This window comes from Colias croceus, chromosome 9 (assembly GCF_905220415.1).
Source record: "Colias croceus chromosome 9, ilColCroc2.1".
NCBI lineage: Eukaryota > Metazoa > Arthropoda > Insecta > Lepidoptera > Pieridae > Colias > Colias croceus.
In genome coordinates, this window is record NC_059545.1 from 1,905,403 (window position 1) to 2,455,092 (window position 549,690).

The 549,690-nt window shown below is 32.9% G+C and overlaps 20 protein-coding genes, 2 long non-coding RNA genes and 1 pseudogene across 29 annotated transcripts; 11 read left to right on the plus strand and 12 right to left on the minus strand.

Annotated features, from left to right (window-relative positions):
* The first annotated feature begins 7,369 nt into the window (after positions 1–7,369).
* Positions 7,370–23,219, plus strand: LOC123694242 (myc proto-oncogene protein). Of its 2 annotated transcripts, none has more exons than XM_045639626.1 (3): positions 7,370–7,653; positions 9,311–9,959; positions 19,757–23,219. In XM_045639626.1, exons 2-3 carry the CDS (start codon positions 9,422–9,424, stop codon positions 20,302–20,304), a joined length of 1,086 nt encoding a protein of 361 aa, XP_045495582.1. In that variant the 5' UTR covers positions 7,370–7,653; positions 9,311–9,421; the 3' UTR covers positions 20,305–23,219. The 2 variants fall into 2 exon arrangements, with proteins under 2 accessions (XP_045495582.1, XP_045495583.1); XM_045639627.1 differs by lacking the exon at positions 7,370–7,653 and adding an exon at positions 8,953–9,151.
* Positions 23,220–24,689: 1,470 nt separating this feature from the next.
* On the plus strand, positions 24,690–225,125 carry LOC123694660 (tRNA dimethylallyltransferase). Its single transcript, XM_045640154.1, has 7 exons — positions 24,690–24,853; positions 120,783–120,920; positions 122,427–122,827; positions 189,359–189,482; positions 219,336–219,451; positions 224,319–224,529; positions 224,726–225,125. The coding sequence occupies exons 1-7, from the start codon at positions 24,716–24,718 to the stop codon at positions 225,038–225,040; spliced, it is 1,443 nt and encodes a 480-aa protein (XP_045496110.1). The 5' UTR covers positions 24,690–24,715; the 3' UTR covers positions 225,041–225,125.
* LOC123694710 lies at positions 72,404–72,581 on the plus strand (annotated as a pseudogene).
* LOC123694662 lies at positions 82,413–84,646 on the minus strand. The gene is made up of 2 exons (XM_045640157.1): positions 83,763–84,646; positions 82,413–83,338 (listed from the first exon to the last, which is right to left on the minus strand). Exons 1-2 carry the CDS (start codon positions 84,214–84,216, stop codon positions 83,283–83,285), a joined length of 510 nt encoding a protein of 169 aa, XP_045496113.1. The 5' UTR covers positions 84,217–84,646; the 3' UTR covers positions 82,413–83,282.
* On the plus strand, positions 118,587–119,789 carry LOC123694664. The gene is made up of 2 exons (XR_006751827.1): positions 118,587–118,782; positions 118,875–119,789. It is a non-coding gene; the product is annotated as an uncharacterized LOC123694664 (long non-coding RNA).
* LOC123694661 (dimethyladenosine transferase 1, mitochondrial) lies at positions 225,120–226,214 on the minus strand. The gene has a single exon (XM_045640156.1). It carries the CDS (start codon positions 226,212–226,214, stop codon positions 225,195–225,197), a length of 1,020 nt encoding a protein of 339 aa, XP_045496112.1. The 3' UTR covers positions 225,120–225,194.
* On the minus strand, positions 226,214–226,547 carry LOC123694663 (cytochrome c oxidase assembly factor 3, mitochondrial). The gene has a single exon (XM_045640158.1). It carries the CDS (start codon positions 226,475–226,477, stop codon positions 226,214–226,216), a length of 264 nt encoding a protein of 87 aa, XP_045496114.1. The 5' UTR covers positions 226,478–226,547.
* A 665-nt stretch (positions 226,548–227,212) lies between these two features.
* LOC123694236 (F-box only protein 32) lies at positions 227,213–249,072 on the plus strand. Of its 2 annotated transcripts, XM_045639612.1 has the most exons (9): positions 227,213–227,411; positions 227,632–227,682; positions 243,581–243,671; positions 243,902–244,091; positions 244,351–244,532; positions 245,110–245,202; positions 245,595–245,749; positions 246,548–246,656; positions 247,047–249,072. In XM_045639612.1, exons 1-9 carry the CDS (start codon positions 227,311–227,313, stop codon positions 247,140–247,142), a joined length of 1,068 nt encoding a protein of 355 aa, XP_045495568.1. In that variant the 5' UTR covers positions 227,213–227,310; the 3' UTR covers positions 247,143–249,072. The 2 variants fall into 2 exon arrangements, with proteins under 2 accessions (XP_045495568.1, XP_045495569.1); XM_045639613.1 differs by lacking the exon at positions 227,632–227,682.
* Positions 249,073–256,888: 7,816 nt separating this feature from the next.
* LOC123694508 (integrin-linked protein kinase) lies at positions 256,889–263,761 on the minus strand. Its single transcript, XM_045639963.1, has 8 exons — positions 263,488–263,761; positions 262,629–262,794; positions 262,095–262,279; positions 261,575–261,744; positions 260,699–260,844; positions 258,723–258,947; positions 258,173–258,361; positions 256,889–257,273 (listed from the first exon to the last, which is right to left on the minus strand). Exons 1-8 carry the CDS (start codon positions 263,574–263,576, stop codon positions 257,085–257,087), a joined length of 1,359 nt encoding a protein of 452 aa, XP_045495919.1. The 5' UTR covers positions 263,577–263,761; the 3' UTR covers positions 256,889–257,084.
* A 798-nt stretch (positions 263,762–264,559) lies between these two features.
* On the minus strand, positions 264,560–266,122 carry LOC123694335 (U1 small nuclear ribonucleoprotein A). The gene is made up of 4 exons (XM_045639745.1): positions 265,935–266,122; positions 265,524–265,762; positions 265,174–265,439; positions 264,560–264,755 (listed from the first exon to the last, which is right to left on the minus strand). Exons 1-4 carry the CDS (start codon positions 265,936–265,938, stop codon positions 264,596–264,598), a joined length of 669 nt encoding a protein of 222 aa, XP_045495701.1. The 5' UTR covers positions 265,939–266,122; the 3' UTR covers positions 264,560–264,595.
* A 211-nt stretch (positions 266,123–266,333) lies between these two features.
* On the plus strand, positions 266,334–272,107 carry LOC123694507 (mini-chromosome maintenance complex-binding protein). Its single transcript, XM_045639962.1, has 10 exons — positions 266,334–266,595; positions 266,714–266,896; positions 267,164–267,321; positions 267,463–267,655; positions 268,225–268,471; positions 269,314–269,431; positions 269,832–270,011; positions 270,582–270,825; positions 271,092–271,256; positions 271,848–272,107. The coding sequence occupies exons 1-10, from the start codon at positions 266,491–266,493 to the stop codon at positions 272,058–272,060; spliced, it is 1,806 nt and encodes a 601-aa protein (XP_045495918.1). The 5' UTR covers positions 266,334–266,490; the 3' UTR covers positions 272,061–272,107.
* A 3,993-nt stretch (positions 272,108–276,100) lies between these two features.
* Positions 276,101–277,691, plus strand: LOC123694516 (respirasome Complex Assembly Factor 1). Its single transcript, XM_045639972.1, has 4 exons — positions 276,101–276,297; positions 276,372–276,475; positions 276,639–276,768; positions 277,031–277,691. The coding sequence occupies exons 1-4, from the start codon at positions 276,196–276,198 to the stop codon at positions 277,079–277,081; spliced, it is 387 nt and encodes a 128-aa protein (XP_045495928.1). The 5' UTR covers positions 276,101–276,195; the 3' UTR covers positions 277,082–277,691.
* A 339-nt stretch (positions 277,692–278,030) lies between these two features.
* LOC123694517 (probable tRNA N6-adenosine threonylcarbamoyltransferase) lies at positions 278,031–280,496 on the minus strand. Its single transcript, XM_045639973.1, has 6 exons — positions 280,271–280,496; positions 279,824–280,045; positions 279,418–279,568; positions 278,956–279,062; positions 278,719–278,885; positions 278,031–278,287 (listed from the first exon to the last, which is right to left on the minus strand). Exons 1-6 carry the CDS (start codon positions 280,383–280,385, stop codon positions 278,045–278,047), a joined length of 1,005 nt encoding a protein of 334 aa, XP_045495929.1. The 5' UTR covers positions 280,386–280,496; the 3' UTR covers positions 278,031–278,044.
* Positions 280,497–280,713: 217 nt separating this feature from the next.
* Positions 280,714–287,759, minus strand: LOC123694518 (proline-, glutamic acid- and leucine-rich protein 1-like). Its single transcript, XM_045639974.1, has 13 exons — positions 287,619–287,759; positions 287,397–287,544; positions 286,907–287,027; positions 286,397–286,519; positions 285,996–286,132; positions 285,268–285,423; positions 284,806–284,901; positions 284,342–284,495; positions 283,941–284,056; positions 282,975–283,074; positions 282,635–282,814; positions 281,842–282,011; positions 280,714–281,583 (listed from the first exon to the last, which is right to left on the minus strand). Exons 1-13 carry the CDS (start codon positions 287,620–287,622, stop codon positions 280,779–280,781), a joined length of 2,310 nt encoding a protein of 769 aa, XP_045495930.1. The 5' UTR covers positions 287,623–287,759; the 3' UTR covers positions 280,714–280,778.
* A 2,805-nt stretch (positions 287,760–290,564) lies between these two features.
* LOC123694331 (RAB6-interacting golgin) lies at positions 290,565–294,237 on the plus strand. Its single transcript, XM_045639742.1, has 4 exons — positions 290,565–290,706; positions 291,461–291,881; positions 292,816–292,956; positions 293,423–294,237. Exons 1-4 carry the CDS (start codon positions 290,631–290,633, stop codon positions 293,706–293,708), a joined length of 924 nt encoding a protein of 307 aa, XP_045495698.1. The 5' UTR covers positions 290,565–290,630; the 3' UTR covers positions 293,709–294,237.
* Positions 294,238–294,285: 48 nt separating this feature from the next.
* Positions 294,286–307,954, minus strand: LOC123694332 (protein FAM166B-like). Its single transcript, XM_045639743.1, has 5 exons — positions 307,788–307,954; positions 296,960–297,061; positions 296,190–296,342; positions 295,672–295,868; positions 294,286–295,358 (listed from the first exon to the last, which is right to left on the minus strand). The coding sequence occupies exons 1-5, from the start codon at positions 307,856–307,858 to the stop codon at positions 295,126–295,128; spliced, it is 756 nt and encodes a 251-aa protein (XP_045495699.1). The 5' UTR covers positions 307,859–307,954; the 3' UTR covers positions 294,286–295,125.
* Positions 297,614–299,633, minus strand: LOC123694333. 2 transcript variants are annotated; one of them, XR_006751796.1, is made up of 2 exons: positions 299,463–299,633; positions 297,614–297,904 (listed from the first exon to the last, which is right to left on the minus strand). XR_006751796.1 is itself a non-coding variant. In XM_045639744.1 (2 exons), the coding sequence occupies exons 1-2, from the start codon at positions 298,244–298,246 to the stop codon at positions 297,711–297,713; spliced, it is 384 nt and encodes a 127-aa protein (XP_045495700.1). In that variant the 5' UTR covers positions 298,247–298,493; the 3' UTR covers positions 297,614–297,710. The 2 variants fall into 2 exon arrangements, 1 of the variants encoding a protein (XP_045495700.1); XM_045639744.1 differs by lacking the exon at positions 299,463–299,633 and adding an exon at positions 298,057–298,493.
* Positions 298,706–299,369, minus strand: LOC123694334. The gene is made up of 3 exons (XR_006751797.1): positions 299,007–299,369; positions 298,825–298,926; positions 298,706–298,720 (listed from the first exon to the last, which is right to left on the minus strand). It is a non-coding gene; the product is annotated as an uncharacterized LOC123694334 (long non-coding RNA).
* A 789-nt stretch (positions 307,955–308,743) lies between the features above and the next one.
* Positions 308,744–316,581, plus strand: LOC123694567 (drebrin-like protein B). 2 transcript variants are annotated; one of them, XM_045640032.1, is made up of 9 exons: positions 308,744–308,911; positions 310,603–310,774; positions 312,061–312,298; positions 313,237–313,334; positions 313,501–313,577; positions 314,038–314,181; positions 314,741–315,399; positions 315,914–316,009; positions 316,339–316,581. In XM_045640032.1, the coding sequence occupies exons 1-9, from the start codon at positions 308,829–308,831 to the stop codon at positions 316,488–316,490; spliced, it is 1,719 nt and encodes a 572-aa protein (XP_045495988.1). In that variant the 5' UTR covers positions 308,744–308,828; the 3' UTR covers positions 316,491–316,581. The 2 variants fall into 2 exon arrangements, with proteins under 2 accessions (XP_045495988.1, XP_045495989.1); XM_045640033.1 differs by having other exon boundaries at positions 314,050–314,181.
* Positions 316,582–321,519: 4,938 nt separating this feature from the next.
* On the minus strand, positions 321,520–329,447 carry LOC123694462 (interaptin-like). Of its 3 annotated transcripts, XM_045639910.1 has the most exons (8): positions 329,296–329,447; positions 328,863–329,089; positions 327,836–327,953; positions 325,167–327,673; positions 324,757–325,091; positions 323,991–324,256; positions 323,125–323,329; positions 321,520–321,701 (listed from the first exon to the last, which is right to left on the minus strand). In XM_045639910.1, the coding sequence occupies exons 2-8, from the start codon at positions 329,077–329,079 to the stop codon at positions 321,633–321,635; spliced, it is 3,717 nt and encodes a 1,238-aa protein (XP_045495866.1). In that variant the 5' UTR covers positions 329,080–329,089; positions 329,296–329,447; the 3' UTR covers positions 321,520–321,632. The 3 variants fall into 3 exon arrangements, with proteins under 3 accessions (XP_045495866.1, XP_045495865.1, XP_045495864.1); XM_045639909.1 differs by having other exon boundaries at positions 324,757–327,673; positions 328,863–329,082; XM_045639908.1 differs by having other exon boundaries at positions 324,757–327,673.
* A 4,257-nt stretch (positions 329,448–333,704) lies between these two features.
* Positions 333,705–349,477, plus strand: LOC123694604 (peptide transporter family 1-like). Of its 2 annotated transcripts, XM_045640079.1 has the most exons (14): positions 333,705–333,755; positions 335,339–335,420; positions 335,727–335,868; positions 336,327–336,413; positions 336,732–337,006; positions 338,344–338,426; positions 338,768–338,938; positions 339,455–339,580; positions 341,161–341,283; positions 341,511–341,830; positions 343,654–343,858; positions 344,246–344,332; positions 346,646–346,795; positions 349,192–349,477. In XM_045640079.1, the coding sequence occupies exons 1-14, from the start codon at positions 333,726–333,728 to the stop codon at positions 349,351–349,353; spliced, it is 2,043 nt and encodes a 680-aa protein (XP_045496035.1). In that variant the 5' UTR covers positions 333,705–333,725; the 3' UTR covers positions 349,354–349,477. The 2 variants fall into 2 exon arrangements, with proteins under 2 accessions (XP_045496035.1, XP_045496036.1); XM_045640080.1 differs by lacking the exons at positions 333,705–333,755; positions 335,339–335,420 and having other exon boundaries at positions 335,758–335,868; positions 336,302–336,413.
* Positions 349,478–375,864: 26,387 nt separating this feature from the next.
* LOC123694572 (prolactin-releasing peptide receptor-like) lies at positions 375,865–377,662 on the plus strand. Its single transcript, XM_045640037.1, has 2 exons — positions 375,865–377,233; positions 377,498–377,662. The coding sequence occupies exon 1, from the start codon at positions 375,896–375,898 to the stop codon at positions 377,216–377,218; it is 1,323 nt and encodes a 440-aa protein (XP_045495993.1). The 5' UTR covers positions 375,865–375,895; the 3' UTR covers positions 377,219–377,233; positions 377,498–377,662.
* A 57,731-nt stretch (positions 377,663–435,393) lies between these two features.
* On the minus strand, positions 435,394–496,626 carry LOC123694350 (prolactin-releasing peptide receptor-like). The gene is made up of 3 exons (XM_045639760.1): positions 496,321–496,626; positions 442,173–443,576; positions 435,394–436,096 (listed from the first exon to the last, which is right to left on the minus strand). Exons 2-3 carry the CDS (start codon positions 443,486–443,488, stop codon positions 436,069–436,071), a joined length of 1,344 nt encoding a protein of 447 aa, XP_045495716.1. The 5' UTR covers positions 443,489–443,576; positions 496,321–496,626; the 3' UTR covers positions 435,394–436,068.
* Positions 496,627–549,690: the final 53,064 nt, after the last annotated feature.

Here is a 549,690-nt window from a genome sequence, read left to right on the forward strand (position 1 = left end):
TAGCATATAATGGGACTAATCTGTACCGTGTAGTGACAAATTGGTGGTGTTACTAGTATTTACCACCCCGTTTGTCACGGGTTTGATTTATGTCACATATAAACGCATAAGCTGTGTTTGCTTCGCGATTCTGACCATAGACAATGTAGAAGTGTAGCAAGGGCATAAAGGAGTTTGAATATATTAAAAGAAATACGGAAGGAAATAAGAACATGTATTATTATTAAGGACTAAAAAATATTACAAAAAAAATTGTTTATTTTTTAAATATATGCACTCTCTTTATAATATTGTATTTTATTTAAAACTAGCTGCTCCGCGCGGTTTCACCCCCGTGGCTCCACTCCTGTTGGTCGTAGCGTGATGATATAGTTATAGCCTATAACCTTCCTCGATAAATGGGCTATCTAACACCTAACACCGATGAAGAATTTTTCAAATCGGACCAGAAGTTCCCGAGATTAGCGCGTTCAAACAATTACAAACAAACAAACTCTTCAGCTTTATAATATTAGTATCAGATTCGTGATTTTAGTTAGAATACACAATATAAAAATACTAATTTATTGTTACTTAGAATTTAGATATCTTAGAGGATTCCCAAATACGCAAATTTTTAATTTTATAAACATGTCCGTTAATCCGTTTATTGCAATCCATACTTCTAGAGAAATTTTAAACAACTTTTCAGCAGAGTCATAAAGGGCTTAAAAAGCGATAATCACGAACAATAGTTTTAAAACAAAAGTTTGTAAAATATTATGTAGGTATTTCTGATTCGTGGAATATCTTATCTGTGGACAATGGTTATTGCTAGATGTAACGAAGTTTTTCGTCTATTTAATAGATATTATTATTATTTGGGATTAATAAAGTTTATTAAGAATTGCGAATCCGTTCGTATTTCATACTTTTAGCTCTTAGGTACGTTTAGTCTGTTCAGAATAATTATTTTTTTACTCTAAATATTTTTAACAATAAAATTGCCTACCATTGCTTTAAATAAATCTCATGAGACTTACCTATGATATATAAAAAAGCTAGATACGTTACCCGCTCTCTATTTTGGCAAGAAAAAACTCAGCTAAGTGCCCGAGTTTCACTTAGTCACGCACCATTCAGCGTCGTGGCTGGACGTTCTTTTTATATTTTAATCGGCAGTTGTTATTACGAAGTACATGAGTGAGACATGTATTATGTCTCGTGCGTGAGAGTGAAAGAGATAACAACTGTATTGGTGATAATGCGTTAGTAAGTAGGTATGTATTAATTACGCTGTTTTTTAGTGCAATGATGTTGGCGTATGCCGCGTCTACTAGTATAATAGGTCATTGAGACTTACCACATGATTTACACATTGTAGAGGTGTTAAGGCCAAAACATAATTTAAAAGAGATGTAATATACCTACTGCTATATATGATTGAAAAATAAAAAATGGGCTTCTGTAAATAAGACATAGGACACTAGTCCATATAAAGATAATTACTTGATACATTGAGATAATATTAATATGGAGCAGACACCACGAACAAAATCTGTGCGCCAAGCGAGGCGGCGCGGGGCGCGCGAATGACGGCTAGACAGTCATAGATTATGCGATGTCTTTGTACTTACTTAATATTTATTTTAGGTATAAACTGACTTTACTACGCGGGGCTAACAATATCTGGAATATAATATAGGATGATGTAAATAGTGACGTCATATGGAATAATTTAATTTTTTTCGTGTTTTAGGTTCAGTCAGGGCTATGGGAAGTGTTATTCCTTACAAATTGAGCCTTTTTTAGAAAAAAAATAATTTTTCCCTTTCTTCACGGCCCAGACATGGAAACCTTGAATAGAAAAAATATTAATTACTTATCTCTGAACTAGCGGTCCGCCCCGGCTTCGCCCGTGGCACATATTTCGCAATAAAAAGTAGCCTATGTTCTTTCTCAGGGTCTTAAGATTGTCTGTGCCAAAGGAGAATGCCCATGAAAGTATGGACCACAGTACAGTGTTGCGTCAATGCCAGAGTGGTTTTGGAGGGTTCTTCGATATTCAAAAGATTTTTACCAATTGATTTTTTTGTGATAAAAACAGGGGTTTTCAAGATATTGAGAAAAATGTGAAATAACCTCAAAACTTAAATAACCCCGATTTAGTTAGGTTTATGTGTGATTTAGGTAACATTTTATCGTCCAAAGGTTATTTTTCGATTAACATATTTAATCTATGCGTAGAGCTTATGCTTTCAGACAAAGTCTATCTGTTCATCGGCTAGTGTAGGTAGGCACCAGAAATCTTCCGGGACGGATTTCAAGAATATAATATACTTAAAAAATGCCAATTGAGTTTTTATTCGGTTTACATGTTGTTGTTGCTGTTGTTGTTTGAATCATTTTTTCACTACATATTCGAAGAAAGAATCAAATAAGAAATAACTGGTTACCTACCAAGATATGTCATAATAATATTTTTTTTATATATACATATTTATATTATTTTACTTCACTATCTTTGTTAAAACAACCTACAGTGTATAAACAATACCTTAAAGAGTGATTTTATGTTAATTGATTTTTTTTGTAATTCAATGAAAACAATAATCGATATTAATACATTTAGCTATTTACCATAGTAAATGTAATAAGTTACCGCTTGGTTACCGTGGTAACCGGTAATGGACACTAAATCTATAATAACGGATCTAAACAATTACATGTCTTATTAGATTTTACAAAACATTCCCTGTTCAAAATATATTTTCCGATGGTAAGAAGGCCTCTAAATTGCCGAGATTTTTTTTAATAGTATTGTTGTCTTGATGCATGAGAAAAACCAGTACCAAAAATGGGCATTCTCTTTTCATCAAAATCGGTCCAGTAGTTTATGAGCCTATTAATTACAATCAAACAAACAAACAAAGTTTTCCTCTTTATAATATTAGTGCAGATAAATAAATAATAATTCAATTACACGTTCAAGTCAGTAGCTTATACAATATCAATTAAAAACTTGATTAAAATCAATTAACAAAAAAAAATTGGTGATTGAGTAATTGATTTTCATATTTCATGATTTCACCTTTTTTCAATTAACAACCAGTCTATGCTTTTCTAAATATGTAAAATTATTATTTTATACTATAAAAATATACGCCAGCAAATATTACTAACAACACTTATTTCATGCCCAATGTCATATCTTAAATTTTTAATCTATGACAAAATGTCGCCCGCCAAAAATTTTGCTCTAACTAAGTTTTAAAAATTATTATCTAGTTACTTACTGATGAAAAGTTATTCCTTTGCACTTTTCCGTATTCTTTGTATTATTTGTGCAATATCGTAACACACACGTAGGCATATTTGATGCGTTTCACTTTAAAACAAATAAAAAATGAGCGTGACGTTCGCGCCAATGAGCGAGCAAGCGACTGAGTGCAGTTACGCCACATGACGTATGTTGAGTGGAACATAAGTGATGTAGGCGGTATCGTCTCCATATTAATATTATCTCAATGACTTGATACTATTTGTTTGTACCCGAATATGCGAAAAAAAACGTTACCGTCTTCGCTTGTTTTTATTTTAATTATTATTGTATATAATATAGGTAACTGTTAAATCTTTACCCTCCATTACAATTAATTTCATAACTTGAAGCGTGATAAACTGATAACCGAATAATTTGCATCTTATTATTCAAATAAATAAAAAAATTGTCACTCGTTTTCTGCAATGATTTAACTGGGGCCATTGACATTACAATTGCACGTAAACAAAACGACCTAGAAACAGCCTTGCAATGTAATAATGTCTTGTTTATAATCCAACTCCTTACGTCATGATAAATCACATTTTTAAACTCGCAATAAGTATGTACTAACAAGGTACTAACGAAATATTGTAGGCATCTTCAAAGAAAAAAAATCAAATAGGTACTTAATTCATCTTATCTATGAACACACGGACAATTTTATTGTTATGACTTGGTTATGACCTAAGGTTATGACGTTTTAATTCAGTCATTGCAACGTCAATATTATCTTTCGTTTTGTAATCCACATTACCATGTGAATTTATAGAACGACCATAAAAATACTTGAACATGTTTTATGATGAAGAACCCTAATGAAACCCGATTTACGACTGCACGCAGTTTTTGAGGTTAATAAAAATATAATACAGTCTGTGAATACAGTTCTATTATAATCTATGGGCTTGTCAAATTCATCAAAATGTCAGATGTCAAAATGTTAAGTAACAAAATTATTATCGTTAACCTAGTTAAGCGGGAAACGCGCGGATTATAACGGGTTTTTATAACCCCAACCCTTCTAGAACAAAGAGAAAAGAAATATTCGTACAATAATATTTGATCGGATTTGAGGTACACAATAGGCGGAATAATTTTGTCTTCGTAGCGAGATGTTTGAGATATGAGTAGATAGATATATAATATATTGTTTGACATCTTTAAATAGTTAAAGCTCGGAAGTGTAACTTCCCGCGTATCTATTTTTTGTTGAAGCAAAGGGTTGTATGAATGGGAAATTAATTGAAGGGTGCTTTGCTAAAAGGGCCACGGTTTGGGGCGAGCTTGATCTAATTTTTCTACGGTTTTGAAACGGCTGCTAAGGAGGACAGGAAACGAATTTCACAATACATACTTTAAATTTTAGATCAGGTTACTAGTTGATGCGTGCATGTATTATGATGAATTTGCTGAGTTTTTAAAGTTATGTAAATGCAATTAAATTTCTTTCAAATATGCAAGTTTCTACATTAATATCGTAATACAATCGTGTAATAAGCGTTCGATAAAACTTTATATTTTGACGTTTCAATAGTTGCCATTTGAGCTTATCATCTTCTATAATACAAAAATGAATCGCAAAATGTGTTGGTAAGCGCATAACTCGAGAACGGCTGAACCGATTTCGATAATTCTTTTTTTATTATATTCCTTGAAGTACGAGGTTGGTTCTTATGGAGAGAAAACGTAAACATGTACCACGGGCGAAGTCGGGGCGGACCGCTAGTATAAATATAAAAATAGTTTATTTTCCGATTTTATCCGTATCTCTAATAAGATAATATTAATGATAATATTTTTAAACTCATATGAATAACCACTTAATTTAAACGTGCTATATGAAAAATAGATGTTGGCCGATTCTCAGACTTATCCGACATGCACACATGAGAATCGGTCCAGCCGTTTCGGAGGAGTATGGCAACGAAAACTGTGACACGAGAATTTTATATTAAAAGAATTTTATATTATAATAAGTAGGTATAAATAAAAATAGTTTAAAAATACTATAAAAAATCCTTCTGTTCAATTTTACAAAAAAATGCAATCCAAAATTCTTACTTAGGTATTTAAATTCTACGTTACCTATGTATTAGAAAGATTCACTTTTAAAATAATATTTATTAACAAGCAAACTAATTGCATAAGTCAATATTTTAAAGTTGTTATAAATAAAATACAAAATAAAAAGAATGTATAATTTTACGAAACTTGTAAAGTTGGTAGACTTGCATTTTTATTTTTGCGGGAATACGACGCAAGGAATGCAGGGTCGTTGAACCTTATGGCGGGAAAGTAGGATCGGGTGCACGCATAGATTATTAAAAAAAATAAACCTTTCAACTGCTATTATTATCGTTTTTAAGGCCGCTGCATACGTGACGGGAAAATACCTCGGACGGGACGTGAGCGGGACGGGCACGTGATTGCCACGTTCAAAACGGGAACGTGGTGCTAACGCATACGTACCGTGGCATTGATTCGGATCTAACGTGCTAGTGTTGTGAACAACGAAAGATGGATTTTTCAATTCAAGAATTGGCTTTAATTATTATTTATTTTTTTATTAATTATTTATTTATTAATTTAAACTAAACAATACTGTTTTTGATTTATAAGCTTAAGATGTTTCATTTTTATATTTTTGGTAATAATGCCGCCATAAAACAAAAATATTATGCACTAAAATTATTTTGGCATTTTAAACATAAAATACGTAATTCAGAACACGACGAAGTGTCACAGGAATCATCATAGGTGAAAAGGACTAAGTATAGTTAGGAATACCACAATATATTCATTAAATAACACTAACCGTTTTCACTGTATGAAAATTTCACAGCAATTTTACGCCATAAATAATTTTTATACTTTGTGTCTAAATATTGTGGGTTCGCTATACTATACAACGCTGGATATGAGCGAACACATTCGATCAGTTTTTCGTCGTCCATTTTCGATACTTGGAAGGCGTCACTATTAATCTCTCCGGCACGAACGGAGCGACTGTGCATACGTAGCGAAATCACGGACGGGACGGGGCACGTGCGGGACGGGACGTGCTAAACATCGTCGGCGACGATATTTTTCCCGTCCACGTTCCCGTCCCGTCGATGTTCCCGTGACATATGCGTATTTGGATACATTTTGTATGCAACGATGTTTCCAAAACTTCCCGTCACGTCCCGTCCGGGTAAAATCCCGTCACGTATGCAGCGGCCTTTAATATTCTTTTATTTACTATTGTTTTCTTAATGAAACTGTTCAATTTATTCAAATATAATAAAATTTAAATTATCTTGATGAAATCATAAAATATTGATTGAACTTATTAACAAAAATAGTATTTGCAGTAGGTACCTAGGTTACTAAAGTAATAGTGTACTAGGTATATCCGTTATTATTTATTGTAAAGGTTCATATTACTTATCAGGTAAGAGCATTTGTGTCGGCGTTCGTTTATATGGAAGTAGGTAGGTAGTGGGTACTTAAAAGTTATGGCCTAATTGTTTTCGCAGACGTAAAGCAATAACGGCTTGCAATTCGTCAGAATCGTTCAGGTATTTCTCGTTCGCAGCATTGCCCATAAGCCGCTGCCTTAGGAATGTCGACAGACTAGGTTCGATATAGCCGACGGTAAAAAAGAAAAGCGACATACGATCTCCTTCATCGAGAGCCGCCGGCCAAGTGACGCTACCTAGCTCGATTTTCCACCCACAGAAACCGCCTCTGTACGACCAACTTCGCACACATCTATGTCCGTCGAATGCCGTTGCGCTGATTTCCTTCCTCAAGTATCCCCCCGCACCGCGAGACGCCGGATGATTCGATAAATTCTTTCGTTCTACTGCATTTTTTGTGCAATGTTACTATTCAAACGGGCACAAAAATGACTTGTACTACTGTTGGTAACGTGTGAAGCTGAAGTTACGGCGTATTTTCAGCGTATTTCGTGAATGGCATCAAATTAGCCGGCGAGCGGGGCCACACGCGGGGGGAGGCGCGGGACGGGCGCGCCGCGTCAGGCCCGAGCGCCGTCGGCCGGCGACCGCTACGCTACTCGCTCGCAACCTCGCGCTTAGCTAGTCGTGTTCACGGCGTCACACGAAAAGCACGCGCGGCTGTCCTTAGAACCGGCACCCGAATAATGTTTCAGTGTTTGACAAACTCAATCGGAGGTCTCGGAAGAAGTACCGTATTTAATTTACACTGTATAACCAATCGCATATTCTCAGTGAGTGTTACGCAGTGTGTACGGAAAAAACTTTGTCGAAGATTCTGAAGAATCTTGTGTAAAATTGTGTAATTCGCCGGCTGCAGCCGGATTGCGTTTTGCACAAAACTTTTTGGTGAGTGTTTCTTTCTTTTGATGTGTTTAGTGATCCTGTGAAATAAATGTTATAATTTAATAAGATTTATTAAGTGCGGGTAGATAGGTACGTATTTAGTGTATAAGACGACGGGGCGTTGTCGATTGCGAACCGAGGCTTGGTTAGGCATTTCTGCGAATTACCGGCACCCAAAATGCTTTCGTAATTTTTGGAATTAACGTAATTGCTGATAGGATACATTAAATTTACAATATCTATAGGTACCTACATGGAAAAATTTCTGTGATATTTCAATCGATATATTAAATATTTTCCAAATTGTTCACACGAATTAAATAATGAAAAATATGAGAAATATATGTATTATTGTTTACTATTGTAGTAGGTAGTAGTAAAGATATTTCACAATTGAAGTTTACAATTGTGACACTTTCCGAGGCAAATAATCACTGATTGTTCTGAGTGCCGATGCCATTTTATTGCTTTATTATTTGCAAATAATATTATTCAAGTCACATAAATATATACAGTATATGTACACTATGAAAAAAATACTATAACTTAGAAATTTATATATATCCAGACATAGAATTGTGAAAATTATAAAATCAAAAATATTCGATTGTTGTAGGTAGTTATTGTTATTTCTAATTATATTTCTCATAATACCTACCTATTTAATTATTTAAAAATTGGTAAATTATAGTTGTATAGAAATAATGAATAAATTATTATTGTACGTAGTAGTAAATTTACAAGTGTAGGTCAACAATGTAAGTGCTAAGTAGTCCGTAAATTAGTTATTTCATAGATACATAGGTAGGTACGTAATCCGTCAAAAAATCGAATAATTGCTTAGTGTTGTTCAAAAAAAAATATGAAAAAAGAATTGGCTTAGATGATAGATAATGTAGAACATAAATTATATAAAATGTATTATAATAATATAAAATACGTACTAATTAGGAAACCGCAATTATAGGTATAAAATTTGTTTTTCCGGAATTGTCACACAATAATTATTAATTTAAGTCTGTCTCGTCCAAGTATGTTTATTATTAATGACCATTAAACAAGTACATAATATTACATAATGTCTGTAAAGGAAAACATCGAAGCGGGAAAATGATGCCAAGCATTTGCCTCTATTGGTAAACAATAACTTCGCGCCATTTTACGTTGGTAAACAGCAATCTTACATTTCTAAAGCTTTTACCTGACTAGGGAACGATTCGCGGAATACGATCCAGGTAGAAAATAAAAAAATGGTATTGCTAAATGAACAATAACTAATTATTGTTAGATAAACTGGGATAGTGCTCAAGGACGGTATACCCCTTAAAAACGTTTGTTTTCGCATCCAGACTTCAGTCTCAATTCTGGCTTTGTCGTGGACACTTGTTATATTATAGCGTACTAGTGTATGAACGCAAGGGTCATCAGCCTTTGCATTTATTTCATTTCTATTAAACAAGTTTACTATAACAACAACAACAATAGTGACTTAGTGCGATAGGTGAATTAAATATTATTTCATTTTTTTATTTTTTACTTGGTACTTAGTGAGTTATAGTTAACATCATCAATGGACATAGTGTTGTGCGATCGTATTTGAAAATTTTTTTAAACCGAAGTGTAGTTTTTTTTTCTAAAGGATTTTTTTCTTTTGTTGCAGGCGGTGTGCGTGCAACAATCGCGCGCATCGTCCCTGTGATAAGAGGGCCCTGTGATATCGACGAGTTCGTCTTAGCTTTAAAACTAGTTAGCATTTAGGTATACTTTAAAAATGTCGCCACCAATCGACGCTCATATACTCCAGTTCGACGTTTGGGAGTCGCTGGACGAAGAATCAATGAACTTGACACAAACTTCAGAATTCTGGACACAAGTGCAATACGAAGCCGAGAGATTAGACTTAGTCCCACCGGCTAATTTCACTAACTTACTACAAGAAAGCGAAGGGGATTGGAGGATAACGGAGACTCCGGAAGAGCACAAGGACAATATCGTGCACCACGATTGCATGTGGGCTGGATCATGTATAGATTCGGGGCATCCGAATACGTTCGTTCCAACCGACTTGACAACGGCTGCGCCTGGGCAGAGTGTCCTTCGGAGAGACATGTCGCCGGCCCGGCCTGACACGCCGCCCTCGCTGGACGGCGATGAGCCTCCGCAGTTCCGACACGCCGTGGACGTCGCCGGCACCGCTCTGAGACTCCTCCGAGATTCTGCAGCTGTGGCAGCCGACCATTCGTACACGCTCGCCCGCCAACATTTCGACTACCTAGGCGTTCAAACTCCATCAGACTCTGGCGAATCAGGTCAGTACCTTCTCCTTTTTACACTAAATGTATTTTAAATGTTATGTTATTATAGCTGGGAGGTATCACGAATGTCACCTTCATTAAATACCATTAATTGCCACTTAAACGATTAGAATTTGAAATCGTCATTTTGAAAGTCAAATTGATTTTCCATTCATTGATCGTCGGAAAAAAATAATCGCGTGCGTAAAGGTCTTAGCTTAATAAGTTACTTCATTTTCATGATTATTAATTTGATTAATTTAAAATTGATACTATCATTATTACTTGCAATAACTGTGAGAAATAGTCGATCGGGATTAAGATTAGGAATTAATTAGAAGTGGTATTGTAGTTAGGAAGTCGTTTGACGGTTGTATAGTAAATGGAGTGCGTCTTGGACGCGTTTTAATTAGAGTTTCAAGAAATGTACAAGATGGGTCCCAGTCGTAGGACGCAGGCGTGATGTCGGAGCGCGGGAAACTGCGTATCGACCGGCGCCCCCCTTGTCTAGACGCACCCGCTTCCGGAACCTTCGCCTTCGACCTTGAACGTCCCAACCTTCCTTAATGCCATCTTCGGGATGTCACACCTAATTACTCTATAGGCTCCTGGAGATCTGTCACTTTGATAGCCACTGACAACACGGTGTTATCAGCTCGTAATTCTATTAGGTAGCCATGTTATAGTAGTCAGTTTTTTTCCAATTGTATACTTCTAAGTTCTTATAGAGATACACTTCGATCTTAGTAGTTTGAACGAAAGTGCAAAAATTTACTTATTATAATTAACATTATTTTCTCAGTTTTAATAGACGTAGCAAAGTAGCAAATATATATTTTTTTTTGTTAAAAAAATCGGGATCATCCTGGATGTCCTCTTACAGGGTCCGTAAGGTCGCTCGTGCGTCGACCGGGTCCCGACATTGACGCATCCTCCCAAAGTTCAGGGTTAACAGCCGAACCGTCTGGACGCCCATTAAAATGATGAACGTTCCCCGAAGTTCACCCGTTTTATATTTCGTATTTGATTAGGAATTAGAAATCAAATTGATGTTCAATTAAGCATTGTTCGCTCCGCTTCATTCTTCGATGAAAGTTTCGATGCTAAACTGAAAACTAGCGCAGATTATGCTCAAGACATAGTTTCACTCCAATTAATTAGTTTTCAAATTAGATTGGCACGGCATCTTATTTGAATGGTAATAGGTTGCTCGGAGAATAGTTGCGTTCGTGACGTCATGTTTTAAAACTATCGAAGGACTGAATATCATGGAAGCAATTGACGAATGTCGAATCAATGTCGTATAAATATTTCATATTACAACTATACTTACATTGTCTGTTATCACGGCTTTTTAACGATCGTCGATAAGAGCTAGTAAGAAGGTCGCGATGAGCATGCGTTTAAAACGCACTCGGTTTAATTATGTTCGTAGTACTTGTTATTCAACATGACTATATAGGTTATAAAGCTAAGGTTAAAAATAAACATAGGTTCATGTTCGCTCCGAGACTGGAGTCTAGTCCGTTACTCCTATAAGAATGCAACGGCACAAAGTGGAATCTCATTGAAGTGGGGCTTGCTTCTCGCCGGACCGGTTTCACCTCGGTACTTATTCTCCGTCTGCACGACAATCTGATAGACATATCTCAAAAGTCAATTACAAGTATGTTATATCCATTAATCAATCGAGTAAATATTTATTGGGTAGTGAGATGAAACTTTGTTGTTCCAATAGGAATATTTTACGGCGCATGCGCGGCTTTATCGCGCCATGCACTGCGAGCCAAGTACGGTCAAAGTTGTCACATTTTTCGCGCCAATTTACTGTAACGCAACTATGCCATTATAATTTATTTTATCGCGTTCATTTTTAGTTTTTACTGGCGTTCTATTTGCCATCGGTGTGGCAACGTTGTGAATAATAAATCACGTTTATTATCAAACACCGTGCGGCTCGAACGCATCGGACATGTAAGAAAATTTTATGTACCTAGGTAGTTTTTATTGGAATCCGTAAAACGGAACGTTGTCGAGCCTAATCTCGGTTCGCGCTCTATTATTACGAGCTAACCCAATAAACTACACTGATAAGCGTAAACGGCGCTAGGTGCTTTTGACCTGCATATTATCTTGACAGATTGCTCTCGCAAACAATATTTATGACATTTAAATTCTCGGTCCCGTTAAGTAGGCGACTCAAGTAGGGCGGTTCGTATTGTGAGTTCCTTTAAGGGCTATTTAGAGCAATGGATCCGGTTTTGTGTCCGAAACGCTGTATCAATCACCGAGGTCACACATTCCACTCTCAATATTAGTTTTAGGTGCGAATTTTTTTTGGCACTTTTAATTTTAAATTGAACTAGCACTTGAACGCGTTGTACAAATATTTGTAGTACGCGAGACGTGGCAGACATCGCCAATCGCCATAGCAACAGTGTAAATTCAAACAGTTTCCGCGTCGAAACCGGTATGCCATTAAGACGATCATTTAAAATCTTTTAAAGCGTGTTAAAAGTATAATGATTACGTAAGTAAAGGCGTAGGTACTTTCACAATATGCGCGGCTAACATTCGGTTCTATGTATGACCTAAATATCGTTCGCTATTACTCGCCTACTAGCCTAGCCTACGCCGCTCACATACATGGTCTAGATTAATTATTTATTCTTATTAGACACACATACCTTACATTAATACACGGTTTCGTAAGTGCCTATAAAATCAGTTGGTCTTAAAGGTTATGTGGACGTATACCCCTTATTACTATACTATTACTTGTGAAAATTGTGTTAGAGAATATCCCACTTACGTTTTTCATTTTCAACATGATTTATAATACAGCGTTAAAATCAATTTAATGAAATATTAAAACGCTTTTATTGCGTTCGCTGATAAATATATTCACCACGCTACATAATATGTGTTACTAAGATTGTAGATGTACACTGGCCTTGGTATTATCGCGCGAATATTAAAAGAATTGCAAAGGAAAGATATATTTTCGATTCGTGAAATTCTGGGTCAGTAGGTGATATGATATGGTATATCTATCACTCGTTTATATCGTGACTTTATGTTCTTATTGGATTAAGGGTATTGTAATTGTCAGGCGATTTAGCTTTTACAATGGTGATAACGCTATCTGTTACATAACGCACTTTGCTATTGATTATATTACTTACAAGTAAAAGAGCTATGTGCAAATTATACAAACCATTTGGCCTGCCTACAGGTCAGCTACTCGCTTACCTAATTTATAGTCTAGATCTAGGCCAAGATTCGGCCAAGTTTATGGTGCAGATTAAAAAAATCTTTATCACAGTAGTATTAAATACAGAAGTTGTATCAATTTATACGCCTCAGCGGCCCCCGCTTGGCCTTCACAAAACTATCAATACCGATAAAAATAATACTTGTCATAGTAACATACATTTGTATTGTCTTATCACGCAAAAGTTTAAGCAAGTAGGCGCGATAACACCACGGCAACGAGATAATTTCAGTCACCTTGATCTCACCGAAATAAGTTTTTTTTTTAATATTACGAATTATACCAATATTTGACTTTACATTTTCTTTTGTGGGTATAAATAAATACATGATACAGTTATTAGTACCTACACATATTACAAAGCACATTCGTTATTCACACTATGAAAATGTCGTAATTCAAACGCGTAATTGAATGCTAATCTTTAATTGATTAATTACCTTCATTAATGCTATTCGGTATTTTTCCTAAAACCATACATATTTAACATAAAATCGGAGGACATCACGTGACCGTTCATTCCTAGCCAAGTTGCCCAATTGCCCAATATTTAAGAAATCTAAACTCTACGCTACCACGACAACATATGAAATCGCTTATTGCGTGTTTTCATAAAATATTTATGTCTTGTGCCTCGTATGTTCACACGGTGATAAGGCCACGTTGAATATATTGATATTACCAGTTTTATATATCGCGATGGGTGTGGTGATCGGTTGGTTACAGAAAATTAGTGACGCAACACAACCGGTTTCCAAAAAAAGACTCCGGAAACTCCTCGTTGGAACGGTTGGGGTCTCGATGGTCTACTCTTGACCTCGTTGACATTTAGATAGGTCATTATTGTGCTTTGTATTTTAATTAATGGCACAGTTGCCGACGATTCACATCCTCATTATAAAAGCCATTCAATTTAAGATCGTCTTTCTGTATTAATTAAGGCAAATAAAATGCGCGTAAAATTATTAATTTCCATTAATAGCCGTATAATAGAGACAATACGCAAAAAGATAATTTTTTCCACGCGCACGTTCGCCCATGAACTTCCGTACAAACTTCGTCAAGGCCGAGTCGAACGCCCAATCGATCCGCCATAACGCCTGCCATAAATTACCACGGCCTGTTTTAGAAGGCAGCGAGTTTGGAGTGCTAACCGCAGCCCAGATGACCGACTTTTCTCGCTTGCGTAATATTCCAAAAATACCGCCTAGTTGTTTTAAGTCGCACGCTTGTTCATAGCGAGACTAAATACTTTGAGGTACTTAAAAGTTGTGACTGACAAGTGACATGTGATGGGAAACGCCCTAAACATTTGTGGGTAATAAGTATGAAGTAATTTTGGGCAAAGCTGTGTTTTTAACATTTAATTATCCTAAGTTTCCGGTCGACGGTTGAGCAATGAGAAAGTGTACTATTAAAAATTATAAGCGACGTCTTGTAAAACTGGTGCGCTTCGTATCGAAACTAATTAGCATTTCATTAGACATTAAGTATACAGGTTGATACAATAATTTGGGCGTTTTATCGATGCGTTTATAGCGGAGCATTGAAAGAATTTCTTTTGCAAATTACGTCTTGCGTTATCTAAATCTATCCTATATTAAACGTGATATCGGCTTAATTCGTCCGTAGCCGATAATCAATATAATGAGCGTACCTTTGGAACGTATTTCGGGTTCGATAATAAAACTGCTCAGTCACTTCCAAAGTCTTTCGCAGTGGAAGTCCATTAAGCAGAGCGATGCTGCAGCAGCATTAGAATTACTTTTTTTATGAAATACGGCGGGCGTATCAAACAGGTTGTATAGGATGGCGTGAGCCGCGAGCGCGTCACGATAATTTTTAATTATCGCGCTCAAATGCCAGTGAACTTGGCCTCGGATCGAAGTCAGCGGAGCGTGTGGCCCCAGCCGTAGCAGGTCACACTTGACGACATCATTGTTACTACTGCATTCCACTCTCGAAATCACGATAAGTGGACATGTGCCTTGATATGATAAGAACCGAGATTAGTCATTTTTGGCGCTAGGTCATACGCCTGTTTCAAATGAATTCAATCACATATTTATAAACATATATTTCAATAGTGCAAACAATTAATTGCATTTATGTAAATGTAAATCGGGAATAGAATCAGGATTTTCTGTTAAATGCATAATACAATTACTCCGGCGCTCGGAATCTCACAAGTGTTCATTTAAACGTTAATTGGAAACAGACAGGCCAAGTCGTAGACAATTACGGCGGCTGAACAATCTCATTGAAATCCCCTTTCACTTAGATCAGGAAAGAGTTTGTTCATAACTCACTAATTTATTTAAATTGTACGACGGTTATAATTTTGTGATATGCAAATAATTTTCAAACTATTTCAAGCATCGAATTAAATGGGATATTATACCAGTAAAACCTCATGGGAACCCATTAGACAATCAAGGAAGTTGTATTCACGGCGGGAGTATTAGATAAACCTGTTTCGATTACACGTATGTAGTTTCGAACCGCGAATTCAATACGTCTAGAGTCTAGACTATAAGATTAACTGTGCTATGAGTCATTGTGTTCTCACGGTGAGACAGATGGTACCTAGAAATTGTGACTAATCTATCGAGTGGGAGATTGCACGACACTGCCACAGCTGTTTTCAAAACGGCAATTGCATCTCATAAACTTGCGATCAGCTCTTCCACAGTATATAATAAATTAGTATCGCCAACCGATCGTTAAAAAGTGGATTATGATCTAGTTTAATGGAATTGCAACGTCGCGGTATCCGAGAATCGTCTCGAGTGATGTCGATATAATAGATATGCAGTAGACCGGAGATCGCCGGCGGGCCGCGACAATACCAGGCGTATCGTTTACATACCGGGCTCGTAACAAATACTCTAGGCGACCGTTAATCGCTATGGCGCCAGGGGAAAAGAGAAAATCGTCACGTGAAAACCGAGCCTCATACAATGGATCCTTCACGCCTACATTTAGACGTCACGCACTCTGTTTGACGATCGGCGCCTGAAGGATAAAATTAGACCGACGAGCTGCTGCGATAAGCGGCTACGCAGCTATGCGGAAATCGAATAAAAAGATTGCGTTGGTGTGTAAATTTATAGTCGCTTAGTCTGATTATGCGATTTTATTTCGAATTTTGCAAATTACACTGACGTCCCTGAAATTGCGCCGTTCCGTAATGGAACAGCTGCCCACGTTACGCTTCTATTTTTGGTTAACGGGATGAAAACGAAAGTAAATTTATTTATATTAGGAGGTGGTTGCGTCAAGCCTTTGAACCGCATAATATTATTAACATACATTGAGATAATATTAATATGGAGCAGACACCACGAACAAAATCTGTGCGCCAAGCGCGGCGGCGCGGCGCGCGCGAATGACGGCTAGACAGTCATAGATTATGCGATGTCACTGACTCACCGCTATAGAGGCGACACTTTGTTTCATTCTGTCTATTTTATTGGGTGCCACTCCTTACATGCACGTTGACTTGAAATTTTCTTTGTACTTACTTAATATTTATTTTAGGTATAAACTGACTTTACTACGCGGGGCTAACAATATCTGGCATATAATATAGGATGATGTAAATAGTGACGTCATATGGAATAATTTAATTTTTTCGTGTTTTAGGTTCAGTCAGGGCTATGGGAAGTTTTATTCCTTACAAATTGAGCCTTTTTTAGAAAAAAAAAAATAATTTTTCCCTTTCTTCACGGCCCAGACATGGAAACCTTGAATAGAAAAAATATTAATTACTTATCTCTGAACTAGCGGTCCGCCCCGGCTTCGCCCGTGGCACAATATTTCGCAATAAAAAGTAGCCTATGTTCTTTCTCAGGGTCTTAAGATTGTCTGTGCCAAAGGAGAATGCCCATGAAAGTATGGACCACAGTACAGTGTTGCGTCAATGCCAGAGTGGTTTTGGAGGGTTCTTCGATATTCCAAAGATTTTTACCAATTGATTTTTGTGTGATAAAAACAGGGGTTTTCAAGATATTGAGAAAAATGGGAAATAACCTCAAAACTTAAATAACCCCTATTTAGTTAGGTTTATGTGTGATTTAGGTAACATTTTATCGTCCAAAGGTTATTTTTCGATTTACATATTTAATCTATGCGTAGAGCTTATGCTTTCAGACAAAGTCTATCTGTTCATCGGCTAGTGTAGGTAGGCACCAGAAATCTTCCGGGACGGATTTCAAGAAAACCTAAATATATACTTAAAAAATGCCAATTGAGTTTTTATTCGGTTTACATGTTGTTGTTGTTGTTGTTTGAATCATTTTTTCACTACATATTCGAAGAAAGAAACAAATAAGAAATAACTGGTTACCTACCAAGCTATGTCATAATAATATTTTTTTTTTATATATATACATATTTATATTATTTTACTTCACTATCTTTGTTAAAACAACCTATAGTGTATAAACAATACCCTATAGAGTGATTTTATGTTAATTGATTTTTTTTGTAATTCAATGAAAACAATAATCGATATTAATACATTTAGCTATTTACCATAGTAAATGTAATAAGTTACCGCTTGGTTACCGTGGTAACCGGTAATGGACACTAAATGTTATAATAACGGATCTAAACAATTACATGTCTTATTAGATTTTACAAAACATTCCCTGTTCAAAATATATTTTCCGATGGTAAGAAGGCCTCTAAATTGCCGAGATTTTTTTTAATAGTATTGTTGTCTTGATGCATGAGAAAAACCAGTACCAAAAATGGGCATTCTCCTTTCATCAAAATCGGTCCAGTAGTTTATGAGCCAATTACAAGCAAACAAACAAACAAAGTTTTCCTATTTATAATATTAGTGCAGATAAATAAATAATAATTCAATTATACGTTCAAGTCAGTAGCTTATACAATATCAATTAAAAACTTGATTAAAATCAATTAACAAAAAAAAATTGGTGATTGAGTAATTGATTTTCATATTTCATGATTTCACCTTTTTTCAATTAACAACCAGTCTATGCTTTTCTAAATATGTAAAATTATTATTTTATACTATAAAAATATACGCCAGCAAATATTACTAACAACACTTATTTCATGCCCAATGTCATATCTTAAATTTTTAATCTATGACAAAATGTCGCCCGCCAAAAATTTTGCTCTAACTAAGTTTTAAAAATTATTATCTAGTTACTTACTGATGAAAAGTTATTCCTTTGCACTTTTCCGTATTCTTTGTATTATTTGTGCAATATCGTAACACACACGTAGGCATATTTGATGCGTTTCACTTTAAAACAAATAAAAAATGAGCGTGACGTTCGCGCCAAAGAGCGAGCAAGCGACTGAGTGCAGTTACGCCACATGACGTATGTTGAGTGGAACATAAGTGATGTAGGCGGTATCGACTCCATATTAATATTATCTCAATGTTAACATAATTATTTGTTGCTGTAACTGGATAGCGTCGGCGCATGCAGTGATTTCCGCGAAATATGCGGCACGTAGTACATAGTAAATATGACACGGCCGAGCGGGCAGATACTTTACTACATCCGCAGTCGAATACGAGATTACCTACGTTCATTCATAGAAATAGCATTGTCGGTATTGCTATCCTCAACAATCTTTCCGTTAAATTGCAATGGTTGCAGAAACGATCGGAATTTAGGCCGAGTTTCCGCTCCACTCAAATTACATACTTAAGACATTCTAGGCGTGCACCTAGTTCACTCGCTCTTATCGTGCTTTACTCAATCCTGTTCATTTGGGAGACTTAGTCCTATGGCTTTGTTTCTAGAAAAAACAGGTATATTATATATATTGGAGACGCCCGTGTTGAGGCTGTCACTTTTGAGGCCACCAACTCCGTACGTGTCCAACAAATGTTTTATTCAGTGTATATAGGTATATAATTGCGTCAATAGGTTTAAAATAGTGTAAACGTTCGTTAATATAAGTACAAGGTAATATAATTGTATATTGCATAAATTAATATTCGGGAACGTATGAGCGGGAAAATGAAATCAGAAAGCTGAAAGGTAGTTCCGTAGAGGCAGAGAGACGCCGGAAAGCGTGTCCACCGGTTGATAACCCAGCGTCCATTGAGTGCGGACGCTGCGGTAGAAACCGCGCACGCGCTCTCGTTTTGGCGCGAATATCCATGACGTCAGGCGTCTGGATCGATGTCGACAGACGCTGCGGTAGTACGGCGGGGTCGACGGCCTCCCCCCTTCTCACACCTATACACCCTCCCACCTGACTACTGCAATCGCATCCCGACCACATCTAGACTCACTCATAACTATCTATAATGACTACGACAATCGCCCGCCTTTTATGGTGATGCGAACGCAACGAACGATCTATGAATGAAAGTATGCAGGGAATGGAGCCGCATACGGGTTTTATTTGTCGCTGCAATTGTGTGCGATGCACAACAAAAATGCCATTCTTTAATTAATGACACAACTTTTTTACACATTATCATTTAGTCGATCGCCTTGAATGGAACTCGATTTTAACGAAACTTTTTCTATTGTTACAGAGGAAGAAATCGATGTGGTATCGCTCGGAACGTCACACCAGCCTTTGGCTTCAACGTCCCATGTACGCGTGGATTGCTATCCGCGCGTATCTTCGGCTCCCGAAAGACACCACATACAGTCTTCGGTGGAAGTGAACATGACTCCCAGACCGGTAGCTAGAAAACGTTTAATACCACCTACAGGCGTCACCGCTGCTTCGGTGCCCCGGCGGCGGAGAGGCCCCGGCAGACGCGGACGATCAAACACTGACACTGACTCGGAAGCCGAGTCTCCCGAGATCGAACGCCGCTCCATACACAACGATATGGAACGCCTACGGCGGATCGGCCTCAAAAATCTCTTTGACGAACTTAAAAAGCAAATACCGGCGACGAGAGACAAGGATCGCGCGCCGAAAGTGGTGATCTTGCGCGAGGCGGCCGCTCTGTGTCGCAAACTTCGGGAAGAAGAACTGGAGCGCGAATATCTTAAAAAGCAGCAGAACAAATTGATCACCAAGCTGAAGAAACTGCGCACGATGCTGTCGGCGCGCTACCGCCCGTACTGAGCGCGCGCTCGACCCGCGTAGGTAATAGTTTCTTGAGAGCCGCGGTCTTCCGTGTGACGCGTATGGACTGACTTACCTTCTTTGGCGAACGATCCCATCCCGTTCAATTTTGTACAATATATTTGTAACATAACGACGACGATCATTCTTCGAGTGTGTATCGATATAGGTCGAGCGGGAGTTTGAATCGTTTGTTAAATATTGTATTTAATCAGCTTTTACGGCTTACTCTGCTTCTGTGGATCGCGTGTAAAGTAAAGTTAGCTGAGCAGCAATAACTGTGGGTTTGATTTGCTCAAACGATGTATTGCGGTGCCAAAGTGAGCCATAAAGCTGTTGTTGATAAATCCTAAGTCTTCAGTGAAATATTCTTAAATAGTAACAGACTGCTTCGTAAACTAGTAGACTGGTTTTACCTCTGAAATGTTTTTTTGAATCATTAATAATATAATAGTTGACAGAACGGATACAGATTATTTGATGTTGACTACTTAACCGACATACAATGACGTAAGTTTTTCTATTGGGAATAGCTGGTTCAGGCAGCGGTGGGGCGTGTGGCAGTCTGTATAATTAACAACGCTGTACATAAGATCGGTAGTGACATAGTCTGGAGTTAGGCTGGCTGGAGTTTGTTGGCTTTACGGATAGCTGTTGTGGAGGCGCTGGCCATTATATATGTTTTCGGCCCGGTTCGTAGGAATTTTCTCTTTAATCCCATACCTCGCTTGTTGGGCGAGACGGGTAGTGATGTCAATATTGTTTTAACTTGATATTATTATAAGTCTAAACTACTTAGATTAGTTCGCTTATGGTTTTGTAGTGTTTTTGTTATCTGTAAATTTTAACAATTTTACATGTTTTTTAAATGTTAGTCGCGCAATTAACTCTGATTCACTTAACACCATATAAATTTTGGACCATAGTAAGCAATAATTATAGATTTTATAAATTGCACCGCCCTTATATGCATTTTATACATAATTAAGTTAATATTTTATAATAATGATCGACTCGAGCACGCGTATGTCAATAAAATTTCGAGTTTTATAATGCCATAGACAATTTGATTTTACTGTCGTGGCACAGATTAATAATTTATGTCAATGAGACAAAATAAAGGGTCCGAGGTGGAATTTAATATGCGTGTTAAAATGTATTATCATTGCATTCTCATTATTATCCATTGTAACATCGTGTAAGTGTATTCGAACTTTATTTTACAAAACTAAAGTTTATATTATGTAACATGATAATATATTGATATTCATTTATTTTTACGCTAATATTCCAGTGATTAAACCAGTGAATTATAATCTCAGTGACAAATGTCCGTTTAAATAGACTGTGTATTTTGATAACAACATCAAAACCTACGTTTGCAGGTGACCCGAATAGGGTTCTAACATAAAATAACCACGAAATAGTTCCTCATAGTACCTACTAATAGAAAATTTTGCATTTTCTTTTTTTATTATATAATATTTTTATTGCAGTAAGTTAGTGTATCGCGATAGTTAAGATAAAGTCGATAAAGCCTGGCCGGAAAGGGTCGCTGGCTTGGCATAGTGTAAAGGAGCGAAGATTTGTTATTGTTTCTGGTCAGGCTTTGAACAGGTTGATGTTTTATCAAGCACATGGTCAACAGATATGTAAATTTGAAGGCTTTAATTGTGTGCGGAATGTGCCTTGCTATGTACATATATTATATAAAAATAATAATATTAGGTTTATACTCGAATTAGTTGCAAGAAATATTTTTTGTGAGAAATATTATCTTAGTGATAGCGTTGTTCTTATAAGTAGCACACGAAGAGGTTTAATAGGTATCGTGTTAAAGATTCGCAGTTTATCTTCCAGTAGATGTAAAGTGTACATAATAGGGTTATAGGACGTAGGTGTATTTCATCTTTTTTTATATTAACAAGTATTTTTTTTTTCTAGTAATTGTTTTAATTTTTTTTTTCATAACTGGAGAGTTACGAATTCTCGAATGTTGTACCTGCATTTAATTTTTTTTGTTAATCTTGACATAAATAATAAAGATAGATGATTTAGTTATTTGAAAATAACATTGGTTTCTTTGTGGTGATAACGTTTTGAAAAATAGTTTTTACGTAAGAAAAAGTCAGTAGTTAACGGTTAATGATAAGGGAAGCCAGCTTTATAATCGCTAGTAACAGATCAAGATAATTTTAAACGAACGAATCAATGCACGTTATTGTCAAGGCACATTTCCAACACTGCCAAACGAAATAGAGAAATAAATCTTACATAGCAACTTCGTTTGTATATTTTATAATTAAGATTGGGATGATTAAGTCATGTTATAGTTTAATTTTTATTACATTTTTTCTTGTAAAGTATCCGTATGTAAGATCTAACCGTCGTTTGCTCGAAGGGACCAGTCGAAGGGGTGTATAATTATTTTATTTGAGAGTCGATTGGTGTGTTTAAAGATGGAGGCCTCTGGCCAATGGTGCGTTAGATGCGCAGGCGACGGTTGTACGCACGTCGCTACAGAGAATGCAAGGCGCAAAATAGATTCCGCCTAATATTAATGTTGCACTTTGCAATCTTTGAAGCGACGTTTTAATTATCCATGATAATGTGTACTTACCACGTCCTGAGTTTTTTGGATACTATTATTATGAGGAGAAAAGTTTTTTTTTTTGGTTTTTGTTCCTTAATTATTTGTATCAAAAACATTAAGATAATCATTAAATATGATAATAAATGAAGGTCGGACGAAAGCAGAGCTCGGAAGCAGTTGGCTATTGATTGTGATTTTTATGTTTTTGGTGTAGTTTGGGGTAAGGCTAAATTAGCGTGTAGATTCTGTGATTTTATGTACCTGTGTGGTACGATGGGAAGTGTTTCCTAAACTCTGCTTTTTTCGGCTGCAAAAAAAAATATGGCTGCATTTTTATTTGTACTTCCTTTCCTTTACCCTAAGAAAACACATGCACATACATATTATTTACGACTAGATAAAAAAAAAACAATTTAAATAAAAATATAATTACATTTTACATGATTCATTTCTTTTTTCTAATTTTTATAAAAGGTTACGTCATAGCTCAACCGATTTTTGTTTAAAGTAATTCTATTCTAGAACTATATTCTTGTCATGTAATTACTAAAACAATTGCCTATCATAAATGAATTTAAAATTCACAAAACACTTTTTCATTCACTCTAGTCATCTAGACTAGTATGTCACACGTCAGACACAACAAAGGCTTTTCTAATTTGAATAGTATATATTTATTTACATGATCTAAGTATTTAAATATACAAGTTTAGTATAAACAGCATATTATATCATTGAAAGAGGTGTGAGTTTGTGTTTGAAAAGAAACTTAAATTAATCTATAATTAAAAAAATATCTAATGATAGCTAAAATGCTGCGTATATGAATAATTTGAAAAGAATTTGAATAATAAATCTATACTAATATTATAAAGCTGAAGAGTTTGTTTGTTTGTTTGATTGTTTGTTTGTTTGTTTGAACGCGCTAACCTCGGGAACTACTGGTCCGATTTGAAAAATTCTTTCGGTGTTAGATAGCTCATTTATCGAGGAAGGCTATAGGCTATATACCATCACGCTACGACCAACAGGAGAGGAGCCACGGGGGTGAAACCGCGCGGAGCGGCTAGTTAAATATATAAATATGTATAATAGAGATTATTATCTCTATTCCATATCAATTATCAAATTGAAATTGAAGAAATTCATTCCTACTTAGTTCAATAGTGACACGCCTTCGTCTCTGTTATCAAATCAACACATTAGTTCATGGAGAGAAAAGATTTGCGTAAGTTTTTATAATTTGTTTATTGTTTATTATGGGTTCATTTTTGTACATTTCTATGAAAATCTATAAAATCTATCTACAACATTAGAACGCAAGTAGGTACCTAGCTACCTACGTACCTACATATTTTATTGTTAGTAATCGAAATAATCTAGTTACCTAATAAATGGTATTGTAATTTATAATGTTAGCTATAAACAAATGAACCACGTTAGGTATAATAATTAAGAATGCAATGCAATATACACAATAAGCAAATTACAATATTATATAGAACTCCTTGATAAAACTTACTTCCTCGCGCGATAAGCAAGGGACAATATTGTGGAAAACTATGACCCGATAAGTAAACGCAAGTAAACAATTATGCAACTAAGAAAATTTATCAAAATAAACTAAATCGTGACGATATTTACTATGAAAAACACGACTATTTGAAAACAAACAAAATATATTTCTATAAATGTTCGATGACATACTCAACGAATTTACTTGAAACGAAACGCATCACTCAATCCTTCAAGCTCCAACATCAAAACAAAAGTGAAGTCAGTTACGTGTCACGTGTGTGAAGTTTGTGTTTGTGCGCGATGGCTCTTCGAACAGTAATATCTTCGAAATTACCCATGGTGATTATATTAGGTGCTACAGGAACAGGGAAAACTAAACTTAGTTTGGAATTAGCTCAAAGATATGGAACAGAAATAATCAGTGCCGACTCAATGCAAGTAAGTATTTTCTAACCTCAAAACTTGTTTTTGTATGAGTTTACTGGGATGTTAACAGGAGTATACTATTTCGTGAGTATAAATTTGTAAAATATATAAACGATATTAAACGATAGTTGTATAAAAATGTATTATTAATATCAAGATTCGGTTGAAAATAACTTCAAACAAAGTGAAGTAAATATAACCTCTCATAATTTCTTCTTAATTGGTTTAAAATAGTAAAATTGTTATAAAAATATGATAAAAGATAGAAATAAATAATTTTATCTAGTTAACTTTTCTAAATGTCCATATTTTATAAATAACATTTGTTTAGAAGATGCAATATTCTATCTATTCTCATTATATAAAAGGTCAACAATGCAACAATCCAAACGTGATAAATTTATATTTAGAGTAAAATACAATAATCTTTAGTCAACAGTATTTATTGCTATATTAAAAATATATACTAAATTGTCTATTTAGACGTCATTCACTACATCTTGCTTGAAATCTAAATGATTTTGTTCTTTCAACGATTAACTACTATATAAACATTTAAATACTTTTCAATTTTTAAATACCTACGTATCGATTATTTATTTGTTAAATTTCATTAAAATTGACCTATATTTCTATTTGTAAGATGAAATAAAGAATATTAATAAATTTTTACAGTACTTCACATGCCTCATTCAACGGTAAAATAAATATGGAAACAGGAATGTATGGATACATTATATGTAACTCGTATGACTGAAATAATGTAGAAAAATATATCAAAAGTTCATAAATAACAAGAGACAAACAATAACGGAGTGAGATAACAGTGTTAACAAAAACACTGATCAGCAAAGTTTATAGCCCTAATTGCATCCATTGCAGCATCCAACTATAGTGCAGCAATGGATAAAACTATAATAAACATGATCATGAATTCATCTCAATATTCAAATGATTGATACTTTAGCCAGTCCGCTAAATGATTGACAAAAGTGTATAAAGTAAGCATCAATAATTATAATGACAATAATTTATTTATAGCGGAGAGTTAGCTAAAGTATTGTAGACGGAAATCCTCAATCGCTAGAAAAAAAAAATGAGTTAACGGCTACAGCGGTACCAAAGCGAAGACGAAGATTGACATTTTATCAAATCATGATAAGCGAGCATTAGCACAGTTGACAGATATATATACGTACATTAGGGTGAAGTTCAATCGTTGTTGTGCTCAGAATTATATACAGTTAAGAATGAATTAAAGAAAACTATACTGCAAAAATATTCAACGATTAATCAAATAATTAATAATAAGCCTTCATTTTTCATCTCTCAAAATATTTCATATGTTGTATTAGTTGATAATATGTAGTCTGTTTTTAATTTTTATCATTATGTTAGTATGGTAATCTATTTATTTTAGATATATTATATACATCACATTAGAATAAAGGATTCCTCACTTTTCTTTCACAGGTTTCTATACTTTTCCCTTCCTTTTCCTTATCCTTCCGCGCAGTCCTTAATGTCATGGTCATTACCAGATTTTGATAGATCAAAATTACTATTTATTTTTTAAAGTCAGCCTTTTTTGCTTATAATTAATAAGGTATTTGTTTTTTTTGTGTTTTGACTTTTGATCACAAATATAGATTACTAGTGGTCCGCCCCGGCTTCGCCCGTGGTACATATTTCGCAATAAAAGGTAGGCTATGTCCTTTCTCGAGTATCAAAATATCTCCATATCAAATTTCATGCAAATTGGTTCAGTAGTTTAGGTGTGATTGAGTAACAGACAGACAGACAGAGTTACTATCGCATTTATAATATTAGTATGGATTATGTTTTGTTGTGCAACATTCTAATAATAATACTAAATATTGTGCAATATGCTTCACTAAATATATTATGTGTGTGTTTAATGCACTTATGTATGTTATAAGTTGAATGTAGGTATTAGTGATTGTAGGTACACTTAATACATGAAAATCATATGGTTTAACATGTCATCAAGTAGTAATTATCAATTTAGTCCATTATGTTTAGATTTTAACGGACATCTAGAATCTAGATTCTGCTGGATTTAAATCCGTTATGAAACAGAAGGAATGTCACTGTTAAAGGGTAGGTATAGGCATCAATTACCTAACAGATTATAAATTTAGCTATTTGAATATTAAACAAATTACTTTTATATTTTTTGCCCAAACAAGTTTTAACATCATAAACTTAATTTTCTAAAAACATGTTTGATGTCAATCATCACTACATAGTACAAAGTCGCTTTTTCTGTCCCTATGTCCCTTTGTATGCTTACTTAAATCTTTAAAACTACGTAACGGATTTTGATGCGGTTTTTTTTAATACATAGACTATTGAGTGATTCAATATGAAGGTTTTAGTGTATAATTTATTAGGTTTGAGACAAAGCGGGCGAAGCCGCGGGCGGTAAGCTAGTACATATTATAAACTAATTCGAAAAATACTGAGCTACATTTTTTACTTTGTATGTTTTACTTACATGATAGTTGTAGTTTTGTAATTTGTTACTTTGAAATAGGAAAGATCAAAGAAAATTATAAGGTATAAAATATAAATATAATATCTACTAGTTTTGTAATGAATACAAAAGAGAAAAATGAAAATGAAATAAAGTGAAGGAACTAGACATCAGTGACACATAATTTAGTTTCAAAATTGGCGGTAAAAATGACACTTCCGCCATGTTTTCTCCCGCCGAGGGTTCCATAGACAATAAGAAGGCTAGTTCACGACCCTTCCGCCTGTGTCGTGCAGATTTTATAACGTTTACTTACCCATTTTATTTGCATCTTTGTAATTACATTATTTTTGTGCACCACTGACGATAATCCCGTAAAATTTATGTATATCAATTATTTTTAATTGAATGGGAGCTCTCTGAAGAAATAGGTACCTAAATATAATATATTATATTGTTTGGGAGAAATGTCTAATTTTCTAACGATTGTTTAAATAATGGATGATACAAATTTCACTGGAATTAAAGTATTTATTATATTGTTTATTTCTCCAAAAATAACTATGAGATTTTTAGAGTTGATACGTTGTCAGACGATACCTTGAAAGATAGCGTGAATCACCATTCACGCTATCTTTCAAGGTATCGTCTGCTGCACCAGCATGATATTACAAATACAGGAATGGATATCACAACATGAGATACCACGCTAAAAATATAATTTTTAAATTATATTTTATGTATTACTCATTATGATCCGTCATAAAACACACTTCATACCACCCACCGGCATGTGCGCTTATTATAAAATTACATAATAATATGGTAACATTGCATTGTTGTAAATAATCGCCCGAGATTGCTTTTAGATACAACTACTTAATTACTTTTTTCTACTATAAATCGTAATAATTTGGAAACGGAGAAAAATATTTAATTCTGACTACGATCCGACGTGACTTTTCCCGTCTTCCATTCCAACTTATAAAAAATGCACCATTTAACATTCCACGCCACATAAGAGTCAAAAAATAAACAGTTAAAAGATCATTGATGATGATCATAAATGATTATCTATTATCTAAAAGCGATCGCCCATCACCAGTAATTAAAAAACGTAAACAATTTATAATTGCATGGGAATTTCGCAGTGTCCAAGTTTGTCTACTCGAATTATATAAGACGTCGAGTAGCCTTCGCTCAGGTCGCTGTCACTGCAGTATGTCTTGGACAATCAGATAAATCACTATTAATTAAACACTTTGCAATTGGTGGTACAAATGAGAAGTAATTTTTTTCAAGAATTGATGACGTAGGGAAGTTAATAACAAATTTAGTAGCATGACATGAAAATCTTGTTAAATTGTAGCATTTGGTGGCTTTCCACTTAAAAAAACAAAACAGACGAATCAAGTTTAGTCTTAGAGCATAGTTTAGTAGTTTCATTCTGTCAAGTATATAAAAATCTTTTGTTTTTTCAGTATTTCCTAAAAAATGTATTCCAATTATCCATTTTATGATACTTTTATTGACGATTCAATTACACATTTATGTAAAAAAAAATCATCGTCATAGCTTTAATTACCAAATCGTACTTTTTCGTTGTAAAAATTCCAACATTATCTGTATCAAAAAAAAAAAAAAATCATCCAAGATTATACCATTAATCCGAATAGCAGAACAAAAAGACGTTTTGTTTATCAAATTCCCTGTAACCCTGTTATAAAAGTGAATAATAGGTATATCGGATCATGTAATAACTGTTCCAGGAACTGGGCCAATGAAACATTTTACTGTGCATTTAAACGAGTCCCAAATTAGTACCCACGTGAACCCCACATTAACACCTTTCTGCTACTTTTATAGATGTGAAGAATGCGTACATTGAACTAGATTTTAATGGTGTCTTTTAGAACACTCTGATCGGGAATTTTAATATGCTCTCATATCGCTTTTAACTTGTGTTTTATTGAAATGTTACATGTAGCTACCTATTAGATTTGTTAAGAGCTACTTTGATAGAGTATTTATTTTGTTTTAATGACTCTGTAATAAATCCCTGCATATTTTATAGTTCTATGGACGTTTTATACAAATATGCCCTAAAAACTATACCATTCGTTATAAATTGTTAACTTTTAATTTCCATAAATAAATAAGTGCTTAACTATCGAGTTCATAATGCATATTATTTAGGTAGGGCAGGTGACCCGGTTTTGGCCATTTTAAGAATTTTGTAGACTTTGAGGCTATATCATTTTACAGATTTTGTTATGACGGACATATTTCTTGTAAAAAGTGATTAAATATATATTAATCTAGCCTACAGATATAATTTTTTTCATAAAGATTCAAAGGAAAAATAATCCTGTAGGAAAGAAAAATAAATGGGCGTTTGTGCCATTTTTGGCCAGATTTACCCTATTTCTGGCCATGTCATGTGCCAGTTCTGGCCATCATCAAATTCATCAAAAATAAAAAGCAGATAATTCAAAGTAATGAAAAATTTATTCGAAAATCGCATATTTTACGACCAACAATATTTAATTAGAGAAAATAGCTAACATAATATTGACGACATAATATATGAAATATAATATTTCAGCTTGAATTAAAATTACAATTAAGGAGATCAACATTAATCTATACGAGGTAGATACCTATCTATAATATTATAATCACCAGTCTTAATAAGTTGTTTTCTTATAATTATCACTAGGTATGATGCAGTCTTTGTTTAAAACTAAATAACAATTTTGGCAAGCTATCTTCGCAATAAAGTAAATAAAAATTAAATTATATTTCTTCTATGTTAAAATAATAATAATAAATAAAGTCTTTATTTGCCAAAAATATATAAATAATATGTAAATAATATGTATTAGCTTCTTAAATTTAAGTTTATGCTTAGATTAATATCAATATAGTTCTAAATCACAAAATATATATATTATATATATATATATAATACTTAATCATATTTTTGGTAGGTATGCAGACTGTAATTATTAGTACTTATATTAAGATTCTATAAATAAATGTTGGGCAAAAATTTTTCCATCTCAGTAACTTTAAAGAAGCCTCTGTTATTAACTTTAATAGGTGACTTTATAATTTCCACAATTTCATTAATTCCATACCAAATTTTATCAGTTTTTTCTGGCCATCGGAATGTATTATTTGTAGATAATACCATTGTGCTTATTTCATAACATCCTTTATCTTTGTTCTCGACTCTTCCAGGGAAATATTCACCTTCATATTTAACAATGACGTTTGAGCCTACTTTTAAGTTTTCATCGCACATTTTAATGTTTCCTGACTTTGGTAACTGAATTAGAGGTAACGCTGATTCGGAACTTGTGTCATCATTATCTGTCATCAGTCTTTCAGAACGTTTTCTTTTTCGTTTTAGATCTTTTTTTGGCATTTTGTTTTCTTCTATCACTTTTTTAGAATTTGAATCACTATCATCACTACTTTCTTCAGAAGATGCGATTATTCTGCACACTTTCTTCTTCATCTGTTTATTTCCTGGTTTATTTTTTTTCTTAGATAGTTTTTCTGATTTCTCTTTTTCAGCTGCCTTCATAATATCCCGCCATTTATTCGACGTGATAACGGAAGGGACATACATTGCTTTTCTAGTATTTTTTGGTATTACTTTTCCTGGATACAAAACACAATCTTTCACTAAATCTCTAGCTGTTTGAAGGGCAATCATTGCAGGGGATTTAGCTGTAAGGCAGGTTTTGCAGGGGTTGGGTTTGTTTTGTGAGTCTAGAACATCCGTATCAGAATAGCTAGAAGATGGACCTGGTTCTTCTGATGTGATATCCTTTTGATTACAGATTATTAAATCCTTTGAGGATGTGGTTTTAATTAGTATTTTATTCACTTGATGAGATTGTAAAGAGACAACTGCAACAGACTGGCCCGAAGATAGATCTGGCTCTTCTGATGGTTCTTTTTCCGCAGCCGAAATTTGGTGGGAGTTATTTATATTGTCCGAGTCTTGAATGTTGATAGCAGTATAGACGAAAGATGGACCTGGCCCTTCTGATGGCTCTTTTGCTGCAAGAGAAGTACTGGTGGAGCTATCTTCGTTTTCCATGTCAGTTAAGTCTTCAATGTACTCTTGGTTCCTTAATATATTATCATCCCTGATAATTGATGGTGAAGAAATTTCTCTGACGGCATTTCCAATATCATGTGATGCCAAGGTTGGATGTGACATTGTAGCAGTGGTATCATTTTTGAAAGCTAGCCATATATCATATAACATTGATGCTTCTTTGTTGCCTTCCCAGTCTTTACCAGAATTAAATGTAGTATAAAAGTCTTTCAGTATGTTTGGGACGATTTTACTTTCCAGGTATGATATGTAGCTGGATTCAGAAATAGTAACTTCGTGTCGGTTTTCAATAGTTTTTGGATCTCTATCTTTTATAATTCTCTTGTAATTAACAAAGTCAGCACCAAATGGAAATAAACCACATGTCTGAAATCCTGCTTGCACATTTTTTGCAAACTTATCTTTGTTATCAAGGAGTAAACTTTGCAGAGCAGATGGCAAAGTAAATTTTGTGATTTCTTGTCCATCGTTTTCAATGCGCCACTTTTTGACCATCTGACGCCAATTCTGTTTCAATGGGTAAAATACAGCAACGTCCAAAGGTTGCAACATATGAGTTGTATTTGGGACAAGGGCAATAACTATTATTCCATTCTCCCTACACAATTCGCTAAGATGCATAGTCAGATGGGACTTGTGGCCGTCAAGAAACAATATTATTGGTAATTCAATTTCTTTTTCTTTCAGATAAGGAATGAAGACGTTTGCCACATATTCATAGAAAGATTCGCCTGTCATCCATCCTTTATCGGTTTTACCAACCCCCCATCCACTTGGTGCATTGTCAAGAACTTCAGAACTCATTCTTTTGTATTTGTAAATAGTTAAAGGAGGTGCATATTCACCAGCGGCATTGACAGTAAATAGGGTAGTTATATTTTCTTTATCGCTGTTTTTTGACGTATCGTAAACATGTTGTCCCTTTTCAGCTAACACAAGAGATCCTTTTGGAGCTAGAAAAAAAGCTGTTTCATCACAGTTCCAAACTCTCCTAGGGTTTTCTAAAATCTTTAAATTTTCATCACCGAGCAATGAAGAAATTTCTTGGAACCAGTTCCGAATTTTCTCTTCAGTTATTAAGGCACGAGCTTTATTAATATACTCGGCATGTTTTTGGCTCAAATCAGGATGTCTCGCCATAAATCCATCGAACCAGGATCTTGAAGGTCTATCATTTATAAAAGGTGTAGCAATTTTGCCCTTCACAACAATTTTCTTAACAGAATCCAGTAAACCTTCCTTGTTAATAGGAAATCCAGCGCGAGCGCAATCTTTGATCCATATGACAAGTTCGTTTTCTATTTGTCTTCCAAGAACTGACTGGGGCCCTACATGTCCAGAAGTTTCAGGTGCTTTTCCAGAAATTTTGTGACGCAATGTCGTTCGAGGTACATTAAAATCTCTACTAGCAGTGGCAACGGGCATCCCATTCTTTATTGCGTTCAATGCTAATGATATTTTATGCGGTGAGTACTGGAACAATTTTCTTTTCACGAGACCGATTTTTTTAGTATTTGGTTTCGATGGAGGCATTATAATTATTGTAACTCTGAAAATGAATAGATTACTTATATCAAAATAGCTTAGTAATTAAGTTGAAAAATCACGATAAAAACTAAATGGCCAAAAGTGGGGTTCTACGTGCACCACTTTTGGCCATTCATGTGGCCAAAGATGGGAAAATTCATTCATTTTGGCTCCATTAGTGGCCACCTCTCTTAACCTCACTTAATAAACAAATAGCGATAAAATAACATTAGTGTGTTATTAGACAGTGTATTCTTTATGAAGAATTAACATAAACATTAAAAAAATAAGAAGGATTTAAAAAATAATTATTGATTACTCACCCGCTCGCCTTACCCGTTTTGCTAAGACTTAGAACAATTGACGCTCTTCAAAAACTAACGACTTGTTGGATTGAAGTGAAGTTTGACACATCAGAGCTGTCAACGCTATCAGTGCTGCCAATATTAGATATTTTTATTCCCGTAAACCATAGAGTAATATATTTGTCTTTGCCTTAGTTATAACGATTTGAAGTTCTAAATGGCCACAAAGGGGTCGGTGGCCACAACCGGGTCACTTGCCCTATTGTGTAAAATACTACATTTTACACAATTCTTTATCGCCACTTTGCATTATCCATATTTCAGGAGCCTTTTATATCGAATGCTTAAAAGCTGTCTGATTTTACATCAGCGGTGACCTCAAAACATTAATTTATAACTATAGTTGTAAAATAACATATTGTATAATTTTAAAGCATTTAATATTAGAACTTAATAAATGACGTCGTTATATTTTGCAACATTTCGACATCAGAATTACCATATAAAATTGATTTTTATTTATTTATGCAAAATTTGGATTTGAAACAAAGGAAACGATGGTGTTTAATTTAATTCAGCAGACGACCTTACGCACGGTTTGAATTGAACCTTGAAAAACTGAATCCTAGACGAAATAAAGTCTATTCAAGGTAGGCTGGTTGGAATAAAACTATTTTTAAACAAAGTGAGCGGAGTCTGAATTACAGATTCGCCTAACATAGCATTGACCGCCACCTTGGTACAGTGGATGACGCGTGAGCGTAACACTGAGGGGTCCTGGGTTCGATTCCCGGTGGAGACGAAGTAAAAAAAATCTAGGTCTGGCAGGACACAGAAGGCTGATCACCTACTTGTCCCTAAAGAAAATCGATCAGTGAAACAGATGTGTAATGCATTTGCCCCTTACCCCAGTAGGGGACATGGGACTTCACTAACATAGCGTTATGTTAAACGGTAAATGATTGTAAACACAAATATTCCACTTTTACTCACTCTCGCTTTCGAGAATCTTCGTCGATTCCATAACTTAGGTAATCTTGATGAAACCTTACTCCTTGCTAAAGTGACATTTTTATTTTCATGCGATAATGTGTCCTACTTATGTGATATCGATGTTTTCATCTACTTCTAGTACATTTATAAATTGAGACTAACTCAACTCAACTATCACAGACTTGTAGATTTTTGTTAAACAAACACAAAAATGATGAAGTTGTGAGCTTAATTTCTTTCATTTTTACAAGCACATACACTAGTCTATGTAGGATTGGCGTAGTATATTAGTAGAAAGGAAATAGTAGGAAACTTCTGTAACACATGAAATATAAAAAGGATTAATATTTCGTTACGAAAACCCACAAAATCTCTTGTATGAAGCAACATTTGAATAGGATGTAAATAAAACATAGTATATGATATTAAAACAGCTTTAATTTCATTATGACAATCCAACAACACCCCATAAATACGAACGACGCACAAAAGCCTGTCTGAAAACCATAGCCATCACGCACGTACACAATAAAACTAGTCGGCCAAGGTCCGTTTCATCTGCGGATTTGGCACATACCGTCGGCAAGTGTGCGATTTCGGCTTCGTCTTTTAGCATTCCGCGGTGGGTTCGTCGTATCCTCCAAGGTTGCGCCACCTCGCGGTGCCTCCGATGCCGGGTTGACTGTACTACTGCCTGCGTAGAACGTTCTAGAACGAGTCCTGGCGGGAAAAAAATTCGTCAAAAATCGAAAAATTTTAGAATGTCCTGGCCTTTTGCATGAAAAAAAAGTAAAAAAATAATAAATGTGATGACGTAGTATCCTTGTGACGCAGAAGATTCTCTCCTGGAGATGGTAGGGAAATAATGCTTCCTGTGACGTAGAACGTTCTATTCTGAAGTTTGGCGGGAAAACAATCCAATAAGACAAATCCTTCTAACTTGCATCTGATTGCTTCTTGTATGCATTATGGAGCTTTCTGTGGAATGAACGAATAATTATTAATGTTAAAATATATTTTTATTTGTTTTTAATGTGTTTAGAATCACTCTACCCTCTTTATTCCACTACTAGGAACTATCGCACACCGGACATGTAATTGTAACTAGTCAAAAATTAATATGTAATTCATTTATTTTGTTATATGAACATTAAAAAGATAGTATCTTTCAACTAGATCTATGAAATTACCTATCTATGTTGATTATATTTTTGCTTACAATAATTATTTTTTTGTTTACGTTAATTTTTCACTTACAATCAAGATTGTAATAATTATAACAAGATTTATGTTTATCACAAACCGTATAAATATTACATTAAACTTTGCTTAACTTTATTAAGTCATACGTATACATACTAACATTTTAAATTAATTTAAATTAAGTAACTAACTTAGAGAAGACAGTTTCATCATCATTGGTTCAGTAGTTCTTGTGGATCCGAAGAAACACATAAATAGACGCAAACAACAGTTTGTACAGATGAGATAAAAACCGAATCACCAAATAATGGAATAGTAACAAACTAGGTTTACAGAAAGCACGAATGTTCAAGGTCACAATACCTTAAAAGGGATTATGAATATTTCTTCAAACGAGTTGAAAGATAAATAATAAAAACAACTTTCGTTTTCATTCGGTAGACGATTGTGTTAGTGTAAAATATAAGGTTAAAGGTACAAGTCCGAGACGGACCGCAGACCGCAAACTGCAACAGCAAATGAACATCCAGAAGAGTCTGCATCCCAGTTAGTAAACATCCTATCCTCCACAATAAGCTCTCATAGACGTACTGTGCATGTCCCCTCTAGAAAACGTATTATAAAGCCTTGGATTACACCTGGTCTTCTGAAATGTATTCGCCATAGAGATAAACTGTACCGTAAACATAAGAAAAACCCAGAAGATAATCAGGACAAATTAATCTTCCAACGCTACAGAACCTTCTGTAATAAGCTCTTAAAGAGAACTAAACGGGAATACGAACATACCAAATTTCAGAAGATCAGGAATAATCCAAGGGCCGCGTGGAATGTTATCAAGGAGCTGTCAGGAATTAAAACAAGGGAGTCTTATGCAAGTAATTTACTGAATCGGTTCACCTGTAAAAAGTCATCTGTCAATGCCGTCAATAATTATTTTGCTAATGTGGGTAAAGATATGGCTTATAAAATTATTCACAGTACTCGGAGTGCTTCCTCAAATTATTGTAATACCCCTGAGGCTTTTCCACACAACTCTTCTCAATCTTCTATAAATTCGTTGGTACTACTGAGTATCGACAATGATGAAATCCATAAAATTATTTGCAATCTTAAAGACAAATGTGCTGTTGGCTGGGATGGGATACCCACGTCTGTCCTTAAATCGGCGAGGCATATACTCGTTCCTATTCTCTGTTACGTTTTTAACCTTTCCATCTCAAAAGGCATTTTTCCTACTGTATTTAAGAGAGCTGTTGTCCACCCGATCTTCAAGAGTGGAGATAGAGATGGTGTCTCTAATTACCGCCCAATATCTGTGCTTTCAGCTATTTCTAAAATCTTCGAAAAAGTCTTAAATAATAGGCTCCTTACTTTTCTTAACACCAATAATTTACTATCAAAAAATCAATTCGGTTTTAGACGTGGCCTATCCACGGAAGATGCTCTGTTGTCTTTGACCAATAGCATAATAAATAATTTTGAAGAACAAACGAAATCTGTTACTCTTTTTTTAGACCTCTCTAAAGCATTCGACACTGTCTCTATCTCTATTCTTATATCTAAATTGGAACGCTGTGGTATTCGTGGCTCTGTTCTGGATATTTTTGGTAGTTATCTTTCTGAACGTACGCAGTGTGTAGTTATTGATGATATTGTTAGTGAGCTTGAACCAGTTACTTTTGGCGTACCACAGGGCAGCGTCTTAGGACCTACCCTGTTTCTAATTTACATAAATGATCTGTGTAATTTGTCTCTTAACAACTGTAAAATAATTTCTTATGCCGATGATACTGCTTTGATTATCCATGCCCGAACTTGGGAGGAGGTTCGTAATGTTGCTGAAAATGCTCTAAAGATTGTTCAAGACTGGCTTCGACAAAACCTCCTCACGCTTAATATTGTTAAAAGTAAATACATAACTTTTGCCCCCAAACTTTCTTCCCTGCCTCCCTCAAGTTTTAACATATCCGTACATGATTGTCTCAAGAGCGACCCTAGTGATCAATGCAATTGTATAAGTCTTGAAAGAGCCACTAGCTTGAGATATCTGGGCGTCACAATCGATCAAATGTTCTCGTGGAAGCAGCAGATCGATACTGTATGCTCTAAAATCAGAAAATTAACATTTGTGTTTAAACGCCTCAGAGGAGTCCTTGATATCTGTTACCTAAAAACTGTTTACTATGCATTGATTCAGTCTGTTACCTCTTACTGTATAACATCCTGGGGAGGCTGTGTCAAATCTTTGATGATAAGACTGGAACGAGCCCAACGGGCTGTCCTCAAAGTTCTCGTTAACAAACCTCTCCGCTATCCGACCAGCGAATTATATGCTCTTTGCCAAGTTCCCACCGTAAGACAATTGTTTATTCTCAAAGTTGTTCTGAGGAAGCACTCAGACACTGTGTATGACTTGGACTTTATAAATACTAGGCGCAGAAACGACAGAGTATGCGTTATTAAATATCGCAGAACAGCAATAGCTAGTCGCCACTATCTTTTCATAAGTTCGTTAATCTACAATAAAATTAATCAAGTCCTCAATATTTACCCACTCTGTCATTATAAGCTAAAAACCATACTCCTAAATTGGCTTCTATCCCTCTCGTATGATGAAACTGAACTAATTATTAAAACCACCATCTAAACTTCTACATTTCTCACTCAACCTCACAAACTCACATAATCTCACTCTCGCATACTCACACACATTTCACACACAACTTTCACACACTCTCTCACAAACACATACCTGCACATTTTTGTCTTTTTAATTTTGTATAAGTAAATCGTCTTACTTACTTTTATAATTACTTTGTGTTTCTGTTTTGGAGATATGAATGTTAAAATTTGATTAGTGGAACTACTAATGTTTGGAGGCGGGCGTTGGCACCTGTGCCGCAGCTTATTTAAGCTTTTATGGGTGCCATCGCGCATAAAGTTTTTGTAATGCGTTGTTGTGTTCCAAATAAACAATTTTGATTTTTGAAAAAAAAAAAAAAAAAAAAAAAAAAAAAAACATCTATGAATCGCTGCGCGTTGCGTCTGCAGGCAGCAGTGTCGCCGCGCTTAGAATCAATTTCATAGATGTTCATAGAAACAAGTGTTGTCGCTTGCAGTTTGCTGTTGCAGTTTGCGGTCTGCGGCCCGTCTCGGACTTGTACCTTTAGGTGATAGGTTACGGTCAAATAACATTCATAAATCAGGAAAAACTGACGATTTCTGTATTTTTTCTGAAGCTTTTTGTAAGGAGCGGCTATATTATTAAGGGCCGATTTTTCAATGCTTGGATAAAACTTATTCGTCGAATAATGTATGAAACTACCATTTTAAAAACGTATTCTAATTGCCCGTATTTGACAGTTTACGTGACATTTTAATATTATCGTGTAATACTTTATTGGACGGATAAGTTTTATCCAAGCATTGAAAAATCGGCCCTTAATAATATATAATAAATGAATAAATTGTATCAATTCAAAAAAATACATTGTAATATAATATAAATACTAAAATTAATACCACAGATATTAATTTTTAATATTTCGTTTAGTTTCGGTTTTAAGAAATCGAAAAAAAATAAATAAAAAAGTAAGTAAATTGACATAATTTTGTTATCGTATTTTTAAAAGCAATTCAAATGCAATTAAAATGTTTTAATGAAAAAGGGAAAAAAATTCACAATCAAATAGTTTTTTTTTTGTCAAAAAACAGCGTATCGGCCTTCGGAACTTTTGCTTCACTATGATAACCGAGGATATCCACAGTTTTATGTAAATGTTATAATCTGTTATATAAATCTATACTAATATTATAAAGTTGAAGAGTTTGTTTGTTTGCTAGAACGCGCTAATCTCAGGAACAACGGGTCCGATTTGAAAAATTATTTCACTGTTGGATAATTTATTATCGAGGAAGTCTATAGGTATACATCATCACGCTTAGACCGATAGGAGCGGAGCAATGCGGGCAAAACCGCGGGGCAGAGCTGGTTTCAAAACAAATATTTACACAGTAAGGTTTATAAACAAAAAAGTTCGGAATTCTGCGACGCTCACGCATACTTATGCAAATATAAGTCACTTTGACTTTGCCCATAAAAGCGTATGAACTGTACTATGGGTGTTTAGGGTCTGACGCATCATGAGATCATTCATTGCCCAGAGTACGTAAAATGGGCGTAGTATTGATATAAATGATACACCAGACTTGTGGAAATACCTAATATCTACTGTGGGTGCATGTAATCGATAAGTCAAAATTGGCAGGATTCTGTAAAGAAAAACAATTGTGTGAACAAGTTACAGGCAATGTATCTAATCTAGCCTATAATAGTTTTGATGCGAAAAAGCATCATCGTATTCATACAGATAAAAAATGAAATGTGTAATTTAAATGAAAAAAACCGGCCAAGTGCGAGTCGGGCTCGCGCACAAAGGGTTCCGTAGCAGCAAATATAATAAATTACAGTTAAATCAACCTATCTCAAAAACTATAAGAGATACTTTGATCAAACCAAAAATCGTTGAAAGAGTTAATTAGCATGCATCACCTCTATTTTTTTTAGAATTTTATACCCCGTAGTTATAAAAATAGAGGGGGGGGGACATACTTTTTACGACTTTGAGAGCTGATATCTCAAAAACCGTTCACTTTAAGAAAAATGTTTTTTAGAAAACTTTATATCATTTTAAAAGACCTTTCCATTGATACCCCACACGGGTATGTACATCGAAAAAAAAAATTTCATCCCTCAGTTACATGTATGGGGGGCCCCACCCCCAATTCTTTTTTTTACTATTTAGTGTCATATTTTTGTAGCGGTTCATACAACACATATTCCCATCAAATTTCATCACTGTAGTACTTATAGTTTCCGAGTAAATCGGCTGTGACAGACGGACAGACGGACAGACGGACAGACGGACATGACGAAACTATAAGGGTTCCGTTTTTGCCATTTTGGCTACGGAACCCTAAAAAAAAGTACGCACTTAAAACAAACAAGAAACACTCAGATGTGTTTTAACTTTTAATGAATGGCGCCGCCGAAAAATGAAGTCGATAACAGATTTTTATTTAGACACATTAGTTTGGTAATACAATTAATTATTTGTGTATATTTTTCAATATCTGGTATAAATTTTACGTGGTCGATATTAGTTGGCGTTGAGAACTATTTTTTTGTTTTTTTAACATCAAAAAAAATGTGAACCATAATATGATATTTCTTATTATTTTTCAAGTATATAAACAGATGATCAGATGAGTACTGTATTTCCAATAGTTGGAATCGACCTGAAACCTGACAAAATAACGAATAATCCAGAGTCATCAAACAACACCAAGTATAAAATAGTTTTTAAATTGCATGATAAATATTAACTTAGTTTGCAATGATTCACCATGCATCCATGTGAGGAATGTGACGTAATTCGCTTTAGATTTATCAAAGAAAAACTTGCATAGTTCCCGTTCCCGTGGATTTCCGATCAAACCTATCCTATGTGTTAATCCTAGTTATCCTCTATGTGTGCTAAATTTCATTGCACTGAAATTTTAGATATCAAATTAGAGTTAGATGAATTTAATAGTTGTTAATAATAAATAATTAATTGAATTGAGTTTTCAAAGAAATATTCCAATTAGAATTATGTTTGAGTAAGATACCTACTAATTCGAACCGCATCGTCTGGAATATTATTCAGAGATAAAGTATGTTGGACTTGGAAGTAATAAAATACTACTGAACCAATTTTGCAACTTCTTTACCCCTGCCATTTTTATTTTTTATTAATCTACTCCTTATCAACACGACCAGAAAGCAGAGCCGCGGCGAACTGTTAGTGATATAAAAATCATAATTTACGACGGAGTTATATCAAGTAGTTGAACAAATTAAAATTTCAATGGCGTATAATTTAAAGGGCGGAAGAGCAATAAAAATTACCATATATAATACGTATGATCCATGTTGTTAAGCATCTTTTTATTCTACTAGTAATACAATGTCAACGTGACATAGGCAAATTTATGCGAATTTCGTAAACAAATATTCGACGTTTGAGACAAGGCTGCGCAAAGGTGATAATGAAATGATGTCCTTAATTGGAATGTACAATTTTAATAGGCATTTGGATATAATAGGCATTACTAATTTTGACCTTTATTTTTAATTGTTGTATTTGAGACGCGTCTATTTTACAACAATAGTACTTACCTATTCAAGTTTTTTTATACATGATGATTTTTAAACAAATATAACATTAGGGGACGAAATGTTTCCTTAAATAATATAAGTACCTACATTTGTCTGTATTTTGTACTTATTGAAAAAGGGCTTATTTATACCTTGGTCATATCCGTAAATACTCAACAGTTCGAACACAATGAGTGCATACATTCGTGAGTAAATCTGAAAACAAGCATAAATATTCCCAAATGGACTGGAATCGGTCAATTCATTCTACGTTGATACAACATGGTGTCATCGCTATAATTTTAGCCTCCGAATCACTTGGCGTAATATATATTCCTTTTGGTTCTATCAATTGGCAATGTTCCTGGCACTGTAAAGGCCCCAGTACACAATGGCGGATGCTGGCCCACTTCAGGCAATCGCCAGCCACACGGGGTAATGGTATCGTGGCGTACAATTGTCAGCCGTGGCGCGCAATCGGTATGTCGGTTTTTCGAGCACACTTCAAAGGAATCGTGGCGCAACGTTGCCTGTGGTGTTCACACAGTGGCCCATTACAGGATATTGAATGTTTATATTGCATTATACATGCTTGTGATATTTAATACTTCTTAATTCCACGTCCATCGCAAGTGGTTTGAGCACGCAGCAATGAGCCATGGGCCATTGTGTGATTACTAAGTGATCGTGGCCTACAGTTGTGCATTGTACGCCCATCACACACCATTGTGTACTGGGGCCTTAACACTTTCGAACGCTTGGCTTGTATCAACACTTTCCTTTTCTACATTAACATTTACGGTTTTGCTTGTGTTTGGTTTGTGGTGCATTTAACTAGGCTGGTCACTCTCGGCTTATTTGTCTAGAACTAAATATAGGTTGTCTATTTTCTTTATTAACGTGAATCGTCGGTTCAGGTTGAATGAATTGCAAGACGAATTGTAGAAACAATATTACTGTAAAAATAATAAAATCAAAACATTTAGAAATCATATGATGAAGAACTATAAAACAACATAGCATAGGGTACAATCAGATATTCTTTTTCAAGCAGTTGTATTGCTCTAGTACTGATTTTCAGTGATATCCGCAACATTAGGACTATCTGTTACAGTATCAGCAATATAATTTCATGTTTAACAATGATTTATGATATCAAAATCGGCTCGAGTGTTTGAACATACGCGCAAACTGTTCTAAGTTTAGTCTCGGCGGTTTCTCCAACATTTACACTAATATTTTAAAGCGGAAGATTTTGTTTCTTTGTTTGCTTGAACACGTTGATCTCAGGAACCACGGGTCCGAAAATTATTTCACTGATAGATAGTCCGTTTATAGAGGCATTTATAGGCTACTATAGCTTTTCACCCGCGGCATCGCCCGCGCAGTCAAAGAAAAACCCGCATAGTTCCCGTTCCCGTGGGATTTCCGGGATATAACCTATCTTTATCCAAATTGGTTCAGTGGTTAAGGCGTGATTGAGTAACAGACATACAGACAGAGTTGCTTTCGCATTTATAATATTAGTATGGATATATCATCATACTAAGACCAATAGGAGCGGAGCAGTGCGTGTTAAACCGTGGGGTACATTTGTTATATGAATTAGTCAACAGCATCTCATCCGGTAGTACATCAAATGTTTATAATAATGTCTCCTAGACGACCTCGATCAATGTCGTATCCTCATACAGCCGTCAACGTAAACGACTAAAGGTTTATCGGAATTTCTAATGCTCCCATGACAGTCCATTGAAATTCAATCCCAAGATTTATGCCTTATTAAAGCAGTTGTATCAACATTTATTTTTGAGTATATGTCATATTCTATTATGGTACAGCTAGTTTAATATTTGCTGTTACATAAATGGTGTTTAATGGTTCTAAAACAGTTCATTTACCTCGTGTTTTTAAAGACAAGGCGATGGAATGTTAGAAAAATGTCACACAATTTTAAACAATTGAATATTTTTTTACGTAGGGTTGATAAAGATAAGAACTTTACTTTCGCTTTTAGACCTAGTTAATATCTCTATAGATGTATTCTGGCTATCTTTTATGCAAATTATTGTTACTCAATTTCCCTTTCAATATTCTTTTATTACTTACTGTTTTTCCATTGACGATTTATTATCTTTTCTTCTAAAAAAGTTAGTTAATCTGTCGTAAATTATAATTTTAATGTGAAAATTGAACTAATTAATTAATGATAAAAAATAATTTTTATTATAATAAAAGTGCGGGTAGTCGTGCGTTATTTTAACATGGTACTAGATCCGATGACTATGACAATCTTCAGTTAAGAGAAGAAGAAGAAGACAATCTTCAGGATTATGTCAAACAAATTATTGACAGCTGTAGCAAAAATGTCAGTTATTTTACACAATTGTTATGTGGTACTACAGCTTATATAAAACATAATTGTTATGTGTTAGTTTCTAAATAGGTGTTTCATCATTAATTACAGAAGCAACATTAAACCAATCGTTTAAAATATCGAGGAGGTTGGAAATTGTACCGATAGTTAGTTGAAGCGTAAAGGAATTTTGCTTTGCAAATAGAATAGTTTAAGCCTTCTCAATTCTCATACAAATGACTCGAAAAGGCCAATTTGGTTTGTATTTTCCTTATAGTTTACACATGTCTACATGTACTTAACATCTATTCAGGAGCAAAAGAGACTAATCTGATGTGCCTTGTTAATACTTGTAATAACACAATTACGATTTTGTTTATCTAATACTGATTGGTTTTTATTTGTGACCGGTTTTAGGCAAGTCATCGTGGGGAATGAGTAACCTTTCATAACAATAATTGGATAAAACTAATACGTGGTTTAATCACGGATAGATTTGTACGTTTACGTGATATATTTTGATTGGATAGTAATTTACTAGTTTTTTTATGTTTATGCTCGAGTAACTGTTCATTTGCGTCCCAAAACGTTATGAAATGGTCTTTTTATAATGATAAGTTTTTAGCCTGAAATCCTAATAGGTAGTAGACAGTTCCATAGTTAAAAATGCGAACTTGACTTCTTTTCCTAATAATTCAGCATCTATAGAAGGATTACTATGTATACTTATTTTCATTTAAACAACAAAACACCCTGTCTGACCCCACAGTGCCTTCACAAAAGAAGCCCGGGTCCCGACAACGAAAAAATGAAAGCGTGAATACACTTCAACGATTTCTAATCTAGAAGCAATTTAATGCAAATGAAAAATATCTAAGGGAACTAACATTATAATTACGACATAGTATTCCCATTGCTCCCGAACAAAGACCGCAATCGCAGTGTAATAGATTGAACAGATAGTCCCGACTGCAAGACTTTTTAGGGTTCCGTAAATCCGTAATCAAAGAAAAAACGGGATCCTATAACTGAGACTTCGTCGTCTGTTTGTCACTAGGCTGTATCTCATGTACCTTGATAGACCGTTGAAGTTTGAGTTGAAATTTCCAGATGTGTGTATTTCTGTAGCAGCTATAACACGCTTAGCGACGTTTGGCGCGGTTATAAATTGGACGTGTGTCCAATTCTTTTGTATAAATAGATTTATTTGTACGGAACCCTAAATGTTGCGAGTATGATTCACGCTTGACCGATTTTTTTTCTTATTGCTTACCACAAAGTCTGTAGACCTTTGTCTGGTGCACAAAAGATAGTACTATACAGAAACATTAGTAAGATTACTGCAAATATATGAATGAAATAGCTCAGTTTGTAGACTTCCTTATTTTGTATAGTCTGGTTTTTTTTATCTATTGCTTGTTTGATATTTGATTAATACATTTTTTTTCTTGCATGTTTATTCTTTAAATATAATTATATTGTTACTACATTGTATCGAAACAACACCTCTTAGGTTACAATAATATTCGACAAGTCAATGGCTTCATGTCCAGCATGCAACCAAAATAATAACTGCCTGATTAGGAACCGCTTGGACCACTAAAAAACTCTAGAACGTATCGGGGATCAATGACAGAAAAATGAGAGGCAAATTTAACATTCTAATCTAATAGACTATGGCCTCGGTAGGTCGCTGGCATATGACATCACGGACGCGAAAAATTCCGCCCAACAACTAAATGTACTGAGCAGTAAGTTGTGACGTGTTAAGTGGTAATATATACGCATAGTAATATAGCTGGAACCAAGAGACTTACATCGTATGGACTATTAAGTAAGAAAGATTATAAATATATTAAAATGAAGGAGGATTTTTGATAGATGTGTTGAACACAAATTTGACATTCTTCAAAAAATTGGCGTATAATATCTTGAGAATGTTTAACAAGAGGTTCTCCGATCTGGGAAAAATGAAGTCGGGATCAAAGCGGAATTTATTACACTCCCCGTGATATGAATATAGAATTACGTATTATATTCGAGTAACAAGCAAAATGTCATTGCATTGATCCCTTTGACAAAGATACGGCCAATTAATTTGGTTTGTAATGATACTTTACAGCATTTTCTATTGAAAAGACATGGCAGGATTAGTTGCCAAGCCAACATATGGTGGTTAGTGGATTTCTCTGTAATTTGAGAAGCTAAACACTAATGAATTCGTGACACAAATTATATCGATATCTCGTTAATGATATGCGACTTTTTATAGGCTCTCATTGGCCACTTAATAATCAAGATTGAAGATTTATATACCGCTGGCGAATTTGAAATAGTTTATTAGTTGTTTCCATTAGCACTTAGCAGGCTTAAGGGTATCAGTATCGATCAAATTAAACGTCTACCATGATGATTCATGTTATATATTTTGTATCTATTTTATTAGTGGGAAGCTTAAGAGACCTAGTCGAAGGTTATAGTAAAGCATTAGTTTGCAACAAAATTGTTTAAAGACGTCTAACAGTGTAGATTTTAGTTTAATTAATTATACAATCGATTTTATCAGCTTCTTGTAAGCGAAATAGCTTCACATTCGGCCGTAAGACATCGTTTTACGATCCATCAACAAGCCTATCAAAGCCTCCGCTAATGTAATTGTTTCTGATAAGTTATCTGTTTCCTTTGCAATTGTGAAATTCCCGCGTTATTCTCAGTAATGTTAATTAATTAGAGACATGCAAACCGCTCGCATAGTACAGCAACAGGTGCGGTTGGATTATCATAATTGCGGTCCAAATTCGTGGTAATCAATACGTGAGCTGATTTAGTGATTCTTTAATTGATTGGACAAGTGTTGCGTTGATTTAACACGGCGTTGGCTTGTTAATTATCCGTTAAATACGTTTAATGTATTTCATAACTGGTGCAGTTAAGTTTGTACGTTTCTTGTCTTCCAAGGACATTGGCCAATTACTAAAAATAGGTGAACTTCAATGATGCAGATGCAGATGTAGAAATCTCACAAATATTGTAGTCTTGGTCTTATTGGCTGATCGCACGTTTTATATTTAACTAGCTTTCTGCCCGCGGCATCGCCCGCGTTTTTTAAGAAAACCCGCATAGTCCCCGAACGTGGGATTTCCGGGATAAAACCTATCCTATGTCCTTTCTCGGGTATCAAAATATCTCTATACCAAATTTCATGCAAATTGGTTCAGTAGTTAAAACGTGATTGAGTAACAGACAGATATACAGAGTTACTTTCGCATTTACAATATTACTATGGATGTTTGAGTGATTTAATAGCCATTGTTTAAAGATCAAGGATTATATTTATCTAAATATGTTCCAAATATTTTAGTGATGGATAGTCAATCTATTCTCGCCGGATTACGAGTTCAAGTTGTAAATTTAGTGGTTTCGTAGACGGTTTTGCCTAGTAACGGGAAAATGTGTGAGGACGTGGGTAGATCCGTGGGCGGTACCATTCGGGTTATTAAATCCGAATAGTTTCGGGGTTCATTGGTCATTTGAGGAAGTCACGAGGTGCCGGGATGTTGGCTGTCGATCCTGTGACGTTGTAGATTTGTATTATGGTAAAGAAAGTTTAGCAGCAATTTTACTACCGTGCCTTCAAGCATTCGTCACTATTGTCAGTTTTCTTTTAGTAAAATTATTATATGAATCGAGATAAAAGTGAAGACACGACTTGAAATTGACGATTAATGAATTAAATGATAATGTATTTGTAACAATTCTTTTATCAAATTGATTTTATCTTTGGAAATACCCCTATTTTCAATAAACTTTGGATATTAGCGTACTCGTAATACCTAATGAGAAAATTATCTCAGTTTCTGATATTAAATACACTTTCATTAATCCAAGTTAGCTTGTAATTATTTTTATCTTTTTCTTTGTTTTTATCTCAGATTGAAAGCTACCTGCGCTACTCATCCCAACGTTCCTTAAAGTTCCTAAAAGTTAAGTGCATTCTATTAGTCAGAAAAGCCAAACCTTTGACAAATCACTGAAGCGACGCATGTAAGAATCACCGTAGTGTGCCATGAAACGGATCGGATTACGACATCGGCTATTTCTGTATGAAAGTGAAATTGTTTGACTCCCCTGACCCGGCATTGTGATGCTTGGCCCGTGACACCGCGGCCTTGGCGGGTCATCGTATGGGATTGTAAACAAATTATGGTGCTGTAGTTTTTTGAAACTATTGCTTTGTTTACGGGTACAGAGAATGTGAGTGACCGAAGGTTGATGATCTGTGTACATTGTAATTTGTATCGTAATAGTATAAATATGAAAGGAAATCAGTTTTGTCAAAAGAACGATGTTTCATGTGTTTGTAATAGAAATGTTTCTTTGAAGATTGTCACAGTAAGTAAACGGAAATCTAAAAATTGATTTGTTACAGTAGGAAAAGTATAAAATACTCTTATATTTTTGTAAAATTGAAAGTGCGGATTTGTCAGTATATTCGGTCTATTATATAAAACTACCCTCACTTATTGCATTACTCACTTTACCTAAAGTTCTTAGGTTAACAAACAATTATGAACTACTTAATTCACTTAGCTTCTATTACAGATTTGGCTAGATAATAATTCTACAGTATCCAGCCAAATCTAGTACAAGCATGAAACAGGGAAGTCTCCATAAATCTAATAAGGACACACCTCCTGTGACGAATCCCTTACCAAAATTAGCAACCGTGACCTTTAGCGGGTTCATTCTAGTTCGTTTCGGATCGAATTATCAGATGTGACGTCACACATACCTTAGTATTACATCATGCTCTGGATGTGACATATTTGTTAAACTTTGATGTATGGTATGAGATGGTTTTCAATTGAATGGGAAGTTGGCAAAGGCTCCTATAACTATGTAGGTAATAGGTATGAGGATTTGGCTGTTGTTGTATATGTACCTATTTTTTGTTAACTTTGATATACATAATATAATATTATGGAACTTGATGAGGTTGGAATTTAAATGGAAAATTGACAATGCTCTACCATTATGTGCGTATGTTAATTTTTGTTTAGTCATTTTCCGTTTAGAAATGAAAACTGCTGAACTGATCGTGTTGAATTTTATGAAAAATCGAAGTTGAATGAAATTCCTGAGCACAGAAGATTTGTTAAGATAGTTGAGAGTTATTATAAATTAATGAAACTCGATAATGTGATGAAAACTTTACACAAATTTTAATCATCTCTTTCATAATACATTTAACAAAACTAATATTATGCTTTATACATATTGATAACAAAAGATCTAAAACAAAACTTGATTTTAATTGAAATTGCATCATTATACCTACCTATATCAATATTAATTTATTTCTCACATCTAAATTTCAAGCATTTATATAAAAACATTGACACTTTTCTGTCTACATAAAGACAAATAAATAAATAAATAAAATAAATAAATACATATTTTACGTTATGAATATCTACTATTGTATCTATATTTTGTAGAATAATGTAAATTATATTTTTGATTTTAAAGAGCCATAAGTCGTGTTAAAATTAATTCCGCATTGTTTCACATTCCTTGAAATATTTTAATAAGTAAGTATTATTATTCATGGTGATGCATTTCTATGCTATCCTTTATTATTGTAAATGCAAAAGTTTGTGAGGATGGATGTATGTGTACATGTGTATGTATGTTTGTTACTCTTTCACGCAAATACTACTGAACTGATTTCAATGAAGTGACTTGGATTAACCCGGAAATTCCACGGGAACGGGAACTATGGGGGTTTTTCTTTGAAAACGCAGGCGAAGCCGCGGGTGTATAGTTAGTAGATAATAATAATAGGTACCAATCTGCATTACTTCGCGCTACGTATCTACTCGACCAAAATTAATAAAATCTTTTGTGTTTATGCATTATTTCTTTCTACCTCTATATAGCGAGGTAGAACAACGTTTTGTAGAATTCGTTTAGTTTTTATTAGTCAGAAACATAAATATTTTCTACATCATTCTAACTTCATAATAACTTTATACACTAAAAATACATTCATAACACAAAGCAATGCTCAGATAATGACATACGTGGTGATTTTAATTAAATATATTATGTAGAAAAAATTATAAAAAAGCTTAATTATTAATTATAACGCACCTATTATAGTTTGGCAAAAAAGTAGTGTACGATAAGTTACAAAAAATTTAGTAACTCATAATTTTATTAATACGCTTTCATGCACTCCGAAAATAGTAGTTGAATACCTGTGTTAAATACTAATGTAATAAATGCGAAAATTTGTGAGGATGTGTGTGTGTGTTTGTCAGTCTTTCACGCAATGACTACTGAACCGATTACAATGAAATTTAGCATATATAGAGGGTAACTTGGATTAACACATAGGATAGGTTTTATTCCGGAAATCCCACGGGAACGGGAACTATGCGGGTTTTCCTTTAAAAACGCGGGCGAAGCCGCGGGCGGAAAGCTAGTTTATATATTTATAAGGTCTATTTCTTGATGATTATTTATATAAAATAGAACAATTTTAATATATAAATTAAATTCTTAAAACAATTAAATAATTACAACTTTGAAAAATGGATATAATTTTCTTGATAAATTATTATTTTTTCTTTATTAAAAACATAATCTAATTTATGATGAAACTCGGTTATGTAACAAGTAATAAATATTGAACGAAAAATGTATCATATGTATGTTAAGATAAATATTACCTATGTGTATCGCTAACTTCTTATTTATATGCGTAAATGGTTATATGCAATGGTGCGATCATCTATACTAATATTATAAAGCTGAAGAGTTTGTTTGTTTGAACGCGCTAATCTTGGGAACTACTGGTCCGATTTTTAAAAATTATTTCGGTGTTAGATAGCTCATTTATCGGGGAATACTGTAGGCTATCGGAGCAGCTAGTTTCAAATACATATATTATAGCAATAATTTGCAAAACAAATACATGATTGACACGACGTATAAACCAAGTTATAGTGTATACTAGCTGTGTCTCGCGGTTTTACCGGAAAAGCCGTATTTATATTGCTCATGTGATATTTTGATTTTTGATGTATAATCTATATTACTGTAAATCTTCATCCTAAACTGTCTAGTAGTTTGTTCGTGAGAGTAACAAACATAAATCCATCCCAAACTTTCGCGTTTATAATATTACTAGCTTTCTACCCGCGGCTTCGTCCGCTTTGTCTAAAACCTAATAAAGTATATACCTTCCTCTTGAATCACTCTATCTATAAAAAAAGACGTGTGGCACTCGGGGACTGCCGCGGTAAAGCTATTTGCATAGCATGTCTTCAAGTCACACCTCCGTGCCCGTCGGAGTGGGGAGCGTGAGGTTTTTCGTTACGCAATTTCTGGATTCGGTCCCCGCGCTCAAGGCCCGCGATAGAAGCTATGCAATAGCTTAAAAAACCGCATCAAAATCCGGTGCGTAGTTTTAAAGATTTAAGCATACATAGGGACATATAGGGACAGAGACAGCGATTTTGTTTTATACTATGCAGTGTTTAGGATATATTATACATTTACGCGTGTAAAATATTATAATGTAAAGAATACGTACGTCCAAATTGTTGAATGCGAAATACGCTAATATTATTCGAGTCGTCTCGCCTAACCGCGTGACGCTGCGGTACGACAACGACCCGACAAGGCCAAAATGTCGGTTTACGAATTTTACGATCCTATTACACGTTTATTGTGACTTACCTTAGGGTTGGCGATTCGATGTACTTACATGTACAGTGTACACCCTTGTAGGTAGTGTGAATGATTTATTTGACTTATTTGATTTATATGGCCTTAAGTTGCTTATCTTCAATTTTGATAAATATTTTAAGAAATAAATGTTTTGTTGAACGAAGTTGAAACAAGCGTCGTCTTTCTTTAAAAGTTTTTGACAGAGTTTTGCTTTAATATGGTATATTCTATCCACGCAAATCAAATTAGCAAAACGCTGAAATTTTCATATAAAAATCGTATAAAATATTTACGGTCTAACTAATAAAATGTTACCCATTCGCTTTGCAATGGATTAGTTATTGAAATAACCTGTCTTGTTTTTATGATTGACGTATCATGTGAGCAAGAGCAGGACAAAGCTATGGTAGAAATTTATCCATTGTTTAACTTTTTGTTAGTAAGGCCGTTAATTTCATTACCTTAATTAGTATTAATTTGCAGGTGACAACCCTACCATTACCGGTAGTCTTGAAACTTTCCAGATAGTAGTAGTTTTTAATACCCATTTCCAGTCTAGGTGTCAAGGTAGCCATGGAAATGGAATTGCCGAACGAGTTATAATTTTATGGTAAATTATTTGCTGCTAATTATACATTTTTTTTTTTTTTTTATCTTTATTTAAGGAGCTTAGTCGAGAGTCGATTATGTCGCTCCGTATGTCCTCAAAAACATTAAATTAGCTCTGATTTAAATACACATTACCTAGCTTATATAGTTGTCTGGCATTGTCCGACATCGGAAATGCCAGACTGCTATTACAAAATCCAACCTTAGTTACATAGTCATCTGGTAGGGCTCTTTTTCGTTCAGTTTGGTTCCGGACACACTCCATCAAGACATGGTAAACATCCTCAACCACTCCACACTGTGTACAATTCATTGTATTCGATTTACGCATAAGATATTTAAAATGATTCAATGGAATGTGACCGGAGCGAAGACGTAAAGCAATCACAATTTCAGGTCTTTTAAAATCACATTTACAGATCCAAGGACATCTTAAAGGTTCCGACTGCATGGTTCTATACCAGATACCCTTCTCTCTAGATCTACGATCAAAGTAGTCTTTCCACAAATTCTGAATCGTTCCTTGTAGGTATGGTAGATACTCTGTAAAGAAAGGTATAATATTCAAAACCATGCCGTCAGAAGCACCTAATCTCGCTAATTCATCCGCCTTATCGTTGCCTATAATGTTCGTATGAGATGGAATCCACTGCAAAATGACTTCTCTTTTACTTAATTGAAATTTATAGATTATTTTCAAACCCTCATAGGCTGCAGGGAGACCTCTTGCTGAAGAGGTGCATTGAGCCAAGTGGTATAAGGCACTCTTGGAATCAGTATATATAACTGTTTTTTTAGTATTAAGAGAGTAGACATAGGACAGGGCTTCAACAATGGCGAGTAACTCTAGATGCATGGTTGAAATATTAACATTATCTATCACAGCTATTCTAAATTTCACAAACTCTGAAGTCTGTTCATCATAAAAGGCGGCACCAAGACCATAATATAATGGTGTTCTGTGTTACTGAGCTTTATTTCGTAATCTTTAACCTTATAATATCATACATAAATGTTGTATAAAATGTACATCTGTACGAACTATATTTATTTTTTAAATTTATGAATGAACAGCCTTGTTTGCGAATGCGAATGCGAATTCTTTAAATATGTTATTTTAGTAGTCGTTTCAGATTGCGAACGTGAACTCTTTTCAATATTTCTTTAAACTTATGATAAATATAGTTAATACTTATGAAATTATTGTATTGTAACCGATCAATAATAAGTGTACAGAGTTGGAATTAAATCTGTCCGTTTAAAGTTGACCAACACCGACTCCAAGGATAAAAACAAATATACAGATGCAGTTAATAAAAGCGTGTTAAAAATTACAAAACGTTCCCCAACTCAATACCAAACCATAGATAATATTATATACTAGCTGTGCCACGCGGTTTTACCCGCATTGCTCCTTTCCTGTTGGTCTTAGCGTGATGATATATAGCCTATAGCCTTCCTCGATAAATGGGCTATCTAACACCGAAACAATTTTTCAAATCGGACCAGTAGTTCTTCAGATTAGCGCGTTCAAACAAACAAACTCTTCAGCTTTATAATATGAGTATAGACTAAATCAAACGTCAAAATTGTTTCTCTATTGTTTTCAATTAAGTTATTAGACATAGGGCATGTAAGGGTAGTAGTAATCAAGACTACCTATTGATGCGCTCGTAGGGCTTCCAGTAATAAGAGGATTGGAGCGTAAATCGTAGGGCGCTAGCGGATTGGCCCATTCCTACTTAGAGCATTTTCTAGGCACGCTGATTTTCCCTTTACAACCTAGTTTAGTTTGATGTTATGTTTTAATGGTTATTTGAAATTATTTGGTGATAAGCTTATGGGTGTAAACCCAGTGTAGCTGCGATGTTAAAATTGAAATACAGGTAAAGTGAGAGATTTCAATTTTCAATTCAATACAATGCTGCGTTATCACATTACTGGAAAATCAAATCTTGCAATTTAATACATACTTAATATTATGTAAAAATAAATAAATAAATTATATTAAGTATTTGTAGGATTGTATTATCTCCACCGATCGATTGATATAATGTGTTCTTCAAATCCATTGTTACAAATAATTACTCACTTAAGGTTGGTTAACAAAAAGTTTTCTTGTAATGTGTTCATTTATTTGTACCAAATGTTGCAAATAATTTGCGCCCTTTCAAAAATGCTTATTATCAGTCCTCGAAAAGACAGCAACATCAAAATAACCCAGCAACCCTTTACCAAATCTAAAATCAAACAGACGATCTAAATTAAATTTCTCATAAACGATAAGCAATTTCACAAAGGTTGAGTTTTTGAAGAACCCACCTACCTCTATTATGTTTTCTTTTTATTGTCTACCCTCTGAAGCAAAGCAGAAAAATGGCTGGTGTAGATAACCAGGACCGCAACCTGCCCTTTTAGCGTCACATGGAGTGCCTGAGGACGTAGTGACAGGCGAGAGCGGCGCGACGAGCGGAGCGATTCGTGTAGATGTTTGTATGTATTTTTGCACGCTCAACTACGAGCAGTGTGTAAGGTTAATAACTAAAATCTTTGTTCCGCAAATAAAGAATTAGAATTGTTTGTTGGTTTGTCTCAAGCTGTAAATGTTGTATGTAAGTGAACCTTGTTGAATTATGAAGGATTGAACCGATTTTAATTTTTATCAAGTTTAAAAATAAGTCTTGATTTACGGAAAATAAAGTGTAACTAGTAATGTTTTATGATCTAATATTGTACAAACGCAGTTTTAAGGAAGGAAAGATGGAAAGTAAAATCAGGATATGTAGCAAATGATTGTAAGTTTTAACATGTTTATGTATTGCATAGCCCAGTTGCCAGTTTGTGGCAATATTGTAATAACTTAATAGACAAGTCTGTGTTTTTATGGCACACTGCTATTTGGTTCATTGCGCCATAGAATCTGGCTAGAAGTCTAAAATAATAAATGGAAACTGTAGACTGTAATCGCCATCGCTTACGCTATTATATCTCTTGTAACAGCAGCCCAATAGAAACGAGCCCCATACGAATGATAATACTCAAACAACCCCATTAAAATTCCCTTCGTAAAAATAAATGGGTTTGACATCCTGAACAGTAAATAATTTGATACCTTATCCCTTTGTAATAAGGTCGTAAATGATCGCATTTGACACAACGAATACCTACATATTTCGATTTAAACTTTCTCCATATAATTTTAATGCTGAGTCTAAATTATATTTATATGTATTTATTACAAATATGCAAACATATGTAGAGTTAACACAATATATTAAGGTATTTAATATTCATCATACATATTAGACCTTGTTAAAAAATGTTTCATACATAAAACAATTGTTTTGATTTCTCGGTTTATTTGCAAGTGCATTTGTGACTATGCAATTACTAATGCGACCGTTAGTTCCCGAGATTAGCGCGTTCAAACAAACAAACAAACTCTTCAGCTTTATAATATTAGTGTGGATGTGAAAATATGAAAGAATACTCTTACTCTAGCTTTATGTTCGTTTGATGTAAATGCAGCGTTACATCATCACTACATAGTATAAATCAAAGTCGCTTTCTCTGTCCCTATGTTCCTTTGTATGCTTAAATCTTTAAAACTACGCAACGGATTTTGATGCGGTGTTTTTTAATAGATAGAGTGATACAAGAGGAAGGTTTTAGTTTATAATTTAATAGGTTTTAGACAAAGCAGGTGAAGCCGCGGGCGGTAAGCTAGTGTCATTTATAATTTGCTTTCTTAGAAACAGAAATAAAGGAACTACTCCCAAACGCTTGTAGGCTAATTAATTTCGTTTTGACCTAAAATTAATGAAGTATACTATAATATACTTGGATATAGGTCGCGGTATTGACCTATCGTTAAATGTGGATCATTTGCATACAATTCCTTTGTTAGAGGCCGTTCTTGAAGCGTTTTGATATTTTTGGTGACTGATTTATTTGAGACGATATTGAGTACGTGTGTTTTGTGTGGATTGGCAATGAGAAAGGAAGATATATGAGAATAGAAATGGTTGTTAATAAATGTTTACTACGTGATTTTGCAACAATGTTTCAGGAGTTTGTTTACAATTCTAGTGTGTCTATGCTATGCGACCTTAACATGAAATTGACTATTTTATATCTACACTAATATTATAAAGAGGAAAACTTTGTTTGTTTGATTGTAATGAATAGGCTCATTAACTACTGGACCGATTTTAAAAATTCCTTCACCGTTCGAAAGCTACATTATCCACGAGTAATATGTATAGGCTATATATTATCACGCAAAGACCAACAGGAGCGGAGCCACGCGGGTGAAACCGCGCGGCACAGCTAGTTTAGATATAATTGTGAAACTTGTAAAATATTACAATAAAAATCCTAGTTATTGTATAGCAAAATGAGTTTATTTATCGTTATTTAGAACACAGATAGCTATGTTAAAAAATATGCATGGAATTTGGCATTTACAGTATCAGTAGAAAAAAAAGCGATTTTAAATGAAAAAAATAGCCCTTTAAAAATCTCCAACTTCACAAAAACCCAGAATGAATGTTGCTTAACATAATTTAATTACGATAAGGAAATATTTTAAAGTCAGTGTAGCGTCGGAATAACAATTAAGAATGCCATAACCGAGATCAGAGGAAATCAATTACATAGCGTAAAGAAAATGTTTTAGCACGTTAATGAAATGTGCGGTACCTAAATATTTAATCAAAAAGGTGTTCTATACTGTGGCACATAAGGTTAAGATTACATTGTATACAAAGTTGTATAATCTGTGATTATAGGCCAAGTATGCATTTGAACTTGATGCAATATGTGTACGTGGTTTTATTGTAGGAGTGAATTAGTGGCGCTATGGCAGTTATGAACTTATGTTTGATTGCATGAGTATGATTGTGGAAATTCAGGTACCTATTGTTACTGTTTTAAATAAGTTTTAAGTACTTATAGATTTTTATTGACGATATTGTTGCGCAATTTATTAATTGGTACCTTATGATTATAATATTACTAGCTTACCGCCCGCGGCTTCGCCCGCTTTGTCTCAAACCTAATAAATTATATACTAAAACCTTCCTCTTGAATCACTCTACCTTTAAAAAAAACCGCATCAAAATCCGTTGCGTAGTTTTAAAGATTTAAGCATACAAAGGGACATAGGGAGTAGGGACAGAGAAAGCGACTTTGTTTTATACCTACTAGGTATGTAGTGATAACTTGAGAATTGCAATTTTCTTGTATCTAGGTTTCTTTTGGTTCTAGAAGATTCTAAAATCTAAAGGAATGATAAATTATATTTTTACGAAAGGACATCGTCACTCGGGTTAGCGAGAAAGTAAATTTTAATTCAAATAACCAAGGTATACAAGGTAAATAGCATACATCAAATAAATATATCACTGACCTTAACAAAATATCTCAGAAATACTATACATACTAAATATGAACGATCCAGAAATAAACACACAATTTTCCGGCCATGTTACCGCATTATGATAGGAAAGTTCAACTACAGTCAGCGCGGAAGGGCATCGGGACGGACAGATAAACATAGTATAAGAGATGATGATGATATTTGTAACTTCGTATGCTATAGAAATATATATTTTGTAATATGGACAGTAATATTATACGAACACACAACTATTTTGAAATTATGAAGCAAAACGAAACGATTTTATTAGCAACAGTAGTGATTTTCATTTAAAATAAAATCTTCAAGATATAATACGCATATTTAACATCACGATAGGGCCTATAGGAGTCTAACATCAATGAAAAATGTTGAAATGCAATCAACATTCTTCTCTGTCTCATTAAAATCAAAAACAACGAAAAGAAGTGCAGAAGCATTTCCAATTTTATTAAAAAATTAATAAACAGAGGCTACAAAAGGTAACGAAAAATTTAGGAGACTGTTCTTTTTTACTATTTATTTACCATCTCTTGCACTATAAGGATGTAGGTATGACCATAAACGAATATTTGCGAACCCGGCCCTTTTGATGGCTCCCTCTTCAAAACTCGATTCAAAGTCATTAGTATAATGTTATGTTCAAATTGTTACTTTTAAATTAGATTTTCAATCGAGTACCGGGGATTCTTTCATCTCGAAGCCCTAAACTTAAGTTTTCGTTTGATACAGTTACAGATTGTCTGCTTTCAAAGTTTCTTTCCTTGAAATGCGGAGGTTTCGCTTCCGATTTATGTATTCCTAGTGTATCCTATGTAGGCTTTTTTAGACCTTATTAATATAAGCCTTATATTACCTTGATAAGAAAACAGTTTTTTTCGATTCAATTTCATTTGGAGGCACTTTTTTTTACATAACTTGTTTTAATAATTTGTAAACCTGTTTTTTTATGACAGACCTATTTAATGGCTGGCAGTGATTATATATTTAAATTTAAAGGGTGATTGACTCAGTAATAAAAGAACAAAAATTATCGATTCAGTTGAATATGTTTAATTTATTAATTACATAGAAACATAAGAGCTACAGACGATGAAAAATGTTTAACAAATTTTATTGGCTTTTGGTTACGATGTTGTTCGCTGATGAGTTTCTTATGAGTTTTTGTTATTGCCTTCTCCATCTATAAGAATAGATTTCATAATCCCTATAACAAAATAGATTTATAGCATGTACCAAGCTTGGAAATTATTAGTAAGGATATTCCAGTATGATCAATCTTCATAACGACCATCTGAGAAAGTATATTTACTTTTTGAAACAAGCATGTTATGACATTTACAAAACAATCCATACTAATATTATAAATGCGAAAGTAACTCTGTCTGTCTGTCTGTTACTCAATCACGCCTAAACTACTGAACCAATTTGCATGAAATTTGGTATAGAGATATTTTGATACCCGAGAAAGGACATAGGATAGGTTTTATCCCGGAAATTCTACGGGAACGGGTTTTCTTTGAAAACGCGGGCGAAGCCGCGGGCGGAAAGCTAGTATCTAATAAACTATCGAATACGTTGTCCTTATCTAGAATTTCATTCACAGACATCGTCTTCCTCATATTATTAGTCAATGAATTTAACAGAGAATTTAAATGTACTTAGTATGCGTATCAGGCGTTGCGTCGACGGTTCCATTAAAAGCTGTGGCTGTGGTCGAATTTTAATCGGACCAGCCTTATAAGAAAGGGTCAAGTTTAATACTTTATGGGTTTAAATCGAGAAGTTTTTGTATTTACTATTTCATTGACGTGGTTTGAGAGATTCTTTCAGGAGTCGCTTGTTTTTGTCTTAATTCTTTTTCTTCTTCTGCTCTTCTTTTCTTGTTCCCTTCTTTTAGTGGTGTCATCAGACACACGCACAAAAACTGCTAGAAAAAATTGTACTGCAATTAAAGTTTAAGGAATTTGCGGTAGGTATGTTATGACGATTCAGAAGTCTAATTGAATAAATAAATGTTTGAGTTATATTTGAGTTTGGAAAATGAAGCTTAAATTTGCATTTATCATAAGAGAGTTTATCGAAGTATTTACCAGTGAGAAATTTTAGTATGATTGGTAATCCATACATTATAAATGCGAAAGTACCTAACTGTCTGTCAGTCTGTTACTCAATCACGCCGTAACTACTGAACCAATTTTCACGAAATTTGGTATGGAGATATTTTGATACCCGAGAAAGGGCATAGGCTACTTTTTATCCCGGGCAAGAAATCCCACGAGAACGGGAACTATGCGGGATTTTCTTTGACTGCGCGGGCGAAGCCGCGGGCGGAAACCTAGTTGTGTATAAAATTGCGTCACTTGATATAAGAAGCGTCACTTTGTACGCAAAATAGTATAGCTATAATTTCATCGTTTTACTAAATACTATCTGTCTCTATATAATAGCTGTTACAGAATCATGAAGTAAGAGACGTAAACATTTAGATTTGTAATCTGTAATTAATCTTCATTTAAAAGTAATTAATTCGCTTAGTGTGCTTTAATAATTATTTAACAGCATTTACAAGAAAAGCGGCTTCAACTTGTAACTATGTTTCACAAGGAGAAGTAATCGTATTGCATTTATTTAAACGAAGATTTTTCTAAAAAAAGTCAAAGATGGTTCCTTTTTATATTGCATCATCAACGGAATGTCGTTTACGGAATCAAGTGTGTCTCTGTGTACAAAATATTTGACAAATTATGATTTATTAGGTAACAATATCTGCTTATTTGATTTTTTCATACGGAGAGTATTTACATTAGTCGTTATTAACATAGACTCGTCTATCGTCGATATACTATTTTTAATGTAATATTGAGTATTATTTTTGTTTATAATATAATTGAAAAAAAAAATGCTTTTAAAATAAATTATATATTCGGGGATATTATTAAAAAGGGACAAACAATGCGAACAGCTTCTCATTTTCTTATATAATACCGATATTTTTTTTCTTTTATCACTTTGATCATATATGTATAGTATATACCTATACATATCTGTACATTTATATATATATACGACATAAATAAAGCATTTTTTGTTTTATCAATATCTCTAGCATTGCGCATCAATTTTTTGCACGCGGTAACTACTCAATAAGCAGATCTCAGATTTTTTCGAGCAGGTCGACAGCCGCCATATAACAAGTCGGTACTAATAAATAAAAACTGACCAAATATGTAGCCTTCAACTCAACTAGAGCATTCACCTGACAACATATATAATATAATACCTATCGTAATACTCAGTTTGTCTGTGTGTACCTCGGCAGTACCAATCCGGTTTATTGCTATGCATGTTTTTGGACGTTTTTTAACTAAAATCGATGCAGCGATGCGAAATGTTGATTCGGTTGAGATCGTTTTGTTGTGGATTAGGTAATTTAGTTGGATTAGCTGGCTGTGAGATATGCGCTTTTTTAGACGGCTCCTGATTTATTTTTAGTGGTCTTCTCTAGATATATGACGTCCGAGTGCTATAACTTATAAGTTAAATAAAAATGTAGATTGTAATAACTATAAGAAAAACTAGAAATACGTTTTTGTTTTAACATCAAGTGTGTTCTTAAATCTTCTAGCTATAGAAAATGTCAAGTGATTCTCGGGTTTTTAAATTGAAATTACAAGAAATTGTTATGTTTTACATCGATAGACGTAATAGTTTTTTCGCTCAGGTCAATGTATACCTATCTGAAGACTAGATAAATAATCGTACGCATCACGATTGCCAAATAGTCGAGAATTTCTTGGAATCACGATCAGTCTCACATAAAGACTTCATGGATATTTTGAATGAAATTCTTGTTAATAATTGAATATTCGTTTGTCTAGCCATTTTATTAGCTCTTATTAGTTTCGCATGTTATGAAACCGATTCCTTTAGACTCGATTTTGGTTTTTAACGGACAGTTTTATTTCAACATTTGACTGGCCGGTTGGCTTGGTTGGTAGTGGCCCTGCCTTCCAAGCCAGTGGTCGTGGGTTCGATCCCCACCCGGGGCAAATATTTGTGTGATGAACATAGATGTTTGCTCTGTGTCTGGGTGTTAATTATCTATATAAGTATTTATTAGAAATTATGTATTATGTTTATCAGCCATCTGGTTTCCATAACATAAGCGAAAGCTTAGTACCTATGGGACCAGATTGGGGAGATGTGTGAAAATTGTCCCGAAATAAAAAAAAAAAAACTTGGTACACTTTTCAAGCATCGGATACTATTTCATAATTTTGACTTATTTTACCTTTTTTAACTATATTTGTTATTATTATTGCATTGTTTTGTATAAGCCAATGATGGAGCAATAATTGTATTCGAGGCACGCGTGTTATATTTTAATTAGTGGACGTGATTGCAAATTTAATGTGAATGAAGATCTGGTCATAATTAAGCATAATAAAATAGATTTAAAGAATATTACTACCTTCTAAAAATAGCCTTTGTGTTCACATTTCTAATTCTAGATTCTATTTTTAGACTGCTTTTTACTGAAAAGATATTTCTTTAAAAATGTTGGGGTTTCATCCGTAAAAAACAACCAAAAATCCAATAAACTTTTTCTAACACAACCACTAAAGCGTCTTAATTTCAAATTAGCAATTGCGAATACCTGTCACTATTCGTTTGGTGTCGTTAGCCCCTTCGTACACAGAGCTACTCGAATCTCCCATACTCGACTACCGCCACACAAATTCATTGAGGTACGTACACGAAACTTAATCTGTGGCACAAGTCATGTTTCGTAGCCGATGGATTTGTATGGCGATAGTCGTTTGGAGACTCAAATCATCTCGGAGATTTGAGTAGCCTTGTGTGCGAAGGAGCTAAAAATATTAAAGGAATAGGAAGAGGTATTCGTAAACTTAGACTTTTAACGTTGAGTACCGGAGATTTGAATAGCCCTATGTGCGAAGGAGTTTAGCGTCAGGTATTCGCAGACTTAGAGACTTAAATCGTCGATTATATGAGATTTGAGTATCCTTGTGTATGAAGGGCCTAAATTTCCAAACAAGAATATGGATACACGATATAGAAACTTCAGCCAGGTGTTGTGTGATAGGTCTTGTTTGTAAGTTTCGGGGTCAAAACACTCGGTGCATACCTACGTATAGTTTTTGTCATCTATAGCTATAGATTGATTTCTTTGTAGTAAAGTTTTGATTTGGGTGTGGGAAATAGTAGGTAATATGGACTTAATAGAAAACATAATATATAGGATGTGTATGTTTTTGTTTGTGAAAAATATTTTTATAGAACTTGATTTGTTCTAAATTCTGACTACTTATTTCATATATTCACTGGATATGCTTTATATATGCAAACATACACACATGCATAAAATTTTGCATATTATTGAATACTTTACAGTTCCAATAATATTACAATACATATACTTATGAGTCAAATTGATAACCGCATTTTTAAAGTTATATAGAAATGCTAATCAATTTTTTCTTAATCAGATTCTGTTTTACAAGTCGTAAAAGTTAGAAACTAGGAGTCCATTAGTAATTTATTAGTTGTGTTAGAATTTTGGAAATTTATGAATTAAATTTAGGTATAGTGTTTCTTGTCTTTAATTGTATTTCTCATAATTGATAAAATGTATTTAATTAAGTAATTTATGAAAGATTTATTCATCAATTATTTATGAAAGTCTGGAACTAAACTTAAGTAAATGTTTATCTCAAATGCGAGCGTAAATTTCAAATTAGTTATATAAATATATCTAAACAAGTTGGTACACAGATATGTGTAGACTAAAATTAAAAACATTAGGACATAAGGCAGTTAGTCTGTAGTCATTATAATTCACTAGCTGTGCTCATCTCCTGTTGGCCTTAGCGATATGATAGATCTAACACCGAAAGAATTTTTCAAATCGGGCCAGTAAGTAGTTCCCGAGATTAGCGCGTTCAAACAAACAAACTCTTCAGCTTCATAATATTAATAGTGTAGATGTGATTTAAAGAGAAACTTAGACTTAATTTAAATATAAAAAAGCAAATTCAACAAAAATACTAATACTTTCACAGGAGCGAACCAAAACCACATTCCAAAAGATAACAAGTCTTCACAAATTTAATGGCTGGTTAGACATTTTTGGAGGTGCAAAATCCGACACCAATATACCTGATTGTATAATATCGTATCACGATTATGTGTTGTGTGCCAAGTTGTGAATTACTCTTAATTGCTATTTAACAGGCGAAGTGATTATGGCAACGATTTGAGCATCGCCTTTTATAGAGTTCACTTTGGGAACATTGACACGTAGTTTGGTACTTGATTTGTGTTTGTTGAGGTTGTTTTTGTGGATGTGGTTTGATAAAGAGTAATAGCAAGGCTTTAAAACAAATTCAGGCAGTATTGGAATGATAAGATGCATGATGCGTAATAATTATTTCAATTTTTAACCGACTTCAAAAAAAAGGAGGAGGTTATCAATTCGGCCGGTATATTTTTTTTTTTTTTTTTTTTTTATGTATGTACACCGATTACTCCGAGGTTTCTGAACCGATTTACGTGATTCTTTTTTTGTTCGATGCGGGATGGTGTCGAATTGGTCCCATAAAAATTTTATTCGAATAGGCCCAGTTGTTTTTATTTTATGAGCATTTTTGTCTGTAGGTATTTGTAAATTTTGCAAGTGCAAGTTTGAAGTCGGTTGTTTTTAACGCAGTTATTACTTGTGTTTACATAGTTTTTACGTCATAAGTTTCAGACAATCTTTATTTAAAAATGCTTATCTTTTTAAATGATTTTTTTATACATTTAAAGTATTTTTTTAATACATTTAAAGTTATAGATAAAATAAATGGATAAGCACAGGTGGAAACAAATGAAATAAACATTTTAATATGATAATTCTAGTAAGAAATATGATGTAAAGTACGTATTATGCTAAAAGAATGTAAACTATGTAACCTATGTAAATTTATGCATAAATAAACTATATTACCTGTCTGAGTTTAGGAGTCTCTCAAGGCATTTCACTTGGCCCCCTCATATTCATAAATTATAAGTCGTTAGATCTTAAATTAGTCTATATAATAAATATCAATTTGAATATAAAAAGAACAGTATAATAACTTTGATTATTATTCCGACCCAAATATCGACCAATAGAATTGCACCATTCGACGTCACGTGGTACAACCTACATGGTATTATACTGATAATTTTTTGAAAATTTTCTCTGGTCGTTGACGTCAAACTGACAGGTTGAATTCAATTGTGAAATTATTGGCCGACATTTGGGACGGAAAAATAATCCCCCGAATACCACACGAGCTTCAAAATTATCGGGTATTTTCCGATAGGTTAGTTGCAAACAAATAAAGTCGTTAAGTTTTTCAGGAAAATTTTTTAACCTTGACTAAAAACTTGACTCCTTCATTTGTTTGCAACGAACCTATCGGAAAATACCCGATAATTTTGAAGCTCTTGTGGTATTATAAGTGAAAATCTTGATGAAACTGCGTTGTATAAGATATATAATGTTATTGTAGAACGCATACGGAAGTCTACGTCTAAATGTCACCTAAACCAAACTATCATATAAATATTAATTTTATATCTGTTATGTCTAGATAAACATAGAATATATTAATTCTAAAATTATATTGATATTTTAAATTGAAATAAAAATATAATAAGATAAATTGTTTCAGAATAATTTACGAATACAGTTAAATTTCTTTATTCTTGTATCAATACCTAACCATTCCTCGACGCACAATAATATAACATTATCTTGATAGATATGATTAACTTAACAATATTTGTTACTCGTCCAACGGACATAGTTCATATTTTATTCCACATCAGAATATTGTGTATTAAATTAAAAATAATGGCTGTTTCCCCCACGGCGTGGTTAGCATCTTGAATAAGAGATTCCATTTATAACCGGAACTGTAGGTAATTTTATTAGCATAACACGTCAGTAGGCTATCAGTAGGCTGGCTGAAATCAAAAGTGGTTTTCAGTTGCTACGCCGGTTCCTAGCTCATTCGAAATGGCCGTTTCGGGCATTTTATTTTTATACTTTTATTACAAAACGGATGTATTACTAACCCACACTTTGTTTGGTATTTGTGTTTGTTTTGCACAGAGCCGTCTGTCTGGCTTCGATGGATTATTGGATTGTACGTTTGTGTTGATTTTGGATATTAGCTTATTCACAGTTTTGCTATAAATTGCGATGACAAGGATAGGATAGAACGATTGAACTGGAGTATCGAATTTGAATTTTGTATAGTTTGTCACAAAGTTAACAGGATGTCGATCTTCGAAGAGTAAATGCAATCATAAAACTTGACATAATACGCAGCAGACAAATCGTTAACCTTGGACTTATAAAATAAGAGGATTAATCTATTTAACGTTCAAATCTCACAGACCATTCAATTTTATGTTAATGGTATAACCTAAAATTGTTATTACATCCTTAAAATATCGAATTCGCTAAGGTCGCTGTCAGGCACACATAATGTGAATTCCGAAGCGTTTAAGCAATAATTGTCTTAATAAACATCGTTAAGCACCTTATTTCTGTTTAACCCTAGAACACTAACCTTATTTTTCGACGTTTAATACTAACCTTCGTCGTTTCGACTACGCTGTTTATTGGAGGGGATTTAAGGGTTTAATTAAAAAAATATATTTGTAGTTATGTTTTATTTTAAGCATAATGTATTAATCTACATATAAAAATATTAAAATATTTATTTTAACATAGTTTTAATTCAAATAGTCTTCAAAATGAGATCACAGTTTACACGCTTTATGAACATTCTTATTTTTTTTGAAAAATTCCGTACATATAATATATACCTCTAAATTGCTCGAAATAAACTATTAATTACAAAAATAATGTCTGGAAAATTAATTAAAAATATAATTTTGATAATAGCTTAGGATCTAAAACATTTGTGACACACATCAAGTTTGTGTTCCCCACACAACGATTTTTTGCACCTAGTGCACCTATTTTTGGTCTACCTTTGCTATACGGAGGGACATATAGCATATATGTTTATTTTATTTTGTTATGGAGGTACATTAGCAGCATTACTTTGCTCAGTCTCATTTATAACTTTCACATTGTTTCTTCCTGGCATGTTTAAAATTTATGTGATTGAGTTCCGCAGAGTATCAGTAATGTCACCAGTAATTATACTTGAAAAACATTGAGGATCTAAAATATCTTGAAAAAAGCGTACAGGCCCACGTACTATATATCTATGTTCTTTGAAGGTCTTCTGCTTTGTGACCTTGACTGTTGTGATGACCATAATATGTGTTTGTCTTTCCCACGAAGAATGGTACGCAATGGTCTTATAATCAAATCGCTAGGGTCAGCTGTAGTGCTAGGTGTCTCATCTTCAATAGAACGTGGGGAGATGTATTACTACTTGCCTCATAATCTGGATCTGGAAATTGCTCTTTATTGACAGTAGAAACTTCATCATCACCCTCCGTTTCATGCCTCTTCAGCCTCAATGTGGTCTTCAGGCTCTCTCGCAGATGAATTTTCCTCATCGCTTTCAACTTCTAAAAATAACGTATGAATCGTATCTAAAAAATAAAATAATAGGCACCATTATAAAAGTTAAAATAACGTAATTTTAACTTAACTAAATAGTACGAAAAGTTACGTTAATACTAACCTTCGTCGATGTGACGAGCCATGGTTTCTGGAACAGCGCGTGTAGACCTTCCACGTATAAAGCACTACCGTCCATCGCAAGCGCAACGGGTTGGCTGAGATTAGCTGAAGTCAGAAAACCATACGGTCGCGCGCGTAAAAGTTATAGCGATTTTTTTGGTGACGCGTCGTCGAATCGACGAAGGGTAGTGATCTAGGGTTAATGTTTCATGTGTATATGTTTCTATCGTTTTGAATATTTTAAATAATTCTTGCGCAATACTGAAGTATCCAAACGGCGAAATGATATCATTTACGATCATTATTTCAGTGTGTACAGAAATTTCTTCAACTTTGAGTAGTACATCAAAAAACCTCGCATTTTTATTTAAGTATATCTTATATTTGCATTTGACTAAATTACTTAAACTAGTTTAACATGATCGTTTTAATAAGAAATTCTGTTGCTCTTCGTCCAACTTACAATGTTAATACAAGGAATATCGTCTATATCTCAAGATGACGCTGCCCTTAATCCGGACGTCCAACATTGTATCGGTTCGCATACCGCGATGCTATCAACACATAACCGTTTTATGCGATATTTATAGTAAAGGTCCGACCGCATTATTTTCGTTACTATACTATTTTCTTTTACTTATGCTTATATATATCTTAATATATATAAATCACGTGTCACAATGTTTGTCTTCAATGGACTCCTAAACCACATATCCGATTATAATAAAATTCGCACACCATGTGCAGTTCGATCCAACTTGAGAGATAGGATAGTTTAAATTTCAAATCGTTTAAGAGAAAGCGGGCGAAGCCGCGGTCGGTAAGCTAGTACTTATATATGTATGATATTTATAATGTGTAATATTTGTTTATTTTATTAATATTATTTCCATTCTTCTATTTCGGTCTGTAGCTGTTCTTCAAACAAGGGGGCCACTGAAAATCAGTGCTGTGCTGTTGATGGCACAGCTAAATACCGAGTTGGCCCCCTTTTTGCTAAAGGGCTGCCACACTTTTGTCTCTTTCTCTGTTTTTGTATTTCTTTTCTTTTATTATATGTTGTTGGCCTTTGGTAAATAAATTCTTTCTTTCTTTCTTTCATTAGGCGTAACTACGCGACACGACACGACGTATTTGTCAATTGGTCACATTTGGCTGTAGTTTGAAGAGTTTGTTTGTTTGTTTGTTTGAACGCGCTAATCTCGGGAACTACTGTTCCGATTTGAAAAATTCTTTCGGTGTTAAATAGCTCATTTATCGAGGAAGGTTATAGGCTATATATCATCACGCTACGACCAACAGGAATGGAGCCACGTCGGTGAAACCGCGTGGAGCAGCTAGTAGCTCATACAATTACATAGAAAGAATATTAAGCTGTGTCGCGTCGAGTCGCTACGCTGAATAAATACGCCAAGTGCAGTCAGACCTTAAACTCGCGTTTGTGACAAATTCCAAAGGGCTCGTAATTGTATTGTGAAATCGGAAATTGAATGGTCTTTGAATATTCATGGAGTTATGGACGCTAATATTTACTATTTGTACTTTTAATAGTTAAGTAAATCAATAATTAACACCTATTGGAATAGGGTGTGGAATGGAATAATTTATTACGAAAATTAGATGACGGTCGTGGAAAAATTTATAAGTGTGGTAAGAGAAATGTTGGATATGACTCTCATTAAATACGAACAGGAGTGTAAGATAATAATTTGTCGAGTATTATATTACCATTTTTAAATTTAAGATCCAATTACATGGGAATGTTTTGCCTCTTAATATATTCTATATTTGGAACTATGGAGTTTCTTGCCTGTTCTTCTCCATAGATACCTACTGCTTTCCGAACCGGTGGTAAATGTTAAAAATATGTAAAATATGACGTTTCAAAAGAGCTTCTCGAAGAAGTCTAATTGAATAAATAAATGTTTGAGTTTGATAACAACATACTTAAATGGTTTTAGACGTTTGATTTGGTTGTATATGTATGTTTTGAAAGGGTCTCGCCCACCTATGGTAACTGTTTTGAGAATGGCCAATATCCAAATGGCCATATTGCATTTATTAAACGATCCTTTTACAAAAACACACCGATTTAGGTTCCCATTGAAATATTTGGTAAAATGGAAACCTTTTGGATTACATTATATTTAATGATAATTTGTCGGATCATTTCAACTCGTTATGTCCGTTTCGTTTTAAAATTTATATTCAAATTGGAAGTGTATTTCTTTTGGATTTGGATAAATGAGATAACAATGTATATTAAATCGATCATCAGAAAAGGATTAGAGTGTCCCTGTTTATGTTTATGAATCTATTAGTATCAAAGTTATTTACAAAATTTTACACCTGTAAGCAGAATCAGACTGAGCTTTTCTTCACTGCCATCTATGGAACAAGTATGAATAATGAAATGTAAGAATGCCTTTTATTTCTTTAAATATCTGGTATTCTGGTAAATGTCGCATGTGCTAGCTGCTCTTTTAAATTCTCTTCTCCTCTTACCACTGTTCCAAAAAGCATTTTCTATCACAAAACACCAATAAAAACTTTGGAATACATACATATGGCGCCAGTTTTTTAATACACAGATTTAGGTTCTAAGTTCTAACATTATCAAGAACAAATCGTGTATTTCAAGTTTAAGGTAACATTTGACAGTTTATCACGAAGCACGGAAACCCGTTTCTATTCCCATGTATTTTTTACTTCATCTTATTCGATTTTCGTGTAGAGAACGTTATTATTGCATAATTATTTAAACTCGTTTGTATCTGACTGATGATATTGATTCGTGAATGGATGTAAATTGAATGAAAATTAAATTTTATTGGTGTAATTGTAAACGTTATTTGTGTGGACTTTAAGTTTTAGTGGTCATGTAAATTTAGTTGATTTAAGAAATGGACATTCTATGTATGTTAACATTCTTAAGGATTTGTTTTATTAATTTTCTTAGTCGTAACTTATGCTACGGCCACACTACCTTACCGTCTACCGGGCTGTTACCGCAATAATTATGGCATTAAATTACCGTCTAAATTACTGCATGAACTGGTGTGGTTACACTACAGTTTACCTAGATATGTCGGTAATTATTGGCATTTACCGCAGCAAAAAAAATATTAGTTAATAATTAATATATAATATGGTTTCTGTAATAATTCATCAAGGATTCTTTCTTTTTAAAAAGGATTTTTTCTTTTTCAAATCATCTATTGTACTTGGAAATGATAAATTTTGTTTGATCCGACGCCACGCATCATTGTGTACACTGCGATGTTTATAGTTCTTCTGTTGGGTATCCCCAAGATCCCAAAGAGAAGAATTCCAAGAATTCCCAAAATTTGCGCCATTGAGCGCTTTTTCATTTGACCACTCCATTTCGGTCGATACGTGCGTCGCCGGTGAGCTCATATTGCACACTGGACAAACGGTAGTGTGGCCGCATACGCAATAATTACGGCGGTAATCTTCTTTGATGTGCGAAAGAATACCGCCGCCAGAGCTATTGCCTACCGCCATTTGTCATATTGATTGGCATTGTAGAATTATGGCCATAAGTCGTGGTTACACCTAGGTGTTGTTAAAGTTGTGGCAATAATTATTGGCATATCACGGTAGTGTGGCCGTAGTATAACGGCGTCAGAAGCAATGACCTATTATACTAGTAGACGCGGCATACGCCAACATCATTGCACTAAAAAACAGCGTAATTAATACATACCTACTTACTAACGCATTATCACCAATACAGTTGTTCTCTCTTTCACTCTCACGCACGAGACATAATACATGTCTCACTCATGTACTTCGTAATAACAACTGCCGATTAAAATACAAAAAGAACGTCCAGCCACGACGCTGAATGGTGCGTGACTAAGTGAAACTCGGGCACTTACCTGAGTTTTTTCTTGCCAAAATAGAGAGCGGGTAACGTATCTAGCTCTTTTATATATCATAGGTCAGAAGTGTCTTAGTTATCAGAGGTATCTCAATATGCTTCAACGTGCTTTATTTGTCTTTCATTTGTTATTATTTTCTCAAATTAATTCAATAATTAAAATCGTTATTCATATTCCTTGCAAGTCAGACTTCACTTCAATCAGCACGTAGTTCGAAAAAGCCGTAATTTAATAAATTATATTCAGTTAATTAGACTTTTTAATAGAAACCTAGCTGCTATGACACACGAGTATCTCACATAATAATTATTTTTTTTAATTCTAGATAGGAAAGCACTTGACCACAATCTCGCCTGATGGAAAGCTAAGATGTGGTCTAAGTTGGTACGCTTCCCTAGTAGGTACCCGTTCACTCTACGCTTGAAGACCTGATATTATATATTCATTCCGTCTCCAACTTTCTAGATGAAAATAATGGATGACATCAACGGATGTTGCCCAACTAAGAACAGGAAGCTGGCTTGGCATTCAGTGAGCGTCTCCCGTGCCCTTCACCTGACGATGGCCGAGACTACCATTTACATATTGCTTTGGTCGACTCCTGTGCGAATTGGCTTTAGCGTATCCGGGATGTTTGCTGCGTCATTGCCGACGTGACGTGGAAAGTTGTTTTTAACGGGAGATGGAAGATTGGAGTTCATAATACATTGTATATTGTAGTCACATCCTGTCAAAAGTATATATTGCTGATAGCAGCAATAGGTGTGTGACAGGCAATAATCAAGTAAATAGTGAGAGGGTGAGAGGATAGAGTAGGATGACATAAGCTTTCATAACAATAAGCTTGCTTTAGCCAGCTTTAAAGTATCTGTCATTTGTGTTTTAGTTTTGCATTTAACAAAACTTTAATTTAGGATTGATTCGCAGATTTGGCATATAGGTTTTCGTCTATCGCTTCTCGGCCTTTTGGCTAAGATCAAAGTGTATGATCTGTTCTTTACAGGTTTTCGTCAACTGATTTAACTGAATAAAAATAAAACTTCTCTAAAAACATAAGCCTCGGAATATATTTTATATTCCGTTACTAAGTGCGAGGTATCGGCTTTTCGGAAAAGCACTTTTTCAATTTTGATTTCCTTTAATTTTCTTTTTTGAAGTTAGTAAGTAGGTAGTAAGTTTCTTACCGGTTCTTTTCTAAAGAATCCTCTTTCCGAATTAGAGCTACCTACATTATTCTAGCTGAATGGACAAATATTAGAGTTTGAGCTTTATAACATGCCTCTCCCATGTGTCAAAAAGTCTAGATATAGTTCCTACCAGACGTGCGGGATTACATAAAAAATATCGATGTTCCTGATCCAGTTCATCTCTTCTTAATCAACTGAATTCTTGCACGTGAAACTTGAGAATAATTTAATAAATCAAGCAGATTTATCGGAACCCGCTAAAAAGTAAAGCCTTAAATTGTCCACTCGTTTTACATTCGATTTACGCACACATATACATGTTAATTGACAAAAAGCTCACATGCCCACGAAATTCGGAATACAAATTAAACACGTACAAAAAACATAGATAATTATCTATGTAAAACAGATCCGATCATGCGTGGCATACCTTAGTTTCGGGTGTGTACATACACATACATACAGGTAGATACGCATAATTGCATAATAAATGAACGTCCACGGTAAACGCCCGCTGGCTTGGCAGTGACTGATTAAGACGGATTAACGATAGGGTGACTGCGCGTGTGAACGTCTGGGACGGTGTGCGCGTGCGCATGTTTTATTTTGGACGAGCTGCGCTACGCGAATTAACCGGCGTGGCTTCGCTCCTGTGGGTCGTAATGATATATAGCCTATTAAATGGCCTATCTAACACTGAAAGAAATTTTCAAATCAGACAGATTAGCGCGTTCAAACAAACAAACTCATAAGCTTTATAATCTATAATATAAAAATGAATCGCAAAATGTGTTGGTAAGCGCATAACTCGAGAACGGCTGAACCGATTTCGATAATTCTTTTTTTATTATATTCCTTGAAGTACGAGGATGGTTCTTACTTCTTATGGAGAGAAAACGTAAACATGTACCACGGGCGAAGCCGGGGCGGACCGCTAGTATTAGTACAGATTTTCATATATTTTTAAAGTTTTTAATAAATGATTATGAATTTACGCGTAACACTTTTTTGAGTTTATTATTTCATGATCCTAAAGCAGTGGTATAGCGCAGTAGTATAAGTTTCTGATTTTGTGTTTGAGTCTTACTAGAAACACCTTTTCATTGTACTCGTACTACGTACTATTTATCTATAAATTATACATATTTCCAAAAATTATTGCTATACTTTAAAATACATTATTACGAAACGTTTGGCAGCCACAGTCCCACATTGTCCTCAACAAATCCAACGTGTGGCTCCACTAATTAGCCGAGATGCGGCGGTCGTCGACTCCAGCCTTGGCATTGCTTCGGATAGTTACGTCACACGTCACAACCTGTCAATAGAATGGTTTTATGTAAGAGTGTTAATCTTTGGTTATAGTTTGTTCGAACGCAAAAATCTCAGGAAGTATTTGGTTCGAATTGGAAAATTATTTTTGTGTTGAATAGGCTGTTTATTGAAGTAGGCGATAGGCTATATAATGCCTATATCATTCTTCAATAAATGAACTATTGCTAATGCAATGTACGACGTGGGTAAAACCGGTGGGCATAGATAGTTATACTATGAAATATTAGATAAGTTGTTTAGTTGTGTAGTTGCCTCTTGATGGAACTGCATTGTTGAAAATCTTAGAATTTATACGATAGATCGAATTTAGATTTTTATAGATAAGTAAGTAAGAAATAAATTACGAATGTTTGATTACTAACCGAGCCACGCAAGCCACGCAAGGTTTAGATATCCAGCCAATAGATGGTTTTATGCGAAAGTTAAAAAAAGATAATCATTTTTAAAGATACCTTTTTGTAAAACAACTATAAAATACAAAGTAGTTTTTCTTTTCATGTTTTATTTAAATTCCACTCACGTACAATAAAATTAACTTGCTGCAATTAACTTAGTTGTGATTAATTGTTCCCTATTACATAAAGCGGTCCAAATTGAACAATAATTGTATGAGATGTTATTAAATTCGACTTTTTATAGCCGTGGGAGTATTTCGGTTGTTTGTTTTCGCCGGCAGGTGTTAAAAAGCGTATATTTTCACGCCTTTACTTCTTAATGTTATTTGATATGATTAGAAATTTCCTGTCTGGAGAAATAGAAGCTTATGACTGCAGTGTTTCTTTTCTATCTAATATTATAAAGAGGAAAGGTTTGTAATTATGTATGTATGTATGGTTTTCACGCATAAACTAATGGACCGATTTCAAAAATTATTTCACCATTAGAAAACTGCATCTTCACTGAGCAACATAGGCTCTCTCTTTTTTATCCCGGAAATCCCACGGGACCGGGAACTATGCGGGTTTTTATTTGAAAACGCGGGCGAAGCCGCAGGCGGAAAGCTAGTGAACAATAAATTGAGTGATAATACAATGTAGTTTTTAATAAAGGAATCATATAAATTTTCATGTCTTGTGCGATTTTTTGATGACTATTTTTAGTTCCAATTGGATTCTAATAATAAAATAGATTTTTTTTTATTAAAATTTCTAAAATAAAATAAATAGGCTACTTTTTAAGATGTGAAATAGGTATATGTTGTTAAAGTTTTTGCTACTAGACTTTTGCATGGGTGAAACCGCAGGGCACGGCTAGTATCAAATACGTTTGAAAGCTAAAGGTTGATAAATAGATTTTATTATGTTAGTTTGCGCAGCTTTTACAGCTCCGTTTATTATAAACAATAAAATAATATTGATCGAAAGTAAATTAACTAATAAAATATTTTATTGTTCTAAGGTAAGTTATAGTATGAACTTATTCTATAACTAGCTTACCGCCCGCGGCTTCGCCCGCTTTGACTAAAACCTAATAAATTATATAATAAAAACCTTCCTCTTGAATCTCTCTATCTATTAAAAAAACCCGCATCAAAATCCGTTGCGTAGTTTTAAAGATTTAAGCATACAAAGGGACATAGGGACAGAGAAAGCGACTTTGTTTTATACTGTATAGTGTGTAGTGATGATAATAAAAATAATAAAGAGTCTTAGTTGTTATTTCTTCGTTTTAAATATATGATTGAATAAGGTTTTTGAGTATTTGATGTTCAGTTTTATGGCTTACAAATGCTTTTTAAATGTGATTTTTTTTCATATAATAAAAGACCAAAGGGCTGATTTTTCAATCCTTGCTTTTAACTTATTCATCGAATAACGTATTAAAGTACCATTTCAAAAATGTTTTTTAATTGTTCGTATATAATATGACAGTTTACAGGTGACATTTTAAAATGTTCGTGTAATACTTTATTTTACGGGTAAATTTTAACTAAGGATTGAAAAATCGGCCTTTAATGGAAAACGTGGGTTCGAATCCCATCTTGTGATCGATATTATTCTATTCCTAAAAAAATTCTCAAGTTTCAACGAAATGTTACGGGCGAATACATGGGGCACAGCTATATAGTGTGTTAATGTACCTACCGCATTAATTTTTTTTATTAATAAAAGAATACTATCTCAATATTCAATGATCTTTCAACTTTCAATGCATGACCAAAATTTAAGAGCAATTTAACTTTATCATAATTTTTAGGGTTCCGTACCCAAAGGGTAAAACGGGACCCTATTACTAAGCCTCCGCTGTCTGTCTGGCTATCTCTCTCCAGGCTAACAACAAATACTAAAAAATAAATATATTAACGTTTGTCCCCATACAATAAATCATTTTCTTAGGTACGGAACCCTTCGTGAGCGAGTACGACTTGCACTTTTTTAATTTTTAATTCAATAATAATTATCGATCTCAATACATTGTCAGGCTGTTTTTGCGATCAAAACAACTACTTACAGCATCCGTATACCGTTCGTAAGGTTATCAGTTTTTGATAAGACAAATGTATTGGATCAATTATTATTTTTCATATTGATTGCTATTTGCTAAACTTCGTTAACGTTGACCTGGATTCAGTTAAGTTTGAATGTCTGTTGCGATTCGGGGTTCTGTATATTATTATATTTTAAATTTTTTATTAAGTGGCAATTTTTATTTCTTATGAGATGGTAACTGTAATAATGTCAGGGTCGATGTAGTAAGTAATTCCCAGTTTTATTTAAATTACACATTAATTAAAAATTAAGTATAGATGCAATCGTTTTGACTTTCTAGTTGTTTTATCAAAGATTAGATTAGAATTAAAAACATCTAAAGTATATAGGGCATTATAAATAATACCTAAAATTAAGTTGATATAAAAAGCTGCATGTCTGAATACATGGTATTAGCAAGATTAATTAATTAAAAACTGGTATTACTGTTTCATCTGAAGTAATGACGAAGTTTTAGTAATAAAAATAAGGATTAGCAAATTTATACGAGTATATTTCTAACTTAATCTCGTATAACGGAACCCAAAAAGTGAATGTTTCTAACCGGATCTGTTTGGTCTGATAAAATACAGTTCAATTGCATGCAGGTTATATACTATTATATGTTATATATGTAACCTAGGTCGAGAGAAAGTACGTTGTATGTAATTCATGCCCTTGGTAACAGTGTTGTGAATGTGCCCTTTGTTGGTTATGGGGTAGATTTTTTAAGTATAAGTTTCACTGATTGATTTTCTTGTTGAAAAATAGAGGATCAGTCTTCTGAGCCTTGATCAGATCACGATTTTTTAAGATAATCAAAATGTGATCGTTGTAAAACGATGTACCTACTTAACTAGGATTGATAGGTAAGAATTTAGGAATATAAGAGGCAATTTCGTTATTAATTTATAATGTAAAAAAAGCAAAATTTCTGTTTGATTAGAAAGTTCGCTTGTGTATAATGCATTGGCATGCGACGGCTTTCAATGCAAGCCTGCGCATAACAGTGGTAGTATTGTCATTTTCTAACAGGAGTCTTGGTTAACTAAACACAACTTGGACCTTTATTTATTCAACCAATTGTTTCATTACATAGCAGTCAATAAAAAACAAAGCGGTCGCTAATTTTCTAATCCCAAAGCGATACCAAGAAAAGTAATTAAATGATCCAAACGTATCAGTCCACAGCATGACATCTCGTTTTGTTGAAGCACAGTTACAGCTCGATACAATGCTATCGATACATATCTGTTCGCCGAATTAACCAGTCAGTATTCGTTAATAATTGCTTTGTTAGACATACAGAGGCCCAGCTGATGAATAGGGCCTCACAAGGATCTGAAACAAGATGTATTAAAATAAAAACAAAATTAAACAAAATTTTTATGTACCCAGTGTGACACTGCCGACGAAAACGAATCTATAGACATCACTTACATTAAAATACAACAAGCAGTTTAGATTCAAGCGCATACCAAAGAAATATACATACGTACACTAATTGAAAATCATATTCAGGTAATAAAAAAGGCACTGCTTACATAAATATATTATTCTTATTTATTAACATTTTCAAAGTTCAAACGAGATTTTCTAGTGGAAATCGACCACCAAGATCTAGCGCCCTGGGGCACTCAATTAGGGCCCCAGATAGTCCTTGTTAGCTTCGTCTCTGTATACCGTCGGATCTGGAGCAATTAGTTTAGTATGTAGTGCGATGTAATGATGCTTATCTTGCTCTTCGCGGTTCGCGTGTGGCTACCCGATTGATGGTCTAATAATCTTTGTGTACATGTGACGTTTTAAACCCCAATTCAAAGTCGAAATTAAATATGTAGTTTGTTCATGTCAAGTTTTAAAAGGCTTTTAATTATTTTACTGCTAAATAAACTAATCTATTTTCCATGATTTGTCGCACAAGAAGAAAACACTATTTTTTTAAATCGGACGGAGTAGTTCCTGAGATTTGCGCGTTCAAACAAACAAACTGTTCAGCTTTATAATATTAGTATAGATCATAATTAATATACCTACCATACTTCAGTGCCGGATTAGCCACGTAGCAAGAGTAGCAAATGCTACGGGCCCCGCGACTCGGGGGGCCCCGCGGTCTAATACCTGTCTGACCGTAAAAAAATATCAATTTATAATACACGTACCGTAAAAAAAATACACGTACCTACCACGAGAAACGTTGGTATCAAAAACTACAACAATAATTTAAAATTTTACCACGTTTCTACAATTGAGCGCTGGCTACACCAAAAGTTGTGTTGTACTGCTTGCACTGCGCTACACGCAAGATGGTAGCACGGCAAAACTAACAGGGGAATTGTCATCGAATGAGCAAGTCGTAACAACCCGATCGAATAAAATAGGATTCTATCGACTATCAAACCTTAGATTACAAAATAAAAGGCAGATGGAGCATGACAATCATCCATCGCCCTAGTCAAAGAATATACGAAATCAAAAACGAATACGAACCTCTGTCAGTGCTATAGCGATTATAGTGTCATGCAATACGTCGAAAGGGGTTTGCTATTTTAGTAAAAAAATGCTGTCTTGTGATATTAAAACGCTGTAAAATTTGTTCCCGAAAACAAAAAAAAGATAAAACATCGTTTTACAAGTTCTCTGTAGATTATTTGGCTTATTTAATTTTGTATCCTACAAATAATAATCTATATCTATACATATAATAAATCTGTAGAAGGGTCAATTCTGTACATTGAAAATATTGAAAAAATAAATAACAGGGGGTGTTACTGGATCGATACCAAACCCAAATATGTGATTAAAAAATTTTTTGTCTGTCTGTCTGTCTGTCTGTCTGTCTGTCTGTCTGTCTGTCTGTCTGTCTGTCTGTCTGTCTGTATGTTCAGGCATCACGTGAAAACTAACGGTTCGATTTCGATGAAACTTGGTTTAATTATACTTTATTATCCTTGGCATAAAATAGGATACTTTTTATCCCGGAAAAATACGTAGAAAAAAAAAATCTTAACTTTTCTTAATTTTTCCGCGCGGACGGAGTCGCGGGTGGAAGCTAGTCTATACATATAATAAATCTGTAGAAGGGTCAATTCTGTACATTGAAAATATTGAAAAAATAAATAGCAGAGGGTGTTACTGGATCGATACCAAGCCCAAATATGTGATTAAAAAATTTTTGTCTGTCTGTCTGTCTGTATGTTCAGGCATCACGTGAAAACTAACGGTTCGATTTCGATGAAACTTGGTATAATTATACTTTATTATCCTGGGCATAAAATAGGATACTTTTTATCCCGGAAAAATACGTAGAAAAAAAATAAATCGTAATTTTTCTTAATTTTTCCGCGCGGACGGAGTCGCGGGCGGAAGCTAGTTTTACATATATACGAAGGAATAAAAAATTTTTTTGTTACTTTTATATAGCTTAAAAACGTCAGAGTCGTTTTTTTATTTCATTTGAACTCCGTGATGGATATGACAAAATTATTATTATTCAGGAATTACATTTATTTATTATCCAGTAAAGCAGCTAACAATGTGGATGTCGTAAGGTGTCACTGAAAATCAGTGTTAAGGTATTATGCCTCAGGTATCCTGAGTGGCTTCCTTTTTTGGCGCAAGCAACCATACATAAATTTATGTTTTCTGTTACCTATTATTCATAATTTACAATGCTATTGTTGTGTGTTTGTGTGTATTGGAATAAATGGTTTCTTCCTTCTTTCTTTTTAAAAATAAAAAGTCCGGTGTTCTAGACTAAAAACTACCGCTATCCGCATTCATATATTTTGAAAATAAAAAATAATATAGGTAATCATTGTAATTTTGAAACATTTTTTTTATGTAATTTATTTAATTAAAATTTATCGTTTATGTAACAAAAGAATTTTTACAATATTATAAAAAATTATCATATACAAATATTTATATTAAAATTAAAATTAAACCCTGCCAGCTAATTTATGAAGAACGTCACTAACACCACTACCATAATAATTCAGATGATTGCAATGTCACCTCATAAATCAAAATCGGTTCAGCGGTTTATACTGCAGGGCGTGCCAAATAAATATTATACATAGATATACTCGAAAAACATAACCCTCTTTCTTCCGTAGTTGGGGAAAAATTTGGGAAAATTTTCAATATCTGGTAACATAACACCCACACAGAAGTACCGTGTACGTACAGTTTTATTTAATACCCTTTAACTTGAGAAACTATAGCAAACGAAGGGCCTCTTGACAGAATTTGCTACAGGCCCCGCGCTGGCTTAATCCGGCACTGCCATACTTACACCTATTTTTAGCAAGCAGTAAGACGGAGAAAATGTTCTAAAAAAAAATTCAAAAATTATTCTTAGATAATATAATTAAAAACAAAATTTATAATGTTCAAATTTTTTCATTCATACTTGTAATCATACTCCATTAAAATAAACTGAATACCTCTTGTAAAGAAACTTAAATTTATAGCATGACTTCGTTCAAAATCAGTTCGTTATCAGTAATTTTATAGCATTGTTTAAGACTCAGCCTTTACATTGAGGTGAGTGACCCTAGGTTCTAAGATTTAGCACTACTTATTATCACTATGGCGCGGGCACGGCGGCGAGTCATTTCGCTTGTCTGTCAATGCTATGCGAAAGCTCGGGAATTGCTAAACCGTTTGAAATGTGTTTTTTTTAAGATGATTAATAACTAGATGTAGGTATTGTATTCCATTTTTATATGAGTTATAATATAGGTAAGCTTTAAGCTTTCATAACTATGTTTGACTTTATGGAATCATAGAAAAATTCACGCAATCAAGACAGGCAGAGAAACCGAGTTGCTTTTGCATATACATTTTTAAAATATATAATATAATATGTATAATTTTTTTGGGGGGGGGGGGGGGGGGGGAAATCTTGCATAGACATCCACGGCCTCCGGGGAAGGGGCGGTGGGTTATGTCGGATTCCTACCGACCAAAACCCCACTGTGTTCCGTCAAGCCGCATCAACGACGGGGCCACGGGTATATTAATTACCCTGTACACCTGAAAACATATATGTACCTAGTTTTACTTTAGATTTATCATATAAAGTAACTCTACTTATAAAGGTAGAGTCAAAACTTTTCTCTTAAAATTATTTTACAAACACGTACCTATACAGGAAGAGAACACGGGAACGTATGTATGTATATTGTATAATGTTTATATACGTTTGGCTATTCAAAAGTATGCGTCTGGTTTCCGGATTCTCCGACCGGTGACGAAATTTGCGCTGCCGAAACTTTTTTTTTATTCTTAAAATACTACGCCATTTTTAAATAATGCACAATATGTGGCATCCACTGGGGGGTATTATTTATTTATAGGCTTTTCGCATACTAGTTGAAACCTGTGGATTCGTCCGCGATTTTAGTTTGATCACTTTAGTCTTATCCATAGATTACTAATTTATGTTTTATATTTCCATATACATATTTTCATGATTTTAACTTTCGTACCAGGAAAATTCATCACAAATCAGCTAAACGATAAACTATTGTGTCGATTCCAAACATACATATTATGAAACTCTTTATTTTCGAATTTATACTAATATTATAAAGCTGAAGAGTTTGTTTGTTTGTATGTTTGTTTGTTTGTTTGAATGCGCTAATTTTAAAAGATTAGCGCGTCCGATTTGAAAAATTCTTTCGAAGTTAGATAGCCCATTTATCGAGGAAGACTATAGGGATGATATATATATATATATATATATATGTGGGGATGGTGTAAATGAAAAGCCAAATTCGCCCAATCGATTTATTTCCCAGACACCGGTTACATATCAAAAATACATTTCAACAATCCTCCATTACCTCGTACCAAAAAACACAAAGTCAAGTCATAGACAACATAGATCGTTCTACAGTCTACAGATAACATGTCCACAGATTAAATAATAGAAAAACACAGACTAAAAATAAAACTAGTAATCATGAAATACATCTTAATATTTTATCCTATTCCCACACGGTCATCCTGCAGAATCATCTGTCCCAGATGAGTCAACAGTCGTAGATGATCAATATGGTAAGTAGACAATGGTAAATCACCTTTATCTATTACATGTAGAAATCCTTCCTTCTTTCCTCTTTTATTTGAATTAAGTATACGTTCCACGCAATTATCAATGTTTGTTTTAATCTTTTCTTTTAAATTCTCCATATAATAATTTCTATTTATTAATTCCTCAGTTTTAACACAACCAAAATGTCCGTTTTCATGATGTTTTCTTATAATTTCATTTTTCATTTTCTTAGGTACAACCATTAATTTATTTCCATCCTTAATCTTCCATAACATTCCATTCTTCTTTTTTGCAAGCACAATTGGACTAGCATAATCAGACTTACTTGTTTTTATTATTCCTTCATCAAGCCATTCTTTAATCTGTTTGTCAACAATGTTAAGCTCCAAAGGTGACAATCGTCGTGGATTCTGATAAACTGGTACATCATCGGTTAATAATATTTTAAGTTTTACATTTGATTCTTTAGTACATCTTTTGGGGTTATATTCTTTTATAATATTCTGTATTTTATTCTTATATTCTTTGTTTTCAATATTTGTGATATCTTCATTTTCATTCTCTAGCATTGTAAGGTGTAATATTCTTGTTGCAGTGATAGTTCCAGATTTAAAATTGATTTCTACTTCTTTCAGTACAGGATTTCCTAATATAATGTTGACAGGGATAGCGCCATCATTAACAACATAAAATAAAGTTTCAAAATAACAATCATCAATTTCAATTTTTGCTGTGAAAGATCCTTTTGTATAAATTTCCTTTTCAGCTATTCCAGTTAAAGTTTCTGTGGTTCCTGAACTATAAGATAACAATTTTTCACCTTGAATCTTCCTAAAATAAGACATAATTATTAAATTAGCATCGCTTCCGGTATCAATCAGGGCTTCTACATCAATATTGTTTATTTTCAGCTTCTTAAAAGGTCTCACATCAATATTATTTTTAGTTGACATAATTTCCAAACTCTTCTTAATACTTTTAGAACATTCAGTTGATTTATGGCCAAACAAGTTGCATTTAAAACATTTAATGCCTTTAGTACAATTAGGCGACTCATGATCTAAATCTCCACAATTGAAACATCTCTTTACTCGTAGTGTTTTTTGAATTTTCATGCCAATGGACTTTGATACTGAATTACTTTGAATCTTATTAGGTGAATATGATTTTTTCTTAATTTCTGAATAAATGTCTAATTTCTTTCTGAATTCTTTAATGTTACAAGCGCCATATAAAATATTTTTGTTGGACTCACTGTCTTTAATACCGTCGATGACATATTCCATCAGGGCTTCATCTTCAACATTCCCAAGTACTGCAAGTTCCTTCATATGTAAAAAATATTGCTGATGAGTCTCATTCATCTTCATCCGGCGAGATGAAAGTCTCTTGTGAACAGTTGCACTGTTCAACTTCTTACCAAATTCCTCACGGAGCTCAGACTTAAGTGTATCCCACGTGGTGGTCCCACTTAGTGAACGTAAAAATAGCTTGGCGGTTCCCGCGAGAAGCCGCTTCGAAAATATGAGTTTTTCTATTTCGCCCCATTGCATTAAAGAGGAAATATCTTCAAAATCTTTTACGAATGTTTCGATGCCATAGGCATCATCACCCGAAAATGGCGTCATTGATTTCTCTAAGTCATTGAAGGAAATACGCGGCGATGGTTCACCACAATCATCATCATCTTTTACTCGTTTCGGCGGCATGTTGAATAATGTAAATAAAAAGTTTTATAGTCTTCAAGTCGTAATCGTATAATCATAAGCTTCTTTAAATCTTAGTCTTCGTTCGTAATTCGTAAATTCTTAATCAGGTTAAATCACCGGCATCATAGTCTTCGTCTGTTTTTTCTTTATTCCACCATCCCGTATCCCGGACGAGCCCCCAAATTATGTGGGGATGGTGTAAATGAAAAGCCAAATTCGCCCAATCGATTTATTTCCCAGACACCGGTTACATATCAAAAATACATTTCAACAATCCTCCATTACCTCGTACCAAAAAACACAAAGTCAAGTCATAGACAACATAGATCGTTCTACAGTCTACAGATAACATGTCCACAGATTAAATAATAGAAAAACACAGACTAAAAATAAAACTAGTAATCATGAAATACATCTTAATATTTTATCCTATTCCCACATATATATATATATATATATATAGATATCTCCACGGGCACTATGTTGATCAAACGTGCCATATAGTTAGTAATTATTTGATCCGTTTTCACTTGTTGATCCGGTTGGTATTTGTGGATCCATTGCCACACCACCGTCCGTATGTGGATCCGAACGGAGCCACAAGTGTCACGATCAGTAATAATAATAATTACGTGCTTTTTATACAAATCCACCTTTTTTGCGTTTAAGCTCTTGTTGATCCGATTCAAATGAGCCAATCAGAGCCCACCGAGCTCAGCCATTGGTCGCTTGCGGCCTTAGCCATTTGAAGGTTTAAAGACATTTATTCCCGTTATAGAAACGTATGTTGCCGTTCGCCTTCCATAATTTGTTCGGATCTTCGGGAGGGCAAGATAGCTAGCTCGTCTATTAGGATAGTGGCGATTTGATGTTGAGATTATAATATTTGTATTTATGTTTTTATGTAGCGCTTTGCGGATGAACATACACGTATTATAAAAGTATAATTGTTTTAAATTCATTATTTTAGTGTCGTCGTAGATTTTATTTGTAGGTGTTAAAAAAGGATAGTTAAAGATAGTTTTAATGATTTTATTTTGTAAAATTTGGAGTGGCGCTAATTTATTTTTGTAAGCACTCCCCCATACTTCTATTAGGTGCGGCTTTACTAACGTGTTGTAGATGGTGTGGCGTAATTTATGAGGAATGCAAGTAGTAATATTACGCAGAGATCTAAGAAGTGCTGATAATTTATTTTTTATGTGGTCGATGTGAAAATTTAATTTTAGAGAGCTGTCGATTCGCAAACCTAGGTATTTCTCGTGGGTCTTATGTTCTAATACAACACCGTTAATTTTAAGTGGAGCGTGTGATGTAATAATTTTGTTATGAGCTTTGAATTTAATATAACATGTTTTAAATATATTTATTTTTAGTAGATTGCATTGAAACCATTTATTTAATTTATTTAAATCATTTTGTGCTTGCGCTATTATGTCATGTAAAGAGGGACCAAAATAAAACAGACATGTGTCATCCGCATAAATCTTGTAAATTATTAATATAAATTAAAAAAAGCAATGGGCCTAGAATCGTACCTTGTGGTATGCCACATGTAATTGGTAAGGGAATGCTATCGTGGTTATCTATTTTAACTATTTTTGATCGATTTTTTAAATATGATTTCAGCATATCTAGTGCTTTACAATTAATGTTAATGGATGCTAATTTCTTCATTAAAAGTTCGTGAGAAACGGTATCGAAGGCCTTTTGTAGGTCAATAAACACTCCCAAAACTATATTTTTGCGTCAATGTTCTGTTTTATTTTAATAATTAGGTCCATAGTCGCTGACAGAGTGTTACTTTTTGGCTTAAATCCGTATTGATGCACTGAAATAAAATTAAATGAGTCTAAATATTTTTCTAATCTCGTGTGTAAAATCTTTTCCAATTTTTTTGACAATACTGGCAAAACCGAAATTGGCCTATAGTTACCAGGTTCAAATTTTGAGCCACTCTTATAGATAGGAGTTACCTTCGCTTTTTTAAAACATCCGGTCGTTAACGAGTCCGGAAAACGTAACTTATGGCTTGGTTAAAACAGTCGCTTAAGGTATGATTTAATTTTTTTTGATGCATTTTATTGCTGTTGTAGTAATACCATCAAGACCTGTACTACAGTTTGAATTAAGATTATTTATAATTATATATTTTTACTGGCTTCGGTAGGTCTGAACTTATTAGTGAGATAATTTTTAAAATTTCGTATTTGTATTTAGATATCCTCTCCTCTGAGTTATAAGATGTTGATTCTGGGAAACCAGCAAAAATTACATTTTTTTCGCGGCTCTTTCTGTCCTGTAGTTCCTTGATTAAGTGTTCATTTATATGAAGTTGATTTTTAGACGTAAAACCCGATGGATTAGCTGTCTGATTTATTGATTGAAGATTTAATTCCAATGATTTTATTTTACTCTCACCCTGGTTGATCTGGGATTCTAATTGAGAAATAGTACTGGTCAAAGATCCGAATATAAGTCGAAATGCAACGGCGTGATAATAGAATGAGACCAATTTTATAATAAATTTAGTGTATTAAAAAATGTGTTAAAAATGGGTTGACTGGGAAAATCCTGGACAGGATATTTTTTATTAATAATTATAAAATCTTTTATTTTCATTTTTTATTAATTGCAGTTTCGAGATAATAAAACAATTTTGTAATAAAAAAGCGCTGACATATTTTTTTTTCATCATCCTATCAAGTGAAAGTAACTGGTACCGACATACCTGTTTATACCTGCCAACCTAGCCGTTTGTCCCGGTAAATATTAGAAAACGACTATGACTGCACATTCTGTAGGTTTCATACTTTAAGTCTAGTATAATTTTTTTATTATGTTGATACTGCAATTAATTAAAAAAAATGTTTTTTTTAAGCATACATATTTTCCAAGTAATGTACTAATACGGCTCAACTCCGACCGAATATCCTTCATATCATCTGCAATCTTGTTCTAGCGGTTGTTTCCGTTTTTAACCGACTTCAAAAAAAAGGAGGAGGTTATCAATTCGGCCGGTATATTTTTTTTTTTTTTTTTATGTATGTACACCGATTACTCCGAGGTTTCTGAACCGATTTACGTGATTCTTTTTTTGTTCGATGCGGAATGGTGTCGAATTGGTCCCATAAAAATTTTATTCGGCTAGGCCTAGTAGTTTTTATTTTATGAGCATTTTTGTCTGTACTCGATGACTTAATTTCAATGTAGCAAGTAACTTTGATTCTCTTCCCGGTAACCGATTGAGCTGAAATTTTGTATACGAATGTAAATTGGATAGCGATGAAACATTATCATGACATGGAGCTGATCTGATGATGGAATCGGAAGGTGGCCATAGGAACTCAGTAATATATTGACTCAACTTTATCGAGTTTGGGCTCGTTTGATTCGTGTTGAAAAATACACTAAAAAGTATTAAATAAAAATAACTGCGTTAAAAACAACCGACTTCAAAAACGGAAAAGTAAGAAATAAAAAAGATTTGATATTATTAATTACTACATATTATTTTTATGTGCTATTTACTAAAAAGGTTTGATGTCGGTGCATGGGCTTAATACTAAGTGCTTAGTGTTTGGCACCGACTTCAAACCTATTTAGTCGGTTGTTTTTAACGCAGTTATTTTTATCTGTAAGTAATTTGAGTATCAGTTGGCGTAGAACTTGTAGAAAACGAACTTAGCTTCGATAGATAGGGATGCGATCCACCGGCAGTACCCACTGCACCACTGCTAGTGCACGTGTTGGCGATCTGCGTACACTCATATTTACTCCGTAATGGATAATTTGTGCAGGAATATGAGTCGACATTTGTTTAACCTAAATCTAACATTTTAATTATTTTATCAGATTGATATCAGAATAGGGCAAAGGCGAACGCTACACGTGAATAAATATTATGATAATTATCTTGATATTTACTGATGATTCAAGAGGTAGGTTGTTATTTGTAGGATGCGTACTACTTGAGAATTATCACCGTCACTGTATGACGAAAGGTTCGTCCAAATATCTATCTTTTTAGGGTTCCGTATTTTTAGTTCCACAACGTTTTCTATAAGTTTCAATTGAATTACGGTCGACTTCTTCAACTTCCATAAAACTCTTTTTTGCTAGCCCTAATTTCATATCCCCATGTCAATGTCATGCAAGTGCATATAAATGGAACAGATCAACATACGACTTATGATTTGGTATATAAAACGGAGTCAAGAAGTGTTTGAGCATTTCAAAATTTGAACCGTTACGGAAGTCGAGTTCGTCTAGTCTAGGCGGATTTAGCAATGTATGGAACATTATACCTAACTATAATATGTTTGTGTACGGAGCCAACAAATACTGTAGTGATTACGAAAAATTAATCTACGTTACTTAATATACAGTTTCGTTTTGTCGGATCAAATAAAGCTGTAATTTTGATAATATAAATGGATCTGATCAACATACGACTTTGGATTTGGTATATAAAACGGAGCCAACAAGTGTTTATGGGTTTCTGAATTTCGGCCGTTACGGAGTCGATTCAGTTCGAGATCTTAGCAATAAAAATGTTGAGTATATCAATTTCTCCATGAATACGTTTGGCAACGTCGCCCAAAAATTTGCGCCGTTGCCACTCCGGGCAAGATCTATGCAACCGGAGTCGAGTAATATTGGGGTAAAGGTGGAGTCAGCAATGCACGGCAGTCGGGCTGGATCAACTTAGTGCCCAAGTTGGTATTTATATATATATATATATATAGTTAGTAATTATTTGATCCGTTTTCACTTGTTGATCCGGTTGGTATTTGTGGATCTATTGCCACACCACCGTCCGTATGTGGATCCGAACGGAGCCACAAGTGTCACCATCAGTAATAATAATAATTACGTGCTTTTTATACAAATCCACCTTTTTTGCGTTTTAGCTCTTGTTGATCCGATTCAAATGAGCCAATCAGAGCCCACCGAGCTCAGCCATTGGTCGCTTGCGGCCTTAGCCATTTGAAGGTTTAAAGACATTTATTCCCGTTATAGAAACGTATGTTGCCGTTCGCCTTCCATAATTTGTTCGGATCTTCGGGAGGGCAAGATAGCTAGCTCGTCTATTAGGATAGTGGCGATTTGATGTTGAGAATATAATATTTGTATTTATGTTTTTATGTAGCGCTTTGCGGATGAACATACACGTATTATAAAAGTATAATTGTTTTAAATTCATTATTTTAGTGTCGTCGTAGATTTTATTTGTAGAAGTTAAAAAGGATAGTTAAAGATAGTTTTAATGATTTTATTTTGTAAAATTTGGAGTGGCGCTAATTTATTTTTGTAAGCACTCCCCCAGACTTCTATTAAATACATTAGGTGTGGCTTTACTAACGTGTTGTAGATGGTGTGGCGTAATTTATGAGGTATGCAAGAAGTAATATGTATTACGCAGAGATCTAAGAAGTGCTGATAATTTATTTTTTAGATGGTCGATGTGATAATTCCATTTCCGCCGATTCGCAAATCTAGGTTATTTTTCGTGGGTTTTATGTTCTAATACAACACCGTTAATTTTAAATGGAGCGTATGGTGGAATAATTTTTTTATGAGCTTTGAATTTAGATATATTTATTTTTAGGAGATTGCATTGAAACCATTTATTTAATCCGTCATCCGTCATCCACATAAAGTGTTAGGAGACCATTTAGCTTTAAATCTTGTAAATTATTAATATAAATTAAAAAAAGCAATGGGCCTAGAATCGAACCATGTATGCCACATGTAATTGGTAAGGGAATGCTATCGTGGTTATCTATTTTAACTATTTGTGAAATATTTCGATTTTTTAAATATGATTTCAGCATATCTAGTGCTTTACCATTAATGTTAATTTCTTTATTAAAAGTTCGTGAGAAACGGTATCGACGGCCTTTTGTAGGTCAATAAACACTCCCAAAACTATATTGTTTGCGTCAATGTTCTGTTTTATTTTAATAGTTAGGTCCATAGTCGCTGACAGAGTGTTACTTTTTGGCTTAAATCCGTATTGACGCACTGAAATAAAATTAAATGAGTCTAAATATTTTTCTAATCTCGTGTGTAAAATCTTCTCCAATATTTTTGACAATACTGGCAAAACCGAAATTGGCCTATAGTTACCAGGTTCAAATTTTGAGCCACTCTTATAGATAGGAGTTACCTTCGCTATTTTTAACGAGTCCGGAAAACGTCTTTGAATTATGGCTTGGTTAAAACAGTCGCTTAAGGTATGATTTAATTTTTCTTTGATGCATTTAATTGCTATTGTAGTAATACCATCAAGACCTGTACTACAGATTGAAGTAAGTTTTTAAGCTTATTTATAATTATATATTTTTACTGGCTTCGGTAGGTCTGAACTTATTAGTGAGGTAATTTTTAAAATTTCGTAGTTGTCTTTAGATTTCCTCTCTTCTGAGTTATAAGATGTCAATTCTGGAAAACCAGCAAAAATTACATTTTTTTTGCGGCTCTTTCTGTCCCGTAGTTCCTTGATTTTTTTTTTTTATTTTTTTATTATACAAGAGGAGGCAACAGAGCAGACGCGTCACCTGATGTTAAGTGCACTGCGTCGCCCATAGGCACCAGCAATGCCGGGGACATTATTAGTGCGTTGCCGGCGTTGTGCGTTGATTAAGTTTTAATTTATATGAAGTTGATTTTTAGACGTAAAACCCGATGTGTTGGCTCATGGCTGACTGATTTATTGATTGAAGATTTAATTTCAGTAATTTTATTTTACTCTCACCCTGGTTTATCTGGGATTCTAATTGAGAAATAGTACTCTTCAATATGTTTTGTTCAGTAATTATCATACATGGTGATGACTTAATTTCATTGATTTGATTCGTATTTTGGCGAATTAAATTCAAAGATTGTTCGTTGGACGATTTAATTTCGGTAATTTGTGTTTTTACCTCAGAAATGAATTTTCATGAATTTTGTTTACTATTTTGTTCATTTGAGCATACATATTTTTCAAGTAATGAACTAATACGGCTCAACTCCGACCGAATATCCTTCATATCATCACTAAATCTGCAATCTTGTTCTAGCGGTTGTTTCCGTTTTCCGTACCTAAGTAATTTGAGTATCAGTTGGCGTAGAACTCTTAGAAAACGAACTTAGCTTCGATAGATACGGATGCGATCCACCGGTAGTACCCACTCCACCACTGCTGGTTAAACGTGTTGGCGATCTGTGTACACTCATATTTACTCCGTAATGGATAATTTGTGCAGGAATATGAGTCGTCATTTGTTTGACCTAAATCTAACATTTTAATTATTTTATCAGATTGATATCAGAATCAGGGCAAAGGCGAACGCTACACGTCAATAAATATTATGATAATTATCTTGATATTTACTGATGATTCAAGAGGTAGGTTGTTATTTGTAGGATGCATACTACTTGAGAATTATCACCGTCACTTTATGACGAAAGGTTCGTCCAAATATCTATCTTTTTAGGATTCCGTATTTTTAGTTTCACAACGTTTTCTATAAGTTTCAATTGAATTACGGTGGACTTCTTCAACTTCCATAAAACTCAGGAGATTTTTTTGCTAACCCTAATTTCATATCCCCATGTCAATGTTATGCAAGTGCATATAAATGGAACAGATCAACATACGACTTATGATTTGGTATATAAAACGGAGTCAAGAAGTATTTGAGCATTTCAAAATTTGAATCGTTACGAAGTCGAGTTCGTCTAGTCTAGGCGGATTTAGCAATGTATGGAACATTACCTATGTTTGTGTACGGAGCCAACAAATACTGTAGTGTTTACGAAAAATTAATCTACGTTACTTAATATACAGTTTCGTTTTGTCGGATCAAATAAAGCTGTAATTTTGATAATATAAATGATAATGATCAACATACGACTTTGGATTTGGTATATAAAACGGAGCCAACAAGTGTTTATGGGTTTCTGAATTTCGGCCGTTACGGAGTCGATTCAGTTCGAGATCTTAGCAATAAAAATGTTGAGTATATCAATTTCTCCATGAATACGTTTGGCAACATCGCCCAAAACTTTGCGCCGTTGCCACTCCGGGCAAGATCTATGCAACCGGAGGCGAGTAATATTGGGGTAAAGGTGGAGTCAGGAATGCACGGCAGTCGGGCTGGATCAACTTAGTGCCCAAGTTGGTATTTATATATATATATATATATATATATATATATATATATATATATATAGGTATTGGTATTTATATATATATATATATATATATATATATATATATAGGTATTTATATATATATATATATATATAAATACCAACTTGGGCACTAAGTTGATCCAGCCCGACTGCCGTGCATTCCTGACTCCACCTTTTCCCCCTTATTACTCGACTCCGGTTGCATAGATCTTGCCCGGAGTGGCAACGGCGCGAATGTTTGAGCGACGTTGCCAAACGTATTCATGGAGAAATTGATATACTCAACATTTTTATTGCTAAGATCTCGAACTGAATCGACTCCGTAACGGCCGAAATTCAGAAACCCATAAACACTTGTTGGCTCCGTTTTATATACCAAATCCAAAGTCGTATGTTGATCAGATCCATTTATATTATCAAAATTACAGCTTTATTTGATCCGACAAAACGAAACTGTATATTAAGTAACGTAGATTAGTTTTTCGTAAACACTACAGTATTTGTTGGCTCCGTACACAAACATATTATAGTTAGTTAATGTTCCATACATTGCTAAATCCGCCTAGACTAGACGAACTCGACTCCGTAACGGTTCAAATTTTGAAATGCTCAAACACCTCTTGACTCCGTTTTATATACCAAATCATAAGTCGTATGTTGATCTGTTCCATTTATATGCACTTGCATGACATTGACATGGGGATATGAAATTAGGGCTAGCAAAAAATCATACAGTGACGGTGATAATTCTCAAGTAGTATGCATCCTACAAATAACAACCTACCTCTTGAATCATCAGTAAATATCAAGATAATTATCATAATATTTATTAACGTGTAGCGTTCGCCTATGCCCTGATTCTGATATCAATCTGATAAAATAATTAAAATGTTAGATTTAGGTCAAACAAATGACGACTCATATTCCTGCACAAATTATCCATTACGGAGTAAATATGAGTGTACGCAGATCGCCAACACGTTTAACCAGCAGTGGTGCAGTGGGTACTGCCGGTGGATCGCATCCCGATCTATCGAAGCTAAGTTCGTTTTCTACGAGTTCTACGCCAACTGATACTCAAATTACTTACAGAAAACGGAAACAACCGCTAGAACAAGATTGCAGATTTAGTGATGATATGCAGGATATTCGGTCCGAGTTGAGCCGTATTAGTACATTACTTGAAAAATATGTATGCTCAAATGAACAAATAGTAAACAAAATTCATTAAAACATTTCTGAGGTAAAAACACAAATTACCGAAATTAAATCGTCCAACGAACAATCCTTGAATTTAATTCGCCAAAATACGAATCAAATCAATGAAATTAAGTCATCAGCATGTATGATAATTAGGTACTGAACAAGCATATTGAAGAGTACTATTTCTCAATTAGAATCCCAGATAAACCAGGGTGAGAGTAAAATAAAATCACTGGAATTAAATCTTCAATCAATAAATCAGTCAGCCAACCCATCGGGTTTTACGTCTAAAAATCAACTTCATATAAATTAAAACTTAATCAAGGAACTACGGGACAGAAAGAGCCGCGAAAAAAATGTAATTTTTACTGGTTTCCCAGAATCGACATCTTATAATTCAGAGGAGAGGAAATCTAAAGAAAACTACGAAATTTTAAAAATTACCTCACTAATAAGTTCAGACCTACCGAAGCCAGTAAAAATATATAATTATAAATAACCTTAATTCAAACTGTAGTACAGGTCTTGATAGTATTAATACTACAAAAGCAATTAAATGCATCAAAGAAAAATTAAATCATACCTTAAGCGACTGTTTTAACCAAGCCATAAGTCAAAGACGTTTTCCGGACTCGTTAAAAATAGTGAAGGTAACTCCTATCTGTAAGAGTGGCTCAAAATTTGAACCTGGTAACTATAGGCCAATTTCGGTTTTGCCAGTATTGTCAAAAATATTGAAGAAGATTTTACACACGAGATTAGAAAAATATTTAGACTCATTAATTTTTATAACAGTGCGTCAATACGGATTTAAGCCAAAAAGTAACACTCTGTCAGCGACTATGGACCTAACTATTTAAAATAAAACAGAACATTGCCGCAAACAATATAGTTTTGGGGGTGTTTATTGACCTACAAAAGGCCTTCTCACGAACTTTTAATAAAGAAATTAACATCCATTAACATTAATGGTAAAGCACTAGATATGCTGAAATCATATTTAAAAAAATCAATCACAAATAGTTAAAATAGACAACCACGATAGCATTCCCTTACCAATTACATGTGGCATACCACAAGGTTCGATTCTAGCCCATTGCTTTTTTTAATTTATATTAATAATTTACAAGATTTAAAGCTAAATGGTCACCTAACACTTTATGCGGATGACACCTGTCTGTTTTATTTTGGTCTCTCTATACATGATATGATAGCGCAAGCACAAAATGATTTAAATAAATTAAATAAATGATTTCAATGCAATCTACTAAAAATAAATATATCTAAATTCAAAGCTCATAACAAAATTATTCCACCACACGCTCCACTTAAAATTAACGGTGTTGTATTAGAACATAAAACCCACGAGAAATACCTAGGTTTGTGAATCGACAGCTCTCTGAAATGGAATTATCACATCGACCACCTAAAAAATAAATTATCAGCACTTCTTAGATCTCTGCGTAATATTACTTCTTGCATTCCTCATAAATTACGCCACACCATCTACAACACATTAGTAAAGCCGCACGTAATGTACAATTAATAGAAGTATGGGGGAGTGCTTACAAAAATAAATTAGCGCCACTCCAAATTTTACCAAATAAAATCATTAAAACTATCTTTAACTATTCTTTTTAACTTCTACAAATAAAATCTACGACGATACTAAAATAATGAATTTAAAACAATTATACTTTTATAAAATACGTGTATGTTCATCCGCAAAGCGCTACATAAAAACATAAATACAAATATCATAATCTCAACATCAAATCGCCACTATCCTAATAGACGAGCTAGCTATCTTGCCCTCCCGAAGATCCGAACAAATTATGTAAGGCGAACGGCAACATACGTTTCTATAACGGGAATAAATGTCTTTAAACCTTCAAATGGCTAAGGCCGCAAGCGACCAATGGCTGAGCTCGGTGGGCTCTGATTGGCTCATTTGAATCGGATCAACAAGAGCTAAAACGCAAAAAAGGTGGATTTGTATAAAAAGCACGTAATTATTATTATTACTGATGGTGACACTTGTGGCTCCGTTCGGATCCACATACGGACGGTGGTGTGGCAATGGATCCACAAATACCAACCGGATCAACAAGTGAAAACGGATCAAATAATTACTAACTATATGGCACGTTTGATCAACATAGTGCCCATGGAGATATCTATATATATATATATATATATATATATATATATATATATATATATATCATCACGCTAAGACCAACAGTGAAACCGCGCGGCACAGCTAGTCTTTAATATAGCAGAACTTAGTAGCAGAAGGAAGTATGAGCTTTTTGGCCGTGAAATTTTATCACTTTTCACAATATTATTATGTTATCTGTCGAGCAGCAAATATTATATAAGAATTGATATTCCATATGTTATAATATCAAGTCGAACAAATCTATTATAAGCACAAATTACAATGTTAATAGTAAAATCACTAGTCTATCGCGACATACGCTTTGCATAGCAAATGTTACATCATTTGCATATGTGGTATTGCAGTGGTTTTCCCCAGATACCACGAAATGATAACACTTGGGTGGGAATGTGGTTTGAACTATTCGCTTTTTTCGATTGCACCATAATCGGTTCAATGTATGTATTAGTAGATTCAAAAGTTTTTTTTTAACTTGTGGAATGTGAATACTAGTCGTGCATCTAGTTAATAGATGTTGTTTAAATTAATTGTTCAATCAATATTTCAGCAAAGTCTTATCAAAATCGGTGCAACCATAACGAGGATTAGCCGGCACAAACAATGAAAATTACATACCTATACACTTGTAACCTACCATACACACTTCCATATAGGTACATTTAATAAAATCTGTTTTGACATTACAAACAAACCCTTCAATTTTATTTGTATTGACCGACAAAGATCGAATCGAGAGATAATTAACAACAAGAAAAAAACATATAAGAGAAAAATGCGAATAAAAATATGCGGTCAAAGCGAGGGTCAGTATAAAACACATTACATTTGCGTATAGACTACCTGATTTCGATTGTCATATTGCGGCCAAAATGCTTGGAGATTTCGGCCGGTGGTACACTGGGCGGGAATTAAATTATAATTATTTTTTTGTTTTGTGAAATTAGTGATATTAATACGACAATAGTAAAGTTTTATTTAAAGATATTATTTTTCTTTATGGATAATGTAGGTTACCAGTCTTCTGAAAAATTCTTGGTATTGGATAAAATTGAAAAACTTTGGTGTATAATAATTAATAGAGTTGTAGAGAAGGTAATGCTTAAATGCAAATTGCTTGTGATTTAGTTTTGCTTTAAGCTGTGTGGTGTAAATTTCAAATCGTTTATTAGAACACAAAGTGAAACAAAACATGACAATTTTCATTACCTTGATGATAATGATGATGATGTTGATGATGATGATAGCAGTATAAAAGGTGGATGGATGGATGTTTGTTATTCTTTCACGCAAATGCTACTGAAACGATTACAGTGAAATTTGGTATGTAGCGGAAGACCCAGAATATGACATATTATGTAGGCTACTTTTTATCCTGGAAATCCCACAGGAACGGGAACTATGCGGGGTTTTCTTTCAAAACGCGGGCGGAAATTAGTACATAATGTACAATATCTATCTAAACACCCAGTGTGAACACAACCTTCCAGAAACCGCATTCTCATCGCCCTAATGTTAACCGAAATTGCCATGCTTACATCGGGGATTATTCGTTGCCAGCCATGGAGTCTTTGCAAATTATTGACATACTTTATGTCAGATTCTGAATTCGTCTCGGATTACAAGTTCAGTGTTAACATTAAGTGTGAAAGTAACGTAATTTGGTAAGGTTTGAGGAGATTTTTTTGAAGATATTGGTTGGCTTAATAGTTTTTTTTTTTATTTATTTTTCATGTTGATATAAATGTCTGTTTATATTTGTTTTGTTGATACGTAGTACTGACGAGTGTTGCTCTGACCAAAAAATTATGAGGAAATCTGTTGAAAGGATACTTTAAAATTGATAATATATTCGGTATCATATAGAGTTCACAACTTCACAGGTTTATAAAATTGACTCAATATCATTTTTTAACATTTCTATATACATTTTTATTCTTCGTGGAATTACAATTTTAATGTAAAACACGTATCACGATAACACCTGAGTATGATGTAAGTGTACTTTACCTGTACCTACCATTTGATTAATTTACATAAATAAGTATGTTTTAAAATAAATCCCCTTATATTTGCATGAGGGGATTTATCTTATTTATTTACTCAGGTTCAAATTTATCAAAGTCGGTTTATGTAGTAGTATTTTTTAGGATAGATAAAAACAAAAATTCTTTATTGTGCACAACAGAGAGTACAAATAAGGATACACAATAAGTAATACAAGGGCACGACGAACACACTATAATATTCCATGAAATACTTGTCTAATGTAATTTACTAACGTAAATGTTGTACATATCATATAACATTATGTACGCCTTATACCTCGGTACAATTCGTATTGAAATCATGTACCACAAACATCCAATGAAGCGACGCATAAAAACCTTTAATTCAGTATAGTAGCCATACAATCTTATTGATATATCGTTACTGGTTTTTTGACCACGGTGGCATTCCAAGCATCTGGGCCCAAAACGGATTTCGCCCGATTTAAAAACACTATCACGAAGCCGCGAATGTATCGATACTAATGGTTGACTCACCGCCGTCAAATGCAATACGTTTTCCCGCGTAAAGTCCGCGTTGTGCCCCCAACTTAATTCTTACCTTATCTCAAAAGCTTTAGGGTTGCTTTTCAAACATTACACACTCCCCAGTTGAGTTTAAGTTGCCAGCTATATAAATAGTGCAACAGTGCGTTCCGCGAACCGGCTGCATACGTTTTCCTCTTCAAAGGTATGCGGCTTGACGTCATTGTAACCCTACCGATTTGAAAAGGCAACCTCTAGTACTGGTAACGTTAAGATCACGGACTTTTTGCCCTAATAGTATAGCAATTCCATGAATAACCCATCAAATTGAAATGTAACGACAGTTCTTAAATTTTATGAGAGTCGTGTACGCGTTTCAAAATTGCCGGTTTCTTTCTGTGTCTGCTGGTTAACGGTAAGTTAGAGCGTTGATAGGGAATATTATTTGCATTCTATTTGTGGACAATGATGTATTTTATTGTATGCGAGGAATTTACTCAAGGTACTATTGAGGCCGAGTATGAGTGCGACACTTACGTAATAGTTGAAGTAGTGGTTTGATATGCAAATATGTGGGCTCGTCTTTACAGAATTGCTATTTTATGGTGGGAAAAATGTTTATAGCTAGCGGGAATTGGAGTAACTTGCAACATTTTAAAGGAACTGCACTAGGTGTTGAATTAACTAAAGGCATAATGAGCTTTTGGCACGATATTTAGTTTGATTAGGTTCGGACCGGTATGTTTTCGAGACGTTTATCGCATTTATAATCATATTTTTCTTCAATAGTTTCCTCAGAGGTGATATACATCTTTATGTTTGAGGAATGCGGATTGGCAAAATGATGACAAACCTGTATTTCCTACTGGACTGGAAGAAAGCTTCGGAATTCAAGCTTATTTCCTTAATGTACCAAATTAGTTCACACTTTAGTACATATAGAAATATGGGTAAGTCTTCTTCATGCTATCAGAACTTCAGAAGTACCAATGATTCTTCTTACAGTTCAAAACTATATATTTGTAGATCTAAATACCAAACCACGACCACCATAGTTCTCTATTAGCCATATACCACGTCTTCGCTTGTTTCCACATGACAAATGATCAGAAGCTATCATAACTCAAATATACATGTCAATTATAAGATTCGGTTGCGTTGATATACTGTACTGTTTGTTCGACATTCTATTGTTATTCATACCGGAGATATATCTTCAATGAACGGTGCATGTCATGTGTTTAACTATGTGTAGTGTTCTGACGTCTGCAAGTACATTGTTGGTGAAAGAAATGCTTGTATCTGTTGTTATATTTGATACAAAAACTTTATATACTTAAAGAATATACTTGAATGATAAAGGTTAGTAGAGCGAATAATATGCATGTAAGAAGATGTATCTATTGTGAGATTATGGATTATCAGGAAAGTCTGAAATATTTGTATAAAGGCATGTTCTATCATCAATTCTTTAGTGGCGTCGCGTCGGTATCTGCAATTTACAAAATAGTTGTTAAAATTTCACGAATTCTATCTAAATAGCTAATTTTATTCATAAACAGATATACGGCTGATAAGTTTCAATTATCCTTGATGTTATTTCGTTAGGAACTGTAGTCAACAATATCTTGCAATTATAATAACTATAATACATGTTCACACACATTCAGAGACATTATTGTAATTTGTAACGTTAAAATGTGCTCAATCAGTCAACTATACGAACTAACACGAATGAAAGTTCATTCAAAGCCTTTCCAGTAATCTATACTAATATTATAAAGCTGAAGAGTGTGCTTGTTTGTTTGAGCGCGCTAATCTCGGGAACTACTGGTCCGATTTGAAAAATTCTTTCTTTGTTAGATAGCCCATTTATCGAGGAAGGTTATAGGCTATACATATATCATCACGCTACGACCAACAGGAGTGGAGCCACGTGGGTGAAACCGCGCGGAGCAGCTAGTATAGTATAAGACTTTTCATGACAGTCTACTGTCTAACAATCTTTAACAAACAAAATATTAGACGCGATTGTAAGACCTCAGGAGTACATAGAGTATAGATACGATTTAAAGACCTCACGATTCGCGCATAGACAAAATTGCGCAGGAGTCTATATTAGTAAGTGTCAAAACAAACGTCGACTGAGTGCATCATCGCATAATACAAACAACACGTAACGCGAGGTCAGTGAACCCGCATTGAGTAATGTTTACATATTCTACGTGTGCAATAAATGGGTGAATTTTTTTTTGCGGAGCGAAAAAATCTTCAATGTATTTTACGATGTAGGATGCATTCCTTTGCTTCGTGGATATTGCATGTGTGCGTAAATGTGTATACGAACGTGTGAATGAGTGTGTGTGTGTGTACGCGTCTGAATGTGTGTGCGTGTGTGTGTATATTTTCGTGTATGTGCGATGTGTGCATGTATATGTGTGTCGTTAAGTACTGAGTAATTTGATGCCGAAATATTTGTTTAAGTCGTTTTGTACATTATTTCATTTTTGAAACATTTAACACGTGTAATAAAAGATATGGACAGGAGGTATCGGTCAATCAATGTCGTAATAAATATCGATAAAGATATGTTTTGGGAGAGAATAAGTTGCTTGTGTATTTTGTATGTGCATTTTCTTAAGTATTTGTATCAATAAGTTTGTAAATTTATTAAAGTCTGTTACCAAAACCATATAGTGTAGGTACATATTTTCCGATCCTCGAATTAAACTGATAATAGTTTAACGTATATATTCAAAACAACTTGACTGATTTTTATTCGATGAGGTGTATACAGTAAGGTATACACCTCATTTAAAAATGCCTAAGTAATCATTTACCATATGAGACCATCGTTTTGCGAATAAAACTATGCCCATATATTTTCCTCCTAATTATTATTTATATAATAGGCAAAAGCTTTATCGAAACTGGTATTTTTCATAATACGTAAAGGAAAAATATTTTAACTAATGTCTAATTACGTGTACATTTAATGAGCGGGTAATTGGCGGTTTTAATAAGGTTTAATTAATTAACGATCGCCAAATTATATAACATTAGTTGTGTCCCGCGGTTTCGCTGACGTCGTATATGTTCTATAAAAAGCTTAGCCTTCTTCAATTAATGGATTATGACACAGAATTAAAAATAATTTCATTCCTCTAAGTAGTTTCTTAGATTAGTGCGTTCAAACAAACAATTTCTTCAGATTTATAATATACAGCTGAAGAGAGAAAGATTTATTCACCATGGTAGGGGATAACATGCGGCTTTTCCTGCATAAGTCCGTCCCGTCACCCGTGGGAATTTCTGTAAAAAAATGCTGTTGGATTGCTCTATATTCCTTAAGTATTTAACAATATGAATGCAAGTGTGTTTGTATGTTTGTTCTTTCTTTCACGTCGCAATAGAGTGATTTTTTTATGATTGTTTTAGTCTGGAGATGGTTAGGATGCAAGGGTACTTTTACCATCATCAAAAATCTCATTACGTAAAAAGTATTTTAAGAAGTGGACAAGAATTGACAAAATATTAAGAGTGCTTTAACGAAATTTTGTTGAAAATATTGGCTACTTTTAAATTGAAATTAATAAAAAAGTTAGGGACTAAGTTATGGATATGAGGAGTCAATATCGGCAGGTAACTTTGTTAAGATTCAAATTCCTACTCGTATAATAATATGCAAAATTTAGAAACTGGTTTTTTACTGAATTCTTTATTTTTTATTGGGTATACTGAACAGTCATATTTTCGTAAAAGTTTCGAATCAGGCAAAAATGTTATAAATTCCTTGTAAAAATAACAATCAAAGTTCACCAAGGGTCACAAATTCAATCCTTCAGCTATTAAATATCGTCTCTGTTTATTTTGAATACCATAATTCCATTTTTATTGTGAAATGCCAATATAAAAACGGCCAGTTGCCGCGCTCTATTGTGTTGCTAAAGTAACATTCCATTCTTTGTAACTTTACACTGAGAACATTGTTCATTTCTGCTCCTATTACTGAAATTCCTCTATTCCTTCAAATGAAAATTTATGCTCATACCACTTTAGTTGCTAGCACTCGATTGGGGCAATCGATTTTCTACTTTATACCCTGAGAAAATGGTCGACTTTAATTTACAAGCATGTAAGTTGTAGCTGATATGGCAATGTGGAAGAATTTTTAAAATTTCGCTAACGTCACATTTTAGGCTCCCCACAGACAGAGAGCGTTCTGCGTTCCGCATACTGCGTTCTGTGTTTCGCGTTCTTTGTAATGCGAAGGATCTCGCGCCGGCGCGGCGCGGCCGGCCGCGGCGCACACAGAACGCAGTCAGACCGCGGCGCTGCGCTATAGATCCTTCGCATCACAAATGTGAACGCGGAACGCAGAACGCTCTCTGTCTGCACGGAGCCTTAGCTTCCATACGTTATCTGGTTTTACGTAAAATATATGCAATTATTCAATTTTTTATAGTTTGTGTATTTAAAAGAATGGCATAAATATTATTATGCTAGGTCTAGATTTACAAACAGGTTATTAGTTGAAATCTAGACATTTGCACATTGCTTCATATCAATGCCAAAATCAAGTATGTTCTTGCAACAACCTTCGTGTGCTAACGGTAAAGGTTCAGTCTTAAAGTTTGATCGAATTACAAAAACATTTTAATTATAAGTCTAAGCTAGGCATTAGCATGAGCCTTGAAAGTATTGGCCAGGTAACCTTTTGAAATTCGCAGAATATTATCTAATTATTTGAAAATCCTTTGTTCGCGGAACGGTAAAGGCTCTTTTTGTTTTATTGCAAGCTTATAGTAATATTGCGGCGGATAGATTCTCAATTTTTTTGCCATGATCAACTTTTTTTGTAGGGTTGTCAGAATTGAAAAAATTGTGAGATTTTTACATTTTAGTTTGTCTTTGCTTATAGTTCTGTTGATTATATTTATGTAATTAATTGAAATTCACGTGTTTTTATGGAAAATTATCATACAATAATGATTAATTGAAATAAAAGTATAATGGGGAAAATATTGGAAGTAGATAATAAATAAAAAACAAATATTAAAAAGGCTGAATAGGCTTTCGTTTTAATATTTTAAATATGCTGTTAAATATTTGTAATTGCTAAAAGCAATGGCGTTGCTAGGCAAAGTCGTGTTTCATGGTCCCTTCAAGAACACACAGACACAGATAATTAACAAAAACCATAATACGCAGAATGATCAATAATAATAAGCACATACGAATAAAATGCGATATGTCGGTCCGTAAACGTCTGGAGGTCATCATAACCCGTTCCTGATCCTTTGTTCAAGAACCCTGACCTACCTTTTTGATTTATGGGGTCCTAAGATTCACTTGTGTTGTAAGATGAATAAATAATTTAATGTGCTGAAGCATGTTAAGTATAAAGGGTCATTTTTAAAGATCTTATTTTATACGATGTTTAAAAAATCGAAGTATCAACACGTTTTTTATGAAATACTAGCTTTCCACCCGCGGCATCGCCCGCGCAAACAAAGAAAAACCCGCATAGTTCCCGTTGGATTTCCGGGATAAAACCTATCCTATGTCCTTTCTCGGGTATCAAAATATCTCTATACCATATATCATGCAAATTGGTTCAGTAGTTAGGGCGTGATTGAGTAACAGACAGACAGACAGAGTTACTTTCGCATTTGTAATATTAGTATGGATTTGTCCGCCAAGACGCAGTCGTGTTGAGAAAAAACTTAAAAAATATAGCTGTATGTACTGGAGAATTTCCATAATAAGTGTAGTACTTGTGGTAGTATCTAAAATTTTATGTTCATAAATAAGTTTTAATTTTGATAGTACCTAGTTAGTAACACGATTCGATAAAAAATGAGTTCTAATTATTTTTGGTCACATTATTTCTTCACAGTATTTTCGATCCTTTACATGTTACAATGTTACCTAGTTTGTCCTACTTTTGTTGTTCGAATATGAGTTTGTTTTGTACATATTTCGTACACATCAAAGTAACAAGAAAATATTACATAGTATAAACGTTATAATATAATACTAAATAAATTAAGTATTTATGAAATTGTAGTTATTAATTAAGAACCTATGACCGTCTAGTCACTTAGTCTTTCTAAGGTCAGTCTAACCTTCCTTAACATTAATAACATTCGGTTTCACCTTATGGTAATTAAGCGAAATTTATTACTGTTGTTTTTGCTTGATTACACTATTAACGTATTGAGTATGTCTTGTAATATGTCTGGTTGGATTTAGTTTTTAGGACACTTTTTTCTATGTCTGTGTACACTTTTTTAAGTATAATATGTCTATGTCTGTATTTTTTAAGTATATGTGCAATACGATAAAATATATTATGAAGACAATATCTTTATTTTCTTTTAAATTTAATTAATATAGTATAGATAATTAATTAATCATTTAATGCTGCAATTGAATTTAAATTAAATCGTCTGATAAAGTTCTGTTTTATAAGCAGAAATAAAAATAATAAGCAAAATTATAGAAGTAAAATATACTTTTTATACATTGTTTTTAATACCAATTTCAAAAACTAACGTTTCCAAAATATAGATAATAGAAGACAGAATACAGATAAAATAAACGCCGTTATACGCTGTGCTCAAGAATTCCCGCCAAAAATTAAAAATGGAACACGAAATATCCACGGATGCGTTCCCAGAACTATCAACCTCATTATATTTAACGGTTCAGCCATAGTTCGCTATCGTTTTCCTCATTATATCGACACCGAAAATTCTCATGTCCACTGATAAACGGCAGGAAGGTTGTGGTTGTGTTTCCGTCCAAGTAATTTATGGCTGATTAGCATTATCGCCTAATGTGATGGTGTAATTAGTTTTTGTTTTGCTCAGGGCAGCTAGGGGCCTAAATGTATGGTGGTTATCACTTGGTAGGTACCTTCTTAATCGTATTGCTTGAATGATTGGCACTTGGCAGTTGTCATTATTTCCTTGGTCGAGAATAATTAATAGCGATCTTTAGTTGGGAATTTATTTAAAACAAATTTAAATAAATTAAAAATGGATATCCAAATTAATTATCTCAGAACTTATATTCAATAAATTATTGAGTTCATTTAAGCAACATACACTGCAGTCTTTTTGCTTCTACGGTAAGCCCTATGCCCACGTTTGATTCTACGATGCTGTTCCATCACGATATTTGCTTTCACCACTTGAAACATTTACGATGTAGTTAGAACCCAGATCAATATCTTCTATTTATCATTATCATTAGCCCATTCTTATTCCCAAAGCACGGTCACAGGTGATCATCCCTAACGAGACAATTTTTTTTTTATGTATAAGTCGGCAAACGAGCTTGCGCTTTTTACTCCCAAATCATCGACTTTTTATTCAACTGCTGCTCAATCCCTACGATAGCTTCTTTGTTCATCTAGACCCAAATATCCAATTCTTAAGCCAATAAAATAATTGTTCCTGCACTGATCAGTTCATTGTGCGTGGTCTCAAGTGATAGGCTCGCATCTGGGCTATAATGACGGTGTGGGTGAAATGTGGGCGGAGTACTAGCATGTACTAGTATACTTTCACTGGGCAGGGTTATCACTCACTCGATGACAGTTATCATACTGGTATTGTGATTCTTCAGTACAGTGGGCGCTGCAACTGGTGAATTTTGTATGGACTAGTGTATGACTCATTTTATGGTGGACTAGCTGTGCTCCATGGTTTCACTCGCATTGCTCCGCTCTTGTTGGTCTTAGGCTCTTAGCGTGATGATATATTATAGTTTATAGCCTTTCTTGATAAATGGGCTATCTAACACCGGACTATGGTGGATTTGATTGTTAGTACCTAGTAGAAAGCTATTGTTGTGACGTACGACCTGACCTGAAGGGGCTAGTAAGTAGATGTATAAATAGGAAAGGAACTTTTTTTTGTTTTTATGTTTCGTTTTGATAGAAGCATTGTTTAACAAATATCAATTAAAAATTTCTTACATCGATTGATGGAACTTTGAACTATATCTCTACATCAAGAAAATTTCAAGAGGATGAAGTAGGCTTTATAACTCGTATTAAATCTGGCAGATTGACATGAAATTCAAGCGGTAAAAGCCACAGGTGGAAGCTAGTTTAATATGTGAATGTCTACAAAATATCTTTATTTTTACTGTTTTAATAATGCTTGAACAGAGAATTTAGGTACATCAGAAACTTATGGAAGATTATGGAACAAGTATTTGTATTTTAACATTCATCATCATCATCATCAGCCCATATACGTTCCCACTGCTGGGACACGGGCCTCCTATGAGGGTACAGGCCATAATCCACCACGCTGGCCAAGTGCGGGTGCCAACATTGTTTTTATTATAATATTATTTTTTTAAATAAAAATAATTTGAATTGGTTATGTAGTACCAAGTATTTATTACAATGTACATATTATGTATAAAAAATAGGAAAATTTTTGACATTGCTTAAGGTGAAATAAATAGAGAATCCATATGTTTTGTCGGTATTAATATTTAATTGCATGCGAAAATATCTGATAAATGTTGACAATAATATTCGTTTATTTAATTATTCATGTAACATTTCATAGAATTACAAAAAGTCTGCATAAATACGAAATACATATTATATTTTACATTAATTGGTATTATCAGTTTGGAAATATATTACTAGGGTGTTAATCCTTATTTTTCCTTTGGGCATTGACCAATTTGAATCGTGTCATATTTAAATTTTTAAGGTATAAACGACTATCATAAAATAATCCATACTAATATTATAAATGCGAAAGTAACTCTGTCTGTCTGACTGTTACTCAATCACGCCTAAACTACTGAACCAATTTGCATGAAATTTGGTATGGAGATATTTTGATACCCGAGAAAGGACATAGGCTACCTTTTATTGCGAAATATGTACCACGGGCGAAGCCGGGGCGGACCACTAGTAACATATAACTACATAATATAAAACAAAGTTGCTTCCCTCTGTCTGTTTGCCCCTAAGATTTTGATGCGGCTTTTTATATAGAAAGGTTAAAGTATATAATTTCTTAAGTTTAAAACAACGCCGTTCTTAAGCTAGTAGACAATAAACAAACATCAATTTGTGTGCCATCGGCCTAAGTGTAGTAAGTATCGTATTTTAAGTGATGCGTGGGCGCAGGCCGCTCATTCATATCTGGAGTATGACGTCATCGCCCACACGCTGTCGTATCTAATATCTACTGATCTCACTAGAGTTCATTGATCGATGGGTTTATGGTAGATTGAGTAGGGAGATTTTGGAAAATTTCGATTTGTGACCTAAAAACTTAGCTCTCAACTTTTTTCAAACTCAAACTCTAAATATTTATTGCATATTTTAAACACAGTTTTGTTATTATACTAGCCGATCCGCCCGGTTTTACTGGCACATGAATCCGCTGGCAAGATAACTTGATTAGCAGGGGTTACAAATTTATCTGCTAGTCTAACCACTCATGATGTGCAAAAAATTCGTAATAAGTAATTTATTTTAATATATGTTTAGTAAATAAAAATATATTAAAATGAAATATAGGTAAGTACTCTGTAATATAGGATCATAACGAAATAAGCGCCTTAATTTCGAAAAACATGTTTTTTTTAAACAATGTGTAAACTGTGTACTGTGTAGTTAGTATAGTAATAGTAGGAAATAATATTGTAATACTGTGGTAATAGGTAGTATTAGCACAGAATATAGTATAATAGTAGGTACTACGTAGTATTACTTCTCTAGCGCGCAAGAGCAACTTTTGTCTCCGCAGCTATTTTGTCAACTCTATGGGGAGTTGCGTCGCTACGTGCGCGCACTTTCTTACTACCCCGTAGAGTTGATGGGAGAGACTAAATAGTTGCCGAGACAAAAGTTGCTCTTGCGCGCTAGCTCTAACAGAAAGGCTTTGTCATTTTGCCAAACTATCAACGACAAAATACAAAAAATATCATTCAGTAGTTATGTTAACTTATGCAAACGATGACAATACAAACTACGTCTAACATAAATAATAAATTAAATTCACAAGCAGTTTGTATAACATTAAGTATCAGGATACGTTACAATGTAATAACATTTAATAATATTCGAGTGAATTTAATAATTTTGTCAATGACGATACCGTCTTATCGGGCAGTCAATTAAATGAAACCTGTTTGACTTTATTTTAACATTTGATGTCTACAGTAAATTCGTGTTTAAAAATGGACTTAATGTCAAGGGGTTAAGGTGTATGAATCGTGTAGGAATTCAATAGTGTGCGTAGTTTGTGTGGCAGTAGTACAGTTGCGTCGATAAGCGGATGGCCTTGGCTGATTTGCCTTATCTTGCGAATTTTACGCGGTTTGCGGCTCGAGTGACGGCGTTTACTTTCGGTTTATTTTTATGTTTGAATGAAATTAGAATTTGTATGTGAGATGCAAGCATTTAATGTGGATTGACATGGTAAATTAATTTAGACATGGTAAATTAATAATGTAATTAAAATGCATAAAATATACATGTACCGGTTATTTATGATCGTGAGTTATAAACACAGTGTTAGGATAATTTTGAAAAATATCTTTCTAAAGAAAGAACATTCTCAGTATGAAATACCGATATCATAAGATCGTTTTGAAAATATCATGTTAAAAATAATTATACTTACGCAGCAATTTTTTTTTCGTTCTACCCTTATGTTAGCAATAAACAAAATAGTTACGAATTTAACACCGATTTTTATAAAAAATATATAAATAAGTAACAATTTAAATAAGTTTACATTTTCCCGCCAACAGTGAGGCGCGCGAATCAGCATAGCAACAGACCTGACGAGTTACATAAATATTAAATATATAGCCTATTAGGTATTCGGCGTTTGTGCAATTTAAAAATTAATAAATAGCTCCACGTGACAGTGTTAAGGTTCAAGTTATCATTATCTACGCAGTACCGATTTTTAATTTGCAACTGCGTATTTGAGTTTTTAACACGCTTTTGTTAGCTACATCTATCTGTACGTTTGTTAGTAGCTACTTTAGAATAGATTTTGACCCACTTGAAGGACTAGCTTTCCGCCCGCGGCTTCGCCCGCGTTTTGAAAGAAAAACCCGCATAGTTCCCGTTGCCGTTGGATTTCCGGGAGGAAACCTATTCTATGTGTTAATCCAACTACCCTCTACATGTGTGCTAAATTTCATTGTAATCGGCTCAGTAGTGTTTGCGTGAAAGAGTACAAACACACACTCACACACACACACACATCCTCACAAACTTTAGCATTTATGATAAGTAGGTTTAGTAGGATATGATTGAATACAATTATTTCAAGAGTTTAAAAGTTCAATTGGTAACTGGATGTGTCATCGTGATGTATTATTATTAATTATTTCTTTTGTAGCTATAGGCTTAGATCATTAAGTAATGATCTAAGGCTATAGGTAATATATAGGTAGGTGATTGTTTTCTATATTCATGTCGTAATAATTTTGTATCGATATTTTCATGATTTAATATAGATTTAGAGTTTTCATCGCAATAAAAAGGTCTTAATTCGTCTAGTGGAAATAAACGCTACTTTCGTTTATTTCTGCGTGTAACGGCAAAGCCAATCTTATAAACTCAACAATTATATGAATATTGTTCTTTTAAAAATATTTTTTACGCTAAAGGCCTTCTAAAAGCCTCTATGGAAGCCCTTAAAGGCTTTTAGAAGGCCTTTAGCGTATCTATCTCTCTCTAATAATAGAATTAAAATCGTGGATATTTTTTTGGATGAACCCTCGCATCTTTTATATAATTACGTTTATTACCTTAGCGCTGTGCTTAGAGTTATTTTTAGAAAAAAATATATTCAAAATTATAATAATAATCATTAAATAAAAATAAATAAATATTTCGGGACAATTTTCACACAAGGCACGATCTGATCCCATACTAAGCCTTCGCTTGTGTTATGGAAATCAGATGGCTGATAAACATACATATATAATTTTTAAATAAATACTTATTTAGATAATTAACACCCAGACACAGAGCAAACATTATGTTCATCACACAAATATTTGCCCCGGGTGGGGATCGAATCCACGACCTCTGGCTTGAAGGCACGGCCACTACCAACCAAGCCAACAAATAATTTACAATTATGTATCTAATTAACATACTTACCTAATTTTATGTTAGAATCGAATGCGTATGACAAATGACAATGGAGGCCGAATATGCGCATAAACGAATCATACGCAATTCATAATCCTTCAAACTGAATCGCAATAACCTTTAGTATTAAGCAATCAACAATCGAGATAAAAATAAATAATCCTTAGAAAAATAAATTGGTTTTTGTACAGTCAATAAGCGAAATAAATAATCTATTAGACTTCTAGAAACTTCTGTTATTGGTAACAAGAAAAGTTCAAAATACATTTTATCCTACTAATATTATAAATGCCAAAGTTTGTGAGGATGTGTATTGTGTGCATGTGTGTGTTTGCTACTCATTCACGCAAATTCTTCTGAACCGATTACAGTGAAATTTAGCACACATATAGAGCGTAACTTGGATTAACACATAGTTAACATTAACACACTTGGTTTTATCTCGGAAATGCAACGGGAACGGGAACTATGCAGGTATTCCTTTTAAAACGCGGGCGAAGCCGCGGGCGGAAATCTAGTCAATTATAATTTATAACGTAAGTACTAATATTAGCTGTTATGAATGAATTATGTAAGTTTGTATGTGTGGCCTTCATTCCAGAAAAACAGAGCGACGTATTAACTTTATATACTTATATTTTTAAAAGACAGTATAATCAGTGATTTGTAAATTGACAAAATACACTTTTATAAGATTACATACATATATTTTGCTAGACTTAAATCTAATTTGTTAGTTTTATAGAAAGCCGTATTCTTGTTTTCCAAAAATATTTTTCTATATTATCTTTTTAATATTTTATCACACAATTCGAATCCCACTTCATGCGCAATTTATTACATAAATACGAGCAATAATAATTATTAATACTACATAGTTACTACGTATCATTCTGTAGATATATATATGTAACGCAAATTATTGACCTCGCACACCTATCCTTGCTGATAAATATAAAATAAAAGCTGTATGTTTGATAAGCCGAAATTTTTAATACATTTTATACTATCGCTTGAACGACATTTCGATTAAACGAATATATTTCTGCCTGGGGGGTATTAATGCCAGTGTGGAAAAATGACAGAGTTATAATAATCATCTTGCATTACTTTCCTACCCTGGCAATAATACTGCTGACAATGTTTTTCCCCCTGGCTGGTTATATTATAGCCATAGGTAAGTTATTACTTTTGTAAGAAGAATTAAAAAAATGACGTGTGGCACTCGGGGACTGCCGCGGTAAAGCTATTGCATGCTATGTCTTCAAGCCACACCTCCGCCCGTCGGAGTGGGGAGCGTGAGGTTTTTTCGTTACGGAATTTCTCGATTCGATCCCCGCGCTCAAGGCCCGCGATAGAAGCTATGCAATAGCTTAAAAATCTATATCATTGACAACTCCATTCATAATATTGTTACTTTTAACACGATTTTATCCGTACCTACCTGTATGTTTGTATGTCATTGATTCCTTAAACACAATTTTGACTCACTTAAAATTGCCAGATTTAAATCCTACATTGTACATCAAGGATCTGTAACAATACAACAATTTCATGAGAGTTTTTAGTTTCTGTAATCTTCCACTTTAATATTATATGGCCAATAAAATATTCCATGGTCTAGTGGCTTGTCCATAACTGCCAGGAAGACCTAGATTTGATCCCCGGTTGAGGCAAAAAACGGTTTCGGTCTGGTAGCGCACAGATTATACAAGCGAGGAATATTACACGTTTCTCAATTGGAGAAAATCTATAGAAACTAAATAAGACCATCTTAACTATATTATTGATCATGGCCTGAATAAAAATGCATGTTAGCCTTCAAACTAAAACTCAAACACAAACATTTATTTATTCAATTAGACTTCTTTTAGAAAATTAGAAGCACTTTCGAATCGTCATTACATATTTTTAACGATTACCACCGATTCGGAAAGCAGTATCTATGGAGAAGAACCGGCAAGAAACTCTATAGTTGCTCTTTTAAAATCATGTCAATATTACAATTAAATTTTACATAATGTGTATATATAACTACATAATATATCATAATATGCCAAAGAACTTCTTTTACTTAAGGTGCCTTTTCTTCTAGTAAATAACAGAAAGCAGATCCATTCTTAATATTTCTACAAACATATACACACATCGAAGTATTCCGAAGGTACTTTCATGCTCGTGCTTATACAAAACAACGTCATCGTAACTATAAATTACAAACAGTTCAACAGTTGAACATTTCAAGGTAACATAGGCTTAAACAACCATAGGTACCTACTCTAATCATAATTATTCATAGTTAATTGTGGATTTAATGTTAATATATTATATAAAAATTCATTTTCCATTACATAACATGCATACGATACGCGCATGTTTCATTCAATGTACTTATCAATGATAAATTTAAGTATTAAAATGCTGAATGGAAACCAGATTATCATGACCTCTTTATGTGTAGTATATGTATCTCGGGAGGGGTCATGATATTTTGGGCAGTATCCGTCCTACCGCAATAAGTTGAGAGATACGCGATGAAGGTGAACGAAGGTGAATGTTTGCACAACATTTCATTCTGATCATATGTGTGGTCCAAATCGAAATATTGTGCTGGATTATTTTAGTTCGGGAGCTGGGTTGGCGCCTTTTTTCGATATCTTATTTTTAGGCTAGACATAACATATAGTTAGTTTACTTATTGTTGTTTGTTGTTAAACAGTTACATAGTTTGTGTTTTTCTTTGAAATGTGTGTCACGATTATACTGGCATTCATGGGTTCTTACTTCTTTTAATATTAGGATATTTGTAATCTTCTAGGATATTTAAGAGAATTTTTATAAATGCTAACGACTAATGTATGATTCTATGATATTCTATATTAAAATCTACCAGGAAACAATGAACACATTTTTTTAAAGTAAAGTAGCAACTAGCTCCTAGTCTATCATTGTACACTAGCCCATTTACAAATTTACTTTTTTCTTCAGATAAGATTATTTACAAATTATTCACCTCTTGTGTAAAATACTGCTATTAAATAATTCCAATTTTGCGTTTTAATTGAAATTTACTTCAAAACGTTTTATACCTTAAAACCAGTTAAAACTAGAAACAGGCAACCGGATCTCGGCCTATAACTCCAATATATTCAACACAGATATGTTCACATACAATCAAAGAGATGTCGGATATATTTATTTTGAGAATATATCATCACGTGCCATCTTAAATCGATACGTAACGTAAAATTATCTCGAGGAATACTGCGACTAGTTCTTGCGACGTATTTTTTTATTTAATATATGCATTTAGGAAAAATTTTGATGATTTTTTGTAGAAATGAAGTGTTTACGAACTGTGCTGTTCTAATATTTTTTCAATATGATGGAAATATAAAGTATTGAAAGTGATGGTATTCGTAGCAAGGTTCTGTAAAGTTGAAAAATGTTGATTTAAAACTTTTTTTTGTTTTCAGTCTTTGAAAAACACTATAAATATCTGCTGTTATTGTTATTCGTTATATCAAAGGTCAACAGTCACCAATTTTCGGTGTTTTAGAGATGAGTTATAGGTAGTTGAAAAGTAATCTTTGAAATAACAGTCATCTCTTACAACTCACTAAAAAATTAATCTTTTTCTTATTTCAGACATATTTTACACAAATTATGTCACATACATATTTAGATGTATGGACAAACAGTTTTAAATTCATCACATATTTGTAGTACGAGTGCAAAAAGATAGTACTTATCAGGGAGATAAAAACCTGACCACGTTCAAATACAGATAACTTGAAATGCACTATTGCGTATTTCTAAATTGAGTTGTAAAACGGTTACAATGTAAAAAGAAAAAATATTTGTCTTCTAGGCAATTATTTTACTGTAACGTATTGAAAAAACCTTCGCCAATTAGAATGAAAATGTATTGTAAGCTATGATTGCACTTTACACTGAATTTAATATGACTTAACATCAGGATTTGAAGATACATCGATACTTCAAATTATTATAAGTTATATAGGTAAGATACTGCTATAAAAACATACAACACGGTTTTTTTGTGTGGTGTCTCTCAATGTTAGCCAGAAGGGCTTCTACATTTTAACGCGGACGCGTGTGTGAACTGACGGTTCACCCTGGTAGCGACATGCGCAAGGGCGTCCCCCCTTGACGGGGATGTCGAACCTCGGCTTGGGCTGTCGCTTGAGTGGAGGAGGCCGGAAGGGCCCTAGTTGGACGGGCATAACACTAGTGTTGCTGGTGTTTATGAGCAGAGGTGGCGCTTTACACCAGGTGTTCCAAATGCTTCTTTTCTTGGTCTTAAAATATCACTTATATAACCATCTTTGTTAAGACTCCTTCGAGATCAGAAAACTTAAAATTTGAACTCAATACAAAAATAGCTTATTTATATCACCTATCATTATTTACATCATCCTTATTTATATACATATCTATGTATCAAGAATTCAAGAATGTCATCATTACCGTATTAGTATTACAAATTACATTGTACAATGTAACATGTCATATTCTAAAAGAAACATAACTGTGTATTTCACAATCGACATGGTTTACGGTACGCAATACTTAACAAACATTAATTAATCTAATAAGGTAGAAATGCTCTTCAAGAATTTAAACCCAGAATATTGACACCATGGTAATAAGTGAAATAGGGCAACATAGGTTCAGCTCCCCAAAAACATACACACATAGATAAATCCTAAACTGGTCCATGCAAGGGCCTACGAAAGATAAACAGTGTTATGGCGTCGAATTAATCGTAGGTCACGTGTTGAGCACACGCGAGTCTGACATATGTATTATGTAGCGTCTACAGGTGACGTTGCGTAAACCGGGTATAAATAGGCTAACAGAATCAATAGAGCTAATTAGATGCCTTTGGATTTGATGGGCCTTTTGTAGATAGATCCAGAACATAGCAGTGACATAGTTAATTAATAGTGTGTAATATTGACATGATTTTAAAAGAGCAACTATGGAGTTTATAGATACTGCTTTCCGAAACGGTGGTAAATGTAAAAAATGTTATGACTATTCAAGTGCTTTTATAAGAAGTCTAATTGAATAAATAAATATTTGAGTTTGAGTTTAGTCTGGTACATATCTTACTTTTTGTTTTCAAGGATAGGCCAGTTCTTCGTGATTTCAATGAAGATAGTTCGGCACTGTCGTCTGTGTATGCCCGGTGGTCTTCCAAGTACAGTGTGCTTATGTCACAACCACCTTAGGTTTTACCCTTACAGCTGCAGTTCCTGCTGCATTATGTTCACCTGGACATGAAAAGAATGAGGTTAAAGTCGAGAACTATTTACAAGATGGAAAAATAACATTACTACCTCTCATTTATAAATCATTTGTGTGTCGTAAAACGACTATTGCTTTTCTCGCGTATACATCCACAATATTATTTTTGTAAAGATCATACAAAATTGTATCAATCTATTAATTTTCAAGTTTTTACTAGGGCAAAGCTGGAAAATATATCTTACGTACGTACATACATATATACAAAGTAAATAATATAAAGAGCAAGTAGGTCAAAATTTGAAGATGTTATCAAAACTGGAACATCCCAAGGTGACATATTTGCTCTTGTTTCATGACGGAAGGGTCCAAGTTTTGTAATCACTGACCCCTGAACCTAGATAACGTCATTCAAGAAGATTTTTATTATAATTTAGTTTATTTGCGTAAGAACGATAATGCGTGACATTCATGTGTTCGTTCTGATTGTAATTGTGATTAATAGTAATAGTAATAATGGAGCTATCAGTTGTATGGATTGTTTTATTAACTAAGTGTTGCTCGCGGTTTTGTCTCCGATTTGCTCAGTTTATTTTAAGAATAGAATATGCGGAATAGAAAATTGGGACAATACTTCATTATCAATAATATTTGGATGCTTATGTATTCCATTTATTATTAATGAATCTTGATCATACAGAAGCGTTTAAATATTTAGGTGGGTATACTTTGGCATCATCCGTACCTACATACATTCATTAGCGGATAGTATATCACAAGAAGTAAGGTGAAATTGATTGTGCCATTAATATCAGCAACAGAAGTTAGAACAGAACACGAAGAGGTTAAAATTAGTATTCTTAATTTGACTATTATTACAACTAAAGCACAGATAACAAAAGTAATAGATAAAGTTGGCGCCATCTAAATTGACATCCATAAATACAATTTATACGCTATTATACACTTTCGTTTCAAATGTCGGTCCAAAAATAAATACTCCCACTTAATCTCACCTTTATTTGTGTAACGATTTATGAATATTCAAATGTGCCACTAGCATTATTCACTGGCTTTTCATGCGCCCCTGTTACATATATTTCATACACTTTACCTGCATTAACATAATCGAGGTATTGACTTATTTAGGAAGGCTTTGTATAGCCGGGTTATTTCGTTTGTCTTTTGTGTTAAATATCTTTTTTTGGAAGTTTATTGCCTCGCTTTCACGGCTTTTGTTTTGGTTATGTGTCTCACATTTGTATGTTTCTGTATTATAATGTATGTTGGAAGTCAGATGAGTGGTGTAAAACTTTTGTGTGTGACGTTCTGTAATTGAGTATATTATAGAACTTAATAACGCGTGTATATTTCTTTACATTTTAATAAATACTAAAAATAGAATAACACTTGAAGCAAAAACAGCTCTTTAGCATTTACGTCATTCAAACAACGTATCCAAAACTAAGGAAATTGTAGTATTCAGAAAAGTATCAAATAATATGTATAGTTTTCTTAAAACCATATTTTATCTAGTGATAACATTAAATCAAAATAAATACAAGTCCGTATAATATTCATGATGATGATATTTAGCTAAAACGCATCGGTGATGCATAAGTATTTCGAAATAATCACACAGCCTAATCAGAGATTTGTAAAAAGCGAGCATTAATTGTCAAAAATTCCCTACATTATCTGATTAAATGAAAAGTCGTTCCAATGGTATATAAGTAATCACTTTTAAAATAAATTCAATGATATTAAAGATACCACACATATTATTATAAAGCTGAAGAGTTTGTTTGTTTGAACGCGCTAATCTCAGGAACTACTGGCCCGATTTGAAAAATTATTTCAGTGTTAGATAGGCCATTCATCGAGGAAGGAATCGTATATATCAACACGCGGGTGAAACCGCGGAGCGCAGCTAGTAACAATAGGTATATTATAACGCAATATGTCAAGAGATAAGAAAGCAATTACAAGGAAAACTTTTAGTAAAATAAATGTGACTCAGATTTTTATATGTAATAAATAGTCATCTGATGCTGAGTAATAAACATTATAAACAAATGCATTTATCTAAATATTTTTAGGAAAGGAGAGGTTATTTGGTCATTGATAAAATTAATTATTTTGTTTATTAACTATCCCTAATCATCAACATAATGTTATTTATTGCAAATATTCTAATTTAGACTCAATACCAGAGACGTTATCGTTTCCAACAGTAAATACAGCAGAATCTATTTTACTGCTACGAATGCTGTGTTCGATAGCTTATTAGATAGAAAATGATTAAGGATAAGGAACTTCACCAATTTTTATAGTAATTTTGTATTTTTGATTCGATCTGGAATTCATAACCTATAAGCATTTTAGTTTCTTTAAAAGGAACATTCTTACAAACACCCAAGCGTAGGTGAACTGGTACCTTCTAAATTCAAATTCAAATTCAAATTCAAATTATATTTATTTGCAAGAATGTAGTTACAAATTATAGATGTTTTCATTACAATATTATGTGGCTAATACATTCTACCCATTTATTGGGTGTGCAAATATTAAAAAAGAAAGTTGATTAGTTTAATTATTTAAATGTACACACAATTCAATTTTCACAATTACGCGAACGCACTACGATTTACACGATTATATCACTACACACTTCACTTATCACACACAATTCAGTTTACACTACTTCAAAGTCATAAATTCTTCAATGTCATAAAATTGTTTTACCATTAACCAGTTCGTCAGTTTATTTTTGAAAAGATTTACTGGTAGTTCCTTGAAATTGTCCGGTATTTTATTATATATTTTAACCCTAGATCACTACCCTTCGTCGATTCGACGACTCGTCACCAAAAAAATCGCTATAACTTTTACGCGCGCGACCGTATGGTTTTCTGACTTCAGCTAATCTCAGCCAACCCGTTGCGCTTGCGATGGACGGTAGTGCTTTGTACGTGGAAGGTCCACACGCGCTGTTCCAGCAACCATGGCTCGTCACATCGACGAAGGTTAGTATTAACGTAACTTTTCGTACTATTTAGTTAAGTTAAAATTACGTTATTTTATCTTTTATAATGGTGCCTATAATTTTATTTTTTAGATACGATTCATACGTTATTTTTAGAAGTTGAAAGCGATGAGGAAAATTCATCTGCGAGAGAGCCTGAAGACCACATTGAGGCTAAAGAGGCATGAAACGGAGGGTGATGATGAAGTTTCTACTGTCAATAAAGAGCAATTTCCAGATCAATATTATGAGGCAAGTAGTAATACATCTCCCCACGTTCTATTGAAGATGAGACACCTAGCACTTCAGCTGACCCTAGCGATTTGATTATAAGACCATCGCGTACCATTCTTCGTGGGAAAGACAAACACATATTATGGTCATCACAACAGTCAAGGTCACAAAGCAGAAGACCTTCAAAGAACATAGATATATAGTACGTGGGCCTGTACGCTTTTTTCAAGATATTTTAGATCCTCAATGTTTTTCAAGTATAATTACTGGTGACATTACTGATACTCTGCGGAACTCAATCACATAAATTTTAAACATGCCAGGAAGAAACAATGTGAAAGTTATAAATGAGACTGAGCAAAGTAATGCTGCTAATGTACCTCCATAACAAAATAAAATAAACATATATGCTATATGTCCCTCCGTATAGCAAAGGTAGACCAAAAATAGGTGCACTAGGTGCAAAAAATCGTTGTGTGGGGAACACAAACTTGATGTGTGTCACAAATGTTTTAGATCCTAAGCTATTATCAAAATTATATTTTTAATTAATTTTCCAGACATTATTTTTGTAACTAATAGTTTATTTCGAGCAATTTAGAGGTATATATTATATGTACGGAATTTTTCAAAAAAATTAAGAATGTTCATAAAGCGTGTAAACTGTGATCTCATTTTGATGACTATTTGAATTAAAACTATTTTAAAATAAATATTTTAATATTTTTATATGTAGATTAATACATTATGCTTAAAATAAAACATAACTACAAACATATTTTTTTAAATTAAACCCTTAAATCCCCTCCAATAAACAGCGTAGTCGAAACGACGAAGGTTAGTATTAAACGTCGAAAAATAAGGTTAGTGTTCTAGGGTTAATAGCCATAAATGTTACACTGTTTTTAGCTTTGTTGATTCTACACGTTGGGAAATGTAATTTGTTTTGGTATCTTGTCAACATATGCGAATTTACTTCTCCTTTCTTCTTAAAGTATTCCGGGTGATATTTTACAAATAAACATACTTCTCTTATGTACATGCAAGTTAAAGTAAGGATCCGTAATTTACTAAACAGAGGTCTACAACTGTCTCTTTGGTTCAAACCGCACAGAGCTCTGATACATTTTTTTTGTGAGACAAATACCTTCCGCACATCACAAGATTGTCCCCAAAGAATGATTCCATATGAAAGTACAGAGGAAACGTAGGCATGATAAGCATTTATTGCTGCATTCATAGAAACAGTATCTCTTAGACGCCGTAATACGTAAACGAAACGATTAATTCTGTCACAAACGTAATCAATGTGTTTGTTCCATTTTAGACCTTCATCCAACAAAACACCCAAGAATTTATGATGATCTACTTGTTCTATTACTTGGTTATCACACTTTATATTTAGGTTTATTTTGGAGCAATTCTTAGTATAAAATTGAATTATTTTTGTTTTTAATAAGTTAATTTTAAGATTGTTGTCTTCTAACCATTTTACAATATTTTTAACTGCTTCATTTATATCTCTCTCGTACGTTTCCTTTTCAGTACATTTAACAATTAGGGTAGTGTCGTCTGCGAATAAAACTGATTTGTGTTTCACTGATTTCGGTAGGTCATTAATATACAAGAGGGATATATTCTAGGGAAGTATGTTCAATCTTGGTCCAAATCTTCGCTTACCATCAGGCGAGATCGTGGTCAAGCGCTTCCCTATCCACCAATAAATATTTGTATGTCCGAATTGTAATTATACATTAATTGTTTCAGATCTACAAAGGACTTGATATAGTGACAGCAAAGGCGTCGAAGACAGAACGAGAGCTGGTACCTCATCATCTATTGGATATACTGGAACCGAATCAGAACTTCACTGTTGTCGACTTTAGGAACAGAGCTCTTAAAATTGTATCCTTTTCTTATGATTAGAGAAGTGGAATTATTCAATAATTATGATTAGAGAAGTGGAATTATTGGGAACTCGTTAGAAAAAAACAAGAATTTTGATTAATTACAGGTGGGCCAGGATTTTCTAAAAGAACGTAGATAGACTTATCGAAGTAAAGATAGTATGAATTGAAAGGAGCTAAATTAATTTTACCGAAAAATAATAATAATGCATCAAGCTCAAGTGCATTTGCAAATGTAGGCTATTGTGTAAATTATCATTAAAATTAATAAAGTAAATATGGTATAACTGTTACAAGACTGAGAGTATCGAAGTTTAAATGTAATGACTTTAAGCAAAATTTACCCGTGGATTAGTGTCAGTCTAATTGAAAAGACGTAGCATCATACGTTTCTTTTGTATACAAATTATAATACATAATATGAATTTCCCAAATATGAGACTCGTAAACATTGGTACATAGTGATATAAAAACTTCTAACGCAAGTCTCATTATTTGAAGATAGTTATTGACTCAGCCGCGGCCAGCACTGGAATGCAAGCCTCTGATAGAATTAACGGCGTATTGTTCACAATTAATGACAATATTTAAACCAGTAAGTTTACACAAATGCTAGAACAGATGACAATTATCGGCGCTCTGTTGAAACTGTGTTGCATAAACTTAATGAGATATTTGAAAGATTCTGAAACCTTTTTCATGAGTCCTAAAGTACGCTCATAGCAACATAGAAAGTAGTATTAATTCATAGTAACTCTATTAAGTACTGTCGATTTAATAGAATAGTAGAAAGAAGTGAAAATACAAAGTCGATCGATATTATTACGTAGTACTTGATAAAGTAACCTAAATTAAGGTCCTTCTGCCCCCCTAGCAAAGTGGCTTTCTGTTAGCGTAGCGTTCAATAGAATAGACTACGAATGTATGAGATTGACGTAAGCTGTAGATAAACGTATCTACTAGGGGGGCTGTTCTGTATTTCTGGATAGCCCAATGAGAATGAGAATAACCTAGATAAATTTATGATTGATTACAAAACAATAGCCAATAATGATTAGCCTGACGTATTTGAGACCAAGATGTAGGTAGCTATGTCATGAGGTATGCCCAGTAATATCAATAAAGTTATGGATATACAACCGTATTAGATGTCAGTCAGAACAAACTACGCTGGCTATCAGTATCTTATTCATCAAATCTATCTGAGCCAAACTAATAAAATTTAATGCGATTGACACCTACAAGCCACTAATTTCTGCCGCTCATCGATAAATCGGATTACCTCTGAGTAGGCTTTTGCTGAGTTTACTGCTCAGTTTTATTGGTTACACAAAAACTTAAACTATATGTTTATAGACTATAAAATGTAGGAGTGAGGTTACTTCACTATCGGTTTAGTGGTGTATTATTGCACCCTTTCTATAATAAGATAGATCAGATGCGCCAAAGGTTGCAATATTGGTTTCCTATAAATTACCAATAATAATCCTTAATTTTGTATCAGATAGAAAATTTAACACAGAATGGTAAAATACCCATAATAGTGGGCGGTACAAACTATTACATCGAGTCGATTGTATACAAAATATTAGTTGAAGACATGGATGACACGAATGCTTTACTGTGGGATTGTAGTAGACGCAAAAGAGACTTTGCCGACCAAGATCCTGAAGGAAGTAAAAAAATGAAAACTGAAACTGATGATGAAGAAATAAAAAATAAACATGATGCAACTAATGATGAAGACAAAAAAGATGTTCAAATCGAAGTAAGCAAAACAAAGATTCAAGAAGCTGTTGACAATGAAGCGAAATTGACAAGTGAAGAAGTTCATGATATATTAAAAAGTATTGATCCTGTAATGGCTTCGCGATTGCATCCTAATAATCGACGTAAAGTTTTGAGGTAAGTGGCTCTAAGTTATAACGTCAACTATTTGAAAAACGATCATTGTTAAACTAGTTCATTCAATTGTTTTATTAGTATTTCAAATAGATAAAAGGTTAAAAGGTTTATACTAAAATTTGATAATAGACGAATCAAAGATGACGCTTGTAAAAAATTATCCTATTAATTGATTACAAAGTTTCATAATTTGTTAACGATATGTTATCCAGATTTCACAAAACTACATTTTCATTGATTCGTATAAAGTAAGGCTTTCAATACCGCAATAGGTAGTTAGTTTTTGCACAATAAACCTTAATCTGTGTATTTTTATGTCTCTGACATATTTCACTAGCTATGTTGTTGGCGACGTAAACATGTTCGTACTTCTTTTGCAAAGTTTTTGTACCACTCAATCGCATAAAAATAAACATCATAAAACGCAAACAAATTCACAAAAATAAACACATACTAATGAGGCGGCAGGCAATATGTCATGTCATTATTAACATTTAAATTCAAGATCAAATCGCTTATAACAAATTGTGTAATTAAAAGAATTCATTCAACAAGTCTTATGAATGGATCGTCGACGACATCTCTCACAAATTATTGTGTATTATGAGCTCTAACGCATTGTAATTAGATCCATGTGTGTTATCTGCTATCTATGTGAACGCCTATTACACCACAATTTATCTCGTCGTTGGGTAACCCTTAACATTTCCTGTACGTGAGTCAATAATTCTGGGAAACGGTGTGTAGGTATGAATTTTTTCTTGTATCGATAGGGTCGTTCGCAAGAGGAAATGGTAAATCAACTAGCGAGTTAATTCAACTACTTTTTATTCAAATCTTACTAATATTATAAATGCGAAAGTTTGTGAGGATGTGTGTGTGTTTGTTACTCTTTCACGTAAATACTACTGAACCGATTACAATTAAATTTAGCACACATGTAGAAGGTAACTTGTATTAACATATAGGCTAGGTTTTATCCCGGAAGTCCCACGGGTACGGGAACTATGCAGGTTTTTCTTTGAAAACGCGGGCGAAGCCGCTGGCGGAAAGCTAGTATATTATGTATTATGGATTCTTATGAAATTTATTGAATTATGTAATATTTAATCTGGTAACCTCGTTATTGACCTTCCCTATTCGAAGCTACATATTGTTTCAATTAAGTTTAAAAGGGTGGGAAATAATTAGTGGGATGGCAACTATTTTAATTATCTGTACTGTCGATAGTAGAAAGTCGTGAAAATACAAAGTCGATCGATATTATTACGTAGTAGGTACTACTTGATAATGTTACCTAAAATTAAGTTTTTCTGTTCTGTATTTCTGTGGCAATAATTAATAATAAATCAATAGATTAAATCTAATGGATTTAAAACAAAATGTTAACAAATACTATATTTCACAGGATTATTGTTGGAATTTTAGTAATTTATAATCGTTTCCTATTATATCTTATAAGTTTTATGATTTGATTGATTGATTTATAATGTCTCAATTAACGATAATGTCATAAATAATCATTGAACCAACGCTAAAATAACACCAAATAAAGAAAATCGAGAAACGTAGTCAATATACACTAAACTGAAGATTGGTTGTATCAACTATTTTTAATACAAAATAATGTTATTAGTTTTTAATGTAGTAAAACAGTTAAAATTTACCTTTTTATCGTCTCGGTGATTTTCAAATACCACTTCTACGTAAATAATTTTCAAAAAGTTTATCTAACTCTCGAAACAACAGAAAGATTTCAAAATGGCGGCTTCCGAATACATAAAAATGACATTGACATAGACTATTAATTATTGGTAGTCTATGGTTGAAACCTACAATTTTTTTTATATTTTTTTATTGTGAAAACTAATTACGTAACTAAAACTTAAAAATACGGCATTTGTTGCGTGATATTTTTTTTTTTTATTGTAACTTAATTTATTCCTTACGTAATTCTTAAATATCTGCAAAAATTATAGTCTTACATAATTGATAATAAGTATATACAAATATATTTTTATTATCTTATCTGTATTAACAAGGTAATAATTAAATATTTAACATTTTTTTCTGCTTCAATTGTAGCGTAGTTTTTTAATCTATTGCAAATTTATTTAAATATGTATTCTCTATGTTTGGTGAGCGAGACAGCTATACATATATGTGTAAAGGTATAATTTTGGCCGTTTATTAGTTTTCCGTACCGAAATTATAGGATAAAAAAAAACCCTATTACTAAGACTTCGCTGTCTGTCTGTCCGTCCGTTGAACAGTGACAGATAGTCATTTGATATTTTCAGAGATGATGTATTTCTGTTGTTGTCATAACAACAAATACCCATAAAAAAATTGAGGTAAAACAACGTTTAGCAAAATCATAAATTGGATGGGTGAGAAATTGCTCTACAGCTTATTTGTACGGAACCCTTAGTGTCACGAGGCCAACTCCCACTTAACCGATTGAGTGATTAAATTTGGACAGATTTTTCAAATGTATAAATATTGCATCATTTCGATTCATTAATTTGTGTAGGTCATATGAACTATTCTATGAAAAGTTTATTTATACTACTAATGATAAGGGGTCATGTTTGTGTATGTATTCGAAATAAACTTTGGAACTGCTGCGCCGAATATGAAAGGATATAACTTTTCATACATGGAATAACCGAACAAAAATTAAATATAGCTACGTCACTCTGTTGTAATGTGGTATCTAACTGCTAAAAGATTTAATGTAAGTATAACGTTTTTCATTTGTTCACATGTTAGATTTACCAGTTAGAACAGCTGAAACATTCTTGATGAAATAATTGTGTAAGCCTCCTCATCATTATAAGTCTTTTTACATTATTAGATAAATTTTATCTGTTAAAATAAATTATGATATAGAGCAATACGACACATTTCGAGCTTCGTACAAAAAAATAATTACTTAGAACGGTAGTCGAACCGGCGACCTATATCTTTAATTAATTAATCTAATATGTGAACTAATGTCCTATAATTGATCATGAGATAGTACCTATCCATTTCATTTATCAAGTAGGTCAGTATCTTCTTAGAAATTAACTTTTTTTTAAATCCATAGACTCTACGGAATAAAGTGAATCTATAGTCTATGCTGGAATAGCTCTTTTGTCACATATATATAAAGCATGGGAAAATTCTAAGAATGCTTTAGGGATATTCTGTGACCTTTCTAAGGCTTTTGACTGTGTAGAACATACCACTCTATTACGGAAACTAAATTTTTATGGTATTAAAGGTTTATCTCAGGACCTCATAGCTTCATATCTTCAGAACAGGGTACAAACCGTTGTTGTTAATGGAGAGAAATCTCGCGGTGCGCCGATTAACATAGGTGTTCCGCAGGGATCTATCTTAGGACCGTTTTTGTTCTTAGTATATATTAATGACCTACCTTATTATTTGCAGGATATGTGTGAAATAGTACTGTTTGCAGATGATACCTCATTAATATTTAATGTGGACAGACATGACTCAAACGTTGACGAAGTAAACTCTGCTCTTTTACGCATATCCAATTGGTTCACTGCTAATAATTTATTATTAAATGCAAAAAAAACAAATTGTGTAGAATTTATCCTTCCAAATGTAAAAAAGGTAAAAAGGGATATTATTTTAAACGGGGAGGTATTATACCCTGTGGATTCTACTGTTTTTCTTGGATTGACACTAGATGAGAAGTTACAATGGGGGGCCCATGTTGCCGCCACCGCTGCTAAGCTTAGTTCAGCTGCATATGCAGTTCGAAGAATAAGGCATCTCACCGATGTAGACACGGCTAGATTGGTTTATTTTAGCTACTTTCATAGCATTATGTCCTATGGAATTCTTCTATGGGGCAGGGCTGCAGATATTGAAACTATATTTATATTACAGAAAAGAGCCATACGCTCTATATATAATTTACGTGCTAGGGACTCACTAAGAGATCTCTTTAAGAATACTGGTATCCTCACTGTACCATCACAGTATATATTTAATAATATTTTATATGTACACAAAAACGCAGACTTACACACAAGAGTAGGAGATAGACACTGTTATGGCACAAGGAACAGAAATAAAATTGAAATGCCATTTTACCGGTTAGCTAAAGTTAAAAATTCATTTATGGGTCAAGGTATACTTTTTTACAACAAAATTCCTCATAGTATTAAAGAGTTTAGTAGTGCTAAATTTAAGAATTATGTAAAAAACGTCTTAGTTCAGAGAGCCTATTACAGCATTAAGGAATATATGGAAGATAAAAACCCATGGAGGGTTGTCGCGTGAGAACCGCAGGACAGTTCTTTGGCATATTATGATAATATATACGTACGGTTACTTACATATTTTGTAAAATTAAATTGTAATACTGAAATGATTTAAAAGAGCAACTATGGAGTTTCTTGCCGATTCTTCTCCATAGATACTGCTTTCCGAATCGGTGGTAAATGATAAAAATATGTATTGACGTTTCAAAAGTGCTTCTCGAAGAAGTCTAATTGAATAAATAAATGTTTGAGTTTGAGTTTGAGTTTATGGCATAGACTATAGAGTATCAAAAACTAATTCTTGTACACTGGGTTGTCATTTAAAATAATAATTATTGTTATACAAAAATTCATAATGGTGTTAAACTACTAACATATATACGTCGGCAAACCGGGACGACTCACTTAACTACTAGGTATTTAATGAGCTATTTAACACTTTATTTAAGCATTTGACGTCACCAAGGCGAATATTAAACGTCTTATAGCAACAGAACTATTGGTCCACGTGATTAACATAAACATCGTTTTGAAGGCCAACTGACATGATGACATAAAACATCGACCAGCGAGCAAGACCCCTCTGTTGTAGCGGCAGTACGTCGATAATGGACTTGTAAGGGAAATCGTTCGGAGGCGGGGGGTCAACGTGGACTGGGCGCCGCGACTTCCGCGGGTCTTTGACCGTGGTGAAGGATTTCGTAGTTTGCTAGTGTGCGCAATTCGACCTTGGCTTTACTATTCGATAGGGTGGACACGTATTTCGCTAGCTTTGGACGAATATTTTATTTAATAGAACCGAATTTGACGAATTGTAGAGGCTAAATTGACTTGTGAAGTTATATAAGTTATCGGATATTGCGTTTGTAAACAACAGCTTATCAGCTTGCGTTAAATGAGTACTAATGTTTTATTGTTTTGTTAATGAGGTCAAATTGAGGAAAATATTTGATTAATGACGGAATTAATGAGGCTGTATTGTTCGCAATGTGTTCAAATACTTCAAATACATTTTCATCTCTTTTATAAGCATGCTTATGATTTTTGACAATATGTATTTCTTCTTTCCTTATTCCTTGACGCAACTCACGTCCATAAATTCGTTATCTAATGGGAATCAATTGTGCTTTTTATAAACCACCATTAGTGACTCATTTCTATTATACTCGATCACACAAAAATGCCTATCATAATTATTTCATTGAACTTTTGCCATTGTATAGATATTTTATTTTGTAACGCAAATATTGTGTCTTGTTAAATTTGCTATTTACGAATAACAGAGCCAACATGCTATTCATTGCATAACCATCCTTATTCTAGATATTGGCATAAATCTTTTGTTTTTTTTTTTTATTATGAGTTGCGATTCCACTCATTACTGCAATTTGCAACTCAGCGCTTGTATTTATTCTACTTCACTAATTTCGTTTTAATCGCTTTTAATGCTATAAATTACAGAAAATCCCCGATTCGTCTATCTCATGGTCACCACCATGATATCACAAACGTGGCCCCTTTGATAAACTCCGAATTATTTATCGTAACACACGCACACTCGCGAAACGTCTATGTGTGCGTGTTACGTGTAAATGGTCATATTACAATTTGTGAATATTTTTGACGTGTTTTCCCTTATGTTGGGGCCTCTTTGACAAATTAAAGAGGATGTAGGATGCTTATAATTGATATGGGTTAATGGAACATGTGGTTATATTGGCTTAAATATTTGGTAATAATTTATTTCAATGAACACGTTTGTCAAATATTTGGTCAGACTTAAGTGTGGGTTAAGTATGTGCAGACGGTCAAGGTGACATTGAAGAACAAAAGAGACATTTTTGCAAAATTAATTTATCCTTCTCGGTTCAGGTGTTACAGACACGGTCCTTCAGTACTAACTGCTAGTTTGATTGCTATTTTTTTCATTTTGAATTTAATTTTTAATTTTGTTTAACTACTTTAGTACAATAAAGTATTCTAAGCTTTAATTCAGAACGTTTCAGTTATAAGATTTAACACTATGCTTTTGCTATTTTTGTATAGACTTTAATTTATATCTTACCGCCCGCAGCTTCGCCCGCTTTGTCTAAAACCTAATAATTTATATATTAAAACCTTCCTCTTGAATCACTCTATCTATTAAAAAAAATCGCATAAAAATCCGTTACGTAGTTTGAAAGATTTAAGCATACAAAGGGACATAGGGACAGAGAAAGCGACTTTGTTTTATACTATGTAGTGATGATACGTGTATTCCCCCTCAAATATCCACATGATATTCCCACCCATAAGAAACCCCTAAAAACTTATTGTAATTCGATTAATTCCTATCCGATATGGCCGCCATGTTCCCCGATTCGTGCCAAAAGAAATTTCGAGACTGATTTTTATAGTGTTCCAGGAAGCGGCGCCGATGTGATACATCATTTTCTCAAGTTTTTCAACTAGACACTTGCCCTGGTTTTGTGTGGCATTATAATATAGATAATGTAGACTGTGATATAATATCATATAGCTTTGCACTGGTGAAAGAATTTTGCAAATTGGTTAATTTTTGGATAAAACAGTGCTAACTTTACTTCGACGTACAGAAATAAAGATAATCGAGGTTTATAAGTATTTGATGCGTTTGAACGCTAATAAGTCGAAATAGATTTGTATGATATTGGTTTTTTTCTTCATAAATACTGGAATACAAAATGTGTATCTTCTTTATATTGTAATTACTTACCAAGCAACCCGCGGCTTTAAGTTAATTTTATTAATTTCTGTGAACAATAATTTTTTTAACATGAACATGTGACCCAAAAGCAATTACCCAATAGCGGAAAGGAACTTAAATAATTCGATTATGAGTCATGGAGCACAGATAGTTACCGAACTGGGTCAGTCTATGGGGTTCCTTATTTCCGCCAGTTGCTAGGCCCTAAGTGGATCAAGGCTTGTCTTTGCTTTAGGGCTGTCAATAGTGAGTTTTTATATTATATTTTTTGGTAAAAAAAATTGAGGATAAAAATGTAGATAATGATTGAGTAAAGTTTTGATTTGGTAAAATGTATTTCCAATTAAATTGCCTATACTTGTAATAAAGTATATTTATTGAACAGTAAATTTATACGTTCAAACATATGATTAGGTAAAATAAAAGTTATACTTACTTACTACATTTAAATGTCAAAGAATATTAAATGTATGTTTTATACCGATAAAATGAGTATTTACTTGTAAGTACCTACTACCTACCGAGTAAATTGTTCGCAGTGGCAACCCTGTAGAAGTGTTCCGGCCATCTCCATGTAAATATCCACTATAGTTTATGTATTCATAGTAATAAGGCAACAAATTTATTGCGCTGGCTCATATTTTTCATTATGTATTATTTAGCAGTTAAATAGGAGTGACCTTGTGATTCAGTGGTGAATGGTAGTAGGTTCGAATCCTTGAAATTGTCTTGATACACCTACTTATATTAAAAAACTGAATAGTTTGTTTGTTTGTACGCGCAAATCTCAGGAACAACTGGTTTGAATTGAATAATTATTTTTGTGTTTAAGAGCGCTTATTCAATTTAACGCAAGTCAAAATCTCCGCGATCTATTACGATAGATCGCGGCTTGCGCTATCCTTTTACTATGAACAGCATAGGTCCACAGGAGAGCGCCGAGCAACATGTCCTCTCTCTGGGAAGGCTCGCTGCCGACTGATTTTAATCGGGTCGCGCGCAGTGTTTTATAGTACTTTAAAAAAAATTGTAGAAAAATAATAGAGGTACCTTAGTTGATTTTTTAAATTTTATCTTATAAGTAATACGTTCTTTTATTGCAATATGTATAAATTATATTCAACTAAGTCAAATATCTTGGTGAAAATAATCATTTTGTCGAGTATAATTTCTAAAAAAATTCACATTGTTCGGATTTTAATTTCGTAAGTTAGGAGTCCAAATTAAAAAAATCTTTTAACTAACTATTTTAATAAGGATTTTTGCAGTTAGTTAAAAAAATGTGTGTTAAATCTGTCAGCAATTTCAGATATTTTTAGCTTCGAAATTGACACTAAAAGTGAAATCAAGTAATCATCGGCTCAGTTATCTTGATGGTATTCACAAATACTGTATTAATTGAAAAAAACTCTTAACTAACTATATAGACAATAAAATTCCCTAAAATTATTAGTAATTCATATGTTTGTAAGATAAGTGGTTGATGGACAATCTGGTTTGAAAAATCACATATTTGAGCCAAACAGCGCACGGACCGCGTACACGGCCTTAATAGTTTGAGTGAAGTAGAACAGCTATGATATTAAAAATCTATATTATATAAGTATCTATACGTAGGTATATAATACATAATACATATATCAGCAAGAAAGGAAGCTTTTTGAGTCACCATTAAACCGGAAACAATAAAACTTTTATAGTAGACAAGTTCAAGTGTAAACCGAATAATTAAATTATTATCGTACTATCTAGCCATTTGTATTCAAATATAAGGAATCTAACCTCGCTCCACGATGTCTTCAATTTTATTAGTTACCAACTCACGCCCGCGGCTTCGCCCGCGTTTTCAAGTTACCCTCTATGTATGCGCCCAAATTAATGAAAATCGGTTCAGCGGTTTTTAGCGTGAAAGAGTAACAAACATACATACATACATACTCGCAAACTTTCACATTTATAATATAAGTAGGATTTTTTATATGTATTTCGAAAAGTTATAGGATTCATTCCTTTAATTCTTATGAGAATTTTATTAAATAGTACTTCTCACAAGACAAATTAAACTTGTTCTATCGATAACAAACACATCCTTAACACCTAAATCACTGAAGATATAGACAGGATAAGAAAAAAACATAAGTGTAATTATAAAGATCTCACAAAAAACAGTACTGAATCTTGTTACAATTTTCCCATAATTAGCATCGTTATTAACGACATAATGTTATAAACAAACGTTTAATAAGAATTTTAGAGCTCCAGCCAACATCCGACTGTGTGAACATCCGCTAATATAAAGCTGTATACATAATAATAAACAACGACTGTTGCGTTCAGCGAAACAGCCGCACATTTGAGACACAATACAATGGAACTAATAAATTGTAAGTCTTAGTATCGAATGCGACGGGATAACGCTAGGTAACGTTCGGTGGATGTCGTGAGATGATGTGTATACAGCATCGCTCGAATGATCATATGGCACGAGATGACGTCACTTCGGCAATAAGGAAGCCGGGTAATTGTGCGAACAGAAAGGGCGGTCTTTGTACCATAACGAGGTATAAGTTGGTCCAGTTAAAGCTTAGGTCTAAGATGCTGTGACTAGATTTTATTTAAACAATTGTCATTTTATTATTTGAAGGGGTGAACAAAAATAAAACCACAAGATTTCTAAATTATAACGGAGTATATTTTACACACAGAACAAATTGCCAGTCAAAACGACTTTTGACAGCAAAAAAACAGTCAAAATGTTTTCAATTTTGAACTCAGTGCATGCCTATAGGGAATTGGTAATTAGTAAAAAATTCCACTGACTTTTCCCTTGTGTCATATGTCTTACAAATCCTTGTGTTTTTACTGATGCTTAATAATTAATATATTTCCCGGGTTTTCTAAAAGTATGCTTACTGTAGCATAATAATCTAAGGATGGTTAATATCATTAAAACAAGTTGTTCTCGTAATGAAAACCAAACTTGTTGGATAATTAAATAAATATCCAATTAAATATGCTTATTCGTGTGACCATAGGACGCTATTTGTTAATGACCCCAAGGTTGGTACAAATTTTAAAGTACGGTCTGCAGACAAAGTAAATATTAAAACTTATATGATATAATTGTTTTTATCTGTCTGGTTTACAATAACTGGATTTGCTAATTTACTTTTTTATTATTTCTACTTAATTAATAATACTGCTAAATTGAACTAAAATTGTTTGAATGCACTCATGTCATATCTGGAACCTTAGATTACAATCGGGAAGAATTTTTCGCATCTCTTAAATGGTTTTGTTCTTTTTACCCTTTCCTGATCTTCAGCTTTTACCAATTTTTAAGGAAGATAGGAGATGGATGGTAGAGTATTTTAAATCATAATAGCTTTTAAAACAAACCTTACTTAGAAATAAATATTTTTACATAATATATAATATACATATTTTAAACATATTTATTTTTTAATTTTGCCTTTACCTTTCGTATCGATGTATTAAAATATTTTTTTCGTACTTTATTTGCTGACGCTACCTCCCTTGCCCTTCACCACTATTTGATTAGTATCACTAATGGTGTTAATATAGCCCGGTGAGGCAACGGTCGCGGGGTGTCAAGTGCCTCGCATGCTAATCGCTTACAAATTGTATTGTTAAAATCATTGTAAGTATGTACATTTGTTAGGCCTAGTCCGCACTACAGCTAAATCGTCGCCTTTTTTAACCGAGTACTGTTTTGATTCAAGCAAATGATATAAGACAAGCGGACTATTCGCGACTGATTTCAAACCCGCGAATAGTTAAACAATATCCTATCTAAAACCAAGAGAAATTGAATTATGTTTTACTTCACATTTTCTAAAACTCAAAACTTTAATGAGGTAAATTCTAAAGCCAATAATGTGGACAGCTGGACAATTATTCGCAGTATGTAGGAAAGTCGATAGTTGGTGGCTGGATGGCACGTGTAATGGCTGTCTCAACTTAGTTTTAAAAATTAAACATAATATTATTAAACTTACTGACCTGGTTGTTCTATTAAACTCTTCTTTATAGAGCTCTAGAAATAAAATAAAACAAGGATATATGTTTATTATTTATTACAAATTTCAATTTATGATTTGTTTATGTAATGTTTAAAAGTCGCTTCTTGCCTTGGCTCCATAATGAAATATAAAATCCTACATTCATTTAGCTGAAAGCGGTTAGGCTGATCTTCTAATTGTGTCTTCAACACAGGATTATAATTCATCTTCTTCATATCCAAACCTGAAATATAGTAAAATATATTATTTACTTGAATGTGACAGCCCTATAAGGGGCAGTAATGAAGGTGGCTGGTATGTAGGCCACATCGCGTGATTTATACTGTAATCCGAATCAAAGTGGCATTATAGTGAATAGATGGAGCCTTAACTTCTACAACACAAGGGTAAGTTTTGAATACTTAACATTATTTTTGTTAACTGACTTTAAAACGAGGAGGTTCTCAATTGTCTGTGTAACCCATTGAGCACCGAGCGGCCCAATCGGACCACGACACAATAGATTTTCTATTGTGTCTGTGATTCCGGGGGCTGAGTTAGACTTAGCCTTAACTCGCTTTTACTACTACATCAAACAATAAAGCCATACGTAGATTATTTTGAATTAAAAGCAACCCTATAAAGAAACAAATTTCTGAATTAAAAGGAGAAATAACACATTGTGAAAATCGGTTACGAAAATGGACTTAAAAGTGAAGCGTACTAAAATACTTAATTTTCTACAGAATAAACATTATTTGTTTTTAACTAAGCGTTCATTGGGCTTGTTTATTTTAAAGAAAAGGGTCATTAAGATTTTTCATTATTATCACAATAAAGGGCTATTCTTATGAAAACACGTTTTTCATCAACACGTGCCGATTTTTGAATGCTTATATAACTTTAAAATCTGGTTTGTTTGTTAATAACTGACTTTGAACAAAGGGAAATATTGTTTTTGTATTACGGATGTTTGTCATATGTACAATGTTTCTATTAGGATGTTCAGTGTAGTTTATATAGTGCTAGCTGTGCCCTGCGGTTTTACCCGAAGTGCTCCACTCCTGTTGGTCTTAGCGTGATTATATATATAGCCTATAGCCTTCGATAAATGAGCTATCTAACACCGAAAGAATTTTTCAAATCGAACTAGTAGTTCCCGAGATTAGCGCGTTCAAACAAACAAACAAACAAACTCTTCAGCTTTATAATATTAAGTATAGATATTATATATATTTGGTATTTAATTATAATTAAAACAATAGTAAATTAATTATAAAATAAGGACTCAAAATTCAATATGGCGTGAAAATTTTACAAATTTAAGATATTATTAATGGTAAATTAATACTTTAGTGTGTATTTATTAAATCTTAAAGACAGAAAACAATTAATCCCTAATAATAGACGTAATTTCTACAAATTCTAAGAAGATATAAGTGAAAAGTTCTGTAGGGATTTGCTGATTTCTAAACAAAATGTATGTTGACGCTGCCTTCCGAATTTCTGATCAGAAAAATTCTGACGTCCGATCAGTTGCGTCCGGTACCCATCAGAAGCGGACGTCAGACACGTCAGAATTCTGATAGTATGCGGGGTCCATAACAAAATATATGAAACTAGCTTACCACCCGCGGCTTCGCCCGCTTTGTTAAGACAAAGTACTGTATACATGTGATAATAATAAATTATATACTAAAACCTTCCTCTTGAATCTCTCTATCTATTTAAAAAAACCGCATCAAAATCCGTTGCGTAGTTTTAAAGATTTAAGCATACAAAGGGACATAGGTACAGAGAAAGTGACTTTGTTTTATATTATGTAGTGATGAAGAGTGCGTCCGGTGGGCATCAGAAATTTTATGATGGAACAATTATTCTTACAATGTACGGCCTTAGTAAGCTTTTTTGTAAATCATATTTTAGTAAAAATAAGGTTCAAAATTGATTGAATTTATTTCGTAATAACTCATGAATGACCGTTTATGAATGAGCTGTGACGAAACAAGATGGCGGCTTTATGAAATGGCGCGAAACGCTAGCTTGAACAATACACTTGAATATGTTTTCACATCTGGCAATACATATATTATATCCATAAAAACATAATAAAAACAGGGTTATTTTTATATAGAAAATTTATGTGCGAAATAATAAAAAATAGAAAAATCATTTGGAAGCAGAAAAAAGGTTTTAATATTCTGAATAGAATTTAAAAGAACTCGTTCTGGTGAAGTAATTTTACGATGTATTTTTTTTAATTTTACTACTTTTTTGTCGTAAAAATAAAATAAAATTTGAATTAAATTATTATTTAAGACTTAATATTATGTACACTTGTGAGAAAGAATTTATTTTTGAATAAACATTGCTTATTAACGTTTAGGAAATAGACTGAAGAATGTTTTAGAAATCTTCTTTATAATAAAATAGCTTTCCACCCGCAGCTTCGCCCGCGCAATCAAAGAAAAACCCGCATGGTTCCCGTTCCCGTGGGATTTCCGTGTTACAACCTATCCTATTTCCCGGGGTAAAAAGTAGCCTATGTCCTTTCTCGGGTATCAAAATATCTATATACCAAAATTTCATGCAAATTGGTTCAGTAGTTAAGGCCTGATTGAGCAACAGACAGACAGACTGAGTTACTTTCGCATTTACAATATTAGTATAGATAATAATATTATAGTGTCTTTTTTGTATCAGGCCTTAATAATAATTGTGTAAATTTAAATAATTTACTTCTTCATTCTTTTAAGCTTTGTTTTATTACATACTTGTGTAAATAAGTACAAATTATACAATCGAATAAATAATACGACGGAATTTATCTACCTTCTTAAAAATATTATAGCATTTGATACAACCAATACTAATCAGTAATCACCTCTATTTTCCTCCTAGAAACAGCAAAAATGTAGCGACCTTACTAATGTAGCGACGAATATCATAAAATTAAGTTAGTATCAAATGCAGACGCATTTATGAATTGGAATGTCTAATTTATTAATTTCATATTTTAGGAAACCTTGAAAAAGTAAAAACGTCTGACAGATGACATTAGGCTAAACTGCAGGCAACATTGACCTTGCGTTTTTCGCCATTCGCGATAACCTGAATTTTGTGGGTCACCATTTTGTTTGATCGTAATTTAGTATGTATTATATTTTTTTACTAGCTGTGCCTTGCGATTTTACCCGCATTGGTCCGCTCCTGTTGCTCTCTAACACTATCTAACACCGAAAGCATTTTTCAAATCGGACCAGTAGTTCCTGTGATTAGCGCGTTCAAACAAACAAACTCTTCAGCTTTATAATATTAGTATAGATTAACTTGTAACGTATTCGCATGTATATTTTGAAATGCATTATTAAGGCTGTTTGATATGTTTTTGTTTGCTTGAAAAATATTAATTGAGTACCTACCTAATATATATGAGGTTTATGGATTACTAGTGGTCCGCCCCGGCTTCGTCCGTGGTACATATTTTGCAATAAAAGGTAGCCTATGTCCTTTCTCGGGTATCAAAATATCTCCATACCAAATTTCATGCAAATTGGTTCAGTAGTTTAGGCGTGATTGAGTAACAGACAGACAGACAGAGTTACTTTCGCATTTATAATATTAGTATGGATTCTTTACTTCAATTAAGAAATAAATAAAACTCAATTTATTGTCTAATTTTGTGTATTCATGTAAAATTATTTAATAAAAATGAAATAATGGAAAGAATAAATGATGAAATATCTTATATGTTTACCTACGTCGCCTTAAAATATATAGATTGGAAGATTTCCACTCAATCTTGATGTATCTAATATTAAAATGAAACCTGTTTCGTAAAACCACAGCAATATTATTATAAGGAAAGTTTTGATTTTTGCGAATTTTAGATCATTCTTTACCATAAGAAAGAAACATAGGGCATAGGCTATGCCCGGGTAAAGTACAGTATAAAAATGTAGATAGGTGACCAACCTAACATTCGATCTTCACACACACACACACACGATGAGACGTCACATTAAGATGGCATGATTTAATTATCGTGAGCGATAAAGAGACAAATTTTGGCTAATGCTCCCAGAGCGTTAACAAATCTATACTGTTCTCTTGTTACCTATATTATAATTGTTAAGCTATTGCATAGCTTCTATCGCGGGCTTTGAGCGCGGGGACCGAATCGAGAAATTCCGTAACGAAAAAACCTCACGCTCCCCACTCCGACGGGCTCGGCGGAGGTGTGGCTTGAAGGCATTCTATGCAATAGCTTTACCGCGGCAGTCCCCGAGTGCCACACGTTTTTTTTTGTATTTTAAAATCAATACATAAGTTCAAAAGAAAATAAATCCATCAGCACCAACTGACCGTACGAATAATAAAAAGAAATTGAAACTCGATGCACTTGAAGCAGACGAATGCTTGTTCGACTGAATCTTCGCTAAGAGGGATTCAATGTTTAACATTTTACATGTATGTGTGGGTTTATAGCTGTGTGTGTGTGTGTGTGTGTATTTTGTTGGATTACTACGTTTGTGTGCAGACTTTTAAGGATTAATAATGTATGTTTTAATAGCTTTTATAAAGGCGATTTATTAATTATATTATTGCGTACGTGTCGAAGAGTTTATAAATTATAGCCTAGTATCTACTAAATAATAGTGTGGAGAACTAATAATACTGTGGAGGAAGAAAACATTAAGGAAAACGCTCCCATATTGACTATTGTTTATTTATTTATTTATTATGTAATAAATAAATAAATAAATAAAAATTGACTATTGTGTAGCTGGAGGTTGTAGTTTGACTATACATTATATTTACATACATGTTTTAAATTTATTTACGCGTTCACCTATTCTTATATTTATGCGTAATTAGCTTACCACCCGCCGCGCTTTGTCTTAAACCTAATAAATCATATACCAAAACCTTCCTCTTGAATCACTCTATCAACTAAAAAAAACATATCACAATCCGTTGCGTAGTTTTAAAGATTTAAGCATACAAAGGGACATAGGGACAAAGAAAGAGACTTTGTTTTATACTACCTATGTAGTGATTTGCAATTCGCAAACTTAACATTTCCAACCATATTTATCTTAATTCCGTTTATATACCTTTCCTGGTTCAACCATTTATTTCACCATGGCCATACGATAAATCCATTAAATATCTTATCTGCACATGAGTTATCATTTTTTCCTTAAATTATCGATCTTCGGCTTAAAAATTAATTCATTGTGAAGTGCAGCCATTTGTAATCGGCGTTAAGCCGATTTGTTATCGGTTTTATGTTTTACTAGATTTCCGCCCGCGGCTTCGCCCGCGTTTGCAAAGGAAAACCCGCATAGTTCCCGTTCCCGTGGGATTTCCGGGATAAATACTATCCTATGTGTTAATCCAAGTTACCCTCTATATGTGTGCTAAATTTCATTGTAATCGGTTCAGTAGTTTTTACGTGAAAGAGTAACAAACATCCATACATCCATACAAACTTTCGCCTTTATAATAATATATATTAGATTAGATTTCTATAGCGTTTGTCTGGTATGTTTTTAGTTAATTAATTTCTCTGTCTTCTTAATTATTTTTAATTAAACCTAATTATGTTGATAAGAAACAATCGATGCAAGAATGCATTAGATGTCGACTTCTTGTTATGTTTTTGTATATTTTTAAACTACTTTTTAAAGTCGGTTAAATAAATTTAATTATTACCTAAAACACACGAACAGTTTATCTACTCATATCATTCTACATCACTAGTACGAAAAAAGCCAAAAAATACGTACCTAACGTAACGTAACAAAAAATTAAAATATTTTTTTGCACATCGTCTCACACAGACCTAGACACGTGTATCTAGTAATTCCTCTTTCATAAAAAAAAAACTTAAAAAGACATGCTATGCATGCATTGCATGCTTAAATTAACAGCAATTATCCCTGTCTGACAAACGTAGTATTAATTAACTTCAACAACCAAAAATGGTCACAAAATACAAAATTACGCCTAGTGTATAATTTTTAAGTCGTAAAAATTAACAGGCCATGCTATAATGTTGCTTTGGCCAAAAATTTTACAAAGAAAATACCCCCTTGTCAAATTAACCCGTGCTTTATGAATATGTAATCTGAAGATACGGAAGGTTGAATTTATAGTTTGAACTTATTATATCAGTAGAGAATACAATAAACATTAACATGAATGCAGGAAAATAACTTTGAAATACAAATAAATAAAATAATAAAGAGGAAAGTTTTTTATTTTTTCCATGTTTGCTGTGAATACATTTCAAAATTATTAACTAAGTAGGTGCTGATAATAAAAAAGGGGGAAAATATTAAATACTGAAGCAATAAAATAGGGCAAAATATTAAAGTAAGGGTAAACTAAATAGAAATAGAGCCAATCGAGCCAAGCCCTGTTTGATTGTAGTTCTTAACAGACTATGATGTATTAGCCATTATTAAGCCATAAAAGACCGACATTTAAAAAAATAACGTATGCCGTAGTCGTATTAAAAAAAATAACGTCGACATACCTTATTATTATCGTTAGTTCGTAGAGAACTTCAAAAAATTTTACTTTTTATTATTTCATTATTTATTTTTTACTCTACATTACTTTCAAAACAAGTTCTTATGAAAATATTAAAAAATCCCATTCTATTCTACAATATAATTTAGCTACTAAAAATAGTTTAACATAAATTTAGACTGAAATATAAAATAAATTAAAAAACAGGTTCATCGTATTTTTTTTTTTAGTTTAACGTCATTTTATGATGATATGTGTGATTTTAATAGTTGTGACGCTTCTAGTTTTTTTAATATGGAAAATTTTATAAAAAGACACAACTTAGAAAATAAATTTTCGATACTATGTCACCAATATTTTTTTATAGTTCTTGTATTTAAGTTTACGCGAAAATTAGAGATTAAGTGGGAATACATTTTAACAGGTATACCCAGTTATCTAACATCGAAGATAACTTCAAAAATATTTCTTCCTAACTTTTATAAATACTTCTTTTAAAAGTTATAAGTTCAATACATAAATCGTGGTAAATTTTAAAGTCAGTCAATCAATTCATTTTAAATATATTTTCATGGTGTTTTTCCTCGAAGAAAACTTCGAGTACATCGGCATCTTCAAACAATATTTGACACATTTTAACTCGGTCTAATTTGACACACGCCTCAAAGACCGCGTCAAACAGACAGTACCTAGAATGATTTACGAGAAAATGTCGTTTTTAGGTCAAAGTTTTAGGAGACACTTTTCTATTTATTTAGAACTATGAACCTTAATATTAACTTTAAATCTTTAGTTCAAACTATGCAAAAAATAATATGCTTTTTCATATTATTACCTATTTAGAAATTATCGAATAAGGGAACTTAGGATATCTGTAGCATAGAGCCTTAATGTTTTTTTGCTTCCTATTTGACGAATAAAGAAAATCTTCATTTACTTATCAAACTACTAATATATCAAACTGGATCGCATCTTTATTTATAAACGATACATAATCTGGAAAAACTTGATCCTATTCATGTTAATAATTTGTCTTAGCATACTATCACTACATAGTATAAAACAAAGTCACTTTCTCTGCCCCTATGTCCCTTTGTATGCTTAAATCTTTAAAACTACGCAACGGATTTTGATGTGGTTTTTTTTTATAGATAGAGTGATTCAACAGCAAGGTTTTAGTATATAATGTATTAGGTTTTAGAGAAAGCGGGCAAAGACGCGGGCGGTAAGCTAGTAATTATTAAAATGTGTCTCTAATGTCACTACAAACGTATTTCTTGTCCCCACAAATCTACGACTTACAAGTACACACAACTATTTGTATATTTTGCATAATGGCCGGTTACTTCGCCCTTGAATCGAGTTTCTGAACAATGAAACCAAATGCGTATTAGATTTTTTTTATTTCCGTTTATAGACGTGACTATATTACAATTTACAAGTGTACGAATGTTTTAAGGGCATCGCCCTCGGTTTTTTAATGAGCAATAATGGCTTAATGACAATTTTTTGGCACGTTGTCACCATGTCAGTTATAATTGTGGAGGCGGTTGAAGATTCTCGTATTAATTACAATTAGCAATGGTAATTTATAATCTTTAGCTTGCGATGTAACAATTTTTTTGGAATGGAGGTTCGTTAAACTAGCTTAGCTTTTGTTAACTTATATTTAATGCTTAAAAATAGAAGAACGTCAGTAGTAATTAAAAGATAATATTTTGAAGATTTCTTTCTCGTTATGACCCTTGTAAGACTTGGCCATTTTATCCTTATCGAAAGAACGGAATCTCACTTTGTAAACTTAATTTAAGATTCTTTATACACCTAACATTATCTTTGATTTTTTAATTAAATGGTATTGGAAGGGCTTATTAGAATAACTAATGTCGTTCACACTAACGACGATACCGATAATTTGCGATGTTAAATAATTCGGTTGCTAAGTGGACAAAAACTAAATTTGCGGATCTGTTGCTAGGTGATACCATTAAAATAGATTTAATTATTCCGGTTTACTATAAATTGGGGAAAATGGCGATTTTATCTTTTTCATTTTAGTGTTCTGTTTTAAATAAATTAAACTAAATTATGATCCGCACGCGTCTGCCTGATTTAGTATTTCCTTTACATTTTTTATATTTTTATAGAAAATTGAATTTTGACGAAACATTTTTTTCCTGAAAACAGCCAAGATATAATTAAAGAGTCTTAATTTTGAAATTAAAATTTACGCGCTTAGTTCCATAAAATATTTTATTTTGGTCGATCATTTGCCAAAGAAAAACTTTAATTAAATATAGCAAAATATACATATTATTTAAGTACCATAGTACACAATTAGACGTTTTCAAATAATAACCGAAAATAATTTGGAAAATCCAAAAGTGCACGCCTCATAATCTCATCCTTTTTTTTTGTTTATTTAATAACAATTAAACCACATCGAATCAGACCCTGAAAAATGAAAGGGTTCTATTCCTGAGCATACTCAAGCGTAAGAGAAAAAAAAAGACTCGATAAGTAAAGTATTTCGGTCGCTATCGTGTTAACAAGAAAATCCTCCGCACATACAGACACACGGACGTCCAAGACAGAACTTTTTTAAACTGTTTTTTAACTAGTTTAAATAACAAAAATGACATCAAAAATATCATGAATGTTAAAAATAGTGTTTTTTCTTAATATGTGTGTGTATGTATTATCTTACAAGTGCAATGTATGATACATAAAGACATTTTAAGTATGAAAAATCAGATGTTTTGCGAAAAGTGACAATAGTACCCACCTCAACGCTTCGCTTATGAGGCGTGCAATATTTAGTTCTAACACCACAAGGCCGATTTCGGAGGTGTGTTTCATCAGTATTTATAAATAAAGTTTACCTTCAAAGACCCAAATATACACTTTACTAATGCTAATGAATACAAACATACAAAAATATATGAAGAGAATAGCCATTATTTTGTCTAATACTTAAATGAAATAACCTATAAAAATCTAAGACATAGCTCTACATCAAATCAATTACGAACATAAATACAAACGCATAGTACCTTTATATTGTCTGTATTTGTATTTTATTACATTACTATACTAGTTTGATCCGAATTCACTCGCGTGGTACGCGGATTAAAACTAGCTTATGTACTTATCCAGAGTATGATCTATCTCAGTACCAAATTTTATAAAAATATCTACAGCTGTTTTTACGTGAGAGAGTAACAATCATTCATTCATATATTATTCCAAGCATTTATCTAATAAGTACGATTCACAGAATTGTATTTTCTATGATTTTCGCGTTTTTTCTTATTAGTACGATTCAAATGGTGACAGCCCTAAATTCTGACAGATAAGTAGGCGCCACGGCCATTTTTATAGTACCTAATAAACGCGAATATATTTAGGTAGATAGCGCGAGATAAATCGTTATCGCACACGTGATGGTGTCCATGTGCCAATTATCGCGAGCATTGTAACACAGTTTTTAGGATGCCCTGTTGCTATGCGTGAATAACGCCTCTGGTATGTGGATGTGATGTTTTATTGGGTTTTACGGTGCTAGGGCTGGCGCAGCCGAGTTTTAAATATTTTTTAAATAATCGGCTTTTGACTACAGTTTTAGTTGGTTAAATAGACTGTACTACATTTGAGAAAGTATTTATAGAAGTAATAGATAGTTTTATAATGATAAAACATCTCTATATTCATACCAATATACAAATTTATCTTTCATTTTATGAAAAAAATTGTTTCAAAAATACTGAAGACAATATTCTAATGAATTTACTATAATAGTCATAAACCAAACTTAAAACTATCACTTGCTCTATTTTCAAATAGAGCTAAATAAAAGGTTTAAAAATAATGCTACTTCAAACACACAAAGGAAAGACAAAAAAATTGCAAATGAACATCACTGGCACTAAATATGTTATTAATTATTATGTTCTTCAGTTTCATGCGGAGTTAATTATTATTATATTAGTCGGTTACATAAATCACAGTATCAACAATTAGCTACGGCGCCTTTCCCACGTGAGCTCTGTCGGTATTCTACGTGCGTACCCGTGTAGAGATAGCAAAAAAGTTACGGATCAAAATTAAATTATTTTTATACTTAGTTTTGTAGCATTCAAATCTATACTTTTATAAAGCTGAAGAGTTTGTTCGTTTGTTTGAACGCGCTAATCTCAGGAACCGATTTGAAAAATATATATGTATATCATTATTCATTACGCTAAAACCAACAGGATCGGAGCCACGCGGGTGAATACTATATAAATATATTTTTTAAGAATAGAAAAAAACCGATCAAGAGGATACTAGTTGTTACAATATGTATATATCAGGCTTATATAATATAGCCTGTAGCCTTCCTAGATAAATGGACTATCTAAAAATGGTAATTTTTCGAACCGTTTGTCGTAGCAGAAATTAGCGCCTTCAAGCCACGTTCAAGCAAACAAACTCTTTCGCTTTATAGTATTAGTATGTGTATATTAGTAGATGCATACTGTTACTGCATTGTAATTTTAATAGGTTTACGGGTTATTAAACGACTTGATGCACATTTTAACGATACATTAAGTTTATTAGATTTCTTGTGTTCATTGCTTTATTTGTTCGTTCACTTATTATATCATTGGTGGTTACTTAATTGATTTTTTATAATAATCAAACTGTTTAAAGTAATGTAATAAACATAATTGTTCAGTTGACTTCAGTAGTCTCTAGACGGTCATGCTGCACGTGTGTCCAAAAATTACAAATAATGTAATTTTATCCGTCAGTCTAACTTGTATAATAAAAAAGCTTCATCAATCAGGAGCCAGCACGTAGTTTGCATGTCATTCATTTCAAAATTTATCTATATTAGAATCCAGATCAATCTAAGCTCAAGACGATTATTCATGCATGACACAAAAAAAAAATCAGTGCGTGTACCTACTAGTGTACACACGTAACAAGTGAAACTTCTTTATTACCTTATTTTTCATAAAATAATTAACTATATTATGCAACTGTACAGAAATACGTCGAATCACGCGTGGTAGGGATAAGAAAAAGATGGCGCGTAACGGAAAAATGTCACGCGTAACGAAAAAATGTTACACTAAATTTTTTTCCAACCCCGATAAAGAAGTTTCACTTCAATAACGCATTTTTTTTAATCTATCCCTGATATAATTTGCTAACCGTACAAGGGTATCGTGCGTCGCCGTGTTAACAATCACCCATTGATCACTACAACACGCATAATGCCGTATTTACATTTGACAGATTGTTGACACAACGTTTAGGCCACTTCCTTTGCGCGACATTTTATTTTTATTTATTTTTTTAACTTATGAATGGCCAGTGACTTAACATTTGAGGTGAATAGCATGACTATATTTTAATTCTTAAACGTTAAATTATCATTTTTTTGTTTAATTACTTAAACCATATAAGTATTACCGCCATTAAGTAACTCATAATTAATTGTATTAATTAATAAGTATACAAAGTTTAATTTATGATGTACTTTAGGAATTAGCGAAGCATAATTTTTCTTGGTTTTATTTTAAAATAAATCATAATGTTACCAAAAATAAAACATAATTAGAAGCGTCCACATTATCTTTGAAAAGAAATAAATGTAACATTATCTACACCGTGATTCATTTACAAGCAAATATATTGGTTACCACTGTGAATATTTATTCTTCTACAGAAGATTTTCATGAAATAATTTAATTGTGTTGGCATACCTTTTCTTTCAAACACGTCCCAAAACAAAAAGAAATCCATAAATCAAGTACCTAATTGTGAACATATATTATATCCATATAGACTTACCACTGTCATCACAACATAATAAGTCTTCAATGTAAATGAGGCTTTATCATTCATTATGCCCACGAAGTTTACGATCGCACGTAACATATCATATCATTGGATATAATTCCATTCAACACTACACCTTGTGAGGAATTAATTTTAATATTTTGTAATGGCAACATTGAAGAGTATTTGCGCACGAACAATATTTTTGAATTGTTCCAAGAAAACGAATTAGGTCACTGTAGGTACTTTTTTGTTTTCCTGGCTGTATTTTTTTTAACTCGGTAATTCGTGGTAATTCTCTCTGGGATTTCAACTGATTGACATAATTCTTTTGTTTTTGATAGAAAATTTTTGTCATTTGGTACCATTTCATATTCTGGAGTGTTACCTGGACCAGGAACGTTGGAGATGTTTTAGTAGAAAAAAAAATTGGTTGTCTGTAAAGTCGGTTTACTGACGATAGTTGAACGTGACAACGATTGTGCTTCTTTGCCGCTCGTTCCGCGCTCTCGCTTGCACTTCAAGCCTTACATGGAACGCCTGAGAGCGAGGTAACGCCGCATGAGTCATGTTTTTTCGGGCGTGCAGCCGGCTCTATCGAATTATAAGACGTTGTCACGTCAAAAAAAATCATACTATAGTGATCTTTTGGTAGTATGATCTTGCTAGTTAAAACTTAAAGCCCTCGCCTTTGCATGGTACCTAGATAATAGTAACAAGTGTGCTTACGCAGACTTTAATCTATTTTTTGCTAAATTTCATACAAATCCAATGTTTTTGACTCTAGAAGTAAGAATCAAATCAAATTTCATTCAGTAGTCGATAATATTATACACATACAGATAAATATACTACAAAACAATAACCACATTCTACAATTTATCAGCTACACTTAAAATGCCATCGGTACATTGATTGCATCAAATAATTTGAGCATAGAGCCACAATGATCGCTGCCGGCGCCTAATGGCTGCTTTATTATAGCAATAGACCATAAACAATAGTGTTTTAATGTCTTTATAAAGTTCAAATTCAATTTGAATACCTATAAGAGCTTCTGGCTACACAGCTACTTAGGAAGTAGTAATATAAGGCTAATTTAAGAGATTTTAACTTGTGTGTTGTGTGTACTAAAAACTAAAAACTTTTCCATAAAATGATAGTATGAATTTTAATATATATTTTAAATAAAAATAATAAAAATAAAGTAACGGAAGAAATATAGTGGATTTTTATGTAAATTTGTTATGCAATATTTTTAAGTCAAAAAAACAATAAAACACCGTCTCAAAAAATAGAAACTTTATTTCGAATTTTTTTCGTAACTTCACAGACAGTTTGCATAATTGAATAACAAACGTTCTTACAAGTTTCCCATGTATAATATTTGGTGGGATTAGTTTTTATTAAAGACGATGTCGTTTACCCCTAAAGATAGCGTTATTTTATCTTCAAATCGATCGATCCCACGGCAAAGCGAAGGAAGTGTACACAGCTAAACATACTTAATAAATATTAATTATCCACCCTTAAACGTTAACGTATTTGGCTCCAAACACCGCCAATTGATAATTAAAACAGTTGAAACTTTAATAACCTGTAACTCCCTAAACTTGATATATGCAGATATCATCAACGAATAATAAGCCGCCGTGACGAGCATTTGAAGACGTGAGCTTTATACTAAAATTATTTTAATTTAATTAACTCGGTTCGTCACAGATCGTCTGCGAAGTGTTTGGGGTTTTGTAGTGTTGAAAGACAACTTGGAAATATCAAGGTTCCTGTCCGTTTGGAAGGGTCGGTGTAAAGAATTTGGATAATATGAAATACCGGAATCATGTCTTCGTGCACATAGATGGCTTGTCTCTGCTAAATGTCGATCAGAAAGACGATCACAAACATTAAGAAGCATTTTGTTAATGTTTTCCTGGTGAAGAAATGAACTGGGATACTTATTTATCTTATCTAAAGAAAAAATAGTAGTGGTAGATAATAAATTGTATCTGTTTTGTAACTTTTTCAATAATTACCTTTTACTATTCCTAGATCTTAAAAGAGCTTCTAAAATTCCATGCCTTATTGGCAGCAGACATTCGGTCATTGTATAGGTATAGTACTAAATCAAGCTTGTTTCAAATTACTTTCCCTTAACTTAAATAGAGATATCGTTATAAAAGGAAGTTTCAATTTCAAATATTCAGTCTGAATGATTATTCATATTATTATGAATGGGAACGTGGCGTATTCATGAAAGACCACGTCAGGGCAGCGTAGCGTGAAAATCAAAAACTATATATTTTTATAACCCAATTATAATGTAACGAGGGACTCTTAATAAGTGGTTTGACGTAAGCAATGTATGGCGGTTATGTATGTATAATTAGGAACGTTATGGAAAGTTAACTTTTGATAGCATTGTCGCTGTTTCTGGAGATATATAGGTTTGATGAAAGGCTCGGAACTTGTTGTAATTAACGTTATTGATGGTAATATAATTTTATGGTAGCAGAGTTTTTATGTTTAGGTACTTTGTGATGAATAACGTATGGTGGACGAATGGTATATATTATTTGATATTTCATGTATTCATCGAAATTCTTTGTAGCGTTCTCGAGTTTTGCTTATCTATACTAATATTATAAAGCTGAAGAGTTTGTTTGTTTGTTTGTTTGAACGCGCTCATTTCGTGAACTACTGGTCCGATTTGAAAAATCCTTTCGGTAATAGATAGCCCATTTACCGAGGAAGGTTATAAGCTATATATCATCACGCTACGACCAACAGGAGTGGAGCCACGGGGGTAAAACCGCGCGGAGCAGCTAGTTAGTTATAGTTTATCTCATCATTAGTACTGGATTTTCCTATTCTCATCCTACTAATATTATAAATGCGAAAGTTTGTGAGGATGGATGTGTATGTATATGTTGGATGTGTTCCATGTTCTTCCACCCAAGTAAAGAAGACAAGAATTTAGAAATCAACAGTGCATAAAGGCAATAATCCTGCAACATTTTTAGAGTTGTGAATATTCGATTATGGCAATTATCACGATGAACTACCGAAGTATTCCTTTACTTTCTCTGCTATGAGGTACAAAATATTATCTAAAACAGATTCAGTTATTTGATTACTTAATAATATAAATCCTGACCAATGACCACCCGGCAACCAGAACGTCAAAAACACCCATAAAGTTCTGAATGTCTGTAAATGTACAACTACAAGGTGAAAAGCAGCAACAAGACAGCAGGATGGAATAAATACGTATAAAAGTATTTGTTTTGACGTAACTGACCTACAAACGGACATGTTTAATCTATTGTGGATAATTCTCTTTCATCGCACCACTATTTGTTTAGCGCACGTGGTTGTTTCGGAATCGTTAAATGTAGATTTATAGGTGGCCACCCCGGAAAAAGTGAGGCAGCAAAATGTTGGTTATCGAATATTAAATTTGGTCAATTTGGATGGGACTATTAAATTTGGTCGTAATGGGTGACTTTTAAGCAGATTTTATAGTGTAGCAAAATAAATGTTTTTCTTAGGAAGAGCTTTTAAGCAAACATGTTTAATTAAAATATAATCATGAGCTTAGACAATAATAAAGCCCCAGGAGTAGATTGTATTAGAGCCTGTGACTTAAAAAAAATATGTACAAGAATTCAAACAGTCATCACAAATTTAATTAATTTATGTATAAAAACCTGTACCTACCCATCAGTGCTTAAAACCGGCATCGTCCGACCGATTTATAAAAAGGGATCAAAAACAGATTATACCAACTATAGACCGATAACAATATTACCTACTATTGATAAGATTATTGAAAAATATATTGCCAAACATATATATGAATTCTATGAAAATAATAAAATTTTAACCAACCATCAATATGGATTTAGGCCAAACAAGAACACAACACAACTTCTGTCAGCGTTTACCGATAGCGTCCATTCACATTTAAATAACAAAAAACATGTACTAGCAGTATTTATAGACTATAGTAAGGCGTTTGATACGCTTTGTCACGAGAGACTATTAGAGTGCCTGCATGACAGCGGTATTAGAGGCAACCTATTGGACTGGTGTTCGGACTACCTCAACGATAGAAGATACACTGTTAGAGTCTGTAATGCGACTAGTGACATAGTTATTGCTACGGAGGGCACTGCGCAGGGCTCGGTCATCGGTCCATTGCACTATCTCACGTACGTAAATAGCCTTACAAATGTCATTAAACACAGTGAGACTTATCAATTTGCCGACGACACCTGTCTTGTTGCTGCTGGTAACAACGTAAGCGAAGCACTCGAGAAGTTGCAAGAGGATTTTAACTCATTGCTACGATGGTCACATGACGCAGGTCTAGTTGTTAACGAGAATAAGACAAAATTAATGTACATAAGCTCTAGTCAGAACAGAAGCTCCCATATACCCAGACTAATAGCTCACGAACACCAATGCTTGCACGGAAATCAGAATTTTAATAACTCACCACATTGTAACTGTAACGCTATAGATATTGTAGATTATCAAACATACTTGGGTGTTACTATTGATAGCAGACTGAACTGGCTAGAACATATTAACGGAGTGTGTGATAGATTGAGGTGTATCCTGGCTAAATTTTCGATAATTAAACACAAAATTCCCTACAAAACTTTATTATTGCTTTACAAATCACTAGCCGAATCAATTATCTCATATGGATTATCTAGCTACGGACGGACTTGTAAGACCAATCTTGACAAAATATACACACTCCAATTAAGACTACTTAAAACGATCGTTCCATATAACATTAAGGCTAAATATAAAAATGACTATCGTAAATTATTTGAACTGTGTAAAATCATACCGATACATGAAAAAATTAATCTAACACTTTTAAAAGAGGAATTCTTTAATATTGACATAAATAAAATTAAAAAAACGCCTCATAATAATATAATAACTCGTAACGTCACAAACGCTACGCTAAAACTTCCATCTTTTACAAACCTTCACGGGAAGAGAACGTTAAATTATATGGTACCCTGTCTCATCAACAAACTACCTATATCTTTAAGAGATTCAATAACTCACAAAAATCTAAAATTCAAACTAAAGCAATACTTTTTAGTAAATATAAATAAACTATTATAAAAAAAAAACCTTCTAATAACTCTAAAATATTAAGAACTTATTACTAATTTTATCTAAATATAAATACAAATAATACAAAATTATAGATTTACGAAAGGAGCATACTGTATGTTTACACGGCCAGCAAGATTACCGATGTCGCTCGTCACTAAAAAAATTTCTAAGTACCCTCATTAGGATTAAGAACTAACAATAAGTATTAAAACATATTATGTAGCGGTTTGTGGGCTTATGGTGCACAGAAAAACTCGAATGAGTTTATGATTGCATCAATGTACATTATATCATAAATAAATAAATAAATAAATAAATAAATAAAAAAAAAAAAAAAAAATTGTTTGTTGCATCTTGAATCTATCGATCAGTACAACTACTACGCTGTATAAAATCACGTTACGATCAATAGGAGCGGAGTATCAATGTAAAATGTTGCAAAAATATTCCCATGAAGCTCGGACGAAGTTGCGTGGGCCAGCTAGTTTATTTATAAAATATGTGCGTGTAAAATCAAATAAGAAACATCATAGGTATCTATAGATCTCGGGAACGAATTGTCAAGCGGAGGAAATGTTTAAAAATAAAAGATTAAATGATGCGATGATCACGCCAGTAACGCAGGTTTATATTCGATTAATTCGCATAGGATTTGGCATACAATCTAGGTCGGCGGTTGGAGATCCGTGGCGGATAATTTCCTATTAAAATACCATTATTTTGAGCCACACATCCCATTGCTGTGCTAAAGCCTCCCTGCTCTATATATTTTTTAGTTAATTATTGTTACAATCGATACGATTCTTTTTGTTATTATTTTTCAGTTTTTGGTCTGAAATTATCAGTAGTTCACATATTTTGAGCCACAGTTATCCCATTGCTGTCTCTTTACTCTATAAATGTTTTAGTTAATTATTGTTACAATCGATACGATTCTTTTGGTTATTATTTTTCAGTTTTTGGTACTTGCTAAAATTATCAATAGTTTACAAATGAACACACGATAATCATTTATTATTTTAATTGGCGTATTTGTTTCGTTACCTACACAGTACATGAGCACACAGGAGCATACGTATGTAAGTAGTTAGAATTTTGTATAAAACTGTAATGTCGAAATATCAAGAAATTAGTAATAGTTTTACTCAAGCCATTTTTTAATAATTTGGATACGATTGGGCCACCTAAATACATTAAATTGCTGTACAACATACTTACATCTTATACTATGTTTAGCATAATATGGCAATAGTATTTTTATTTAATTTACAAATGTACATCCAGACTCAATTCTCTCCAACTGAATTTAAATAATGTCTATACACAATTATGTATTTATTTACTATCCAAACAACCCAACTTTACGGAACCCACATCCAAACAACCAACTCTTACATAACTTCGTTCGCTTCCACGTTGCGTCTAGTCCCCAGTTCAAGGGCAGACGACATTTTTTATATCGCGTCATTAAAGTTTATATCGAGCCGCGCCCTCTATATATTGTTTCAGATAGCGGGCAGTATGTCTGTCGGTCAGTGGAACTATATATATATAAACCAGGATAGGTATATAAAAAAGTTAGGGGTTTAGGTAAATCCTGGTTCTGCGAATCTATATTGCTATAATAAATTAACAATCAATGACCGCATCCTTAAATAACAATTTGGTGAAATAATTAATTTGTTTGTTATATTTTATAAACAGGACCATAGTGCAGAGGACTAGGCAGCTACTAAACCCCATCATACATTTATGTAACTTGCGTATATTTTTACTTCTAGACTCAATTTATGTATAAATTTTCTTTATTTCTGACTGTTTAATAAATTCTATCAATAATCCCTATACAAATGTAACGTGAGAATGAATGAACAAACGGACCAGCCTACTACATAATACGTAGGTACACAGAAATAGATGGTTCCGAGGAAATATTTTTACAAATTACGTAATCGGAGACTGGATCCACCCACCGCGCTATCAAATGAGATGTGGCCTTGAACTACTCGCGATAGGGCTGGCTACTTCCGTGTTTTATAAAATGAGATAGAAATAGATAAAGGGATTAGGGTTGTCAATCGTTGTTTATGAAAGGATGATGTAGGTATGGTTTTTCATGTATGAATTCACGTTTTTAATCTACGTTAAAATGAAGAATAGTTCTCAATATGTAGAGGATATTTTCGTTGCTAATTTTACATTGTATTTTAGATATTGCATTTTTTGTATAAATAAGTAAGACTAGATTATATTTTTGTGTTTGTTATGCTCAGTAATTCATAAATTTAAAAAGCAATCCAATTAGTGTTAATCGTAATTTTATTCGTATTTAATACAAAAAATATTCAGTCATACATCCTCACTTTTGTTACATTGTAATATTGTTTAACCGACAAATTTAGTATTGTGCGAAATGTATTTTTAACCAGTACTCTGCGGGCGACATCGTAAAATATGATTACCGAAATATGTTCATAATAATGATCGAGAATAGAAAACCGAAGCGAGTATTTTTATGGCGAATTCGAGTATTTTATGAATGAAATAAAAGTCCAACATGAATAGCATTAACCCGATTAAAATAGCTTTTATCGCTTAGCAACAGCATGGGTTTCGCAAAAAATGTATACGAGGGTCGACGTAGGAGTTCCGTATATTGGTTTAATCTATATACCATACCTATATAAATACCATACCAATAATACAATTGGAGTGTCTGTTTGTTATTGAAATAACCGCTTTCAACTTAATGCATACGGACTACGGTACATGTACCTACCAAAAAAGTATCTAATTTTTACAAGTTTTGTCTGTCTGTTACGGTTAATCTCTGGCAGATGTGATAAAAAGTAACTTAGCCTAAGTTACTTTTTATCACATCTGCCAACTGTTTATTCTGATATTTCATAAGAAGGAAAAACTTGTTTACGCGGATGAAACCGCGGGCCACAGCTAGTATATGATAAATCTGAAAGTTTTCGAGAATGGATGTATTGCCCTATTTGTTTTCGTTTTCTATTCCACTCGTTATAATCTGTTTGTTTCAGGAGATGATATATTACCTTTTTTCTCGAAAACATGGAGCTAATTTATTGGTGAATTGTTTTAGTTTTAGGCTTTTATAATAAAAGGCTTATAAACATAAAATTGACTTAATAATAGTTTATAAATAATGGAAGTTATAGAATAGAATGATGATAAAAAAGCAGATGAAATAATTGTTTCGTGTCGTCAATTAATATAGTATATTAATACGAACGTACCTATATCGTGTTCATTTTTTACATTTCAATTAATAAAAGTCTTATAAATTCATTCATTCATTCATTCATTAAGTCATTTATCAATATTTGACTTGAAATTAGATACAAGTAAATTATTCTCTATTATATAGCATGATTACATAATACATAGGTACTTACCTACTTAAAACATACCGGCCGAATTGATTACCTCCTCCTTTTATTTAAGTCGGTTAAAAATATACTTTAAATAGGTATATCTTAAAAATAGTAACTAAATGCTTTTATTAATAAGGGAACCCAAAAAACTCGGTCGATCAGTGGCAGAACATAACAATAAATAATTGGGATTCTCAAGACTGTCGCTTTCGGATTCGCATAGCAACAGTTTTTGATAAGAATGATTCCGTTAAGTGACGTCACCGCTTTGTGAGGCCCTTTTTTATAGCGATACGATAGGCATAGAACGGATGTGTGAATAGTAATAATTGAAATTCCGATAGTCGGTTTGTAGCAATTTTAAATATTGAGATAAGTTAACTAGTGGTTATAAAAAATCATTGATTTTTGGAACATTGATTAAAATGTGCATAAAGATATCAATTTTATATCATAATTTGGACAACATTTTTAAATATAGTTTTATATTTAGCTTTGAAAGTGGTTATTCAAACTTATAGGGGTATAAAAATCTCACTGGGTGATATAAGGTAATACATACCCCTACATTGATTGTTGTGTGGAAAAAAATGAAGGTAGAGTTAGTTGCGCTAGGATTGCTAGAGAAAAATCATGAGTTGGCGAACTATTGTAAAAAATCATGAATTTATATGTTAGTAGTTATTGGTGTTATTAATTTCCATTAAGTTGATTCATTACTTTGTAATATAGGTTCAGATTATTTCAATGGATTCATTCATCATCTCACACATTCAACTTGTAACTTGTATAAAGTTATTATATTGAAATGATTCTATAGCATCATTATACAGGTTTCCGCCCGCGGCTTCGCCCGCGCAGTCAATGAAAAACCCGCATAGTTCCCGTTCCCGTGGGATTTCCGGGATTGCGTCATTTTCCCGGGATAAAAAGTAGCCTATGTCCTTTCTCGGGTATCAAAATATCTCCATACCAAATTTCATGAAAATTGGTTCAGTAGTTTAAGCGTGATTGAGTAACAGACAGACAGACAGAGTTACTTTCGCATTTATAATATTAGTATGGATTCACAGGTTGGTTACGCACAAGTTTATACTAATATAAAACCAGATATTAGCCACACCTCCTTCCGCGAAAAAAAACTAACCTTCTATCGGTCATTGACACGACCTTACGAATATACGCCATTTGCAAACGGCTACGGAATATATTATATCTTATCTGTTTTATGTCTATCTGGACTCCCCATGGTCAATCGATGGTATCTGTGCTGAGGGTAATGTGGGAAATAGGATGTTTGCAAAGTTTCCGGTGCTTTTTTGTGTACGACGAAGTAAGGTAGTATGTTCGTCTGACTTTCTGCTTATGTATTGTAGATGTTTTATAATCTCAGTTTATAAAATGTAATTACAGTTAGTTTAATAATATTTAACTTGTACTATAGAGCACTGCTATAGAATTGAAAAATACACATTTTGTCACAAAATTATTGTCTTAGTATTTTACAATCAATTTATATCACTTATGTTTAACCATTACAAAATATTACATTATTTTGGTGTGTTTGTTGTTTCAAATAGTAACAGCAACGCACGCTACGTATATTCATCAATTAAATTTTATTTGCATACCGAATTCCTATGTACAAGGTTACACAAATACGTATTTTTCCTTATTCAAACAAATGTTGATAACGCCGCACGTTTCATACAAATCCAGACGTATTATAAAGTGTCCGATTTCATATTATTTCACAACATACATACAACAATGGTCATCGTTTATTGGATTATGAATGAAACTCAGTTGTGTGAGGTGTCGCAATATAGATTTTTATCATACCACGTAGCCTGGTATCATGGATTAAGAAATTGGCTATAAAATATTAATTTGGCGTCTTTCAAGGTCTTGAATAGTCTACGTCTAAATATAGACCACTGGACTACGAACTACTACTTAATGTAACAAATATATCATTATTTTGTGTGTTATTTTTATATCTATATATATGTATATAAAAATGAAACCCAATTTCCTTGGTCACGGCATCACGCGTGAACGGGAAATAGGTCCCTATTTCGATAATTATTTTTTTATTATATTCCTTGAAGTACGAGGATGGTTCTTATATAGAGAAAACGTAAATATGTTCCTCTGGCGAAGCCGGGGCGGACCGCTAGTATATTCTAAATTGCGAATTTTTAAAACGTTGAAACGTAAAAGCTACATAATTCTAGATTTCATGTTATTCAAAAGAACAATTATTATTGTCAGTTAAAATTTTGGAATGAATTTCTAATTTCCATTAAGGTTATGTACAAGAAATATTTAAAACACAAGTATATTAATATTTCATATATTGAAGACAAAAAGCTTAGAAAGTGCAACGACTTGCAGTGTCGTAGTACGTAGCCAGTGTAGCTTCGTAGCGCATACTACAAACTTCAGCAGAATATTGGTACATGTACATTTTTTCATTATTATTAATTTTCAATTAATTTACGGACATTATGCATAATCAAGGCATAATCATAATAAAGTCTGAAACATTTTTAACTGATATGTCAATTAGAGTTTTCTTGCTTCTTTATTTCTCTCGTCCAGTCAAATAAATAATCTGAAAACAAAAACACCGATTATATTATCTGAAAATAACCATATTTTTAGCGTCGTGCTAATAAATTTAGAATAAATAAGATAGATTTTTTAACCCTTCAAAATTTTGTATTTTATATTATTATCTAAACAATGTGCTTTTTGTTTCAAACTCAAAATATTTATTAATTATATTCATATATTACCCTACATTAGATTAACATCAAATTAAATTCTTTATAACAACGAAACATAAAGCAAAGGACACTTGAACTAAAACATTTCGCAAGCATTTAACCTTCTGAAAAAGTCCCTTCAGAATTAGGCCGGCCACTTAAAAAATCGGTCATACAAATTGCCTACATATGGTGAATACGAGAATTAACAATAAATAAAATTGTATGCTAATATCTAAGCCCTACGCGATGCGAATGGTATATCTTAAGGACAGGAAGTTAGGCAAGGCCATGGGGACGGCTGTGAATTTTTAAATGTGGTAACATTTAACTGTTTCGCAACTAGCATAGCAACACAAGCGTTGGATGTTGCCTGTTGCTACGCGGGTACAGTCGACTGATGATTTGTGCTGAATTTTGTTTTAAGTTTAAATAGAAGCGTGTTCCGTGTTATTTGAATATGGATAAGAATTAAGAAGTGGGAAATATTAGTTTCGTTTTCTTGTGATTGAAAGATTTGTTTTTTAATGAATTTTGAAAGATTAAGAAATGAATGTCTCTGTAATATGAAATTGTATGTAAACTAATTGTGTAACAATTATTTGCTTAAAGACCATATTAAACATCGGGACATAACTTTTATTTTTTGAAGCCTAGCAGCAAAAGTATATTCAAGTAAAACGTTGTTATTTACTACAGATAGCAGTGTTTTTCTAATTTTAATCAATACAATATAAACTGCGCACCATCCACACAGCTGACTGTACCTAGAAATCTTGCCTTTGTTCGTTTTGGATTCGAGGAAGGCCGATGCGTGATCAAAATTTCATGTGCTAATGTTTTCAGTGTGCCACTTACATATTGAAGGGAGTTGCGTAGCTATTGACAAACAATGTGCTTTAAGTAGGTCCTAGAAAGCTGTCCGTGGCGCAATTGTGAAATATATATGCAGTTAGGTGTATCTTATTAGTTATAAAAGTTTAGATTTGTAGATAATTTATCGTTTGAAATCTGTATGGTTTCTTTATGAATGGCCTTTATCTGCGTTATTGATTCAAGAAATGACTAGAAAAGTTGTTTAAACACTTTTATTAGGTCTTCATTAAAAATGATGTTATTATAGCATCTTTTAATTAAAATATAGATATGCTTTTGAAAGAATATTATAACAACCAAATTTAAATACTTAAATCAGTCGAACTGTTCTTGTGTTGGTGTAACTAATCTGATTTAAAAACAAACACATCCTCATGCTTACCATTTTAAGCAACGAAAACTAATAATAATGACTGATCAAATCACCTTATAACCATCTGATCATTAAAAAGACCTACCATACCTTAGATACAAGGAACTTTCAAAAGCGACAAAAATGATTTACAAGAACACCAAGAGAACACCAGCTGTAAATGAAAAGAATAAAAACTGTAGAAATATAAACGGGTTTATTAAGTATTAATTATAATGTACACTTTTTTGCCCATACATTACGGCTTACGGTATAAGTTACATTCCAAACTTTGTTACAAAAAATGTCGATTTAATTGAATATTTTGAAGCTTTGATGAATGAAGTTTAATTTTAATTTACATATTAGGTATTAAGCGCGTCACACACGGTGAAGATACTGTAATATTTTATGTTAAGATACTCTAATATAAAACGTTATATTATCTTAAGGTATCCGGTATCAGCGTTCTGACCATCATTTTTCTTTTTGTCATTGCGTACTAAGACCCCTGTAGAACCGCCATCCTGTTACAAATGACCCACAAAATTTCGGGTCAAATTTTTCCTACCGTCCTAGTACGCAATGACAAAAAGAAAAATGATGGTCAGAACGCTGATACCGGATACCTTAAGATACTATAACGTTTTATATTAGAGTATCTTAACATAAAATATTACAGTATCTTCACCGTGTGTGACGCGCTTTATTAATGTGAAGGTAAATTTGTATTTTACATTTTCACGATTGTTACTTTGATTGAATTTTGATGATGTTTTGTATATCCTTAATTTTAATCTACTATTTATAAAAAAAAATCTTTATTTGTTTTTTATCGATATGCTCCAATTCTATTAGACCGATTTGGATAATTCTTTCATCAGTAGAAAGCTACATAATTCCTGAATGACAAAGTCTATATTTTATTTTCAACTAGCTGCGCTCCGCGGTTTCATCCGCGTGGCTACGCTCCTGTTGGACTTAGCGTGATGATATATAACCTCTTCCTTCCTCGATAAATGAGCTATCTAACACCGAAATAATTTTTCAAATCGGACCAGTAGTTCCCGAGATTAGCGCGTTCAAAGAAACAAACAAACAAACTCTCGCACTGAACAGCTAGTTTAAAATATCTTAAATAATCCACACAGAAATAAAATTGAAGCGTAATAAAACCAGTATTTAGTAAGATATAAATAAATTGCCCATCTACAACACGTGAAATTTTTCGCATACGAAATATATTTACCAGGAAACAATTAACCCACGAATTAATATTGATTTATTGATATTATATATTTGTATAAACGACACATAACAGGAGTCTAACGTCGTCATAACTCTATGAGGCCTTGACTATTATACACATTAGTAACTAATTTATTGGTAAACCTTTGTCAACGAATTCTTGTGAATATATTAAAGCGTGGGATTTTGTATACGTCATAAATATTTGAAAATTCCTTTTATATAATATATATAAAAGTAATTATCGGTTTATAAGTGAAAAAGGTCTGTTGCTGTCTTCATCGTTTAACAATTTGCGAAACGGTGTCATAAATCTATTGTAGAATTAGCTTTTTGAAACATAAATAAGTTTAATATTTAAATTAAAAGCACTCTCATTCTCCTTTATTTATAAATGAACTAGCTTTCCGCGTGGCTTCGCCTGCTTTGTTTAAAACCTACTAAATTATATACTTCAACCTACTACCTACAACCTCAAGAACCAATCTATCTATTAAAAAAACCCATCAAAATCCGTTGCGTAGTTTTAAATATTTAAGCATACAAAGGGATATACAGACAGAGGAAACGACTTTGTTTTATACTATGTTATGATGATGGACAATACCCTAGCTATAAGTATCCATAGTACCTAATGCTTAAGAAAATAAAACATATAACACTTTAATAGTGTTTATAAACATGTATGTATAATAAATTCTATTCTTTAATCGTTTTCTAAAATACGTTTCAACGTGTGTCGTATTTGGCACATAAACACGGAAAACTATAAGAAACACTAATAAAAATTAAAGACGCGTCAAATTTAAAAAGATTAGGATTATTGAAACAAAGAATGATCATGGGTAAGCATAAATTAATTTACACTCACTGGGGGTAGTTTCCACCTGGCTAAAGATAAAAGATTCGTTGGTTAAGCAATTTATCGTGCAGTTTATGGGTGAAAATTAACAATTTCTCAAATAATATCTTCTATCACTAAATATAAGATGTTCTAAATTTATCGTAAGAATATTGTTTTACATAATGAATACAATTTTTGGTTTGATTTTAAGAGATTTTAAGATAAAGTATACATTTTCAAAGATTTTAAATACCTGTGAATAGCTGAATTGTTTAAAATAACAAATTTAATAGATCGTTTCTATTCTACTATTTATTATATTTTAAGTCTGCTTTGAAAATGTAGCACGTATTGTTTATCAGGCGACGATTCCTTATGGTTTTCCTGTTAGATAAATAAGGTACCTACTCATGGGGATTATAGAGTTGAGTACATAAAACTATTTAATGGTTCCTTGTACTAATACTTGTACCTACAAACTTATCCTTAGGCTTTATTATATCTACTTATATTATAAAGCCTAAGAATAAGTTTGTTTGGTTGAACGCGGTAATCTCGGGAACTTCGGTTCTGATTTACAATAATTTCATATATAACCACTTTTAACTATAATGAGGCCATTGCTGATGGAAGACTATGTTTAGTATTAAAAAGCGGTCGTTTGGTCCACTTTTTAATCACTTCGGCGTCTGTCACATTTATATAAAACTAGCTTTCCATCTGCGGCTTCGCCCGCGCAGTCAAAGAAAAACCCGCACAATTCCCGTTCCCGTGGAATTTCCGGGATAAAACCTATCCTATGTCCCGGGGTAAAAAGTAGCCTAAGTCCTTTCTCAGGTATCAAAATATATCTATACCAAATTTCATGCAAATTGGTTCAGTAGTTAAGGCGTGATTGAGTAACAGACAGACACACAGAGCTACTTTCGCATTTATAATATTATAAATAGAGTAAACTTTTCGCCAAAATTAAAATACGCACAACATTTAAACTCGCCAAGAAAATCCAATCGACACCAGCCCAATACAATAGTTGCAATATAACACGGCAATTAAGAGTGTTACGTTTACCGCTAGGAAAAATGACTCTACAACTAGGCAACTTAATTTAGCGGTACAAAGACGGGAATAGACGCGCCCCATAACGATGTTAGATGGCAACGATCAATTTATTGTGATTCCAAGTACGTGCGACTCGTATATTCCCGTGTATTTTAAAGCACCCGATCAAACCTTGAAGAATTTTCCTACATTAATATTTCTCTTACCACCACGCGGACTCCATGGTTTTTGATAAAATGGGATTTAAAAAAAAAACACTTAGATTCGCACATACATACTTACAGATTTATTTATATCATAGAATATTTTATATTTTATTTTAATTGCTATCTCATGATAATATTAGAATGACTGTGACATACGCAATACCTGTAATAAATTCATTATTAGGACAAAATATTTATGACGCAGTTCCACATAATATAATAATTAATAATAACAATTAATAACAAATAAATATAATTTGGAATTTGTCTTGGTGTTCAAAATAATTTGAGAAAAAAAATCAAACAAAGTGGTACCTAATCAAAATAATTAAATATAAAATTTAATAAATAAATAAACAGATAATTAAACAGTCCCACAATTCGCGTCCACATAGTATCCATAGCAACGTGCCGCGATAATCTCGTTGGCCGCGGCGCGCGGCGGCGCCGATAAATCGCGCGTCTTCCGCAATTACCAGCTCTTTTGTCACCTCGCGGGAGTCGAGCGGGTCACTGGGTCCGCGGTATTCCTGTATCGCACATCTGTAAGCTGTGGCGTTTTAATTCGATGATGTTTGAATTTCGCGACTTTTTCGTTCAATTTTTTTTTTTTGAGTATGCTTACGTGTCCGCTTTATTCCAGCTGTATCGCACATCTGTGAGCTGTGGAGTTTGAATTTCGCGCGTTTTTCGTTCGATTTTTTTTAAAATCGATTTTTTTACAGTTCTCTATTCCTGTATCGCACGTCTGTGGACTGTGGCGTTTTAATTCGTATATATATGTTTTAATTTCGCGCCTTTTCGTTTTTTTTTTTCATTTACATTTTTTTCTAACCTGTCCGTAGTATTCTTGTTTAATTCTGTGGGAATCTTTAGTATTGGTACTGAAACCATTATTGTTTTTTATAATTCCAAAGCTGTAGGCTGTAGCTGAATATTTACTTTAAATAAAATAAATTTAGCTGCTTGTGATTTCAGCCCCGACTGAATTATAAATATAGCTTTTTATTAAGTCTACTCATATATTTTCTATAATATAGGTACAGTAAAACATAGAAACCTAAATCAAATTCCTCACTTCATAAATGTTGAAACCTAAAAAGTATATAATATAGTTATCGTTCTAACAATCCAACACAAAAGCTTGATTTACTTTCCCCTTCTGTAGCCGATTTAATACATGTCTGGCCCGTTCTCAACAAGGGGCCATGAAACTTTATTTCACTAGGTATACATGTGGAATTTATTATTTTTCATCTACGTAGGTACATATAAAACGATTGATTCGTTTACAAATAGAAGCGCCTCTCTGTTATTTTAATAAAAAACCTTGTCAGTGATGATCATGTGCTGATCGTTATTTTGTAAAAAAAAGTTATATCGGTTTCCTTTTTCAATATTTGCCCTTTTTTCTTTACGAAAGTCTAGCGAGCCGCAGCAAATGGATCAAACCTGTGAACGAAAATATAGTAAAATATATCTACATGACTGTATTATAAATAGATTAACGTTATTAACAAAGTTTTACGTACGTCACTAAATACCTACATACAAGAATTAATAAAAAGAATACGCGACGAATTCAACCGTTAAATCTATTTAAACTTTCCTACGAATTTACAACGTGATTCACAAAAAAAAAACTATAATATGATCAAACATTTATTACTGTCGTATGTGACGACGGCGGTTTATTATTCTAGTAGCTATAATATTTATTTAATCTTGTAATAATCCCGCCATTTTGTTTGAAGAAGAAAAAAGCGCGCGAACGCATTTACGCTCGAAGCAAGTCTATTAATAATTTTCATGAAGTCAAGTATAGTGTGATTATGTTATATATTTTAACTAGCTTACCCGCGGCTTCGACCGCTTTGTCTAAAACCTAATTAATTATATACTAAACCTTCCTCTTGTATCACTCTATCTATTAAAAAAACCGCATCAATACCGAAATAGGGACAGAGAAAGCGACTTTATTTTATACTATGTAGTGATTATTAGATTATTTTACACAAAAGTAATACCTATCATATATTCTTTAATTTACCCATTCTGTAACCACCCAAAAAAAAGCTTCTGTGTTAATTTCAACAAGCATTTTCACTATTTGTGTGATAAAGCAACAATGATATAACACGCCAATACTTTCGGATTTACCGGCAATTTTCCAACATTTTATTTGAGGTTTAATCCAGAGCTATATTAGACACTGACCAGCGCAATGCAGAATGCCTAGACGCAATCAGATCGAAGATATGTAAATGTGTCGGGGCCGCAATAAATTCTAGGCTTTAATACCTCTAATGTTTGTTTAAAATGTAACGAATGTTCTGCTGAAAATCAGGGTTTTATTTACGTGCGGATATTTTGATATTTCCTGGGTTTTTTCGTGTGGCTATTTATAAAAATGATATCCAGGTGGTTTTCCGTGTTATTTCAATTTTAATATTTTATGAAACTTTAGCAATGTATTGATTTAGAGTAGTAATCTATACTAATATTATAAAGCTGAAGAGTTTGTTTGTTTGTTTGAACGCGCTAATCTCGGGAACTACTTGTCCGATTTAAATAATTATTTCGGTTTTAGATAGCCCATTTATCGAGGAAGGCTAGGCTATATATCATCACGCTAAGACCAACAGGAGCGGAGCCACGCGGGTGAAACCGCGCGGCACAGCTAGTAAGAATATAAAGTGCTTCGTCGGCGATTATATGTACCTATTTATAATTTTATAATCTTTAGTTTTATTAACTTTTGTCTTGCTTCAAGAACACTTATTTTGATCCTGAATGCCTTTTTATTCGATGAATTTATTACTCTACTTCGCTTGCGAATGTATATTTTAACGAAAGAATAATTTCCTATCCTTCGTAGAGAAACAAGACGAAATACTGTATAAAATTATAAAAATAATCTTAGAATTTATGGTATTGAAAAAAGATTTAAAACTGCACTTAAAAACTAGATTAACGAAGTAAATTTAGCACCAGCGTGAACGCTACCATAACTTGGTCTCTACAACAACCGCGTTTCCATACAAGAGAGAGGTCTACATACACTGGTTTTCATAAATTAAATAGATATAACCAAATTAGGACAGATCACACTTTAATACTGTATTTCCTTAACAAGAAGTGTGTCACGGAAGACGTAGTGGGTGAATTTCACCCACGCTGAGTCGTTTTAATATATTTTAATACGTACAATAAAGATGCGATGTAACATAACGTTTTGGCATGTTCCCTTGTCACTGTTTTTGGGGGTCCGTGTGTATATCGTTTATTGATGAATTATCATTATTATAACTTATGTGACTCTTTATCTTATGTGAAAACTATAGACTGTAGAGTTATTAACTATAGAGTTACATACTCACATAATATATTTAAAAAAATAGAGATTAATTCCAACAGACTTAAATACTGTAGGGTACAATATAGCTTACGGAATCATATGATTTCAGCGTAATTATTAATCACATACATTTCACATATTATTATATTCAAGGTTGACTGGAAGAAATCGCTTTTAAGCGATAAGGCCGCTAAATTGTACCTACATTTATTATATAATTAATATCGTTTTTGTGTGCAATAAAGTGTTTTCTATTCTACCTATTCTATTCTATTCTATTATTTACGAGGTTGTATATGATGAAGAAGGCGATCCAGAATGAAAAGAAATCTACGATGTATACTATATACTGAACCCTAATCTTATAAAATAGATCACCGCTTGCCTAACATTTTTCACTACTAGACCAATAATAAATATAAAGTCGACGCTTGTAAACTAAATTAAATCGGAGCGTCTGATGTTTTATATGTTTCATATTTTTTATGTAATTCGCAAAGATTATATTAACTTTTATGTCGATAATATTTTGTAGTGACCTACTTTTAATATTATGTGGTATATAGGACAGTTTTGATAGTTATAAATCACTCGTAATTGATTTAAATTTTCGATACGCTTATGCGATGTATTATTAATAGTGTTTTATTTTTAACTAGCTGTGCCGCGCGATTTCATGCGACATTTAGCATTTATAATAGGTACCAATAGGCTTTGTTTTTTCAAAAATTGTGCGAGTTAAAATTTATTAACAAAATTACCTAATACTGCTTAAAAATAAAAGTTTTCTGAAACAAAATTAATAATAATAATGTAACTAAACAAAAAGCCACTCTATAAAATGTATCGTAATATTAAATGGTCAATATTTAATATTTATTTTAATATTATTAAAATAGTTTATAGACGACTAGATTTCCGCCCGCGGCTTCGCCCGCGCAGTCAAAGAAAAACCTGCATAGTTCCCGTTCCCCTGTTGTGATTGCAGTTGGGATTTCTGGGATTGCGTCATTTTCTCGAGATAGCCTATGTCCTTTCTCGGGTATCAAAATATCTCCATACCAAATTTCATGAAAATTGGTTCAGTAGTTTAGGCGTGATTGAGTTACAGACAGACATGCAGAGTTACTGTCGCATTTATAATATTAGTATGGATTAGTTCTAAATAATTGCGTTATCGCTTTATCACTACAAATATAATTTATTATTTATAAAATAATGTATAATATTTACACTTAGCAACACATTTGCATTTATATCATAATATTATATCATATTTTACCCTGACCTATCCGATGTCATATAAAAACTAACCAGTAGCAACATCTTCCTTGTTATTTTAGTTATGGCAACATTTTATCAATTGTCCCAATTTAATAATTGCATTAATATCACTAGAATCGTTATCTATATTTTTTATTAGTATTGAAGTCATGCTTAATGTACCTAATATATCAAAACAAATTTTAATCTATATTTTTATCAAAAATATTCCAATACCTAGCGGTCCGCCCGGCTTCGCCCGTGGTACCTACATGTTTACGTTTTTTTTTTTTTTTCATAAGAACCATCCCCGTACTTCAAGGAATAGATTCCGCAGCGCACGCGATGACAGAATTTTTATTAACGAATTTTTTACACCTTGGGTTACATTATTGAATTTTTGCTAAGTATCTCTATTTTTTTTGAAAATTCAATATAGCCTATGTTGCTCAGTGAGGATGCAGCTTTCTAATGGCGAAAGAATTTTTGAAATCGATCCAGTAGTTTACGCGTGAAAACCATACATACATACATAATTACAAACCTTTCCTCTTTATAATATTTGTATTAGTATAGATTAATTGTGTAGTCTACATAACAGACGTATATAAATTATATTCAATAATTGTACACTAGCATAAAAAATCGGCATATTGGTAATAATTTTTTTATATTCTTTTTATTCCAAATCGATTCCTATTGTTATATTTGTATTGAATTGATTGACCCCCCTACATGTTATGTTATAACCATGAAACTTAGGGATCAACTCGGATAGTTTTACAATTACGAATTATTACACAATATCAATAAAATTGCAAAAATCAATTATAAATAGACATTTGACCAAAGAAAATTGAATAATTATATTTTCGTTGCGTGAGAACGGAATTCAAAACTGAATCATATTTATTCAAAAACAACTACGCAAATATTTAGGGAAATTCATGCTATTAAACGTGACTCATATTTTTCTATCCAAACTTAATGTACTTATGTATGAAACCATTAAACTCGAATTAGAAAATTCTATAGTTAAAAATACTTTTACCTCTACAAAACTACGTCTTTATTATTTACTAATTAATAACATACCTAGATTACCTATTTTCTATCTTGGGTCAACCAGCTAATTTCCTAATTTTTAAATTCAAGCACTAAACCTCTAAAATATAGGTACATAGATATTATTAGAGGTATTATAACAAAATATAGAAGCGGCACTCAATCATCCACCAATACATAGTTGAACAAAATTATTTTCGAACGCACGACGCGTTTTCTCTCATAAATTGTCACAACTCGAGGATCGACTTACGTAGGGTACATTACGCCACCCCATCCCCTAGGACTATTAACGTGACATTTTAATGAAAAAAATTCCGCACAGCTCAGGCATTATTATGTGTACAAAGATTTTTCTCATGTTGGCCGTGTGGACAGTTGTGTACAATCTCGGAGTCTTTTGTTTGGATTAACTTAGCATAAATTTTGTTATTACTTATTCTTTACAATATATCGCTGTAACTTTTTGACATCATTATGGATTTTAAATCCTATAGATTTATCTTATATCTTTTTAAGACTATAGTAGAATATACGCTGTAAATTCAGTTGAAACTTGAAAGAGCTAACGATCCGTGTAACGAACAATATTTACATAATTTAAGAGATTTAATATATTCCGATGAGATGTAAACTAGCCTTATAATCCAAGTGAAGATAAACAAAACAATATCCACTGATCCGTCATAATTAGTTCTGTTCAAATGCACTTATTCAAGTGACTATTCAGTCTCAGCAAATTTTCTCAAGTTCAACCTATATCCTTACCGCCCGCGGCTTCGCCCGCTTTGTCTAAAACCTAATAAATTATATACTAAAACCTTCCTCTTGAATCACTCTATCTATTAAAAAAACCGCATCAAAATCCGTTGCGTAGTTTTAAAGATTTAAGCATACAAAGGGAAATAGGGACATACGGACAGAGAAAGCGACTTTGTTTTATACTATGTAGTGATGAAGAAAGAGAATTCAGATCGCTAAAAGCTATCGATAGTGCACTTTTAAATTCATCTCACAAGAACGCAATATCCGCCCCTAATCCACGCCTCGAAGACATTCCGATAGCGGCCATTAAATCAGCTTATGTCAATGTGAATTGTGACGTTTGGGCTGTCAAACGTTTTGCTTTATCTGTATTTTATGTAGATTATGTAATGGCAGGAGTGTGCTAATGCATTTTATTGCGGCAAACGACTGAAATTCCAATGTGGGAGAATCTTAATTTATCCAAGCTCTAATTATACAAGTAGATAATATAAGTAAAACAGAAAAACGCAAAATATTAACTAATTTACCATTGGGAGAGATATTCGCTAATAAAAGACTTATACTGACTTCATTATCCTATTATTCCCTGAACTTAAAACGAAAAAGATGATTTATGTTTTTTTAGCCTCCAACGCAAAGAGGGGTTAAAGGTTATATAAGTTTGACGTATGTGTGCATCTGTGTGTCTGTCTGTGGCTCGTAGCTCCCAATCGGGTGAACCAATTTTGATTTTTATTATTTTTTTTGGAAAAGTGACTTAATCGAGTGTTCACGATGTAATTTTTTGTTAGAAGTGTTGGTCGTATGTCGGTCGGGGTGTTTTTTTATTTTTATTTTTAATTTAATGTTATTTGTCAATGCTGTCCAAAGTACAAACATAGATACTTACTACTCATAATCAGCCATAGGCATCACAATGTAATATAAATACAAAGCATTTCCGCGCTTCTAGGAGACGCACCAAAGAGGAATGCATGTCGCCTAAGTCGGCCCTCCGCGACGCGTCGCGAATAATATTACAGCAGATTATTGCGTATCTCGGCTGAAATGGCGGCATTAGAGACCAGATACCAAATGCCCATTTCTTTGGAGATCGGTCAACGAATGTTTGAGTCTATTGTGATTTTATGAGTGTGTTGGGCAAGTTTTACTGCACTGTATGGTTTATCTTGATATATTTGTGATTTATTTACTGTTAAAAGGAAAATTTTAATGTTTGATGGTATCCAGTAATCAATTAATTAAATGTTATTACTGATTAGTAATGACAGCTAAGACATGCAGCTATATCATATAGGTTAGGTTAGTTAGTTAGGCTGTTCACTGACATATTAAGATTAAAATGCGATACATCATATAATCTATTTTTTGTTACAAAAATAAATTAGTATTAAGTTAAGCTTAAAAAATGTGAGATACTCTACCAATAACCCTTTCAGTTTTTGTCCTAGATAGAAGAAATAAAACGAATGTAATCATAAGATAAAGTGATTCAATTAATATTTCTCTTCTGAATTCGATAAAATGCAACCGTCTTTGAAAAATGAAATATATTCGAGAGATAAATTCAAACTCAGTTGAGAGCACTTACTATAGGTATTCGAAAATCACATTCGAGTTCTACCAATGTAAGTTAAAAACTATGAAGATATGTAGTTTTAAGTGTAGTATAGACTGGTTGTAAGTCGGTGAGTCCTTTGAAAGGCTTTTTCTGCAAAAAGTAGCCGGTGCATCGCCTAATGGTACCTAAGTAAATACAAACGCATATGAACATTTACAGAAACAGGACCCTTGCAAATTCCTTGTTCCGGATTATTAAGCGGTAGAAGAAAGAAACAAAAGACGACGAAGTAACTAGGATAGGTGAAGAAAGAGTGCATTTGTTTTCTTTTAATTGATGAAGATTTCTTTTAATAATCAAGTAATAAGATAAGAATAAGATTTTGATGCCTCCCTTTATACAGCAAACACTTGTTCTTTGCCTAAGGGGTCGCCTGGTAGAGATCACTCTGAAGTGATAAGGCCGCCCCGTTACACATATTAAGCTGTAACATTGTGACTTATTATAGGTATATACTTTTATATTTTATAAAAACAATGTGTGTAATGAAGTGTCAAATAAATAAATAAATAAATAATAGTTACAGCAGAATTTCTTTAGATATCATGTCATAATCTGACAGCATTATATCCTTAGCATACTAGTATATATATACCTAGTATTAAAGAGATAGGAGTTAAAAAAAATGTGTGCGTGTACTAGTTTACACACGTAAGAATAGAAACTTCCTTATGACCTTATTTTTCATAAAATAATTTACTATTTATATGCAACTTTACAGAAATACGTCGAATCCCGCGTGGTAGGGATAATAAAAAGATGGCGAGTAACGGAAAAATGTCACGCGTAACGAAAAAATGTTACACTAATTTTTTTTCCAAGCCCGATAAAGAAGTTTCACTTCAATAATTATAATAATCTATAGTGTAGCAGGGTCCAATAGGCTGAAGAGCACTCATTGTACTCGCAAATATTACTCATAACTTGATTTAATTCGAGTCGTACTTAATTCGTAAATTAATAGTAATAGACGACATATTCATAGCCCAGACAACAAAGGGACAGTACAGTCTAGTTGTTTCAAAGCCATTCGCGTATTTTGAGATCAGGTGAGTTCGTTGACCTTGTAACTTTATCTTTTTTTTTTCGGTTGATGCTAAAGGGAATTTCGCTCGCCATCTAAAAAGGTCTAATTAACATAATTTATAAAGTGATGAAATTCAAGCAAACACCATTGTTGTCGTATTACGGGATCAAGTTAGCAATTTTGTTATGTACTTTATTTATTTGATAGTATCATAATGTTCTGTTTAATTGAAATAGAACAAATATACATAATATAGATATGTAATAAGGTAATGTAGGTATTATATCAAAAATCTTTGGAAAAAAATCATGTAATGCAGTTTAGAAATAATAATACAAACTATAAAGTATTTTTTATACAGTTTATTATAAACTAGCTTCAAGTGAGTACATAAAATAGATACTATTTCACATAAGGTCATGGCATTCGAGAAGTGCACATCAATTTGCTTTAGAATTGTTTGCAAAAACCCGCACTTGCTATATCAATTAAAATGAAATCGTTTATGGGTGTAGTTGTGATTAAAATTCCGTAGCAATTAGACACGATGATAAGGTACTGGTATTGAGGTATTTGTGGAAATGTGACTTGAGAGTTTTACTTAGTATTTCATATGATTATATTTATTATGCCGATGCCGATGTTACTGTGTTTGTAAGAAAGATCATCTGAAACGGCTTGGCCGATTTTGATGAAATTGTTGCATAACCAGACCAGATTGCAAGCCTGAATACAATATGTTTATAAAATATCATTCAGTCCGATCAAGATCTTATTGCTGAAAAACAATCTCTTTCAGGCAACCTGCATATCAAAATGTTAGAGGAGGTTAGACGTGAATGTTAGAGCACTTAACTGGATTATTATAACTGCAATACTTATAAAATGAAATTCCAAATTGTAAACATACATATTTATAAAATTAACTTCGAAATTCGTAGGAACCTGAACCAGATATCACTTATAGAGCATGCAAACTATTAAAATAAATTGCATATTGACCTATCTCACTCCCAACTTATCCGATAACCAAGAACATAGCAAGTTCAAAATAATTAATATTAAAAAGTAAGTGCATACAAAAATCACACTTAGGATGAGGTCACACCGGGAGCGCTCGGTTCCCACAGTGGCACGTACGCCTAATTCAATTTATTGTCTCTCGTATATCACGTGTCCATTTAGATGTAGGCTGCTTATACACGTGCGTTTTGAGGATTTATTACTCTCTAAAATCGTATGTTATAGTTTATTACTTTAGTTTGTATTAAATAGATTATTTGAATATGACATTTTATTACATGGTTCATTTAAATATGACATTTAAGGTTGTTGATGATGAGAAGTTTTGCAATTTACTTATTACTAAGACATTGCAGTTTACAAGTGTAGGTGAACATGAAAATAAAGACAGATTTCGTTCGAATTTTAATATCACCAATCCACGTAGAGCTTTTATCAAATATTCAATAAAGCTTAGCTCCAATTAATCGTTATAAAACATTTGCAAAACATTCCACACAGTAAATTGCTAGTGTGTAACTTGCCTACATCTTAATTACACTTTAAATACTCCGACATTTTACTCAGTGTAGCTATACCCTAAGACCATAATTGAATCTGTATACGAAATCCCTAAGGTAGTATGTTCATAAACTATTTATTTTAGATTTAGATTGAAAACCGTCTTATTTCGTTATACACATGTTAATTGTACTTGTTTTATGTTCGCTCGTCTGTCTGCGGCTCAAGAATTGATGAACCTGTGTAATTAGGTTGATTCACAACGAGAGATTTCATTATAAACGATGGTGTTAATTACGCTTCGAATATCTAATGTGGTTTAAAAAAGCTGTAATCTTCAAAAGGTTTTGTGACTCGCAAAGTAAAGGTTGTAAAAATGTTTCCATTTAGCAGTTGTAAATGTTAGTTAATTATTAAAGACTTTGTATGTTTATTTATACAAAATTAACATTGGATAAAATGCTCATATAAAATTACAGATACAACACCCCTAACTATTTTTACAATCATTGTCTTTACTACTCTGTTTGGTTTGGACCATAATTATTTTCAGTTTTTATAATATGATGTAGGCAGGTACAGGCAAAGTTATTAAATTTTTGTTCTTTTATAACCGCAAACCGAATTTGTTAAAATATCAATATTTTATACTATTCATAATATTTTGAAATGTACAAAATGTCAGCAATTCCTCCTAATTTTTGTCCTCAGGAAGGAAACGTCATCTGTTCGCAAACGACGTCGCTCATAAACAACAATTAGCTGCGGATGTGTTGCTGACCTTAAATTATAGCTATACGTACTTTTTTATATTGTACTTGCGGTTCAGTTTGTATCAGACGAATGGAGGTAAATTTTAGGTTATATGATATTATTATGATAGGTTCTTTAGATGAGTGAGGCAAAAAAAAACAACAAATGTTAAAAGAAAAATTCCCCTATGTTACTGTAAAACGACATATGTAAGCATACGTTCAATCCCTCACGAAATAAATCAAGGTTAGCTTATTAAAAATATTCAGACCAAAAATTCAAAGGTGATGAAAAACAAAAATAAATTTCTCATTTTACCGAGAATCACGTCTGTAGGGCGAATAAAGAATCTTTGACACAGTGAAGGGCGACATTGTGAAAGTCAATGACAACATTTGCGTACACAACGAAGCTTGGAGAGATTTTCGGCTCAGAGCTATTGCGTAGTTAGCGGGAAATTGCTCAAAGATTATGCAGGAACAGATAGTCCAGTGTGGAACTTGATTTATGAATGTTCATAACATGTTTATGTTAATCATACGTATACAATTCAAGGAACTTAAAAAAAAATAGTTGTGTGTGTTATGTTATTATTTATTTCAATTTAACCATTTCCTGTAGTTAATCCTGTTTCTTCCTACTACCATAAAAATTAGGAGCCATATGAGATTAAATTAAAACTCTGTCAGATTTTGTTTTTTAATGAAATTAGAGAAGATTTATCAATAACCTAAGTTAAAAGTTCCTATCATTGGACGCAACAAATACCTAATTCATTTCCATTCCTACGCCCGTTATCTTAATCTATGCATCGATGCACGTCACCTTCAGACCAAAGCATTTCTATCCCCACATAATTAATCCAATCATAACTAGATCGCATAACCATGTAAATAAAAAATGCCACTTGACCAATAAAATTCGACAAAAGTATGAGGAAATCTCAATATGACGCAAGATAAATCAGTTTTATGATTTGGGTAATAATTAGTCTGTTACTTAGATGTCTAGATTAGATTTATTCTAGTTTTTAAATCTCGTAAATTATTCTGGTAAGTAAATTAGTACAAAGTATGTCGCGATTAATACGTAGGTACGTCAGTATTTCACGGAACCTTGGTTTAAAGTCACTTGGAGAGCAACTATCTGTGTTTTACTATCATAAATGCATGTTTGTATCCTGTTACACTCCCACTTCAATGAATAATCGATTTAGCGCCGGATCTTTTAAGCTGACAAATTAAGAGCAAGAATGATTTAACAGTCCTTGTAGCTAATGACTTGTATTAGCAATAATAGGGAATTTAAATACGGAAGTACTCCCACCTAAATTTAACAGAGCTTATATTTTACGCAGTTATTTAAATTTTACAAATATAAAAATAGTTATTTTGAAGGTTTTTTTGCTAGCATGAGTCTTAGTAAATTAATTTGTAGGATGTTAAAAGCCCTTTAAGACATGTCTGTGTGCCCTTGATTGATCTATGACGAAGGGCGGCGTGAACTTTAGGCGGGCAGACAACTACGTCTTAGGGACCGAAGGGCGCTTTAATTCATTCAATGTTCATATCGTCTGAAAAATTGTATTTAAAGGAAAACGCCTCCAGGGATCGCCTGAAGCAAGTCTATTTACGTTTTTTGTAGTTATGTTTAGAGACTTAAGTTGTTGAATGGATTTTATTTTTTAATCTGTGGAAAGTCTTTTCAGGAGTTTATAAATAGAAGATGGATGGATTTCCCGTATAGGGCTGGTATGACGTCACCATGTAGATGCCATGCAACAATGTTTATGAGCGAATTATTCATATTTCTGGTTACATTGTTTTGGTTTATATTTTTTTTTCCTTATTCGTGTAAAAGTTCAGGAGTTTGATTTTTACGTATGATATTTTTTTTTTATAAAACATAATTTATAGAACTAGTAATAAAAGCGATAAGTTAATCTGGTACATACATTTCGTAATTCTTAGCTCCGAAAACTTAAATTGAGACTGCCAAAGTATTCCTGTTTTATGTGCTTCTTCTTTATTGATCTACACTAATATTATAAAGCTGTAGAGTTTGTTTGTTTGTTTGTTTGAACGCGCTAATCTCGGGAACGACTGGTCCGATTCTATCGGTGTTAGATAGCCCATTTATCGAGGAAGGCTATAGGCTATATATCATCACGCTAAGACCAACAGGATTGGAACCACGCGGGTGAAACCGCGCGGCACAGCTAGTTAAAAATATAACTACATTCGTATAGTAAGTTTTGTAAAAGCATTTTAGTAAAATACATGACTAAATAAATAAATGTTTCAAACATGTACATATATTGTATATCTACACAAGAACGGCTAACATTTAGCTGTTCCTCCGTGTTCAGATAAATTTAACTATTTCTCTCAACACCCACATGTATTTAGGTCAGATGACTTCTTTTGTTTTCTCTCCCGCAGTCCAATTTAAAATTATCTACATAGTTTCGTGCGATGAAACCGTGTCATAACATTGTTTTGTTTTCTGGCTATTTATGCGAACGAATAAATGCTTTTCGTTAATTTTATGTGAGATTGCTTGTTAACAATGTGGGTTGCATTAAAGGGAACTTTTAATAATGTGTTTAGCTTACGCAGTATTAAAAGGTGCTTCCTAGAAACATTGAAACATTGAAATGTATGTAGGAAGACATTAACGGAAGATTTTAAAAACTATCGTTACCTGTGCGTAGGATTTATGAAATGTTAATTAGAGTCGATTCTCAAAATACTGACAGTTTGTTGAAGATGACCTGTAAATTTCAACTCATTATGATTTGTAATCAAAATGTGTTGTGATACAATAAAATTAAGGGATGATAAATGACACTCTTTCTAACATAATGTTTGATGATACAGCACTTTATTTAAGTATTATAGCGTTGAATACAGAAATATTTTTAAGCGTCTAGATTATATATGTAACTATATATAGTTATAGCTAATATTTAAAAGTGATTTGGACTACGAGGAAGTGCTTATTACGTTTGATGAATAGAGGTGGAGTTTTCGTATCAAATAAACCTCTACTAAAATATAAATTTATGTGTATTTAAACTACTGGTTATGACGAGATATAAGAGATAGCCAATTTAATAACCAATTACATAAACATAGTAATAAAGCAGAATTAATGATTATCAAACAACACACGAATTTATGAATATGTAGTACATTTTTTTCATGTAAAAGTAAACAAACTGAATTGTTTCTGTCTATTAATTCTATAACCTAATTATAATTTTTAAAGCTTATCTTCATATTAGCATAATTCATACGAAAGTGTTCATAAAACATAAGCTAATGTGCACTCAGAGTCACGCCTGCGATAATTGTATAATTTATGGTAATGATCATTTCTTGTCTAAACCTTATCTTCTTAATTTGACGGTAAGCGCGGACTTAGTTACATCTAGCTTTATGGTCATGTTGATAGAATCATATTCTGTGATATATCTTCAGTTATTTAGAGGTGTTATTACCGTTTAAGGGACTACTTAAGTATTTTCTTTCTCACTCGATTTAATAGAGCTTTAGTTGTGTCAGAAAGAGACGAAATTGTAAGGGAATAAACGATTAGTTGAATTCAAATGTTGGTTTTGATAATGTCTATTTTCGGCTTAATTATATTACGTGAATATGCAAGATGGTACTAATGATAATTTTATTATATTTATACATATTGTATTTTGATTTCGTTTTCTTATTGCAGTGCTATTTTTAGCTTTTAGTATAATTTAGTTAGCATAATAATGCAGTACAGTATTACGAAGATTTTATGACCTTTAAATATTGGTTCATCAAGTCTCCCATTTCCGTATTTTCCTCATTAATCTGAGACTTATTTTATTTATTAAAAGTATCAAAAAGACCATAGAAGAATATTCCTTCCGATAAAAAAGCTTGCAAGACTCTTGTAAACAGAACCGATACTAAATTTTTTCTCTGCTGATAGAATACCTATTAATGTAATGTAATAAGCCATATCAATTACAGGTGATCAGAAATACAGACTAAAGTAAAAAAAAACTGTGAAATGTATTTACATACTTATTAAAAAACAACTTTAGAGTGGCGGTTGTCGGTTAGTGGCATAAAGCTTTTTTTTCATATTGTTTACATAACAAAAACATGTTTAAAAATTTGCACCAGATTATTGCACTGATCCATATTGCAACCCAATCCCATAGAGGTCATCGCCCGCTGACGTCACGCCCGTTTCTGCGCTCGCGCAGGAAGATTTCTATCTAAATAAGCAATTAAAGGGATTGTATCATTCATAAATATTATTATGTAACGACTCAGCGAATTAATAAGCGTGACGGTTGATTTTATTATTTTCACGTTTATTTTTTATTTACTTGTGTACGCGAGTGTAAAGATTGTAACCATTTACCTAATAGTTGAAACGAGATATGGCGGTTTTTATGTAGATTTGAAGTTTTTTCGCATCATTAATTGTTAAATTGTCATAATAAGGCATTGAACAAACGCAGTTCTATTGCTTACAAAAGTTAACAAAAGAACTCTTTAGCAGTACCTAGCAGATGGTTATAGCGTCTTTGCATGCATGATCTTACGGGTCACAAGATCAGATTCCATCAAATTGACCTTAACCTATTTATTATGTCATATGTAAATTAATTTTGAATAGTAAAATAAAAATTGGAAAATGTAGCGTATAGTTGATTTTTTCACCTTACTCAATTGAATTTGACCAAGATACGATCGAGTTCGTATCAAAACTTTATTTATACAAGGATAGGACTTCTGTCTGCTTCTTGATGTTTAAATTTGATAATATACACTATTAAAAAGGTATGATAATAGGTAATAGTTTGATATTCGATATACATATTAATAATAAATACACAATAATGTAGTTCGAAAAATATTTCAGTACAGCTTCTCACGCTACATGTCAAATGTTTGTTTCAAATTGTTACAATGTTATCCTTACACAAGCCTTTGCGCAAGGTTTGTTGTGTTTTGTAACCCTATCCTCGAAACTTTCACCTCCGATGTCGAAGTATTTTTTTAAAATTGACAACAACTCATCGTAAGTAAATCAACCTGTGACGAGCTGCGGTCTGGGCCATCTGTCGTACGACATATGGCATGGTTTTTACGACCCCACGATTTGTTTGTATCCCTCGCTCTTTCCCGTGTATGCAGATATCTATTCCCCTCCCGCTCCCTCCCAGGTTTCCTTCAAGGCGAGAGGTAATTGAAACTGAACGCATGCGGGCAAGTGAAAGGACTACACTTGTCATAGATTAAGCGTTTTTACCTGTTTTTACACCGCGCCGTGATGGATGGAGCCAATTTTGAAGTTGCAATATTTTCTTGTTAAGCGTTTTCGTGTTAAAATGTAATTACGTCTTAACAGCTCGTGTAAATTTCCGCGAGGCGTCAATTAGACGGCCCCGGATAACCTTTAATATTTTTCTTCGTTATTAACGATTTTTTATGTTTTCTAAACGGGAACACTGAAACCTTCATTATATTAAAAACCTTAATTGGATTGTATTTTGGTGGATAATCAAAGTTTTTTCGATAGCAAAAAGTAAATTATTTGTTCCACGTTGTATAAAGTATTTTTAATCATTTTTCAAACTGGGAAACAATGTAAAAAGTTTGATTACGAGGCGGGTCTCGTGCTGTTTAAAAAAACAACAACTACTAGAGTTTGTTGTCTATTCTTCATTGTAGAAACTGCCTTCCGGTGATAGGAACCTAATTGGTGCTTTTGAAAGCTGTCTACGTGAATGAATAGATGTTTATTTTTATCTATAGTTTTCTTACCAAACAATGAGTGTATTGTGACTCTACGCACTCGTAAAATTGCAATTTTAAATTCATTGAGCATAGAATACGTTAAGATTTCAAAAATCGGATGCGCGCGTTATTGCCATAAACGTAAGATGCATTGATTAGCTCTCAAACTCTCAGAGGTTAAACGTTGAAGGCATAAAATGGTAATTTAATAATCTTTCGCAGGACAATAACCTAAGTAGTACCCTAGGTCCACCTTTGTCATGTTATTGAGCCAACGATAGATGGCAATAAATTTTAATTGATCGAGCCACGGTTATGGGTTATTTTAAATGTCATACGGCAAATGTAATGGGATAAGTAAGAGCAATGTATAATGTCACAGTAATAACTTATATTTTGCGTGGTCTGCGTCCTTTGAAATATAGGTTGTAAATTATCTTTTATGGACGTTATTGTCGCGTTTGATCAGTTCAAACTAGCTAAGTTTCGGCTTGACAGCTTTTTGAACTCTATGGTTTTGAAAAACACGAATGACAACATTAACGGCCAAGTACGTATCAGGTTAAACGCAGTTGTGGGTTTTCTTGATAGTGGTTAGACTTTGAAGAGAGGAATTTGTTTAATGTTTATACAACTATGAACTTTATTCATTTCATTCAGCATATTCAATTGAGTTTTTACTGTAGCTTTTCCAAGTATATTTATAGGGTAAATAGGATTTACGTACGTTTATTTCATCCGATATATGTTAGTAATAAAAACAGAAACAATTACTCATGTTTGGATGGCCTGTATCAAATAATCACAATCCTTTACGCCAGAAAACGAGTTTAATCAAAAGTATTCGAAAGGAAATACTTCGGGATGCGGAATTCAATCTATTAATCGATTACATACATTTAATTGTAACGTAATTTTAATTCGACGCCATAAAAGCACAAAAGATGATATACTAGACCGATAGCGACGCATCGATGGGGTTAAGGACTAGAAGCGTTACGATATTCTGTCGCTTATAACATGGTGTTAAAGGTGAAAATAGCGTGATGTTATATTGTAAACGGTGCAATGTGTTGTACAGTAAGCAAGGATCGATTTTACGGCTGTCTGATCATGTCATTGGTAATGAGCGTAAAGGTATTTGAATGTTTTACGCTTGTTTCGCGCGTTTGTCCGCCCGGAGATGCTTGGGATGAAAGTACCCATTATGTCTTGTGAGATGTAACCGATATTATTGTGTGGTGAACGGTTAATATCGACTGGTCAGTTTATAAGTTCGAAACTTATTAAAGCTTTTTGTAAACGAAGATCTTGATAGGTCTGGATGTGAATACGAAAGAGAATACGAGCGTCTTTTAAGTGATGGTATTTATAAAAATATCTTACCATTTAAATAAGACATAATGTCTTTTTATGTGCTGTTACATCAGAACAAATGAAGCTTTTTATCGTGGGTAGCATGTTACTAGTACCTAAAGGGACTCCATCCTTTACTTGGACTACCTACAAGATGTCATGTATTCTTCGACGTAAACACTGTGGTAAACATTTTGCACAAAGCTCTCCTCTTGGAAATCGACCCTTACCTTTATAGAATCCTATCGTGTATTCTCTAACAATAAAACTTAGAATTCGCATTCTATATTACACAAACATGTCACACACTGCTGAATTAGAACACACACACAGGCAATACGCACACATGCAAACCATTCACAGATTCACAAGGCATTGAATGGCCGAATATATCGGACCAACAGGCTAGTTATCGGTAATTATAGATGTATGTGGATTAGATGTGGATGCCACCTGCGCTATTGTCACATGCTGTGAACATATGTGACGGATAAGTGATCGTGTCCATTGTTGGACGACACGGTTTTGTAATAACGAGAACTAGAAGTAGCTAGTTCTCAAGTAGTAGGTAACTTGAGTCATCAATTTACAGGTTTTTTTTTTCAGGTTTTTTGATATGAAATTTGAACTTATGATATTTTATGAATATTTCATAGATTTTTGAAACCTCGTAAACAATATGTTGTATATGTGTTTCAAAGCTCTCTCATTTGCAGCTTATTGAAGAAATAAATTGGAAAATGCTATGGTGTAGCCTTGTAGCGTACTTTTAGTGATCCATATTTGATCCCTTACAGTATGTTTCTTATCTTCTGGTTGTTTGCAATATTGAAAATTTTCTTCTATGAACGAATAATTGAATTAGATAGCGCCATAAAATATAAGAAACATGATATAAATGACAATAGTATTACTTTCACAATACATATCACAAAAATACCAAAATCTATAATTAAACTCATCGTTAATAAAATTCGTCCTAGACAACAGTACCTCTGTACAATGGAAACACACACTTATTTCGGTGACAAATCTTTTAAAATAATAATGAAGCCCCATGGATCGTTTCGATGCTCAATTAATTATTAAACATTATATCTCTGAATGGGTCTATCATTAGCGACATATATCAAGGAATGACTGCCGTAATACAATACACTTGAAGATTTTTTTCTAGGTTTGTTTGCTAATGTTTTAATTAAGCTAATTCTAAGAACTGTTCTTTTTTTTTTATGGTATAGGATAGCAAACGAGCAGACGCGTCGCCTGGTGTTAAGCGATACACGCCGCCCATAAGCATCCACTCCACTGGGAAGTGGATGTGTTGCTGTCCTCGTGTTATTTTAGTGGTTAAACTGATGATTAAATAAACTACAGAATGACAAAATGTTTTAAAATGTGCTATTTTATTTCATAGTTTACCTACGTTTGATAAAAATTAAAACAATGAATAAAATTATTTTTATCTCTGATAAAAAAAACCTAAGTCAAGTAACTAGTTTACTTTATTTTAGTAAAAAATTTTTTTATCAAGCAGTACCATAATGAAGCCCAAAAAAACCCACACTACGCAAACTTTAAAAATAAATTTAGTTACTAAAGTACGTTAATATCAAAGAGTACCTAATTAACTATGGTATGGTGACACATGACGACCGATTAATCTATACATATAATAAATCTGTAGAAGGGTCAATTCTGTACATTGAAAATATTGAAAAAATAAATACCAGGGGGTGTTACTGGATCGATACCAAACCCAAATATGTGATTAAAAAAATTTTTGTCTGTCTGTCTGTCTGTCTGTCTGTATGTGAAGACATCACGTGAAAACTACCGGTTCGATTTCGATGAAACTTGGTATAATTATACCTTATTATCCTGGGCGTAAAATAGGATACTTTTTATCCTGGAAAAATACGTAGAAAAAAAATTAATCTCAATTTTTCAGTTATCCATAGACGTTGTTCTATAGTAGGTACCGCGAACACACGTTGCGTATTATTTTAGACCTAGCCGTATTTGGGTCCAATAGATATTAGGTATTTATAAGATGTCATTGTCCGAGTTACTCAAAATGGAGAAATAAACAATCCACGCAAAGACCGACATCCGCGCGGACGGAGTCTCGGGCGGAAGCTAGTCTATAATATAAAAATGAATCGCAAAATGTGTTGGTAAGCGCATAACTCGAGAACGGCTGAACCGATTTCAATAATTCTTTTTTTATTATATTCCTTGAAATACGAGGATGGTTCTTATGTAGAGAAAACGTAAATATGTACCACGGGCGAAGCCGGGGGGACCGCTAGTTTCATTATAAAAAAATAACTAACGATTACTATGGACGACAGTTTTTTCTACTTAATTAGATGTACGATCAATTTTTTATCCATATATCATTAAAGGCGAATGAACTGTTAAGGGGCTATAATTGTAAACCACGTGTATCTATCTAAAAAATACTTATTTTGTAAATATAAAAAAATTAACGTGTTTCTTATACAACTAATTAGTAATTTTGTATAGATAGTAGCCGAATTTTGACTAATTTTAACGCCTTTTACCTATACGTTCCATATTACTTTCATTGGGCAATATCACGATGAAAATTTTAATAATACTGTAATGCAATAGTTACTAGGTAGTAACTGCAATAGTAAAACTATGATAGATATATTAGTTAATATAGTTGCAAAGTACGCAGAAAATCCCTTTAAATACGTATGAGATGATGCATGACCTACTGTGTATTAATAAATATAACAAGAACTAGGATTTCTTCTACTACATTATTATTATATATATTAACAAGACACAAGTATTTCACTTAGTTTGGGACCCACTGTCGTACATTTATTGTAAAACATAAATTGACAAATAATTTTATTTCATTTCATTTTCATTTACATACATTTTACATTTCTTTAGAGATTAATCGTTTGACTATACAAATAATAATACTTTCTTCTCAACACAAAAGGTACACGTCTCAATTATTTGCGCCTCATTTCAAATTAACTGATTTGTTTGCTTACACGAAGTAATTACCACGAAAAGAAGCGTCATCGCATTGAAAAAAGATCACACATTTACGAGTCACCATGACTACCGATGCCTCCCAAACTTAGTTAAATTGAAAATCCACTTGTAAACAGTAAATTTTAGGGCCCTAGCAACAGAGCTGTCAAAGCATTTTGTACCCTTTGTGAAGGTAATAAGGGCTCGATTGTTGACACGTTTTTCGAAATTCAGCATTCCAAAGCGTAAAAACCTATGGCCGGATGCCCCTTTGTACTATTAATTTACCTTAAAGTGAGCTAAAAATAGACATTTATTCGTGACTACCGTTTTGGTTTCTTGGTTCGGTATTTTGGATGTAAAAGTAAAAGTAGAACGTGATTCTGTCTTGTTTGTTTTAATTTCTAAGGTTGTATTCAAATTACATTATTGAGATACTCAAAAGTCCCGCGCAAGCGTGACGGAATAAGTGAAAAGTAATAATTTACTTCTCTCAAACTCTGAAAGCTTCAAATATCAATAAATCTTGACAAAAAACTTTTTGGCATAGATCGTAGTAGGTTACTATTAAAACCCTTAAAAATATCAACAATTTCAACGTATTTTGTAAAAAAACTAGCTGTCCGTCAAACGTTGTTCTGCCTTACTCTTCATCATTTAGGGGTATGAAAAATAGATGTTAGCCGATTTTCAGACCTACCCGATATGCACACAAAATTTCATGAGAATCGGTCCAGCCGTTTTGGAGGAGTATGGTAACTAACATCGTGACAGGGGAATTTTATATATAAGATACTTAGATCAAATAAAACATAACATATTATATAGGTAAACATATTAAACATATTACACCACAATGAAATTATTCGGAGTAGAGCAAAAGCTCTATACAGGTGCCTCTACTGTTACATTTATCATTTTGACATAGTTTCTACAAGTTTAGGAACTCCTATTTCTTCAATAGATTACAAACGGATGTATGTACGATGTAGCATTGTTAAACGACCAAGCAAGCATCCTTTATAAAAAGGACAATTTCTAAGAACACATGTTCACTTTTTCGCATGGCGATTAATAAATTTTTTTTGGCCCTCGAAATGTCGAGATATCGCGGTCGAGTCATTGATTAAGACAGGAAACGGTTCATTAGGCAGAGAATGACTTCATTCCATCGAGGCAATTGTACGATAACCCTAATGGTAATTATATTTTGAACACAAATACACTTACGTTGTTCATGTGAACGGTGGATTCGAGTTTAAATGTAGGCTTTTTGTTTTTGCGAAAAAAAGGTATTTATTTATTAGCTAATAAACTTGCAATGTTTTTAAAATAACGTAGGTACCTACTAATTTAAACCACAGTAACAAATGTAAAGTTATATTTCTGTTGTTATCTGTATGAATTATTTTAAATGTACTTGGTAACATATTCCATGCTAAATTACACAAAGGATCACAAAGTTCAGATTAATTTTCGATAAGGTAGTTAAATAATGTAATGTAGTTAGGTGGTACGTATCTTAAAAATAAAATGTTGTATAAAATATACACACCCATACAGTATTAAGGCCTATTTCAGTAATTGTGGCACATAAAACTATATTTTTTAAATCCTTGAGTGTAATCGTATCTCTTTTTTCCATTGTCGACTCGCGAAAAGTATCTACATATTTTTTAAAACATTATTTCTAAGAGGAAAACTAGATAACATTAAAAAATACAATCGCGACACACCTGTGTCAAATTTTTCTATTCAGCTCAAATAAAAATAAACAAAGCCGCGAAAAAACGAAACATATTAAGGAAATTGACAACTGAGATTTTAATACGCCATTTTTTCCCGCGCTGATGTAAGCGAGGTCAACGCCCCGCACCTGTTGCTCACTATTTTTTTTTTCTAAATCATGTCTAGCCGTGGACACTGGTCTATTAAGCACTCAGTTTTTTTTACCACTGTTATTGGTTATTGATTTATTTTTAAATCGGATTGGAGCGGTGTTTAATCGTGAAAGAGTGCGCGGTAGACCGCGTTGTTATGTTGATTTTGCTTCATGTAAACACTTCGAACCTTATAACTAACTATACACATATTACATATTACAGTTTCAACTTTATGAAAATGCAACTTAGTTATTGTTTACATTGCAATATTGCAATCTAATGTGTACTGAATTAATATTCTTTAACGGGATTCATAAACGTTATTTAAGCACAAAATATTAATTTGATAGTTATTTAATAATTGCTGGCTGTTGCAGGTATCCAGATATATGCATCTAATCGAAATCATTGAAAGAACGTCTCAAAAACTCAAAGACTCACCATTTATTTTTCCTAAATTTCCTAAGCTCTTTCATTATTAAGTATTACCCAACGGTATTACGAGTACCTTACCTTACTTAGATAAACTGTATGAACGTATGTACAATAACATAACAAACAACTAGTTGCTAGGATACTCTAAGGACGGTAAAACATCTCAGATAAAGATCACAATAACATGGTTTTATGGTGGTTTACGACTGTTTAAGTGCCCACTTCAATGGAAACCGAACAGAATGCCTTCGTGTATTCGTCTAATCTAACCACTTTAAGTTTTAGGAAAAATTATATGACCCAAGCTGGGAGTTTGGTAATAAGTGCGTATAAGAGCGGTTTTAAGTAATGATAGTTTATATCAAAGATATGCTACCTTTTTTGTGAGAATATAAAATGTGTAACAAGGTATATTTTTTTTAACCGACTTCAAAAAAAAGGAGGAGGTTATCAATTCGGCCGGTATGTTTTTTTTTTTTTAATGTATGTACACCGATTACTCCGAGGTTTCTGAACCGATTTACGTGATTCTTTTTTTGTTCGATGCGGGATGGTGTCGAATTGGTCCCATAAAAATTTTATTGGGATAGTCCCAGTAGTTTTTATTTTATGAGCATTTTTGTCTGTAGGTATTTGTAAATTTTGTAAGTGCAAGTTTGAAGTCGGTTGTTTTTAACGCAGTTATCACTTGTTTATTAAATTGTTGACGTCAATCATTTTGTGTGTGTAATAATTCCAAACACTAATTGAAAATGATTAACAACCCTTTCCTAAACACTTCAATTAAAACCACAAACCGCAGACAACTCAATTTCTAAAACTAACAAATATGTAATCATACACTCACATTTTAGTCAGTCGTGTTATAATTTTTATATGCAGACACTTGCTATTAAGAATGTTATTGTATTTAAAATAATAGCAACAATGTTTTAACAACTTATAATCTACAAACAATAGATAGTTAGATTAATACATAAATAAATATTTCAGAACGATTTTCACATACATACTTACGGCACGATCTGATCCCATACCAAGCTTTCACACAAACATACATATTATATAATTTTAAATAAATACTTATAATATAGATAATTAACACCCAGAGACAGAGCATATATCTATGTCCATCATGTGTCCATCACACAAATATTTGCCCTGAGTGGGAATCGAACCCACAACCTCTGACTTGGAATGCAGTCCTTATATTTGCAACTAGCTTCCGCCCGCGACTCCGTCCGCGCGGATGTCGGTCTTTGCGTGGATGGTTTATTTCTCCATTTTGAGTAACTCGGACAATGACATCTTATAAATATCTATTGGACCCAAATACGGCTAGGTCTATAATAATACGCAACGTGTGTTCGCGGTACCTACTACAGAACAACGTCTATGGATAACTGAAAAATTGAGATTAATTTTTTTTCTACGTATTTTTCCAGGATAAAAAGTATCCTATTTTACGCCCAGGATAATAAGGTATAATTATACCAAGTTTCATCGAAATCGAACTGGTAGTTTTCACGTGATGTCTTCACATACAGACAGACAGACAGACAGACAGACAAAAAATTTTTTAATCACATATTCGGGTTTGGTATTGATCCAGTAACACCCCCTGCTAGTTATTTTTTCAATATTTTCAATGTACAGAATTGACCCTTCTACAGATTTACTATATGTATAGATAAATACTACGATTCATTAATTTTAAATACCAAAAAATATAAAAATGGACATTATACTAACTAATTTGTGAAGCTTTATTATTTAATGTAAATGCTACCTCTAATGCTCACTCGCAAACTATGACAGAGATTATCAAAAAGATGGATGACATAGCCAATAATTGATTCATAAGTGTAAGAGTTCCGGCTATTGAGTCAGAGTTTATTGATATTTATATGGTCTTCTTAAATAAATGATTTAATGTTATTGACCATTTGCCGTGGGTTCATTTATGAAGCGTATGTAAAGTTGCCCTTTATATGGAAAAAGTTTATAAAACAATGTCATTAGATCTTTGAAAAATAAATAATAAGAAGAGAAAAATAACAAGTTGGCAATTACAGAAATACTTTTTTGTTTCCGCTTATAGAAAACTAGCGGCTTCGCCCGTGGTACATATTTCGCAATAAAAGGTATGTTCTTTCTCAGGGTCTAAAGATTGTCTGTGCCAATTTTCATCAATATCGGTTGAGAAGTTTAAGCGGGAAAGCGTAACAGACAGACAGACAGAGTTACTTTTACATTTATAATATTAGTAGGTATGTATTATTTTAATATTAGGTATTTTTATTTCAAGGAAGAGAATTTAGATTTATTTCTTGTGTAATTAAATTAAGCTCCATGTTCTATATATTATTGAAATGTAGGTACCTATATAAAAAATACGCTACGAATTGAGAACCTCCTTTTTTGAACGTCGTAAAAAAACTTGTAATAGCATACATTTGTACTAACTGTAATCATCACTCTTATGAAACTACCAAATCATTTTTATCAATACATTTTCCTCCTTAATTTAATACTTAACCATGAAATCTAGCAAACCGCAAACTCAAGAATAATATATGTACTCCATTCACAAATCACCGGAGTCGTGACCTGCCTAACTGCCTAACTGTCTAACACTATCCTTTCTCAAACATTTTAAAATATGTACTTACAATTTGGGTCACTCAACTCTGATATTCTATAAATGATTTGTGATTGTTATACTTCTGTACTTTGCAAATTTGCAGGCCTTAATTTTAAAATGGTTATGATAATTAGGGTTCTATGAAAAAAGACGTTGCACTCGGGGAATGCCGCGGTAAAGCTTATTGCCTTCAAGCCACACCTCCGTGCCCGTCGGAGTGGGGAGCGTGAGGTTTTTTCGTTACGGAATTTCTGGATTCGGTCCCCGCGCTCAAGGCCCGCGATAGAAGCTATGCAATAGCTTAAAAAAAACTTTTAGAATCTAGGACATTAGGTCACTTTGTACAACAGTCAACAATGTACAACAATGTACGTAATGATAAGAATAGTTTAATTTTTAATGAGCGATCATTTTTCTGATTCTAATGTTCTTGCTTCGCATTTCGTGACCAATAATTTAAAAGTCTATCAATTTTACCCATAGATCATTTTATTTAAATATCACATTATTCCTGCATCTCTTATTGATTTATTTGAGAAATTTATAGTTTAAACAATAGAAGATCACGAGGCGTGATTCGGGCCCACGTCTTCTACTATGCAATTTTTCTAAAACAATATCAAAGAAATTTCTCAATTAGAGCCTTTGAATGCCATCAAACTCATTATTATTAAACATAATTATACTTATTTATATTTTGTACATTGGTACCAGGTCAATAGAAGTCTGGTTGAAATCTGGTAGACGTCACAGCGAAGTTCTCGATGAGCAGAAGTTGAGTGAGGGAGAGATGAGGCGACCCGGGGCCACCATCTTGTTTTGGCTGAAATGTGAACAGGTCAGTTTTATTCAGAAGAAATTTTAACGTATTTTGAAGACAATTTATTGATTTTAAAGTGTTTAAAACGAAATTTATTTATTGTTTTTCTAAATCTAGATTGGTTGTGTAAACACCAGATAATAATAAATTTATTTTTAGAGTTCCATACTATAAGTGGTTACAATCGAAATGCAAAATAAATATTTAAAGAGGACCACCCCACTACAGGACTACACAAATAACGTGATGTTTTGCCATTTTTTTTTATAATTGTGCGGAACCCTTCGTACTCGTATCCGACTCGAGCTTGGTTGGCTCGAAATATTTTCATAGGAAGCTACAGTTTATACAACAATTTTATTGCTCCTTAATGATAATTTCAAAAACATCCGTAGTTCACATTTTTAATTATAAAAGTATTTACGTTTAAAGGGCAATACAATCATAGTACAGGATACTATGTACAGGTGAACAACATTGAAACAAAAAAGTAATCACGATTTTATTGTAACAGGTGAATTTTATTTAAAATTAATTTACGATAAATGTTTTATCAAGAAACTGTTGTGTCTCATCTTAATGTGTTTCAGAATAGATGTAATACTATAAAATTACTATCATCGGATATCTATAAAAAGCTATTAGATCGCTTAATTAGCTACCCTTAAATATTGAAAACCACCCCGCTTAATGGTCGATCAATAACAGGGTTGCGATCAATTTAATAATTAAGAAGTATTCAATAATACCTTTATAATTATAAGAACAGATAATACAATATAAGCTACCGGACATCAAGTGCAAAATAATTTCACACTAATTAGTACATTGCATTGGAAACTTGAACTCAGAAATATTCCTACAGTTCAACGATACGAACGTTTTAATTGCTTATATCTCGAATATAAAAAGTCTAAAAAGAACAAAATAAAATGTGGAGTCGGCAACCCTATTTCTCTAGGGGTTAAAAAAATATAAACAACGTATCACCTGCTCGTGCCGAGATTGGCAGGTGCATTGCAACGCATCTGCAACAATGCATTTAGGAACTTTCTACCTTATATCTAGATAAATAGGGTATAAAATAGTTTAATCGGGTTATAGTTCACCTGCGCACACGTCGAAACAACCATTTATAGGGAATACCGCTAACTAGAGGAATTGTTGTTTGTTAAAGGAATTCAGTATTACGTTTGAGCGCACCCCATTTGTTTGAAAAGGTTAGATGGAGATAATCCTGACGGCTCTAATTATGAAGATGATACTTTAAAGGTGCTAGTTTGGCAGATATGTATTTTAGAACTGTCAATTAATCTTATCAATTCGTTATATTTATTCGAAAATCATATGTTTCTGATGTGTGTGTTTTATTTAAGAAGTCAAACTTTGAATTATCTAGAACGACTCCAAAATTTCTTTGACTATAAAAAGCTACAAGCTGGTAAACGGTAAAAAGTGCTCCTGAAGTCAATTTGAATGAATAAAATATAAATGTTTGAGTTTGAGTTTACATTCCATAGCTTTCCTTAGTAACATAATATAAACTATGCTGTTATAAATTTATTTGCCTCGCCAGGCTCCACGCTACGCACGATACTTCAAGGAGATATATTTATTAATCAAGTTGATTTCAATCAATAAAAACATACTCAGATTTCTCAATAATCACAATATGTGACGCATTTCACCAGCTGCAATTTTGCCAAGCAAATCGAATTCATAGTATGCGTGTGGTCAATTGGTCTCATTAAAACCTATCCGAGCGGCTGTTAACATTAACCGGCCGAATTGAATGTCGATAAACCTTATTCTTGTTTCTTTTCGCGAGCAGACCATTAACACACACCTGGCTAGCAATCATTATTTCTAGGTACACCTTGTGGAAATATGTATGGATTTAATACAGTGTCAGGATTAAGGAGTTGCCGTGTTGATATATGTGACACTTTTATTTTGAGACTCGTTATATAAAAATGTGTGCATATGTTTGTGGATACTTTGTAAAGGGTAGACTCTGATGTTGTGCAAATAGATTTCTGTAAGATGAATGTGGAATATTCTATGTGGTAGTATCTATTATTTCTGCGCCTGAGATGTTGTTCTATTGTATTAACTTGATAACCAATAAATGCTGAAGTAACGCTCGGAAGTAAACGTCAATGTTCAGAGATTTCTGGTCTGGAAAATTTCGTGAAACCTATTTTGTTTACAATATTCTAATTGAACTCTAGATTCACAACACATCAAATAATATGCTACATACTGATAGAATTATCAAAACAACTAAAGAGTAATAGCAATATTGCTTCTTTCTTATTTTAATGACAGAAATAAGTATTGCATAACAAAAAGGACAATGAAACGTGGTCTCACAAACGAACACAAACAGGTGACCTGTGGAATTCAACGCTTAAGCCACCAACAATATAATTGTACTTTATAACGGTGCATTTACATCAAACGAACGTAGAGATAGAGCTAGAGCAAGAGTATTCTTTCGGGATCTTATAGTGTAAATGAAAACTCGTATTCAGTGTTGTTCAGTATTACAAAATTGCATAGAATCTTTTCGAATGAACTAAGAACAACGAAAGAATGCTCTTCGCCTGTTTAAACTAAAAGAATTTGACATAGTGGGTAACAATGAGTATTCGCTCGTTTGATGTAAATGCACCGTGAGAGACGATTATAACTAAGCACTGTCCATTATAAAGTACAGGTGAAGGAACCTATAAGGAGTTACGCAGCTGTATGCTAAAATAAAGACGGTTTTTAGGTCCTGTAAAAACTTACTATATTTATATGCGTTTTAAAATGTTTAAGTTCTATGGTTATGTTTATTATGACATGGCTTATAGAGATGTTTCACTCTTTTACATTAGATTATAGAATACTAGGTTTCTGCCCGCGGCTTCGCCCGCGCAGTCAAAGAAAAACCCGCGCATATTTCCCGTTCCCGTGGGTTTTCCGGGATTGCGTCATTTTCCCAGAATAAAAAGTAGCCTATGTCCTTTCTCGGGTATCAAAATATCTCCATACAGAATTTCATGAAAATTGGTTCAGTAGTTTAGGCGTGATTGAGTAACAGACAGACAGACAGAGTTACTTTCGCATTTATAATAATAGTATGGATAGAGAGATCAAACTATTCAATATAGCAAGTAAGTTACAAGAATGAAGGGAAAACCGAAAAATTTAAATGAAAAAATAACGATTTTATTGACACTATTTGTTGAAAAGCTTAAGCGTTGAATTAAACATAATCCAAAATATTTTTAATGCCTAAATAATACCTAAAAAGAACCCGCCATTAATTTGCAATAACTGTTAAATAACCTAAATCCATTGAGATATGGAGACGACACCGCCTACATCACTTATGTTCCGCTCAACATACGCCATATGGCGTAACTGCACGCTCATTTTTTATTTGTTTTAAATTGAAACGCATCAAATAAGCCTTCGTGTGTGTTACGATATTGCACAAATAATACAAATAATACGGAAAAGTGCAAAGGAATAACTTTCATCGGTAAGTACCTAACTAGATAATACCTAATTTTTAAAGCTTAGAGCAAAAAAATGGCGCACAGATTTTGTTCGTGGTGTCTCCTCCATACGTAGTATTTTTATCTCAATGCCTAAATCAAATGATTTCTTTTTTAAATATTAATTTTCTATATCCGGTGTTTGATGAGAAATTTTGATATTTTTATTGCGTAGGGATGTTTGGTAATTGGTTTTGCTTTCGTTTTATTCTAATAAGATTTTTGTGTATGTTATAATGTATACAAAAAATACTACTATTTGGTAATTCTCACATTATGTACTTACTAAATATGAAAGTTTGAAGCTTTCGCTTTTTACAGTGCAAAAATGCTTACAATTTCAAATTGAATATTCTATGTAGTTCTGAAAACGCTCTTGTAGAGCATTTTTACATTATGCTCATTGACCATTGTATAAAGAAGTCTAAAAAAATCTATATATCAACTAGCTGCTCTCCGGCTCTCCGCTTTTTCCCTCCCCGTGTCTTTACTCCTATTAGTATAGCCTATAGCCTTCCTCGATAAATGTTCTATCTAACACCGAAAGAATTTCAAATCGGACCAGTAGTTTCCGAGATTAGCGCGTTCAAACAAACAAACTCTTCAGCTTTATAATATTTACTAGCTTTCCGCCTGCGGCTTCGCCCGAGTTTTCAAAGAAAAACCCGCATAGTTGCCGTTCCCGTGGGATTTCCTGGATAAAACCTAGCCTATATTACCTACTCGTGGATAATGTAGCTTTCGAATGGTGAAAGAATTTTTAAAATCGGTCCAGTAGTTTATGAGCCTATTCATTACAATCAAACAAACAAACAAACAAAGTTTTCCTGTATATTAATAATATTAGTGTAGAAGTATAGATAATAGCGAAGAACTATCATAAGAACCTAACTAGTAATCTATAAACCATATCCATATTCATGTAAACTAATTGATACAGATAATAAATATTTGCATATACACAAAAGCGTATACAGTATATACTATGTTTATGTATGTATATACGTATGTATACAATACATTTTTATGACGTCTGTGGTCGAAGGCAGGTGCGATGCGTGCGTCCTGCAATGTAATCTTTTAAAACAGCCTGTAAAACAGTAATAATTCACAATACACATATATCTGTAGTAATATTTCTTCGTATAAAGGTCAGTGCTTTTTATTTATTTCGTTATTACGTTGGATCGGTCGCGTGAACCTTAATAGCAAGGGTGTTGGCTTTTTCGTTTTTAGTTTATTTTTACTTGAAAATAGCGAATTATTCATTACTTTCATGAAGGCAAGAAATTCCTTGGTAGGTACTTCGATTCGTCGTGTTAGTTGTCAGTCTTAATTTAAAATAATAATAAAATAAAAGAAAATTCTTCAAAGTAAAATAGTACCTATATACCTTTCTAAAAGTACTGAAGTAAAGGGCAATACGCGATAAACAACTAGACAAATAATTTTCCATATTTATTGAATGACGATACATATTAAATATACAATACCTGAACTTAAGTAACTTAATATGATCATTAACAATGTTACTCATTATTTTTATTACCCTACAATTAAGATAGCCGCTTCGTGGGGGCCTTTATCCTTAATTTACCCGATCATTGCATTCTATTAAGAGGATTACCTATCTTTCTGTCCTATTCTATCCCGATGCTAATAAAAGAGATAACGCTAACAAGGATTCTACTAAACGGTGCATTAGTATGTATCTTGAATACAATTCGGAGGGCACGCGTATGTCGCGTGGTTATACCCACCTGTTGCGATACACCCCATTTAGTGGGGTTTATACAGGGTGATTTTATTTGCATTAAATAAATATTATTGAATAAAAAGTGTGATATTTATACTGCTTCCTAGATACTGTATGCGAAACATACGGGGACTTTTTAAGTAAATACTGCACACCACAAAACCTTAGTTTTGTATCTTGTGTTGTTAGTTGTTATGGTTCTTATTCTATTGCTTTAACTATGCTTCTACATTTATTTTAGGTTTAATAAATTCTCTTGTTTATGCCATTAGTAAAATATACTTTCGAAAATAAATACTTACAGAAACTACCCCTATCCCTCAAAAGGCTGCTCACATGTATTATTTTGAAGTGTCGCCGACGCCGACTTGTCTCATATTATACCTTGGTAGGTGTAATTTCATAATAGTAATGGAAAAATAATATATTTTAATCATTTCTTAAATTACTGATTATGAAATAGTCTAGAGTCTAGACTCTAGACGATATGAATTTCTATATAGTTAATCTACAAATCACTACATAGTATAAAACAAAGTCGCTTTCTCTGTCCCTATGTCCCTTTGTATGCTTAAATCTTTAAAACTACGCAACGGATTTTGATGCGGTTTTTTTTTAATAGATAGAGTGATTCAAGAGGAAGGTTTTAGTATATAATTTATTAGGTTTTAGACCAAGCGGGCGAAGCCGCGGCCGGTAAGCTAGTTTATAATACTGAACAAAAGTGAAGTATGAAATCAATATGAAATACACTAACAAAAATAGCATACGTATTTGAAGTGTAAAAAATGTATAAAATAGGCTTAATGGGGTTTACAAATAGGCGTGAAATCTTATTCGTCATGTCATGCTGATACCAATTACAAACTATGAATATTAACACGTCAGTGACGCGTAAATACCCATCAAATTTTGCACAGCAAAAAATCTCGCGCCTAACATAAAAATAAAATACGTTACATTTTTTGTACCTAGCTTAACTAGACATGTCTATACTAAATTAAGTAATTTACAATTTTAGAATTCATCGCTTTTTCATAAAACTAGAAAAAGATATCTATGTGTAACGGTGTTATTGACATAGATAAAACAGTTATTATAATCGAGTAATAAATAATAATTAATAGGACAAAGCGCAATTATATTGTCTATTCAAATTACTTGTTTTCATATAGCGATTATTATGCAAAAAATGTGAAATCATCCAGTGCACTGTCAAGTTCGATTTATGGTATCAATTAATGTTTAACCGACGTACTTTTTGCATCATCCTGTAGATGAACACCTGCTTTGCTTTTTTATTTTCACTACATTTAACACAATTATAACTCCATGTATATTATGGTAGGTCATTGCATTCGTTGTTACTTGTTGATGAGGAAATTGAAAGCTCGTCGTTTATTGAGGGGAGATTTTATAATGAATTTAGTAAGGAAATTACGTTAAATGTAAATTAAATTGATGTTTAAGTCGTAGGAGATTTGAATATAATAATCTAATATCGATTTTTTAATACAAATAAAATTCTGATACTGTAAAAATAACGATTTTTCCCGGAAGTAAAATCGGTAATCACACACAATAGTTCTAATTCTGTTGAACCGGTATTCACATAAAAGTGTTACATTACATATTGGAGTATGTACTATGTATCAAGATGATTATTTATTGACTATTTATTATACTATAGATTTATTACAAATTGTCGTTTTATTTCCTAAGAGATCCCTTGGTTAATTTTGTAATGCTATGATGAACCTCCTGCTGTTAGAATCAACCTCTTGGTTGTTTTGGTTTTTTTTTTACTAAATAGATATTTAATATCTTATAAATTCCTTACTAATATAAATTATAAATTCGAAAGTGTGTGTTTGTTAATCTTTATAAGATATAAAAATATTCTTTTTTATCACAGGTTGAAGAATAACCTTGTCATGTTGTTCAGTATTTACTGTTTTACTTTTAAGGGCAATAATATGTTAACTTGCTAGATCCTAATCTATTGCAGATCTTTTCCATTTATATTGTTCTATTTCCTCTAAACACTTTATCCATTAAAGTGCTTTCTCGATTAAATTGACATTAAAATCATCAAAACCATTCATTGCTCGCAAAGAATACAACATTTCTTGAAGTAGATTAAACGTAATACTTTTCAACAACATTGTATTTTGATGTGGTATTTCTTAATTACATGGTATACGATGTCTTACATCTTAGTTATAATACCTTGGTAAGAACACCTTTATGTTTACGCGCCAAAGGCCAAGAATGTAAACAGTTTTTTTTTTCTTTTATAGTCTTTGGAGTCATGGAATCGTTCCGATTCATTTTGCATAACGTCAGTTATTATAATAATAGATTTTTTCGTGGTGTGAGAAACGTTAATTATATGTTGTGAATATTTTATTATGATGCGGCTAAATTATATAAAGATGAAGGTATAATAAGTTGTGTGATGCCTAGTTTAGATTGCCTAGGCATTGATATGATACAAAATTCTAATTCTTTTTTTTTTCAAATCTGGTTTAATGGTCCAAGTTCAAATCTATTTCTCTGCGTCTGATTTTGCTATGTTTAATAATAGATTAATATTTTGTAATTACTAATTTGTTATGATAAAGTATGTAAAAGTAAGAAATTTGTATAGAAAGATTTTTTAATAAAAAACTTTATGGCCAATTGAATAGTCACATAAACGTAGTTTTTATATTGATCTACATAGGTATACACTAAACAAATGACAAATTTAAGGTGTGATTTAGAAGATAGTGATTATCGTAATAATAAATGCATTAAATAAAGAGAATCAGAACTAATAAATTAATTCTTAAACTTGACCAACAATTAATATAGGTAGTTTTATTTAATGTAAAAGTTATTTTCAAACCATAATGATTTTAACAAATGGAGACCAGGGACTTTTTTATATTTTATCAACAAAATAGGAACTCAAAAGTCAACGCTAACTACCTAATAGAATTAGATGAGTAACCGTTCTCAATATGTAGCTCTGAAAACCTCCGTTATAAATAATAATAAAAAAAGCCGGAGATAAGAGGCTCACTGTACAAGCAAAAAATTAAATCGGTTCACACATTTTTTTACATCAACACAAAATTTCCAATCGGTGAAGGAAAATACCGTAATGACTGACATGTTGTAGAACCAAAAAAAAAGTGTCACGACATGTGACATCTGCCAATCTGCTCTTGGCTTTATTGTATTATTAGTACGGGAGCTAGCAACGTTTAAAAAAAAGTCATTTTAGTATAGTTGGGTTTTTGATATACTGTTTCTCTTGCTATTTCGGTTAGAGTCCGGGCTGTCTGGCTGGCCGCAGTGGTTGCGTTTATTAGTGCGCATCTTATCTGCACAGGAAAATATCCTTAATTTAAAGTCATTTTTAACGCGTAATTTTTAATCTTTTGCCTTTAGATAGATCCATCAGACATAATTTTTTTATTGCAAGACGTTTTTTTCGTTGTAAAATAGGTGCCATACGCAATTTTTATTTCAAAATAACTAAAATGTCATCAAAATAAGTGAAATTACATCAACATGAGTCCGCTTAAAAGGTAGGTAATAACTTTATTATTTATATTATATTATCCTTTTTTAATACTTATATTGAATAATTAGTAAACTAATATTTTTAATAGATGGTTTCATATTTATTACACTTTTGGGTATAAATATGAATTTGATGATATTTGTATTTTCTAGTGTTTGATTTTACGCGAGTATTATACATTTTGAAATTAAAGACTTGGGAAAATAATACAATGAATAAATCGCGTTTAAAATCCGTTAAAAAGTCTTTAATTTCTTGATGATATTTGGTTTTTATCAAGTTTACATTAACGTCCTATTTGAGGTTCGTTGGGAAAAAGGAGGCGATATGGTAGATTGTTGCAAAAAAACTGTAAATAGTAAAATGAATATTATATATAGTATAAGTAACACAGTGATTACTTATCCTTCACTGGGACTCATGTTGATGGAATTTCACTTATTACGATGATATTTTAATTATTTTGAAATAAAAATTGCGTCTGGCACCTATTTAACAACGAAAAAAACGTCTTGCAATAAAAAATGTATGTCTAATTGATCTATCTAAAGGCAAACAATTAAAAATTACGCGTTAAAAAATGACTTTAAATTAAGGATATTTTCCTGTGCAGATAAGATGCGCACTAATAAACGCAACCACTGCGGCCAGCCAGACAGCCCGGACTGTAACCGAAATAGCATGAGGAACAGCATATCAAAGAACCAACTATACTAAAATGCTCACTTGTCAACGTTGCTACCTCCTAGAATAGTGAAAATATAATAAACTAAGCACCTAAATTAATATGTATACTTTACTTTTACTATAAAATATATTAAATTAATTTAGCGCTTTACGCTGTGCTACAAAAGTTCGACTTAAAACCTATATCGATATTTAGGACTCCACAGTCCACATCATAAGCAATCATATAAATAAATGCTCTTATTAATTTATCGCTTATCGCTAAGCTTCTCTATACAACCAAAGCTTTATAACTAAGGCTACAAATCGGCACTCAGCTGTTCAAATTATAAGAAATCTTCCCATACTTAATAATTTATCGCTTATCGCTAAGCTTCTCTATACAACCAAAGCTTTATAAGTAAAGCTACGGCTATATCGGTACTCAGTTCAAATTACAAGCAATCAATCAGTAATAGCTACGAGCTAGCTAATAATTTGATTTATCAGTTCATCTCCACGTGCGTAATGCGTTCGTAAGTGGCGAGTAAATATATTGTTTTGAGTGTTTTATTTAAATAGCTTTCAAAAAGGATCTTTCTTTTGCGTTTTTTTTTTCAGACTAATCCTTCTCTAACCCCGATTAGGCTCTTGTCTCCCAAAGTAACTTGTATATTTATGTCTTTTGTTTTGTTATCTGTTTGTAGTTGCATAAATACTTTTTCGAAATTAATACACTTTATCCTTTTTTATAATTACGTTCTTCAGGTTCGCATACTTATTAAACGTAATTTTAATTGCAATACAAGCAAAAAGCGGATGGTGTAGAAACTAATATTAGGAATTCGAATAACAGCCGCATACTGATTCATGCAGTTCTAGTATGCGTTATTTCGTTTTCTCGATATTCGTTGACACAAATATATAAAAACAAACAATGTCCCGAAGTATCCTAGTTCTGTTCTAGCCGAGAATAGATCTGTCAAACACCGCGCGGCGCGACAAAAACTATTTGGAAAATACTGTTTTACAAGTATACATAACGCATGGTTCCTTGCGTTTTGTGGCGTAAGTGAGAAGATGACGCGATTTTTGACAAAAACCTAACATACATAGGATAAAAATATAATAAAAATACCCTATGTTACTAAGTATTAAATTTGGCATTGTTACTAACATAGCTATTAGAATATTGTTACTAACAAATGGACCAATGATTTTATTAAATTTTTTATTCCGGGTCAACCCGAGGACAGACGGGGTGAGAGTCTAGTTTTTTTATGTAAAAAGGGTATTAAGTTGTCGTTTCTGCTACGTCACGTTTTGTTTTTGTGTATTACAGTCTGTTTTGAATAATTTATATAATTATAACCAGGGATGATTGTTTAGAATGGTATGGCGCATGTGCCGTAATATAACAGATTTTTTAAACGTATTTATTTTAATTTTTTCATGAATTTGCCGGAAGGTGATTTCGTTCTAATTACAAAGGTTTCAGTAAAAGGCAATAGGCAATACTTATCATAGTAAATTCTGCTTCTCCTTATCTTGCTTTTCTCACAATTATTTTAAGTGGTATTTGAAATATTTTATAATAATTGAACATGTAGGCTCAATTTTATTAACATTACTTAATGTAACATATAAAAAAATAACAAAACGCTCCTCCAATTTCAAGGTTACAGTACAGGAACAATAAATACATAAAAAATACTTACACTATATTGGAGACTTTCGATTAACATGATTACATAACGCTGTTTAAAGCTTCAAATCGCTTACGCGTATGTCTTGCACCAAACCACAATACTTTACGCAGTTCGTTTGTCTGCCACTGCGCACCGTCCAAACCGAGTGACATCCATTTGCATAACCATTAGGACTTGTTTGTATAAGATTTTGACCTGGTGGCAGAGTTCGGTGTTATATCATTAACATAGACTAAAGAATATGGAAGAATTAGGAAGCGCTTAATGAAGTTATCTACACTAATATTAAAAAGAAGAAAACTTTGTTTGTTTGATTGTAATGAATAGGCTCATAAACTACTGGACCGATTTTGATGAAATTTGGCACAGACAATCTTAAGACCCTGAGAAAGAACATAGACTACCTTTTATTGCGAAATATGTACCACGGGCGAAGCCGGGGCGGACCGCTAGTTAGAATATAAAGAGATATAATGTTTCGAGCTTTATTTATTTATAACGGTGCATTTACATCAAACGATCGAATACTCATTCAAACCCCATTGTGTAAAATAATTATTTTAGTGTAAACAGGCGTGGAGCATTCTTTCGTTGTTCACAGTGCGTTTGAAAAGATTCTATGCAATGTTCTAATACTGAACAACACTGAATACGAGTTTTCATTTACACTAAAAGATCACGAAAGAATGCTCTTGCTCTAGCTCAATGTTCTTTTGATATACATGCACCGGTAAAACAAAACAGATTTCATCAAAAAGCAACTTAAAATTAGTACACAAGCTACTCTACTTATACCTCTTTTATAAATTTTGCCTCTTCAAAATTATGACTATTTTAACACAACCTTTAAATCAATATTTACATATACTTAACTCAGTCATCTATACATATAATAAATCTGTAGAAGGGTCAATTCTGTACATTGAAAATATTGAAAAAATAACTAGCAGGGGGTGTTACTGGATCGATACCAAACCCAAATATGTGATTAAAAAATTTTTTGTCTGTCTGTCTGTCTGTCTGTATGTGAAGACATCACGTGAAAACTACCGGTTTGATTTCGATGAAACTTGGTATAATTATACCTTATTATCCTGGGCGTAAAATAGGATACTTTTTATCCTGGAAAAATACGTAGAAAAAAAATTAATCTCAATTTTTCAGTTATCCATAGACGTTGTTCTGTAGTAGGTACCGCGAACACACGTTGCGTATTATTATAGACCTAGCCGTATTTGGGTCCAATAGATATTTATAAGATGTCATTGTCCGAGTTACTCAAAATGGAGAAATAAACCATCCACGCAAAGACCGACATCCGCGCGGACGGAGTCGCGGGCGGAAGCTAGTCATTAATAATCTGTTATAAAATCTAATAAATTTACATAAATTATCCAATCAATCTTGATTAATTAAATATCATTTTATGGAGATGTCGCTAATTTATCTGTAGGTGATTAACCAAAAGAAACCCGATAGTCTAGCGAATCACTCTTCATAGAAATATCATCGGATTAGATACGCAAAAACATTACAAGTTCATTAAGAAATGCTTGAGTATCAAATACGCAATACTTAACGGTAATTGATTTGAGATGAGAACGTCTTCGAAAGATGGCCGTTAAGATCATAATATTAAGACATTTATTAAATGGAATATCGGTTACTCGTATGATAATTACAGTATAAGTCTTAACTTATTTGCAGCCCACGATTTGAATACAACATTTTAAACGATGTTTAGAACTTTTACCTTGTAGGTACGATACAAAGTGCCTTGCCTTTCCTGAAAAATACAATTCAATTTATTAGAGAAAATAATATGCACTACTTTATTAATTTCATTATAATCAAATGTGGGAAAACCTTGACATTGCCGAGTGCTTTGAAACCATAGATGACGAAAATTTACAAAGTGTTTATATTAATATGACATCACATGAAGAATGTAATAAAACATCCAATCATTACTATTACTGGTAATAAAATCTCACACAAAAGCAATTCTAGCCTAAAATATATACAGTAATCACGTATAGACGGCTGTGTTGCCGCTCATCAAAATCAGCTGTCAATATAAAAGTGCCGACCAATCACATCGATCAAGATGTTCTCACGACTAATCATAGACAAAAAATTTGAATGTTTATTATTTGGCTATGGCTGTGTTGAACGCATTGGCAATACAGCGTTCAAAATTTAAAATTTGTCGTCTGACGATAAAAATAAAGATATCATGGTATAAAATAAGCATTTAAATCGATCATCATTAAACGTAAAATTTTGCTTTTATATGGATTTGTAAATTGTTACTGAAGTCTTAATTATATCGAGTAGAAACTTGCGTCAGAGACACGATAATTCATTCTGAAAATCGTTATTTCTTATAAATACTACATTTTGCATATTATAACCATAAATGGAAATAATAAATACGATCGTGCCTCAATTTTTTCAATTCATATTTTTCTCACGTGACATCCGCAACGCCTTCAATTTTGGCGCGAACTCGTGACGTTGATTGTCTATGTTGTTTTTTTTTTTTTTTTCAACATAGAAGCAAAAACGGCCAGCCATCAATGATAGCGTCTAATGGCCTCACGATATAAAAAGTTTCGAATAAAACTCAACACTAAAATGATCATACGTGAGACCTGCGATCGTGATGAGAGCCGACTCCCGCCGCTTCTAGAGATCAATGGATTGAGTTTTTGTAACTATTTTTTCCCGCTAAGCTAACACGAGCTGTGAGTGTGACAAGTGAAAAGTCAACTGGGTTGTCAGTTAAAGTAAATAACAACAGTTTGTTGGTTATATGCGCTTGGAAACTATGGTTGGGTTTATTGTAACATTTATCGACATCACGAATAAAGCCAAACATGGTAAAATTGGACATCGGACATTGGCAAAATTGTAGCAAATAGCAATGCTGTATCGACTTAAACAAATATAATACCTATGTTAGGTATAGGTCAACTTTAAACATAATTTTTGCATATAATATCATCCCATATATACAAACATTTTAGAATTATAAGGAGTTAAAAGGCATAGAAAAGTAAGTTTGAAAACAATATTGCATTCGCGCGCGACTACTTCCTCATTCAAACGAAATTTGAATGAGGAAGTAGTCGCGTATACGAGACTACTTACTCAAAAAGTTACTCCTAACCATCTTTATTAACGATTATTTCATTATAATTAAAGTAACTACCTAATTTTGAAAGCGAAATGAAAATAAAACGATAGTAATTCATTTAAGCAAAGAAATTGGCCAGGTGCGTCGGACGGCTCAGAAATAGGTAGTGAACGTAAAAGATTAAATTCTGAGCTAATTTTTATACAATTATCCAAGCTTTATTCTGGAATAATCTTTTCCCTATTATTCCTACAACTAAGGTATAGATAATAAGCTTAATATTATCTTGAAACAACTTTAACTTGTAAACCAAAATGCTAAGTCATGTAAGTTTGAAAGTACATCATGATTGTAATTTGTAATCATCAGCTCCTTTATTTATTATCACTGCTATTATTAAATATACGACAAAGAATCCTTTATCTATACAAAATATCCCTTAGTACATAGGCACAAAGATTTGCCTTGCATTTGACGTTCTCCGCAGTACGACTCTTTCTCTTATATATTCGGATACTTTCATCGTCATCATTAGCCTATTTAGTCTATGATAGATTATACATTGGGATTATAAATAATCTTAGTAGCCAAGTATAGGTCGAACGAGTCAAGGGCGGTCATGCAACAGCTGTGTTCCTTGAACGCTCCGCGAATATAATAGGTTTACGACTTTAGCTCGCTCGAGGTCACTCGTGTCCAGCACTAGGAAGTGAGTGACGTCATAGCGTGAAGTTTGGTTGGAACCGTTTTTGGGAATTATTGTATGGGTGTAAGAGGAGAGATACGATTCAAACTTAATGGCGGCTTGGAAGTTAGGTGCAGGTGCGGGTGCGCACAGGTCCTTAACCATAGAAGCCTAATCTATATAGAACGTACACAAAGCCTTAATATACGTCTCAGAGGCGTACACATACAAAAGCCCATATTTTAGGTATATTGTTTAATTATTATTGTTTTAATAAAACGGAAATTTAAATTTGGGAAATAAACTAAAAATAAAACCACACTGTTATCAATTATAACTATAATCACAGTTGTTTATTACAACATAAAAAACAATATGCATAAATTGGAACAAAAAAATTAACTTCTTCAAAATCAACTAAAACATACATTATTTTTATAGTCTCAATTTTTTTTTACGCTAATTATATATTCTTAGATCAAACATTAGAACTAAGCAGACTTTAAAGGACTAGATTAACTTTAGGAACAGGCTACACATAAATCAACCTTGTGCTCGCCACACACAGATTTTTTACATTTATTACACACTAATTTTGACATGCATGGTTGGATTAGTTTCTTCAGAGGGCCCAGATTCTTGTAATGACGCAACGAACTCAAACACCTCATTATTTTCGTCTTCGGTTTGAACGTCGTCGATAATCTGGTCATCCACAAGTCACAACTTCGGAATTTGAATCCTCGTGAGGAGGACGTGTTCTCCGTTCAAAATTGCGATAATGTCGTCTTCATATATTGGACCGTGACATATTGACATATTTACCTGAAACAATTCCGAAAAAAGATATAAAATACACGAAAAACAATCAAATGTAAAATCACTCAACCAGTTAAAAGTTACACAAGGCCTAAACATACGTCTCACAGGCGTTCAACACTTCGATGAATCAAAAATGGCGGGACTTACATTAACGATACAGGCACCATCCTATAGCTCCCATCGGCCACTGAGATAACTAAAGAGTACGACGCGCTAGCTTCAACCGTTAGAAAGAGACATCCAATATTCGAATTCTTGTACGCCTCGCAGGCGTAGATTAGGCTTCTAGGGTTAAATTGTTTTCTGCGCATCGGATCGTACGATGTTTCGAGCCGCCATTAAGTTTGAATCATAATATAATAGCATAGTATTATATTATCTGTGGTAATAGGAAAGCTGCGTAGTCCAGCACTAGGAAGTGAGTGACGTCATAGTTGCGTGAGGTTTTTTCTTTATAGTATAGGAAATGTCTGCTACATTTCCTCCGTAAAGAAAAATTCAGGCAAGAAAAAGGCAGAATATCTATATGTTGGGCTCGTGTCCAGAACTAGGAAGTGGAATTGTGACGTCATTACGTGAAGTTTGGATAGGTTTTTGGGAACTATTCTTTATGTAGGAGGTGACAGGTGTAATTTAGGAGAGAAGTAAAAAAAAAATTGGTTGTCTGTAAAGTCGCTTTAATGACGATAGTTGAACGTGACAACGTCCGATTGTGCTTTGTCGCTCGTTCCGCGCTCTCGCTTGCATTTCAAGCCTTACATGGAACGCCTCAGTGCGAGGTAACGCCGCATGAGTCGTGTTTTTTCGTGCGTGCAACCGGCTCTATCGAATTGTAAGACGTTGTCACGTCAAAAATATTTAAATTTTTCACCCAAAGAAGTTAAAACTTCCGTGTCATTGTGTCGTGTTACTATCCGAAATAAAATTGTGAAGGGCTGAATACAATTTTACTTTCATTGTGTTTATATAATTGTTAAACATACCTACAGACATTAAAAGTAAAAACAAGTAAAAATCGTGATGAAATTTCATCATCAAGTTAATATATCAGCGACGCGACGGTAGAATTAATTTATACATGTATTTACCACAACAAACAATTTGAACTTCATTAATTATTCTTTTTAATATGGACACAGAATATGTAAGAGCAAGAGCACGTAAGAGACCGTTTTGACAACCGTTTAAAAATAGACCGTCCCAAGTCATTAAGGCCTCATGGAGCAGAAATTGTTCTGCCACTTCACACTAACATACGGTAACGATATATTTTAAAGATTATTGGTGCTAATAGAAGTTATTATACACACGTGTAGCGTGCGAAGTCCTTGTCCCTTTTGGCTTAATAACATACTAAAATATAAATAAATTATTGTATTTCAAATACGAGTTCCTAAAAAAATGATACAGTAATAAATGTAAGATTCCATTTAAACCTTCGACAAAACAATAAGAATGCAGATTTAATAAATGTTGTAACTCGACTAAGAGCTTTATTTGCAAACCGCAAATTACATTCTAGTCAAATACCAATGCAAAATACAATAACATGTCATACGACTACATTGGTATATTGTATTGTAACATCTATAATTCAATTAAAATATCATCATACATGTCTATTCTGATGGGTTGAAATATCTCATATATCAATGAAAAAATCGAACTATTATTGTTCGTGTGACACACCCTTAACTACAAAACGACGCATCAGACAGACGCGGGACGTCGCATCGCACCTCCTCGATTCTATATTTGAATTTGACAGGTCAATTCCAATTTAGTCTCTGGTCTCGTACTTTTTTTTTAAACACGCGCTTGACATGTATATTTCTAATGTGCTGTCTTTATGTAACTTGCTACTTATAATATTTTGGGAAACTCGGAATCGAGATAGCGTCTATATACGTACCTACTCAGAAGCTCTTCTCCTTGATGTTTTATGGGGAAATTATTTATATGTTTGATGTACGTGTTGAAAAATTATATTGTTTCACTCATAAAACATATTTTATTGAGATAAAAGAACATAAGTAATAGTTTAAATTTACGTTGAAATATTTAAATTTCAAATTTCAATAGTATTTAATATTGTTTAAACGCTACTATTCGAGGTAAGATGAATACATTGAATAATTGATAACTATCTTATTTAAATATCTAAATATTTCAATTTGTTTCATATAATTATTTTTTAACATACAAAATTATAACTCAATAAGAAGATTATTTTTTGAAATCACATTATTTTTTACGATTCATTCATATGTATGAGTAAGATGAGCATATTAAAAATATTTAATGAATGGGATGTTAACTTGTCAAAAATTCCACAAGCAGTCAAGGCCGGCCATATCGTGATATTTAGCTTTAAAAGAATTCTTACGAATTTATGAGTTTACGTGCTTATAACAATTTATAAAGCGTAACAGAGTATATTCGAGACAACAGATAAAAAATAACAATTAAACGCGGCGGGATGTCTGTGCGCTATACACTCTTTCGCGCCATTTTATGTATAATATGTCACCTGTATTTTTCATCTGGGTGGCTCGAATTTGAAAACAATAGGTATATCAATTTTTTTTATGTATAATTTTAAAAGATAAACTTTATTCTGTACAAGTCTTTATTGCATGTAACGTAATGAAAACGGTTAATTAAACTAATTGGAATATATGATGTGACTTGTATGAGTATAAATCTAGACTGGGGTTCAGGGGTTTAATTAAATTAAAATTATTATGTTATTTTTGTGTAATTGAATTGTATAGTTCAGGATACAAATTTTTCAATAAGATTTGTCAACTTTAGCACGGCCTAGTTATTAGTCCAAAGCATGTTTTTTTTTTTCTTTTTAGCGGTTAAAAGTAAGTATTTTTCACGAAACCTTGCCTTAAAACAGTTCCTTTTTCGAAACTGAAATCTAGGCAAGTATTTCATTTTGCTTGACATTCAATTAAAAATTTCGAGTGTTTAAAACCATTGCGTTCAGGGTCATGAATATTTAATTTTTAAATAAAGAACAGACAACTAAAAAAATACATAAATTTTGCGCACGTGGCTATTTTCGCTAGATTTATTATATGAATTAGAACAATTATAAAATACAAAAACATGATTCCTAGCACACCCTATCGTATCATTTTATTAATTAGATATTTAAATGAACCTAATTTCAACCAAAGGAAGTAGGTAATATAATTAAAAAGTATGTAAGCATCACACGTCATCATAAAGCACAAAAAAACATAAATCATAAAACTACCTCACCAATTACAAGACACACACGGTTGATGTGAACAATATAGTACAATAATTTTAATTCTAGACAAGGAAAAAATACTACCTAGACAGCTTAGTATTCACTACCGAGTTCAACGAACTGATAATTGACTTGAATTTTGTTAAACATTACATTAAAATGCGAATAGTATCTACTAGACACGTAAAAAACAATAGTTCTTGTTTTGTTGTTCATTTTATTTCGCTATGACATGAATGGATCGTCATATATTATTTATAGTACATTATGTAGTACATATTAACAAGGCGTAACAAAATTAGTAATTTTGATTTCAAAAAAATGAATTTGAATTTGGTTTTCCAAAATGTTAAATATAGGCACGCCGAGGTTGGAGTACTAATCAATTTTAAAAAATAAATATAATAATATTCATTTATTCGAACTATAAAATCTTTTGTTTGCAGAAATTATATATAAACTCTTTATAAAATCGTTTTTTTTTTAAGTATGGAGAAACACTGCGAAATAAATTGAAATATTGGGATCTGTACGGTTCTGTTATAAACTATTTATTTATTTATTTATTTATTTATTTATTAAGCCAAACCAACAGTAAATACATACAAATCTTGCAAGCTTAAATCTAGAAATACATAAATGTTAAGGATGTATCAACCAATTATAGGTAAGGACAAATTAATTTTTATATCTTAAACTTACTTAAATAGTACCAACTAAATCAACACAACGCTTACGTTAAATTTTGTTATGACTAACGTTATTATTTTTAAAGTAATTAACAATATTTATAGAAAAAATTGAATACGAATCAAAGTAAATATCCACCAAATTAGGCTGAGATGCGCACAAAACATTAAACTCACTGCACATTCTAATAATTGGCGAATTTTTACCAACATTATTCCGATAAAACGGCAGGTCGAAAGCTCTAGATATGGGAAGACGGGGTATTTTACTAGGCACTGTAAACCTAATTTGCTCAAAGATTTGTGGACATACAATAATGCCTCTTATTATTTTGTATAAAAACAAGATATCCCTTTGTAGCCTACGATTACGAAGAGATATCATATTGAAGAACGCTAAACGGGTGTCGTAAGGGTTTCTATGAGATATACCTTGAGAAATAAACGCAATGTGCCGGCTGAACTTACGTTGAATATTTTCAATACGTTGAGAATGCACTGAGTAGAGGGGATTCCAAACCACACTGGCGTATTCTAGTTGGGATCGTACTAATGAGTTAAAAAGACACAGTTTAGTTTGTACACTAAATGATTTGGTATTCCTTTTTAAAAAGCCTAACATTTGTGATGATTTTTTTACAACTGTATTAATATGAGAACAAAATTTTAATTCACTATCAATTATTACCCCTAAGTCACGGATTTCATTACATTCACACACAATATCTTTATTTATAGTATAAACTGCTGATGTAGGTATCTTCTTCCGGGTTAACTTAATTAAAAAACATTTCTCAGCATTCAGTACCATATTATTGTCTATGCACCACTCTACAATTCTGTCCAAATCAGATTGCATCAACAAGACGTCCTGTTGAGAACGGATCGTTTTAAATATCTTGAGGTCATCGGCAAATATAGAGAAGCTACAGTGGTTGATAACGCGACTTATATCATTAATGTACAGGCTGAACAATATCGGTCCCAAATGGGAACCCTGGGGAACTCCTGAGGTTAAGGTATAAGGATTAGACTCATATCCTTTTACAGTAACGATCTGCATTCTATTTTTTAGGTAAGAGCCAAACCAACATAACAGAGAACCATATATTCCATATGATTCAAGTTTGAGCAAAAGGAGGTCATGGCTAACTCTATCGAATGCACTCGAAAAGTCAGTGTAAACACTGTGGACCTCATTACCTTTATCTACCTCTCTAGATATATGTGATATATAGTCAACCAGATTGGTCTCCACAGATCGTCCCTTAAGGAACCCATGTTGGTTTGAGTTAATGAAGCAGGACGTGTGACTGGTAATTATAGGACATAAGAGAGACTCAAACAACTTGGCTAAGCAAGATAAAATAGAGATCGGTCGATAATTTCGCACATTGTCAGTGTCGCCTTTCTTATAGACAGGCACAATTCTGGCCTTCTTCCACTCAGAAGGGAATGTTCCACTGTCTAACGAACGATTAATAATCTTACTAACAGGTAAGGCAATTACGACATAACAACGTTTGAAAAATAGGGGTGGAATACCATCCGGTCCGCCGCCTTTGAATGCGTCTAAGTGTTTCAATTTTTTAGCGACCTCATTTTCAGTAAATTGTAACTTGCATAAAGTAGGAATATTACAGCTAGAAACAGGTAATACTAGATTCATAGGAGAGTAATTGGTAAAAATTGAGGAAAATTTCTCCGCGAATAGATTTGAAATATCAGGCCCCCTTTTCGCAATTTGATCATCTAGGTACATACAAGAAGGAATATTAGATACATTTTTGCGCTTAGAATTTATAAACTTCCAGAAATGTTTAGGGTTAGATTGAATATTTTCCTCAAGATTACGTTTATATTTACTCAGACAAACATCGTGTAATTTGTGAGCACGGTCTCTTACAATATCAAATTCTAGTTTGTCTCGGGGATTATTAAACTTTATGAACTTCAAGCGCAATTTGTGTTTTTCTTTCAATAGCCTAATAAGTGTATGACTGTACCATGGTGGATATTTACCTTTAACAGACCAACGTTTCGGAACAAATTTATTTATGACATCATACAATACATCATAGAATCTCTCAACCATTGCGTCAACATTTATACAATTGTTAAAAACATCAGCCCAGTTAATCGACTTTAGATGATTTATTATTCCCGAATAGTCAGCTTTGTAAAAATTTAAATGTGACTGACTACGAGCATGGAGGTTTTTATATCTAGAAAGTGACAACGTGATAACTAATTGAGGATGGAATGGATCGAGCTTACTGAGAATATCAGTAGGCTGTGATACGTGAGCATTCGCTATGTTTGTTATAACAAGATCCAAAATCTTGCCATCTTTATTGGGAATTGTATTGAGCTGATTAAAATTATTTACAGACATAAAATCAATTAAACAATAACCCAAGGCATTTTGATAGTCAGAAGGGGTTGGAAAATAATTATCATCCTGTACAGTCCACTTAACAAATCCCATGTTAAAATCACCAATAATAATTATATCATCAAAATTATCAGATACCAAGTTATTTATATTATCCAAATAATTACTTAGGGTAAGTAAATTTACAGGTGGTGGCAGATATACCGCACAAATTGCAACTTTTAGACATGATCTAATGTTATCATTACTACTTACTTCTACAACCACCCATAAATCTTCAGCAGTACAAGTTTTAGATTCCCATTTAGAAACACGGTAGGAGTTTATATCATTTGAAACAGCCACCATAACACCGCCACCATCAGATTTCGATGAACTCACAGAACTGTTTCGATCGTTACGATAGACTGTGTATCTATTACTATCAATGAACTCACCATTATGGATTTTAGAGTTTAACCAGGTTTCAGTAAATATGATTACTTCATAATTACAAAGTAAAATGTTATTATAGACAATGTTCGTTTTTGTTCGAAGCCCTCTTACATTCTGATAATATATATCAAGCATTATAGTACATTAAAATCTACAACATTCACCTAAGTTACTAAAATAATATAATAAAAATAGACTTATTCTAGAGCTTTAAGACTATCGTCATTACGGATTGTTAAGACCTGGCCAAACTCTTGTTTCCGAACAAATATCTTAGCGTTTCTTATCCACACATATCTGTAACCGAGTTCCTTAGCTTTTTGTCGTGTAGCGGCATGGAGCTGTTTATTTGCAGGAGTTAGGTGCTCTGATACAAAGACAGGAGACTTCCGTCCAGCGATCCCTAGATGCTGCGATGAGAGCTTGTTTTCAGGATTATTTTTGTTGTATCTAGAAACAGCGGCTAGTATTGTATCACGAATGCGAGTGCTACGTAGTTTGGCTATAACAGACCTAGGACGGCTGCTGTCCTTATTGTACTTAGCAACTCTGGTTACGTGCAGAATATCGCTGTCGTCGATTGGCGCCCCTACAGTTTTCGCTAGCTGGCCCAGAGTGTTAGACAGAATTTCGCCCTTGTTTTCAGGAATACCGTTGATTTCGATGTTATTTTCACGAAGCTGCTGTTCAACAATATGCAGTCTGGTGCCGAGATCAAGAACTGTGGACTTTAGTTTATTATTCTCATTTTTGAGTTCATCTACTAAGATGTTTCTTTCGTCCAACGATGTTTTCAATAACTCAAATTGTGCATTGAAAAAATTTAACGATTCTTTAAATGATGAGATTTCGTGGTGAATGTTTTTAAGCTGATCGGACACCATATTACCCATAGTTACATTGAGTGATTTGGATAACTCCTCCTTTAATATATCCCGCAAACTACCTTTTGTAACATAGTCATCACTGTCAACCTCAGAATCGAATGAATTTTTGCGCTGGCCTCTCGTCCGCATATTTATAAATCCTTCACCTGATGCAGAAGTTTGAGTGATATTTTGAGTGTCAATCATGGACTCAGCTTTGGACATTCTAACGGGCGTATTAGTATTATCGCATTTTGGCTGTTTGCAGACACATTCAGGGCATATCCAATTATTTTTCTGATCAAGGTTCATGTTGTTATGGAATGCCTTAGATGTCATATTCGCACATTGAAGATCGTATTTTTTTTTACACGACGAACATACCAAATATTCTCTATTACTAATTGTATTAGTGCAAGCCGAACATTTATTTCTTGTACTTGACATTATTAATATTTTTTTATTTTACAAAGGTAATATTATAGCAACTCCAAGCGGTATCAGACACGACAATACGCAGTACAAAATGCTGTTGCGATTGAATAGATGGTAGGTAGATAGGTATGCAAGCGAGTTGTTAACGTGTGCGTAGATTGTAGAAGCGGCGACTCTGCGGGTTGTCGTAGGTCAAGAATGCAAAGCAATGTTCGATAATTAATTATAATATTTCGTTTATTACTCACAGTTTATAAGTCCATTCACAATCACAAAATTGTCACTAGTTAGTTAGTTTCACCGGCAAACTGATGATATACATTACTATTAAAAATAACCATTATTTACTTATAAAAACTTGATAATTATACGGAGCGTAAAGAACGCAATGTTAACTTGTTCGGTACCGTCGAAGAATGACTATCGAATCGATCGTCGAACTATGGAGAAATATAGAACTATGATGCATGCTAATAGAAATTCAACATCGTCTTTTCAGATATTGCGAATTTACTTAATTTAAAAACCACCGGTACAATACCAATAGGTTCCTCAATTTGTGGTTAGTAAAATTATTCGTACATTTTGTAGAAAATAGCAAGTAAGAGAAGTTAACTTTAATAAAAAATTCTTTAATGCATCAGAAAGTTACAATACAAAGTATAACATCCGTTTTTTCTCACTATTATTACATATTCTCTGTTTACTACCGGTTCTTCTCCATAGATACTGCTTTCCGAATCGGTGGTAAATGTTAAAATATGTAAAAAATATGACGTTTCAAAAGTGCTTCTCGAAGAAGTTTAATTGAATAAATAAATGTTTGAGTTCGAGTTTACCTTTACTCCCTTATTTTTCTTTGACGAGTCTAACACGTGTCTACTTTCGAGATGGTATCGAAGCGAAACCTTGAACCTTCAACCAAGTTTATGACTATGCTAAGATCGTATCATTCAATCCCTTTAATTTGTCTTCGAGAGTTAGCATTAAGTCATTAGGATGTTCATTTTTATATGGCATTGTGGTTATCAGGATGACCTTTGCGGTCGTTTTCCTCGTCTAATGTATAAAAAAGTCTGGACAAGTGCTTTATGTGTAATAAACTGGGGCCATCGAGCAGGCGCTCGACGCGTTAGCTTATGGTCAGGGTCAGTATAGCCAATCCGACATAACCCACGGCCTCTTCCCCGGAGGCCGTGGGTATCTATGCAAGATTTCCCCACTAAAAAAAAAAAAAAAAAAGGGTCAGTATAGCCACTAGCCAGCCCAATTATATTTACATGTTGCTTATGGAATAGGGGTAGCTTAAATAAAGTTATATTGTGTGTTGAAAGGGATAGTTTTTGTATGTTTTAGATGGGTACTCAATAAATAGTTAAGTGGTTATGAAAAAAAAGTTTATGTAAAATGTGAAACGTGCAATCAGGGTGACACCCTGAATGTGTTTTTCTCTCAGGAGATTTTGTTTGATTTATTATAACATGTGCTGTACCTACCTACCAATTTTCAAAGGAGGTTTGCATCGAAATACTATATAACTACTGGATATATGAATTATAACATCGTAAATATATAAACTAGCTAAAAATTTACTAGAAGAATTTATCAGACATTCAGAATAAGACTACAGGTACTTCAAGGCTTTTTTAATGGAACGACATAGCGCAAAAATCTCAAGTAAGATTATTCCGATTCTCCAAGCGACGGTATACAAAAATGCAAAAAACATACCCATTGAAAGAAAGTACCCTTCCTTTGATTCCGGGTTTATCGATTTCAGTTTCAGCATCGCCAGTTTTTGCTCGATAAACAATGTCTTACAAGAAAATGAGAAAGAATAGGGCTGTCGACGATGCAATAATATATTAGGTATGTTTTCCTTGAGACAGTTGTTTTTACGAACGATATATTACACAAAAATGTATAAAACACGAATGAATTAAACAATAATACATTGAAATACTTTACAATTACTAAAAATACATACAATACCTAACTACTATGTTAGTGGATTAAATCCTTCATACAGAACATAATTGTCACATTTAAATTTTGTGGCACATATTATAACATAATATTTTTCTATTAAACGTTCAATAACACATAACATATAACTATTATTGAATAGTTTAAACCTACCTACTAGTTTAAAGTGCACGAAAAAAAAAACATTTTTTTTATAATTTTTTCTTTTTGCATTGTTGCACCTGGCAACCCTGTAATAAAAGTGAGTAGACATTGGCACTTGATCACGGCACAGGCTCCTAATGAGGGCAGGACAATGGACCTCGGACGGTAGCTTTTAACCCCTTTCCCTAAGTATTATAGGGCAAGTCCTGACGTGCAGTGTTCCGAGGTAGTACTTGGACATTGATTTTTTAATGTCACAGAGTATTTAATGTCGTGGAAGAGTAATAATGCGATAGCAAATGCTAATCGTGGTGATCGTGGGCTTTTTTCTTACTTACAATAATGTATTGATTTATATAATATTATTATTATATTATGACAAAGTTCGTTTATTAACGTAACTAGGTACAAACCAAACTGCTGGATCGAATATCGTATAAGATATTTCGAATAGCAGAATTATAAACATGGTAAATTTAACGAAAATGATTTGTGACAGATTCTGGGGTTCACTAATTCACCGGGTCAGCTTATTTCTTTGTTAAAAATAATTATTTAATTTTCTTTAACAAAATTACTTTTCATACAAATAGGTACAACTGATAGCTAAGTAAGTAACCACAAGAAGTTTTGCCACTATCAAATCTCAATTATTATTCATTATTTCTAACAGATATTCGAAGGAAAAATCTGCTTCGTTCGTTCCTCTACAAAAACTAACTTGAAACAAGATATGTAATAATTATTATAATCAAGTGAATTCCATGTATATGATACTACATTTTAGATAATGACTCTAAACAACTTTGTGTATCTTATTATTACGATCCTTGAATTATAAATAAACATGTTATAAATACTGTAAGTTAGTATGTTATTATACTTTAAGAAATGCCTAGATTAAAGCCATAGTATAAAGAGAGAAGTAGGCCGACTCCCGGCGTTTAAGAGCGCACGGTACCTAAACTCGAGAGACGCAGGGTTTTCACTTGTCACGTTGATATTTTAAATAATTGTTTAAACAAACACCGACCGCTTACACCAATGGCGCGGCCCTCACGAGATCGGTCCATGAGTAGGAACCGAGCGGCGTTGTGTGCGTGCGTCAAGCTTGTATATTGTACATGAACGGGGGGCGCGGCCAAGCGCTCCGCACATACAATCGGCGATGTACCTTTGTTCGAAGATAAGTTATCTTTATACTATGGTAATAATACCTTGACCCCATATCTGTTGAATCATTTGTTACTTTTCCATATGATAAATTATTATAACGTTTAAATGATTTATAGCAGAGGTAATTTTCATAAGTTGTGATATGTATTATGTAAATAGTGTATGCTTTTTATGATTAGGTAGAGTATAAAATATTCCCTGATATTATACAGGTAAATAAAATGATGTTTGTTCGTTGACCTGTCTATTTAATTATAAATATAAGTAACTTTACCTTTTCAGACACTAGCGAAATAGACGAAACGGAAGACTTCTTTAAAGTCGTTAAATTCCCGAAGGTTAGAACTAAAAAAATATACCGGCCGAATTTATACCTCCTCCTTTTTTTGAAGTCGGTTAAAAACCTATAAGATACTCTAATTAGAAGCTTTGTTAAATTTTCATCCAATCGGTTTATTAAAGTATAAATACACATAGTATTTACACTATTACAATACCACAAATACAATCAGTATTCGTTACATTAGGTACTACCACAGACCACCTAAAGCAACTTGGATAAGCACTGACATAGCTGAAAAAAATACACCATAGTTTTGAAATAGCAGGATCCAATTTGTACGAGAATCTCACAATAACGCAATCGGATTATAATATTATAATTTGTCATAACTTCTCAATAACTCATGAATTTAAATTGACGTCAACATTCATGTTTACGATTTTCCTTCGAACAGTAATGTGACTTAACCTAAGTCAAGGAAACGAAGTAATTGTGTGTGGCGCCTGATAAATGGAACGTGTGTACTGAGAATTATAGATATTTATCTATAAGTTAGACATAGATAATAGGCGGAAAATGATAAATGAAAGATGCGGATTTGCAATTTTCATTTTTACTTAACTTGTTATAAACTGAATTTTTCGTAGAATTCATTGTTTAAGAGCCACAGATTCAAAATTATCAATTTATTTGAATATATACAGTGATTAATAAAGACAAATATTCTGCCATCCATCTACATAATATATTCTTAGCATGCATAAAGGTTTGTCAAGCAGTTTCAATTTGATTGACTATAAATTCTTCGCAGAAAATTGTCTCAATTTTGTTCCTAGGGCACAGAAATTTTAATATCTCCTGTAGAGATCATAGAAACAGATAAAATACAATAATATCTCAATACATTAACAAGTAAGAAAATAACTGTTAAAATGTGAGTAACCTACCAATTCTCAACTAGATTCTCGAGGAGATACTTTGAAAAACATACTCTTATAGTAATTATCATCAAAAATATATATCACAGATTATTTACCTACATACCACGATGACGTCATATTCTTTTAATTCAATAAATTCCACGAACATAGTTATTTTATGCACATGTTACGTAGAATACCTTGCCGCGAGTAAATGCAGTCACGATTGCATATTATTAATTACGTCTAGTATTAATTATACAATGATTAGGATCTTGGAATAAGAACAATATATCGTGGAATCAGAGGTATATATGCGAAGTTATTGAACCTACTTCAAAAAGGTATTTTGTTTTACATATTTTCTGTACATCACACGAAATATCGGAAAATAGTGAACAGTATTGAGGATTTCATTATTTATATCAAACCCAATAACGGTTAACTGAAAAATGGCATTGTTTTGACGAACAGACGTGCCATCCGTACTAGTTTCCTCTTTAAAAAGTTTTCTATCAGCCAACAGTGTTATTCCTTGTAACAGTATTATATCCAGTAAGAATTTCCTATAGAGTAATAGTGTCCTTATCAGTAACTGTACCCTACACAGTAACTCAACTATAGATCCAAATTCCAAACCTACTAGGTATCATACTGGCTTTGATAAATAAGAGCCAGAAAAAAGCAGTCTGTTGTGCTTTGTATCCTACCATCCCACCGAGTCCTACTGTTGGGTGATGTCCTATTTAGCATGTGTCCTAATAAATAACACTGCCTGACAAAAAATGTAACTTTTGCTAGATAGGTACAATTCTACCCCACCACCTCGTAAACTCCCCTTGAACTGCGCCTGTACAAGCGTAGTACAATCCGAGGTTAAATTGCAATCAGTCGTTACGTAATTATTGTTTTTATAAGTCACACTAATTAATGATATTAAAATTGCAGATGTATTATAATTTATGACAACAGGACTTCGGTACGCCTTTGGCCCCTTATCTATAATTACCACAGTACAATGTTGATGTAATAAAGTGGCCAATTATATAATTTGTCTGTACATTATTAATTATAATATGTGAAGGAACGTACACGTCTATCAATAGACTAAAAGAAATATATCAATTAGTTTCTTATAGAACTTAGAAATTGGTTTGTTTGTCAGCATAATTGTTAAGGTTCAAGAAGCAAAACAACTAATATTGAAAAGTGTTGTTTTTGTTTCATATATTTAGCAGTATTATATCAGCGCACTACATACTCGGAAAATTTGACAAACCTGTAGTTCCAATGACAAAGAATATGAATATTATTGCTTTTAAGATCGTTTTGTAAATTTCGTTTTATTGAATATATATTTTTTTTTTAATTTTTTCAGACTATTCATGACGAGAGACTGAATGCCAGAATTGATTCTATGATAGAGGAAGGTTTAATAGAAGAATTGTTAAGTTTCCATGACAGACACAACAAGCAACGTATACAAGATGGAAAGTAAGTACCTAATAATAATTATAATTATATTTACGGTTTTTTTTTATTTATTGAGCTCGTACCGAAGTTTTTTTTATTAGTGTTTGTACATCATATTAAAGTACGTATACATATGAAACTGGTTGGGAAAAGCTTTTATAGAAGAATTAAATATGGTATTAAAATTTAACATTTAACCAACTGTTAGCCATTTCACTTTATGTACACAAAAATAAATAAATTTACAAATAAATAATTTAAATGTTTAACAGAGTATTTTCGAAATTAAACTTAAAAAATAAAACAAAAAAATGATACAAAAGAAATATGTACGTATTGCCATAAGCAAAATCCTGATAGATACTGGCCATTAAGAATAAACAAATTTTAAAAAGGAAAAGAAAAAAAAAACAAACATGGCGGCCGGGCAACGTCCTACACCGCATCTGCTGCGGTTCTCTATGGTCTCATGTTTCATATAGGTGTGGTGTCTATTTTTATATCGTGAACAATTGTTTTTAATAATTTTTTTTATAAAAATAAATAATACTTAATACGTAACACTTTTTATGTCTATACGATACTATTGTTTTTTTCTGAATATGTATTTTGAACGCATTGCATATGAAAATTAAAATCCTTAATTATTTCGACTCATAAAGTAAAAAAAAAACTTACTTAAAATACGTGTAAAGACACGATTAACTCGTTCAATTTTTAACAAATCCAAAATTAATTAAAAAAATACGTTACCTTATTGTTAACAACAAATAAGTTGGTATGTAGTTGCAAAAGCTTCATAATAATTGAAAGCATCTTAACAAGTATCAAGATAGTAAATCTATCTACACTAACCCTTCTACAGTAGTAACCGCAAAATCTTTCTCGTCTCACGCGTATACGGACGCAAGTGTCTCGCTTGTTATTGTACCGTATATTATGAGTGACAACCCTAAGTACATATTGTTTTCAAAATAATCGTTTTGTCTTTGTAATCCATTAGCAATTTTAATTGATCGACTATTTTCGGGCAGGGTTGCAAAAAAACAGTAAATTATGAGAAAAAACATGTTTTTTTTGTTTTTTTGGTTTTGTTCAATGTTTTATGTTTTATTCAATGTTTTTTTCTTTGTACTTTTACTGTGTTTTATTCATGTTTAAAACATTGATTAATATGTTTTAATCACCCATAGGCTTTATGTTTTCTGGACGCGATTTCAGTCAGCGATGACCGCGATTGCAATCACTCATGTCCGTAGGTAGGAACGCGCCCAATATTATCGCGCGCGCGATATTAACAAATACAGAGCATATTCTTTCCCGTTTAATGAGTATCTTTTTACGAATTATGCATTGGAAGTGCACCCACTAACATGGTAGCAATCACCTAGGGGGAAATTAAGCTCGGACATGAATTATCTAGCATGCCAACTGCATGCTGCAGTTGCTTCCTCTGCAGGAGTAGAAAGACTTTTTTCTACATTTGGGTTGGTACAGTCCAGATTAAGAAATCGTTTACCAAATGAAAAAACCGCGAAACTTGTTTCAGTTTTTAAAAATATGAATAAAAAAATACAATCTCCCAGAGTGGCCAAAATTTAGAGCATTTGGAGGAATCCTTATTAGTTGACTAAGTAGGTATTATGTTAAATAATTATTATAATAATGTTAAAATTAAAGTTTCTTTATTTGAAATGTTTTATTTAACTTATTAGCTGACTGACTAATCTATAATATAAAAATTTCACGAAGTGAAACCCGTGAAACCACGGGCGAAGCCGGGGTGAACCGCTAGTCTATAATATAAAAACCGGCCAAGTGCGAGTCGGGCTCGCGCACAAAGGGTTCCGTAGCAGCAAATATCGTTTTCAGTGTAAGCACAATAACTTAACCAAAATTACAGTTAAATCAACCTATCTCAAAAACTATAAGAGATACTTTGATCAAACCAAAAATCGTTGAAAGAGTTAATTAGCATGCATCACCTCTATTTTTTTTAGAATTTTATACCCCGTAGTTATAAAAATAGAGGGGGGGGGACATACTTTTTACGACTTTGAGAGCTGATATCTCAAAAACCGTTCACTTTAAGAAAAATGTTTTTAGAAAACTTTATATCATTTTAAAAGACCTTTCCATTGATACCCCACACGGGTATGTACATCGAAAAAAAAAATTTCATCCCTCAGTTACATGTATGGGGGGCCCCACCCCCAATTCTTTTTTTTACTATTTAGTGTCATATTTTTGTAGCGGTTCATACAACACATATTCCCATCAAATTTCATCACTGTAGTACTTATAGTTTCCGAGTAAATCGGCTGTGACAGACGGACAGACGGACAGACGGACAGACGGACATGACGAAACTATAAGGGTTCCGTTTTTGCCATTTTGGCTACGGAACCCTAAAAATGAATCTCAAAATGTGTTGGTAAGCGCATAACTTGAGAAGGGCTCAACCGATTTCGTTAATTCTTTTTTTATAATATTCCTTGAAGTTCGAGGATGGTTCTTATGTAGAGAAAACGTGAATATGTACCACGGGCGAAGCCGGGGCGGACCGCTAGTGTTATATAATAATATAATTAAGTTAATTAAATTAACATTTCGCAATAATAAAATATCGCCATAATAATAATTTCCCATTTGAAATTGTTTTATTTATCTATCCCGCTTGTAAGTTTAAAACCTGTTTAAAACAATGTATAAAACATTGATTTAAAGCAGGTGGAAAAAAACATGTTTTTTTTACATTTTGTTTTAAACTTGTTTTAAACATGATGTTTTAAACAACGATGTTTTTTTGTAACAACCCTGTTTTCGGGTTACTCTACGTATTTTTTTGTTTTTGTTTTCTACAGGACCTTAGCCCGAATCATAAAATAATAAAAAGGACAGTATAATTAATATTGATCGTCTATTATTCGTAGTTAAAAATACGTAAATAATGAAATGTAACTATGAATGTAACACATCAAAAGCAATTCGTTACTGAGGACGCGTTACAAGTGTGTCTAGTTTAGGGTCCGTTCACACAGACCGGCTCTGAGAGGAGAGCAGATTCTTATCACGATGAAAACAGAGTTTTTAGTATTTGTAACTTAAGGTTTATTTTTGCGTGTGCACTGCTTTTGACATTAAGAATGCTTGAACGCGCTTGGTGTGAAATAATAAGAGGAGCTGACCGGCTCCGATCGCGTACTTTTTCTCGTTCGCGCAGCCGTTCAGCTCCGATTACATTCGCATCCGCTTTCAGATAGCTTCCAGCTGGTCTATGTGAAATAGTTGACGGCTCCGCTCCGACCAACTCCAAGCGTATACGATCCGGTCTGTGTGAAAAGAAAAATGCGCGCCGATGCTCTCCGAGCCTGTCTGTGTGAACGGACCCTTAGTCATTCCCGAACGGAACACTCGAAACAAAAAACCGAAGTCATTCATCAAAATGCGATCACAAAAAATGGATGTCGACTGGTCGCGACACCCGTTTCCAAGATTTTTTTACACTATCCATTCACAAAGTAATCTTTTTTCAAAATTTAACGTATTTTTTGCATTTTTAAATTTAGATTTTTCAATAGTACGTTCAGTATTCATTTTACGGTGATAAAATGATTTACTTTTTTATCTGTGCGGAAGAGGGATGCGAAATAGTTGTTTGGAATGTCTATCTCTGTCTTGAAACATGTAATTATCTAAATTCTAGGAATAACAATTACTCGGTTAAACTCTATAAACATCTATTGTTGGATTCCGAATCATATGCTTGAATAAAATTCATAATGCAAAAGAAACATATTAAGACTATGGATATTGGATGTATTAAAATATAAACCTCTATATACTATATACCTAGTACATTATTATATATGTATGTATAATATAAAATATTATATTATATAGAAATAGTTCGCAATCAAACATGAAAAACAGGAAAATAAAGAATACTTAAATGGAAATATTTTTAAATGTTTATGTTTAAAAGAATCATAACCGGCACCGCTTTAAATCAATCAATAAACACAATAATTAATTTATTGAAATATTGCCTTCGTTTATTGCTACAAATTAACAAATAAACCATTCAAATAGCGTGCTTTATTTATCGTAACATTAATATCGATCAAAAATCAATATTTCTCAATTACATCGATGAATCGAATCAATATTTCGGTACCAATGTCAACATATTATGATCGATCACTCGACGGCATTTAAATCTCAGGTTAACGACCTCTTATGTAATTCGACAATTAATTGCGTATTAGATTCATGATTGCGTAGTTCTATCTTGTCCGGTTTTTTGTCTCTTTACCGTGTTATTATTTTTATGGCGGCTATTATGATTCCTCTTATTTTATGATAGCGAAGTAACTATGTATTCAAACAAAATTGTAAGATACTCGAGGTAACAAAACCACACTTCCTTTTTAATTTCCCACATACAAAAATAGAAAGCGTAATACCAATAAATTGGTCGATGTTTTAATTTTCTATAAATAAATTAGCAATTGTACCCCAGTTTATGCTACAATACAGAAATAATTAACAATTTATAATAAATTAATTTCAACAACGTAACAAGAATAAGAGTTACGAAGCTAATTACATTTTGCTAAATTGTTCAGACAAATTAATTATGAAAACGTTTGGCTAATAGCCAAGAATACTGGCATATGTATTTATATTACAATATAATACAAATCCCTACGTTGTGGTATAATAAGTGCAATTATAGTATTTGACGTCTAATAACATTTATTGTTTGAATCTAATATTTTGTAGTAAATATTATTTTTGTAAAATTCAAACTAGCTTACTCCACAGCGTATTAAATACCTAATTCATTTATCGTTTTACTACAATAATATAACTACATTTGTTCCAGACCTCCAGATTATACCAAAGGCGTTTTCCAAACACTGGGTTTTAAAGAATTTCACGAATATCTGATTTTGCCAGAGGAAAAGAAGAACAGCGATGAGGGGAAAAAATTGCTAGAACAAAGTATTGAAAATATGAAAATTGGTACCAGAAGGTACGCAAGACGACAAAATAAAATGATCCGAGGAAGGTTTTTACAGATCCCCACAAGAGAGGTACGTATTCTCTGTTATTAATAATTATTTCTTATTTTTATCAAACTTAAGTATTTTTAATAATTAATATCAGCGCCATCTATGGTCGAGTAGCTGAAATGCGTACACTTACTAAATAATACAATAGATGGCGCTTCAAAATTAATGTACCTAAAGTTGATAATAGATGTCGCTTTAATATATTCTAAATTTTCAGGTTCCTCCTATATTTGAATTGGACACTACAGATATAAGCAAATGGGACGAAGAAGTACTGAACAAAGCAATATGTGTTATAGACAGCTTTATGTCAAATTCGTCTTGCAAATATGAACCACTAAAACCAAAAATTAACGAAGAGAGGTTAACACTTAATGGACATTCGTCAAATCACTGTGATGTGTGTAATAGACTTATTATAGGTGATAAGGAATATGCTATACATCTAGCTTCCAATAAACATAGGAAAGTTCTAAAGAAAAAAGGCGAATTGGCAGAAAAAGTAAGGGAACAACAATCACTTTTAGACTGAGCTGTTTTATTTATGTATAATGTGCAAGTTTTTATGTTCAAGTGTTAAATGTTAAAATTAATATAAAAATAAAATAAAAAACCAATTATTTGATTTTTATTAACTATATTTTCCCTATATTTACAAACTAAATAAAATATAACAATAAATGAAATCAAGCTTCATTCTCTACATCTTTCTTGTTTAATTTCTTAGGTGCTCTTAAGTCATAGCTCTCAAATTCAGGATACTTTTTAATGATTTCAGTGTATGCATCACATAGTCTAGAAAATTCTCCATTGGCTATTTGAAAGGGACGGGTTACTGGATCTATATCAGCCATTTTGTACATAGTGAGTGCCATTTCCTCTCGCACATCTTCCGGAAACAAGGTCTGAGCCCCTCGTATAGAATACTTCTGTCTCATAGAAAATATCTGCCGCACTACCTTTTCAACCAGTTTGAACGGTTGCTTCATCAATGGTCTCTTCAAAGGTGTGAGAGTGACCACTCCTACATCCACATCTGGTTTTGGGACAAAAGCGTCACCGGGGATATCAAATTTGTAGTTCACATTACACCAGCTCTGACACATGACAGATAACCTACACCTTTGCTTATCTAAGATACGAGCAGCCATTCTTTCAGCAACTTCTTTTTGAAATGTTAACGTCATTCTTGTGCGGCCAAGCGCCCATGGGCCTTCTTGCTTTGAAATCATTTCTAACCATCTCACGATCAAAATTGTAGAAACACTAAATGGTAAATTGCCGATCAGGTTTATTGGAGGTGGAGAATCATCCCAATCAGTTTTAACGTCTTTCGGAATGAAATGAGCTATGTCGGTAGTTAATATATCACCAGTTATGATATCTAAGTCTAATTTATCCTTACATGCATCTGCAACAAGCTCTAGAGATGGCAAGAAACGTGGATCTTTCTCGATTAATATCAGTTTACGGGGCGCTTGTTTAATAATCGATCGTGTAATTCCGCCGGGGCCAGGCCCAACCTCACATACAACATGGTTTTGAATATCACCAGCAGCTCGAACGATTTTATCAATCAGTCTAGGTTCCATAAGAAAATTTTGTGATAATTCGCGCAGAGCACGCAATTTGTATAATTTAATGACATCTTTAATACTCGGTAAGGGTGGTAACCTGATTTGCGTTGCATGTTTTACTGCAGCCATTATTGTTGCACTTTAGCAGGTTCGTCGAAATCGTCAAGGAAGGTCTCCTGCTTTACAGCAAACATAGAATATAAATAAATTCCAAACACTCCCGCTCCGATCGAAAATCCAGTTAATCTATTCCGTTTACTCAGTTGCTGTAATTTAACCACCCTTTCACGATTTTTCTGTTCAATAATCTTCATGTAATCTAATTCTGCCTGTTTCAATACTGGGTTTTTATCACCAGCATCAATTTTGGGCTTCAAATTTGTATCTCCCATTACGGAAAATTAGTTGTTTTTCAGTCCTAACCTCAACAACAAATTATGTCATAGATTAAAAATGGTTTTTGCCAATGTCCATAGACATTTCGGTGTTGCCATTTACAGATGGTTTTTCGTTCATCGTTCATTTGAGTGAGTGAACGAATGTTATTTAAAAACTTTTTTTTTATCATCTTCGTGATCGTGTGTTTTAATATTCACTTTTTTGTTATAAAATATGCTGGGTAATCAAGCCTGTAGTTAATATACTATATGACTTGGGCAAATTATTGCGTTTACTATAGACGGTCTATTTAAAGAAAAAATATCCAATTTAAAATTTGGTAGATGCTTAGATGTTAGATGATAGGTACTTTTTACTATTTCAGGACTATTTTCCCATAAACGTGCATTATAACGAATAAAACATTATAAACCTTAACATTAAACGAAGAAATTGTAACTTAAGCAAATCTGTTTAGATATTTAAATTTTTACATTTACGTTCCGATCGAACAGATATTATATTAAATTTTTTACATTTAATAACTTTTATTCGTAGATCATGGTACATATTATAATATTATGACTTAATGGATTTGGTCACAGGATTTGGTAGGATTTTTATGCAGTCGAATACAAAAACAGCTGTTTGTGACGTTTCTCAGTTCTCACCTACGAAAGCCATGCGCGCGTCCGTCTCTTTCTAAACAAAGCGTCTCACTCTCGCACGTGTATTTTCTTCGTCAAAATACAAGTGCAATCGCCAATATTTCTCGTCTCGCTCCGGAGGTTTGCTCGTGTGTTTTGTTACGTTTACGGAACTTTGTCTACAAGTAATTAAATAAATAATGCCTTTTATATCGAAAGACTGGCGATCGCCTGGTGAAGTGTGGGTGAAAACACAGGAAGGCTGGGAGAAGAAAAAAGTTCTTGAATGCACAGCACAAAGGTAGAGTATTATTTGCAAAACTAACTTGCCTTTGTTCGTTTGTTACCCATCGACGCAACTGAGAGCACCAAGTATTTCCTTACTGACTATTACCTAGATATTTATTGGGTCCATGCTATTACTTAATTAATGTAATTTTGCCATTTCTAATGCTTGTATTTTTTACAATAATTTAGTTTAGTTTGAAATAACAAAAGCTTGTTTGTGTTTTGTATTGCAGATATGCAGCTATTTCTAACTTTAGTAATTCAGACGATAAGGAACAAAAATGGTAAGTACGATATTTATTTTCCTTCGCTGTAAACATGAGTTACGATCAGCTGTTTCTGTTGTCATAATATTGATTAGAGCAGGCGCGTATTGTAGGTGTCCTTCGAGGCAGAAATGTATACATATAATACAAGTAGGTATGTATATGTTATTGTATATCATCATGTAATGAGCATCTAGACTTATGGACTATTTATTTTTAGAATTGCAATGAGAACTTATAATGTAGCGATTGTTTGAATAAACTTAGCTGTTATAAACTTAGCTGTTATAGGTAAAGACCGAAAAGCTGTGAAAATTTAATAGGTATCAACTGCTCTTTTAATGTTGGATACATAATTAAATCGTGTGCAATAGGAACTTGGTTACTTGTACAAAAGCATCGTAGGTAGGTACCTAACTACTATGGACATAAACTTATATACCTACCTACCTAGTAGAGTAATTTAGAAAATATCCATAAATTATGATATATAGGTACCTAATACAGGCCTATCTTGACCCAGTAAGGGAAATTCTAACTCCCATCTAAAATTTTAAATTGGAAACTATCTACCTACCTAGGTACCTAACTACCTAGGTTGTTGAGAAATTTTGAAATCGTTATCCTACCTAACTCATAAAAAATAAAAATGTATCAGTGTGACTTCCTGTTACATTCGAAGCGCCGTAGAATTTTTGAAATTGTATACGTAGGTATCACGAAAAAAGAATAAAAAAATAAAAATCACCTACCTAGGAATATTTTATTTCTAGTTAATAGCGGGATTCAAAATATTTTTTTAACATTTATAAATAGCGTCTGGAAAAAAAAACCATTGAATGATACCTAGAGATGTTCGCAAGTTACTAGGCATGAATTTTATCCCAATGTAGGTCAGCCGAGATGAACGGGCCGACGGATATTGTTGGGAAATCAATTTGTTGCTAAACCGCAGCTATCGTGAATGGCTGCATTGTTTTATACCAGAGAGGATAGACTTTCAGACATCCTTAATTAGAGCATGGTTTTTGAAATAAGTGTTAAATCTATTTTAATGAAATATACCTGTCTATACGTTGAAATAAAATTAAGTAAAAATTGTCACACCACACACTAGAATAGATTTTGCTGAGAAGTACAATATGCATACCTTTAAAACAAAAGAATGACTAATTACACCTATTTTTCCAAAAAGAGCACACCCTCCTACGGCGACTAACAAACTAAAAATTATATTCGAATGTGTATAAACTTATTAATCTTCAACTTCCCAAATTAACGTTACAAAAAGAAAAAAAAAGGATCAGGGCACGAACTTCCAAATCACTTCCAAATGAGGAAACGTGGATGACTCAAATACCTACCTCGACTCTACATGGAAAAGCAAGTTTATATTTAACTTCGAACATCCTGAGTTAATTGCGTCCTGAGTATTTATTAAGACAATATTTTTATTTACAAGGACATTTACCGTTCTTCCTGGATATAAATCTTATGTTGTAAAGTTTTTCATTAGAATAATTCAGCTAGAAACCATAATGCGTAGTAATTTTGATTCTTTTCTCCACAGACTCATATTATCAAAATTGCGAATTTTTACATTCAAGGTCATAAGACTCATAAGCAAATCTCTTCATGACGACTAACTAGATAAATGTTTATTAATCGAAATTATGAAACCATTACGACTCGCATAGGTATACGGTATATCTGGATTATCTGTCATAAAGTCCAAAATACCCTTGTCCTCTTGTGGGATAACTTCCAAGTGAGCAGATGCATTTCACATCTGTTTAACTGGTCGATTTTCTTATAGTTACATACGTACTAGATATCTAGATGGTTATGGTGTCCTGGTATCATTTATTCTTGTTAATCTTTTGCCAATTGCTGAAATTGACAAGTATATTTTGTCCTATAAGTCCTATATTAGATTTGGGGTATTCGAACTCGAACCTAGGCTAAAGATATTATAAAAACACACAAAATAATAGAACAGCCAGTCCGAAACATTTACCATAAGGTCTTCTTGAATGAAATGGTCTTTGAGAAAAATTATGAAACTGAAAATTCACTAAAAATTACTCACGATTTCTCCCTACAACGGATTCCGCTGTAATCCACAGGGTCTGTGGTTAGAAAGTGCTATCTATGTAAAGGTATAATTTACCAAGATAAGCTTGTAGAAATTTAATTGACACTGTGACGGTCTTGCTACGATACTTGCGTCCGTTCACTTGTGTATCGATAAACTATTTATGCAGCTAATCATATTAAATTAATCTAATGATATACCTATCATTTCTTAGAGTCTAGAGAAGTATTTTTGAGATTCCAATTAGAACTTTTGCATTGAATCTTATATTTTTAGTGAGATAAATACTTCTATACTACACTACTAATTCGATCTTTAAGTTAAATAGTAAGTAAAAGATATGATCATCCTAACAAGAGGAGAAGTTGAAATACTTTACAAATGGTACAATACAAACCTATAATAGCAAACATTTGAAGTTTGAACAAAACGCGATCAATATCCCTTCAAATAACCTCGTAAAACATATTTAGCTGAACGTCAATATCACCCCAAAACCAACCACAGATCTCCGTTCCAAAATCCCAAACTGAACTTCAGTTTTTCCAGAAATTTCCACGAAAACGCTTATTGTAATGAAACTTCCGCGGAATCATTGAACGAGAGCATTGTTCCATCCGAGAGAGAAATGAAAAATACCTCTTTATTTGCTCTGAAAAAGCTTACGGGTCGCTTAATAGGGTTTTAACCTTGATGTTTTGACCTTAATCCTCAATGTGACGGTTGCATTGATTCCAGTTTTTTAATGAACGTGACTGGAAATTTCACGTTAAAGTGAATTTTATTAAAACTTCGATGTTCCTTTAAAAAAGTGAAGCCAACGGCGTCTTTACAAGAGCTTCCTGTAAAAAGCCAAAGATTTGAATGTATTTGTCGTTTTTATTTTATGAGATTTTGAAGATAGTCGATGTGGTTTAACCTATCATTCACCAAAATACACAATTTGACGCAATACTAAATGCTTCTAATATGAATATCAAAAGCTTTTCTCCCTTACCCAGAAGTGATCTTCTCCAGTAAGGTAATTTTACCGGGATTATTCCGACTTATTTCCTAAACCGTTCGTGCATTACTCTAATAAAAGGACTAGGTCATTCCTTCTATAAATAACACCCTATCAACCGCACCCAAATCCGTAAAGGTTGAAGCAATTTACGTTGTGGATAGTAATATAATATCCCTTTAACAGACAGCTATAGTTTAGATATGGATGGATTTTTACTGTAAGAAAAGTTTAACCGACTTCAAAAAAAGGAGGAGGTTATCAATTCGGCCGGTATGTTTTTTTTTTTATTTTTTTTTATGTATGTACACCGATTACTCCGAGGTTTCTGAACCGATTTACGTGATTCTTTTTTTGTTCGATGTGGGATGGTGTCGAATTGGTCCCTTAAAAATTTTATTCCGATAGGCCCAGTAGTTTTTATTTTATGAACATTTTTGTCTGTAGGTATTTGTAAATTTTACAAGTGCAAGTTTGAAGTCGGTTGTTTTTAACGCAGTTATCACTTGTTCACGAATGTGGTGAGCAAGGCAACCATAGCATATAATACCTATATTAATATGATAATTATTAATTGGTGACACGTCAATCTACCCTCATATAAAAGGGGTGCATAGGCAAAAAAATACATCTACCTACAGTTCGTTATCGAATGAAAACAAAAATGTTATTTGAAGTAAAAGTGTAAAAAATAATCGAAATTTCCAATTTATCAGCATAATATTGTCTCTATGTACAGATGTACAAAGGTAGATATATATCTTTTATTAATGCACTTATAATGACGTAAATTGTATTGCTGACCAAGCAAAAGTGGAAGTTTATTAAAACTTCTGGCTATTTATTTTAAAATTTTCCCCTTTTGCTGCAGCAGCGTTGCATAAATTAAACGTAGCCCGTATGTAGGTATTATATACTGAGATAGTTTTCCTCCATGAACAGGAAAAACTCCACACACTTTTTACAACATACCTGGTGCATTCAATAAGTACCTAGCCTCATCTGACCAGGGGGCGCTATTGTTTCAAAATAGGTTTACCACAATGTAGCTCATTCTTTTTTAAGTATTTTTTTTTAATTTTCATTCCAATCCCTTCATTTGTTTTAATTTGACAACCTATGGAAGCGAACGTATCGATCGGTTTTACAAAAATGGAAAAAGAGCAATATCGTTCGGTGATTTGATTCCTATTTTTGGACGGGAAAGAGCGTATCGAAATCAAAGGCCGCTTGGATGCTGTGTACGGTGACTCTTCTCCATCGATAGCCACCCTCAAGAATTGGTTCAACGAGTTTGCACGTGGCCGTACGTCGGTTTTTGATGAACCACGTCCAGGTGCACCAAAAACAGCTGCTACGGAGGAAAACATTAAAATATCCATGATCTCGTATTGACAAATCGCCGATTGAAGGTTCGGGAGCTAGCTGAGACTGTAGGCATTTCAGAAGGAACAGTCAATCATATTCTTCACGAGGAACTCGGCATGAGAAAGCTGTCGGCGCGATGGGTGCCGCATTTACTCACACCGGAAAACAAGCGCAACAGTGAGCCCACGTCAGAGACGTGTTTGGCGTTGTTTAAGCGGAATCCAGGGGAGTTTTTGCGTCGTTTTGTGACAGTCGATGAAACCTGGATTCACTGGTACACACCAGAGACCAAGAAGCAATCAAAACAATGGATCCAGACCGGGGAACGTACTCCAAAGAAGGCGAAAACTGTAAAATCGGCCACAAAAGTTATGGCCACCATTTTCTGGGATTCACAAGGAGTTGTCTACATCGATTACCTCGAGAAGGGTAAACCAATTACAGGGCTTTACTATGCCAATTTATTGGACCGATTCGACGCCGAATTAAAGAAAAAACGACCCCATCTGGCTAAGAAAAAGGTGCTGTTACACCACGACAACGCACTGGTTTACACGTCTGCCGTTGCCATGGCCAAATTGGTCGAATTATGCTACGAATTGCTGCTTTATCCACCGTATTCTCCAGATTTAGCCCCTGGTGACTTCTTTCTGTTTCCTAATCTGAAAAAATCCCTCGTCGGGAATAGATATGGATCAAATGAGGAGGTTATAGCTGCCACGGAGGCCTATTTTACAGAGTTTGAGAAAACATATTTTTCGGACGGGTTAAAAAAGTTGGAGCATCGCTGGACTAAGTATATCGAACTAAAAGGAGACTATGTTGAAAAATAAATTGCTACTTTTCCAAAATTTTCGTATACTTTTTCTAGGCTAAGTATTTATTGAATCGCCCTCGTATATGCTGCCAGTCCAAAAATATATTAGGACCGTGTGTAAGATTTTCCGACCTGATACATCTATACCTACTTAATATTATAAAGCTTAAGCGTTTGTTTGTTTGTTTGAACGCGGAAACTATTTGTCCGATTTGAAATATTCTTTCGGTGTTAGATAGCCCATTTATCGAGGAAGGCTATAGGCTATATATCATCTCGCTAAGACCAACAGGAGCGGAGCACTGCGGGTAAAACCGCGGAGCACAGCTAGTAATTTATAAATACTCATAAATGTTTACAAAAATTCTTACCCATTTTTATTTTTTTTGGATTATGTAATATAAAATTAAATAAGTAGCGAATCATGGGGGAATTTCATTCCACTTTTAAATGGAACTCTGAATAAAATAGCATTAAAACTATAATAGTCAGTACCTAGTCTCATATTAAAAAATTGTTAATTGCTCCGAGAAAAAATCTTTTGTTCCGCAATGTGCACCGATAAAAAATGTCCAATCGACATCGACATGTCCTATATTTCAAATGAGGTCAAGGTTGTATAGTGGTCTAGTTCTGCGGGAAACGGGATTCGCAAATTAATGTTAAACTGGTGATTATTATGTACAAATGATTGCATTGAATATGAATCGATTTTAATCTCATTAAACGCCTTAATTGTTAGCCAGCTCCGATAATTGGGATTTATTTTCAAATTATGCGTCTCTTCTTATTATTAACAAGTTTCAAATTAACACATGATGACATGAATGAAAAAAAAAGCGCAATATGTAGAATCCTCTTAATTTCCAATATATTATACAGGTATAACATGAGTTTCCATATGGTCTTTACTCTTTATCCTATGCGAATTATTTTAATCTTCATTTTGTGGAAACATTTTATTTAAATTCTCAATCAATCCTGATTTTTTTATTACCATTTGATTTCACACATTTTATATTTTAATTTGCAGTCCGCAGACACCCGTTACGTATCCCCTATGTCTAAATTGTATAGTGAGTGTTGCTATTACATATTTATTATCCAACAAATATATACAAAATAATGGGCTATCGTCCATGTATCTTCTATTCTTTTTCAATAATGGACTATCGTCCTTGTATCTTCTATTATTTTTCATAAAATTTACAAAAACTTTGAAATCGAACGTGAGCTATGAATGCTCTCCAGAATCATGTCAAGCATGCACGTTCTATTTTACAAAAATGAAAAACAGCACTGAAAACATTCCAGTCGGGATGAAAGTAAAAGTTGCTTGATACTTGATAGTGAAAGTGCGTTGCATCTCATGTTGGTACCTAATGCTTTTGTTGCGATTTGTATGATCACTGCGTCTCTATTGTTTATTCTGGTGTAACCGTCATTAAAACATAAACGCATCAATGATTAAAAAAAATGAAGCGAAAATGTGAAGCAACTACCTAACAGTTGCTTCACATTTTTATATAACTTAATAATTAATATCATACATAATATAAGTATAAAATATAATGAGTACTCTAAAAGCAAAATTGCGCATCACTTTACCAACAACTTCACGATTAATGCCAAAGATTAGATAATAAAATACAGTTTAACAACACGGAACTGAAATGCTCCAATGCCTTATCAACAATAACGGGATTGCTTTGAAGTATTAATATAATATACCCTGTATCCCAACTGTACAAAATATTTTAAAATATAAAATATGTAAGAACTACATAAATCTGTCACTACCAGAAAATCACAGCTGTGATCACAGCAGAAAATTAAGTTCACAATGCAGCGACCTGAAATATTTGTTATCTGTGGACTGTGAAAAAGTACAAAATCGCGCGCCATTTGCTTGACATAGTTTTAAATTTCGAATTAGGACATTATCGTAAAGCGCCGTCAGCGATCTGAGCCCCCTGTTCTGTTCCATATATTGGCAAGTTGCCAGCGTTCGTCGACCAATGCTCATCACCCTTGGTTTCGGTGCAATTTCATTCCCGATATAGAACTAAAGATGCGTGCAGTGTTTTCTTTTTGCTTTGGCACCGTTAAATGTCACGATTGCTAAGAACATAACTGTTTAATGGTATTGTAAATATTTGGTTGGGTGTTAACTCTGTTGCCAAATATTCCGTTTATTCTAGTGCAGACTAATTGGATATTTGAGTTCGTCCTTCAAATCAGATTTAACCTTGTTGGTAAATTTTTAGAAGACCTTTTGATGAATGAACTACTCAAACTGCAAACATTTGTTTGTTGGCAAGTTCATCATACCATAAAAAAGTACCCACCGATCGTATTGAAATTAGTTTTATCGAGCTAATGAACTTAGAAGCTATTTATTTTTATTTATTTATTTATAACTCTTTATTGTACAAAACAATTTAAGACATGTAGTACAAACTAATAAGGTACAACAATTTTGCACAATAGGCGGCCTTATTGCTACACAGCAATCTCTTCCAGGCAACCTAGGCAAGCTATTCAAAATATTTTAGGCGCAACGCTCACTGAATGAAGGGTCTAGGTGCGGTCGAGGCGCGGGCGTTCAAAAAGCGCGCCTCCTCTAGATATTCTTAAGAATATCTAGAGAGAAAGAATAATTTTAAAGCGAGCGTTGCGCCTTATACAATGTGTGAGTTGCGACTTGCGACCAATGACCTATTATACTAGTAGACGCGGCATACGCCAACATCATTGCACTAAAAAACAGTGTAATTAATACATACCTACTTACTAACGCATTATCACCAATACAGTTGTTCTCTCTTTCACTCTCACGCACGAGACATAATACATGTCTCACTCATGTACTTCGTAATAACAACTGCCGATTAAAATACAAAAAGAACGTCCAGCCACGACGCTGAATGGTGCGTGACTAAGTGAAACTCGGGCACTTACCTGAGTTTTTTCTTGCCAAAATAGAGAGCGGGTAACGTATCTAGCTCTTTTATATATCATAGCTTGCGACCACTAAAATATTATTGATTTAGGTAATTAGGTATAAGGTACTCGACCTTTATAATTTCGCTCGACAACATAATTTCTATTGTAACAATACAATAGGAAAATTTAGTTTCCTCGTTAACCGCGTCTTTAGCAAAGTCGCACAGCCTTACTCATAATTATATTACTCAATCTGCTGATGTAACTCAATTACTTGATTTCAGTTCAGTTCGCGCTCCGAAAACAATGAGTTATTTAAACTTAACAAACCTGCGACATGTGGAGTGGTGCCAACAAAAGTCAAAATGTAGTCTTGTAATACAGTTTTTGATCACATATATGGGGAAAATTTATGGAAATACATATTTTGTTCTCGACGTTATCGAAACAACGGAGGATATCTATTCGGAAAGCTTTTTCATTTCTTATGGCTGGTTGCAGAGCTTGACCGACCATCAGTGCGTACGTCAGTCGCGCTTGTCATATGTATGGAAATTCATAAAACCGTTCATAGCTAGACCGACCATACGCACGCGTATTGTCATGCGCATTAGTGTCATACCTAGTCATACAATTGTTGATGCGTATTGTCAGGACCGACGGTACGCACTGACGGTCGGTCAAGCTCTGCAACCAGCCGAGTTGAAAGATACCTACACAAGAACTAAACTTAATGATCACAATTTATAATTACAGATATTGGTGGTTACGTTATTGATGTGAATAAGTTAAAATGTCTTCTAAAAATTGAATAATTTTCCCAGTCCTTTCGTAAGTTATAATTTCTACATAATTATGTTCTACAAACATTCAGATTAGTCAAATTCATTAGATTATTTCTATTACTTGTAGAATATGTGAAACACTAATACTTAAAGCAGGTAATAAGTTAAAAATGATACCGATTTGTTTATCATTAGAAATATTCTAAATATTGCATCAAAAGCCGGATATGTAAAATCCATTGTTCATAAAATAAAACCAAGATTACGCTAGAAACTTTCACAAAAATTACCCCAAATTGCATTCACATTGTTCAAGACACAAGTATTGTCAATTTAAACGGCTATTACCGTAGCTACTGCGCGTAACGAAAACTTGTATAGCTAATGATTTATATTAGAAATTTCAGTACATTCAAATTGATTTTCAACATGTAATGTGTAACACAAATTCAGTTGTGCACTTGTGCTATTTTAAAACGAGTTTTAGACAAATATTTGGTACATTCTATCCGGTTTTTTCAGCATTCTTTAAAGTCTAGAGAAGAAGAAATTTTCATCAAATAAATTAAGGTTCTATAATGTCTTCTTTTACGAAATATTTGATTCTTTATTTTATATTTCTCGATTGGTCGTAAACAGAAATAACGTAGCTAGCATGTAAAGGCAATTATAAAACTTAATTATAAAATTGCGATACGCGAAACAATAATTTGTTCTCATAAACATAGTTAGGATTAGTATCGATGTATCGATGCAATATGCCTGCAATTTATCGAAGAGAATGTACATCAATTACTAAGAAATGGAATGGCATTTCTTGCGGAATTGTTACAAAAGCATAATATTATGATACTTTTTGCAATATCTAAAATACATTTATATTATGCCTAGTTTTATTCTGATGAAGACGACTTTTGAGTTCATAAACTATATGAAGTTAGGAACAAAAGAATAAATAAAATTTTATAGATAGTAGAATATTTGTAATATGAATATCTCAATTATCCCCATTTGTCCTATTGTATTTGCTACAACTATTTCCTTGGAAATTATCGATCTAACTCTAAACTCTAACGTTCTAACCTTTAAAATGTTCGGGCAAAATTGACGAACTACAACTTACCTTTTTTTTTAAAGTGGGTAATCTTCCAAAGATACCCACGGCCCCCGGGGAAGGAGCCGTGGGTTATGTCGGATTCTTACCGACTAAAACCCCACTGTGTTCCGTCGAGCCGCGGGTATTGGTTGGAATTCTTCCGCGACCAACTACAACTTACCTATGTATTTCAAAAAGCGTTGCTCCTAGACAACATGCGTTCAATCAGCAAGTGACAGTCCAATGTAGTATAATCAAGTATTATGCAACTTTGCATCGTCCTTTCGTATAATGTATCCATGACATTGACTCTACAGCAGATAGCTGGATTAAAATGACCTTCTGTCCGTGATAATGATACAATGTAATGTCCTTTTGTGCAATTTTAAATGGCAACTTTTATTGCTCTATCATCAGCTCTATGCTGCAGTGTAACTGCAGATCTTAAAATTGAAAGGAACAGGTATGTAAGTAGTGAATAAACAAGAACGTGTGTGGCGAGCACACATGTCAGAAGTGAAACTCCTTTGGCAAGATTCAAAGATACCAATCGTCGCCTTACTCCATTACGTGACGATTGCCATGACGCGACCTTGAACTTTAACTCTCAATGCGCCTATTAAGAATTTTCACTTCAATAATAACCATCAATATCATATAAGAAATAAGGCAATAAATAAAAACCTTTGTTAAGGTTCGTTATGACTTATGACTATGATAGACAACGATGATCACGAAGTCTGAAATAGGCTCTCCAAAACCACTTCGTATAAAAAGTATTATTATACTCTTCTGTTCAGAAGATGACCTTTATTATGAACTTTGAAAATTAAAATTGCAATGAAGTTCGCTACATTGTCATACTGAAATATGATGCAGTATTACGTATACGTATGAAAGTAAACCAGTATAAATTGAGCTCTCACGACACAATCGTATAGTGAATGTTAAATCTCAACTAAATTTGTTATATTTGATGCTAATGTAATGCTTAATATAGTGATATAGAGCTGAAAGTAGCGTGATCTATTTCATAAGTGAAAATGCTTATACTTTGTTGTACCACGTATCGCCTCTTGGTCGTACGCGGAAGGCCACGGGAAATGGCGAATGTGCAATGCCGTTCTATTTTAGACTTGCTTCTTGTAATTTTCCTCTCCCATTAATAATCCATATTTCATGTAGTTAATGTGAAAGCGACTGTTTCCTTTCGTACAAGGTAATAGGCTCGTAATAGGATTGTTCAAAATATGTGACATAACTGTACGTCGTATGGTCGTATGGTGTAGAATCTACACTGTAGATATTTATAAAACGTCATTTGATATCTTAAAATTGAGCGTCTAAATCAATATGAAACAGAAACAGATATTTGTTTCCTTTGGCTTAGTTACTCTTTTTCTTAGTTTCTCTTTACTTAAAGGCACGCTTTAAAATAGAATCATATAAATACATAGATAAATTTTATTATTTATATTAATTTTATAGGAAAATGCATTATATAATCTCGTGAATATATTTTTAGATTTCACACGTGCTTTAATATTAATTATCGTTACGAATACTAATTATTATTTTAATGAGACTTAAACGCTGTCACTTTCACACCTATTTTTAATGTCAGCAATTATGTCATAACAGCCAATATAGGTAGACACTGTTTAAACGCGAAGAAAGTGAAAATTTATATTCCTCGTTTATGAATTAAATATCTTCGTGTAACTCAAGCACTGATTTTTCAGTGGATCCAAATAAACAATAAATAAATACATTTTTTAAATAAATTGGATACCAGAAAAGAACTATATCAGATATAGGATTATATCAGATAAAGGACAGAAAACAAAACAGTTTGCAAAGTGAATTATTATAATACATAGTTTAATTGTAATCTTATAACCTTTACACAGTTTTTTCTAAAAGAAGAAGAATGGAGAATGTTTATTGAAATAATTTCAAAAATACATTAAAATAGAAATAAACATAATCAAATAGATCGTTTACACGTGTATCCTAAGTTTAACAATATAAACGGTTTACGGATTCAAATAGATTAGTGTTGCAATTGCAAAACAAACAAAGAAATGCTTTCTTCTATTTTGATAACTGGCGAGGCTATCGACCCTGCATACAAATAAACATAAACAAATCGATCGGCTATTCGTCTATGCACATAGGATCATGACCTAGTTTTAATCGCAGAGAGTAGAGACTACATTAATATTTCATAATGATTACATAAGTATATACTTGCGTGTAAACTTAAACCTTCTTGGTTTAATTTGATTATATTTACATATTAACCTGGTTAATATTTGCGTTATATGCCCATTAATCATATTAGTACGAAACAAGGTACGAAATGAAATGTGTTCATAGATTATTTCCACCTTATAGTTGCTGCGATGATTATCTGTATGATTTAATTTTATTGTCTTTGTTACACAAGTACAAAATTAATTGTTAAAGGTATTTGTATTGTTTGCCAAGAAGTTTTAATTTAAAACATAATGTATATTCAACATTATTTTGTAAGCTCTGTTTTTATTATTAGAGTTCTATTTACATTTTATTTGTGAAATAACATGTTACGTAAACAGTTATTCTTATGAACAGATTAACTGTAATGTTGTTCTTTAGTCTTTATTAGTTTCAAACAATCTGCATTAACATACATAAACCTACATATAAAATGGTAAAGCTTATATGAAAACTGCTGCAGATTATCTGTATTTAGAATATACAGTGAGTCAGATGTCAATGACCCGCCAATTGTTGACCAACATAAGTTGACCTCTCGTCTCTAGTGGCTCTTGTATAAAACGAGTCAGGTGTGAGTCGTGTTGATGTAAATATTTGTGTGCTAATTTCGTGTTTTGGCCTACTACCACAGATTAGTTAATAGTAAATTCTACTAATCTATATAAATATATTGAGATTGTTTGTAATTAATTATAAACTCAAAATCTACTTTATATCATGTTTTATTTTCATCTATAAACAATAATAAAATACTCTTTTCCTCCCATGATCATGTAGTTTTCTGCTGTGGAAAGTATTTTTGAAGTAGTTCCAGTCACAGAACAGTAAAAACTAAATAGAAGTGCGATGTGGGCGTGGCCCACGTGTCACTAGTAAGATAAGATCACCTTACTTGGTCTCAGTTGTGCGCAGAAAAATATTCGAGTCGGTTGTCAGCTGTCAAATCTTTTTTCCATATTTATTCATTAATTAGGGCGTGTTGTTCGGTATTAGAGTGGAAAAATGATAGCAGACGAAATAATATCAGCAATGGAGGCATTTCATACCATCGGTAAGTCTTATTTTAATTTATTTTAAATATATTTTATGTTATAACTTCGCTTGTCGTAATTTGTCAAAAATTTATAAAAATATTAAGTCAAAATGAACTTTAATGCATAAGAAATTAGTACTAATATAGATTGAACAGCAAACAAGACTTTCTGGAATATTATTGCAATAAACAAACGAATTTCGGTTTAGTGATGGTTGTAGCTTATATCGACAGTATCGATACTTTAGAAAAGACAAACATTATAAATATGTATTAAATTTTATTTTATTTTCCTTAGCTTTCATTTATCCAATTTATTTATAGATTTCCCAAAGAGGCTAATTTAAAAGAGAAATGGATAAATGCAACGTGACGAGTTAACTGGATGCCGAACAGCACTAAGAAGTCTAACAAAGGCCGCCGATACATCAAATCTACGGCAGTTCCAAGATTTAAGCTATGCATAAGTTCTGTTTGTATTTTGTAAATATAGATTTATACTATTCTATTCCGTTTTTTATTTAATAATAATAATATGAAAAGACATACTTAGTAGTAATAAACATACTCCAAAATGTGGCACATTGTACTATACTCATATAATAGAAAGAAAAAAAAATGCACCAAATAATATTTATTTGTGAATTATCGATAACAAGGCTGACATCCCTTAGAGCATAGCATCAGATTAATATCAAGTCAATGTCATTAATGTAGAGTGACACAAATTTCAACCTTATTTCTATGTGTTGAGGTTCAAAGTTATATCTATCGAAAACTAACGCCCTCTGTTGTGGAGTAGCTGAATGTTTTTCGAATTTGGAATTTCGGAGCAAAGAGAAACAAAACAGCTAATATGCATAGGGATGTTATATTAAAATAAACCGTAACAGGGTGCGTTAGGGTACATATTGAAATGCTGAATTTATAACCTAAGTCGGTTTTTACTCAAATTAAGCTGTCCAATCAAAGGCATAGTTTACTTGTAGTGTACTGTATAACTATCGGTTTAAATGTGTGGGTTTGGCGACACTGGTTTTCATACTAATTATGACATTATAGCACTTCTATTTGTTTTTACTGTTCTGTGGTTCCAGTAGTTTTTGGTTTCTTATTAACATACATTTAATATTACAGAAAAGAATGTCTTGTTTGTAACATGTTTTGAAAAGAAAGAGAGATCAGTTCTGCATGTGTATTAAAGTATATTTCTTTTACGTGTACAAAGTATAAATAATGTCATTAAAATAAGATAAAGTACGTAATCTATAAAACATTAGCGTCTTCTATAACTTTCAAAGGTTTCCTTGCATTTGTACGTATTGTTGTAGATAAATACAATTAATTTCTGCAGCTAAAAACGCAAGGCGATGAAGTAATGAATTATTTAGCATCGAATAATGAATAAATAGTACCTGGTGTTACATTGTGCATGCATGTGCCTTTTAATTAACTATAATTAATTTTATTTCCTACAATTTTCACGGATTGATAAACAAAATATAACGATAAACTAAATGACAGGGACATGGGTCACCTCTGAAGGATCAGGTGAAAATCCATGACTCGGCCTGGCATGGCAATGGCATTTTTTTAGTATAAGAAGGGACAGATTAATCTAAAGCATCTAAACATAGACTTTAAATTAGATACTTCTTTAAATTATAAGATATATTTAGACCACGTCGCTTCTGTCGTCGGCTAGGTGCAGACATGTGGATTAGTGCTAAGTAGATTTCGCGTTTAATTAAAGACTATGTATAATTAAAGCATACATACCTACTTAGCATTTCTCAATACATGAATTTTAACATAATTTCTTATAATACATTATTGCAAATAACTTTTTCTTAATATCAAACTGAAAGTTATTTGTAGGAGGAGTTGAGATTCTAGGAGTTTAGGGCATAAAATGTAAACTAACGATGTTTGCGGATATGACAAAGCCTGTGCGCTTTTTATTGGGTCAGTGCTCATGAGACTTTAATGAATTAAATATGAGGCCTACTTATTACCTACAGAGCTTTATCCCTGTATAATGTGGGTAGTATAAAGGAAAATGTCATTGTTGAAGCGGAAATAGGACGTCAAACGAATGTAAAATGCAGTGGCACAGTTTTTTTGCTTTGGTTCATCGAATGCAGCCTAGTTATTGTTATTTGATTAATTATTCATTTATTGTTCTACTAGGTAATAATTTTAACACTGCTCTTGTTCTGTCTTTTGTTTCCAAATAATATGTAATTTTCAAGTTATAACTTCCTTTTGGAATGCTTTTGACTACTAATAAGGATCTTAGGATCTTAAATAGCGATTTTATGCGATTTCTGATGCAGGAGACTTTTGTAATACCTAAAAATTGTTAAAACTCATATCACGTAGTCCAAATACTACGATGAGGTGACGAATCTACAAGAATCGAAACTTATGACTTGGTTAATTGACTTTATTGTTTTGAATTTTTTTTTTCAAAAATCACAGTTTACGTCATATTTACTTCTTTTGTTTTAGGAGCGAAGATGGCGAAGGTGACAAAAGTACAGATGATGTCGTCGCAAGAGTTCCTCCTCATTGTCACATCACAATCAAATGCACAAGAGAGGTAAATATGCTTTATTTATTTTGCACATTTTATCTTATTACAGCTACTTTTATCTGCATTTTATTAATTCTACACATGCATAATTTGAAAAGTGTTATATACTGAAGATCCAATAAAGAAAATAATGAATTTTCGATCAATTCCTTTATTTAAGTCAGAATTATTACGTAGCTGTGCGGTAGACGATTTTTTTTTTACTTGCAATATTTCACCAACTTTCCGCATTCCAGATAGCTGGTTTCAACGGCCTATCAGAAGCAGTCCGTCGCCTGGACTTCTCATCCGCCGTCCGTGACGTTCGGCGGTTCAACTACATCTGCGCTCTTTTGGAACTGCTGCTGTGCGGCCAGAGACTAACACACCTGCCGGGTGCTGCGCAGAAACTCCTCTTGTCTATGCTTGAACAACTTGCTGATCAAGGTGAGTGATCAAACGATTCAAAAATGGAGGTACTAATAGCATACCTAGTATATATCCTGATCCAAACTCAATGTTGTTTAAATAATAGATACTATTCATATTTATGCCTGATAATTACAGCTATTTGTTCTGTGAAATTTTCCAGTTTTGGACAATATTTAAAAACTAATTCATATGTCATTCATAATTCTGGTACCCTATACACTTCAACTCACAGTTTTATTTTACCGATTTCAAAAAGGAAGGTTATTTTTTACAGTTGCAACATCGAAGCAAAATCTAAACGCATTAAGGGCTCTAGTAGTAGGTCTAACAGCTATACGGGAAGCTGAGAGACGCGCGTGTTGGGGCCGACCACTGGGCTCCCGTGCGCTCTGGGGACACCATGACCATGCGATAGCCAGGATTAATAGAATCGCTGACAGCATTCGGATACAGGAGGTAAGTGAAATGAAGAAGAATAAGGATAAGTTTTCATGTTAGGAAAAGCTGTGTTGTCGGATTTGTCGAAAAATAGGTCAAAATGTGATTTGGCCAATACTTGGCTATTGATTGCTACGATAAATAGGATTGCTGCGGGCATCTATATGATTTATACAAGAGGTAAGTGAAAAATTATTTGTGGTGTCCGGAATACAGGCTCTAGCAGTAGGTTTGGGAAGCAGAAAGACGCGCGTGTTGGGGCCGACTACTGGGCTCCCGTGCGCTCTGGGGACACCATGACCATGCGATAGCCAGGATTAATAGAATCGCTGAGAGTATAAGGATACAGGAGGTGAGTGGAGTGAACAATGATTCATTGCAGTGTCGGGGAAAGCTACAAATTTGACTTGGCAAGTACTTGGCCATTAATAGCCAGATTTAATCGGATGGCTGAGAGCATAGGTATACTAAAGAAACGATTAAAAAATTAATAAATAATATAAACAGTGAACTTTTATAATACAATCTTAATCATGACAAACATAAATAATGAATGCCTTTATATCTAATGTTACTCTTAACTCAATTGTTTTAGCCTGGTCCAGAAGTAGTGCCGAAACTACATGATCTCCCTGAAGAATGCATCAGGGAGATATTGTTAAGGATAGCTGACCACAGGGATTTGGATGTAAGTTGTATACAATAATTATTTATTTGCAAGAAATATTGTCGTTAAACTTTATTTAAAAAAATTGTGAAAAAATTTTCATCATGTTCACTTTTGTGTTTTTTTTTTTTATTTAATAAAATAAATGATTATAATTGTATAAAAAATAGCTTTTGTTTGTCCTTAGTAAGTAGTTACTTATTCTATATATACCAAATACCAAAACCGATAAATACAAGTACGAACGAATACACCAAACTATAAGTAGGTATAGCGAATCTTAAATATTTGGATAACCTAGACTCTAGAGACACATGCCTACAGGCCTTAATATCTTACCAATTCTTTTCACAGCCACTTCTATTTTTTTTATTCGAAACGTAAAAAAACCAAATTTTTTTAATTATTTTCAGTCAGCATCATCAGCCTGGTCAGTGATGGCGTCGCTATGCTCTGAACAACGCGTGTGGCGCGAACTAGTCAACTTCCATTTCACGTCACAACAGATCGACTCGGTTCCGAAAACTGATGATAATGATTGGAAGAAACTCTTCCATCAGCTTAGAAAGTAAGTAATTTTTAAGAACCATAGATAAAATAGAAGTCGAGATTTGATACCAATAATTTTATTCATATTTTAATTAAAGTTTGAATTTATATTGTTATTATGTATTATCATTGTGTAACAAATGGAAATAAAAAGGATAAAAACGTCCAATTAATTTAATTTCATCGAAAATTAATATAGTAATTTTAAAGGCGTGCCAGTCGACCGCGCTTCATTGGAGCGGAACGTGAAAATTTCATTTCAATTAACGTATTTTATCTGTCAATGTCAATCATTGTTTCACCACAATTTCACCATCGTACATGTATGGCAACACTTATTTTGCATTTTTAAATGGGATAATTTTCTATTCTTTAGAAAATGTAATTCGTTATAACTTCCTTGTTCCTAAATGCATAAAACAAGTCAAACAACCTTTCAAGTCATGATATTTTTAGTTTATTAGCATCGTATATCAAACCCCGGATCCCAGCTTTACTCACGCCTTTCTTTTTACTTACTTTACAATAAAACTGATTATACATTAACAATAAAAAAGAGGATATGTGCCGAGCGCACGTGTCAGAAGTGAAACTTCTTTGGCCAGATTCAAAGATACCAAAATCCATGGAGTTAAGCGACGATTATGGTAATTGGTATTGTCATAACGCGAACTTGCAATTTTACTCTCAACGCGCCCAAAGAAGTGTCACCTCAAAAAAAACGATTTATAGTGTAAAATACATTGAGAATCGATGAAAATATATGGTCGTCTCTTTAATACTGCCGTGTTGCGCTCAAACCCATTTATGTTTTCAGGCTATACGGCTTACGCGAAGATGCACAGTACGCGGAGACACTGTCCTTGTGCCGTCACTGCAAGTGCCTGTTTTGGCGATCTTTAGGACACCCTTGTATAGCTGATCAGGTATATATTTTATGAACAATTTATCAAAAATAGTATATTCTCTCTCGTATTAGTTTTATAAGAATGATATCTGCTAAGTGCTGGGTTTACTAATCTATTAACTACATTTCTTTTACAACTCATACTTTAAGTGCCCATTTATTTTACTTGATAAGTTCCTATACCATTAGAGGAAAATCTGATTTACATTCAAAAGGAAAGTTTTCAATGGAGGGAACACTGTTTGGCCTAACCAATTACCAAAAATAGTAGTACTTTCTTTAATTTTTTATGTAAAATTAAAACCAAATTTACATAAAAAATTAAAGTTGAAACTGTATATTATGTACTATCATTTATTTAATAAGCTATTTAAAAAAAGTATTATAATTCTAACATTTTCTATCTCAGTGTCCAGAATATCGCGAACGCCTGAAAGAAGCGGGCGGGCCACTTCCCCCGCAAACCGTACCACCAGCGGCCTTCCTCAAATTCTTCTCGCTTTAAATGTTACCAGATAAAAAATAAAACACCAGTGAAAGAAAATAGCGATCGAAATATAAATAATGAAATGTCGGGAAAAGTCGGGAATACATCATTGCAATGACGTCACCAATGGATGGAATTTTAGTTGATTATGTATCAATAGTTTATTAAATAATGTTACCCTAATCTTCTAGGATTTAAGCTAAAACGAGAAAAAAATATGTTTAATATAATAATATTGGAAGCAGATAATTCAGTCACATTTTGTCATCATAAAATGAGCAAGTATTTGCAAAAAATTCATATTAGGTGTGTTAGAAAAACATCACAAGGGTCAATAAAATGATCACATAGAATTATTATATTGAAGTTAAAATGTAAGTGTAACCCATGACTTAATCATAACTAATAATCATAGTATTATTAACTGTAATACAAAATTGATGTAGTATTAAAAACATCACAATGCTATAAAATGTGTTCATTTTTTGGTCTTGTATTATATTCAAAGAGGCAGTTTTAAATGTTAATAATTATTTAAGGCCTTTGTATAACATTTATGGTAATTGCGAATTCTGTATAATTAAATTGTATTTTAAGCTTTATATCGTGAACCTATCACAAATTTATAACTGATGTGCAATTTATTTACTTCTTAAAATCTGCTTAAACCGCGCCAGTATTCTTAGAATAAAAATGTTACAAATACAAAAAAATGTCAATGAACAACCATAACTAATCTAATTACCTACATAGGTAATTGTTGTTAACAACAATTAGTAATTTTAAAAATAAACTTAATAGTAAAGCAGCAAGCAAGGTGAACATTACAGATTATATCAATTAAGTCTTATTAAAGGTGGCAGTTACGAAAAGATTAAAATTTTATTGTTTAATAATATTCTTGTTTATTAACGCAAATAATCGTAGATGCTTTAATTTCTTTGTGATATTTAAATTCATGACTATTTAGTGTGGCTTAGTTCTTAGTGTTTTTATTAATAGGCTATGTATTTGATTTGTATTTATTGTGGAATTTATATTTATAAGTAAAATTACTTATTTGGATTATTTGCAGATGTTATGTACTTAGAAAATTTAGATTTGCCCTCACTCATATAATTAAAATTTTAATGTAAAAATATAAAGAATAAATTAACAAAAAAAAAAACAATATTAGGAAAGTGTTTCATATGTAATGAAGAAAATCCTAAAACTCATAAAATTATGATCTCTATTGCATAATATTATATTTGACTGTTCAATGCAATAAAATAAGTAGTGATTTCATACATAAGTATTTAGATTTCTAAAATAGTAAAAGTACATGAGTAAGAATATTTTTCTAACAAATAATATTTCCGATACTGTTCAACTATTCAGATTGACTATAGATATCCACTGAAATCCATTCAAGTGATTTTTTCCAGTAAAAATTACTGATAATTTTTTATGCTTTCTTATGCTACCTTGGATTGGTTATAAATGCAGTTTTGACTGATTTTTTTCGACTCTGATTGTTAGAATAATTTTGCTGGAGCAAACATCTCTATATTTAGTTAGGTTAAGACTAATTAACTAATATCAGGGTTAAGATTTCTTACTATAACTGGTTGTATTCTGATTATGCGATATGCCAGGCCTAACCAAACATCTGTACTTCTGTCCATATTTCTCTTATAATAAATACTTTGCCACAATTTACCTTAAGTGAGTTTAAAATCTAAGTCTGATATCAAATAAAAATTGTTTGTTGTAGAACCATAGAGTAGATGTTATATTGTGATATTTTAAGATAATTTTACGAAAATTGTAGTTGCATGTTATTTCTAAGTTAAGTGCAGCTTTCTTACTCTGTAGTTCTCTTAGTTGATCTGTGATTGTGATTTATAAAGAGGTTTTTTTTGTCAATGATTGTCTCTGATTATTTGGAATAAAGTTATTTTGAACATGGAGTTTTTTATTTATTGCCTTCATCTATCTCTGATATTATAATGTTTGTGAATAAGTCATAATATACTTAAATTAAAAAATCATGCAAATAATTATTCTTCATGGTGTGAACGTTGGTGTAAATTATTTAACCCATTGAGGCCCAAGTGGCCAGATCGGTCCACGACACAATAGATTTTCTATTGTGTCTGTAATACGGGGGCCTGAGTTATTAAGTTTGGCAATGGTGGAAAGATGATTTGAGAAATCTTTGATTTTACATAATACATGATAATATCAGCATACTCTATACACAACTGGACTACGGCCTCTCCCAGAGCACCATACAAAATGTAATATTTATTAATTTTTTAACACTACATTATATACCTATTCATATTATTATTTAGCCTTCTGGTACAAAAGGTAAATTGTATTACTTCATACTATTTGAAGTTGCATTGAAAATGGAAAAAAATGAAAGGAATATAAATTATTTTTACTCGCACATTTTATTAAATATTTATAAATTATTACCTATTCGCTTACAAAAATACAATACTTATGAACTATAGTAAATGTTACAAAAGTAAACACAAGGAACTTGTATTGGAATGGTTTCATTCTTAATGTATGAGTATATCTTGCACTGTTTTCAAGAAAATTCTGTTTTTACCTTTTCGCAATGTCTTACAAGATCTTTTAGTTTGTAAACCAAATCCTGGATCTGCTGCGTTCCACATGTAAATCGAATATCTTCTTTGTCGGTTTTTAGTACGATAGTATATAATAAATTATCCGAACCCACGCCTGGTGTGTTCGTCAACACTTCAAGTTTCCATTCTACATCTGTTATTTTAGGCAAGAAGTTCGAATCACTGGTGGTATCCATGTTATAATCATTAACTAATTTGTTGCCGGTTTTATTTGATTAATAATGCAATTTCGGCATCTTAATAATTCCTTGAATCAGTTAACAATAACGAAAAATAAAGTAAATAAACAAAATGACATAGCGTTGATTAATTATCACAGATCTCAGATGGATCTCAGATCTAACGATCTAACCAAAAAATTTTAACATGACGTAGGTAATGACAGATGACAGAACTCTTCTCAATTATTGACTATAGGTAGCTGTCAGCCACACTGTCAGCAGTCACTGACATAATTGATAATAAATTGCCATTTTGAAAAAGGTACGGTCTATAATCTATATCACAGAAGAGTAAAAACAAGTGAAACAAAATATAGAAGTGGAAGTAGGCGTGGCCCGATTGTCACTAGTATGGGAGCTCCTTGGGAGCTCCCCTTACTAATTACTATAAGTTAAGTTACGTTACCGACCGCGACAGTGGTTTTCATACTAATTGTGACAATAAAGCACTTTTACGACTTTTATTGATACAAAACTATATTATACATATTATAGGTATTCTTATACAGTCTACATCACTCAGGCATCATGTATAATACCAACGTTGAAATAACTTTAGAAGTCGGTGCAGTAATTCTTGAGATTAACGCGTTTAAACAACAAAAAATCTCTTCACTTGTATTTAAGTATTAGATTAGATTCTTTCAACGCCCTGATTTACACATCGTCTGCTCTCAAAATATTTTTGCAAATATTTTATGTTGTTGTGCCTCTTGACTAGGTAACTTTCCAAGTTTTTTTTTTTAATCAGGCTAGTAGTGGATAAGATAAGCGTGGTTCAATCATATTTACAAAGCTTTTCAGTTTTATATTAATAAGCAAATATAAATTTATAAAGAATAGAAAAAATTCGATCACGAGGCGGGACTTGAACCCGCATCCTTCGCGCCATTCCGGGGCGGATGCCTAACCAACTCAGCCACTCGTGACCCGCCTGAGCAATCGAATTTATTCTATCCTTTCAGTTTTATGTGTCTTAAGGGACACACCGCGCGCCATCTATTGAGATGATTTAACAACCATTTCAACCAATATGAAGCACTTTTCAGTGAATACAATATTGTAACGATGGAACACGACCTTTTCTTGAATTTATATTTTTTGGTTTTTATGGCATTCAAATGCTTTATAAATATAAATTTATAAAGAATAGAAAAAATTCGATCACGAGGCGGGACTTGAACCCGCATCCTTCGCGCCATTCCGGGGCGGATGCCTAACCAACTCAGCCACTCGTGATGCGGGTTCAAGTCCCGCCTCGTGATCGAATTTTTTCTATTCTTTATAAATTTATATTTATAAAGCATTTGAATGCCATAAAAACCAAAAAATATAAATTTAATAAGCAAAGTTAAAAAGAACTCCTAAAATTGTTTACATAGAACAAAAGAGTGCGTGCGCGCACGCGTTCGCGCTCGCGTTCGCACTCGCGTTCGCGCTCGCGTTCGCACTCGCGTTCGCGCTCGCGTTCGCACTCGCGTTCGCGCTCGCGTTCGCACTCGCGTTCGCGCTCGCGTGCGCGCTCGCGTTCGCGCTCGCGTTCGCACTGGCGTTCGCGCTCGCGTGTGCGCTCGCGTTCGCGCTCGCATTCGCGCTCGCGTTCGCACTCGCGTTCGCGCTCGCGTTCGCGTGCGCGCTCGCGTGCGCGTTCGCGTTCGCGGTCGCATTCGCGCTCGCGTTCGCGCTCGCGTGCGCGCTCGCGTTCGCACTCGCGTTCGCGTTCGCGTGCGCGCTCGCGTTCGCGGTCGCATTCGCGCTCGCGTTCGCGCTCGCGTGCGCGCTCGCGTTCGCACTCGCGTTCGCGTTCGCGCTCGCGCTCGCGTTCGCGTTCGCGTGCGCGTTCGCGTTCGCGTGCGCGCTCGCGCTCGCGTTCGCACTCGCGTTCGCGCTCGCGTGCACGCTCGCGTTCGCGCTCGCGCTCGCGTTCGCGCTCGCGTTCGCGTTCGCGAAAATTAATAACAAGTCTAAGTTTACAGAATAGCATACAAAACTTTAATCTCTGGGCCTGTAGACAAGTGGCAGAAACGCTAGAGAATAGAATCCGCTATTGATACTAATTGATATCCCACCAAAAACATAAATGTAAAAATTGGAGCCGAGTTCAGTTTTTAGTTTTTACATTAATGTTTTTGGAGGGATATCAATTAGTATCAATAGCGGATTCTATTAACGCGAACGCGAGTGCGAACGCGAGCGCGAACGCGAGCGCGCACGCGAGCGCGAACGCGAGTGCGAACGCGAGCGCGAACGCGAGTGCGAACGCGAGCGCGAACGCGAGCGCGCACGCGAACGCGAACGCGCACGCGAACGCGAGCGCGAACGCGAGCGCGCACGCGAACGCGAACGCGCACGCGAACGCGAGCGCGCACGCGAGCGCGAACGCGAGCGCGAATGCGACCGCGAACGCGAGCGCGCACGCGAACGCGAGCGCGAACGCGAACGCGAGCGCGAACGCGAGCGCGCACGCGAGCGCGAACGCCAGTGCGAACGCGAGCGCGCACGCGAACGCGAACGCGCACGCGAACGCGAGCGCGCACGCGAGCGCGAACGCGAGCGCGAATGCGACCGCGAACGCGAGCGCGCACGCGAACGCGAGCGCGAACGCGAACGCGAGCGCGAACGCGAGCGCGCACGCGAGCGCGAACGCCAGTGCGAACGCGAGCGCGCACGCGAACGCGAACGCGAACGCGAACGCGCACGCGAACGCGAGCGCGAACGCGAGCGCGAACGCGAGTGCGAACGCGAGCGCGAACGCGAGCGCGCACGCGAACGCGAACGCGCACGCGAACGCGAGCGCGCACGCGAGCGCGAACGCGAGCGCGAATGCGACCGCGAACGCGAGCGCGTGCGCGTTCGCGTTCGCGTGCGCGCTCGCGTTCGCGCTCGCGTTCGCACTGGCGTTCGCGCTCGCGTGCGCGCTCGCGTTCGCGCTCGCGTTCGCGTTCGCGCTCGCGTTCGCGTGCGCGCTCGCGTTCGCGGTCGCATTCGCGCTCGCGTTCGCGCTCGCGTGCGCGCTCGCGTTCGCGTGCGCGTTCGCGTTCGCGTGCGCGCTCGCGTTCGCGCTCGCGTTCGCACTCGCGTTCGCGCTCGCGTTCGCGCTCGCGTTCGCGTGCGCGTTCGCGTTCGCGTTCGCGTTCGCGTGCGCGCTCGCGTTCGCACTGGTGTTCGCGCTCGCGTGCGCGCTCGCGTTCGCGCTCGCGTTCGCGTTCGCGCTCGCGTTCGCGTGCGCGCTCGCGTTCGCGGTCGCATTCGCGCTCGCGTTCGCGCTCGCGTGCGCGCTCGCGTTCGCGTGCGCGTTCGCGTTCGCGTGCGCGCTCGCGTTCGCACTGGCGTTCGCGCTCGCGTGCGCGCTCGCGTTCGCGCTCGCGTTCGCGTTCGCGCTCGCGTTCGCGTGCGCGCTCGCGTTCGCGGTCGCATTCGCGCTCGCGTTCGCGCTCGCGTGCGCGCTCGCGTTCGCGTGCGCGTTCGCGTTCGCGTGCGCGCTCGCGTTCGCGCTCGCGTTCGCGTGCGCGTTCGCGTTCGCGTGCGCGCTCGCGTTCGCGCTCGCGTTCGCACTCGCGTTCGCGCTCGCGTTCGCACTCGCGTTCGCGCTCGCGTGCGCGCTCGCGTTCGCGCTCGCGTTCGCACTCGCGTTCGCGTTAATAGAATCCGCTATTGATACTAATTGATATCCCTCCAAAAACATTAATGTAAAAACTAAAAACTGAACTCGGCTCCAATTTTTACATTTATGTTTTTGGTGGGATATCAATTAGTATCAATAGCGGATTCTATTCTCTAGCGTTTCTGCCACTTGTCTACAGGCCCAGAGATTAAAGTTTTGTATGCTATTCTGTAAACTTAGACTTGTTATTAATTTTCATAATTCCGAAAATAATTCAAGTAAAATAAGTAAATATATTACATTACGTTAATAAGTTACTATATAATTCGAGTAAATGTCTGATAAGTTAATTATAATGGTGTTCGAATCACTCAAATTATTCCTATACATAGATGTTTTGATTCGAATAAATCTGAAAAATGATCTGACGAACGGCAACGAGAAAAGTGTATTATTGCTTTTAATAAAATATTTTGAGATATATGTGAGAAATATTGTCTCCAAAAATCTCCTCCAGGGGGGCCCCCAGACGATGGGGGGGCCCTGGGCACTGTGCCCCTATGGTAAAGACGGTAATGAGTGAAGGTGATAAATAAAGAAATCCAGTTTATAAAAAAGTTAGTTTATTTAATTTTTTTAAATTACAATATTACATATAGTTCAGGATACATCACCCATTTTTGCAAGTGACTACTAACAAGCTGATTTTCCGTTTGTAGCTTTATTTTGATGAGACACCGAATAATTTCGTGTACGAAACTCTCGATTGTGGTAGCTAACAGAGATAACAAGGATAAAATTTTTTGATTTGATGGTTCTCAAATATTTATTACGCAATTTGTAGGACAATATGTCTGTTGAATTATATAAACATTAACTAAGTGAAAACAAAAAAATCAGCTTGTTAGTAATCATTTATAATGACCTCGTTATCGATACACTTTGGAAAGGGGGACTCTTTGAACCAACCATAGATTTTGTAGGACAAATATTTTTTCGAATAATTTAGGTAATTATCTTGAGATTGAACAAAAAAAATTCAGTTAGTAATAAATATTTGAGAACCATCAAATCAAAAATTTTTATCCTTGTTATCTCTGTTAGCTACCACAATCGAGACTTTCGTACACGAAATTATTGGGCGTCTCATCAAAATAAAGCTACAAACGGAAAATTAGTAAAAAAATGGGAGATGTATCCTGAACTAATAAAAATAATTCTTATAGCCTACGGTGTAATAACTATGTTAATATATATTTATGTATCAAAGCAAGACACATTTAAAGCGTTTATTCATGTATTACATTTCAAGGCACATTACTTATTGGCATAGATTAATAATTTAGAAAAATAATAAATTATTCTGTTACATTTTTTTAATATTTCGTATCTATAACATATATAATAATTATCCTTTTAACATATTATTAGTACACAACAATAACCTCCAAAGTAAATTATATATTTTTTACACTATATTTTTTTAATATTATGTTAAATGTAAATCTTATTCTACCGTGAGGTTCATAAGTTTGTAAATTGCACTTTGTACCTCTTTTAATTATTTAGATAAAACAACACAATGGATAAAAATAATTGTAATTTGTGGAAATAGATCTAATTTCATGTCTATTTATTTTTAAGGGCTGTTTATTAGCACCATTTCGTAGAAAAAATTAGAATTAAAAAAACCATACAAATTCATAAATTATTACACAACCTTAATCTAACAACATATTAAATACTGGCAGTTACAATAATTAAAACACAAAGATACATAGATCTAATAATAATAAAAATCTTTTTAGTATAAAATATGTGAAACCTGATGACCTGTTAAGTTTATATAATCCTAAGAAAGATTATAAGAAAGGTTTTATAACAAAAAAAACAAAATGAATGTAAACATAATATTATCATGATACTTCTTTTAATAAGTTTCTTATTAAAAATGGTATACATACATACGTATGTAATAATTAATCTATACATATAATAAATCTGTAGAAGGGTCAATTCTGTACATTGAAAATATTGAAAAAATAAATAGCAGGGGGTGTTACTGGATCGATACCAAACCCAAATATGTGATTAAAAAAATTTTTGTCTGTCTGTCTGTCTGTATGTGAAGGCATCACGTGAAAACTAGCGGTTCGATTTCGATGAAACTTGGTATAATTATACCTTATTATCCTGGGCGTAAAATAGGATACTTTTTATCCTGGAAAATACGTAGAAAAAAAATAATCTTAATTTTTCAGTTTTATCCATAGACGTTGTTCCGTAGAACCGCGAACACACGTTGCGTATTATTATAGGCCTAACCGTATTTGGGAATTGGGTCCAATAGATATTTATAAGATGTTATTGACAGAGGTACTCAAAATGGAGAAATAACCATCCACGCGAAGACCGACATCCGCGCGGACGGAGTCGCGGGCGGAAGCTAGTACGTAATAATTCTGTTTATGGCCCTCATTGGATTGTTAGACATACATTGCTTAATTATATACCTATTGTATATGAAACAAGGAGATTAAGCCAATCGAGCATAAAATAATAAAAATTTGTAACCTTGTCGTTCGAAAGTCCGATTTACGTAAAGCCTCGTAATATTTTATTGAAATTAATTTGAACCATGAATTTGTGCATTATACAAAAAATTAATATTATACGATATTTGTACCAAATCATTTATCTGAAAAACAAAACTTGTATCCGTATTGAATAAATAGCTTAATTTATTATGGCAACTGCATTAATACATTTTCTCCAGTTACTAGAATTAATTTTTCAATGACTACTTATCATAATCTCTTTTATGAAAATCCACATCATTCTTTTATTTTTTGTTTTAAATTCATAAGAATAGGACTTGTATACAAAATGTACTAGGTCATTGAAAAATTAACACTATTATCTAATGCCTCCTCTACACTACACACTCGTTCAACTTCGCGAGGAGCACATTCGACGACGCGGTTGGCGCAGTGGTAAAGTAACTGCCTACTGAGCCGACGGTCCCGGGTTCGATCCCCGGTCAGGGCAAATATTTGTGTGATGAACTCAATTATTTGTTCTTGGGTCTGGGTGTTATTATCTATATATGTATTTATTAATTAAATATTATATTTATCGTCGCCTAGTACCCACAACACAAGCCTTAATTGAGCTTACTGTGGGACTAGGTCGATTTGTGTAATAATGTCCTATAATATTTATTTATTTATTTATTATTTATTCGTTCATATTCAGAACGAACTTCGGGTAACTTCGTGCCCTTTGACTCGGGCGCAAAAACCGACAACAAACGGAAGTCGGCCGAGGCGAGGTAAAGTTGGACGAAGTAAGACGAACTGCCTCTCTACATTATTATATTCGTCTAACCTCGTTCAACTTCGCGAGTAGTGTAGAGGAGACATAAGAGAATTATACTTGCCTAAACGATTTGCGCCAATTTCGTATAGGCAAGACTTACAATGTTGCCAGTTTAACGTTTCATTTTCTCCAAAATCGGCAGAATCATTTCGAAAGATGGTCGTTTGCCGGGGTCTTCGTTCATGCAGATTTTGATCAATTTCGAGATGTGAGGCGAAATGCCGGGTGGAATGGTAACTCTGAGCCCTTCGAGGGCTATTTTCATGCCGCATTCCATTGGAGACAGGTCAGCGAATGGCACCTATAAATTGTAAAACATAATTTTATTTATTGTTACCCTGTCATTTCGCCAACCATTTTGCTGTGATAAATCAACCGCTTTTTTAATTTAAATTATATGAAGTGAAATCTCTAGAAATAAAAAATATAATGATTATTTTGTTTATTTATTATATATTTACTTTTATCGTTTCCACTATTCACTGCTTTATTGGTGGAGACTTGGTAGAACAGCTAAGCAAAGTGCGCAGGTGTCATAGCATCGTGTATCATCCACTCGCTTTTATTCCTATACTCACCTCTTTGATATTCAATTATCGAAACAGCTTAGAGCACAGGCAGATTAAATTGGTCTGCCTTTGGATATCTATATGGTCAATCAAATCCACCTCTGTTGTTTCCTCCGTCTATAAACAATAGAATCGCGTCCTCTATAGTCTATACTCACCTCACTGGTAGCTATAGTCCATAAACAATAGAGTCACGTCCTCTATAGTCTATACTCACCTCTCTGTTAGCTATGGTCCATAAACAATAGAGTCTCGTCCTCAATAGTCTATACGCACTTCCCTGCACGTCCATAAACAACAGAACCACGTCATCTATTATCTATAGTCTATACCCACCTCTCTGGTGGCCACCGTCCAGAAACAATAGAATAACGTCATCTAAAGTCTATTTTTTCCATAATGTACGGATAACACATACATTTGTTAGTAGAATAAGAAATAATATATACTAGCGGTCCGCCCCGGCTTCGCCCGCGGTACATATTCACGTTTTCTCTACATAAGAACCATCCTCGTACTTCAAGGAACATAATAAAAAAAAGAATTAAAGAAATCGGTTCAGCTGTTCTAAAGTTATGCGCTTACCAACACATTTTGGTATTCATTTTTATATTATAGAAGATATATCCACCTCTCTGGTAGCCAGCTCCCACAGCAGCACGGCGAAGCTCCACATGTCTGCCGCCTCCCAGTTGCGCTTGGAGCACGGCTTCGTCAGGGCTTCGGGCGACATCCAGCCCGGGGCATACACTCGCCCGCGCTCTTGGAACGAGAACTTCGAGTCCGCCATGTTTATGCGAGCTGTTAGGTCCTCGTCGATCTAGGAATGATATATTTTTTTTAATTTTAGAAGAAAAAATGTTTTTTCATGTAAATTTTTGCATGAAAAATGACATGGCATACAAAATATTACCAAAGAAATGAACTACACAAGAGAAATTAATGAAAGACATGCAATCAAAATCAAAAAAAAATATGTCATCAGAATTAACACAAAAAAATATTTTAGACATTTAAGACTGTAAATTATTATAGAAAAGTGCGGGCTGCAGTTTTTACGGCTTTATTTCGAGAAAAAAATGCATACACATACTAAAAATTAAAATATCACAAATGACACATTTATTCACTCATCAAATAGCAACCGCAATCAAAAGCAAACCACTAAAATTCGTACTCACCATAACATGTTTACTATTCAGATGATACGTAGGCAGTACGCGGTCTCTTTGCAACGAATGCAAGTACGCCATACCCGCAGCTACATCTCTTGCGAGACGGAGTGCTGCAGCTGCATCCACTACCACCCGCCCTCCAGCACCACCGTGCAGTAACGAGTATAGAGATCCCCACGACATATATTGTGATATCACCACTAGAGACGGTGGGGATACGCAGCAACCCACCTAGAAACAAGGATACAACATTCTAAAACAACAATATGACGTAAAAATAAAGAGTCATGACGTAGAAATATGCTAAATGCAAATTTATAGTGTCCACTACAACGCGCCCTCCAGCACCACCGTGCAGTAACGAGTACAGATATCCCCACGACATGTATTGCGATATCACCACTAGAGACGGTGGGGATACGCAGCAACCCACCTACAAACAACATACGAGATCTTTAGAAAACAGGCAATAAAAAAATATATTCAAGAATCAGTATATAGTGTCCACTACTACGCGCCCTCCCGCACCAACATGAAGGAGTGATATCACCACTTAAGATGGTGGGGATACGCAGCAACCCACCTAGAAACAAGGATACAACATTCTAAAACAACGATATGACGTAAAAATAAAGAGTCATGACGTAGAAATATGCTAAATGCAAATTTATAGTGTCCACTTCAACGCGCCCTCCAGCACCACCGTGCAGTAACGAGTACAGATATCCCCACGACATATATATTGTGATATCACCACTAGAGACGGTGGGGATACACAGCAACCCACCTAGGAACAACATACGAGATCTTTAGGAAACAGGCAATAAAAAAAAATATTCAAGAATCAGTATATAGTGTCCACTACTACGCGCCCTCCCGCACCAACATGAAGGAGTGATATCACCACTTAAGATGGTGGGGATACGCAGCAACCCACCTAGAAACAAGGATACAACATTCTAAAACAACGATATGACGTAAAAATAAAGAGTCATGACGTAGAAATATGCTAAATGCAAATTTATAGTGTCCACTTCAACGCGCCCTCCAGCACCACCGTGCAGTAACGAGTACAGATATCCCCACGACATATATATTGTGATATCACCACTAGAGACGGTGGGGATACACAGCAACCCACCTAGGAACAACATACGAGATCTTTAGGAAACAGGCAATAAAAAAATATATTCAAGAATCAGTATATAGTGTCCACTACTACGCGCCCTCCCGCACCAACATGAAGGAGTGATATCACCACTTAAGATGGTGGGGATACGCAGCAACCCACCTAGAAACAAGGATACAACATTCTAAAACAACGATATGACGTAAAAATAAAGAGTCATGACGTAGAAATATGCTAAATGCAAATTTATAGTGTCCACTTCAACGCGCCCTCCAGCACCACCGTGCAGTAACGAGTACAGATATCCCCACGACATATATATTGTGATATCATCACTAGAGACGGTGGGGATACACAGCAACCCACCTAGGAACAACATACGAGATCTTTAGGAAACAGGCAATAAAAAAAAATATTCAAGAATCAGTATATAGTGTCCTAGTGGACACTAGTCGTCTACGCGCCCTCCCGCACCAACATGCAGGAGTGATATCACCACTTAAGATGGTGGGGATACGCAGCAACCCACCTTAATATTAAGTAATGAGTGAAATTTTTAAATTAACATGGTTTAGATATTCCACGTAAAACAAAAGCAAGTAATGACAATTATTGCGATAATACAATTTTTACGACACAATAAATAGCCTAGAATCAGATCACAGTAAAAATTAACTTCATTTTATGCTTACAAAAACAACATCTGTAACAGGATCTGAATTATTATTTTTATAAACTTTTAAGAAATTTGGACAGGATGTCTAAAATAATAAGCTTGTAATTGTTAACTTTTAAAATTTTTTTGTCAATTTCTATATAAATAAATTATAGAAATTAAATATTTCTTTCTTACCACAGGCAAAATGTTGGGATGTGAGAAGATCCTCAATTTCGGGAACTCTTCGTTGAAATCTCGTTGTATTCTAGGCGTGCATTCACGCACGGCTACAATTTTCGCTACTATATCATTCTTCTGCCAACGACCGCGCCATGTTTCACCTTATTAAAAAAAAGGTATATATTTACACAGATAATATCATACTATAGATATTATTATAGAAGAGATATTAAAATGAAAAACCTAAATATGCCGTAACTTATCTGGAAACAACGATTAAAACATTTATGTTGACTTCAAATAACAAAAATTATAACATCAATAGGAAAAGCTGCAAAAATGCTACAAATTTGATTCTTGTATAGGGCGCAGACGCGTCACCTCATGACGTAGAAAAACCACAGAATACATAATAGTAGCTAAACGCTACAGAACGGACACTCTCCACCTCCCGCCAAAATTAAACACTTACCTCACCCCGCACGATCAGCCTAAAAATGGTCCGTATTTGTCTGCAAGGACGATACGCAACGAAGATTGACAACATTAATCAAATTGACTTAAAGTAATTTTATTATTTTGGATTTGTGATTACCGTTTTTCGTAGAAATTGGTTAGATATTGTGCTGTTTACGGATGTATTTCATCAGAAAAACGCGAAGTTTTTTTTTAGCTAGTCACAAATGTGCCAACCATAAAGCGTTTACACACACATTTGCAGTCTCTACAGTGTGACTGTCAAAACGATAATTTTGTATGGAGTGTCCGGGGTGTGGAAAAACATAAAAATATGTATTTTATATGTAAAATTACAATTGCAACATGCAAATAATTATTTTTTATAAATATGACCACAAAAATTTTGAACAGATAAAAACCAAAATTCTTCACCAGATGGCGTGACAGCAATACGAGTGTGCAAAGCCAGCTCGTTGATGTTGATACCCTTGTGACGAGATAATGTTGCGTCCCTGCTTCTTGTCTTAAGACCGAGCCACGATTGATCCTTGAATTGAATCTTCTTTAGGTCCTGCCCTTGGTTCACTGCTAGCTCATGGAGTCTGAAATTTTTTGAAAAGATATTTGTATCATTGTGAATGAGTGAAGTATTGTATACTTCAAGTATTCAGTTTAATAAAAGTTCAATGAAGTGATGTTTTTTTTTTTTAGTAACCTTAATATTAGAAAGCTCATCAAATAATATTACATTAATTAATACATATTTCAAATTCATTATCATACTTTTTATAGTTATTTATTTGGTCAAATTATAATACCATTTTAATAGACATATTACATATAGCTTTGAATCAATACTTAGGATTACCTAATTAGATTAAATATGATTAGCTCTAATTCCTAATCTAAACACTGACTTAAACATTGTTAAAGTTCTTGCACACAACCTTACCTCTGCACCAATTGTCCCTTGTTCTTATCTAACGGTGTATCACCATCCTTATTAGCCAGCGAGACGAGTGCACCAGCCAGCACCAAATCCTCCGCGATCGCACTGTAGCCCCAGAAGCACGCGTAGTGTAGCGGCGAGTTGCCGTGCTCGTTTGTGAAGTTGACGTCCACACGGTTTTGTAAGAGCTGGAATATAGATGACAATGAGTATGTGGTTCTATAAGTTTGTTTGCTTGTTTTAATCAAGAGTTGATGGAAGACTTAAACTCTTACTATTACTACAATAATTCCAAGAACATATTTAATGAAAGGTTAAATTTAAAAATTATAATTATTTATGTATTTCTGTTTAACTGTAAAATCTATTAAATTCAATGTAAAAAAACCTAAATAATCATAATTAATTGATGATCATTTCTCGGATTAGGAATTGTATAAATTGTCCTTAAATAAAGTAGACAATTACTGAAACTATTCATATAAATAAAGCACTACTTATCTAGTAAGTTAATAAACTCATTAACAATCTTATTACCAATTGAACTATAGGCCTATGCCCATGTGCAGCGGCCAGGTGCAGCGGAGTATCATCACCCATATTTGTGACATTAATTCTGGCTCCTCGTTTCATGAGCATCTCCACAATTTTGATGTGACCCTCTTTGCAGGCCCAGTGTAAAGGGCTGAACCCATGGTCATCTCTGGAATATAAAAAATGATCGTAAAGTTTTTATATAATGGTTAACTTTATAGGCAGAGCAAGCCTAAATGGATTGCTAAAACAATTATTGATAAATTTTGATCTCGAAATTTAAAAATTTATGTGTGTAAAAAAAATTATAAAAATAAAATATATATTTATAAACCATAGGTTCATTATTAAATCGTTATGTTTAAATTGCCATTAGCAAGATAAGTGCAGTAAGAGGAAAAATATCCCATTATATTTCCAGAAGTTCCAGGAAAATTGGTTGTTAATGATTCATTCAATAGTACCTATTTCATTTACAATAATTTTCTTCAAATATCTTTAATCTTTTATCACCTGCTGGTTAATTAAGCAAATCATACCTGAAGCCATAATTACCTAAATCATTTTTAAAAATAAATTATTCTATATTAGTGGTAGGAATGCTTTTTGAAAAACAATTACTTGAATGATAAAATATTACACACTCGCTTTTATGTGAAATAGTAATGTGTAATGAAGATTTAATAATAATTATAATTAGTAAAATATTTTTGTTAAAATAAAAAATAAACAGTAGTGGCACACCTTGGATTGAGTAATATTGTGGGCGATGTTTGCGTACGTTTCTGACCTTTTATGGATAGCAAGGACATTTATATCAATATTTATTGATTTATAAGGGTTTATTATAATGGTAACTTACCCCTGATTCATATCATGTTCAGTATCATCCAGCCAGACTCGCACCTGCAAAGCATTTCCTTCCCTGCACCACTGAAATATATCTTCCATGATTTAGAACACTTAAACTGGGACAATACTAACAAAACTTCACTATTTTATGTATTTTCATAAGAATGTTATCACAACAATATTAAGTAAACGAAATAAAGTAAAATCATATACAAAAATAATTAATCAAAATAACTACGGATGGAGTCATTCATTAGATTTGACTTTGACAGTTTCGCAATCTCCCAAAATAACATTGTGGTAATGCAACCATCTGATAAAAGTGTCATGTTTTATTTTCCATCTCTTTTTATCACAGAGACCGCAGTTGAAGAATTTGTATTCGCTATCACTCTTCTCTGTATACCTTTTATTGGTCGGATTATAATGTGGCCCAATTAGTCATTTCATTGCCAGTACACAAAAAGTATTATTTTCGTCATTTTCTGATTGTTACAATATTGGTTGTGAACTACTATATTACTTGCTCTGTGGTGAACACTTTACTGTTCTGTGGTTGTGAATAAATTGTTTGAATATTATTATCAAAAACTCATAACATATTCTTGATGAATGCTAAACTTTGGTTATATTCATTACTAGCGGTCCGCCCCGGCTTCGCCCGTGGTACATGGTTACGTTTTCTCCACATAAGATCCATCCTCGTACTTCAAGAAATATAATAAAAAAAGAATTATCGAAATCGGTTCAGCCGTTCTCGAGTTTTGCGCTTACCAACACATTTTGCGATTCATTTTTATATACATATAAGATTTAGATAAGCTGGTATGTTGATACAGGTAATCATTAGTTTGATGCAGGCAATCAAATTAATGTTCATTTTAGGATATTTTCAAAAATTTATCACACTTAAGTTGATCTAATCCAATCTCATCATATTCATTAGTAGTATCGGTACCTAGTTAATGGTCAGTTAATCAGGGAAAGGTGAAGGATAATTAAAAGATATATTTAGGAACTTAAACGACTAGTCACAGCCAGAGAGCTGTTAAGGCGTAGTGCAATGCTCAAAACAGTTCTCAAATACTTAAATTATTCTTTATTAAATATAAAATACACTATTTCTTAGCGAATGTTATCTTCATTGCATGTGTGGGTGTGATCTTGAATCCTTGTAAGGCCTCCTTCGCTGCTGCAGACTGCATTTCATTTGCAAATTCAACAAATGCAATGTCATGTCTGTTGGGCACAAGACGGACTTCTTTGAAACCAGGGAATCTGAAAAAAAAGTGTTATTTATATATTACTAGTGGTCCGCCCCGGCTTCGCCCGTGGTACATATTTCGCAATAAAAGGTAGCCTATGTCCTTTCTCGGGTATCAAAATATCTCCATACCAAATTTCATGCAAATTGGTTCATTAGTTTAGTCGTGATTGAGTAACAGACAGACAGACAGACAGAGTTACTTTCGCATTTATAATATTAGTATGGATGTAGGATTTAAAATTGGCATTGTGACTTAGTGAAAAGAATGAATAGTTGTATACTTTTGTTCAATTTTCTTATTTTTAAAATTATCCAGCTTATTAACTAAAATATAGTCTTATCAAAATGACCTTATTTTGTTCTAGTGTTTAAATTGGCCATATTTATAAAAAGCTAGAATGTAATAGCTAAATTTCAATGCAAACTTACTGGTTGAACAACATAGACAACATCATCTCTGACGTTTCATCAGGAAGGTTTGTAAGGAAGAGAATCTGGTTTGGTGGCTGTTCCACATTAACATTATTGAGTAAGCCAGGTTGTCCAAAGCCAGGCACCGCATTCCTGTTTGCATCCTTCTTCTTCTTCTTGCCATCTTCAAGGCCTTTGGGTAACTTGGGACGCTTCGGCCGCTCTTGGAATGTACCCTTGATTTTGGCAATGACATCGCTGTCTGTTTTCGAGTATTGTATTCTCTGTGAACAGACAATAAACAAATTTAAATTGTAACAAAACATATTTATGTGTTAAAGATTTAAACTAAGTAATATATGTCCTACCATTGGTTTATCATAGAACGGGAATCCTTGCATACTCCTTAAAGCTACAGTTGCACTTGAAATTTCTTTAAAGATTACGAAGGCCTGCCCTCTCATTTTCAAAGTTTTTAATGCCACAATATCTAATATTTGTCCAAACTGTGAAAATATTGCATATAGTGACTTCTTCAATTCTTCTTTTTTGATTTTTTCATTTAAATTGTTTATGTAGATTGTGTGATTGGGTCGAATGTCCATCGCTGCAAAACAAAATATAGGTTAGGTTATTCATAGAACTGTATTTTTCTAGCCTAGAATGAAACGTTATTAAAGAAATAAACCATTTCCTTTGTATATGAAAAGCGAAACCATTCTCTAAACATAATTCTCGAAAAAACACTCAGAATTCTTCGTGAAAATAAATCAACTTACTCATTTTTGGCGGTGTTTGTTATGCTCACGTATTGCTAAACTTAGAACTTATTTTTTTTAAACTAAACGATAATACTTCGTTCTAATGTTTATCTTAATTCTTAAAAACCAACGAATGTATATTTTATACAAACATAACTGAAAATAAAATCCCCAAGCCGCAAGCTGAAGATGCTTTTTTGATAGAGTATAGAACATAGATAATACTGTATGTATAGAATGAGTATTGAGTATAGAGTGCTATAGATTGTAGAGTGTAAACTGTAAACTAAACTATAGATTAAAGAATTTGTCGATAAACAAAAATATAATATTATCAATTATCTGTGATGTTTGGCAGCTTGCCTCTTTGCTCTGTAGTCTGTACCTTAATGTCTATCGATGTCTATTTATTATTCGCGCTGCGCGCGCTTTTCATCATTGTATAATGTTTCAATGTAACTTGCATTGAAATTCATTGAATTAAATATTCGTAAATTCGACAGAAAATAAAATTATTGTCTTATTAAAATCTTTATAAATTAGAAAAAGTGTCATATATATTGAGATATTAAAAATGCACGACTTCGCTTATGATTTTGATACTGTAACTCCCGAAGTGTGGAGAGCAAACGAAGAAAATTGGAAGAAAAAACTATTAAATTTGCCAAATTGGTACAAGGTAATAACATAATTTACATTTTAACTCAATATTCTGCTTAATATTCTTAGTCAATGCATACCAAAGTTTGGTTCAATCTTCTATTTTGACCTCCAGTTAACCTTTATTATTTTTGTAGATACCTCTCATTAATTGTAATGCTTCTCACAATCTTTCCGATGGAAGCCTAGCTCGCTTTCGAGGAATGGTTCAGGATATGCACAACCCAGAGTTCTATTTTGAAGAGTTTGAGGTATTCAACACAGTTACAAACGAAATTAAAACAAAGTCCGGGAAATACAAAGACACGGCGTCGATTCTGGTAAGATTTTAATGAATTTTATCGCTAGTTCAACACCTTCATGATATTATGCTTTGTATAGCTTGTCTGTCAGTTAAAATGGAAAATAAATTATGAAAATATAAATCTAAAAGTGGCTTCACACCTATAAATAGGCTATCAGTGACATACCAGCAAGTAGTGTTGATAATTTATATGTAATAATAAAGTTGTAAATTGAAAAACCACCTCCACAAAAATATAGACAAAATTTTAATACTTTTATTAGTTGTTTCTTATCATTCACAGGAAAACGAAAAAATCAACTACACAGAAAACCTAAAGAGCGCACAGAGACAGACTATGGTTGCTGTAACATTGCCTGGATTAAATGACTGGGCTCAAAACATAGAGAATGATAAAAATCACTTGAAACACCTTGAAGACCAGCCAAATACCTCTAAGAGGTTAAACACATTTTTTGTTAATTTTCGAATCACATCTCATGATCTAATTTTTATGCGTTTTTTTTGTATTCTTTATAAAAAAATATATTTCTAAAGCAAAATATATAAATATAATACTAAAAAACTTAATATCAAATTCAGGTTGAACATAACTAAGTTAAAACGCAGCTATGACGAATGTGATGATGAAGATGCTATGGAAGTTGAAGGTAGCGAGGGGAAGAAGGAGCCAAGAGTCACGGAAACGGTGGCAGAACCTTCTAATGTTGTGTCTAGAGAGCATTTATTGAATTTCCCCTTGCCTGATGTTGCTAGCAAGTCATGTATTATTAAGGTTTGTATACTACCCTTTGTTATTATTTGTACTATGCTATTAAAAATGTTGTTTTAATAATTTCACGAATAAACTATCTCACTGTCATTATATTGCTACCAAAAGGCTATTTAATTCTAAACTCTTAATAAAAATTAATTTTGTAGAACATTTAAATAATACTTGCATTTTGTTAGAGTTTGAGATTTTGTGTTTGATTTCAAATTAAAAAACAAGTGATAACTGCGTTAAAAAGTAAAAACAACCGACTTCAAACTTGCACTTGCAACATTGACAAATACAGACAAAAATGCTCATAAAATAAAAACTACTGGGCCTATCCGAATAAAATTTGTATGGGACCAATTCGACACCATCCCGCATCGAACAAAAAAAGAATCACGTAAATCGGTTCAGAAACCTCGGAGTAATCGGTGTACATACATAAAAAAAAACATACGGGCCAAATTGATAACCTTCTCCTTTTTTTTGAAGTCGGTTAAAAAATACTTTATTTCATTAACTAATACAACATATTATATATAAATATGGTATCATCTATTTAAATCAATCAATACACAAATTTTTAGATATATGACGACAGTGAAAACCTCAAACTAAATGACATGATAGAAGTGGTAGGTTTCCTATCAGTGGATCCAGCACTTTCCGGAGAGTTCCAACCAGATAAGAATTCCCTTATCGAACCAACTACGGAAACAGAAGCAGAGACGATCACACATAACCCTCCTCCGAGCCTTGTGCCGAGATTGCATGCTGTGTATGTCAAGAAGTTGGATCATTGCAATCCATTGGTTCTGGATGGTGTTGATAAAGGTAATATGGTTCATGATATTGTTTTAATTAATTAGATATTACTAGCTTACCGCCCGCGGCTTCACCCGCTTTGTCTAAAACCTAATAAATTATATACTAAAACCTTCCTCTTGAATCACTTAAAAAAAAAACCGCATCAAAATCCGTTGCATTAAAGATTTAAGCATACAAAAGGAGGGACATAGGGACAGAAGAAGCTACTTTGTTTTATACTATGTAGTGATATAAGCTTAGTTTAATAATATTTCTGGTTGTAAGTAGATAAAAAAACTTCTATGATCTTTATAGACAACATATTTGCAATATGTATGAATCTGCATATCTTATTAAAACTGTTAGGTGTTGAATTCGAATGAAATAAAATTGGAAAAGTATTTTTTTGAAGTGAAACTTCTTTATCGGGGTTGGAAAAAAAATTTAGTATAACATTTTTTCGTTACGCGTGACATTTTTCCGTTACGCGCCATCTTTTTCTTATCCTTATCACGCGTGATTCGACGTATTTCTGTAAAGTTGCATATAGTAAATTATTTTTTGAAAAAGAAGTTTCATTTCTTACGTGTGTACACTAGTACACGCACATATTTTTTTCTATATTTGACTTGCTAAGTATTATGAGACTAACGAAGATCCTTTATAATCTTCTAATATATAAAAATCAATGCCACTTTTCGTTGTAATTCCATAACTCGAGAACGGCTGAACCGATTTCGATAATTCTTTTTTTATTATATTCCTTGAAGTACGAGGATGGTTCTTATGTAGAGAAAACGTAAACATGTACCACGGGCGAAGCCGGGGCGGACCGCTAGTAATATTTATAATAAACCCATAATTTTCAGAAAATGTTTTAAAAGAAGCAAACTCAGCCAGGGAGCATTTATTGAAAGCATTAACAGAACTACTATTGGGAGATCAGTTAGCGGCAGAGTACTTAATATGTCACCTTATTGCATGTGTGTGAGTACCTTTTGTTTTATTCTATATTCTTACTGATTTGTTAAAAAAAATCTGCAAATAAATTAGTCTAAGTGATCTCTTACTTAAAAATGTGAGTGAATTACATTAATTAAAGTACCAAAAATTTTTGAAAAAATAAATATTTTAGATATTTATTTAAAAAAAATATATTTGAGGTATTTATTTTTTCAAAGATATGTACCTAGTATAAAATGTTACAAGGCAGCATTATGTTGATTTTAGCATTATCAGTACAAAAACACTTTGCAACAGAAAACAAAAAAAAATAAAGAACGTCCGAGTGTGATTCTTCACACTGGATATCTTCCAATTACCGTTTGATTATGTATTTTTAAATTTATACTTGTTTTATAAAATTTATATATGTAATAACTTACAGATACCTCCGTCAAGACACCCTATCTCTTGGTCAATTCTGCCTCAACATGTCCAATCTGCCGACAAAGAAATATCCCAACTATGCCAAACAGTTGTATGATATAATCAAACAATTTGTTACAAAAAGCTACTATCTACCGTTGACTGTGGATAATATGAACACTATGGCCTTACTACCCAAGTAAGTATTGACATTCCTTAGATTTATGATATTATAATAAACTAGCGGTCCGCCCCGGCTTCGCCCGTGGTACATGTTTACGTTTTCTCTACATAAGATCCATCCTCGTACTTCAAGAAATATAATAAAAAAAGAATTATCGAAATCGGTTCAGCCGTTCTCGAGTTATGCGCTTACCAACACATTTTGCGATTCATTTTTATATATATAAGATTTAAACTAATTTGCTATTTCCAAACTCAAGCTCAAACATTTATAAAAGCTTCTATTTTAAAAGCAATTTTACTCTAGATAATAATCAATATACAAAATGGTACATTATTTATTAAGTAGTTTGAGTTAGTTTTGAGTTTGAGTTTGAGTTTGAGTTTTGAGTGAAATTCATAAGTTCTGTAACCAGAATATTAAATGAAGGAATACAAAACCTATAAATGCAAAGAAGTTATAAAAAAGACAAAGAAGATAATTATCATTCATAAATAATAGAGAAGAATCACCTTGATTTTGTTGGTGTCGATCTTTTACAATTACCAACTTAATTATAATTTTGTCTATGGTTATTCATTTCAGAAAAGATTACGACTGCAACAGACTAACAAGCGGAGTCCTCCAGTTAAGCAAACACACACACTTAGTCCTTGATGAGACACAAATGCAGCAAGGACAATTGGATTCCACAGGAGTTCATAATATTTCGGCTTTGGGAAATCTTATAAAGTTGCAGAAAGTTGAATATGATTTCAAATATTACAAAATGGAGTTCGATTCAGATATATCTGTGCTTGTTCTGTCGGAAGGGAAGAGTTTGTTGCCTGTTAGTATTTTTTAAATCTAAAAAAGGTTCTGTGATTTAGACTACAGTAGAAAATCATAATTACATTACTTTTCTCATGAAACAAATTTAGAAATGATATAATTTTTAAGTTAATTTATTTTTAGATACCAAATATTTTTTTAATTTTTTTTCTTTCACTTCATTAACATTCTTTATTTGTTGACCATACATTTGAAATTATAATATTTTTAATGTCATTATAAATTTATAATATTTTATTAATTATTAATTTTCTTTATTTTCAGAGCGATTACCACGTGTCCCTACGGCCAGAAGCTTCGTCGTTGGAAATATTCGACGCCATAGTAGAAGCAGCTACTTATTACCTTAAAGAGGAGATCATGAACACCATTAGAATGTATCTTACCAATTTGAAACTCATAAAATATTCCATTACAGAGGATTTGCAGGTATATCTATATATTATATAAAACTCAAAGGTGACTGATATAGTGATCTATCAATGCACAGCCCAAACCACTGGACATATGAGGCTGAAATTTGGCATGCAGGTAGATGTCATAACGTAGGTGTTCCCTAAGAAAGGATTTTAGAAAATTCATCCCCTAAAGGGGTAAAATAGGGGATGAAAAGTTTTACCATGAAAATTTATCTTTTCCACGCAAGCGAAGCTGCGGGCAACAGCTAGTTTGATATAAAATGATCACAAAATTTAACATAATGAAAATGAAAAAAATGAAAAATAAAATAATATGTACTAATATGGGTGGATAAATTTGCTGGTTTTATCTTTTCAGTATCTTAAATAGTTTTTGTAACTGTAAAAATAATAACAAACAAAAAATCTCTTTAGTAAAATCCTATTGCATCAAATGTGTTTTTTTGTGAAGTTTGTACTTCTTTGTATGCAATAAAAATAATAGAAATAAATTATAATACCCAACATGACATTTAAATCTTATTTATCCATATAAAATGTTTAGATTTCACAAATACCAGAAATATTTAGAAAAAATATTAAATGTTAATTCATATTTCAGTTTGTCGAAGAAGATTTCATAGAAATGCGCAGTAATTCGGACTCAGATAATCCCGTAACTGCAGACGATCTACACAGGCTTCTAGTTCTAGCTCGACTCGTTAGTTTGTCCCGCGGCTTTGATACACTCAACAAGGAATGCTGGGATATCACCAAGAAAATGGAGGAAGAAAGAATAAAAAGATTGAAGAATAGAGTTCCGCCTTTGTCATAATTATGTGTAGCGCTTTTTTAATAAATGTTTTTGTGTTTATTTTTAAATGGAGTTTTTTTTTATCGCATTTCATATCTATGGATTTCATCGAAAATATGTTTTGGTTAATATTAGAAGAGATTGCCAATAAAATAAAATATCAGCAAAAAGCAATAATTCCTTAATTTTCGTGTGCGTTACCCAGGCAAAATGTTTTGCTTTAGAGAGATGAGACTTAAACAAATAATTAGTGTATCATGAGGAGCAATTTGTTTACTAATAGCAAAATTTGTTTGAATTGTAGTTTTTAAGTTATTTAAGAAAAACAAATTTTGCTGGAGTAACGTTTGAAACGTTACCCAGGCAAAATCGTCTTTCAAAAATTAGTTTCAGCACGGAACCAAATACATGAATAGATAGCTTTTGTTGAGTAGTAAATGTTTATAAATAGCAAAATTTGTGTGTGGTATAGTTCTTTAGTTATTTAAGATTTTGCTGCGGTAACGTTTTGGGATTTCCCAGATCTCGAAAACGGCTCAACGCAGAAGTTTGAAAAAAATACCAATAAAAGACCTTAATTTGTTTAAATTTGTTTAATCATTAGTTTTTGATTTGGTTGACGTAAACCAATGTAATTAAATGGTTTCAAAAATCAGAAGAAGCGGGTTTACATGTAAACCAATACACTTATAACCAAATAAACAGCTGTAAAAAATACCCGTGGTTCGACGCTTGTTTACAGCAGACATTTTAGATTTCATACTTTACACGTTAAGAAGATAAAAACAAATTTGATTTATTTTAGACTGGTCGTACTTTAGCGATCGAATACGCAGTTCCCATAACATTAAGAAACATGGCATACTTTAAACAAATTAAAATGATTCATGAAAATTCTTTCCTGTTAATTTCAGCCTTGAATTACGGCTCTAATGAAAGTTATCTCAAAAACAAGAATATGTCAGCAATTCTCTAATAAGCCGACCAAATTGAAAAGGTCACGTAAAAGCGACTGCACCGTACGTACGGGTAATCTTCGCAAATTAGCAGCTTGGTAACCGATGTTTTGTACAGTTAAGCAGAAAAACGTTATTCGTGAAGCCGATTTTTTAATATTTTTTAAGTGCAGTACCATATTACACAATTTTTACTAGTTAATAAAAGTGTAATATCATAGTGTATAATTTATAGTGTGATTTAAAACAATACAAACATATATACATGTAGCTATATTTTTAGTACTTAATTTGTTGTTTCTGTTAAACCAAATGTTTTATTTTGATACCACAACGCAAAGCCACGCTAAAAACGTTTTAACGTTCTTGATGCTAGTCAGAGCAGCGCGCATCGCTGTGTGCAATGCAACGCAACAGCTATATGCCTTGTCTTACTTACTCTTTAGCTGTGAGTAGTTGAGTACGCTCTATCTATGGGTACGCTAGCTCCGACCGAACCAATGAAACAATCAGTCGTGAACCAAGTGTTTTGGAGAGAAGTGCTACACCAGTGTGTCATCAGGAATGCAATTTATTTAATTATGTAGTATAAAAATCTGCAAATAAAACGTTGTACGTAAACATTCAGTTATTCCTATTCCTGGTTTATATGTAGACTGTTAATTATTATAATCATGTTATGGAAATCTCCCAGTATAATGATGTAAAGATGGTGACTTTTTGAAGCCAGTTACACTTTGCGTGTTGTCATCGTCTTGTGTTGTTATGCTGTTCGAGAATGTCAGCATCTGTATTGTACATTTTTAGGGCGATTAAATGATACAAACCAATATCTATTGAACATTTTTTACCAATCTCACCTTCATATAATTTATTTAATATTTTCTTAACTAATTTAGATTGCTCTAACTTTTTAAATTGACAGAATTGACCTACACAAAATTAGGATTGATTTATTGAATTTATAAATTCGAAAAGTTATCAAAATCTAAAAAAAAAATATTTCTAGTAGGCTTAACAAAAGACGACATTTAATACCAATTGGATTTAAGCCACACTTATCAGTTTTAAATAAAACGAACTACCAAACAAATGAGATTCTCAAAGGTATATTATTGAATATCACATATTAATTATTAAACATATTTATACACTACAATAAATACCTAACTTATAACTAGGTATTTGACCTCTTTGGAAGTGATGCATTACCTTCACGAGTATCTGGGTTCGATTCCTGGTACTTTGTAACAAAGTTATAAGTAGATAGACTAAAGAAGGTAGGAACTATATACCTTTGAAAATCTTTAGATAAAAGCGTCTGAATCTTAATGTAAGAAAATCCAGCGCTTCACTTGGATGTTGCTGCTTGGATACATGATAAAATTAATGAAATGACAACCTATACCAACAAAACATTAAATGTGCTTTGCACATTACACACACAACGCCGACTCAATTCCAACTCAAGTCACACTGTGGTATTGAAATATGAGCTTTATGTCGTGTTACTTAGAGTGGATATTTCAACATTAAGTTAAAAGAAGGTTACGACGCTTTGACAATGATTGGTTCACGGGTTATCCACCTGTGGCAGTCACATGTAATGTTAAAATATTCACTCTAAGTAACACGTAACAAAACTCAAAAATGTTGATGCTAAGGCAAAGCAATACATATAATTTGTATGAGACTGATTTTTTAAATAAAAATAATGAATCTTAACCATTTTATTATTTTAACTAACCTGACCAGAAAACTTTTGTATTCAACTGTACTAACAAAACATCTATATTATCCTGTTCATTTCAGATGGTTGCGCTTATGTATGGTGCGGTCGCTTTTATGTGACCTTTTCAATTTGGTCGGCTCATTAGAGAATTGCTGACATAATCTTGTTTTTGAGATAACTTTCATTAGAGCCGTAATTCAAAGCTGCAATTAACAGGAAGGAATTTTCAGGAATCATTTTAATTTGTTTAAAGTATGCCATGTTTCTTAATGTTATGGGAACTGCGTATTTGATCGCTAAAGTACGACCAGTCTAAAATAAATCAAATTTGTTTTTATCTTCTTAATGTGTAAAGTATGAAATCTAATATTTCTGATGTAAACAAGCGTCGAACCACGGGTATTTTTTACAGCTGTTTATTTGGTTATAAGTATATTGGTTTACATGTAAACCCGCTTCTTCTGATTTTTGAAACCATTTAATTACATTGGTTTACGTCAACCAAATCAAAAACTAATGATTAAACAAATTTAAACAAATTGAGGTCTTTTATTGGTATTTTTTTCAAACTTCTGCGTTGAGCCGTTTTCGAGATCTGGGAAATCCCAAAACGTTACCGCAGCAAAATCTTAAATAACTAAAGAACTATACCACACACAAATTTTGCTATTTATAAACATTTACTACGCAACAAAAGCTATCTATTCATGTATTTGGTTCCGTGCTGAAACTAATTTTTGAAAGACGATTTTGCCTGGGTAACGTTTCAAACGTTACTCCAGCAAAATTTGTTTTTCTTAAATAACTTAAAAACTACAATTCAAACAAATTTTGCTATTAGTAAACAAATTGCTCCTCATGATACACTAATTATTTGTTTAAGTCTCATCTCTCTAAAGCAAAACATTTTGCCTGGGTAACGCACACTAATTTTCTGTGATTAATTAGATTAATTAGAGTCGCACACACAGCGTTTTATATCTGTCAAGACTCTCTATCAACTTTGTCACAGTGCTTAATAAATGTACTGAAAATAAACTGAAAAGTACAACATCCTGAAGAAGACAATTTAATTTGATCCTTGTGCGTATAAACCTGGTTCAAACATTCTGGTTCGCATATGTTCGCATTTCGCTACGTTCAGTTTATTTCTTAAACATTCGAATACGAGTGTCGTCGTGAACTACTGACTACTACAAGATGAACACTCATTATTCTCATCGCTATTCACGCGAATGTTTAAATGCACAATCAAAGAAAAATCATTTGTGAAAATTAGTTTTGTTGATTTTTCATTAATTTTTATCTGGTTTCTGGTCAAAGCGGAAGTGGATCGTAAATTTTACATTGTCACTTTGTCATTATGACAGTGACGTGTACATTTCACGAATTAGAGCTGGTTTTATTTATTGATTGGATTTATAAATTAAATTCTCTAATAAATCTAATTGTATTAAAATAAAACACAATGTCAAGTAAAAGCAAATCATTAGATAGTTCAAGCAAAAGCAAATTAAACAATTCAGTGTGGAAAAGAGCATTTACTTCAAATGCTGAATGGCCCGACAAGGTTACTATTGCAATCACGGGATTTTCTATGATTATAAATGAAGTTCTCCACTGATAATGTTTTATTTATTTTAGGAAGAATTTCTAGACGTAATTTATTGGATGCGACAAGCGATAGGCATAATTTTAGGCTTATGTTGGGGTCTGCTGCCACTTAAAGGATTTTTTGGTCTTGTATTGTAAGTTTTTATTATTTATTTTATTTCATGCGTCTATGGCTTCAAATTTGTATCGCACTTAAATAAGTATATCCTAATTAAATTATAGTCATCTCATTACTCATTTACATGAAAAAAAAAATGAAAATTATTAAATCAAACTAAGTATAAATTATTCTTTTAGATTTGTGGTTGTGAACGCTGCAGTGATATATTTTTACGTAAGCAATATTCAAAATGTAGATGAGGAGGAATATGGTGGGATGTGGGAAATTACTAAAGAAGGCTTTATGACATCTTTTGCTGGATTTCTAGTAAGTATAATATTGCATTTTATTTCTTTGAGAGGGAATAAACAATAAATAGTTGTTTGAACAATTCAACCTAATAGAAGCTCTTTATAACAATGCTTATTCATTCAAATGTATAATAACTTAAATGTTTTCTAATTTAAACATATCCTAGTTTTCCTCACACACTGATGAGAATCTATTCAATACAAAATGAACAATTTCTCCATTAAAAATTATGTATAATATCAATTTTCATTACTAATAATCTAATCTAATATTTTAGGTCACATGGATCATTGTGTACACAGGTCTTCACGGAGCAAGCAGTTTATGAGACTAAATTTATACTTATGGTTACATAAATATCCTAAAATCCCATAGAACAAATACCGGATAATAATGAATGTTTTTTTTTACTTGCCAATCATTTTTTATACCTATTGTGTATGAATTTGTAACAAAATGTTTCAGAGTAATTTAGAGTAATTAAAAAACATTTAATATTTAGGTACAAAGACTATGTTTTATGTTGCTGAAAAGGTTATTACTAATTTATTAAAAAGACAAGATAAATGTTTATTTAAAGATATTTTCTATGAAATATATTAATAGGACTATCAAATATTGAAAGTACATACTATGGTAAATTGTAACTTTATTAAATTGATGTTTAATAATTAATATTAGTAAATGTAGGTTTGGAATTGTAAAATATGAACAGTTTTGTTTTATATAAGCTGAGGTTTACAGTTTTGGTTTCATGCATTTTTGTCATTATAATTTATAAGTGAAAATTATTGTTAAGTTTAATAATTTAAATGGTGTTCATAAATCCCTATTATTTTACAGAATGCAATGCAATAATTAGTTTATCATGTTTGAAATGTTTTGTTGTGTATGGTCCTTGATGAGTTATTTGAAAAAATATATTGATTTCTATTTAATAATATTTTTTATTTTTTACCAACTGTCCTCACATTATTTTATACTTTAAATTATATTAGATTGAGTTCTTGTCCTTTAAATAAATAGGCCCGATTGTTTATGGTCTGTTTTAAGCTAAATGTTTTGACTTAGAAGTAATTAAAATAACATTCATAGAAGTGTTAAACATGCATCAATTTTAATACTTGAATTGATAGTTATTTCTAACCATCTTCAAACAAAATAAGTAGGTATTATGTTCATGTATTTTTTTAAACTTTATTGTGTATGTTCATCAATACCTTTATATCCGACCACAAATCAATTCCTTTTTATTACAAGTTAAATAAAACCAACAATTTCAAAAAATCATTTAATCGCTCCTCCAAGTTACAAAAACGTCATCAGTTCTATATCTCTGCGTAACTGTAGATTCGTTGAAATCCATTCTACTTCCCGACGCATGGGCCAACGCTCCCGCGTGAGCTATCATAACACCGTTGTCTATGCAAAACCGTTCATCCGTTGCAAATATTTTGGCACCTCGCTCTGAACACATGACTCCCATCATGTCTTGTAATCTTTCGTTGCAACCTACGCCGCCTACGATTAAAACCTGAAAAATTATTCCTATCAATTTTAATTAATAAGAAAAACTTATTAATTAGGATTTTTTTCTGATAAGAATTATATTGCGTCTATCAAGGAAAGCTTTAAATTCTTTGTTATTTATTTATTTTTATTTATACAATAACACAATTCATTAACTGGCGTAAACATAATCTCTTTAGAGATTTACCGCGCGCCAGATGTACCATGTAGATTGTAGAATTTATATTATTCAACACAATGCTAAAGTACATTACAATCATTGTATGTATATGCCATTTTTTTATTTAGTAGGCAGTCTGTGTGTTTTATTGAAAAGTAATCATGCCCAGATAAATCTATAATACTTTTAATAATAATACATAGAGAATATTGAATATGCTTGTGTTTAATTTGCACTTTTTAAATAATTTTTTTTTTTTTCAAAATTAAAGTTACCTCATCAGATTCACAGTGTGCCATGGCTCTCTCAGTGATTTCGACCAACATGGCAAATACAGTTTCTTGTAAGGAATAACACAAATCTTCTGGTGTATATTCTTTTAATAAATCATCTATTTTGTCCTCCATATATGATAAAATGCCTGAGAAACTGACATCCATACCTGAAAATATTTTTTTTTATTGTATACATATTTTAGGGGAACTTTAATCTTTTCATGAGATAATACTAACCTTTTACACAATATGGTAAATGTAAATATTTTTTTCCTTTCTTAGCCATTTGTTCAATGTTGTATCCAGGACTTGGAGCGTTAGATAATTTTAATACTCTGGCAAATCTGTAATTTATGAAATTTTCAACTTAATGTACATACATTTATTTTAAAATACAAATATGCATAGAAATTAATAAGAAACATCATGCAAGAGACTTTAAGATAATTTGCTTTTTTGAAGTGAAACTTCTTTATCAGGGTTGGAAAAAAATTTAGTGTAACATTTTTTCGTTACGCGTGACATTTTTCCGTTACGCGACATCTTTTTCTTATCCCTACCACGCGTGATTCGACGTATTTCTGTAAAGTTGCATATACATAGTAATTATTTTTTTTAAAAATAAGGTCATAAAGAAGTTTCACTTCTTATGTGTGTACACGCACACATTTTTAACCAATTTCATTTTATGCTACTAACCTATCTAAACAATTTCCAACTGCAATATCTATTGTCTCCCCAAATATCCTGTATCTTTGCCTGGAGTAAGCAATAATTTGTGTGTTGCCGCCACTAACATAAAGAACTGTGGGGTTGTTTGCTTTCGTAATTAGTCGACCCATTTCTATATCTGATTATTGTTTAAGGATATTGTTGGTTTAAATTGTTAAACTTTCATATTTTGGTACATTAAAATATAGTAAATATGTAAGTACAGCTGAGAATGATGCCTGGGTGTGAATAAAAATTTAGACACTGTAAAATGTATCATTAAAATTATTTTTTTTGTAGCAAACTTTTTATGTAATAGATAAGGTGGATATTATTTAAGGTAGGATATTATAACAATTTCAAGATTGTCACATTAAAATATATAAAAGGATACGGCCAATACAATGATTAACACCAAGGATAGGTTTATTCCATACTTTTGCACAGGTTCTGGCAACAATCGCGCAGGCATTCAATGGAGCGCCCATCCCTGGCCCCTTTGTGTAGCACACTACATCAATATCTGCTGGTTTTAAACCAGATTGGTCTAGAGCTTCTTTAAGAACTTCATGAATATTGTTTCTGTGGTGTTCGGCTGTTTCTCTTGGTAAAAACCCTAAAAAGATAATACATCATGACTTATACAAACATTCAAATAAAAATTTCAACTACAAAACCCATAAAGAACGAAATAAGGAACAATTTCTAAACGCTTATAGGTTATGTACGTTTTAATAAGAATTACCGATATTTGTTTTTTAATAAAGCAGGATTAAAATACAACATCTACACAATTACAAATGTTCAATATCACTATTATGCCACTAACTGTTTAAAATACCTTCTCCTGGCGGTGTTATGTATGTACGCCGACAATTTGCAAGTATTTCTCCATCTCTTACAATTCCCACACCAAGTTTATTAGCACTGCCTTCGAAACCTATTGCTACTACCATGTTACTTATAGTTACAAATTTCTAATTAATGTTTAATTTACAATAGGCAAAAATATTGCGATCATAAAATTGAAACGTGTTTTTGTTTACAAATATAAATATATCTGTCAATGTCAATTATTGTCATACGAAATTGTAGATAAAAAAATTATTGCCACAGATAAATTTTAGATTGCATGATTTAGGCGCCTTCTAATTTGATGAATTATTGAATTTATAGAAATGGCTTGTTGTAAATGGATTAATTAGCTCTAGCTAGGTTCTAACCACAGTTCTAACCTACATAGGAAATAAGTTTAATTAATATAATTCGAGAAATAAACAAAAATTTAATGATTAAATGCAATTTATTAATCTAAAACACATACAAAATTACATAACAAAAATTAATTTTTAGGCGTCATCATTTACTTCGTCTACAAAATCAGCCATCATATCTTCTACGGATAGAACATTCTTTTTTGCTACTTGTGTAGAATCACATTCCGTAACCGTCATTTCTACATTAATATCTGTAGTTTCTTTATGTTCAATACCATTGACCTTTGGTGTCTTGTCTAGTTCTATTTCCCCAGATTTTCTCTCTCCATCAATATCTTGAGAGTTTCGGATAACTTGCCCGCAAGTTATTTGAATGTCATCTGTTTCATTGGTGCTTGGTAGATTAGCGTCATCAATTTTGTCTAGCACTTTTACTTCTTCACTACCTGTATTTGGATAATCATAAGTAACTTCTAAGGAATGTCTGTCTTCACCGTCTAAAGTGTCAACTGAATCATTTAATGGCACTTGTGTGGGAGCGTTGTATAAAGATATGTCTGAATTTTCTTTAGTTATAATAATATTTGTCTCAGTTATGTTTCCTTCTTCAGTACTTTTGTTAGGAATATCTTCAAAGCATAGAGTTTGTTCATCGTCTTGGCAAGTTACAATCATTTCCGACACTTTATTGGAATCGTGTTCTTGAGTAGATTGACTTTCATTATCAATTTCTTGTATAGAAGCTGCTCCGGAATTAGACCTTTCATTTTGATTAACTTCCTGTACATCTTCGGTACCAGAATCGTCACTTATTTCTACAGAACTCATGTTCTCACTACTAAGACTTATTTTATCCGCGTCTTCATCTAATCTCGCCTTTTTCTTCGCTGGTTCGTCAGCTATTGTAATAATGTCCTCTAAATCAGTGGGCGGCATCCTGTTAAGTAATTGTTTTTTATTAATATTATCACATAACTACAGGGATTTATTTAACATGTTATTATACAAAAACATATTTATAGTAGCATTGACTAACTAAGAAGCTAATTTACGATAACCGCCGCGGCCGGTGGAAATTTTTTTTTAACCAAAAAAAGGTAATTTATTATCTTCTTAAAACTGGAACAGTTCAGAATATTCAACTGTTATAGAATTAATTAAAATTATGACTTCATTAAAACAAATAATGACTTACTTGTCTTTTCCTAACAGTGATTCCAAAACGGCTCGATTCTTTTCAGAAACCCGTTTTTTCTTATCCATTGCTTTTTCAGGTGCGACGGTCAGCGCAAAGTTGAGAGATGGCGGGGAACAATGTAAATGCAATCTTATATCCAATAATGCTCTTGAACAGAATGTCGCGATCTGAAATTAAAGAATATTACATATTTATATAATAATTTATCAAAATTAAACAGATTCATGCAAACCTTCTTTAAAATCATTCATTCAATCATTCATGATTAAAAAGAATTAACACTACAAGCATTAGGTATGCGTATACCAAATAAATTAAATAATGTTGTATAAAGTATTCTTCATTTTTGGCGCGAGATAATATTTTATGATACGCGCCAATCGCGCGTTTTTTTTTTAATTTGAAATTAGAACGCCTATAGACTTATTTTCTTAATTATTTTTCTGAGGTATTGTTAAGGACGCTGTTATTTGTCCTTACTCAAATTTAAGTATCTAACGTCGCAAATCGGCCGGCATCATCACGATCACGAAACATAGCACATTCTATCCCATATACGTAGAAGTGAATATATTATCTTTAAATTTAAATATTACTATGTCCTCACGTGTGCTTTGAGTTAAAATGGTACCGCAAAACAGAGTTTTTTGTAAAAAAGTGTAATAGCGTCGTTAATACATTCGAACAAAAAAAAAATTAAGAAAATAATAATCTTTTGAGTTTTAAATGCATTTTCACAGTTAATTGATAAACAATTTTCATTAAACACACATGTTTTTATCATACTAACCTCATGTTGTCCGCTATTAACCAACGTGGCATACAATTGTAGGCAATATTGCGTAGGTGGAGGCACAGAATGTGGACTACATTTCCTAACCGCTTCTAACGTTCTCAATAGCGCTACACTGTGAGCTTCGCTATACGCTTGTATGTTGAAACATTCGCGGATTAGACGCTCTTGGAACATCTGTGAAAAGAAAAAAGTGTAATTTTAAATATAAAATGTGTTTTTTTTCATATTTGAAGGAAGTTTTTCCGACCATATGAATAGTTGTGCGACTATACTTTCTCATATTATATGTAAAGGTAATAACAACAGTAAAAAATAAAAATCAAGACTTAAGTACCTTATGTGTGATTGATTTCAAAAATATCCCGCCAACAATGAACAATGCTTCCGCACAATCCAACGCCGCCATTGCTACTTCGTTGTTCATTACTTCCGATCTATAACAAAATCATTATTATGTTCATTAAAATTTTATTTTCATAAAAAAAGCGATTTATATAAGTATTCAAATTGTTTACTACAAATGAACCAAACGTTTTCTATTGATAAAGAAATATTCATTCCTTTTTAATCAAATTTCAAATTAATAAAATAGTTAAATACTTTATAAATAAATAGAGAAAAAATTGTTGGCACCATAAATTGGACATTAATAATCTGTGGTACACACAGCGTCATTCTGGCAACACTGTTATTCGGGAAGACATCTTTGATTTACATAATACATTGTACATGGCATTCTATACAATCCTTTCTGTTAATTACATTTTACAATTGTTACATGAAATAAAGTACATACTTCAGATTAATTACTTTCTATTATCATACAACCCGACATACATAACAAAAATGAATTTGCTAAATATATGAATAAAAGATTCTTTAAATAATGATAAAGAAATTTGATATTGAAAAAACATAAGGTGGTAAAAATAACCCTAATAACTAAAATTAACATTTATAACATTGAAGGTTGAAAGTACTTTATTTACTTTAACACACGTCATGTTATTAAGATACATTAACACATAAAAATTATAACATTTTCTTACATTTCTTACACATTATCAAAATACAATTAACGGCGTACGCGCTGCTGCGCGACGCATAGGTAACTCTTAGCACGAATCATGGCCGACTGTTCCGGCCCGCGCCGCTGCTAGGGCGAGCGGGGTACGCGGTGCCGAGGCGGGGGGGACGGAGAAAGGGGCCCACCCCGGGTTACGATTGAACGTCAAGTACAGCGCGTTACACATTGTTTTTTTTCTATTGAAGAAAAAATGTTATTTTAGTTTATACTCACTTAGATATCTTATTTTTTCCCGGCATATGCGCTGCCAGTCCACTCTCGTTAATTTGTCTGGCTTTCAGCTTTTTCTGCGCCTTTTTACTCATATTTCTCGTTGGTTGTGGACCCATCTAATAATAAGCAAACACACTGGTATTATTCACTTGCACAACTTATTAAATAACAAAAAGAGGAGCTATATAGTTTGTCGAAAAAATTTAATAAACAATAAAAAAAATAATTTTGTATATTTGAATAACTCAATCTTGTAGGAATTAGATTTAGAATTGTAATTATTTTGAAAAAGAACTTATTTTGTTACATTGTGCTTTAATAAGATCTTAATGATGGCAACACTGACCACTACAAATCAACCAAACCTAACTTTGACAACAATAAATCTCCATATCACTTACAGTAAGTTCAACAACTTTTTTAGGCGGCGTTATATCATTAATGATGTGTGTGGTCAACTCGTCCTCCAATGAGCTGCGACTTTCCGACATTTTGTATACATGCAACACTGTGAGCCATTGCCGTAAGGTCGTGTATGCGTGACGACGGACAGTTCTTAAAAAAATGAAATTATTCAAATATCACAATATAATATAATTTTTTTATAAATTAGACAAAAAAAAAAATCGCATATTTTTAACATTGTAACCACTTGAAAACATAATAGAAATGGCAAGAATATCTGCTGTAGAATAAATACAAATAACCATACAATTATTTCGGAACATAACAAAGGAATGAAAAGATAAAATAATATGTTTATTTTATCATTCATGGTTAAAGTATAAACCTAAGTAATTTGACTTCAAAAACATACATTTTTTCTATACAGCTTATAAAAGAAAATAAACAATCAGAAACTTACTTGGTATGATCATTAGGATTATCGGAACTCCATCTCAACGTTTGCATCACCAGCCTGAATACCAGTGGAGAATATGGTATCAGATTGGGTCCTAGGCTGAAACATACAATTATAAAATAAGAAACAAAACAGTAAAATTTAGATAAGTAATCCCAAACGCAAAAAAATATTCATGTATATTTTAACACATTTTTTTGTAATTCATTAAAACTACCATTGATTCAAAATATCACTTCTACCCAGATAGATTGGCAAGACGTTTGATAGTAATAATAAAAAAATAATTGTTAATGATCCATTTCTTCTACTATTACTATTTTTATTACTTTTCCTTTTTGTTAGGTATGGTGCTGAATTATTCCTTCTTTTCTTTCTATATAATATCTCTATTACTAAAAATATATTTCTAAATTCATAAATAATAAAAATCAAACCTTCAAAACCAAGCTACATAGTACATACCAAGCTATAAGTGCATCCAATGTGCGCAGTGCTTGCGTTTTCATAGCAACAAGATCCTCCATAGTGTCACTAGTTACACGCGCTATACTCAATATTTGCACGATTAAATCTAGAATCATCTGCGGCTGGATTGGTTTCGCTGTTGGATATATTTCCCTGTAATAATGAAAAAAAATCAATATTCATTAGTTTTAGATAACATAGTACATATTAAAAAATTTATAAAAAGTAAGCTCCATCTTTGCCCATGATAAAAAAAAAACTCCAACTAGAAAAGCTTTTATTTAAATAATATGAAGGTATGGAGGCTAAAAATACTATAGTTTTTCAATTTTCCCCTAAAATACCAATTATTATAGTGACTATTGCTATTGAAGAAACATAACAAAAAATCCTACATACAAGGGAAGTTTGAAATTGAAGTTCATATTATATTATTTAATAACTAGATTTCCGCCCGCGGCTTCGCCCGCGTTTGCAAAGGAAAACCCGCATAGTTCCCGTTCCCGTGGGATTTTCGGGATAAAAACTATCCTATGTGTTAATCCAAGTTACCATCTATATGTGTGCTAAATTTCATTGTAATCGGTTCAGTAGTTTTTACGTGAAAGAGTAACAAACATCCATACATCCATACAAACTTTCGCCTTTATAATATATATTAGATAATTATTAAATTTAAAATAGCCTATATTATAAACCAAATAAATTATTATTAAAGTACTTACACAAGCATAGCCTGTATGAAAATGAAAATATTTTTTAATCTGTTATTTAATATTTTAGTCCTTTCTGTATTTTTTGGCACTTTGGTCACATTTAGCAATTTTTCAACTAGCGGAGACATATTTGATTGAATATCACTCTGTAAACAAAATGTTATTGTAATAAGTCATAAATCTGATTTTTACATGTAATATATGGTATTTCATAAATATGAGAAGGCAATGAAAGTTTATTAAGGCAAGCATGTATTTAAAAAATGTATTTCAATATCTGTAATTTAAACATCAACCTTAGTATTTTTTTCACTTAGCTTTGTCTCAGTATCTAATAACTGTACTGAGAATCTTTAAAATCTACATTATTATTAATAAAAAAAATAAATAAATTAATAAAACCGACATACCATAACATCATCTTTCAATGTACTAGTGATGGTGGAATATATTTTACCCATCAGCTTATTAGCTGAATAACTAAGCAGAATCATATGACGTCTCCATCCCAACTTTGGATTTGTAGTTTTTATCTAAAAATAACAAAAGCATTTATTCTTGTACAATACCATTCCATATGCAAACAGACAACAACACAAGCAACTCAACTAGCTGCCTTCACAGATACTGTTCTGTGCATTGATAGATCAGTAAGTCAGCCAGTCACAAACATTTTATGTAATTAAAACATATTATAAAACAAAGTCCCTATGTCCCTTTGTATGCTTAAATCTTGAAAACTAAGGAACCGATTTTGTTGCGGTTTTTTCATTAGATAGAGTGATTCAAGAGGAAAGATTTAATATTTTATTTATTTGGTTTTAGACAAAGCAGGCTAAACCGCGGGCGGAAAGACAGTATAATTAAAAATAGGTAGGCTTTCCCTATGGTGAATAAAAGTATATTCTGAAGGTAGTTACCTGTTGTAATAGATGAGCACATTTCGCTGCAGCAATTACATTGCTATTGTTATGAGAATCAATAAAATTAATCAAATATGATTCAAATGTTGTTCGATGATTGATGCAGTACTTGGGGAAACTGAAATATGAATAAAAATTTAATTTTTTGCTGTTAACATTATAATCACAGAATTGTTGATAAATTATATAAAATAAATAAATAAATATTCAGGACAATTTTCACACAAAACAAACTCTATTCCCATACTAAGCTTTTGCTTGTGTTATGGAAATCAGAAGGCTGATAAACATACATATATGTAATTTTAATAATAAATATTAATGATAATTAACATCCAGTCACAGAGCAAACATAGGTTCATCACACAAATATTTGCCCCAGGTGGGAATTAAACCCACAGCCTGTGGCTTGGAAGGCAGGATCACTACCAACCAAGCCAACCGGTCAGTCATATGTATTTCTATTATTTATTTAAGGTTATAATACCGGTTGATCACGTCTTCCAAGGCTCGAAGCCATTTATTGCTGTCTTGGTCTACATGCTTTGATAAATTTTGGAAGAAAACACCGACACTTTCTTTAACAGCTTCGTTATTGTTTGGGTCCATTTCACTTAATCTATTCAATATTTGACCTGAAAGGGTAACTTTTTAATAAATTGCATACCTATGATAAAAAACAATGCGAACATGCTGCAATTATACTTACTCATTTTAGGTGCCGTAACACTTAACTATCAAATTAGAAAGTGCTTTAATATCTGCTCAAGGTATACACACTTTAATATATGCATTTAATATACAAAAATAAAATTTAAAAATCTTGCTTTCTTCTTCAATGCACGTTTTTCAATCATCTGACATTGACGAACAACAGTCATTTGATACAATTTGACATTGGCAGCAAACGTTCCTATTTCTCAAGAATGCATATGAACTAGTTTTAACCCCACAATATTTTCGTAGGTAGGTGAAATTAATTATACGTAATTAACTTACTATTTTCGGCAAGCTAACTAAAGCGCTTACTGAAATGTAGAGAGCCTGCACAACATTCAGAAATTGAGAATTTGAGTAATAATGATTATAATACGATTTACGAGCGTGACAGTATACCATGCGCCTAAGCCATGCGCAATATAGTCCATTGAATAAAAAGTTCTAGAGTGCGTGAGTTAGTAACGTAAGATGTTTCTTCGGAAACATGTCAAGAGTCCCTAGGTAATAAACATACTAAAACCCCGGAACACTAGGGGGAGCCCCGGAGTGGGGGGAGGGGGGAAAAGGTCCATTTTTTTCATTTTTCGCTTAAATCTCAAAAACGGTACATGTTAGAGAAAAACTTTCAAGGAAAAGTTGAAAGGCCATAAAGTTATCTACAAGTTGTACCTACCTAAATCATTTTTTCCTATATCCTAAAGTTTCCGAGTTACACGCAGTTAAAAAATTATTTTGGCTCAAACAATTTCCCCATACGATAAAAAAATATTTCTTTCTTCCAAAAAAACTCAAATGTGCAACTTGTGACCGGTACTGATAGATTGCTCTTAATTAGGTCTATAATTGGTAAAATAAACACATTCCTCCATGGAAGCCTTTAGGAGGAATCGATTGTCAAAATATTATATTAGGGTAGTTTGAGTTACTGAACTTGATCTTTTTATTTTTTTTCTTCCAAAAAACTCAAATGTGCAACTTGTGACCGGTACTGATAGATTGCTCTTAATTAGGTCTATGATTGGTAAAATATACACATTCCTCCATGGAAGCCTTTAGGAGGAATCAATTGTCAAAATATTATATTAGGGTAGTTTGAGTTACTGAACTTGACCTTTTTTTTTTCTTCCAAAAAACTCAAAAGTGCAACTTGTGACCGGTACAGATAGATTGCTCATAATTAGGTCTATCATTGATAAAAAAAACAGATTTCACCATGGAGGCGTTTAGGAGGTATTGAATTTATTAGAGTAGTTAGGTAAAATAAAAAGCTTTCGAATTTTTCACATTTCATGGGATGTAGCTCGAAAACGGCTGCGAATTTTTTTGTGGTCAAGCGCTTCCCTATCGCACAATAAAAAAAAAAAAAAAAAGAATAGAAAAAAATGATTTAGGTACAACTTGTAGATAATTTTATGGCCTTTCAACTTTTCCTTGAAAGTTTTTCTCTAACATGTGTCGTTTTTGAGATTTAAGCGAAAAATGAAAAAAATTGACCTTTTCCCCCCTCCCCCCACTCCGGGGCTCCCCCTAGTGTTCCGGGGTTTTAGTATGTTTATTACCTAGGGACTCTTGACATGTTTCCGAAGAAACATCTTACGTTACTAACTCACGCACTCTAGACCCCCCTTGGAGGGACTCACTCAATGGACTAATATGTGATTCCGCATTTCTCTCAGCGCGTTTAACCCAATGAGCCCCGAGCGGCCCGATCGGTCCACAACACAATAGATTTTCTATTGTATCTGTGATTCCAGGGGCTGATTTATTAAGAGGAGGCTCCCTAACATAATATCTGGCACTGAAAGACAGTTTAGACCGCTACGGTCTTAGACTACGGTGCTAGACGCTAACACAGCCGTAATAAAGTTGAATATCGCGTGCGCTCTTTGATCGCGTTCGAGCTCGAAAAGTAAGTTTCAATTCTTATTTCGTTTATAAGTAATAATTATTGATCTAGAGAAAAAACATCTTGGGATTCGATAGTAAACTCTATTTTCTTACTGTTAACATTTATTTTAGACATAAGGCTCCGTGCAGACAGAGAGCGTTCTGGTTTCCGCGTTCTTTGTGATGCGAAGGAAGGCTCTGCGCAGACATACAGCGTTCTGCGTTCGTCAGTTCCGCGCGTGAAACATGTCTCTCGAAAGTTCATCTTCCGAAAATGAAGCCTTGCTTTTGTGGAGTCTAGAGTGGTCAAAAAAAAGAAGAAAATATTGGGTACACCCTATCAACACGAAACGAGATAATATGGGAGAATTTAGTATTGAGCTGCTTCAAGATGAAGAGAGATTTTATATTTATTTTCGAATGTCAATAAATAGCTTCAATGAGTTACATGACTATGTAAAATCTGAAATAGAAAAAAAGATACCAATTGGAGAAGACGGACCAGCCATAGCGAGAACGCGAGTTCTTTGTATTTCTGAGCAGAGAACGCGAGAACGCAAGCGTTCCGAATGACCGCGGCCGCGGCGGTCTGACGCGGCGCCCGGCGCACACAGAACGTAGTGCGTTCTGTGTGCGCCGGGCGCCGGCGCTATAGATCCTTCGCATCACAAAGAACGCGGAATGCAGAACGTAGAACGCGGAACGCAGAACGTAGAACGCGGAACGCAGAACGTAGAATGCGGAACGCAGAACGTAGAACGCGGAACGCAGAACGCTCTCTGTCTGCGCGGAGCCTAGTCCAAGTAAATATTAAAAAAAAATGTAATAATCCTCTAGCCACTAGCCCTGTTTTGACGTTTCTTGAAGTTTATTTTTATCTATGGCAGTCCCGTCTCTGTCTCTTCCAAGGTCTCTTCCCTCTCTCTTCCTATGTATTTGACATTTGTTCTCTTTGTTGTCATTTTGATTTTGTCGACAGAGCAAGTATTTTGTCAATTAGGTAATATGAACATGGGTTTCTTAAACTAAATAATGTGCTAATTCGGCTTTTTCTATATTACTCAGCTATACCCAACCAATACAAAACTGTTGATGATCTTCTAGTCAGTTAAAAATGTCATCAACATTCGCCGGTTTTAGCGAAGAAGATTTACAAAGAATTAAATCTGGAGAGACTGAGAAAAACAGCGGTAAATTCATGTGCTAGTTATTATTATTGTTTAATTTTTCCCATTGGGTCAATGAAACGTTCACTTCACATAACTGTTCATTCGGATTCGATTCACATTAATTGTTAAGCTTTATTAAATACAAAAACGTACTCGTAGAACTACGATAAAACGATAAAGTTTCCGGTAAACCAAGGTTTGTGTGTGATTCAAACAGTAGCAACTAAGTACTTTGTATTCTGAGTTTGTTAGTATTTGATGCATATTGTTTTAAAAATATGTTTTTATTTCATTTCATTAAATGATAAAAATTAATCCAAGTACATAAGTGTTTCTAATGTAAATTTTAAAATAATATCATACATATTACATAAAATACCCATAGACCCCAAAGTAATATTTTACATAGTGCATACTAATGCACTATGTAAAATATAACTTTCTAAGATATGTATATAAATGATGTAATTCATGACTCATTCTAAGTTGTTGTTTCTTGATGAATACTGTTTTGTAAATAATAAGGTGTTATTAACATACTAGCTTAGCGCCCGCGGCTTCGCCCGCTTTGTCTAAAACCTAATAAATTGTAAACAAAACTTTCCTCTTGAATCACTCTATCTATTTAAAAAAAACTGCATCAAGATCCGTTGCATAGTTTTAAAGGACATAGGGACAGAGAAAGCGAATTTGTTTTATACTATTTAGTGATTATGTATCAAGCACCCTTATTCAATGGAAATAAGTATATTATTTAATTTAAATATTGTTTCAGATCATCAAAGCATAGAGACAGTGAGGAGGATTGAAAAAATTGGTTCAATACAAAAAAGGGCACCTAAAAAGCCGCTTTCACTACAAAAACAAGTTTCAGATGATATTATCAACACGGATCTTTTTGAGAAGTGTAGATTAAGTCTTACCACACAATCTCCACCACTGCCATCTCAAGAAATAATAGAATTAAATGGTTACAATATGACTACTGACCAGAATGAGAAAGCTTGTGAAAAAAGCAATGAGACGGGAGATAACACTAATGTTGCACCTGATGTAATAAGATGTGTTGATAATTATACAGAAGATGAATTGGTGGTGCATAAGGTGAAGTTGGAAGAGCTTCAGCTGCGGCAGAAGTTGATGGAGGAACAGAATAAGAAGAGGAAAGAAATGCTTGCTAAGGCGCTGGCTGACAGGTAATAGTAGTTTTTTAATTGAAGAAAATGTAAATCATATAAAGGACTTATTTTTATAAACTAACTTTCATAAAATGAAGCTTCATTCATACTTACCTAGATTAAAATAGTTTTTTTATTCTATAAGATGATGATGATGATGTTGTTTTTTCTTTTTTCTGAAATATTGTTTGGATTGTTTGTAAAAATTGTACCTATATAGATGTGATTCAAATCTATTTGCCATTTAGCTGAAGAGATATATACTTCACAGCCAACAGGGCTGAAAGGGCAGGGCTTTAGGGGCGGTTGGGGAAATAACAATTTTCTTCTAATTTTTATAAATATTAAAAATTAATTAATGGCATATAAATCCTGTTTTATACATTTCCCTAAACTCTATTGCTTTGCAATATAACTATCTTATTTCTTTTCGATGTTCAAATTTATTTTACAAGAAATAATACATATTTTTTGTGGTTTTTGTGATTTGATGTTCAATTATGTACATTATAATAACATGATAATGACTTTAACCAAACATTATGATTAAATAACCATGCTAACATTAAATAGAGAAAATATAATATGTACAATGAAATATTTTTTGTAATGTTTACCTTATCACGTTGAAGTGTGTTATCTCTGATATCTTTTTGGTTAACATGTCTCTTCAATTTTATTCTCACACTTTGATAATGGTAAACAAGTTTTATCATCTCATAACTAAAGCAATATGGTAAAAAAAATATAAAATTTTCCATTTTATTATTTTAATTTAGTTATTACTAAGTGCTTATTTTTATTTGCTGTGAAGTTTAACTAATGTGTTATTTTTTGTAATAAAAACCTTTAAAAATGTATAGAAGAATAGGATTCTGGGGTGTTCTAAAAAATTTTGCAGTAATTTGATATATTAAAACAAATGTTCTAGCTTTTTTTTTAATTTTTTCAGGACGAAACAAACAGAAGAAGAAGTGCAAAAATTAGAAAAAATAAAGAAGGAATTACAAGTATTGGATGGTCAGTTTTCACAGGATGTCGCAGTGTTGAGGAAAAAAATTGATCAAGCATGCATCAGTTATTCAGAGGCAGAGTAAGTTATATATTTTCTCTTAAAAAATGTTTTTTTATTGTGTCTTGAGATCATAGGAGTAAATAGTTTAAGTAGTATGAATTATAATGCTAGTGCATTTTTAAATGCTATAATACAACTAGATTTCTGCCCGCGGCTTCGCCCGCGTATTCAAAAAAAAAAAAAAAAAACCCACATAGTTCCTGTATGATTGCGGGATAAAAAGTAGCCTATGTCTTATTCTGGGTCTTCAGCTTACATACCAAATTTAATTTAAATTGGTTAAGTAGTTTTTACGTGAAAAAATAACTAACATCCATCTATCTATCCATCCATCCTCACAAACTTTTGCAATTATAAGTAAGATGATAAAATAATCTTTATAGTTTATTTGTTAACCTAAACACATTTTTTAACGTTATAACGTGTTAACGTAATTTATACATATTCTGTTAGTTTTATTAACAATTTGGTTACTTTTTTACAGAAAAAATTATTTAAAAATTGAGAAAGAGTTTCTGCAAGCAAAAATACAACTTCAAAAGGAAAAGGAGAAGAAGGAATTGCTAACTGAGCATCTGTGTGCTTTAATCACTCACAATGAAACTAGAAAAGCTCAGAAACTAGAGACACTTATGTTAGAACTTGCCAACGATAAAAATAAAGAATTAAACGAAATGTCCGGTGTAACACCAACAGAAGATAGGCCTGTTATTATAGATGGAGTAGACGAAAAGACTGGTAAGATGGTGGAAATTTTTAATGAAAAATAGAACATAATTTAATATTTTTATAGATGCGGGAATAGAAATTTAATACAAATTTTGGTGCAATATGGCATCTAATGTACTAAGGTGCTAACTCTAATATATGATATTATAATAATTTAATGATATTAGATAAGAGATTCCTTGACAAATATATAAAAAATAGTATTACTATGACATTTTTAAACTACAGGTATATTTTTATAAACTCTACTTTTGTAGTACAAAGCTTTGTATTGAATGAGATATGTTTGTATCAATGTAAAATGAATGTTATGATTCAGATAAGCATTTTTAAATGCGCTATCGATTATTATGCATTTAAAGTTCGTATATGAGCGCGCGTTTAATTATTTTTTGTACTAAACATACATTCTTGTTATTATGTGCCTTATTATGTGTACAAATGGATACTTATGTACTTTATATTTCGTCAAATTCTTGTGTAAAACACAATATTATCATAACAAGACTAATAATAATTATTACTTATGCATGCTTATTGTTATTAATAAAAAGGGCAATTATTTATAAATAAGTGTATATATATTTAAGTTTAAAATTTTAAGAAATAAAACGAATATTTATTTTTAAAACATCTTTTAATTTATCCATTTAATCTAAAGTCTGGAAACGTAAAAGAAACATAGCACAAGAGTAAATATTTACGCGAAGTAAATAATGATTGCACCAGTTATGTTTTTGTGCATTGGCAAAAAGAGTATACTATTCTATATACTCTTGGAATGCTTGAAAATAATCACATTTAATTAATACTGCAACGCTTTCGACGTAAATCACGCTCAGGCATGGTTTTGTGACTTATTTTTAGTTCATGTTGATAATTGCGTTGAGTTGTTTTTATTTCCTTGCAAAATGTATGTTTTGAAAGTATATTTGCCAATTTTGAAAAAAGTTATAGTTGAGTGAGATGAGTCATTTTAATGATTATTCTTATATAGTTAGATGTGGATACTAGTCTGTGAGCCCGTTTAGAGGGATTTGTTTAAAATACCACTTTCAACTATATCTTCTGAATATAATATTATGAAGTGCTAAAAGTTATTAGGACGGATGGAGTATTTGTATAAAAACATAGACATAAAAACGTACTTTTGTAAAAGTTCGTGAGGGTAGTTATAAATAAGGAGCATAATATGAATTTTCTGCTTTTCGCATATAATATGATTACTATTACCGTAATAAAATCTGCTATAACACTGTATTTGTGTTAATAGACAATTTTATAACAATATTTTTTTAAATTTATTTCATTATTGCCCATATTAACGCTTACAATATGCTAACAATGAGAAATACTGTTCTTCGGTAAATATCATTTTACTTTTAACAATACTGTATTCTGCATAAAGAAGAACGTTCTTTACCTACATTTGGTAAAGAACATTCTTCTTCCCGTATGCTATCCCCAATTCCAATATGAATACTTTTTATCGTTCGGTTTCAAGATGGCGCGTATATTAGCGTCTGCGTTCTGTAATTCCTTTCGATTTTCCCGCTCAATTTGAATGAGTTCCAATCCTCGTTTTGCCGCGCAATGATATCGTTGGCTGAGAGATGCTTCGGAACCTTTGATGCGAGGTATGTGGCCAGTGTAGCCAGCTATAGGCGGGAATTCTGGTGATATTGTGTTTTCTGGAAATTTAAATATAATTTTGACCGTTAAATAATAGTGATATTTAGTTGTATTCATTGTAGCTATAAATAATGAATTTATTCATAGTACCTACTCGTACATATTTTTCGGAAGATAAACGTGCACCTAAAGCTTTAATATCGATTACTGATTAGAAAAAGCTTGTGTGCCGAGCACACGTGTCAGAAGTTAAACTTCTTTTGCGAGATTCAAATATACCAAAAATCGTCGCCTTACTCCATGACGTGACGGTATTGCCATGACGCGAGTCGCGACCTTGAGATTTTACTCAAGTTTCACTTAAAAACTTACCTTTATATTTATTGATCTCCCTAAATCTGCTCAAATCGCGCCTGATCTCGTCTCTTGAGTGAATCGTTTCCATTTTCGGCGCGCTTCTTGAACGCACATAGCTTCTGTTCAAGTCTGCCTTACGTTTCAATTGTCGTTGGTTACGAGAGAAGTCCGCCATACAGTCGTCAGCCGTGCGACCGTATGATTTACCGTATCTACAATGAATAATTATAATCTCATCTCTGTTTAAAGATTAAATAAAAAAAAGAGAGTGTGTGCCGAGCAGACGTGTCAGAAGTGAAACTTCTTTGGCAAGATTCAATCATTCAAAGATACCAAAATCCATTTAACTCCATGACGTGATGGTATTGCCATGACGAAATTTTACTCTCAACGCGCCTAAAGAAGTTCCATTTTAATAAAAAAAGGAAAAACAACGATATCTAAAATTAATAGACATTAATTAAATTCTGAACAAGTTTTAAGAGGATGTTTGATAGAATCCGGTTAATAAATTTAAATTCATCAGTTATTACGCAAAATTCATCCCGGGAACGTATCCCGTGTATCCGGTCATGTAGGTGGGTTGTCGGTTTCGTATTCCATCGTACACGTCACGTGAAGGCCGCTCATGCCGAGGCATGTTGTCTATCTCGTAGTTATCGCCCGGCCTGTATTCCAGTGGCTTGCTGTAGGAGTAGATAAAGGTTTAGACATTGCTTTTTTGAAAGTAATACGTTACATCTATTATGATGTAGATCTTTATTTTATTATTATGATATTATGTAAAAAAGGACCCCCTCCTTGGTACAGTGGCTGACGCGTGAACGTTATAGAATCAAGGAATCCTGGGTTCGATTCCTGGTGAAGACGAAGAAAAAAATCCTGTTTCGGTCTGGCAGGACACAAAAGGCTGATCACCTACTTGTCCCTGAGGCAAATCGATCAGTGAAACAGAAATTTGCATAATGCATCTGCCCCTTACCTTACCCTACTAGGGGACATCTTCATTTACGGATTCACGGATCGGGTTTTTTTTACTACAATCGTACTCAGACTTCAGAGTCCACATAATACTGATAGAAAGATGACTAATAGCAGTGCTATGTAAATGTAATAGTGTGAATAAGTAGGTAACTAATGAAAGTGTATGACAAGATTTTTTCTCAATCCTTATTTACATAAGTATACGATTTTACTGTTCGGTTTGAACACTTGCTGATTTCCAATTATGTAGTTTATTTTTATAGCTAATAGCACAGACTAGAAATAATATACTACGTAGGTATATTAGATAATAGCTTACTTAAAAAGTCCTTTGGAACGAATTTCTCTTAAGATCTGCCTTGTGTTGTCGCCATAGCACTTTCCGTAACGAAATTTCAGCAGGGGACAGTGGCCAGTGTATCTATAATAAAATAATAAGAGATAAATTAATTTGGTTATTGAATACCTTGTAATGCAATTCAAGCGAGACCGTCTAGTACACGATTGAAACGCATTAGCATATACATCTGTGATATCAGTTTAAATGATTTTTTTTAAATGGTTTTATTTTATTGCATTGTAGAAGGCTATCATAACTTTATTAATTTGGATTCAAGTGGAATGTTCGCCTTCGCCGCTTCTCCTTATGCGGGGATGCAGGATTTCTAAACTAAGTACCTAACTAAGACCTAAGTAAGTTTTCTATTTTTTTTTGATTAGCTTAGGTAAGCTATTAGCTGATAGCCTACATGATACATTGTTGCTTTCGTTTGTTCCTTTATTGATTGAAAAAATAAACTCAAAATCTTGGTTATGCGCCTAACTATTTAATTCACTCAGGTTGTAGCTATGAGCTATCGCTTATAATTTCAGAGACTAAATAAGTAAAAACATGTTTTAAAAATATAAATAGGTTAGTGGTTGGTACCTGGTAGCCAATATTCAGAAATATTTGCAGCGAAATGAAACACAATTTAAATATGAATTTTATTTCACCTTATCGCATATTTATTGGAATTGGAAGATTTATAAATTTAACGGTTCACGGGTTTGATTTAATAAAACCGACATCAGGGGCAATCTTCATACGCGAAGCAATATCCAGAGGGGAGGTGGAGCACGAACGGAAAGTCGCAGTCGCAGCGCGACCAGTCGCAAATGGTGCCCATAGACAATGCGACGGGTTCGTCGCAAGTGCGTTGTGATGGTGTTGGGCGACATTCGCTGTTCACTCTATGCATGTTAGGTGGGCATTCATCTACGCCTGTGAATTAAAAAACAAACAAAAACTAAAATGATTTAACTTTTCAACTGTATATCTGTAAATCCAATGAATGTTTGTATACTTTATTAATTACGTCGGGTAGCTATGTTTAGATTTCATTTTATACCTATATTAATTATGTACGTACTTACATGTTGCATTATACATAAGGCAGCCAGGGTTTCCAACTCTAGCGTAATACATCGAACCAGTAAATTGTAATAAACACAAAAACAAAAGAATTAACATACTTATATCATGGAGAACTGTGATCACACTGGTGGTTTGCGCAATTGTGTCATTTTGATTTATAAAACGATTTCCGTTTATTTCAGTAAGCATAAACAGAGCCTACATGAATGGAAATAAGAAACAAACGAAGTAAGTATGTAGTTATGTGCGCAAAAATAGGAAAGTGTCTAAAGTTACATTTTGATTAGGGCGGCATTAAGTAGGTACATGTACTCTTAGCTTAGACATTGATGTTTATTGATTTTATTATAGTTCTTTATAAGAGTCTTTCTTCCGATATAAATACTTTAATATTTATCAAGTGCCTATATCAATTCCGTTGATTAATTACACATGTTTATAAATCAAAATATTAAATCAAATGCGTCAATTCATCTTCAGTTATTTTAATCTTCTTTGACATCCGCAGCCTTCTGCCCCTCTTACGCTCCTTCATTTTATCGATTCTTGCTCGTAATCTTTCTGGAATATCCATACAGACATCAGATGTCACGCATGTACTAGATCTTTCGTCCAAGAGAAGGTCGTCGTTGCAATCACATCTGGACCAGCCACACGTGTATCCTATAATTTAAAAATGATACATTATTGTTCTTATTATCTAGCATCCATCAGCTATTTATCTTTGCCTTTACTTTCACAAAAAATAGTAAAATTCTGCTTCTTACCTAATACATAAACCTGCGGTTCATCACATGTTTTCTGCGATAAGGTTTGACCATTACATCGCGTATGGTATGGATGCATGTGCCGTGGACAATGTGCCACACCTAAAGGTCAATTTCACTAAGTATAATGTGTTGTGACATAGAAGCTGAATAGAAATTTAAGAAAATGTATTTTTACTTACACATTCCCCTGAATAACAAACATCGTCTGTTATCAAATGCAAATACCACAGATAAAAGAGTTACTAGAATTTTGATTTTGGAATTCATTTAATTTTATTTTCTATCTTTTTCGTGCGTATAATCTATGCGTAAGTTTCGCCTTTCACGCGATTCTTCATTAGCGACGTTTCAAACGTGTGCGTTCTCACGATACCGCGAATCACAATATCTTGGTAAAAACGTGTTATTGTTTTCTTTTCCATTGATTTCTTACAAGGGTAATCATGTGTATGCACTATGCAATCAACACTACGAAACTATACTATGTTTTCTTGTCGAATATAATACTTAAAGGCAAAGCAAAAAAATATTCGCATATCATTACTTTGTGTTATATAGGTACATTCAACACGTCATGTCCAGATAGACATTGAAAAAAAAAAAAAAAAAACATTTGGGTTGTAATGTTTACATACCCGCTGCTCGTAAGTCGCTAACCTTTGTAGAGCTGTCAATAATTTATGGAACTGTTATAACAAATATTGGTTTGTTAGCTGTTATAAAATTTTAAACAGATCAATGATTTCAACGTTACACGCGACTCGTCAAGGCCTATTGCGACTCCCTACTAGGACCTACTATCAACAGTAGGTGTAATGTATTGATATTTTGGATTAAGCAGAAATTGAGTATTTTTTTGCATCTAGCAAATGAAAGCGATAAGCTTTGTTAATAAATTAGTAGCAAAACTTGAAATTCCAGAAAATTTCCACAATTGTGAAAATACCTCGTCATATTTAAAATAAAATTAACTGCGTTAAAAACAACCGACTTCAAAAACGGAAAAGTAAAAAATAAAAAAGATTTGATATTATTAATTACTACATATTATTTAGATGTGCTATTTATTAAATAGGTTTGATGTCGGTGCACGGGCTTAATACTAAGTGCTTAGTGTTTGGCACCGACTTCAAACCTATTTAATAAATAGCACATCTAAATAATATGTAGTAATTAATAATATCAAATCTTTTTTATTTTTTACTTTTCCGTTTTTGAAGTCGGTTGTTTTTAACGCAGTTAATTTTATTTAATCTGGGGGCTCGGTAGTGCCCCCGCCAAGACGAGCCAAGCGAACAAGCGAAGCGCACGGGCACTACCTACCTTTTCTCGAAGCGCTTCGACGTTTTTTTGAACCCTCATAACTTGGGTTTGGATTATGCTAGATCAACAAAATTTTCGGGATATATTGTCAATAGCGGACTTATTGAACATATTAAGTTTTAATTACATTAGCTTTTATACTTCAGATTTTATTTATATCTAAAAAATGCTAATTTCGTCACTGACTCACTGATGATCATCAAAATTCTTAAGGTATTTCCTAAAGTCCTAGAAAGCTGAAATTTTGTATGTAAGCTAGTATTAGCACACAAACAACAAAAAAATTATAAAACTTGTAACTTTCATCCCCCAACCCCTTAAACTAGGGGATGGGAGTTTGTATGAGACCTGTAATTTTAAATTAAATTTTGATGACGCTAGAGGTCTAATAATATAAAACTTGGTTCCCCTAGATATATATATGTATAGGTACTCCTTGTTAAAAAAAAATTTAATCGACATATAAAATTTTGTACAACAAACAACTTACAAAAAGAAATGAAATCCCACCAAAAACATTTTCATGTAAAATGTTGCCAAGATGAGCCCATATGACTCGCACTGTCAAAAAGTTATTAGATCTCATGTAGAGCCAAGCTTCTAACACTACATGCCCTAACTCTACAAGGCCTAACTTCACAAACTTTACACCTTAGTCAAAATATGTGGCTTGGCCGTTCGTTACTACAAGAACTATTGTATAAAACAAAAGTAATGAACAGTGAATTAATTTTTCACCTTACGCCGATGTGAATGTAGCGAAATGGCCAAGCCACATATTTTGACTAAGGTGTAGAGTTTGTGAAGTTAGGCCTTGTAGAGTTAGGGCGTGTAGTGTTAGAAGCTTGGCTCTACATGAGATCTAATAACTTTTTGACAGTGCGAGTCATATGGGCTCATCTTGGCAACATTTTACATGAAAATGTTTTTGGTGGGATACTTTTTAGTGTAATTTTCAACACGAATCAAACGAGCCCAAACTCGATAAAGTTGAGTCAATATATTACTGAGTTCCTATGGCCACCTTCCGATTCCATCATCAAATCAGCTCTATGTCATGATAATGTTTCATCGCTATCCAATTTACACACTTATACAAAATTTCAGCTCAATCGGTTACCGGGAAGTGAATCAAAGTTACTTGCTACATTCCAATTAAGTCATCGAGTACAGACAAAAATGCTCATAAAATAAAAACTACTGGGCCTAGCCGAATAAAATTTTTATGGGACCAATTCGACACCATCCTGCATCGAACAAAAAAAGAATCACGTAAATCGGTTCAGAAACCTCGGAGTAATCGGTGTACAAACAAAAAAAAAAAAAAAAAAAAAAAAAAAATATACCGGCCGAATTGATAACCTCCTCCTTTTTTTTTGAAGTCGGTTAAAAAAAAATATAGCAACGATGGTACAATTACATAGTTATACCGACTTTTTTTTAAGTTATCATGTACAACTTTAAAATATAATAATTGTGCGACGCTACCTAATTACCTACCCAGCAAAAATGAAAAATAGGCGAATTTTTGTGACGTCTACCTTACGCTCTACTTCCTTGACCTAGTTTTATCAAAGTAAGTAAAATGCAATTTCTTTTTAACCGACTTCAAAAAAAAGGAGGAGGTTATCAATTCGGCCGGTATATTTTTTTTTTTTTTTTTTTTTTTTTTATGTATGTACACCGATTACTCCGAGGTTTCTGAACCGATTTACGTGATTCTTTTTTTGTTCGATGCAGGATGGTGTCGAATTGGTCCCATAAAAATTTTATTCGGCTAGGCCCAGTAGTTTTTATTTTATGAGCATTTTTGTCTGTACTCGATGACTTAATTGGAATGTAGCAAGTAACTTTGATTCACTTCCCGGTAACCGATTGAGCTGAAATTTTGTATAAGTGTGTAAATTGGATAGCGATTAAACATTATCATGACATAGAGCTGATTTGATGATGGAATCGGAAGGTGGCCATAGGAACTCAGTAATAATATATTGACTCAACTTTATCGAGTTTGGGCTCGTTTGATTCGTGTTGAAAATTACACTAAAAAGTATTAAATAAAATTAACTGCGTTAAAAACAACCGACTTCAAAAACGGAAAAGTAGTAAAATATGTAGTAATTAATAATATCAAATCTTTTTTATTTTTTACTTTTCCGTTTTTGAAGTCGGTTGTTTTTAACGCAGTTAATTTTATCTCTTTATCTAATCGACGAAAACATTTTCGTTGCTTCATCAACATCTAAATCTATCTATACATATAATAAACTAGCGGTCCGCCCCGGCTTCGCCCGTGGTACATGTTTACGTTTTCTCTACATAAGAACCATCCTCGTACTTCAAGGAATATAATAAAAAAAGAATTATCGAAATCGGTTCAGCCGTTCTCGAGTTATGGAATTACAACGAAAAGTGGCATTGATTTTTATATATTAAGAAGATCTGTAGAAGGGTCAATTCTGTACATTGAAAATATTGAAAAAATAAATAGCAGGGGGTGTTACTGGATCGATACCAAACCCAAATATGTGATTAAAAAAATTTTTGTCTGTCTGTCTGTCTGTCTGTCTGTCTGTCTGTCTGTCTGTATGTGAAGACATCACGTGAAAACTAGCGGTTCGATTTCGATGAAACTTGGTATAATTATACCTTATTATCCTGGGCGTAAAATAGGATACTTTTTATCCTGGAAAAATACGTAGAAAAAAAAATAAACTAAAATTTTCAGTTTTATCCATAGACGTTGTTCTATACCGCAGTGGATTCAGCGCCGTAACATGTAGCTCCGAAAGTCGGATTTGGCTTGAACCGTTTGCGTCACACGAGAGCCGCACGATGCCACGCCTGCCACGACTCCTATATAAGGACTGCGATCCGCGCCGCGCGACGCCCCGTCCGATTAGGGCCCTTCTGGCCTCCTCCACTCAAGCGACAGCTCAAGCCGAGGTTCGTGGTCCCCGTCAAGGGGGGACGCCCTTGTGCATGTCGCTACCAGGGTGAACCTTCAGTTCACCCCCGCGTCCGCGTTAAAATGTAGAAGCCCTTCTGGCTAACATTGAGAAACACCACACAAAAAAAAAAAAAAAAAAAAAAAAAAGCCGCGCGACGCATAAAATTTATGAATTTTGACGCGAGCGGACGTGTCCAGTGTAGTGTGGCGTGCGGTCGTTCTTATTGGAATAAAATATATTGTATGCATAATAATAATAATTAACATATTAATATTGTTTTCACCGTAAATTGGTTTATTCATTAAACTCATAATTCTCTCTGTCATCTCATTTCATTGTATTTGTAACTATACATCTATACATATAATAAATCTGTAGAAGGGTCAATTCTGTACATTGAAAATATTGAAAAAATAAATAGCAGGGGGTGTTACTGGATCGATACCAAACCCAAATATGTGATTAAAAAAATTTTTGTCTGTCTGTCTGTCTGTCTGTCTGTCTGTCTGTCTGTCTGTATGTGAAGACATCACGTGAAAACTAGCGGTTCGATTTCGATGAAACTTGGTATAATTATACCTTATTATCCTGGGCGTAAAATAGGATACTTTTTATCCTGGAAAAATACGTAGAAAAAAAAATAAACTAAAATTTTCAGTTTTATCCATAGACGTTGTTCTATACCGCAGTGGATTCAGCGCCGTAACATGTAGCTCCGAAAGTCGGATTTGGCTTGAACCGTTTGCGTCACACGAGAGCCGCACGATGCCACGCCTGCCACGACTCCTATGGACTGCGATCCGCGCCGCGCGACCGGCGACGCATAAAATTTATGAATTTTGACGCGAGCGGACGTGTCCAGTGTAGTGTGGCGTGCGGTCGTTCTTATTGGAATAAAATATATTGTATGCATAATAATAATAATTAACATATTAATATTGTTTTCACCGTAAATTGGTTTATTCATTAAACTCATAATTCTCTCTGTCATCTCATTTCATTGTATTTGTAACTATACATATTATAATAAATCTGTAGAAGGGTCAATTCTGTACATTGAAAATAAGTTGAAAATATTGAAAAATAAATACCAGGGGGTGTTACTGGATCGATACCAAACCCAAATATGTGTTTAAAAAATTTTTTGTCTGTCTGTCTGTCTGTCTGTCTGTCTGTCTGCATCACGTGAAAACTAACGGTTCGATTTCGATGAAACTTGGTATAATTATACCTTATTATCCTGGGCGTATAATAGGATACTTTTTAAATAAAATACGTAGAAAAAAATTAATCTTTTCAGTTTTATCCATAGACGTTGTTCTGTAGAACCGCGAACACACGTTGCGTATTATTATAGGCCTAGCCGTATTTGTATTAATAGATATTTATAAGATCTCATTGTCAGAGTTACTCAAAATGGAGAAATAAACCATCCACACGAATACCGACATCCGCGCGGACGGAGTCGCGGGCGGAAGCTAGTTCTAAATACAGGGTTCGACGAAGGAAGTTAAAATTAGATAGCATGGAAATAAGGCATAACGATTTATTTCTGATAGTGTCGAAAGCTTCAATTCTAGTGTTTTGTGGTTTATAGCCTACAACACACAATCTTGTAGGTAGGTATCTTCAATCTTGCAGTGCAATTTACCCCTGTCTCTAATCATATATCATGAAGATATAGTTAGGTGCCAGGAACGGAGAGCGCGGGGCGGCCTTGCTGCGTCGAATATGGTGATAAAATCATAATAATTATACCAACTTTGTACGCATAAATGTTTCAAGTCGAATACCTAATTAGTTGAATAGCTTTTAATTAGAATACTATTCAGTTATATTTCGTGCAGCTTACGATTACCGTAAATAATTATTATGAGACGTTTGAACTTTTCCCGATGAATTTTAATAGGAAACATTACGAACTTGGTCAATTATTTTCTTAATAAGCTGGTAACGGAATAGTTAGATTATGTTTTTCACGGGGTGATATAGCCACAAGAAAATTTTATAAAAAGGAAGGCGTGTTAAAATCTGAGCATCATTTATAGTTTATTAGACAAGACTGCACAAAAGTGTAATACCTACAATACAAAGAACGCATTATAGTGCTTTGATGTAAAAGAGTCGATAAGAAGGTGTTAATGGACACATTGTTTTGAGATAATGCCTACATAAAACTATAAGTATATTTTTGTTCTTTTATATCTAACTAAGTAAATAACTACCAATTTATATTAACAGATGGTTAGAACTTTATACGGTTGCTACTGCCGGTAAAACTTCAGAAATAACTAAGATCCTATCGGCTATCCACAAAGTTTAAGAATTTTTCTAGAATCACAATTTCAGCCAACAGTTTAACCAAAAATTTTATTAAATATTATAATTTACCTACTTCTAAAATTATATCATTATGGAATCGAATGATTCGTTATACCTATTAAAATGTGAATAATTCAGCTCCATGTTCAGACATGTAATTCATCGTAACAGATCTTTAACACCGTTGCTAATTTGTAACTACCTACATTTCTTTTGCGTGCAGCGAAAAATAGCGCATCTCCAACATTCTTGTGACTATCAGTTACATCAATGGGGTTAATCGATTTGCACCAGGTCGTGGGCTACCTCAAGGTTATATGTAAATCTGAAGGTTGAGATTTAGTAACGAAGTTTTACAGGTGAAAATCGTAACGGAACGCGTATTTATCGTAGTAAGTAAGTTTTAGTTAAGGATTGTGTATTGCATTTGTGTGTTAAATTTTCAAGAACTTTTTGTAGTGTATAAGAAAAATTGTTCTTTGGCTTGTTGCCAACTCGCTTTGTTGAAACTATCGCTAGCAACTTCACCTTAACTATAATTTCCATAACATCAAGTAGTTATGCTCATAAAGTGGTTGTAAGTTTGTAGAAGTTGAAATTTTTCATACATTTAGTATGTAGTATTTCAAATTAATGTCACTAAACAAGTCAACAAACGTTAAAAAAAATACGCAAAACAAAATATTAGAGTACTTATTCAGTATTCATCTTTAATTTATCTGTAATTTACATTTATAAAGGAACCATTATTTAATCGTATTTCTTTTATTAACAACATCATAACATAATGGGGGATTTGGGAATGAGCTTTGAGTTTCCGATATTTCTGGCACTTGATAACGGTTCGTTTCAAAACTAGAATCTAGACCGTACAATTTATATTTTACATTAGAAATATTTTTCCTCGTTTGTCTATGGAACATTTTTAAATGTATTAAGAGTACGTTTTTTGGTGCATTTACCTCACATTTACCCTATACATAGGACAGATACGTTCAGATTCATAATAATTAATAACATTATACTTATTTTTTTAGTTTTGTCCAGACGCCCTATAAATGTCTGTTTATGAATAGTTTGTTTATTGGGGTTATACTGATCAGATTTCTTGTGCCAATTTATTTTATAAATTACCTACACATAAAATAATGAACTGGATAGGTGAGCGACCGGTTAATCTAGGCTTAGACAGAGGAATTAGTGCAAAAAGGTTTCGTCATGTACTTTATACCTATCACTACCTATGTATAGAGTCACTTTTAGTAACAAATTCATTCTGAGGCTTACTTTTTGATTTAGGGTCTAGCTCTATAGACTCTACTTGTTTTTCTAAATAGAATAACGAAATGAAAAGATGCTGACAAAGAATTTAAATTAGTAACGAATGAGGTCACGTCTGGTCACATTTGATTTATTTATAAAGTATATCAAAAATATCGAAACACCATGATAGGTATAAATATTTAAACTATTATTAAACAAAATCAATAAATATGTACAATGTACATTGTACATAATATTATCTGATTTGATTTGTTTATTGACAAAAATTCCAAGGTTACATAAAAGGTAAGTAGAGTGTGTTTATTTTTATTTGTAATTATTAAAGAGGTTAAGGTCAAGAACAACGTCACCAAAAAATCTCAACAACGAAGCTTTGGCCGAAATAATGCCTTTTACGTAACCAAAAGCAATTAAAAATTTTCCCCAAATACATTAATTATGATTAACTATTTGCATTGCTACTTTTATTACGTTTTGACTTTGAAACTTACATAATATTATAACTACTTTGCCATTGAAAGATGTAGGAAGTTGCAGGAAATTGAATTTTACAGTAAATATTAGTTAAAACACCCTCTTACATTTTTTTTTATAATTTTACTCTGCTCTTCTGGTAGAGAACGCCGAATGCGATAAGACCGCCTTTCCGGACCTTAAATTTTTACCAAGTTGTTATCCTAATCTAACATATTATTCTATTTCCGGTAAAAATAGTTTTGTAAACAGAATACAAGTGCAGGCGCGGGTAAATAAATTATTATTCCATTCAAAAATATGAATAATAAAGAACGTTTTAAATACACTTAAAGATATTACGAAATCTACATTATTAAATTAAATAATAAGTAATAGTAATTTTTAATTAGCTAGTATGTATTTTTATAACCACTATAAAACGTATTATAGTTTACCAGTTATTTCAATACATGAGATCAAAAATGGTTACAAGTTCGACGAGTTATTATAGACCGTGGTAATAGTAAATTACCTTGTGTCTTGATGTCACAGCATTTGCACGCAAACTAATACAACGTAAAAAAAGTATTCTATTTTCTATTAATCAGTTATAAATAAACTTACCCAGGTATGAATGAACCGTTCGTTTGTGTTAAATAATTTTGCCTTTCACGACCGCTTACATCCACCCACATGTTTTTAAAAGTTTTTTCTTAATATCGTAGTAAATACATATCGTTTACTTAGAAACGTAAGTCATCTGTTAAAGGTTTTGCGATACTAAAGAATGGTAGCAACGATTGTATATATATTATACTTACATAGTCCACTCGCAAAGTTAAAATGCGCGCGCATTTAGGTTAAAATAAATAGGTATGTATTCAGTTTAGGATATAAATAGAGACAACTGTTATATAAAAATAGTAAAGTAGGAAAAATTAGCCATATAAGGAATATTTTATGTAACTATGTAATTTGCTTTGTAAGGCTATTAAAATAATAGTTTTGTTTTATTTATTGGCTTTATTGGCTCGTGTACTAAAAGATAAAACCAAGTTTGATTACACATAAAACATTTAACGGACAATTACCTAGTTAAAATTTTTAAAATATTAATTTTGTGAAACTGAGGAAACTTGAGGCAATATGTTTTCGCGCCTATTTCAATTTTAAAATAGATAACCGGAAGTAACGAAACAATACGAAACGGTGCCATCAGTGTTGTCCAAGGTGTTGTCCAATGCTAGATATTATTTTTATTGAGGTGTAATATAAGGGTGTAATAAATTAAATATCTTTAGCTTCAATGTGATAGATCTGTCCGATAAGAATTATCATAATTAAAATAATTTGAATCAAAAGAATGATATACAATGATAAAAAAAACAATGTGCACTATAGGGAAACATTAAAATAATATTATTTTTTAATTGTAATGCCCATTTATATTATATAATATATTATATGAGCCTTCTGTTTGGAAAACTAAAGCACAGACTATTATTCCATACGTTATCTGTATCTGACAGTTGAATGAACTTTACATTTTTCCAGTGATTTATAATCTGTAATTTGTAGAGTTCAAGAAAGATTGTTGTGAGTCAGACGATTTGTCGGCTTTACACAAAATTTAATATTTTTATGCTGTTAAATAAATAATGTAAAATGGCTATTAACTTAGATAAACACAAGCCTGCGCTTGTTGCAGCGTGGAATGATGTATTGGACGAGAAAAGTGAGACTGACTGGTGAGCACACATTAATTGTTAATACCTATTAAAATTAATAAACAGTAGAAATTATTAACTACATGGTAAATGGATTGTTATCTTGGATGTATTCATAAAATATATTTTATTTCCTGAAATCCTAGTTACCACCTTAAATATATATTTTATATTCGAAAAAAATGAAAGTATAATTATGTGTAACGATCTCATAAATATAATAAAATCAAAACAATGGAATAGGTATTGCATCGACTGAAAAAAATAAATCATCCACGAATAATATGCAAGCATAAGCATATGTTATGAATTTTTATGTTCTTAGAAAGGCTTTGTAATTGGTTTTTCCCATATATGGAAAGTTGCATTTCGTTTTTAATTCGAATGTCTAGAGTCACACACGGTATCAACTTTGTTTGATTATATGTTTATTATTTCACATAACTGTACATGTGTAATTTTATGTTAAGTAGCACAAATAAAATTGCCAATTTTTTATTCTGTGGGATTGAAGTGTGCTGTGTGTATTATAATATAGTAGGTGTATTCACATAAGTATATGTGTTGTCTCATATTTTATTAAAATAACATACATGAATTTCTTAAATTTCCCATTTATCACAAAAAAAAAAATATTATTTGACTTATTCATATTCTTCATATTGCAATCATAAAAAAAAAATTTATTTTTAGTTCTATTACTCTTATAAGAGTAGATATTAAAATTACACTAATATTACTTAAAATATTCCGGTTTTGCAAGCATTATGTTCAGAAACAAAAGACTAGTATCAATTTCTTTACCACTGTAAGTTGTATGTAATATGATAGGAGCCATGAAAAAGAAGAACTACAATGTTATTCCCTAATAGTAGTATTTAGTTATTAATCCATGATTAGCCTCAATACTGTTTTGTCTATTTTTATAATTATCTCATTATTACCTCAGCCCCCGGAATCACAGACATAATAGAAAATCTATTGTCTCGTGGTCCGATTGGGCCGCTCATTGCTCAATGGGCTATTGTACAATAGAAAATGTAGTTGGAGAATAGGGTAAATTTATTGTTGTATATAAATAAAAATATCTTGACAAGAGTGAAAACTGTATTGGAAGTATTTGTTACCAAGTAACTCTGCCTACTATATAAGGCTTCAACCATAAGTGTTTGTTCTTGGAAGAGTTAAATCTATACTAATATTATAAAGCTGAAGACTTTGTTTGTTTGAACACACTAATCTCAAGAACTACTGGTCCAATTTGAAAAATTCTTTAGATGTTGGATAGCCCATTTATGGAGGAAGGTTATAGGCACGCTAAGACCAAGAGAAGCGGTGCCACATGGGTGAAACCGCAGAGCGCAGCTAGTAAAATATAAATACAAATCTTTTCATGTTTTAGCAACATATGCACTAAAGAGTTATGTTTATAGGTTTTATTGGATGGTGTATCACTTTTGTTCTGATGATGACTTTTAACATATGTACCTATATAGTAATAATAGATAAAATCAACCTTCCATATAAGGTCTAAACTATTTTTAACCTTAACCAATGATATGTTAAGTTGCTTGTAATATTGTATTATTTGTTAAGGTTTAAAAATTAGAAAGACGAAAGAAAGAATGTTTATTTTACACACTAAATTGTACTAAAGATGCACGCTAGAACTCAGATCATCAAGTTAATAACATAATATTATTTCATTTCAGGGCATTATTTGGTTATGACGGACTGACAAATGATCTCAAATTTATCAGCAAGGGAGATGGCGGACTAACGGAGCTTGTCGATGAGTTCAACAGTGGAAAGATACAATACGCCTTCCTAAAAGTTGATATTCCAAATAGTAGTATATCTAAATATGTCCTTATCAACTGGCAGGTATGTACAGATTAGATAATAACTATTGTTTATTGTAAATATATTGTGAATCAAGTTTGAAATGCAATCTATATTAAATAATAATATAATAAAACTGAAGAATTTGTTTAAACACGCTTATCTCAGGAGCTCGATTTGCAAAATTATTTTGGTGTTAGATAGCCCATTTATTGAGGAAGGATATAGGCTATATATTATCATCACACTAAGACCAACAGGAGCGGAGCAATGCCCGCATAAAACCGTGGGCCATAGCTAGTATCAAATATTATATTGATATTTTTTTATCTTGCATAATCAGTTGTAGGAAATAATTCTATGAAATTAAAGTATTATTGCATCCTGTTATATATTTGGCTATCAGTTTATCCTATTTTGGGATATGTAAGCAAATCAAGTATTTGTGTTTGAATTAGAATATTTATTATAAAATCCTTAAAATTAGATGTAAACAAAAACACATTAAAGGAAAAAACACCATATTAAATACAAACAATAATTTATTTTATGTATATTTAATATTACAATAAATGTAATATTTCCGTAATTGTTCATGTCCTCAAATTAATGCTGATATCTCTTCAGATTCTATAAATATAATTATAAATTATTCACATCACAAGCGTACCTATCAGCAGAGTTCAAGAATTGATTTACAATGTGTGATACACAACTTTCACTATATACATTGTGTATGTATTTAATGTTAATTATTTTAATGTTAAGTGCAATCATGTGTTAAAATTGCTTTTTATAGTGTTTATTTAATTTATTGAGGAAATTACTCATGATAAATTTGTAAATCTTTAATATAAGAATGAATCACTTAATGTGTTGGGTAAGTGCAAAACTTGAGAACGGCTGAACCAATCTTGTTATTTTTTTTATAATATTCCTTGAAGTACGAGGATGGTTCTTATGGAGAGAAAACGTAAACATGTACCAAGGGCGAAGCTGGGGCGGATCGCTAGTAGTATATAATATCAATGTAATAAACATAATAAATTTCCAATGTACAATATTTGCAAGCAGGATGATTTATATCAAAATTCATATCATTAACTTAAAGGTTAGATTATATTGAGATCCTAGACTATACAATATACATAATATAAAGTTAGGTCTTTGTGTTTAAACCTATCTGGCAAGTTTTTTATAAGCATCATAATCATTATACTATCAACTATGACAATAAAGAGAGTGTTAGACAAGCATATTATAATTTTCAAAAAATTAAACTTAGAACAATTTCATAACACAACTATAGTCTATAATTTTCATTTTAGGGCGAAGGCGCTCCCACAGTCCGTAAAGGTACATGTGCGAACCACGTCAAGCAAGTGGCCCAATTCTTTCACGGTTTCCACACAACCATGCACGCAAGAACCGAGGATGATTTGGACGAGAAAATCATTTTGGATCAGTTGGCAAAGGCTGGATCAGCGTTTAACTTCAAGTCCAATAGGAATGAGGACCTGCCGCCCAGTGGACCAGTGGGAACTGCTTATCAGAAGGTTAATCCAGGTAGATCATTTGTACTGTTGTTTATTTTACTGTATCTATAAATAATCACAGAAATTATGAAAAAATGTTGTATATTTCTATAAATAAAATTCTCGTGTCATAACGATAATTATTACCATAATCCTCCGAAACGGCTGAACCCGCGATTTCATGAAATTTTGTTTATCTATTGGGTAGATATGGGAATAAGTAATAACATTGAGGCAGAACAACATTTGCTGGGACAGATAGTATTTATGTTGTAATATGAATATAAATTAATCAAATATATGAGGTAAAATTATGTGCAGGGATTGAACCAATACAAAAATCAATAATATAAATATATAAAAACAATTCCATAAAACAAATGGGTTGCATTCCATACTCGTGTATAATATTGTTTACCATTTTCGCGGGAACAATGCAATAATTGGCAGTGCATTGTGTGCAAATTGTAAACATGAATTCAACACACGCGACAGTCGTGCCTCAAGTTTTAGACAATCAAGTTGTATAAGTTTTTAAAGAATTGAAAAAAATACCCCGTGTTTTTGGCCAAATTCTTATTAATATAAAATTTATATTTTTAAGCATTTGAATGCTATTAAACTAAGATATCAATAATTGGTCGGATAATGAATAGTATATTGAATTCACAAAGATACGACGTTATACTGTCGAGGAAAGTGGCCGAGGAAATTAAGAAAAGAAAGAAAACGCTACGGAGAGGTTGATTTTTGAATGATGGACATTTTCAATATAGTGCTTTATTACATTTAATTTGTAAAGATATTTCATATGGATACTGAACCTAAGTTTACCCTATATCAGATTTATTTTAGTGAAATTATACAATCTATTATGTTTTATCCTGAAATGGTTTATTTATAGAAATAAATTGTAAATTGAATCAAGTTCTCATCATAATTGTTGATGTTTGAATTTTTTTTTTACAGTTCAAGAAATAAACTCAAAAGAAAGGGACCAATTTTGGTTGAAAGAAGAACAAGAAGAGAAGAAGCGAATCGAAGCGGAGAGAAAGAGGAGAGAAGAGGTCAGAATTATTTATTATTTTTATATTATCTTTTTTCTTGGTTATTTTTTTAAGGACTTTTTGATATAATATCAATGGTTCCTTTAACAGGGATAAATCCTGTTAAAGAAAACATTGATATGGCATTGATACAAGCTTTATTTTTTTATCATTATTTTTTTTACAGGAAAAGAGGAAAGCGGAAGAAGAAGTTAGGAAACGAGACGAGAGGGAAGCCGCGAAACGGGACCAAGCGGAACAACTGTATGTATTTTATCAATTACTGCCTACTTAAATTATAATCATTATTTTATGAGGATATTATTTATTAGGTGGATATCAATGACTTGATGAATGCAAAATTTATCAAGTTCCTAAAACTTGAAGTACCTATATTGAATTGAGCCTTTTTTATGTAAGGCAGACGACAGTTTTATTTTTATTTTATGTGTGAGTATAAAATGCTATACAAAAATAATTATTCCTTCACACTTTTAGTCACTTTCTTGACACCAGTCACATAATTTAAGTGTTAACGTTGCCTCCTTTTAATTAATTTCCTTAATTTAGATTATTTATTTGTTTTGCAAGTATTGCGCAAAAAATAACAAAATAAAGCTTAACTTAAACAGGTATGAAGCCTGTTAAAAGAAACATTGATATTTAATCAATAAGTTCTTAAAAAAGATATCTTTTGCATCGCATACACCATAACATTACGTAGTGTGAATTCCAGCACTCGACCAGAGAGGACGGGGGCGAAGGCCCACGAGCGGTCAGCGGAGGCTCGTGAACTGATCGGAGCCTCCACAGCCGCCGCGAGAGCCCTGTTCCAGAGGAACTTGGCGCAAGGGCAGATTCAAAACAGGCGAGTACAGTAAACGAATTTTGTTATCACTACATAGTATAAAACAAAGTCGCTTTCTCTGTCCCTATGTCCCTTTGTATGTATCTTTAAAACTACGCAACGGATTTTTTTAATAGATAAAGCGATTCAAGAGGAATGTTTTAGTATAGGTATAATTTATTAGGTTTTAGACAAAGCGGGCGAAGCCGCGGGCGGTAAACTAGTATCACTTAAAGGGAATGTGAATACTGTAGATTGAAAATTGTACTGAAAGAAAACATTTCAGTTTTAAAAGAACGGTTTCCGAAAATTTGTTTGTCACACCAAGGACTGTGCGACTAAAGTGTTAAAAATGTACTTCTATTGCATCAATCTTCACAGTCATAAGGATAAAATCTCTAACAAATTTGATAAATCCAATGAGAGGAAAACTAACTTACAAATTAATGTAAAACCTTCATACTATTAGTTAAAAGTAATATTCAGGTTTCGATTTAGGTATGCTTGAATAATCTAAGGTGTATATTTTAAAATTTCATCAATGTGAACTTATTATTATAAAAAAAAAACCTTATTACAGATCATCATCTAACACACCAGAAAAGCCAATCAGAAGCTCCGTAATAGCGCAGCGTATAAACGCCTTCTCCCAGAACACGTCACAGCCCTCATCACCGGTGCACGTGAAATCACCAACCATAGACAAAATAGCACCCGCCATAGACACAGCACCAACCATAAACACAGAACCAACCATAGACACGCTGCCACCGCCCACAGGCAAACTTCCAACCATAGACAACGATGAAAACGCAAAAACACTGCAAGAAGACGCAGAACAACCAAAGACAAGCCCGCTCAAGAACATAGACAAGATCAAAATGAGCTTAGAGACTCCGTCACAGATACAATACGAACCAATAATAGATCCGTCTGTAGACCTAAGTCCCAGTACTGAAAACGAACCAAGTTCTTTCAGCGCTATTAATTACACGGAATATCAAGACTATAGGGACTTGAAGCAATGTGAGCCGATGATTAAACAGAATATTCTGGAAAATGATATCTTCGACACGTCTTACTCGAGTTCGAATGAAAATGATGATGATGACTCTGATAATAAGTTTAGTACGATAAAACGGTCGCCGTACAGTAAGAATAATGACGCGGAACTCAGTAGACAGAACACGGTCATAGAGAATGTTAATTATAAAAAGGAGAACGGAAATACACATGAAGGTGAGGGTTTTAAAGATCTGTTTAATTATAATTTACTAGCTTTCCACCCGTGGCTTCGCCCGCGCAGTTAAAGATAAACCCGCATAGTTCCCGTTCCCGTGGGATTTCCGGGATAAAACCTATCCTATGTCCCGGGGTAAAAAGTAGCCTATGTCGTTTCTCGGGTATCAAAATATCCCTATACCAAATTTCATGCAAATTGGTTCAGTAGTTAAGGCGTGATTGAGTAACAGACAGACAGACAGAGTTACTTTCGCATTTATAATATTAGTATGGATTTATGGTTGGTACTTTATTCATAGCCATGGAAACAAGTGTTAGAAACCATGGCTCTGACGGTTGATTTACAGTTGATTTAACATTATTTCATTTTAACGGGCAATTAGATGTGGTATTGTACAAAAAAAAGTCGAAAGTACTCTTTATAAAATAGATTTAAAAATGCATTATAAAATACATAAAATAATATGAGCTGTGTCTCTAATAATTTCTAATTTTCTTAATGTAAATACAGACGTATCTCCCGAGACACTGGAAGAGAGTTCTATTTACGAGGACTTAGATGATGATCCGGGACTGACTGCAAGAGCTTTGTATGACTATCAAGCAGGTAATTTATTTTTTAATTAAAATTAAGTAATCTTGTTTATTAAGCTAAATTTCGATCGGAATTCCGGTACACACGTAATTTAAAATTCACATTAACATGCAAATCTGTATTTAATATGTATTATATATATTTTTCAAAACATATAATAAAATATTTATTGTATGCGATTGTGTATTTTTAACCGACTTCTTCTCTATAATTATGCTTAACATTACCATGAAAATAATAATAATATCATAGTAATAAATTGATTACAAACTTTTCATTGAATAAAAATATGTATGTTTTTTGTTCATTCATGAAAATTGATAATAATTGTTTTATTGCAGCGGATGAATCAGAGATAACATTCGATCCGGGCGACATAATCACGCACATCGAACAAATAGACGCGGGCTGGTGGCAAGGGCTCGGGCCGCATGGCGTCTTCGGCCTGTTTCCCGCCAACTACGTCGAGCTGTTGCCGTGCAGTCCGCGCTAAATAAAAAAAATGCGTGCGTGTACTAGTGTACACACGTAAGAAGTGAAACTTCTTTATGACCTTATTTTTCAAAAAATAATTTACTATATTCACTATATTTCGTCGTAAATCACGCGTGGTAGGGAGGGATAAGAAAAAGATGGCGCGTAACGGAAAAATGTCACGCGTAACGAAAAAATGTTACACTAAATTTTTTTCCAACCCCGATAAAGAAGTTTCACTTCAAAAACAAATCAGATCCTATCCTGTCTTTCCTTATTCCTTTTTCAAATTATTCTTTTTTTTTTCATTCATCAGGCTAGTGACAGCTGTGTCGTTTTGGATTCTTTCCCGCCAATTGCATGGAGATGCAAATTTCAATCCATTCATTCAGATTTTGTGATATCCGAATTATGAAGTAAATTTTATTTCATTAAGTACATCCAATTCCAAAACGATAAAAAATTATACCCAAAGAATCATATCCCTATTTTTCCTATCTTTATATCAAACACCTTTTACCTTTTTTAATATAAATGTAAAACATCTCATATGCAAGTAAGTATACAAATTCTTAACATCATATTATTATACTCTTGGAAAATGTATCCGTCACAAGGAGGAAGGGTATAGATTATCTTATATCAAGAAAAACGGTTTATTGGGGTGTACAATGGCATACTTGCTAGATAAAATATGTAATTTGATTCAACAGGTGTTTTAAATCATAATTTAAATCTTGCGTGTGAATCTAATTTTGACCCATAGGCCAACATTAGATTTACACTCGACTCTTTTTCGATTTATTATGATATATTATGATATATATAATGTATGATATATAACTCGATTTGCACTCGATAGAGTAGAAGAAAGTATTAAAAGACAAATTAATTTTAAAACATAACAGATTTTAACTTTTCAATCTTTCTAAAATTAACTTTTAGTGTAGTCACTGTTAGTAGAAGACATTATTTTTTGTCATTTTAATCAATAAAGAAACAATAGTATACACAGACAATAGAACTTCAATATAACTATATAATCATAGATAGAATTACTGATAATAGGTGATTGAATAGATACAATGCATTTTACTGTGTCACAATTTATCAATAGTATAACCTTAGAGGTTAACATCACCTACTTCTCAAAAATTATTAGCATAAGGTTTTTTTTATAAAGGTCTAATTTTTATATAAATTTTCTCCAATTACTTCGTACCCGATTAATATACACGTACACGTTATTCGTTCATATTCTTAGTATACATAATATATTATTATCCATTTTAATCTTTATAAATAATGGGATTAAACATTAAACTTATAAATTTACATTCATCATATTAATACATAATGGTTGATAAAAACATTCGTACGATATAAATCTATCATTTTGTAAATTATTAAATACATATATCTATTCCACAAAGCTTATTTTAATTGCAGGCATTTTAATTCATTATCCCGAAACGCTGAGTGCTATTTTATATGCAATAATAATAATATTCCTAACAACAATATAATAAACAGTTATAATTGTAAAGACAAGTTTATTTTTATCTATGTATATTGTGATTACTATGTTAAGTTTTATCTATAGTTGTAGAATGTTTTATTTAAATGCTTCCATATGAATTTAAAATTGAGTATAGGTTTTCCATTTTAATTACATATAAATAAACTTTCATATCAATATTAGGTACATTGTATATTAATAATTACAACAAAAATTTTTGTTTGGTATAAAAGTATCATTATGAATGCTTGGTTTCTTTTTTCAGTTAAATTTTCTAAAGTTATTGGCATTTATGTTTTTTTCTCATTACAATAGAACTTCAATATAACTTAAGGAAAAATACATAACAACATTTTTTAATAGCCGAACCCAATGTAATATATTTGGTACAAGATTTAATCTATAATATAAAAATGAACCCCAAAATGTGTTGGTAAGCGCATAACTCGAGAACGGCTGAACCGTTTTCGATAATTCTTATTTTATTATATTCCTTGAAGTACGAGGATGGTTCTTATGTAGAGAAAACGTTAATATGTACCACGGGCGAAGCCGGGGCGGACCGCTAGTTAATAATATAATAACTTTATGTCAAACTTCACTCACGAACTTAACTACATAGGTAGTTACTTAAATTTACTTTTTTGGGTTTCAAATATTTAACAAATGTTTTTGATTCGCGATGAACATGCGTTATTCGACTTAATTTCCCAATGAATTTATGTTACTGCCATGTTGCACTGATACCGACTGAGGAATACGACATTCGTTTCAGCACTTTTGCTGCAATAAAAGAGCCTAATGCTTATTTATATAAATAAAAGACTGACTCTTGTCGGTATTGGTCTTAGTCAAATTTAGTTAATGACTTTTTGGAAACTAGATTTAAGATTTTATTTAATTTTTAATTTTGTAAGTCAATGTCTAAACTGAATTGTATTTAAAGTTGTAGGTAATATTGTACTCAAAATTGTGTCTTAGTAGTGCCAAAGCAATTTGTACCCAATTTTATACCCTTTGTACGTTCGTGTAATCCCAAGTAATGTGTAGTAATTTATGTAATATGTAACTAATAAAAATTACTAAGACACTCTATTATTGTGGTAATTAGGTATTTATCGAAAAGCTTTTGACAAGTTGTGAACCGATAAAGTAAAGTATTGCATGTATTCTGTATTGTATACAATTTTAATGTAAATTTATCATAAATAACTTGGACTATAATTTTATTTTTAATTGCAATCTATTATTATATTTTGATTACTTGTAAACTTATTTTTATGTTGTCATTGATTTTTGTCAATATTCTTTAATATTATCTAATAATTAAATCATAATAGTAAGTCACAAATTGTAAGATATTTTAATGTATTCTTTATTTTATACTCAATGTTGCATTTACAATTTAGTTTTCGATTATAAAGGCGTTTTTGCACCGCTGTGAACACAACGTACACTTATGTAACCCCGACCTTATAATTTCAAGTGTGTATGGTGCTCCATCGTATTGTAACATAGTGCATAGTGTATTATTGTATCCTATTTTCGAAATAAATCCTAGTTTAAATGATAACTTGCTTTTCATTATTTACCCTCATCCAACTTTTTTTACAAGAAATAAAGTATATTCAGGTCTATGAAGACTATTAAACAGTATTTTAGCAAAACAAACAGTATTTATTGTAGTGTGCGCCCTCTGACTAAATAAAAAAAATTTGTGAGCGTCTAAATGTAACTAATAACAATGCGTCAGCATTTTGATGCTGAAAACAGTATTTTGTATACTTTTTTTTTGCTAAGCAGTAAAAAGTATAATTTAGTGAAAAACAGTAGAATACTGTTTAAAACAGTATAGTTGGCTACCCTACTCATCCATTTCCTGAACGAGAGAATTTATTTGAATGTGTTGTGGATATTTTCGATGGTGAATGAGTGCTATTATCAGATTACGAGATTTTGAGTTTTGGTCATTGTTCGGGAGAATTTTACATTAATTTAATTTTTGTTGTGTATTGATAGTCATAGATACGATGAATAAGTGTGAAATAAACAGGCAAAGTGAATAAATACACGTATTTTTCTTCAATATCCCTCTGCTGAGCTAATTTGAACCTTAACACAATAAACAGTCATTATTATTTTGTTATAAGTACTTCATATGACCACCTGATTCGGTATAGGTATGTAATGTAGAACACAACATAGGGGTTAAAAATAATGCGACTGATGCGCAGACATATCAATTATCAAATATACACAAAATTAAATCCTTTTCCAAGAAGAATACTGCATGACTGTACGAGAGAATATATACTTGTGGAACACGTATGTAGGTATATAATATATTAGAAAAATTATCAAAATTGATCCAGTAGTTCATGAAATTAGCGGCATCATAGAAACTCATCAGCTTTGTTTAAGTATAGAAGTTAGATCGAATTTAGTGCCAGGTTGACCCAAAAAACGGCTTTATTTACTGGCTTACATGAAATGTATATTATGTAAAATTTACATTATTTTAAAAGAGTCACTATTAAGTGTAAATATTTATATAAAGTTCAAGTTTGATATTTTAATAACTCTTGCTTATAGATACTGTCCCTGACTCATTTAAGTTGCATAAATATCAATAGAATTAAGAATTAACGGTGTTGTATTAGAACATAAAACCCACGAGAAATACCTAGGTTTGCGAATCGACAGCTCTCTAAAATGGAATTATCACATCGACCACCTAAAAAATAAATTATCAGCACTTCTTAGATCTCTGCGTAATATCACTTATTGCATTCCTCATAAATTACGCCACACCATCTACAACACGTTAGTCAAACCTCACCTAATGTATTTAATAGAAGTATGGGGTAGCGCTTACAAAAATAAATTAGCGCCACTACAAATTTTACAAAATAAAATTATTAAAACCATTTTTAAATATCCTTTTTTAACTTCTACAAATAAAATCTACGACGATACTAAAATAATGAATTTAAAACAATTATACTTTTATAATACGTGTATGTTCATCCACAAAGCGCTACATAAAAACATAAATACAAATATAATATTCTCAACATCAAATCGCCACTATCCTAATAGACGAGCTAGCTATCTTGCCCTCCCGAAGATCCAAACGAATTATGGAAGGCGAACGGCAACATACGAGGGAGCACGTTTCTATAACGGATTGCCAAGCAAATTAAAAAGTGTAAACTCATTCATTGTATTCAAAAAACAATTAGCGAAACACATCCTGGAAGACCACACGCTCAAACTTTGAATGCAATGAATGAGTACCTAACCTAAACTTATGTTTATAGTATGTAACTTACTCTAAATTTTTAACTAACGAATGATATTTTTTATAAATACCTATGTTTAAAATTTAAGTTTCTCATGTAAGTGACTTAATGTCTTAATGGGAATAAATGTCTTTAAACCTTAAACCTTATAGAAGGCCTAATGCTATCTATTATTTAAAACAACTAATGGTATTGTTAGCCATTTGTAAAATAAATTAAACACAATCAACGTCTCAAATTATTTATTATCATTATTCATAAAAATACGCAACACAGATATCAAATCATTAGATTAAAACTTAAAACACAAATCTTAATAAAATAATTCTTCAGGTAAAGTCTATTGAATAATGTGCGCAAATACATTCGGCTTCGGCAATGGTATCTTATTTACTATGCTTGGTACCACCTGGAAAAGAAAATAATATATTAATTATGAGAAAATAAGATAAAAATGTATTCCATTGTATATAAAAGCTGACCCATATAATTTGGATTGCTCTGAAAAAGAACATCTTCCACAATTTTGAAACATTTTTGCTCCTAATATTTTAATGTATTCTTTATTTTTTACTCAACTAGATTTCCGCCCGCGGCTTCGCCCGCGTTTTCAAAGGAAAACCCGCATAGTTCCCGTTCCCGTGGGATTTCCGGGATAAAACCTATCCTATGTGTTAATCCAAGTTACCCTCTATATGCGTGCTAAATTTCATTGTAATCGGTTCAGTAGTTTTTACGTGAAAGAGTAACAAACATCCATACATCCATACTTACAAACTTTCGCCTTTATAATAGTACTTATTAAGATAAGATGTTGCATTTACAATTTAGTTTTCAATTATAAAGGCGTTTATGCACCGCTGTGAACACAACATACACATAAGTGTAACCCCGACCTTATAATTCCATGTGTGTATGGTGCTCCATCGTATTGTAACATAGTGTATAAGTGTAGTATGTTAGGAGCAAAAAAGCTCTGTTTTTAAGAAAAACTATCTTCAGCTTAATAATAATCTATATTATAAATCTGAACTACTGGTCCGATTTGAAAAATTCTTTCGGTGTTAGATAGCCCATTTATCGAGGAAGAGGCTATATCACGCTAAGACCAACAGGAGCGGAGTACTGCGGGGCACAGCTAGTTTTATACAATTTTTAATGAGTTTGTTGTTGTATAATATTATATGAGCGAATTTATCGCCTACAAAGCCTTGAATTTAAAATATTATAATTTTAATAATGTTTTAAATTCAAGGTTTTGTTTGGAGAGTCCCACTACTATTGTAAAAGGGAAAGTTGGTGAGTAGGGTGTAATGGATGAATGTTTGCTATCCTTTCACGATTGTTTTTTCACGGTTTTGGTCAAGATTACATTTACAAAGCGATATAATATTATACAATATTATGGTCTGATTAAGTATTTAGGTACTGACAAGACAAACTAAAATAAAAAAGACGTGTGGCACTCGGGGACTGCCGCGGTAAAGCTATTGCTATGCCTTCAAGCCACACCTCCGCCTGTCGGTATATTTGGTATTCAGGAGCACAATTTATATGGACCAATTGGAAACGAATTTCTTTTATTTATAGGTATAACCATAGTTTATTTACATCTAAACTAATATTATAAAGCTGAAGAGTTTGAACGCGCTTATCTCGGGAACTACTGGTCCGATTTGAAAAATTCTTTCGTTGGTAGATAGCCCATTTGTCGAAGAAGGCTATAGGCTATATATCATCTCGCTGAGACCAAAAGGAGCAGAGCACTGCGGGTAAAACCGCGGAGCACAGCTAGTTAAACATAATTCCTAAATAATAATAATAAATCTCACCTTCTGCCGCACCTCCCTTGGCATATAGGCTTTAATAAACTCATAGAACTCAAAATGCGTGTTAACAATATTGAGTCGCGCCATTTCATGTTTCAGCTCATCCACAGAATGTTCCGGCGCGACGTCAAATCGTTTCATATCGCGAGTGAACTTGTATATATCATCTACTAATTTTTCCGCGCGAACTCGGGCTTTGTAATCGTATCTGGAAGGAAAAATACATAAATTACAATTAACAGATAGTAAGTAAGGAATGAAAATAAATAAATTTCTATATATTTGTACTTATTATACAAAAGTTACATCAATTTTTGTACAGGAACTGTAATATACTAGCGGTTCGCCCCGGCTTCGCACGTGGTACCTACATGTTTACGTTTTTTTTCATAAAAACTATCCTCTCTCAAGTTGGATCGAACTGCACATGGTGTGCGAATTTTATTATAATCGGTTAAGTGGTTTAGGAGTCCATTGAGGACAAAAATTGTGACACGAGATTTATATATATTAAAAGATAATATGACAAAAACTTTGAATTCTGGGTTTCAATGTTGGCTTTGTTTAAAACAACAATAAGTTAAAAGTGAAAGTAGAAAATCTTACTGTATTGAACATACAGCATAGCTGATACTAGTTAAAAATAATGTTAATTCAAGATGAGCAAAATAGTAATTAAAGAAAAATACACACAAACAATAATAATTGATATAACAGAGATATAACAGTGTCTTTAAATCCTTCAATAGACTATATAAAATCTAATTTAGCAATAGATTCAGTGTAAACTTATTGCTATTCCTGCAAGTCTAAGATACAATTTTTTTTTACTAGCATATATTTTTACATAGATGTTTAAAAATACTTACTTCGGCTCCAACTTAGTTTCCAGAAACTTGTACAATCTTTTAGTGGCCCATGATGCGTTTTTGGGTTGATATCTCTTTGGAGGTTTATATTTCAAGTCTTCTAAAATTTCGTCTGGTAACAAAGCCAAAGGAATTGCAGGTTTTCTTACAAATGTTTTTGGTTTATTATTTGTCTTTTGTATTCTTCTGATAGCTGGTTTTAGTGGGACTTTGAATACGTGCGCATTTTGTGATACCATTTTGAGTGAATTCCTTATTTCTTCCTCCTGCACGTGAAGAATAAATTGTGAAAAGTCATGGTACTTTTTTTACTAATGAAGCAAATAATATTTAAAAGCAGAAATACGTCTAGTTTACAAAGTCCAAATTATGAATTGTCAGTGGTAAGTAGTAAGTACATAATTAAAAATATATGAAAGAGTGAATAGAAAAAATGGTTATGTACTACCTTTCCGCCCGCGGCTTCGCCCGCGTTTTCAAAGAAAATCCCGCATACTTCCCGTTCCCGTGGGTTTTCCGGGATATTACCTATCCTATGTGTTAATCCAAGTTACCCTCTATGTGTGATAAATGTCATTGTAATCGGTTCAGTAGAATTTGCGTGAAAGAGTAATAAACACACACACATCCTCACAAACTTTCGCATTTATAATATTAGTAGATTTTTTTTAACCAAAATGGACTACACTCCACCAAATTAGGTGATAATACTGTAAGTTTAATATTTACACAGATAAAACAAGGTATATTTTTAATCAAACCTTACCATTTTCCGTTTCTTCTCGATATTCTCCAATTTAATCTTTTGCAAATATGTTTCCAATGTGGTCTGACGCGTGCGTTTTGATATTTCATGATTCGATACTTCACGATCCGATATAACATTGTCTGATATCTCATGTCTCAGGTCTGATACTTCCTGTTCCATTTCTTGGTCTGATTCTGCATCGTCTGATACGGCATGGTCTGATTCTGCACGGTCTGATACTTCATTGGTGGATTGTAAATGGTTTGATACGTCATGGTCTGACACTTCATGCTCCGATTCCGCATGGTCAGATACTTCATTCGCTGATTCTGCATTCTCCGATTCTGCATGCTCTGATTCTACAAGTTCTGATTCTTCTTGCTCCGATTCCACATGCTCCGAATCGTCGTGCTCTGATTCCGCATGCTGTGATTCTTCTTGGATCGATTCTGCAAGGCCTGATTCTGCATGGTTCGATTCTACATGGTCTTGTTCTTCCTGATTCGATTCTGTATGGACTGATTCTTCAATACTGTCTTCCACCTCCATATGTTCAGGAACACTTTCAAATTCTGGATATTCTGTGGAATTCGCTTGCGGCATTTTGCTAATTTCCTCATTATCGTTCAAGTTAGTTTGACGCTTTGCTGATTTCTCCATAACCAAAGTTCGTAAGGACTTTCTCGGTGTAAAATCTTTACCGAAAGTCTGTCGCATAGTATGTCTGGTTGTTCTGTGTGAATCCCAATGAGTGTTATTGGCGCTTGAATTGTTTCCATCTGAGAATTCTATACTTTCGCGTGTTGGAGCTAAACTCGGACGTATAGTCAGATTCGTAGGTATTATACTTTTTGTTTTTCTTACGCTCGTATTGCGTCCTTCTATTATTGACATTTTGCAAATCGATTGTTTATTGAGAACTGATTCTGGTGATTTTACTGTTTCGTTTTTATTTGTGATGATTCTTTCATGAATGGAATTAGCTATTTCAACACTGGGGTGATATTCGTCGGTTTTATCGTCATTTTGACTGTCAATTATATCTTCATCATTTGCATCTTTGTTATCATGTTCTTGTTCAGTGCTCATTTCTTCTTCTTGTTCAACTTCCTGTTCAGCTTCATTCTCTTGTTGTTCAGTTTCACTATCTTGTTCCTGAATTTCACTTTCTTGCTGTTCTTCCTCTTCTACGTCTACGCTCTCTTCCTGTTCTTCTTCACTTTCCTGTTGTTCCTCCTCTTCTTCTTGTTCACTTTGCTCCTGTTCTTCTTGGTCATCTTCACAATCTTGTTCTTCAACTTCACTTTCTTGTTCTTGGACTATTTCACTCTCTTGATCTTCTAAAACTCCACTTTGTTGTGCTAATTCACTGTTCTCTAGTTCTTCATCTACTTTACGGTCTTCATATTGTTCTTGTTCTCTTTCTATCTGTGCTTTTTCCTTTTTATTTTGTGTTTTTTCTTTTTCTCTATTTTCTTTCAAGCCCTGCACATTATTTGGATTTTTTTGTATATCAGCCAGGTTTTGTTCAAGTTCTTGCTCAGCTTCAGTAACAGGAGCATGTTTTTCTGTACTCTTTTCAATAGTTTTACGTTTTCCTTCTCGCTTGCTATCATTCGCCGATTGTCTATTTTTACGTTTTGATATGTTGAGTTCAGCTTTTGAACTATTTTTGTTTGTCTTACTACTATTATTATCTTGTAAAGTTTTGTGTAAATTTTGACTTGATTTACCATCTATGACATTCATTGTCCCTGATTTTTTGTCGGTTTGTTTTTGTGCCTTTTCTGAATTGTTTTCTACATCTTCACTTTTAGCTTCATCTTCTTCATAACGAAGTTGGCTATTTTCTAGTTCTTCATCACTTGATTCTTGTTGAATTTCATTCATATCATTAATTTCTACGTTATTACGAACATCACTTGCTTTTTTACCATCAATTGTATCTGCAGCTTTGCTCACATTTTGTTTATTTTTACTCTTATTCAGATCTTTTGCTACAGATTTCAATTGAGTCCTAAAACTATCTTCCCTTTCTTTGTTATGTGTTTTTTTATTATAATGACTTTCAGCATGTTTTGATTTCGTTAAAGACTTGTTAGATACACGGTTACTCAAGTTTGATCTGTTTTTAGATTTGTTAAGAGTTTTAGAAGTTTCCTTAACAGATTTATTTGTAAGTGTTACATCAGCTTCATCTTCCATGTCAATATCCATCAATTTGTCATCATTTTTATCTCTTTGTTGTTGTTTTTCATGTACAGTAACCTGAGTTGAATTCTGTTTTTCATTATTTCCCGATATAATGCTGCGTCTGGGATTCTTCGGGGTTGTTTGATCTTCAAATTGATGTTCCATCATAGTTGAAGAAGGCAAGAGCTTCCAGTCGTCCATTTCTAAGTCAGTTATACTTGCTGTCGGTGAATTCATGTTGGAAATTGAGCTTGCGCGTCGTTTTTGGAGAGATTGCCTTCTTAATGTAAAAATTTTCGGTTGCATGTCAGGGATTTCTTCTTCACTGTCAGAAACAATGAAATCTACAAACATGTTTTTTTGTTTAGTTGCAGGTCTATTACCAAACAAGTGGCGTCCTTGGTTTTTCGGTTGCATTGGTGGTAATGTTTTGTCAGTTGTTATCGTCTTATTATTTGAAATACTGAGTAAAGCTGCTGGAAATACTGGTTGAGGTCTTTTCTCCTGTCGTTTGAAGAGACTTTTTGGCGTTATACTTAAATCTTTATCCCACTCTAGCCTACTCTTTTGTGTTTCAGTCGAGTTAAGTGTTTCTCTTCTTTTCATTATTATGTCTTGAAACTTTTTTTGTGTAGGGTTTTCCTTTCCAGCAAATAACTTTCGATGTGGCATAACAATGCTTTTTATTGATTCTTCATCACTGCTGTGTTGGAGATCGACTGAATAATTCTTTGTTCCTTGGCTGAAATAATCATAAAAAATGTATTGAAACACAATTATTTCTTTACTATGACAAAAATTAAGTTATGAGTATTGGCATGCAATCAAATTTGTTATGAATTTTGACCTTTTTATCATTGAATACAATGCATTTACTAAATCATAATAATTAAATATTCCTTACCTCAAAATTTCAACATCTAAATCTTCAAGAACATTAATAGCGTCAACCATTTCTTTATTTTGCAGCACATCCAGCACTTCTCTTGAATTTTCATCCAAATTTTTCCACCAACTATTCCCTGTGAATTGAATTTTTTCATTAATTCTATATGGTTATGGTTGTCAATATGAATGTTAATGAGTGTCAAATATTAAACCTGAGTTATAATTGGTGTTTTAACATTACACAGTGTGTTTTATTAAGCTTTTCGTCCGCTTTGTTTAAAACTTGACAAATTATATGCTTAAACCTTGAATCGATATATCTACTTAAAAAACTGCTTCAATATCTATCGCTTGGTTTTAAAGATTTGAGTATACATAGAGAAAGAAAGACATCAACAGCAACTTTGTTTTATATTATGTAGTGTATAACAGACTATCTGTGTCTCATGGTTTCACATGCGGACAAAACCTTAATTAATATAGACAAATTTGCTATGCTCAATTACTTGAACCTAATAAGTAATTGTAGTGAGAAATTAAGCAGTGTAAAAAATAAATCCAGAATTATATAATCTGGATACACAAACATGCAAACATACATAAAAAGCTACATATTAAAAAATTAAGTTGATTCCCAGAGCCGATCTCTATGTACACTAAGATCTTTTAAATTACATAACAGGTTTTATTAACAGAACAAGTGATTCTGCATCTGTTAAAAGCAGGTTGTTATTATAAACTATTAAAAAATGCCAGGGAAAGCAATATTTTATTATTATAACTACTTACTTGCAACATGTTAAGAAGAAATTAAAAATATTTATTGCCACATGTTAACTTAACAACTAGATACTTATATTACTTAAAAAATAGAATAATTTATCAATACATGGCAATCGGGTCAGACTCAGCCATGCTGTCAGGCTTTAACGCCTGAACAGTGCTGATTTATTACAACTATTTACGAGTGTATATTGAGACAGATTATATATTGCTTAAATTCTTTATAAGAGTTTCAATTTAAAGTATTTTTTGTAACTTACTTCCAGGAGCAATAATTTCTGTGCCATCATTCAGAACAGATCTTCTTCCAATCATCGGTGACAACTCCATAACATCTTTAACAACAGGTGCTAGTCTGGTGGAGCCAATGGAACATGACGGAGATCCCACACTTCTGCTCTTTCTTGGTTTATATCTCCTTGGTGTAACGGCGCCGTGGGAACGCGCGGGCGATGGTATTCTTGATTTGTTCGACATTTTCTAATAACTAACAAAATGAAACAACAATTGAAAATTGATTTGCAGTCTTACAGATGAGATACAATTTCAATATACATATTCTGAAGTAGTTTAGGAAAATATCAATGCGGAGAAAACAGTATAAGCAAAACAAATAAGATGTAAATTACGTTAGATTTTTATTCTAATTCACGATTTTATATAAAGAAAACATATACAGAAAATATAACTTACTTGAGTTAGGTATTAAGTTTGTTTTAAACCAATCCGTGAATAACGTATTTATTAAAGTAATTCACTCAGTATCCACATTTTATTAATATTTCTACTCTTTTTCTTCTTTTCACTATTTTTACAGCAAACAAAAATTAAAACAAACAACGAAGTCCGTTTGTGGTCCGTTTATCATACAAGTTTTAAATTTAGCACGTTCCGTTACAAGTATTAACATCAAGTTTATCTTGCTCTGTGGTTTATGTATAGCTATGATTTTTGAAAACTAAAATTTAAGATAAAGTTAGTTATATATTTAAATTTTTATCATACGCTACAAAAAAATCGATGTATCTACATGAGAAATAAATGAATAAATAAACTACAAAAATCTTAAAATGGAACGTAATTAGCATTTTATTTCTCGTATTTGACAGACAATTGACAGACATACCGAATTTACTTTTTGGATACAAGCCTTTTAGTCATCGAGTAAATAATATTTAAAGAACAGATCTAAATATAACTAGTACTAGCTTTTGAAAAAAGTAAATAATATGTTAATCGTTTTTTTTAACGTATCTAATAAATTAGGAATCCTACTGATTGTGTACATTGCATTACTATAATAATTATTTTTATATCAAAGACATTCATAATTACAGTATAATTTATAATTTGTATTAAATGATGACATTTGTTTACATATTTATAAGATAAAATTGAATAGAATTTTAAGTTATTTGAACTAGATGAAAAGTTTGCTTGATTTGTAGTTTACAATACAAAGTTTACGAATTCTCAAATTATTTTATTAATAAAGTATTATTATAATAGATCTTAGATAGATTTGTTCATTATGCAGGTCAAAGTTTACTAATTACAAATTTTACACGTGTTTCTATTAATGTGCGTTGGTGTCTACAGCGACATTGAACTTGTGTTGGAAGCACAGAGCAAGTACTTAGTATAAGGTTGGAACTTGGAAGTACAGAACAATTAATATATTCTAGTCGAAGTTGGAAGGATTAAAAATATAAATGCCGCGTGGATTTACAAACGGTTAAAAAAACTTCACAAAATAATTTCCGAATAAGTTCTTTATTGCACTGTTTCTAATAAGTATATTTGCACCGTGCACCTACCTAGTTTTATCTCGTCATGAGGACTTTTAGAATTAAGAATATACAAATTATTAATATACTTAGTTAAAAGTAGGATAATATGACTATCATGCGGCTACTACTGCACAGAAGTACATGAATTTGTTCTAACTTCTACAATTAATATTATATCTCCATACGTATACTTTTCTCTTATATTTATTTGATGTTACATCATCTCACCACAATGTTTGTATGACTTACGATTACTATTTATTTTTGTTAGAGCCTATAGAGGCTCAAGATTGAACTATCTACAAATGTTTACTGTAACGTAGAGGACAATCATTACATCAAGTATTATTATCATCTTGTGTAGATAATATTCTAAAGCGTAGGCGTGTTCAAATACCTATATCGTATAACACGCCTGCTTCACGCGTGGTAAATAAAAAAGTTTCTTCGGGAGTAAATTTCATTTTGATGTTTCTGTTAGGAAAGTTATAGGGGGGTCGAAAAGGGCTTGAATTGCTTCCAGATAAGGATGGTCGCCCGTGCCGACTTTGCTCGACTTGTCGGGGGCACTGCCGTGCCCAAAGATTACCTACCTTACTATTAATAAAATGAAGTTTCTACGAATTCTGAATATGTTGAAATAGGTACATATGCTCTTAGCATATACTGTCTTATTTAATACGAATATACAAGGTTGAAGCTTGAAGCGCGGAAACGATTATCTATAATTATTTATTTTTATTATTTTATGAAACAGAGAAATCCGCCGGTTGTCCGTGGGTTGTAACTTTTTTTCTCGTATTTAATTTCAATTCGGTTAAAAATAAAAATTCCACGCGTGAGCCTTGTGCAAAAGCTGTGTAATCAGTTCATAAATTATAATGATTTGGCGCCTCGACATACCTACCTTGCCTTATCTTGCTAGGAAGCCCCATATCCATGGTAAACATTTGTTAAGCAATAAAAATGTATCAACATGTTGCAGATTTGCAAGTCTGCGTATTGCAGAATCGATATCGCACCTTCACTACTCATCATCATCATCACTACATAGTATAAAACAAAGTCGCTTTCAATGTCCCTATTTCCCTTGGTCCATTTGTATGCTTAAATCTTTAAAACTACGCAACGGATTTTGATGCGGTTTTTTTAATAGATAGAGTGAATCAAGAGGAAGGTTTTAGTATATAATTTATTAGGTTTTAGACAAAGCGGGCGGAGCCGCGGGCGGTAAGCTAGTAAAAATTAAAATGTTCTTGTCCGAGAAGCGACAACATTGGAACAAAGTGTTCTGCAACATTGTCAAACTGCTGCCTAACAAATGTTTACCGTGAATACGAGACTTAGCGATGATATTCGAGGAATTTGATCAAACTACGGACCCAGTATAGATTTCACATTATCCCTCGGGATTTCGTGTCATGTTCTAGATTTGACCCAACAGATTATAATCAAAATTTCGATTAGAAAAATGACCGTTTTATGACCATCGTTTTTAAAATTAGCTATTCGAAGAAGCCATTCAAGGGATCTCAAGAGAAAATTAAGAATTTTTTGACCTTAGGTAAAGGAATTAAATTCTTAGAATATGTAACTGAATGTTGAAGGCTAATGTCGAAGGACTTACATTTTGTGAATTGAATATTACATCGGAAAAGGTTTTCAAGTACCTAGGTAATTTGATTTACATATCAGCCAGCAAAGTGGTACTTTTTAGATCTATTTAATAATTGTGCTTTTGATAGGTACACATAATAGGTACCTGTACATATAACAAAACCTGGAATACCTATAGATTAAAGTTAAAACCATAATTTATAACTAGCTGTTGCCCGCAGCTTCACCCTCGCGTCCGTGTCTTATGCGTAATGCGATGATTAGCTCACGCCGAAACTACTGAACGCATTTATTCAAAACTTTGTATGCTTTGAGTTTAGACTTTGTAGCCTATTTATTGTGTTTGTAAATACAAATTGGATTTAGTGAATACGTGGACTATGTGGACCTGTTCCCACTGGGCATGAAATAAAAAACGACGTGTGGCACTCGGGGACTGCCGCGGTAAAGCTATTGCATGTTATGCCTTTGTAGCGACATATCGCTCTGAATCGCGCAAGCGAAATTTTTTCGTTACAGAGTATATTTTTAAGTTTTTTTATATGAAGTAACTTTCCGACATCATCCATTGGGGCCTTATCGGCCGGCCAGTCGAGTAGACTAGTCGTGAATTCTCTCTTTTTCGATGGAGGAATTCCACCTTCCTTCATCCACACCTTCAAGCCACACCTCCGCCCGTCGGAGTGGGGAGCGTGAGGTTTTTCGTTACGGAATTTCTCGATTCGGTCCCCGCGCTCAAGGCCGCGATAGAAGCTATGCAATAGCTTAATAACTTATGGATGTTTTATTGATCATAAGGTGGAAGCAATTTAGTTGAGCTGTTTCAGTAATGATCATGATAACTTCGTACAAACAAACTCACAAACTAACGAATTAAACCTTCTTCCTTTTCATAATATGAGTATCTATAGAATATTCACAGCATTGTCGCGTTGGTCATTCTGGACGTGATTAACAAGTTCGACTACCGATTGTATTGATTAAAATTTAAAATTAATATGATAAAATGCAATGTCACATGAGGGACATCCGATTGGAACGAAGTTCCTTTCGTATTGAAATATTGAAATAAGTACCTTATAAATTGAAAAAATAACAATATTTTTAAGAGTTAAATGATTAATGAAGGAATGTTGTGCAAAGTCGGTGAATTCACGCTCACCGTCGACCTTCTTGTTTAAATAATTCCACCGATGGTAGTAGCTCTGGATTCTTCTCGAGCGTGTTGATGAACTTCGACTTTCCGATGTTATAGAAAGAAAAATGTGTCCTGAATTTTTTACTTTATCGATCGATATCTCGATAACGATGCACGATACGGTAAAAATGGTCCGGACTTAATTGTAGAGCATAAAAAAAGGAACAAAAAGTGTCCTATAAGTGATTTCCGAATTTCATCGGATAGCCGAGTTATTGCCGAAAAACCAATTTTACCCCTTTTTTCAAGATGGCGACGAAAGCTCATAGGAAATCTTGGTCGAAAAACTCAAAAGTGTCGTGAGGATTTTTCTTGACGCTCGCCTAGCCCCGCGTACCACGATAAGGAACTTCGTTCCAAATCAAAGTCAATGAGGTACATCAAAGAGCACGTAATGCTAAAATAAATAGATTCAGCGGTATGAGACGGCATGTTTGATTAACCAAAGATATAAATTACTATTACAATTATTGTCTTGTTATTTGTGTTCACGTGTTTGTCGGTGCAGGTGTGTGATAATGGAGAAAATAGATAATGTTCAGACACAGGTTAGTAATTTTGCGTACCTTTTACTTTATTATACACTAGCTTCCGCCCGCGACTCCGTCCGCGCGGATGTCGGTCTTTGCGTGGATGGTTTATTTCTCCATTTTGAGTAACTCGGACAATGACATCTTATAAATATGTATCTATTGGACCCAAATACGGCTAGGTATATAATAATACGCAACGTGTGTTCGCGGTACCTACTACAGAACAACGTCTATGGATAACTGAAAAATTGAGATTAATTTTTTTTCTACGTATTTTTCCAGGATAAAAAGTATCCTATTTTACGCCCAGGATAATAAGGTATAATTATACCAAGTTTCATCGAAATCAAACCGGTAGTTTTCACGTGATGTCTTCACATACAGACAGACAGACAGACAGACAGACAAAAATTTTTTTAATCACATATTTGGGTTTGGTATCGATCCAGTAACACCCCCTGCTAGTTATTTTTTCAATTTTTTCAATGTACAGAATTGACCCTTCTACAGATTTATTATATGTATAGATTCATAAGTTCCCGTACCACCAGTTAAATAGGAAAAAATAAATGCAACACTGTTGGGTTACAGTTTTTGTCAATAATAATGCAAAAATATACAATCACACAGTTATTTATTAATCTTCTCCTTTTGATGGTAAACAGTTAATAAACTGCAATAAAAAAACCTTCACAGAACAAATGTTTAAAGAAATTTAGTGTAGACGTTATTCTTTTTTTCTGGACTGGTTATAAACATATTTTGATTTTATTTAGCGATTGCAATTCCTAATTAATTCCCTGTAAGCAGTTAATACAATATTTAGTAGGATTCATTCTTTAATTTAACACTATGTTTACATACATCTCAAAAGTCAAAACATTATTTAAATTATTTTCGCTTATTTTTGCAATATACCTTTAATCTTTTTTTTTGAAGTATATAATAAAAAGATAATATATTAAATAGACTGGTAAAAGAAAATAATTTTAGAAGGAATATAAGAACGAAATAAAGGTTAATGCTGTCGTCTTCAGACTTCAAAGGAACTCAGTAAATAGATGAATAATTCACTAACATGGGATATGCAGAGGTAGAAATAAAATGCACGTTTGTCTGTATATGTAATAATCTGCAATATAGGTATTATGATATTAATATATGTTTTTATCTATCTACTATAATCTATATTTTGGAGGCAATAAAATACAATTTGGAAAAGTTTCAAATTCAACAATTCATATTATTACAACTGAAAATTATCTGACTCATGGAACATTTTTTTCAAATTTTTGCAACTTTTTTTTCGATGCTCCATTTCTGTTGATGCATTATATTACGTAGCCTTCCTCGATAAATGCTAAATCCAGCTAATTGCTAAAATGATTCAATTCATATACTTACCAAAGTCCAGAAGTTCTTGAGATAAGCTTGTTCTTACAATGTCTTCAATTTAATAATATGAGTATAGCCATAGTATAGGTTCTATGCTTCAATGTAGCACGCAGTCGTTTACTAATACTGACCAGGAACGTAACTTTAAAGTTATCGCGGCATAGTCTAGGTGCGTGTTTAAATAATAAAAAACGTTGTTACAGGTTAAGGATCGCTTTCCTAGGATCGTATTTTTCATAATTCTCACCGAATTCTGCGAACGCTTCTCATTTTCTGGCATGAAAGGTATGGAAATAAGTTGAATATTTTTTCAGTAAGTCAATCAATAATTTCATGAATTCCTTTTCAAGGCAGCTGTTTATTGGTATTGAATAAAGGAAGGTTTGATTAAATAAATGTAGTGTATAATTGAGTGGGATATATTCGTCGTTCTTATTTTCAGCAACTAAACACTAAATTATGAATAAGTAAATAGAACGAGTTTGGTTCAACTTATGTGTTGACTATTGACAACATCTACAACCAACTTTACAATATCAAGAAACCATCTTTTTAAAACTAAAATGTACGAGAAATAATACTTTTTTCCAGCATTCCTTACCTTATACTTACGAAGTAAGTTGGGTTATACTGATGAAGGGGCAACGGAGACTTACCACGTGTTCACTACATTTGTGTACGTGTTCCCAATTATCGGCGGCATCCTTGCTGATAACTGGCTCGGAAAGTTCAGGTAAACTTGCTTGAGTTGTTATTAGAAATATTTGACGGTCCAAAGACTACGCTGCGAGCGCCCTTAAATTCTTGGAAGTTTTGACCACAGATACCTATGGCAACATTTCTAGTTAACCCGACCCAATATCATTGAGTTATCCTTTCTATTGATTTACAGCTATAAATCATGATAAACATGTGTAACCAAGTACATTTTATTCCTTACTAGCGGTCCGCCCCGGCTTCACCCGTGGTACATATTCACGTTTTCTCTACATAAGAACCATCCTCGAACTTCAAGAAATATTATAAAAAAGAATTAACGAAATCGGTTAAGCCGTTCTCAAGTTATGCGCTTACCAACACATTTTGGGATTCATTTTTATATTATAGATTAACTACAATATACATTGAAATGTGTAATAACTTTCTTTATACGCTTCATTTTCCAGGATAATAAAGATTGCTATTTTTTAGGACTATTCTATATTTGATGTTTATATACGCAGCTGGCAATATATTAGTGGCTGTGACAGCGATTCCAGTGCTCAATTTACCTGCAAAGTAAGGGCTTTTGAATTCTAAATCCTACTTAAATAATAACTTTGGAAATATAGAGTCAGCCAGGATATGGCAAAATTAATGATTAAATTGAGTCTATAGTGTCAGAAACTTATTCGGATAAAGTTTTGTCTACAAGAAAGTTCCTATGAATATTTTTGTATTGCTGTGCCTGGAGTGTCTTTTCTTCTCGTAAAATTTTCTAACTATTTATTATTATTAGCTCTACCTATTCAGTTTCATTCTTCTTCCTTGAGCAATTCTTTTATTTCCTGAAAATATTACGTGTCTTTAATGCCAACAATATAATTGACTTTTCAGTACATACACTCTCCTGGGCCTGTTTATGATAACCCTCGGTACGGGGGGCATAAAGCCATGCACTACTGCGTTTGGTGGTGAACAATTGCAATCGCCTGAACACCAGAAGTATCTAGCTATCTACTTCAGTATCTTATACTTTGTGTTGTGTGTGGGCAGTGTGATAGCGAAGATAGTGTCGCCAATATTGAGGTCGGAGGTGCAATGTTTTGGGGACAAAGACTGCTATTCACTCGCGTTTGGCGCTCCTGGGTTAGTCGTTCTACTGTCTATGGGTAAGTAAAGGATAGATTATACATTTAATAATGTTAAACAAAAAAATGTGTGCGTGTAGTGTACACACGTAAGAAGTGAAACTTCTTTATGACCTTATTTTTCAAAAAATAATTAACTATGTGCAACTTTACAAAAATACGTCGAATCACGCGTGGTAGGGATAGGAAAATGATGGCGCGTAATGGAAAAATGTCACGCGTATCGAAAAAAAGTTACACTAAAATTTTTTCCAACCCTGATATAGAAGTTTCACTTCAAATATCTTAGTAATTGAATAGTTGAATTGATATAAGCAATACTTATTACGTTATTGACGAAGCACAAATCTTACAAATATATCAAGAATATTCATAAAATGATAAAAATCGCCTATATTTGGTCGGGATAAAAGATTTATAGTGAAAAATTATTGAATTCGACGTGAATACGTTTACATTACATTCCAGTAGTTAATTTATTGTCCAATTTTCATACGATACGCTGGTTAAATTTAAATATACGAATTGCAAAACAGACATTTTATAAATACTTCGCTGAAAACTATTTTATCAAATGGTACTTTGTTGTATACGTATAGATACATTTCTTAGCCAAGTTCTGTAACATTTACCTCAACCACCAACATCTATGGTATCTACAGGGTGACTGGAAATTCGACGTGCTACTTCAAAGGGGATATACTTGAGGTCATTTGCAAAAAATCATAGCTCAATAACTATCCATTTTTGACCCCTGGTTAACTGGACTTAATTTGTTGCAAATGACCTCTAGTAGAACCCCTTTGAAGGATCACGTCGAATTTCCAGTCACCCTGTAGGTATATGAATGTGATGGTGATATGAATATTGATGAATATAGTGAAACTCATTATTACACCTAGATATGAACTGTCATATCGCTATTATTAGCTTCTTCTCTTTTGCATTCACAAGTGCCTTGATTGTTGTTATTAGTTCCGTATAAATTTACAAAGGTCGTTTATTTTCAGTTGTTTATTATTCCAATGCAAGTTGGTTTGAAATCACAAATAACATTATCATCGTTCAAACTTCAAATATTGCGTAAATTTAGAAATACTGAAGATTTATTACAGTATAGATAAAGATTTATTATTAAATATCATGTTTGAGCATTTAATATTGATATTTACTCAATTATTGTATAAAAAATTATCATGACGTCATATCATTCGAAAATTTTCCTAGAAATTAACTAATGGAATTCAACCAATTTACCTGACGAGAAACTTCTTTATACATAAGTAATATGCATTTAAAATATTCAACATAATTCTGAAAAAAAAGGTAATTAAGCCTGAATAATGTTTTTGTTTTAGTTATTTTTGTGAGTGCACAGAGCAGATACGTGATAAACAAACCCAACGGGACTGTCCTGTTTGATTTTGTAAAGTGCATTTTTGTGAGTATATTTAATAATTATTATAGTTTTAGTCTCATAATAACTATGAAATACTTTTAGTACCTAAAGTCTAATAATCGACTCTGAATTAATCTATACTAACATTATAAAGCTGAAGAGTTTGTTTGTTTGTTTGAACGCGCTAGTCTCAGGAACTACTGGTCCGATTTGCAAAATTCTTTCGGTGCTAGATAGCCCATTTACCGAGGAAGGCATCACTCTGAGACCAACACGAGTAAAGCACTGCGGTTAAAACCGCAGGGCACAGCTAGAGATAAATAAAATTTTAATATTGATATTTTATAATCGTAACATTTTACTAAATTGACATATTTCATCAGGCAGGTTTAAAGGCCACACTTATAAAAGGAAAGATGAATAAAAATGATCATTGGTTGGACAGCGTGCAACACAAGTATGACAAGTCATTCATAAGGGATGTGAAGAAAACGTTATCTTTACTTAAGCTGTTTACTGTAATACCGATGTTTTGGGCTCTGTTAGATCAGATGGTAAGAATTTAATCCTGTCCAAGCTCTTATTTATTCTTCCGATTATAATTCTCAGCCATTAGATCGTTAAAATACAGAAAAAGAAAACGTTTTCAATCGAAGAGCCTTCTTTTTAATCGGGACGTTCTTCGTGTGCATTGAAAAGCCCTTTTTGCGTTAACATATAATATTTTGTGAGTACCTAAGAGTTTTGATAGGTTCCGTAGGTTTAATAAATTATAATAAAAAACCAACTTGGGTAGTCTCAGAATCAGTTATTTATCTTAAAAATACATGTTAATACTTTAAGCTAGGTAGGTACTTATTAACTTATAAATACTTATATTATTTCTAAATTTTTATTTAAATTACATATTCTTTCATTCGTTCAGGTGGAAAATAATAAAAGAAAATGAGAATCCCGAACATTTTCTTAATTTTGTTTAATTGATACGGTGAAATATTGACGTTGAACAATTTTACCATTGGTAAAGACTTAAAAATAGTGAAGTTTAATTAGGTACCTTTTCAATATAGGGTTCCAGATGGACATTACAAGCAACAAAGATGAACGGATCCCTGGGCTTCATTACGGTTAAGCCAGATCAGTTGCAAGTGATTGCACCCGTTTGCATTTTAATTCTTATCCCTTTGTCACAAAAGGTTAGTGTTCCGATTTCACTTCTATAATTGCGCAGTTATAAGCATTTCTTTTTCTTAAAACACAACGTTCCAGAATTATTTGAATATTTTTTTTTATTCTATGGTCGATGCACAGGTCGATGATTGTATGACGTATGTTGTCTATGGTACCTATTATATTTTGTGGCATGCTTTTATTTCGTGCGGACAGCGGAAGTAATTATTTTTATTAATAGAAATAAAAGAGAAACAATGATTGCTTTTTTAGCTTAGATTACAAAATAAAAGACAGATGGAGCGTTGCCGAACTAAACCGAATAATTTATCGTCATTTTCAATAAAGCTATGTGTGCTGTCATTTTGCCACTGCACTGTACGTACACGGTGCTTCTGTGTGCGTGTAATGTTGCCAGATATTGAAAAATTTCCCAAATTTTTCCCCGACTACGGAAAAAAGAGGGTTATGTTTTTCGAGTTTATGTATGTATGTATAATATTTCTTTGACACGCCCTGCAGTATAAACCGTTGGACCGATTTTGAGTTGTGAGGTTTCATTGCAATGATCTGAATTATTATGTTAGTGGCGGTAGTGACGTAGGCTATATATATATAAATGAGAAGTCAAGTTTTAATTTTTATTTAAATTCTTTTATTACATAAAGTACCTGCCTACTAAAGTTATATATGGACAAAATAATTGTATTCAATTTTTTATTAAATAAATTACATAAAAAAAGTTTCAATATTAACTATAATAATTATATTATTTTTTTATTTTTCATAATATATGAATGCGAATAGCGGTAGTTTTTAGTCTAGAATACGGGACATTTTATTTTCATCATATCCATCATGGAGTTCACATAAATTAAATCGCTAGCGAAAACGACTATGACGTTTTTAAGCTTTATAAAAGTAACAAAATAATGTATTATGCTTATTAAAATAATCTAATAATTATCATGAACCTTTAATGCACTATACAAATAATCACATTCACGATCGAAAAATCCAACAGCATTACCCTGAAGATCTTTTAACCATTTTACCGTTTTACCAATAAAAATGGCAAATTCATTTTCAAAATACTGGCAACATACGTTGAAGTTTTGTATTCCTTCATATCTGTAAAATTATTATTCGTATTAAAGAAATAAATCAGCTAAATAATCTACAGAAAACCTGTGAAACGATGTTTTATCTTTTTTTTTTGTTTTCGGGAACAAATTTTACAGCGTTTTATTATCACAAGACGGCATTTTTTTACTAAAATTGCAAACCCTTTTTGACGTATTGCATGACACTATATGCGCTATAGCCAATATAGCACTGGTGCAGCGACGTATTTGTTTTTGATTTCGTATTTTCTTTGACAAGGGCGACGGGCGGTTGTCATGCTCCATCTGTACTTTATTTTGTAATCTAAGTTTTTTAGTTTATTCGATTTTCATTTTCATGTAATAATTTACAAGGCATGTAAATACATATTTTAATTTTCAAGAGATGACAAAATAAAATGAATTAACCTTTTGTTGTTATTTATTTAACATCATTGGATTTATTATACGATAATATAATAAACTAATATGTCTGTTTTTAGTACGTGTATCCATATTTAGAAAAGCGTAATATTTTGAAGAATCCATTACACAGGCTCACAGTTGGGGGGATATTGGCAGGGTTTGCGTTTATTGCTTCGGCCTTCGTCGAAATATATATAAAGGTAAGTTCTTATTAAAAGAAGCAAAAATGTCGAATATTAATTAATTAAAGTATTTATTAAACTAATTATAAAATAATCATTGAACATTTATTAACAATATTTACGATAAAATATCGTTATGTTATGGGTAATTAATTAAATAATCACTACCTAAACCTTAAGATATTTTATATTATATTTTTTTAATAAGGTAGTCACACACATCTAAAAAAAATCTCAATTTTCAGACAACATATCCAGAGTTGCCGCAAGCGGGATATTCACAAATTCGTATTTTCAATGGCAACCCTTGTTCTGTTTCAATTTATAACGACGAACAAAACATAATATACACGATTCCTTCTCTTTCACTCTACACAAATAAGCACATACCTGCGAGAGAGACAGAGAATCTGACGTTAACTTTAGGCGGGAATTGTATAGAACCGCGAAACGAAACATTTTGGCTAGAGGAAAATAATGCTGTTTCGTTTTATTTAACTGGTGATAAAGTGACGAGGCTTATGGATAATGTTGATAAGAGCAAATCGGGACTTCCTGTTGTTAGGTGAGATGACTTTCGTATTATGTCGTTATTTATTTTGTGTAATGTAACTACCTACCTATGTAATTTTGAAAAAAATAAATTGAGAAAATGAAAAATATACAATGTTTTGATAAATGTATGGTTAAGGCATGTTTAAAGTATGACTGGCTTAAAACACACTAAAACCATAACAATTTGCTATGTCATTTTTTTCAGAATAAAAATCTACGTACTAAAGGTAGTCTGCGTAAAGCTGAAAAATAGACCAACTGAATCTTTAGACGGATTCTTTAATAATTTCCAGAATTTTCGGTGCCGTAATAATAAATTGGATCGTGTAGCTAAATCTGTACAGCTTTGCGTCTGAAATTTAAAACACTACGTTAGGAAATTATTTCGAGTACATCCCAGTTTTTCTAGGAATTAGACTTTCCACGTGCTCGAGCAATTAATACGGGTTCGATAATTATTTTTTGTCTTGCCGGTGACGCGCAAATTTAACTTTTCCTGAGGAAACTTTTATAATTACTGTTTGTAACTGATTAAATTATACAAACGTTTGGGTTTGACTTTGTATTTATTAAAAATTCAAGAGTTAATGGCAAATCAACTTTGTAGGAAGGGCATATTAGGTATGTGAATTAATCAACACCCTTTTCTGCTTTGCAATTAAACCTTCTGCTTGTCCAAATAAATACTCAAATAACTCATAATTAAACTTTATATTACTCAAAGATAACATTCGCAATATAACACGAATTTTTTGTACTGAAAAGTTAAAATACAATTTAGGGATAATTCGTATAATATGCACGTCGTATGTTTTTATATCGTATACATATATTTAACCCACATTGGGGTGAATTGAGGAAAATTTGTGTATAGAAAATGGTTAAGACGTTACGTAATGCTGTTTACATCGCTAATGTGGTTTTAAGCCTTTCTTATCCTTTTCGATTCCTTATTCGTATCATTCAAACTCAAACTCAAACTCAAACATTTATTTATTCAATTAGGCTTCTTCGAGAAGCACTTTTGAAACGTCAATACATATTTTTAACATTTACCACCGATTCGGAAAGCAGTTTCTATGGAGAAGAATCGGCAAGAAACTCCATGGTTGCTCTTTATTTCTACATTATTTAAATAACATATGGTAGATGTTTTATTACTTATCTGCAACAAAAAATAACAAAATTTTTTCTTGTGTCTATGAACCGTAATAAATAAAATATCCAATAATTTCATTCATAACTACGATATATATCTATATGAATTTTTGTTCAAATGTGTTTAATTTTAATATCGATGAACAGGTTTTATTCCAAAATTAATGTCGGAATAATTTCTCCCAATAATTTAACCCGGTTCAAAGTTTCCCAATAAGTATATTTTCTTTATTCCTTCCTTCTTCCTTTCCTCCTGTTTTTGACTTGTAATTTCCGTGTACTTTATGTTTATGTACCTATAGAGAGAGTGATAACTTTTTTAATAAAAATACAAAAGTCAATACAAACTTGTAGCTACAATTAAGGCTACAATATTTAACTTTTTTTTATATAAAATTCCATTACAATCTTGAATTCGAAATTACTTAAAGTAATCAATACAAAATACATATAATAAAAAATATATTTTAATCATAGAAGATAACACTGTTTTCATTGGTGATTTGAATATTTACTTATACACAGTGTATTTATTATAACGAACACATACCTACTACAATTTACATACAAAACGGTAATTTATACATTAACAATAATTAATTAAAGACATATTTTGTCAGTTCTTTTCCAATTGACTCTGTATTTCTTCCTTTAAGAAAAATCTACATATTCCAGGTTCTTCGTCTCAAAACAGGTAAATGCGTCAACCATATCGCTTTTCAATGAAAGGAGGAACGAAGTAGAGTGTCTTATTCATAGTGGTATATCAAAGCGAACTGAGGTTTTTGCGTCGGAGTACTCTTTGAGAGTGAATTCCGTCTCGAAGGACCTGAGTATGCTGAGCGGCGGTGTTTATGCGATCATGGTTGGAGATCATTATGTGAGTGAAGGAATATATGGTTAATTATGGGTGTTAGGTTGAATGTCTCGTGTTTTTTGCTTGATGTGTTTTTGTACTTTGCAAGGAATCTTGTGTTCTTTGATGGATAGATTAGTCGGGTGTTGTGCTGTGAATGTGGTGTTCTTGCTTGTAGCTGAATCGTTTTGTGTGCTTTGCAAATTGTTTTTATAGTTTCCATTTAGAAGAGTAGAACTTCTTGGTGATACGCTCATTTCGAGTATTCTTAGAAATAAATGTACTGAAATGAACTCTATTATCTAAAGATGAATTCTATTGAAACGCAGATTTATCGAGTTCATAGCAATAAGTGTTAAAATATTTTTACTGAGTTATGAATAGGATTTAAAATTTGATCATTATTTTCAGGAGACTTCCATAAATATCATAACTGAACCGAATTCAATCACTATGGCCTGGCTGTTACCTCAGTTTATAATAATTTCAGTAGCAGAGGTAAGTAAATTACGCACAAAAAGCAACAAAAATAAGTATTAAAAAAGACTCAACATTATAAAAATGGACTTCATTTGTACTGAAAAATAGCGTCCTACGAAATTAGCTTTTTTGATAAAAGACTACGCTGTTTCAGAATGCATTACACGAACGTGACTGCGGTCACAAATTATTTAAACTAAGCTAAATTTTGCGTTCATTAAAATGGCAACACTTCCCCTTATTTTCCTTCGCTATAAATAACCCAATAATCGTCTCAAATTTAAAAATTAACCTGACCTTTTCACAAGTTACTGTTTTGTCTGAATCTTGTTAAAAGTTTTTAAATCGAATCGCTTTATAACTTTTAACAAGCTGAGATATCAGGTAATTATTTGAAACTTGTTAATGTTATAACTTAGTAGAGTTAAGATGTATTTCGAAGATATTTGGGGATGTGTTCGAAAGATATTCATGTAGCCTTTCGCGTTTTATCTGTGTTCATGACTTCTGCTTCTATAAAATATGTGTAAATTAATAGAAATAGAAAATTACCCTTCAAGGGTCACACATATACCTAGATTTATTATAATAATAGGACTATACAATCTGAGAGATACACACATATAGATTTATTATAAAAGTAGGATTATAATATCCGATGATTTTATCGATAATTACCTAGCTTTTCACACCAAACTTGGCATATTAATATCTATCCCTAAAGTAGGCTAAACTCATATTACTGCAAACATTATAATATTCTACCGTTGCAGTCGAGTCAATGAGTAGTTATTCGAAGGAACTTGGTTCGTTTGCATTGACAATTCGGTGCTGCCAGAGCCAAATTGCTTCAGTAACTATTATCTTATCTGTGGCGTAAAGCTTTTGTTTCCGTATGTAGATTTTGAGTAGACGTTTTGGCGCGCAAAACGTGTTACATGTTTTTTTTCGTTTTAAATTAATATTCTTTTGCGGTTATTATGTTTTCCTGTTATCATATAATTATGATTCCATATTATGTTACTTGCGGAAAGAATGAAGAATAACCTAAATAGTTAATTTTAGCTAGGTATAGATATCTAAATTGTGTAGTAAAATACATGAAAATAATAATACAAGATGAGGGATGGCTATAAAATTTTAACGGGTAATTGTAAGAACTAAATAGATGATAAAATAAAGATTTCTAGACGAATTTATGGGCAAGGAAGATGAAAATAAACTTTATTTGACGCGTCTGAATTACTAGCTACATAGCCTGTTCGCTCCGAACTCTAATTAGGTTTCAAATTTAGGTTATGAGCTTTGGTCTATGCCCCTTTATTTGAACTAGCTCTCTATGTTAAAATCGGTTTCAGGCTTATTAGAGACTAGCTTCCGCCCGCGACTCCGTCCGCGCGGATGTCGGTCTTTGCGTGGATGGTTTATTTCTCCATTTTGAGTAACTCGGACAATGACATCTTATAAATATCTATTGGACCCAAATACGGCTAGGTCTATAATAATACGCAACGTGTTTTCGCGGTACCTACTACAGAACAACATCTTTGGATAACTGAAAAATTGAGATTAATTTTTTTTCTACGTATTTTTCCAGGATAAAAAGTATCCTATTTTACGCCCAGGATAATAAGGTATAATTATACCAAGTTTCATCGAAATCGAACCGGTAGTTTTCACGTGATGTCTTCACATACAGACAGACAGAAAGACAAAAATTTTTTTAATCACATATTTGGGTTTGGTATCGATCCAGTAACACCCCCTGCTAGTTATTTTTTCAATATTTTCAATGTACAGAATTGACCCTTCTACAGATTTATTATATGTATAGATAGATACGGAATTGGATGTATCAAGCGTTTACGCTACTATTTATAGTAGGTACATTTAAATCTAAAATTAACTTAGGTTAGTTTTTTAAAGATCTTACTAATGAATGTTTAAACGTAGTCTTGATTCTAGAACATAATATAATTAGGATTTGATTCGGATTTGTTTTCGACAAAGTATAGGCATACGATTTATTAACGTTTAGACAAAGAGTGTGAAGCCGCGGGCCGAAATCTTGTTACAGTATACCTATAATATTATTGTATACTAGCTGTGCTCTGCGGTTTTACCCGCAGTGTTCCGGTTCTGTTGGGCTTAGCGAGATGATATTATATAGCCTATAGCCTTCCTCGATAAATGGGCTATCTAACACCGAAATAATTTTTGAAATCAGACCAGTCGTTGCCGAGATTAGCGCGTTCAAACAAACAAACTCTTCAGCTTTATACTATTAGTTTAGATAAGAATATAGTAAGGATTAAAAGATAAAAATTACAGGTACTTTTCGCAATAACCGGGAACGCATTCTCGTTCAAAGAATCTCCGGACAGCATGAAAGCTGTTATGACGGCGTTTTTCCTGCTCACCGAGGCGTTCGGAAACGTCATTATTATAGTTATAACAAGGGTTTTTGTTAACTATACACAGGTAATTATGATTTTTGTTTATACTAGTATATATATTGATATAATATAATTATATTTTGTCTATATTGTAGGTGTGTATGTCTTTCATGTAGATACCATGTAAAATACATATACCTATGTAGTTTTGTAATCGGGAATAATGCGAAATATTTGATTGGCTGTAAGATAATATTCAATAAAAATAATAATATGTAGAAAAAATATGCTAAAACTCAAAAAACTCAAAAAAACCTACGTTTGAAAAGTACTTAATATTTATTGAAATAGAACAATTGAATTGATGTTTTATTGAATGATGAATTATTTATGTACGTAGGTAATTTAATTATAATATCTAGTTAAATTAATAAAACAGATAGATATTGAAAAAGATAAACGAAATTGTGAGTCTGAAAAGTTCCACTTATTCCTCAATATTGAAATAAAAAGCTATTAAAACACTAGAATATAAAAGAATCTTTCGTCAAAGTCGAAAATTATAAAAATAACCGAGCTCTTATTTTACATTTATTTTATTTGACAACAGAGTCGTACCTTTTCCATTACAGATAAAGATTTGTGAAAATATTTTGTGTAAAATTTCCAACGCAAAAATATAATGTAATGATATCTCGCTTGCTTATTTATTTAGAACATAAAGCACTCGCTTGCGACTTAAAGCTCCACAAATTATATTATTTCAGCTTTAACATTTAACATAGATAAAAGGAGGGAAATTTCTGTGCTTTCGTTTCGATGTTTTTCAATTGGATAAAGGAGTTTATGTTGGTTATGTTTGGGCGTAAATAAATACGTGAGCGTAGGCGAAAACATTGTTTTACTTGTACTATGTATATTCAATGATAATACGATTATCTAGATGGGTAGACGAATATTTTTAACGAATATTTTGAAGCATAGGAAATATTTTTGTAAGAATAAAATAAATATATGAGTTAACTTATGAAGAATGCAAAATAATTTTTGGAAATTTCTATTACAGTTTTAATGAAATAGATTGTTTTTACTTGACACTGGCAAATAGTCATATCTTCTTGCCATAAAAAAAAAAAAAAAAAATAGATTGCCGTAACCACGCTCGCTTTTCGTATTTAAAATGACGGGTTTCATAATATAACTTCTAAATGCCCAAAACAGCCTATATCCAAATTATAGCTACAAGATAACCATTAATTGAAATTATAATTACATTTTCGTAATAATGCTCTATTCTAATATATTGCTAGGCATTAATCTTATGTCCATTAGACATGTATAGGAATCACACGTGGACACGTGTACGAAGGCTACATAGCAAATACATAGAACAAAAGATGAAAGCACAATAAGGCCGATGTGCGGGAAATGTCATTTTGACAGTTCACAAGAAGGGTGAAGTGTAACGGAACGCATAAGGAATAATTTTAATTTAAAAAAAGAAATGAATGAAACGCTTTTTTAAATATTTATCGTAGGGACTTAATATTATGTATCTACGATAAATATTTGAACGTTACTTATATAGGTAGGCATTTACACTGTAATTATTATTATTGCTTACATATTTTAGCATGTATTTAAATTGTCTTACCGTATTAATAATAATGTTTGTATAGAAGTTAAAATTAAATTTATCGAATTGTGTTTTTTTTTTTAATATTTTTTTATAGACAACAAATTGGGTTTTCTAACGAAAAGGTAACTTTATTGCTAAAGTATTTTATATAATACTAGCTTACCGCCTGCGGCTTCGCCCGCTTTCTCTAAAACGATTTGAGATTTAAACTATCCTATCTCTCAAGTTGGATCGAACTGCACATGGTGTGCGAATTTTATTATAATCGGTTAAGTGGTTTAGAAGTCCATTGAGGACAAACATTGTGACACGAGATTTATATATATTAAGATTATGTATCAAGATGAACAATTTAAACCGGGATCTTAAATGCGGTCAGTACTGAGCACATTTAATCGTATCACTCCCTTGTTCAAAGTACGTCTGTGGTTGCGACAATTAGTCACTAATTGACGGGAGTTTGGTAAAGCCAAGCCAAATCTAGGCTCTTAGTAAACAAACTAAACGGTATGGCATAAGTATATAGGCTATAATCGAAGTAATTTAGTCAAATGTACATAATACATAGCTACTATGTAACACTCATAATGATGTTCCTAGTAGGCACTTCAATTTAAATTTTAGGCCAGTATATTTATTGCAATAATTGATTTAAAGGGTACATAACAAATTTCATCAACTAAATATGTTTAATAATTTAAAAAAAATACATTTCTTTACAAATTTGTGAAATATTGAACATTATTATATTTACTGAAGTCACAAATCTTTTGACAATGTGTTTGAAATTAATATCAAATTTTTAGTTACTTTTACAATAATCTATTTTCCTATTTTAACAGGAAACGCAGTCTTTCATATATTCAGGACTGATGTTTGCGTCAATAGCAGTATTGTACTACATGTCACGAAGTTATAAGATTAAAGAAGAAAAAACGGAAAAGAGTCGGAGTAACAGTGAAGTTTTGTACCAAAGAGTAAAACAAGTGGAAGATGTATTATAATATGATTAAAATTATAGAACTGTGATATTGTATAGAAATAAGTTGGGTATAGATAGGTTTAATGCAAAGTAAAAACAAAGAAATGTATTTCAAGAAAGGAAAATAAAACAAATTTATTTATTAACAAGTTTTTTATTTATAGACAAAATTCTCATGAAAACAAAATAATTCTGGTTGTTTTCTAATGTTAGATATAAATTGCGTCTTGTGTGTGAGTTTTTAGTATAACAGGTTTTATGAAATGTTTATCTTTTAAAATTACCTATTTATTATTCATTTAATAACAATAATATTTGTCCAATGCCCGCCACTAAGTAAAAATCTGCAAGACATTTGACTCAGCATCGTCTAGAAGGAAATATCTTACGAAAAGCTTTTACAGCCGGAAGACGGTTTTTATATGACGCATAATATATCCTCATTGATTTCCATAAGTGTGGGTCCTGACCCGAATGTTACCAAAAACCACTTAAGTTCACACCCTACCGGTTATATCCTACTAATATTATAAAAAAGATTGTGAAGATGGATGCTTGTTACGTGTGTTGTTGTCTTTCATGGAAATACTACTGGACGGATTTGATTGAAACTTTAGAGTAATTTATATCCATCAGGATAACATAAACGGACTAACACAATAAAAATTATCTTTATGACAATTTACATTTAAAAAAAGCATGTTGGACAAATGCTATTATACAATTAAGGAATACATTAATAAAAGTGACTAGTTGAAGAAAAAGGATCATCAAAATCGGCGAAACCAGTAAAAAGTTCTGAGGTAACAAACCCAAAAAAAGGAAAAAAAAAATGCAATCGAATTGAGATCTACTTTCAAGTCGGATGAAAATAATTTCGATATGATTTTGTCCTTGTTTGTGGTAATTCAACGCCTACGAGTTTTAAGTTCCTTTGATCTATTTTTGTAATTACACATACATACGGATATTATAGTGGAAAATTTGTTATACGCTCTTAAAATCGACATTGTTCCCGAATAGTACCGAAAAACTATATCATGCAGTGCAAAAATGTAGACACATCTATCAACGGCTTTTCATCAATATCCCGCAATAAAAATTCATAAATTCAAAACGTAAAAATCAAAAACGATATTTCCCTTTCACCAGTAAAAGGGCTATAAAAATGGCGCATTTTATTAGAAACTCTTGTTCGTTTATTGTTATGAAACTACAATGGTTGCAATTTGTAACGAAACTGGAAAATAACCGCTTTAATTGTAAACGATTATATAATTGAAACTTGAAACAATGCAAAATCACGCTACAGAAAGGCTTAACTATATTTCAACAAAACGCTCTATTTGGAATAACAAAGCGACTGAAAATTTGCCGAATTGTTCTAAAATTAAGAAAAATTTCATCGATAACTTGATAGCAAGTTAAATGAATTATTTGAAAAAATAAAAACTGTATGCAAATTTTACGAAAGTAATTGATGTTTGTATTGTTATAGTGGTAAGATGAGATTCATTTTTTGCATATTCTTTTATTTCTTCATTCATATATTTTACTAGCTGTTGCCCGCGACTTCGTCCGCGATTAGGTCGTTTTTCGTCATTCGTTGTTTAAAAAAAATACGTGACACTTTATTTTAAAATTTTCTTAATTATTGTCTCTTATAAAATTTAACTACATTAAAATTGAACACTCTGATAAGAAAATCTTAAAATCTGAAGAAAACATGAATGTGGTTTAAATTCTACATTACTTAGTATCAAATAATAATCTAAATTAAATGTAGATTAACAGTTTGAGCACACCATTATAGAATATGTACCTAAGTATTAAATTACGTTAGTTTACATAGTAACTTTACTAAAAACACGATGACTATCTTTCGCGCTCGATACCACAAACTAAGCATGTTTGTGGTACGTGGCCCGCGTCACTTGACCCCCATCTGGATCCATGATGATGATTCCATCCTGAAGATGATTCAGAAGATGATTCTGAAGATGATTCTGAAGATGATTCTGAAGATGATCCAGGATGATTCCATCCTGAAGATGATTTCTTTTGCCTGGAAGAAATCACCGTCGCCTAACAAATATAATGTGTTTTCTTATAAAACCGTAACATAATTTATTTTATCTACTTAAATAATGAAAATGATATATTTATAAAATATAAAACATATTATTTAAAATGATTAAAAATAAATAAATGAAGCAACTACGATTCAAAGAAAACATCTTTTTCAGTGTGAAAATGCTCTAAGCAATCCTGGATGATGAACTGTATATCATGTACCTACTCTGATCCCAGTACGGTCGGTACGTCGATAGCCATAACGATTAATATTATAATCAGATAACCGCAAAATAAAAACATTACTTGTAAAGTTGTGAGTGCAAAATTTACGTTTCATTTGGCAATAACATTTTTTTCGGTACTAAAACGTAGTAGTTTGATATGTGGTTGGCTGCCCCTCCTCTCCTTCCTGAAAAATATCCTCCAAAATTTCCTGAGATACTTCCAATGATTGAACCATTGGACGTTGGACATTAACTTCAGTCAAAAATTGACGAAGCGGATGATTACTAATTTCCACTTAATCCTCGCTGCTACTGTCTTTATCATCAAATCATCAATTTTCAAGTGGTGTAGTAAAAATATCAGCAGAAATCGACTTCCAAAGGCGATATAATTTTATTAGCATTGAATAAAAAAATCAAAAGTTAACTGTAAATCTATAAAAAAAGCTAAGTACTTACAAATAAAATTTTATCAAAAACTTCTGTTCCCAATGCACCTCAAAATAATAAAAGAATCATTCATTTCATTTCATTTCAATAAATACCTGTAAGTAACAACTTACCTTTTGTGGGAACGCATGATGGTGAAAATTCACAAAACACGAAGATTGCATTTGATATTTTTGGTTTTATGGCATTCAATTGCTTTATAAATATCACTACATAGTATAAAAAAGTCGCTTTCTGTGTCCCTATGTCCCTATGTCCCTTTGTATGCTTAAATCTTTAAAACTTCGCAACAGATTTTGATGCGGTTTTTTTAATAGATAGACTGATTCAAGAGGAAGGTTTTAGTACATAATTTATTAGGTTTTAGACAAAGCGGACGAAGCCGCGGGCGGTAAGCTAGTAAATTTATAAAACACGAAGATTTTAAAAATTGTAACTAATGAACACAACAATATATTATTATACTCTTTGGAACACAATCATTAGATTAACTGTAGATAATGGTGTCTATTTTTACTTAAAATAATAAACATCTAAGTACCCTCACTTTAAAAAAAATGTAGTTTATTATTTACACGAAATATATCTTATAGGGAACTGAAGATATGGGTTAAAGAGTTAAATAAATAAATAACATAATTATATTTAAATTATTAATTTTTAACATTGTGTTCAGTAGTGATTTTTACGAAATCTCATAGATGGCGCTGTTACAAAATTAACATTATACAACTTACATTCTTTAAGCTATGTTTCTCTTCCCAAGTTACTTAAATGGCATAATTTTTATAGTGTCAATCTAGATATTGTCAAACAACATTTATATATGCGTCATTTGATTATTAATTTCCAATAGTTAACGTGTAAATTGATTTGATTTTTATAACATTTAATAGATGGCGCTGTTTCTAATTTGTCTTTATACTACTAAATTCATTAAACTGTTTCTCTGCCCAAATTACGTAAATGACATAGTTTTTATTTTGTAAAGCTAGATAATAGCATGGCTTACTCGAAACCAACATTTAAACATGAGTCTTTAGATTGTACGCTGTCGTAATACACGGAATACGTAAGAAAAATAAAGGTTCACAGCTCCTCCCCCGTAGATGATAGCTTGATAATATGTAGCCTATAGCCTCACCCGACCTGTTAGTAATATTCATGCAAAATTTGAAGTCAATCTATGCAGTACTTTTCGAGATTAGCTCGGACAAACAAACAGACAAACAGACAAACAGACAAACAGACAAACAGACAAAAATTCTAAAAACTATGTTTTTGGCTTCTATATCGATTATAGATCACGGCCCAGGTATTCTTTTAAAAAAATATTCAATGTACAGTTTTGACTTTCCTACGATTTTATTATATGTATAGATTATCTTCTTTTAAAACGAACAATATTCCTGAATACGGCCAATATACAATAGAATTATATTATTCATAATGTAAAGCTTTTCATAGCTAGAAAGATTAGTAACTTAGTAAGGTTTAAATGGAAGCTCTTGGAAATTATGAAGCAGGACTTTATCAAATGTGCAATCAAGATTGTCCGCAAGAAACTGTAGTACTTTGTGAAGTTATTAATGCCTTGTTACGGAAATATTTCGTAAGTCAGCGTGAGAAATTACCGGTTAAGCTCCATAGTGCATGATACACAAGTTTCTTGGTTTCCTCGTTTATTTAAGGTTATGACTTGAAATGTACTATCCGAGATATGCTATTTTACTAATGCGATGATGATTCAAATGTTAATTGTTTCATACGAGCTCTCTACTAGCGGCTTCGCACGCGTAGTCGAGAAAGACAAAAGATTGTTTTATACTGGAAATCCTACGGGAACGCGAACTATGCGGTCGGAATCTTTTGTCCTTTCTAAGGTCTCATGCTTTCTCAGTACATAGGTACTAAATTTCATCAGCAAAACATTTTAATTAATTGTTGCTGCTTTGCTGTCGGGGAGCCCTTTTTGCCACCATTGCTATTTTTTTCTGATCTGTGCGTTAGATTATTGTATAACCAGTATTTACATGGTGGCAAATAAAACGCTTTCTATTTTCATTTCTATATAATATTTCTATTTATATAGGGTTCAGTTAACCCACGTCGCCATCTTGATAACCTTGTAAAGTATTACATTATCTGTAGTTTACAATTAAATCTTAAATCTAATACTAAACACATTCAAAACACACCACATAAAATATTAGGCTTGATTAGGGTGAAGCGAAATGATGGACGATTCGTTCATTAATCAATCCAAAATTACTCTGAATGGCGAACGTTGTCACAGCTGGTCATTTCTGCTGAAATTTTTAATTGATGTATAAAGGGAAGCACTTGGGTATGGATATTGTGGGAGCTTGTTTGAATGTGATGGTTCTATTTGGTAAATTATTCAATCTAAACTAATATTATAAAGCTGAAGAGTTTGTTTGAACGCGCTAATTTGAGGAACTACTGGTCCGATTTGAAAAAATATTTCGGTGTTAGATAGCCCATTTATCGAGGAAGGCTATAGGCTATATATCATCACGCTAAGACCAACAGGAGCGGAGCAATGCGGGTGAAACCGCGGGACACAGCTGGTGCTGGATAAACGGGTTCGAGCATTGTTGTCACATGATACTCATGTAATAATGATTTATTAGATGCAGCATGTCAATATAAATGTATAATAGGTATTAGTGAATACGTGTAACAAAAAGAAATGTAGTGTAATACTATGTGAAATATTCACCTATCTGAATCTTTGGAATAGGTGTTTAAAGGTAATCCTTAGATATGTGTTCTTTATTTAGTAGTTTGAAATCACGGAAGATTAATGCAAACTGCTTTTACAAATTGAGGTAATACATGCTTCATAAGATGCTTACAACTTTCCTTGTTTTTAATCATTTCTGACCACATAACTTCTTGTCAATTTACAAAACTGATATAGCGATAAACAAGTTGTATGGATTAAATTCTCTTTTATCCAGGCTTACCAAGGTGTTACCCGTGTTACATAGTTAAAACAGTTGACTAAGTCGAACGCAGCAGGGATAGTTTAAAATTTCCAAGTTATATCGTTTTAATAAACATGGATTAGGATGAGAATAGTCAAGTCGATAAGAAGAACAAGTTTAAAGCATACATGAGGATATTGTGGATGAAATATAAGACATAGTAAGTATAAAAAACCTTAAACGCCAATATATAAATTAAAGATTATAATTTTTTGATCTTCCCTATTAAATAAACTTAAAATAAACTTATAAATAAACTTCTACAAATAAAAAAAAATACGTATAATAGTGTTAGTGTATGTTTACAATAAGTTTATGGATGTTCTTTATCTACCTACATCTATCTTATAATATAAAAATGAATCCCAAAATGTGTTGGTAAGCGCATAACTTTAGAACAGCTGAATCGATTTCTTTAATTCTTTTTTTATTATATTCCTTAAAGTACGAGGATGGTTCTTATGTAGAGAAAACGTGAATATGTACCACGGGCGAAGCCGGGGCGGACCGCTAGTGATATAATAATACTCTACATCATAAGTATTTATTTATTATAAAAAATAGGAAGCTTGCAAGAATAATATAAATAAAATTTGATTACCAAATATCTTAGATATATAATATCATCACACACGAATGAACATTATATTCTAGGAGGTAGCAACGTTGACAAGTGAGCATTTTAGTATAGTTGGTTCTTTGATATGCTGTTCCTCTTGCTATTTCGGTTACAGTCCGGGCTGTCTGGCTGGCCGCAGTGGTTGCGTTTAACACTACAGTGCACGCGCGTTCTACTATAGTAGAACGCACTTACTTATTTTACCGCCATTCATTCATTCTTACACCTAACCCCCCCGGCTCCCAGGTAAGCTAAGTCGACAAAATTGCCTAACGGATTAGTATGGCACATACTTGCAACGTACGCGTATGTTCCTGTTATGACGTGTCAAAGTTCGGCTTCTACTATAGTAGTACGAGTATTGGTGTAACAAAGCTGAAGGTAAGTAAAACTTTCTTTTTTGGGTTTTTTAAATTATTATCAATGGACATTGAATGATTTAAATTTTCAAATTTAACTATGTACAGTTGCATTACTATTTCGTGTGTCATGATGTATTTAATAATTAATATTTCTTTGCTTTAGCGAAAAAATGGACCCCGTATTGGAAGCGCGCGTGACCCAAAGGCTGAACGAAGAATTAGAGGACGAGGAAGTGATCCAAAGTGACTCGGACGATGGGGAAGTATATGTACAACCAATGGAACAGGAATATAGGAATCAGATGCAGGAAGCTGTAGTAAAATGAATATTATATATAGTATAAGTAACACAGTGATTACTTATCCTTCACTGGGACTCATGTTGATGTAATTTCACTTATTTCGATGACATTTTAGTTATTTTGAAATAAAAATTGCGTATGGCACCTATTTTACAACGGAAAAAACGTCTTGCAATAAAAAAATTATGTCTGATGGATCTATCTAAAGGCAAAAGATTAAAAATTACGCGTTAAAAAATGACTTTAAATTAAGGATATTTTCCTGTGCAGATAAGATGCGCACTAATAAACGCAACCACTGCGGCCAGCCAGACAGCCCGGACTCTAACCGAAATAGCAAGAGAAACAGTATATCAAAAACCCAACTATACTAAAATGACTTTTTTTTAACGTTGCTAGCTCCCGTACTATTAAGGAATTCGTTGACAAAGGTCAAGTCAAACAATCCTCTTTTATGTCCAAATAGTTCCAAATTGGTTGCTTTCCATTCGATAAATTCCATTCTTTATTTTCAAACATTACAAAACTATTGCGTTTGTAAATATAAATATATCAAAACTGTATGTAACATTGCTTCATAGTATAAAACAAAGTCGCTTTCTCTGTCCCTATGTCCCAATATCCCTATCCCTATGTATGCTTAAATATTTCAAAACTACGCAACGGATATTAATGCGGTCTTTTTTAATAGATAGAGTGATTCAAAAAGAAGGTTTTAGACAAAGCGGACGAAGCCGCGGGCGGGTCGCTAGTTATTAATAAACTAATATTCGATTCGGTGTTTTTTCGAGCGTAAACTTCGCGCAGTTTCGGACGGACAGGCTCATTCCAGCTGATAAATAAAAATAAAAGGCTAGTTCCAACTATGCCTTGTTTGTTTTTCGCTCTATTGGAAATTAATTAGCGCGAGCAACATATTGGATAAAATTCGAGGTTATTTAGGATCGCTTTGGCGCGCAATTTCGCACTATAGTGAAATAAACAATGTCCTTAGGATTAAGAAGTCGGAATTCGCAATTCGTACCATTATCTCAACATTTCTGTTACTAATGCTTAGACAAAGACGATACCTACCTATCATTACCATACTTACGAAATGTCACATACTTTTATAAATTCAATACCATACCTATAAAGCCATTACAATTCACAACTTCCGGATACGTTTATCAGTTTATCTGTAACATTGATAAATAAATTATGACAATATTAAAAAAAAGAAAAAATAGGTAGAGGTAATCAGTGTCTTCATCAGCAATTCGTGAAACTGGCCTTTAAACAATATGTTCACAAATCAACTATAAATATTCACACACCGACACAATACAATATACATTTTTATCCTAGAAAACTTTTAAAAGAAACGTCCGATAAATTCCCGTTGTAGTTGAATGCAGGCTTGAAAACTTTTAAAATTGGTTTCTACTAAATCGAATCCAGTTACCTGCGCAGTTGTAGTTTATTTTCGATTAGTTACAAAACACATTTTCGTATTTTTAAACCAAAACTTTCTTGTTTGCGTTGAATTAATTTATATAACACACTTATTAAAGAACTGACGTATTATTACAGAAGAAAAAATTCGTATACCTACTTCAGTTCATATTCCATAATCAGAATTACGATTTCACTATTTTTCTTCTTTTCCTAAACGTTACAAATCTTCACTAACCTGATGATGAACGATTGTTGAGATAAGATTGATGTACCTATTTTAGAATTTATGTTAGAAATAGGTAAAATCAGGTAGGCACTAGGCGTGTATATAATTTGGAACGCAGATTCGTGAAAGAAATAATATGGGAGCCCTGAGATGTTTAAAAGTAAAGTTTATGGAAATTTATAAATTACTAGCGGTCCGCCCCGGCTTCGCCCATGGTATATGTTTATGTTTTTTTTCATAAGAACCATACTCGTACTTCAAGGATTATATTTAAAAAAATATCGAAATCGGTTCACCCGTTCACGCGTGAAGCCGGGACCAAGAAAAACGGGTTTCATTTTATATATATATATATAGATCTAATTTCACATTTCGCTGTAAAAGGTTTATTTTATATGAAAATCAATTTTGCTGGAAGTCAGCGAATCCTAACGTTATCTAATTAATTTGTGAATGACTAAACAATATCAAATTGAGTCTCGATATTTTGCTGAGAAACCTTTTTTAAGTGGTTTGAAAGATTATACGTGGGCCAGGCTTCGTCATAGTTACTCTTAATATTAACTAGTTTTTAAGAGTTCAATTTATAATGATTAAGCGATCGTTATTTTTCATTAATTTCTTTGTGAGTAGACATCAAAATAAACGTCACCTACCCATGTGCTATAAAAATATTATAACACGTTTTTTATTCAAAGCTCGTCTTAAATTTCTATATATCGTGTATCCCTGGACCATGTTTACCGTAAAAGACAGCATTATTTCATAATACAATATTTCTGGTTCACTCATAGATTTTACATAGAACATGACAAGTTGGCCTGTTTCTGCCAGACAGAGAATTTCTTTAAGTTTTATGCTCTATTACATTGCCACAGATTAGGTACTAAAAAATTAAACTTGAATTAAACACATTGTAAACATCACACAAAATTTTGATATCTAAACTAATATTATAAAGCTGAAGAGTTTGTTTGCTTGTCTCTTGAACGTGCTAATCTCAGGTACCTACCACGGGCCCGATTTGAAAAATTATAATCTATATTTAAACTCAAATGTTTGTGTGAAAGTTGCCAATTAAGTAAAGTGTAGATAGAGTTGGTAGATTAGCAAATATCGAAGGCTGCTGGCGTTGTTTTCATAGGTCCTGATGGATAATGTTTGTGTTAGACTAGTTTAGATGGATAGCTAGTATATTCTCTTATTATTTTTAATAAAAATGTGTATTTGTAACTTGGAATAAAATATTAGAGATGGAGGGTAGGGTTAATCAGTTTTAATTTATAATGTTATTTTTTGGGTCGTAACGAAGAAGAAGAGTTATTTTTTAATTTAATAAAATAATGTTTGCATGATCCGGTAATTAGTTAAAAGAACTCGATATATACGTAGTTTAATGTTATTTCATAAGATTAAGTTTTCGGTTGCATTTTTATATTGTTTCTAAAATAATTCAGTTAAACATAAAAACAACAAAATCAGTACGGTTAGTTTCTAGACCGACATTTTCTAAAAACATTTTTAAATAAAAAAAAAATGCACTTGATACCACAGATTTATATAATATGAGGAAGATAAAGTTATACCGCATGGCTGTAGCAATCTTGTAGCAATACTTTTCCAATAAAGTTTTTAACAAAAAAGGTTAAGAACTTTCTTGAACAAGAAACTGAAATCTTTTTTAATGTTTTAACATCTGTTCGAAGTGAGTTCTTTCTCTGTTATTTTTTTAAATCGTCAAAATAATAATATTCGGGAAATTTAAAATGTTATAAAAAAATAGTCAATAATTTTTTTTCTGTTTTTGCAGAATTATAGATACTGAGTAAATATTAATTACCATTGACCTCAAACTCAAACAATCTCAAACTTCTTCTAGAAGCACTTTTGGCATTCATATTTTTAACATTGACCACCGATTCGGAAAGCAGTAATTTGGAAAAGTATACATAATCACATGTAGAATAACATGCCGTGAATAAATATAGAAGAAAATAGAGTTTTGCTTACAGTCAAATATTAATCAATTCTGTTAGAGGGAAATTATAGTTCTCGTGGGTAAATAAATAATTTAATGATACCCCGATTCAATGGTATATTCTGTATCATGTTTCGTTTGTTTCGAAATATTATATGCTTTAATTCAAAATTCAGTGAATACTGTTTAGTTATATAACGGCATTAAATGAAGTATAGAAGATAATAAACAATGAGCCGCATAGACAATAAAACATTTCGAACGGGAATCTTTTGTTTCATAGTGCAAAATGTTTGATATAATTATACAAGCTGTCCAAGCAAACGTTATTCTGCATTTCACACACAATGTTATGAAAATCGGTCCAGCTGTTTCGAAGGAGTTTAACTACATAAACCGTGACCATATAATTTTATGTATTAGTTATAATATATTCTTAAAACTTTTCCTATTTTCATAAGTACATATTTTCTAACACGCTTATATTTCACTAGCTGTGTCCCGCGGTTTTACCTGTATTGCTCCGCTCCTGTTGGTCTTAGCGTGATGATTTAATGCTTGAATAGATGAATTGTTTGATAATTGTATTGTTTCAATTATCTCAAGTGTGCAATGAAATGTCATAGGCTACGTTAAAGGGCAACTGTGTCTCTTGTTTTAAATAATTAATTACTACAAACATAAGGAAATAGAAATGTCTAAAATAAATTATATGTCATAATATTTCTGTTTAAAAGTTTTAGGCATTAGGCATAGCATTAAATGACGCCACGCCAGGTAGTGTTTTAAAATATTTGTATAAAAAAGAAAGAAAATCAATCACACCAGTGTCGCTACGTAACCTACAATTATTATTCACAATTCTTTAAAATAAAGATCAAATATTTCTATATGATTTAATAGTTTAGTTTTCCTCAGTACTGGTAAAACCAGGATTCAGGTATTCGACTATACCTAAGATAAAGAGTGACGTCTCTTACTATGCTTTTACTTGTATTGTGAAAAACGAAGGAAAACATAAAATTTCTTAAGTATATAATATCCTACGTAATTGAAATATTATCCTTATTGACTTAATTAATATTCTATTTATTAAAAAGGTTATCTAGACTACTAAATAAATCTGCGACGTTAGAGTATTTTGTCTCTTTATAATCTTTTCGACATATATTTTATCGCAAATTTATATAGGAATAGAAATGAGAAAAGCAATGAAACAGAAACATAAATCGGTGTAACAGTTATAGGGCCCTCGCGACTATAGGCGTGAATAAATATAGTTGTTGTATTTGTTCCTTTTTGTTGAAGCGATATTTGAGACGAATGGTATAGTTTGGATATTGATGTTAAGAACATACTTCGACATGAGTGACAATGCACTTAGGATGTTAAATGGTTAGAGATTGGTCACCATCGTTTATATTGTATCAACTTATGGTAAGTGCAGGGAAATAGTATTTTATAGAAATTTTAACTACGACAAGGACATATTGTAAAGTAAAATTCATGAGTCGTACTAATTTTACCAATCTGCAAGTGGCCAGCGTGGTGGGTTATGGCCTGAACCTTCATAGAAGTCCCGTGTCCCTGCAGTGGGCACATCATATAGGCTGATGATGATGATGAAAAATTTGAATTCTACGATATACATCTTGATATTTTACTTCACCGATAAGTGTAGATAAAAACAAAGAACATATCAATTAAATATTTTCATTTACCATAGAAGCCTTTAAGTGGTAAAGACCACAAAATGTCTTGGTCAAATCCGTAGTACCGCCTCCTTGGTATAAAGGTTGACGCGTGAGCGTAGAACCGAGGGGTCCTGGGTTCGATTCCCGGTGGAGACGAAGAAAAAAAATGTCTCGGTCTGGCAGGACACAGAAGGCTGATCACCTACTTGTCTCTAAAGAAATTCGATCAATGAAACAGATGTATAATGCCTCTGCCCCTTACCCCACTAGGGGACATGGGACTTCACTTTTTAAATCCGTAGTATATAATAATTTCATAGACATTTTCATTAGCATTCGATATGGCGTTAAAAATAATTTTTCTATAGAGGTAATATTAATAAGCTCCAATGGATCGTGCTTTAGGATTTTATATAAGTTTTATCACAGAAAATATACTGATAGTGGTATGTATATTTTGTGCCCAAATTAATACGGCAATAAAACAATACTAGTTAAATATGTAACAGTTGTATTTAAAAGCTAAATTAACTAGATATTTGTACACAAAATATAAACGTGTAACAAAATTGCGATTCGTTATGCAGATGCTACGTGACATTATCAAAGCATACAAAACTGTATGTAAAAAGTATTAAAATTTAAATGTAAGTGTATCTTGCTGTTTCAGATTTAAATTGTTGTATTTGGATAAAAGAAACAATGTTATACGTTATCCCGCACATTTTTATTGTTGTGATACGGGATTTATTTTCGATTGAATTACCAGGTTTTCACGAATTTTGATCACGCTTACTGTTTAATATGTATTTCATAATTTTAAAAATCTCTAATAATAAAGACTTAATAGGTACTGTGATTATGTACCTATTAAATCTATAAAAACAAACTAGACTATTTATAGCATATTATTTGCTGAATACATAACAAGAATATTATTTGTTCTATTTTAAAGAAAAACGTGGAATACATACTAATATTATAAATGCGAAAGTAACTCTGTCTGTCTGTCTGTAATTCAATCACGCCTTAACTACTGAACCATTTTCCATGAAATTTGGTATAGAGATATTTTGATACCCGAGAAAGGACATAGGCTACCTTTTACCCCGGGATATAGGATAGGTTTTATCCCGGAAATCCCACGGGAACGGCAACTATGCGGGTTTTTCTTTGACTGCGCGTGCGGAGCCGCGGGTGGAAAGCTAGTATTTCAGTATCTGTGAAATATGATGTCTCTGAAAAAGGTACGGCGTTATACTCGAAGGAAGTAATATTTTATTCTATCAGACCATTTGTTTTATATGAAGTGTTATAAGTATTTCACAACTGTACTTGTTATTTTTCCATTTCCTTGCGCTTATAAATTCTTAAAAGTGCGAGAGATTCAGTGTTAGTGCTGTTTTATTTATTGCTTGTGTTTTCTGAGTGAAAACTCGTGTGAAAACTTATGTTAAAATACGTGTCATAAGATGTTTGAATTTATATTGCGAGTACTATAGAATAATATATAACTTACCTACAGGCAAAGAAAACATGTTTAAATATAGTACTGTTAGAGGTTAATATATATAAAATGCAAATAATATTTTATTAAGAATACAATCGAATTGTAAATTCGCCTTTATTTTCCTTAATAATAATAAATAAAATATTATCTTTTTCGTAATTCTTAGAAATTATTGAAGGCTTCTGCCTACATGATCATGTCATGCCTAAGGGTTATATCTGTCTTAAAAAGGATAACATTAAAATGATGCTAAATTCCATGAATTAATATTATATTTTGGGTCCTCTAATTTATATTCGTTTAAGATATTCTGTTTGATATTACATATTTTTGTGCTTAGCGTATTTGCCTAATAGTAGTTGTTTTTATTCAGTTTGTTGGCAAATATACTTATTCTTATATTTAAAATATTATTTTAAAAAAGAATATCGTTTATCAAAGTATGTTATTAACCTAAAATACCTTGTTATGAAAATGCACATTTTGTCTAATAAAGGCTCTAGTAAAGTAGTCTTAAGTACTTAACCCATACTTACATTATTATTTCGTTCAGTAACCGCCTCATTCATTCGTTCACCATTCATAAACGTCAAATGACATAATTCGTTCACCATTCATAAACTATTCCTAAAGAACTATAAAACGATATTCCAATGCTTCAGCTTTTTAAAAACACTCTTTTACTTTCGCATGTAACTTTTTTCTCGATAACTTGAGCAATATTCTTCGTGATCAAACTTAACGCGTTATTATGCATAGAGAACAAGTTAATACGATATTCCACTTGCTTCGTTATTAGGGAAATTTGTTGCAACAACAACCGCAAATGCTGCAACTTTAAAATGTTGTTATAAGTTTGTAATAATAATGTAGTGTGGGTAAATATTTTGGGAATATGGAGATTTTTTGTAACATTATGGTGATTTAAGGTTATTGGTAATTCAAAAAAATATATAATTATGGCACTACTACTACATTCTTTGTCATAGCTTCGCTTAGTTGTAACAGTATTTTTTAAATAGATAGGTAATTTGCGAGAAAAATATCAACTCCCAATACTTCAACTCCTTAAAATGGAGAGGGGATGTTGGTTGATGTGGAAGACGACGGAGTGTTTATATTTTTTAAATGAGAAAATAATATTATGATTACAAAATATATTGATTAAGACGAAATATGAGCGATAAAAGATATTATTAAAACGAGTAAAGTCTGGTAAAGAAGAATTAACCGAATCTTTTAACCCTGTTGTTTTTGTTATATTATGCTATAAAATCTAATTATAATGAAACAGTTTTAAACGAAACTCAAAGTTTCTATCTAATAAAGCAAAGCTCGCTGAACTGTAAAAATATCGATCTGCGTTGCTGTAGCGTCAAAACCTTGAGTATCTTATTTTCAAACGATTATAGAATAGATGAAATCAATTTCTACTTTCCTTTCCACATAATGACGAAACAACTATTTTCAATCGACTTCATGACAAGGACAATTCGAATATTTTTGTTTTAAGTGTGTTACCGTGTTACCTCAGACATTTCGATGGTGCGAACCATATTAACTTTAAAGAAAGAGAGTGGTAGTACTACAAAATATGTAAAAATAATCACAAATAATCATTAGTACCGATCGTTTGAATTGAGTAATTTTAAACGTACATTTACGTTTTTCCAAAAAGTTCAAATCAATGTTATTAGATAAATTAGATATATTTAAACAAAATGAAATTTAAATGTGTTAGTTAAAAATTGTTTATTATACATTTTAAATATAAATTTACATTTTACATTTAAATTAAATAATAATAATACTTTATATTTAAAATGTAAATTTACATTTACATTTTAAATATTATTAAGCACAACCCACATCACTTTATGGTACGATGACGGTCTCGACTTGACTTTAAAGGACTGTCTTTATTTGAATGTCGCAATGAAAAAGGACTATCCGGGGGCTTTAGCCATTTGTCTATTCCCTGAAGCACGCTATTAAATGGAGACCGTTATTGCGTGACGCTGACAAGCTCTCCTCTTTTTACATTTACTTTGCATTTACTAAAATATACTAATGTGAACAATTTTTGAATTAAAAAACCTTATAGCAAATGCAGGTGATGTTAAATCGGTTTTTTTATCAATCTTTAATCTCTGAATTTATTAATGAAATTATTCCGGAGAAATTATTAAAATAATTCAATATCTATCCTACAAATGACAAGAATAGCATAGTGCAGTAAATAAAACAATAATTTAGGACGTTAGAAACTAGTCAAGCTTAGTTCAATTTAAATTTTCAAGTTTATTTAATCTACTTATTACTATCAGCTATTCTCAGATACCGTGTATAATACAAGTATTATCCTCTTTCCTTTATTACAAAATACAAGCTACACGTACAAAGTCCATTAGAAACACGCTAAATCTTATATTTCCAATTTGGAGCTATATCGACACTAAAATTCTCAGTAATTCTGGTCACGTCACGAGGTTAAGTGATTATGGTACGAATAAACGTTGGCAACACCGAGGATCTTATGTTGGATTATTAATAACAAAATCTAAGCCGTACGTCGCGGTATACATGTTAAGTTTGTGGCACGTGTAAGTGTAAACGTACCTTGAGTTTGGAGATATTACTGAATGCTTAAGTTCAGACTGAGTTTAGAGGAAAAGATGTCGTTTAATGTTTGGTTTATTACACTATTTTATGATTATGGTACTAATAAACGTTGGCAACACCGAGGATCTTATGTTGGATTATTAATAACAAAATCTAAGCCGTACGTCGCGGTGTACATGTTAAGTATGGCACGTGTAATGTTAGTAGGTATATACGGTTTGGGGATATTACCACAGTATAAATATTATAGGTTTTAGTAGACTGTGATATTACTGAAAACTTTAGTTCAGACTGAGTTTAGAGGTGTATAATGTATATGGCATATTATGTTTTCTTTATTATACTACTTTATAATTAAAAAATAAGGTTTGGTCGATGGTCGTCCTTAAAATAAAAAGGATTACCATATTAGAATGGGTGAAGATCAAAAAAGACGTTCCCATTCTAAATATGGCATTGTCGGCATTTTTGGAGAAATTATAAACAGGTTTCATAACGATTATTAAAACATTTTAAACATTTAAATGAATACTAGATTACACATAAGGAATATAAACCTAGCTCGCTTTTATGTTGGTTTTGAAATTTAGCAACATAGAGGGAATTTAACTTGTTTTATTCAAGATATTATAATTTTCCGCTTATCGTTTATGTCAGAGGTCGTAAATTTATAGCACTTGAACACTTTTGGTACGATAGAGCTCAAATTGTAAGGAATCACTTTTTTCGTCCTTTTTCCTTGTCATTCTGTCAAACTTTTATACAAGGATCTTAATTATTCACAGGTGATGTCTATATCCTCATTTATTCATATTTTAATCTTCTATTTCTATCTATGTATTAACGAAAAATAACACTTTGAATACCTTCATAAAAAGAAACAGTACCATTATGATAATAAAAAAGATTATCCCAAACGATTGAGTTCAAATTTAATGTGTCTTGCCATATCTCTTAATTCTATGGTATTTGAGAAAGATTTCACTTCACACAAAATGGTATTCAAATGTCTTTTAAGTTTTTCTCATTTGTCCCAATGACTTCTTAACGATGTAGTTACATTTTATTGGAAAAGGAAATTAAGTTTCTACGTATTTATAATGTTATATTTAGACTTTACAAATATACTATCGTCTTGGAGCGCTTTTATTGTTATACTGTGACACTGTTTTGTTAGAATAAAATCTGTACATACAAAATCCTATACAACAAACCTGGAGGAGTAACTTCAAGATTTACATTGAAAAAAGTATACCTAGGTTTTTATTAGTTTTTAACATAAAATTTAACTGTTACGGATTGGAATTCTCTGCCAGAGGATTTTTTTTAAATAATCTAGATGTTATCAAGGCCAGAGTGTTTTTTGATATTACTCGTTATGTCATTCTACTCATTAGGCAAAGTACTTTCGATATCATTTAAAGTTTTTTGATATCTGCAATATTTACGGAATAATCGCCTGTGCACACTTAACGATTACACCCTGTATAACCTTCTATGTACCTACATAGAATCTATATAGTTTACAGCAGGTATACTTGACAATTATAAATAAACATAAAAAACCTCCTCTTAAATTTCATTACAATAAAGGGCACACACAGTCATGCTGCATGACAAGCCATTTGATGAAAAAATTGATTAACCGATCGCCAGGCCGTTTGTCATTCACCTCCATCAATCAATCACGTAGTGGTTAGAACTGCTTGTCATACATGTCCGTTGGATTATAAGTAATTGGTCATGCCTTGACATAAAAATCTATCGTTTTTCTTGTATGTAAAAATTTAAAAAAATTGGATGCATTTCAACTGCGATTTGTAATAAGAGCCTAAATTATTGTGGTGTATTAACACCAATCTTGACAAAATGAGTTCACAACATAAAAGTTTTAAAGATTACAAAAACAATTATAAATATATTATGTTACTTTACTTTGATTCCATTACTCTATAAATTCTATTACAGTAAGAATAAAAATGTTTTCTCATACGAGGCGCGTTCAAACATACGTCAAGAGTAACCTAAAGTTAACTAGAAAAATCTACATGACCTCAAAGTTATGTTTATATTAAAAAGTTTTCGGCATGATGGATCAACCTTTTGTAAGTTAGCTGAAAGTCGACACTGATGGAGAACTCAATAATTTCTTATTTGACTCCATTAGCGAGTTTGGCTGATACCGAGTGGGTTGTGTTTATTTAGCAAATTAGACTCAATTGAATGGTTTGGAAGTTATGAAAGAAATACGGAAATAAGACTTTTTTTTATATAATCAATGCAAAAAAAGAATCACTATGGGTAGAGAATATCTGTTGTTTTGAGAACGTTACTTAATAAAAAGTCTTGCTGTTTTAATAACGTTCGCAAAACGAAATATACGAAATACAAGCAAGCAAGTTTCAACTTTTAATAAATTTTATAGAAACGTTATACCTAATCAAAACAATTCAATATACTTTACAAAATATTAATTACATTATAACATGATTTATAATATGTTAATACATATTTTAAAATGAATGCAGATATTACTCAGATTATATCTACATATTGTTTTACAATTGAGAAAATTTATAACAAAAATAGTGAAAGTAACGTAATATCTCATCGGAAAATAGGCTTGCGATTTCCGACTCACTTTCCGTACAATGGCTTTAATAAACATACGCTAGGGACTTCCACTACGATATTTGTCCTGTCGATACACAGATTAAAAGGCTATTTATTCTGAAGGCTAGTTTCAGTTTGTTAAACGTGGATAGAAGAGTAAAATCGAAAAAAATACGTTGTAGATTAGGTGGTGTGTCACGTGAATACGTTATGTGAATAATTATTGTACTAAATATTTGTAATTGTAAATGTAACTACTATTTATAAGTTAAAATTGAAGAATTTAGATTATGCCGCTAAAGGTTAGCTTGCTACCAATAGAAGCATTCATGAAAAATATTGAAAAAATAGCAAAAAATGTTCTTTTCAATTGTAATTTATTCTCAACCAAGTGTCTAACTTGAGTTGTGTTGGTCAGCTAGTAGTTTATACATGAATGAATGAATACTCTTTATTGTACATACACAGAAATACAGTTTGTTACATGGTTTAGATAACTTATGAATAAATTAACTTATGATATAAAAACAAACTTAAAATATATAATATATGTACAATGTATTGTATCGGGAGCATGACCGTGACACAACATATTACTAAATAATTACTACGTATGTTATTTTCCATAAGTTAACAAGGTTACGTTACAATTGCGTCTTTGATCCTCTAGGTATAGAGGGGCTTTAATTAAATTTTGGACGTAGATGATAAATATAGATATTTAAGAAATGTATCCCAAGATTATCACTAGTGTTCTAATTGTCATCCCACTGAAGTGGCAAATACAGACGTATTCACGTGAATAATTCTGTAATTGGACCACAATAATATATTGTCTCAGTGTATACTGTATCGACGTTAAGATCAGGCTAATTGACTTACTTGAGGCTTAATTTGTCTCTTATAGTACAAACTTCAAGTCAATCATAGCTAAATGTATCGTATATGCCTCTCGCAAAATATTTTCGTTCATAATATAAGTAAATAGGTACCTAATTATAGAAATAAACATAACCTCAAACTGTTAAATACCGACAAAATGTCTTAGATGTGCCGACCCCAAATAACAAAGGCAAAGAAGAAGACGCTTGTAAACATACGCATAAGATACATAAAACACACATGGCGTCACAAATTTGTATATTACGATTTGTATGCCATTTTAATGATCTTCTAGATGGAATGTAGCAAAGAGGCGTGCTAGTAATTGCCTCGCAATTATACCTCAAACAAGAACAAAATTAGCGCGAAATTGCTTGACTAAGATCCGAGATTGACAGTGCCTTGATTGCTGCAAAATATTATCGACTTTAGAATGTTTACGGTTTGTGTTATGTGGTGGCGTTTTAATTTATTTGTGTGTGTTTTTAGTGTAGTGTCTTCTGTTACTTTAATTGTTATCATTATAGTGATTTTGTTTCGTTGAATACATTTAAAATTTCCAATAATATTTATCATTGACCATTTTGCTTTTGCGTTTTGAGGTATAATAAAATTGAAGTAACGTGGAACAAGAAAAAATAATTAAAACCCATGGTCTAAAAATATCAAAAAGTTATTATTAGCTACTATTTCATTGATTTCCAATATATCATGTTATTAATTATCATTGCTATACTATGCTGAAGAAAGCCACAGAATTATTTTAAGACCCTTTGATGTTATTTTGGGTTGATATTACTTACACGAGTAGGCTCTTGTGGTGTCTACATTGATGTATTTTGACAAGCAACTATAAATTAAAAACATAAAACCATTTTGATTTAAGTTGATTCTCATAAGTACATTGTTTATGTTTTGTTGCTAAGTGGTAATAGGTTGAAGGTTTACGGCAGTGAGAAGCTTAGGTACCTACGGTTTAGATGACTACGAAAACTTGTGTGGTGATAAAAAAATATACATATTTATGTATATGTGAATAAGCGAGCTTTTTAAATATAATTTTTTTAAACAATTACTGTTGTGATATTGGCACGTTCTTTTTAACTAAAGGTAAAAAATAAGAATTCATTCGTTCAAATGGTACGTAGGTTCAAACGTTGTCGTACTAAAGTTATTCGATTGAACGCCGTATTTTTCATTATCGTATACAAAGTCAAGCCCTAAACGCCGGTGAGCGGAAATTTAACACTTTTAATTACCTGTGTTCGATGCTACTACGCATGCGCCAAACTTGTCCCGCGCATGTCATGCTATGATGCTGACACCTCGCAAAAACAAATGTATTAATACTTATTTTTCCTACTTTTTTAATCTATGGTTTTAGTATTAGTGATACTGGCTGGTTGCATAAAAAAGAAATAACGCAGTGGACCTTGAGTGGAACCATCGGTTGCGATTTTGTAAGTAAATTTATGACATAACCTAAAAATTTTGATATCCCCATTTTCGGGTTCAAAATTAGGATAAATGTTGATAAAAATATCTTAAACTGATTATGGTAATTATTTTTCATGCTTTATGATAATTTTAGCATTGCAATATAATTATGACCGGAATATTTCGACGTATTCTTCTGTGTTTTTATACTTTCATGTCCCATTTTGAAACACAAAGATAGACTTAATTTTGAATATAATTCATAATTAACTATTTGTATAATATATTTGATTGAATTTTGTTATAATGATTAACTGCTAACCTTAGCTACTAACTGTTTTACTACATTTGAGGCATAAATTGTAATATTAAGAATACAATAAAGGGTACGTATAAATACCAAAAAATATATATAAATTGAATCCAATTAGTGTAAATATTGTAAGAAAACATTCATTCATAAATAGACCGTACTTAAAACTTATGTTACATTACGCATTGACAGGTCCCTGGAAAACTAGAGTTGCCACACTCATATGTATAATATACTAACAATACATATTTAACCTGTATTCATCATAATATATAAGATATTAATGTTAGTTACATTAATATCTGTTTCAAATCAGCTAAAACAATCTAACGATTTTCTCAATTCTCACCCCGAAAGCAGCATTCCCATACAAACAATATTCTTACAAAGGAAATGCTGATACAAAATTGATATGTTAAAATTATTGATAAAGGCGGGTTCACACAGAGCGAGCAGCCTCGAAGCATTTTCCGCGGGAATCATTTTCTTGCCAACTCTTCTCCATAGATACTGCTTTCCAAATCGGTGGTAAATGTTAAAAATATGTTACGACGATTCATAAGTGCTACTAGAAGAAGTCTTATTGAATAAGTAAATGTTTGAATTTGGGTTTGAGTTTTGAATTCGAAGCATCGCTCGTTCTGTGTAGACCCGCATTATAGGAAACCTCTGCAAGATATGGGTCTATTCACACCCGACCGATTTGGCACAAAGAGTGTATCCAAAAGGAAAGGAATTTATTCGATTTTATACGCGTGATACGAACTTTCCTAGAAGAGTATTTGATGAGTTAGCTTGGGCAAGAATAACAGATATTATATTTTATTCCAATATAATTGAGAATTTGGAGATCATTTTCTTGTAATATTTGAAGATTTCTCCAGAAAAATGATTGTTCTCTGTGGGAGAAATTAATCATCTTTAACTTGATATGTTAAAATTGATAAAGGCAGGTTCACACAGAGCGAGCAACCTCTTACGCAACTTAATTGTTGTAATGAGGTTATACCAAAAATCCTAAACAAATTGCATGTACCATACCTACGCACAGATATTTAAAAATAGATTGAGAGGAATTTCCATAGCTGGCGTAGGTGGTGCGTAGCATAATAGTTGCGGTGCTACGAAATATTTTTGTTTGTATCGCTACGAAAAATCGTAGCAATACAATGCTGTATGAATGCAATGAATTGACCATTTAATGCCGGCCTCACGATCAAAAATTCTTACATGCTTAAAATGTACCTGTCTTTCAAAATGAATATTAATCATTTAAAATAAAAACTTTATTTTCTTTCTTACTTTCAAATACGTACCAAAACGTCATTGACACACCGCACAGCCTCCAAAAACCCTTTGTAACAGTTTGTCTCGTAAAATTGCATTCAACAATGTAATTGTAATGAATATTTCAAGGGGTATTACACCAGTATCCATTATTTACTGTATTACGCGAAGAAACACGTTTATATATGCTCTACCGCATGCATATATTTCTCTTAGGAAACCAGGACCGTAATTTATTTTCACTGCAATGTACGGCTAAGTATATTTAGTTTTAATTAAACAGAATTCCTTTATATCAATTTGCATTATGTAAGAATTTAGATGCTATTTATGGGAGGAGGTTTTAATAATTTAGAATTAACATGCGTGGTGGCGAAATTTTATAGGTTCATGCAGTAGCTAGGTATATTACGGCAGGCTAAGAGCTATATATTATTATATTCACATAAAGTGTTACATTAATACTAGGAATAGACAAATAACTAACTATGCTATTTATGTATTTTTAAACAAGGAAGGACGTATTGTAAGAAGTTAAATCCCGATGTATTAACTTGTCGTCTATTCTAAGAACTTTTTAACACAGCTAAATCCATTTCACTTCCTTTGAAAGTGTTTTCAATTCAAACTTTTGTAAAATAAATGAGATTGTCGGATAAACAAACTGATTGTGATTATTTTCATAACCTAAATAAGCTGGGACGAAGTTGCCTGCAAACTGGCGTTCTACTTTCAATAGAAAAGTAAATAGTGTCAAATACAATAGATGAACTTTTGCATTTTGTATTGTTTGAAGTTTGATGGGATATTCTGGAAAATTCCAGCGGAAATGTTGCTTTTGCAACGTGTAATTACAGCTATAAATGTGTTGAACGTTTAATTTTTGGAAAAACTATATTTCTCTGTAAACGTGCAGGACATATATGTATAACCTACTAGCTTTCCGTCCGCGGCTTCGCCCGCTTACTCTAAAACGATTATATATATATTGTTAGACGTAACTTTTGATTTAATAATTTTGTGGATCAAAGTTGTCACTATTTCCTGTCAAAACATGTTTAGCTGTCGAATACTATAAATTGTCGCTTTTTGACTCGTGGCGCATTCGTACGAATCGTGCCTAGGGGCTCGGACGTTGTTTATACGACGTTCGCCCCAACTACCCTTTGCTAATAGTCGTTGACTTGCTGCGATTTGTTATCAACTACCTACATCAATTAGGTAGCTGTGTAGAATTGCAGAACATTCTTATTATATTCAAACTAATTTTTAACCCGGCCTCGCGTGTAATTTCTTATAATATTATTAGAGCTGAACTGATTACATAATATTTAATCTAATCGCACTCGAGGTCGAGGATACTTTAGCAAAATAGCAATAAATGCATATTTCCATCCATGTATTCTTCATATATTCGTTTTACTATTATTGACGCTGTATGTTCCACATGGTGTGCATGACAGTTCGCACAGCGAAAAGTATAAAAGCAAAACGGACTAAAAGAATTTTGACATCCTTTAGGAACGAGCGTTTGAAGCTAACATTCTGAAAGAATAAAAAATCCATGTCGTTTCGGGGAAAATTTGATATTGAAAAATGTGTGTATTGTAGGGTAGGTTTATAAGTTAAAAAGTTAAATTTCAAATTCAGGGCGTTTGTACTTAAAGGGAATTCATTTTTTGGTAAAGAATTTTTTGTTAAAATGATAATAATGATTTTTGAGTAATAATCGTAATATGCTGCTAGATTTTTTGCGTTCTTTTGCTGAAAATATATGTGATGCAATGCATCGTAATTCATTTAGTTACTCATATTCAACCAAACTCATTAAGAAATTCTGTATGCAAGATCAAAAAGTTTTTATTCGTTCTGATTTTTTAAATTTCTATATTAACTATAAAAATTTTTTCTAAGAAAATCGAAATGTATATTCTCTGAACTATTGGGATTAAGTAAAAGAATAAGATGGCAGGACGCTTTCAATCTCCGGAGATTAAAAATCTTTTTAACCCTTTCGGCAAATCTTGCTTCCTTGAAAAGCAATAAAATTAAATTTTCCTACAATCTATCTTTGACATTTTCACGTTTTAAATTTAGATTATGCCTAAAAAGGTATCGAAATCAGCTGATTTGAAAAATAACTTTGATCAAAAAATGTTGTGGTTTTATGAAACCACGGTAAAAGTGAAACTTTTTTTCACACTAAGTATAGACATTTAACTAAAAATTATCGTATTTGTACGATAATTATCGTACGTATCGTGCGTCACGAGACATGCGCTACACAGACCAAAAAGTTTGAGACGATGTAATAAAAGTTTCACTTTAATAAAATTCTTTATTTATGTGAGTTTACATTCGGATATTACACGATAAAATACAACGCTTTATACTCGACATTGCAAAAAAAAGATATTTTCAGAATAAGATTGACAGAATTTGCACATTCCAGTATAAGCATCCAATATGGTATTGATTTTTATAATATAAATTTTGAAAATATGGTTAAAGTTGTATACGTAGTATATTATTATTAGTCTGTGGTTAAAGGTACCCTTAACAAAACGTTCTAATACTATGAATAGCTGTTACGATAGTCGATACGAATTCGAGAACTTATCGTCGTTTTCGATACGTTGGTTTAAAGTGGCTTATAATTTTCAATAGTAAATTTATCTTATAAAGTACTATAATTTATAAAGTATCAAGTTTTAGTATTTTTATCAAAGTACTTGAACAAGTATAGTCGATTGTATATTTCAGCGTCCGCTTAGAGAGAAAATCAATTATGCCTTGTATAACCTTTCCAATTTTCTTCAAATTATATCGGGTTCAATGCTTCATACGTAATTATTATGCTAATAGCAAAACTTTAACAAAAGGAAGAATTCCTTATTGTTTATTTCGTGGGAACTTTTACAATGGCTAGCATATATTATATTAAACGAATTTTATATGTTAATAAAGTTTAATGAGATAAGTTTTACATATTAAACAAAGTGATATTATGGAATTCCAAACAAAATGTATTGTGTTATAAGATTTTAAACGAGTGTTGTAATGATATCTTAATAAATGAGTTAAGATTTTCTTAAAGATCATCGCCGTAAGCATGGACCTGCTGCATGTCTGCTATGACATCACAGAGATACTAATTTTGTATTTAAACTTGTTTTTGTTCTAATTATTATCTACATTGATACGTTAAATAATTCACAGGCTGCTATACAAAAGGACTTTGCCGATAATTTATAATTATATTTATTTCTTAGTTATTAATATCTTAAGTAATTATTGAGCTATTCCCTTCTCGGATAACAACAATAGAGCGTTACAGTCAAAGGCTACTTTGTAGTGTTACTTCTTGACAATAATGCCTTTTATATTGCGAAACCTCAAAACAGAAACATTAAAACGCATTATATTTTGTTACAGATCCAACATTAAATACCGCTCGTAAAGTTGACATCTCCTGAAAATACTGCCGAGTTTTATAGCTGGAATTACTTCGATCGACGAGAATGAATGGCACCCTTAACTACACTGCACTTAATGTCACGGAGAAGTACAACGACACCCAAGATGGCGCGCCTCCCACCCAGCCAATACACAATTACGAAAACATTATCGACAACAAATGGGTCCAGGCCAGTTTCTGCATCGTTTACACCATTATATTCGTGCTAGGGCTACTCGGAAACCTATTGGTCTGCTACGTCGTAATCCGAAACAGAGCCATGCAGACAGTCACCAACTTGTTCATAACCAATCTAGCTCTTTCTGATATACTACTTTGCTTATTTGCTGTCCCCTTCACTCCCCTGTATTCGTTCCGGGGTTCCTGGAGTTGGGGCTCGTTATTATGCCACATGATGCCTTCCGCACAAGGTTGCAGCGTATACATATCCACTTTAACTCTTATGTCTATAGCTATCGATAGGTTTTTTGTAATTATATATCCATTCCGACCGAGAATGAAAATAGAGACTTGTATCACGGTTATTATTATGATATGGACTTTTTCGGTGACGGTTACGTTGCCGTACGCGATATATATGACGTACTACGATTTGGAAATCGGTAGATTTTGTGAAGAGACGTGGCCGTCGGAGAAACTGCGACGCATATTCGGTTCGGTGACTTCTGTGCTGCAATTCGTGTTGCCGTTCACAGTGATTGCATTTTGCTATACGTGTGTCAGTTTCAAATTGAACGACAGAGCGAAAGCTAAAGCGGCGAGCAAAAATACAAGAAAGGAGGAGTTCGATAAAAATCGGAAGCGGCGCACGAATCAAATGCTCATAGCCATGGTGACGATATTCGGCTTGTCGTGGCTGCCTTTAAACGTTACAAATCTATATAACGACTACTATATATACGCAATTCATTCGCGCTTTTACTTTTTGATATTTTTCATATGCCATGTGATAGCAATGTCTTCGACGTGTTACAATCCGTTCATATACGCGTGGATGAACGAGAACTTCCGCAAGGAGTTCAAGCAACTGATACCGTGTATAGATACGGGGGGTCAGTTGCGAGGGAACATACCGTTGCAGCAATTAGGGGCTTGTCAATCAGAGAAAACGTTCAATGGGAACACGGCGACGGACAGTTTTATGGGGTCGAGCTCGCAGAGGGGCACTTCATTCAGGCATAAAAGGAAGCCGAGTGCCGCCGCGGACGTTGAAAAGAGCGGCGTCGAATTAAACGAGGACCTTTTGAATGTGGACGTGAAACATTGTCACATTTCGACCAGTTACAACTTGAGAAGGGAGTCGGTAAAATTGCGGCTTATAAATGAGGAGTCGTTTGATGGCACTCCGACACAGAGTCAATTCTAACGGTTGATTGCCCGGGTACGTATGGTCTAATTTGTGGCGTAAAGTTTCGTATTCTGACTAACTTTCAATCGTATGTTTTGTTAATGTGGTATATTAGGCCCTTTTTAGCCAAATAGGTAATACAAATTTTCCATTATGGAGAAACAGCTTAAAAAATTAACGTCTCTTTAATCATCGATTGCTATCCAATTCAATTTTAATATTTTCCAAAAACTTTTATGGAAAGTAAAAAAAACAAGGATTTTATTAACAATTTTACTTAAAAATCTCTATTTCCAGGTGCGCTTTTGGAGACGTTCCCAGGTATGAGACGAAACGAATATGGAGAGTTATCTAATATTTTTAGAATGTTTTTATGAAGAATTCTCCAACTCTGAATACGCTTATGATTATGGATTTACATTTTTGAATTAATAATATAATATATAAGGAGTATAGTAAGAGTTAAAAGATTAGAACGATTTGCGCATCAAATTTTAAGTGCAATAATTCAAAAATATATATTAGTATAGAATATTTAATAAGAAATGCACTGTTCTTGTGTACTGTAGTTATGTGTGTGTAAGTGCACTATTTAAAATATTTTTTATCAATTTTCAAATTTTTTTGTTTTGTTTCATTATACTTGAATGGAAAGGGAACATTGATAAAACAGTGTCCTTACAGTATCAATTTTATGAACACGAATCTGAATTATTGGGAAAAACAGTGAGAAGTACCTTTAGGTATTGATGAGATATCGTTAAACAAACCATTGACTAATTGACATAATAAAAATTCATAAGAACACGCATTAGTATTTTCTAGGGTTTGATTTTACGCGAGTATTATACATTTAGAAATTAAAGACTTTTTAACGGATTTTAAACGCGATTTAATCATTATATTATTTTCCCGACGTTTCGAACACTTTACAGCGAGCGTGGTCACGGGGAGACTGAGATGTTGTACGTCTTGACGGTCATTCACAAATTGTTATTTGTAAACTACCTCCACCTATTCCTCCGTAGTTGGTATGTGGAGTATTTTTCCGGATGTTGGCAGTATTGGCTGATCGTGTCTTCTAGTCTTTTGGTATGTTTGACATGGGATTTTAAATTCTTAATAACAGGATCCCAGGTGTTAGAGAGTTTCAAACCATCTTCTCTATTGAAATTTGGATGTTTTTTAATTTCAATAGCCTCGCGCACAAGTCTTGGAAAAAATTTATTTTCTCTGGCAAGGATTTGTGGTTGGTCAAATCTTACCAGAGAAACCAACCACAAATCCTTGCCAGAGAAAATAAATTTTTTCCAAGACTTGTGCGCGAGGCTATTGAAATTAAAAAACATCCAAATTTCAATAGAGAAGATGGTTTGAAACTCTCTAACACCTGGGATCCTGTTATTAAGAATTTAAAATCCCATGTCAAACATACCAAAAGACTAGAAGACACGATCAGCCAATACTGCCAACATCCGGAAAAATACTCCACATACCAACTACGGAGGAATAGGTGGAGGTAGTTTACAAATAACAATTTGTGAATGACCGTCAAGACGTACAACATCTCAGTCTCCCCGTGACCACGCTCGCTGTAAAGTGTTCGAAACGTCGGGAAAATAATATAATGATTAAATCGCGTTTAAAATCCGTTAAAAAGTCTTTAATTTCTAGAACACGCATTAATAAGGTGAATTATTGTATTGTCACCGATCCTTGATGATGATCATTTTAAGTAAATCTATTTGAAGTGGGTGAAAATGAACAGGTGTAGCTAATAATGCGTGTTCAAAAGAACTGATGGGATTTAACAAGAAATATTAAATTTCTGCAATAATAATAGTTACTGTAGTGGTATTAATTGATATGGGAAGGTTGTTGACATGCCGTTATGTATGTACCTGCATCTCAGCATATCTTATCAGACTAGGTATATAATATCTGAGATCAGTCGTCTTAGACGTGTAAGCGGGCATATTGAATAATAAAACAATATGCTTTTAATAATAGAACAAAAATTAATCGTCATACTGATTTTCGAAATATTTTAATTAACTAACCTATACATATTATAAAGTAGGTATAAACATTAAAATATACCCCATGAACCTCCATCGTTTTGGAACGACGGTGAAAAATAGAGTAAAATTTAATAATATTTATTCGTATTAAAATACCAAATTATGTAATACATAATGAAATTTTCAAGTAAATGAGTTTGAGAATTTAAAACTTTCGAAGTCAGTCAGACACAATCAGTGTGATTAAAATACATAAGAGTCCACAAGACGTCTTGTAATTTTACGAAATTTCCATTGCACTCAAGATTTGCTGCTAAGTCGTTATTCTCAGATTGTCGGGTTTCTTATTAAGATTGATGTTTTGCGTCCTCCATCAACATTGTTCTTAACCTTTATCTCTTCTCAAGTTTGAAGTTTTGCTTTCAATACTATGTTTGTACTAAAACGAAAATTGTGTTTTCTAACTTACAGCTGTATTTACAATAAATTGTTAGAAATAAACACAGATATTTTAATCCATACTAATGTTATAAATGCGAAAGTAACTCTGTCTGTCTGTCTGTTACTCAATCACGCCTTAACTACTGAATCATTTTGCATGAAATTTCGTATAGAGATATTTTGATACCCGAGAAAGGACATAGGATAGGTTTTATCCCGGAAATCCCACGGGAACGGGAACTATGCGGGTTTTTCTTGGAGTGCGCGGACGATGCCGCGGGTGGAAAGCTAGTATTTGATAAATAAGAAGAACTTTTCGCCCTTGGTAATTTAAGACTCAGCTCGTCCTTACATATATTTATTTGAAAGTTTTTTCGTACATTTATAAGACTTGATGAAAAACATTGATCTTTATAAGAAGCCGTATAAAGTAAGTTTAGAATAGAAAGAATTCAGTTCTTTTGTACGTGCACAAATATTTAGGAGTCCTTTAGCACTGCCACAGTCTACCAGTTTGAAATATTGTAGAGAAAAGTATTAGAAAAATTGAATAAAAATGACGGTACAAATTGATAAGTAAGACAAAATACTTGGTATTATATGAATATTCCAGAATGAATTGCAATAATAATATAAATGTACCTCGAAATTTCATGTAAATAAAATCGTTTTTTATTATTGTAAATATAATGTGATACTAACATATTTTTATAATTAAATATTTTGTGTAATAATTATTGTTTGTTGATGTTTTAAGATTTTCCTTATCACCTTTGTTTACCGGGAAAATTTCAGAAATATGTTTATTTTGTCTTGTTTATTAATTATCTGTGATAAGAAACACTATTTGATCACGTGATTATTTTTATTATTATATATTTTTATAGTTCACGTGTGGTTGATTCAATAGACTATTTATATAAAAATTACAAAGAAAAAACATAATGGAGTTTTGTTTTGTTGGTTGTTGTTAATGAATTTGCAATACGCGTAAAAAATTCAAACACGTTTTTGTACAAAAAATTAAGTTTTAATTGACATTACATGTTTTAGATATTATGCCTAATGTTATCGTAAAAATAATATTTATTATCTTATATATTACTGTTGTCCTATTGTCACAAATACAGTATGAAATTCACAAAACATAACCTTAAATAAATAGAGAAATATTAGATTGAATCACATTAAAGATTGAATCACATATGACTATGTTAAATGCCTTATTATATTAATCCTTACACGTGTATACACATTAGTTACTAGTTATGGTCCATACTTCCAACATGATTCAAGGCAAGGCTATACATACATACAAACAACACAAACATAACTTTATTACAGTTGTGGAGTTTGTCTTCTCTAGATACACAGTAGCCTTAAAACTTTAAGATCTGAACATTCGTATGGAATATTAATATGCACAAACAATTTTTTTGTTTGATTTTACCCGAGTGTTATATTGAGAATTTAAGATTTTTTAACGGATTTTTAACACTGGGAAAAACGCCAAAATATGACCAAAATACATATTATATATTTCAATTTATATAAGAAGAAAGGGAACTCTTGTGATACATCCCATCGCAGTTTTTCATTATTACTTGATCTACGTATAAAATAACCGCGAAAATTTCATTCTGATTTATCTGATTTATTCCAATTTACCAATATTGTAGTTATCACGTTGTATGCATGTTTCAGTAAGAAATATTTTTTTTATCTACCGGAAATGGAAACGTGAAAAAAAATATTTCACTTAAAGTAGCACTATGAATTGTACAATATAGATATTAATACGCACATTGTTCTAATGATTCCTAATATTTTTCTTCATACGATAATTTGTAAGGTTTTTGCGAAACTCAAAAATATACAAGATATTAGGTATATATTTTTAAGAGTACACTGTGAAACAAAAAAGTAATTCAGAACACAAGCCTTAATATCGAAGAAAAAATTAAATATCTCTATTAATAATAGTTCTACATAAATTAAAATGATATATATATATAATGATAATATAAGTATGAGTGTGTTCGTTCAAGAAAAAGTGAAATTAAAATTTTGTAATGTTTTTTAGAAAGTAATATGTAAAAAATTATTATATTATAAAACTCTACTTGTCTCTCGTCTTATGAATTTTTCTGTAGACTGTACTTCAGGTTACAAGGGTATTTTTCTTAGAGTTAATATCAAAAGAAATCTTATGAAATGATTACAATGTTATAACATTTTGTTACTTTTACAAATATGAGTGATTCAGTTTCATCTATTTATATTGTTTTATGTTTAATACTTATTTGAAATGTTTATTTGTTAAAAGAGCTTCCAATATATTTCACAAAATAATTTCGTTTTTGTAATTCCAAAAGCAATAATGTATGATAATCAACGATATTTTAGAAGATTGCGATGATTGAAATTAAATTGTAAAAGTAAGATAGCAATAATTAATTATTAATAATTTATTATAGATTTAATCTCTAGATATTCCCAATTTTATATCCGAAGAATATTTTTATTAACGCCTTTTGAATTGATCTAGTGTTAGATGTGTTGAACCTTTTGTTAGCTACGATTAAATGTTTAAGTAAAATTCTTGTTTTATTTAACCCCTCACTTATTTAAGACTAGCTGTGCTCTGCGGTTTTACCCGCAGTACTCCGCTACTTAGGTCTTAGCGTGATGATATATAACCTTGCTCGAGAAATGGGCTATCTAACACCGAAAGAATTTTTCAAATCGGACCAGTAGTTCCAGAGATTAGCGCGTACAAACAAACAAACTCTTCAGCTTTATAAAATGTATATAGTATAGATTGGAATGTTCCCGTTGAGCTTGAAGGTCAAAGCTATTATAATATAAGCTAATAGTAATTTTCAATATAATTCTGCATACTATAATGTATCACAGAATACGTAATAGTTACTGTATGCAACTATGCAAGCCTCGTACCGAATCAACCTCTAAGCTTGAAGCTGTATGATGAACTTATAGATATATCAATCCCCCACTTTTTAATTAATAGTAAATTGTTTTAAAATCTTTTATTTATCTTAAACTTACGTTGAATGATCAGAGTTAGATTTCGAGCTGAATAAAAAAAAATAGATATGACAAAGCTTTGCTCATTACGAAATCGATCAGTGAAACAAATATTATATATTCGATATTCATCTACCTGATACTGCAAAAGAGCACAATTGTCTTGATATTATCCTTTTATAGCTCCTTTCTCGTTAAATAACAAAAATGGTTGAGAGAAACTCATTTAGTTAATTACCATCGATCCTTGATGACCAAAGTTTGAAAAAATCTGTCATTTAATATTGGGGTCATAAGCGAGTCTAAGTAAGGCCCCGGAATCACAGACATAATAGAAAATCTATTGTGTCGTGGACCGATCGGGCCACTTGGGGCTCAATGGGTTAAGGAGTTGGTTGCATACAAGCATGCAAATATAGAGTTCAAGCTAATAAAAGCTTTGTAAAAACAACAGGAAAGGTATTTTTTGTTAATCTCAAGCAAAATAATTTCATAACATCTTCTATATCTATATCTATATAATTATACTAGTGGTCCGCCCCGGCTTCGCCCGTGGTACCTACATGTTTAAACTATCCTATCTCTCAAGTTGGATCGAACTGCACATGGTGTGCGAATTTTATTATAATCGGTTGAGTGGTTTAGGAGTCCATTGAGGACAAACATTGTGACACGAGAATCGAGATTTATATATATTAAGAAGATAAAACTCAAAGGTGACTGATATAGTGATCTATCAACGCACAGCCCAAACCACTAGACGTATCGGGCTGAAATTTGGCATGCAGGTAGATGTTAGGACGTAGGCATCCGCTAAGAAAGGATTTCCCGAAATTCTTGCGGGAACGGGGAAAAACGGGGATGCACGTACAAAGTCGTGGGCGGAAGCTAGTTTCCAATAAGTCTGATTCCTGGAATATGGAAGCATACACTCTCAAACACTGTAATTACATATTTACTGTTTTGTTCGAAAATAATGAAAAGAATACATGATGCCACGAATGTACATGGATTTAATTTTGTTTATTCTTTCCATAATATAATCAATTTTTTAAGACATAATCTTTATAGGAAAAATCGATATGTCTGGGATTATATTATAGTAAATATTAGCTGCTATCGTGACATTGAACTTTTCCAGAAAATCATGTTCGTAGAAATTTCCTTTAGTCGTAATTACTGATATAAGAATAAAATAATTGTCATTTATTAGCCGAACGTGATATAAAACTTAAGGCTTTACAATCATATTTAATCAACCTATATTATTTATAAAATCATATTTTTCTGAATTAGTACAATTCAAGATTGGGCAAGTTATATCGGAGCTTAGTGGACATAAAACTCAACGACAAAGTTATAATACACGTCTTATGTATAGGATGTATTATTAATATTTGTATTATTTGCAAGAAACTTACTTTAAATATTACTATTAAAAGTTTCAAGACTAAAAATACGAAATAAAATCAGTGCAGGTAGCATACAAGATTTATTTTCGTGAACGTCAAACGTGCTCGACTACGTAACAGATAGCGTCGAACCTTTCATAATAAATTCACGAAACAATTTCTATGAAAATCCAATAATAACGTAAAGGTTTTCGTTTAGCATTTTGATTTGAACATGATTAATAGCAATAGAGATCTCAAAGGTTATTGCTTCTCAATTTGTATGGAACATGTAAGGTTCTTATAGAAATGATGCACAAAGGATACTTTTTGACTTCTTTTGCGTCGTATTTGTGAAATATAATTGTTGTTATTGTTATGTATTTTTATTGAAAACGTTGAGGATTATAATAATGTGTTGTATGCAATTAGATATTATTATAGGTATTTGACTGGTAGTACCTACTCGGAAAGCGATCATTTTTATGTTGGTTTAAACGGTGTGATTCTACTCATAAAGTATTGGATCGATTTTGAAAATTCCTTCAGCTGAAGAAAGCTTTACATTTTGATCTTGAATTAAACATATTTTGATATCGGACGATGGCAAAATTAACTTGAACAAAGTCGTGGTAAGCCAGTTAGAAATAAAAACATAAGAAATCAGTTTACAAGCGCTATGATTGATCAAAATCAATTAAAACGTCCAATCTAGTTACTTAATTTACTTAAATTAGCGTATTTTAGCAACCTTTTAACTAATTGGGGCCTTGAAACCTATTAACTATAATAACAAGAACTATTCAAGATTTTATGGAAATTACAAATATATTTTACAAAGTTTTTACGTTATTTCTTTTAATGAATGCAGTGAACTCTATTTATCTACTATTTAGTAAGTGAACGATGTGATTATTATTGGCCATCATTAGACTCTTATCACCTTAGGTTATGACATTTTTTTTTGTACAAGTTTATTTTTTAAATTTGTAATCCATGTTTCCTTGATGCAATATGTTTTTTATTTGATATATTTCAGGTTAATCCAGGAATTATTTTCAAGTGCTACTAATATTATATATCTAACTCTCATGAGTCTAATTAGCTTTGATCAATAGCTGTAACAAGCAATATGGATTAGTACTAAAGAGGTTGATTTGGTATCAATTTAGATCAATTATATAATTAGCATTAGTATAAACTCGAATAATGCTTTCTGGAAACGTATCGAATTTTCCAGAACAGTAAAACGATTTAAGCGCTTATGTTACTCTAACGGTGCATTTACATCAAATGAACATGAGCTACAGCAAGAGCATTCTTTCGTGATATTTTAGTGTAAACGGAAACTCGTATTCAGTGTTGTTCAGTATTAGAACATTGCATAGAGTCTTTTTAAACGCACTAAGAACAACGAAAGAAGGCTCTACGCCTGTTTACACTTAAAGAATTTGAGTTAGAATGAGCAAGGAATGAGCATTCATTCGTTTGATGGAAAAGCAGCGTAAGTAATAATAAGTATGTATTACATGTTACTTACTTTTTAATTTTATGTTATGATACGATTTATGTTTTTCTTAGTAGTTATCATTGTTGGCGATGTTAGTTTTAATATTGTTATCCCATAAAATTATATTAAAACTGTTATTTTCTAAAAGCTTCTTTAAGGAAAGATTTGGTATGTGTCAAATGAGCTTTTACAGTTGTAGTTTATGACTACATTAAAGTCTTTAAAAATTCTAACCGCACTTTTATGCATTCTAGAAAGTTCCAATACTTCCATTTAGTTCAAGTCCTTGCCAGGTTCTAAACCAACAGTGGAATGGTAGGACGTGACCAAAATATTCAGGATTGGTAAGATAGCTCTTTATTTAGTGAAGATTTTATTCAGTGGTTTAAGGTGTCTTTACACAGAGTACCTACGGCTTAGTATTTATAAATTATTTTCTTGAGAAGACTTTTGACTGTTAAAAACAGAGGCCTTACCTATACATTTATCTGTCTTATATAAAATCTATACTTATATTATAAAGCTGAAGAGTTTGTTTGTTAGTTTGTTTGTTTTAACGCGCTAATCTTGGGAACTACTGGTACAATTTGAAAAATTATTTCGGTGTAAGATAGCCCATTTATCGAGAAAGGCTAGGCTATATATAATATGTATATATAATCACGCTAAGACCAACAGGAGCGGAGCAATGCGGGTGAAACCGCGCGACACAGCTAGTAACTTATAATAAGTGACACAATTAGGTTCCTACACACCACTGTATACTGAAGAAAAGTACAGTTAAGCTGCATTCGAATTCTGCTAGTTTAAGCTTCATTTAAAATGACTCATTGAAATCATTTTCACTTTATTTTTTTATTTTTATGTTTACAGATATGTTACAATATTTAATATAATAATTTTCAGTAGGTCTAAATATCAAAGAACATTAGTTTTAATTGCCAGCGTGTTTCTTACAATTGGATAAATGCAGCAGTTAAATTAAATTTTCAACTCGTAAAATTAAAGTGCACATCTCACGTAGTTACAAACTACGGCTTTACAAGGCAATGCGGTGTCATTAAGGAACTTTAAGCGATAGTTTCTAGTGCTATCGTCTTGGACTTTATTCCTATGGACTAGTTTGTAAACAATATATTATTCTTTAGTTCTATTGTGTGCATTTGTATACGTTTTCTTTTATAAGTTGATTTGGAGATGCAGTTTAGAGTTGATAATAAATATGAGTTTGAGGTCCGTGGTATAGGTCTGGGGTACACTGTTGCTCGCGTCCGTAGGCTTTGACTCTAGATTCCCTACACGTGTACCCTGGGTAGTGCCAAATGAGCAACCAACTGGTGGGAGACTTCGGTCGTGGCTCGCAACCACCCACTGGATAGAGACATGCCGCCAAGCGGTTTCGTGTTCCGGCATGAGTTCCGGTGTAGCCATTCGGGGGTTGGGTCTGGTTAGTTGTTTAGTGAGTTACGGTTTTATGAAGCTGCATTATTAGTGTGCCGGGTGCCTAGCTTTGGAGGGTAGCGGGATCCGTAGCACGGTTGACCGCTGGCCGACCGTTAGTTGTAGGGGGCCCAAGTAGTAGGAGAGCCACCTACGAAAGGCTGCCCCGCCGCTTTCGAAAAATCCCAGTTTTGCTCCATCGTGCCGGTTGGCGACCGGACGGGAGGACCCGATGGCGATAACTGGGGGGGTACGGGCGTCCCCGCAGTCTCCGAGCTAGTCCCCCATCAGCATACTTCTGATGTTTGCTTCGACCTACCGACTCACTAAATCTCGACCAACTTCCAATTACCCTGTCTATTCACACTTCACACTAAATATAAAAATATGAAAAGGTCCAAAAGAAAAAGAAAGTTTATACAGCGGTTGCACTTCCTCCCGTTTAAAGTGCACCACACTAACATTCGTGGATTGCACTCAAATCTCAACCCTGTCCATCACCACCTTGAGACTGAAAAACCACATTTACTGTTTCTTACTGAAACACAGATTAAACCACCTTCCGATACGGCATACCTTGATTATCCAGGGTATGTCCTTGAACATAATTTTCACGCAAAAGCCGGTGTCTGTGTCTACATTTCTGACAAGATCTGCTATAAACGTCTTCGCCACCTTGACAATAAGGATTTCTCAGTTCTTTGGCTTCTCACTGATATCGGTGTTGACAAAATAATATACGCCGTTGTTTATCGCTCCCACACTCCTGATCAAGGCACAACCCGACTCTTCCAATATCTTAGCCAGACCGCTGACTCAGTTCAACAGAAATTTCCATCTGCTCAATTAGTTCTTTTAGGGGATTTTAATGCCAGTCATCAGGACTGGCTATTTCCCTACATGAAAACCGACCACGCAGGCAAAGAAGTTCACAATCTCGCTCTGTCTCTGGGTCTTACACAACTTGTCAAAGAGGCAACTCGGATACCTGACGTTGACGGTCATACGGCTAACTGTCTGGATCTTTTGCTAACCACAGACCCAGAAAGATATTCGACCTGTGTATCATCACCTATAGGCTCTTCAGACCACTGCCTTGTAAAAGCTATAACTACCTATTCCCCACCGGAACCTAGTACTGTGAAAACTAGGCGTATCTGGCGTTATTCCTTAGCGGATTGGGATGAAATGCGTCATTTTTTCGCTTCTTACCCTTGGCGGCGAATATGTTTCTCCTCTAATGATCCGACGAACTGTGCTAGTGCTATCGAAGACGTTGTACGGCAGGCTATGGAATATTTTATTCCATTTTCAGACGTATCTTCCGGTGGCAAAGAGCATCCATGGTATAATGCCGATTGTAGACGAGCTGAACATCTTAAACACGAAGCATATCGAGCCTGGGCCGATGCTAGAGCACGCAAAGATCCTGATATAACAATGAAAAAGAGAAACTTCAACAAAGCCGCTAAGTCCTTCAAACTAACGCTCAAAAGGACTCGCCTTAATAGAATCAGACAAATTGGGGACAAGCTTATTTCCTACCCCTCTGGGTCTAAAGCCTTTTGGTCCCTAGCAAAAGCGGTAGAAGCCAATTTCTGTAAAACATCTCTACCACCACTTCTAAAACCTGACGGTGCACTTGCCCATAGTGCGAGAGAAAAAGCTGATCTTTTCGCGAATCTCTTTGCAAGCAATTCGCGTCTGGACGCTGGCAATAAGGTACCTCCTTCTCTACCTCACTGTGGTTTAAGCATGCCTGAATTCTGTATCACTCAAAAAGAGGTCCTTAAATGTCTCCGGAGTCTAGATGTGAATAAGGCAAGTGGACCAGACGGTATTCCTGCTCTGGTGCTTAAGAATTGTGCTCCTGAATTATCACCGATCTTAACACGACTATACCGCCTATCGTACGAAACTGGAAAAGTTCCTATGTCTTGGAAAATAGCCAATGTACAACCAATCCCGAAAAAAGGAAGTCGCAGTGACCCGGGAAACTACCGGCCGATCTCTGTCACCTCCATAATGTGTAAGGTATTGGAGCGTATTCTAAATAACAGGCTTCTGAGGTACCTGGAGGGTAATGATCTCCTCAGCGATCATCAGTACGGATTTCGTCGTCATAGGTCTACTGGGGACCTCCTTGTTCACCTTACCCACATGTTTGGATCTGCTGTTGAGAAGCTTGGGGAAGCGGTTGCCGTTTCTCTCGACATCTCCAAAGCATTTGACAGGGTCTGGCACAGCGGTCTTATCAACAAGCTTCCGGCATTTGGGATCTGTCCAGGTCTGTGCAATTGGATATCTGACTTTTTGGATGAGCGTTCTATTCGAGTGGTAATCGATGGTTGTTCGTCGGATCAATTGCCACTAAACGCCGGTGTTCCTCAAGGGTCGGTTCTGTCTGCAACTTTGTTTTTGCTTCACATAAACGACTTGTTAGGTCCTAATATATACGCGTATGCGGATGACAGCACAGTTGTAGACAGTTATACGTCCGAAACGCAGATAGGCAATAAAGTGTTGGTGGAACAGAGAGAGGCTATGGTTGAGCGGTTGAATCTTACATTAAAATCGGTCTCTAAATGGGGTGAAGCTAATTTAGTCGGGTTCAACTCATCAAAAACACAGGCTTGTCTGTTTACAGCTAAGCGCACTGGTTTCGGTCTAACACCTAGTTTTCAGGATGTGTCCTTGAATTTATCCAACGAGCTGGAGCTTCTAGGCCTAACACTCTCTTCTAGCCTGAATTTCAAGAGCTTCATTGAGTCCAAAGTACAAGTTGCAGCTAAGAAGCTCGGAATACTTTCTAAGGTGAGGGAGTTCTTCACACCGGAACAGCTCTTAAACCTATACAAAGCCCAGGTTCGCTCCGGTGTGGAGTACTGCTCTCATCTTTGGGCAGGGGCAGCTAAATATCAACTCAACGCTTTGGACTCCATCGAAAAACGAGCGATTAGACTCATTGGAAACGAATCCTTAACCGCATGCAAACTGCATAGTCTAGAACATCGTCGGAACGTAGCCAGTTTGGCGGTTTTCTACAGAATCTTTCACGGCGAATGTGCTGAAGAACTGCATAACCTGTTGCCAGCTTCTCCTTTTTATCATCGAGGGACTCGACGCCGGGCCGGTCTCCACCCTTATGTCATCGACATCCCTCCCATACGCACTAAGCGTTTCGCTTCTTCCTTTCTTATGCGTACTAGTAAGGAGTGGAACAATCTTCCGGCTTCCGTTTTTCCCAGAAACTACAATCTGGATTTATTCAAGAGAAATGTGAATAGACACTTATTAGGCAAACATGCTCCATCCTAGACCACGCTTGTCGCTTTCCATCAGGCGAAGCGATGGTCAAATGCTTGCCTAATCCTTACTTAAAAAAAAGAAAAAAAAAAAAAAATATACTTTTTCTCTACGAACCATCCTCATACTTCATACTCATATACAAAAATAATTAATGAAATCGGTTCAGCCGATCTCGAGTAATGCGTTTACTAACACATTTTGCGATTCATTTTTATATTATAGAAGATAAAGAATTGTTAATAGGTAAGATTCTATAGTAATTTATTTACAACATTTTCAGATCCTACAGTAATTAAATCCGAAAACAACATTTTAGATCTATCCAGTAGTTGTTTCACTTTACAGGGTCGAGCGGTAGCGTCATGTTCACTCAAATACAGCCCCCCTAGACAAGTGGCTTTCTATTAGCGTAACGTTTGATATAATAGATTATGAATGTATGAGATTGACGTAAGCTGTCGATACATTTATCTACAGCTTATGTCAATTTCATACATTCATAATCTATTCTATCAAACGTTACGCTAAACGAAAGCCACTTGTCTAACCCCCTGTTCTGTGTTGTTCAGATTTGGAGCTGATATTGATATTTGAAAAGTAGCAGTTATGTATTTTATAAATTGTATAAAATGATTTTACCTATTTATCAATATGCTGTAGTCAAAGAAATAAAATAATTAAATAAAAAAGCGTGTGCGCACACGTATCAGAAGTGAAATAATATCTTTGGCAAGATTTAAAGATACCAAAATTGTCGTCTTACTCCATGACGTGACGGTATGCCATGTCGATTATACCCTTTATATTATACTCTTAATGCGCCTAAAGAAGTTTCACTTATCAAGGAAGTGTGAACAAAAGATCAGAAAAAGGTAAAGAAAAGAGCGTGATTTCTCAAAAATTTACTTTATTTGAAACTATTAAAGAAAATATACTTGAGTCATGTGCCGTATCATCTTCATATCGATATTATATGACGATATTGCCTCCTAAACACGGTATAAAGGTTGTAGAATATAAATTTTATAGCTTGAAAGCAAGCAAATTGTCTCAGTTCACTACATTTTATATAAGGACCTGTTACATTATGTTTTACATTTAAATATAAGGTAATAGATACTTTTCAAGGTTTTTGTATGAATTTTTACAAAACTATGCTCTAATTAAACTAAGTTTTATTGCTATTTCGGAAGTCTCGATAAAGCTTCTTCAGTATAATATCTTTAAATTTTCATATTTGCGTATTACCTACCTAATAAATAACTCATTAATTAATCGTTGATTTATTTATATAATTATTACTAATAAGTAATAATATGTTTTTTAAGCTATTGCATAGCTTCTATCGCGGGCCTTGTGGGGACCGAATCGAGAAATTACGTAACGAAAAAACCTCACGCTCCCCACTCCGACGGGCGGAGGTGTGGCTTGAAGGCATAGCATGCAATAGCGCAACCGCGGCAGTCCCCGAGTACCACACTTCGTTTTTTATTATTTTCAAATCTACGTTTTCAATATTTTACAGCTAGCATGTTCACGAGTGCTTCTCCGAGATAATAGTAAAATTATGCTTACAAAATATTTCAATAATATAAATAAGTCCTTCATTTCTAGAAAAATATAAGGATTAACGAAAATCTGCTCTTATTTTCTTAAGAAAACATCTTATGGCCGCTTTTTATAAACGACAAACCTTAAGCCATATGATTACGTCTTGGAAAAACTCATTTATTATTAAACAAAGCCTAGGAGGCATCTTTTAGCAATATATACCAATTCGCAGCTAATATTCAGGGTGATATTTTAGGTGGTCGAAGATTTGTTTTGGACAGGTCTGAAATATGAGGTCGATTTGGAAGAAAAAATAAGTATTTCGAATTTGTCAAATACTTTATTTTGGAATGATGTTAACAACGTCATTGAGACCATTCATGTTATTCAATTTTGTTGGTATTTTGATACCTACAAGGTACACAGGTACCTATTATACGAGAAGTGAATGATAAAATAACTCGAAAGTTTCAGTCATAATATGCATGTTTTTGAAAACCAAAACAACTCTATATATTATTTTGTTTTAGCACTATTGAATTTAATCATTTTTGTTGAAGTACTTCATGATAGAGTTTTTGAAGATTTCTCATCTCTGTTGACACCCTGTATACGAATTCTTAGCTAATATAAGGATTGAAGCAGTAATCAGTAGGGGGCGGTAATCCTATCAATTTTGTGACGCACGAAATGCTTTATTAGGGCTCCACGCTATGTAGGTCACAGAAAATTATAGCTGAGAGGCGAAATAATTTCATTCACATAATATGTGGTTGGGATGTAGAAAAATACATTTTCAACGATATAAAAATCATATCTATGAAATGTCTTGTATTGGGTTGTATTTATACAACCCAATCCATGAAACATATACAACTTGTATATGTTTCATGGATTGAACTATTTATACAAGTTGTTCAAAGTTAACTAGGTATGTTACCTTATGCAAGCATCATTTGGTTAATAAATAATGACACCAACATTGAAACATAGTAACATGTCGTTGATAGTAGACTGTAGACCGAAAAATAGAATAATAAAGTTTGCGAAGATATTATATTCTTTTTCAGTTCCTCGGGTGCCCCGGGTTATTATAGGCAAAATAAAAAATATGAGATTCAGAAACGTCAAAGCTAATAAAAATTAAAACATATCTTAAACGTATTTACATATTTAACAATAATATTTTGCTATAAACATAAAGAACAGAATTTATATATAAATAACAGAATTAACAGATAAATAATTTTTTACAGACATAAATAATAAATAATATATAAATAATTTTTTCATAAATAATAGATAAATAATTTTTTACATTACAGATAAATAACAGAATTTGGAATTCACATACCAATGTGAGATTATTGTTTGTTTTGAAGCGCAATTGAAAGAACAACTTTTGCCTTCCGAATTTTTCTATGAAAACTATTGAATACAAAATCAAATGAACTATACAAACATGTTTTCAATATACCTATGTTACCACTAGATTAAAAGTAATCTATGTTGTATGTACTAAACCAGAACAGTAACTTGAATTTTATATCTCTTTGAAATAACTAGATTTTTTTATTCAAGATCTCATCTAATCTTTACGTTCGCGCCAACAGTTAATTTAAAAGTTTCGTTAATTAATATTAAGATTTATCATGCAAATAAGGTCCCATAAAAAATAAGTTGGAGTAAAATTAGAATTGAGAACCGGCAGACGAGGCGATTGTGTAAATTTAATAAAATCCTGTCAATCATGCACAGACTTGGATAACAGACTGCGGTTTCTTTATTATGGAATATATTAAAAAATGTGCTTTTCAGTGTAAGGAATCTTAAAAGCAGACAATTATGATGAGACTTATGTTTGTTATGAGAAGGTTTTAAAGGTCAAAATTCTCTTAATTATTGTTTCATAATCTATATAAATAAGTTAAAAGTATACTAAACTTAATTCTACCGAAAGGGTCGAATAAAGATTAGTTTTTGTAAATCACGGTTCCTGTAATTATATACTAAAACCTAATCAATTACATACTAAAACCTCTTGAATCACTCTATCTATTAAAAAACCGCATCAAACTCCGTTTCACAGTTTTAAAGATTTAAGCATACATACGGACATAGGGACAGAGAAAGCGACTTAGCTTTATACTATGTAGTGATGATGATGTGAATTGATTGCTTTTCCGTTTATGAAAATTGAAGCGTACATTCAATCACAAATAAGAAATTAATTGAATGCCCATAAATAACATTATGTATTACAAACAGGTAATTTTAAATCTCGATAGTATTTTTGATATATATTTCAATAAATATAAGCCTTCATAACGAATAACCGATTGTATAATTTCTCTTTAAAATTTAACAACTTTAGTAATGATATTTTAACCGCAAACAGGCAAGCTATTTCAATTGTACCTATTATTCTGCAAAACTACAAATACCGTTATGGAGTGTCCACTCCTGCTACTGATAAATATTATTGTCCAATAATAATTTATATCAGTAGCACAATATATTAAATTGTGAGTAGAATCGTAAATGCAAAAATCATTATTTAAATGTTATACTTTTAACCGGCTGCGACAGGAGGGGTTATATTTTTCGAGTGTATGTACTATGTATAGGTATCATTACTAGCTGCGCTTCGCGTTTTGAGCCGCGTGGCTCCGCTCCTATTGGTCTTAGCGTATTGATGTATAGCGTCTTTCTCGATAAAATGGGCTATCTAACACCGAAAGAATTTTTAAAATCGGACCAGTAGTTCCTGAGATTAGCGCGTTCAAATAAAGAAACAAACTCTTCAGCTTTAGGCGTATATCAATTTACCAAAGTTTGAATAAACTCATTGCTTACTTTTATTAAAACAGTATTTTCTACGAAACACCAGAAATAACATTCAACATTCTATTAAAGCAATCCAATTGAATATTTCCCGCTTTCATAATTATAAACTTCGTAATTTGTTATTTATACATTTTACCGTTTAAGGTAAAGGCTCCTAATACGGCGGTAGTCAAAATCGCTTCCTAATACGGTGGTATTTCTATTTTCGAGTTTTATTCCTGTTTTATTAATTTTAAGTACACCAAAACGTAAACTATTTATTCCAAATTTATTACTCCATGACTTAACTAACGTTTGCAAGTATAGCACAGAGACAACACAACAAGATCAATCAATCTGTGTAACAGCATCGACATGAGAGGTGTTTCCATACAAACGCGAAACAACAAAAGTAAGTACACTAATATTTATAAACTACGTTTTTCGTATTAATAAGCCGTTCAAGTTTGTATATGTATTGTTTATTGCATTTTCCTACTATTACACTCACTATTTAAATAGCATGTTTCATATTTGTAAGTCATTTTCTACCCAAAAAATAAGAAATAAAATACCGCCGTAATACGATACAAATTTTATAGATTAATCCTAATACGGTGGCATAACTCCGAAATAGGAAAAATACTGGGCATGTTTACTTGTTTATAACTTTAATTATTTTATTTACTTATTGAATTAATTCCAAGATTAGTTGGAATAATTATTAATCTGATAAATTAGAAACCATATTCTGCGGTATGTTTTCTTAATTAGAAATCCAGTTAAATATGAAAACGGTTGAGTACAAAATGTTTGTTTCTTAGAAGGGGTAAAAATAGGAAGGTGTATTTTAATGTATCACAAATCATTTATTTTGTATAACTGTTGATTTGAGTTTTACACATCTGAGCCAAAAAACTGTTATCACTTGATTAAGCATTTACATTCTCTTGTTTATCGAATTTTTGATGGGTCAGAATTAGGATTATTAAAAACACGAGTAGTTTTCCTATTACGGTGGTAGATATTTCCAGGTAACTCTGTATTAGGTTATATATGATCTCCTATTACGGCCCTATTTCATAGAACTTAAAATTACCAGATTTAGGGTTGCGTAAATAAATAAGAAGTTTTGTGTCTTTTTTGTGGATTCTTATTTGATATGCGTGTTTTTTTTTTCGATAAAACTAAAAGCATAAATGAAACACATTAAAAGTGAATCAACGTAATCAAACCAATGGTTAATGAATAAAAAACTTACAATTTACTTTACTAACACATTCCTATTATTTAACAAATATTATTTGTACGGAACTTCAATGTATATAATATCTGACCTCCGTATTAGGAGCCGCCTACCGCAGTATTAGGCTCTGACCAAAATCATACCTCCGTATTAGGGAAAATCGACATGACTATTTAAATATTTTTTTAAAATAAGAATTATCATGAAAATAAACATAGACTCAACAGCAATACAAAATTTAAGTTCCACTTTTAACGATAAAGTGGTTTGGCACCTTTAGAAAGACTTACAAATGCTTATTTTTGATACTTACTTTCAAATGTTGCGAAATACCTCCGTATTAGGTGCTTTTACCTTACGTACTTTCTAAATAACAGGAACAAAGTTAAAAACACTTTTTTACGACGAAAGTTAGGTTATTATAACAGAAGTTAATTTTACACCAGCGATTTGATTCCAATGTCGAGAAATAAGCATTATTTGCAACAGAGAATGACAAAACAGAAACTCCATTTTCCGTTTTTATACCTTTATTTAGGTAAATACTATTTTCTTAATTTCAGACAATTTTTTATGCCCTTTACTAAACTTTATAGGCCCTATACTTACGTGAGAAGTGAGCAAGGAAATTGTATTAAATTAATTAGTAGGTTAACATTAATATTCTTGTTTAATCTACAGAAAGCTATAATTGTATGGGATTGTATTCATTTGTAGTTAGTACTAGTAGACAGTTAATAGATGTAGAGAATGGGAGTCGAGCATGCTTCGGCACGAACTGGGCCACGCTCGCACCGGGGAAGGTACCACACCCTCACAGAATATCGGCGCCATAGTGACAGTTTACTGTCGCGTTCCGTACGGTGAGTGAGGGTCCGGAGGCCCACATCCCTTCCCATCCCCTACCCATCCTCTCCTTCCCTATCCTCATTACCTCCCATCCTCGCCCTTTCTACCTAACTCCTTCCAAATCCCTTTGAGGATAGCAACACATCCACTTCTCAGTGGAGTGGATGCATATGGGCGGCGTGTATCGCTTAACACCAGGCGACGCATCTGCTCGTTTGCTATCCTATAGCATAAAAAAAGAACTCTTTCAAATCCGATCGAAAGAAAATCCGTAAAAAGTAATACCGTAAATGGCAAAAATAAACACTCAGAATAACCCTTACAACAAACATTTCTATAAAAATCTGTAAACAAACTGAATCATTGCAATCACACGCTACACGTAGAAACTTGGAGAGTATATTTTTATAACATTTTTCCGTCCCAGGAGACACAAGCTATTTGCATCACACACAATATCACTAATTGTGAAAAGACCGACTTTCGAAGGGTTGAACCGAAACATATTTTCTGGGTCTACTTTATATTATTTAGGATATAGTTATTAGTTTGTGCCTATGGGACTAGGAAGTTTATTTTTGACTTGGCATGTTTTGCGTAAGTTTATTATGGAATAAGTATGGAATAAATCATTTTGCACACAATAAAGTTATGTTCTGATGATTGTAACCTCTTGCAGTGTTAAATGATGATAAAAGAGCGCTTTTTAAAGAAGTCTTGATGAATTTTATGAATTCCTATGATCTAAATATAGGTCGTAGGAAAATTTAAAAATAAGTCGATTTAGTATTAACACAGTCCGACTTTCTAATTGAAATAAATTTTAATTAGAGATAGATCTTTAAAATTAAGAGTGCCAACCCTACGTCATAACATAAACGAAAATTTTTATATACCTATAGAAATGTTCACAGAAGGCTGCGCTAAAAAACTCAGCTGATTTAGCATACACAAATTTTTAAAAATCATTTTCATACTGCAAGGATATTATTTTATTGTTTGCAAAATGGATATAAATATGATGATAGTTTTATTTAGAATAAGCTATTGTTCTTTCAGTAAATATGTTTCAATTCACTTTTAAAGAACTTTACCCTTAAAAACTAAAATCTTTCCTTGTTTTTGTTGAATCCTTCGAACATTTTATTCAACATATTACTACTGATGGAAGAAAACACATCAGTCTGAATGTATTTAACAAAAATATATGTATACATACTTCCAATACATTTTTTTACTATGTTTTATTGAATATGTATTAAAAATTATAAAGCAAACAATTAAACAGAACAACACATAATTATTGCTTTATTCACATATATTGAGAACAATTAAACAAACGCTTGCAACTCGGAAGTTCGACTTCGGAAGTTGGCAACATTGTTAACAGATTATTGTTAACTGTTAAATTATACCGATAACTTGCTTTGTAAACGAAACTTGCTGACACTAATGGCGTTAAATATTTGTGTTATTAATTAATGATTTTAGTCCTTTTTAAATAATGGTATATTATAATAATGTAACTAATATGATTTTGGTTTGTGTATGAGATATAACTCAGGTAGTTAAAAGTATTTTTTTCATTGTTATGTTTTAAGTCAGAATTGATGGACGAATTTGGATTAATTTAAATATACTTACAGCTATAATTTATTTAACATATTCGAGCTATTTTAGGAATGACATACATTTTCTAGGAACCATATATAATTCTTAGAATTAATCCGTTAACTTAAACATACATATTTTTCGTAAATATAAACTTAAGATAATAAAATGCAGTGCAGTGCAATTTTAGTAGTATAGCTTATCACCCCTTCAGATATTTTTGTATGAGCTTTTATTTTATAGGTAACTTGTTTATTGTAAATCAAGGTACAAGTCCGAGACGGGCCGCAGACCGCAAACTGCAACCGCAAACTGCAAGCGACACCACTTGTTTCTATGAACATCTATGAAAATGATTCCAAGCGCGGCAACACTGCTGCCTGCAGACGCAACGCGCAGTGTGCGGCCGCGGCGCGCAGCGACCGCAGACTGCAGTATGCAAATGCCACCTGCGCGGAAGTGACAAACTATCTTTGTCTTTTTTGTTTATATCATTTAGACACGGTTCTGTGCATTGTGCAGCCACGGCATGCAGCCGCAGTTGGAATAGCGACCGCAGGCAGCATTGCGGTAACCGCAGCCGGTAGCCACAGTGTCGCCTGCGGTTGCAGTCTGCGGCCCGTCTCGGACTTGTACCTTTAATTGGAACACAATTTCAGTTACTACTTATTCAATCTTAAATAATAATTAATATGAAAAAAGCGGAAACGTAAATCATTTCAATAATGAACTAACGAAAAAAATATATGATAAAATTACTCGAAAAAATCCTAATATGCTAGAAAATTACTAAGGAAAGTTGATGCCAAAACCACGGGATCCATTAATAAAACTCCAAACTTCTGCATACCTTTGAACAAAAGTTTATAAAATCACTTAAATAATTGCATTTAAAAAGTTTAGGTAACTCTTTGGAGTTAAAAGTTGTTGTGGGTGTTAAAAGTTTGGTTGTTAATCGTTTTAGCTTTTTAAATATTTTATTCCAATAAAGATGATATTTTATTCCAATAAAATGATTCCAATAAGATCGATGGATTAAATGGATTTTGTGGATTTAATATTTTTTTTACAAAAACTAAACCAGCTTCAATATGTCAGAACTAAACTAAATAAAAAAATAGAGCCAATATGGCAACCTTTGAATAAAAAAAAAAAATCAAAATCAGGACCAATTCGAAAGTTCTCGAACTCTTATTTATTTATTTATTATACTTTATTGCATTAAAAAAATACATAAACACAAATATATAAACACAAAGACAAGACTACAGAAACAGCAAAGGGCGGCCTTATCGCTAGGTAGCGATCTCTACCAGGCAACCCAAGAATCAGAGGAAATATAACAATATGATGTGGGTGAGCAAAAATAAGGCAATACTAACTTATTGAAAAATGTACAAAATAAACATATACAAATAAAACATAAGTACTTACTAATAGTAATATAAAATACATAAAATATATAAATAAATACATAAATGCGATAATAATTATAATAAATAATTATACATACACCTACATACTTACAATACATACAATAAATACATAAATACACATACAAATATATATCCATAGCACATATACAATATACATATGTACAAGATAAACATTAGTAACTATGCAGAAAAGAAGAAATCAGAAAAATAGAATAAAACAAATAAAAATAAACGTAAATACGACAGCTACACAAAATTTTGTTGCAAACTCTTGTCAGAAACGGAAAAAGAAACAGTCCAATTATTAAGAATCTCTTTTTTGAAATCGGTTGGAAATATCGGTTTTATAACAATACCTTGGATAATACATATTATATCGATCATAGTAAAAGTATACAATGTGTTGCGAGCGCGACAAAATATCTGAAACTTGTTGCAATAAAACTTGACGCGAACTAATAATTTTCCTGTTATTGTTTGTGGTTGTGAAATATTATATTTTTTTGTTTGTATCGAAAATACATTTCTGGCTGCTTCTACGTTTAATTTATTTATCTGTACATACAGAGTAAAATAAATTAATAAAATAAATAAATATTTCAGGACAATTTTCACACGCGGCACGATCTGATCCCATAGTACCTAACCTTTCGCTTGTGTTATGGAATTGGAAACCAAATGGCTGATAAACATACATAATTATATATAATTAAAAAAAAAACTTATAAAGATTATGAACAATTTCTGGATGGATATGTTATATGATATATATAATATCTATATAAAAAAAATCTTATATAGATAATGAACAATTTCTGGATAATGAATAAATTCTTAAACAATAATGTCTGGGACACAGAGCAAACATAAATATGTTCATCACACAAATATTTGCCCTGGGTGGGAATCGAACCCACGATTTCTGGCTTGTAAGTTTCACTACCAACCAAACAACCGGCCAGTCATATCAACATAATTGAAGTCTATTACCATCTTAGATTACCATCTTTTGTTTCGAATAATATGAGATGGAGTAAGGATGGAATATTTTCAAATAACTTCTACATCGAAATCTCAGCACCATCAATGGACGATCAAGGATATTCTTTCCACTATTCGTAACAATATGTAATATCTATTAAGTATTTCTTTTCCAATCGAAATGTGAAGGAATAAGAGTATTTATTGAAACAGAATAATTCGTATCGATAGCACGCTTGGGTAAATAAAGAAACTTCATTTGACCGAAACTGTTTTTGCTGATATATCCAATGGTTGATGATCATTACGGTAATTGGATTTTGTGGATTTACAAATGGAATTATGGCGCCGTTATCAGGTTATAATCGTAAATAAATTAATTGTTGAAATGTATAATAATATTTTTGTATCTTTTGTTTTGTAGTTTGGCTGTAGTTTAATTCTCAGTTTTGAGATTTTTTTATTTATTAGCTGTGCCTGAAAACGCGAAAGGTCTACTAATAAGTATTATAAATTAGTAGTTTGTATGTTTGATTGTTACTGTTTCACGATAAACTACTGAACCGATTTTCATCTTTCGCACACACATAGAGGGTAACTTGGATTAACTCTCTATGTAAAATAAAAATGTATGTACCTGCAAAGAAGATCTTTATACACCTTGTGCTTTTGATTTTTGATACAAATAAATTTTATTTTATTTTATTACACAGAATATCCGGAAATCCCACAGGAACGAAAACTATGCGGGTTTTCCTTTGAAAACGCGGGCGCAGCCGCGGGTGGAGAGCTAGTTAATAATATGTTAATCAAAATTACTTATGTATGAACTTATTTCAGCGAATCTAGTTAACTGCTAACCATGATTGTGTAAGCTCACAACTACGTATTTTTAATCATTTACGAAAGTCTAACTAAGTAACTATTTCATTTTGGGATTAAAAAGGGACAATTTGCTATTGTAAAAATCAAAAATTGATAATATGAAAATCACGAAGCGTGATCTAAAATGATAGATTTTTTAACGATTTATACAGGGACGTTTATTAAGCATCTTGGGAGTCTTGGCATTATTCCAAAACAGTTTAAGTAACAAATTTGCATGCATAAGATTTTGCCCCTGAGCAATTTTCTTGCATGTTTTAATTTTCTAATATCTTTGCAGAAGAAAACACGGATTTATCCATATTTTAAGAAATTGGATTTGGGTGCCTTATTTTATATAGGATATGGAAAAGATAAAGAATCGATCAGCGTAAATTAAATGAAGTTTGTATGTAAGTAGTAGTTTCATTATATTATTATTTAAAGCGATTTTTGTGAAAATTTGTTAATGTTTATATCTACTATACTAGAATAGAAGAAACCTCTGTCGGTGCATTTAGATCAAACGAGCGAATGCTCATTATTACCCCTCTATATCAAATTATTTTAGTGTAAATAGGCCTAGAGTATTCTTTCGATGTTCTCAGTGCGTTCTAAAAGATTCTATACAATGTTCTACTTATACTGAACAACACTCAATACGAATTTTTAAATGCATCATACACTTCTATCGAAATAAATCATATATGATGCAACAGGCTGGTGACAATATAATAGTTTAAATATAACATTTTTTTCTGAAGATAAACAATATCCTTAGCTTTAATGCGAATTGTTCATTATAGAATTTGTAACGTTTACTCTACATAGATACTTGGTTATAATGGTTCCTGTATTCTATTTGTGTATATCATTAATAAATACAGTTTAAAAATACTAAAAACACGTAGAGATGAAGTCATTGTATTACCATCGCCCCTTGAAAATGATTTGAAGGTAAAGATTAAATTAAAATTGTCCGTTTAAAGTCAAACTCAAACATTTATTTATTCAATTAGAGTTCTTTTAGAAGCACTTTCGAATTATTAGTACATATTTTTAACATTTACCACCGATTCGGAAAGCAGTATCCATGGAGAAGAACCGGCAAGAAACCCCATAGTAAGCGAGCTCCTCCTCCAATAAAGCGAGTCAAAATCGAATATATGTAAATAACTCGATTACATACAAACAACATACAAACATACAGTTGAATCTAATAAGCGTGATATAGAGATCTCAACTCTGACAATGCTATGCAATATATATATATGACTGGTCCACCAGCTTAAAGTCGCCCAGCGAGCTATGGAGAGAGCTATGCTCGGTATTTCTCTAAGGGACCAAGTCCGGAACGAAGTTATTCGCCAGAGAACGAAAGTCACCGACATAGCTCAACGAATTAGCAAGCTGAAGTGGCAGTGGGCCGGTCATATGTGCCGCAGAACGGACAACCGCTGGGGCACACATGTTTTGGAGTGGAGACCGCGGCTCGGCAAACGTAGCGTAAGACGCCCTGCTACACGGTGGAGTGACGACGTCCGCAGGGTTGCAGGCAACAATTGGCGGCAGAGGGCCGTCGACCGGGCTCAGTGGCGTGCTTTGGAAGAGGCCTTCGTCCAGCAGTGGACGAACAAAGGCTGGTAATGATGATGATGAACTCTGACAATATGCCATTAATGATTTGATGAGCGTTATAATTATTACATTACTAGCTTTCCGCCCGCAGCTTCGCCCGCGCAGTCTAAGAAAAACCCGCATAGTCCCCGTATGATTTCCGGGATAAAATCTATCCTATGTCCCGGAGTAAAAAGTAGCCTATGTCCTTTCTCGGGTATCTAGATATCTCTATATCAAATTTCATGCAAATTGGTTCAGTAGTTAAGGCGTGATTGAGTAACAGCAGACAGACAGAGTTACTTTCGCATTTATAATATTGGTATGGATAATTTGATTTGCTATGATTAACTATAAATTAGATCATTAATTACTGTATTGACGACGCCATTGCTCAATATATAGCTACTTAATGGGTAATAAATACTAATTAAGTGTTGGTCAAGATATTATGTCTTTGAAGTAAAATTAGTCCGATCAGTATAAAATATTAACGGACGTAAAATCTCAAAGGATATTCAATTGGTTTAACTGGGTTAGAGGACTTTACCTTTTCATTTATTTTTTAGTATCTACGAGATAAAAATTATGTAGGTAGGTATTATATTGATGACTAGCGGTCCGCCCCGGCTTCGCCCGTGGTACATATTTCGCAATTAAAGGTAGCCTATGTTATTTTTCAGGGTCTAAAGGTTGTCTGTGCCAAATTTCATCAAAATCGGTTGAGAGGTTTAAGCGGGAAAGCGTAACAGGCAAACAGACAGACAGAGTTACTTTCGCATTTATAATATTAAGTAGGGACTAGTAGGGATAATAATCTATGAACGATTTTTTCATAAATAACTTTTAATAGTAAATTGTAGGTTTTAAAGAAAATGTAGTGCTTAAGTATATATCCGCTATTTCTTTTTAATAACAATAACATTAAAAGCGGTAGTTAGTTCATTATTATTTAAAAATGTATTTTTTGTAACAAAATGATTCCGTAGATACAAAATGTGCCATTTTTTTATATATTAATTGTAACAGATTTTTTTTCCTCTGAAATTGTATACGACAACAATTGTATATTAAAATCGGAGATAACAATGTACTTATAATGTTACTGAATATCATTTTACATGTGTGTTTAATTAAACAAGATAACTCATCATTTTCAATTTCAGCATAAACAGTAATGATTTTCACATTTACATTCAGTGCGGAATAAGCAAATGTATTCTCTCTTTTCCTATTATGGCTGTTTACTTTCAAGCACTATGTAATTAAAAGAATAACTGGCTGCTGCTATGCATTGAAATGTTTGTGATTATAAGAAATTAACATACGATAAAAATACTTGATTTTCATCCTGAAAAATATGTATTATTATGAATTAAAATGTTGTTTGTGTTACAGGTCTAACCTGCAGTGCTCCGCTCCTGTTGGTCTTAGCGTGATGATATTATAGCCTTCCTCGATAATTGAGCTATCCAACACCGGAATCGGACCAGTAGTTCCTGAGATTAGCACGTTCAAACAAACAAACTCTTCAGATTTATAATATTAGAAAGAAGACTTTAGGAAATATAGATTTTTAAATTACACCTTGCACATTTATTGTAACGCCCTTTATAAGTGACTGTGTTTTCTTGGTTCCTTTTATAACTAAATATTCTATTCCTTCCTTATTTATTTCGATTTTTGTTCCCGTTCGTTTCAAGTGTATACATTTGAAGCATTCAAGCCCTCTGTGATACAATTTATCACGTTTTTTTCCTAAGCTCGGATTTATTTCAACCTGTGAGGGCAATCCGGGTTTAACCCTTCAGTGAGTTTCACATATTGTATAACGTAAGTGACGTATACACTTTCAACTAGAAGGTTCTGGAACCGTACCAAAGTACGGCTATAATACATAATTATATTATTATAGCAGTATTATTTCTAGTGTGTGAATGCGATGGCGCTATACGACCTGATAATGCTGTCTTTTTTCCACACTGGAAAGAACGCTTAACAAGATGGTACGGGGGCTAGATACGATGTTTTTCGCTGTAAGGAAGATTACTATTCATCTTGGATTTTAGTGTATGGTACAATGGAGTTAAGGTTTGGTTATGGTTTTTTTGTGTTATAACTTATTTATTCGTAAGTATCAGGTGTTTGGTGATTTTTTTTTTAAATGAACGAATTTACTAAATACCTGATATCTGAGATACAGATTCACGGCTTCGATAAGGTTTTATTGTTCGATATCTTTGCTATTTTGCTCTTTTAATGTTCCAATTTGAAGAAAGTAAATATTACATGCTCTTTTATTCTAGTATAATAACCTAACAGTACAAAAAATCGTATGAATCTAGTTTTCAAAGGAGAGTTAGCGTTCAACATCCAGCGTCATATAAGGGGTAAGTTATAGTCGAATAATATATTAAATTCAATAATTAATGATGAATGAATGAATGAAATACTCTTTATTGTACATACCTACACAGAAATAAAGTTTGTTACATAGTTAAGGTAGCTTATAATAGAGATGTACAAACAGCGGCTAATGATTAATATGTAAGTATAGTAGGTATCTACATAAAACTATATCCACGATGGCACCCATAAAAGCTTCATTTAATCGTGATTATATTCAATGTACTTTTAAAATAACAAAATACGAACTAAAAATAAAAATGATAAATAACAACAAAGCACTCGATAAAAATATAATATCAGACGCCATTTTAAAATGCCAATTTATAACCACGCTAACAACAAATGAGCGTCGCAGTCTGTGGCTATTATTCGTTATTGATATTCGAAATTGGAAACTACCATTTGTATAGAAAATATGGCGGGAAAATAAAAATATCTCGTCTAATAACTGGCAATTTAAATTGAACGATATGAAAATTGCATGGAAGCTGATAATGGTGTATGAAAATGGAGTTATACTAAAAAAATAAGCACTAAATTAATATATTTATCATAACAAAAATGTTATCTAGATACATATAATAAATCTGTAGAAGGGTCAATTCTGTACATTGAAAATATTGAAAAAATAAATAGCAGGGGGTGTTCCTGGATCGATACCAAACCCAAATATGTGATTAAAAAATTTTTGTCTGTCTGTCCGTCTGTCTGTCTGTCTGTCTGTCTGTCTGTATGTGAAGGCATCACGTGAAAACTAACGGTTCGATTGCGATGAAACTTGGTATAATTATACCTTATTATCCTGGGCATAAAATAGGATACTTTTTATCCCGGAAAAATACGTAGAAAAAAATTAATCTTAATTTTTCCGCGCGGACGGAGTCGCGGGCGGAAGCTAGTGATAAATATATTAATTTAGTGCTTATTTTTATTTACTTTAACTAAGACTTTACCAATGATATAACTATGTGTATGTTAAAATAACGATAAATACTTTGTTTATCAGATACAAATTTCATCTTGTTTATCTGCGTTATACAAGTTTTTCTTTCTACATATTATTATTATATACCGATTACATTATAACGTTTTACTTCTTCCAAGATTTGTAAGACAATCAAACAAAAACTCTAGGAAGGAGTTGGATAAATTATAATTAAACATTACGTCGACACAAAATAAGCCTTAACCTTTTTTTATAACCTTTTTCTTTGTTTTTCTTGCTATTATTATTCTGTTTTTTCTGTTCTCGTCCCGCCAATATAGTGACCTTTTTGCTCGTTTCCTTTATCGTGGTTGCCTGGTAGAGAACACTACTTAGTGTTAGTTAGTTAGTGATAAGGCCGCCAAGTTAGTTGTACTCTGTTTTTAGTTGTAAGTAATTCTAAGGTTTCCTATTTGTACAACTAATTAAGTGTTAAATAAATAAATAAGATGTTAACCTCGAATGAAGAATTATATACATTAATAATTATAACAAATGCATTAATAGTAGTTTCAAACTTTGACGAACAACTTACCGGAAACGGTGTATTCCAGTGAATAGACGTACATACGACGTTCTTGGGAAGCGAAAGTTTATCTCATCATTTTAGCTACAAACTGAGGTATCACAAAATGGCACATAAAATACAATTTGAGGCGTTAATTAGATTTATATTTATTTGAGTAAACAACTATGATAAATAATATGGAAAAGTGTACATCAATGCAACCGATTTATATCAATTTATAATGGTTCCTTCCAAAATAAGTATTTGTTTGCTTTTCAATACGTTTTTATATAAGGCATGTATTTATGTAAAACACTTTTTAAAACACTAAGGTATAGAGGGCAACTCTCCGAAAAATAGATTTTTTAAATGTATTTTTAAGCCGCGATTATAACTAATATAAAAACCAAATTATTAAAATGATTGATAACGCGAAGTCGAAATAATTTTATATCAGACAATAGATAATGATCATTAATCATGCCTTTTGAATAAAAAGGATCGAGCTACAATTATCTTACGCTTATTTGCTTGAAAAAACTTTTTAAAAGTTATCATTGAGTCTTAAGGGACAAAAGAAAGTTCTTATTAAGTTGCCTGATATTATTTGAATGGAAGAAATAATTTCAATACCCATATGACTAGGTACGTAGTATAAATTATAAAACAAAGGCTCGTTCCGCTATTTGTCTGTCCCTATTTATGTTTAGAACGATAGGTTTAAGGGCTACCACACACGGGCCACCGGCCACAAAACGCCGCCACCGGTATATTTCCTGCACTTTTCATACCTACATTTTAAATGGACTCGCCGCACACGGTTGACGCCTGTGGCGGCCACACGTTACACGATTCTAGCTTCTTGTGGCGGCGTTTGTGGCTGTGACCAGTGGCTCGTGTGCGGCGACGGTAAGAGGAAAGTTTTAGTGAAAAATCCACTGTAATGGATTAATTAATATAATCGCGTGGTGTCTTCTATAATATGGTTATTTGATAAAAGATCACTGCACATCAATCACAGTATTGATTTTCAGTTGCAGGCATGTTGTTTGTGGTCGCGGAAGAGCTCGACGGAACACCCCACTATGTTTTTTAGTCGGGATGAATCTGACATAACCCACGGCTCCTTCCCCGGGGGCCGTGCGTATCTTTGGAAGATTTCCCCACTATAAAAAAAGGCATGTTGTTTATAGAATATGTTGAAAATATGTTGTTGTACTACGCATCATACTTCGTAATATCTTCAATAAAACAATATCAATTTGCTATCATTATGTATATAATATGCAGACAAATAGGATTTAGATATGTAGCTATTTCATAAAGGAAAGGGTAATGTAATAAAACATGAAATGTTATTGTTTAATCGAAATTTTCGTGAACAATATTTAATTAACATTCCCGGAAGGAAAACTCGTTATCTAGACACGCGGCAGCGTGTCAAGCCGAGTTCAAGCGAAGAGAACTGGCGAGCAGCAGCCGTGTGTATATTTACACGAACCATTTCGAGCCACTTTTCACCCCCTTATAACTCGAAAACTATTTAAGTTAAATAAACCAAATTTGGTACATATCAAGAGGACCTCAAGATAAACAAGAACCTTAAATCATTTCATAAATACAGATTAAACAGTTGCGTAGATATTAATATCCAAAAATCGCAATTTTTAAGACTGACTGACTTATAGACATATACAAAACCTAACCCACTTCCAGATGACCTAGAAAGTCCAAATTTTGTAATCAACTAGGTAATAGTGAGTGTACAAAGGAAAAAATCAGAAAATACTGAATTTATCTGTATTTAATTTTTTTTTCAATGACATTAATTTTGTTTGTATGGAAAAATGGAAAAGTTTATAAAAATAGAAAATATTATATTCACCTTACTAGTCTTAAAATATAGATCAAAACTAGTCAGTGGCCGAAAAAAATTTTGAAATCCATCAATAAATGACTGAGATATAGATTATTGAAGTTTACATATTTTAGCGCGAAACATCTGTAGATTCGATGCACCTCTGACATCACACTCACTCGCGCTAGTATCGCTAGGGCGGATTACTTCGATTGCATGATTTCTTTATTCAAAACTGTTATTAAACGTAAAATAAAAGAAAATTGTAATAAAAATATTGCGCATACAGTTAAAAATAATATATAATTTTACAAATTCACATTTCTTTATTCTTTATTTATGAGTGTTTAGTTTATTTTTAATTTCAGTGTAATGGAAGAAGGCTTTGTCGAAGGTCGAAATGATTCAATTTGCGTAATATTAATATTAATATAAGTGAAACATCTTTAGGCGCGTTTAGAGTAAAATTTCAAAATCTCGTCATGGCAATACCGTAACGTCATGGAGTAAAGCGACGATTCTTCTACAACGATCTTTGCATCTTTGTAATAGTGTGTGTACATATTCACGCTGGATGTTTAGAAAATCATGTAATCTTTTAAACAGAAAACGAGTTTAAAAAATTGCAGATAATGACGGGGCAATGTGCGCTGACATTCATAACATACAAGAAAATATAGAAAATAATACTAAACAAACCATACCAAGAATCCGCAAGAAAAAATATAAAAAAAATCGTATATAAAAAGTATTATATTCATAAAGTAAATCAAATTTGCAGAGTAATTTTCTGTACAAAAAGTAATGATATCCCATCAAAAACATAAATGTAAAAATTGGAGCCGAGTTCAATCGTTGACTTAATTTGCCAAAAAAGAAATGAGATCTAATTAATGTGTGCCAAGTTCTGCAGACAGTCCAAAAATTTATTTACAAAGATGTATTAAGTTCTTAGGTTGACTGAAAACTCAATTGTTTTATTTTCCCTTAGAGAACAATGTTTATTCCAAAATATAACTTTTTTAATTTGAATAATATAATTATTTTCACAATGCAAACAACTAATGACCTATTGAACCCCATAATTTGATGAGGCTAGTTTTACATACTGTTTATATTTTGTGAGGTTCTAAAAACTAGCCTCATCAAATTATGGGGTTCAATAGGTCATTAGTTGTTTGCATTGTGAAAATAATTATATTATTCAAATTAAAAAAGTTATATTTTGGAATAAACATTGTTCTCTAAGGGAAAATAAAACAATTGAGTTTTCAGTCAACCTAAGAACTTAATACATCTTTGTAAATAAATTTCTGGACTGTCTGCAGAACTTGGCACACATTAATTAGATCTCATTTCTTTTTTGGCAAATTAAGTCAACGATTGAACTCGGCTCCAATTTTTACATTTATGTTTTTGATGGGATTAGTTTTATCCATTTCAGATTTATTCAATCAGATGAGTAAATTTCATACCAAAAAGTATTTTATTATTAAATTACTTACAAGTAAATAAACCTAAGCCTTCAACAACGACAAATAAGGTGTCAGAACTGAAAACGGAGCCATTATTTATCTTTTTCAAAGAAGATGAAAGATTATAACATAATAAAACATGTCATCACTACATAGTATAAAACAAAGTCGCTTTCTCTGTCCCTATGTCCCTTTGTATGCTTAAATCTTTAAAACTACGCAACGGATTGTGACGCGGTTTTTTTAATAGATAGAGTGCTTCAAGAGGAAGGTTTTAGTATATAATTTATCAGGTTTTAGACAAAGCGGGCGAAGCCGCGGGTGGTAAGCTAGTTGTGGATATTTTCAGAAGTTTTAATAACGTCGCTTTGTAGGTACTTTCATCGTTTACAGCCTAATACTCTTGTATTAAAACACATTTTCAAATTTACTTACCAAATCCGATACAAAGAACTTCTTAAAAGTGGATTCCAGGATTACCCGGCTCCTTTAAGGATTACCCGGCTTTGAGCAGAATGGTGCATTGACTTTATTGATGTTAAAAATCTACATATATAGGTACGCACGGTCCATTATTGAAATTCGTTTGAAGTTACGTAAAAGCATGCGATATTAAATCTTATTTTAATCATTTGTTCTTGGGACTGGCCAGTTAGAAATTATATATAAAAAAATAGTTTTAAAATATTTATTTTAATTAAGATTTTAATTATTTTGTTAAAATATAATTGTAACTGGCCAGACATAAGACAAAGAAAATTTTCTTAAATTAAATACCTAGGACCCCTCGATTTAGATTGTTTTCTTTCAATTGATCGGCAAATTAAAAAAAATCACAAGATATTTTGTATGTACAGTATCTACATGTTTCCGTTCAATTATTTTATTTTTGTTTATGTACTTATCTATAAAAAGATTTAAAATCTTAGTATCTGTAAAGCATGAGAGTCATTAAAGGAAACATTTCGTAAAAAAAAAATCATAACGATATTTCAACGAAATGTAAAAGAAAAATACAAAAATTCTAAGAAAACAAGTGATAACTGCGTTAAAAACAACCGACTTCAAACTTGCACTTGCAAAATTTACAAATACCTACAGACAAAAATGCTCATAAAATAAAAACGACTGGGCCTATCCGAATAAAATTTTTATCGGACCAATTAGACACCATCCCGCATCGAACAAAAAAAGAATCACGTAAATCGGTTCAGAAACCTCCGAGTAATCGGTGTACATACATAAAAAAAAAATATACCGGCCGAATTGATAACCTCCTCCTTTTTTTTGAAGTCGGTTAAAAAAAATGAAATGAAGTAGGTTTATCAATGGAATAATATCTGATCTCGTCATCTCACCTTCACTCCATATTTAATCCCTTTGTGAAATGAATTTAAAACAATCTCAAATTATTTTATTTATATAGCTTTTAGCCCGCGGCTTCGCCCGCTTTGCCTAAAACCTAATAAAAATTATATACTAAAACCTTCCTCTTGAATCACTCTATCTATAAAAAAACCGCATGAAAATCAGTTGCGTAGTTTTAAAGATTTAAGCATACATAGGGACATAGAGATAGAGAAAGCAACTTTGTTTTATGGTATGTAGTGATAACAAATATTTTAAACTAGCTGCTCCGCGCGGTTTCACCCCCGTGGCTGCACCCCTGTTGGTCGTAGAGTGATGATATATAGCCTTCCTCTATAATTGGGCTATCTAACACCGAAAGAATTTTTCAAATCGGACCAGTAGTTCCCGAGATTAGCGCGTTCAAACAAACAAACAAACTCTTCAGCTTTATAATATTAGTATAGATAACATTTTCTACTGAATAGGTACAATGTATTTTCTGAATTACTGAATGGATTTTCATACATATAATTATTGTATTTATCGAATAAATATCACTATTTCATAATCACATTAAATAATTTATTCTTCTACCAAAGAACTAACTATATCTAGAGAAAGAAACAAGCCTGTTGAAATGAAACATGTTTCATTTAATAATCTCTTCTTCGGCATTAATTGTTTAGCTAAATACCTATATATTCATATTATATTTAGATAATAAATTTAAAACACAATAATCAATATAAAGGTTAAGTGCATTGAAATGTCTCTGAACTAATAAACGAAAATGTAAAACAATGTCGTAGACTTTAAAATATTCATTGGCACTTTAACAAATAAATCTTCAAAGGACACTTAAAAGCATTTTTAAGTAATGGAACGTAACTGAACTTTAAAAGTGCAGTTTAAAGTTTTTCTAGAAGTATCTTCTAAAGATGCTGGCAACCTAAAGTTATGCAAGGAATATAGGGTATAAAAATTTATTTGCTAACCACATTTTTCTGGTATAAAAAATAGATTAATTATTAGGATGTTTCTTGTGTGTTTTTCTTATATAGTATACTAGATTTCCGCCCGCGGCTCCGCCCGCTTTGTCTAAAACCTCATAAATTATATACTAAACCTCTTGAATGAATATAATATAACTCAGAATAGGTATAACTAACATTTAAACTAACAAATTGTAAGAAATTAATATCAAATAAAATTGTAGAAGTAAGTAATGCATAAATGTTACAACTCAATAATTGAGATGTTGATATTCCGAACATCTTATCAAAGTAAATTAAATAACTTTACTTACCATATTCTTAGAATAATTACGTACAAGTCTTACAGAATGTTTGTATTACCGTTCTGTCACTTGCAATTTGCGCGAAACAATTAATTTTGTCCCCAAATAATCTGAATGCCATACACATTGTGTACAATATTCGATCGAGGGTTATTATAACAGAGTTAATACGAACCCTTTACGAAATTAGTTTGAACGAATTTGGAACCAAGAATGCTTGGTGTAATCTAAAGGGTAAATGGGCTGTAAATAAATTAATATGACGTCATAAAGTTTAAAATGAAATGTTTATTATTTATTGAATCATTTGTTTATTTGTGTACATAGCGATGTGTGAAAAGGACCTCCACACATTTTAGACCTTAAACTATTATTACTAGGTAATTGCAGTTTAAAACACATTTTCACCCGACGAACAACACATAGGAATCCAAATGAACTTTCGTCTCTACCTTAGCAATGTAGAGACGAAAGTTATATATATAAAAAAAAAACATATATAAAACCAAGCAGTTCGCTTTCCGGGCACTCTATTTTTTAGGATTTTAGTTAGATATTATCTTAATATAAGTCAAGAAATCATAAACACTTCTTCAGTGGTGATTCTTTGACAACGGTCTTTGACTTTTAGTAGTAGAGTTCTACTTTTAGGGGAAAAAAATAATTTAATTTAATTTAACTTAATCCATTTATTATCAGAACATCATAGGTCCACTTGTTAGTATTTTCTTAATTACTATGTAAGTGCATTACGTTGATTATTTAAATATTATCATTTTTATTACTAGTGAATACAATAAAAGAGTAAAACGTGGAAAATAACATAACATTACATGGAAGATAACACAGCTATAAAAATGTATAACGCATAAATAGATTGCATCGAACAATAAACGTCACGCGTACTTAGCGAAACGTTCATACCAAACGACGATCAAACTATAAAAATGCAAATATTATCGTTTACAAAACTGCAGAAAAATAATCTTGGAATATTGTTGCAAACTTATGTAAAATTGGTTTAATATCTTGATATGAAGGATAACGAAAATTACTGTTATAATTTTATGTTGCTAAACTAATTCGGTAAACTCAAATATAAATAAAACGGGAAATATTTTAAACTACTAGCGGTCCGCCCCGTCTTCACCCGTGGTACATATTCACGTTTTTTCTACATAAGAACCATCCTCGAACTTCAAGGAATATTATAAAAACAGAATTAAGGAAATCGGTTAAGCCGTTCTCAAGTTATGCGCTTACCAACACATTTTGGGATTCATTTTTATATTATAAAAAGATTATAGCATAGCGCTATATTGCGATATCATATTATAATATTGTGTCATATTAATAACTCTCCTGTACAACGCTCCTGTTGGTTGTTAGTTGTAGCGTGAAAGCCTTCCTCGATGAATGGGCTATCTTGTTAGATTGGTGTTCCGAAAGAATTTTTCAAATCGGACCAGTAGTTTCTGATATTAGCGCGTTCAAACAAACAAACAACTTTATAATACTATTATAGATTAAATAGTGTGAATGTAGCTTTACAAATACAGTTTGTGTATACTATATTAATAAAATACGTTTAATTGTAATTTATGGTAATTTAAAAAAAATATCTTCAGAATATTAAAAATCTTTTCGAAACATTTTATTAAAAGTTAAATATAAGTTTATTTTGAATCAAAGATCAAAATTTAACAAATCAAATTCATTTTGGACAGAAATTTAAAATTCAATATCACTGCATTTTCATTAATATTAAATTTCGTGGTTATGAATAAAATATAATCCAACATTTTGAGAGAGTTATTTTTTCACCAGTTTCAAAACACTACTTGTATTATTTTTAATTCAAATAAACGAAGTGAAATGAAGACCTTATCTATATTAATTTTCAAGTGTCACAAATGTGAGAGTAGTGAAAACTAATGAACCGATTTTGATGGAATATGATAAATAAGTAAAAACAGTGGTGCTTGTTTAAATTCTTATCTTCTATTTACTTTCCATATTTTCCACACACAATGTATAGGGCACAAAAATAACCTTTATTCATCTCTAGGCCTTAATATGCTGTCTCATTAATTATCTAATATATAAAATTCTCGTGTCACAATGTTAGTTACCATACTCCTCCGAAACGGCTGGACCGATTTTCATTAAATTTTCTGTGCATATCGGGTAGGTCTGAGAATCGGCCAACATCTATTTTTCACACCTCTGTGATAAGAGGCAGAACAACGTTTGCCGGGACAGCTAGTAGCCATATACGAAAAAGGGAGACAACCACAAAAAGTTGACAATCAATGAACAAAAGAGTGCTTACAATGTAAACGTGTTCTAAAGCGTTAATTAATTTCACTAATTTCATTCGTAAATAGATTGCCGGGTCTGTGGTAAAATGTATTTATGCATGGCTCTGGTCTGGTCTTAATGAATATTGATGCATCCTTTGACTGGTAGAAAATGCGGTTAACAGAATTAACGTAGATACAGGGAAGTGTAAAAGATTGCAGGGAGAAATGAAGTAGTATCTTTTTTTAGTAACTGGTACGAGTATTTCGACTTGATTTTATATAAAAAAGCTTGTAATGAGACGTAATTTAAAATCTCCAAAAAAATATAATAAACTAAAAAATTGACTTGATTTTTTATTATATTTACATATTTACAATTAATTAATGTACACCACAGCCCATTGCAGATGTTATGTCTGTCTATGTTATCCTATTCTCGAATTGTTCAATTCGTAATAAACAAGCAGCGTTACTCCTTACTGTTATTGTGTTTTTTGCTGAAATAAATAAATAATTTTTCATTTTCATTTTTCATTTTCACTCTCTCTTTTAAGATGTTTCTAACAATATAAATCAAGCTGAAAACCATCAATAATTATCGCTAATATCACATTGCCAAAAATATATGTAGTTTCAATGCAAATGATAATGCGAAACTGTAGTTTAAACTCATTCTCACATCGTTTTAATAATGTCTACTTTGTAAAGGGCTTTGTTTGTTCCTCAGCCATTTACCTAGCGGTTGATGAAATTAAAAATCGTATCGCGAACGTAATTAAAACAGTTAATGTATTCAGCCTGAAGCAATAAAGCGATGGATTGGCTTCATCGATTTGATAGTTATTTTGCATTTAAAGCTGAACGCGCTGTGACGCCTCGGTTGATAGCTGTTGGAATTAGCTTTATTTTTAGCGTTATTTTGCAGCGATAAATGTAAAACGATTTGGCGCGTTATGCGCTTGAAAGCTATTTATCAATTATTATCAGATGTGTTGTGATCATAATGCGCGTATAAGTATTACCTATTTTATTTTAATAAATAGACCTTTAAACAATTTTAATTAGAAAATGTGAATCTAAAAAATATGTTTAGTGTGTAAACCGCAAATTTGAAAACTCTAAATATTCTTCTCCTAGGAAAAATTAACCTTAACTAACGTCATCTAAAATTTAAAACATTTTCTTCTCATAGGCAATCATTATCGTAATATGTAACAGTAACTACAATCAATTGCAATAATAATACAAAACACAATTTATTTTTATATCCGTGTTTACACCGTATGTGTTCGCAATAAACAGTTTTCTTTCTTTAACAAATCGCATTAGAAAGCTGCTCAACTGTATGGTGTGATAGAAAGTAGTTTGTTCTTGTAATTGCATTTATTCGTGGCACCCAGATGGGGTAGAATTTCACACATCTATCCGATACAGCGCTAAAATGCTGCTTTTTCTTTATTGTAGAGCAGAAATACTTCATATAAATGAGTATAAAATTGTTTAGGAACGCATTACTCAGTATACTTTTGTAATTATTGAAAATAATGCTCTGAAATGTGTTCAACGAATGATTATTTAAACATATTTGAGAATTAAATTTAGCTAAATTATAAAACTGATTGAGCAAAACTATCTGTCAATTGTAAAATAATACCCAAATCTAGTTTTAAAAATCATTAATGAGTAATTATTAGAGATTATAAAGGGGCCACATTTGCTAATTAGAAGTCGCGGTCTCCAAGCAATTAAGACTCTCGATTCCTCATACCTTCTTTATTTGACATGCAGCATTTTAGCGCACACGCCTTGATATAATTACAAAGGAGATCGTGTCGAAGTAACTGCGTGATGTTCGCAATATACCCTTGTTATATCAATAACAACAAGCCGTTTATATGCCGCTCACGATTTTACATGAATATCTATGTAAATATTAAAGGATATTCGCGTTGCGGCTTTTGATATGAGTTCGTAAGTTTGCCATGTAAGTTTCAGATGTTTGGTATTGCTTAGTCTGTTATTTAGAGGAATTTGAACGAACTTATGATTTATGAAAATAATTGATTACCTACTTATTGTATGATCACTTATTGTACATAGTACAAATAACATTTACTAGATACAAGCATGTACTAGATATCCTAACAAACAATTTATACTAATATTATAAAGAGGAAAGGTTTGTAGATATAAATTACTATGTATGGTTTTCACGCATAAACTACTGAACCGATTATAATGAAATTTAGCACACATATAGAGGGTAACTTGGATAAACACATAGGATAGGTTTTATCCCGGAAATCCCACGGGAACGGGAATTATGCGGGTTTTCCTTTGAAAACGCGGGCGAAGACGCGGGCGAAAAGCTAGTATTTTATAAATATATAAAAATAATCTATGGTGGTAAATAGTATGAGGTATATAAAATTACACCCTCTATATTACCCTGTAATCTATTATCTATATAAATAAATGTTATCTATGCTATTATAGACATAAAATGTTGGTTATAAAAAGAAAACACTCAGATATAGATACCTATCTTTACAATATCTCCATATAAGCCAAAATATGATACATCTCTTAAGCCAATAAACATAGTGTATCAACATCCGAAAATGTTAGCAAAACCGACCAAGATAATCCATCCTTATAACTTAGACACATGGGAACAAATTGAATGAGGGAATAAAATACATCTTCAAGGGTGCTCGTATGTCCCGAGTGTGTTATAATACCGTAGTAAAATTCAATTTACGACTTCACCCACTTTTACTTATTCTAATGCCTTCTATCTCCTTGCCGTACCGAACCATTAGTAAAAGGTCATAAGCTTTGTCAATTACTATCGATAGCGGATTCTAAGATTTATCGTGTCTGCCATTTGTCTACAGCCCCTGGAATCGATTCTCGGTGGATATAAATATAAAAAAATGTCGCGGTGTGACTCTACTTACGTTTTAGTTTGAATGCCTAATTAATATTCGACTTTACGGAATACGGTTAATCTTGCATACTAGGATCATTATAACGCCATGAGAAGAAAATTACTGAGATAAAAAGAGATAAATGGTTAAGTATAAAATTAGATTTTTAAAATTGAGTTTATACACTGAAAATGTGTTTGTTTTTGTGTTCTATATATCGAAAGTAATTCAATTAATAGTTTTATCATCATTATAAGTTGATTTTTGTTCCCACTGTGTAGAAGCTACAGTATATTGTTTAGTCCAAAGTGGACTTTTTTATGCTCTTCTACTCTTGAACTTTTCTGATTTAATCACAAAGAATACAAACACATCTACACATCATACATGTGTTTCTACTTATGAACATAATCTTAAAATAAACAAGTCACTTGCCGTCACAACGAAGGTCGGTATGGGATTCGAAATGTTGATGAAATTACCATTTTCATCAATACGAGACTGTGATATCCCTTGAGATATGACCTGTGCCTGCACTCTGCAGGTTTCTAGAATAACATTGTTGTAGGAGTCATCACTAAAGAGTAAAAAGTGCTTTTAGAGTCACCCACTCTCGCCTGTTTTCTATAAATACTGTTTTCTGAAACGGTATATAAAACCGGACTATGACTATTTAAAATGTTTGAAAAATAATTCGGCATATTCATCATACATCTCGGAAATTAAGAACTTAGTTATATTTGCTGAGAGGCGAAGAAAGCGAATTATTCTTCTATGGGGCCCGTGCAATAGTAAACACTAATCACTTGTCTTTACGGACAACAAGGTGATCATATGCCTCCTGAGTCCTTTCCTAGTGACCAAGATATTTTTTTTGTTAGTCTCTACCGAGAATTGAATCCAAGACCCCTCTGTACTACGCCTATGCGTTAACCACTGTACCAAGGAGGCAGTGAATTTCAACGTATGAGTGCATATTTAATTAAATAAATAAAAGAAATTATTTTGGCTATAACAATTCCAATGTTTAAATTACAAAAAACATCGTCTATTTTTATAGCAACCGCTGAAATAATGTTCGCAAATCATATTCATATTTTGATTTCATTTGATTCATATTATTACAAACACAATGACTTATAAATTGTGAATCTATGTTTATTTTGAGCAATAATTTGTGCGATCTTAGAAACACATGTTATCTGTACTTGTATTATAATAAAATGAACAGTTGATTTCTGCAAATCTGCATTTGATAATAAGAAGAAATTTTCGCATGGTTCCCGTTCCCGTAAGATTTCCGGGATAAAACCGATCTTATGTGTTAATCCAAATTAACCTCTATATGAGTGCTAAATTCCATTGTAATCGGTTCAGTAGTATTTGCGCGAAAGAGTAACAAACACACACATACACATCCTCACAAACATTTGCATTTATAGTAATAGTAGGATAGGATTAGTAAGGATATTGTACTCAACTCTTTTATGACTTTGGTTTAATTTTCATACGTATATTATAAGTAAAACATATGAGTATTAATTGAGATATACTACACTGCATGAATATGATCATTTGTATTCCAAAAGCGTGTAAACTGCAATCCAAGGACTTCTATAGATAAACGTCCTACGTAATTATTGAATCAAACTTTATATAAACCACCTGCACATAATCGCAATCTAATAGGCCGTAATCTCCAAAACGAAGTTACACAATGTCACTAAATCCTCTTATACAGAAGCCGATAACGAATTCAACCCCCGTACCATGATGTCTTCAAGCAGTATTATTGCCAGTATGGAAAAATGACAGCGCTATGTAGGTTAGCTCACGCCCGCGGCTTCGCCCGCGTTTTCATAGAAAAACCCGCACATTCCCGTTCCTGTGGGTTTTCCGGCATAAAAACTATCATAATATGTTAATCCAAATTATCCTCTATGTGGGTGTCAAATCACATAAAACCGGTTCAGCAGTTTTTGCATGAAACAGTATCAAATATCCATACATACATGCTCACAAACTTCATAACTATTTTTTTTCTTTTCGCAAATATAAGTAGGATCTAGCGCCATCTCTGTCCTACACTGAAAATAATATTGCTATAAAACGTCATGGTACGGGTTGTAGCATCCGACTAACTAGGTTTTACAAATGAAGTTAGTGTAAGATGCAGTTGGGAGTTGGTTTTGGGAGCTACACGTGTCTTCTAATTGTATTATACAGATATATCTTTGGGGTTAATATAGAGAGAGAAATTCGATTGCTTGCTGTGCTTTGAATAGTAACAGAAAGTAAGTAGAGATGAACAAAGAATTAAACATTCTGTGTATGAAAGTGTCCGTTAAAATGTATAAGCAGTAGTAATGTAGGTAAGTGTGTTGCCGATGATCAATTTATATTATTAACAATGGTAGCCACTGGTAGATCCAGCCAGTGGTAGATCAGTACTGCTATATCAATAGCCAGAAAATCAATACCTATACAATATTTTGAACTATTATTTACGCCGTTTAGCAGGACAAATATTCATCTTTGTAAAGAAGAGTGTACTTTTAACTCTACAATCCATAACACCATTTTCGTTTGCCTGTCTATGATCTATATAGAACTTTAAAATCCTTTAATCTCATTATAAATATTTTTTTCGATAATATTAAGTTTCTGATTATGATAATGAACAGTAACATTACGTATATATGTCGTGGTCATATCGTAGATTTGATCATTTCATGATATGAGTGGCCATTTCACGAAATGGTCGCATATCGTGAAATGTTCTTTCTTTCTTCTTTCTTCTTTCTTCTTTCTTTCTTTCAACACAATACCGACCTGTTGGTATTACTGTGTACTTAGCGCAGGGAATTCAATACCTAAATTATGTAGTCGCGATCAATGCATGACTCAGATTGCAAGCCATATAATATTGGTATTGTTTTAACTATAATCTTAGATTAATTTTCACGTACAATTCATGTTCTAGGGTATGAAAAACTAAATTTGAACTGGCAATGCTTAAACAGATAATAAATTAATATTGATAAAAAGTATGTAAGAGGAGTTAAGTATAAAAAAAAAAACACATTTTAAAATGGTGTTTTTAGCTACTAAGATCTCTAGAGCTCTTCTAGAGAATTTATAACGTAAAATATTTTGTGAAAGAAAATAGAAATTGGTAAATAACGTATAATTGTTTCATTTTCCATAGATAATAATATTCTTTCTCAGCCTCGTTTAATCCAACGTTGAGTGGCCTCTTCGTGTATTCTTTTTCGTTTTTCGCCATCCATACTAATATTATAAATGCGAAAGTAACTCTGCCTACTCTGTCCGTTACTCAATCACGCCTTAACTACAGAACCATTTTGCATGAAATTTGGTATAGAGATATTTTGATACCCGAGAAAGGACATAGGATGGTTTTATCCCGGAAATCCCATGGGAACGCGAACTATGCGGGTTTTTCTTTGACTGCGCGTGCGATGCCGCGGGTGGAAAGCTATTACTTAATAAAAATAATAAACATTCAACTTTACACTTACACACTAAAAACTCCATACAACGGAAGTTTCACAGCTACTTTGTAACGTTACATATCAACAGGGTTGCAAATGTACTGAATTATATCGTACCTTTGATGTATTTGAATTATTTATCAGTCTAGGTAACAACGTAAGGGCGAACCTACCAACGTTGTCAGATGATGGAATACCGCTTTGTGTTACATTACATTACACATTACATTACATTAAATATTACAGTGTGGAAATAAGGCTTTTATTTGATCTTTCTATTTAGCATTTATTAAGAACTAGCTGTCGTACAGTGGTGAGTATTCGACAATTACCATTAATAAGAGCTTTTTTTTTAATTTTGTTTGCTTATCCTTGATTCTCTTTTTTTTTTCTTTATGATTATGTTTAACAAGCATCGTAAATGTCCTTTATTTTTATGGTTGCCTGGAAGATTTTGCTTTAAGCAATAAGGCCGCCTATTGTGCACTTACCATGTTCATATTTACCATTTTAAATTATGTTTTTATTACCGGTACTGTACATTGTACAATAAAGTGTCATCAATAGATAAATATATAAGAACATGCATTATGTGTGTGTGTGTCAAATGCATAGTAAAGTGTGTAATGTTAATTTATTGCTTTAATGTTTTTTTTTTAATACTATTAAGACGACAGGAAATGCGGTGGCATATGCAATATCCTCGACCGCAAAATTGCGTAGAGTTCTTAATACACGTATTAATTTATAGATAATTAAGATTTAATTTTAATAGATTTCATAAAATATAAGTACCTAAGTAGATTTATAATTCAATAATACAAAATAATTTACAAAATAGTAATAAATAATACAATGACAGACCAGCTGGCAGGAGATCAAATGCGAACCAGCCAAATATTGTATTAAAATATCTAACTCCATTTAATAACTTGCCAAATCACTGTTATGTAACTCTACATTAAAACACCGTTTGATAATTAAACCATTCCAAATTTATCGCATTTTATGTTAGTTTATGCCCGAACCAAAGAATAGTATAGTTTTTAAATTAATTCTGTCTGATATTATAAATGCCAAAGTGTGTGTGTTTGTCTTTCTTTCACGTCGAAATGGAGCAATTATATGATATGATAGAAATAATTCCATTAGACTTCAGAAACCTGACATCAACAAGTATTTTATAAAGAATAGAGAAAAGACGTGTGGCACTCGGGGACTGCCGCGGTAAAGCTATTGCATAGCATGCCTTCAAGCCTCACCTCCGCTCCGAGCCCGCGATAGAAGCTATGCAATAGGTGAAAAATTTCAGCATACAAAGGGACAGAGAGACAGAGAAAGTGACTTTGTTTTATACTATGTAGTGATTATGTTTACTCATGTAGGAAAGTTTTGAGATTAATGTTCTATATCATAATTAATAGACTTAATTACATAATATCGTTGCAAATTACAGCTGATGTTTATCTCAAGTAATCAAAGCACACGAAAATAGGAATATCTAAAGAAATTGACTGATGGATTGACGGAGGCCGACTGTCCGACGCCAGCCTAACTGATTTGTGAATAAATTCTCCCTTTCCTTTCATTGAAATTAAGACAAGTGATTATTTTATATATATAGCTTTTTAGCTGTTCTTCTAAGATTTTTATTGGGGTTAGCCGATTTTTTTGAGCATTTCATTACTTGCCCGCAGCTTGGCCCGCTTTGTTTTAAACCTAATTAATAAGGTACTTAAACCTCTTCAATCACTCTACCTTTGAAAAAAACCTCAACAAAATTATTTTTGGAGTTTTAAAGATTTAACCCTACAGTAGTCGCGTGGTCTACACACACGTGTATTCTCACACGTCACTTATAGATACGCGACTACTGTAGGGTTAAGCATACATAGAGACTGATAGAGACATAGGGCAGAGAAAGCGACTTTGTTTATACTGTGTAGTTGTACCTATATTAAATTGAAGTGTATCAACACAGGAAACATTGATCACGCATCACACAATAAGCCTTCTGTAATAAACGCACAGGCCAACGACGACGATATAATAGATTTAATAATGCCCTTAACAAACAGGTAAAAACTTTTTCTATTAAAATTAATCGTGAAAAGCGGACGTCCCCTTAATGAAGTTTAAAATCCCCTGTAAGATGTTGTGCCAACCAAACTGACAGACTAGATATATATAACATTCTTGTTTCATTTTATCAAGTGCTTTTAATTTTAGGAGAGGTAACGTCTCATTTCTGTAGGGAAATTAAGATATTAAAATGTAACTTGGTAAAAGGTGAGGTTGTTTTGTTTTAAGTGAATTAGGTTTAAGTGATACTTTAGTATTAATCTTTTATTTTATACTAGCTTTTCGCCCGCGGCTTCGTCCGCGTTTTCAAAGAAAAACCCGCATAGTTCCCGTTCCCGTGGGATTTCAGGGATAAAACCTAGCCTATGTTACTCGTGGATAATGTAGCTTTCGAATGGTGAAAGAATTTTTCAAATCTGCCAAGTAGTTTCGGAGCCTATTCAATTCATACAAACAAACAAACAAACAAAAAATCAAACCTTTCCTCTTTATAATATTTGTATAGATCTACTTACTTTGGTACTTTACTAAATAAAAAATGAAATCAAACCGAACTAAGTCAATTTTATAAATGTATGTACCTATTTCTTCTAACCTAATACTTCTAAAAATAGAGACGTTTATAACTTTAATATTATGAAAAATACGTACCTACGTACGTTTTTTACAGAAATACATGTTTTCAGCATTTTATTTAGCTAATATATAACACAACCAACATTTATCACCGTATTCTTATGAAAAACTGAATAAAAACGTACAAAATATACGTAGTTTATGAATATGCTTCGTAAGCAAATAAAATTCTAGTGTGGCTCGATCAATCATACAGAAGAGTTCACAGTGGGATGATTAATAACGGTTGTTGCTAAGCCCTCTGTTCATTCTTGCTTTTGTAAATTTACTGGTGAGTTGATGATAATAATTTTGTAAAAGGGTATCTTGTTATTTAATTCACAAACTGTGACAATAATCAAAATACATAGTATTATTGTACTTTAAAAGATAATTTATTTTATTGACCTCTACCCGGCTTCGCCCGTGCTATAAGTTTACGTTTTCTCTATACCCGGCGCGGCCTAAGATGATCCCTATGACAGTTCGTTTTAGTGATTGCTCGTATGATGGATCGTGTCGATACTTTACTATTTTATAGGCAAAGGCGTGGTTTGCATTCAGCCACGTCGGTAAACATGTTTTTACAAATATTATAAAATGAATTTTTAACGTCTATTAAGTATCTAAACGAAACGGTAAGTAAAACGAAAGTTTTCCAAAACATAAAAATGCACCTTATCATTTTCTCGTAATTTTTAACCCGTTTAACACAGTGTATATTATTTTATCATGAAAATGGAATCCCCCATTTAATTTTTCTAAAAAACTTATATTATCATAGGTTAGTAAATTAACGCGAACGGTAATTAATTAATTAATTATGCTGCGAACTTCTGTTCCATTCAATAGTGAATGAATTATAGCTTAAGCATGGAAAAAATGTGAACTCGTTTCAATTATCGAAATTTGTTTATCGATACTTCCGCACTAGTCGATAAATGCCAACAATGTAAGTTTTGAAGGACGTAAACGTAAAGTCAGATTGATATAATTTCTCGTAAATGTTAAGAATTGTTATAATTCCAACGGAATATCACTGTAATGGCATAAAGCTACGTAAAAATTAATAAATGCCATTTTTAGACGCCTCCAATACGTTTCTAATTTAATGGTGACGCCATTACAAGTTTGTCTCTTGAGAATAACTGTCAGTGTCATAGGGATCATCTTAGGCCGCGCCGGGTATACATAAGAACCATCCTCGTACTTCATTTAATATAATAAAAAAAAAAAAAAATTATCGAAAACGGTCCACCCGTTCACGCGTGATGCCGTGACCAAGGAAAATTTATGTGTTCTGTATATATTTTAATGTTTCTTAAGTAAATATACATCTATTTGAACTAAATGTTGCACTTAATTCCTCGTTATAAGAGACAGTATATTTTAATGCCGTCATTTAGTTTGTTAGTTCTAGTTCAAACACTTCTTAGTTAGAGCTTCTGCATAACTAATGAAAACGCTGATACAAATTTTATGAAAGATTAAGGCGGGAAAAACATCGCGCGGTTGAATTGCCGCGTTTTTTTAGCTGTATATTATTTACTAGCTGCGCTCCGCGGTTTCACCCGCGTGGCTCCGCTTCTGTTGGTTTAAGCGTGATGACATATAGCCTAAATCCTTCCTCGATAAATGAGCTATCCAACACTGAAAGAATGTTTCAAATTGGACCAGTAGCAGCGCGTTCAAACAAACAAACTCTTCAGCTTTATAAAATTAGTACAGATTATTATTGTTATTTTATAAAATTTTCATGAAACTAATAATATATACTGTTATAGTGAATTTAAGTAATAGTTTTTATGCTCAATCATTTGTTTCTGTAGTGAGAAGGATATCAAACAAATTTTGGAACATTATACATGACTGAAAGTGTCTAATGAAGAGAAATGGATTGGCTATTTATTAAGCTCCTGAGAGAATTCTGATTTACAGAGGAAAACAATCTATTAAATAACTTAATTTGTCTTTCTTTACAACACCAAAAGAAAGGACATTAATCGCCAGTAAACGAAATACCTTAATTCCATGATTTATAAAGTTTATGATATTATTTATGCAAATAGATTTATATAAATACCAAGAATGATCTGATTTAGTTTACCAGCTTTCTTATATCATATATATTTCTAATTGGACAATTCTGGTTTATATTGGGATCGAATTTTCTAACATAATATGAATCTTAATTTTTTAATTATTGAAGTGAAACTTCTTTATCGGGGTTGGAAAAAATTTAGTGTAACATTTTTTCGTTATACGTGACATTTTTCCGTTACGCGCCATCTTTTTCTTATCCCTACCACGCGTGATTCCACGAATTTTTCTGTAAAGTTGCATATAGTACTTAAATTATTTTTTGAAAAATAAGGTCATAAAGAAGTTTCACTTCTTACGTGTGTACTAGTGTACACACGCACATATTTTAAATCATTTCTGATTCTTGCGTCCCCTGTCTATTTTTTCATTTTATTAAGAATTTATTTTAAATTAATCTTAATTAAGAAACTTTAATATTATGGATATAGTTTTAAATACTTAGTGTTCAGTACCCCGCTTTGACCGAAAATATTATTTTTTATAACTACTAAATTAAATAAGGACAGAATGTGGGCGATGATAGATCATAGTTATTTACCGAGAACTATTTCTGAAACTTTTGCTTCATGATCATGACCTTTGAACAAACTTCAAAGGGAGCCTTTGGTCCTTTCCAAAAAAAGAAGCTTACTTTGACCTATATTTATCACATTTTTTATTATAAAATTAAAATCTATTCTGCCCGGGTTGACTTTAGTTTTCAATTTATTTAGAAAGATCTTAATCCAAAGAGAGCCAAATTTAATAAACCAATTTAAATCATTAGATTTATTCATCTGTTCTTGACTGATAAATGAGATAACTGACAAAGAAGTAACATAAATTTAAGGAAGGCTTTTTAACTGCATATTAGTTGACACAACTGAAACATGATTTTTTTCCTTTTTACGGTGCATTTACACCAAACAAGCGAATGCTGATTCAATCGATTGAAAGTAAACAATCACGACACAAATATTGCTATAGCAACTCAAGAAACGCTCAAGCAAATCAATAGTGCTAAGAAGGAAATTAATTAAACAAATGAGAGTTACGTTTCAACGCCGACGTCACGTTACGACGATGACGTCACGTTACGGTAATGCTGTCAAGTTAAACGACCGATGCAAATGTTGTGTAATGTCCCTTTAATAGAGCTAGGAGTGACGTAAGATTCCCTTTATTACCTACTAACTTTACATAATTATTTTAGCACGAAATCTATAGGTTGTATGAGTGTGAAATAAAAATACCTTTGAAAAGGTCCATATTGGTGAAAATGTAGACGTTTTGAATATAATAAAAACTATACTTGAACCGAAAGTTTTAGAGACATAAAGATATCAATTGATTTATTTTATACTAGCTTTCCACCCGGGGCATCGCCCGCGCAGTCAAAGGAAAACCCGCATAATTCCCGTTCCCGTGGGATTTCCGGGATAAAACCTATCCTTTGTCCCGGGGTAAAAAGTAACCTATAAACTAACATAATATTATTAGTATGGATATATGAAACTTTTTTTAATAAGCTAGTGTTGGCTTTTTTTAATAAAGGAGAATGGCGAAACTGGGCCTAACTGTTACAGAAATCATAATATATTTAAAATTCATTATGTTATTTTTAATAATTCTTGGTAAAATATTGACTTCTGATTCTATGGGAAAACAAATCTTTGAAAAAAGGGATAATGTGTTCACTAACGGCATTGTTATTTAGATTTCTATGACTACCGGTCTTATCAAGCAGAGATTGTCAGTGTTGTCAGAGTAAAATAGTTGATATATCGATTAAAACGAATGAATATTTATTTTCATTTTTAGTTTTATATAAAATTCAAATGCTTTATGAATCAGAAATATAAGTTAACTGCGTCACATATTTTATTTTTAACTTTTTAACACGCTATTTATTTAGGTAATTCTATACATTTTTACATAAGGAGGCCGCACTTTGTAAGAATATTTATGAAATGTTGCTGGCCGCTTCAATTCAATTACAATGTCATGTTTGTCGATTGACTTTTCACATTTCATTGAGGTTTTTCGTAACCTTACATTCAACTTTGTGCTTGTGGTTAACTTAATTTCTTCATCTTTATCGACTTTCGCTACGTATTACGGACACTGACGATCTCTGTTATTACTACCAACCAACGCTTGCACACCGGACTTTGATTACCTGCCTTTACGACTCACTACTGCTACCCTACCTGGACACCGACTTTGCATCCTATTTTTCATTTACAAAATATATGAACTGCATCAACTGTGGTATTAATGCTAATCGTAACAATGCTATACGTATGCATTTGTTACAAGATAACGCAATAATATCAATTATACAACGGTGGGCTGCTCCTCTAACGGTTAGTGGATTAGTATTATCTAAGGTATTTAGTACTAGCTAATGAAATCAAACAAAAACATAAACACACATTGTTTTATATACTTATATATTCACTTAGTGCTCTCATAGGAAGGGAAGCAATAACAGTTTATTGTTGTAATTGTTTAGTAGGAAGAAGAACTGTAGGTTTCTGCTGTCACGTTACACATAATATAAATACACATAATATGGCACCTTAGCACATAATATGGCACATAATATAATACACATAATATGGTACCTTAGCTGGACAAGGTATCAACCAGATTTAATGCCACCAGCACAGTTTCTGGATGATGTGTTAATTGTTTATGATGATAATGATGAATAAACGATTTATGAAAAAACGTGTTTTATTTTATATATAAGTACCTACGATGTTTTGGTTGGTACTCTAAAAGAATAAAAGTTCAATCCAATATCTCTATTACCTAACTGTTCTTCTGTTACACTTTTTATCTAAATAATGTATTTTATAGAATATAAACTTACCTCTACTTAGAAAGAAACAAAGCTATTCATTGAACTCGAGCAAACCTAACCTCAATTTTAGTGACGTTACATGATCAATATCTCTGCTATCCCATAGAACAGATCTTTAATTGTTATATGTATTTATAGAATCTGTATATTTTTATATATTTAACCCCACATAAATCATCAGTGTAACGATTAGGCCCAAAGTCCTATGGGAGTTCGCCATTCTCCTTTAGTAATGTAACTAATACGAGATATTTATTTAGTTCAAAAATTTGTCGATACCAAATACACTTCCTATTTAAATTCCCATTTATTCATTAAAATGAATACGTGTCAAGCTTAGGTGTCAAGCGAACTATTAATAATTGCACAAAGTGCCAAATATCACCTTATACATTTATCACAGTAACATCAGCCATTGATTAATTTTACCCACAAGAGCAATATCCTAATAACTATGTCCAGAATGCCTCATCAGTTACATCAGAATGCAGCTATTCATTTGATTAAGAGGATAATATACAATGGTCTATAATTACCACCGCGCCAATATATTATAACGACCTTTTTAATTACCTGGATAGTAGCTTTACAATTAATTATTGGTTAATAGGTGGGAGTAGTAGAGTGAGCAGCCTCGCGAATGTATGGAAATATCTCGATCGCAATTGATTTTTCCTAGTGACAAATACCATTTTCCAAAAAGAGTAAGACTGTCGCGTCGGTGTGTTTTAGTCGGTAAGAATCAGACAGAACCCACGGCTCCTTCTTCGGAGGCTGTGAGTATCTATGTAAGATTTCCCCAATATAAAAAATTGGTCACACATGTGTGTGTACTCATATCATAGTCACATAAAGCTAGTGTGTATATAAGGTGTATAATGGTCTAGTATATAAGGTCATTAATTGAAATAAAGCCAGTCCACACAGAGCGACGAGCCTCGCAAAGTAATTGCCGCGCGAAGCAGATCGTTCAGAGTGGACGTTGCTAAGCCGAGGAAAATGACGTCACAAGCGAATTCTTCGGCCTAGCTATCAGCTCGCTCGCGCATCAATTACTTTGCGAGGCTGCTCGCTCTGTATGGACCAGGCTAATAAGAATTAAACTGGATAATGCAGCAATAAATTTCAACCTGGAAATTGGTAGTTTAACAGTCTAGTACTTCTCGTTCGAGTACGTAAAGCTGTCGGTACTGCGAGTGATCTCTCTTCAATTGTGTCGGATTTTCCGTTCCATTGGTCTGCGAGAAAAGGAATAAAATGCACCTGTATTTGTGCACCTATTTTATTATGTGTTTTTAGAAATTTATAGAATCAAGCTCTAGTTACACAAGTTCACAGATCAGATAAGTAAATTTTATGAAAGTGCAAAAAGTATTAACTTTTTTGTTTGTACGTTTGCGTGTTTTTTACCTTAAGGCCCTCTTTTCCTGAAAGTTTAGGCATTTTACGCATTGAGACGAATGTTAAACGTTACGATTGTTGAAAGGCTTTCTAGTCTATCAATAGTTTATCAATAATATACCGCAGGAACTGTCTATCCTTTATTTAAGGCCCAATTTATTTCCAAATTGCTTTTTTCCCCTGTGATTTCTTATAATCGCTTTCGGGAAAAATAGTGGTCTATAGTCTGTTACTACTGATTTGATTTATGACATTTTTGTCGATATCAGAGATTGAACCTACATATATATATATACCTTTTGATTCGTATGTCCAAATCATTACCGACTTAAAAATAAAATTAAGTACCTACCTAAAATAAAGTATTGCGAACGATTTCGTGGGAGAAAGCTTGTATTCAGTATAATTACGATAATAAAGATAAATTAATGAGGAGCAAATTCTTTCTGGAACTCTTCATAGTAATTATCTTGTTCAGAACATTTTAATCGTACCTTCAGTACGGAGACCTATAATTTATAAAGTAACGTACGGTATGGCCATTATGCAGAAAGTTTTAACATTCCAAACATATGTCATTTTGATAGAATACGCATTTTCAAGTGCGATTATAAGTTTGAAACTAGGTTGTACGTGTACCTATAGCAGGATGAAATACTTCATGAATAGGACTGATACTATTGTAAGCAATGTAATTATTAGGCTTTACAAATGTAATTAACACTTTGTGCTGGTTGTGTGCGAACATATTATATTATGAAATTTAAGCTACAGAATCATCATCATCATCTTCAGCCTTTCGATGTCCACTGCTGGACGTAGGCCTCTCCTAATGCATGCCACTGAGCCCGGTCGTTGGCTTTTTCGTCGTGGCCAGCAACCTTGCGGACGTCGTCACTCTATCGTGTAGCACCGTCCTCAGCTACAGAATACTATGATGTGCAAAATTTCAATAAAACTGCCCAAACATTTATTAGGCGTATACATAAACAGCTATTTGATATGAGACTAATGTAATATTTATACCGTTTTCTGTGTTTTTTTTTTTAAATATCCAAGTGTAGTAAATTGATATAATCTTTGTTTTAAAAACGTAACCTACTTATATATTATTTTTATGTAAAATTCGTTTTATCTCAATATTTTTTTCCGGATGCTTTCTGGAGGTTTAAATAAACTTTGACTCTGTAAAATAACCTTTTGACTTAATTCCCAAGGGAAGGCTTCTATGTGAAACTCAAATATTTGATTTTAAGATTTAGGCTCTCATGTGTTTATGTATTCCGTTTGTGTCTGTTACTCACTGGAATTTTTATGTATATTTAGTAGAGTCATTGTTTTAAGCCTATTTGAAATTATTTTTGTATTCTCTAAAATAAAACTGAAATGATGTAGGTAATTTTTTTTAATAAATATTGTACTTGGTAACTTATCCTATCCTACCAATCCTACTAATATTATAAATGCGAAAGTTTGTGTGTTTGTTACTCTTTCACGCAAATACTACTGAATCGATTACAATGAAATTTACCACACATATAGAGGATAACATGGATTAACACATAGGATAGGTTTTATCCCGGAAATCCCACGGGAACGGGAACTATGCGGGTTTTTCTTTGAAAACGTGGGCGAAGCCGCGGGCGGAAAGCTAGTTTTTCATAAATTTAAATTTGAAATATCGTTTGGTGAAATTATTTAGAATCAGTTTATTAAAGTAACTTAACTTAAAGATGCTAAAAGGTACTCCCGAAATTAGATAATAAATTAGTGAACAGATTAAGAATTCATATAGAATTCGCTTTTCCACACTTTCATTAATGAAATGACTCCCAAGAGGTGTCACTTGATAGTTAACAATAAACGCTAATTATCTAGTATCTACCCACGCTGAGAATTAAGGAAAAGATAAAATTACAAAAGAGTTAGGTTAAGAAACTGCGTAAGTAATGATTGAAGTGAAACTTCTTTATTTGCTTATTTTTTCAGTTTTCAGTTCATTAGTTCCATTTTGCAAGTCATTTGCTTACCTATTATGTCATAATATAGTCATAGAATAGTCATAATGTACCTAATCATAATAAAATGTAATAATAATAATTATCATCTAATTTGGTTGTAAAAGTCGTAATTTGTAGTTCATAATTGAATTGAATTGAATTTGAACTGACGTAGTTAACTTATCAGTTCTGTAGGGATGGACATGAAAAGGAAATTGTATTGTGTTATTGTCGGAAATTGTATTGTGGACGTTGTCGATAACATGTTGTGTGCACAAGAAGATGGAAGGGGCACAATCATGTTATTATTAGATTATTCTCGTGCCTTTGACACAATTGACATCGCCCTACTGCTCTCCAAGCTTGTATATTATGGGTTGGGTGATAATTGCGTTAAATGGTTTGAAAGTTACCTGAGCAATCGAACACAAACTGTTTCTGTCTTAAATGAAGACGGAACTAGATCATATTCTAATACCAGTATCGTTACGAGAGGGGTTCCTCAGGGTTCAATCTTAGGCCCTCTTTTATTCATATTGTACAGTGCAGATGTTGTCAAAATCATAAAGAACTGCAACTATCAAATTTATGCTGATGACATCCAACTCTACTACTCATTTCATCCTAATGAAACCCTAGAGGCAATTGACAAAGTCAATTCCGATTTGAATGACATTAACTTGTGGTCTGAACGCAATTCATTAATTCTTAACCCATCCAAGACAAAGTTTATGATATTAGGTAATCCAAAAATAATCAATAGAATTAATCAATTTGACATAAATGTATTAATTAATAATAGGAAACTTGACCGCGTACATGAGGCTCGTAATTTAGGAATAATTTTTGACGAGAACTTAAGATTCGAGAAACATATAAATACCATTATTTCCAACTGCTTTTATCGACTTAAGACTCTGTATAGAATACGAAAATATATTGACACTACTCTCCGTATCCGACTTTGTGACGCGCTTGTACTATCCAAGTTTAATTATGCCGACACAATGTACGGACCTAGATTGCTCTCACGGACAAAAGCAGCAATTCAACGTGTACAAAATGCTTGTGCACGTTATTGCTGGAATATACCGCCTCGAACTCATGTTAGTCCATATATTCAAAGTGCTAAGATATTAAATATGGAAGCTCGAAGGCGCTTACATTTTGCCACTCTTCTTTTTGGTGTCATGCAAACCAAGGTTCCATCATACCTATACCAAAAACTTGCCTGGATGGGTGAGCGCAGTGCCCTAAGCTATCAAACAAGATCAGCATTTCAAAAGCTGGCCATACCTAGACACCACTCCGCAGGGTTCAAGGGAAGTTTCCGATACAGTGCCACCAAGTGTTGGAATAATCTTCCACCACCACTACGTAATTTGCGCAATAAGGAAAATTTTCGACGCAAATATCGAAATCACTTACTTTTAAACCCTCCATAGGGGACTTGGTGGCGCTGAGTGTAACTTCCTTTGCAAATATGTAATATTTAATGTGTAAAATAAAACTTGTGATGTTTGAGTTTAAGTTTATTTATTTTCAATTGTTTTTTTTCTTAAGTGTTTGATATCTTGATTGCATGATTTGCTTTGTTTCTCCTTTGGTTTTATTTATTTTATTTTATTTTTTGTCTTTTATTCATTTTGTTTTCATTACTTTATTTTTATTGTTTTTATCTCTTTTAGGTTTAAGGTGTAATGTATTTTTATTATTTTATTGTTCAGTGTGTGATTGTCAACTCCAAATGTCATAAGGGGCCACTGAAAATCAGTGGTGCGAATGGTCCATCTCATCATTCGTGCCAGATACTGAGTTGGTCCCTTTTGTCAACAGAGAAATGTCCAATACCTATTATCAGCATTATTTTCTTATACATATTTTATTACTAAGTATTGTTATCTCTTATTTTTACTTTGAATGTTTTTTTTTTTATCTTGTATTGTATGTTTTTGTGTGCTGTTGACAATAAATGTTTTATTTATTTTATTATTTATTTATTTATTTATTTTTACATTAAAGTCTAACCTATAAAAAAAAAATATACAAGGATATTATAATAGAACCTGATGATTAAGATAATATAAACTGCAAGCCTACACTAAGACAGCTTGTATCGTAGGCCTGCAACCCTTCCTGATAGTGGTACTCATTATATAATAAGTTTTAAAAATTATCTGATATTATCAATTATTTATACATAGAGTTTAGCTGAATTTAACGTTAAACTATGTTTTACCACAAATTATAATTTAATACTAGGTACTGTTTTTCTATCAACCTCATTTCTTATGATCTTGATGAATATCAAATTGGTTTCAATCTATTTCAATTTTTCCAACAACCAACACTGGAGGATATAATAAAACAAAATTGCAAAATAATCAACTTTTATTTCATCTCCAATCATTCAACATACAATATGATATACATTTGTTATGTTTATACATTAATTTAAGCATAATCTATTACCTATTTTGATACTACGTTCACTAACTGTACAATAAATATTTTAAAGATAATAAATAATGTAATCTAAGACACATTTATATTTGTTTCTTCATAAACTCGAAATTTCAAAGTTGGATTGTAACCAAAATTAAAAGCATAATACAAAGAATCAACATCAATACAATTTTTTTTTTTCAAAATAAATACTAAGAATAAGTAGGACAATCCAATTTGAAATTGGGCTCATAAGTTTATTCAAGAAACATAATAATTTAAAACTAGTTTTACGAGAATTTACATCTAGATGTTTACGAATAGGCCGTTTGGATACCAACTTGCGAATACAGAGATCTTAGTATTAATTTTTCTATATATTACAATAACTATAAGCAACTTATCTATCACAGAAAGCAAAACAATCACAAAGCTATATAACTTCCAAACATCAACGAGTAACGCGTAAAATTTCATATTCCGCGTAACATAATAATTGTACATAACATTAAAACAATTATTTACAAATATATAGGAACCTACAATTTAACAATTTAATGTACCATTTAATTAACAATATAATATTAATGTTAAGTCCGTCACTTATTCGTTGCGTGCTGTCGGAGAGTTCCTGCAACCAAATAAAATTTTAATTAATACTTGATATCTTCAATGGGTCTATGTAAATTGAATTTTGCGTTGGCCTAATTCTATTTGGGGAAGCCATTTGGGCCAATTGCTCTGCTGCCATCATTTGCTTGTTAAATGTGAAAATAACGATCATACGAATGCATAATAATTTAGTAGGACCAGACCATATTTATAATCGACTAGCTTTCCGCCCGTGGCTTCGCCCGCTTCGTTTAAAACTTAGAAAATAATATTCCTCGAGTACTCTATCTATTTAAATAAACTTTCCAAATCTGTTGCGTAATTTTAAAGGTCTAAGCGCACAGATACACAGACGGCAGAAAGTGTTTACTTTTATTGTATACTAGCGGTCCGCCCCGGCTTCGCCCGTGATACATATTTCGCAATAAAAGGTACCCTATGTTCTTTCTTAGGGTCTAAAGATTGTCTGTGCCAAATTTCATCAAAATCGGTCCAGTAGTTTATGCGTGAAAACCTGTGTGAAAACCATACATACATAATTACAAACTTGTGTGGTCGATGTTACAAACCTTTCTTCTTTATATTATTAGTATAGATATTGCTGTGAATTGATACAAAAATTAATAATTAAACCACATTACATTTACAAACAGAAAGTTGATAATGTATATATTTAACAAAATTAACATCTAACAAGTAAAAGTAATGAAATAAATTTCATTAGGGGTTTGAGTTTGGTGTTGTCAAACAACTAAGGACAGTGTCAAGTGTCAATAGAGCCTGTTAAGTGTGAAATATCGACAGAAGTTTGGTCTTTGTTAATTGAAGCATCGATCTACAAGCAACTGTCGCCCATTAAAACGGAGATCAAAGCCTAATTGATAGAGCCTACGAACTCAATTTATAAATAATATTTGATAGTTCACAAATTTGGAATAATAAGTTTGTAAGATACAATAAAGATAGTGTGTAAGAGTGTGTACATATTTTTGTTTAAAGGAATTAAATTCTATTGATTTTAAAAGTTATATGGTGACGTTGTTTTCTATAAATATATTAGATTTTCTGGCTTGAATATATGTAGTTATATTTGCTGATACTTATTTTGTAAAAATGAAGAAATATAAGAAGAAATTTAAAATCCATACTAAAATAAAAAATTATTATTAAAAAAACAAAATACCCGACTGCACACTAAAAAAAGAGTAAAACAAGCCCCACAATAATATTGATCAATCAAATGCTAAAAACTAATTATGTAATACCGTTTAAACAATACCTATATTAAAATACACTACAATATGTGTTCGTAATCGATAGTTAAATAAACAGAAACTTATTTTGAATACAAATTTACTGAATATAATTTATAAATGTTGATGGAAAGCATCGCAGGCGGGGACCAACAGAGGCTTATTTATAGTCATTTCGGTTGTGCACCATTTAGCAGAATTTTCGTTGGTGGCGGTCAAGGTGGTCCCCGCCTGCGATGCTTTCCATCAACATTTATAAATTATATTCAGTAAATTTGTATTCAAAATAAGTTTCTGTTTATTTAACTATCGATTACGAACACATATTGTAGTGTATTTTAATATAGGTATTGTTTAAACGGTATTACATAATTAGTTTTTAGCATTTGATTGATCAATATTATTGTGGGGCTTGTTTTACTCTTTTTTTAGTGTGCAGTCGGGTATTTTGTTTTTTTAATAATATTTTTTTTATTTATAACTTTTTAGCTGTTTTTATTTAACGAAAATGTTGTAGATGTAGAAGACTATGTATATGTAAGTACCATTTTAAATTATTTCGACGACATTTGGCTTTAGATTACGAGTGATGTTACTCCGCAACATAACCGCACCGCGCCGCGCGCCGCATGCCAGGCCACGCCCTATCTTTTTGCTTGCTAACGCATGAGTTGCTTTGCGTTGACGCAGAATTAACATGTTCCCGTGGGAATTTTGAGAAAAAACGTATCCTATATTAATTACTTCCGTGATTGAAATGAATCTAATGATACCGCATACATATTTTTTTAAAGGGAAATTTAGAAAAAATATTATTATGTCTTTATCCCGTGGGACTTTTAGGATAAAATGTATCCTATGACACTCCCGTAATCAAGACAAATCTAACGATACCTCATACATCAAAATCCATCAAGCCGTTTAGGCTACAGGTGGTCACAAAGGAAAAGACATACATACATACTTACATACACTCGAAAAACATTACCCTCCTTCTTTGGCAGTCGGGTAATTATAAATGCGAAAGTAACTCTGTCTGTCTGTCTGTCTGTTACTCAATCACGCCTAAACTACTGAACCAATTTTTATGAAATTTGGTATGGAGATATTTTGATACCCGAGAATGGACATAGGCTACCCTTTATCCGGGGAAAATGACGCAGTCCCGGAAATCCTACGGGAACGGGAACTATGCGGGTTTTTCTTTGACTGCGCGGGCGAAGCCGCGGGCGGAAACCTAGTAAAATATATGTGATAAAGTGTAAACCACATCATGATGTGGTTTTAAACTTTTCATTCACGATTCTAAACGTTTCATAAATAATACAAGAGATGGTATTGAAAGGAACACTTAACTTTTCTAAAATAAAGTTTATTTTAGAAGCAAAAGAAAAGCCAAGCCTGTTAACAGCATGCCTCGTAAACTCTGTAGCTAAATGCAAAGTAATGTCTTGAGGAACAAGAACCAAAGGAATAAAGCTTATAAAATAGAAGGGAGTTGTTATTTTCTAACACAAAGTGAAAGTTTGATTGAAATAAAGAACGTAAAAAGAAGAAGCATTCTTGAGTAAAAATAATAATTATTTTCATTTCCACGCAAGGTAGAACACAATTTTATCAAAAAAATTCATCTTGAGCTGCAGACAATGTGAAAGTGAATTAATAAGTATGCTAAATAATTATTAAGGTAATCATCATCAGCCCATATACGTTCCCACTGCTGGGACACGGGCCTCCTATGAGGGTACAGGCCATAATCCACCACGCTGGCCAAGTGCGTGTTGGCGGATGACACATGTCGTCGAACTTTTTAATTCTTCGACATGTCGGTTTCCTCACGATGTTTTCCTTCACCGTTCGAGCAGTGGTGATGTTACAACATGCGCAGATAAATTGAAAAAATCAATTTATTTCCTGCGCGCTCGCCTGGTCTCGAACCCCGGACTTATCGATTCGAAGTCCGAGGTCTCACCACTGAGCCACCACTGCTACTATAGATATATACTGTTATTAAGGTAAGCTTAAAAACTTCTCTTTAGAAGTTTAGATCAATATACTTCGATAATATCATATGAAAGACGCTTGAAAAGTAATCATCAGTTTATCGTATGAAAATTTAAGTGATACTAAAACCAGTGATTTTATTCCTCTTTCAGATTCCGTTAAAAACATATGAACATTTTATATATATTTATATACATGTCAACAATAAGGGTGTGATTTTAATCTCCTCAAAACCCACTTCCCGTCTAAGCATTCTCATCTCCTACTTAAAAATGTATTTGAGAGCTTACGAAGCGACTTATGACGTCATATTATGCTTAAAAAGTTATAAAAATTGTATTAATTTTAAAAATTGAAAATACGAAAGTATTGATGTTTAGTTGAATAGATTTGAACAAAATATTACTCAAGGTTACATTAAATAATAGTCTGTAATCGTACAAGCATAAGATTATTTAGTAGCATGCCATCAAACGCAGTAATGAAATGAAATGAAATGAAATGAAATGAAATGAAATGAATTTATTCGCAAGAAAAGTGGTAATACATTGGTGTTATGAGAGAACATGTTCTACACAATTCGCCAGTCACAGCTGGCATGCGAATGGTTACATTACCTAACTAAATTTTACAGTGCTTGTAAAATTTTAAATTTTAATATAAATTCAAATCAAATTAAATAAATTAAATTAACTTAAGTATTACATATTTGCATCAAAAAAATCATTTACATTATAATAGCATTTGTCAATTAACCAGTTTTTAAGTTTAAATTTAAAACTATTTAACGGTAGCTCTCTTATATTTTTAGGTAAGTAAGTCATCAATATATAGAATCTACATCAAATAATACGTAGTTCGCTACTTCATATAGAATTGTTATCTAAAAACAAATGTATTGGTTGATAAGAACTTTAACTAAAAGCTGATCAAACAAGCATGATGACGTCACTTATCATCACGTCATATTGTACTGAATTACGAATGCCATTGTAGGTCAATATTTTTCAGGTAATAGGATATTGAAGATGCTACAGGCATAGAATCTATGATAAAAGGGACAGATTTTTTATATCTCAGTGTATAAATATGTACATATAATGTAATATAAATAATAATTTATATAATATAGGATACTGAAAAAGTATAAACGAGTCTAAATGATTGAGTCAACACTATTATTCACAGACTCATAGTATTAAAAGTATTTATTAATACCATAGTCACCATTTATTCAAAGGTTTTGTATTTGAATTCATTTACAAGTATCTGAAGACAATTATCGTAAAGGGTTATTTAATAAGTGATCTTAAACTGAGCAGTACAGAAAATTAGGGCACCCCTATTTGTAAATAACAGTTGTGAGGAGCTAAATCACCGTTTTAGTACTATAATACATGTTTAATTTAAACAGTAACAAATAGTTTAGCTCGAAAGTTCTAGAAAGTTCCAGAACAACTTCAATTAATCGTGCCTATTCTTGCCCCTAATGCCTTAATGTCGGATTATGCTTATTAATGCTGTTTAGAATTCAATGAGGGTATCGTTTTGACGTCTACATAATCATTTAATATTCCAATAACTAATTTTGTACTTGATCATTTTATTAATTTGCGGTTGCGTTGGCGTATTCATTTCGATGTTTTTGTTCTATCTGATAGAATGAGCGTCTTTATTATCTCCGTTTTCCAAGAACAACCGCTACGTAAATGTAATTCCAATGTTTAGATTAATGCGGAAAATTTATTATTTGAATTGAATAAAAATAATAATTTGTGTACATTTATTTATCAATCATAGACGATAATATGCTTTGACTTATTTTTAAAGTGAAACTTTTATTACATCGTCTCAAACTTTTTGGTCTGTGTAGCGCATGTCGTGTGACGATACGTACGATAATTATCGTACAAATACGATAATTTTTAGTTAAATGTAGTGTGAAAAAAAGTTTCACTTTTACCGTGGTTTCATAAAACCACACAACTTTTTTTCAATTGCCTATATTAATAATAATTAGAGATTGTGATTAAAGTTTCGACATTATTATGCTGCAATATAAAGTTGTTTTCGGGTTTCTTTGTAGTTGTTGTCTATAGAAACCACATTATTATTATATGTTAAAAAGTTTCTTTATAAGATACAATTAAAAGTTTTTTTAATTCAGAGTAAGTATGATATACTTAACGGTAAAAGTCACAATAATAGGAATTCTGGCAGTCAAAATAAATGAAAGCTAGAAAGCAGAAAGCCAACATAAATCGTATTATCTCGGCACAGAAGCAATTGCCAAACTCCTAACAGCATTGACTAAGTTCTCACTAGACTAGAACAAAGTCAATTAATCACACAAAGAATAGGATCAGACTTAAACGGGGTTGAGTTAAACATGGAAGTGTAAACATCTAAGATTTGTACAGCTGCTTCCGAGTCGTTATTCCGAGTTTATCTTGAGGTTTAGTGAATTTTTCCAACGTTTGGAACATGTGAAATGTTGGAGGATGCTTCTCTTTCAATTTGGAGCGCAAAGGATTTCGCTTTTGAGACATCGTGGCTTCACTTTAAAATAATGTGATTTCTGCACTGACTTCGTGACTCAAAAATGAAAAGAAATTGTGTTTCAGTTGCGTTGAGGGTGTATTTGAATGTGCATTTACAAATTTGTACTCACACTGTATTTTATTTTGAAGTTAAAATCAATATGAGGGATACAACACAACCACAACGAAAATGCTTAACTAATATTAATCTACGAATAATAAAGTAATGTAATAAATGTACACAAAAAAATAGAACACATTAATTATTGTTGTTATTCATTATATTGCTGATACTTACAATTTGATTACTGACTTCGTTTCTTTTGGTTCATTGAATTGCGACTCTTCATCAATTAGCTGCAAATTAATATTATCAGATTTCATATGAAACATCGTTGTTTTATCTTCTAATAGAATATTTTCGATCTCGACTCCTGGATCTTTCCGTCCATTGCCATCTAATATTCTTTGCTTTATTGATGGCCCTCTATTGAACGAGGATGCTAGTAATGTTTCTTGTATCGTCTCATTGCCGTTGCAGATTTTATCCGCCTTGTGTGTCGGCATTCGACCAGAATGGTAGCTATTTCTCACACCGCCCGTTGATTCGAAGAAAGGCAATACTTGTTTGAATTCTTTCCTAAAATTATCGTTTAACCAAGCATATAGGAAGGGATTGTAGCACGTAGAAGCCATTGCCATTGAATGGGCAAGAAAAAAGGACAAATAATAATATTTCCACTCAGTCATTTGGGCGTAGAAATCGTTGAATATATTTATTAAGTTCAAGGGTAACCACGATATTCCAAAGATGGCGACCATTGATATTAACATTCTGTTCGTTCGTCTCTTTCTATCTCTATCTGCTTCTTCTCTTCTGGTATTTTTAGCACCAGGTTTTGACCTCGCACGGTCGTTTAATCTAATACTAACACACGTATAACATATAGCTATAACTAAAAATGGAATTAAGAACTGCAAAACAGTTGTGAAGACGCCAAAGATTTTTCTAGATTTATCTGAAGGCCAACTTTCTTCGCAGTACGTTTTATTATTTGTAATTTGAATGCCCATAAACAAGCCATAAGGACACGTGACTACTAACGAGAAGACCCATATGAAAATGATTATGAATATGCACGTATTGAGTTTCATCCGGGGATGGAAAGGGTAGATAATAACAAAGAATCTATCTATGGCTATTGAGGTTAAGGTAAGTGTCGATATGTATACGCTCGTCCCTTGGGCGTACGGCATCAAATGACATAGCGATCTCCCGAACACCCATCGGCCGAGGAAAGTGTACATAGGAGTTAACGGCACGGCGAACACACATAGCAGTATATCAGACAGCGCTAGATTTGTTATGAATAGATTTGTAACTGTTTGCATAGCTTTGTTCCTGAACACGACATAGCAGACGAGAACATTGCCAAATACACCGAGAACGAAGATGATAGAGTATAAGATACAAAATGCGACTTGAACTATTTTGACATCTATGATATCGGTGGTTCTATTGGATTTTGGCTCATCTAGTACTTCGACCGATTCGCCGGTGAGAGTTTTTAAAATGAGCACCCCTCCCATGAAGGCTGTTCCGTTGAAAGTCATAGCTGGTTCATAGTAAACTCATTTTAAACTTGTTTAAACGGTGCTATCGTCTTGATCTTGTTGTTTGTTGAAGTTCTTGCCAGTCCATCTGGAAATAAAGGAAAATAGTGTAAGAGCAGAGTTTTTACTTATTGCAATATATATATTTAGAGATACTATGGGCAATAGTACTAAAAATCCGCAAAAAAAGCTGGATATTTAGAATATTTCCTACGAAGTATTCATACAAAGTTTTATTTCGAAGTAAGTGTTAAATGAAATTGTGTGATTAACAATAAATTATCTTCGAAGGTCTGAAACAAAAGGCGTATAAAACATTTTTAATTTATTACCGACACCTGATTGGCAAAGTTAACATTCTGCCCACGTATTTCCCAATCTGTGCTAGTCATAAATGCGTAACAGTAGATCTTATTACAACGTACAAAAGGGCTACATTTGCTAAATGTACCGTGGGTCTAATGTTGTGTCGATAACAGCATGTGTTGTTGCCATGACAACCCGTATGACCCCATCAAGACGAGGACACATTAACACACATAGTATATCGTAAATTCGTGAAATAAATGGTACAATGAGAGTTATGTTATTGGATTGTGAACGAACATAGATTATATCGTATCGGAGTTTGGATAATATGCTAAATTCCTTCTAGGAATTCCTTCAAATATTCGAAGTATTTGAAACAATTAACTGTTTTAACTGCAGTTAAATATAATTTTCGTTTTGAAATTGTAGTCTGTTATGAATCTGTGAAATTTTGCGTCTGGTATTATACATTTCCAAGATATTGCTAAGATAAACGATCTCTTGTTTATAGAATCATGCATATCATTAGATTTGTTTTCATTTTAAGTATCAAAATTAAGCTCTACTAATATTTTTAAAGTAAAAAATAGCCTTTCATTTTCTCAATTATTATTGCAGACTAAATTGCAAAAGTCGAAAACATAACCTCTACGAAAGACATAATGATATGAGATTTTCGCGAACATTTTAAATACGTAGCAACGCAATTAGTGTCATGTGTTCTCTTAAAATTGTACATCTGCAGAATTAAATCCACATTCAGAAATGTATAGAACTTTTGCAAATTACAAGAATACAATTATCTACGTATCTACACATAGATATTTGGAAAGTAAGACGCTTTCAATTATTTTCGGTATTAAAAAATGTTGGTCAAAGTGTAGCCTTACCCACCATTACAAATTTACCTAACTCATTGTGAGAAAAATTTAACTCTAAATACGAGAATTTTCTTATGATATTAAAGATTTTATCACATGTTCAATTTCGTTGAATAAACCGTATAAAAGTTTATTTTATACTTTACTCGCAATTATATATCGGAAATTAAATGTCTGGATGGCAATGGATTCCACCAGTGATAAACATAATCTTCTTAGAAGTCTGACTATAAGCGTTAATTCACAACAAAGTCACAATAAGCTAGTACGTCTGATAAAGTCATTTGTAATTATGCGGGTCCACACAGAGCGAGCAGCATCGTGAAGCATCGAGCTCCACAAAAAAAAAGTAAAAAATACAAATAAAATTTAGAGTGCAAAGAAAACAGAAAATATTCAATGCTAACTTCCTGCCTTTGCACCATTAAAGACATATTATCTATACTAATATTATAAAGCTGAAGAGTTTGTTTGTTTGAACGCGCTAATCTCGGGAACTACTGGTCCGATTTGAAAAATTATTTCGGTGTTAGATAGCTAATTTATCGTGGAAGGTTATAGGCTATATAATATCATCGCTACGATCAACAGGAGTGGAGCCACGGGGGTGAAACCGCACGGAGCAGCTAGTGTTTAATATATGTATAGTGTATACCATAAAACAAAAAATAATAGCAAGCAGCACTAAAATCTAATAAACTGCAAGACAATCCGTGTTCCCTTACTAGTTAAAAATATGAAAGCGGGCACGTGCCATTCGTAACAAGCGTTTAATACACCCTTCAATCATAGCGAGAAATGGTCTTACAGTGCTCAGCAATCGTGGATAAAATAGGGTGAAAATGATTTATATAAAGCGCACTTTGTTATACTGAGCTGCATGTGGCAGCCTCTCGGTTAGATATTTTATGGGCTTTAATTATTATTGTGCCAGTAGTTTTCGCAGTGGTTTCTCTCCGTCTTAGATTAGGTTCAACTTTGTCTTTGTTTTTTACTGTTTATCTATCATATTTAACACCGACGTTGAAATAACGCAAAGGCATTGAGCCCCCAGCGGCCCGATCGGTCCACGACACAATAGATTTTCTATTGTGTCTGTGATTCCGGGGGCTGAGATAATAAACCTAAATGAAATGAGAATACGAAGAACGAACTTTGAAACTTTAATATAGTTTGTTTTACGCTTATGCAGAAAGTTACTACTAACTATAAATTAATCATAATGGAACATCTCAACTGTCTCTACTCATATGATAAATACGGGAGTAACTGTGTATATCCGTCGGCCTGTCTGTATCTTCTTCGCGCCTACACCACTGAACTCTTTTGAATATATACATATGTTTTATCCCCGATATCCTTTTCCTTTTATTACGCGGGCAATGCTGCGGGAGGAAAGCTAGTTAAAGTAATTATATCGATTTCTTCCAAGCAACTTAATATTTGTATTTGTAATGGACGAGAATATTAATTGTAGCTATACCGTAAAATTTCACAAAGGGTTGACTAAATTAATAGCACGAAGAACTTTTTGTCTTTAACAATGGAACTCCCATAAGGATAATCATGCTTTCAGTCGGAAACTATTAAATTAAACGGTTTTGTCTTCCGGGATTCGTTTCTTGAGTGGCTCTATTTTTAATTTTATTTTAATATTTTTTTCGTATGTTTCGAAATATTATTTTTTTTAAAGTAGGTAAAGAGTTTTATGCTGTCTTAATTCTACATTTGATAAATAGTATTATGTCGTCTATTAATTATTGCTTTTATTGTAATGTAAAAGTAAAATAAAATGTACTGTATTATTGAAGTGAAACTTCTTTATCGGGGTTGGAAAAAAATTTAGTGTAACATTTTTTTCGTTACGCGTGACATTTTTCCGTTACGCGCCATCTTTTTCTTATCCCTACCACGCGTGATACGACGTATTTCTGTAAAGTTACATATAGAAAATCATTTTTTGAAAAATAAGGTCAAGAAGTTTCACTTCTTACGTGTACACTGGTACACGCATACATTTTTTTTTTTATAAACAGCCACGTGTATTTTAGTTGGCTCGTCTAATTCCAAGTCTTGCGTAAATATTGTGAAGTAGGTACTATACATATAAAGATGATGTACTCGTAAATATTTCGTCAATGAAATACTTCTTGAGCTATCCCTTTTCATACACTAATAGGGTAATGGTAATAACTCTACAATTTTGTCTGAGTACTCTAATAAGGGACTATTGAACTATAGAGTGTTTGAAGATGGGTCTTATTTCGTAAATATATCATGGACCTTTAGGTCCTTATATTTTTAGGAGACTGGAAATTTAAGGAATTTTTCAAATGTTATTAAGAGTTAATAAGTATAAGTGGACGTTGTAGAATTATCTAGAGATTAAAGGGACTGAGTTTAATTTTCTTTCTCCGTGCTTTTATGTTTTTGAAGGTATAGGATAAGTCGATATAGGAAAAGTTAAAAGCATAAACATGATATATCTATACATTTTATTAAAATATGGTCATACTAAAAATAGTTATTAAGAAGTAAATAAGGTTTTGTGTATCATGAAATTTAGGGCCGGCTTCTCAGCTAGCTGATAATGTTCCTAATAGCCTATTTGAATACATAATATATACTATACATTTAATGTATTGCTAATATTGCTGCTAATAGTCACAACTGTTTTTAACACAACTTTTAACTGACAGATAAGCTTAAAAACATAATGTAATAGGCCAGTACAATGACTCTGTAATGATCAACCCGTTCTATAATATAAAATAACTTACTAACAAAACTGTTCTATTGATCGTTAATTTAATGATTGTCTAACTTATTTGAAAGTGCTTCAACATTTTTATTTATAAGTATCACGTAATTTTGTTCTGAAAGTCTCAAATTATTATATTAGTTTGTAAAAGCCATAATTATTTGCCACTTTGCTGGTGGAATATTTTCATCATAATTGGGTATTTTAGGTAAGTTTGTTGATATTTATTTTTATTCTCGATGTAAGTTAGATAAAATTAAAGGCACAGTTAAAGGCAACTTTTCTTATTTGTGAATATGTTTCTTTATAGGCACTAATCTCAGAAACTACTGCTTCGGATTGAAAAAATATTTCTGTGCTGCATAGTCCATTTGTCGAGGAACGTTATAGGCTATACATCACGCTACGACAAAAAGGAGCGGAGCAGTGATAAAAAAAAGATGTGTGGCACTCGGGGACTGCCGCGTTAAAGCTATTGCATAGCATGCCTTCAAGCCACATCTCCGTGCCCGTCGGAGTGGTGAGCGTGAGGTTTTTCGTTACGCAATTTCTGGATTCGGTCCCCGCGCGAGCTTAAAAAGACGTATAAAGCACAAGGCACAACTAGTACTATATGAACTAGTTGTGCCTTGTGCTTTATACGGAATCTAAAACAATTCGAACTCAATACAACATAGCTTTGACATATGAATTGTTATATTCAAACATGATTCGCTTGATAAGGAATGTACGCTTGACGACACAAATAGTTGGGTAGTATAGGCAAATTTGTTCAAACAAGCCCAAATTGACAATTTTCGATATCAAAGGCGAGGCTGTGTGAGATATTAGTCATGGGTAGGTAGAAAAACTTTTAGGAACACGATTTACTCTGGAAATAGATTGAAATCACGTGTATAATTTATTTTAAGTTATATTTTGAAAGCAGTTTTATTACCTACTTTTTTTAGTAAAATGTTAATATGCATGATTGTTTAAAATTCAACGTTTTATTATGGTTTTTAAAAGGTTAAAGATGTCCTTTGTTTTTTTTTTACGATCACATGAAATCTTAAAACTTTATATTTCAGTGTAAATGGAACATCTGCAAGATTAACCAACAAACAAAGAATGAATTAAACCCTTTTGTTACGAGAATATGTATGTCATACAAGGACATACTTTATGATAATAAGCCACTTGAAATCTTGGGTCGGATCTGACCTCAATGGTGCAGTGTTTGCTTTCCCTCGCTTTAACAGAAAATAGTTAATGCAAAATAAACATTGATATAATCGTGAATGAAATTATCATTTAACAGAGATATATAAGTACAAAATAAACTGGAAAACGATAATTTAAATCCAACAGCAATACAGGTTTTCAGTACAGATAAAAAAGGTTTGTTAGGTTCCGCGTCAGTCCTACAATCGAAGGATTTAATACCCTGTTAAATTTTAATAACGTTGATAGCAATGTTGGTAGCCATTATCCAATAACTTAAAACGCGGCAGTTAACTGAATAGCTATACGAAAACATTTGCAGTCGTAAAAAGGAAATTAATGCCGTCGCAAATTAATGGGGAGCCTACGGATCTCACGAAGAATTCAATTTACGTGATTACAACCATTTTGAAGGTTGACTAAATTACTGTTTTGTGTACGTCTGACAATGTATTTACCTGCTTTATACTTTGTAGGTTTTTTGGTAAACACAATGTTTTACTGTGTGCTAATATTAAGAAGGTAAACATTGTTTACAGGCTTTTCTACATTCTGCGAAAATCCAAATTAATTATTTAGCATGAAAAGGTAAATTACCTATTAAAATAAGTTAAATTGGAGTAAAAACTAATGTTCATTTATCTACATGTTTTCCTGTAGATATAATCCTAAAAAATGCAACGTTTTAACTCAAACGGTGCTGTACCTACTTTTGCTATGAAAATCAAAGTTAGTGTTTAGTTGTATAAACTTTAAAGATGTTTCGTCGTCATATTAAGTTTATGTTCATGTCAAGATTTCGAGAACATAACATTAGATACAAAGACAGTTTAACTAGATAGTTATTACATAACGTTACTATGATAAAGTCGTCTTTGTAAGATACGTGATTTTATATAAAACTAGCTGCTCCGCGCGGTTTCACCCCCGTGGCTCCACTCCTGTTGGTCGTAGCGTAATTATATACCTCTATAGCTTATAATCTTCCTCGATAAATGGGCTATCTAACACGGAAATAATTTTTCAAATCGGACCAGTAGTTCCCAAGATTAGCGCGTTCAAATAAATAAACAAACAAACAAACTCTTCAGCTTTATAATATTAGTATAGATGTGTCTATTTAAACTGGTTGGCTTTAATGAGATTCCTATGTAAGTAATCTTATATTAGGGTAGGTCGCTACTTACTAGAATGCAAATTTAAAATGCCCCATTTATTCAGTGTAAACAGTTTTTTCTAGTGATGCAACGAATACGAATACGAATATTCGTATTCGCCGAATAGTAGACATTTACCGAATATTCGTATTCGGCGAATATACGAATATTTAAAAACGAATATTTTTGTATGCAACTCTATTTACTACCTACAGATTTAAAAATCGCGCGTAAAAATATGACGTGTGCAGAGACTGCTGATCCACTGGCCTTTAGGCGAGAAAATGTCCATTTTTCAAGTCAGAAAAACTCGCCCAAAAATATTTTTCACTGAAGCCATTTACAGTTGCTTCGGAAAGACTTTTTTCAACGGCTGGAAACATCCAGACTGAAAAAAGAAATCGCCTAAACCAGAAAATCTATTACGAATTTTATGTTTTTTAAATAAAAATTTGCCTATTGTAAATTTTAATTATTAGAAGAGTAAACATTCATAAAATAAATAAGTCTTTTATTACCAAGGCGAAATATTCGTATTCGTATTCGTATTCGCCGAATAGTAGATTTGATATTCGTATTCGTAAAAGTAGTATTCGTTGCATCACTAGTTTTTTCGTATTATTATATTCCTAGGAAATAATTCATAAACATCATTTAATTAATAACATTTTAATTAATAAAACAAGGTCAGTGTGTGTTTGATTAATATTATATTAAAATAAACATTACATGGCTTTGAACGGTACAAATCAAGCGTTGGAAGGTTCTCTATTGTTTAAGCAGTCTGTTAAATAAATAATATCAAAATAATGGCTTATTGTTTGATTTCAATACAGTTTTGAATCTAATTGATTTATGTGAAATCAGATTTATTTAAAACATATCGCATTTTGTTCATATCCGAAATTGATTAAAAAAAATTCAAAATTATTTATTTGGAACAATAAAACATACAAAACATTACAAAACTTTATGAACGATGGTACTGGGAATCGTAGAACTATCATAATTCTATGATAGCCTGTCTACAGTATTCTATATCCATTTTATTTTAATTACGTCTAAAACACTTATACAATAGTTGGATCCGACATTTGTGTTTATGGATAAATTATTTATTTTTAATAAGAAAATATATTAATAAACAGTTTTCACATATAAACTCTAGTTCTTAATACTCTTGCATGTGTTAAAAATCATGATTGCAATGTATAGGTAATTTGACTTAGGGCCGATTTTTCAATGCTTGGTTAAAATTTATCCGTCCAATGAAGTATTACACGAATATTTTAAAATGTCACCTGTAAACTGTCATATACGGACAAATAGGATACATTTTTGAAATGGTAGTTTAATACGTTATTCGATGAATAAGTTTTAACCAAGGATTGAAAAATCAGCCCTTATAAGGCTACGGGATTTTTATTTTATTTTATTTATTTATTTATTTTTGGTTAAGTTTTTGGTAATCCAACAGCTTTACATGTAATAAGATTTTACTATTTTGTTGATTAATTGAACAAATTTCCAATAAGCATAATAAGCATATTTTCTAAAATATGAGCCACTGTAATCCATACTATAATATTATAATTTTGCTCAGACCTTAATGCTGCCCATTCTGGACTATGCTGACGTGTGCTTTTCCAACCTAACCCAGGAACAACTCGATAAAATCGAACGTTTGCAGAACCTTGCCCTGCGTTTTGTATTTGGGTTGAGAAAATTTGACCATGTCACAGCATTTCGGAAGCAGCTTAAATGGCTACCCATCCGCCACCGCCGCAATGCTCATGTCCTCTCGCTCCTGTACTGCATACTATTTGATCCTCGTATTCCTTGCTATTTAAAAGATAACTTGGAATTTTTATCTGCCAGGAGTTTGAACCTACGATCAAATGATAACCTAATGCTACGTGTTCCTGTTCACTCAACTAAATTTTTTAACGCTTCTTTTACTGTTAAAGCTGTGCAACTTTGGAATGATCTACCCACCAGCATTAGGAAAGCTCAATCGCTTGAGTCCTTTAAAAATATGGTAAAGAATCATTATTTGCAAACCTGCTAATTTTCTGTGCTGTTTTTCTTTGTTGTGTTTTATTTTTAATGTTTTTGATATTGTTTGTGTTTTTTTTTTTTTTCGTTTATTTTGATTTGTATGTTTTTTGTATTAATTATTTATTTGCTTGTTATGTGTACACTATCTTCCCATATTTGTAACTGTATATTTCATGCTTTGTACTGGTTGCTTGGAAGAAATTGCTATTTAGCAATAAAGCCGCCAATTGCTTCTAATGTCCTTGTATTGTAAATTAAAAATTGTGTGCAATAAAGAATATATAACTATAACTATAACTATAAATGCGAAAGTAACTCAACTCAACATAGGATAGGTTTTATCCCGGAAATCCCACGGGAACGGGAACTATGTGGTTTTTTCTTTGACTGCGCGGGCGAAGCCGCGGGTGGAAAGCTAGTATTAGAAACTTTTTCGCAGTATCAGTAAGTACACACTGAACATCATGTTGTGATTTCAAATTCATGATTGATATTCAACGTCATTCCCATCGTATTATGAACAAACAGTTGGTGCCAGAATTCTATGTACACAAGTATGTACATTTGCAATTAGTGTTTTACACAATCCGTTCCAAGAATCAAAATATTGACATTGACATTATAGATCACGATAGTGCTGAAATATCGGCCTATTAGGCTTATCGCTTATCACTGATCCTGGCCTGATTATGTACAGATATTGAATGTAGTTCAGCTTTCAGATATTGACCTGCCTTTCATTCATATTTTACTATTTAGCTGTTACGTAGTTCTTGTATGACAGTTTTAAACCAGTCTTCGGAGACGACGACTGATTTCATGATTTGTAGCACATTTAAATGAACTAACTGTGCCCCGCGGCTTTACCCGAATTATTTCGTTCCTATTGGTCGTAACGTGATCCTAGCCTTCCTTAATAAATGGGAATTGGGCTATTTATCACAGAAATAAGAAAAAAAATTAAACTTTTTATTATAAGTATAAATAAATCCAGGATTTCTAAGAATAAATTGTAAAGCACCCCTCACACCTACATGATTGGGGTCTACTGACAGAATAACATTTGCCGGGTCAGACGTTATTGTAATATTATAATGCAAAGAAAATATGCATGGAAAGAAAGTTACATATGAAAGCATTATCCTAATGTATTCTTGAAATAAAACGTACCGAAACTTGCGCTGAAATCTGCTTAAAATATTCCAAAAAGTATAATTTCGTAGGAAATGTACCCATTTTCCGTCCACTGAAGATTGCTTCTGCATTTTATAACATTATCATCTTCCATGCGAGTGCACTTTTAATAAAAGGTTTGTGTTTAAGCACAGATTAAAAAGCGGAATCTAAATCGAGATAACCTTTAACGCAATAACTCATATTAATATGCCTTTTATTTTGTTAGTGTTTCTTTTTAAAGTCGCTTTTTATATGATTAAAACGGAAAAAAAAGAATAATAATAATAATATATAACTAATTTTTGTCGCTTTTTATGACGCTTCTAAACTAGTGGTAATAAAATACTATATACCTATTAGGTTTATGAGATGATTGATTTCTGATAGACTTCCTTTACAACTGAAAAATAAAATACTGTTAAAGCATACCTATATTAATTATGTAGTTAATTCATTGAATAAACACGCAGCAAAACCCTTTCCATTTAAATTAAAAGATAAAAAGCAATATTAAGAGCTCATCGTTAAAATCGGATTGCATGTTCGTATGAATTTATTTATAAAAATGCATCGTTCATTTTAATCATAAAAGTGGAATACCTTATTTTCTGCAAACTTATAATATTTTTAATATATAATATCAAATAACTTCGCATCCATATATTCAAGTATAAATCTAAATATATCATACTTGTTGTTCCTGTGTGAATTTTATGTAGATTTTTATATTAACTATTATTTTAATTCATTTCATATACAGTAAAGTCTGTCAGGATACTTTGTCAATTACAATGCGCCCAGGAGTTTGAATAATTCGCGTCGTCCGCGTCAGGGCGAATAATTACGGCTATAAATATTATTTCTAATTCCAATACTATATAGGTAGCTGATGATTGTTAAATTAAAAACCAAACACAACGTGATTTCTAAAGGCCGCTTCGAATACCTTGTTTTAAATTAAAAGATAAACACACACACATAAAAAACCACATAACTACACCATCATACATATTTACCAAATAAAAGTACGTAATGCAAATGACACATTATTGGAAGCCCCTATCCATCGTCAATCAAAGTTGGAGTTTGTACAATAACCTCTCGGATAAGGTTTCAGAGCTTTTAGCACCCGCTGTGACGTCGACATTTTCATATAGCTTTTACGTATCCCTTCTCAATTGTTGAATTACATGGTTTTGGAGTAGTTTACTTTACACCTCGTATAGTGACGTATATCTATACTTATAATATTATAAAAATGAAAAGTTTTATTTGAACGCGCTAATCTCAGGAACTACTGGTCCGATTTGAAAAATTATTTCGGTCTTAGATAGCTCATTTACCGAGGAAAGCTATAGGCTATATTATATCATCATGCTAACCCCATCAGGAATGGAGCCTCGCGGGTGAAACCGCGGGGCGCGGCTAGTGTTAAATATGGTGAAAACCAGAAGATATAAAAGTTAAATATGTACATCTGAGTAATCGGTAAAAAGACTTCCTGTCTACGAAAGTTAACCACAACTCCTTTAACTTTTTAAGTGATTGTATTACGAGTACGTCTGTGTGTGTCGGGGCAAGTAGCATGCATGCTACATGCGTTCTCCTATGATAATCTTGCTATTGGTAATTACGACAGTGAATAATGGATTATTATATAGTTTATCCTTTATGAAGCCAGCATTGAAAACATATTGATTGACCGATTGGCTTGGTTGGTAGTGACCCTGCCTTCCATGCCAGGGTTCGATTCCCACCCAGGACAAATATTTGTGTGATGAACATAGATGTTTGCTCTGTGTCTGGGTGTTAATTATCTATATAAGTATTTATTTAAAATTATAATATTATGTATGTTTATCAGCCATCTGGTTTCCATAACACAAGCGAAAGCTTAGTATGGGATCAGATTGTGCCGTGTGTGAAAATTCTCCTGAAATATTTATTTATATAAGTAGGAAATCGTCAATGTAATAACACCTATTTTACCTACATTACACAACGCTTAACATACTTATAGTAAAACAAAATTTCAGGTGCTATAAATAAATTGATTCATTACAACATTACGAGCAAAATAACCAGGGATTCCACCATTTGCAATTTAATAAAGAACGGAATAACCGCTCCCGTACTAATTGCCTTCATTGTGACACTCCTTGCATAAACCCTATTTGTTTGGATTTTGATTAATTTCCTTACACGTGCATGAAATGTTTAATTAAATTCTGGGTTGGATAAATACGAAAATACTGCAAGTGATTTATATAACCTGTAATTTAATGTGAAACTTGAAAGTTAAAACATACATTTTAGTATTGGCACTAAACATAGGTTAAGCTGTTAAACTAAAAACACCATTGAATAGTCTAATGTGCGGCAATTTATTGAGTTAATAAAATTCTAATTATTACAAACTAGGTTTTCGCTCGCGGCTTCGCCCGCGCAGTCAAAGAAAAACCCGCATAGTTCCCGTTCCCGTGGGATTTCCGGGATTGCATCATTTTCCCGGGATAAAAAGTAGCCTATGTCCTTTCTCGTGTATCAAAATATCTCCATACCAAATTTCATGGAAATTGGTTCAGTAGTTTAGGCGTGATTGAGTAACAGACAGACAGACAGACAGAGTTACTTTCGCATTTATAATATTAGTATGGATTTATACAGCAATACATGCTATGATACTCGTAGTACTCTTAGTATCTTTATATGAATGTTAACGAAAATCTATGGTTCATTATAAATACTGTAGATGGCGTAAGATTTTTAACAGCTGTAAATACTGTTGCGATTCTCACATTCAAAGGTAAATAAAATAAAACAATTTAAGAGAAAAACAAACTTAAAATTCATTACGACATACCACTAATAATAAAATGGGAGCCATAAAGCTTTTGTGAAGGCATTATAACAGGCAATTACGGAAAGAGGCTTAATAGCTCGTAGTTATTAACTAAAAGTTTGAGTGCCAAATGCAAGGTGTCCATAATAACCTCTATGGCCGAACCATAGAGATCATTAAAGTTCAGAGGGTCCACAAGTAAATATCATCAAAACGGAGTAATTTTGCTAGGCAATTAGTATTCTGAAAGTTATTGAGTGCCAAATGTATGGTGTTCATATATTTGACCCCTACGGTAAGCTCAGGAGGATTTAGATAACTGAAGGAAGTAATTTTAGTAGAGAATTGGTATTTTGTAATTGCTGTAATTTTGTGTTTTGTAATTGCTGTTATATATGTAAGTTCTCGAGTGCTAAATGTATGGTGACCATAATTATAGTATCTCTAGAATTGTAGGGCTCAGAATTGTCATATGAATGGAGTAACTTTAGTAGAGAATTTTTTTCTTTTTTTTTAGAGTTAGAGTTTTATTGTTTTATAATTGCTGTAATAACTGAAAGTTTTGGAGTGCCAAATGTATGGTCTTCATAACTTCTAGAGTCATGGAGCTGATTATGATAAGTAAACACTTTCATTAAAAATGAGTAATTTTAGTAGGAATTTAGTATTAGGATTTAATTGCTGTAACATAAGTAGCTCCGTTTTCCTTATTACTGCTGAAATTAGAGGGCATTTTGAACATGATTATATATCCCTAAATGGTGGATCTCTTGTTATGTTAATTAACAGATTACAGAAGCAATGAGGTTGCAATTACTCTGTTAATAAATATAATTATATTTAATAGAGGGAAGGTAATAATCACATAAATGTGATAAAAATAGTACATTATTTTAGTACTTTCTAAGCTTTCAAAGTTTACAAGTTTCTTATTGAAAAAATTTTTTTGCTACCTTCCGTTTATATCAACATCAAAAGCATTGTATAATTCATTTCTGACACGAAAAATGAATGTAAAAATAAACAACTCCTTTTTAAAAGTGATTGATTATTTCAGCTTTCATCGACAGATGTTAATGTTGTCTACCCACACAATGTTCACGCAGAAATAACATTTGCGTATATTTTTGCACTGATTCAAATGTTTCGAGACGTTTCATAAATCACCATATTGTCAACAAAAAAGTTCTTTGAATGTACGCGAAATAATCATGCGTAGAGCACACATACTCATCCTACTAATATTATAAATGCGAAAGTTTGTGAGGATGTGTGTGTGTGTGTGTTTGTTACTCTTTCACGCAAATACTACTGAACCGATTACAATGAAATTAAGCAAACATATAGAGGGTAACTTGGATTAATACATTGGATAGGTTTTATCCCGGAAATCCCACGGGAACGGGAACCATGCGGGTTTTGCTTTGAACGCGGGCGAAGCCGCGGGCGGAAAGCTATTACAATACGAAACTGAAATTAAAAAAAATAATTGGTAATGAAATACATACAAATGGAAAAAATTTATAAATATTTTTGTTTAATATGTTTGTTTTATTGTTCCGTATTATCTTGTTGAATGAATGATTTTCTTGCGATAAAAGTTTTCATTCATTCATTTCCTTGTGATATATGACTAAGTTTCATTCACATTTATAAAATTCTGTACAGTTAGAAATTAAAGACTTGACCGAGTCAGACTTCCCGTGACCACGCCTTCGCTTTACAGCGAGTAAAGTGTTCGAAACGCCGGGTTAATAATATAATGAATCCGTACCCGTAAAAATGTCTTTAATTTCTAAACTTATAATGCTCGCGTAAAATTAATTATTCCAATTACTGACCCTTTATCCATTTAATTGAAGTGAAAAAACAGGTGCATAACTGAACTGTTTGCTTTAGGGATAAGCTCACGGGTTTGTTCCCATAGCACTCTAATAAATATTGCTTATTTGTCGCTCTAAAGAAGAGTCTATCAGTGTACCGCATTTTTGTCACGTATCCGTATTTATACGTGAAAGAAAAGCAAGCAATTTCTACATATTATAAATGCGAAAACGTGCCTGGTTGTCGATGTTTAAGGTTGCAAAGCTTCATGTTATGATTGTTGTGTCTGGAGATAGTTAGAGAGATCTAGAGAGATAACTAGACTACTTTTCACCAGGGAACATCTCATTTCGACATCGTAGACGAAGCCACGTGTGGAAAGCTAGTATCACTCTGTAGGTATAGTTATTAATAATAAAGTAAAGACGCGATCTCCTTTATAGCAGAACTGCATAAAAACTGGGTAATATAAGATTTTTTACTAATAATTCTATTAGAAAATACATTATTCTGCCACGTTCCTATAATATTACTATGGGAGATTCATAGTAGTTTTAATGTCTACACTAATAGATTTATAGTCATACGATCGCCTACAACTTCCTCGTATAAAAGCCGTTTGTTTACTGAAATAAAGGAAAGGGTAATAAATGTGACGTCGGCTTTTAAATACATCCTGCTATTTGGCCTTGGTGTGATTTTAATGGGCTGTTATTTGGAATAATTAGTAGGAGATAAATGTTTTTAAACTTAGTATTAAAAATTTGGAATAAATAAATGTTCGAATAATTTTAACATATTTATTAATTTTTGATAGTCTAAAATGTAGATACATGTAATTGGCGACCTAGGCTATAAGCCATTTCTCCCATAACTTGATAATATGTAGTTTCCAAATACAGATTTAATAATATATGCAACTGGGATAAAAAGAAGTCTATGTGGTAATCTAGGTATTTTTAACTGTAGATCAAAATTTAAGCTCAATTCGTCGAGTTGTTCTTCTATGAAAAAAAAGCAACGAAAATTTGAGGAAGTTTTGATTAAAAACTTCTACAATAGGATCGCTAATTAACAAGCAGATGCAATCCACGGCTTATTTCTATTGTTCTGGAGGAAATTGTGCAGATTTTTAAGTGTTTTCTGCATATTAAGTAAACATAGTATTGTGTGTTTTTAATGCTTAAACGACCAATAAAATCGTATTTTAATCTCAGAAAATATTAAAACAGATAAATCAATTAATTAATTATGTGTGTCATTATATAGAGCTTTTAAACTTATTTTAAATCAATCGAAAAACTTATGCTAAACACAAACATTTATATTTATTCAATCAGACTTCTTCTAGAAGCACTTTTGAATCGTTCTAACATAGTTTCACCATGTACCACCTAAGCTGCTTACTATTAATAACTCAGGCCCCGGAATAACAGACACAATAGAAAATCTATTGTGTCTTGGACCGATCGGGCCGCTTGGGGCTCACCGCTCAATGGGTTAATGCCATAAAACACTTATTTCCCCGATAATGACGAGACTAATAAATTTTCCACACAGTCATCGCGTATCCATAATATATTCAACAAGTAGGCACAAAATAAAGGAAATCTCCCCTAATTGATATCTGATCGGAATCAAAGTGATTCATCAGCTGAGTGTGTTTGTTCTAGCGATGATGGATTACCTACATTTTGTAAATACTGATGTATGTAATCGTTATCTCCACGTTTTCATTAGACTATTGTTGTATGGAAGAAAATGAATCGTATAAATGGAATGTCGATTTTAATGTGCAAAAGTGATATTTTCGCAAAGTCAGCTGGTTAACGTAAATATAACAAGGATAGGCATGTATCTTAAGAATTGATGAATGATGAAAGAGATGGAATGCATGTCATGGAATATAGTCGTCACGATTGTCGATTAATTTTAGCTTAGAAGCGAAAGCTTTATATTTTGCATTTGTCCCTTTATCGGATAATTTGTAAAATATCACGAGTAGGCTGTAAATATTTAAATATCAAGTACAGATATAAAAATAAAAAAATACGCTTGTACTGTCATCTTAAAATATTATATCTCATTTTAAAAACGAAGCATAGATAACCACTATTTAAATGATTTAAACACAAGTATCTAGCGTACGTACGAGGGCGATTCAATAAATACTTAGCCTAGAAAAAGTATACGAAAATTTTGGAAAAGTAGCAATTTATTTTTCAACATAGTCTCCTTTTAGTTCGATATACTTAGTCCAGCGATGCTCCAACTTTTTTAACCTGTCCGAAAAATATGTTTTCTCAAACTCTGTAAAATAGGCCTCCGTGGCAGCTATAACCTCCTCATTTGATCCATATCTATTCCCGGCGAGGGATTTTTTCAGATTAGGAAACAGAAAGAAGTCACCAAGGGCTAAATCTGGAGAATACGGTGGATAAAGCAGCAATTCGTAGCATAATTTGACCAATTTGGCCATGGCAACGGCAGACGTGTAAACCAGTGCGTTGTCGTGGTGTAACAGCACCTTTTTCTTAGCCAGATGGGGTCGTTTTTTCTTTAATTCGGTGTCGAATCGGTCCAATAAATTGGCATAGTAAAGCCCTGTAATTGGTTTACCCTTCTCGAGGTAATCGATGTAGACAACTCCTAGTGAATCCCAGAAAATGGTGGCCATAACTTTTGTGGCCGATTTTACAGTTTTCGCCTTCTTTGGAGTACGTTCCCCGGTCTGGATCCATTGTTTTGATTGCTTCTTGGTCTCTGGTGTGTACCAGTGAATCCAGGTTTCATCGACTGTCACAAAACGACGCAAAAACTCCCCTGGATTCCGCTTAAACAACGCCAAACACGTCTCCGACGTGGGCTCACTGTTGCGCTTGTTTTCCGGTATGAGTAAATGCGGCACCCATCGCGCCGACAGCTTTCTCATGCCGAGTTCCTCGTGAAGAATATGATTGACTGTTCCTTCTGAAATGCCTACAGTCTCAGCTAGCTCCCGAACCTTCAATCGGCGATTTGTCAATACGAGATCATGGATTTTTTTAATGTTTTCCTCCGTAGCAGCTGTTTTTGGTGCACCTGGACGTGGTTCATCAAAAACCGACGTACGGCCACGTGCAAACTCGTTGAACCAATTCTTGAGGGTGGCTATCGATGGAGAAGAGTCACCGTACACAGCATCCAAGCGGCCTTTGATTTCGATACGCTCTTTCCTGTCCAAAAATAGGAATCAAATCACCGAACGATATTGCTCTTTTTCCATTTTTGTAAATTCGATCGATACGTTCGCTTCCATAGGTTGTCAAATTAAAACAAATGAAGGGATTGGAATGAAAATTAAAAAAAATACTTAAAAAAGAATGAGCTACATTGTGGTAAACCTATTTTGAAACAATAGCGCCCCCTGGTGGTGAGGCTAGGTACTTATTGAATGCACCAGGTACGTAAGAGCAGTGGTGGCTCAGTGGTGAGACCTCGGACTTCGAATCGATAAGTCCGGGTTCGAGACCAGGCGAGCGTGCAGGAAATAAATTGATTTTTCAATTTATCTGCGCATGTTGTAACATCACCACTGCTCGAACGGTGAAGGAAAACATCGTGAGGAAACCGACATGTCGAAGAATTAAAAAGTTCGACGACATATTGTGTCATCCGCCAACACGCACTTGGCCAGGGTGGTGGATTATGGCCTGTACCCTCATAGGAGGCCCGTGTCCCAGCAGTGGGAACGTATAATATGGGCTGATGATGATGATGATGATGATGATCTAGCGTACGTAAATTTAAAACATCCGACCTTAAAAGCTTGTATTACCATTCTACAATATGTTTCAGTTTAAAACCAATCTGCTATGCGGTCACGTACATCGTAAGAGCTGTTGATAACAATCTCAGAGCTGGTTCTAAAACTGCAAGCGACGAGACTGGTCCTGAAGGAATTGGCGAAACAACGGATGAACACTTGAAGCGTTTGGAAATTGGTGTCACAAAGTACTTCTTGAGTGAACGAGGAGAACAATTCTCTTGGGTTTAATTCGTGAAATAAAATAAATGGATTGTAATGATTTCACTTATTACCCTTAGATTAATTTATAATAAGCAAAAGTCAAAATTTATTTGGCTTTTTCGAGACCTTTCATATTAGTGGATACTTTATTAGATATTTCAGTTCAATTAGAATTAGGTATAATTATATCTTCTACTACAATTAGAGCTTGAGTTTACTTTTTTAATTGTATTTTATCAACCAAAGCCTATTGTAAAATATGTTTCAAACCACGAAAGTTGACGAAGAAAATTTCTTCAGATAAAGATATCAAGGTTCAGATATTTTATCGTCTCACTCTAAGGTCTCACTAAATTCAACAACAGAGAATTGGGATTATTCTCGGTTTCGGCTACACGTGCTATCGACTGTATATGGTAATTTCATCCGTTCTAATTTCTCAGCTATAATTCTGTTTGTAATTGTACTCAGATTACAGTACTAGTATTACAGGATATCTACACCTATCTAGCTAACTAGCTAACTTTGTAGGTTATATTTAGCGTACTAAGTATAGCTTTAAATAAATGTATTTTACGGGGATTGTGTTACTATTATCTCTTTATTAAAACTAATAATATAAAGCTAATGAAGAGTTCACTTTGTTTTTTGTTTGCGATAAACATAAAAACTACTGCACCAATTTTCATCCAGTGTTCTTCAATGGATAGCGTGGTTCTCGAAGAACGTTTTGGTACATAATTTGACAACACGGCGCGGAGGCAGCGGCATGGTAGTCAATATACAATAATGTTTGTTTCTATAACCAAATATTTGTCTTTCGACCGTTTAACAAAGCAAAAATAAAAAAAATTCTACAGGTAAAATGTTCTTGATACACGGAGATGTCTGCACCTAATGCACCGTTCGATTTATCTAGCTTTACTTTTACGAGTAAGTAAGCATTCTGAGCAAAGCACTTAAGAAATGGCTTTGTCTGTATCTAGATTTATATCTGATATTCAAATCAGTTTGCTTTTTATTAAGTTGAAATGGTATACAAATGCAATGAAGATTATTCATTTCATTCGGGCAGGAATTCGCTATATATTTGAAATGTATAAGTAAATACTTACTTAATAAAATAAGTACTAAAATTGATCATAGCCGTGAAATTTGACCAGTAACTATGATTTTCAATAAAATTAAAAAATACGCATATCTGGACAAGTTTAAAAGAAAAGTGAATAGGCATTTATATTATATTAGGTTGCATGTTCGCTTGTCGCTTTCCATTAGGCAAAGCGATGGTCATTGCTTGTCTATTCCTGATAAAAAAAGTGATTATAATATAGTAGAATACGGATGTAAAATAACCCAAGGTTTCTGTTATTACGATCTGTATCTTGGTAGACAATTTATCAATATTTTACTACCTATATTTTAAACTAGCTTACCGCCCGCGGCTTCGCTCCCTTTGTCTAAAACCTAATAAATTACATACTAAAACCTTCCTCTTGAATCACTCTATCTAATAAAAAAACCGCATAAAAATCCGTTGCGTAGTTTTAAAGATTTAAGCATACAAAGGGACATAGGGACTGAGAAAGCGACTTTGTTTTATACAATGTAGTGTTAACAGCACTGCTATAAAGAAATTATTTCCATTCCAATTATTCGATACTAAATGAATCAGCGAGTCTTCCATAGAAATTAAATGAAAACCTGAACGTTTAACTGGCTTGATCCAATCCGAATAGATCAAACAATTTTATCAGATCTAGCCTGTTTCTCGACCTGCAAACTGTGTTTAAATTAAAGAGAAATATTTGTTTATTAATAATGCTTATCATTTTTGCGTTGTTTGTTTTATAAGTTTCGATGAATAGCGATTATACAGAAATTGCCTTGGAGTTTTGAGTTGGATTGAAGCTGTATTAGGATTAACGTTTGACACGTTTGTTTAGGTGGACAGGGTTATTAATTAATAAATCACTAGGTACATAGTATAAAACAAAGTCGCTTTCTCTGTCCCTTTGTATGCTTAAATCTTTAAAACTACGCAACGGATTTTGTGATTCAACAGGAAGGTTTTAGTATATAATTTATTTGGTTTTAGCCAAAGCGGGTGAAGCCGCGGGCGGTAAGCTAGTGATTGTGATATAAAGCTTTTGATTTTAATATTTTAAAATTATATTGTACTGGCATTTACAGCAATAGTATTGTCTATTGAAAACTCTATCTTTTGTTTGTTTGTCGTGGTGTTTGTTTTACACAAGCAATTATATGTTTCAAACCCTATCAATATCATGGTTGTTATAAATACAAATTTCTTCACATATAAAAATCTCTTCATATTAATAGAAAACAATATTAATGTTACCTTAATCATCAAGAACAATGCTCAATACTTTATAAAATAGAGTGCAATGTGAAATAAAAATAATAGCACAATAGAAAATGTCTATTTCATTAGTATCTGCGGTAAGTGCTAAAAATAAAAACATTGCAAGTGTGAAACAGTAAATAACACATACGATAGGATGTTGGATGCTGGAAGTCGTCTCTCGTGTTTCCGATAAGGTTATATTATGTACCAAGTCTAGATTTTAACAGTACATTCTTCTCTATATAAAAATACTAGCTTACCGCCCGCGGCTTCGCCCGCTTTGTCTAAAACCTAATAAATTATATACTTAAACCTTCCTCTTGAATCACTCTATCTATTAAAAAAAACCGCATCGAAATCCGTCGCGTAGTTTTAAAGATTTAAGCATACAAAGGGACATAGGGACAGAGAAAGCGACTTTGTTTTATGTAGTGTTTCTATTCTATATACTTACAATGTATTTGTTGTAAGGTAAGTAGTAGTAAATAAGAGCGAGATAAATAAGTAGTGATTTTCGTATATAGTAGGAACCTAATTCTTGACTATTCATCTTGATAAAGAGGCACAAGCTACCTACTAATAAGTAAGGCAAATCCAAATTTTCATAAAATCGAGTATTAGCACTATAAAAAGCGTTATTAGTTTATAATTTCAGCATGAATTTCGGAATAACATATCTAACCGAATTCGTTGATTAAGTTAACCTGAAATTCAATGTACATTAATTAATTAAATCACTATCAAACGTTTGCTGTCCGTGAAATCAAACTACTAATATGGAATTTCAATTTGCAGTAGAAATGTAATTTCACAAACAATCTGATAAGTGCCTACATGTCGGTTGCAGGAAGTATCGTCCGATATCCGATTGGGCAAATGTATGTACAATTTGTGAAGATTATTTGATACGGTATGGATTATTCGCAAAGGGGTTTGGGTTTGTATGGGCTAGTGGCGTCGTGATGAACTTTCGCGGCCAGTGTTGAAATTTGGATATTTTAAAAGAGCAATTTATATGTTACAGTCAAAACCCTTAGTCAGTCAATAAGGATTTTGACCGTCACCTTTAGTCAATAACCTTATTAACTAATTTTACCGGTCAATAAGGTTTTTGACTGGTTAAGGGTTTTGACTGTAACATATACATTGATAGTGAAGATATAACAACCATTTGTATTGTGTTATGTTTAGTACATATAAGGAGCGGTTACACTCAAAGTCAAACATTTATTTATTCAATTAGGCTTCTAGAAGCACTTTCGATTAGTCATAAAATATTTTTAACATTTATTACCGATTCGGAACAGTATCTATGGAGAACAACCGGCAAGAAACTCCGTTCTAGCACAGTCTATATAATCCTAATATATTTATACTGTGGTTCTAGTGACTAGACTATTTTATTATTATTTATTATTATTAGTACGAATTTTTTGTAATCGTAATTCAGTTGAAATCGTTAGTCGCGGATAATTTTAAATAATATGAGCGCTTTTCCCGTAAATGCATTATTTACTTAAAATTATGTTCATTTACTAAGTAGGTACGTAATAAATGGTAATAATTATTCGTAGAGCTTCAGTATTTTCTAGTGTTCGATTTTACGCGAGTATTATATTGCATAAATTAGAAGATTTTTAATGGATTTTAAACGCGATTTATTCATTATATTATTTTCCCGATGTTTCCCCTTGACCACATTCACTGCAAAGTGTGCGAAATCCGTTAAAGATCTTTAATTTCTAAATATTTCATTCATTTAATTATCTAGGTACCTAAATTTGTTCCTTTAAGGATATTATTAAAGCATTCTTAATATAACTGTAATTAATTTCAGATAATCGCTTTCCTATTAATTGGTTTCTCCGATCCTTATTGAAATATAATAATTTGGGACATGTTCCATACATATCTAAGTTTTGATTGCGCTCCTCTATCCAGTAATAATCTTAAATCGTTAGAGAAGGGACGTTGATAGACAGAAGGGTGGCATAATTATCCCTCCATGAATTAGATTTGAATTAGTTACGAGTTTAACAAATCCCAAACTAATATAGCCGGATTTCGTGCCGTAAATAGATGTTTTTATTTGTTCTATTAATTGTTTATTAAATACAAAATTCACTATTCTAGCCTAGCCTGCCCCCCTAGACAATTGGCTTTCTATTAGCGTAACGTTTGATAGAATAGATTATGAATAGAATCATGTATGAGATTGACGTAAGCTGTTTATTTACAGCTTATGTCAATCTCATACATTCATAATCTATTCTATCAAACGTTACGCTTAACGAAAGCCAGTTGTCTAACCCCTCAGTTCGTTTGTCTTGTGGTTAGCTGTCAGAAAGTTGGATTTTCAATTGGTTTTTCGATGATATTTTTTCACTTTCCTTAGCTACTATACCGAGGTTGGACATTATTTTTAACCGACTTCAAAAAAAAGGAGGAGGTTATCAATTCGGCCGGTATATTTTTTTTTTTTTTTTTTTTTTTTTATGTATGTACACCGATTACTCCGAGGTTTCTGAACCGATTTACGTGATTCTTTTTTTGTTCGATGCGGGATGGTGTCGAATTGGTCCCATAAAAATTTTATTCGGCTAGGCCTAGTAGTTTTTATTTTATGAGCATTTTTGTTTGTACTCGATGACTTAATTTCAATGTAGCAAGTAACTTTGATTCACTTCCCGGTAACCGATTGAGCTGAAATTTTGTATACGAATGTAAATTGGATAGCGATGAAACATTATCATGACATGGAGCTGATCTGATGATGGAATCGGAAGGTGGCCATAGGAACTCAGTAATATATTGACTCAACTTTATCGAGTTTGGGCTCGTTTGATTCGTGTTGAAAAATACACTAAAAAGTATTAAATAAAAATAACTGCGTTAAAAACAACCGACTTCAAAAACGGAAAAGTAAGAAATAAAAAAGATTTGATATTATTAATTACTACATATTATTTTTATGTGCTATTTATTAAATAGGTTTGAAGTCGGTGCCAAACACTAAGCACTTAGTATTAAGCCCATGCACCGACATCAAACCTTTTTAGTAAATAGCACATAAAAATAATATGTAGTAATTAATAATATCAAATCTTTTTTATTTCTTACTTTTCCGTTTTTGAAGTCGGTTGTTTTTAACGCAGTTATTTTTATTCCACACTTTACTGCAAATTTGGGTAAAGGAACTATTATTGTTTAGCAATCGTTTTAACATTTAAATTAGTTTTTCTTAGTTAGTAAATCTTCGAAAAAACAATTTATTGTATTAGATATCGCATAGGTCGTAAAATGTTAGTAGCGGAGTGTTAGAAACAAAGGGTAATAATCTTGTTATAATGGAAAACCGCTAGCAAGACACTGCTAACGACGTTCTAAGAAAATATACAATAAGAGGTTAATTGCAAGGCATCTCTAATAAGCATATAATTAGCTATTAAAAGCTATTAAGACTGGATAATTAGCGCAAAGCATAAGCTATTAACATAGATATAGGTAGATCGTTTCTGAAACTTAAAATGTACACAGAAATAAACTTTTCTATCTGGGTAAAAGTTCTTGAGAATAATAATTATTTTCTTCTTGAGAATAATAATTATTAGTTTCTTCCGGTTTTCATACTATAGTTTCAAATGGTGAAATAAGCAAATAAGTAGGTATTGTTTAGCGTTTGTTAATTGTAAAGTGTTGTAATTGAAGGAGTGTAAATTTAAATCAAGTAATAAGTGCAAGGTGGTTTTATTTATTCCTGTAAATGTTGTAACTGGACGACGAAATATAGCGTTTTATATTATTATGTTGTAACACAATATAACCATACAATACCATTGACAGAAAATATTTAGAAGATTTTTTATTTAATGACATTAAATAAAAAATCTTCATATAAATTCTTAAATAAATTCCTAAATTCATAATCAATAAATAAAAAAGCGTTAAGGAAAGAGAAAGAATTATTATTAAAAATAGCTATAAAATATAAGTTTAAATGTTAAATGAGTTTTGTTTTTATAACCCTATGATAGTCCTGTCGCGTAAATTCCTTCATAAAGATAGGATGTTTTATGGAACAAAGTTTTTACAGCATTGTTTTCATTGGAATAATCTCACCAAATTCTCAAGGACTTCATGAAAAGTTTCAGACTTTAATAAAGTTAAACCTTTTTTTCTACAAAAACATCTTATTATCAATTTTGGCCCTTTATTTAAGACTAGCTGTGCCGCGCGGTTTCACCCACATTGCTCCACTCGTGTTGGTCTTAGCGTGATGATAGCTCGATAAATGGGCTATCCAACACCGAAAGAATTTTTCAAATCGGTTCAGTAGTTCCTGAGATTAGCGCATTCAAACAAACAAACTCTTCAGCTTTGTAATATTAGTATAGATTTCGATTTTCATACTCGTAGTATGGCAGTATACCTAACCAAATCTGCAACGCATTACTAAACATTTTCATCAATATCACAGACTAAACCCTTGCATTCTGAAACGAACAAGTAATTCTAAAACAAAGATCAATACAAAAACCAACATATAAGAAAAACACAATTTAAATGATCTTGAAACACAAATCACTACCTACCAAGTACCACTTCAAACTTTAATTACGTGTACAAAACGAACTCATATATGCGAATTATGACGTCATGAGTTCTCTCGGTCAATGAGCATGCATTGAAAAGATACAACTTAGCAGGGTTGCCATATCGAATGAGGTTTAATATCGCAAAGTTAATTCATAAGCTGGCAATGTTACGTCATATGTGTTACGTAGTAAAATGTTCATTTATAGTTATTTAATTTGTAAGGAAATATACATGTCATAATTTCTCAGTATAAAAATATTAACGGTTAAAGAATTCCCAAATTGTCATACCTATTACTTTAAAATGTCATTTAATAGGCGGGTCCACACAGACCCAGATGCTTCTCGTAGCAAAGGCTTCTCGAGGCTGCTAGCAATAAAGTAGAATTATTTATTTTTATAAAACGTTTACCTATCTATTCAATAACTCGTAAACTTTAATTAATTTAATATCTGATATACATTCGAAATTTAATGCCAAGAATGTTGTAAAATACAAATACATAAGTCATATTTTATTATAGCACATATGGTAGTTAATATTAACAAGTTCCAACATAGCAAAGTAGGTATAAAATGATCGCGTGGAACTGCAGGTGAAGTTATGTAATGAATGCTATTTCATATTGAAACGGTTTTCAATATAGCTCTGTGGGAGACTGAAAGACCTAATTGAAGTAGGAAATATAAATATGAAGTTAAAACTTTATCAATAAATGCCATGCAAAAGGTTTAAGTTTCTGTTTGTGAAATAAAAGTTTGTTTAATGCATTTAAAGGCAGATATTATAAATAATAATAATAATAATATAGCCTTTATTCAGATCACTTAGTACAGTGTTTTTTATACTTATTTAAAGAACTAACATTAAAATCTTAAACTTAATAGATATGTAAAAATTTAGACTAATATTTGTTGTTTGGTTATCTTCCCTAGATCTGTTTGCCAATCGGCAAAGGCCTCCTCCAACCTCTTCCATTCCTTTCTTTCTTGAGCCACTCTGTTCCATGTGGCTCCTGCCACTTGTCTAACGTCATCGTCCCACCTTTTCTGCGGTCGGCCTCTTTTCCTTTTACCTTCCCTAGGGTACCACCATGTCACCCTTTTGCTCCATTTGTCGTGTCCTCTTACCAGGTGACCAGCCCATCGCCATTTGAGTCTTTTGATTTTGCTTATTACATCGGTAGTTTTTGTTTTGTTTCTAATGACGATGTTTTTTATTCGGTCGGACTTTTTAATGTTGAGCATGCTCCTTTCCATTGCACTCTGGCAAGTTGCCAATTTGTTTGAGGTGGCCTGATTTAAGGACCATGACTGACACCCGTACGTAAGGACAGGTAGTATGCAGGTGTTAAAAAGTTTGCTTTTTAGGTTTATATGGAGCTCTTTATCTTTCATAGCCTCTCTTAAACTCCAGTATGTCTTCCAGCTATTTGTAATTCTTCTGTCCACTTCCTTCTGCATAGGATCTTTTAGAGTTATGAGCTGCCCTAGATATACATACTCGTCTGTATAGCTGATTTGAGTGCTTCCTAGATCTATAGTATGTTTGTACCCATTTGTCATCACCCTAGTTTTTTCCGGATTCATTGCTAAGCCTACTCTCTCACTTTCTTTCGCAAGTTCCTTTATCATTCTGGTTAGGTCTTCTGCTGTTTTTGCCAGTAAAACTATGTCATCAGCAAACCTTAAGTGCGATAGCAGTTGACCGTCTATATTAATTCCGAGATGTTCCCAATTGAGTTTTCGGAAGATTGATTCTAGCACTGCGGAGAATAATTTCGGAGATAGAGGGTCTCCCTGCCTTACGCCTTTTTCTACTCTGAAAGGAGCACTTTTCTTTTCTAGTTGGATTCTTGCTCTGCTGCATCTATATATGTTTCTTATTAATCGAATGTACTTGTGCTCAATTCCTTGTTCTAGTAACGCCTCCCATATTTTGTCATGTTGTAGAGAATCGAATGCTTTACTATAATCAATAAACGCAATGTAGTATATGAGTTGGTATTCATTGTATTTCTCCAGAATTTGGCGCACTACATGAATGTGGTCGATTACTGAGTAGCCTTTGCGGAATCCTGCTTGCTCTATAGGTTGGTTTTCGTCTAGGGTCCTTTCGATCCGTTTTAGGATAATTTTAGCAAAAATCTTATATACATTCGACATAAGACTTATAGGGCGATAATTTCTTATGTCATATTTATCACCTTTCTTATACAGTAGGATGATGTGAGACTTGGTCCATTGCTGGGGGATGGTTTCAGTATTCAAGATATCATTGAACATATCTGTGAGGACAGGTAGCAGGATCTCTTTGCTATATCTTAAAATTTCATTGCTTATGCCGTCGGGCCCGGGTGCTTTTTCATTCTTTTGAGTATCGATAGCCTTACTGACTTCTGCTTGGAGAATACTGGGGGTGTTCGAGGTCTCCACTAGATTGATTTCGGCTTGCGTAGTGTTGTTTTGGTAAAGTTTTTTGTAGTATGACGTAGCTGTTTTTAGTATGTCAATTCTGTGATGATCAAATTTTCCTCGGTCGTCTTTCATTTTTACAATCCAGTTCTTCGTACCGGTCAATTCTTTGAGTGCTTTTTTAGTTCCACCGGTTTTCAGTATGTAATTTTCTATCGTTTTCATCCTTCGTTGTTTTCTATCCTTTCTAATACTTTCATTAATATCTTTGCTGATTTTGGCTAATTTCCGTCTTCTATTTTGAGTACTTCTTTCGTTAATAAGGTGATTTCTTTCCTCAAGGAGTTTTATAGTGGCTGTTGATAGTATTCCTTTTGAATCAATTTTAGTATCTGCTGTGAGTTTAGTTTGGGTTTTGATAATATTCTCTATATAATTGTATTTATCTTGGGTTTTTAGTTCCTTAGTGTTCTCTTTGAAGTCTTTTAGTTCAGCTCTTAGGGCTGTTGTTATTTGCTCTAATTGCTGTTCGTTCAGTTTTGCGTTTCCTGAGTCTCGTCTCGGTCTAATCTTCTTTGGTTGATTTATTTTGAGCTCAGTTCTAAGTAGCCTATGGTTGGTATTGAAATTAAATCTTTTGATGACAGTAAAGTTTGTGAAGTAGCTGTTTCTGTTGGTCATAATGAAATCAATTTCGTTTTTTGTTTTACCATCCGGCGAGATCCAGGTCCACATGCTCTTTCGGTTCTTTTTGAACATAGTATTTAAGATTGTTAACTTGTTTTCTAGCGCGAAGTTTGTAATTTTTTCCCCATTTCTGCTTCTCGTCTTGTTACTATATGAAAATTGTCCTAGTATTTCGTTTTCTCCTGGGCGTCTTGCTCCAATTTGGCCATTGAAGTCACCCATGACTATAAGGTTTTTATGGGTATGCTCTTGAATGGCTTCGTTTAAATTATGGTAAAAGTTATTTATCGTTTCTAAATTTGATTGCTCTGTAGGTGAATATATTTGTACAATAGACCACGGTTTTTTATATCCTGGTAGTTTCAAGTTCATAATCGCTATTCGTTCTGAGATTCCGATGAATTCTTCCACGTATTGTTTTAAGTGTTGTTTAATAATAAATCCTACCCCATATTGGCCTTGCGTCTCCCCTATTTGATATACGTGGGCCACACTGAAAGTTTTGCGTAACTAATAAACAAAACAATTTATTTGTCCAATATTATATTTACTACTTTTTAAAGTATTCTCCGTTACATTTAAAACACTTTTTCATCCGTTCAAAACATTTCTGGAAACATGAGGACCATTGGTCTGAGGGTATGTTTTCTGCGTGCTGTTTGAAAGCAACCACGGCCTCTTCTGGCCTCGTAAATGTCGAACCACGCATTGAATCATAGATTTTTGGGAAAAGGAAGAAATCGCAAGGTTCTAGGTTAGGACTGCGTGCGGCATGAGTCACGTGCTCTATGTTTTCAGTAGCCAAAAATGACTTTGTTTTGTTCGCGGTGTGCGCCGAAGCACTGTCATGGTGCAACAAGATGCGACTTCTAGGTCGCTTTTCTCTTATTTTTTCTAAGACATTGGGCAAAAAATAGTGGTGTACCACTCGGCATTAACAGTCTTTTGTTACTCAAGTGGGATAGTGCAGACAGGATTCGTCTAAGAGAAAAATAATGCAGTCATTTGTTTGCCAACCCTTCTCGCCTTCCTCAATTTGGTTGGTTTACTGTCACTTTCACACACCCACAAAGAATATTGGTGTTTTCTTTCTGGAATATAACCATATATACATATTTCATGTCCTGTCACGATATTATACACGGCATTAGAATGTCCGTAATTGTACTTTAATAGCATTTCTTAACACCAATCTACTCGATGTCGTTTTTGTTCTGGAGTGAGTTTGGGAGCAATTCACCGGCAACCAAGCTTCCTAACTTTGAAATGTTAATGTAAAATTTTCTGAATTTGTCTCATACCAATCCCCAAATGTCCTCGAATCTCCTAATAAGTGATGTGGCAATTTTCTTAAATTAGTCGTCTGATGGTAGCCATATTTTCCTCCGTGATCGCAGTTGAGGGTCGACCTTCACGAATTTCATCATGAAGAGAAACACGGCCGCGATGAAATTCAGCATATCAATGCCTTACAGTGCTCAATGGAGGTGCTTCCCTCCCAAAAGTATTTTGAAGGCGAGCAGTGCAAGCTTTCGGAGAAAGCGAAGCTTTTAAAATCATCAAAAATCATCGCCCTAAAATTGTTTCATGTTAGTTCCGTTTTTGCTATGGACAACGGACTTCAACTTGAGATAAAAAAAAATTGACACGAGCTTCCAGCCAAATTTTTTTTTCCTCAACTTATGAGACTTCATAGGTTAAAAAAATATAACATTCAAAATTCAAACATTTATGGGTGGCTAGAAACGCAAAACTTTTAGTGTGCACTAGGTAGTAAATAGTCTGGATGACAAGTAATACTTTCGCCCATTCTTCTCACTTCGCTCAAGCCAATTATGTCCCATTTTATAGATTTTAGCGCAAATGACAGTTCCGTAAGGTTTTCTTCTTTTCCCAAGGTGAGGACATTGAGGGATCCTATGTAAACTACTGATTTTCGGTGATTGTTGTCTTTAGGGGTTGGAGGGTTGTGGTCGCTTTCCCCCTCGAGGACCAGTCGGCTTGGGGGAGTTCGTTGGTTTTTTGTTTCTTTATTGGCAGTTTCTTTGGTTGGTTTTGGTTTCCGTTTGCCGTTCTTTAGTTGCTATTGGTTTTTATTAGTAATAGGCATGTTCGAAAGGGAGCTGGATCTGTATCGCATTAAATCAAAAGCATTTGTCCTGTTTGTCTTCGTTGTGTTTAGGGTTTGTTGCTTTTTTGGTTGATTATTATCTGAAGAGGGTGAAGCGGATATTTCCCTTTTCCTTTTCTCTTGGCTGTAGTTGTTCTCTTTTACAATTAATTTATCATATTTCAGATATGCTGTGTTGCCCTTTTGTCTCTCTTCAGTTAACTTGGCTTGCAGCTCTTTTCTTTTTTGTAACACATCCTTCGAGTAATCCTCCGCAATGTATATAGTTTTTAGGTTTTTTTTACTTCTGATAATTTCTGTCTTTTTCCAGTTGTTTATAAATGAACACAGTACCGGTCTCGGTTTGCTGTTCTCTCTCTTTCTATTTCCTAAGCGATAAATTTTGTTGATATCGAATTCTTCTATTTTAATATTCAAATCTTGATTGAAGGTTTCTTTGAGCTTTTGTATTAGTTCATAAGAGGATTTTTCGTTTTCCTCTAAGCCGAATATTATAATATTATTGTTTTTCTCTGCCCTCTTAAGATAATCTAATTCTTTTTCCAGTTTTTCTATTTTAATTTTCAGGTTCTTATTTTCTTCAATAATAGGGATTAGTTTATCATCCATCTTTTCCATAATGCTATTTGTTATAGAATCTTTCAATTCAGCATTTTGACTTTGCATCTCTAATTTCATTTTTTCGAATAATATTTGAAATTGACCTTCCATCTTATATTTTTTTCCACGTGTAACGAGACGCAATAGTAGAAGATAATTTTTCGCAATTGGCAACACTGTTTGATATGTCAGATCTATTGACGTAACATCACGTCAATGACTTTTACTACAAGTGTCACTGAGTGAACGATAAACTTAATTGTTTTCGTATTTTCTAACCTCTAATCCAATACTTGATAATGTGGTTGAAGATTCACGGTGATTTCCAGTAATCGCACTTCACTGTATGTTTTTAAAAGGCAGATATTACTGCTTAATATTTAAACAGTGCTTTTAGTATTAATTTATGTTTCCTCTCTTTGAAACGCTTGGACCGATCGCGATGTTGATGACCTATTTTATGCATAATAATCTGAGCCTTAGAAACACTCTAAAAAGTTGACCACGCTCTATCTACAGGTTGTTTTTGGGATTCTTATTGGTATACCATTAAGTATAAAACTACTTTACTATTAATATTATAAAGCTGAAGAGATTGGTTGTTTGTTTGAACGCGCTAATGTAAAATGGAACTTCCGGTCCGATTTGAAAAATTATTTCGGTGTTAGATAGCCTATTTATTGAGGAAGGTTATAGGTTATATATCACATCACCCTAAGACCAACAGAAGCGGAGCAATTCGGGTGAAACCGCGGGGCACAGCTAGTTAATTATAATATTATGTTATACCTACTAGAATACATATTTAGGGTATAATAATTGATGCCTGTGTTCCATTTTTATCGAGAAAAACGATTTTTTATCAAAGCGTAGTCCGGAAAAATATAACCATATTAGAACACGATGACAAACATAATTTTCCTTACTATAAACAAAATGAAAAGTTAAATCACGCTAAACAGAGGTGTTGTTATTGAAACTTTATTATATTATATTTCGTAACGAGGACCTGCCAGGGAGAGATTTAAACTTTCAAGCTTGTACTATAAGCTGCTAATAGCTTTTGGATGCTTTTGTCATCGATAAAGTGACACTTTAAAATTTAATTAATTTACCTATTAGTGTTTTGTGTGCGGGTGTAAAAAATTTTTACTTATCCATTTTTTTGACAATTCTCGTTTAAAGTATCTACCTAATATATTATATTATCTATTACATTTGAGTCAAACAGGTACCTACATAGTATATACAATTATACATACATACTATATCTTGCATTTCCCTAAAGATGCAAAAATTTTTGCTCCAAGTTGCAACCGTTAGTTTTACGAGAACAGCAAGCACGTACATTGTACAAGCATAATGCATATATCTTACACGACAGTTCAATATGTGGGAGTAGATTCAATACGGCTATAACAATGGCCACCATTGGCCGAGTAGAGGCAATCACGATAGTAGAGGGCCTAAATGTCTATGATCGACCGCCATTGTAGATGTGTGGCGGCTGGCGGCAAACATCGATGAGCAATTGTTGGGCCAACCGCAACCGTTGTATGAATAGAATGACATAGAAATTTTACAGATTAAAGACTTTTTTACGGATTTTAAACGCTATTTATTCATTACTAACTATGCCCCGTGGTTTCACCCGCGTAGCTCCGCTCCTGTTGGTCTTAGCGTAATGATGTGTTGCCTTTAGCCTTCTTCGATAAAAGGCTATCTAACACCGAAATAATTTTTCAAATCGGACCAGTAGTTCCTGAGATTAGCGCGTTAAAACAAACAAACTCTTCAGCTTTATAATATTAGTACGATTAACCCGACCTTTCGAACACTTTAGAGCGAACGTAGTCACGGGGAGACTTTAATACTCGCGTAAAATCAAACATATAAGAAAATACTTGCATAGAAAATGCTGCTGAATTTTGGTTACATGGTTATTACACTTTACCAAAATTTAGAATTCTTAGCAACAATATTGGCCGAGATCCAAACACTAGTTACAATGAGAGCTGAAAATCTTTCGATATAAAACCGAGCTGAAATCGGTAATACAGTTAAAATAATAACAGGTATATTTTCCTTTTTATTTGGGGGCTTAACATATTTTACTCTGCGGCTTACTGTATTAGTTTCATAGTTTTAAATAACTTGCTGTTAAATTAAATGAGATAAAATATTTAAAATTCGTAGAATTTGATTGTTCGCTTGTAAATGTATTAATAGATAAGATAGCACTTGTTTATTTTTACTATACAGGTTATATACGTAATGAAATACCAAGTTTTTAATTTTAATCATACAATTTTGTTACTATACACAAAAACTTCTATGCATAATGGCTTAATAAATTATACATTACTATTTACATTCCTAGCTATTCGAATAAGTACATTTTCCCCGTTTAATATATCACCTGATATTTATGCATTTAGATAAGTAGGTAATCATTTAATTTATTATAATTAAAATAATTGTAAACATCGAGACTGAAGAATATATAATATATTTATCTATTTATTTAGGCTATATATATATAGGATATACTAGCTTTCCGCCCACGGCTTCGCCCACGTTTTCAAAGAAAAACCCGCACAGTTCCCGTTCCCGAGGGATTTTCGGGATAAAACCTATCCTATCTCTCAAGTTGGATCGAACTACACATGGTGTGCGAATTTAATTATAATCGGTTAAGTGGTTTAGGACTCCATTGAGGACAAACATTGTGACACGAGATTTATATATATTAAAAGAAGATAGAAATTTTGATCTGAACCTTCCGCAGAATACAATTTTACGAAGAAATACATAAAAAAACTTACGCAGAAACACACACAAACTAAATGAAACGAATACATTAATAACTAACGCAGAGCTAACCAACTTTATAACTCAGTTATTTATCACTAAATATATTAAAAATGTAGTTTAATAAAAGCCTATTTCTGTGCTACATTCAGCTAAATAACTACGTGTACGAATAAATCTGTTTTGCCGCTCATGTGGGCGGAAGGATAAAATTTACGGAATAAAGAGTGTAATATATTTCCGCGTTTTGTATGTAAGTTTTCATACAGAGCATTATGATCCCATCCATTATTCAAAAAGTTATTAAATAGATGAAATGTATGGATAAGTTTATAAAGAGTAAGAATCATAAATATCTTAGAATTTTCATAGACAGATGCTTGTATTTCTTTCCTGTTATATGTTTTACGAAGCACATTTCCACATTAATGGCAAATAGATTATCCTCTATATAACAATTTTATTTATTTCCTATTGTATAAAACATTCCCACTTTATAACACGATTTTATTAGTATCACATCTATGTTTTATGTTTCTGAATGTTTGTGTGTAACCGACTACCTTAGACTGAATTTTGATCCCCTTTAAAAGACAGGTTTCAAACTCTTCCAGGATCGGTGCCAATACAACACGGTATGAGTTCATCTAATTACCTCGTGTTTTTAACATATTTATTATCAGTATTTTATTATCTCTGATAAACAAAATCAATTGATCTGAGAAACCCGCATCTTCTGCTCTACCGTAAAGCTCCCAACATCCGACAATTACATTATGTAAGCAATTGTTTAGCAATTTTCCAATTTATTAAGTCAATGGCCCCGCAAGCCAATCACGTGGTAGATTTGTTGTGGATCTGTGGATAATGGCATTTCAATTGAAATACCAGACTATGTGCTATTACCACTGACTTATGTGAATTCACGATACGTGAACATTGATTTGGGTTAACTTCAAAATTGTGTATAACTTTCAATGTCTGATGTAAAGAAATCTTATGAAATCAACATTCAAACAAATGTAATAACGTATTTTTTTTTGGTTCACATACAATATTGATTCTAAAAAGTACAATATTGAATTTGATATTTTAGTTTTGTAGTATTCAAATGCTTTATATAGATATAATTATTAATTATAACAAAACGATCACTAATCATCGAATCCCGCCACGTGATTGAATTTTCTCTATTCCTCAAAAATCTATTTATAAGTTAAGACAATATTGTTTCTATTATCGCAATACTTACAAAAAAAATTAGGATCCATTCTACTTTTTTTTTTTTTATTTATTTATTATCAGAAACAAAAAAGGTTTACAGAGATATTAATGTACAGCTGTGAATTAAAAAACCACTGAGGTTTATAGTAATGTTCGTATACAATAATTTATAAACAAAACAATTTCGGTTTAACTGTAGAATACATAAGCTGAGTCTAAAGTTTGCACAAAAATAACAGTTTTTTTTTTCACTTATAACTATAACATCAACTACAACTTGTCTAGATAATATTGCTTAAGTTTACGTTTTATATTTATTTTAGTAATACAATTTCTTAATTTAGTATCCAACCCATTCAAGATATCTGGTATCAAGAACGCGGTACGTCGTTGGCCATACATGTTTTTTGAGAATGGTTTAATTAATTTATTAAGAGTAGTGTTCCGTGTATGGTAAGAGTGTGAATTTAATGTTTGATATTTTGTGTTGAAGAAGTTTTCTTTGAGCAACTGAAATTCAAATTTATAATTAATTGGCAGGACACTTAATTTCAAATAAATCCACTACAGAACTTTATTACATTTAAATTCCACCCGAAGTTTCACGTTTCCTGGAAACAAAATACACAATCCCGTTTACATCCGCCAATTACTGTCCACATTTATTTGAATCGTAGAATTATAAAATTCCTTTTAGAAGGGATTAAATGCTGACAGGTGAGAGGTTAAGCTCTTATGATAAAATGGTTAAAACAGCTAGGCGTGGGTTAAAGTATTTAAGTATATAAATGGAAATTTGTGAAGCTGGGTGTGTTGTGTGATTTTTAATCTCAGTACAAAAAACATACCGGCCGAAGTGAGAACCTCCCCCCTTTTTTGACTTGATGGTAGTTTGGTGAGTAACTAGTAGTAATCTATTAGTAATTAATATCTATGTATATTATTATCTATGTATAACTAGCTGAAACCCACGGCCTCACTTGTATAACTAATCAGCTAATAAATATTGTTCCAAATTTCATACTTATCTCATCAATTTTTTTGAAATGAAAAATAATCATTTGAATTGATGGCTCTAATAACATTGAACACGAGTTTATAAAAAGGAAATTGAGGAAAAGGCAGCTAAAATAAAACGTGTAAATATTGAAAGTGATTTTGATTGAGAATATTATATAATAGAAAAAATCTTAAAAGAATAACGAATAAGAATATGATTCTTTTTTTGCACGTTTCCTAGAAACGGATTTCTTGTGATAAAATTATTTTTTTTTTTCATATAAATACAAATAAGTCTTGATCGAACTGTAAACTGTGACTCAGTGTGTCAGATGTATGTGAAAATAATTCCAATTTGCAACATTTTTAAATGTTTATTTTTTTTAATTATATAAAGTTGAATTTATGTACCTACGACAAAATGAAAATGTACGTGTTTTTAACCCTGAAACTGACTGCAATGTTATTTTCAGGTCAAAGAAGATATATTATCTTCACAACATTAACTACACCATCCAAAATTTGACACCGTATGATTTGATATTAACAAAGACACGACGAGAGCTATCAAAAACATAACTCTAAACAAAAGCATCATATGATTTTTAGACCTATAAAAAGATTTATGACCGGTTTCACAGCTTCTGGATGTTTTCTGTTTAGCTTATCTGCCAGTTATAATGACAAATAATATAAAATTAATATGTTTACATTTAAAATCGTAAAATATATAATATACCTATAGAGAGAGACATTATCATCAAGTGTTGAAACTGGTCTTTAATGTTGCTATAGTTTTAGTTTTTTAGATATAACATATCCGTAAAGTATTTTAAAAGTGTAATTTTGTAAGAAAATTCAGTTCGTAGTTTAACCTTAGTTGGCTTATTTATTCGCAATTTTAAACTTCGCCTCTACTTTGAAAGAACTCGAGAAATAATAAAGAATAAATAAATAAATAAATCATTTATTTTTCCTCAACAAACTTATAACTAAATTAACAGAAGTACAAGTAATAATAAACTGGTGAAATAGAGGACTGGTGTCTGCGATAGGCCGTAGCCTGTAGTGCAGATCGCCAGGCACTCCCCAATTCGAACCGCTTCAATTTTGCGAATTACATCGATTAGAGGATTAATTACATATGTAATATGTATGTGAAGTAAATAAACAAAAAAAGAGAGAAAAAAAATAACGAATTTAACAATATATAACCCTATGTGTAGTAGGTAAAGAAATTATGCTTTTATTTAATGTAAATATTTCTCGGGAAGTATTAGTATTTTACATGATAGTAATTGGAATGAATATAAACAGACTACTACAGAATGTAACCTAAATGTTCCAAATATTTGTATTTAGATACAAACACCGTACACACCCAACGAGCCAAAAATTTACGTAGGCTTTGTAATTAAGGTCAAAATTCAAGCTACGCCATATTACAAATAACTTAGCCGACTGAGAATCAAACTTTATGAAAATTGAGACGACTGAGAACTGAGACGACTGAGAATCAAAGTTAACGATCGTAGTGAATAAAATAAAAATTGAATATGAGACGATAGTCATTAAAATATTCATTAATTTATAATTTAGGAAACAAAACTAAATATAAAATCGTTTGAACTCAGAAAATGATTGCATTTTCACAAGATAAAAGTGTGTCAAAAGCAAGTCAGGGCGGCCTTAAGGGCGGCTCGAGCAGTTGAAACCGACGGCTTGAGGCCTCGACTGCGCGGTTAACTATGGACATTCATTCACTGCCGTACACGTGACTGCTCGAGCTTCAAGCCGTCAACTGCGCGGTTTGTAGGGACGAGCGGACCGCTCGAGCCGTCAACGACCGACCGCTCGAGCAGTCCGTGTACGTCGCTCAGCCGTTAACTGGTCGAGCGGTCCGTGTACGGCCGCCCTAGGAGTCGGTTACATACAAACATACAAGATAAAACTATGATCATAATAAATGAAATAGAAAATTGTACACGACGATTAAAATGTATGCCAAGTTCGCTAATGGAGATATTATAATGACTTGGCAACGGGAACTCCTATTGTCATACAAGCAAAAAACTGCTACCTACTCGAAAAGTTATATAAAAGTTCAGCAAGTATGTTCTTATGTATAAACTGGAAAGGTCAATTCATAAATTGCAACGTCGAATTCTTTAGAATATAAAAAGGTGCTTCTAGTAATTTTCATGTTAATCTATACTAATATTATAAAGAGGAAAGGTTTGTGTGGTTTTCATGCATAAACTACTGGACCGATTTTGATGAAATTTGGCACTGACAATCTTTAGACTCTGAGATCTTTCTCAGGGTCTAAAGATTGTCTGTACCAAATTTAATTCAATTGCTTTATAAGGTAGCCTATGTTCTTACATAGCCACATAGGCTACCTTTTATTGCGAAATATGTACCACGGGCGAAGCCGGGGCGGACCGCTAGTATTTCATAAAGGCAGGATGCTAAAAACATATGTAAATAAATATATTTTTTCAAGCTGCATTTCCAAGAAAAGCTTTCCCCAACTGAATTACACTGCTACATTCCAGCTATCTCCTATTTTTAATTAAGTCCAGTAACTTCGTAAAACTCAACTGAATTCAGATATAAAAATAGCATCTGAAACAGAGCTGTTTGTGATTGCATCAAATTGGTGCCGCATTGCATACAAATTGCATAGATTGCTCGTAATATGATAGGAATGCTTCTCATAGTTCTACCTGTACGTTTTATATTTCACTCTGAATTCAGACTCTGAATTATATATAGAGGCTAAGTGCTTGGCTGTATATTGTTGGTTTAAATATATAAATATAAGTTATTTAGTGGATTGATATATCTATATTCTATAGGGAACTGAGAAGTGCATTGAAAGATTTAATATTATTAAGGTCTACGTAAGTTTCACTTAAATTTTTTTAAGTGGCATAAAAACTGTTTACTAATAATAACTAGTGTAGTGTGTGTGAAGTCCCATGTCCCCGTAGTGGGGTAAGGGGCAGATGCATTATGCATACATCTGTTTCACTGATCGATTTTTCTATAGGGACAAGTAGGTGGTCAGCCTTCTGTGCCCTACCAGACCAAGACATTTTTTTTTGTCGTCTCCACCGGGAATCGAACCCAGGACCCCTCGGTTCTACGCTCACGCGTCAACCACTGTACCAAGGAGGCGGTCATAACTAGTGTAGTAGATATTATAGTTCTTTAGCACACTATTATCATATAACTTAAAAAAAATATTTTGAGAAAGATATATCTTATGTTCTTTATAGAAGACAGACGTGCACGTGGCCAATTGTACATCTTTAAATATACACAAGACAACAGCTAACAGAATCACAAGGAACCTAAAATTGGATTGGTTTCGGCAGCTGTCTGAGATTGTACATGATACGGATCTAAAGCCATCTCATACATTGTGTGGACCGCATAACTTGAACACAATGTATTATCTAGCGTAGAACTTCTATGAATGTGTCGAATGTGTGTCTTATTATTCTAGAGGAAACATAATTCAATTTACATCAAGGTATTCTAAATACATACCTACTTCAATCGAAATATAATAAAAAAAACTTCATAAGATGCAATGAGAAAGAAAGTTCTCTGTAAGAAATATAATTAGAACTTCGTTAAGAAGGTTATACTCCAATGAAAAAAGGATATAAATATGTTTACGAAAGATGCATCTTGTAGATATTAAAATAGAAGTCTGGAAAATTAACTTTGTAATAAAGATGAAATTTCATACTCTCGTTTATCTTCTATAATATAAAAATGAATCCCAAAATGTGTTGGTAAGCGCATAACTTGAGAACGGCTTAACCGATTTCGTTAATTATTTTTCTATAATATTCCTTGAAGTTCGAGGATGGTTCTTATGTAGAGAAAACGTGATTATGTACCACGGGCGAAGCCGGGGCGGACCGCTAGTTTTACATAAAATTGCATTCAAATGGATAATAGCCATGATTATTATTATAGTAAGATTAAAATTGATAACATAAATGAATGGTAGAACAAATTATTGTATTGTTTGATAATTTTTAATGCTCCACAGATATTAAAATAAAAAAGTTATACCTATAGTTGTTACAATATTTAAAATTTATTTTAAATTCAAGTGTTCGTTATAGACGATTCTAGATGTTTTCTTTGTGAAAATTTGTATTACTATTGATACATGTAAAATAATTCAATGAATAACTGAATGAAAAATTCTTATCCAATTCTCACTTTTATGTTTGACGAATAGGAAGTACGTATTTCTGTGATGTGGTAAAGCAAATGAATTGCAAATAAATTTGAGAATGGCGTCGGTAACATTATCTTGGTTTATTCTTTAATCCTAATATTATAAATTAGAAAATGTGTGAGGATTGATGGATGGATGTTTGTTACTCTTTCACACAAATACTACTGAACCGATTACAATGAAATTTGGATTGTAAGTAGCTGAATAATTATACATAGGCTACGTTTGATCGCGGAAATTCCACAAGAACGGGATCTTTGCGGGTTTTTCTTTGAAAACGCGAGCGTAGCCGCGGGTAGAAATCTGATAAATAATATAAATATTATAGTAACATTCCCAGTTCGTTCATTACCTTCCCAGTTTTTTAAGGATTCATTTGGTTTCTCATATATCATAATATTTTGTTGCATGCTGTGCCATCAGAGTATATTATCTAATATCCTTCAACAAAAATTAAATTATTAAAATTTTTAAGGAATCAATTGATCAATTTTTTTTTCAATTTTTTAAAGTAAAAGCTTTAAATAAGCTGCATATCCCAAACCGTAAAAATAATACTTCTTTAGAAATTTTACATCAAAGGTAAATAATAAGTATAAAAAACTGAATTATATTTTTTGCGTTTAAGCAATTCATTTGGCATTTTCTTGTAATTCCAATTAACTGAAATACCGGTTTATCTTCTTCATTTTCTTATCTTAAAGGTGAATCAAAGAAATGAATAAAAATAGTATAACTAAAAGAATTCAGCAAATTAACGAGATTTTTCGAGTTTATTAACATTTAAATAAATTATACTCTTAATACTAAAATTTAAACACGACCGGGCTCAGTGGCGTGCCATGACTGAGGCCTATGTCCAGCAGTGGACAAATGCAAGCTGATAATGATGATGATGATGATGTTGATATTAAAATTTGAAGAATTTAGTAAAATGGGCAACTTTAAAAAAAACCTATTTTGTTTCACAACTTCTTTGCATATACTCAAAACCTTACCTTATTCTCATAATATATACTTGACACAAATACACTCGAAATACGCTATTTATTGAGTAACTTAAGTAACATTTAGTACTCGTAAAATAGGTTTTATTGCTCCTACAATATCGTCCTCCAGACTGATATTCTTCTATGTAAAAATGATTACTAACACGCAATTTTTGACAATAATTTCAGACAATTTACCATATTAATGAAAACGTCTAACCACTCATAAAAAATCCCGTGCGTGTTTTCTATTTTCATGTCGACAATAATGTTTATGTAATAATTGATATTACACGACATGTCTGAATTGTAATATAGCGGAAATCTGCTGATACACAATATAATATTTTTGTGTAGATTTCGTTTTATTAAACGACGCTTGGCTTATGAGATTTCGAACTCATAAGCCAAGCGACGTTTTCATTCAATCCAAATTTCCTGCTCATAAGACATTTTTGTTAATGTAAAAAACAATGTTAATAAAACAACAAACGTGAGTATATAATATTAATATATTTTATAGGTTAATACATGCAAATCATGGTAGATGGGATAAAATTGGAATTTTCTTTTGCTACGCAGAACATCGTTTTATACTTTTAAAACTACACAAAAGCAACCATATCTCCTTAACAAGACTTAACTACAAAACAGTGTAAAGAAAACACTAAGCACATCGTAAATAACGGACTGTATACCGCACATCATAATTTAACAAGAGCTACTTATCTCGCTAAAAACGAGAGAGAATTCCGCATAGTTGATAACAAAATAATCCCATAAGACTGTGATCCTGATATGTTATCAAGTAATCTTTGCGATATTTGGTAGGTCTTGCTTTCGTCCCGACCAAGGGCATCGAGCTGATAAAAATATTGTTAATATTGTCTGTCGTAGTTGTGAGTTAATCACTACGTTTGTATACAGTGTTGTTTTAGACAGAAGGAAGGATAATCTGCTTTAAATTTAATTTGTTACTAAGAATATATGAGGCATTGAAGATATATTACAGTAACAAGAAATCATTGCTAGTATTGTATAATTTACCATCCATATTTTATTAATTATTTCAAACTTTTTGATACTTTAAGTAGGAAATTGAAAATAATTGAAATTTTCGTTAAAGTATTTAGCAGCGAAAACACACTAGAATTCATTAGCCAGTATTCGTTATCTACAAATGAACATTATAAAAACAAATCCTTATCAAACAAAATCTTTTCCGCGTCATATTTGAGGAAACTAAAAGAAGAGGAAACTTTGTATTGGCTCAGTCCCAAGCATGTCCCAAGGCTGTATCGAGTGATAGCATTTCAAAACTTATAAATGGTGTGTGATACGTGTTCAGAACGATTTATTCATAAATCTATACAGCTGACTCGGCAAACGTTGTTCAGCTTATAGGTACCACAAATATACTCCTATACTAGAAAATAGTTTACGAGCTATTTTCAAAAATACGGAATAGACACAAAAAAACAATAAAGATTGGTCAAGCTGTTTCGGTGGAGTTTGGTTAGAGTTTGGTTAGGTTTATAAAAGAAATTTTATTTACCAATACATATTTTACTCCCAAAAAACATCTTAATCTGTAAGTAGTTTTTGACCGCATTAGTTGGACAAAGGGGCAAACTTACTATAAATGTTTGCACTTTATTAGTGTGGAAGTTAATAAAATAAAATATCTTGTTAATAATATATTAAGCTTGCTGGCTTAGATGTTGCTTTTACACGGTATTTGGGATCTTATAAATTGAAATTCATTTAACATTAAATCAAAGTTTTTAGCCGTCTAGGAATAGTTGTTGGATGCTTATACTTTTCTTCTCTTCAAAAAAATACGTGTGGCACTCGGGGACTGCCGCGGTAAAGCTATTGCATAGCATGCCTTCAAGCCACCTCTGTGCCCGTCGGAGTGGGGAGCGTGAGGTTTTTTTCGTTACGGAATTTCTGTATTCGTTCCCCGCGCTCAAGGCCCGCGATAGAAGCTATGCAATTATTAGCTTAACATTTTGCTAGCGCACCGGCACACGTATTTAAGAGTATTTTTAATGAATTTGCTCCATAAAATACATAATAATTTTTCCATAATAATTTGTATTCAATAATTAAAAGAACGTTAGTTAAATAAAGACATATTTTTCCCCCATTGTTATATCATACAACAGATAATGATTGCAGAGAGGGAATTTAGTACTGGGAGGGATAGGGAGGATCACACTTACCTTGCTATCAAAGTTTATGGCGTGCTTCATTATAGCCCGTTAATTTAATTGGCGGTAATTTTGTATTAAAGATCTTTTTATTATTCTTGTTTATTACACGCGTATTAGTTACTCCTGGAGCTCTTTTTATAAAAGCTCCTTTATGCGTTTATGTTTAGAAGGCGTAGATAGGCCATATGGTATTATCACACTAGATTATAAGTAATAAGTAGCGCTAAGTAGGTAATATGTAGTAAACATAATATTATTTAGTTGATTTCGTTCAATAGTTATTTTCCGTTGTGCCTTGTACTAATGCCTGCCTTTTAAACGTACCTAATGACGTATGTCATCGAATGTGCGCCTATGAAGAACAATTATCTTATATAGCTGTATGTATGTATATTTATTTTGTACTTCTTACCTACCTCCTCCTTCATAATATTACTCCACACAGTAGGTTGCCTGGAAGAGATCTCTCTACGATAAGACCGCCTTCTGTGCTGGACTAGTTATAAGTTTTAATTTTAAGGACTTATTTGTATGCCAGCACACTACAGTGTAAATAAATAAATTATCAAACTCGTTTAATTATTTTTAATGAAGTATGAGCCAAATATAATAAAACTGGAGCCTTTTTCTTTAGAATTAAACAGTACGACCTACCCCAACTAGGCCATTGTAGAGAAAATTATAAAATTATACATAAGTACGTACTTTCTTTTATTCGCGGCTAAGATTAATCTAAAGGCTGCGAAATTCAAGTTTCATTTAATTGAAAAGAACAATACAAAGATTAATTACTGCTTTTTGTATTGAAACTGAGATCCTTGGAACTTGAGTTAAATGAAACTGCGAAATGGTTGGGATATTATAGCATATGTGATTTTTCTCAGATAGTAAATGGCTCGGGATTTTATCGAATAGATTTTATATTTTATTTTTACACATTTTTCTCAGAAAAAGAGCGTCTACTTGTTTATCGTTGTCTTATTTATTTATATTCAGTTAATATTAAAGAAGAACGTAAGTATTCTTTTCTATGTTTGCTGGTTTTGAAATCAAGATGTAAATATTCTTTGAACTAGGTATAAAAAGCTAGGTACGTTATTAGTTTATCATGGACAGAATTTGGACCTTTGACGGGTAAAATTTGTCTTATTTTTTGACGTAAAAAAAATTCCGTATCCAAAACAAAATTAAAACAGGTTGTATTTTCCTCTATCAAGATCGGGATCGTTACTTTGCTTCTCAAATACCTACATTCTACAATATCTTTGATATCTTACTGGCTTTGAAAAGTGTAAAGTTATGAAAGATTTAAAAGGAAGTTTCTAGTCGAAAAAATGGAAATGTGAAGAGAGTAATAGGAACCGTTTCAGTTGTAAATTTCATAGAAATCAACTAACTGTAAAAACAGGTACTAGAAAGTTTCAACTATGTAGGTGGATTATGAATATTTCTCAACTTAAAGGTAAATTACTAAGATAATAATATTTTAAGGCAGAGAGGTAATACTCAAAATGTTGATTTTACTAACTAAGTATTGAAATAGTTTAAACTATCCGAAAGACGTGGGTTCGAATCCCGCCATGTGTTCGATTTTTTTCTATTCTTAAAAAAATTGCGATAGAATTAATAACGAGGTTTAAACAAAGAAGAAAAATACCTACATAATATAAGGAAGGTTGTCGAGCAGTAGCGTAGAAATAGTGCCAATTGGATTTAAAACTAAAGCTACGCTGTCAGTCTGTCCGTAGTTCCAAGTCGTAACTTTGGATTTTAAATTGAAAATTTCTCAGTGTGAATTAGTAGATATGAACACAGATAATAATATAATACAATGAATACAACAACAAATATTAAAAAAAGAGGCCAATAAAACTCAAACTCAACCATTTATTTATTCAATTAGACCTGTTTTAGAAGCACTTTCGAATCGTCATTACATATTTTTAACAATTACCACCGATCCGGAAAGCAGTATCTATGGAGAGGAACCGGTAAGAAACTCCATAGTTGCTCTTTTAAGAAGAAATGCGTTCCGGCTACAAACTAATCTAAAAATAGTACCAAAGAATTGTTGAATTAGAAAAGTTATCCTATAGAAAATGCTTATTCAGCTTCATACTAACAAAGGATGTATGGTAATTGTCTCTGTAAGTTTGTAGGAAGCAATATATTCAGTTTGGATGTCCAAGGGATGTATGTCGGATGTAATAATATGGCCTGTTGACTTGGAAGTTAATATCACTTAATATCCTGATTAATCTTATTGAATCTCATTTTACACTGGTAGAGAGTAGTGTAGCCATTTAATTAAATTGTTGTTGTTGACTTTGTTCTTCAAGGTTTCCTCTTGTTGAAGGAGTTGGTATATTATAAAGGGTAATAGGGTAAAGGATATTGGAAATCCTACTATTATAAATGCGAAAGTTTGTGAGGATGTGTGTGTGTTTGTTACTCTTTCACAAAAATACTACTGAACCGATTACAATGAAATTTAGCACACATATAGAGGCTAACTTGGATTAACACATAGGATAGGATCCTGGAAATCCCACGTGGGCGGGAACTATGCGGATTTTCCTTTGAAAACGTGGGCGAAGCCGCGGGCGGGAATCTAGATATTAATATAATTAAAATGTTCATAAATTTGTGTTGGTTGCACATCTTTTGTAATGATTGATTTTGTGAAAGGATAATTTTTATAATTATACGGTTCTTATTGAAGCATTAATAGTTAAATAAAATTATGAAATTGGCTAAAAAGTTACACATTAAGAATTTAAATATCTTTTTTCATTTTTTCACAAAGTATCAAGAATTGTTTAGAACGGACAAACTTTTAATATGAATATCTATTATGTAGAGTCTATATTGTACCCAAAATAAAGTAAACGCGAGGTCAACAACAACCTCATAAAAACTGTAACGGGAAATATTCGCAAACTGTAAAGAAAATTTAATTCGTTGGTAAATTTTATGTTCGAGGTTATTGTTTCTTAGGTTTTAATATTTGAAAGTTTACTGCCAGTATTAAACTCTTCATAATTAATAATTATGACATTGCAGGATTGTTTTAGAGATTATTGCTTTAAAGTATTCATGTTTTTAAATTATTTTAAAAGCATATTTTGGGAAAATGAAAGGTCGAACAGGGTGAAACTGAAGGTTACTTAAATCGTTTAAAAAGCTTGTTTCAATAGTTTTTTCCTCATACTAGAGATGATGGCAAATTGGTTATAATTCTGAGTATTTTAAAATATGTTTATATTTAAATTGTGCGTTAAACTTAGTGTTTCTTCAATTATAAATATTTTGTTAGGCGATTAATTATCATATTATTTCTTTCTATCATATGACTTTCTTCTAGTCATCTCTCAAAAGTATTTTGATAACTACATACCTAATATGTTTATCAAGTACCACTAGTATGAAAAATAAAAATCTGAAAACATTGTATTTACCAAATAACCTACTCCGTAGCAAAACACAAACAAAAAACACATCTATCTCATAATCATCTTTTACAGACATCCAAACAGACATCCTTTCAATGACGGAACTGAAGTTCAAAGCCAGTACATACAGAACGATGAAAAATAATTTAAAATAGAGACAAATATACCGAAATAGTTACGACAGATGTTTACCATGCACGTCCATTTTCGATCTGACAAGATAGCATGAGGAATGTGGCCTATAAGACTATTAATACCTATGCTATAAAAAAAATTCCATAATAATATAATCCTATCCTACTAATATTATAAATGCGAAAGTTTGTGAGGATGTGTGTGTGTTTGTTACTCTTTCACGAAAATTCTACTAAACCGATTACAATGAAATTTAGCACACATATAGAGGGTAACTTTGATTAACACATAGGATAGGCTTTATCCCGGAAATCCCACGGAAACGGGAACCATGCGGATTTTCCTTTTAAAACGCGGGCGAAGCCGCGGAGCTGAAATCTAGTACCTATAGATGTATAAAAGAAAGACGTGTTTTCAATATATTATATAACTCAAGAACTGCTGAATCGATTTAATTAAGATTAGAATTATGATTTTTGGTAAATTAGTTCGTCTCCATTGTTGATTGGTATCATAATTAATAACTGATAAAATTTTGTAAACAAACAATACGATAAAATTACGATGGACAGATATAAATCACTTTTTATTGCTGTGAGCGTATTTCGTTCACACTGCTGGGACATAAGATTCGTAATAAATAAAAGGGTTCAGGTCATAATACCCATTCTTTCCTTCATGGAATATAATATAGACTCCACGATTTTTATGTTGATGTTTTTTATGTTGTTTTTGATGTTGATCTGTTGTTGTAGTCTTTACTAATATTAAAAGGCTGAAGAGAATGTTTAAATTAAACTGTTAATATAATTAATTATAACTTTGAAAAATTATTGCTTTCTTTTAATTTCAGATAGGCTATAGGCAATATAAGGAAGGCAATAGAAGGCTATAGGCAATATAATATAATATTATATATTATCACGCTAAGACCAATTGGAGCGGAGCAATGCGGGTAAAACTGCGGGCAGAACTAGACATTTACTGGCAGCAATTATTATAGTCCTCATGAAGATTAAAATGAAACGATTCTGTAATTACCTCAACGTAGGTACTATACATTCCCACGCGAGTCATAATCTCTCACAACAAACCCCTGGCTGGTTGCAGAGCTTGACCGACCATCAGTGCGTACGTCAGTCGCGCTTGTCATATGTATGGAAATTCATAAAACCGTTCATAGCTAGACCGACCATACGCACGCGTATTGTCATGCGAATTAGTGTCATAGTCATACAATTGTTGATGCGTATCGTCAGGGCCGACGGTACGCACTGATGGTCGGTCAAGCTCTGCAACCAGCCTAAAACATGTTTAAATAGACCAAAAAGTATATTACAATTTAAAATAATTACAGTAACTATTAAATAGCTTTAATAATTTGTTTCGTGTGCAAAATTGCAAAACTTCGCGAATCTAATTGTACGAAAACATTACGCAATTATGTAATTATGTTTATAACTAGATTTCCGCCCACGGCTTCGCTCCCGTTTGCCTATGGCTTATTCTGGGTATTCGGCTACCAAATTGCATAGTACCTAATCACTTCAGAAGTACTTGCATGAAAGAGTAACAAACATCCATCCATCCTCACATGTTTCTCATATTATGTTAAATATTCTAAGGTAAGTGAATGTATATAATTTTCAAAAGGTAATATTATGTAAAACATAGAAAGACTATGAAGGTCCCAAACACCTTTTATTACTATATATATTATTACGCACGATAATTAACTGATAGAACTTACAGAGGTTCTGATTTCGCACTAAAGAATATAAAAATAAACACTATAAAAATAATTCCTTACAAATGATCCTGAAATAGGTCTATTTCAGGATCATTTGTAAGGAATTTGATAATATCACACTTAGCTATTTTCTTCTACGATCATGTTACGTCTAGACATCTTAGGAAATACAAACGTAACTGGCTTTTTCTTCTTAAAATAAAATGTTTATTTTTTATGTAACAAGAAAATTCATTCGTGAAGAAGTAAAGCACAATGAGGCATGATTTATGAGTGTGTTTTGATTTTTCTATGTCACATTTTGTTGTTGTTATATGATGAATATTTACTTACAGGATTGTATTGTAGAAAGCTTCATAATGTGAGTTAATATGTCTTATAATGAGAGAAGAAATATGCAAAATAAATATCACAACATATTACTTCCGACTAAGATCGTACAATTTGTATATTTAATAAATTTTTATCAGTTCAAATAATCGCAATTTTGAAAGAAGAAAAGAAAGAAAGAAAGAAGAAAGAAATTTTTTTAATATAATAATATAGAAACTTTATAAATTTAAACTAGATCGAAGAGATTGACTCTATGTTTGTTCAATTTTATCTGCACACTATCCAGTTATCAGAATATTAATTAAACTGTTGAAACGCTTTTTACGACTGCTAGTATTTATGTGTTTACTTTATATACGATTATTTTTTGGTACGCTTGGTTAAAGATAAAATTCAAATTCAAGTCAAATTTTTTACAATCTTTCACATAAAATGTAAATCCCTGGTTAACCCACTAGGAAAACCTGTGCGGGGGCAACCAGTGAAGGTGGTACAAAGAGTTTTACGTAATTGTTTTTCAGTTATTACTTGTTGCTTTATAAGCTTAATAATAGCTCGTAGATTACGTAAATGTCACATCACCCGCATCTGTTAATAACAGAAGAAAATATATAAAAGAAACGTTCTCGAAATGTGCAACTGTTATGAAATGATCACATTACATATTGAAGATAAATCGCAGGATACAATTAACCAAAACAATAAACATGGCCTTGGTTTAGTTCTTAATAAACCAACGATATCATTTTCAAAAGATATCAATAATTCTGATTATTGAATGTTGTTTATTTCAGTAATAATTGAAGTAGCCCTCAGGGGGGCTATCTTATTAAGTTCTGTGTAGTTTATTTACAACTAGCGGTCCGCCCCGGCTTCGCCTGTGGTACATGTTTATGTTTTATTTCCATAAGAACCATCCTCGTACTTCAAGGAATATTATAAAAAAAGAATTATGGAAATAGGTTCACCCGTTCATGCGTGATGCCGTGACCAAGGAAAACGGGTTTCATTTTTATATACATACTAGAGGTCCGACCCGGCTTCGCCAGTGGTACATATTTCGCAATAAAAGGTAGCCTATGTTTGATTATGATTGAGTAACAGACAGACAGAGTTACATTCGCATTTATAATATTAGTATGGATATAGATAGGTATTTCAATTTATCTTATGGACATTGAAATTTGAGTATATTGAAGTAAATCAAAATAGTTCACTTTAGTCACAATATACAGATACATACAGTAAGGAAACTTCATACAAAACGTCCGAAACGGCTCACGCACACAAGCAAGCGTGTTTACGAGTAATACATTGTACGTATATATCTGTCAACTTTGCTTTAGTGCTCCAGTCACTTTTATAAAATTCTTGTTAAACACTAGCTGACTTGAAAAAAGTTTTCCTGTCAAAATATGAATGTGTTAGTACACACATTTCCTGATTCGTTTTGTTAAATTTTCGGATCTTCAGCACAACTTTCCTCAATGTGTTTTTCTTCTGACAATCCATACTAATATTATAAATGCGAAAGTAACTCTGTCTGTCTGTCTGTTACTCAATCATGCCTAAACTACTGAACCAATTTTCATGAAATTTGGAATGGAGATATTTTGATACCCGAGAAAGGACATAGGCTACTTTTTATCCCGGGAAAATGACGCAATCCCGGAAGTTCCACGGGAACGGGAACTATGCGGGTTTTTCTTTGACTGCGCAGGCGAAGCCGCGAGCGGAAACCTAGTAACAAATAAAACAAACAAACAATTGCTGATTTGCGAATTATTTTCTTGTTGTGATGTGTCGTCTGGAACGATTGCGAACCAACCAATCATACGTTATATAAAGGCAAATAAGGAATCATTTTTAGTATATCTTCTCTTTTTGTATAAAATTCTCGTGTCACAGTGTTAGTTACCATAAACCTCTGAAATGGCCGATTTTCATGAAATATTGTTTGCTTTCTGGGTAGATATGAGAATCGGCCAATCATCAATCATTCATCATCTATTTTTTCATACCCCTATAAGTTATAAGAGTAACGCAGAACAACGTTTTAACAACGCCGGGACTGCTAGTTTAATAGATAGATTTTAAAATAACAAGAAAGTTTAACATAGGTGTTGTATCAAAATATCTCTATACCAAATTTCATTCAAATTGGTTCAGTAGTTAAGGCGTGATTAATGTCTTTATATAGATATATACAACACCTATGTTATAGATAAGAGATAGTTCTAAATGTACGGCGTATGTGCGTTAAAAACATCTCAAACAAGTTGTAAATTGTCGACAGCTTAACTCTAGTAGACTTTAAAGTCTCAAGCTTATCTAGTCGTTAAAGTGACATTAAAATATTATCCCGGAACGGTTAGGGGATAATAAATTTCATAATGTCCCAGGAACGGTGTTCTCACAAAATGCCGTAGAAAAATTGCGCAGTATTAGAGAGGAATTTCAAATAGTGTAATAAAAATTCGCGGAATAATAAAAATTCTTGTTACATTTTAAATATCTTGTTCTTGGCTTTTTCTTGGACAACTATTATGTTTGGTATGAAGGTATTTGACCTTACTTTTTTAACAAAATTTCGATCGTAGTAACTCAGGCCCCGGAACCACGGACACAATAGAAAATCTATTGTGTCTGGGACCGATCGGGCCGCTTGGGGCTCAATGGGATTAACAACGTGTAAACTATGAATATACGCTTTTATACTAGGAACTATAAACGTTTTCAATCTTCCTTGTATCGCATGTGGCCCAGCAGCTTTTTTCCAACTCAAATTATGATCATTTTCATATGAAGAAAATCAATATTCAAAGTAGGCTCTTTAATACAAATAGTATCAAAATTACCTTTGTTATTCCAATTCTCATACATATGTATTACTTTTATATGTTTATTTAGTGACTTGGAACGAATGTGTATTTTTAATACTCGTACCTATTTTCTGTAAGTATTTGTATCTACTACTTGTACTATAATATTTGTCGCAAATTACTGTTACTGAATAATTAAATTATGTATACAGATTAATTACAATAATCTTATTCTTCATTAATAACAATACAGAGGGAAATTTGTATGTTTGTATATAAAGTATAAGTAAGAAATACAATTATTAAAACATATGTCATGATTACTCATAGATACACAATTATAATAGAAAAAGTTATCCTTACTTATCTACTTAACTTGAATAATAAATTAATGTTGTAAAACTTAAAGACTGAAGAATCGATGAAAATAAATGAAACGTTGTTTTACGTTCTGAATTTTTAATAAATACATCCTAATATAAGTATTCTATAGATATTCTATTTCTAATTATTGATAATATACTAATATATAATAGTATCATTTTATATTAATTAATAAGAGTAACTATTAAATTCAAATCGAATGATAAGTGCGACACCTGGTTAAAAGTTTACGAAACAAATTTTCAGCAACAGCAGCAATAATCACGAGGAAACCAACAATATTACTGAAATTATACTATTACAAGACATGTTGATAGTAATATAAATTTATTTATTACTGCTGATTAAAATTAATATATTATAAATTTACTAAAACAATTTAAGGTAAATAATTTAAATATGTCAATTATTAAAATTTTAATTTCTTTACTTACTTCTGATAAACAAGATTTTCAGCTGATCTTTCGAAATAGACTGCAAAACTAACAATCTGCAATTGAGTACTTCACTTTACACTTTACATTATAAAGTTCACTGAAGCAACTGAAAAAGTTTGTAACAAAATACAAACTGTCAAAATTTTAATTCCCGCCAAAAAATTGACAGCTTGGTTTTTTATTCTTTTTTTTTTGGCACACGCTTTTCCAGCCAGTGTCAAACAGCCAAGTTCGATCGCGGTTTGCAAGTTTGGGATAGCGGAGTGACGTGCTCCTCGTATGGTATCTGTAATCGAACTGAAGTACAACACTGGTCTCTTCAGTATCCGACGCCATGACAGAATACTTACAGTAATGAAGTCGTTCCAACTTTTAACTTATAATTGAGAGTCACACCTTCTATACTGTTATGGTTTTTGGGCTTTGGTTTGAGCCTTGAGGCGTGATAATTGTTTTGAAAACTGATAACAGAATTCTGACTCGTGTCATGGCAAATTCTAATTAAGTTTCCACGAACTATCATGAATTATTCATGAGTGATACAACTTTTGAAATGAAATAATTTTTTATGATTTATTCATTTTATAACAGCTTACGAACTCAATTTTAAATTTAATTTGAATTGAACTGAGATCGAATTATAAAAAAGCTTTATAAATCTGAAAATAATAATAAAATTCAACTCGTCTTGAAGGAATAAAATTAATTAAAAAATATATATTTTCAAAGAAAAAAGTTTTAACTATTTCTTATTTTGGGAAATAAATTAAGGTTTGAAAGTATGTAAAACAGAAAATATATATTTCAACTTCTAAAACTATTAAATTGAAAGTTGTTGGCTTTGGTTATATCAAATTAATTTTTTTTTTATAAAATATGTACGTGCTTCTTTAAGTTGCTTAGTTACTATGCAAAGCTTTATATAATTTCTATATATAAAGACATATTATTTCTATATATTTTCTCTTTATAAATACTTGGAATAGACAACGCCATACCCTTTTTACGTCAACAGTGAATAGTTTTATTGCGCTAAAAAGCCGTGCCATAGTTCAAAAATATCCTTTGCATATAAAAAGAGTTGCCTTGCCTTTGGAAATAACTTTCCATCTCCTTCAAGTTTGCCTAAGTGCTACGGCCTTTGTAAGTTCCGATTTGACATTTAGACCGGGCACAGACTATACTACTACTACCTAAACTGACGTAGCTCTACTTTATAGAGCTACGTCATGTGAATCTAACTTTGTACACACTTCCTTATTCATATCAGATTTTTTTAAGTTAAAAAGGTCCAATTTTCACATAATTTATATATGTACGATACATACAAAAGTTCCAATTACTGGAATGACATAAAAAACCGATCGCCTTCATGTAAACAAGCAGTACCTACTTAAAGTCAAGCAAGAATCAATCTTAGAAAAAGGGCGTAAAAAAAGTATAAAAACATAGGTATAAAACACAAATAGATGTTAGCAATAAAAATAGAGTGCTTATAAATCCGACGAATAGTAACTATAGTGTTGTACAAAAATGTGCTTCCGTTAACATATTGACGTACACATAAATATTTCAAACAAACTATCGATAAAAATGGCGAATACAGCATTGTGCTTTATAGGGTTCCGTATCCAAAGCGTTAAACGGGACTCTATTACTAAGCCTCCGTTCTCTGTCTGTCTCCAGCATAGTCTCCAGTCTGTATTGTATAAACCGTGATAGCTAGAAAGCTGAAATTTTCACAAATGATGTATTTCCAAAAAAAAATTACCATACAATAAACGTGGTTTTTTTTCGTGATTTTTAATGTGATTTTATAGATGAGTACGGAACCTTTCGTGCGCGAGTCCGACTCGAACTTGACCGGTTTTTCTAAATTCTCTGCTTTTGTATATTTAGACTGCAGTTTTATGGGCTATTAATAAACGAAGAATGTAATGCAATAAAGTTTTCAACTAATCAGCAATATATTTGCGCTTTATTGCGTCAATTTTATATTTTTTAATATGATTTATGTGGATTATTAAACTATTGGGTATTTATTTATTTTTTTAGCGAAAATTCGTAGATAAGCGCATTGTAGATAGATGAACTTTTAGTTTCCATCACTGTTATACAAATCAACAGGCAAGGTTTTTATGAATTTGTAAGTAAAAATATATGACATTGTTTTTAATGATATAAATACCTTTGAAGCATCATCTAAAGTTTGTGAGAGCAGTGGTGGCTCAGTGGTGAGACCTTAGACTTCGAATCGATAAGTCCGTGGTTCGAGACCAGGCGAGCGCGTAGGAAATAAATTGATTTTTCAATTTATCTGCGCATGTTGTAACATCACCACTGCTCGAACGGTGAAGGAAAACATCGTGAGGAAACCGACATGTCGAAGAATTAAAAAGTTCGACGACATGTGTCATCCGCCAACACGCACTTGGCCAGCGCGGCGGATTATGGCCTGTACCCTCATAGGAGGCCCGTGTCCCAGCAGTGGGAACGTATATGGGCTGATGATGATGATGATGATGATGATCTAAAGTTTGTGTAGATAAATAAATTATGAAGATATGGTTCAATTTATGGTTAGAAATGGTTGCTGCTAATTACGTTCCATCAGGTAGGTATTCATTCCTGGTGATTGTTATTTTTATAAAAAATAAATAATGCATTCAGGCTTTATCTAACCTATGTAAAATTTACCTACATGATAATATTATGAACTATGTTTGTCCAATGATGTTTGGGGAACGATTAAATTTCATCTTAAAGAATAGTGTTAGTTTCCAGTGCAAGTTTCATAAAAAAAGAATAAGATCTAGCTATAAAAAATAAAAATATATGTAACCTCTACGTGTATTGTGTGTGAAAATGTGTGGTAAATATAATAAATTTGCTTAAATGAAAATAATTACCTCATAAACATTCACTGCGCAATTTCTAAACAAAGAAATCCTCTTTTGTAGGGAAAACAATGCCTTAGTATTACCACGATTACGAAGGTATCTGTTATTACAAGTTCAGTGACCTTACATCAAACGGGTGGTTTTGTATGAAATTATACAGCTCTATCCACGAAGATTTTGCTTGAAGCGAATCGCGGGAACTGGCTTGAAACAAATTCTGTTACCATCTTGATTTCTTAATATTCTTATATTATTTTAATTTCCGTGCTTATCCTGCTACTTAACGGGGTTTTAATTTGATATAATTTGTACGTAGTAAATATATTGAACATTTTTTTCTTCTTCGTAGTACCAAAGTTCTGATATTTTTAAAGTCATGAAAAATTCGTAACTGATTCTTGTATATTCTGAATAGTGAATATTACTAGACTACGAGGCTCAAAGCTTATTTCGTGGCTCACTTAGGTAATATAAATTTAGCGAAAGGTAAAGCATGCAAAAAAAACAACAAGGTACGCTGATAAAATAAAATTCTTCATAGCGCGAAAGAGTTTATTACTCAGTATTAATTAAAAAGCTATTTTAATAACTCAGCCCCCGGAATCACAGACACAATAGAAAATCTATTGTGTCGTGGCCCGATCGGGCCGCTCGGGACTCAAATAAATTAGATTAATAACGTAAGATATTTACTTTAGTTATTTTTAGAGGCAATTTATATCGAGAGTATCAAAAAAGTACGTATTTGAAATCTGTTACGCATTTGATGGTAATTATAATATATCTGCAACAGTAAATTACATGCCTCTGGGCAATACTAACCACTAATTAAAGTTCTAAATAGTTCACTTTATTGGTATGTAATTAATCACCGTTAAAAAGGATTTAGAGTTCAGTAGCTTTCCACTAAATACTAATTTGAACCTTTCCTCATACAAATTTTGTTTATACTCTATTTCACTTCCTTCCAGGTTTTTTATTACATTATACAATGATTCCTTTCTAAGCTTGAATCTCTATAATATTTTATCGAATTATTCTAAGTAAAAATGGTGAAATGCTTAAAAGACGGGTTGTAACGATACCGATATATCGGCCGATATAATAAGTGTATAATCTATTTATCTATAAAGTCGATATCGTTATCGGTATGAACCTCAAATATCGGTATCGGTATCGTATCGACAAAATCATGTATCGTTACATCACTACTTAAAAGGTTGCAAAAAGTTATGTTATTCCTGTATGAACTAGACTATAATATAAGAACCTATATTTTGTTTTGTTTTTATCCTAATTCACATTGGAGTTGGTCAGTACAAGCTGCTGTATTTCGCAGAATTCAAATTACTAGGTTAAGAATGACCTTCATAATTACTATTACTAGATAGAAATTTTATAAAAGCTCTTCATAATTCTAAAGTCACTTTCAAATCGAATCAGATTATCTTTATTTGCGGAATGTTGTTACAAAGATGTTGGTAGGTACAATTATATAAATTCTTATACATTCTGCTCGTAGTTGAGCGTGCAAATATATGTCTAGTAGATGTGTAGAAATGGAAAGGTTCCATGTAACATACATAATTATATATTCCTTTTTAAGGAATATTCAAAGTACAATAGCACAGATTATGCTGTATTTGTCTTGAAATAACGCAGGTCAATTAACATAGGAATGTTTAGACATCAGCATAATGAGCTGTTTGTATACTAATGGGGTATAGTGACGTAAATCACTTCATCCTTGGACAGTTCTTAATGTAAGAAAGCTTTGCTTTATCATAATATAGTTTGTAAGCATGAAATATTTCTGGTTAGCTGTAATATGGGTGTTGTAATTTATTCTTCATGCTCTCACATTCTGTATAAGAAAATAATCTTCGCATAAATGTATGTAGGTACTGCTATTTCTTGTTCTTCTTTCTTGATGTAACTCTTTTTAGGAGTTTAAAGGCCGGCAAAGAACCTGTAACACTTCTAGTGTTACAAGTGTTTATGGGCGGTGGTGACCACTTAACATCAGGTGGCCCACCTGCCCCTTTGCTTGCTCTGACATAAAAAAAAAGTTTTATACTAGGAAAAAATATATGTATATATTTTATGTAGATATAGGTTAACGTTACCATAGACGATTACGTTGATAAATATCTTTTTCATGCAGAGACCGGTGCGGAGCAGATCGGTTTCACCCGCGGACGAACCAGCGCGCGTGCGAAATCAAGTAAGTGTCCATACACCTACTTGATTTCACAGCATTTATTGCAGCATTAGCTTGATTAGCAGCTGGTATATATGGTTAGTATTGCCCAGAGGCATGTATAACCCATATATATAAAGTTCATCCAAATCAGTGCAGTATTTTATACGTAAAAAGATAACAAACATGCTTACAAACTTCAGCCTTTATAATATTAGTATGATATCTTCTACATGTAACATTTCAATAATATGTTATGATAACAGCAAATCATACGAAAATAGAGAACGCTTGCTCAGTAAGCCCTTTAATATATCATTATAACAACTCAATCATAAGCATAATCCGTTATTACGCACAAAATTTTGTCCCGGAAGCATTTTCTGAAACTCCAAATGGATTTAAGATCACGACCCTAACCGAAATGTTGAAATACAGCCCCAAAATTATATAAGCCGAGTCACGTAACGGTTTTTAATTTACAATTATTATTCCTTTAGTGTGAACGATCGACCAATTTATAAAGCATAATAAGAAAAAAGAGCGTTGGTGCCGTGCACACGTATCAGAAGTGAAACTTCTTTGGCGTCGCCTTACTCCATGACGTAGATATTGCCCAGACGCGACCTTGAAATTTTACTCTCAACGCGCCTCAAGAAGTTTCACTTCAAAACACCACGGTACACACCAAGGCAAGGTTGGGAAGAGGATTGTATTCCAATATACACATTTCATTCCATCAGAGCATTCAATCATAAAACTAAAACGAAAATATGTCGAAAGCACTTGGAAGAATATAAAGCTCATAGTCTATAATTGAATAAAATAAATCTCGCCTATAGAATGGAGTACTGTTTCGTATATTTGTCGAAAATTGTAAATTGGCTTCATAAATAACTTTGTTCGGTCCCAAAAGAAATTTATGTAAAAGCAAATATTTCTTCAATTTATAAGTACTATATTTGAGGATATTTCGATAAGTTTAACGATTTTCTATAAACTTCATTTGATCTTGGAATTTTCTTTTTCACATTCTCAATACCTATACCTGTTGCTGGAGATTGTGGGATATATTTGTTTCACATCTTGAGATTTGTGTCTTTACTTGAATTTCATAAAAGAAAGGTAGTTTATGAAAATACTACTTACTACTTAGTAAAGATTAGGTGTCGCACTATTTTCACCTTTTTTGCAAACGAATTTTTGACTTTTTCTACACAAAGTATGACCAATGACTTTATTAATTATGACATTTCTTACCATATTTTGATACCACATGAAAATCTATCCTGATTGCAAAACCAACAAGTTTCGAGACTGTAAGTGCTATATGAATTTATATAGATTTCTTTCATTACGAACCTTTTATTACGAATTTTCGTTTCTTTATTAAAGAGAATAGCCATAAACGCGAGATTGAGATCTAAATTAGCGGGTGAAGTTTACTTGTAATCACGCGTCTCATCAGACGCGGTGGGTGGTCCGTGCTGAATCTCATAATGTTGAGCCGAGCGTTGATATGAGACATTAAAACTATATAGGTACATGCTGTGTTTCATGGTTTTACCCGCTTTTGGTATAATTTATTAATTATTATACTTAGGAATAAAGAGATTTTAAAAAAATATGTACGGTAAGCTTTATGATAATTTGTTGGATTTTGTTGTCGAGATTTAAAGATTTGTAGGTCCTTATCATAATATGCTGCTTTTATTTTAGAAGAAAATGTATTAAATAGTAACTTCAGCAAGTTGTGAAGCCTTTCATCTTGTAAACCATGCCTAATTTTTGCGTACAGTTTCACAATATCTATCAACAATTAATTTTTATGGTACAAAGAGCTGTTATCATTTAGTTAAATTAACTATGAGCAATTACTCCTATATGTAAGTTAGACACGAAACATAGCATACGTCTAGACCTTGGTAAATTACTAAGACACAAAGCAATTAAGCCTAGAACTTAATGATTTTAGATTAGTGTAGTATTTAGTACCTGTATGTGGATTATAGGGCACACTAATTAATCACCTGTTTTACGGATAGATTAATTATTTATATGAAAGATAACCTGCTCTATTTTTCAGATTGAACCTTTTCATTGGACAGCGGAGATTGTTTATATTTATGTAATTAAAACAAGTACTTTTAAATTAATCCAAAAGTGAAAAATTATTTAAAATGAACCATCATTGAGTATATAAGTTATGACAACTAAACTAGATGGCCATGTTAATTAATTAAACTTTGATGTTCTCACATCTCGACTAGCGAAATCATTTGCCCCTCGTAAATAAATACGTAATGGGCCCTCTTCACAATCAGCAGTGTTGGGCAAGAAGAGGCAATCATCATAGTGTAGAGGGCCTAAATATCTGCCGTCTTTGTAGTAGTTTATTCGAAATCGCCGTAATGGTGGCAAACATCGACCATCATTTGTTGGGCCAACGCTCTCGATTGTGAACAGGCAAAATACGGTTCGTAAAACTTACACTTCGTTAGTTGTCGGAAAAGCAGAGAGCGTGAAATTACAAATACCCGGGAAGATATAAAACACCCGGGTATAACTCGTCAGTGCCTTGTTAGTACTGTGTGGTTTGACAGCTTCTTAGAAATATTTGCCTGGAGACCGTCACGTTTTGGGCATGTATATTAATATGAGGAGCATCATCTCGTGCGTAGAATGATTCCTACACGTGATGGTATATAATAATTATGTCCATGCTTTCGTTTCAATGTAGTAGCGATGAATCTTCTTTTCTACTATCGCGATACGCAGAAGATTGATGACGCAAGTATTTATACTGTTACCCATAGGCGTAGCCACGGCGGGGCAGGATAGGGCGCTTGCCCCACTGGCTTTGACCTGGAAGATACCTAACCAAATCTAAAAAGTGAATTATCTAGGTACTAACTACTAAACTTAATATCCTTAAGAAAATTCACACTCGATTCTCGAAAGTCGACACAGAAAATGCGACCTAAGCATTAGTATTATTTACCTCTATATTGACTGACTAACAAATTGTCATACGCCCAGCGACCAAACGGCTGAAGATAGGGACATATTTTTGGAGATATTTCGTGGTGTGGTAGGTGAACAATAAGGTGTTTTGAATAAGAATAATTCGAATAGCGAATTACACACGAAAAAAAATAGCTGAGGCTTCTATGTTACATGAACTGTAAGAAAAAGGAGTGTAGTACAGTTTCCCTCACTAAATGAAAATGAAAATGAAAATCAAATCTGATCTAATTTCACATTTGTTTTACGTTACACATTCTACAACTCAAAAAAATATGGGCACTAGAAAAAAAAGTTTCAAAAAAAATTTGACAGATTAAAGTGATCTTAAAAAATGAATAGATGCATTTTATTGAATAATCCAATATTTTTAGAGTTTTTTTAGGTAGGTTTTATAAAAAAGTTTTCAAGATAAAGAGGATGTGAAATTTTACATTCAAAAAAAATCGCAGTAACTACCCTGAAGTGGATAGTTTCTTAAATATCGGTGAAAGATTTTTCATCGCAAATGCCATCGCAAATGCCATCGCAAATGCCATCGCAAATGCCATCGCAAATGCCATCGCAAATGCCATCGCAAATGCCATCGCAAATGCCATCGCAAATGCCATCGCAAATGCCATCGCAAATGCCATCGCAAATGCCATCGCATATGCCATCGCAAATGACATCGCAAATGCCATCGCAAATGCCATCGCAAATGCCATCGCAAATGCCATTGCAAATGCCATTGCAAATGCCATAGCAAATGCCATCGCAAACGCCCTCGCAAATGCCCTCGCAAATGCCCTCGCAAATGCCATCGCAAATGCCATCGCAAATTCCATCGCATATGCCATCGCAAATGACATCGCAAATGCCATCGCAAATGCCAAAATCAATGATCATGAAAATCAATGCCATCATTGATTTTCATGATCATTGATTTTGATACTTCCTTCAATCATAATATATCGCGTTGAATCTATCTAATGGTTTTCTATATTCAGAACTTTTAAGATCTTTTATAATTCAATTATATCATAACTACAGGCCTGGTCTAAAGTTTTAATTTACGTCAATGCTAAACATAAACGTGTGGGGGTGTATCTGTGATTGTTATAGGGTATTTATAAATCTATTTCAAGATCTATTATTGTTTTCATAAATAGCGCTATTGTTCTTCAATTTAATTATAAAATGTAGGGATGCAATGATCGCCAGCTGTTTTTATTGAAAATAGACCGTCATAACCTTATAACATAAATCGAGGCGATATTTATAACAATAAATAATTGTACAATACCGATTGAAACTTATCACATAAAATACAATAAGGTCCTGTGGCGAGTGCATAAAAGCCTTATTGCCAAAAAGCAATCTTTTGCGGGCAACCTTATAAAGAAAGGACATGTTAGAAGTTTGTTAGATAACCTATAGCTTAATGTAATTTTGCGAATTAATTTCGTACCTTTATAAAATACTAGTGGTCCGCCCCGGCTTCGCCCGTGGTACATATTTCGCAATAAAAAGTATCCTATGTCCTTTCTCGGGTATCAAAATATCTCCATACCAAATTTCATGCAAATTGGTTTAGGCGTGATTGAGTAACAGTCAGACAGACAGAGTTACTTTCGCATTTATAATATCAGTAATTAGTATGGATTGGAAACCATAGAATATAATTTTTTTAATGCATATACGAAGGAAGGATCAAAAGGAACTTGCTGTTTTGGCAAATCAAGAATTAATTTTGGACTAGAAAGTAATAATGATCTACAATTCAGACTAGAAGATGGCGTAGAATAGGTCATAAACTTTTAGTTTCAGAAAAGCTTTTACAATTCTAAGAGCCCAGTCAAATAGTAACTCTTTTTATCGGTATAACAATTTTTAAAAGCGCCATCTATTTCTATGATGCGAAAATAACTGAAACCAAACTGAAGTGAACGAAAAACAGCTACTGTAGTATTTCTGAAATTCTACATTGAGGTCGCTGTAAGCAGTGAATTTGATACACAAAGGTAATTAATTTACATAATATCATGAGCATACTTTATGTTTGTTACTTGAATAACAGCAGTAAGTTTCTTTTGTACTATTATTAGTAAAAAATATCTACTTTATAGATTTTATTACATCATAAGGAATGAAATTCACAAGCACAGTAAATATATGTTTCCCGTGTTAATATAATAATAATATGTATTATGTGCTAGACAGTCAGTGAAACTCCTTATACCTTCATATACTTGCATGTGTCTTCGAACACCTATTGACTATTCCATTCGATATACCATTGAAAATGAGGCCTTATTAGATGCACCTGTGATATGTAACAATACATTACCCTGTGCTTTTAATAAACATGTTGAGATAAGTTTTATCCTTACAGACAATGTTCACCGTTTGACAAAGTAATATAGTATTCCGATGGTTTGTGAACTTTTTACGAGTTGTTGTGGGTAAGAAATTGATAGCTATCCGAACTTCAATCAAACGAAACAAAAGCAAGTTAGCAAACTCCATAATCTCGAAAGGGACGCGCTAACTGATGGAGTTCAAAAAGTATTCGAAAAGTACTTGATCAAAGGTGCGAATTCGGAAAAATGCGATCAAAAGTTACAATGAAACTTTATAAAGAAAAGGTCTTAGCGAGATATTATATAGCATATATATAGCCTTCCTCGATAAATGGGCTATCTAACACCGAAAGAATTTTTCAAATCGAACCAGTAGTTCTCGAGATTAGCGCGTTCAAACAAAGAAACTAACAAACAAACTCTTCAGCTTTATAATATTATTAGTATAGATATGCAGTAAAAATTTCAAATTTAAATTTTATAAATTGGTGGATTTTTTTATTTAATAGAGCGTTGTTCTCATATTTCAAGCGAAGTTAATATGTCTTAACTGTTGCATAATCAAATCGATCTTCTTTTTCATTAATCCAAAGAATATTTAAAAATTACTTCTAAGACTTATAATTTATATGATAAATTGTACTCAATCAAATTAGCTTTTTACAAAAACTCGTAGAGTTATCAAATTAAAGGTCAATCGTGAAATTAAAATGCATTTTTTATGGATTCATTTAAATATAAACTTTGATATTAACTACCTACATTTTCTTCTTTTTTGTTCGTATTAGATCGCGTCGTAATTGTTGAGTTTTAATAAATAAATATATAAATACCTTGTCCTATCCTCTCTCTCTCTCTCTCACTAATATCACTAATATTATAAATGCGAAAGTTTGTGAGGATGTGTATGTGTGTGTTTGTTACTCATTCACGCAAATACTACTGGACCGATTGCAATGAAATTTAGCATGCATATAGAGGGTAACTTGGATTAACACATAGGGTAGGTTTTATCCCGAAAATCCCACGGGAACGGGAACTATGCGGATTTTTCTTTGAAAACGCGGGCGAAGCCGCGGGCGGAAAGCTAATACATAATTTTTAGACGACTTCAAATAGTATTACAAAAAAATACAAAAATCTTTATTGTTACCTACTAATTATTTTATTAAATCAATACAACATTTTTAATTCCATCAAAAAAGAGCGTGTGTGCCGAGCATATGTGTCAGAAGTGAAACTCCTTTGGCAAGATTCAAAGAAACCAAAATCGTTGCTTTACTCCATGACGTGACGGTATTGCAATGACGCGATCTTGAAATTTTACTTTCAGAAGTCATTAAGTCTAAAACGCTAATGTAACTTTCAGTTAAAATAACGCACAACATTTAACCCTAATTATTAATATACTTACACTTTTTCGCTGCGAAATAGGTAATGCCAGTTTTGTCACTATTACTTTTGCCACTATTACTATTATTAGAATAGATAAACAGATTATTTGATGAGCGCATTAAAATCGCTGAATAAAACGTGTGATTAATTTAATCAGCGATCAAGTACAACTTTTAACTGGCAACCCGGTTCGTGTCAACTGAATTAACTTGAAGATAATTAGTGTGCAGTAGTTTGCGCAACACATTTCGAAACATTTGTACTGTAACTGGGACGTAGCAGTAATTAATATATTCCTCTCATTGACGAATAAAGCACATTTTCTTATAAATTAAGGGCTGAATTTCACCAGTTTGTACCAGGGTATGATATCATAAACGAGGTTGAATTCCGCACCTTATTGCAAGAAATGTTTATGAAGAGAATAAGAAAAAGTGAATTAATCTTGTTACGAAGAGAATGCAACAGTGGCACGTGATAAAAAAGAAGAGAAAGAAATATGTCAAAATTTACGATTGATTTCAAATTTCATTTTTAGGTTGATTTCCGTACTAAAAACTTATCGCAAAGAAAAAAAAAATGTCATAATTAACGATTTTTGACGTTTATGGTACCAGGGTATCATAAACGCGAGGAGGTTGAATTCCGTACTAAAAACTGCAAGAAAAATTACGAAGTGAATACAAAAGTGGCATGTGATAAAAAAGATGCGAAAAAATGTCAAAATTAACGTAAATTTACGATTTTTGACGTTTATGGTATCAGGGTATCATATACTACTACAAATACGTACGTACTACAAATTTATTGCAAGAAAAGAGAGACTTAATCGTGTTACGAAGCGATTGCAACATGAACAGTTGCATGTGATAAAAAGAAGAGAAAGAAATATGTCAAAATTTACGCTTTATTTACAATTTTTGACGTTTATGGTACCAAGATACCATAGACGCGAGGAGGTTGAATTTCGTACTAAAAACTTATTGCAAGAAAAGAGGTATCTAGATCATGTTACGAAGCGATTGGTGATAAAAGATGCGAAAAAAATAAAAAAATTAAGATTTTTGACGTTAATGGTACCAGGATATCATAAATGCCAGGAGGTTGATTTCCATACTAAAAACTTATCGCAAAGAAGAAAAAAAATGTCAAAAATTAACGATTTTTGACGTTTATGGTACCAGGGTATCATAAACGCGAGGAGGTTGAATTCCGTACTCAAAACTTATTGCAAGAAAAGAGAGGAGATTGTGTAACGAAGCGATTGCAACAGTGGCAGATGCGAAAAAATGTCAAAATTTACTATTTATTTGGGATTTTAAACTTTTATGGTACCAGGGTATCATAAACGTGTGGAGGTTGAATTCCGTATTATTGCAAGAAAAATTACGAAGTAAATGCAACAGTAGCATGTGATAAAAAGATGCGAAAAAATGTCAAAACTTACGTTTATTTATGATTTTTGACGTTTATGGTACCAGGGTATCATAAACGCGAGGAAGTTGAATTCCGAACTAAAACCTTATGGCAAGAAAAGAGAGACTTAGTCGTGTTACGAAGCGATTGCAACAGTGGCATGTGATAAAAAGATGCGAAAAAATGTCAAAATTTACTATTTATTTGGGATTTTAAACGTTTATGGTACCAGGGTAAAACGCGAGGAGGTTGAATTCCGTACTAAAACTTATTGCAAGAAATATTACGAAGTGAATGCCACAGTGGCATGTGATAAAAATAAAAAAGATACGAAAAAATGTCAAAATTATGTTTATTTACAATTTTTGACGTTTATGGTACCAGGGTATCATAAACGCGAAGAGGTTGATTTTCGTACTAAAACCTTATTGCAAGAAAAGAGAGACTTAGTCGTGTTACGAAGCGATTGCAACAGTGGCATGTGATAAAAAGATGCGAAAAAATGTGAAAATTTACTATTTAATTGGGATTATAAACGTTTATGGTACCAGGGTATCATAAACGCGAGGAGGTTGAATTCCGTACTAAAACTTATTGCAAGAAATATTACGAAGTGAATGCCACAGTGGCATGTGATAAAAATAAAAAAGATACGAAAAAACGTCAAAATTATGTTTATTTACAATTTTTGACGTTTATGGTACCAGGGTATCATAAACGCGAAGAGGTTGATTTTCGTACTAAAAACTTTTTGCAAGAAAAGAGAGACTTAATCGTGTTACGAAGCGATTGCAACAGTGGCATGTGATAAAAAAGACGCAAAAAAATGTCAAAATTTACTATTTAGGTATTTGGGATTTTAAACGTTTATGGTACCAGGGTATCATAAACGCGAGGAGGTTGAATTCCGTACTTAAACTTATTGCAAGAAATATTACGAAGTGAATGCAACAGTGGCATGTGATAAAAATAAAAAAGATGCGAAAAAATGTCAAAATTTATGTTTATTTACAATTTTTGACGTTTATGGTACCAGGGTATCATAAACGCGAAGAGGTTGATTTTCGTACTAAAAACTTTTTGCAAGAAAAGAGAGACTTAATCGTGCGTGTTACGAAGCGATTGCAACAGTGGAATGTGATAAAAAAATGTCGAAATTCACGTTTTATTTAGGATTTGTAACGTTTATGGTACCAGGGTATCATAAACGCGAGGAGGTTGAATTCCGTATTATTGCAAGAAAAATTACGAAGTGAATGCAGCAACAGTGGCATGTGTTAAAAAAGATGCGAAAAAAATGACAAAATTTACGTTTATTTACTTTTTTTGAATTTCGTACTCAAAACTTATTGCAAGAAAAGAGAGACTTAGTCGTGTTACGAAGCGATTGCAACAGTGGCATGTGATAAAAAAGATGCGAAAAAATGTCAAAACTTACGTTTATTTATGATTTTTGACGTTTATGGTACCAGGGTATCATAAAGGCAAGGAAGTTGAATTCCGAACTAAAACCTTATTGCAAGAAAAAGAGAGACTTAATCGTGTTACGAAGCGATTGCAACAGTGGCAGATGCGAAAAAATGTCAAAATTTACTATTTATTTGGGATTTTAAACGTTTATGGTACCAGGGTATCATAAACGTGTGGAGGTTGAATTCCGTATTATTGCAAGAAAAATTACGAAGTAAATGCAACAGTGGCATGTGATAAAAAAGATGCGAAAAAATGTCAAAACTTACGTTTATTTATGATTTTTGACGTTTATGGTACCAGGGTATCATAAACGCGAGGAAGTTGAATTCCGAACTAAAACCTTATTGCAAGAAAAGAGAGGAGATTGTGTAACGAAGCGATTGCAACAGTGGCATGTGATATTAAAAAAGATGCGAAAAAATGTCAAAACTTACGTTTATTTATGATTTTTGACGTTTATGGTACCAGGGTATCATAAACGCGAGGAAGTTGAATTCCGAACTAAAACCTTATTGCAAGAAAAGAGAGACTTGGTCGTGTTTCGAAGCGATTGCAACAGTGGCATGTGATAAAAAGATGCGAAAAAATGTCAAAATTTACTATTTATTTGGGATTTTAAACGTTTATGGTACCAGGGTATCATAAACGCGAGGAGGTTGAATTCCGTACTAAAACTTATTGCAAGAAATATTACGAAGTGAATACCACAGTAGCATGTGATAAAAATAAAAAAGATACGAAAAAACCTCAAAAATTATGTTTATTTACAATTTTTGACGTTTATGGTACCAGGGTATCATAAACGCGAAGAGGTTTATTTTCGTACTAAAAACTTTTTGCAAGAAAAGAGAGACTTAATCGTGTTACGAAGCGATTGCAACAGTGGCATGTGATAAAAAAGACGCAAAAAAATGTCAAAATTTACTATTTAGGTATTTGGGATTTTAAACGTTTATGGTACCAGGGTATCATAAACGCGAGGAGGTTGAATTCCGTACTTAAACTTATTGCAAGAAATATTACGAAGTGAATGCAACAGTGGCATGTGATAAAAATAAAAAAGATGCGAAAAAATGTCAAAATTATGTTTATTTACAATTTTTGACGTTTATGGTACCAGGGTATCATAAACGCGAAGAGGTTGATTTTCGTAATAAAAACTTTTTGCAAGAAAAGAGAGACTTAATCGTGTTACGAAGCGATTGCAACAGTGGAATGTGATAAAAAAATGTCGAAATTTACGTTTTATTTAGGATTTTGAACGTTTATGGTACCAGGGTATCATAAACGCGAGGAGGTTAAATTCCGTATTATTGCAAGAAAAATTACGAAGTGAATGCAGCAACAGTGGCATGTGTTAAAAAAGATGCGAAAAAAATGACAAAATTTACGTTTATTTACTTTTTTTGAATTTCGTACTCAAAACTTATTGCAAGAAAAGAGAGACTTAGTCGTGTTACGAAGCGATTGCAACAGTGGCATGTGATAAAAAGATGCGAAAAAATGTCAAAATTTACTATTTATTTGGGATTTTAAACGTTTATGGTACCAGGGTATCATAAACGCGAGGAGGTTGAATTCCGTACTAAAACTTATTGCAAGAAATATTACGAAGTGAATGCCACAGTGGCATGTGATAAAAATAAAAAAGATACGAAAAAATGTCAAAATTATGTTTATTTACAATTTTTGACGTTTATGGTACCAGGGTATCATAAACGCGAAGAGGTTGATTTTCGTACTAAAACCTTATTGCAAGAAAAGAGAGACTTAGTCGTGTTACGAAGCGATTGCAACAGTGGCATGTGATAAAAAGATGCGAAAAAATGTGAAAATTTACTATTTAATTGGGATTATAAACGTTTATGGTACCAGGGTATCATAAACGCGAGGAGGTTGAATTCCGTACTAAAACTTATTGCAAGAAATATTACGAAGTGAATGCCACAGTGGCATGTGATAAAAAAAGATGCGAAAAAATGTCAAAACTTACGTTTATTTATGATTTTTGACGTTTATGGTACCAGGGTATCATAAACGCGAAGAGGTTGATTTTCGTACTAAAAACTTTTTGCAAGAAAAGAGAGACTTAATCGTGTTACGAAGCGATTGCAACAGTGGCATGTGATAAAAAAGATGCGAAAAAATGTGAAAATTTACTATTTAATTGGGATTTTAAACGTTAATGGTACCAGGGTATCATAAACGCGAGGAGGTTGAATTCCGTACTAAAACTTATTGCAAGAAATATTACGAAGTGAATGCCACAGTGGCATGTGATAAAAATAAAAAAGATACGAAAAAATGTTAAAATTATGTTTATTTACAATTTTTGACGTTTATGGTACCAGGGTATCATAAACGCGAAGAGGTTGATTTTCGTACTAAAACCTTATTGCAAGAAAAGAGAGACTTAGTCGTGTTACGAAGCGATTGCAACAGTGGCATGTGATAAAAAGATGCGAAAAAATGTGAAAATTTACTATTTAGTTGGGATTTTAAACGTTTATGGTACCAGGGTATCATAAACGCGAGGAGGTTGAATTCCGTACTAAAACTTATTGCAAGAAATATTACGAAGTGAATGCCACAGTGGCATGTGATAAAAATAAAAAAGATACGAAAAAAACCTCAAAAATTATGTTTATTTACAATTTTTGACGTTTATGGTACCAGGGTATCATAAACGCGAAGAGGTTTATTTTCGTACTAAAAACTTTTTGCAAGAAAAGAGAGACTTAATCGTGTTACGAAGCGATTGCAACAGTGGCATGTGATAAAAAAGACGCAAAAAAATGTCAAAATTTACTATTTAGGTATTTGGGATTTTAAACGTTTATGGTACCAGGGTATCATAAACGCGAGGAGTTTGAATTCCGTACTTAAACTTATTGCAAGAAATATTACGAAGTGAATGCAACAGTGGCATGTGATAAAAATAAAAAAGATGCGAAAAAATGTCAAAATTTTTGTTTATTTACAATTTTTGACGTTTATGGTACCAGGGTATCATAAACGCGAAGAGGTTGATTTTCGTACTAAAAACTTTTTGCAAGAAAAGAGAGACTTAATCGTGTTACGAAGCGATTGCAACAGTGGAATGTGATAAAAAAATGTCGAAATTTACGTTTTATTTAGGATTTTGAACGTTTATGGTACCAGGGTATCATAAACGCGAGGAGGTTAAATTCCGTATTATTGCAAGAGAAATTACGAAGTGAATGCAGCAACAGTGGCATGTGTTAAAAAAGATGCGAAAAAAATGACAAAATTTACGTTTATTTACTTTTTTTGAATTTCGTACTCAAAACTTATTGCAAGAAAAGAGAGACTTAGTCGTGTTACGAAGCGATTGCAACAGTGGCATGTGATAAAAAGATGCGAAAAAATTTCAAAATTTACTATTTATTTGGGATTTTAAACGTTTATGGTACCAGGGTATCATAAACGCGAGGAGGTTGAATTCCGTACTAAAACTTATTGCAAGAAATATTACGAAGTGAATGCCACAGTGGCATGTGATAAAAATAAAAAAGATACGAAAAAATGTCAAAATTATGTTTATTTACAATTTTTGACGTTTATGGTACCAGGGTATCATAAACGCGAAGAGGTTGATTTTCGTACTAAAACCTTATTGCAAGAAAAGAGAGACTTAGTCGTGTTACGAAGCGATTGCAACAGTGGCATGTGATAAAAAGATGCGAAAAAATGTCAAAATTTACTATTTATTTGGGATTTTAAACGTTTATGGTACCAGGGTATCATAAACGCGAGGAGGTTGAATTCCGTACTAAAACTTATTGCAAGAAATATTACGAAGTGAATGCCACAGTAGCATGTGATAAAAATAAAAAAGATACGAAAAAACCTCAAAAATTATGTTTATTTACAATTTTTGACGTTTATGGTACCAGGGTATCATAAACGCGAAGAGGTTTATTTTCGTACTAAAAACTTTTTGCAAGAAAAGAGAGACTTAATCGTGTTACGAAGCGATTGCAACAGTGGCATGTGATAAAAAAGACGCAAAAAAATGTCAAAATTTACTATTTAGGTATTTGGGATTTTAAACGTTTATGGTACCAGGGTATCATAAACGCGAGGAGGTTGAATTCCGTACTTAAACTTATTGCAAGAAATATTACGAAGTGAATGCAACAGTGGCATGTGATAAAAGTAAAAAAGATGCGAAAAAATGTCAAAATTTTTGTTTATTTACAATTTTTGACGTTTATGGTACCAGGGTATCATAAACGCGAAGAGGTTGATTTTCGTAATAAAAACTTTTTGCAAGAAAAGAGAGACTTAATCGTGTTACGAAGCGATTGCAACAGTGGAATGTGATAAAAAATGTCGAAATTTACGTTTTATTTAGGATTTTGAACGTTTATGGTACCAGGGTATCATAAACGCGAGGAGGTTAAATTCCGTATTATTGCAAGAAAAATTACGAAGTGAATGCAGCAACAGTGGCATGTGTTAAAAAAGATGCGAAAAAAATGACAAAATTTACGTTTATTTACTTTTTTTGAATTTCGTACTCAAAACTTATTGCAAGAAAAGAGAGACTTAGTCGTGTTACGAAGCGATTGCAACAGTGGCATGTGATAAAAAGATGCGAAAAAATGTCAAAATTTACTCTTTATTTGGGATTTTAAACGTTTATGGTACCAGGGTATCATAAACGCGAGGAGGTTGAATTCCGTACTAAAACTTATTGCAAGAAATATTACGAAGTGAATGCCACAGTGGCATGTGATAAAAATAAAAAAGATACGAAAAAATGTCAAAATTATGTTTATTTACAATTTTTGACGTTTATGGTACCAGGGTATCATAAACGCGAAGAGGTTGATTTTCGTACTAAAACCTTATTGCAAGAAAAGAGAGACTTAGTCGTGTTACGAAGCGATTGCAACAGTGGCATGTGATAAAAAGATGCGAAAAAATGTGAAAATTTACTATTTAATTGGGATTATAAACGTTTATGGTACCAGGGTATCATAAACGCGAGGAGGTTGAATTCCGTACTAAAACTTATTGCAAGAAATATTACGAAGTGAATGCCACAGTGGCATGTGATAAAAAAAGATGCGAAAAAATGTCAAAACTTACGTTTATTTATGATTTTTGACGTTTATGGTACCAGGGTATCATAAACGCGAGGAGGTTGAATTCCGTACTCAAAACTTATTGCAAGAAAAGAGAGGAGATTGTGTAACGAAGCGATTGCAACAGTGGCAGATGCGAAAAAATGTCAAAATTTACTATTTATTTGGGATTTTAAACTTTTATGGGACCAGGGTATCATAAACGTGTGGAGGTTGAATTCCGTATTATTGCAAGAAAAATTACGAAGTAAATGCAACAGTAGCATGTGATAAAAAGATGCGAAAAAATGTCAAAACTTACGTTTATTTATGATTTTTGACGTTTATGGTACCAGGGTATCATAAACGCGAGGAAGTTGAATTCCGAACTAAAACCTTATGGCAAGAAAAGAGAGACTTAGTCGTGTTACGAAGCGATTGCAACAGTGGCATGTGATAAAAAGATGCGAAAAAATGTCAAAATTTACTATTTATTTGGGATTTTAAACGTTTATGGTACCAGGGTAAAACGCGAGGAGGTTGAATTCCGTACTAAAACTTATTGCAAGAAATATTACGAAGTGAATGCCACAGTGGCATGTGATAAAAATAAAAAAGATACGAAAAAATGTCAAAATTATGTTTATTTACAATTTTTGACGTTTATGGTACCAGGGTATCATAAACGCGAAGAGGTTGATTTTCGTACTAAAACCTTATTGCAAGAAAAGAGAGACTTAGTCGTGTTACGAAGCGATTGCAACAGTGGCATGTGATAAAAAGATGCGAAAAAATGTGAAAATTTACTATTTAATTGGGATTATAAACGTTTATGGTACCAGGGTATCATAAACGCGAGGAGGTTGAATTCCGTACTAAAACTTATTGCAAGAAATATTACGAAGTGAATGCCACAGTGGCATGTGATAAAAATAAAAAAGATACGAAAAAACGTCAAAATTATGTTTATTTACAATTTTTGACGTTTATGGTACCAGGGTATCATAAACGCGAAGAGGTTGATTTTCGTACTAAAAACTTTTTGCAAGAAAAGAGAGACTTAATCGTGTTACGAAGCGATTGCAACAGTGGCATGTGATAAAAAAGACGCAAAAAAATGTCAAAATTTACTATTTAGGTATTTGGGATTTTAAACGTTTATGGTACCAGGGTATCATAAACGCGAGGAGGTTGAATTCCGTACTTAAACTTATTGCAAGAAATATTACGAAGTGAATGCAACAGTGGCATGTGATAAAAATAAAAAAGATGCGAAAAAATGTCAAAATTTATGTTTATTTACAATTTTTGACGTTTATGGTACCAGGGTATCATAAACGCGAAGAGGTTGATTTTCGTACTAAAAACTTTTTGCAAGAAAAGAGAGACTTAATCGTGCGTGTTACGAAGCGATTGCAACAGTGGAATGTGATAAAAAAATGTCGAAATTCACGTTTTATTTAGGATTTGTAACGTTTATGGTACCAGGGTATCATAAACGCGAGGAGGTTGAATTCCGTATTATTGCAAGAAAAATTACGAAGTGAATGCAGCAACAGTGGCATGTGTTAAAAAAGATGCGAAAAAAATGACAAAATTTACGTTTATTTACTTTTTTTGAATTTCGTACTCAAAACTTATTGCAAGAAAAGAGAGACTTAGTCGTGTTACGAAGCGATTGCAACAGTGGCATGTGATAAAAAAGATGCGAAAAAATGTCAAAACTTACGTTTATTTATGATTTTTGACGTTTATGGTACCAGGGTATCATAAAGGCAAGGAAGTTGAATTCCGAACTAAAACCTTATTGCAAGAAAAAGAGAGACTTAATCGTGTTACGAAGCGATTGCAACAGTGGCAGATGCGAAAAAATGTCAAAATTTACTATTTATTTGGGATTTTAAACGTTTATGGTACCAGGGTATCATAAACGTGTGGAGGTTGAATTCCGTATTATTGCAAGAAAAATTACGAAGTAAATGCAACAGTGGCATGTGATAAAAAAGATGCGAAAAAATGTCAAAACTTACGTTTATTTATGATTTTTGACGTTTATGGTACCAGGGTATCATAAACGCGAGGAAGTTGAATTCCGAACTAAAACCTTATTGCAAGAAAAGAGAGGAGATTGTGTAACGAAGCGATTGCAACAGTGGCATGTGATATTAAAAAAGATGCGAAAAAATGTCAAAACTTACGTTTATTTATGATTTTTGACGTTTATGGTACCAGGGTATCATAAACGCGAGGAAGTTGAATTCCGAACTAAAACCTTATTGCAAGAAAAGAGAGACTTGGTCGTGTTTCGAAGCGATTGCAACAGTGGCATGTGATAAAAAGATGCGAAAAAATGTCAAAATTTACTATTTATTTGGGATTTTAAACGTTTATGGTACCAGGGTATCATAAACGCGAGGAGGTTGAATTCCGTACTAAAACTTATTGCAAGAAATATTACGAAGTGAATACCACAGTAGCATGTGATAAAAATAAAAAAGATACGAAAAAACCTCAAAAATTATGTTTATTTACAATTTTTGACGTTTATGGTACCAGGGTATCATAAACGCGAAGAGGTTTATTTTCGTACTAAAAACTTTTTGCAAGAAAAGAGAGACTTAATCGTGTTACGAAGCGATTGCAACAGTGGCATGTGATAAAAAAGACGCAAAAAAATGTCAAAATTTACTATTTAGGTATTTGGGATTTTAAACGTTTATGGTACCAGGGTATCATAAACGCGAGGAGGTTGAATTCCGTACTTAAACTTATTGCAAGAAATATTACGAAGTGAATGCAACAGTGGCATGTGATAAAAATAAAAAAGATGCGAAAAAATGTCAAAATTATGTTTATTTACAATTTTTGACGTTTATGGTACCAGGGTATCATAAACGCGAAGAGGTTGATTTTCGTAATAAAAACTTTTTGCAAGAAAAGAGAGACTTAATCGTGTTACGAAGCGATTGCAACAGTGGAATGTGATAAAAAAATGTCGAAATTTACGTTTTATTTAGGATTTTGAACGTTTATGGTACCAGGGTATCATAAACGCGAGGAGGTTAAATTCCGTATTATTGCAAGAAAAATTACGAAGTGAATGCAGCAACAGTGGCATGTGTTAAAAAAGATGCGAAAAAAATGACAAAATTTACGTTTATTTACTTTTTTTGAATTTCGTACTCAAAACTTATTGCAAGAAAAGAGAGACTTAGTCGTGTTACGAAGCGATTGCAACAGTGGCATGTGATAAAAAGATGCGAAAAAATGTCAAAATTTACTATTTATTTGGGATTTTAAACGTTTATGGTACCAGGGTATCATAAACGCGAGGAGGTTGAATTCCGTACTAAAACTTATTGCAAGAAATATTACGAAGTGAATGCCACAGTGGCATGTGATAAAAATAAAAAAGATACGAAAAAATGTCAAAATTATGTTTATTTACAATTTTTGACGTTTATGGTACCAGGGTATCATAAACGCGAAGAGGTTGATTTTCGTACTAAAACCTTATTGCAAGAAAAGAGAGACTTAGTCGTGTTACGAAGCGATTGCAACAGTGGCATGTGATAAAAAGATGCGAAAAAATGTGAAAATTTACTATTTAATTGGGATTATAAACGTTTATGGTACCAGGGTATCATAAACGCGAGGAGGTTGAATTCCGTACTAAAACTTATTGCAAGAAATATTACGAAGTGAATGCCACAGTGGCATGTGATAAAAAAAGATGCGAAAAAATGTCAAAACTTACGTTTATTTATGATTTTTGACGTTTATGGTACCAGGGTATCATAAACGCGAAGAGGTTGATTTTCGTACTAAAAACTTTTTGCAAGAAAAGAGAGACTTAATCGTGTTACGAAGCGATTGCAACAGTGGCATGTGATAAAAAAGATGCGAAAAAATGTGAAAATTTACTATTTAATTGGGATTTTAAACGTTAATGGTACCAGGGTATCATAAACGCGAGGAGGTTGAATTCCGTACTAAAACTTATTGCAAGAAATATTACGAAGTGAATGCCACAGTGGCATGTGATAAAAATAAAAAAGATACGAAAAAATGTTAAAATTATGTTTATTTACAATTTTTGACGTTTATGGTACCAGGGTATCATAAACGCGAAGAGGTTGATTTTCGTACTAAAACCTTATTGCAAGAAAAGAGAGACTTAGTCGTGTTACGAAGCGATTGCAACAGTGGCATGTGATAAAAAGATGCGAAAAAATGTGAAAATTTACTATTTAGTTGGGATTTTAAACGTTTATGGTACCAGGGTATCATAAACGCGAGGAGGTTGAATTCCGTACTAAAACTTATTGCAAGAAATATTACGAAGTGAATGCCACAGTGGCATGTGATAAAAATAAAAAAGATACGAAAAAAACCTCAAAAATTATGTTTATTTACAATTTTTGACGTTTATGGTACCAGGGTATCATAAACGCGAAGAGGTTTATTTTCGTACTAAAAACTTTTTGCAAGAAAAGAGAGACTTAATCGTGTTACGAAGCGATTGCAACAGTGGCATGTGATAAAAAAGACGCAAAAAAATGTCAAAATTTACTATTTAGGTATTTGGGATTTTAAACGTTTATGGTACCAGGGTATCATAAACGCGAGGAGTTTGAATTCCGTACTTAAACTTATTGCAAGAAATATTACGAAGTGAATGCAACAGTGGCATGTGATAAAAATAAAAAAGATGCGAAAAAATGTCAAAATTTTTGTTTATTTACAATTTTTGACGTTTATGGTACCAGGGTATCATAAACGCGAAGAGGTTGATTTTCGTACTAAAAACTTTTTGCAAGAAAAGAGAGACTTAATCGTGTTACGAAGCGATTGCAACAGTGGAATGTGATAAAAAAATGTCGAAATTTACGTTTTATTTAGGATTTTGAACGTTTATGGTACCAGGGTATCATAAACGCGAGGAGGTTAAATTCCGTATTATTGCAAGAGAAATTACGAAGTGAATGCAGCAACAGTGGCATGTGTTAAAAAAGATGCGAAAAAAATGACAAAATTTACGTTTATTTACTTTTTTTGAATTTCGTACTCAAAACTTATTGCAAGAAAAGAGAGACTTAGTCGTGTTACGAAGCGATTGCAACAGTGGCATGTGATAAAAAGATGCGAAAAAATTTCAAAATTTACTATTTATTTGGGATTTTAAACGTTTATGGTACCAGGGTATCATAAACGCGAGGAGGTTGAATTCCGTACTAAAACTTATTGCAAGAAATATTACGAAGTGAATGCCACAGTGGCATGTGATAAAAATAAAAAAGATACGAAAAAATGTCAAAATTATGTTTATTTACAATTTTTGACGTTTATGGTACCAGGGTATCATAAACGCGAAGAGGTTGATTTTCGTACTAAAACCTTATTGCAAGAAAAGAGAGACTTAGTCGTGTTACGAAGCGATTGCAACAGTGGCATGTGATAAAAAGATGCGAAAAAATGTCAAAATTTACTATTTATTTGGGATTTTAAACGTTTATGGTACCAGGGTATCATAAACGCGAGGAGGTTGAATTCCGTACTAAAACTTATTGCAAGAAATATTACGAAGTGAATGCCACAGTAGCATGTGATAAAAATAAAAAAGATACGAAAAAACCTCAAAAATTATGTTTATTTACAATTTTTGACGTTTATGGTACCAGGGTATCATAAACGCGAAGAGGTTTATTTTCGTACTAAAAACTTTTTGCAAGAAAAGAGAGACTTAATCGTGTTACGAAGCGATTGCAACAGTGGCATGTGATAAAAAAGACGCAAAAAAATGTCAAAATTTACTATTTAGGTATTTGGGATTTTAAACGTTTATGGTACCAGGGTATCATAAACGCGAGGAGGTTGAATTCCGTACTTAAACTTATTGCAAGAAATATTACGAAGTGAATGCAACAGTGGCATGTGATAAAAGTAAAAAAGATGCGAAAAAATGTCAAAATTTTTGTTTATTTACAATTTTTGACGTTTATGGTACCAGGGTATCATAAACGCGAAGAGGTTGATTTTCGTAATAAAAACTTTTTGCAAGAAAAGAGAGACTTAATCGTGTTACGAAGCGATTGCAACAGTGGAATGTGATAAAAAATGTCGAAATTTACGTTTTATTTAGGATTTTGAACGTTTATGGTACCAGGGTATCATAAACGCGAGGAGGTTAAATTCCGTATTATTGCAAGAAAAATTACGAAGTGAATGCAGCAACAGTGGCATGTGTTAAAAAAGATGCGAAAAAAATGACAAAATTTACGTTTATTTACTTTTTTTGAATTTCGTACTCAAAACTTATTGCAAGAAAAGAGAGACTTAGTCGTGTTACGAAGCGATTGCAACAGTGGCATGTGATAAAAAGATGCGAAAAAATGTCAAAATTTACTATTTATTTGGGATTTTAAACGTTTATGGTACCAGGGTATCATAAACGCGAGGAGGTTGAATTCCGTACTAAAACTTATTGCAAGAAATATTACGAAGTGAATGCCACAGTGGCATGTGATAAAAATAAAAAAGATACGAAAAAATGTCAAAATTATGTTTATTTACAATTTTTGACGTTTATGGTACCAGGGTATCATAAACGCGAAGAGGTTGATTTTCGTACTAAAACCTTATTGCAAGAAAAGAGAGACTTAGTCGTGTTACGAAGCGATTGCAACAGTGGCATGTGATAAAAAGATGCGAAAAAATGTGAAAATTTACTATTTAATTGGGATTATAAACGTTTATGGTACCAGGGTATCATAAACGCGAGGAGGTTGAATTCCGTACTAAAACTTATTGCAAGAAATATTACGAAGTGAATGCCACAGTGGCATGTGATAAAAAAAGATGCGAAAAAATGTCAAAACTTACGTTTATTTATGATTTTTGACGTTTATGGTACCAGGGTATCATAAACGCGAAGAGGTTGATTTTCGTACTAAAAACTTTTTGCAAGAAAAGAGAGACTTAATCGTGTTACGAAGCGATTGCAACAGTGGCATGTGATAAAAAAGATGCGAAAAAATGTGAAAATTTACTATTTAATTGGGATTTTAAACGTTAATGGTACCAGGGTATCATAAACGCGAGGAGGTTGAATTCCGTACTAAAACTTATTGCAAGAAATATTACGAAGTGAATGCCACAGTGGCATGTGATAAAAATAAAAAAAGATACGAAAAAATGTTAAAATTATGTTTATTTACAATTTTTGACGTTTATGGTACCAGGGTATCATAAACGCGAAGAGGTTGATTTTCGTACTAAAACCTTATTGCAAGAAAAGAGAGACTTAGTCGTGTTACGAAGCGATTGCAACAGTGGCATGTGATAAAAAGATGCGAAAAAATGTGAAAATTTACTATTTAGTTGGGATTTTAAACGTTTATGGTACCAGGGTATCATAAACGCGAGGAGGTTGAATTCCGTACTAAAACTTATTGCAAGAAATATTACGAAGTGAATGCCACAGTGGCATGTGATAAAAATAAAAAAGATACGAAAAAACCTCAAAAATTATGTTTATTTACAATTTTTGACGTTTATGGTACCAGGGTATCATAAACGCGAAGAGGTTTATTTTCGTACTAAAAACTTTTTGCAAGAAAAGAGAGACTTAATCGTGTTACGAAGCGATTGCAACAGTGGCATGTGATAAAAAAGACGCAAAAAAATGTCAAAATTTACTATTTAGGTATTTGGGATTTTAAACGTTTATGGTACCAGGGTATCATAAACGCGAGGAGTTTGAATTCCGTACTTAAACTTATTGCAAGAAATATTACGAAGTGAATGCAACAGTGGCATGTGATAAAAATAAAAAAGATGCGAAAAAATGTCAAAATTTTTGTTTATTTACAATTTTTGACGTTTATGGTACCAGGGTATCATAAACGCGAAGAGGTTGATTTTCGTACTAAAAACTTTTTGCAAGAAAAGAGAGACTTAATCGTGTTACGAAGCGATTGCAACAGTGGAATGTGATAAAAAAATGTCGAAATTTACGTTTTATTTAGGATTTTGAACGTTTATGGTACCAGGGTATCATAAACGCGAGGAGGTTAAATTCCGTATTATTGCAAGAGAAATTACGAAGTGAATGCAGCAACAGTGGCATGTGTTAAAAAAGATGCGAAAAAAATGACAAAATTTACGTTTATTTACTTTTTTTGAATTTCGTACTCAAAACTTATTGCAAGAAAAGAGAGACTTAGTCGTGTTACGAAGCGATTGCAACAGTGGCATGTGATAAAAAGATGCGAAAAAATGTCAAAATTTACTATTTATTTGGGATTTTAAACGTTTATGGTACCAGGGTATCATAAACGCGAGGAGGTTGAATTCCGTACTAAAACTTATTGCAAGAAATATTACGAAGTGAATGCCACAGTGGCATGTGATAAAAATAAAAAAGATACGAAAAAATGTCAAAATTATGTTTATTTACAATTTTTGACGTTTATGGTACCAGGGTATCATAAACGCGAAGAGGTTGATTTTCGTACTAAAACCTTATTGCAAGAAAAGAGAGACTTAGTCGTGTTACGAAGCGATTGCAACAGTGGCATGTGATAAAAAGATGCGAAAAAATGTGAAAATTTACTATTTAATTGGGATTATAAACGTTTATGGTACCAGGGTATCATAAACGCGAGGAGGTTGAATTCCGTACTAAAACTTATTGCAAGAAATATTACGAAGTGAATGCCACAGTGGCATGTGATAAAAATAAAAAAGATACGAAAAAACGTCAAAAGTATGTTTATTTACAATTTTTGACGTTTATGGTACCAGGGTATCATAAACGCGAAGAGGTTGATTTTCGTACTAAAAACTTTTTGCAAGAAAAGAGAGACTTAATCGTGTTACGAAGCGATTGCAACAGTGGAATGTGATAAAAAAATGTCGAAATTTACGTTTTATTTAGGATTTTTAACGTTTATGGTACCAGGGTATCATAAACGCGAGGAGGTTGAATTCCGTATTATTGCAAGAAAAATTACGAAGTGAATGCAGCAACAGTGGCATGTGTTAAAAAAGATGCGAAAAAAATGACAAAATTTACGTTTATTTACTTTTTTTGAATTTCGTACTCTAAACTTATTGCAAGAAAAGAGAGACTTAGTCGTGTTACGAAGCGATTGCAACAGTGGCATGTGATAAAAAAGATGTGAAAAAATGTGAAAATTTACTATTTAATTAAGATTTTAAACGTTTATGGTACCAGGGTATCATAAACGCGAGGAGGTTGAATTTCGTACTAAAACCTTATTGCAAGAAAAGAGAGACTTAGTCGTGTTACGAAGCGATTGCAACAGTGGCATGTGATAAAAAAGATGCGAAAAAATGTCAAAACTTACGTTTATTTATGATTTTTGACGTTTATGGTACCAGGGTATCATAAACGCGAGGAGGTTGAATTCCGTACTAAAACTTATTGCAAGAAATATTACGAAGTGAATGCCACAGTGGCATGTGATAAAAATAAAAAAGATACGAAAAAATGTCAAAATTATGTTTATTTACAATTTTTGACGTTTATGGTACCAGGGTATCATAAACGCGAAGAGGTTGATTTTCGTACTAAAACCTTATTGCAAGAAAAGAGAGACTTAGTCGTGTTACGAAGCGATTGCAACAGTGGCATGTGATAAAAAGATGCGAAAAAATGTGAAAATTTACTATTTAATTGGGATTAGAAACGTTTATGGTACCAGGGTATCATAAACGCGAGGAGGTTGAATTCCGTACTAAAACTTATTGCAAGAAATATTACGAAGTGAATGCCACAGTGGCATGTGATAAAAATAAAAAAGATACGAAAAAACGTCAAAAGTATGTTTATTTACAATTTTTGACGTTTATGGTACCAGGGTATCATAAACGCGAAGAGGTTGATTTTCGTACTAAAAACTTTTTGCAAGAAAAGAGAGACTTAATCGTGTTACGAAGCGATTGCAACAGTGGCATGTGATAAAAAGATGCAAAAAAATGTCAAAATTTACTATTTAGGTATTTGGGATTTTAAACGTTTATGGTACCAGGGTATCATAAACGCGAGGAGGTTGAATTCCGTACTTAAACTTATTGCAAGAAATATTACGAAGTGAATGCAACAGTGGCATGTGATAAAAATAAAAAAGATACGAAAAAACGTCAAAATTATGTTTATTTACAATTTTTGACGTTTGGTACCAGGGTATCATAAACGCGAAGAGGTTGATTTTCGTACTAAAAACTTTTTGCAAGAAAAGAGAGACTTAATCGTGTTACGAAGCGATTGCAACAGTGGAATGTGATAAAAAAATGTCGAAATTTACGTTTTATTTAGGATTTTTAACGTTTATGGTACCAGGGTATCATAAACGCAAGGAGGTTGAATTCCGTATTATTGCAAGAAAAATTACGAAGTGAATGCAGCAACAGTGGCATGTGTTAAAAAAGATGCGAAAAAAATGACAAAATTTACGTTTATTTACTTTTTTTGAATTTCGTACTCAAAACTTATTGCAAGAAAAGAGAGACTTAGTCGTTCAACAGTGGAATGTGATAAGAAAATGTCAAAACTTACGTTTATTTATGATTTTTGACGTTTATGGTACCAGGGTATCATAAACGCGAGGAAGTTGAATTCCGAACTAAAACCTTATTGCAAGAAAAGAGAGATTTAATCGTGTTACGAAGCGATTGCAACAGTGGCAGATGCGAAAAAATGTCAAAATTTACTATTTATTTGGGATTTTAAACGTTTATGGTACCAGGGTATCATAAACGTGTGGAGGTTGAATTCCGTATTATTGCAAGAAAAATTACGAAGTAAATGCAACAGTGGCATGTGATAAAAAAGATGCGAAAAAATGTCAAAACTTACGTTTATTTATGATTTTTGACGTTTATGGTACCAGGGTATCATAAACGCGAGGAAGTTGAATTCCGAACTAAAACCTTATTGCAAGAAAAGAGAGGAGATTGTGTAACGAAGCGATTGCAACAGTGGCAGATGCGAAAACATGTCAAAATTTACTATTTATTTGGGATTTTAAACTTTAATGGTACCAGGGTATCATAAACGTGTGGAGATTGAATTCCGTATTATTGCAAGAAAAATTACGAAGTAAATGCAACAGTGGCATGTGATAAAAAAGATGCGAAAAAATGTCAAAACTTACGTTTATTTATGATTTTTTTTTTTTTTTTTTTTTTTTTTTTTTTTATCGTTAAAGCGGGCAAACGAGCAGGCGGGTCACCTGATGGAAAGTGATGCCCGCCGCCCATAAGCATTCGCGATGTTAGGGTCACCGCGAATGTGTTGCCGGCCTTTGAGATATGAATATGCCCTTTTCTTAAAGGTTTCCCCGTCAAATCCGTTTGGGAACACAGAAGAAGGTAAGTCGTTCCATAAGGTCGTTGTTCTCGGTAAAAAATGCCGAGAAAAGCGCACTGTGGTGGACCGCCATGCATCTAGGTGGTGAGGGTGGAATTTTAATTTGTGGCGAGAAGTACGGTTGTGGAATTTGTTACGGTTGTGGATTTTTGACGTTTATGGTACCAGGGTATCATAAACGCGAGGAAGTTGAATTCCGAACTAAAACCTTATTGCAAGAAAAGAGAGACTTAGTCGTGTTACGAAGCGATTGATTGCAACAGTGGCATGTGATAAAAAGATGCGAAAAAATGTCAAAATTTACTATTTATTTGGGATTTTAAACGTTTATGGTACCAGGGTATCATAAACGCGAGGAGGTGGAATTTCGTACTAAAACCTTATTGCAAGAAAAGAGAGACTTAGTCGTGTTACTAAGCGATTGCAACAGTGGCATGTGATAAAAAGATGCGAAAAAATGTGAAAATTTACTATTTAATTGGGATTTTAAACGTTTATGGTACCAGGGTATTGTGCCGTCAGCACATTACAGCTTACTTATTAGGTCATGCATCATATAACATTAATATGTATTGTGTCACTAATTGTACTTCAGTCTTAAATTGGCTCAAATATAAAGAGGTTGTCAATCCGGTGTTTAATTTCCGCTATCCTAAATATATAAAGCCGCTACAATTTGGTGACCCCGACAACAACACCCGACAACAACACCCGACAACAACACCCGACAACAACACCCGACAACAACACCTGACAAACAACAACGCCTGACAACGTATTTCGTGACCCCGGACTTTACACGAAGCCATAAGAATATAAAAATGACAACTGAAAATAGAGCTCCGTCAGCAAACCCAGCGTCCGAGTTAGCAACAGTAACAGTATCATCTAGAATACCGGAATTTTGGTGCGATCAAGCTCGCTTATGGTTTGTGCAGTGTGAAGCCATCTTAACACCTCAAAAACTAAGCGACGAGGCGAAATTTAACTTAGTCGTCACGAAATTGGGAAAAGACGTCATTCAACAAGTAAGCGACATATTACTTCAGCAGCCCCAAACGAAGAAATATGACACCTTAAAAGCAAGATTATTAGCAGTGTATGAAGAATCAGAAAACCGGCAACTCCAAAAACTTTTGAGCGAAATCGACCTTGGCGACGAAAAACCCTCTCAACTCTTGAGGCGCATGCGAGATTTGGCCCGCGGAAAAATTCCTGATGAAACGCTGAGTATCATGTGGCAAGGTCATCTTCCAGCCGCAGTACGCTCCGTCCTCGCCGTCACCGACGTAAAAGATTTGGAAAATTTAGCTACGATTGCAGATAAAATTATGGAAAATATAAGACCTAATCAAATATCGGAGGTTAGTAGCAAACCGTCGACGTCAGCTGATACCGTTACCGTGCTGCAAGAACAAATAGCTCAATTGACTCTGCAAGTGATGCAATTACAGAACATTCATAGATTGCAACATAAAAAACGAAATTATAACTATCGAAATCGCTCTAGTTCAAGATCCCGGGGACGTAACATGATACGGCGTGAGCCGCGGAGCGCCGACAGTCTTTGTTATTACCACGCGCGATTTTATGATAGAGCTAACAAATGTATAGAGCCGTGTGCTTGGAATAAAAAAACTAAACAGCAGGAAAACTAGAAAGAGTGCAATCGCAGGCGGAGATTTGCACTATTAAGCCATCGCACCGCCTTAACATTACCGATAGAACATCGGGACTAAAATTTTTAATTGACACGGGAGCAAATATATCAGTGATACCTGTGACTAAAACTCTGCATAAGCGACCGAAGTGCGATAATTACGAGTTATACGCTGCTAACGGAAGCGTTATAAAGACTTATGGTGTAAAGACACTTACATTAGATTTAAAATTACGTAGACCTTACCGGTGGACTTTTATTATAGCCGAAGTGAAACAAGCAATATTAGGTGCTGATTTTTTGGGACATTACAAACTTTTAGTGGACATTCATCGCAAAAAATTAATTGATACAGTTACAAACTTATGTGTAATCGGTTCAGTAACTTTGAGTCAACATATACCAGTGAACACAATCGACTTTAATCATAAATATAGTGATCTGTTATCGCAATTTCCGAACATAACTAAACCAATGCGTTTCATAGAGACTCCACGACATTCTATAGTCCATCACATCGAAACAAGCGGCCCACCCGTATTTTCGCGACCGCGACCTCTACCGCCTGACAAATACAATAAAGTTCGCGCAGAATTTCAGCGAATGCAAGAGATGGGGATTTGTCAACCTTCAAAAAGTTGCTGGGCCAGTCCTTTACATGTGGTAATGAAAAAGAACGGAGATATTAGACCCTGTGGAGATTATCGACGCTTAAATGCTATAACTAAGCCGGACCGATATCCCATACCGCGTATACAAGACTGTACATACCTATTGGCAGGAAAAACTATATTTTCAAGGCTAGATTTGCAACGTGCCTATCATAATATTGGTGTCGCCGAATCAGATATTGAGAAAACAGCTATAACTACACCCTTTGGTTTATATGAATTCAAAAGAATGACTTTTGGTCTGAAAAATGCAGCGCAGACATTCCAACGATTTTTAAACAACGTTGTGTTCCGTGACCTTCACTTTCCAACTAATTCCGAAAATAGTAATGGCGAGAAAAGCGAGGAAAATGTTCCATTTTTATTTTCCTACATTGATGACGTCATCATTGCATCATCAGGACACCAGAGCCATACGAAACACTTACGAATGGTTTTCGAACGTTTGAATGAATTTGGAATCACTATCAACTTATCAAAATGTGAATTCGGCAAAACGGAATTAAGTTTTTTGGGATTTAACATTTCACAACAAGGATTAAAACCATTGGAAGATAAGGTCAAGGTCATAAAAGAATACCCAAAACCACAAACAGTCGAAGAATTAAGACGATTTCTAGGAATGCTAAATTTCTATAGACGTCATTTACCTCATGCTGCAGAAATACAATCAAAACTTAATCAGTATATACATAACGCCGGCAAGAAAGATAAAACTCCGATACTTTGGACTGAGGAAGCATCAATAGCCTTCGAGCAATGTAAGGAAAACCTTCAAAGTGCCGTTACATTGTCATTTCCCGCAGCAAACGCTTCTATTGCTATCATGACCGATTGTTCTAGCACATGTGCCGGTGCAGTACTTCAACAGAGAGAAGGAAACTCATGGAAGCCTCTCGGATTTTTTTCACAAAAATTAAGCGAAGCGCAACAACGCTATAGTACATTCGATCGAGAGTTGCTAGCTATATACATGGCTATAAAACATTTTAGATATATGGTCGAAGGCAGACCATTAACCGTGTATACTGATCACAAGCCTTTAATTCATACATTCAAAAATAATACAATCAGCAAAAATGATACGCCGCGAAGATTACGTCATCTCGATTTCATACTGCAATTTTGTACATCGATCGAGCATATAAGCGGATCAGAAAATGTAGTGGCTGACGCTTTATCAAGGATAGCTACAATAGATATGCCATCGCCCATCGATTATGAAAAACTAGCTAAAGCACAAGAAAATGACGAGGAACTCAAATTATTACTAAAATCAAAAAATCTAAACTTTAAAAAGATAATTTTACCACCTAGTAACATGCCAGTGTATTGTGATGTAACTATGCAGAACGCAAGACCATATTTGCCTGAAGAATTTCGTATATCGGCTTACAACGCCATACATGGAATTAGTCATCCTAGCATACGTACGACACGAAGACTCTTGCGAGACAGATTTATATGGACATCTATAAACAAAGATGTTACCAATTGGACACGTGCATGTATAGAGTGTCAACGTTCCAAAGTACATAGGCATACTATTTCACCTACTGGAACTTTTACGAAAAGCGACCGATTTGAGCATTTACATATCGATATCGTCGGTCCTTTACAATATTGCAATGGTTATCGATACATTCTAACCATGATCGACAGAAGTACTTCATGGCCAGAAGCTTTTCCCATAAAAGATATTACAGCAGAGACTGTAGCTGAAATTGTCTATACAGGATGGATTTGTCGGTTTGGATGTCCTATACGGATAACTACCGATCAAGGACGACAATTCGAGTCAAGCTTATTTACAAATTTATCAAAGCGAATGGGTATTAAAAAGATAAGGACTTGTGCATATCACCCGCAAGCGAACGGTGCTATAGAAAGATGGCACAGAGTATTAAAAACAGCTCTTATGTGTAGAGGTAATACAGTCGACTGGGTTGGACAATTACCATCTGTTTTGTTTGGACTAAGGGCGAGTCTACGAGACGACACTCAGACAAGTGCCGCCGAAATGGTTTATGGCGAAGCAATAAGATTACCCGGAGATTTTTTCCAGCTGCAAAAGCCTAATATTTCCGAGACTGAAACATTCCTTAGCCAACTGCGTGAGAAAATACACAACATATCATCAGTTCCTAAAAGAGAATCCAGTAAACGCAATATATTTGTTCACCCAGAATTGCAAAAATGCACACATGTATTTGTACGTTGTGACAAAATGGTTAAATCGCTGACACCTCCATATCAAGGACCTTACAAAGTTTTGGAAAGAAATGATAAATATTTCAAAATATTACAGGCAGACAAAGAGAACATAATTAGTATTGATCGACTTAAACCAGCCTTTATAATAAACATTGATGACAATTATTATAGTCCGAATACGGTAGCGCAAGCGCCTAATGTAAACAACTTGCCGACTGTAACACGATCAGGTCGCATTGTTAAACCTGTCGTAAGATTTAAATTGTAATTAGAAGTACATGTTTATTTTATTTTTTATATCAATGCATTATGTTTATATTAACTTTTCAATTTTATTTTTACATTTATTTCTATTGTTTTATTTACATTTTTAACTGTATAATGTTGTTTTTTGCTAAACACTTTTATATACACATTTTATTATATACCTTTTGCAATTTTCTTAGACAATTTTGCGATTAGAAATTTAAAGTTCATGCTTATTGATGTATAAAGATTATTTTTTATGTTTGTGATGATTATTATATTATACAAGTAATATTAATTAATGTTAAAAAAATTTTTTTCAATGTATAATTTTTTTCCAAATTTAGGGGAAAGCTATGTGCCGTCAGCACATTACAGCTTACTTATTAGGTCATGCATCATATAACATTAATATGTATTGTGTCACTAATTGTACTTCAGTCTTAAATTGGCTCAAATATAAAGAGGTTGTCAATCCGGTGTTTAATTTCCGCTATCCTAAATATATAAAGCCGCTACAATTTCGCTACAATCACGTCGGGGTCACCAAATTGTAGCGGCTTTATATATTTAGGATAGCGGAAATTAAACACCGGATTGACAACCTCTTTATATTTGAGCCAATTTAAGACTGAAGTACAATTAGTGACACAATACATATTAATGTTATATGATGCATGACCTAATAAGTAAGCTGTAATGTGCTGACGGCACAGTATCATAAACGCGAGGAGGTTGAATTCCGTACTAAAACTTATTGCAAGAAATATTACGAAGTGAATGCCACAGTGGCATGTGATAAAAATAAAAAAAATACGAAAAAATGTCAAAATTATGTTTATTTACAATTTTTGACGTTTATGGTACCAGGGTATCATAAACGCGAAGAGGTTGATTTTCGTACTAAAAACTTTTTGCAAGAAAAGAGAGACTTAATCGTGTTACGAAGCGATTGCAACAGTGGCATGTGATAAAAAAGATGCAAAAAAAATGTCAAAATTTACTATTTAGGTATTTGGGATTTTAAACGTTTATGGTACCAGGGTATCATAAACGCGAGGAGGTTGAATTCCGTACTTAAACTTATTGCAAGAAATATTACGAAGTGAATGCAACAGTGGCATGTGATAAAAATAAAAAAGATGCGAAAAAATGTCAAAAGTTATGTTTATTTACAATTTTTGACGTTTATGGTACCAGGGTATCATAAACGCGAAGAGGTTGATTTTCGTACTAAAAACTTTTTGCAAGAAAAGAGAGACTTAATCGTGTTACGAAGCGATTGCAACAGTGGAATGTGATAAAAAAATGTCGAAATTTACGTTTTATTTAGGATTTTTAACGTTTATGGTACCAGGGTATCATAAACGCGAGGAGGTTGAATTCCGTATTATTGCAAGAAAAATTACGAAGCGAATGCAGCAACAGTGGCATGTGTTAAAAAAGATGCGAAAAAAATGACAAAATTTACGTTTATTTACTTTTTTTGAATTTCGTACTCAAAACTTATTGCAAGAAAAGAGAGACTTAGTTGTTCAACAGTGGAATGTGATAAAAAAATGTCAAAACTTACGTTTATTTATGATTTTTGACGTTTATGGTACCAGGGTATCATAAACGCGAGGAAGTTGAATTCCGAACTAAAACCTTATTGCAAGAAAAGAGAGATTTAATCGTGTTACGAAGCGATTGCAACAGTGGCAGATGCGAAAAAATGTCAAAATTTACTATTTATTTGGGATTTTAAACGTTTATGGTACCAGGGTATCATAAACGTGTGGAGGTTGAATTCCGTATTATTGCAAGAAAAATTACGAAGTAAATGCAACAGTGGCATGTGATAAAAAAGATGCGAAAAAATGTCAAAACTTACGTTTATTTATGATTTTTGACGTTTATGGTACCAGGGTATCATAAACGCGAGGAAGTTGAATTCCGAACTAAAACCTTATTGCAAGAAAAGAGAGGAGATTGTGTAACGAAGCGATTGCAACAGTGGCAGATGCGAAAACATGTCAAAATTTACTATTTATTTGGGATTTTAAACGTTAATGGTACCAGGGTATCATAAACGTGTGGAGGTTGAATTCCGTATTATTGCAAGAAAAATTACGAAGTAAATGCAACAGTGGCATATGTGATAAAAAAGATGCGAAAAAATGTCAAAACTTACGTTTATTTATGATTTTTGACGTTTATGGTACCAGGGTATCATAAACGCGAGGAAGTTGAATTCCGAACTAAAACCTTATTGCAAGAAAAGAGAGACTTAGTCGTGTTACGAAGCGATTGATTGCAACAGTGGCATGTGATAAAAAGATGCGAAAAAATGTCAAAATTTACTATTTATTTGGGATTTTAAACGTTTATGGTACCAGGGTATCATAAACGCGAGGAGGTTGAATATCGTACTAAAACCTTATTGCAAGAAAAGAGAGACTTAGTCGTGTTACGAAGCGATTGCAACAGTGGCATGTGATAAAAAGATGCGAAAAAATGTGAAAATTTACTATTTAATTGGGATTTTAAACGTTTATGGTACCAGGGTATCATAAAAGCGAGGAGGTTGAATTCCGTACTAAAACTTATTGCAAGAAATATTACGAAGTGAATGCCACAGTGGCATGTGATAAAAATAAAAAAGATACGAAAAAATGTCAAAATTATGTTTATTTACAATTTTTGACGTTTATGGTACCAGGGTATCATAAACGCGAAGAGGTTGATTTTCGTACTAAAACCTTATTGCAAGAAAAGAGAGACTTAGTCGTGTTACGAAGCGATTGCAACAGTGGCATGTGATAAAAAGATGCGAAAAAATGTGAAAATTTACTATTTAATTGGGATTTTAAACGTTTATGGTACCAGGGTATCATAAACGCGAGAAGGTTGAATTCCGTACTAAAACTTATTGCAAGAAATATTACGAAGTGAATGCAACAGTGGCATGTGATAAAAATAAAAAAGATGCGAAAAAATGTCAAAATTTATGTTTATTTACAATTTTTGACGTTTATGGTACCAGGGTATCATAAACGCGAAGAGGTTGATTTTCGTACTAAAAACTTTTTGCAAGAAAAGAGAGACTTAATCGTGTTACGAAGCGATTGCAACAGTGGCATGTGATAAAAAGACGCAAAATAATGTCAAAATTTACTATTTAGGTATTTGGGATTTTAAACGTTTATGGTACCAGGGTATCATAAACGCGAGGAGGTTGAATTCCGTACTTAAACTTATTGCAAGAAATATTACGAAGTGAATGCAACAGTGGCATGTGATAAAAATAAAAAAGATGCGAAAAAATGTCAAAATTTATGTTTATTTACAATTTTTGACGTTTATGGTACCAGGGTATCATAAACGCGAAGAGGTTGATTTTCGTACTAAAAACTTTTTGCAAGAAAAGAGAGACTTAATCGTGTTACGAAGCGATTGCAACAGTGGAATGTGATAAAAAAATGTCGAAATTTACGTTTTATTTAGGATTTTTAACGTTTATGGTACCAGGGTATCATAAACGCGAGGAGGTTGAATTCCGTATTATTGCAAGAAAAATTACGAAGTGAATGCAGCAACAGTGGCATGTGTTAAAAAAGATGCGAAAAAAATGACAAAATTTACGTTTATTTACTTTTTTTGAATTTCGTACTCAAAACTTATTGCAAGAAAAGAGAGACTTAGTCGTGTTACGAAGCGATTGCAACAGTGGCATGTGATAAAAAGACGCAAAAAAATGTCAAAATTTACTATTTAGGTATTTGGGATTTTAAACGTTTATGGTACCAGGGTATCATAAACGCGAGGAGGTTGAATTCCGTACTTAAACTTATTGCAAGAAATATTACGAAGTGAATGCAACAGTGGCATGTGATAAAAATAAAAAAGATGCGAAAAAATGTCAAAATTTATGTTTATTTACAATTTTTGACGTTTATGGTACCAGGGTATCATAAACGCGAAGAGGTTGATTTTCGTACTAAAAACTTTTTGCAAGAAAAGAGAGACTAAATCGTGTTACGAAGCGATTGCAACAGTGGAATGTGATAAAAAAATGTCGAAATTTACGTTTTATTTAGGATTTTTAACGTTTATGGTACCAGGGTATCATAAACGCGAGGAGGTTGAATTCCGTATTATTGCAACAAAAATTACGAAGTAAATGCAGCAACAGTGGCATGTGTTAAAAAAGATGCGAAAAAAATGACAAAATTTACGTTTATTTACTTTTTTTGAATTTCGTACTCAAAACTTATTGCAAGAAAAGAGAGACTTAGTCGTGTTACGAAGCGATTGCAACAGTGGCATGTGATGAAAAAGATGCGAAAAAATGTCAAAACTTACGTTAATTTATGATTTTTGACGTTTATGGTACCAGGGTATCATAAACGCGAGGAAGTTGAATTCCGAACTAAAACCTTATTGCAAGAAAAGAGAGATTTAATCGTGTTACGAAGCGATTGCAACAGTGGCAGATGCGAAAAAATGTCAAAATTTACTATTTATTTGGGATTTTAAACGTTTATGGTACCAGGGTATCATAAACGTGTGGAGGTTGAATTCCGTATTATTGCAAGAAAAATTACGAAGTAAATGCAACAGTGCCATGTGATAAAAAAGATGCGAAAAAATGTCAAAACTTACGTTTATTTATGATTTTTGACGTTTATGGTACCAGGGTATCATAAACGCGAGGAAGTTGAATTCCGAACTAAAACCTTATTGCAAGAAAAGAGAGGAGATTGTGTAACGAAGCGATTGCAACAGTGGCAGATGCGAAAACATGTCAAAATTTACTATTTATTTGGGATTTTAAACTTTAATGGTACCAGGGTATCATAAACGTGTGGAGATTGAATTCCGTATTATTGCAAGAAAAATTACGAAGTAAATGCAACAGTGGCATGTGATAAAAAAGATGCGAAAAAATGTCAAAACTTACGTTTATTTATGATTTTTGACGTTTATGGTACCAGGGTATCATAAACGCGAGGAAGTTGAATTCCGAACTAAAACCTTATTGCAAGAAAAGAGAGACTTAGTCGTGTTACGAAGCGATTGATTGCAACAGTGGCATGTGATAAAAAGATGCGAAAAAATGTCAAAATTTACTATTTATTTGGGATTTTAAACGTTTATGGTACCAGGGTATCATAAACGCGAGGAGGTGGAATTTCGTACTAAAACCTTATTGCAAGAAAAGAGAGACTTAGTCGTGTTACTAAGCGATTGCAACAGTGGCATGTGATAAAAAGATGCGAAAAAATGTGAAAATTTACTATTTAATTGGGATTTTAAACGTTTATGGTACCAGGGTATCATAAACGCGAGGAGGTTGAATTCCGTACTAAAACTTATTGCAAGAAATATTACGAAGTGAATGCCACAGTGGCATGTGATAAAAATAAAAAAAATACGAAAAAATGTCAAAATTATGTTTATTTACAATTTTTGACGTTTATGGTACCAGGGTATCATAAACGCGAAGAGGTTGATTTTCGTACTAAAAACTTTTTGCAAGAAAAGAGAGACTTAATCGTGTTACGAAGCGATTGCAACAGTGGCATGTGATAAAAAAGATGCAAAAAAATGTCAAAATTTACTATTTAGGTATTTGGGATTTTAAACGTTTATGGTACCAGGGTATCATAAACGCGAGGAGGTTGAATTCCGTACTTAAACTTATTGCAAGAAATATTACGAAGTGAATGCAACAGTGGCATGTGATAAAAATAAAAAAGATGCGAAAAAATGTCAAAAGTTATGTTTATTTACAATTTTTGACGTTTATGGTACCAGGGTATCATAAACGCGAAGAGGTTGATTTTCGTACTAAAAACTTTTTGCAAGAAAAGAGAGACTTAATCGTGTTACGAAGCGATTGCAACAGTGGAATGTGATAAAAAAATGTCGAAATTTACGTTTTATTTAGGATTTTTAACGTTTATGGTACCAGGGTATCATAAACGCGAGGAGGTTGAATTCCGTATTATTGCAAGAAAAATTACGAAGCGAATGCAGCAACAGTGGCATGTGTTAAAAAAGATGCGAAAAAAATGACAAAATTTACGTTTATTTACTTTTTTTGAATTTCGTACTCAAAACTTATTGCAAGAAAAGAGAGACTTAGTTGTTCAACAGTGGAATGTGATAAAAAAATGTCAAAACTTACGTTTATTTATGATTTTTGACGTTTATGGTACCAGGGTATCATAAACGCGAGGAAGTTGAATTCCGAACTAAAACCTTATTGCAAGAAAAGAGAGATTTAATCGTGTTACGAAGCGATTGCAACAGTGGCAGATGCGAAAAAATGTCAAAATTTACTATTTATTTGGGATTTTAAACGTTTATGGTACCAGGGTATCATAAACGTGTGGAGGTTGAATTCCGTATTATTGCAAGAAAAATTACGAAGTAAATGCAACAGTGGCATGTGATAAAAAAGATGCGAAAAAATGTCAAAACTTACGTTTATTTATGATTTTTGACGTTTATGGTACCAGGGTATCATAAACGCGAGGAAGTTGAATTCCGAACTAAAACCTTATTGCAAGAAAAGAGAGGAGATTGTGTAACGAAGCGATTGCAACAGTGGCAGATGCGAAAACATGTCAAAATTTACTATTTATTTGGGATTTTAAACGTTAATGGTACCAGGGTATCATAAACGTGTGGAGGTTGAATTCCGTATTATTGCAAGAAAAATTACGAAGTAAATGCAACAGTGGCATATGTGATAAAAAAGATGCGAAAAAATGTCAAAACTTACGTTTATTTATGATTTTTGACGTTTATGGTACCAGGGTATCATAAACGCGAGGAAGTTGAATTCCGAACTAAAACCTTATTGCAAGAAAAGAGAGACTTAGTCGTGTTACGCAGCGATTGCAACAGTGGCATGTGATAAAAAGATGCGAAAAAATGTCAAAATTTACTATTTATTTGGGATTTTAAACGTTTATGGTACCAGGGATTCATAAATGCCAGGAGGTTGATTTCCATACTAAAAACTTATCGCAAAGAAGAAAAAAAATGTCAAAAATTAACGATTTTTGACGTTTATGGTACCAGGGTATCATAAACGCGAGGAGGTTGAATTCCGTACTCAAAACTTATTGCAAGAAAAGAGAGGAGATTGTGTAACGAAGCGATTGCAACAGTGGCAGATGCGAAAAAATGTCAAAATTTACTATTTATTTGGGATTTTAAACGTTTATGGTACCAGGGTATCATAAACGTATGGAGGTTGAATTCCGTATTATTGCAAGAAAAATTACGAAGTAAATGCAACAGTGGCATGTGATAAAAAAGATGCGAAAAAATGTCAAAACTTACGTTTATTTATGATTTTTGACGTTTATGGTACCAGGGTATCATAAACGCGAGGAAGTTGAATTCCGAACTAAAACCTTATTGCAAGAAAAGAGAGACTTAGTCGTGTTACGAAGCGATTGATTGCAACAGTGGCATGTGATAAAAAGATGCGAAAAAATGTCAAAATTTACTATTTATTTGGGATTTTAAACGTTTATGGTACCAGGGTATCATAAACGCGAGGAAGTTGAATTCCGAACTAAAACCTTATTGCAAGAAAAGAGAGATTTAATCGTGTTACGAAGCGATTGCAACAGTGGCAGATGCGAAAAAATGTCAAAATTTACTATTTATTTGGGATTTTAAACGTTTATGGTACCAGGGTATCATAAACGTGTGGAGGTTGAATTCCGTATTATTGCAAGAAAAATTACGAAGTAAATGCAACAGTGGCATGTGATAAAAAAGATGCGAAAAAATGTCAAAACTTACGTTTATTTATGATTTTTGACGTTTATGGTACCAGGGTATCATAAACGCGAGGAAGTTGAATTCCGAACTAAAACCTTATTGCAAGAAAAGAGAGGAGATTGTGTAACGAAGCGATTGCAACAGTGGCAGATGCGAAAACATGTCAAAATTTACTATTTATTTGGGATTTTAAACGTTAATGGTACCAGGGTATCATAAACGTGTGGAGGTTGAATTCCGTATTATTGCAAGAAAAATTACGAAGTAAATGCAACAGTGGCATATGTGATAAAAAAGATGCGAAAAAATGTCAAAACTTACGTTTATTTATGATTTTTGACGTTTATGGTACCAGGGTATCATAAACGCGAGGAAGTTGAATTCCGAACTAAAACCTTATTGCAAGAAAAGAGAGACTTAGTCGTGTTACGCAGCGATTGCAACAGTGGCATGTGATAAAAAGATGCGAAAAAATGTCAAAATTTACTATTTATTTGGGATTTTAAACGTTTATGGTACCAGGGTTTCATAAATGCCAGGAGGTTGATTTCCATACTAAAAACTTATCGCAAAGAAGAAAAAAAATGTCAAAAATTAACGATTTTTGACGTTTATGGTACCAGGGTATCATAAACGCGAGGAGGTTGAATTCCGTACTCAAAACTTATTGCAAGAAAAGAGAGGAGATTGTGTAACGAAGCGATTGCAACAGTGGCAGATGCGAAAAAATGTCAAAATTTACTATTTATTTGGGATTTTAAACGTTTATGGTACCAGGGTATCATAAACGTATGGAGGTTGAATTCCGTATTATTGCAAGAAAAATTACGAAGTAAATGCAACAGTGGCATGTGATAAAAAAGATGCGAAAAAATGTCAAAACTTACGTTTATTTATGATTTTTGACGTTTATGGTACCAGGGTATCATAAACGCGAGGAAGTTGAATTCCGAACTAAAACCTTATTGCAAGAAAAGAGAGACTTAGTCGTGTTACGAAGCGATTGATTGCAACAGTGGCATGTGATAAAAAGATGCGAAAAAATGTCAAAATTTACTATTTATTTGGGATTTTAAACGTTTATGGTACCAGGGTATCATAAACGCGAGGAAGTTGAATTCCGAACTAAAACCTTATTGCAAGAAAAGAGAGATTTAATCGTGTTACGAAGCGATTGCAACAGTGGCAGATGCGAAAAAATGTCAAAATTTACTATTTATTTGGGATTTTAAACGTTTATGGTACCAGGGTATCATAAACGTGTGGAGGTTGAATTCCGTATTATTGCAAGAAAAATTACGAAGTAAATGCAACAGTGGCATGTGATAAAAAAGATGCGAAAAAATGTCAAAACTTACGTTTATTTATGATTTTTGACGTTTATGGTACCAGGGTATCATAAACGCGAGGAAGTTGAATTCCGAACTAAAACCTTATTGCAAGAAAAGAGAGGAGATTGTGTAACGAAGCGATTGCAACAGTGGCAGATGCGAAAACATGTCAAAATTTACTATTTATTTGGGATTTTAAACGTTAATGGTACCAGGGTATCATAAACGTGTGGAGGTTGAATTCCGTATTATTGCAAGAAAAATTACGAAGTAAATGCAACAGTGGCATATGTGATAAAAAAGATGCGAAAAAATGTCAAAACTTACGTTTATTTATGATTTTTGACGTTTATGGTACCAGGGTATCATAAACGCGAGGAAGTTGAATTCCGAACTAAAACCTTATTGCAAGAAAAGAGAGACTTAGTCGTGTTACGCAGCGATTGCAACAGTGGCATGTGATAAAAAGATGCGAAAAAATGTCAAAATTTACTATTTATTTGGGATTTTAAACGTTTATGGTACCAGGGATTCATAAATGCCAGGAGGTTGATTTCCATACTAAAAACTTATCGCAAAGAAGAAAAAAAATGTCAAAAATTAACGATTTTTGACGTTTATGGTACCAGGGTATCATAAACGCGAGGAGGTTGAATTCCGTACTCAAAACTTATTGCAAGAAAAGAGAGGAGATTGTGTAACGAAGCGATTGCAACAGTGGCAGATGCGAAAAAATGTCAAAATTTACTATTTATTTGGGATTTTAAACGTTTATGGTACCAGGGTATCATAAACGTATGGAGGTTGAATTCCGTATTATTGCAAGAAAAATTACGAAGTAAATGCAACAGTGGCATGTGATAAAAAAGATGCGAAAAAATGTCAAAACTTACGTTTATTTATGATTTTTGACGTTTATGGTACCAGGGTATCATAAACGCGAGGAAGTTGAATTCCGAACTAAAACCTTATTGCAAGAAAAGAGAGACTTAGTCGTGTTACGAAGCGATTGATTGCAACAGTGGCATGTGATAAAAAGATGCGAAAAAATGTCAAAATTTACTATTTATTTGGGATTTTAAACGTTTATGGTACCAGGGTATCATAAACGCGAGGAAGTTGAATTCCGAACTAAAACCTTATTGCAAGAAAAGAGAGATTTAATCGTGTTACGAAGCGATTGCAACAGTGGCAGATGCGAAAAAATGTCAAAATTTACTATTTATTTGGGATTTTAAACGTTTATGGTACCAGGGTATCATAAACGTGTGGAGGTTGAATTCCGTATTATTGCAAGAAAAATTACGAAGTAAATGCAACAGTGGCATGTGATAAAAAAGATGCGAAAAAATGTCAAAACTTACGTTTATTTATGATTTTTGACGTTTATGGTACCAGGGTATCATAAACGCGAGGAAGTTGAATTCCGAACTAAAACCTTATTGCAAGAAAAGAGAGGAGATTGTGTAACGAAGCGATTGCAACAGTGGCAGATGCGAAAACATGTCAAAATTTACTATTTATTTGGGATTTTAAACGTTAATGGTACCAGGGTATCATAAACGTGTGGAGGTTGAATTCCGTATTATTGCAAGAAAAATTACGAAGTAAATGCAACAGTGGCATATGTGATAAAAAAGATGCGAAAAAATGTCAAAACTTACGTTTATTTATGATTTTTGACGTTTATGGTACCAGGGTATCATAAACGCGAGGAAGTTGAATTCCGAACTAAAACCTTATTGCAAGAAAAGAGAGACTTAGTCGTGTTACGCAGCGATTGCAACAGTGGCATGTGATAAAAAGATGCGAAAAAATGTCAAAATTTACTATTTATTTGGGATTTTAAACGTTTATGGTACCAGGGTTTCATAAATGCCAGGAGGTTGATTTCCATACTAAAAACTTATCGCAAAGAAGAAAAAAAATGTCAAAAATTAACGATTTTTGACGTTTATGGTACCAGGGTATCATAAACGCGAGGAGGTTGAATTCCGTACTCAAAACTTATTGCAAGAAAAGAGAGGAGATTGTGTAACGAAGCGATTGCAACAGTGGCAGATGCGAAAAAATGTCAAAATTTACTATTTATTTGGGATTTTAAACGTTTATGGTACCAGGGTATCATAAACGTATGGAGGTTGAATTCCGTATTATTGCAAGAAAAATTACGAAGTAAATGCAACAGTGGCATGTGATAAAAAAGATGCGAAAAAATGTCAAAACTTACGTTTATTTATGATTTTTGACGTTTATGGTACCAGGGTATCATAAACGCGAGGAAGTTGAATTCCGAACTAAAACCTTATTGCAAGAAAAGAGAGACTTAGTCGTGTTACGAAGCGATTGATTGCAACAGTGGCATGTGATAAAAAGATGCGAAAAAATGTCAAAATTTACTATTTATTTGGGATTTTAAACGTTTATGGTACCAGGGTATCATAAACGCGAGGAGGTTGAATATCGTACTAAAACCTTATTGCAAGAAAAGAGAGACTTAGTCGTGTTACGAAGCGATTGCAACAGTGGCATGTGATAAAAAGATGCGAAAAAATGTGAAAATTTACTATTTAATTGGGATTTTAAACGTTTATGGTACCAGGGTATCATAAAAGCGAGGAGGTTGAATTCCGTACTAAAACTTATTGCAAGAAATATTACGAAGTGAATGCCACAGTGGCATGTGATAAAAATAAAAAAGATACGAAAAAATGTCAAAATTATGTTTATTTACAATTTTTGACGTTTATGGTACCAGGGTATCATAAACGCGAAGAGGTTGATTTTCGTACTAAAACCTTATTGCAAGAAAAGAGAGACTTAGTCGTGTTACGAAGCGATTGCAACAGTGGCATGTGATAAAAAGATGCGAAAAAATGTGAAAATTTACTATTTAATTGGGATTTTAAACGTTTATGGTACCAGGGTATCATAAACGCGAGAAGGTTGAATTCCGTACTAAAACTTATTGCAAGAAATATTACGAAGTGAATGCAACAGTGGCATGTGATAAAAATAAAAAAGATGCGAAAAAATGTCAAAATTTATGTTTATTTACAATTTTTGACGTTTATGGTACCAGGGTATCATAAACGCGAAGAGGTTGATTTTCGTACTAAAAACTTTTTGCAAGAAAAGAGAGACTTAATCGTGTTACGAAGCGATTGCAACAGTGGCATGTGATAAAAAGACGCAAAAAAATGTCAAAATTTACTATTTAGGTATTTGGGATTTTAAACGTTTATGGTACCAGGGTATCATAAACGCGAGGAGGTTGAATTCCGTACTTAAACTTATTGCAAGAAATATTACGAAGTGAATGCAACAGTGGCATGTGATAAAAATAAAAAAGATGCGAAAAAATGTCAAAATTTATGTTTATTTACAATTTTTGACGTTTATGGTACCAGGGTATCATAAACGCGAAGAGGTTGATTTTCGTACTAAAAACTTTTTGCAAGAAAAGAGAGACTTAATCGTGTTACGAAGCGATTGCAACAGTGGAATGTGATAAAAAAATGTCGAAATTTACGTTTTATTTAGGATTTTTAACGTTTATGGTACCAGGGTATCATAAACGCGAGGAGGTTGAATTCCGTATTATTGCAAGAAAAATTACGAAGTGAATGCAGCAACAGTGGCATGTGTTAAAAAAGATGCGAAAAAAATGACAAAATTTACGTTTATTTACTTTTTTTGAATTTCGTACTCAAAACTTATTGCAAGAAAAGAGAGACTTAGTCGTGTTACGAAGCGATTGCAACAGTGGCATGTGATAAAAAGACGCAAAAAAATGTCAAAATTTACTATTTAGGTATTTGGGATTTTAAACGTTTATGGTACCAGGGTATCATAAACGCGAGGAGGTTGAATTCCGTACTTAAACTTATTGCAAGAAATATTACGAAGTGAATGCAACAGTGGCATGTGATAAAAATAAAAAAGATGCGAAAAAATGTCAAAATTTATGTTTATTTACAATTTTTGACGTTTATGGTACCAGGGTATCATAAACGCGAAGAGGTTGATTTTCGTACTAAAAACTTTTTGCAAGAAAAGAGAGACTAAATCGTGTTACGAAGCGATTGCAACAGTGGAATGTGATAAAAAAATGTCGAAATTTACGTTTTATTTAGGATTTTTAACGTTTATGGTACCAGGGTATCATAAACGCGAGGAGGTTGAATTCCGTATTATTGCAACAAAAATTACGAAGTAAATGCAGCAACAGTGGCATGTGTTAAAAAAGATGCGAAAAAAATGACAAAATTTACGTTTATTTACTTTTTTTGAATTTCGTACTCAAAACTTATTGCAAGAAAAGAGAGACTTAGTCGTGTTACGAAGCGATTGCAACAGTGGCATGTGATGAAAAAGATGCGAAAAAATGTCAAAACTTACGTTAATTTATGATTTTTGACGTTTATGGTACCAGGGTATCATAAACGCGAGGAAGTTGAATTCCGAACTAAAACCTTATTGCAAGAAAAGAGAGATTTAATCGTGTTACGAAGCGATTGCAACAGTGGCAGATGCGAAAAAATGTCAAAATTTACTATTTATTTGGGATTTTAAACGTTTATGGTACCAGGGTATCATAAACGTGTGGAGGTTGAATTCCGTATTATTGCAAGAAAAATTACGAAGTAAATGCAACAGTGGCATGTGATAAAAAAGATGCGAAAAAATGTCAAAACTTACGTTTATTTATGATTTTTGACGTTTATGGTACCAGGGTATCATAAACGCGAGGAAGTTGAATTCCGAACTAAAACCTTATTGCAAGAAAAGAGAGGAGATTGTGTAACGAAGCGATTGCAACAGTGGCAGATGCGAAAACATGTCAAAATTTACTATTTATTTGGGATTTTAAACTTTAATGGTACCAGGGTATCATAAACGTGTGGAGATTGAATTCCGTATTATTGCAAGAAAAATTACGAAGTAAATGCAACAGTGGCATGTGATAAAAAAGATGCGAAAAAATGTCAAAACTTACGTTTATTTATGATTTTTGACGTTTATGGTACCAGGGTATCATAAACGCGAGGAAGTTGAATTCCGAACTAAAACCTTATTGCAAGAAAAGAGAGACTTAGTCGTGTTACGAAGCGATTGATTGCAACAGTGGCATGTGATAAAAAGATGCGAAAAAATGTCAAAATTTACTATTTATTTGGGATTTTAAACGTTTATGGTACCAGGGTATCATAAACGCGAGGAGGTGGAATTTCGTACTAAAACCTTATTGCAAGAAAAGAGAGACTTAGTCGTGTTACTAAGCGATTGCAACAGTGGCATGTGATAAAAAGATGCGAAAAAATGTGAAAATTTACTATTTAATTGGGATTTTAAACGTTTATGGTACCAGGGTATCATAAACGCGAGGAGGTTGAATTCCGTACTAAAACTTATTGCAAGAAATATTACGAAGTGAATGCCACAGTGGCATGTGATAAAAATAAAAAAAATACGAAAAAATGTCAAAATTATGTTTATTTACAATTTTTGACGTTTATGGTACCAGGGTATCATAAACGCGAAGAGGTTGATTTTCGTACTAAAAACTTTTTGCAAGAAAAGAGAGACTTAATCGTGTTACGAAGCGATTGCAACAGTGGCATGTGATAAAAAAGATGCAAAAAAATGTCAAAATTTACTATTTAGGTATTTGGGATTTTAAACGTTTATGGTACCAGGGTATCATAAACGCGAGGAGGTTGAATTCCGTACTTAAACTTATTGCAAGAAATATTACGAAGTGAATGCAACAGTGGCATGTGATAAAAATAAAAAAGATGCGAAAAAATGTCAAAAGTTATGTTTATTTACAATTTTTGACGTTTATGGTACCAGGGTATCATAAACGCGAAGAGGTTGATTTTCGTACTAAAAACTTTTTGCAAGAAAAGAGAGACTTAATCGTGTTACGAAGCGATTGCAACAGTGGAATGTGATAAAAAAATGTCGAAATTTACGTTTTATTTAGGATTTTTAACGTTTATGGTACCAGGGTATCATAAACGCGAGGAGGTTGAATTCCGTATTATTGCAAGAAAAATTACGAAGCGAATGCAGCAACAGTGGCATGTGTTAAAAAAGATGCGAAAAAAATGACAAAATTTACGTTTATTTACTTTTTTTGAATTTCGTACTCAAAACTTATTGCAAGAAAAGAGAGACTTAGTTGTTCAACAGTGGAATGTGATAAAAAAATGTCAAAACTTACGTTTATTTATGATTTTTGACGTTTATGGTACCAGGGTATCATAAACGCGAGGAAGTTGAATTCCGAACTAAAACCTTATTGCAAGAAAAGAGAGATTTAATCGTGTTACGAAGCGATTGCAACAGTGGCAGATGCGAAAAAATGTCAAAATTTACTATTTATTTGGGATTTTAAACGTTTATGGTACCAGGGTATCATAAACGTGTGGAGGTTGAATTCCGTATTATTGCAAGAAAAATTACGAAGTAAATGCAACAGTGGCATGTGATAAAAAAGATGCGAAAAAATGTCAAAACTTACGTTTATTTATGATTTTTGACGTTTATGGTACCAGGGTATCATAAACGCGAGGAAGTTGAATTCCGAACTAAAACCTTATTGCAAGAAAAGAGAGGAGATTGTGTAACGAAGCGATTGCAACAGTGGCAGATGCGAAAACATGTCAAAATTTACTATTTATTTGGGATTTTAAACGTTAATGGTACCAGGGTATCATAAACGTGTGGAGGTTGAATTCCGTATTATTGCAAGAAAAATTACGAAGTAAATGCAACAGTGGCATATGTGATAAAAAAGATGCGAAAAAATGTCAAAACTTACGTTTATTTATGATTTTTGACGTTTATGGTACCAGGGTATCATAAACGCGAGGAAGTTGAATTCCGAACTAAAACCTTATTGCAAGAAAAGAGAGACTTAGTCGTGTTACGCAGCGATTGCAACAGTGGCATGTGATAAAAAGATGCGAAAAAATGTCAAAATTTACTATTTATTTGGGATTTTAAACGTTTATGGTACCAGGGATTCATAAATGCCAGGAGGTTGATTTCCATACTAAAAACTTATCGCAAAGAAGAAAAAAAATGTCAAAAATTAACGATTTTTGACGTTTATGGTACCAGGGTATCATAAACGCGAGGAGGTTGAATTCCGTACTCAAAACTTATTGCAAGAAAAGAGAGGAGATTGTGTAACGAAGCGATTGCAACAGTGGCAGATGCGAAAAAATGTCAAAATTTACTATTTATTTGGGATTTTAAACGTTTATGGTACCAGGGTATCATAAACGTATGGAGGTTGAATTCCGTATTATTGCAAGAAAAATTACGAAGTAAATGCAACAGTGGCATGTGATAAAAAAGATGCGAAAAAATGTCAAAACTTACGTTTATTTATGATTTTTGACGTTTATGGTACCAGGGTATCATAAACGCGAGGAAGTTGAATTCCGAACTAAAACCTTATTGCAAGAAAAGAGAGACTTAGTCGTGTTACGAAGCGATTGATTGCAACAGTGGCATGTGATAAAAAGATGCGAAAAAATGTCAAAATTTACTATTTATTTGGGATTTTAAACGTTTATGGTACCAGGGTATCATAAACGCGAGGAGGTTGAATATCGTACTAAAACCTTATTGCAAGAAAAGAGAGACTTAGTCGTGTTACGAAGCGATTGCAACAGTGGCATGTGATAAAAAGATGCGAAAAAATGTGAAAATTTACTATTTAATTGGGATTTTAAACGTTTATGGTACCAGGGTATCATAAAAGCGAGGAGGTTGAATTCCGTACTAAAACTTATTGCAAGAAATATTACGAAGTGAATGCCACAGTGGCATGTGATAAAAATAAAAAAGATACGAAAAAATGTCAAAATTATGTTTATTTACAATTTTTGACGTTTATGGTACCAGGGTATCATAAACGCGAAGAGGTTGATTTTCGTACTAAAACCTTATTGCAAGAAAAGAGAGACTTAGTCGTGTTACGAAGCGATTGCAACAGTGGCATGTGATAAAAAGATGCGAAAAAATGTGAAAATTTACTATTTAATTGGGATTTTAAACGTTTATGGTACCAGGGTATCATAAACGCGAGAAGGTTGAATTCCGTACTAAAACTTATTGCAAGAAATATTACGAAGTGAATGCAACAGTGGCATGTGATAAAAATAAAAAAGATGCGAAAAAATGTCAAAATTTATGTTTAT

Coding starts and splice junctions, on each gene's coding strand:
- LOC123694242 (XM_045639626.1), top strand. CDS start 9,422: ATGTCGCCACCAATCGACGCTCATATACTCCAGTTCGACGTTTGGGAG. Junction 9,960..19,756: donor ATCAGACTCTGGCGAATCAG/GTCAGTACCTTC, acceptor CTATTGTTACAG/AGGAAGAAATCGATGTGGTA.
- LOC123694660 (XM_045640154.1), top strand. CDS start 24,716: ATGGCTCTTCGAACAGTAATATCTTCGAAATTACCCATGGTGATTATA. Junction 189,483..219,335: donor TTTGGCTGAAATGTGAACAG/GTCAGTTTTATT, acceptor TAATTTTTTCAG/ACTATTCATGACGAGAGACT. Junction 224,530..224,725: donor TACAGATCCCCACAAGAGAG/GTACGTATTCTC, acceptor CTAAATTTTCAG/GTTCCTCCTATATTTGAATT.
- LOC123694662 (XM_045640157.1), bottom strand. CDS start 84,216: ATGCCGCCGAAACGAGTAAAAGATGATGATGATTGTGGTGAACCATCG. Junction 83,339..83,762: donor CATCGACGGTATTAAAGACA/GTGAGTCCAACA, acceptor GTCTTATTTTAG/GAAGATTCAAGGTGAAAAAT.
- LOC123694661 (XM_045640156.1), bottom strand. CDS start 226,214: ATGGCTGCAGTAAAACATGCAACGCAAATCAGGTTACCACCCTTACCG.
- LOC123694663 (XM_045640158.1), bottom strand. CDS start 226,477: ATGGGAGATACAAATTTGAAGCCCAAAATTGATGCTGGTGATAAAAAC.
- LOC123694236 (XM_045639612.1), top strand. CDS start 227,311: ATGCCTTTTATATCGAAAGACTGGCGATCGCCTGGTGAAGTGTGGGTG. Junction 243,672..243,901: donor CAATCAAATGCACAAGAGAG/GTAAATATGCTT, acceptor TCCGCATTCCAG/ATAGCTGGTTTCAACGGCCT. Junction 244,092..244,350: donor TGAACAACTTGCTGATCAAG/GTGAGTGATCAA, acceptor TATTTTTTACAG/TTGCAACATCGAAGCAAAAT.
- LOC123694508 (XM_045639963.1), bottom strand. CDS start 263,576: ATGGAAGATATATTTCAGTGGTGCAGGGAAGGAAATGCTTTGCAGGTG. Junction 260,845..261,574: donor TATTGCTGTCACGCCATCTG/GTGAAGAATTTT, acceptor TTTTTTAATAAG/GTGAAACATGGCGCGGTCGT. Junction 257,274..258,172: donor GGGAGCTGGCTACCAGAGAG/GTGGATATATCT, acceptor TACAATTTATAG/GTGCCATTCGCTGACCTGTC.
- LOC123694335 (XM_045639745.1), bottom strand. Junction 265,440..265,523: donor CGTTCTATGATAAACCAATG/GTAGGACATATA, acceptor GTCTGTTCACAG/AGAATACAATACTCGAAAAC. Junction 264,756..265,173: donor TTGTCTATGTTGTTCAACCA/GTAAGTTTGCAT, acceptor CTTTTTTTTCAG/ATTCCCTGGTTTCAAAGAAG.
- LOC123694507 (XM_045639962.1), top strand. CDS start 266,491: ATGCACGACTTCGCTTATGATTTTGATACTGTAACTCCCGAAGTGTGG. Junction 270,012..270,581: donor ACTATGGCCTTACTACCCAA/GTAAGTATTGAC, acceptor TATTCATTTCAG/AAAAGATTACGACTGCAACA. Junction 270,826..271,091: donor AAGGGAAGAGTTTGTTGCCT/GTTAGTATTTTT, acceptor CTTTATTTTCAG/AGCGATTACCACGTGTCCCT.
- LOC123694516 (XM_045639972.1), top strand. CDS start 276,196: ATGTCAAGTAAAAGCAAATCATTAGATAGTTCAAGCAAAAGCAAATTA. Junction 276,298..276,371: donor ATGCTGAATGGCCCGACAAG/GTTACTATTGCA, acceptor TATTTATTTTAG/GAAGAATTTCTAGACGTAAT. Junction 276,769..277,030: donor CATCTTTTGCTGGATTTCTA/GTAAGTATAATA, acceptor CTAATATTTTAG/GTCACATGGATCATTGTGTA.
- LOC123694517 (XM_045639973.1), bottom strand. CDS start 280,385: ATGGTAGTAGCAATAGGTTTCGAAGGCAGTGCTAATAAACTTGGTGTG. Junction 279,063..279,417: donor GTTGGAAATTGTTTAGATAG/GTTAGTAGCATA, acceptor CATAAATTACAG/ATTTGCCAGAGTATTAAAAT. Junction 278,288..278,718: donor CACACTGTGAATCTGATGAG/GTAACTTTAATT, acceptor ATAATTTTTCAG/GTTTTAATCGTAGGCGGCGT.
- LOC123694518 (XM_045639974.1), bottom strand. Junction 286,133..286,396: donor CATTGAAAGATGATGTTATG/GTATGTCGGTTT, acceptor TTTTGTTTACAG/AGTGATATTCAATCAAATAT. Junction 282,012..282,634: donor TTAATAGCGGACAACATGAG/GTTAGTATGATA, acceptor CTTTAATTTCAG/ATCGCGACATTCTGTTCAAG.
- LOC123694331 (XM_045639742.1), top strand. CDS start 290,631: ATGTCATCAACATTCGCCGGTTTTAGCGAAGAAGATTTACAAAGAATT. Junction 290,707..291,460: donor AGAGACTGAGAAAAACAGCG/GTAAATTCATGT, acceptor ATATTGTTTCAG/ATCATCAAAGCATAGAGACA. Junction 292,957..293,422: donor ATCAGTTATTCAGAGGCAGA/GTAAGTTATATA, acceptor ACTTTTTTACAG/AAAAAATTATTTAAAAATTG.
- LOC123694333 (XM_045639744.1), bottom strand. CDS start 298,246: ATGCTTACTGAAATAAACGGAAATCGTTTTATAAATCAAAATGACACA. Junction 297,905..298,056: donor CCTTATGTATAATGCAACAT/GTAAGTACGTAC, acceptor TTTAATTCACAG/GCGTAGATGAATGCCCACCT.
- LOC123694332 (XM_045639743.1), bottom strand. CDS start 307,858: ATGTGGGTGGATGTAAGCGGTCGTGAAAGGCAAAATTATTTAACACAA. Junction 297,062..307,787: donor AACGGTTCATTCATACCTGG/GTAAGTTTATTT, acceptor ATTTTATTATAG/ATACACTGGCCACTGTCCCC. Junction 295,869..296,189: donor GTTCCCGGGATGAATTTTGC/GTAATAACTGAT, acceptor TATTCATTGTAG/ATACGGTAAATCATACGGTC.
- LOC123694567 (XM_045640032.1), top strand. CDS start 308,829: ATGGCTATTAACTTAGATAAACACAAGCCTGCGCTTGTTGCAGCGTGG. Junction 310,775..312,060: donor ATGTCCTTATCAACTGGCAG/GTATGTACAGAT, acceptor TTTTCATTTTAG/GGCGAAGGCGCTCCCACAGT. Junction 314,182..314,740: donor CAAGGGCAGATTCAAAACAG/GCGAGTACAGTA, acceptor ACCTTATTACAG/ATCATCATCTAACACACCAG.
- LOC123694462 (XM_045639909.1), bottom strand. CDS start 329,079: ATGTCGAACAAATCAAGAATACCATCGCCCGCGCGTTCCCACGGCGCC. Junction 323,330..323,990: donor GAAACTAAGTTGGAGCCGAA/GTAAGTATTTTT, acceptor TTTTCCTTCCAG/ATACGATTACAAAGCCCGAG. Junction 321,702..323,124: donor CAAGGGAGGTGCGGCAGAAG/GTGAGATTTATT, acceptor TTTCTTTTCCAG/GTGGTACCAAGCATAGTAAA.
- LOC123694604 (XM_045640079.1), top strand. CDS start 333,726: ATGGAGAAAATAGATAATGTTCAGACACAG. Junction 335,869..336,326: donor AACTGGCTCGGAAAGTTCAG/GTAAACTTGCTT, acceptor GCTATTTTTTAG/GACTATTCTATATTTGATGT. Junction 344,333..346,645: donor TAATAATTTCAGTAGCAGAG/GTAAGTAAATTA, acceptor TAAAAATTACAG/GTACTTTTCGCAATAACCGG.
- LOC123694572 (XM_045640037.1), top strand. CDS start 375,896: ATGAATGGCACCCTTAACTACACTGCACTTAATGTCACGGAGAAGTAC.
- LOC123694350 (XM_045639760.1), bottom strand. CDS start 443,488: ATGACTTTCAACGGAACAGCCTTCATGGGAGGGGTGCTCATTTTAAAA. Junction 436,097..442,172: donor ACGAAGTCAGTAATCAAATT/GTAAGTATCAGC, acceptor ATTTGGTTGCAG/GAACTCTCCGACAGCACGCA.